Genomic DNA, 551,677 nt, shown 5'->3' with positions numbered 1-551,677 from the left:
GTGTGAGGACAGATAATGCTGTACCTTCGCGTTCTGTAACGAAAAGTGTAAAAGGCTTACTGTAGTTCGGTGTAGCTAGAACTGGAGCTTGACATAGGGCTTTCTTTAACTCGTTGAAACTAAGTGTATGTTCAGATGTCCAAGGGAGAACAGTCGATACGGCTGCCTCCTGTGTCGTTAACTGTATCAGTGGCTTGGCTAGGAATGCATACTGGGGAATCCATTGTCTACAATAAGAAGTAAGGCCGATAAAGGCACGTACCTCCTTCTGGGTTCTGGGCTGGGGAAGACTCGCTATTAACTGGATACGGTCGGGTGTCAACTGCCTACCCCTCTTGGACAGCAAGTGTCCTAAGTATACCACTTGCTGGACACAGAATTGAAGCTTCGAAGGTGACACCTTGTGCCCCATCTCGGCTAGAAAATACAGAACTGTAAGTGATGCACGCTCGCAGTCACGTTCAGAACGGGCTGTGATCAGTAGATCATCGACATACTGGAGCAGGGCAGTGTCAGTTGGCATGTGAATGTTGTCTAGTTGTCTCTTGAGTGCTTGACTGTAGATACTAGGGCTTTCTGTGAAACCTTGAGGAGCGCGTGTAAACATATAGCTCCTTCCATTTAAACAAAATCCGAAAAGGAACTGGCTGTCTGGATGAATTGGAACACTAAAAAATGCATTCTTGAGGTCAATGACAGTGAAAAACATGGCTTCGGAATCAATGGCGGTTAACAGGGAAGAAATGTCTGGGACAACTGGGTACTGAGGAATAATACATTTGTTAAGCTCTCGTAAATCAATCACTAATCGATATACTGGGGGTGCATTTGGATCAGTACGTTTCATGACTGGAATGATCGGAGAATTACACACATTGGAGTCAGTTTCTACAACTACTCCTTGAGCCATGAGCTCGTCAATAATTTTGGATAAGGCTGCTACAGCCTCAGGTGGCAATCTGTACTGCCTGATTCGTGGTAACACTACACCTGGTTTGAGAGTCACACGATGGGGTGTGATTTGCATGTAACCTACATCAGTTGGACCTTGCGCCCATAAATGCTGCGGAACATTAGACAATCTTGAATCAAAATCTCGTAATACATAGTGACCCTTAAAGTCACGTAGGAACAGACGTATTCCCTCTGGGGAACAGCAAATAACTGCACCTAATTCTTTCAGTGTCTTAATACCTAATAGATTTTCTGGACATGACTTAGTAAGTAACAGATCAGTAGTACGGGACAATGGACCTACTTCTAGAGTAACTGGCTTAGATATTTCATTAACTATGGGTTTTCCTGAAAATCCAAGGGAAACATTTCTTGAGCCTGAGAGCGGAGCCCCTGGAACTTCGGCATGACTAATTGTGGTCCTACTTGCCCCTGTATCGATCAGAAACTTTCTGTCTTTCCCTAATACTTGACTATGAACATAGGGACCTTCTTGGTCTACAGGTATCTCGATGAGAGGCAAGCCTACCTCCCTCTCTAGGCTGTTTCATGAATATGACTGGTACTCTGGATACTCGGACTGTGCATACTGGTACATCTGCGATGTAACGTGCTGTGTTGCAGCAATAGGCTGCGGTACTGTAACTGTCTGTAGTGCATTCTGTAGCTGGGGAGTCTGTGAAACTTGTTCTTGTCTCGGCGGACGTGGTCTTTCTTTAGTCTTACCAGTAGCTATGTTGTGTTTCAGAACTGCACACTCGTTTATAAAATGGCCTGGCTGTTTACAATAATTGCAGTTCCCTTTAACGGGAGCCGCAGGATGACTGGCTTGATTCGGACCTCTCTTCTGACTGTCTTGAGGAATAGATTGTGCAACTAGCACTTTCATTTTCGTGTCTTTCATACGTTTTCTTTCGTGTTCTTGCTCTTCTCTAATTCTATTCTGGTGGTACTGGAGCATCTGGAGCATCTGGGACGGAGTATTTGCTTGCCAGGTGCTTTCGACTTTCAAAACTCGGTTTTTAATTTGTGGACTTGAATTCTCGACTAATTTGGTAACGAAAAGATGAGGGTATGACTCACTACTTGTCTTGAGACCACTGTTAATACTAAAACATTTCTCAAATCTAGAATAAAAATCACTAATATCCTCATCTTGTTTCTGTTTACAGGCTGAGATTGCATCCCAGTCTTCTTTTCTAGTTGTCAATAATCTGGGTAAAACTTGAATCAATAATTCTGGTAATTCTTTACATTTATCTCCAAGACCGGTACCTGGTACTCGTGCCTTGTCTTCAGCTTCTAGAGCTGTCCAATCGATCTTTTTCTCTCCCACCTCCCATTCTTTTTCCTTTAACTTTTCATACACCCCTGCGGGTAACAGGACCTTTAACATTTTAATGATATCTGGGTAAGTGTATTCTCCCATACGGAGCATGTCTTTTAATTCTCTATGGAACCCCGCTGGATCTTTGTCATGACAGGGAATTAATTTCTTCATTTCAAGAAGTTCCATCTTTGATATCGGAGTGTATACAAACACTCGTTGCATTACGCCACCCGCCCCTTGGACTGGGTGGACTTCTCGTAACGGATTCTGTCTGTCTATGTAGAATGGTTTACTTTCTGGGGGTGAGACATGAACAAAATGCGGGTTCAGGAACGTTCTATACTTGTGGCGCTGTTCTAGAATGACACTAATTAAATCGGTACCTAGACCTCTCCATCTGTACTGGAGTAACTCGTTCAGGATATCATGTAACGGGCCTGGATCAGAATGTTGACCCTCATACAGGGTAATGAGGTGTTGGATCATATACATACCCACCAGTCGTTGCTCGGCTGGGGGCAATTTCAGAAACATTTGTGCCACTATTTCGTCTGGAAAAGTGGTAGAATCAGTAATCCATCGGACTGCTGATCGGGCTAGTTCTTGTTCGTGCATGGTACTTAATTCGCTATAACCGACTCGTGATTTCAGAATGTGATCGGTAGCTTGAAATACTTGTTCTAGAGAACCTTGTTCTGGTGCTGGATGATGAAACATAGACTTAGGTTCTGGACGTAAATGGCGATCTGGGAATCTGGATCTTCCTACATACGCTATTCTGGCGGGATTCTCGTCTTCCTCTTCAGGATCAGAGACACTTTCTTTCTCGCTTACTTGTGCTGTTTTACGCTGTTCGTGTAACCTTATTACTTCTTTACGAATTTTCTTGTACATACTTTCCATGGCACTAATGGTCTTGTGCTTACCCTCGGCTATATTATCACTCCACCTTGTTAAGATTCTCATTTCGGCGGGATCTTTAGACGGATAATCTTGTTCTCTTATTAGACAATTGATCAGGAACTTTAATACCATGAGCTGAATCTCGGCTTTCCTTTGAGACATAATCTCGCCAATACTTTCTGGATCATCCCCTGTACGGATGAAACGATATATTCTGTCTAGATCTTCTTTCATATTTGGTAAGGTGACTAGATACTCGGTCACCCTTCTTACGCGTACGGAATATAAAACCATATTATACTCGCCTGGGACTGTGTCATAGACACATTCGGCAAGGGCTTGTCTGATTTCTGTAACAGACTTATTACTTTTAGGAGTACGCTGTGATGCTTGAGCATGTAATTCGAGTGCTGATAAACGTTTGTGTGGCGGCGGGGTTTGAGGAGGACCTCCTCCTGCGGCCCCTAGACTAGAATCGTCGACTGACATTCTTCGTGCTTGCAGGGTCGGTAATTGTAACGTGGGCTGAACTTGTATGACAGGCTGACCCGGGGGTACCGTAAAAGGTACTCCGGTGTCTGGAGGAACGGGAAGTGCCTGATTTACAGGGACAGGCGGAGCGCGAACTGGATTTGCATATTCAGGAACTGTGTCGTCCAAATAGGACGAAATAAAAATATCAGCTGCGGTCGGTTTGTGACGCAGCTTGGTCGGAACTAATGGTGGCGGGAAATTACTGGGTGCCTCTGGGGTCGCTTTTGGCAAGCCTTCGGCAAGGAGAGGATACATACCCTTAATAAGGGCATGCCTCTGTCTGTCTGACTGTTCGACTTTGACTTGTTCACCTATCTCGATTAATTCTCTTTCTTGGGCTCGTTCTTGGGATTCTCTACTTAACTCTGACTTTCTGACTTCCTTTTCCGTTCTTCTATGCGCTTCCTTACGCCATAACTCGATGGCATCTTTCTGTGACTGTCTGGCTTTCTTTTTCCATAATGCTTCTTCTACTCGCATGATACATTCGGCATCCCATGTACCCGATACGGGCCATCTATACTTTTTTTCTAACTGTTTGGTATACTCTACCCATAAATCTAGATACAATATGGCGCTTATGCCATGTTTCTGATACATAAAGTGGCCTGGACTGTCCCTAGGCGGAACAGGAACTGCTGCTTCCAGCAGACCCTTTCTAGTTTTTAACTGACGTAACTTGGAAAAGAGCGGCATTCTAAACTTGAATCGGAACACAATACAATACACGAAAAACAATAACAATTGGGAAAACAATTCAGGCATACCACGACATTGGAAATACATTAAACAATATCATAACATAACAGTTCGAACAGAATACTACCTGAAAATACTGAAAACAGAAACAGAACAGAATTCTCGAGAACGGAACAGACTAGAGTTACTGGATGCACTGCTGTAACAGTACGGAACATACCGGTCCCATAAAGGAACGCATCAAGACCCGTATCCACCTAGGTGAACACTTCGTTTGTGGGCTTGGGTACCACCAACCCACGGACCAGGAGTCAATTTAGACTGACCCTGTCTAGACACTACCCCAGCAATGGTACTCACCGGGCAGCACGGAACGGAAGGCCTCGGACGGAACTGGACTATGACGACGAACTTCGGACTTCGGACTTTAGTTACGGGTGGGCCTCCGGATACCTCGGACCTTGGACTCTCGGCTTGGGCTCTGGTCGGGACTCGCCGCGTTCCTCCACCGTCTCGTTCGGATGCTGGACCGCCTCCTCCGTCTCCTCCGTGGGCCTGAGGGATACTTTGAAGCAGAAATATCTGCACTTGGCCAGTATGGTTCCGTCACGACTGCAGAGGGTCAGGGGGTCGGCGTGGCTTCACCGACGCGTGGGGAAAGGGCAAGTCCCTGTTCGGGCGCCATTATGTGGTAAATAAATAAATAATACCCTATTTTTGACTAGACTTATAGCATAACAGATAGCTCAATAAATAAGAGTCAAGATTCGAGGTAGTAGGAGTTTCTGCAGGTTTATTACAGCATAAGGACAGGATCAGGACAACCTGCATAGGAACGGAATGACAGGGCCCAGCAGGACAACTGGGGCCCAGCAGGGGAAAAGAGGCCCAGCAGCTGCTGGGGCTAGGTCTGGGATGAGCGCGCTAACATTCAATAACAAAACACAGGCATATATACATAGCGCAAACACATAGCATTACATTGCAGTAGGCGTAGCAGTGGGTGGAGCAGAAGGCGTGACGCGTAGCAGTCGCGAGAGATAACAGTAAAAAGAGGTGTAACTGGGTGTAACTGGGCGTATACATAGACATGTGGTGCAAAACGTAACAGAATATGTCATGAATGGGCGGAAACATTGGAGGGGGCTACCTAAGGAGCCGGGACCTCTAACCTAATGGTGCGCGAAAACTGGCAATGACGTGTTACTAGGAGAAGCTGGGGGCTACGAACTCTGTGCTAGGAGCAGAGACTAAAGTCTGGAGGGTCGGAGCGACATGTACCTAAACCCTATCTGGTATCTAATGTTTAGGGAACATGTTGATATAAACTAGAAGTCATGAGGGGAAAGGCTAACCTGATTCTAAGACTGGACCATGCATTATTCTACATGTAGTGCGTGAAGAATATTAAATGACCATTAAATACAGTATTTCTCTAACATGGAGACGAGAAGGCTAGACAATGACGGAAACTATTGATGCAGTTCAGTAGCTTAGGAATGCAGAGGAGGAGGACTGAACTGATAGCTGGAACTATAACATACTTTTGGCAGACTCAGAGGCAGAGCCGGGGTGCACCGGGCACTGCGAGGCAGGAAGTGAGTGAAGGGTCGAGGATACAGGTGGGGGCTGTATCGCTCCTCAGCGAGGCTTTCAGGAGACAGGAGCTGAATCTGTGGTCCGGGCCCTTTTGAGGCCTGGAAACGGGGACTTTATAATTGAATAACGTGCACACTGAGAAACGTGGCAACATTACTTACATAGGCCTGATATTCGTAGTATTCACGAGGACTGGAAACTAACATACTAGAGGTGGACACAACTGTAATTGCGTCTTTAATCAGAAATGGGGAATAACATATGCATATTGGTCATGCACACATAACATATGATGGGTGAGGCGTAGGGACACAGAACATGGCAAAATTTACTTTTCCACACTCTCTTTCATTCGCATTGTGACGCCCAACCAGAGAAAAGTAAGGAAGTTGGTAAAATTCTCAAACTTCACCAAGGGAAAAATGAAAGTGCATGATTTCCAATTTACTTAGGTGGAGTCCATCATTTACTGATCAAATTGATTCAAGAGTAAATACTGCCTTATACTAACATAATATCAATGTATTTATTTAATTTTGTGCTCAGCGCCCACCTGGCCATGATTGTATTGCAGATCACTGTACAGTAAACAATTATACAAAACACCAACTATATAATAACGTTTCTTATTATTACTCGTTTTGTAACAGGTGCACTTAAGAAATGTGGCCTTCATAGTGCTGTATATCAGTGACTGAAGCTTGAGTTACAATTTTACAGTCAAGCATCCATAAAGTACATAATGTGTGTTTGTACGGATAGGCCCCTCGCATTTACTCGTTCCTCAGGGGGGTTTCAGAACTCGGGACACACGCCGTGAGGGCAACGGCTTGCTCCTATCTGTCCCTGGGCAACGGCATCTTCCTTAGTCACATCAGGGCCACAAGAAGTCCCCCGCCCCCCACATTCCCCAAACGCGCAAAATAATACACAGACATCGTATTAGTTTGGGGAAAAATTTGCTGCAGGTTTATTACATACAACATATGTAATGAAGGTGGGTAAACATTACGGGCGATCCCGGGCCGGCTGCATTCTCGCCACCTGCCCGCCTGTTGAGCCAAACAGCACAGTGGCGAACCACCCAACTGCTGTACAATTAGAATATAAATACTGACACGCCCCTTGGCGTGACTAGGCAAACCCCCGGTTGCACAGGCCCACAACCGCCCGAAGGACTACTGGGGCGCCGACACGAATTCCTGCACCTCCCATGAGGTTACAGGTTAGGCTCTGGCACCCCTATGTGCCCGCTGAAGTACATCGTTTGCACCTCTCTTCTTCCGGATCGCCCAGTAACTCCGCTTAACTCCAACCTGCAACGATAAATGGACACATTAAAAACCTCCAAAAATCCCCTATACCGTCACTCTGGGTTAGAGGCAAGGGAGGGAAAAAGAGTGTCCCGAAGATCACAAGACGGCGTCCGGGGCGGCAAAGAGGCCCTCCAACGTGGTGCAAAAGCATAAGAACCCACGGAGGCCCCTCCCCGCCGCCCTGGACGAGAAACACGGCCAGCCGCCTCCTCCAACCAGTGAGGAGGAAAAGCTGAACATCCTGTTGGGGGCGGGACAGCCCTCCGTGACTAGTGGCCCGCCCTCTCTATGGCCACTGCGTGGCCTCGGGCAGGCGCATAGTCACATCAGGGCCACAAGAAGTCCCCCGCCCCCCACATTCCCCAAACGCGCAAAATAATACACAGACATCGTATTAGTTTGGGGAAAAATTTGCTGCAGGTTTATTACATACAACATATGTAATGAAGGTGGGTAAACATTACGGGCGATCCCGGGCCGGCTGCATTCTCGCCACCTGCCCGCCTGTTGAGCCAAACAGCACAGTGGCGAACCACCCAACTGCTGTACAATTAGAATATAAATACTGACACGCCCCTTGGCGTGACTAGGCAAACCCTCGGTTGCACAGGCCCACAACCGCCCGAAGGACTACTGGGGCGCCGACACGAATTCCTGCACCTCCCATGAGGTTACAGGTTAGGCTCTGGCACCCCTATGTGCCCGCTGAAGTACATCGTTTGCACCTCTCTTCTTCCGGATCGCCCAGTAACTCCGCCACAGCCTGTGCGGTGGTACCCGCTGCCGCACAGGCCTCCCCACCATTGCTACCTTTACTACCTGCCCCTAAGCTCATGAGTGCTTCTTGCAAGACGAGCAGGAGGAGGTCTAAGCCTGCAGGCGTGAGTAGAACACCATCCTCCTCCCAATAACCCTTCACATAGTCCTGACACATGTCATTGTTGGAACACGCCCTGACCCCTACGCTGGGTGACCCTTACAAGGCACCACCACTATGCTTTCGGGGAAAAAACCTGCAATCTTTGCTCAGCAGAGCATCTAATCAGTCACTGAACAAGACCAGGACGACGGTAGAGCGGTGGACCCTTACCATCTCGCAGATACCTGATGCTGGCATGAACCTTACATGCCTAATGAGACACACAGGCCCCCTGCCACTATTGTCCAGCAGGAGGAGGTCTCTGAAATCTTTGCTCTGCAGAGCATCTAGTCGGTCAAACTAGGCAAGACCAGGACGACGGTAGAGAGGTGGACCCTTACCACCTCGCGGATACCTGGTGCTGGCATGAACTTAACATACCAAAAGAGACACCCAGGCCCACTGCCACTGTTGTCCAGCAGGAGGAGGTCTAAGCCTACAGGCGTGAGGTGAACACCATCCTCCTCCCAAATAACCCTAACTTGGTCCTGACACCTCATTGTTTGAAAGACGCCTAGACCCTTACGCTGGGTGAACCATGTCATGGCACCACCACCATGCTTTCGGGGAAAAAACCTGCAATCTTTGCTCCGCAGAGCATCTGGTCAGACAAACTGAACAAGACCAGGACGACAGTAGAGCGGTGGATCCTTACCACCTCGCAGAGGCCTGATGCTGGCATGAACATTACATGCCTAACGAGACACCCAGGCCTCCTGCCACTAATCTGTGGATGCCCCTGGGTCTTTTTAATCCTTCACCACGGTGCAGCAGGCAAAACCCGCTGGGTTACCACTACAGGTGACACGCCATCCTCCGCCAAGCATTGGGAAAGAGTGCTTGCGAAGACACCTGTGCTGAACGCTCAAGTGCACAGGGACAAGAAAGGGATCAGTGCATCATATCCTATATTACTCGGGTAAAGTCGTACATATGCCAATACCGGATTGGCGTAACAGCAGACAACACATGCCCACTCGGGTTGAAGACTGAAGGCAACTAGGCTATAAGCAATAGGCATTACAGCACATGCCCTACAACTCAACCCCATCCTTCACCACAGGCGCCCCACGGCACACCCCCTAGGTTACCACTACTGGTGAAACCGTTCACCACATAACATGGTGAAAGTGTGTTTTCGAAGAACGCTTGTGCTGCTAAGCGCGAGGAAGCGCAGGGACAAGGAAGGGAACAGTACATATTATACTAAACATGGGTGATGCATACATCTGACAATACAGGATTGACAGGTCTTAGCGGCGGGCCACACCTGCCCTCACGGGATGAAGACTGGAGGCAGCATGTCAGATAGGAAAAAACTTAGGACCTCCAACAGTGGATTGCTGAGACTGAAACCAAGAGCCCCCTTTAAGGTCCCGCCCTGCATCATGACGCTTAGGCCATGCTACCATTAAGCTAGATTATCTGAAGGAGGACACGCCCGCTTAAACTAAAGCCCCTTAGCACTAATCAGCATATACCCCCGAGGACAAATCCCACTACAGCGATAGTGTAGACCCTCCTAGGTACGCAGGACAAACCCCTGAAACGAGACCGTGTGAAGCGGCGGCTTCCCCTGCTGCTATCGCTCCCTACTCCATGAATTGCTTGATGGCCTTACATTTGAAATACAGGATTGCAATGGTAAGACAGCTGGAATCACCTACCCCCCAGTGTAGCCTGGAGGCTGCTTAAGTCCACGCTACCTATAGGAAAGCTTGTCTGAAAGAAGACTTACAACCCCCGCCATAAGTGATTGCTCAGACTGCTCCGAGGTGCTCCCAGAATTGGAGTCATCAGTACCTCAGGCCAACTTTTCACATTGTGAGGGGCTCCCAAGGAATCCCCAAAGTTACTCACGTTTATTCACAAGGTTGTTCCAGCGCAAGCCAGGGGAGCCTGACCACACGAAACGTGTTCGTGACGCCGTGTGTCCAATTCCTAATGGGAGCCCACCGAGCCACGCCACCACCCTTCTGAGAGAAAGCGTGCAAAAGGGGTGATAAGATACCAGAAAGATCATGTAAACCCCCACATAAAGAGTTTCATACTAGCTGATAAGAGCGATCCCATAGCTTATAAACCCAAACTACTCGCCACATGAGATGCTGTGCATCTTCCTCCTGGCCCTATCTGGAGGAAGTAAAGCGTCCATGCTTGAAACTAATGGGTGCTGGAGAGCATATGAAGAGGGCGGTTAGAGGGGTAGATCAAGCCCTGACTGTGCATGCCGATATCTGCGCGCTGAATGAAGCAGGAGCCTGCCCAAGGAACTGCCCCATTAAGAGAAATGGGCATGAGGATTGGGTGGTCCCCCAAGGTGGTTCCTGAATATGGGACAGACTACCAGGCCACGGTCTGTCCGCCCACGCATAACTATATGCGTTCACAGTGATGGGACAAGGCCCGCAGAGCCGCACCCTAAGAAGGTCAAGTCCGAATGACAGCAACCAGAAGCATGTCAACTCCCTACATTCACAAAGGCGAGGGACAGGTGAAACTGTATAACTTATTCTGAAGGTGAGGCAAGATGACTGCCGCACTTTAACACACTAGACAGATAGCTATGGCGCCCACCAGCACTTCATATAGCCCCCACCCTGCACGGGTAGGGAGGTTCTCCCACGTTGTTCCGCATATGAAACATAAGCTCCTGAAAAGGAGGCTGTCCCCTCTTCCCCTAACGATAAGCGTCCACTGTACTGGGCAAGGCCCTCAATGCTGCACAAAACCAAGGGCATGTCTGATTGACAGCGACTAGAAGCAGGGCAACCACCTACATCCACAAATGAGAGGGACAGGATTGCTTTAATCAAAATTAAGTAAGATGACTGCTGCACTGTAACCTTGCTCCAGACTTAACATGCCCTCGCTATTTATTCTAAGGGGCCACTTAATATAGACTATAAATACCACTGGCCCAAGAACGGCCTCTCGACGAGTTCAGTTGGTACGGAAGTCTGCCACAATAACATGTTGACAACATACTACCCTCTCTCCGGGCTTGGACCGCTACTGAAACAGCGCCCACCACATCTCTCATAAGACCCCCCACTACATGCACCAAGTGGGAACAAATTTGAAATGCATAGGTTGCATAGGATGCATAGGTCCACTGTGAAACCAGACCCGGCCTCGGGTCCGTTCCTCTTGTGAAGCGCACTGACACCTCCGGGTGGCAGCGAAATAAAGCCTGCGGCGAGAGGCAGCAGGGGGGGGAAAGAAAATAAACCTCATCCCCATAAGTCCAAACCAACAGACAGCGCAAGACAGGGGCACCTTCACACACTGAGAGCATCCTCCGCGAAACTTACGACTTTCCCAGGTGCCAGCATAGCCTGAAACACGAGAGCCCAGTGGTCAGAGCAACTAGCAGCATTGCCGTAAACTAACTAACAAGGAATACCCAGGAACGTGAAGTCTGCACAATGAGGAAATCCTCCTGTGCCCTAAATGCCAAGAGAAATCTACAGCAGCTGAAAAAAGGAATGCCAAGTTTCGCCAATATGAGGCGTTAGGCGGTGCTGAACGTTCGCCTGCGTGGGACGTCTGCAAGCAACCCAGCTGCACTTCCCAAACGAGGGCACGGCCCCCTTGAGGCGCAGCCCCCAGGACCCTCCCGTAAGTGGAACATGAGAGGGCAGCATGTGCTAACGGGAAGTTGATGGACAAACGGCTTCCCATGAAATCACTGCAACCACCTGGGCGTAAGCGTCATCATGGCTAGTTAGCCAGATCCCCATCTGCATAGGGAGCCCGCCCTGACATGGTAACAGATATTGTGTCATCTCAATGCATAGGGGAAATTAGGCTCGCCGGCTTGTAACAGAATCAGAAAGCAGATTACATATCCAGCCTCTGGACTGTAATACCCGCCCGCGCCGCGTGGCAAACCGACACCCAGCCCATGCGCTCACCACTAAAATTGTTCTCGAAACAGCCTTAAAACCGGCGCGACCACAGAGATCCATGAACCCGTTACAAGTCCACATACCACTCCTAAAATGTGACGCCTACAATCCCATATGCAAGGAAACCTTCCTTCGCATGTGACGCCAAACTTGCCCGATGCGATTAGACCTTCCACCGCAAAGACCCGCAGCATGGCCCCCCGAACAAGGAAAGTGAAGCACAAGATGGCCGCACCCGTTCGTCCTTATCCCAGTGGTCAGTACCCGTCTGCCACCTAAGCCGCACCTGACCCAAGAAGGCCGCACCCGGGCGCCATTACCCACGTGTGCAGAAATACTATGCCGCAACTGGGGTAAAAACTGAAAAGCTACCAACAGTGTAGTGCAAATACCACGATCTCGGAGCCCCGGTAACCACAGCAATTTCAAAATCAATTTCAGCCTACTCGGACCTGGAGGAAGCTGAACGACCCTCCGCCTGTACGAAATTTCTCCCGGGGACATGCAAAAGTCGGCCGTAAACTACAAACTTGATACTCTCTCGGGCCGTCCTGGGGAGAGCAGGGCCCGGGCCTAGTGGTGTGTGGGAACATGAATCACCCTGACTGCTAAATACACCAAGACTAGCAGCTGCAGTTGGAAATAACACTAACAGCGCTCTCGGTGGTGGGGCTGAAAGCAGAGGAAATAATGCCTTCCTGTCCCAATGCCTATACATAGAACAAGATTCGCAGCACATGCTTTGCGTGCCACCGTTAGAGTACTACTGAGTAGCCTACCGATATTCACAGTGCGGGCAGGCAAGAGAAGCAGAGAGGCACTGCCTATGCATAAGTTAGACTAAAAGGACGGTGACATAGAACTGAACTACCATGCCACTAAGCTGCAAAAGCTGCACATTGGGTGGTGATAAGACCACTCGTAGAAGCAACTGTGAGCAGACACTTGCGGAGACACCCTTCTTATGGAGTTGCTTATGAGAGGCTCGAAACTACCTGGAAAATTCCCGTAAATAGTACCACTACGCTGATATCGAGGAAAGGGTGGATAGCAGGGTGCTGAAAACCCATGCTTGGCCGCTTGACCGACAAACGCCCACCTCAGCGAATGCCCCGGCTGAGGGCGTCACCTTGTATTTCCCTTCTGAAAATTCCCATAATGAAAAAGAGGCGCGCGTGCCACTTCGCCACACTCCGCACTACAAGCACATTCAAGAACCAGAAGAGTTCCCCCAGCGCTGTGAGACGGAACAAGGAAGCCAGCAAGAAGCCGTGTCCCTGAATGATCGGGGAAGTGGAATCTGTCGAGTAACCTAGGAAGCGCCTGCCCAGATCGCAAGCCAAGTCGACGAAAACACCTCGAGGCCCCACTAGAAAACCGACGGGGGGGGGGGGGTTTAGCAAACCAAGGAAGGAGAGGTCAACAGACCCTGCATGTATCACAAAAGGGGGGGGGGCTGCCGTAAAGGTGGCCAGAGTGCAACAAAAGGCAAGCAGCCGTAAAACCCAACCTGATGGTAAGAGGCCTGTGGTGAACTACGAGACCGACGTATCTCTTTTCGTTCCTGGTGCTTACCATAACGCGCGGTCCACAGGGCCGTTCGGTGCACACCATAGCAAGAGAATAGCGCCTGATGGCGGCATAGGTAAAACAAACGCTGACCCCTCTATTGTCAGACCTCGAGCGGCAATTCCGCCAGCTACAGCCTAAAACATATCCAACACAACTTCCAATAGTAGAAAAGCCGGCGTGCATGTTCCTTGCAAAAGAATAGAACGAAGCATAATGGCGGAAACTCGAGCACCGCATTCCCCATACACCGTACATTTTGGAGAAAATGCGCATAAAATGACCGCATAGGGCCCCTACCCACAAGCGCCGGTCATCATCAACTAGTGCTCCTAAAGTGCCAGAACACAGTCGCCATTAACTACCTGGGTCGTACAACAGAAGCAAGCTGCCCCTACCAATGGCCGCACTGGGCACCATTACACTAAAGCGCGAGACCATGGTGCCCCTAAAAATGGCCACCCCCGGACGCCATAACCCACTTGCGCCGTGCGTGAATTAGTAAACTGACCAAGACCCGCACCCTCCCCGGCTCGGTTACAGGGTCGAAAACTAAAAGACAAAATTAGCCCTGGGAAGCCCCGAGTTCGAGCTCTCCCCCGGGGCCAGGACTTGCCCGACTGTATAATGGTGGATAGCTGGCCCAGATGAATGGGAACAGATCACGAAGAAGAAAGGCGTCCTGTATCCCTGCCTGACCAAACACTAGTGATGCTTATAAACGGGGAGAGGGGGGGGGGAGACCAACATCCTACAACATCCCGCAACACGAGCACCCGGGTAAAGGTCAAATAGCTCACCCTCTACCTGATCTCGAACCAACAACCTCCCGCAACAGATCTGCGTCAGGCGCAGATGGGGAGCCTCAACCTTCCACTACGTCGCGGGGGAAGTCGGGCCCCTGCTCCGACCACCGCTTCCAACGCCCGCCACCAACACACACCAGAACTGACCCCCGGCACTGCCAGCAGTACTCCCGGGCCCTACATTCCATGCACAGCTCTTAACGCCCGTGCCGAGTCCCCGCCGGGAGGCCGTGGCCCACGAGGCAGCTCTCATCCATACACGCATGAAGCGCCACAACCCCGAAGGTGCCAAAGAAGCAAAACCCACTCAACCCTGACTCACCTAATAGACCCGACGGACAAATGGCACACCAACCCCCGGCGTAATAGGACAAGGCGTCCAGACCAAAACAGCGTCAGGGTGAGGGGATCGAAAAAAGAGTGTCCCGAAGATCACAAGACGGCGTCCGGGGCGGCAAAGAGGCCCTCCAACGTGGTGCAAAAGCATAAGAACCCACGGAGGCCCCTCCCCGCCGCCCTGGACGAGAAACACGGCCAGCCGCCTCCTCCAACCAGTGAGGAGGAAAAGCTGAACATCCTGTTGGGGGCGGGACAGCCCTCCGTGACTAGTGGCCCGCCCTCTCTATGGCCACTGCGTGGCCTCGGGCAGGCGCATTCCTGCTTCTGCGCCGTGAGGGCAACGGCCGCAGTCTCCTTCGCGCCGGACCATTCTGCAGCGGGAAACTACATCCGCCAGCTGCCCCGGGGTCCGGCACAGCACCAGTGACGACACCTACGCGCCCGGAGGCGCTACAAGTGCAAGGATCGCCGAGAGCGCTCGGGGGTTTCAGAACTCAGGACACACGCCCTGAGTGCAACGGCTTGCCCCTACTTGTCCCTGGGCAACGGCATCTTCCTTTCCTCCTTCTGCGCTGTGAGGGCAACGGCCGCAGTCTCCTTCATGCCGGACCGCAGCGGGAAACTACATCCCCAGCTTCCCCGGTGTCCGGCGCAGCACCAGTGACGACACCTACGCGCCCTGCTAGTGATAGAGACATACTGTCCCTTAGCCCGTAATAGTAAATGCTAGTGTCGTTCAAACAAGGTCTGCTAAGCACACTAAGCGCACCCCCCCAGATCCCTCCCAAAGTAGTAAACCTAATGGAATCCCGCCCTCCATTCGGGATAAACCAACCACAATAGATAAAATGTTGCGCAAAGCGCTAGGGGAGGTAGCAAATGAGATCGAGCGAACGGAGAGACGCTTTTCACTAACCCCCCAGATCGATTTAACAACCCAGCAACAGGACGGGGACACAGAAGCACCAGTATCCCCACTACATGCCTCACTAGACACCGGGATATTTTACATCCCCTGCGCCCAAGGGGGGACACCATTTGTACAGGAGACACTGATAAGGGGGGAAACGCCACAAACGGGCAAGACAAGGAAAAACAGTGGCAAAAAAACTAGGCGAAAGAGGGCTACACCAAATGAGGCCAAGTTTGACAACTCTCTCATAGAGGCAAGGTCTTTTGGAGGGGGAGAACAAGATACACATGTGCCCCCAAAGTGGGTAGCCCAAATTATATCTGATTTACAGAATCACCTAGAGCAACTTATTGCCAACCAAACTAAATTAATTCTTTGTAGGCTCGATAAGGTTGTTACCTTGGTGAAAACAAAGGGGCCGGTTGGTGGCCCCAATCCCCTCCCCCCATGTAACACCTCAGTGGGGGAGGCCATTAGCATAAGTTCAGACACGCTACCACCAACCCTCGCCCAAAAAGAACAAAGTACCACGGTCAAACGCCCTCAGCCCCCCTTAAGCACACAAACATCAGGCTCAACGCAGGCGCCCTCAGGTCTTCCCACTATCACTGGGGAAGTTTCCCGGGGAGCGCCAAAAGGCACCCATCAAATTATTTGTCCATAGACAATCTTCACCTCCACCTGTGACCCGGTGTCAACCTGAAAGACCCATCACCAGGGCACCTTCCAACATGCCAGTAACACTTAATTTACCCCCTGACGCAGCCCCTTATGTAATCATTCTTACAGGAGTACCGGAGCTGAGACCAGATCAGATAGAGCCCTTTGGTGAGCTCAAAAATAAAACCATGTTCTGGTTAAATAAGTGTAGGCCCTTAGTAGGCAATAAACAGGGGGAAATCCTAATTGTACGCAGGGTGAATTGGGTGGGAAGTAGGCACAAGGACCAGATCGGGGATTGCGTGGTGGTGAATTTTCTGAACCAGCAGGTTGTTGACCAGATATTAAGGAGGGGTCCAACTACAGATCGAGCAATATCAGATCTTTGCCCTTGAGTTTTTTCTACCCTAGGGGGATTTACAATGGGGGGTGGGTCTTGGACGGTCAAAGCTGTAGGGAGTGGAAACTGGTCGGGCATAGTCGTAGATTCCAACACGTTGCCCTGAGGAACCAAGGAGTGATAGATCTTCAGAACAGATTTGATCCCTTGAAGACCCTGGAAGTGCTGGACTGACTAAGGGAGAGGAGATGGCCTAACGGCTAGGGCGCTCGACCTTGGACCTGGGGAACTGGGTTCCAGTCTCGGTAACGACGCCAAAACCTTAATCTCCCTGTGCCTAAAAATGAATGCGTGTCCTCATGTAACGTAACTGGTGCTATGTAAAGCGCTCTGATACCCGATTCGGTTCGGGTCTAGTTCGCGCTATATAAAACTCTAAAAAAAAAAAAAACGGATAGGCACAATCCCTCAGTTGAGACAAGACAGGGATAAGAGCACCGACCAAGACAAGGCACTACTTACTCTCCCAGCCCGGTGTGAGGCATCGCAGAGAGCGGCTGAACTACGGCCATTAACAATAGATTGCCCACAAGCCAGGCCTGTACTAGAAACAGAAATAAAGGGCCCGGATAGCACAGCGATATGTACCCAACTATTAGAATCATACAGCCCAGCGGAACTGAACGAAACCCCAGTCAATGATAGGAATGAAAGCAATAATCTTACCACACCCCGTGTAAGGAGGCCTGATAGGCAGGATGGGTTAAAACTGATATCCTGGATTATAGCAGGACTCGCAGCAAAATTCTAGGAGCAGGAATGGAGGCAATACATTACCGGGTTTCATGTTATATGTCTCCAGGAGACCTGGGCGATTGACTGTAACCCTTTCTTTTTGGAGGGGTTTAGGTGTTTTTCAGTGCCTGCCCAAAAGTCAGCATCAGGGAGAGCCATGGGAGGGCTGATCATATATGTGGATCTCCATATACAAGGGGTGTGGTCCAACCTCAATTGGCCATCACATAATATGCAAGCTTTGAGCTTCCATTCAAAAGGTTTAAATATCTCCTTGATTAATTGGTATAACGTGGTGGGAGCCAACGGGAAGGGTAATATACTTAAGGAACTGGAAACACTCTTGAATGCCCTGCTGGCGGTAGGGAAGACAGCAGTAGCACGGTCCCTAGTCCTAGCAGGCGATTTTAACTGTCACCTGTGTCCGAACCTCAGACCTTTTAACAAGGAATGGTCCCGCTGTACAGTGGAGAAAGGGCCGCACTTTCTACATTCACCTGAAGGGACAGACCTAGACAGGGTGTTGAAAGGTCACAATCTGGTACACACCTTGGATCTTGTAGAACTGGGTAGTGGCGGGGAGATTAATCCCACTTTTAAGGGCAGAGGCTGCCGCTCCTATATTGAATATATTATGGTCTCTAGTATATTCAAAGCATGGGTCAAAGGGGCAGAAATAGAATGGAGCATATATAGTGACCACAATCCCCTTGTGTTAGACTAAAAGGCCCGACCATTAAAAATGCGAGCAAAGGTGTTGGTTGTGTAGAGAACGTAACAGACCAGGGGATGAGACTCAGATGGTCCAAAATAGATGGGGACACCTTTTATAAATCTCTAATAACAACAGGGGCAGACGCATTCAATGTTTTCCTTGACCCCTCTACAGAGGGGGCTGCTGTTGTAAAGGCATTCGAGGAGATGGCACACCTCATCGAAGGACTATTAAAGACCACTAAGAATGGGAGAATAAACACCACCCCCAGGTGGTTTGATAAAGACTGTTCACAGGCACATAAAGAGTTGAAAGCTAGCTTAAAATCTCTTCCTAGGGATAAGTTATACATCGCCCAATGCAGGCGGGCATATAACAAGGCATTAAAAAAACGGAAATTTAGCCTTCAAATGCAAGCCTGGGAGGACCTAAGGGAGGCTGCGGACAGAAGGGACCTGACAGAGTTCTGGAAAATTATAAACAAACCCTGTTTCCAGGACTCAAATGCCCCACAGATTTTTAGCACTATTTTGCCCAAACAATGGCATTCACATTTTAAAAACGTATATAATCATACTGGCGAACCCAATAATGACGAGGGGCAAGGGCTAAGATGGGTTGCAAGGATAGAGATCACCCTGGCAGAAGTAGAAGGGGCCATACTAGGCCTATCCAAAAATAAAGCCCCCGGCCCAGACGGCATACCTCCTGATCTCTTCCTCAGCAAGGTGGAAATGTGGGCCCCCATTCTAACGAGGGTCTTAAACGCGGCAGTGGAAGCCGGTCTGCCGCACTCATGGTCCTCCGCAATAATAGTCCCGATTTACAAAAATGGGAATAGGGACGACCCCCAATGCTATCGCCCGATATCTCTGATTGATGTCACGGCGAAGGTGTTGGGTCGTGTTGTCCTTAATCGCCTTACAGAATGGGCGGACACGCACCAGATAATTACTGATACACAATATGGGTTCAGGGAGGGAAGGTCAACTACGGACCAATGCCTGAATCTTTACTTGCTGGTTGCTAAGTACACTATAGCCAGTAAGGGGGCGGTTTACCTAGGGTTCATCGATCTCCTTGCAGAGACAAGCTATGGGCCCTGATAATAGAGCTAGGGGAGGACCTGGATTTAGTTAACATTCTTAAAGCCTTGCATTGGAACACCACTGCATCAGTTCGTTTTAACCCAGACGGAGGCAGGTCACCTCCATTTCCATGCAATAGCGGGGTGCGGCAGGGCTGCATTTTAGCTCCTTTTTTGTTTTCCCTTTATATTAATAATCTAGACAGCGAACTAAGTAAATTAGGAGTAGACTCTCCTCAAGTAGGTAGCCACCCGTTCCTCGTCCTGCTTTATGCGGACGATGCAGTGCTGTTAGCTCAGTCCCCCAGGGGGCTTCAGAGGCTGATTGACGGGTTTGTCAGCTTCATGAACACCCTTGACCTATCCGCAAATTTGGACAAGTCCTATGTCATTCTGGCGGGGGCCAGACCAGACAAGAAGTTTTCTTACAAGATAGGCACCCATAAAATAGGACAGGTTCAGTCCTTTTCCTATTTAGGCCTTTTATTCGATGGGTTGTTAAAATTCAGACTTCTGGTGGAAAAACACTGTTCAAAACTGGTGTCCTCTCCTGGGGCAATAATGAATTACGGTCGTAGGCTGGCAGGTGGTCTCCTGAACAAGTCATGAATTTGTACAGATCAATCTGTTGCGCTAAAGTAGCCTACGGGGCAGAGGTTTGGGGCTTTGTAAATACTCAACAGGTACAGGCAGAGGAAAACAAATTCTTTAGAAGGATACTTAAAACCCCACATAGTATCCCTGCCTATATCACATATGAAGATGAAGAACTAGGAGAAGCCTATATTGAAGATCAAATTAAGGTCAGGCCGCTTTTGGCCTGGGTGAAGTTCTGGACTAACCCGGAGGCCGACCTAAGCAGACAAATCATAACAGCCTGAAAAGAGACAAAGGGGGTTCCATCCCCTGGTTAAAATATGTAAAGGGCACACTCGAGGGCACTGGCTGTAATAATCTTTTTACTAACCCTGAAGCCATTACCACCCAAGATAAACTGAGAGTTAAGAAATTGATTGGGGAATGGACAACTGCAAGCAGGGCGGCCATCGAAGAATGTAAACCCACAGTTGCTGCTTATAGATTACTGAAAAATGAGAGTGGTATGGAACCCTATCTCTCACTGACCCACAATGCACAGAACAGATTTTTTATGACCCGTTTTAGGTTCACCCTTTTACATCATCTACTGGCGGACCCACCAGGTTTTACTTTATCGGTTTAGCAGAAGGGTACATGCGGCTGCGACAATAGGTCTCCGCAGGATACCCTTCATTTTGTTTTATTGTGCTCATTTTATACACTACCTAGGCGCAAATTCCTGGTCGGAATCTTGAAAAGAGCAAAGTTTAAACACGCCAAGGTAGCTTTATTGTGTCTGCAAAAGGCTAATGATGCTTATACTCTGTTCTGTATTACGAATTTTATTAAGATGGCGGTCAGGATAAGGAACTCGAGAGGGAGGAGCTGATGGTATTGCCCATTAATGGAATGACCCTGTGCAAATGAAATGTAATGAATTGAATTGTATTTTAAAGTTTTTAACCCTTTATGCACTTTTATGGTATTTTTTAAATGCCAAATAAAGAAATATTTGATTTGATTTGATTTACTCGCTCCTCAGGTCTTAAATATTTCTCACACGTATGTCACCCATTTAGGCTTGTAGCATCTTGCTACAAGTAAACACAAACACTGGTAGTATTTCAACTGGAGCTTTATTACATACATCCAGTGCCTTCCCTGTCCCTACTCTAACTGCCCTCATCCTGTCCCTACTCCGCCTCTTCCTGTCCCTGATCACCTAGCTCCTCCCACCCAGCTACTAGACTGCTAACACACAACATCTCCCCCTTTCTTAACAAAACTGCTAACATGTTCAATCATATCTCTTCAATGAGTCTCTTTGGTCGCTGAACATTGCGGCGCGGCCTTACATTCATTTCGTCAGTGTCCTCTTCAGTCTGCGGTGCATCCAATCGATTCAGGGCGTCTAGATCATGTTGATCAGGGGTTCCAGGATCTGATGACACAGTGGGGTCAAGCAATGATCTGGTTGAGTCCTGGGAGCACTTCTTGAAGTGAGACACATTTCTCGTTACTCGACGGTGGTCAGACTCCGCCGTCAGCATGGTGCCTTTCTGCCGAGTGACCAGTAGTGGTTCATCACGAAAACGACAGTCTGTTTTCTTCTGTTGATCTTGTTTCACCAGTACATGGTCTCCTTCGTGCACAGAAGGTGATCTGGCTCTTCGCTTTGCGTCGGCATACGACTTCATCTTGTCCTTGTTTCTCTTGTCCATCTCTGCCATCTCTAGATGGTTGCGGGTGGGTGATAGAGCTCGCAGCGCTCCATCCCAGGTCGGGATCCGGTTTCTCATGGGGCGACCTAACATCAGTGTGGCCGGACACTTGCCAGTGGTCAAGTGGGGAGTTGTCCTGTAGGCCCTGAGGACCTCGTTGAGAGCGATCTGTAGGTCCTTCCTTTCGGCACAGGCCTGCTGAAATGTCTTTTTGATTGTGGCCATAAATCGTTCAACTGTGCCGTTTGCTTGTGGCCAGAGGGGAGTGACTTTCCTATGATGGAAGTCCAGGTGTCGGGCATATGCTTCAAAGTCATGTCCATTGAAGGGAGGACCATTGTCTGTCTTCACTTCTCTAGGGACACCCCAGGTGGCAAATAGTTCGTCCAGTACCTTGAGAGTACTGGAGGCACCAGTGGAGGGTACGAACTGTGCGAATGGGAAGCGAGAGTACTCATCAACTATGACTATCACGTACTTGCCCGAAGATAATGGTCCGTAGAAGTCCACAGCAATTTCTTGCCATACTCCCGCTGGTAGGGGAGTCATTTGCAGTGGGGCCGGGGGATCGCCTTTGCTTGTCAATTGGCAGGGGTGACAGTCTTTCAAGGTGGATTCCACCATTTGATCTAGTAGGGGAAACCACACACGCTCCCTGAGCGCTCGCTTCGTAGATACGACTCCTCTGTGACCTTCATGGGCAAGATCAATGACACCTCGCTGCAGAGTTCTGGGAATCACGATTCGCTGTCCCCGCAGTATGATTCCGTCTGAGGTCACCGACAGTTCTTCATGTACATGCCGGAATGCTTGCAGCTCGTGTTTGGTGTCCAGCTCATTGTCTGTATCCTGAGGGTCATGCCTCCACCTGTTGGTTCGAATTTTGCTGAGAACCTTTTGCAGAATGACGTCCTGTGCGGTGGCATCTCGAATCACATCCATTGGAATGGCAGGAGGTAGCGCCTGGTCAGCTACGAAGTGGATGTATTCCTCAGCAATCGAAGGGTGAGAGGTGGTTGACGCAGGCGGATGTCGAGACATGTAGTCTGCTGGGTTTTCAGACTTCCCCGGCTTGTGTACAATCGTGAAGGTATACTCCTGAAGCCTCAGGCCCCACCTCTCGATTCTGGGGGGCATTTTAGCACGGGGGTTGCCGTAGATGGTGACTAGCGCTTGGTGATCCGTGATCAGGGTGAAGTGCTTGCCGTAGAGGAAGACATGAAAGTGTTCACATGCCCAGACCACCGCGAGGCTCTCCTTCTCAGGCTGTGAGTACGCTTTCTCGGGGTCGGACAGACTGCGGCTAGCATAAGCAACAATAGGCCTCTGGTCGGAGTCATGATCATATTGCGCTAAGATGGCCCCCAACCCTACGGGGCTGGCATCTACGGTGACTTCAGTCATGCGTCTGGGGTTGAAGTAGGAAAGGTTATCGGCCGACTCCACGGCCCTTTTGATCTCTGTGAATGCCTGCTCACACTGAGGAGTCCATTCGAAGGGCTGCCCTAGCTTGGTTAAAGTGCGGAGCGGGTGGCTGATGGTCGCATAGTCCCGGATATACCGGGCGCAATAGCTAGCCATCCCCAGGAAGGATCTCAGATCGCTGACGTCCTGAGGACACTTGGTGTTGTTCAGGGATGCCACTTTGTCCGGGTCTGGTTTCATTCCCGCTCCTGAGAAGATGTGACCGAAGAATTTTAGTGTGGATTGGTGAAATTCGCACTTGTCTCTGTTCAGGGTTAAGTTCGCGTCAAGCAGGGCATGACAGACGCGGTTAAGTGCGATATCGTGTTCACGGGTGTCTGAGCCATAGACTAAGATGTCATCGCTGTAATTGAGCGTGTTAGGGATGTTTTGGATGATTTGCCTGATAGCTTCTTGGAAAATTTCGGCAGCTGAAGACACACCAAAGCTTAGTCTTTTATATCGAAAGAGTCCCAAGTGTGGAGCAAAAGTTGTGATGGGGCGTGACTGGGCGTCCAGTTCCAGCTAGTGATAGCCCTTGTTTAGGTCCAATTTTGAGAATACTTTGGCGCCGTTCAACGCCGAGATCATGTCACATAGAAGTGGCCCTGGATGGCGTTCACGTTCTATCGCAGTGTTGGGGATGCGCATGTCGAAGCACAGTCTCACTTTGCTGGTGTTGCCCTTTTTCGGTACGACGACCACCGGCGAAACCCACGGGGTCGGACCGTCCGTGCGTTCAATGATGTCGGCAGACAGGAGGTCATTGATCTCTTCTTCGACAGCCCTTTGAAGGTGGAAAGGAACGCGCCGGGGGTGCTGAGCAACGGGCCTAATCTGCCTGTTGACATGTAGGTGTATCTGACGGTTCTTCAGCTTCCCTAACCCAATGAAAAGGCGAGGAAAACGATTGACGATGTTCTGGTCATCACAGACTTTGAAGAGGATCTCCACGAGACGAAGACGCTCCGCAGTCGGCAGGCTGAGCAAGCAGTCAGCCTCGGGTCCTTTGATAACGTGAATGACTGCATCGATAGTGACGTTGTCATGAGCAAGTGTAGTCGGGAACTTGCCAAGACATTGCAGGGGTTTCTTTGACATCCAGGTGTAGACGCGGACAGGTGCATGAGCAAGTGACGGTTTGGGGCGCATCCTCTCGTACTAGGTGACAGGGATGTAGTTCAGCGAAGCTCCGCTGTCCATCACGAATTTGGTGTCGTGATTCCCTACTTTGATGTGCAACCGAGGGTACTTTTTCAATTGATCTGGGTCTGCGATCATGTTGGCATAGTGCTTCGTGTATTCGGAGCCTCGAGATGAAGATCTGGAACTCCGGGACGAGGATCTGCGGTCCCATCGTGATCTGTGCGACTCCCTGCTGGAATGAGGTGAGCTGGAGGACTCTGCGTCGGTGTCATTGACAGCTCTAACATGGTGCTTTCTCGTGTCCGATCGGGACGACCTCCCGGTTCCACTTCGCCTTTCTTTGTTGTATTCGCCACACATTGCTTCGAAATGATTTGTACGACCACACTTTCTGCACCGCTGGCCCATGGCAGGGCAGACATCCACGTGAGGGTAGTCATATCCGCACCTGAAACACCTCCGTGCCCTTTCAGGTTTCTTTTCTCTCCGGCCGGTTTCCCGCCTCCTGTGATCCGAGCGTCTCGAGCGAGACGGCGGTCGCGATGTCCACTGCTTGTCTCGCGAGCGTCTTCGCCCGCCACCTCGGTCTTGAACTCGATGTGCCTGTTCATTGCTCACTTTGCGTCCCGATTCAATGGTGGCAGCATGCTCTTCAGCCTGATCGTAGACGCGGATCAGTTCCTAAATGTCGTCCAGTTCTTGCGGCTTTCTCAGTAGTCGTCTCCTGAGAGATTCTGAGTGACACCCCTCTATGATCTGCGATTTTATGGCGGCGGCCGTCGAAAAATCGTCGAAGTCGCAGTGCCTCGATAGTTGCCGCAGTCGAGTGATGAAGGTGCTCATTGCCTCGTCTTTTCCTTGACGCACCTGATGGAAGGCATGGCGCTCGTAGTCTACGTTCCTTTTATGGAGGAATCTTTTGTTTAGTGCGTCGCGCAATTTGTCATACGTTCCGGTGTCTGCGGCAGGTAGGTCTTTGATTAGTTTGCTGATTTCGCGCCCAGCTAGATTTCGGAGAGCTATCAGCTTGTCCTTGTCGACAGTCACTTTGGATCCTTCGAGATAGTCCTCGAAGTCTTCGAGCCATTCCTGCCACTTGGGGCCCATGCTTCCACCCGTTGTTATGGTGACTGGTTCTGGGGCCCTCAAATGCGATCCTCCCGCAAAGAGGGGCTTGACGTCATCTCGCCGCGGCGATTGCGACATTGTGAGACACACAAGATGGTGTTGGAGACTTGTCGATGCTTGATTATACCTTTCTTGTCAGTCCTTGTTATTTATTCACGGCAATGCTTGTTTGTCTCTTATTGCCAATGCTTGTTTTATTGAGTTCGCCAATGCTTGTTGCTGAACTTGTTCGCCTGACCTTAAAATGGCCGCCTCCACTTTGCACAGGGAGGCTGTCCCAAGAGTTGCCTGACTTCAAGATGGCCGACGTAGTTGTCAGCAGGCACTACTTTCTCTCTCTCTTCACTCGACCCTGTTTCTGCCCACAGGACTCACCGGCAGTCGCTTCAAGGGTCCACGCACTCCAGATTTGGCTCTCTGTGATCTTCGCCACCATCAGGTGAGGTTGGGGTGGGCTCCCGCCTTGCTTTGCAGGGTCCGCGGTTTTTTTGGCGACAGCGTGCCGATGCTCACGCATCGGGCGTGAGGTTTTCCGACGTCGGGCCGCACTCCCGGCTCAAATTTCACCGCGTCCGGCAGCACTTGCCAGGAGACCTTCGTGGGGGCAGTAGGCCTTCCTGGGGCGACGTCCACCACCCCAAGGCACTCCTCTTTCACTCTTGGGGCTTGGCAGAGTCGGGGTGGGCTCTCGCCTTCTGCATGCACAGGGCTCACCCGTTTTGCACGCTTCACGCGTGAGTCGCGCTTCGGCGCGAACAGTGTCTCCTCCTCGAGCGATGCAGCGCTCGGTATTTCGGCTCCCTCTCGAGTCCCTCTCAACTGCGGGGAGGGATAGGGTCACCTGCTGCTGGTTTCTCCCTCAGGCAGCAACTCTGCACGGCCGCGTTTTCTCTCCTTCGGCCCAGCACGGGACAGGGCACTCTCGTGGGGTCTCGTGGGCTGCTTTCATGCAGATCCCACCCTCGTCGCCAGTTGTAGCATCTTGCTACAAGTAAACACAAACACTGGTAGTATTTCAACTGGAGCTTTATTACATACATCCAGTGCCTTCCCTGTCCCTACTCTAACTGCCCTCATCCTGTCCCTACTCCGCCTCTTCCTGTCCCTGACCACCTAGCTCCTCCAACCCAGCTACTAGACTGCTAACACACAACAAGGCTCAGCTCTTACCTCTCCTGTGTAGACTCCCAAGTGGCACCGGCAAACACGACCCGTTCTTGGTTGGGGTTCTGACTGCAGCAAATCGCCCAGCAGTAACAAGAGTGTGTGGTGGTGGGGTTCGTCACAGCGCAGCAGGGGCGGCTCTAGGCTCATGGTGGCCCTGGGCTGGGAGCGTAGGTCGGGGGGCCCCGGAAGAGGGGGTCTGAGCGGCGCGGAGCGCGGAGGCCAGCGAAGAGGGGGGGTCAGGGTGTTTGGAAGTGGAACAGAGCCGGAGGCCACCAAATCCCTTCCAGGAGCCGCCACGCAAATATGTATCCATCCTCAGAGTATTACTATATTAAGGATATATATTGGTGTGGTGGCCCTGGGGTTTGGTGGCCCTGTGCAGGTGCACAGCTTGCACATGCCTAAGGCCGCCCCTGAGCGCAGGGGCTGGCCAAACATGATGCCCAGCCTAGACAGAGGTCAAATGTCACGCTATGTTTTTGGGAACATTGCTCTTTTATCTTTCAACGTGGAGACTGGTGTCTACTTTTCTTTCACTTACTGAGAAAAGCCTGGTGGTTCTGTTAAGTGACCTAGTGACAGTCTTGCTGAGAAAGGAAAGGCTGTAGGGTGTTGTTTCCTTCTGACATCCACATTTTAATTCCTATAATATGTTAAAGTAGACAGGATAGCACCAATACCGCACTTCTTTCAAAATCCTAAGTGTGACGGAAACAGATGACACATCATCGATGAAACTCTATTTCCACACATTATCGTTTGTGCACTACGTAGTTGTATCTTTAAAACTGTATGTATGTGCAAAATGAGCGGGCATTTCAATGGATGATTAGGAGTCTGTAAACAAGTGTGGTCCCACACCATGCTTTAGTAGTGTATACGTGACAGTGTGCTCCTAAATACACCTCCGACTACAGAACCGGGTTCGAGTCTCGGTGGGGAAGCTTAACATCCTGTGATTCTGGGCAAATCATTTAATCTCCCCGTACCTAAAATAATCTGTCTATATGAAACGCAACTGGTGCTCCTGTAAATCGCGCTGATAGCTTCGGTCAAGTTCAAGCTATATAAAACTCAGAGAGAAAAAACCCCACTCTTTTAGGACTCTCCTTCTGAATGGGCCTGGCACATTTGCGACACCTGTTAATTTTGAAACATTTTCAGAATCCGTATGAGTTCAGTGAGTGCAGCACCACCACTCTGAACATTATTCTAGCACCACATAGAATATATATATATAAATACTGAGTCTTCAACACTTTTATGACATCTGGAAAGATCTTTAACAGACATGGCTTATCTTCACTGTGTACACGTAAAGTTTCCAATTTTAACACCTCAGAAACATGTCCTCTCGCATTTATTTTAATGAATGAGCAAGGAAAATGTTTCGACTCTGAAACTGTGTTCGCTGAAGCTGTTGGAGCTGCCATTCAAATCTCTCTCTCTCTCTCTTTTTACTTATTCACACTTTCCTCTCTTCCTACTCTACTCCCAACCTACCACTACTCTATAAGCAGCAAAAGGGGGCCAGCCAAAGTACTCACTATGTATCGCTTACCTTGCACCGCAAAGGACGGTCACCCATACGAAGTTATCCCTGTGCACTGTATGTATGAATGTATATAAATACCATAAATAAAAAATAAAAAAAAGAGATGCATTCACAATAACCTACTTTGAACGTATGCAGACATTCCATATTACTGAAGGGCCGTCATTGGTAGCGCTTTCGCGCGCTACAAGATTGACGGCCCTGGGACCCACAAAGACAGTACGCCAGGCGCCGCACCACCATTATACTAGGTGGTGCGTGCAGCATTTGCAAGCAGGTGCCACAGCCCCGTTTGTGCCTCCACCTGACCCCGGCCAGTGAAGCTTAAAACATTCCCTCGTGCTGTGGTAAACACACACTGCAGACGTGCACGGCTGATACGCGCACACGACAAAGGGGGTGCCAGCCTGCCAGGCAGGCAAAGCTCGTGAATTCTGCACAGAGGTGCGCTTGCACTTCATACACGTGTGCAGTGATGCCACGGGCCAGCAGTGCAGCGCAGCCACCACCGCCCCCAAAATAGTGGCGCCTGGGGCGGACCGCCCCCCCCTTCAACCCCCCAGCTACGTTAAGCGCTACACTGGACAGAACAATATCGAGGCACTTTTGGACTGAACTGAATTCGGTGTTGGTCTAAGACTAGGCAGAGTTTAACAATGGGGGATTTAGACCTAGTCTTTATGATTCCTGGTCAGAGAAGCGAGGCAGAGGTAGATACAGTGATTGCCCAGGAGATCAAAATTGGAAGAAATACAAGGGGGGGCCAATAGGCACCCACGCAAGCATGGCGGGGCCCGGCCCCTCCCATACCCCGCCCCCTTTCGGGGCCGCTTGCCCCGCGCCCTCGCCCCGGAAGTACTGATGTGCTTCCGGGGCGAGGGGGCGGGGTCGCGGCGACGAAAGGGGTTAAAAGCCTGGGGAGCGCGGGAAGCGGCCTCTTTGTGCCCGCGCTCCCAGGCTCACTCCTCGCCCCACCGTGGGGCCGTGTAATTTTCTGTTGTATTTTTGTTTTAGGTTCCCTGCAAAGAAGAACGCGACGGTGTGCGTGGGAGCAGCGAGAGCACGAGGCGCCTCTTGTTTTTCTTTTAGGTTCTCTGCAGCAAAGAAGAACGCGACGGTGTGCTTGGGAGCAGCGAGAGCACGAGGCGTCGTGGTGTTGGTGCGGATCCCAGAGACCGGGCGATTTGTTGCAGATCCCAGAGGCCGGGCAATTTCAGCGAGAAAGCGCGACGCGTGGTCAGAGCCTACGAAGGGATCCTGTGAGCTTGGCGAGGTCGGGGAAGGCAGAGTCGGGCGTCTACCGGAGCACGGCGCGTGAAGTCTAGAGGTATTTTGCGGGGCGGGAGGGGCTCCGCAGCCACGAGAAGCGGGCTAACGGCAGCGAGCAGGACGGTAATTGTTGGCGCATTGCCCGCTTAAAGTGATTCGACCGCATGCGTAATTGATCGAAGTTGTTGGCGCGCCGCCCATTGTACAGTGAAACTGTGATTATAGTACCAGCTGTGAGCGGGGGGACGGCCTAAAAAGCGAGGCGGTCATATTTATTGTTCAGCCTTTGGTAGCGCGGGAGGCCGAGCATCTGGGCAATTGGTATCGTTAAGCAGGGACATCTGGGGCAGAGATCGGAAGGGAGACAGGAAGAGTCTTCTCATCGGGTCCAATTGTTTGGTAATCGTAAATAAGGCAACGGGTGCCTATTCAGGTGCACTGCAATAATACAATGCTTATATAAGTGTGGGGTGTTTAGGAATTTACAGCAATTATTTACGATTGTATATTTATTGAAAGTGGGTATCAACAATACTCATAATTTTGTCTGTGGTTGCATTTGGGGTCACTCACTGTGATTATAGGTGGTCCTTTTGAAAGAAATTAAGCGCCGTGCAGAATTTTGCTGTGGGTTGTTATCAAGGGTTAAAAAACGCATAATTTGGGCTGTGGGGGCATTCGGGGTCAGTCACTGGGATTATATGTGTGGTAGACTCGCGATTTGTATGTTTAAACAAGGACTACTGCACGATTCATAGCGATTCCGTTTTGGGGAGATACAGCTGTGTATTACATAAGCCTGCAAGTATATGTTTAAACTTTACCACGTGCTGCACACAATATTGTTACCGGTATAAGTTCTTACCGAGTCATTGTCACTAGTTGGAAAGGTAACGCTCTTTGTTTTTCAGGGCGGCGAGACTAGATTGTGGTCTTCATACACCAGCACAGGCGCCTTTGATCGGGTCAGGTATTGCAGGTCGTGCACCGCCAACTGGGTCAGGTACGGAGCACGGTGTGCTCATAAATATGTCTCAAAGAAGGGGGCGTGGCAATCCAAATGTGGGTTTAATGTTTCAAAAAATGATGCGCAGAATGTCTGCAATGGATAAGAGACTGGGGAAGTTTGATAAATTGGATAGGACTGTAGCGGAATTGGGGGCCAAGGTAGATGCCCAGGCTGGTCCATCGGGAAGACCCAAGCGGACGATAGTACCGCCCAAGCCAAGGGGCGTCTTTGTGACACCACCCAGGCGGGCGAGAAATAAGAGGGTGGGGGGGCAGCCACAGAGTATTACTCCCATTCTACCGCCTGCTGCACCAATTCCTCCACCCCAGGTACCCCCTGCTGCCCCGCTCCCGCCACCCCAGGTCCCGGTGCCCGTTCCAGCCCCGGTGCCCCAGTTGCCAGTGGCAGTACCAACTGTGCCAGTAATGCCGGCGGCGGCACCGGTGCCACCCGTCGCGCCACCACAGGCGCCGGTGCCCCTAGGTGCGGCCCCTACTCCCATTCCCGCGTCGGGGCCAGTGCCAATAGATCTGGCAGCTCAGGTGGCGGCTATTCTCCCATGGTTAGGGGGGGGTGCGTTGCCGGTCAATACGGCCCTTACAACGGAGCAACAAACATTGGTGACTCAGATATTGTTGGCTAGTGGTAGGGGCGCCACGCCGCCTGCGCCAGTTTCTCCCCAAACAGGTGCAGCGAATGATGGAGGCGGTGCCAAGACCGCGGAAACAACGTTACCCGACAACAATGGTAAGGAGATGGCACAGCCCCTGCTGGGCGAGGGAACCTTGCCCTCTAGGGGAGAGTGCTTAGCACAGCATGTGTCACAAAGTGTGAAGGAAATGATATGGGCTGACAAGTATGTCAATATTTTTTCATTGCTGGTTGATAGCAGGGAATGGGAATATGCTAAATCACAGAAGGATATGTTGTTGCCCAGTGAATGGAGAGCGAAGTTGTACAAATTCAGGGTGGAGGAAAATATCATCAACTGGGTGAGGGCTTTTGCAGTGTACGGCGCGGTAATGGGCGAACGCTTTAAGGGAATGCAACCTGCCATGAACTGCTATCAGAGTAGAATAACAATGTACCATGAGAATCATGCAGGGGATGTATGGAAGGAATATGATATCGCTTTCAGAAAATCCAAGGAATTTGATAAAACTTTGTCGTGGGACAAGGTGGATTCTATCTCATGGCACAACCAATTCGAGAAGGGTCAAGGTGCAAGCACTAGCGCTGCTGCAATTAAAAGTTATCCCCCCAGGCCGCAGCAGCCGTTCCAACAGCCCTTTCGATCAGCACCAGGGGGGGAGACGGCCCAAAAACAGAGAACAAATGGAGGGGCGAAGGGGGTATGTTGGGATTTCAACAGGCGGACATGTCACAGGGCACCAGGTACCTGTAAGTTCAGGCACGCGTGCAACATATGTGGGCACCCTTCACACCCAGAGACAACATGCCGCAATAAGAACAGTGGTTCAGGAAACAGGGGTAGGAAGAAACCTGAATAGTAAGATCCACCCCATAATAGCACATTCACCCATTCAGTTGTCAGCTTTGATCCCCTGGCTGAACAGGTACCCCAATCACACTTCTGCCAGGCTACTACAAGAGGGTTTCACACATGGTTTTAGAATTCCTGCTGGGGGGTATGTCGGGAGACCACAGTGTAGAATCAGCTATCAGTCCTTGCCAATCCAACCCTGGTGTCAACAAAAATAGGTAAAGAAGTGCGTTTGGGTAGGGTAGCGGGACCATTCCACGTCATTCCCACGCAGAATTTTGTGTGCTCTCCTCTGGGGGTGGTGCCTAAGAAAGAACAAGGGGAATTTAGGCTCATCCACAACTTGTCCGCACCGAGGGGGACATCATTGAATGATGCTATTGATGATACAATTTGCTCTGTGAAGTATGCGTCCTTCGATCAGGCAGCGGACATGCTGAGGAGTTTGGGCGCGGGAACACTGATGGCTAAGTCAGACATTGAGTCAGCCTTTAGACTACTCCCGGTTCACCCAGAGGACCAGCACCTGCTGGGTTTCTCCTTCAAGGGGAAGTACTACATGGATAAGTGTATGCCCATGGGTTGCTCAATTTCATGTGCTTATTTTGAACAGTTTAGCTCCTTTTTGGAATGGGCATTAAGACAGCGTACGGGTCACCAGTGGGTTATGCACTACCTGGATGACTTTCTTTTTCTGGGCCCGGCGGGTTCACGGGAGTGTGCGTCAGCATTGCAGGAATTTTGCGTGCTCATGCGCTCTTTCGGGGTCCCGTTGGCACAGGGGAAGACAGTTGGACCAGTAACATGCCTAGAATTTTAGGCATTGAACTGGATTCGGTTGAGGGTTGTTTTAGATTACCAGTAGAAAAGTTCCAAAAATTCAAACAGACTCTAGGTCTGTGCTTACAAGCGAAGAAGGTGAATTTAGGACTGTTGCAGCAGACAGTGGGCCAGTTGAATTTTGCGTTGAGAGTAATTCCTATGGCTCGCCCATTTTCACGCTCAATTGCACAGGCCATGAGGGGTCTTCGTGAAAAACATCACCGGACACGGCTGTCTGCTGAGGTGCGCCAGGACATGCGGATATGGATTGCATTCCTGGCGGATTTCAATGGCAGAGTGCTGTGGGGTGCACCCACGGTGTCCTCGGAGGACATGGGTTTATGGACCGATGCGGCAGGCAGTGTTGGTTTTGGTGCCATCCTTGGCAAGAAATGGGTGGCGCAGAAGTGGCCCGCCTGGTGGGAGGAGAGCGGGCTGACGGTGAACATTGGTTTCCTCGAGCTCTTCCCAATCTGGGTGGCACTGAAAGTCTGGCCCGAGGAGTTGGCCAACAGATCGGTAATATTCTGGCCAGACAATATGTCAGTGGTTGAATGCATCAACCAACAAGCTGCAAGGTGTCCACTCATTTTACGATTGATCAAAGAGATTGTGCTGTGTTGCATGACAAGGAATGTACTTTTCAGAGCAAAACATGTCCCAGGGGTGTTAAACAATGCAGCTGATGCCCTTTCTCGCTTTAAGATGCAGGTGTTCAGGGATCACTTGCCGGAGGCAGAGACAACGCCAGCTCAATTCCCGGCGATTCTTTGGCAAATTGGTGCCCCCAACTACATGACCTCGTGGCAGCCAGCCTAGCACCCAAGACCAGGACGGCATACGAAGGGGCGTTCAGGTCTTACTGTCACTTTCTGGGACAGGGCTGGGAGAGTAGTTGGACTATGGAGGCTAGCTTCAATGGGTATTTAGGCAGCTTACACAGGGAAGGGCGCACGGTGGCGACAGCCAACAGGCACAAGGCCGCTATCTCCTTTTTCGCACGGGCAAAAGGGGGCAGGGACCCTACGCACAGCTTCCAGGCCCAGAGGGCATTAAAAGGATGGCGGCGCATACAGCCCCCCTCCATAGATTCTAGGAAACCCATAGGTTTTGAACGTCTATCAGCTGTTCTCCTCGCGCTACCGGACACATGTAGCTCTACATCTGAGGTGGGCCTCTTTAAAGCTGCTTTCTCTTTAGCCTTCTATGGGGCATTCAGGGTAGGTGAACTCGTGGCGGCCAACAAAGGTGATAGGATAGGCGGCCTTCAGCTGCGGGATATCAGCATAAGGGGCGACACTATGTGGATCAGCATCAGGAAATCTAAAACTGATCAGGATGCTAGGGGCCAAAGTCTGGCGTTACATAGGGCAAGGAACAATCCCTGCTGCCCGGTGACGCATGTGGAGGAACTGATAAGACAGCGGGCACAGGAGTGTGTGGGGTCATTGCTAATGTATGGGGATGGGACTCCTCTGACCAGATTTCAGTTCCAGAGGGTACTAGCCATGAGCATGGCAAAAGCTGGTTATAACCACAAAGAGTTTGGGACACACTCCTTCCGGATAGGGGCAGCCACGGAAGCAACAGCCAGGGGTTTGACCACAACTAGTGTGCAAAGAATTGGGAGATGGTCCTCAAGCGCTTATAAACGCTACGTGCGGTTGCACATGTTGTGAGAGCTGCCGCCATGTTGAGTATTGCTAATACCTGCTGTTTTTCTGGTTATTTACAGTTTCACGGGCCTGTGACGCAGGACGGAAACTACCCATGGAGCATCAAGGCAACTTAACTACAGCATGGAGGAACCAGGAGGACAGACAGAAGACAGTGGTCATTTGGGTAGTGGGGCATTCATATGTCAAGCGTGCTAACCAAATTTTTCTTGCAGGATCGGGCAAACAGAGGGTGGAAAGTAGGGGGTGCACGGTCTCCTTCCATGGCAGGGGGGGGCTCCGCCTCAATCAGTTCAGGGACTATATGTCGGATTTGCTAGCACGACATACTACACCTCCCTCGGCGGTAATCATTCATTTAGGGGGGAATGATCTGGCAGGTCTGGGTAGAAGGGTCCTCCTGGAAGAAATGATATCAGCAGCGGGTTGGCTAGCGAAGCGGTTACCAGGTAGTGTTGTGGTATGGTCACAACTGATACCAAGAATGCAATGGAGGGGGGGAAACTCAGTCAGCGCGTTGAATAGCTCGTTAAAGAGGGTCAACAACAAGCTGGACAGGTTATTTAGGACTCCGGTCTTACAGACCATCCCTCATGGGTGCATTTGGGGGGAACACTTCTACCTGCGGGACGGGGTTCACTTAACAGAGGAGGGGAATGCCCTTTTTATAAGAAACATCCTGGCATGGGTGGAAGGTTTTGCAGGGAGAGTATGACCTTTCTAGAAGGGGGGTGTTCTGGGGGGGGGGGCCAGATAGTCGGTTAACTACCTGGCCTGTGGCGGTAAGGTCATTAATCGGTGAGCAGCATTTTAAGGTCCTTACGTGGGGGCGGACCCATTCACGAAAGGGGCCGCCCGCGGGAGGGGCCATTGGTCTCTCTCAGAACTTCAGGGGCAGGATATGATCTCCAGTAATTTAAAGGGTGCGGGGGAGGGAGTCTACGCTTTCCTCAGGCTGGTAGCCACCCCTCACAACACTATGACGTCACTAAGGTGCGCGAGTGTCTGGGCCCTCCTGTTATGGTTAAATGGAGTTCAGGGAGCGCACGTGGGTGTAACGGGCCCTGGGTTGCGCATGCGCATCTTCAACGTGAGAGCGCAGCTGTAAAAGGATCTGACACCGGTTGGCGACCTTGCCGTAGGACTTTATTAAAAATATTAGAATGCAGTTTAATTTTCAGGATGATTAGATTACGTTAGGAAACACGCTGTACTAGCTATTTGTTAAGGTTAGCCCATCATACCATGTCGAAACGGATGTCAATCTAATCTTCTGAAAAGTGTGCATTTTAATAATTGTCAGAAATGTTTATTTGATTAAAATTTTTGATTTGTTTTTATATTTTAATAAATACGGCCAGGGGGGGGGCCCCGTACCCCCCCTTGACTTCCAAAGACCCCCATGTGTTGACTGGTTGAATTGGGTAATTCAGTCGGTGTTCAAGGGGGGAGGTGGCCGACAGTCCAAGACCATGATACAAGGGGGGGCCAATAGGCCCCCACGCAAGCATGGCGGGGCCCGGCCCCTCCCATACCCCGCCCCCTTTCGGGGCCGCTTGCCCCGCGCCCTCGCCCCGGAAGTACTGATGTGCTTCCGGGGCGAGGGGGCGGGGTCGCGGCGACGAAAGGGGTTAAAAGCCTGGGGAGCGCGGGAAGCGGCCTCTTTGTGCCCGCGCTCCCAGGCTCACTCCTCGCCCCACCGTGGGGCCGTGTAATTTTCCCCACCCTCCATCCCTTATTAGCAGACCTTGGGGCTTGGCAAATGGTAAGTATCAGGTTTGTCAATGTGCCGGAATATAGGTGTAAAGGGGGGCTTGATCCAGTAGGCCTTGAATTTCCGGTTTACTGGAAGGTAGAACAGATTTAAACTTTTTGTGCAGTGTCGTGATATTTAACTAATTATTTCCTTAGGCCCCTTTTTCCCGCTTACAGGAGTATCTGTATATGTAGATGTTTGGTGCTTTGCTGTGTATTAACAATTTTATCCTTAGGCCTTTTTTCCTTTTAGAATAGCAATGTCGTATTTATTATGTGTGTCTGGCGGTAAGGTCATTAATCGGTGAGCAGCATTTTAAGGTCCTTACGGGGGGGCGGACCCATTCACGAAAGGGGCCGCCCGCGGGAGGGGCCATTGGTCTCTCTCAGAACTTCAGGGGCAGGATATGATCTCCAGTAATTTAAAGGGTGCGGGGGAGGGAGTCTACGCTTTCCTCAGGCTGGTAGCCACCCCTCACAACACTATGACGTCACTAAGGTGCGCGAGTGTCTGGGCCCTCCTGTTATGGTTAAATGGAGTTCAGGGAGCGCACGTGGGTGTAACGGGCCCTGGGTTGCGCATGCGCATCTTCAACGTGAGAGCGCAGCTGTAAAAGGATCTGACACCGGTTGGCGACCTTGCCGTAGGACTTTATTAAAAATATTAGAATGCAGTTTAATTTTCAGGATGATTAGATTACGTTAGGAAACACGCTGTACTAGCTATTTGTTAAGGTTAGCCCATCATACCATGTCGAAACGGATGTCAATCTAATCTTCTGAAAAGTGTGCATTTTAATAATTGTCAGAAATGTTTATTTGATTAAAATTTTTGATTTGTTTTTATATTTTAATAAATACGGCCAGGGGGGGGGCCCGTACCCCCCCTTGACTTCCAAAGACCCCCATGTGTTGACTGGTTGAATTGGGTAATTCAGTCGGTGTTCAAGGGGGGAGGTGGCCGGCAGTCCAAGACCATGATGAGTAGGCCATTTGGGATTCGAATCCCGCTCTCTTGGGTCCAGTGTGAGTATCTTAAACGAGAGTCCGTGTCTCCCAATGAAGAACTTTAGATAAGTACTTATGTATGTGTCAATATAAGGGTTGATATGGTACAGATTGGTGACATGACATTGTACTTTACAAGAAACGTGAGGAACCCGCCCCTTACACATATCGCGATAAATGAATGACCTACATATGAGCAGGACAGCTTTAGCCGGACTCGCTCCGCGGTTTGTTCCTTTGTCTATTTGTGAGATTCCAATGCGCTCAGACACCTCATGTAAGTATACCTCAGGGCACATAACTCGCGCTCCCATCTGTCGCACTGCGGTGTGGGACAACATCAGGCCTGCCAAGTATCACGCATCAGGCATGACGCTAACACATTTCAGTGTGGTGTTCCCGCATCACCGCACTGAAATACACCGCACTGAAATGCATTGTCACGCATTTTTGTCACTGTCCACACTCTGCTGACAGCGCTGAAATTGGCTGCCCACGACTCCAAGTGCTAGCGCGCGCCGCCACCTATGTGTGCCCCGGGCTGCAGCAGACTTCACTTGCCAGCAGCAGCAGCTCCATAGTTAAAGATCTGCTCTCAGACAATGTTACAATATCTGTCCGGGTGCCTGCAAGATTCCCGCCCGCGCTGTGCCGGCTGCGCGGCTAGTGTCAGTCACTGACTGCCGCCCAATTAATACCGAGACCCCGGCATGGCGGTGAACATCCCTCTCTTTAAACCAATGACTCTTGAGTTATCCATATTCATCACGATACCAGTAATTCCTTATTCCATCACTCTTCATGTGATGATTATGGTGAGGTATGTGCCCTGAGGTATACACGTATAAGCTGTGATCTGGGGCGGTTTACAGCATCGGATCGCATGCTCCAACAGAGGTCAGAATACACCAATTATGAATTCAAACAAGGGAAGGAGTGCATTCTTACCATAGATTTTTCTTGCTCATACACCTCATGGCAGCTTCAAAGCACTCCGACTCAAGTGACTTAACGAATCCCGAAAACGTGACCGGATGGTTGCGCACAAATATCTAGCAATGGCTTGTTAACCCTTGGTGCTACCCGAAACGCTAAACTCAGCGCTGTAAATGGGAAAATAGAAGTGCAGGTACTTACTACTCAATAGTACCTGGGTGCTACTGAGACGAGCCGGTACTCACCCATCATTAGTGTCGCATTTGTGCTGAGAAGTGCAAGCACTCTCCCATTATTAGTATGGCATTTGTGCAGAGAAGTGCAGACACTCTCCCATTATTAGTATGGCATTTGTTCTCAGAAGTGCAGGCACTCTCCCATTATTAGTATGGCATTTGTGCTGAGAAGTGCAAGCACTCTCCCATTATTAGTATGGCATTTGTTCTGAGAAGTGCAGACACTCTCCCAATATTAGTATGGCATTTGTGCTGAGAAGTGCAGACACTCTCCCATTATTAGTATGGCATTTGTGCTGACAAGTGCAGACACTCTCCCATTATTAGTATGGCATTTTTTCTCAGAAGTGCAGGCACTCTCTCTTTATTAGTATTGCATTTGTGCTGAGAAGTGCAAGCACTCTCCCATTATTAGTATGGCATTTGTTCTGAGAAGTGCAGACACTCTCCCATTATTAGTATGGCATTTGTGCTGAGAAGTGCAGACACTCTCCCATTATTAGTATGGCATTTGTGGCGAGAAGTGCAGGCACTCTCCCATTATCAGTATGGCATTTGTGCCGAGAAGTGCAGGCACTCTTCCATTATCAGTATGGCATTTGTGCCGAGAAGTGCAGGCACGCTTCCATTATCAGTATGGCATTTGTACTGAGAAGTGCAGGTACTCTTTCATTATTAGTATGGCATTTGACCTGAGAAGTGCAAGTTCTCTCACTTTTACATTAAATAATGTGCTGGTACTCAGCGCCGTGAGTACCTGCTTTTTTAAAGCCCAGGCTAAACTGAAGCTTCTTTAGGATACCCCGAAGCTCACGCACTTTAGTTTAAATTTTCCTAGAGCTCCGACATTGATTCGGAAATGACCGAAATGAAAGTCTCATCCAGGGTATGTTTCTTTCTGAGCCACCTGCCCAATGACCCCGATCCTCCCGTGTTTGCACGGTTGTTAATTGTGGGTATATATTTGTAGACCTATTTATTGTGCGGATGTCTCTGTGCATGTGTGGCATACATACGTGGTAATTATATGTGGGCGCTCGTGTGTACAGCACGGATGTTAGTTGTGTTGTGAGTAGTTATGTGTGAAGACTTATGTATTGTTTGAATGTGTATGGGCAAGTATATGTAGAGCACAGGCGTTATTTGTTACCCACATTTGAATACATGTATTTAAACCTGTGTGTTGTGTAAGTAAACGTATACGTGCTATGTATGTATTCCACAAATGTGGTTTGCGAGCAAATATATGCCCAGAATTATGTATTTTGTGAATGTTTGTATGCTTGTAGTGTACATGTGCTTTTTTGTGAGCACATATACGTTTAGACTCATGTTCTGTGAATGTGCATGTCTGTAGACTGCAAGGCTTTATTTGTGACTAGCAGCTCGTCCCGACGTTGTCCGGGATCGAAAAGTAAATTGTGTAATCTTGTTGGCGAAAGGTCCCTCTAGTTAATGTTACTCGTGTTTCCTTGTTTGTCCTTGCCCCCTCCCCCCTGAGAATGTTGTTGCTTCTGCCAAGACGATATTTTATGTTGCACTTGGTGATGTTGGCGAGTGAAATATTTGTTTAAGCCCTGAAGTCAAGTTTTCTCTTTAGCGCCGCAATAAGTGGGAGTGTTACAGTGGTAAAACAGATAGCGGCGAGTGAATCCGTAGCTTTGTTCTTAGGGTTAGAACGCAAGTACTGTGGCGAACGCTGACTCGCTTAAGGGCCATGCGAAAGCCTGTTTTCTTTATGTATGATATCTCCGTGCGATAAATATTGCAGCTTCAGAACGGCAGAACGCATACTCGCCTAAGCCCTGAAACGCCGTCTAAGCCGCACCTCTTTTGCTTGAGGTCTTCCCCCTGTGACAAACAGGAGCGTTTCCAATGGTGAAATGGTTAAAAAATATTCCTCGCAAGGCTTGCATGTGTTATGCAAGTTATGTGGCGTGATTGGTCGGTTGTGAATGCAAGCCGCGCCCCGTCCCATATCGCCATTGTCTAACCCAGGGTGGTGTGGAGTGCAAAAAAACGATGGATTTGGGCCCAGATCTTTTGACTGGGGGAGTGTGTGACATTGATCCACATTCAGTCCATCACTTGTTGTTTTTGCAATTGCCGTCCCTGATGTCAGCGTACAACGGTAATGCCCAGGTCAATGAATCTGCCTACCCGAAGATGTGTGTGTGAGTGGATATTTCGTGTTTGCAATATGCTGCACTGTGATTATTGGGCGTTTGAAATACGCTGCATTATGAGCACGAATGTTTGAAATACTCTGCACTGTGAGCGCGAATGGTGTGTTTGGTTTTGCACCGTGACATCTCCTCGCATCTCAATGTTCTCCTCGCCATCTAACGCCCACAACTTGCCTCTCTGAATGTTAACGCCCACATCTAACGCCCACATCTCATGGCCACATCTCCTCACTGTTTGGTTTTGCACCGTGAACTACAATGTTAACGCCCACATGTAACGCCCACAACTTGCCTCTCTGAATGTTAATGCCCACATCTAACGCCCAGAAGGGACTACTTTACCACTGATGTCGCCCCCCCTTTTTAGTGTATATGGTGTCCATTTATATAGCCTATGTCCATCTTCTGGACCTCCCCTTTCCAACGCTGTATTGGGTGTTGTGATTGGTGGTGTACTTTTCGAGTTTACCTGGCTCAAAGGACACAGTTCTCTCTTTATAATAGTAGTATAGACTACATATATGTGAAAACCCGGGCATTGTGTGAATGTCCAAGCAGATGTGTGTGTACTGCAGGCCTTATCGGCCATAGTTTAATTAAAAGAAGTAGGGACTAAAGCAAATCCATACACAAACTACACTTTAGATTCAGAGTTATAACAACCAAGATTTTGACAGTTGGCTCAACCCCAGTGCAAAGCAGTCATTTTTGCCATTTTGCGTGATAGGTCATCCACTAAGGTAGATTGAAGGTTAATGGAGCCGCATTCCTATTGGGAATAGATGGTGGAACTTGTGTGAAACTCTTTTAGGACCTCTACCTCCCCCGATTATGTACTCTTTATCTTCCTCGATTAATTTAAGCTTAAAAAAAATATTTCTGCCCTTAAAAAGAAAAAAAAACTTGCAACAAACTATTTGTTACTGCAGTCAAATAATGTTTCAGGGACCGCTTGAATCTTGAGGTGTATTCTTATGAACTATATGCTCCCTCTGTTAAAAGTGATGATATAAGAAAATGAGTTATTGACAAGCATAGTTGAGGTTTTGATCTATGAATTATGGACTTTAGTTTTATTTTATTGATTTGGTTTGTAAAATGCTTTTGACATTTTACCACTTAGTTGCTCTAGGTCTTCCAGACTTAAGTGGGCTTCTCATGTGAAATCTGCTGCTGATGTTAGCTTGTAAACTAGAGATTCTTTTAGGTATTAGGCCTCAAAAAATCCTAAAACTGTTAAAAGGCCTGCAGGTCTAGTGCCTTAAATAATCTACTAGACCTAATTGTAATGCTCTTGACCAATAAACTGGTTTCAAATGATGTGTTCTTGGGCAAATACTTTAATTCACTGAGCCACCATTTTCTTCATTATCATATGAGTGTACCTCCACATATGTGTGGGGGTTGAGGGATGAAGTCGTTTAAATTGCTGTTAGAAAATGCAGGCTAGGGTAGAGTACGAAGAATTTTTAAAATGGTGACAGAAAGGAAATAATAAGGATCTTTTTTGAGTGATGTTTCCAGTAGGCCCGTAGGAATTGGAACATAGCCAACTATTGACATATTCAAGGCATTTCATAGAGACTATTTCTGCTATGGATCTTTACAAATTTGTGGTGGGCATAGCTCCTGTAGATTTGTGCCCCTCTCACAGCAGCTTTACAAAGGGCAAGTAGTCTGCAATTGCAGAAGAAATAGGATGGTAGCATTGGTGTCAGTTACTGCACAGTGCTGCAGAGGCAGCATCAATATGTTTTCATAGCTTTTTTTACACACTGAAGTGCGCTTTCCTTCTTAGAGGTACAAATGGTTGTTATAAATATTTCAGGACGCAAGTGCGAAAATGTGCTGCATCGTTAAATACTTAAAAGGTCCCAAAGGTGAGACCGATTACATTGCAAAAACTTCTTCCAGTGATTCACAAAGGGCTGCCTGCCAGACGTAAATAACAAAAGATGAGATTCCAGAGCCCTGTACAGTATCACGTGATGGGGTTATAAACAGATTGTCCTAACTCAGTGGGTTAAACATTAGCAGGTCTAGTCAAAGACCTTGCCTGCTCCAGCCAAGCAAGACTCAAGCCTATGGTCCGTGGTTTCAAAGGTCACCAAGAGATCAAAGATTTATTTATTAATCTCAGGAACTTTAAGTAGATAAACTAAGGAAGAATTGAGAGCTCGTGAAGTACCAAGAAAAGAGTTGCCAAATGAAATATGGGAAGCTGTTATTCAATGCTTTAACGCAAAAATATAACGTTTGAACATTGCACGCTTATGAAAAGACTACAAAGCTAAGCGGAGATGCAAACATAATGCAGCAATTTAAGCAGCAGACGAGCTGCTGATTAAGAGCCTACTACATAGGGTGGGTAACTACGAAAGCATGCCACAAATACAGGGCATTCGAAGTAACAGGTTGCCAGACTTGGCCTGTGAGTATGTTCATGGAGAAACGGGAAGAGGAGAAAGCAGGTGGCAGAGACATCTGCAATAAGGGGTTTAAAGCTCATCCTCAAAATAAAGGCCATATTTTTTACTGATCTGATGGGAGGGTAAATTGTCCAGTGAGCGGGATAGCGCATAGTAGGGGCCATTCTGTTTTATCATGTCAGCCACTTCGAGCACTGTGAAAATTGACTATTTGAGATCCCGTTCGACTTCATTATGAGCTGAGTGTCATCTAGACAGACTAGACAGCACAGGTTTAATGAATGAATAAGTCTGGCAAGATGCGGTGTACATAACTAGACTTGCCAATGCCACACTGAGTAACCTACGACCAATGCAACGTTCAGGGCCGGACTGGGATCCACAACCAGCCCTGGCAAAGAGCACGGCCGCCCCCCCCCCTCCCTACTCGGGGGAGGGGGATTGGAGGTGGCGCCAAGCTTTTTGCCAGGGCTGGTTTTCTGCCGATTTTGGTACAGGACTGATTATGCAGTTATGCTGCAAAAACGGCCCTGTAAAAAAAACGGCCACCACCCGTGCGGCCCACCGGGGGATTGCCCGGTGCTCGCTATGGCCAGTCCGGTCCTGGCAATAACCCATCTTGAAAATGACATGTCCATCCTCCAATGAAAGCAATGGATCAAGGGACCTACACACATCGCAGGGCACACACTGGATCTTCTGTTTTCCAATATAGAAGATACCACAAGAGATTAAACCAGTCACATGGACGGATCTTTCATTAATTAGCTTCGCATTCTCTACACATGAGATATCACCAAGAGTCACCAAACTCATGCACTGAACCCACAGAGGCTGGAAAGTGGTCACACCTGACTCATTTCATCACCACTTCACTCCCAACAGCCTAGCAACTCTGGGAACACTATCCTCTAACAGAGGTGCATTGCACCTTGAAATAGAGATTACCAAAACTCTAGATCAATTTGCGCTGAAACGTAAATCTAAACCCAGAAAGAAGGCATCCGAAAAGTGGTATACAGCAGAACTTAGGACGCTGAAAAAAAAGTGTAAAATACTGGAACACAATTGGCGGCTGTCCAGATCAGACGCTGATAAATCAGCGTATAAAACACAACTCAGGGGCTACACCCATACAATTAAAAAGACTAAAAAGGCATATTTTACACAACGAATAAATGAGAACACAAATTCGACAAAAGAGCTTTATAAAATTGTGTGCGAGCTATGCAAACCAACCTGCATGTCTCAAACCCTGCTCCCCTCAGCAGAAAGCTGTGAAAAAATCTGCAATTTCTTCACGGATAAAATAGATACAATCTATTCGTCATTTAACAATATTTCTCCAGTAAATACCATCAACTGGGAAAATATAGGCCCTCATCCAGACAGCCCAGCGCATTTAGACGGCTTCACCCCTTTTACAGAAAACGAGATTGCCAAATCAATGGGGGAAGTTAAATCAGGATCCCTTCTCGACCCATGCCAACACTTCATTTTCTCACAAATTACACCTATCCTGTGCCCTATATGAGTGGAAGAGGTGTGGCGCCGCGGCCAGGGCGACTGACGCTGGAATCTGGGGACCACGGTTCGATCCCCGGCTCCGGCGGCAGGTCAGCCCAGCACCATGTGACTCTGGGCAATAGCTCGCTTAATCTTCCCGACGGCCCCCCAGCGCCTAGAGACCCTTACGGGTGATTGTGCGCTTTACAAATGTGGACTTTACTTTACTTTTACTATATCACACAGCTGTTCAACCAATCACTGGCGACAGCAGTCTTTCCAGAGGTTTGGAAACAAGCCTTAGTAACTCCCTTACTGAAAAAGATAGGATCTGATGTAAACAACCCAGCCAACTACAGACCAATTTCCCAGGTTCCCTATCTTTCCAAGGTACTGGAGAAACCTGTCAATAAACAGCTAAACAGCTAACTAATTATCTAGAATCAAATGAGTTGTGGGACCCCATACAAACAGGTTTCAGGGCCACCAACAGTACGGAGGCAACTCTTCTGGCTGTCCTAGACAATATAAGATCATTGCTGGACCAGGGAAAGGCCATAGCCCTGATCCTGTTAGACCTGTTGGCGGCTTTCGACATGGTCTCCCACCAACTTTTGTTGGCAAATCTGCATGAAAAAAGGGATACATGCTAAGGCCTAGAGCTCATTCCTATGTAATAGAACTCAAACTGTACAGCTAGGTACCTTTTCTTCCACTCCATATAATCTCAACTGTGGAGTTCCGCAGGGAGCATCCCTGAGCCCTACACTATTCAATGCCTATGTTTCATCTTTGGCAAAAATTGGCATGAAATGGGGCTGCAGAATTTGCTCTTGTGTGGACGACACCCAACTGACAATGGCCAACGGAAACAAGTGTGATGACACCAGAGCCAAACTCAACAACTGTCTTACTGAGATGTCAAACTGGATGTCAGCACACTGTCTACAACTCAATGCAGAGAAATCTGAAATCCTGCTTCTCGGCGGAGCCAATCACATTTGGGACACATCCTGGTGGTCCCACTATTTGTGCGTGGTGCCAGCTCCAAAGTAGTGCGTCAAAAACGTGGGCATCATCATTGACAAAACCTTATCGATGAAAGATCACGTGCGGATCCTGTGTGGTAGAACCTACGCTACCTTGAAGCTCCTAAAAAGGCTATTCACTTGGATCCCACAGGAAAGCAGGAGGACCATTACACAGGCACTGCTTGTCAGTAGGCTGGATTATGGAAATGCACTTTTTGGCGGCATGCCAGATTACCTTTTTAAACGTCTGCAGGTCTTACAGAATGCATGCATCAGCTAGACTAGTGTGCAATGAGGGCAGATACAGTTATGCAACGAAATGCCTGAAGTAACTTGACTGGCTGCCCATGCGCCAAAGAGCGCATTTTAAACTCCTAGGACATGCCCACAGGGCACTTTATCACACAGGCCCCAAGATTCTCCAGAACAGAATCAAATTTTATGTCCCACCCAGATGCCTAAGGGCATGCTCCTTAGCATTAGCTGAGACCAAAAGAATCAGTAAGAGCAGGACAGGTGGACGCACTTTTTCGCACCTTGCAGCACTTTATTGGAATGAGCTTCCGCTGGAGTTACGACTAACTGAAGAACACTTGGCGTTCAGGAAGAAACTCAAAACATATCTATTTCCCTAGCACTGCTGGTTTTGCCCTCAAATTAAAATAACCTGACTCATCATTCTCCCGCTACAGCCAGCGCCGTGATATCCCAGTGGGATATGAATATCGCGCTTTATAAATAAATAAATAAAAGAAATAAAAAAATTAAAAAAAGAAGAACACAAGCTGCTTGTGTAGTTTATATTTTCCTCCTATGAACGCAGGCTACAAGTATCAGCAACCAAACTGCGAAACAGGGCAAGATAAGCAAGCAGCAAGATAGCCGCAAGGAGGGAGTGAATGGGACGAGCTCCGGATCAAGGGATCACTTTCTGTGTAAATCCCCGACCGGAGCAACCCCACTGCAACCCTCCCTTCTCACTGAAGCCGGCTGCCCCCGGGATCCTGAAAAATTGTGGAAGGGGCAGCTTGACCGTCTTGAAGGACCGACCAGAAGGACCCCTACCCACTCGAGACTGCTACACGCCTGGTCCCTGCGCCGGAGCTCATTACCGCGGCACCCCCTCCAGGTGGAACGCCCTCGCAAACAGTGAATGCCCCCCCCCCTCACTTACCGGGTCTGAGGTAGCGGAGAGCCATCCAATGGTGGCTCTGCCGGAACTGTGATCCAGGGTCAGCGGGAGCGATATTGAACGAAGCACGGATGTGCCCGTTGGCAAGGGCATCAAAGGGACGCCTCCTCCTCTCCCAATCCCCGCAGAATGGCATCATCGAGAGGCGGAAGGCCCCGCTCCGGGTAGCAGACCTCACACCGGTCCCGACGCTCCTCACCGGCAGGGCTGCCTGCTCCCAAGATGGCCGACCGCCCACAAGCACATCATCTACAAAGCTCCAGGTGAGCCCAAATTGGAAATTAAGGGCCCCCGCACCTCCAGACCGCCGCCACAGCCAGTGAACCCTAGCATCATTCCCAGGGGCCCCTCCACGCAAGTGCCTGCTCACTTTCTCTCTCTAGGGTTGCCTGACCTTAACATGGCCGCCACCCGGGACATCCTTCAAGCAAAGTAATCGGACTTGTTCTCCCCGTTTTAAGCCTACTCCTGACTCGTCCTAAATACTCGAACAGGGCACTGCCCGTTTTGGACTCGTAGTCCTCTTGCTCTGCCAATTTCCAATGTCTAGTCTTGAGGCCTGGTGAGCTAAGATCACTCTGAACAGCTAATTGGGGCAGGGAAACCGGTACTACTAATGCCTTAACCTTAAGGTTTCACTTTTCGCACAGTTAATGGAACTCAGAGGCCCTAATCAACAGCGCCTTAACCAAAATAGCAGCAGACTACTCACTTCTTGTAGACGCCGACCTCCCCAAAGACTAGCTCACCTCTCACCCCTTGAGCAGCAACTCCGATCGCTTCAGACAACACCAGTTTTTATACAATCACCTGGCTTCTCTCTCCAAGGGCCACCTGTCTCCTACATAAACTCATCACCATGCCAGGTTTCAGCTAAGCTCAACACGCCCCGCGGCATGCTGACCACCTCTCTTTCCAGAACTGACTTCTTCTGACCCCTATTGTCCATCCTAGAACCTCGGCGCTAACCCCCTTTAACACTGATAACCCTCCCCCACCCCCACGTGAACTCCAACCACACCCAACGTGACCCTCCCCGATACGCAATTCCCCCAGCACATACCCCGTCACACACCTACCTCCCCACCGGAAGGACACCCCTTTCCTCTGCATCGATCCTATCAACCCTGCACCCCTCCGTCCTCCCCCCCTTCCTACCCCAGAGGTCTTGCCTCCCCACTGCCCAGCTAGGATGCCACCGGCCGCATAACTGGTCACTCATTTCTGCCCCTCTCCTAACCACCTATACCCTCAAGGGCAGAACACCTTCGCTTTAACATTCCCACGCAACCTCTCCTTCAAATCTAAAAAACGCTTCAAACAGAATATAATTAGGCAACACCCCGAAACGCTAGTTGTTGACTCCTACCACTGCACAACTAGAGGTCTGAAGAAAATGGACTTCATTTTCCACACCATCAGACCTGACGTATGGGCCACCATCTTCAACTCTTCCCTCCCCGTCTCCAAAACCACCTTCACTGATCACAACCGCAAACTAACTATCGCCCCCCTGAACCATCAATCTCTGACCGGAGACATCTCCATCACCATTTATGAGAATGGCACCGTTCTAATCCAGGCGAAAGACGAGAACCTCGAGTTCTTCGACTCTCTCTTCCCCACACTTAAGATGGCTAACACCCTCTACCCTCACAAAACAACCCCCTCCACACCGATTGGCTCCTCACTAACTCCCAATCTACGAAACATGTCCTTGCCACCCCAGCGTCCCCTCACTACTCTACCCAGTCACTCCACCAATCAGATGCCACCATCAGCTCCAGCCCCCCATTTCTCAACTCCTGTCCTCCACCCCTCACACCCAACCTCCCACCATTCAGCCCCCATCACACCCCCTTAGGACCCCCAACTCCCCTCCCCCCGGCTCCCGAAACACCCCTTACTCTCAGTCCTCCACCCTCAAAGATCCACCCCAGCGTCCCCACCCTTGCTTGCTCTTACAATCTGCCATTCCCAGGTCCTCACCAGCCCCAGCTCCCCCTTTCTCCCTACCCTCGTCCTCCCCCCATCGCTCCCAAACGTCCAGCATTCAGCCGCCCCCTCATCCCCAAAGGACCCCCACCCACCCATTCCCTAGCCCCCAAAACACCACTAACTCTCAGCCTCCACCCCCTAGAGATCCTAGACCAGTCCCTAGCTCCCGAAACACCTCCAACTCTCTACCTCCGCCCCCAGGGATTCCAGACACCGTAACAACTCAGTTTCTCATTCCCCCACCCCGCCTATCCCCACTCCACTAGTTCAGACTGCCCCCGCTAATGAAGAATACACTCACCCCTTCTGGTCAACAACCCCCGTCACGCTCTAGCCCTCCCACAACTGATATATAGACCCGACAACTCCGATTCTCAACTCCCCTACCCACCTACCCACTCCCCTTTAGTTCCCACCACCCCCTTCATTAAAGACAACTTCCACCCCCGAAGGGATCGCAACTCGCCGCCCTTAACAGCCTACTCACAACCGAACCCCAAACCTGATCTAGCCTCCTCCCCTCCTATTAACCCCCAAGTAGAAACTCGCCCCAAAGCCCCTCACATCCAGGGCTCAGTTCCGCCTACCCTCCCCTCCTCTCCCCCCCACCCGAGCCGTCGCGCCGCCTCGACCTTATTGAAGCACAAATCATGACCCTGATCCTTGGCCTGAAGGAAACCCTATCTGCCCTTGGGAATCTCCAGCTACCCTCCCCTCCCTCCGCTCCACCCCACATCCCTCCGCCTCTCCCTAGGAATGACTATCCCCCCCCCCAACCGGGCTCATCCTCATCCCCACCCATATTCCCTGCCTCCTCACACTAAAGACCTGACGAAGTCGTGAACAGTCAACCCCAGAAGAAATTTAACCTCCCTCTCCCCCCAGGAAGTGAGGGCACTCGTACTCATACGAACTCCACCCGAACCAGCCAGCCCAGGTCCCTGTCCTGAACTCGACTCTCACCTCCTCGATCCAAGTCATCACCGGAGTGGGTAGGAACCTGCCCCCCTGTAGAGAATCTAGACCCCCATTGTTTCTTTCAGCCATTCCCAGAGCCAAGCCTGACAATTCGAATCCAAAAGAAGACCCCCTTGAACTGTATGCTTATTAACAGCCGGTCCGCAGTCAAACATGCAACAGAAATAGCTGAATCCATCCTCTCTCATGACCTTGATGTAGCCTTCATCACGGAAACATGGCTAAACACCCTATCCCACCCCATTCTGGACATGCTGGTGCCACCCGGTTTCTCAATTATCCGCAAAGACAGGCCCATACACAAAGGTGGCGGCATAGCTATTATCCACAAAAGTGACCTCCACATCTCTGAAGCCCCCTCAGAAGCTCCAACACACTACTACTCATCCCTCTGAAATCACAGAAACGCAATACCTCAAATAAATCCTTTGCGGGGAATGCTCCCAGGATCTGGAACGCCATCCCCCCATATCAGAATGACCGCCTCCTTCCCGCAATTCAAATCGCTACTCAAAGCCCTCTTCCTTGAATGCTCCACTGCTTAACGAGAACCCCACGCCTGTTGGTGAAGTCCAATATTTCTCTGGATCCAGAGCCGATTGATTCGCGCTTGAACTCCGTCCCATATTGCGCTCAAGTTGTTGTTTTACAGACTATTTCCTACCTGTTGTTCCTGATTCTTGTTTTTCTATGTTTATTTTTCCTGTTGCATATCTCTATTTGCTGTGAAGCGCTCTGATACCCTCGGGTCCAGCTAGCGCTATACAAAACTTCAATAAATAAATAAATAAATAAATAAATAAGTTGTTGTAAAAACAACTGAGGTGGTAAATCGCAAATCTCTAGTCCCACACTGACCTGCTAAAAAAGGAGGGATGCTATCTCACTCACTCAGCACTCCCTCATACCCCAGGAACTAAGCTCCCCACTAGCCTAGCGCCTAGGAGGCATCACGTGGTTCTAGGTAGAGCTATAGATACTCATCACACAGGCCTAGCTGCAGATAGTGGTGTGACGCAAACCCCCTTACCCCAGCAAAATGAGCTGAGGGGCCACTGAAACTCTCATACCTCACACACATTCTCAGTATGGAGGCTGAACTGGGGGCCCTTAAAGGTGGAACGACACCACCGCAAGGGCATGCGCTTAGCCCCTGGCTGCAGAGAGACATAAAGATGTCATGCCAACGCTATGCAAATCATTAAAATAAATGAAAACATATACAAAAGCTTTCTTTAAATTCATTAATATGCATGAACTTTTGCATACATTGAATATATTGATGTGACGCACATTCCTTTTTAACTGAACACCTCTTTGCCAAGCAGTCCTTTCATTATGCTCTGAAGGTAGGGCCATGCTGACCTGTTACAAAGCCAGCATAACAAAACAGGGCAAGCCACAACAATGACGCGGTTTGTCTCAACCGGATGCCTGTGCCGGTCTCATCGCCTCCAGCATGGCTTGGGCTGGCATAAACGCTATACTGGATTGCATTTGCATTGCATGCAATTTAAAAGCCTGGCGTCCAGTCGTAATTAAATAGACTCACCTGTGGGCCTCTCTTTCCCAGTCCTGTCTCTGGCCTCTGAGATGCCTGCCTCAGAGTCATGCACACTTTTTAATGCGCGAGCCCAAATGCGCATGTCATGATTAGCGTCACCAGGCAGCAGAGACCCCATCCTAAGGTAAAACTAACTGTATAACCCCGGCGCGCTGATGTGGAGGCAGAGACATCTGTGCGCTGTCCGCGTCTACGACTATACGAACGTCATCATGGTCAGGTCAGGTGGTTTTTAATCAGTGGTCGAAGTGGGGGAAAAAGTAGGGGAACTGTGGGCGGAAACTCAGAGGGCAGGGATAACCCAAGGATTGGATCAGTGGGCAGAGTCAGAGGTGTGGCCAGAATGTTTTGTATTTGTTAGGCATTTCACCGACCAGTTACAGCTTCTTGTGTTATTTAATTCAACCAATGGATACACTTGATTATTTAAGGTTTAATAGGAGTTATTGGCATTTAAATACATTCACAAAATGGGATATATTTCCAATCACACAATGTCCCAAATACGCTTAAAAGTGGAATCACAAGCCATTTGTCTCCAAGCCATGCAGTTTCTCTCATTAGCACTTCTCCTCCCTTCTTCCACAAGAGCAGTTCAAACATGAATGGCAAAATATCCTAGTTTGCAATTGTTTTCTATATAATTATGGCTCTGCCATATTTGCCACTTAATACATCATCCACTGCATAATCTTACAGTTTTAACTAATTATTTTTGTAGCTCAAACGGATAAAACGTTACTAAAAAATGTGGCTTGAGTTTCGACGGCCCTTAGCAAAGCTTGACTGATCACCTTTCTAACTGCAGCATTTGTATGTTATACTGATACTAATGAGGCAGAATCTTTGCAGAAACTTAACATGTGTAAAATGTCTAAATAATAAAGTATAAGAAAATATATTGCATTACGCTGCAGCCTTTTTTTTGTTGCATAATTTAGTCAACACTGCTGCAACATTTTGTCCCCCATTGCTACATAATTCCTGTGGCTCCAGAGCAGGTATTGCGTGTTAAAAGTGCTTGTGCATGAAGCAGAGAGACTGTGAAGTTTGCAAACTTAGTTTGGTGTGTGTGCAAATCCTGCATTGCCGATTCTTGTTGAGTTGCAGCTAGTACTGCTGAAACAAGGCCAATGGAGGGACCAATGGGTGAGGCGGACTGGCCTTGATGGCAGGGCCAGCTTTAGTGCCGGTGGCGCCCTGTGCAACAATGTTTGTTGGTGCCCCCACAGATCACCTACGCCTCATACTCCCTCACTTCCACCCGTTAACAGTCCCCCTCAAGTCTCCATAACCACACTCTCCCAGATGCATTTAATTTGATTTACAACGCCACGCATACTAGTGTACGGTGTCAGAGCACTTTACATCACACACCCTCACAGACATAATCATTTATATGTGTGTAAATCACTGTATATTTACAAGAAATGGCTTGTGATTCCACTTTTAAGCGTATTTGGGACATTGTGTGATTGGAAATATATCCCATTTTGTGAATGTATTTAAATGCCAATAACTCCTATTAAACCTTAAATAATCAAGTGTATCCATTGGTTGAATTAAATAACACAAGAAGCTGTAACTGGTCGGTGACGAAAGTAGCCCTTCACTGCAGTCTGTAAAGTGAGGCTAATGTGTTTGGATGTGAATATAACCAATCTGGCCACTTTGCAACTACTCTGTCTTGCTTTATTTAGTTATGTATTTATTTTTCATATTTAAAACCTTTTATTTCTATCCATCGCGAAGCTGCACTTTGGAATAGAAAAATGTCCCGCAAGTGTTTTTCTTTTTCGGATCCATTTCACAGGGAAGCAACTAAATGAAAGAAGGAAAGAGAGGTTGTGAATCGTTTGTTCAAGTCACAGTTTTCAGTAAGTGAGGAGCAAGACAGAAAGAGAGGGAATAATACGAAAAGGTGGGGGGGAGGGGGCAGCTGCCAGCATGGAATACAGAACCGGCCCCCTGTCCCAAAACCGGACCCCACCCCATCCAGCCTACCGGGGGATTGCCCGGTGCCCGGATTTACCAGTCAGCCCCTGCAAATGTATCAGAGGTTTGACCCCCATACTGTTTACTGTGATCAACAAGATGCAACAGAATACATTTAAACTGAATCTTGCAAATTCTGAAATTCCTCAAGTGCAAAAAAAAACAATCTTGTGGGGTATCTTATAGCTTTCATCTATGGGGGCTTGTCCCAACCTGGTCTCTACAGTTTGATTGATTGATTGATTGATTTTAGCTTTTGTATAGCGCATACTGTCACCCTACGGGCATCCTGGCGCTTCAGGCTAAAGAACTATCTGTCACCAGAGTAGAACAGGTCGTCGCAGAGGAGGGGAACGCCGTCTAAATCCTGGGATAAAGCCAAGTTTTTAAGTTCCTACGGAATTCTAACAGAGAGCTGTCTAATCTGAGGCTCTGAGGGAGCTCGTTCCAAAGGCGAGCGCCAACCCTGCTAAAAGCCCTTCCTCCAAGCCTGTCCCGTTTAAACCGAGGGATCAACAACAAGCCGGTGCTGGAAGAGCGAAGCTGCCTTGTGGGAAGATACCATCTGAACCTTTCCTGTAGGGGAACAGGGCCAAGCTCATGCACAGCTCGAAAAACCATACATAGAGCTTTGAAATGGACCCTTTCCCTATCAGGCAGCCAATTAAGCTCTCTTAAAGCTGCGGTAGAAGAGGAACTCCGTGACCTACCAAGGGCCAGTTTGGCTGCTGCAGACTGGACTCTTTGCAATCCCTGAAAGATGTACCATGGGGTTCCCAGATAAAGGGCATTGCAATAATCCAGCCTGCTTGAGACCCGGGCACGATCTTAGACTCAGGACTAAACGTGGAGTTCACTCAGAGTTACATTAGTAAATGTCTTTGAATGTTCCAGAATTGATGATTAAAATTCTGGATATCTTGGCTTCTTAGGAGGCACCCCCCACGCTTAGGGGCGGGGTGCCATTAGTGGCATTCTCGTGCGTGAGGCAAGCTGGACAGCCGCGGCCGGCAGTGGGAGGAAATGTAGGGCGGTGACGTGGGGAGGGGGAGGGGCAGGGTGGGGGGTAGTAGTGTATGGATTACGGAGTTTTACAGGTAAGTAAACATTTAAATAAATAAAACAAATTTCGTTGCGTGCACTGCATTGTATTTTGGGATGCAGTGTACTCAACGAAATTCGTTTTATTTATTTAAATGTTTACTTACCTGTAAAACTCCGTAATCCATACATTACTACCCCCACCCTGCCCCTCCCCTCCCCACGTCACCGTCCTGCATTTCCTCCCACTGCCAGCCATGGCTGAAGCTGGATTGTGTTACAGATTGTGAAGGGGATAGTGGGAGGGGTCGTTAGGTAATGTGAGGATGCAGGGATACACCTAGCGTGTCATTAAGGAGCGCAGGCTACCCCTCCACGGAAAAAGGAATAAAAACTCTGGACACAAGGGGGAAGCCCTCTTTGTCCTCTCGCCTCAGGTGCACAACGGGTGCAGCCAGAAATGAGTTGCCCACCCACCCATCCCTAATTTTAAAGGTAGAATTGGCGGGGTCCCGGGCAAGAACAATGGCAGGGACTCCTTATGGCGGGAACTGTCTGATCCTGGAAGAGGGAGGGCAGTCAATGGGGCTCCGGGCTGGCAGGAGAGGGGGCCGGCCTGCTCGTGGTCCTGGACTCTCAAGCCCTACCTGAGATGCCGGTGCTTGGTAAGAAGCAACTTTGTGAGAACTGGTGCGCTGGAAATGCGTAAAGCGGTGCCCTGGTGGCCGTGTCTAGAGGTAGACGTTGGTTGGTTACTTAACATTGGAACCAATGGAGACGGGTTGTGGCCTGCTGGTACAACCCGCAAGTGTGGCGTTGTGGCCTGCTGGTACAACTCGCATCAAGTGTGGCCCTGGAGATCCTGATTTGTAAATACAATGGTAACCTGTGACTGAATGAATACTGCGCAACCTTATGTTTACCAATGTGTGTTGGTTTGTTAATAAAGTTGGTCTAATGATGACAGTTCATCAGCAAATAAAGATGGTGTTATATCAGAAATAATAAAGACTACGCAGTGAAGACCAATCACTTGTATGGTGCTTTTGTGGTGGGAAATGGATGTAAAATGGTAATGCTGAATAGCACGCAATATGTCTACTATGAAGCATTCTTTGCCAACAAAAAATAAAAAAACTCTACCCGGATGAGTCTTCAATCAGAAAAAGTTTGACTCCCACTCAGATCACCTTTGACAACTACTTTAGCTACCAATGGAAAATATATCCTCTTTAAATATAACTGCATCATATGCAAAATCTACCAGGAAACAGGCCGAAGGCTCATAAGAAAGAACTTTAATACATATTTGCCTTCTGATAATCTCAGATCTCAATATAAGGTAATCTTTGTATTTCCTCATGCCAAATATATAAAATGAAGAGGGAGGGTCTTTCAAATCCAAGACGCCAAACTGCCAAATGTAAATTCACACCCTAAACGAGTATCGCAGCACAAACAACCAGGGCCAAAGAATTGCTTTCTGTAAGCGACGTACGATGAGAAAATACCCATATTAACATATTGTGTATTGCAGGGTGTGGACATGTAGAATTGTAAGATTTATGTTCATTTATTGATAAAGCTTTAGTTAACCAAATGCAATAATATTTTACGCATTTACCAAGGATGTGTGTGCTCACTAGCAGTATCAGACCTTATTCTGGATCTCCCTTTTGTTCTGCGATGCAGGGCTGCCCGCACTGAGCTGTAAATTATGCTTGGCTTTGTAAATCCCATGTGTGCTTACTGGATTTAATTTTCCCTATCTTGTGCTAGTATTGGGTTTAGAAACTGTCCATTCATGTACCATACATAGAACAGTTCATAAAATAGTCAATATAATTGAATGAATAAAAAACTGTAACAAATTATTTCTAAAAAGATCATTTCAAATTTTTTTTATACATTTTTTTATTAATAAAATAAAATAAAAGCCTCAGGTGACAAACATTAGTTTCATTATGGACAATTACACAGTACCATATTACAGAATAAGATATTCAATTACTTTCTGGGATCATGGGGAATCCAGCACCACTAACGCTTCTTTGGCAGCTGGAGGAGTACATATATGCCCCCTAAAGCTATTCCAAGCTACCCATACTTTCCCCCATTTCTGGGGGCACCCCCTTGCAACGTACACTGACCTCTCCCTAAACATACACCAATCTAGATCCTCCATCCACTTCCCAATCTGGGGCACTTGACTGGAACCCCACAGCTGAGAAATGTTACGCTTGGCAATCATGCACGCCAGGGTCACCCATTGTTTCCCATACGAGATCAGGTCTGTGGGTTCCCAGACATTCAGCACACATCGTCGGGTCTCCAGCACCAACTCGACACTCATTACCTCATGGATCATCTCATGGATTTTAACCCAGTAGTCTTGTATTTCCACACAGTGCCACAAAATGTGAATGAATGTCCCCGTCTCCCCAAATTCCCTCCGACACTCTCCACTCTCTGCCAAACCCATCCGCACCAGCTGAGGTCCCGTGGAGTAAGACCGGTGAAGAATCTTCAATTGCACCAACCTAAGCCTCATAGGAATGGCCACCACTTTTGGGGAGGACACTGCTTCTCTCCAGTCCTCTTCATCTAATATTAGGCCATCGGCACCCCACTGCTCCCTAAGTGTCACCAATGGATCCCCCATGTGATTGATCAGTTTCTTGTATATTAGTGAGATTGTTTTTTCTGGGACATGGCCATCCAAGACCCGGTCTTCCAACGGTGAGGCCTCCGGAAGCGTAGCGTCTCTGGGAACATTTGCAAGAAGGGCGTGGCTGACCTGGAGGTATCGGTAACGCTCACTCTCTTGCAACTGGTATTTTCTTTGCAGGGCATCGAAGGCAAGGATTCTATCCCTCCCCCAAATGTCCTTGATCTGGGAGATCCCAATGAGATCCCACAGGTCGAAACCCTTCGTTTTCCACAGGCTGCCCAATCTCTCTGAGCTCCACAACGGAGTCGCCAGAGTGAGTCTCCCCTCCCATTTGAGGGATTGAGTAGCTGTGTGCCACACATGGACCGCATGAGCCGCTGGCCCGACAAGGGAAAACCGACCTCTCCTAGCATACAGAGCCCTAGTGAAATCCCCCCTGACATCTGGCCCCGGTCCATTGCATATCCGGGATCTTTAGGGGACCCGTAAACGGCATGGTTTATCGCCGCCAGTTGGGTAGCCCTATAGTATTTCTTGAGGTCCAGCAGGCCAATCCCTCCGTCATACCAGGGAAGAGTAAGCTTGGAGAAAGCTATGCGGGGCCTACCGTCCCAGAGAAGCTGTCTTTGGAGGGACTCTATTTCTGTAAAATATGATGGGGGCACATGGTCCATTGTATTTTGGAGCGCATACAAGAAGCGGGGAAGGGCTATCATTTTAAACAACACCGCTCGACCCAATAGGGAGAGCAGCAGCGACTTCCATCTCGCCTCATCTCTCCGAAATCTGGCAAGAGGAGGGCCCAGGTTATTATCATACCTCAACTTTGGGTCCATAGTCACAAATATTCCCAGGTACCTAAATCCCACCCTCTCAGCCTTTACCGGGCAGGAGCCCGGAATGGTTGCTGGGTCTCCGCTGACGACAAAAAGCACCGACTTCACCCAGTTAATGGCGAAGCCAGAGTGCCTCCTGAATATGCCTAGGACATCCATGAAACAAATCAGTGATTCTCTGGGAGTGGTGAGATAAAGCAGAATATCATCTCCGTACAACAAAATCTTGTCTTCCCACTCCGACGACCAGCGCAGACCTCTAATCGAACAATCCCAACGAACCCAGGCCGCCAGTGGCTTGAGTGCCACCGCAAATAAAAGTGGGGACAGAGGACACCCCTGTCGTGTACCTCTTCCCAAAGGGAAGTCCGCAGGTTTGTGGTTGTTCACCACCACCCTGGCTATAGGGATCGTATACAAGAGACGGACCCAGCCAATAAATTTGTGGCTGAACCCAACTTCTTCAAGACTGCAAATAAATAGGGCCACTCGACTCTATCAAAGGCCATGGCAGCATCTAAGGACAATAGGATCGCAGGCTCATGAATGCGCGCCGCGCCTCCCAGGATTCCATTCACCCTAAGTAGGTTAAGGGCCGTGTTTCGGCGCGACGTAAAGCCAAACTGGTCTGGATGGATCAGAGTGGTGATGACCTTGACCAGCCTAGTAGCCAGCAGTTTTGCTAGCACCTTGGGTTCTGCATTTAGGAGCGAGATTGGCCGGTACGAAGAGCACATCGTCTTAGGCTTGCCATCTTTGTGAATAACAATGATGTTCGCAACTCGTAGATCATATGGGAGCTGGCCTTTTTCTTTACTCTCGACAAACATGGCTCGAAGAAACGGTGCTAATTTATTCGCGCTGAGTTTATACAATTCTATGGTTAGTCCGTTCGGGCCCGAGGCCTTTCCGGATTGAACACCCCGAATAGCCTGAGCCACTTCGTCGTTTGTGAAGGGGGAGTCCAAGTACTCCCTATCTTCATCTGACAGAATAGACATTTGAATGTCCTGTATCATTTCCGCGTTATCTGTCTCCGAATAGGTGCCTGCAGATGTATACACCGAATTGTAATTAGCCGAGAACTCGTCCACAATCAGTTGTGGATCCGTCACACTACCGACTCCTTCTATCTGCAACTCTGGCACTAATCTCGATGCCCACTCCCCTTTCTCCAGCCACGCAATCAGCTTCCCCGCTTTGTATCCATGCTCGTATACCCTACTCTGGGTATCTGCATGCTGCACTCTAGCCCTCCCTCTGGCCAAGCTCTTGTACTCATCTCGTAGGAGACTCAAGCAGTGCGAACCCTCGGTATTGGCAGCCCTCGACATCTCCCCCTCCATATTCGTTAATTCCATCTCCACTCTCTCTACCTCTGCTCGGCTCTTCTTCCTCCTCCCTGAAAATAACGATAGAATTTCCCCTCTGATAATTGTCTTGTACGCCTTCCACAGAAACTGTGCAGACTCCACTGTTCCTAAATTTTCTTGGAAGTATCTTTCTGTGACCTGTATCGCCTCTTTCCTTGTGTCAGGGTCTCGTAAGTGGCAGGCATTTATGGGGGCAATCCTACCCACATCTCTTTGTCCTACCCCCATCCTAATCCAGACTGGGGAGTGATCGGAGATCCCTCTGCCCACATGCCGCACCTCCCAGATCCATGCAGCCTGTGATGTCGGGACCAAGACATAGTCTATTCTTGTGTGGTGCGCGGCAGAGGCGTGCGTATAATGTGTTCCGCCAGGATTTCTCAGTCGCCACCCATCGGTAAGCCCAGTAGTTGCTACAAAATCCGACAACCACCTCTGGGATGGTGTCAGAATTCGAGCTGGGTGTCTATCCACCTCACCGTCCATTACCGCATTGAAGTCTCCACCCACAATCAGGAGCCCCACAGGCAAGGTTAGGAAATTTGCGCAAAGATCTCGGAAGGTGTCTGCCTGCAGACCGGGAAGAACATACACGGACAAGAAAGTTACAGTGCTCCCCTCCCACAACCCCGAATATAATTTCTAATTTAAATGCTATCACATTTTCAGGGCTCCTGAAATGAACATAGATATGTTCTTGCTTTGGTATTGCAGCAATTTTATGTCACACATTAGGTGGTACTTGAGGAGTTTCATTTGTTAGGGCTTGATGTTCGTTTAGTTCTGCAAGGGTTCTACTTGACACTGCAAGAGGTTCATTTATTTGTTGCCTGTAACGAAATGCCCCTTTTTGTGTGGTCACCCCCAAAGTTGTGGACTGATGCTGCAACGTTTTCAACTCAGGGTGAACTGACGCCTGCTAACCAGACCTCAGTGTCAGTGCTCAATTGGCAGAAGCTTACTTAATTCTAAATCCCTAGTATATTGTACCTGGGGAACCCAGGGCTTGTAATTTAGAGAGTCCCCTGGGGACTGGGGCACCTATTGTGCCACCCCGAGTGGGAGACTGGGAAAAGGTAAAATATGACGCCTAGTCTGCCACTACAGACTAAAAGGATAGTTCCAAACGTTATTATTGGTGTTTTTTACCATTCTAATCAATAAATAAGCCCAAATTTCCTTTTTAATGTGTGTACGTCACATCTACTGCAGGCCATGTGAGCCCTAAGGCAGGGTGGACCATACATGTTAGTCAAAAGGCTTTATTCTGTAACAAAGGCCATAAAAGTACATAAAACAATATATAAACCCCATGTATTAAAACAGAAAAAATATAGTCAAGTTAAAATAGAAAAAAGATTACACAAAGATATTATACATTTCAACACGACTATATACGTAAAATCAGACATAAAAACAAACTAATTAATAGTTGTGTAGGATATGTATACAAACTTCAGAAAGATTTAAAAAGTCTGTTATGGCCATAACAGCAAAACATATGCATGATGCGCCCAGTATTTACTTTAAATCATGAACACATTTTCTAGATCTAACACAAAAGATGTTAAAAGCAAACCTCAAACAAACAGAGCAATCATGTGTACTGGAACTAAAAACTCACACCACGTGACATATGGAGTAATTACTCTGGGTACAGACTTTAATCAATGCAGTTAGACTAAATATGCGTAAAACAAATTAACAGAGAATCACAAATATAAAGGCCAGTGCGTGGTGTCAACTAGAGAGTAATCATAACTCAGGCTGAGAGAAAAAATAACAGCTGATCATAACTTAACGTAAAGCATTTCACTCCATAGCTTTAACTCTAGTACTCCAGCTCCAGTGTAAATAGTTGGCAACAGCACATATAATTGATTCTGTGGTCTCAACACACAGCAGCCTGCGTGCCACTGAGCATTGCCTGACACCAAGCTGCATACAAACCGGATAGATCCACCTCTTCCTCAGACATGCCCAGCCCATGAAAAAGAAAAAAATTGTGTTGTAAGGTTTCTTCTGTTTGCACACCCACTGAGCAAATAGTATTTACATCTGCCTTAGATTTCCATTTTGAACAGAAAGAAAGAAGTGGAAGAGTGTTACACCGAGACTTAACTTACAGAAGTCTGGCAGCTGGGGTTGAGACGTAATCAAGGAGATATTCAAACTTACTAAGGGGTTTTAAAGTCTAAGAATTTTGTAGCGAGAAATCCTTGGTTCTTGTTGCTCACCTCATGCCCCACCTGTGGGCACAAAAGGTGTCCTTGGGTAGGTGTAACACGCTCCACTTGCCTAGCCAATGATCCTCAAGGCCTACATGTGTTTAACATGTCTGGCAGTAAAAAAACACAATTGTCATTTTTACAGGGAAAGACTGGTAGCCCCATTGGCGAGCACAGAGTTACATGCTGACCACTCAGCTTTGCTAACTTATGAATGGGACTACCAAAGCTGGTACTTTAAGGTATCAAACAACTCGTTACATTAAGTCCAACTTGATGCTCAAGTCGGAATTACTGTAACTTGTTGCACATGCAACTTTTAGAATCTTGCCACTCAGTTTGCTAGTTTCCCAGAGGCCATTTGCTGAGGCTGGCCACGGGATAGCCTCCTGCCCACCTGAGCTGACATGTCAAAGGTTCCTAACAATTGTGTAACAATAGCCCCTGCAGCCCTGAGCTCCAGGGGGGCCTCTCTGGCACACTGCATGGGCAGGACTAAGAGCTCCTGATTGAGTCTATAGCATGACAGGCCCATCCATGCACTTTGCAGCGGGCCCCTCCATGCTCTTGGCACGGGCCCCTCAAGTTTTGTTATGCCACTGGCAGGCACCAATAGAGACCTGTCACTGGAGGAGATGTTACCTCTTCCTGGAAGGAAACCACACTTGGTGTTGGTCCAAAATGCGAGCTTCACAGGGGAAGCTGCCTTTTTTCAGGAAAATGGTGAACACATTAGAGAGGGGCTGCTCTTGTGTTCAGGTAGACTGCTTGGCATTGGGGACACAGTGGGAGAAACACTGGCCACATTTTTTTTTATATGGATGTTTAGTCCAGAAACAGCTAATGTCTGGGGCAGGCCACTGAACTTCAAACACCAAAAGAGGTGTCCCGGCAACTTTGAAGTGGGCAGAGTAGAGCACTCTGGGATAGCTAGATGCCACACTACAGGAAGGTTTCATCAGGTAAGAGTTACTTTGATCTCCCTTGAAGTCACTTTCTTTGCATAATAGGAACACACCTGGCGCCCTCAACTCAGATCTTGCTTGACTGGAGTAGAGGGTCAAAGAAGGATTGCTGTGCTGACCCTGGGGCCGGCGAAGAAGATGCTGCACCAAAGTTTGACTGCACCTGCTGCTCCTTTGCCTAACGAAGTAAAGGACCATGCCTGCTGTGTCTGCACAGGGAGAAGTCGTTCCCTGAGTCTAGCTAGAAACGGAGACTCCAAGAGTCAGTTGGCTCAATTCCTGTTGACAGCACAGGGTCACAAAAGCTGAAGAAGTCTGCTAGGAAGAGTTGGTAGCCCAGATCACTTGATCGTCGCTCCTCACAGACGTGCAGCCCAGGAGACGAGTTGCACCCAAGTCTGCTGGACCGAGCAGAGTCATCGGAGTGCAGTCTGGTCACCCAGGAGAGTTTTTCCCAAAAAAGGAAACAGCTGACACCATTGTGCCCAATGAACAGTAGTCTAGTGGTAACTGGACTTTTGCTGGACGAAAGAGGACTTAGAGGAGCATTGACCCCTGCAGCCAAAGTCTTCCAACCGGGACCGTGAACCAAGGAGTAGCCTCAGGATGACTCCTGCCAAAGCACGACTGAAAATTACGAGGACGTAAGAGGAGGGTTATGCGCTGTGATTCTTTACATCAGGTATGCGGAGGAGGTTGGGAAAGGTGTTTAAACCGGATGCAGGGAAAGAATGAAGTAGAATGGGTGGTTTGCTGAGATGGGTATAGGAGACGTTTAGATTTCGAAGGGCTTGTTTTCAGGGGGTGAGAGTGATGGTGTGTGGGTTAAAAGCACATGGTTTAAACATTAGGGAGAAGGGGAGAGTTCCATAAGGGAGGTAGGGGGTTATATGCGAAAGCACCGCATGTTTTACTTTCGTTGGGGGGTGAAGGATGTGTGAGTAGTTGGCATGTGTCGTTATTGGGTTGACACAGGGACTGATGATTTGAGGAAATATTATTTTTTGTTATAGTGGGGTTTACATGTCATGTGATTGTAATATATACATCTTTATAATTTATAGATACTCCTGAGGAAGGTTTTTACAAACCGAAAAGCATTGAGTTAAGGAAATGTACCAAATCTGGTAGAGGTTTGGAAATTCGTTATATATTCATGTATAGGCCTGGATGGGCAATACAAGGAATTAAAAGAACCAAGATTCCCACAAATTATATATCTTTTAACATGATAGTTTCAACAAAATGGATGAAATTGGGCAAAACTACGGAAATAAACATGAAGAACACTGGTTTACTAAGGTGGATGCGTATTAATTTGGCAATACCTATGTGCATACAGCTGTACAACCCGCTGTGACCTGCTACGAAAGCGGGCCACTAACTTCAAGTACATCCTGCCAAAGCACAGCATCCTGTATCCCGTGCGTCAGGACTACTCCGTAGAAGTCAATGGCAAGGGACTACTGGTGACTGTTTTTTCAGACCTTGCTGGTCACCTGGCCTGGCTCCCTGTCGGAGTTGGATGCCCTAAGTCACTCTAAGTAACTGAGTTCCCCTCTGACAACGTTTTTCTTGAACGACTTTCTAATTGTCAAATATGATTAATTTGCCAATCCTCGTTCGTGGTTAAGTGAAAAATATGAATTTATTGTTCCTTGAAAATTCTATATCTCTTGAACTCTTCTGTGGATCTTTTCTGTTTTGGTGTTTATAAATTCATTAAAACATAAGCCTATTGTATAGCTATTTTTATAAATTGATGTCAAATTTCTTGAGTGGCGAGTTTCTTTCTTCTTCAATTGGTTTGGTTTAAATGCTTGTTTCTCTGTTGAGGCCTGACTACTGAAAGGCACAGCTACTCAGGGTTGAGTAAGGTTTGACAAACGAAACCTGACTGGGGTTGGTAGTGTATTAAACGGGGAGGTCTCACAACCACTCCATATAACACATCCCATTTCCCCACAGTGCTGCAGAATGGTCTTCTGTTTCGCAGGAGCTTTATTTGGCACTTCTGGATTTGTTGTTGATTTTGTATGAGATTCATTTTATACTCTAGGAGCATCCCTTGGTACTGAAGAATCTTTTTTGAAATGCTGCAGAAGCTTTTTTTGTGCTGCAGGAGCTTCATTTGGCGCTGCAGGAAATGTATTTGCTGCTTCAGGTGATTTAGACAATGCAGGAAATGATGTATGTGCAATAAAGGAGTCACGTGGTACTACACAAGCTTTTGTGATGTGAATGATCCCTAACGGAGTGTCGGTTTCACTGAGATATGAGAATTGGGACATGATGGTGAGACATGGCAAGAAGGCAATCATAATTTGAAACTCTTGCCTCATGATGCTACATCCCTATGTATAAATGAATATAATTAAAAAAGCAAGAAAATGCCAAAAATTAGGAATGGGTGCAAAGTGGGCCTGTAATAAATGCTAACATTACACCCCTTTTCATTTATTTGAAATCAGAAAAACGAACACACTTAAACTATAAACAATTCATATAAATGCATAAAATATGATACAAGATTAAAACGTTGCAAAATTTACATACATCAATATTATACAATAAATCCAAGTATTACAGTACAAGAAAGGATCTGAAAAAATGTCAAATGATAGCAGACCTTCACAGTAGACGGATTTAATAATAGATAAAGTGCTTCCTCGTGCGTTGATAATGAATATTTAAAAATTGCATAATGAATGATCATTATTTGGTAAATCAGGAGCTATATGTGGTGTCAGGATGGATTTCACGAAGTACTGAATGTGTGTCATGTGATAACTTAAAGCTTCCTATGGAACTACTGGCTTTGGAGACTATATACATTGTCTTTATTTTGTACATTAGGCATTTGATTTGGTAACACTGAAAATGCAGCCCTGGAGGCACTGCTGTTAGGTATAGCCCTGCCCTGTTCATGAAATGGTAGGGAGCTGATGCATTCTGGGATTTGAAATCACCTCTCAACTGCCATCCCATGCACATTCATGCAGTCTATGGGCTGTACGTACTCCAGTGAGATTTGTGTGGTGTTGGTGGGAACGTAGTTCTCTAAAGGTAAAACTGCCTTCAGTTCACTGACATCTGAAAAGGCTTGAGGGGAGATCTTCTGGATTGAGCCAATTTCAGAGACAGTGGCCTCATGAAATTTCTTTATGCAACTTGTCTCAATTGATCTGCTGGTGACATGGTGAAATATATATCTCAGGTGTCAGATGATGATCCTGGAGGTGGCTTTGTAGATGTATGCATTATGTCAGTTCCCATTATATACGCAAAATTACACCGGGGATGTCTAAAGTCAAATGACTTCTGTTGATACTGGTGTTTGCTTGACAAATATTTCACACTGGTTTAAGCCAATAATAGTAACGCTGCCTTTGGAGAAATGGTTTTATCCATATTTAATTACTGACATTGTAGGTGTTCTTGGGAAATGCCTTCCTTCCTTTTTTTTAAATGATGACCCTATTGGTAGCTTTGTATATTTATCTTCCTATTGGTTTGAAAACATTACACTGTTGGTGTTTTGTTCTACTGCCAGTTCGCAAGAATGCTACTGGGGTGGCTTCCTTCTGAGTGTAATGATTACTTTTGTGGTGATTTTATGTAATATCTTTCTTTAAGGCAATGAGACTAGTGGGTGAAGCACCTTAATTTGGTTTGAGAAAATAAAAGTGAAGGCAGATTTGGCAACAGATCTTCCTTCGGTTTCGGACAAAAACACTGATGCAGGTATGGGTGACTTGTTGTCCTCTATTGTGAGATGACTACTCAGGTGGTGACAGGGGGAAATGTCATTCTCCACTTTCAGGCAACAACACTGGAGGCGGTGGATCTTCTGGTTGGCAACATTGATACTGGTGGTGGCTTAGTGAGATATCTTCGTCTGGTGTGTAGTGATTACACTGGTAGTTCTATGAAATGTCTTCCTGAGAGGTTGAAGTCATAGTTGTGGAAGGAAGCATTTGGGGTCTACAATCCCAATGTCGTTGTGAATTCGGAACAGTCCCAAAGTGGAAATTGTCCCTGAAAGTGGGGATGTTGTATCTGCAGATAAGAAAATGCTGCTGTCATTCAGTAGATCCTGTCCCCGACATGTTTCTTTCGAACCTTACCCTGAACTTCCATATCATACCACCTCATATGCTTCTGATGAACTTCCCCTCAGGTGGAGTCTGAGGGTCCTGTTCTGGTTTGACGTGGTCACTCATGAGGGCCTCTCTCGGGGCCAGTTTGGCTGCTCCCAAGACTTTGGCTTCTTTTCTCTGGAGCAAATATCCTGAGATTCCCATGAAAAGAGCAGCTGAGCACACAATGACTGCAGTGACATAGAAGACATAGTGATAATGACCTGTGAAGTCCACTAGGAGTCCTGTGCAGAAATGGGAAAGGAAATCAAGGTCAATAACATTAAGAACTGTACCCATGACAAACGGAATCATCACAAAATATATGATAAAAACATCTCATATCTTACATATTTTTGTTCTGAAACACATTTTCCCTATACACGTTATACTTTTAAAACACGAGCCATGCCTTGACACTCCCCACCGCCATATTGTGTCTTCATGTAGCCAATAACGGGTCTGACATACTCCATCAAAGATGGCTCACACATGTTTCTCATTCATAAATCTCATAACGCTCATATAAAATGGAGAATGGCTTAAACAACCGCTGCAGCACTGATCGATGGACCTTCTTGGAACACCAATAGTGAAATTTTGAAGCCATGGAAGGAATTATTCATGTAAGCATTTGTGAAACTGACATTTTCTTTGAAATGACGCTAATGGAGTGTAGAAAATAAGAATACATAAAAATAGAGCACTTGCTTTCACTACACATTTTAAAAGGGGAGCTGTGTGGGTAGTATAGATCTGGGTGTTGGATTATATGGTAGTATATGTACATACTGTATGCAGCAGCAGCTCCTCCGCAATGGCGGAGGGGCGTTGCCCCACTGGCCCAGAGCCAGCGGTTTAAAAATAAAACAATATTTTACTATTGTTTTATTTTTCAGCTGCAGGTTCTAAGCCAGTGTGTGCAAGGAGGGGTAGGGCAGGATGATAGGAGGGGGAGGAGGAGTGGTAAATGTGCACTTTTAAATGAGCATGTCAGTTTGGCCGGCCAAACTGACATGCGCTCTTAGTCTTTCTCCAACCCGGATGTATTGCCCAGCCAGGTTGGAGAAACAGCAGAGACTCCCTGTGTCTAAGCAAGTGTTAGTCCAGCCCACTCAGGCCAATCTCCACACTGCTCTGCTCCGATGCTGTCCCAGTGACTGCTGGGACCAGGAACAGAAGAGCATGAGGCAGCCAGGAGCACCAGGTAAGTATTGTTTTTTTCTTTATTATTACTTCCCACCACAATGTCACCTCATGTGCTTTCCGACAGCCTCCCGTCGCCCCACACCTCCTCCAACCTTTTGGGTTCTACAAAATACATGCATTAGTAACATGGTGCAAGATTGGCAAAGCGTATCACTAATTACAGAAATTGATTGGATCACTGATCATAAATAAACTCTAGTATACTCATATAATTTATCAGACAATACGAGGACTCAACATTGCAAATATACCATTGCTGTCCAATGATTTTGCTAATAGCTGATCTAAGTTATATAGATGGTGTGGTAATTCGGGTGTGCAGATGTCAATGAGAGTCATATTGGGGCCCTTCTCCTCATTGTGAATCATAATTATAACGTGACATAATGCAGGCCCATGCAGTCTTTTCGGTGCCGAGAGGTGTGGGGGGTGTAGTCCTTCAGGGGGCCCTCAATTAGATCATGGACAATGAAAATCTATGACATATAGTACACTTGAGGGCTTCTCATCACATTTTGCATGGGGGTCCACCATTTTGTGATACACTACTGTTGGATGGTGGTCACGTTTGACCACATGCTGGTTGTCCAGTAATCCAATATTACTGTAGATGTATCATCCTCCTCAGGCTGGGTACCCGCCAATGACTACGCCTCACATAAAGCTTAATATAACACATCTTTATTCTTCTGCGTGTAACCAAAAACTCAACATTCTAAACCTGTATTCACTGAGATGTCCTCTAACACTGAAGTCACAGTACTACGGAGTCTATCAGGAGGCAAAATGTTCTGTCATTGCTAATTCAAACAAAACTACATCTCCCCCTCTGTTAAATACATTTTTTTGTTAAATCTATTTACAAATATAAACATAATCACAGTTCTTCGATGAGCCTTTATGGCACTCTGATTACTCGTCTCGCTCGAGTCTTCGGAAACTGGAAACAGGCATTAGAAGTGTCCATGATTTGCTCTGGAGATGCAAGAGTAACAGTAGTCAGTAAATCTTCAAATTTCCTTTCAGAACTAGTCTCTATGTTGACATCAATATATGACAAGTGTTGAGCTACATTTCGGGAATGTGAGGAGAACTGCATAATGAACTTCCAGGATGTTGGGCAGCAACAATGTGTCCTTTGATGGTCATGACGTAGAATGGCTCAGCATCGAATGGAGCATCAGAATTTCGTTTTCTCAACTGATGAACAAGCACTTGATTTCTTCTAGTGAAAACAATGTCTTGTGTGTTGTTGTTTGTCTGCATAAGCCTTCATTTTCCTTTTATGAACCAAGTCTTTGATAAGGGTCCCTTCCTCAGTATTTGATCTTCTGTTGGTCTATTGAGGTAACTTGGTTGTCATTGCTCTCCTGAACATCAAGGTTGAAGAACTTTCACCTGCGGTCGAGTGAGGTGTTGAACAGCAAGCTTGCAAGGTAGAATTCAAAACTGTTCTACGATCGGTATTTTTCTAATATAGCACGCTGAATAGTTTTCTTTAATGTATTCGAGAAACGTCCGACAAGGCCAGCTTTTCTGATGCTTAAGCTTTTCTGAGGATTAAGAGAGTTTCTGAACTTTTGACTGTTGAAAGGCGGCCCATTGTCAGACTTTAAAATTGCAGGAAAACCTCATGTCACAAATATGCTGTTGAGTCTCTCAATGTCTCTTTCATGCATGGAAAGTAGGTTGTGTGACGATGCCAGTTTCTGTACGTTGTTGTCTGCCATTGCTATCAGTTATAAGAACCAGGCTTGCCTTGCCCATTGGGGAGCGATGAGTATCAGCGTCATCTAGGATTGTCTGCACATGATGATCCCTAGTGGCATCAGTAGGGTGACGGGGGCGGGAACATGCAAATTTCCCTAACCAGTCTATCGACTATACATTCCCCATAGAGTGGTGGTGTGGGTGTCTGAGTATGAAGGACTGGCATTTTGCATTCTCTGGTATTGAGAACAGGTATATTTCTGATGTCCCCCACCTTTAGAACACTTGTTTGGTCCCTGCTCTTTTGAGATCGATATTTGTCTGCTCAGTTTGTCCGCTTCCACATTGTTTCCCCCTAGTAAGTATATTGTTATGGTTATCTCTCTCTCTCTGTATGGCCCACCTCCATATCTCTTGCACTAGTTTTCAGAGGACAAGGGATCTTGAACCCCCTTGCTTAAGGCAGAACAAGGTTGTTGTGTTGTCAGTCTAGATTTGCATTGAAGTTCCCCATAACTATTTCAGAAAGGCTTTTAGGGCTAGGATCATTGTCCTTAGTTTCCGAAAGATTATGTGTTACACCACTTTCCAGACTCCTCCAATGATGAGCTTCTCCATAAGAGCAGCATGAAGAGTCTTCCCACTTTTATTTTTTGCACACGAAGAGGGAGAAACACCCGTTCTACATCCAGGAGTTACCAAACCTGGGATCGCGGTACTGGGCCCCAGTGCAATACACAGGACTAAGTAAAATAGAAAAATAAGATTACTACCTAAGGAAATCAATGTGTTATCAGATTCTGTCTACTTATTTGCTCTTTGTCGTTGGATTACAACTTGCAATGCACTACGTCTACTAAGACTATCACTATCAAACAATGGCCAATTAGGCACATTTAAAGACGCACATTTACCTTGGGAGAGTCTACCCCACTTAAGATTACGAAACGCGAAAACTTGCCAGTGTGAGGCTGGGTCCAAACTGGCATGGCATGGTGAGCAAAAAAAACGATGGATTTAGGCCTAGATCTCTGTACTGGGGTGAATGTATGACATTGTTCTGCATTCTGTTCATCAATTGTTCTTTTTGCATTTGCCAGTGTGAGGCGGCAGATACAAGCCCTTTTTTACTTTTTTTATATGCCCTGATGAATTTCCCAGTATGGAAATGAAACACGTTGGCTAGAGTGTCTATGTTTGATGATTTTTTACACAATGTAAAATAAATAAACTATTTTTCATCAACATTTGACTACTAGACTTTGTGAGCTGCGCACCCCCTTGGACATAAAAATGATTCCTTGATCTGGAGCACAGTGACGTCATGCAACGGCTAGCGTTGGGGTTGTTTACGCGGCAAACTCACTAATTTGAACTGGTGTGAGGTGCAGAACGAGTGGTCCACCGTTGCTCCACTGGACATTTCTTCCCACTTTTATGTTCACTTTGTTCCATCATGTAATTCCTCCCGTACACTTTACATAACAACCATTAGATCTTCTGAACTCTGGTCACCTGTGACAACTGGCTCTGGATCCTTTGCTGAATAGGTCTCATGTGTAGCTATGCATCTGGTATTAGTGGTATGGAGGAAGCCATCATTCCCAGCAGTATTCCCACAGTCCTCACTATTGGACACTGACCCTTCTGGTAGCAGCAAGCTTCTTATGCGGTCACCAATATCATCTTCTCACAGGGAAGTGCTCTCGATTGTGCTGTACTGATTCTCGATCCTAAGATAACATTTTTTTCGTTCTGTATGGGTGATGATTTTCTGTGTATATGGAGAATCCCACCCTGTGGAGTGACATCACTCTTTTTATACTGTCTCTGCACTTGCAGAAAGTCGTCTAGGTAAGGGCATATGTGTATTCCCTTTCTTCTTAGATGTGCCACTAAGCACTTTGGGCCTCATTTATGAGGCCGTGCGTCACTTTTACGTCGCCTGTGCGTCACTTTTTGTGACGCATCGGCGGCGTAAATCATGCCTCCTGTTGCGCACTATTTACAAAGTGACGCATCTAAGCAGATGCGTCACTTTGTAAACCCCTGCGTCAGGTATAATGTATGCAGAGGGGGCGTTCCCCCGAAAAAAGCCTCGTAATAGTGACGCAGTGAAATCTATGAGATTTCACTGCGTCACTTTTAGGACGCTGTTGCGTCAAAATCTTATGCCTGCCTCACAGCAGGCGTAAGACTGACGCAAGCCCTTTCACATGGGGCTTTCCCCATGTGAAAGGACGCATTGCTGGAGTTGCGTCACTTTTGTGGCACACTCCAGCAATGCGTCACTTTTGCGCTTACAGATATGTCAGAAATACTGACGTATCTGTAAGTCCTTGCGCAATGATGCGTCATATTGTAAATATGACGTATCATTGGGGTCGCAAGGAGGGCGCAGTGAAAAGTGACGCATCGCTGTTTTCTCGCAGCGATGCGTCACTTTTTATAAATGAGGCCCTTTGTGAATACCCTGAGTGCTGATTTTATTCTGAATGGTAGAACCTGGAATTGGTAGTGTGCCTCGTCTATTATGAAGTGTAGAAATATCTTTTGTGTGTAGTTCATTGGGATGTGTAGAAAAGAGTTTTTAAGGTTTATGGTTGCTACATAATCCTCCTGCTGGAGTTTTGGGATAACCTCTTGTAGCGTTGTCATTTTGAACTTTTGTGTCTATCTGAACAAGTTTAGTTAGCAGAAGTCTAGTATGGGCCGTAATTACTTATCCAGTTTTAGTAACCAATAGTTTCCCTGGTTGATATCCTTCACGGGTACTTTCTCTATTGACTGTTTTCACACTTCCTTATGTAGAAATGTTTGTTCTTCTTTCACATTTGTCGTTTTCTTTGGGCCCTGCCTTGGTGAGTGTTTTACCAATTCTATGCAATAATGATTTTGAGTATCCACTAGTCTATTGCGACCTCTCCCCACTCCTGAAAGAAGGCTCCTAATTATCCCCCACAGATGTTGTGTGTGATTGGGGGTCCTGGCTTTGCAAGTCACTTGCTTGTTGTTGCCACACTTCTTGGCGGCTGTTCTCTGCCTCTCACTTGTCCAAAAATAGGCTGCCTCTGTGTGATGCTTGGTAGTGCCGTTATTGCATCTGTGTCTGTGTGTGACTTGTGTGCTGGAAGCTATTGTGTCTTGTGGTGGCTTAGAAGCCGGCCTTCCCATCGGTCTTCTTGTGAGGGTTAACCCCTTCTCTGTTGTCCTCTAAATGGTAGGGCTGCTGGGTCGTTATCCTTCTTTAATTGTTGCAGTATGTAATCCACTGCACTTCGAAACAGGTGTTCCCCGCTGAAAGGGGTGTTGCATGCCTTTTCAAGGTTGTCCCTGCTACCAATTGTCTGCTCGCTGTGTCAGCGGCGTCCTGTGCTGATTTTAAGCACGTATTTGCAATGTTCTTCTACAAGCGAGCTTCTTGTTTTGCTCTGCCAGATCTTTCATTAGTTCTGCCATCTCCTCCCAGTGTTGATGGGAATGTTTGTTAAGCAGAGCATTAGAATTTATGATGCAACATACTGGTCTGCTGCTCTTTTGACTATTTGGTTGTACACAGGAATGTCACCCATAGGCGAAGGCTTAGACTGATGTGTCTACTCCGTCCTTAGGGCAATGGGCCTCAAGATCCTGCCATTGTTCTTTGATGCTTTCTGAGCCTTTCACGTCCTAGAACAGACCCTGTGACTCTGGATCCTCTTCCTCGCAGAAAATCTCTTGCTCATCTTCCTCCTGTGGTGATGGAGTCACTGTGGGTTTTAACTTGCCCCTCTGCCTATCTTCTCCTGGATGTTCTCAGTTGAAGGTCTTGCTGGGATGCAGAATTCATAAGGAGGTGTTGAAATTCTTCTTCTTTTGAAAGATCACAGCCTTTTTGACCTCTAGCCGACTCTTCTTTCACTCAATTTCGAGCACGCATTCTTCTGCATCGAGTGTAGTCGCCAGTCTTTTCTTTGGTGTTGAGGTCTCAGCTGCTGCCTTCTTGGGTTTCTCTCAACTTCAAACCTAGGCTCGACAGCCTGCGGTGTCCTTGATGTGGGACCTGAGGGGCTCTTTCACCTCGACTTGACTTTAGTCAGCAAGATTTTCGGCACAGAGGCAGTCTTTTGGGCTCTTAGAATCTGATGTTCTCGGCTCGCTCACCTCTTGTTTCTTGAGCGTTATCTGGCTACGCTTTTCTTTGTGTTTTTTGTGTTCTAGCTCAACATTGATAATCTTTTCGGTGTCTGAGACCGGTTCCTCCGCTCCTTCGGAAATGTGGTCCTCCTCCTCGCTTAATAGTTTGAGGTCCCTCAGCGACGGAGTTTCCTTCAGTCCTTGCATGCCATATAGTGCCTGCCTTTGTTTCTTCCTTGCCCTTAACGTTTTGGGCTTGAACTCTGTACAAGCCTCACAGACCTCTGTGTTATGGTCTCTTGGTAGGCAGACATTACACACCTGGTGACTATCCCTCTGGGAAAACTTGTGGCAGCACTCCAGGCAGAAGAGAAAATGTGTATTCTCCATCTCACTTGGAGTAGGTGGCCCTCTCTGGGCTTCTCTTATGGGCTGCCCACGTGCTTTACTTACTTCGGTGTCTTTTGGTGGAAATCAGTGATTTCTTTCAACAAGACTCCCTTCTGTTGCATTGATGTTTCCCTCTGGACTTTAGATTTCTTCTCGACAATCCTTTGTTTTCTTTCTTTTGGCGTTTGGAGAGCTTTCAGTGATGCTTCCAGACCCAGCGGTGGAAAAAGGAATCTGAAGATGGTGACCAGGCATAGAGGCTTCTGGGGTAGGTGTCTGATGTTGGAGAAAGGCTGGACTAGGCATCAATTGGTCAAGACAGTTGACGCCCAACAACAACAGCAAAAAAAAAAAATAGAAACCAGACACTACTACAACAAGAGAGTTCTAGACCCAGCTACTAGATGGCAGAATAATGCACATGTGAATACAGAACAAATTCATGCTCCAAAACTAACCTATACCCTGGAAGTTATCATCTAAGTGGAAGAACCAGGAAAGACCATCTGCACTGGCATGGTCAGTCTCAGGTCACACTGCAAAACTAACCTATACCCTGGTAGTTATCATCTAAGTGGAAGAACTTGGAAAGGCCAGCTGCATTGTCATGGTCTGTCCCAGGTCTGTGTCCCACTGTAAACGCCTTACCCTGGATGGAAATTAACAGCCTCAACCGTTTGGGATTCTCTTCTTATTCACATCAGACACTTGCGAGACCTGTTGTCAGTTTGATCTCTATATTAAGACTCAAAGGTTAAGGTGTTGAAGACACCTACTGATAAAGGTAGCTGGTTGATCATGGCCCATATCGTTCACTTGTGACAACACTGCCCTGCCCCAATCCCATGTTAACAAGCATTGGTTTGGACAGTAAACTCCTTACTCAAATCAGCTGCGTTTAGGACAGGTGCTGAGCACAATGTTTCCTTGATGCTATCAAAGGTCTTTTGAAACTGCTTAGTCCAGATAACATTTTTGGGTTGCTTCTTAAATGTGAGTTCTGTTAGTAGAGCCACTGTGGTATCATAACCTTTATTAAAACGTTTATAATGTCCAGTCAAGCAAATAAAGGCTCTGACTGGGATCTGGGTCTTGGAAGCCTCCCAGAACAGAATGGTCTGGATTTTGAGTAGGTGAGGTTGTACATGGCCTCCACCTACTTGGTGGCCCACAACTGGCTCTTGCCCTATCTGGCACTTACTTGCCTTGATAGTCAGGCTTGCCTGCTCCAGGGCTTGAAGCAATTCTTTTGGGTGGACCAGGCGATCCTCCCAAGTGAACCTGAATACATCAATATAATCGAGACACGCTGCACTGAAACGTTTCATGCCTAAAAGTACTCCGTTCACCAACCTCTGGAAGGGGATAACTTCTTTTTTCAACCCAAAGGGTATCACTTTGGAATGAAAGGGTCATTCAGGTGTAGAAAAAGCAGACCTCTTCTTGGCTCCTGGTGTGAGGGCTATCTGAGTACCTTTGACCTGACTTCAGGTTATTTGCAGATATTTTGCAGCTCCCAACTGATCAGTAAGCTCACCAGCTCTTGGTATGAGGTGGGAATCAGTCTCGATGACTGCATTTAGACCTCTGACGTCCACTCAGAACCTCATCTCAGGTTTCCCGCCTTCTGAGTTTGGTTTTGGCACCAGTACTTACGGGTCGGCCTCAGGACTATTAGAGGGGTTCATCACCCCTAACTCTAGCATCTTGGCAACCTCAGCCGTGTTACTACCTATAAAAGTCTCTAATTGTACTCTTCACAAGCAAGCTGGGACCTGTGTCCACATCATGTGTATACCAAGTTGTCAGACCAGGGGCAATGAGAACAGCCCAGCAAACTGCTCCATTAACTGATGGCTGATGTCACTTTGTTGCCTTTCTGTGAGGGTGGAGGAGAGAACTACCCCTTCCACTGGACCATCCTTGGCAGTTGATGTAAGTAGGTCAGGGAGAAGCTTACTCTCATTTTCCTCCCCTCCATCTGACATCATGAGCATTGTGATGTCTGCCCTGTCATGATGCAGTTTGAGCCTGTTGACATGGATGACCCCTGATGGGCATCATTAAGGCTTATGACATCAGCATAATCAACTACGCTGATGATACACAGCTTATGATCTCCCTCAATGGTGCTCAGGCGGATTCACTAGAGAGTTTCCACGCCTGCATGCATGAAATGGCGGCATGGCTGAAGGGAAACTCACTCCAGTTCAACAGCGGAAAAACAGAGATCATGCATTGCAAGGTGGGAAGAATTGCCAGAAGCCTGCCTGCAGACTTCTGGCCTTTAGCCTCGGATGGACCACTGACACCAGTGAAGACGGTGCGGAATCTGGGGGTCAGCTTTAATGAAAATTTAAATCTGGAGACCAACATCAATAAACTGGTGGGCAGTTGCTTCACTTTAATGCGAGGTCTCCGTAAGCTGCTTCCTTTTCTACCGGTACAGGCAAGAACAACTGTAGTCAGGAGTACCATCCTCAGCCGCCTGGACTACTGCAATGCCTTGTTACTGGAATCACCTGGATATCTGATTTCCAGACTGCAGAGTATCCAGGCGGCAGCAGCTAAGTTGGTACTCTCACGAGCCCGCCGATCTTCTACAACTCAAGCATTGGCTGACCTCACCTGGCTCCCAGTGCCTCAGAGGATCCTCTTCAAGTCCCTATGCACCGTCTTCAAAGCAGTACATGGTCAGGGCCCTAAACCATTCCAAGACAAGTTCCAGTGGTACGAGCCCACATGGGCCCTCCGCTCCTCCTCCACTAACCTTGTCAGAGTACCTAGGATTGGAAAAGCGACCCAGGGTGGCAGAGCTTTTAGCGTAGCAGCGGCCCGCCTTTGGAATAGCCTTCCAAATGAAATCAGGAAAATCAGCAAATTACTGCTGTTCCATAAAAAAATCAAGACCTGGCTCTTTCCAAGGGTACCCCCCCTCCCCAGGGGTAGTAGTAATAGACCCTCATTGAGACACCCTCCTCTTGCTTTCAAGACCTTTCTTCAGCGCCAGGATGCCCGCAGGCTTACAGCGCGCTCTACAAATGATATAAATAAATAAATAAATAAATGACCCTGTGTGGGTTCCTTAAGTTTTCTAAGTCTACCAGATAGAGGACTTCCCTTTTCTTTTCCAAGCTAGAATAAGGCCTATTCCACTTATTCTGAAGTGGTCTGGGGGCCACAGGCTCTAAAACCCACACCAACTGTCCTGAGTAGTATTCCGCCATTACAGACTTCCGGTCGTAGCTGTGCTTGACAAGCTCCTGGCTAGTCTCGAAATCTATATCTGCCTTCTTCATGTATTCAGCCATTCTAGAGTGAAGGTCTGATACACAATCCACAATATCTTGCTTGGGCTCTCTGAGGGTTCTTTCCCAACCCTCTCTTACCAAACCTAAGGGACTCTTCACAGAGTTTCCAAAGAGTAGCTCATAGGGGCTGAAACTTACTCCTTCTAGTGGGAACTCCCTGTAGGCAAACGGGCACGGTAGGAGATAATCTCTTCTCCTTCTGAGTTTTTTAGGCAACAAGATAAACCTGTTCCCAAAGGCTGTCTGTGGGTCTAGGTGACCAACAATGTCAATCCTCATCCTCACAAGTTGAGTCCCCAAAGTGGTATCAGTGGAGCTTTTGCTTGCCTCCTGTCTTGCCACTGGCTTGGCAGATGACACCTAAGCAACAAAACTCCCTCACCTTTTCAGCCATCTGAGGCCAGTAGAAATGATTGACCAAACTTTCCCAGGTCTTAGTCTTCCCCAGGTGTCCAGATGTTGTGTGTCAGGTTATGGATGAACTCTGAATTGTCGGGCCACCAGTCTCCTGGTATCCCCTGTTTTGGGTCCCTTGCATCACAATACTGGAGCCCCTCCTCCCAGTATCCCCTGTAGGTACCACTGGCATCACCTTGTTCATGTTTGAAAGCTAACTGTTGCAGGTCCTGAAGAGTGGGATAAGTCCTTTGTCCCTGGCTCAAGTCCTCTCTTGAGGGACCTCCTACTCTCGGTCAAGCAGCCTTCAATTCTGGCACCAGGCCTTCTTCATTAGGGCTGGAATACTTCTGGGTCTGTGGACATTTGGAAGGGGGCTTACCACCCTTCCTGACCCTTCTCTTGGTGCTAAGGACTTAGTCCATTATTACTTATGTTCTCTTGTGGGGATACACTGCCATTCAGAAAGACCCAGCATTGCTGCATGGGTCCTCCTCTCCATCTCTACTCCGGCAGAAGTTTCAAGGTCATTGTCCAACAGACATTCCACTGGGATGGTAGGGGACACAGCTACCTTCTTTCGGCCAAGAACCCCCTCACCACTCAAAGTCCACCACAGCCATGGGATGAAACTTTGTAATATTGTCAGCTTTGACAGTTCCATGCACTTCCTGCACCTCCTCTGGAAGGATCTGGTCTCGGTAAACCAGCTTAGCCATGGCCATGGTTACACTGGCACCTGTAGCCCTCTGAGCCTTCTCCTCCACCCAATTGATTTTTGGCCACTTTCTGCACTTTTCTATCCATACTGGGAGGCCAGTGAGCCAACAGTTCAATGTTCTCTGCACCTAGGGAAATTAAGGTGGCCTCTGTGTACCCCTCACAATCTCCAGGAACAACACCTGCCCCCATTCCTACACTAGGCATGCCTTTGGGTTGGTAACCATTGGGTGGCTTTTTGGCACCCACTGTAGTCATCCAGGGCACAAGAGAGGAGATTTAGTCAAAGCACACCCCAGCCTTGAGAGTGTCAACATTCAGAAACATCTTTATCCTGGTACCCTTTCCCCTTGGAAAGGGATGTGGCTATGGGTTCCCCTTGCCCCCTTTGGCATCTTTTGGGGAGTGTCTTACTTTTTACCCTTACCCTCCTCTTTCTGGTCACCACCCTGGGATTTTTTAGGGTCCAGTGTGCAAACTCACTCATCAGCCATCTTGCTTAACACCCATTAGACAGCTCGGAATCCACCAGGTGCTGGTGCCACTTCTTTGAGTAACAGTCAGTAAGTATGTGTTCCTTGACTATCAAACTGTAGAGCCCTTCATTACGTGCCCACTCTGTTGCCCTTTACCCAGTCATCCAACGCCTTTACTGAGGTGCCAATGTATGTGTTGCCCCCCATGTGTATGTGCGTTCCTTAGCTTCTGTCTATACTCCTAAGGATTGAAGCCAAACATATCTATAAGTGCTGTTTTCATGTATGTGTAGGATTCTGCTACCTCATCTTCAAATATCAGCAACCTAACTCTCCCAGAGTAGTGCCCCCTAGTGTTGTGTACCCACCTTTCTCATCCTAAGAGCTAGGAACAACCTGACCTCTTGGGCACTCTGGCTAGATACCTCAGTTACTTTGTTGTTGCTCCATTCTCTCTGGGCCTCATGCCCAACTTGGCCCTTCTTTCTTCAAGGGCCAGCTTCTTTTCTTTCAGGGCCAGGGCTCTTTCTTACAGCTCCAGAGCTGCCACCTCCTCTAGCAGTGATCACCTGCTGCTAAAAGAGCTTCTCATACTGCTAGCTCTGGAGGCCTTTCTTGACCTGGTGTTTGCAGAGAGGACATAATCCCCCCTTCTACTTCAATGGCAGTCCTTTCATCCTCCTACTCTTCTTCCCCACTGCTTTGGGGTCTTAACTTCTCCAACACTGGTGAAGCTCTATACGCTTCTCCCAAACATTGAGGGTCCTTATCAAAATCTTCCTTGCTCAAGCACTCAAGCTGATTATTCTGTCCCTGCATAGTGCCCTCAGCTCATCTTGAGGGTGGACAGCTTGGCGAGGTAAACCTTCATGTTTTCCCTGCCTAAATTACGTTATCTGCTAGAGGCAATTTGCGCACTTCGCGCATTTTAATGAAATTTTACTGTTTATGCTGCTAATATTACTTTTTGTTGTGCAGGTTCCTCTGGGGTTGCGTGCTGGGCGTTTTCTGCGCTGCACTTACTGCCCTTCTTCACCACTCGGCCCTGCAGGAGATTAAAGTCCTGCCGGGGCTCACAGTTGGCCGCCATCTTGGGTGAGGAGGCTCACTAGGCGAGCGGTGTAGCGCTCGGAGCCTCACACCACCTGCCCTATAAAAGCCATAATATCTCGGTCCTCCAACTGTTAGGACGCTCGAAATTGACCAGAGCGTGTCTATGGGAATTACGTTATCTGCTAGAGGCAATTCGCGCACTTCGCGCATTTTAATGAAATTTTACTGTTTATGCTGCTAATATTACTTTTTGTTGTGCAGGTACCTCTGGGGTTGCGCGCTGGGCATTTTCTGCGCTGCACTTACTCCCCTTCTTCACCACTCGGCCCTGCAGGAGATTAAAGTCCTGCCGGGGCTCACAGTTGGCCGCCATCTTGGGTGAGGAGGCTCACTAGGCGAACGGTGTAGCGCTCGGAGCCTCACACCACCTGCCCTATAAAATGGCGCCCCCTTACAGGGAGCGCAGCGGGCACGCCGTCAGCGCGCTGAAGTCGCGCCAAAGTCCAGCCCGTCTGCGCCCGTCTGCGCCCGTCCGCGGCCAGACGGGCCCAGGGCCCCGGGGCGCTGCTCTTCCTATTACTTACTCTTCCATCACACTTCGGGGCCTGCAGCACCCCCCTTGCGCCCTCCAGTCTACAATCTGGGACTGCCTTGTTACTCTGGGTATCTCGGCGGATATACCTTCTCCCAGACTTATCTACAAACCCTTGGTGGCCTCTACTCCGCCTGAAACCTCTATTCGTATACTTTATCTTAATACACGCTCACTTCCCCAACACCACGCCGATATTTTTCTCCTGTTGACAGCTGAAAATCCTGATGTTTTACTGCTCACGGAGACTTGGCTTTCAGATTTCTCCCTTCCTGATATCTTGGCCGCTCTGCCCCCTAACTACTATATGCTGAATGCCAACCGGCCTGCAGCCCGCCGTGGCGGGGGGGTAGCGGCAATTATACGGAAGGATTTGACATTCATCGCGTCTTCTTCCCTATGTCTTTCTGAGGCTGACAATTTAGTCATCAGCTTGGCTACGGAAGCAGGCGCTCTGACTCTTATTGTCCTATATCGTCCTCCTTTCTCCATGCCCCTGTTCCCTGCTGCCCTCAGTGAACAGCTCGCCGCCCTGATGACCTCCTCTGCTCATCTTGCCATGTTTGGCGATTTTAATTATTGGTTTAACCATGTTGACGCAGGTCCCAACGCTACTGATTTGTTCGAGGCACTTTCTAGTCTAAACTTGATCCAGCATGTCGACACTCCCACCCACACTGGTGGCCACATCCTTGACCACATCTGGACGCAGGGGGTATCGCTCAATGGGCTGAATATCTACCCTTGCGTCTGGTCCGACCACTTCTTGATCGACTCGTCCATCTCTGTAGAGGGTCTGGTCAAGCCACCAGTGCGGGAGGGTGGGATGGCTCGGAAGTGGAACGTACTTGATTCCTCTGCTTTTCTCTCCTTTCTTGCAGAGACTCAGCCCCCTCCTAGCAATAATTCAGGCGTTAATGCCCTGGACGCCAATATTGCCTATTGGCTTACCACCGCTAGTGACAAGTTTGCTCCCCTATCTTGCTTCCCCCGCTCACGCCACAGTAGATCTCATAAATGGTTCAACCCAACGCTAAAGTCACAACACCTTGAGCTGCGCCAATTGGAGCGTAGATGGAGGCGTAATTATCTCAGCTCTGACAGGGAAGTGTATGTGCTCGCACGGAGGGCATACAAAAAAGCCATTATTACAACCAAGGCTGCCTATTTTTCAGACAGAATATCTACAGCTTCCAACCAATCCAAAGAGATATTCAAGGTCCTTAGTGAACTAACATCAGACACCAGGACACTTTCGACCCTGCCCCCCTCTGCTGAGTCTTGTAGCGCCTTAAACACCTTCTTCATTGATAAGATCCTGGCAATTAAAAACTCCATTCCTCACTCCTTTCCTTCAGTAGTAGCTGTAGCCCCGTCCATCCACACCTCTACTTTGGCCTGTTTTCCTATTCTTGACCCTGCTTCCTTAGCTAAGCTAGCCATTCAGGTGAAATCGGGTTCCCCCAAGGACTGCTGCCCCCCCTCTGTGTTTCGCGACATCTGTCACACTCTCCCGCATTGCATTTTACCTTTACTTAACACTTCCCTCATCTCCGGCACAGTTCCTAAATCCTTTAAGGAGGCTGTACTGGTGCCTCTGCTAAAAAAAACTGGCGCAGACCCAGCTGTCCTCGCTAACTATCGGCCCATCTCTCTCCTGCCTTACCTGTCTAAAATCTTGGAGGCACACGTGACCACCTGCCTCTCGCAATTCATCGAGGAGTCTAACTTCTTAGAACCGAACCAAGCCGGCTTTAGACCAGCCCATTCCACCGAGGCTGTGCTTCTTGCCGTGCTGGACAACCTGAGATGTAATGCTGACAGTGGCCACCCCCAGGCACTGGTCCTACTGGATTTGTCGGCGGCATTCGACACGGTGGACCATAACATCTTACTCCACAGTGTCGAGTCTGCCGGAGTCCGTGGGCCTGCTTTGTCCTGGGTTAAATCTTTCCTGGAGGGCAGATCTCAAGCAGTCAGCCTGGGCCCCTTTAGCGCCACCAGTGCACCCTCTCCTTGCGGGGTTCCTCAGGGTTCTTCCCTCTCCCCTCTCCTTTTTAATTTATACCTTCAGCCTCTTATCCACTCCCTTGGTAGTTGGGATGTCACCGTATATAATTATGCGGATGATTTACAAATTATTTTTCCCCTTTCTTCTCCTGACGCCATCACCAATTTTAAGGCGGTCATGTTACACATCCAGCAGTGGATGAACCAAAATCAGCTAAAGCTCAACCCTGGGAAAACTGAGCTCCTCCTTCCTGGGAGAAGCGCTTCCCATTGGGGCCCGCAATTTTGGCCATCTGAGCTTGGTTCATCCCCTTCCCCTGCCAGCTGTGTAAAGAGTCTCGGTGTCATAATTGACTCTGAGCCCACTCTCAAGGCTCAGGTGAGCGCCGTAACATCTTCCTGTATGTTCCAACTGCACAGGATTCGGAAAGCCGCTCACCTACTGACCCCTGCAGCCCTATTACAAGTTTTAATAGCATTGGTGCTGTCCCGTCTGGATTTTTCTAATTCTTTGTACCTCGGTCTTTCTAAATCCCTGCTGTCGAGGCTACAGATTATTCAAAACCAGGCTGCCAGACTGGCGTTTAAAATCCCCAGATGGCAGTCGGCCAAACCTTTACTATATCAATTACACTGGCTTCCAGTCAATGAACGAATTGCCTTTAAGGTTGGCTGTCTGGTTTTCAAAGCTCTGACTGGTCCCTCTCCCGCTTTCTTGAAGTCTCTGGTTACTCCCTACTGCCCTTCCCGAACTCTGAGGTCTACTCATCTCCAGCTCTTAGTCACTCCCCGGTTCAAACTCACTAAATTGGGTGGCCGCAGTTTTTCCCATCTGGCCCCCAAATTATGGAATTCCCTCCCGCTCTCACTTAAATCCTCACATTCTCTTATATCATTTAGGAAGCCCCTAAAAACTCTGTTGTTTTCACACCCCCATTAAATTCCCTCTGCTCAGTTTCAGTGTTCCTACCAGCGCCAGGAAACTCATGGTGACAGTGCGCTTTTACAAATATTCATTAACATAACATAACATAAAGTGAGTTTCCAAACTTTTTGAACTAGTTGAAAACTTTGTCACAACTTTTAAAACGTTTTTTTAAAGGTCAGCTACTATTGAAATCAGTGAACAGTTAAGTCTGCAGAACTTGTACGTCATTTGAAAAACACGAGAACTCCATTTAAGATGTCACCTCGGGTGGATTCAAACTTTATCAACTGTATGGAATCGTCAGACAAGTTCAGGATACCACCACAAGGCTCAAATGGGAGGAAATGGGGTATATTATACGGTGTGATTGTGAGACATCACTGTGTAATACCATCTTAGGAGCAGTAAGGCTTCATTTGTCATACCTTAGCTTAACCCTGGGTACCTGTGACTTCGAACCACAGCTACCCAGGTTGAACGTGTTGTTCAACAAAAGGAACAAGTGTAAAGCATTTAAGAAAGTAACATGACTTTCAAGAAAGTGACACCAATTAATAAAATAGGTTATATTTTTAAGTTACAGCACTGATAAATGTGGTTACCGTGGGGTCTTCCTGCGAACCCGCCACAGGGGCGACATCACTCAAAGTTGTCCTTTGTCCCAATCCAGTTGTCAATGGACTAAAGGCCACCTTCTGGGCGCCAGCAGACGTGGGTGCACCTTTTGAGCATCCGGTCTCGGTCTCCCAAGTTGTGCTGCAACAAGGAGCAATGATCAGGCGATCTCGGTGACCACCTCACCCAGGCAGGCTCTCTCAGCTTTTGTCGACCTGTGCTGTGAACAGAAGTCTGCCAACTGACTCTTGGAGACTGTGCTTCTGTATGGACTCAGGGTACAACTTCTGCATGGCACAGTCCTCTCTTCGCTAGCCCAAGTGCAGCAGGTGCAGTCCAGCTTCAGTACCTCTTCTTCTTTGCCGGTCCCATCAGCAGGGTAGTCCATTGGTCCTCTACTCCAGCCCAAGCGAGGTCTAAGTTCTGTGTTCCAGGGGTGCACCTAGTGCCTTTAGGGGAGGTGAAGCTCACTAGCCAATGGGTTACTTGAACACCTCCCATTTGATTACATTTTCCTGTGGAGTGTGGCATCTAGCTAATCCAGAGTACTGTATTCTGCCCACTCCCAAGAAGGCTAAACTCTTCACGAAGTGTATGGAGCTCATCAGCATGCCCTAGAGGTGTGGCTACTTGGGGCTATGTAACAATGGACAAAACAGTTCAGGCAATGTTTACCCCTCTCTCTCCTCAAACCCCAATCTGTCTCCCCAGATAAAAGAGCAGCCCCTCTCAAGTGTGTTAACCATATGCCCTTTAAAGATGGCCTCTCCTGTGTATCTCATCATTTGGGCTAACACCCTGTGTGGTTTCCTTGCAGGAGGAGGTAACACCTACTCCAGCTGCAGAGCTCTTGTTACCTGTCCTGGGAACAATTCATAGGTCTTCCCAGGCAGAAGGCTGCCATTTGAACAGCATTGGCAAATGGTCACTGGAAAACTTGAGCAGGAGAGTGGCAACTGTTACAAGTTGTATGTGGCACAAAGCTACATTAATTTTGACTTTAGCATTAAATGCAGCTTAATATAACGAGACGTTTGAAACCTTGAAGTACTTTGGTAGTCCCATTTAGAAGTTAGCACAACTGAGTTGTCAGCGTGTAACTTTGTACTAGCCAATGGGGTGCCACTCTCTCTTGCAGTAAAAACGGAAACTACAGGTTTTACTCTCAGGACATGTAAAACACATGTATTTTTAAATATGCTGCACCCTGCATTAAAGAGATGTGAATCTCGAAAAGGGTTCAAGCTGCAGAACTTACCTTTATTAGCCAGCTGTATATATAGGGTGTATACACACGTAACCAGTCTTTTCAGGTGTGCTGCTATCACAGCCAGACATTTTTATAGATACTGTGGGTGCTCACTTAATTCCTAGTACTTGCTTTTGGTATGGATAGTGTATCTGGTTCACAACAAAATTAAGGAATTTTTTGTACTTTCTAATTATTGCGCATTTACATTGGCTTTCTTGAGGTCTATAGTTGCCATATAGTCCTCCTTCTGCAGTATGAATTCCTGAAGTGTTGCTATCTTGAATTTCTGGGTCTTTATGAATTTCTTTAAAACCTACAAATGTGTTGCCTAGTTTGGTTACCAGGGAATATGCAGTGTGGATTTCGTTGTTGATCTCTTTCCTTTGTACCTTTTATATTGCTTGTTTTAGAAGGAGTTCTTCCATCCCCTGTTGCAGGCATGATAGTAGCTCTTGTATGTGTTCTGTTTTTAGCCTCACACTTTGAGGTTTTTTGGAGTTTGACAAATGGATACTGAACATTATGGATAAGGATAATGGATAAAGTTCATAACCTGGGCGTTATGTTTAACAACAAACTCACAATGGAGTCTCAGGTTACCAAAACGGTGGGAAGTTGTTTCGCTATTATTAGGTTTTTGCGGAAAATGTTCCCCCTGTCGCCCCGTACGCGCGAGCGCTAGTGGTACAAAGTTCCATTTTAAGCAGATTAGACTATTGTAACGCGCTGCTATTAGAATCCCCGAAATATCTTCTGGATAGACTTCAGAGGATTCAGTCAACAGCTGCTAAGCTAGCCTTAGGATGGCCTAGAGGTTCCTCCTGCTCATCGGCCTTGGCGGAGCTGCATTGGCTCCTGTTGAGACAGAGAATCCAGTTTAATTTTCTATGTCTAGTGTTCAAAGCTTTGCAAGGGTCTGGACCTGTCTCTATACGGAGAAAGTTTGAATGGTATGTTCCAGGAAGAAACCTTTATTCCTCGTCGGCTAGACTGGTGAGAATTACGAGAGTTAGGAAAGTAAAATCAGATGGCAGAACATTTGGCGTAGCAGCCGCCAGACTCTGGAGACAAGTCAGAGATCTTCTTTTAGAAAAAGACTAAAAACCTGGCTGTTCCCTAAAGTCTAAATCAGCTGTAAGCCTTCGGGCTCACTTTTAAACTGTTCTCTGGGAATGCCAGCGCCAGGATGCCTGCTAGGTGACAGCGAGCTCTATAAATGAAATAAATAAATAAATAACATTATCCAACACAGTTACTGTATCAGAGGTGACTGACCTACTATTCTGTTCCTCACTGGTGTTATGTGGCAGGGCTCACTTTCTTTGAAGTCATTTGCTTGATGAGCCTGCCCCTTTTGTGGCTGGGAACTTCCTCTGGGCTTGCCTAAAGCGTCTGGCAAGGTGCACATTTAATTTGGCTATTCTCCATTGTCTGGCAGCCACTCTCTACCTAACACCTCACCATCTCCACCATTATATTCTAGTTTTCCACTAGAGGGCCTGTTCCACTAGAGCTCTCTTTCTAGTCATAGCAGTAACTATTGATTCTGCCACCTCATTGCCCTCTATTCATAATGGATCCTTCGAGGAGTGCTTATATTTTTTCTCCACACTTCGAGTTACTGCTTTACTTAATGCTGGTTCTCTAAACGCCTCCCTACCTTGAGCAAGAATGCTCTGGAGCATTGAAAGGTATTGACTCTTTCTTTGCGAAGGTTCGAGAAGAAAACAAGCCTGCCAATGATCTTCCTTCAACTGCGCCTCATATTTGTCCGCATCTCTTTGAATCAAATCATTGTAAATTGTGATGTCATCGGGGGTAAAGACAGTGGGATTCAACACCCTCCTATAGTGAATCAGTGTTGAGGTCGTCATTCTCTCTCAGTATACTTGAGGTCTTAAAAAACCCTTGGTCATACATATCTCTCACCTCAGAGAAAACTTCCTGTTCCTCCTCCTGGGGCTCAGGTGTATTCAGTGGCTGTAGCTCGACCTGTCTCCTCGTTTCCCTTTTCTCCAACTGGTTTTGCTGAAATTCAAAATCCATTCTGGGATTTATTGAAAACCGCTCTTTTTCTGGAGGACTGCTGCCATTTCGGATTTGAAGAATGTTTTTCTTTCACCCTCAAACGCTCTTTTTTCAGTGTTGAGGATAGGAACTATCGTTCTCTTTGGGGTAGGCGACTCTTGCATGAACTACTTCTCCCTCGCTTTCTCGATCATCTCTGAGCATCAAACCTACATCTGCAGGCGATCTTCCTATGATGTCCTATTTCAGAAGCCATAGGGTTCTTTTTGTTATAACATCTCTTCGCTCATCCACTGTTTTGGCGTTAAGGGTGCCTTTGGGGTCCCTGAATCTGAATGCTTCAACTCAAGCCCACTATGTTTTTGCAGAGTTACTTCAACACACCTCTTTTGGTCTCCCTCATACGCCACAGTCTTCAGCAGCTCTTTTCTTCACAGTTTAAAATCTTGCTCGACGTCAGACCCCGCTCCTTGCGCTACCGGTTTCCTCAAAGTTTCCATCATCTTCGTTTGACAGGCCAAGGTCCCTGTGTGACCATTAATCTGTTTTCTGTATCTGCATCATGGCCCAATGCACCCACCTCTGATTTTCCTTGGTTCTGAGTGTCTTTGTCTGGAACTCTGTGCACACATTGCAGCCTTCAGCACTGTGATCTATCGGCAAACAGAGGCTGCAAACTTATGATAGCACTTTGGGCAGAATCTAAAGTGGATGTTCATTTTTAGTGGTGGCTGGTGACATTTGAAAGTGGGAGGGCATAAAAGTTGTTTATGACTTTTATGTAGCAAGCGATGCGAGCAAGCTTAATGGACAAACGTGGGGTCCAGAGTGGGTTCTCCTCCTGGGAAAAAATTTAAAAAAGATTGACAAATGGTGCATTTTAAAGCAAATGAATTTAGTGATAAAGCACAGCTTATAAACTAGTGGGAACGTATAGTCTTGAAATATTAAACACATTAAAACCGGCCTCATATCTTATTGCATAATGTGTTCAACAGTTACACTAATGTGAAAATAGAACAGAGCGGCAACTTTAAGCCCTTTAACGTGTGTGCTTGCCCACTGTCCTGCACTGCATGCAGTATCTACTTTGGAAGAAAATGTTCTAACCAGGCTTCAGGAAGCACCCACAGCTGCTGGCTGCAATCAGTCATACAAAAATATGTGCAGACAGGTCTTTAACTGGGATGAAAATAGTGGGGGCTCTCTAAAAGGGAACATGTAAAATAGATTTCTGATTCCCATAGTGTGCCACCCAACCAGTATTTTGGTTTCTCTATGAGATGTAATTGAATCCAGATATATAACACAATATATATAACACAACAACTGAGATACACCTGAAACCTGTCAGGATGATTGGCTTTGTCATTTGTTTTTAGCTGTTTGAGATAAATGAGTAACAACAATGATCTGAAAGAAACAGTTAGTTATGAATTCCTCACCTTAGATTAGTTATGGATTCCTCACCTTAGAATTACCCCCAGGTGTCAGACTGGATCTGGAGAATTTTTCTTCAGCAGTACCCCTGTGCGTCTGTAGGTGGCGTCGGTCGACTCTGCATTCGTTGTTGGGGTCGTGGTCGCCAAAATGACGTGGCAGTATCTACTTAGATGCCGCTGAACTTGACGTCAATTCTTTCTTTTTCCATGCCGGCCAGTCCAGATCCGGAGCAAGGGGTACCTTGAGTCACTTTTCACTCTCTTTTTGCGACTTATTGTTGACTTCTTTTTGAGCCGTTTGACTCCTGGTGCATGTAGGGATGTCCCGTCCTCAAACCAGTTTCATGGCTTGCAACTCCTGTCGCAAATTGATGTCGGTTACGGACCTGCTCCATGTGTGCCTTTGGTGTTTGGAGCGCGACCACGATCCGAAGTCGTGCTCCGACTGCCGGGCCATGAACCCGAAGTCTTTGCGGGAGCGGTCCCGAAAGCTTCTCTAGGCCCGGCAGTCCGCTCCTCGCCATTCGAGGTCCCAGTCGAGAGGGAGCTCGCTGGACCGATTGCGGAGCCATCACCACCACTCCTTGTCTTTGGTTAAGTCGAAGCACAACAAGAAGGCGAAGAAGCACCGTCGGTCATCGTGTTCTCCCCGTCCGTCGTCCGACGCAATGTGGGAAGAGGAAGATAGTCGTGGAGCCAGTTAGGTCGACTCCAGCCTTCCCTCCCTTCCCAGGAGCCGGAGCAACCCTGCCCAACTTTGTAGTTTTTACGAAGCCCTCCATTCCATCTTTGGGCAGCCTGACTCTGCCGGTGCGCCTTCGGGCCCTGCGGACTCGGCTGAGGGCTCCAGGCCTTCGATGCCGGCAGCTTCGGCACTGGCACTGCAGGGCTGCCAAGGATCGAGGCCTAGAACCGGATCGGCGCAGGTCGACCTGTGACACCTACTCTGGCGCCAAATCCAGTGGCGATACTTCTGCCCCCTCTGGCGCCGGTTATGTACCCAGCCAACTTCGACCCCCTGCCTCCCCCTTGATGTGGTCACGGAGCTGGACCGGCGTCGACCAACATTGGGACCGACACCGACCGGTACGTTTGTACCACTGTTCTCCCCTGATGATCCCTATTGCCCTGAGTGGCTACCTGAGAAGGGTGAGGAGGACTGGGAAGCGTCTATGGACCCTTTGGCAGAACAGTTAGAGGAACCGGACTGGAGAGAGGAGTTGGGTGAGGCCAGTGGTCTTGACACGTCCCCATAATGTGGCAAACACATTATTTCACAGTGGTGTTGTGTATGGCGACTGAGGCCTTAAACCTTGATCTTCCTACGGGTGCGGTCAGGACTAAACTCCTGTCCGAGGTGCTTCAGCCCGCAGTGGCCTCTTTGGAGCTCCTGCAGCCGTTCAATGAGGCCCTTACAGACATCCTTTCGGGCACTTGATCCAAGCCCAACACAGGGGCTCCTGTGGACAGGATGATTGCCCGACGCCACTGCCCGGCCCCGGGCGACCCCTGAGAGCTTGGTGGTCTAAGTCTTGACTTCCAAGGGTGCATTCCCGTCCGCACCACCTGATAGGGAATTCAAGAAGCTGGACCATCTTGGGAAGAAAATGTTTTCTTCCTCTAGCTTAGGACTGCGGTCGGTGAACAACACATGCCTCTTGGGCCGTTACTCGCACCCTGTGTGGGACACGGTTGCGCAGGTGCTGCCGCAGTGACTGGAGGCGGCCTGGGCCGTGCTCTCCCGTGCAGTCGCCGAAGGGAGAGACACTGCAAAGTGCGCCATCCTATTTGGGCTGGACACCATCGACTCGCTAGGCAGGAAGATTCCAACTTCAGTAGCCCTTAGATGCTATACCTGGCTGGGGTCCACTGGGTTTTCGGGTGATGTCCAAGCTACACTTTTGGACACGCCCTTTGATGGCCGTCACTTGTTCAGCAACAAAGCAGACAACGCGCTTGAGGGCTATGGCCAGATTCTTGGGCCTCGCTTCCACTTTGCCCCGCGCAGTCTACTTTCCACCCCTTTCGTGACTACGGAAGGGGTGCCACGCCACGTTCCATCCAGACCCACAGGCCTGCGCAAGCTGTCCAGCCTCTGCGCAGCAAGGGATGTGGGACCCACCGTCATGGGTCTGGGGGCCAGCAGGCAGACCTGTCCACCAGCACCCCCTCTGCAGAAGCCTCTAAGCCCTCCTAGTCCGACCTTTCAGGGCCACCAATCGCCAGTGGCCTTCAGGATTCGTCATCACCTCCCCCCATGGCTCAACATCACATCGGACATGTGGGTTTTTACAGATAGTTCGAAGGGGCTACGCCCTCTTCTTGGAGACTACCGCTCCACCCATGCCACCTCAATTCCATTGCATGTCGAAGGATCACATGGCCCTTCTCCAACAGGAAGTTAAGGCTCTCTTGACCAAGGGAGCCATCGAGTTCCTGCCCCAGAAGTAGGTTGTGGTTGTTATTCCCACTACTTTCTGGTGCCCAAGAAGGACATGGGCCTGCGTCCTATCTTGGATCTCAGGAACATCAACCACTTCCTCCTGAAGGAGAAGTTCAAAATGGTGACACTGGCTCAGGTCCTGTCTGCCCTAGACGCTGGAAACTGGATGGTAGTGTTGGACTTGCAGGATGCTTATTTTCACATCCTCGTCCTGCCGGCCAATCGGTGTTACCTACAGTTCACGGTAGGCCACAAGCACTTTCAGTTTCCCGTGCTCACCTTTGGCCGTACCAGCGCCCTTTAGGTGTTCACGAAGGTGATGGCGGATGTCGCAGCTCATCTGCGCAGATCAGGTGTTCCAGGCTTCCCCTATCTCGATGACTGGCTGTTGAAGGTGGGCTCGCCACAAGCTGTCGTCTCCCCCTTCCAGACTACGGCCGACCTCCTGCATTCACTGGGGTTCACCATCATCATGCCAAAGTCACACCTGATTCCCTCTCAGATGCTCCTTTTTATCGGAGCGGTTCTGGACACAGCTCAGTTTTGGGCTTATCCTCCCGAGCAGCCTGTCTGGAATATTCGGGCTATGATTCGGATCTTCCAGCCTCTATCTTCGGTTTCGGTCAGAATGACCCTGAGGCTACTAGACCTCATGGCCTCCTGCATACTGCTGGTGGACTATGCTAGGTGGCATATGCGGGCTCTGCAGTGGGACCTGAAGTTCCAGTGGGCACAGCATCAGGGGAATCTTTCTGATTGCGTCCAGATCTCGGAGGGCACTGCACATCAATTGAAGTGGTGGCTAACGAACCAGAGTTGGTTCAATGGCAGGTCCCTCTCCCTTCCCCAGCCAGAGTTAACAGTGGTGACAGATGCATCACTTCTGGGATGGGGCAGCCACATGCGAGAGGCAGAGGTCAGAGGCATCTGGTCTCTGGAGAAGTCCGGGCTCCACATCAACCTTCTGGAGCTTCGGGCAATCCGTCTTGCACAGAAGGCATTTTTTACTTGTGTCAAAGGGAGAGTAGTGCAGGTGTTAATGGACAACACCACCGCCATGTGGTACTTCAACAAACAGGGCGGGGTGAGGTAATGGACCCTATGTCAGGTGGCACTTAGTCTCTGAAAGTGGCTGGAACTTCAGGGATTGTCCCTGGTGGTTCAACACTTGGCAGATTCTGTGAACGCTAGGGTGGATGAACACAGCGATTGGTGCATGATGGATCACGAATGGCCTCTTCACTCGGAGGTGGTGCAAGGTCTCTTTTAGCAGTGGGGAGAGCCTTGGTTAGATCTATTCGCCACCGAGAGAACGCGTTCTGCGCATTGAAATTTCCAAGGCGGCACTCGCTCAGCTATGCTATTCATCGTGAGTGGAGTTGCGGTCATCTATATGCCTTTCCACCTATAGCACTTCTACCCAGAGTGCTAAAGAAGATCAAGTGTGACCGGACCCAAGTCATTCTTGTGGCCCCGGACTGGGCTTGAAGAGTATGGTTGCCCGAGCTCTCCAATCAGACTGCACCTTGGGCAGGATCTTCTGTCACAGCAGCAGGGGACGGTCCTCCACCCGAACCTGTCCAGTCTTTACCTCTTTGCGTGGACATTGAGCGGCGACAGTTGACAGTTTTCAACCTTCCTCCCGAAGTCTGTAACGTTATCTTGGCAGCCAGGCTCCCTCCATCAACATGGTATACACGTGTAGATGGAACAAATGTGTGGCATGGTGCGCTGCAAAGGCTGTGGATGCCCTTTCTGCACCCCTTTCAGAGGTTCTCCTCTTCATTCTTTCTTTGGCCCAGCGGGGCTCTGCTCCGGGCATGTTAAAAGGCTATCTTTCAGCCATTTCAGCCTTTCTTCTGCTTCCTGATCGCCCTTCTCTTTTCAAGTCCCCTATTGTAACTCGCTTCCTTAAGGGCATTACTCACTTGTTTCCCCCAATTCCTTTCAAAATGCCCCACTGGGACTTGTACCTGGTTCTGACCTGCCTTATGTGTGCTCCTTTCGAGCCGCTGCATATCTGTCCTCTCACTCTCTTGACTCTTACAACTGCCTTTGTGGTTGCCATCACCTCTGCTCGCAGGGTGAATGAGCTTCAGACTCTTTCTTCCAAACCTCCTTTCCTGGCTGTTCATACTGACAAAGTTATCCTTCACACTAGGCCTTATTTCCTTCCCAAAGTGGTTATCTCTTTCCATATAGGACAGGCCATCACTTTGCCCACCTTCTTCCCGCCCGCATCCTTCTAAAGAGGAGGAGAGGCTGCACCGTCTGGATCCAAAACGTGCACCTTCATTCTATCTGGATCACACAAAATAATTCCAGGTGGATGATCAGCTCTTTGTTGGCTATGTGGGCGCCAAGAAAGGCCGAGCCGTACAAAAATGAACCATCTCTCGATGGGTCGTTCTTTGCATCAAAATCTGCTATTCCTTAGCTATAAAGGAACCTCCAGTGGGGTTGCGTGCCCATTCCACCAGGGCTACGGTGGCTACTACTGCTTTGGGAGGTGGAGTCCCCCTTCAGGACATCTGCCAGGCAGCTACGTGGGCTTCATTGCACACATTTACCAAACACTACTGCCTGGACAGCCAAGTCCAGAGAGATGGCTTCTTTGGCCGTTCAGTCCTCCAGAGATTTCTGGTCTAAACTTGGTTTGCAGACCCACCTCCAGGGTTGGTATTGCTGGGTATCTATTCTAAGGTGAGAAATCCATAACTAATTATCTCTTTCAGATGAACAAGTTACTTAATTTCGGTAACGCTATATCTGTAAGAGACATAGATTAGTTATGGATTCCTCACCGCCCCACCCATCCTCCCTGTTCTGCAAACTGGGTAAGGGACTTCTCTTCAGGGCCCTAGTTTTGTGCACCAGTGGTCAGTGTCTTGTGGCTCTGCGCTTATGGCGTGGAATGTCGTGTACAGAACTGACATCAGCGCACAGGGGCGGCATATAAGTAGATGCCGCGACGTCATTCATGCGGCCACGACGCCAACGACGAACGCGGAGTCGACCGATGCCACCTATCGACGTGCAGGGGTACTGCTGGACAATAATTCTCTGGTTCCAGTCTCACGCCTGGGGGAAATTCTAAGGTGAGGAATCCATACCTAATCTAAGGTGAGGAATCCATAACTAATCTATGTCTCCTCCTAACATTAGAAACGTTTCACTTCTGAAATTGTGAGTCTGTGAATTAAATAGTATTGAGGGCTGTGGAAGGAGCTTTGGCCTTCAATTATGTGCCCTTCATGTCAGATATATATGCCCTTTTTCGCTGCACATCTCGTCCATCTGCACATCTTCAGCCCCCTCTTTCCTCTTCCGCACCCTTCTTTTACTCTTTCCCAAATGCACTTTTTCCATCTCCCTGGCATCACCACTTCCAAACATATACTGCACCCACTCACATTTAAGAACCTTTCTTCTTTTCCTTTTCCCTTGAAAATATTTTGACATCAGTGTACCCTCTCCACATACATTTTTATAGAATTTCAGTTGCAACTGGAATACATGACCATTGTTCTGTGTGTTCTGCAGCGGTGCCAACCCACTGACAGGCACTTGGTTGTGCCTTCAGCCTAAGTGACAGAGCTCTCAATCAAAGCCACTCATAAACACCTGGAACGGCTCAAAGAATAAACTAAGAGTAATAAGATGCTCAAAATAATACAGAAAATCAACATGATGAAATAGTGAACACTCTTGGGGAATGCAAGAATAAGTAAAACATGAAATAAGAGAGGAACTAAATCACTGGTATGCCTTGCCTTAACGTTTTTAAAGTTAATTGTTTGTACACGTTTTTTGCATTAATGTTAAGGGCATGAAGATAGGGACAGGTTTATCACCATACAGCGGATAACTGTCTTTACTGTGAGCACATATTTCTCACTTTGCGCTTGACTAATATTTAGATATTCCCTATACTGCCGCCACACTGATTTCATGAAGAAGAATTGGTGTGCACATTCACAGAAAGGTATATCATGTTTTACATGTGTAATTTGTGCTTTTAAATAAGCCTTACAAGCAGATGATGTTGGTAAAAGGAGGAAAACTCTGCAGCCATCTTCTGCTAGTTCACTATATAACTTTTATTAACATCTGGGGTAGAATGTGAGGCTATGTCAGTCATTTACATTTCAAGCACAAGGAGATGATGGACGGAGCGCTGAAACTTTTCAGACACTCACCCCCAATCACACAGCTGGGTTGAATCCATCATCGTTCTTTAAAACACTTTGCCACCTCAGTTCAGACCCAGCTATATGCAAATCAGTGTTGGCCCTGTGCCTCATGGGAACAGTCCAGCCCGAACTGCCAAGCCAGGTCTTCCCTGAATCTGACCTAAAGGATTAATATGCCCTAGTTAACGTTCAATTGCTCCACTTCCTTTAACTGAGTCAAGCCCTGACGTCCCATCTCGCCCCAAAGCAACAGATGTCCTCGACTTCACAGGCTGCATTTGCACAATGCCACTCCCCGCCGCTGACTTTTTCCACATGGCATGGGATTGCCTGGCGCAGAGATCCTTCTGGAGAGGGGAGAACTGTAGCTTTGGGAAGTACTGGGTCATTCAATTGAATTAGGTCTCCGGGCACCATTACTGGGACTTGTGGAGAAACTGGGGGATCTGAAAGACTCTTTGTGGAGGTGGCTTGTCTAGTAGCTAAGAGAGATCTTGCATAGCTGAAGAAGCAACCCACACCCCCCTCGATGCAGCTGTGGCAAGTAGGAGTTGGTTGGTGCGCACAGCAATAAAAACACGATCTATGAGGCACATGGATGCTCTCATAAGCATGATAAAGTGGGGAGTAAGTGGTGGTCCTACTATGATTTGTCATCATGAACAGATTGACTTTTGGAAGGGTCGTTTTTAGGTCGAGCCTAAGCAGCGCATGCACAACTCTGCAAAACATGCGGTCTCTACACAGTTGGCTGTAAGTTCACCCATCACTTCTGAGTGGCTGCTCAGATCGTCCTTCTAAAATGCCTGCTTACTAGTGGCTAAATCCTCCCTCATTATACCGCCCTTCTGCCTCCGGTTTACTCCCACGGACCGGCCCTATTGCAAGTGGCCTTACACTTAGCCGCTCATCAGGTAGTTTATTGGCACTATTTTCATAGTTTCCTGTTCGTGGAAGCCTGGTTTGCTTTGCCTTCACCTGCAGCGGCAATCCCCTCCTACAACACTGCTTGCTGCCCCCACCACCCCTCCAAGGTCGCTGTTGGTAAGAGTGCCAAAACGCGGCGCTTAATTCGTGGGTATATCTTGCAGGGGTTATCCTGCTAGATATGTCATTAAATATCTGTGTGGTGGGCGGGGTGTTATTGTTTACTTCCTTTTTTTTTTTACTTCTCATGTGGAGTAATAGTTCAAGCAGAAGTTCTCCGGAATATATAAACACAAAGCAAAACTATACTGTTAGAATTGGGGGTCTCTGGTTGGCGCAAGTATTCACTTGTGACAAGCAGGGACCCTCTCCTCTAAGTCAGGGCGAAGGATGACCCCTTAGAATTACCCTTGCTCACCCTCTAGGTGCGTGGCGTGAGCAGCCAAGGCTATTCTTCAGGCATTATTCAGTTAAGCATTTGTAATAACACACACAGTAAAATGTACCAATCCCCCCACAAATGGACACCAGGCTGTGAATATATAAAAATACGTTCCTTTATGTAAAAATATATATGCAGGTAAGACTTATCACAAGACCAATAATAACGTTTTTAAATTAGGCCACAAGATTGTAAATAGGCAAGCGTTTCTCAGTTACAGTTCCAATGCATCTTCTGTCTTGTTCAACTCACTTGTAAACAGTTCTCTCAGTTCCAGTTATGCAATATTTGGAGCCTCTTGCCCCGTTCATGGAAGGTATGGCGCTCCCAAGCGCCTCTGTGGGCTTGGCAGCGCTCCTCTGTGCTCCACACGGAAGAAAACCCCGGGCCCTACCAATGCTCACGCATCTCGCGGTGTGGGTTGAATGGAGGCCAGAGAGGGGCCTCGGGAAACCCTGGGCCTTTTTCGGAGGTGGGGGCTGAGCTGCGGAGCAGCAAGCAGGCAATGAGAGGAGCCTCAAGGAACCCCGGGCCTTTTCCAGAGGTGGGGGCTCCTGGCTGCAGTGAGGAGCAGGGAGGCGATGAGAGGAGCCTCTTGGGCCAAGGCACAGGGAAGGCTGATGGGGAAATAAAACGTTGCGGGCCCCGAGCCCGGTTTGAATTCCTTCCTTGGGGGGACGAGTTGTACACGGGCAGTACGACTCGTCTCTGGCAGTGTCTTCGGGTCTCCGTCTGCAGCAGGTGGGTGCACACAGGCGGGCGCGGCCCACGACCCCGGTACAGATGGTACTGGGGTCTCCCAACAGGGGGGCGGCGCGGCCTGCAAACTCCTCGGGTTGGCGAGCGGGGACAGCAGGGCACGGTCCTTCGTGCTGGCTGCAGTCTCGGCTTAGGTCACCGGCCTGGAGGAAATTCCGGCGGGAGGGGCGAGAGCACTTCAGCGCGCTCCAGTGGCAGGCAGTGGCAGAGGAGCAGGCAGCCTGACCCGGGGGCAGAGAGAGACTCCAAGGAGCAAGGCTCTCACGGGTGAAGGCCAGGCGAGCTCCCGAGTGCCACAGCCCTAGGAGGGGGCTTTGAGGGGCGCAGTCTTACTCCGGCGGGAGGCACACACGGCTGGCAGATGGCAACGAGCGAAGACACAATGAACCCACTGGTCCTGGGGTTCAGTTCAGGGGGCAAGCTCAGTCAAGCCCTTGGAGAAAGTTTCTAGCACAAGTCAGCAAATTCTTTTCAAAGTCTTTTCCTCTCCTTCCTCAGCAAGGCAGACAGCAGGCCAGTCCTTCCAGCTTCTTCTTTTCCTTCTAGTTGGGCAGAGGTTTGTTGTGGGAAACAGGATTCTGATTTACAAGGAGCAGGGCTCCTACTTTTATACAGCATTTCTTTTGTCTTTTCAGGCCAGGGGGGCCTTTGCATAACTTCATTCAGTCTCTGAGCACTTGTTGGGTGTACTTCTGGCTTCTGCTTTCAGTGTGAGGGGCAGGCACATCAGACGCTCCACAGGAGGTGGAGCCAGCATTGTGTGGACAGGGGCAGCCAGGAGTACCTTGATGACAGTGCTTCGCCGTTCCTGGGCCAGGTGCCGGCTGAGTCATCAGTCGCTCCCCAGGGGGTGGAGCCAGCATTGTGGTGGCAGAGCACAGCCCTATTAAGAGTCCAGGGGCACTCCTACCTCCCACTAAGGTGTAATCCTTGCATTCACCACCTGTCATCCCCCAGCCCTGTCACTCACACATCCCAGACAGTCAGATACACATACTAGCAGAGGCGGGCTGAAATGGTTAGGCAAGCAAATGCTAACTTTCTAAAAGTAGCATTTGCATTTGCAAACACAGGAAATTAAAATAAACTTTACTAAAAGAAGTTTTTTATTATTCTGAGTCCAGGCATACTAAACTTTATTTTCTACCATGTTCCATGAGCCTGCTGGGATTATAGAGTGTAATAATTCCAGCAGCCCATCTGGCCTAAAGAGAACAGGTAGCCTTACAATAGTGAAAAACGAATTTGGCTGTAATTCACTATTAGGACATGTCACACTCATCAGAGCATGTCCTACCTTACACTTACAATGCACCCTGCCCTTGGGCCTACCATAGGGGTGACTAATATGAAGTTAAGGGAAGGTTTAGAAGCTGGCAAGTGGGTGCACTTGCCCAGCCAGCATGACAGTACCAGACTGCACGCAGGTTCTGCAGTGGCAGACCCTAGACACATTTTTAAAAGGCTGCTTCTGTGGGTGGCGCAACCAGCGCTGCAGCCCCATTAGCAGTATTGGCATTTACAAGCCCTGGCACTCCTGGTGCCCTCTACTGGGGACTGACAGTAAATCCAATGAACCAATCATGGAAATCAATCACAGTTACACTTTATATAGGGAGAGCATATGCACTTTAGCACTGGTCAGCAGTGGTAAAGTGCCCAGAGTCATTAAACCAACAAAAACAGGTCAGAGAGAATATTGGAGGAAGGCAAAAAGCTCAGGGATGACCCTGCCAAGAGGGCCAGGTCCAACATATACGAACTCTAATGTAAAAAATACCGCTTAGATAAACTTTGGTAGAAAAAGATTTCCTTATGACCCTATTCAACTTTCACAAATTCAGCGCTGACATTATGCAAACAAGTTTTCCTTATTTTTTTTACATTATCAATCACGAATAGTAACCAAAACATATGCACATAAAACCACAATAAATCTCATGATACTAATGGCAACTAATACGTCAACCAACATGATAAAAAGCAATTTAAAAAGTAATGTTTAAAAAAAACACTAGGTACAGTCAGGTAAAATACTAATATAAAAATGGCCACTGCATTTACAGTTTTCCATTAATATTTTTTTCCTGCACCTCTACAGAGCCAATAGTGAAAAATAAAATAATAATAACAATATTATCATTTCATTTTTCTTGTGGGGCGATGCTCCTCTGCCTTAGTGGAGGAGTAGCTTCTGGTGCAGTAGTATAAACATTCATGCATTTCATGAGGTATGGCATTAGATGTTGAGTGTTGTGTTCCTTTGCTTACTACTGCCATGAACATTCAACTTCTAGTCCTATTCCAGTGGACAACACCTGACATCTGCACTGCTTCCAAAATCTTCTGAAGAGAGGCCAAGGACTCTCAGGAGGAGACAAGTCTCCATAGACCTACACCTTCTCCATGATGGGAACCCAGAGACCACCTATTTCGCAGTGCCATCCAGACTAGCTGACAGTGCACCATCTTTGCAGAGTATAACACTACCTCCCAAACAGTTTTTGTCATTGTCACCGGAAACAGTTCCATTTACTTCTACTTCCCTTGCCTTTTGAGCCTCCTGCCTTATGGGCCACCTATCAGCTTTAAGCATTTCTAATTTCTTTATTGTAGGTTGTCTGATCTGTATGCTGCAACATCTATGGCCCTATGGCATATCATTGCTGCTCCCTCTACAATGGGCTGTTTCTCTCACCTCTTGCAGAGTCCCAGGGACTTAGCCCTGATGGTGGCACTCCAAGTCGTCTCTATAGCTGTATGGACATTTTACAACATGCAGAAGTCTACTGTGTTTTGCGAATCCTTAGTTGGAGTGGACCCATTTTATGTGTGTCACTGGAGTGAATGCCCACTTGAGTGACATTCCACTTCGTGCACTAGCTGACATCTTAGCGCTAACACCCTAAGTGAGTGGTATCCATGTTTGTGGCTTGAATGGTACAAGCACTGTGCACATAAGTGAGCCTCTGGTATCCGTTTAGGATGTCCCTGGCCTGGCCTTCTGCAAAAGATGGAGGTTAGGTTGTTTTTCCAGATAGTCAAAGTCTATTGCTGACAATCTTGAAGCTGGATTTAAGAGACCTAGATATGGAAGTGGGGAAAGAAGAGACAAGGCTCCTTTGGAATTCCAATCAGGCATTTTGCTGAGGGTCTGCTGCATTGTCGTCATGCAGTTCTGCCATTTGGTAAGTGGTGTGGTTGAAGCTGCAATATCTGCTTTTCAAGGTGAAAGAATCAATTTAGACAAGTTCCGTTTTTTGTCTTTCCCTTGATCATTGTCCCTTGGTGCTGATGGCAGCCACCTTGCATCTCTTTGTGCCTCTGTTGTGGGGGTTCCAAGCTGGGACTACCCTGCTATGAAGAGCCTCATTCTAAACAAAAGCTGTGTCTGGAGAGCAGACTGTAAAGGACACTTTAACAGAGAATAGATCCAAATCGCTTTTTTAAAAGGCAGACAGAGGAATAACATCTCCAGTCTGCTTTTACTGTAAAATGTGGAACCCACTGACCCACTAGTTGTTTCAGTACCAGGTTTTCTATGACCAAGGAAGTGAATGCTCTGCAGAATACTCAGAGGACTGCTGCGCAGCCAGAACTGGTGTCTGCCTGACAGCCAGCTTCACAGGCACAAGCGGTTCATTGATCTTACTTGAGGTATCCAGAAGCTAACCTGCCGGCTGAAAGAAGAAGTGAGATTTCAGTGCTATTTGGGTTTACCAGATGAAGGTGAACAGAGGACTAAACAGAGGCGGCCGGCACAGGTAAACAGAGGGGCGGTTGGGCTTGGGGAGGCTAAAGCTGGGGGGAATGGATATAATTAAATAAATAAATAATACCTATTTCGTCGTCTGTCGGCTTACCCCTTGTCGCATCCTGCCCTGCTCCGCCCCGTCGCACTTACCTGAGCCGGCCACTGCTGGGACTAAAGTATACCAAAACAAAGTGATGGAAGTAATGCTTGAATTAATCTCAGCCACTGGTAATTACTCTGAGCTGCGTCCCAATCAATAGTTATTTTGTACCCCATGTCACCTCAGGTTGCACCAACTATATGCAAATCACTCTTGACCCTGCTCCAATCAGAACAGTCCAGCCCGAATTGCCAAGCCAGGTGCTCCCTGAACTGGAACACAAGCAACCCAGGACTTGTTTTGCCCTAGTTATGGGCTCATCAGCGGGGTACAGCTTGATTCCAGTGACACAGTGTGCATGGGACACACGTCTGGGCATACCCGTCCCACATAGGTAGACACACTAAAGTATACAAAAAATGAAGGATGGAATGCTTGAATTAGTCTCAGTCGCTGGTAATTATTCTGGGCCTCATCCTAATCCATCATTACTTCGTACACTATGTCACCTCAGTTTGAGTTTTGGTTCAGAGAGGAGCTGGACTGGCAGTTCGGGCTGGACTGTTCCGTGGGGAACAGGGTCTAGACTCATTTGCATATGTCTTGGTCCAAACTGGTGCATGATGGGTGAAAAATGAGCGATTTCCAGCGACTGAGATTAATTCAAGCATTCCCCTACCACCTTGTTGTTTTTGCATTTGGTGAACTGAGGACAGCAACTGTATGTTCAGGTGTTTGCTTGGCAGGTATCAGACTTTGAGTGGTGGTTACTATCGGGCAGTGGTGGCCCGTGCAGGTAAGCACGGTGGGGCGGGGCAGGGGTGGGGGGTACAAGTGACAAACAATGGAATATTGAAAATAAAAAAACACCTTGTGTGTGCTGCATTGCGACTTGCACAAGGTAAGTGGTTTTATTTTTTAAATTATTTTATTTTCACTATTCCGTCGTTAGTCACTAGCACCCCTCCACCCCCGCCCCACTGTGCTTACATGAACAGGCTGCCACTGCTGTCAGAAACTGGGGTATCAATACTGTACACTGAGCATACTAGAGTGAGGTAATCTGCACCTGAATTTATGCTAATAAAACATTCTAACTCAAAGGTGAGAATCGCCAAAATTAGATGAAGTGTGGAACCTGGGTTCGGATGAGGAGTGAATAGCAGATCGAGGCTCAGTAGCCCAATCACACAGTTCACAAAATTGTGCCTATTCAGTATTATTTGTGTCTTTTGTGTGTAATAAAGAACTTTTCTTTTATGAGGTAAAGTACTGGGATGGAATACCAGTTATTGAGCTGCTGGTTGATTGTCGAGTTGTGTGTGCAAGCATCCCCGTACAATATCACTTAAAACCCTATGACTGCTCACAATTGCTACCACAGAGAGTCAAATGCTGAAGGAGTTGTATTTGGACCAGTCTGGAGTGCCACGGTAGGATGGACCCCTTAACATCAGAGGCAAATGACCCAACTTCCACATTTTAGGCTTGGAAGCCCCCGCTTACACTGAGGCCCCTGAATGGGGTAAGACATATATTATCTTCCATGGGGATGCACAGTCTCCTCCATAATTCAATGATAGGATTGAAAATCACACATAACCCTGGAGATACTATGCCATCTGTTCTTTTCCCAATCTTGGGGATGCCATCTCTAGCCAGTCCCAATCGTTACCTAAAACTGGTTTGCCTCTGAACACCCAGACACCACCAAACCTTTGCAGCCCTTTCATTCTGAGGTCAACAGCCTCTGTTTCTACACAACCTACTCACCACATGCAAATCTTCATATATAGATCTGACTGTTACAGATAGAGGAAGGGGAAACAGGCAACTAATGGCTGCCCTGTTTTTTTCTATGCAAAATGCTCAGTCCCTCTCCCCCACAGGGAAATATTTCCCACAAGAGTATTAGTCTAAGGATAAAAGAGTCACCTTACCACTTCATCTGAAACATTTAACCCCTTCGACGCTCATGACGAGCTGGGCTCGTCATGGCGTAGCCTCCTCGCACGCTCATGACGAGCCCAGCTCGTCACGTAACATGCGATTTTAAAAAACCCAGCGTACGGGCGGAATTCCGCCCGCACGCATGCGGTTAAGGAGAAGTAGAAATACAGTGAGACATTCCAATTCTGAGTGCAAAATTTTAAGGGCAATCAGAATGGCGTTTTGAGAAATCTTAAGATTTCCTTACGGGCCTGTGCATCTAATGCCTGTTAGGTTGGGACAGTTATCAGTCACATGCCTAATATATAACAATGCTACAGTCTGAAAGTCATTCAGAGGAAGGAGGCCCATTGGGTAGCTTCTAATTTCTAATCAACCTGTCCCCCTCTTGATTTTCAGTAATATATCCCAGGAAATTACAGCATACACACACTTTTCAACTGATCTTACCTGCCAATGGTGGTCCAATAAGAATAGTGATGCTTTCTAGGATTGTGAAAAGCCCAAAAGCACTTGCGAAGCGCTCCATGCCCACAATGTCCATGAGAACCTGGAAGACCAATGAGCCGACAAAACTCATGGAGATGCTGTACGCCACACAGAAGAGGACCAAAGCAGCATAGCTGTCCCACAGCCCAGCTATGAGATTGCTGGCTCCATTGACCATCACAGCCAGGCAGAAGAGATAGTAGAGCCGGTCCTTAAAGAAGGCCATCTGTGAGATGACCCCAGCCACCGGGCGCACAAAGATGTTGATGAAGCCAATGATGCCAAGTAGCATGGCTGCCTTGCTCTCCTCAATCCCACTAGCAGTTGCATATGGGACCAGGTAGACGTTCAGCACAAAGCCAAATACCATACAGATATTACCAAAGGTATAGATCTGATAATGTTTGTTGTGACGCAAGAGATCAAAGGCCATGTATTTCTGTAGTAACCGACTGCAAGATGACATGCTTGTCCAAAAGCAGGAGGTAGAAGCAAGTGGCGGGCTGAGATTTCCATTCTGTCTGGACTCCGGAGTGGGATGTACGTTGGCCTTTGGTGAAGAGGGCAGGGAGTGGATGGGTCTCATCACAGCCCCACAGACGCAGCAGTTGAGCAACACTCCCCCAAAGATGAGAAAGGTCCCACGCCAGTCCACAAAATCCAGCAAGTACTGGGACATCAGTGGCCACAATGCCATTCCGAGGGAGACACCTGTAGAGGCCAAGGAATTGGCAAGTGTTCGAAAGCGTATAAAGTAATAGCCCAGCACTGTGATGGCCGCTTGAAATGAGAGGCAAAGCCCCAGCCCTTATGAGAGAAAGAAACATTGAACACAAAAGATTAGCACTGGCTTTCATGTGTAAAAGACAGTGGTTGTAATAAACAGAAAGGCATGCAGGTGGAATTCAAGAGGAAGAATATGATGATGGAGACACTGAGTTAATGTATGGTGTGAGAACAGGAGCAGATATTATGGTCCCTTGTGTAATGCATGGTAGAAATTAGTATTGGGGTAGTTTGAGGCACTAAAGCTGTGCATATTTGTTTAATGTGAGGCCTGAGATCTTGAATATGTACTGTAGTTAAGAGGGCATCAGAGAGCAAAATAGAGGAGAACCTCACTGCAAAGTACAGCAGTAGTTGTTTTGGACAGTAGAATTGGGAGCCTTCAGAGTTAGCAGTGAGGCACAAATCTACATATGAGCAGGTGTGAGCTTGTAACCCACCTAATGTCCCACTATGGTCCAGCTATGTGATAGGCTAAGCCAAAGATGCCCATCTGGAAAAGCAGAGGTGTTCGGCAATTACTGGCCCATACGTAGGTGGGAATACCATTTGTGGATATGTGCTGCCATCTGCTCTCAGCTCACTAATGGGTTTGATAACCATTAGTGATTACTCACATCACCTATATACTACCCAGCAAGCACCTGAAGACCCAGGTCCAACAACCTCTATTCATCTCCCCAGCAATTGTGCCAGGTGAAGATGAGCAGCTTCAAGTCCTTAGGTCTTTTCTTCTGTGGATGCTCCACTCTCTCCCGAAATCAAGCCTAACTGGTAAGTTGCTATCATGCATATGTGGTCAGCCTGATAGACTGCAGACATTGCCCCCAATCTTACTAGAACCCATCAACTCAACAAATCTGGCAGAATACTACTTTTCTGAAGGGAATAATTGTCAGATTCCACTCAGATATCCAAACACATGGCTTGTCTGGTGCATAGTTCGAAATGTAGAGGTAGTAATGCAACGTTACAACCCCAGCAACATTTGATACCACAGTAAAGTAGGTAATTATCAGTATTTAAAAGTTATCTCTGGTAGAAATCATACTCCTGTTAACACAGGTAAGGCCCTTTATCCAGTCAAGTTAAGTGTGGAAGTTGTCTATATTTTTAGGTGCCGAGATTATAACCCCAATAGCAGAGCCCCCACAAATTTAGGTATGCATTTTAATAGTAAATGTTTAAGGGACGCAGGGGAGTGGTTGGAAAATGTATGAGTAATGGGGTGGGGTTAAGGGAGGAGTAAGGAGGGGTTTACAGGAGGGTCAGGAGGGATTTAGGAAGGGACAGCAGTACATTTCTACAGGTACTATACTAAAAAAAAGGGCCCAGTTCAGAGCTGGAGTAAGTCTAGCACTACACATTGCCAGCTACTGGTATTGCAGCTCCTCCCATATAAAATATTGGAATTAGGGACTTAAAATATCAACCTATGGGAAATAATATTAAATTAAGTTACATTATTTTAAATAGTTCATATAAACACAATTTAATGCTAAAAATAATTAATGTTTATGTTTAAGAATTTGTAGAGCGCGTGGCTACCAGAGGGCTTCCCAGCGCTAAAGAGTACTGTTTACAAGCTCTTATCGATAGGGTGTCTACAAGGGAAACAGCAAAGTTTTGAGATGTTTCCTGAAAACGGTTTCGTTGGGTAGAATTCTTACTTTATACGTGAGGGCATTCCACATCTTTAGTACCAGGTGGGCAAATGATCTGCCCCCCCCCCCAACCTGGCTCTTTTCGCTCTCTTAGTCCCAATAAGCTGTTGCTGGGATGATCTTAGCTGCCTGGTCGGGACATACCTGGACATCATTTGTTTCAGTTGTATTGGACCTTTTTTGTTAACAGCCCTATATATGCCAGGCATAGGGACTTAAACTTTATTCTTGTTTCAATAGGGAGCCAGTGTAGCTGTTTCAGTTCTTCTTTAGTCGAAATGTGTTTGGGGATTTTTAGGAGTTTTGCTGCCACATTTTGTACTACCTGTAGTCTCTTCGTCACATATTTAGGCGTGCCCACGTAAAGTGAGATTCCATAGTCCAAGCACGAGATTATAAGTGTCTGGATGGCCGTTTTTTTCAGATATTCCAGGATCACCTCAATAATCTTCCTTAGTATTTTAAGCAGAGAGAAACATATTCCTGACAGTTTCCTGGACTGGCAATCCATTGTGATTGAGTTCTCTATCCAGACCCCCAAGCTTTGTATAACTGATTTGGGTATAGGTGGGTTTCCCATACAAGGCTGCCACTGTGTCAGGGGTGCCTGGATATTGGATTTTCCCAATAGCATAATCTCAGTTTTTTCACCATTTAATTTTAGATGGCTATTTGCCATCCAATTTACCACTCTCTCCAGACAGTGACTCGACTGCTGATTTGCATTATCTGTTAGGGAGACTATCAGCTGAGTATCATCAGCAAATGACACCACTGAGACACCATCTTCCCGTGCTATATTAGCCAGCTGTCGTACATAAATATTAAATAGGGTAGGACTAAGGGAAGATCCCTGTGGGACGCCACATGTCATTGGGAGGTGGTCTGAGAAACCGTCCCCTTCCATCACTTGGAAGGACCAGTCTTCCAAAAAAAGAAGCCAACAAGTCCATGGCAAGGCCATGGACTCCTATTTCTCTTAGTCTCCCTATTAAAGTGGTATGATCTACTGTGTCAAATGCTGCACTGTGGTCTAACAAAAGTATGGTGGCAGAACCACCCTTAACCAATAGTGCCTTTAACTCCTCTATGACCACCAAAAGTGCTAATTCTGTACTATGGGAGGCACGAAAACCCATCTGAGTGGGATGCAGTGTTTCATTAGTTTCCAGTTGGTCAAGGTACTATTTACTAACCCTGGGCGTAGTAGGCGTAGTGGGGCTACGCGAAGCTATGCGAAGTGGACCAGAAACTACGTCCACCTACGCACTTCGCGTAGCCCCACTACGCGCCACCCGCCTCCCTCCCGCCCTCGCTAAATACCACCCGCCTCCCTCCCGCCCTCCCTAAATACTGAAATAATTATTTTAAAAACAATAAAACACCACTTACCTTGTCGGCTGCGTCTCCGGGGCTCCCTCTGGTAACCGCGCCGCCATCATGCATAGTAATGCGCATGCGCTGCCGCCCGCGCATGCGCATTTCTCACGAGAAATGCGCATACGCGGGCGGCCGCGCATGCGCATTACTATGCATGATGGCGGCGCGGTTACCAGAGGGAGCCCCGGAGATGCAGCCGACAAGGTAAGTGGTGTTTTATTGTTTTTAAAATAATTATTTCAGTATTTAGGGAGGGCGGGAGGGAGGCGGGTGGCGGGCAACTTCGCTACGCCCACGGAGTGGGCGTAGTGTTGCCTGCTACGCCTACTTCGCAAATGGCGAAGTAGGCAACACTACGCTCACTCCGTGGGCGTAGCGAAGTGCTATGCCCAGGCTTACTATTTACATGCTTTCCCAAACGTTTGCTGATAAATGTCAAAAGTGAGAGATGGCGTAGATTGCTAAAGACAGTAGGGTTCATATTGGCTTTTTTTGTAAAGGCCTAATGATTGCATGCTTCTAAGCTTTTGGGACCAAAGCTGTTTCTAATGATAGGTTGAGCATTTCCATTATGGAGGGTAAAATGTTCTCCAGTGCTTTAAATAAAATCTGGGGCGGGGCTGGATAAATAGGTGATCCAGATTTAGTACCTTTTATTAGATTATGAACGTCTTCTTCCTCAAGTCTGGGGAAAAGAGCTAATTTTGGGATGGATAAAGGTCTTTCCACCTCTGTACCTATCTGCGAGTTCAAGTGCCTATCCTTTAGGAATAGGTAATATATTTCTATTACTTTTTTATGAAAATAGGTAGCTATGTCATTACACCTTTCGACTGAATTAATAAAAATAGTACATCATTTTTCATTTAATCATAGCATTTGAACCATCTTTTTTTAACATTTAAAAATATATTTAACAATAAACTGTATTATAATTAAACTACTTTTGCTAATTTCATACATCACTTTGAATAGTTATCAATGCATATTTTTTTTACATTTATTGAATGTCTTGTTTAATTTAAACTTCAGAAAAAGCATTTTATTTTGAATTATATTTACATTACAGATTTAAATCAAAATTATGCTAGTGGTGTAGCATATTTTCTTTAGTTCTTATTTAAAATAAATATATAAAATTAATTTATATTAATGTCTCATAAAATATATTGTTTTCAAGTTTAGTAAACTTTAAATTGTTCCCTATACTTAACAGGGCTAAAAAAATCATTAAAATATTACTAGACCTGCAGGTCTAGTAACTTGAATAACCTACTCGACCTAACTGTAATGTAAACCTGCCTCAAATTCCGTGATCCTAGGCAAATATTTTATTTTAAGGAGCTGGCTTTTTCTTCATTATCGCATATGAGAGCACCTTTAAACATGCGGTTTCGGAAGATCTGCTGTACACATTTTTTTAATTTGATTTATTGGAAGAAACATTAGCTCCATGTATAATACGAATTTGATCTCAGAACACCAAGACACATATTCCCAGTCCTGGCCTTAGAAACAGGATCTCTGCAACAGCTCCTAGCATACCTATTATGTATTCCAAACTTAGCTATGGAACACACTGCCCCCGGAGACCAGACGGAATGCCTCTTCTACCTCTTTTAAGAAAGAAGTAAAATCTCTAATCTTAAGGAAATTCACATGAAACAATGTATCTATTTCCCACAAGGGCTGTTTTTGTATAACAAGATTTAATTATGACGCTCAGTGCTCTTTTGTTTGTTACTTCTACCTATGTAAAGCGCTCTGATACCCACAAAGGTTATGTTCGCGCTATATAAAACTTTCAAAATAAAATATATAAACATACAGGGTATACATGACCTCAGGATTTGCCTTTTAGTTCACTTATAGCATTGTCATCAGGACGGGAGCAGGAATATTTCTCAGTTCATGTTTAAAAACTCACTTTTAATAAATATATTACTAAAAAGTGATGTGGTAGTGCACTGCCATTTACACACAGCACATTTCCCATTGAAATGCCCACACCCTTTCCCACTAACATGCAGTTTTACTGATAAAGCTGTCGAGCGCATAAACAACCTTTGGAAATTGGGTTTTAGCAAAAATATATACCATTTGCACATCACCAAGTAAGGTGTTCTGATTTACTCTCATCCTGTAAAAATGTTATTTCATCACACAGAATTACAAAAATGTGCTTTCAAAACTACTGAAATATATTTTAAATAGTTGTGCAATTAACTATTTAAATGTTGTCTTAGAAAAAAGCCTTACCCTTTACAGTCTTTCATTTTACATGCTTCGCACAGCACCATTGTCAGAGAGCTCGCTTTACAAAATTCTATAAATTCACAGTCAGAGAAAGAAAAGCAAATGTAAGAAGACAAACTGACTTTTGACCTCTATCTCTGAACTCTAAGTAAATGTGATAAGATAAAAACAAGATTTAAAGAAAAGAAAAGTAGGAGAGGTGATGATTAATGGTATCTGGTTGCATGTCTATATATCTTCTATACTAATATAATAAAGAGAGAGCCCAAACCTTTGAGGCGGGTGATCTCAGGAACCACAGCACCAATCACAACACCCAATACAGCGTTGGAAAGGGCAGTTGCAGCAGAAGGACATATGCAGACGCCCACCATATACAATTAAAAGGTAAAAGAACCGTGCCAGCAAAGTAGTCCCTTCTGGGCGTGTCTGCGTTGTGCTGTGGGCGTGTGCTGGGGGCATGACAAACGATGGGGGCGTGTGGTACATTCCACCCTTCATGTCATGTCTCATTTCGTGTGCTGTGGGCATGTGCTGGGGGCGTGGGCGTGTGCGGGGCGCGGCATTACGGGGAAAAAAAAGCGAGCGTTGTGCCCAATATTTCATTGTTTTTTCTTCCCAGGTTCTGTACATTCCAGCTCCGGGTGTCCACCCACCTCCCTTGAAATAACACTGCACCCCATAATCATAACCCACCCTTACTCCTTAAAATACCCCAACACCCTTAAACACTAACCCATCTTAACCCTATAAATGCACCCAGTACCCCAAAACCCAAACCTATCCCTAAACCCTAAAAATACCCCTGTACCCCAAAACCCAAACCTAGCCCTGAACCCTATAAATACCCCTGTACCTCAAAATCCAAACCTACCCCTGAACCCTAAAAATACCCCTGTACCCCAAAACTCAAACCTAGCCCTGAACCCTAAAAATAACCCCGTACCCCAAAACCCAAACCTACCCCATATCCCTAAAATACCCCTGTACCCCAAAACCCAAACCTAGCCCTGAACCCTCAAAATACCCCTGTACCCCTGTACCCCAAAACCCAAACCTACCCCTGAACCCTAAAAATACCCCTGTACCCCAAAACCCAAACCTAGCCCTGAACCATAAAAATAACCCTGTACCCCAAAACCCAAACCTACCCCTGAACCCTAAAATACCCCTGTACCCCAAAACTCAAACCTAGCCCTGAACCCTAATAATACCCCTGTACCCCAAAACCCAAACCTAGCCCTGAACCCTTAAAATACCCCTGTACCCCAAAACCCAAACCTACCCCTGAACACTAAAAATACCCCTATACCCCAAAACCCAAACCTAGCCCTGAATCCTAAAAATACCCCTGTACCCCAAAACCCATACCTATCCCTAAACCCTAAAACTACCCCTGTACCCCATAACCCAAAACTATATCTGAACCCTTAAAATACCCAAACACCCCAAAACATATACCTCAGTACCCCAAAACATATACCCCTATACCCATACTTACCTTATCCAAACATTAAAAAAAACATGCTTTTACCATTCATGCATTTACAACGAATTTCGTTGTAAATGTATGCTTGGTAAAGCATATAAAATGTAATGTCATGTGTTATAATGGCATTGCGGAGTCATGGTACTTTCGTAATGAAAGTATGCGGAGTGATGGTATGCGGAAAGAAAGTTGCGGAATAATGGGTGTTTACCATCCCCCGGTAAGTACATTGGTGGCACGGCGGCCCAAATCTCCAGCAACATACTCATATTTTTTCACCACCGATTTGAAAAATGCAAAGGTCTCTCTCATTAATGGCCAGCACCGACATACACTTTTAGACACACCTCCCTCCACAAGTTCTAGAATTGCGAACTTTGGAGCTGGGGACCTACGTTCGAATCTCAGCATCAGCTCAACATCCTGTAATTCCAGGCAAATCGCTTTGTCTCCCCGTGCCTACCACAAATGAATGTGTTCTTCTGTAATGTAAATTGTGCTCACTCCATGTTGTCGAGTTCGCGCTATATAATATTGCAAGGAAAAATAAAGTAGGGAAACTCGCGTTCACACACTACTGAACGTGCACTCTTAAGTGCATCAGCAGTGCACTGTGAATCGGAGCGAGTTCACAGGCCTGTCACAGATAAGAAATGCTATCAAAACGAAATCGTACGAAACAATATACTACTGGCCGGCAGCAATTCATACCCGGACAACGTCGGGACTGGCTGCTAGTTTATTATAAACAGTCCACTATGCCATTACCAGAAAGTGGTGTCACTGTCATATTCATTATAACCCGCTACACAAAAAAAACCGGGATAATTTCTTCAGAATACTAGTTTAATCGGAAAGATGCTCATTACTTCATGTTTGTGAAATCAAAGCCTCTGATTGACATCCTGCATGGCTGGGAATCAACATCTTGTTAATGAAAGAAGATGCCATGGAAACGGAGTCACTACATACCTTCAACCCCACCTCTCACAACAGTGCAACAAATAGCAACGAACGACCGATGTAGTCAAAATGTGGTTGCCATCTTGGAACATATTACTTTACAAGAATGCAATGGATTACATCAGTGCTTAATTTGCGCCGGTTCTTTCCGGTGCTTAGCACCGGCACTTAAGCATCAGGGCCGGGTCTACACACACAATGACGGGTCATTGATTTTGATAGCTCCTCCGCACAGAGTGTTACTGTTACGGTGGTTGCTTTTGTCATGGAACTTGAAAGTAACACGACTACACACCAGGAAGGGTCCGTTGGAACTTGAAGGCAGCCCTATTTGTCATGACTTTGGAAAAGTCAAGGTGCTTGAGTTTACAATGTGGACACCTCACCCGGATCGTCTGGCACTGCTGGGGACGGGGCTAGAGCAGTGTTCTGGTGTTCAGTGCGGCGGCGCCGGCTTGGGAAATTTAAACACTGCACATGCTGGTAATGACGCTCACATCTGCCCACTCTTGCCTCGGCCGCAGGATGATAGTAGGGTCTAAACATCCTGCTCTCAGGTTTAACTCAACACGTCACGTCTGGGGTGGAGCATAGGGGGTCGTCTCCCGGAGCCTGCAGTTCTTTATAGATTCAGGATGCAGATCAGGAGAAAAAAGGGCAACACTTCTGCAATGAAAATGGTTTATTTCAGAATTTGCAGCGGCAGGATTACCCAGTCTAATTTAAAAGTTAGGTTATAAACATGATCTATTTTTTTAATAGTCCAATCGCTGGAATGAGAGGAATCGAACATATATAGACAAATGCAAAAACTAACCCATCTTAACCCTATAAATGCACCCAGTACCCCAAAACCCAAACCTATCCCTAAACCCTAAAAATACCCCTGTACCCCAAAACCCAAACCTAGCCCTGAACCCTATAAATACCCCTGTACCTCAAAATCCAAACCTACCCCTGAACCCTAAAAATACCCCTGTACCCCAAAACTCAAACCTAGCCCTGAACCCTAAAAATAACCCCGTACCCCAAAACCCAAACCTACCCCATATCCCTAAAATACCCCTGTACCCCAAAACCCAAACCTAGCCCTGAACCCTCAAAATACCCCTGTACCCCTGTACCCCAAAACCCAAACCTACCCCTGAACCCTAAAAATACCCCTGTACCCCAAAACCCAAACCTAGCCCTGAACCATAAAAATAACCCTGTACCCCAAAACCCAAACCTACCCCTGAACCCTAAAATACCCCTGTACCCCAAAACTCAAACCTAGCCCTGAACCCTAATAATACCCCTGTACCCCAAAACCCAAACCTAGCCCTGAACCCTTAAAATACCCCTGTACCCCAAAACCCAAACCTACCCCTGAACACTAAAAATACCCCTATACCCCAAAACCCAAACCTAGCCCTGAATCCTAAAAATACCCCTGTACCCCAAAACCCATACCTATCCCTAAACCCTAAAACTACCCCTGTACCCCATAACCCAAAACTATATCTGAACCCTTAAAATACCCAAACACCCCAAAACATATACCTCAGTACCCCAAAACATATACCCCTATACCCATACTTACCTTATCCAAACATTAAAAAAAACATGCTTTTACCATTCATGCATTTACAACGAATTTCGTTGTAAATGTATGCGTGGTAAAGCATATAAAATGTAATGTCATGTGTTATAATGGCATTGCGGAGTCATGGTACTTTCGTAATGAAAGTATGCGGAGTGATGGTATGCGGAAAGAAAGTTGCGGAATAATGGGTGTTTACCATCCCCCGGTAAGTACATTGGTGGCACGGCGGCCCAAATCTCCAGCAACATACTCATATTTTTTCACCACCGATTTGAAAAATGCAAAGGTCTCTCTCATTAATGGCCAGCACCGACATACACTTTTAGACACACCTCCCTCCACAAGTTCTAGAATTGCGAACTTTGGAGCTGGGGACCTACGTTCGAATCTCAGCATCAGCTCAACATCCTGTAATTCCAGGCAAATCGCTTTGTCTCCCCGTGCCTACCACAAATGAATGTGTTCTTCTGTAATGTAAATTGTGCTCACTCCATGTTGTCGAGTTCGCGCTATATAATATTGCAAGGAAAAATAAAGTAGGGAAACTCGCGTTCACACACTACTGAACGTGCACTCTTAAGTGCATCAGCAGTGCACTGTGAATCGGAGCGAGTTCACAGGCCTGTCACAGATAAGAAATGCTATCAAAACGAAATCGTACGAAACAATATACTACTGGCCGGCAGCAATTCATACCCGGACAACGTCGGGACTGGCTGCTAGTTTATTATAAACAGTCCACTATGCCATTACCAGAAAGTGGTGTCACTGTCATATTCATTATAACCCGCTACACAAAAAAACCGGGATAATTTCTTCAGAATACTAGTTTAATCGGAAAGATGCTCATTACTTCATGTTTGTGAAATCAAAGCCTCTGATTGACATCCTGCATGGCTGGGAATCAACATCTTGTTAATGAAAGAAGATGCCATGGAAACGGAGTCACTACATACCTTCAACCCCACCTCTCACAACAGTGCAACAAATAGCAACGAACGACCGATGTAGTCAAAATGTGGTTGCCATCTTGGAACATATTACTTTACAAGAATGCAATGGATTACATCAGTGCTTAATTTGCGCCGGTTCTTTCCGGTGCTTAGCACCGGCACTTAAGCATCAGGGCCGGGTCTACACACACAATGACGGGTCATTGATTTTGATAGCTCCTCCGCACAGAGTGTTACTGTTACGGTGGTTGCTTTTGTCATGGAACTTGAAAGTAACACGACTACACACCAGGAAGGGTCCGTTGGAACTTGAAGGCAGCCCTATTTGTCATGACTTTGGAAAAGTCAAGGTGCTTGAGTTTACAATGTGGACACCTCACCCGGATCGTCTGGCACTGCTGGGGACGGGGCTAGAGCAGTGTTCTGGTGTTCAGTGCGGCTGCGCCGGCTTGGGAAATTTAAACACTGCACATGCTGGTAATGACGCTCACATCTGCCCACTCTTGCCTCGGCCGCAGGATGATAGTAGGGTCTAAACATCCTGCTCTCAGGTTTAACTCAACACGTCACGTCTGGGGTGGAGCATAGGGGGTCGTCTCCCGGAGCCTGCAGTTCTTTATAGATTCAGGATGCAGATCAGGAGAAAAAAGGGCAACACTTCTGCAATGAAAATGGTTTATTTCAGAATTTGCAGCGGCAGGATTACCCAGTCTAATTTAAAAGTTAGGTTATAAACATGATCTATTTTTTTAATAGTCCAATCGCTGGAATGAGAGGAATCGAACATAAATAGACAAATGCAAAAAGATGGGAAGAGCAAGTAAACTCAGATAAAGTCAGAACATGGCAAGAGGCACAGAAAACACAACTCTGGGGGTTCTGTCTCATCTAGGCGCTTTAAATTGCAAGGAACAAACAATGAAGTCCTTGGTAAGCGGGGTTGGTTAGCGGTGTCCACCGTAGGCCCAAAAAGTCCAGATCTACACCAGTTATCAGGATATCAAGAGAAGATTCCGAGAGGCGAAAATTGAGATTTTTCATGAATGATGAATAAATCTCTAGCTTCTCAAAGACGCAATCGCTGCAATCGCGGCAATCTGCAGTCAGCATTTGGACGGGCGAAAATTGAGATTTTTCATGAATGGTGAATAAATCTCTAGCTTCTCAAAGACCCAATCGCTGCATTCGCGGCAATTTGCAGTCAACATTTGGACTGTCTCACTGTCTCTGATGATTATGTTTATGTGTTGGCGAGGAGGCCGCAGCCCTTAGCAGTGTTCCCGGCCCGGTGGGCGGGTCGGGACACTGAATTGGGCTGGGTTTAGTTCTGCAGGGGTTAGGCGGCAGGAGGAAATGTGCGCAGCTTTGATTGCGCATTGCCATGCCCCAGCATACATATCTGCACACACGGCATCTGACCCTGCACCACCAAGTCATCGTGGTTCAACTGGCCATGGGCGGCCGTTCAACTCGCCTCAGTTACTACTCACTCTGAGTGTTAGCCAGTGCGACCCCCCACTTCTCACAACGACGTTGGTGTTAAGGGACTGTCAGCAGAGCAGTAGTTGGTAGCCAGTACCGCCCGGCGGCCAACAGCACCCATGGAAAATCATGGCTCACCTTGCAAGCCTGGCCCCTCCGCCCCCAATCAGTTAACAAAGTAGCCTAAGGCAGTTCACTGACTGCCTTGGCTGTCAGTGTGTGTCCCGGGCCTACCGCGAACGAACTGCCACCAAGAACAGTTACTTTACTGACTGCCCAGTAAGAGTTAAGCGAGTGAGTTAAACACCCAAAAAGTAGAAATTTTAACTAGTAGTGTAGGAGCCGCCATGTGCCCGCCATATTCCATGATCATCTATAAATTCAATAATGATGCCATTGCTAAGAGGAGAATGCTGAGATTCATGAGATGCTGAATGAATCTCAATCAAGTTCATCTCAAATCTCAATTTCATATGGCGGCCGCGGCTCTTAGTTTTAGTGTTGTGGGCCCGGTGGTGCGGGTCGGGAGGGACACTGTGGTGTTATTTGAGCTGGATTTTGGTTCTGCCGTCGTTGGGGTTGTGCGTTTTAGGCTGCAGGCAGTGTGTGTGCAGTTTCATTTATTGCCACGCCCGCGGCCCCAGCATACCCTCACGGGTCAAGTCATGCCACACCCCTGCACACTGACTTGAGTCATCATCTTACTGGGTCCGTTCAACAACTTCAACGCCAGCCAACAAACGCAACCCAACAACGACGTTGGCACGGAGGACTCAGGACTGACAGCTGCGCAGCACTACTAGTAGTAGTACTGTTGTAGTAGCCAGTACGGTAACAACAGTGGCACTAGGTGAGGCAGACAGTGGCAGGCCTAATGCTGCCCTAAGAAGCAGCCTAAGGCAGTGCACTGTCTGCACTGCAGTCAGTGTGTCCCGGGCCCAGCCCACCACGAACGAACCACTAAGTTTACTTTAAGTTAACAATAATTAACAGCAGCAGTTAAGCAGTAGACAGTGGTACTGAAGATAAGAAGTTAACTTACTTAAGTAACTTAACTAGTAGCGTGGTAGCTGCCATGCGCCCATGCCATGATCATCATCATGATGGCAATAAATGTGCCGCCCATGCCAAACCAACGCAACACTGCTTTTTTGGGGGGAAGGATGGTGGCGTGATGGTTGTCAGCTGGTCACCTCCACCCCACGCCACCATGTGGTGGTACTGTCTGTGACTGTGTAGCATGCTTTATGAATGATGACGCATGAGATTAGTGCACTGCCTGGCCGGCAGTCACCTAGTACTAGACTAGCCGCCACCGGTGGTACACAGGCACACAGGTTTTTTAAGTGTGCAAGCCTCAGTGTGGAAATGGAACCCCAGCTTATAATTAGGGCTCCCTGTTTTATGCTATTTATTTTTTGCCCATTTCCGTCTGTATTTATCAATATTTATTTTTGGGCCATTTTAGCTGTATTTATCCATATTTATTTTGTGTTTTGCGTATAAATGAAGTTGTAAAACTGTACATTTCCATATCTACTTAACTGATAGACTCACTCATACTTTGATGTCCGTCATGTTTTAGCTATTTGAGCTGACAAATATTACATAACAATTCATCCACTGGTAAATACTAGCATTATACCATAAATGTATGTTGATATATGCTTTTATTTAAATAAAGTTCATCCTTAGAGTCACTTAAAAGAAGCAGAGCTATCATCAGCAGTCTCGGCACATACCGTGCATTATAAGTAAGGCTCCCTGTTTTCCGTTATTACGGATTTTTACAGATAAATGCAGACAGAAAACAATGTGTTTTCTGTCTGCATTTATTTTTAAAAGTGGATAAATACATAAAATTGTGCTTCTTTTACGTGACTCTCCGTGCTGTCTTTCATTAATTATAGGCCAGCAGCTGAGTATATGGGCAGCATGGGAAATTAAAAATAGGATGAACTTTCTTTAAATAACCGCATATATCAACATACATTTATGGTATAATGCTAGTATTTACCAGTGGATGAATTGGTATGTAATATTTGTCAGCTCAAATAGCTAAAACATGACGGACATCAAAGTATGAGTGAGTCTATCAGTTAAGTAGATATGGAAATGTACAGTTTTACAACTTCATTTATAGGCAAAACACAAAATAAATATGGATAAATACAGATATAAAGGCCCAAAAATAAATATGGATAAATACAGACGGAAATGGGCAAAAAATAAATAGCATACAACCATGAGCCCTAATTATAAGCTGGGGTTCCATTTCCACACTGAGGCTTGCACACTTAAAAAACCTGTGTGCCTGTGTACCGCCGGTGACGGCTAGTCTAGTACTAGGTGGCTGCCGGCCAGGCAGTGCACTGATCTCATGAGTTATCATTCATAAAGCATGCTACACAGTCACAGACAGTGCCACCATACGGTGGAACACAGTGACCCGCGAGAGGAACTACCGGCACCACTACCGATCACAGGCGGCATTTACACCTGGGGTTATCCACTTCTGATTTACTGCACTACCTTCTCTGCGGGACCCGCAGCTTTGAGAAGAAGATACTCGCACCCACTTTTTCAAGCAAACTTATTCTTTGTATATCGCCGCGACAAAACCCCTGAATAGAAGGAAGCATTTGATTATATTTGGATGTTCTCAACAAAGTGTATCCGCTTTCTTTCGCATACTTTTACCTGGAAACCACCTACAGAGTCACGGGCCCTGCCGGGTCGGAATTATCACCGGCGGAGCGACTTCCTATCTATATCTTGCTCCACTACAGCCCTGAGGAGTCGCGGAAACACTATTCCTAATGCGACGAAACATGTGTCGGCTGGCTGGTTTTGAGAAAATTAAGAGATTCAACTGTTGATACACTGTACAAGAAACCCCTAATTGTTTCTGTTAGCTTTGCTCTTTGACATACTGGTGTCAACATTGACACAACCTTATTATTTTGCTTTGTGGTGTGCATAGGGTATTTGTATGTTAGTGAACTTAAAGTAAACTTAGTGGTTCGTTCGTGGTGGGCTGGGACTGGGACACACTGACTGCAGTGCAGACAGTGCACTGCCTTAGGCTGCTGCTTAGGGCAGCATTAGGCCTGCCACTGCCTGCCTCACCTAGTGCTGCTGTTGTTACCGTACTGGCTACTACAACAGTACTACTACTAGTAGTGCTGCGCAGCTGGCAGTCCTGAGTCTTCCACGCCAACTTTGACGTTGGGTCCCTTTGGTTGGCTGGCGTTGAAGTTGTTGAACTGGCCCAGTAAGATAATGACTCAAGTCGGTGTGGAGGGGTGTGGCATGCCTCGGCCCGTGAGGGTATACTGGGGCCGCGGGGCGTGGCAATAATTGAAACTGTGCACACACTGCCTGCAGCCTACTACTCACACCCCCAACGACTGCAGAACCAAAATTCAGCCCAAATAAAACCACAGTGTCCCTCTCGACCCGCCCACCGGGCCGGCAACACTAAAACTAAGAGCCCCCGCCGCCATATGAAATTGAGATTTGAGATTAACTTGATTGAGATTCATTCAGCATCTCATGAATCTCGGCATTCTCCTCTTGGCAATGGCATCATTATTGAATTTATTGATGATCGTGGAAGATGGCAGGCGCATGGCGGTTCCTACGATACTAGTTAAAATGTCTACTGTCTGGGTGTTTAACTCACTCACTTAACTCTTACTCGGCAGCCAGTAAAGTAACTGTTCTTGGCGGCGGTTCGTTCGCGGTAGGCCCGGGACACACTGACAGCCAAGGCAGTCAGTGCACTGCCTTAGGCTTCTTTGTTAACTGATTGGGGGCGGAGTGGCCAGGCCTGCAAGGTGAGCCATGATCTTACCTGGGTGCTGTTGGCCGCCGGGCGGTACTGGCTACCAACTACTGCTATGCTGATAGTCCCTTAACACCAACATCGTTGTGGGAAGGGGGAGTCACACTGGCTAGCACTCAGAATGAATAGTAACTGAGGCGAGTTGAACGGCCGCCTGTGGCCCGTTGAACCACGATGACTCGGTGGTGCGGGGTCAGATGCTGTGTGTGCAGATATGTATGCTGGGGCGTGGCAATGCGCAATCAAAGCTGCGCATGTTTCCTCCTGCCGCCCAACCCCTACAGAACTAAAACCCAGCCCAGTTCAGTGTCCCCACCCGCACACCGGGCCGGGAACACTGCTAAGGGCCGTGGCCTCCTCGCCAACACATAGGGAGGGAGAGGCAGAGGAGGATCCTGGAACAATCGCCCCAATCGAGGTCACAACCAATCGAATTGGGACAGTGGGAGACAGCAAGGCAACACCACCAAACAAGTTCGTTTCCAACCGGAAGACCACGGGGAGAGGAGCACCAGGAGGAAGACCTACAGATGGTAACGAATGCACCTGACAGGACCAACCCCCTCTCCAGCCCCATAATAATCTGTCCAAACATACACTCACCACAGATGAGACAAGTATACTCTGCAAAGGCCTCTCTTTTGTACCAACCTCTCATCCCAACAGATTCAATATACAAACTGAACTGACCAGGTTTTTTAGAAAACTGAGGTTGAAGTATTTCTTCAGGAACAAACCTTCCACAGCCATGACGGCTTTCACAAACTTACGACCTCCATCTACCTTCATGCCCATGATGTCATCAGTATCCCATAAAATACTGACATATGAAAGTGTAGTCATGAGAGACGTCCTCAAAACTATTGACAAAAAACATTATGTGAGACACAACATCAGTATGGGTGAGAGAAGTGCGCTGGAATCCTTGAAAAACAACAAGTCAGTAGTGATCAAGCCAGCTGATAAGGGTGGATCAATAGTTATTTTGGATGTGGAGGATTATAAGACAGGGATCCAATCCCAACTAACGGATGGTGTCAGCTATAGACCAACAATGCGAGACCCCACCAAGGAAACACGAACAGACATCATAGCCATCACCACCAAAGCCTTAGAGATGGGATTTCTGACCAAAAAGGAATTTCAGTACCTCAACGTGGAACAACCCAGAACACCAACCATATATGTTCTACCCAAAGTACACAAGAACCCAGATAAGCCACCGGGACGACCCATCATATCCGGATGCAGATCACTGCTAGAACCACTCTGCAAATACATTGATATATTCTTGAAGCCTATAGCGGAGGCCACCCCTACGTATCTAAGGGACACCATGCAAGTCATCAATTTCATCGATCCGAAACCATTCAATAAACACAATCAGATCCTGGTAACCATGGGCATTGTTTCCCTATACACCAGCATCCCCCAGAGACCAGCTTTAGAGTGTATGAGGAGAATACTAAACAGACGGGAGCAACCTGTGTCGGTACCAACCGATTTCCTTGTGGAACTTCTGGAAATTGCAATGACTAAGAACTTTTTCATTTTTCAGAACAATTTCTTCATACAGAGTAAAGGAGTAGCTATGGGCGCTGCCTTCGCCCCAGACCTGGCCATTCTCTACATGTCAGAATTTGAACAGGATTGCATTCTATCGCAACATAATCCATACAGGGAGATGATTACAACATGGCATCGATACATTGACGATGTCCTCATGTTATGGACAGGAGAAGAGGACACTCTTCATGCATTTCTGACCTGGTTGAACAACCAATCAGAAGACATCAAGTTCACGATACGCATGAACAAAGAGTCGATTGACTTCCTAGACATCAGCATTAAGGAGAAGGATGGATACCCGTACACCACTCTCTTCAGGAAACCATCAGAAAGAAACTCCCTTTTACGCTACACAAGTCACCACACAAGAGGATTGAGGGACAACTTGCCCTTCGGACAATTTCTCCGCCTCCGAAGAAACTGCTCCCTCAAAGAAGATTTCTTTAAGGAATCGGATGACCTTATCAATCGTCTGATAGACAGAGGCTACCCCAAGCGCCTAGTCAAGAGATCCCGAAAAAGAGCATGGTTCCAGGATAGATCAACCTTACTCGAACCCAAGATACGAATAACATCACAGGAACGCATGATATGCGTTACCACATTCTGTACCCAAAGCAATGCGATACGAAGAATTGTAAACAAACATTGGGGGTTGGTAGCAGACACTCTTGAGGTCCCTGAACCTCCTATGCATGCCTTTAAAAAGGCTAGAAATGTTAGAGACTATGTGGTACGATCAATGCTTGATACCCCAAAGGCACCTACGATTCAGAGTCTATGGAAACTACCGGAAATTGTGGGCCACTATAAATGTACCACATGCAAAGCATGCTCCATGTGTTGGGAAACCAAACAAGTACGTTATAACAACCTGGCAATAGATCTCAAGTCCTTCACAAATTGCAACTCGAGTGGTGTCACCTATGCGATTCTGTGCCCATGTGGCCTCATGTATGTTGGACAAACACAGCAAAAAGTCAAAAATCGTATATTCCAACACTGCAACAGGATCCGTTGCTCCACAGTGGGGGCACCCCTGGTCGACCATTTCAAAGACAAAAACCATGCACCTGAGTCCCTCAGATGGTTAGTACTTGAAAAAATTTCTCTCGGACCACGGGGGGGAAATTTGAACTCCATCCTCGATATTAGGGAGTGCAAATGGATGCAGAAATTCCAGACCATAAGTGGGGGGTTGAATGAACTCGATGCCAATTTTTCCCAAATGGCCGGACTTAATCCGGAATAGACAAAGTACATCCTGAATGTTTTTCAATGAAATGTTCCCAGTGCATGCTATCCATGGACAGACCACCCATTGTCACATGGTCATGGACACACTTGACCAGTTACACTCGATCTACACATTGTAAATAACATGTTTTTTTGTCCATCATACTATGGCCAGGGACATACGTGACATTTGACTTATGTTTTGTAAATAATATGTTTGTTGTTTATGGTTTCCACCGTACCGGCTGAATAACTCTGTGTTTGTAAATTACACATCTATACATCTCTGATTTCGACTTGGGCTTGCTCTCCGAGCATCCAAAGATGGTGAGTTTCTCCCCCGTGCCGATCCGACATGCGAATTGGGAGGCCTGACACCCTTTGTTTCCGAAAGGAATCCCTTCCTAAACCTTTACACACGCTCCCTAAGTCTTTTGAGCCCACACGTCATTCCTCCACAGGTTTGCCCATCCTGATTGGGCCGCATGAGACGAGCCCTTTTGCCTATTAGCATCCTGCGGCTGCACCGCGAGCTCACTACGATGCAGCACGCCAGCAGAGCGGTAACCCGCCGATGAGGTCCCGACCTTAAGGTAATAGAATCAGAGCACAATTCAGGTCTCGTTCACAGAGCTGCTCGATCACTAAGTGGTCTCTCTGACCCGATCAGACAAATTACGTTTTATTTAACCACCCACGCCCGAACTCGCATCTGACAGCGCACTTCTTTTTAACTTTCAGTAAGAAGCGCTTCACTACATGAGGCGGGAGGAATGATCCCACGGCGCATATCGGCCTAGTGATCGCAAGTACATCGCAAAAGTAAGTCCCCTCATCTTTTAGTCTCTCCACCCCTGGCAGTTACTTAGAACTAGCGCCCTGATAGTATTTCCTAATTTATTTCAGAAACCTTTGGAGCTTTGTCAAGGCCCACTCCCAGACGGTATGGATGGCGACCGCCCCTTGATGTAGGTAAACCCCATTCTCTCTCCCATTAACAAGCAATGCACAATCACCCATAGTTACTGAACTCAGCTTTACGTTATTTCATAGGCTCTCCTCACCTCCTGATGAAGACCCCAACATGAGGCTTGAATCAACCCTTTAGCGTATTCGGGGGTCGAAACGTAGAACTACGCCTATTTTCGACACACCATAGGATCCAAATACGAGATTGACTCTTTTCTATGTGTGATGCATTTTGGGAACCTTTGCTCATTAATTTGACTGTAAAGGCTTTTTCGATTTCAACATGATGTTATGAATATGTCACAGCACCTTTACCCTGTCCTTCACATCTTTCACATACCCCTTCCCTTCTTCACTGAGAGCACTTGATTAAGATGTCGAATGTAATGATTTCACAATTACATGGAAGTAATTTTGTTTCACATGATGAACTATTTGCTGCAAATTTGATCAAACAATGACGTTGCGTGAATAAATGGCAATGAAAGTGAATTGAATAATTTATAATTTTGCGAAAAAACTTTCCCTTCAATCAATTCAGAGTTGATGGTGATTGTGTGTTGAAACAAATATCCTAGTACTGTATGATATTATTAATTTGCAACTCGGACCGATTCTATTCTGTACTGAACACATAAACATAATCATCAGAGACAGTCCAAACGCTGACTGCAGATTGCCGCGATTGCAGTAATTGCGTCTTTGAAGAAGCTAGAGATGTATTCATCATTCATGAAAAATCTCCATTTTCGCCTCTTGGAATCTTCTCTTGATATCCTGATATCTGGAGTAGATCTGAACTTTTTGGGCCTACGGTGGACACCGCTAACCAACCCTGCTTGCCACAGACTTCCTTGTTTGTTCCTTGCAATTTAAAGCACCTAGATGAGACAGAACCCCCAGAGTTGTGTTTTCTGTGCCTTATGCCATGTTCAATCAATCAATCAATCAATCAGGACATTTATAGAGCGCACTACTCACCCGTAGGGTCTCAAGGCGCTAGGAGGGGGGGGGTGCCGTTACTGCTCGAACAGCCAGGTCTTGAGCTTCTTCCTGAAGGCGAGGTGGTCCTGGGTCATGCGCAGGTCGGTCGGGAGGGAGTTCCAGGTCTTGGCGGCCAGGTAGGAGAAGGACCTTCCTCCTGTTGTTGCTCTTCGGATGCGAGGGACGGCGGCGAGGGCGTGGCTGGTTGATCTGAGGTGGCGTTTGGGAGCGTAGAAGTTGATTCGGTTGTTGAGGTAGCTCGGGCCTTGGTCGTGTAGGGCTTTGTGTGCGTGGGTGAGGAGACAGAAGGTGATCCTTTTGTTGACGGGGAGCCAGTGCAGGTCTCTCAGATGTCCAGAGATGTGGCTGTTTCGTGGGATGTCGAGGATGAGTCTGGCTGAGGCGTTCTGGATCCGCTGGAGTCTCTTCTGGAGCTTGGCGGTTGTTCCGGCGTAGAGGGCGTTGCCGTAGTCCAGTCGGCTGGTGACTAGGGCCTGGGTGACCGTCTTCCTGGTCTCGGTGGGGATCCACCAGAAGATCTTCCGTAGCATGCGCAGGATGTTGAAGCATGACGAGGAGACGGCGTTGACTTGTCTGGTCATGGAGAGGGAGGAGTCCAGGATGAAGCCCAGGTTGCGTGCGTGGTCCGTCGGTTTGGGTGCGGTGCCCAGGGCGGGGGGCCACCAGGAGTCGTCCCAGGCGGAGGGCGAGGAGCCCAGGATGAGGACCTCCGTCTTGTCTGAGTTCAGTTTCAGGCGGCTGGTCGTCATCCACTCGGCTACCTCTCTCATCCCTTCGTGCAGGTTGGCTCTGGCGGCGGCGGGGTCGTTGGTCAAGGAGAGGATCAGCTGGGTGTCGTCGGCGTAGGAGATTATGTTGAGGTTGTGTTGGCGTGCGATGGCCGCGAGGGGGCTCATGTAGACGTTGAAGAGGGTGGGACTCAACGAGGATCCTTGAGGGACGCCGCAGATGACTTCGGTGGCCTCTGACTTGTACGGTGGTAGGCGGACTCTCTGTGTTCTTCCGTCGAGGAAGGAGGTGATCCATTCCAGTGCCTTCTCCTGGATTCCGATGTTGCTGAGGCGCTGCACTAGGGTGCAGTGGCAGACAGTGTCGAATGCCGCGGAGAGGTCCAGGAGGATGAGGGCCGCTGTTTCTCCGTTGTCCATCAGGGTTCGGATGTCATCGGTGGCGGCGATGAGGGCGGTCTCGGTGCTGTGGTTGGCTCGGAAGCCAGACTGTGAGGGGTCGAGGGATCCATTCGTCTCGAGGAAGGCGGCCAGCTGTTTGTTGACGGTCTTTTCGATGACTTTGGCCGGGAACGGGAGGAGCGAGATAGGACGGTAGTTCTTGAGCTCGGTGGGGTCCGCTGTAGGTTTCTTGAGTAGAGCGCTGAGTTCAGCGTGCTTCCAGCTCTCAGGGAAGGTGGCGGTGTCGAAGGAGGTGTTGATAATGTCCCGCAGGTGGGGTGCGATGACTACGTCGGCCTTGTGTTCTGACTATCTCTGAGTTTACTTGCTCTTCCCATCTTTTTGCATTTGTCTATTTATGTCCGATTCCTCTCATTCCAGCGATTGTACTATTAAAAAAAATAGATCATGTTTATAACCTAACTTTGAAATTAGACTGGGTAATCAGGCCGCTGCAAATCCTGAAATAAACCATTTTTCTGGCAGAAGAGTTGCCCTTTTTTCTCCCGATCTGCATCCTGAATCTGTAAAGAACTGCAGGCTCCGTGAGACGACCCCCTACGTCCCCACCCCAGACGTGATGTGTTGAGTTAAACCTGAGAGCAGGATGTTTAGACCCTACCATCATCCTGCGGCCGAGGCAAGAGTGGGCAGATGTGAGCGCCATTACCAGCATGTGCAGTGTTTAAATTTCCCAAGCCGGCGCCGCCGCACTGAACACCAGAACACTGCTCTAGCCCTGCCCTCAGCAGTGCCAGACGATCCGGGTGAGCTGTCCACATTGTTAACTCAAGCACACTGACTTTTCCAAAGTCATGACACATAGGGCTGCCTTCAAGTTCCAACGGACCCTTCCTGGTGTGTAGTCGTGTTACTTTCAAGTTCCATGACAAAAGCAACCACCGTAACAGTAACACTCTGTGTAGAGGAGTTGTCAAAATCAATGACGCATCATTGCGTGTGTAAGTCTGATAATTAAGTGCTGGTGCTAAGCACCGGAAAGCACCGGTGCAAATTAAGCACCAATTACAACTCTAAGAGATCTGAGGGTCATAGGTTCAGCAGCCTAGGACAGGTCCATGCTGAAAGGAGGACTGCAGGACTCCCATGTTATCTATAGCTCTTCTACGGCAGTAGCAGACGCTATAGACAGCGCATGGTGATGACACCCATGTGGATTGTTGTTGATTCTACGTAGGGGCAGGCTGATATTACTGTATGCATTAGCATGCCATCATCATTCACAACGCATCGCTGCTATTGATGGTGCAGCAAGAGATTATCCACTCGGTGCTTTGTGCCCCATGGTAGTGCTGATGAGAACCTGTGTCTCTAAGATGCAATGGAACCAAATTTCTCTTTGGGACTTTTTAGATGCCCTGCTTAATGTGGGTGCAATGCATATCCCTCCACATTATTAACGTGCTCCCCTGTTGAAGAAGGCACATGATCTCTCTTCATACTATTGAGATGCTCTGCTAAACAAAGCCCTTATATCATACGTCTGTTCACATTATTACAATGCACTGTGTTAATCTGTATATATACTTGTCAATACTGTGTGCATAGCTATAGGTAGGTGAGGTACGTCTGGAAATAAGCTATGTCGAAGTTGTATCTTTGAACTCATAGACTCTGTTAAAAATAGCATACCCTACCCCAGTATTGTCCTTTCACCAAATCAGTACATAGAGCACTGAAATTGACCCTTTTCAATGCTTCAGTGAATTTAGCTAATTTATTCCAAACTTGTGCGTCAAATGCACAAAATGTTCACAGGGCAGGGAAACCTCCTATCAAAACCTTACAATGAGGAAGGCTCCCTTTCTGAAATTCAGATCAGGTATTACATCTGACTTTTAGCAGTGGCAGTTGAAGATGTGGGTGGAGCCAATAGAGTAAGTGGGTGGAGCCTGTGGAAGAAGTGGGTGGAGCCAGAGAAAAGTAGGTGTGGCCACCAACAAATATTTGAGCACCTACACTTCATATTTTACAAACTAAGCACTGGATTTCATGGTAAATATATACCTATTCCTTAATCACCAATATATCACTGTATAAGAACTTGTGAGATTCAAAAGTGTCTTGTATCGTGAACAAGGCTGTGCAGTTCAGTCAAAAGGTACGGCAATCTTTATCAAAAGCATATCCTTTGTGGAATAATACAGGGCGAGAAGAATTTGCACTGACTGAAGCAAAGAATCAGCCGATTGAACAAGAGATGAAAAATAGATTCAAGGAGAGAGGTTACACTGAAGAGATTGTAATGAACACATCTACTAGGGAGAGGAGCTGTAAGAGAGAAAACTATATTTTCGGTATTAAAGAGAGGAAAAGGGGAAGCAACAGACATAGGTTTATCACCACATTTAATACACAAAATAGAAAGGCGATGGGTGCACTAGCTAAACACTGACATTTGGAGTGATCCGGTAATTGGCTAGGAGCAGTGCTTAATTTGTAAAAAACATAAGTGCCAGGACCCTTGTCAGGAGGCCACTGCTGCTTACACCACCAATTGCCCTTACCAGCTCTGCCAGTTACAGCCCCAACACAACTACCAACCATCATACATCTTTAAGTGTGATATCTTAGACTATTCCAGGCCCCCAAAGCTATAAGAATGGCTTGGGCGACAAGTATTAGTAACTTTTAATGTATATTGAACAAATAAACAACTGTTATTGTGCTAATCTCTAAATAAGACAAACAGCGCCAACATTTGGCAGCTTGTCATAAGTGCTGGTGTTGAAAATTAAGTTTCGGTGTCAAGCACCGGAAACCACCGGCTCAAATTAAGCACTAGCAAGGAGGTGGTAAAATGCCTTTAATCCATTTTAGACGTGCCTAGTCTATGAGACCAGGTGGTGAGAAGTAACAGTAACCATAGGCGGTAATGTCACGGGTTAACACCCCCTGGGCGCTTCACCAAATGTAACAAATGCAAGGCATTTCTAAATGGAGTGAACAAACTAGTCTATGGGGTAGTACCTCTTATTGGGTTCATTCAACCCTGTGGATTGGGGAATCATTGGTCTGGTCATCAGAGTCACAGAGGATCTGAGTGGACAGATCATGGAGTCTTCACACACCCAATTGGGTGTCATGCTTCATCAAAGGGCGCTCCTGGTCAAGCTGGCGCAGCAATGCCTGATGGGCCTAGGGGCTCTTTGTAAGAGTTCTTTTTGATCCTTAGATGCTGTATGATGCATGCATGTGAGAGGTCAGAGAAATATAAAGAGTGGTGAAAGTTCCTCCCCACCCACGCCAGCCATTAACTACAGGCTGTCAGAGGAAGTTAGGTGAAGCAAAACTCTCCTGCATCTGATCACGTAAGTGCTAAACAACGCGATTTTGTATGCCTATATCTTTTTTAATATTATACAAATATTAACTGTGTAGTAAATATTATACAACTATTAACCATGTAGTACCCCTATAGCTTGTTACTACCTCTCCTGCAATGTCTTACTTCAATGTCTGGTCTACACCAGTTATCTCCCGTAGTTTATTCGCGGACCTCTGCCAGACCTAAGGGGCATTTCTACTCTGAATCTCTGGAAAGGTCTGGAGAGGCATTCACAATGAAATGTTTTTTTAATACTACAAGCTTAACAACGGTATATATAGCTGTGACCCTAAGTTTCATCCCTGTTATGATGTACTCCTTCACTAGCACATGGTACTTTGAGGCAAAAGATGTATATTTGTTGGTGTTTTAATATCATTGTTTCAACAATAGTGAAATACAGACATTCAGTCTGTACCATCTAAAACTTGCCCTGTCGGGACATGAATATCGAGACAATGGAGCTGAAATACTATTAATGAGTGTAAACAATATTATGACCATGGCATATGGAAAATCCCAGGCTCATTCTTGCTTGACACTCACAAACATTCCTCTTTTTCCTTTTCTTAGGTGGAATCTACCCCACTGCATCAACACAGGTGCACTATTGGATACTTGAGCAGGCACCTATTGGATACTTGAGCAGGCACCTAGGACCACCGTTAGGGCCTACACATTTTTACAAATAGGGTAGGATTTAACCCTAAGTCCTGATGAAATGCCAATTGACCCTCCAGGCAAACAGGGCATGAAACAGGTTGACCGCATCACATTTCCACTTATTAGCTATTAAGACTCATGGTGATCCTAAGATAGCACCTTGTTTTTCCTGTGTCAAGGGACCATCAGCATAATAATTAATTCAATAATCCTTCAGGTTTTCTTAGACTCTTTTAAACACATTTTTCAGCACCCTATATATTTCTCAGACTTCTCACATGCATGCATCATACGGCATTTAAGGATCAAATAGATCTCCGACAAAGAGCCCCTAGGCCCGTCAGGTATTGATTGCAGCGCCGGCTTGCAGAGGTGTGCCCTTTGATGAAGCATGACATCCTATTAGGTATGTGAGGGCTCCGTGATCCGACCACTTAGATTCTCTGTGACTATGATGACCAGACCAATGATTCGCTAATATACAGGGTTGAACGAACCCAATAGGAGGAACTACCACATTGGCTACCCCATTGACTAGTTTATTTAAATACGCCATGAGGAGGGTTGGTGTAGGATCTTATTAAACATATCTCCTCATACCTCTATTGATTTTAGATAAATGGTGTGAACATCACCTCCACTGATACACCCACTAAGAAAAAGATTAGTGTTAGGGGAAGATTGAAATTCAAGAGTGTCTTTACTGTATACATGTTAATATGTGCTTTCCTGAAGACTTACATGGTTAGTACTGAGGGAGCGCCATATTATTTTGAAATTTGTAGGGGTGCACCATAATCCCGAGTAGTCAGCACCCACATATTTAGAGGGTCTACTAATGTAGTTTAGACTTATAACGTTAGGCTGAGAATCAGCACAATATATATGGATGTGTTTATTAACCAGAGACTAATGTAGAGTTTAATTGAAATGCAGTGTTGCCTAATACAAAAATGAAATCATCTGTGAAATGTTGTATCACTAATGAAATGCTTTTGAAATGTATGTTTATCAATGAGTGTATTAACATAGGCTTTAGAACAAAAGCTAGTATTCACATTGAAAGTAGAATTAACGTGTTGAAATGTAATGTCATGTCGTGTAAGAAATACATTTGAAGTGCAAGGGCCTGAGCTATGCTGAAGCCAGTAGAGGCCTAATGGTATTTTCTTTTGTTAGCTTTGGTCGAGAAGGAAAGATTTTCTCTCTTCGGGGAAGAAGCTGTCCTCAGCAAAATATTGAATTGTAACTTCGAATGTTTGCAGGGTTGTTCCCATGTATTTCAGCTTGCAGGTGTAAGGCCACAGGCTTGTTAGTTAGAAGGGTCCATTGTTTAGGAGCTAGGATAGTAGGCGCAAATGGAGAAAAGCTGTCAAAGAATTTGGGAGTGCAACATTTAGCGAGGAAGGTACCTGGGACCCAAGGACACACCAACGGACGCTGGATGGAAAGGTGCCATACTGGAAAAATCCGAAGATCTTCACCTGCCAGAGGGGTGTACCTCTGGGCGTGTCAACTGTTTTTGGGATTTTGTATTAGGGACAGCTCCCGAGGGTGGAGAGCAGATCTTAGACAGGGAACGGACAGAGCAGGATGTAGAAAGCTGTAGAGAGAGAGTCTTGGGGCACTTAGGGCAGAGTGGGGTGTAAGAAGGAGCATCTTAGAACGAGCTCGACTGTTAGACTATTTGCCTGAAGAAGGTGAATGTACTTCTTTGGAAGTCTTCACCGCTGACACATTTACTCTTGTCTGATGGGAATGTTATGTAGGGATGTCACCTTAGAATAGTGTAGGGACAGACTAATCACTTTTCTTTTCTTTTTTGTAAATGCAGTCTAAACTTCAAGCTGGGACTGTTCTTGGTTGCCTAATGTTACTCAAATTGACTTTGCTTTTTATTCTGAGTTGTCTGAAAATCTTGCGTAGAATTATGTTTGTATTAGTGCCAGTTTATTTTCTGAACCTCTTGCTGAGATGTTTGTATGTCCAACTATTTTTGGCTTTGTAATAAATCCTTGAAACTTCAGTTCGTAGTCAGTGGTCCTTTGAGTTTAACTTGGATTTGATGGTGAAGTTGTTCAAAGCTGTTGTAAATCTTCCCTTTATTCTTCTAGAATAGGGAAAAAGGTCCAGTCGACCTGGTTTGGGCTTCTATAGATGAGTAAGAAAATCTAGATGAATATCCCAGCTTTCCCAGTACCACACAGAAGAATTCTACAACACTTCAAAGCTGTCAGAAACAATGACCTGACCTACCCTATAGCAGGACATTCGAGAAAAATGCATAAGGGAGAATATCTCTATTGAAGAATAGTGCAAATCCGTAAAAACGTGCAAAGGGAGGAAAAGGGAACAAGAGCTTAGAAGACTGGAAGCTAGATTTATATTGCATTTGGATTGTAAAGAGCCCTTTGGTCTGAATGCGAATGAAGAACTGCATACTTTTCTTGGATAATTGTTGTGTGCAACTATCTAGCACAGCAGTAGCTGCCACTGTTTAAGTACCATAATGAATTTAATGGATACTTTATAGATGAGAAAATGTTTAAATCTTTTCCTTTTTTCAATTCATTTTCATGGTTTATCTTTTAGCATTGCGCGACAAAGATGTACCAGAATAATAGTGGTTATTTAGCCCACTTGGGTTATATACATATACAAGATAGATCATAGAGTGTACGCTGATTGTTGTATACTGTGTCTCTAGTGATCAAATTATTTGAGAAGCAGCGCATTGGTAGTGTTTGCTTTCATGGCACAGGCCGGTGATTTCAGTTCATATTGGCTGGTGTTCACATACAGAAAGTGGGCATGATAGAAACTGCATCATAGGTACAGGGCATTTAGATCATAGACTTTAGTCATCTTATGTTCAAGACCAGTTTATCTATAGTGTAAAAGCCTAAACAGGTGATAATTGATTGAATACAATAGTCGTGATCTATGTATGGCGCAGAAGACGAATTTTCAAATATGGTGATTAATCAATTTAACTATACCCTTGTGTATATTTGACGATGATTGTATTCAATATATTAATCTTGATCTCAAGTTCTTATATGGTGATATCAGGGCGATTAAGGAATAAGCAGATATTTACCATGAAATCCAATGCATTCTTGTAAAATAATACGTCACAAGATGATGACCACAATGTGATTACGTGGTCCTTCTTTACCGTTTGTTGCACTGTTGTGAGAGGTGGGGGTTAGGGTATTAGGTGACTGAGGTTCAATGGTGGTGTGTATTGTGAACATGGATGTGGAGTACAACAGAAATGTGTTGATTCTCCAGCCATGCACACACAATAAACGAATGTGGAATGAAAAATTTGAATGTTGGCCTCGTCCCTTGATGTAAGTAGACATTACTATCAAGACATTACTATTAACTTAATTTTGAATGAAATAGATAATGTAAATATAATAAATGAAAATTATTTAGCTAACATTTACATTAAATAAAAATCACACTTGAAGTAAAAAAATGAATTAATAATTTTTAAAAGTGATGTGCAGGATTTATTAATGCTAATATACATATATAGTAATAAAATTTATTGTTACATCAATGCTTCAAAGGAAAAGAATTCTAAAATATTATACAACTTAATAAAAAATGTGCTATTTGTTTTAAATTAACACAATCATTTATTTATATGTTTAACTATTTTTACCATTTTAAATAATTGAATTTAACATTATTTCATATAGGGTTTTATTTTAATTTCCTACCTCAAATATTTTCTATTGGATGGTGTTGCAGTACTAGTGGTTGGCCTTATGTAGTGCTGTACTTACTGTTTTTTTAGTAGTATCCTATACTCATAAGTTTGGCTCCACATCTTTTATAGGGGACGGAGAGATTTAAGTCTACACTTTAGAGTAACATTGTGTTCTGATTTTGTGAACAGCCAAAAGTATGAAAGCTACTTTAAAGTGTAAGAGTAAATTACAAACATAGATTTACTATCAAGTGTAACTTATTTTTGGGAGTAGCTTGTAGTTCCTGTATTGCTCTTCTTTATATTTTCCCATAAAAAATCTTTATGTTGTTTTCTATTTACATTGATAGATCCTTCTACAAGTATTTCACCTTAAGAGGCTGAAAGCCTAGGGCCTTTTTCAAGGTGGGGCACTGAGCCATGGTCCCGGGACAGACAGTAGCTACCACAGGCCAGCAGGTGCATTGGCCCTGAATATACCATTTTACCCTTATAATTGCTGTATTGTACTACCCCTATAGCATTCAAAGGGGGGAATGTTATTTGCTTGCTTGCACCAGAGCCCATAGCATCTTTGATACAGAACAGTAAATGGCCTGTGAATGTAACGATGTGCAGTTTTTCCTGTTCCCAAACCTCACCTATTCTCCATTGCTAAGATAATATGACCACTTCTGCTGTTCTCAAGCTCTCACATGTACAATAACACATACCTGTCAGGAAAGAGGCCCACATACGCACAGAGGAGTAGAAATGGATGTAGAGTGTCTCTACAGTGACCTAGCTAGCGATGCATAGTACTGGAAGCGTGGTTGCTCGGTGATTTGCTTACAGAGGGGTTTATGCGGGTGTGTACTGAATCTGCTGTGGGTAGGGCATATCTGCAGTAACTTACCTGCAATGAAACCTGCAGTCACATAGAGCTGAATGAGGGTCTGGGCAAAGGAGCTGGACACCATTCCCACTCCGGCCAGGATGCCTCCTATGATGACCGTCACCCGACAGCCATAGCGCTCCACTAGTATACTGCAGACAGGACCTGTGACATAATGAAGAGGCTGTGACAACCCACCACAAAGGTGCATGAACATATACCTGTAACATAGGATAATGAAACTTCACACAACAGAGAGACCACCTAGGACATCATTATTTCCAAATCTTGGTAAGAGGTACGTTTTGAGTGCCTGGGAGTGTGAAAAAAACACTTTCTAAGCAATGCTCATTATGATCATCAGCGGTGCATCTGTTTGATGCCTTTAAGTGCACTTCCAGACGCTGCCCTGTTACAGGATAGAAACATTCATACATCAGGCATTAAGCGACTAGGGACCAAAAGCAGAAGTGATGAAAATAGGCACACCCAGTGCCATACTGCACCAAGCAACCCTCAGGCTACCCGACAAATATACCCATGAAAAATGTGTAAAAATGAGGGCCAAATGGTGCATCCTGCAGCACAATTTTTTTTATTATATTGACTAAATGGCCATAGGGTTTATAGGAAGTTCTGAACTAGATCTTTTGAACTCTGGCAGTACTTTAGACCCTAACAAAGTAGCACTATTTTTCAATAATAGCTAATCATGCATGCACTTATGAGTAAAGCATAAACTTGTTCAAAATACTGGGTTACTTTAAAGAAAATATAGCTGTGCCATAGAAGAAGCCTATGTTATATGCTATATGCAATGAAAAGAATGGAAAATAAAAATCCGATGGCAGGTTTGCTGGTTTGTAGCCTGGCAAATAACTACTAGACAAGATGTATGTAGGGAAGGCTTTGAGATCACCAAAGAGCGATTTTTTGCGATTCTCTATTTGGTATTTGGTAATCGCAAACACCCATGAACAAATGTGTGTTTCACACATATTGCGAGTCCTAATGGGTCGTAAATGGACCTACCTTATTAATATTCATGAAGAAGGTCTTGGTTTGTTACTTACTTGGAATCGTAAAAATCATAGGGATGGTGGCCTCCTTGTATCCACAGACCACCAAGTCTGTGATTGCTTTTCAATAAAACAATGTTTTTTTTTGTTTAATCCAGACAGTATTTCTTAAAAGGAAAACGAGATGCGTTTTAAAAAGAAAATGAAAAGTTTTCTTTTCATTTTTTAACAGTAAGTAGTGGTCTGTGGGACCACTGCCTGCTCTTAAAAAATGCTTTTACAAACGTTCAAAAAGGGGAAGAGGTTTCAAAGGGATCCCCTCCCATTTACGAATGGGTTACCACCTACTTGAAGTAGGTGGCAAAATGTGAATATTTGCTTTTGCAGGGAGGGGCCACGACTTTGCACTCCTTCCACTCCCATTATTGTTTTACATTCCAGTGCTGATTACTGGGGTAAGAGCTGAGCCGAAGGGTGAGGGACTACACCCCCCAGGCTCCCCTGCATCGTCCACTTTGCTTCCTGCCTCACGCTGCTGGTTCCTGCGCCTGGAGCGCATAAATTAAAAGCTCTTATCCCGCTGCGCGGGACGCAAGCAGGCACGCCTGGCAAAACCCCGGGCCAAGGACGGGCCCGTCCACGCCCATCGGAACCCGGAGGAGGCTGGGCTGGGCCTACTCCCTTAGATCTACAACATAATTATGGTATTGTTATTTTTCTCCTAGTTTACCTCTCTCTATATTTATTTACTCTAAGTTACATACAGGCTGAAAAAAAGGGCCAAAAGGATAAAAATGGGGGGAGGGTTAGAGCTACATTGGACTCCTTAGTAAGAGCAGCTAGCGTCCTCTCGCACTAGATAGGGCTGACCGAAAGGTGCTTATCCATGGACCTGACACCATCCATCCTGGGGTTGCCTGTAGGATCTCTTAATGAACCCCCTCTGAAGGAGCTTCCACCGCCCCCTACAACTACATCAGTTTTGGCACAAATCCATACCAGATCCTCCCCCCCAAATCTCAATAAGGAAATGACACCAACGAGGGGGAATGATCTTTCACCCCTGAGTGTCTCTTCAAAGGACCCTTTGCCAAATCCACCAGCTAAACGCACTAGAGCAGGAGGTGCTATTACCAAAGTTAAAACCGAACACCCCAAAACCACTCGTGCACCTAAAGCTAAAGGTCCTCAGCCACGGGTGTCTCCAACTAACCTCAGGACATGGGTATCTTTGAAGCCTCCTAGCATTGTAGCGAGCCAATTGGACCCAGATGACTTTCTCTGGTCAGAAGTGACTATATGGTTAAACAACACAATGCTCCCTATTTTAGCCAAATTGACCCAAATTGAACGGCGCCTGGCTGAGTTAGAGACCCCAAACTGTTCACTGCTTGCCCAGGCGTTCTTGACAAACAACCACCCCCCGGAAGCATCTCTAACTAGAGGCCCAGCACAGTCAAAAGAAGCAGGGGGGGAGGGGTGACTGTTCTTCCAACAATCCTGTGCACGACGTCCACGCTTCCGGATGATACCTTTAGTGTTGCAGCACAGCTCCCAAATGCAAACACAAACTCTAATTTGCCAGTGGGCGTCCAGAACTGCCAAGGGATGAGCGAAGGGAACATAGCCAGCCAATAGGGAAGAAAGTGGGTGCAACAACCCAGCAGGAGCATCTGGGAACACTTTGGGTGAACTCGGCAATTATAAGCAACAAACCCTTCACCTTCCACCTGCTGCTGCCCACTGGGTCTGATTTTGGCTAACGTCGCCCCCCTCCGAGAAGATCAGAGCGAATCCACAGGACAATTAATGGATAAATGTTTCAATTGGTTATTAAAACATGTGATTGTTACAGAGAGGGAGAAGCATCAGCTGACCAATGAAATCATCATGGCCAGGAGAACTGAATGGGTGGGCAGTTTAAGGAAATCTTTTTCTGGTGATTGTGTAGTTGTGAATTTTAATATTGCTTACACGGGGCATATGCTCTTAAACAATCTTCATAGTTTCCCCCAAAGAAGTCCCAGTTAACACTTCTACCGCTGGTATACTTTTACAATGGCCATGGTGTACTACTGAGAAGAGACTAAAGGCCTAGAATAGCGCTACCACTTCCTAGTGTGAGAGAAAATGTATGTCCTATTATTAATGGTGGGATCAGATTGCACAATAGATTTGACGTCCTTTCGAATCTGGAAGCCTGCAACTGACTGACTTCAATCTCCCCATCACAATCTGTAAAGGTAGCTACTATGGATCTGGAGAGGTCACTTCACGGACGAGACTATTTAGCATACCACCTCTTGAGAACGTTTCCATAGCCGTAACTCTGACAGATGAAACTTGTTTGTCACAACTAGAAAAGGCAGCTACTATTGCCCCAGTAGAGGTCAGTGTACCATTAAGTCCATGTACTACACATGCCCACCAGAATGTCCCTGTAGATGTAACTCCTTCGCCCATTATTCAGGAGCATAGTTCTTTATCCCGCATGATTGATCTAGAGGGAGTTGAGGGAGCCAGTACTTCTATGATATCCTGGAATGTGGCAAACATAGCCTCCAAAATAGGGAATTCAAGCTGGCTAAATGAGTGGCAAACTATGGAGAAAATAGCCTTCCAGGAGACTTGGTCTAAAGACCCAATTTTCTTTACGGGGTTTCGTACCTTTCACTCCCCGGCAATTTCAACATCTACCGGACAGGCGAAGGGGTGCCTCCTAAAATTAGTTTCAAATACTTTACCTTTTAAAGTAAAGCAAGTTGGCCCCATACATAGTAATTTCCAGATTTTCCAGTTTGATAGTACAAAACAAGACACTTGGTTAATTATCAGCTATTATAATAATGATTTTGGGAGGAATATGAAAGATATGCCCACCTCCTTAGAGACAGAGATTGAGAAACGTATCACTGCTAAAAGAACGGCTAGTATTAATCTCTTATGGATGGGGGATTTTAACATTCATCTTTGTAAATTTAATGGGACATGCGTATGTGGAGTAATAGATACCTATGGTAATCCCCTCCCGCACTTCATACATAGTGAGTATGGCGAAACCCTAAATAAACTTCTTTATAAATGGAACTTGGGCATATTAAATCATGCAAAAGAAGGCCGGCAGGGGAATACTTTTAGAAGGGGCCTCCAAGAGTCTACCATTGATTTTATTCTAGCCTCAACACATCTACAGGGTAAAGTGGCCCACACAGGAACTCGTCTTTTTTGTTATAGCGATCATGCCATCCTATGCATCCATTTAAGTATTTTATCCAAAGTTAAAGATCACAAGAAGATAGTAGAGGGCATGGCCCCATATAGGAAAAAGGGTTATCAGCTGAAATGGTCACAAGTAAATAAGTTAAACTTAGCCCCTGAAATAATAACCCAAGTTCGGGATCTATATAAAACTTTATAAAATAAATTCTTTTTAAAAATAAGGTAGAAATATTATCATGTATGGGCGAGAATTCATCCCCTACCTTCTTGGTTGGTCAGTTCTGTGCCCTCTTGGCGAAAATAAAGGTTGCACTTACACGTTTTAAGTCTATAAATGCCCCTTTAAATACGGGGTGGTTTGACGCAGCCTGTTCTGCAACAAAAAAAGCCCTTGTAAACGCACTAAATGTTTACCCATTAAGATCTCCATGTTACGTAAAGAGTATACATTAGCCAGGCGGGATAGAGAGAAGGATGTTAGGGTGCAGGCTTGGGAGGAGCTTCAGCAGGCAGCTATCTCAGGCAGCAGTGGTGATTTCTGACGAATAGTGAATGCCCCTCACTTTAAAAATCTTAGTGATCCAACATTGGATGTACATATAGACGAAGAGGCATGGGTCAGTCATTTTGGGAAAATATTTGGCTTAGTAAGCACCTTTGATCCCTCGAACTCAAACCCAGAACTAGTAACTCAGATTGGGCTAACTTTTTCAATAGGGGAATTTAGAAAGGCATTGGAGGCCTGTGTCCCCGGTAAAGTGCCGGGGCCTGATGGTGTTCCAATTTACCTTTTCCAGGACAATTACGACATGTGGGTCCCACTGCTAACAAACATCTTTAACAAAATCCAGTTAGTGGGTCCCCCTTTGTCCTGGAACCAGAGTATAATACTCCCTATCTATAAAAAGGAGGAGAGGGGATCCCCAGCAAACACCCCATTTACCTTCTTGATACTTCCGTCAAACTAATGGGATGGGTCCTTCTAGCAAGACTAGAAGATTGGACTGAAACACATAATATCTTTATGAAAGCCCAATATGGATTTCTTAGGGGAATGGGGACAGTCGACCAGCGTTTAAACCTATCCTTAACTATAGGGAAATATACCAAGGCAAAAGGTGGGACGATCTATATGGCCTTTATGGATTTTACCGCAGCCTTTGATTGTGTTTCACATCAGAGGCTGTGGTTTATGATGAAGGACATGGGTATAGATCCGTCGATATTTGGTTTTATCCATCGGTTGTATGCCAACGCCACTGCCTGCGTCTGGTATGGTAGGAAGGGGGAGTGTATACGTCCTTTTAAAATCGAAAAAGGAGTAAAGCAGGGATGTGTTCTTGGCCCATTTCTTTTCTCCTTCTATACAAATGGGGTAGAGTCAGCTCTGACTGCTTTGCCTGCTGACGTGCCCAAATTTAATCGCACCCCCCGTAGTATCCTTGTGTACGCTGACGATGCGGTACTGATGGCTAGAACAGGGATAGCCCTTCAACATCTAATTTCGGCCTATTCCACCTTTATGACCTCCTTTGACCTAAAAGTAAACAAACCTAAATCCTTCATAATTGTTGCAGGCGCACCTAAAGGAGAGAAACATCCCCACTTCCAGCTGGCAGGGAAGGAAATCGAGGTGGTAGACTCCTTTTCATATCTAGGAGTCCTTTTCGATAAGAACCACACATGGTCGAATTTGGTGACTGCTAGAGTCCAAGGCATAGAAAGGAGTAATAATGCTATTAAAAGATTTGCTAAAAAGCTAGGAGGTAGTCCCCTGGACACAATCAAAAATATTGACACTGCAAAAACAAAGGCTGCAGTAACATATGGGGCTGGAGTGTGGGGGATGGTTGAACCCAAACCATTACAGCAAGTAGAAGACAGCTTTTTTAAAAATCGAGTGTCCTTACCTTAATCAGCTCCAAACTATATAGTGAATCTTGAACTGGGGCTCTCTTACCTGACTGACAGTATAAGATTGGCACCAGTTCTGCTGTGGTTGTCAATATGGCAGAGGACCAAAGTAGATCTGACCCAAAGTATCATCAGGGACTGCTGCAAATTGGATCATTACAAGAGGATCAATTGAATGCTTTGGGGCTGGGAGAACTATTCCGAACCCCTCTCTCCTGTAGAAGGGTTATAACGGAATTATTCACTAAGAGAGCAAATCATACTCTAAGGCAGAGGTCTTCAAACTTTTGGGTGCCGAGACCCCCTGTCAACATTTTCAGTTGTAAGGACCCCCTCCTGACAAACATTTCTAAACCTGTAGGCAGGGCTTCTGGAATTACGAGGCAGGTGAGGACCAAATTACACGAAAGGCTTGACTAAATTGTGTAAGAGTAAAATGTAAATAATGTTATGTGATGCCACATTATTTTGGGATAGAATTGCTTCATTATTTTGACATTTTTTGCACACAATAGCACAGAGGAAAGATTTCACCCCATCAGTACCAGTTTATAACCAAAATACAGCAATGAACATCAGAAAAATGTCTTGCCAACCTTTGTGATGAGCCTTCCACTCCGCAGGAATACGTGCTTCCACATTAGAAGCTCACCTGGCCCTGGCCGGGAGCAGCAGGGGTCCCTAAAACCCTGGCGGTCTTGTGCAGAGTTAAGCAATTTACCCATGCCGCTTTCCTCTCACCCCCTCCCTTCCATCCCTCTCTCCTCTCCAACCCCGTATCCCTCTCTCATATTGCCGGCATTTTATTTCACCCCTTTTTACAACTTCTGAATCCTCCCCATTCAACTTCTCACTTCACCCTTAATCACCTCTTGCCATTCTGTCTTTTCACTGCCCTCATCTCTAACAGTTTCTCGCATTTATCTCATGGCCCCTCTGGCCCCGTCACCTCCCGTGCCCATCTGTACTTCTCATTCACCTCAAGTCTCTCCATTCAAATTGTTGTCTATTTGTATCTTACACCTCTCCAGTCCCCCTATTCATCTTTCACATCTCTACTTTGTTCTTTCACACCTTCTTGAACTAATGTCCCTATCCCCTGTTACCTCAGCACCAGTGCTTAATTAGAGCAGGTGGTTGCCGGTGCTCCGCACAGGCACCAAATTGTGCACACAGGCACTATGACCGTCTGCCACATGGTGGCTGTGTCTGTGTAATTTAGAGATGAGCAGAACAGCTGTTTATTAATTCAATATACATTAAAAACATTCTTATAGCTTTGAGGGCTTGAAATAGTCACACTTGTACAGTGTTATGGTTGGTAGTTGCATAGGTATTGTCATTGGCCGCACAGGCAAGGCAATGGGTGGGTGGTTAAAGTTGCAGTGGCACCAACAATGCACCTCATCTCTCTGTAGCACCTTTCTGACAAACATTTTTTTTATAGTGCTACGCATAGTTTACTCACACTCAGTTCTGTGATATGCATAGTACATATTCTTTGTAGCAGGCACATTAACCCTCTGCACTCTGTGGATGAGAAGAGTGCCCATGTGAGTGCACGGTGAGCGATTCAACAGTATGAGAGTAGGGAAAGAGGAGTGACTGCAGGGTGAGTGAGGTGGCCATATGAATTTGGGTGTGGATATAAGTGCAGAGTGGGATGAATGAATGCATGGTTAATGATGGGCTTGTTTGAGCGAGTTGCAAATTGAGCAGTGAGCGGGCAGGTGAATGAGGTGTCACATGAGTGCAGGATGAGTGCAGATGAGTAGTGTGACTGCAGACTGAGGTACAGGGTGAACAACGCAAGTGCATTGTGATTGCAGAGTGATCACTGTGAGTGCAGGGTGAGAGGGTGAATGATGTGAGTGCATGGTGATCAGTGTGAGTGCATTGTGATCGCTGTGAGTGCAGAGTGAGCATGAAAGGGAAGTGCGAGAATGAGAAGTGAGTTCTCTGAATGCAGGGTGCATTTCCAGACACTTGAAGTAACTCAACATATTGACGGTGGCGAAGGGTTTAAGATATAAGTTAAACTATTGCTATTATGACATTAATCAGGGATCGAGGGTGGAGGAAATAAATAATATGCTGATCTTGCAACATACTTCTAGTCCTATGGTTAGGGTTGCCTGCTCATTATTTTGATGTCCCAGACGGTACAAAAATAAGCAGTCACCTAAAGCTGTATATTTCAGCACTCATCTGTGAATACTTGGAACAGCAAATCTAAATAGAAAGCACTTTTAATTGTGTTCTAGGGCTGCCTCGATGATCCATGACTGATAATTAAAGGAAACAAAGACAGATAAGTCACATTACGAATGTATTTATTTATGCGTTTTTATATAGCGCGGACTTTACCCGAAGGTGTCGGAGCGCTTCACAATAGGAACAGTAATGTTACATGAGGTGAAAATTACAAGTGAACAAATTACAAAAGCAAACGTTAAGTTACCTGAGGCAAAAGTGACAATAGTGAGCAACCAAAATACAAGAGGTAGCAAACGGTACATTACAGGAGGAAAAAGTGATATGTGTGCAGGTTACAAAAGCGTACAAAGTACAAGTAGAGGTACTGCAATAAATGGCAGACAATCAAACACAAGAACAAACGTTACGTAGGCAATGGTGTTGTGCAAGTATATAAAGCAAACGAAATGTGAGAGGTAGCAAGCAGTGTGTTACAAGAGAAATCACTGGTATTTTTTTTTCTTCTGCCAACCCTACTTTTTATTTCTTTTCCTGAAATGCATTCTCACACTATTGCACTAAATGTAAAATACAAATGTAAGGAAAAGGCTGAGTTGGGGCGCAGGGGGAACTGGAACTATAAAAAAAAAACTAAGCCTCAGTAATCAGTTTTCAAAAGGTATGTAAATATGCAAATGGTCGTTAACGACCTGTGAAAAACTCAGGGGTGCCGGGCTGTGCTGGAGATAAGACTGCAGACACAGCCTAGCGGAGCTCACAGCAGCACGAGCTGAGACACACTACGGGGGAGGAGGGGGGCTGAATCCCTGTAGTCAGATGGGCCCCGGCAGAAGTGTGATCGGGAATGCGCGACCCCCTTTCCATCCCTCCACGGCCCACATGGGGGTCGCGCCCCACACTTTGAAGACCCCTGCTCTAAGGGAAAGCAAGCGATTACAAAACTCCTCTATTGCATATGACTTGGTTCCGGGGGAAGGTTTCCACTATCTCTCTCGTATTAACAACGCGCAGCATAGATTTATTCTACTGCACTTACGTATGAACATGATCCTGTTACTTTTAGGGTACCCAGAAAAGAGATATAAACTGGAAGAATTGGCGGACTGCCCCTGCAATGACCTTGCTGTGCAGTCAGACCTCCACATCTTATTATTTTGCAAAAACTACTCTGATGAAAGGAAATTATATATCCTCCCAATCCTGAGGCATCATACATTTACAGTGTTGGGAGGCTATTTATTTCTTAAAGGCCCTTTTAGACCCATTTGTATGTTTCTCGGAAGCCTCATTTTTATGGCCTGCCTTAAAATGAGGAAAATGGCGGCAAGGCACCCCATCAGTATTTAATTAATATAAATTGGTCCCATAAATTTATTATAGTTTTAAACCTTGACCTTAAGAGACTTTAGTATTGTTTTACCCTATTTTAACTGAGTTTACATGGTTTTATTTGAATTGTTTACTATGATCATGGCACATTTGTTTAAACGTTTTCTAAATCTTGTATATACGACTATATATTTGCGATGAAATTTGTATGATGTTTTATGCTTTTATGGCACCAACGCGTACCCACTGTAGGGGGCCCACTTGTCCGCAATGTACCAATTCAGTCAATGGGAGCCCATGTATGCGTCGTACGATCAGCTCCCATTGACTTCTATGGGAGTCCGACCGAACCGAGTCCGACAGCATACGGCCGCATCGTCCTCGCTCAGTCGGACTGCAGGAGTCCGGCTCGGTCGGAAAACACCCCGGATCCGGCTCGGTCGGAGTGCTTTCCAACCGAGATCGGAATCGGCCCCTAAGTGTGGGGCCTAAGCCAAAGAGGAACCCCTCCCCGGCTACCCACTTAGAGAAGAAGGGAAGCTTGAACAAACGAGTTGGCTGGGCATGTAAAATCATGCTGGGTAGAACTAGCTTTGGGTAAGGCAAAGCCAATAAATCTCGCCTATGGGAGAGCTTATGGACTTGTCAATTTATTTAGCCATGTAGTACAGCATGCGCTGTCTCAGGCGAGGTCTAAAAAGCGATGATAGTGGGAGGCTGCTTGTCCAGGAATGTAAAAGGGGTAAATACCTTTCAAATGATTTCAATTTCCTGTCGGAGAAGATCTGAAGGACATTATAGTATGTCCCTTTCTGACTGACAGAATTCACACTAAAATATTCCAACGATATAAGATGCCATCTTTGTGATCAGGGAAAAGAAACCTTAATTCATATCTCATGCACTTGCTGCAGCAAAGCAAAGTCCTTCTCCGCGCAGACTTCGTTCGCTTAGGAGTTCGCACCTGCATAGCCAGTCTGAACCCTGCAGACTCCCTTTTAAAAGTTAAAACTGCTACGTTTTCTGCAGATGGATAGCTGTGGACAAACTGGACGGTGCCAATCCTGACCGTGCGGCTAACAATCTGCTCCAATACCGTTGGGTCGAGTTTGCGCTATATAAATCTGCAAAAAAACAAAAAACGTTGCACCCTTTCTTTCTCTTCAAAGTTCCAAACACCTGTGCAACTGATTCTGCTGGTTTTATTGTATATATTGTGTTTTATCTGTATGTATTTTTACTGCTTCTTTTATGGCCTATGTGGCCGAAATAAAGAATTTTTGGATTGGATTGGATTGATTCTGCTGGTCTATGCTTGCAAAATGTTTTGATACGATTGCTACTGTTTAAAGTTTTATTGCACATGGAGGCACCATGTGCCCTAACGGGCTTGGCACTGTCTATTCTTCTATTGTAATCGTATACTTATTTCTTTAGTGATCAAATATCCTGCAAAACCTATGCTTTCATTTTTAATAATGGCTTAGAGTAATCCTGTTTGTGCCTGAAACGAGCCTGGTATTGTAAATGCTGCTATTTGCTACCTTGCACACTGCATTTTAGTAATCAATTATGATCCTGTTTTAATATTGGTTCAGCCTAATCTTCATGCAGAGCTTATCCTGCTTGTTCATATGGGACATTTTAACTTCGCATGCTGAATGCTTTTGAATTGTATGTCTGTTTGTTGAGGTTATTATTAACCTTATAATAAATTAATTAATTCATAATTCAATTTAATAAAACAAATATACTTAGGCCCCTATGGCTTCCTTGCGGAAGCAGGAAGTGGAGAGATTCCAAATAAGAGTATTTAAAAAAACAAGCCGGATTCTATGGCAGGACCAGAGGCTCAGATTATGCTTCTCAATCTTTACTGCACTATAAAACAACAGCCAATGAACAAACAGTAAACATATCACAACACTACAAATCCAATGAGGCTTTGAACCACGCCTCCTTTGAGCACCAATCAGGTTATTCCATAGTCTACAAAATAATGAGGCACCATCTTCCTGCCTCTTTCTTTGCTGCTCCACTGTCAAGATAAGTACCTCGTTATTTTGTATACACTATTTCTGATTGATAAACTTCTATATCGATAGTTGCTAAATGTATGGTTATACGCATTGATATGTATATTTCTTGGATTTATGCTTGATTACAAGTTGCCATGTATTTATATCTCTGTTATGATGCTTGTCGCCTTGCAGGTTTTATATGGTTAGCAACACTTTCCCTTACTGTGCGCGCTTCCGTTCTCGCGGTCGCGTTTCTCCTTTCCCTCGGCGCGTGTTGAAACTAGATAAGGCTCTATTCACAGCCTTACTTCCCATTCCCCAACATTTCGACAAACTGACAGGTAATGACCCATCCCCAGTTCCCTCCGATCCCTACTCTACTCCTCTACCACCAATAGAGCCCCTTCCTGGCCTCACGTAAAAATCTACACTAAAGTCACAAGGAAGGCAAAGGACCATGATTATATTACCTGTCCGGCGCCCCTTCCAAGCCTTTCTATTCCCCCTCTTTCACCTACCAGAAACGCAAATACTGACACCTCCTCTTCCCAGGAGTCACAACCAAGTAAACGCTCTAAGAAGTGCAAACGTCCCTCTTCCCCCTCCAATCACTCCCCATTCACTTTCAACCCCACTTCTAATGTCCATCCTAGATCCTCGGATTGGTCCCCAGCCCCGGCGGTCACGGACTATATGCATACTCCTCTAAGAAAAGGTTTCGACAAGCAGGTTAGATCTCTCCTCCGTTCAGAATGTGCCCAATCAGATCTTCCTAACAAGACCGCCCTTTCGCCCTTACATTGATGTGTCCATGTAAACCTTCCTCAAAAAATTTCGCCAAGATCCAAAAAAGGGGATTGACAGGGCTCTTCGAGCGGGTCAAGACAAACTTCTTGATGTGTCTGGCCCGCTGGCCAAGATCTTGGAGCTAGCCCTAGAGGCACAAGAGACGGGTGCTGTAATTCACCCAGAAGTCCTAGCAGGATCGACTCAGAGAGCGATTTGCCTCCTCGGCAACTCAAACTGCGCTTTGTTACGGAAACCTGGCTCACTGCGGCTAGTGCTCCGGATGTTGAGTTAGCCGTCCCTCGAGGCTACAAAATATATAGGAGGGACAGAGCTCTGGGTAGAGGGGGGGTGTGTGGCAATTATTCTGAGAGATTCATGGACACTTCAGGTGGATCCTCCGGAAAACTTAGGAGGTGGTGAAGTGATGAACTTCTCTTTGGTCCTCTCCCCTCACTTTACTCTCGGGGGCACCCTAATCTACAGGCCTCCGGGGCCGGCCGGACTGTTTCTCACGGCATTGCTGGATTTTATTGTCCCCCGAGCCCTGAGATTCCCCCATTTTTTATTGCTGGGTGACTTTAACATTCATGCCGAAGAAGCGGATCTACCGGAAAGTAAAATTTTGCATGACTTTCTGGACCTGGCGCATCTTTCCCAGTGGGTCTCCCTACCCACGCACTCGGGGGGGCACACCCTGGATGTGATTTGTTCCAATTTTTCTCTCCAGGTAGATGCCCCTCAAGTTTTGACGTGGTCAGATCATCAGCTGATCAGATTTGCGTGGTCAGCTTTGGGAGCTGCCACTGGGAGGGCTAAAACCGTCTGTGCTACAAACATCAACATCGAGACTCTGGCGGCCATCCTGAATGAGTGTCTGCCCGTGCTGGGCAGTGATCTTGCCAGAGCGGTGCTGTCCTTTAATGAATGGATGGTGGTGGGGGTTTCGGGTTCCTCTAAAGGGAGGTGCGGTGGCAGATTGCGCTCCACTCCTTCCAAACCTTGGTTCTCTCCTGAGCTGCGTATTTACAAGCAGGCCTGTAAAAAACTCGAGCGGGCTTGGCGTCAATCCTATTGCCCTTTGGCCAAGGTTATTCTGCGTAGAGAACAGAGAAGTTACTACGCCAGTATTAAAACGGCCAAAGGTGTATACTACGCCAATCGAATTGCTAAAGCCAACAATAGCAGTCGCGAGATTTTTGCGATCGTGAATAGCTTCCTTCCCCCTTGTGCTGAGCAGCGGATAGTACCAGCTTCAAAGGATTGGTGTGAGAGCTTGTCCATGTTCTTTGAGGAAAAAATAGCTGCGATTCAGTCAAGTTTTGTTGCCATCAGCCTTTCGGATGCCATGCCTGACTTTTCTCCCCCTTTGAGGGGTCCATCGGCCAAGATGACGGAGTTTGTTCCTCCTACATCTATTGATACCCTGGCTGTGGTCAAATCTCTGAAATCTGGATCACCATCGGACCCATGTCCGACAAGGGTTCTGGCAGGCGTTGCTGATGTGGTTGTGCAGGAAGTGACACATTTGGTCGGCCTTTCTTTTAAATCAGCCACAGTGCCCGCTGAGTGGAAACAGGCTAAGCTTCTGCCTTTCCTCAAAAAGGCAGGAGCGGACCCTGCAGTGTTGGCCAATTATCGGCCTATTTCGTTGCTTCCTGCTTTGGCCAAAATTGGCGAGAAATTGGCTTTTCAGCAGCTCAATGAGTTTGTGGAAAGTTCAGGGGCCCTTCACGCGGCCCAATCTGGGTTCCGTGCTGCCCACAGCACGGAGTCGGCCTTGGTGGAAATTGCGGAAGCAGTCAGGGAGTGTCTGGACGGTGGCGGCAGAGCGGCTCTAATTTTATTGGACCTCTCTGCCGCGTTCGACACGGTACCTCACCAACGCCTCCTTGCTCGGCTCGCTGACATTGGTGTCAATGACCTCGCTTTAGATTAGCTGCGCTCCTTTTTGACGTCGAGATCTCAGCAGGTATGGCTCCCCCCTTTTTCATCGTCGGCTAGATCTCTCACGACAGGGGTCCCTCAGGGCTCGACTTTGAGCCCTTTGCTCTTTAATGTTTATCTGACCCCCCTGATAGACTTAGCCGAACATTTGGGAGCCAAAATTATAGCGTACACTGATGATACGCAGCTGTTGTTCACCTGGCCAGGCGCGGTTTTGGAGACAGAGCAGATCCAGAATTGTCTGTCCTCAGTTTTCAATTGGTTAGCTTCATCGCAATTGAAATGCAATGAGGACAAGACCGAAATTCTGCTCTATGGCCAGTTCCCCCCTAATTTCAGGGACTTACTTTGGCCAGCTGGCTTACCCATGCCCTGTACTGCGAACAGCCTTGCTAAGAATCTGGGGGTTTGGTTCGGGGACGACCTCCGATTTAAGGGGCACATCAAGAAGCTAACCGGAGGGTGCTTTGGGACCCTGAAGTCGCTCAGAAAGTTCTTTCCCTATCTGCCTGCCTCGGCACGTGAGTCAGTAGCGAGAGCTTTAATCCTCTCGCGCCTGGACTATGCCAATGCCCTGCTAATTGGCTCTCCGGCCTATTTGGTAAGGCGGCTCCAGGTAATCCAAAACGCGACCGCTAGATTGTTGGGGAATATCTCCAGGCGGATCAGCATTAGGAATTACCTGAAGAGCCTGCATTGGTTGCCAGTTCCTCATAGGATCACTTTTAAAATTCTGACTCTGGCTCATAAAGCCATCAATGGGCTGGGTCCCGCCTATTTGAAGAAACGATTCATTCGCTACTCTCCCAACCGTGACTTGCGCTCGGCTGCTCAACATCTGCTGCGGGTTCCCCGCTTCCGGCGTGTCCGGCTGGTAGGGCACTCAGTGGCGGTGAAAGCCGCGTCAGCTTGGAATGAGCTCCCTCTCTCTCTGCGTGCTATTGTTGACTTTGCGGCTTTTAAAAAAGCGTTAAAAACTCATTTGTTTGGATTGGCTGTTTAGTCCCTTTGATCGGTTTAGTGTCTGCTGTTAAAGTTCCTTCTTTTTCTTTCCGCGCCAGGATACTCCGGCAGTAATTGAGCGCGTTACAAAACAGCATAATAATAATAATAATAATATCATCTGAAAGATGCAAATCAGTTCTCCTAAGAATTGACCCTCAGTTAGCCAAGCTGGCTTCCGCTGAACCTGGCCCTCTGGCAGAGAGACAATTGTTCAGAGACTGCTTCATGAAGGACATAGCAAAACGTGTTAATACTTTTACCTCATTAGACAAATCTAAGGCATCCCCTAAGAAAGTCTTCCATCCCCTCTCTGATGGGGCCGGTCGTGGCAGAGGACACTCGACCGGCTGCTTCAACCAACAAGGTCCTCACTGTGGCTATAACGCCAGAAGCAAGGGGTATGCTCAAGACCCAGCTCAAGCAGGATTCTACCCAACCAGATCTCGAGGCCTCAGAGGCCGCTTCAACAGGGGCGTCAATAGAGGCTTCCGCAACAATGACGGCCAATCCTCCTGTATTTATTCATCCCTTTCTCCCTGGTATTCCCTTGGGGGGCAGACTGATGCACTTCACACACAATTGGCCAAAGAGCAGCGCGGGGACACACTAGTAAAGTGTAACCAAGTGCTTTATAAATGTCATTATCATCATCATCATCATGATCATCACATCAGATTTGTGGGTCCCCAATACCGTGCAGGGGTATCAGATAGAATTGATTGCTCATCTGACCCAGCCGTAACCTTCCCCTCCTCTTCAATTTTCCCAACAAGAGCAGCTTCTTATAGACTTGGAGCTGCAATCGTTTTTGACAAAACAGGCCATTGCTGTAGGCGATTTCCGATCCGGAGGTTTCTGCAGCAACGTCTTTTTGGTTCAAAAGAAGGGCGGCGGGCAAAGATTAGTTCTAAATCTAAGATCCTTCAAACCCTTTGTAATCTATCGTCATTTCAAGATGGAAGGCATCCATCTATTAAGAGATCTTATATTGGAGAAGGACTGGATGGTCCGTTCGGATCTGAAAGACGCTTACTTGACAGTTCCAATCTACCCCCCCACCAACGTTTCCCTCCAGTTTCGATGGAAGGACCAGTGGTTTTGTTTTCTGTCCCTACTCTTCGGCCTTTCCTCCGCCCCATGGGTTTTCACAAAACTCCTGAAACCGGTGTTAACTCGCTTATGAGAGATGGGAGTTTGCATGATTGTCTACCTGGACAACATGCTTCTTCTGGCACATAATGAGGAAAAGTTGGTTGTGAAGCGCACTCCATTTATTCCAAAATTAATAGTTTAACTGCTTATGCCCAATATTTTTTCAAGGCGTGCTGGAAGGGGTAGAGGAAGCTACTCTCTAATTAAAACAATGAATTAAGCGCATTAGCATACCATTTGAACAGTTGTTAAAAGCCGAATATTTATTATTTCAGCCGCAAGTCAGCCGGGTGAAAGAGGGACCTGTACAAGTCGAAAGATAGCCCAGACAGACAGTTTAACTATGAAGTGAACTGATATTCCAAGAAGACTCCTTAACTAAAGGTATGACTCTATATTTAAGCGTTCAGGAAGCTAGTTCACGACCAGTCTAGTCATATACCTAGTTCTTGTGTTAATTTTAGTTGCTAGGCAGTTTTGGTTACGTTATATTTTTAAAGAGCTTCACTCCGAGGCTCCGCGGTAAAGTAGACAGGCATTCGAGTGAACTGCATACGTTTAGCTTATCTACACAGACCCGTGTATTTGAGATATTGATCTAGGAGATTTTTCAAGTGAGTCTAGTTAGACTCTTAAATATACGGTAATTTCCTGTAAACTACCCAGCAGCTTAGCTGCATTCAAGGAAAAGATCATTTCACGGTTGGCTAGTTCGGAGATTCAAGTTGTTGCTCGTAGCATATGAGATTCAGCAGTAATACAAGTGCAAGTATACTTCCCATTGTCTACATTTAAGACGTTGTCTGCATTGTACCTCATTACCTTAGATTATCGGTCCTCTCGGATCTGATTCATCTGAAGCGGTCGATATTGAATCTCCTCCAGTCAATTACACCAACCCACACGTATTACAGTAAGCTTTTATTTCATCTTTTTTTGTATTCCTCTTCTTTTTTCTGACCTTCACTGAATTTTCACGAACTAACCACACTTTTAAACAAACTTTTGAGCAAGTCACATGGTATTGATGCGCAGATGTTGATATGTTGTTCATCGTCTAAGCTGGATGTCGGATCATTTTTGTTTTTGTATGTTTTATCTTTTCTACAGAGCCCCTGACGAAGGGATCTTTCCCGAAATGCATTGGGTCTGGAAAAATAATTTTTTCTTTGAAAAACTTTATTGATCTTTCTTGTTTATGTATTAGACAGGAAACCACATGTTTAGTTTAGGGTATTGAAAAGTGACAACTGTTTATAGTTGTATTATTTGTGTATAATGAGTTTTTTGTAATGGGAAAGACTTGAACTCATAAATTGTAAGATAATCAAATAAAAAAGAAACCAACATAAGTAATTTGATGATTTAATTGGGTAGAAGGAGTTCTGCCAATCAGCTGTGCGGATAGGGTCTGGTGATTGTGGTTACCAGTATGGTTCTTCTGGCACAGAGTCATGCATTGCTTACAACACACCTACAATGGACAATATCCCTTTTAAAGGAGCTAGAGTTTGTGATCAGTCTCAAGAAATCGGTAACAATGCAGTCTCAACAGATAGAATTCCTGGGGTTCCAGATTAATTCAGTGTCTGCTCAACTACTGCTCCAACAACCCAAAATACAATCCATCAAGACCAAGTCCATCTTGTTGAAACAGATGGTGTCTTTGAGGTCCCTAGTGAGGATTGTGGGCCTTCTGGCAACTTCTATCCAAGCAATCTTTCCGGGCCCGCTTCATTACAGGGCGCTAAAGCGTCTACAGATTGACTATCTCCAGCAGAAGGAGCTCAGATGGTGGTTAACACATGGAAGCTTGGAATTTCAAGGCCATTTTCGGCCTTTCTCCCAACATAGTCATAGAATGAGATGCCATCCGCTGGGGCTGGGGCGCCAGATGCGGAGAGTTCGCTACCGGCGGTCGCTGGTCAGCAGAAGACTTGAACATACATATCAACTGTCTTGAGTTATTGGTGGGTTTGTTCGCCATCAAGTCGATATCTCAGTTGGAAGAGCAATTGTTGCATCCTCCTTCGGATGAACAATGTGTCAGCGGTTCGTTACATCAATCGCCTCGGAGAGATGAGGTCTCGCCTCTTGGCCAGCATAACTCAGGAGTTCTGGCACTTCTGCCTTGCGCAGAAGATTACAGTCATAGCAGAGTACATTCCAGGCAAAGACTACTCAGTTGCAGATTGGAACTCCAGGTTCCTGCAAGATTACAGCGACCAGAGGCTACACCCTTCAGTATTTCAAGAGATCATGGAAATTCGAGGCCCGTGCCTCGTGGATCATTTTGCATCCTGCCTGAATGCCCAGCTTCCCCAATTCTTCAGCTGAAGGCTGGATCCGATGGCAATAGGAACGGATGCCTTTCTCCATCCCTGGTGAACTCAGATGAATTATGCTTTCCCTCCCTTTTCAATGATCCCCAGGGTAGCAGCCTATATCCGCCGCCAAGCAGCATCATTGATCTTAGTCACTCCTCTGTGGAAGACGCAGTTGTGGTTTTCGACGCCTTTAAAATTATCAGCGAATCTACCTTTTCAACTTCCTGTGTTCTCTCAGCTTCTCCTGGACCCAGTCGGGGTCCCACACCCATTGATTCTTCAAGACGAGCTGGTCTTCATGGTGTGGACGATCTCGGGAGATGTGAACAGATTGAGGGCCTTTCATCTGCAGCTGCCGACTTTATACAGCAGGCTTGGGCTCCATCCACCCATAAACGATATTCTGCTGCATGGAAACATTGGTCGGGTTGGTGCCTTCAACGGGAGGTGGATCCCGTGGGATCCGATTTAAAGGATATCTTGAATTTTATTTCAGAATGTGAAGAATCTGGACTTTGCTACAGGTCGGTAAACAACTTTAGATCAGCCTTGTCGGCCAGACATAATCATATTGATGGAAAACCAGTTGGTGTGCACCCAGTTCATGCAAATTGTTAAAAGGCATTAGGGTTTCTCGATCCGCGAAGCTCAGGTATTACATTTTATAGGATGTTTCTTTGGTGTTGTCATTGTTAGAATCTTGGCCGTAGAACAAAGATTTAACATTAAAACAAATTTCTGCAAAACTTACCATGCTTTTGTGTCTTATTTCCTGTCAGAGTTTCTGACGTACGTGCTCTGGATTTAGCAAGTAGGTTATTCTCTCCTCAGGGGGTATCATTTATTATATCCAGGAGAACTAAGACTATGTCAAGGTCAATTGAATACCCTGCGTTTCCGCATAATGACAAGTTATGTGTAGTGAAATGTTTGAAAATATACGAGGAGGGTACGTTAGCTCACAGAACGGATCCTCTGGGTCCTGTGCTCTTAGCCATTCAGAAACCTTTTAGGGCTGTGTCTGCAGCTACGTTAGCTTGCTGGGTTCGATGGGTCATGGCTGAAGCGAGCATTGACATTTCTGTGTAATAAGGCTCATTTGACCAGAGGTGCTATGGCCACCAAAGCCTTTGTGATAGGTTCTAGATTAGAAGATATTCTAATGCAGCTGATTGATCATCTGATTGTACATGTGGCTTCTGTTGTTGTTGGTCAGCATTGAACCAGCATAATCTGAGCCTCCGGTCCTGCCATAGAATAGAACATTTTCCAGCTTACGCAACAAGAATTTTAGATTCTATTAAGGACACGGAGGCGAGGATTATCCCACCCGGTGGGACAGGCTAGAAGAATTCTTTAACTATCAAGTCGATTTGTGATATTGTTGAAATTCATGTTAATCTACCCGCCCTTAAATAATCAGACTCGTAAGGATTTTGGTAGTCAAACTTCTTTTTAATTTCAGGAACAGATTCCAAGTAAAACTAAAGTTGGAGTTTGGTCGGATGGTCTGCCGCTCTCTATTGGCTAAAGTTGTCTCTTGGGACTTTCAATTTACAGTTCGTCTCCGTTGAGAGCTGGAATGTATCCTGTTTGATGCACTTTATGGAGGACTGCTCCTGTAAAGAGAGAGGCAGGAAGATGGTGCCTCGTTATTTTGTAGACTTTGGATTAACGTGATTGGTGTTCAAAGTAGGCGTGGTTCAAAGCCTCATGGGATTTGTAGTGTTGTGATATGTTTACTGTTTTTTAGTTGGCTGCTGTTTTATGGTGCAATAAAGATAGATTGAGAAGCATAATCCTCGCCTCCGTGTCCTTAATAGAATCTAAAATTCTTGCCGCGTAAGCTGGAAAATGTTCTATTATGAAGCATTTGTATCTGAAGAGTGGTGCCTCTCATGGAGTCCGAAGTCACACTCTGAAGCCTGACATTGTGCGATGGGCCTAGAATGGGCTTTTATTTTAATAACTTGGAACTAACTGACTTTTATCCAAGCATGGTCCCATGAAACACTAAAGTTATTGCCTTTGAAAAAAATGTAAAATCAGTTTAGGTGTAAGAACACTGTGAGAAAGGCTGACAGGTTATGACATACCTATGATTCATTCTGAGGAACACTTATGTGTGGTCAGGGTCGGATTGGTAAGGCTGGCACTGGCCGAGGGGCCGGTATCAGAGTTGCAGCTTTGGGCCACTTTTCTGGGCAGCTTGGGGGCTGATTTGGGTTGTGTCTGTGCTGCTCGGATGCCGCCAGCAGCCCAGTGGGTAGCTGTGCAGCCTTTCTGGATGCAGATGGGCCTCTGTTATCTTCGTTTTACCAATGGGGCGGAGGTGTCATTCCCTTTCTCTCGCTGGGCCAGATTTTAACACCACCCCTTTAATATATGCAGATTGAGCGGGGGTGAGGGCCTGAGCAGAAGTGGTCTCACTTGTATTCATGTGTGGTTCACCAGTGTGAACTAATCCATGTATTTTTTTAAAATCTAAGTGAAGTTAAGAAAACATCCCTCTGTCAGAGACCTCGCCCCCATCTTTTCATAAAACTTTGCCAAATCAGTGCTTTGCGAAAAGGCATTCTGCAAATGTGGGCCACTCTTTTTTGCATGCCTGGGCCTATTTTCGATCCCAATCCAAACCTCTATGTGGTCGCAATGGCGCTAGTTGCTGTGATGTGTTAAACAGTCTAATGCTAGAGTAAATAGGTGTTTCCAAAGGACAGAATCAGCAACAGAAAACAATTCTCTTGGGCTCTGCTTACATTATGTTGCACCCACGTACTTTAATGTTACACTGACATTTGCGTTGGCCATCGGCCGACAAATATAAAACCGCAAACTGCTCCCCCCAGTGGCGAACAGTTGCACTGCTCAGTCGGAGCGAGAGTTGTTTCACGTTGGTTGGCCAGCACAAATATTTATTGACGAGACTGTTGGTGCAAATAATTGTACTAAACCAGTCATCACTAATGCAGCACAAACTTGCCCGTTGTGAAATGTTAGTTTCAGCTACTTTAACCTACGCACTTGCCAAATGAGCGTGTGAGCCCTTGGATGACCCCAGCACTCAATGGAACCACCACCTCTCCGTCTAGCACCTTGATACCCTCAAGGGTGAGTAGTTGCACTTTAGCAACCATGATTGATTGATTGAGCAGCAGGGGGACTGCTCGGAAGTCAGCCCGGAGCAGCGAATACGGGACGGACCCAAAGAGTTTGCACACTGCCTGGTTCAAAAAGCTATTAGTAGAAGATTAAAGAAGAGGGACACTGAAGCCAACGAATGGTAAGCGATGGGCGTCTTCAACACTTTCTTAAAGAAAAGGGTCTTGCAAGCATGAGCGCATGCTGCTCACGCAGGCTCGCCTTTAAAAAACACATACCCCCCATTTCCTTGTGATTTACATTTCTGGAAGAGCCGGTACACAAACAAAATAAGCATTTGCAATGCAATAGGTCTCGCATTTGCGAGACTTTAAGCTATTGGCATTGTAAATGAAAATGCCTTTTATTTATCTGTTTTGATAATTAACACACAGATAAAAGGCATTGTCATTTACAATGCCAATAGCTCAAACTTTTGTAAATACAAGACCTATTTCCTTGCAAAGAAGCTGCTGCCTTTGTACCGGGCTGCTAGGAACGCGAAAGCATGCATGAAACACTGAATGTTGCAGGGAAGCATCCCGTTCCTGCAGTAGGAGAAACTCCTTAAAGAAAATAGTGCTTACAGACTAAAAAAGACATATGTGTAACAACAGAAGTAAAAGGGCAAGTCCTCATGAGAGGTTAGAAATGAAGACAAGATGGTACTACGGAGGGACTAACAAGCCTATTAACGAATCAGAAGCCAGCGTTTACAAAGGACAATGACACAAGCCAATTAAAAATATGGGCGGAGAGTGGGTGGGGCTTCAAGTACATACTCTAATACAGCATGCCTCGCAGAGCAACGCATGTGCTGGCCACCCTGTAGTGTAGTTCCTATATTCCCAATAGCCTCTGCGCATTAGAATAATATATCCTATAGATTTGACGTAAGACTGAGGTCAACTAGGTCTCTATCGAATATACTAAACTTAATTGTGTGTGTGCCAGCTAACTCTGTGGTCACTATAAACTTCCTTGAATACACAAGAAGGGATTAGTTTCTGACAACCGCATAAACATGACAACTTTGTGTCCCAAGAATAAGAATATATCTCTCAGAGTCGCGGAAACTATAGATAAGTATTTCACTCAGACAATCGTGCATACTTCATTTCTACAGAGTTGCACAGAAATAGTGAGACGGGCGTTTTCAATAAAAAGGGTTTATTGACCAGTCTTCTTTCGCATGCAAGAGAGGTGAACTGCTACAATCATTATGCAGACTGCAAAGTATAATGCGTATAGCGTAAACAGTAATATGAAATAATACTGTAAGAGCATTTTATGGTTTCTAAGCCATATAAAAATACATACATAAATAACATTGATTAAAATACTCAACTGGTGCTTCTAAAATACGCCTACCCCAATGTACCTAACCTAAGTCTAGTACGAGGGAAGAAGTAAGTTTTGTGTAGCATAGGTTTAGTTTTTGCCAAGAATCTACCAAAGGTTTCTCTAGGTTCTAATCAGCTCCATACCTTGTTTAGAATGAAGGAGGTCTTGTATCTCTTTCTCGGGACTCGATTTCCCAACACCCCGCAAGGGGAGCCGGAAACACTGGAGATGGATTCTCGGCAGGAGAAGGGCAGCTTCCTGATCTGTGCGTTAGCTGGAGAGTCGGCTTCCTTCTGCACTTGCTGTAGCGAGTTGCGTTGGGCAAGTGGGTTTTCGAACTGCTCCGAACCACCGTATCTTGCTAGAGAAAGTGAAGGTATATTTATACCTTGAAGGTGTTTAGGAATGCCATAGTTTGACCTAAAGTCGGGCATATGAACGTCAGGAAAGAACCCCTAGGGAATAGTTGTTCTTTGTTAAATAACTGAGTTCTTGGACAAATCAATATTCAGGCAAGGGGAAGTCCCTGACTGCTTAAGCTGGTTTTCCAAGAAGTCTTTGTGATGTTTGGTACGGGTGGAAGTAGCCATGCCTGTATTTGGGTAGCATGAGCTATGCCGAAATAAGGGCTTGATTTCTATGCCTATATAAGGGCAATGTGAATTGTATCTATATAAAGGCATGAATCGGGAAAATTCACTTGGAGCTTAAAATGCCACACTACAAACCTCGACTTAAAAACTGCATAAAATGGTCAGTATTCGGTTTTTTTCTGCATGTGGTTAATGTTTTAGGTTTAGATTCCAAACGTAAAAGATCCCGGATTTCACTTTTCATATTTTCTTACTGGCATAAAAATACAAGACAGCCTGGTAAAAGAGGTTAAGTGGCAACCCTAATTTTGTGTTTGTTTTAATCATAAGTGATTACCTATTGAGGCACTTTTGCTAGTGGAAGACAAATGGTATTGCTTGTACTGCACTGGCATTAATATATGATCAAATGCTATGCAGATTTGAAGCACACAGTGGTCTTTCAAAGTTACCATGGGCCCTATTGCAGGCAATGAAAATTGGCCCACCCCTCCTCCGCCCAAAAAAACCTCAACCAGTTTTGATAGTACAAATCAGCTATGTTTAGGGTCCAGCAGGCCCCACTGCTACTGCTGCACTTAAAAGCTATGCCCTTGGTAGCATAACCAGGGATCTGAGATACACTTCATCTTCCAGTTTATCACACAGTTGTCAAAAGTTTTAAATTAGTTCGCCATATCTACTCATAGGGATATGCAATTCATCATGAAAGCAGTCATTAGATAAATGCACATGCACTCTATTAGCTGTCAAGCAATCAGTCTTACATCTGTGTGCTAACATACTGTCAATCGTGGTACAAGTGAAATATTACATGCAGTCATCGCAAAACCAGCAGAATCCCGGGCCATAGTGGTAGTACTAAGCCACCAGGATGAACAATATGGAGTCAACCCAGGAGTGCCCGAATTTGAACCCCAGTGGCAGATCCTTGTGGTGTTACCTGGTGCCCAGACACTAACCCAGGACCAACACATTCCTAGCCCCCGGGGCAATGTTCAGCCACAATGAGGCACCAGGAGGATCGGGTGAGTGTGAGAGACATGATGGCAGATGATCTGTGGCTCAACCTGAGTTAGACCCTGGAATCTGCTGAAGTGACATCTAGTGGTGCCCATAATGATGTGATAAATTAAGTGAAGAGACAGCGAGGGAGTAAGAGGTGAAGGGGCATAAATCAAAGCAAAAGGGCAGCTGAGCCTAATGCTTAATGCCCCGTTTGTAAAAGATATTCACTCTTGGGTCATCAAGAGCTGGCAGATTTCAGACTTTCCTTGCTAGGTTCGACCCAATGACCGAGGAGTCACTTACTGCATAAACCTGTTACAGGCAGTCATGATAAATCCAATACAGCCTCCAGGAACAACAGAAGAGCACCACATTGTGTGCACTGGTTACAGGAGGCCATATAAATACCCTTCAGGTACACTTGGAAGTGACAGAGGAGTAACACATGGCATGCATTGATTACAGGCAGTCCGATAAATTCTCATTGGTACATGCAGGATCGACAGAGGAACTATTGGTCTATAAACAGATGTAACACTAGTGTGTGTATTGTTAGAAAAGTGAATGTATTTTACCACACCTTTGCTGGGTGGGCAGATGATTGTTTCTTGTAGGTACATAAGGTGGTGGATCTATAGGGGTCTTGCTGGGAGTGGTCGGACTGGCCATTGTTTAGCATGGATAGGGCCCAATAAACATCCAGGCCTTAAGTGACCTAAACAGGGGAGCCACTTTGGGGAGTCACCTGCTACCCCTGACGCTATTAACTGCAGGAGCTTGTTCCACAATCTGCGACTCTTGCCTGGTATGGAATAGTTGGTCAGCAGTAGATTATTGTATCATTTTGTACAGACTCTATGGCCACTAAGTATAAAATGATAATTTTTCATGGTTTTTCCAGTGCCATAGAACTGCTTTAGTATAGAATTCGAATACTTTAAAGAGTCACAAAACTTGTCACCACTAAACTTACCATGTAGATGCATAACCCAAAATGAAATGCCATTCTGATCAAAACTCGTCAGTCACTCTAAATAAGATAAATGTTGGGAATGTGGACAGGACTCTCGGTCTTTAAGGGTTGAGGAGTGCAAGGACAAGCTATGGCGTGAATGAAGATAGGTTAAGGGTCCCTTGGGGTTTTGAAGGGGGTTACGGAGGGCTTCCCAAGGGTCTACGAAGGCCTAGGAAGAGCGTTCCTCTCCAGGTCACTGGGAAAATTGCTTATGGGACAATGAGGGCATGTGGAAATGTCTGAAGGCACGCCAAGGGTTTCCTGTATCAGTCCTGGGGTTGTTTTTATACCTGCTGGTGGTATACAAAGGTAGGTGGAGGGATGGCTGGAGTATCAAAAGGTCCACATGATGGCGTCCAAAGGACATGCTAATGTTTAAGGAAGTTAGCTGGGAGTACCTGAAGAGAGCCCTTAAAGTCCCTTAACTTGTCCATAGACAACGTAATTCTAACTAGAGATGTTTGCATGCAGATTAAGTATCTCAGGGGCATATAGTGGAATCTAATGACCAGCTGGGGTTTCTGAAGGTGGACTGAGGAGTGGCTGAGGAAGCTAATGAATTTAACTATGTTTCTGGAGGGGGTCTGTTCTCTAAGAAGTGTCTTTGAGGGCGGTGAATGGTGCTGTAGGTTGGCTACAGTGTTTGAACTAGAGGTGTTTGGAGGCAAAGCAAATGTTTGTAGAGCTTAACTGAGGCTCTGTCAGGACCTGCTGGTGGCCTCCGGGGCAGTCTGGAGGTGTTGAATGACCAGCTGGGTTGTGCGAAAGACCTGTGGGACACTGAGAGTGATATTACTTTCTCAGGACGATCTGTGAGGTAACCAACAGCCACTTGGGGGCTCTAAACGTCTTTGAGAACAGACGGGGTTGTCTAAAGACAGATTGCTGGTGCCTGAAGACTGGCTAAAAGGCCTCTTAGGGCCAATTTGATGTGCCTGAAAGAGTGCTGTGAATAGTCTGCTGGAGAGGTCTGAAGGTCTGTTGACCGTCTTAGAAACATTCTGAGGGCCTGCTGGAGCTGCCTACGGCCAACTGAGTATTTCTAAAGGTCAGCTGAGGGAGGACGAGGAACGGCTAGGAAAAATAATTCACAAAGGCATTCACTCTGACCTCCAGAGTGGATTTGAGGCTGTGCAGATTTCCACAGCTTAATATGCTGTCTTGTAATTTTTAAGTCACCTATTTATATTTACAGTTGCTTCTTTGCTAAAGAATTGTTAGCTCAAGGTGTAGTTTCTGTGCCACTTTAATTCTATAACTTGAAGTACCTTCATCCTGTGCCTTCTTTAAGGTGTACAAAAGGGGGTGGTGATGGACGGAGCATCTGAACCAATAAAACACTCACACCCAGTCAAAAGATCTGGGTTTGATCCATCACCGTTCTTTAGCCCACTCTGCCACCCCAGTTCAGACATGGCTATATGCAAATCAGTCTGACCCTGTGCCTCATGGGAACAGTCCAGCCCGAACTGCCAAGCCATGCCTTCCCTGGACCGGAAACAAGCTTCCGAGGACCGGTTTCTGGCATTACAGCCATCTTCAGCCCGGCTTGCTTGAATCCAGTGCAAAGTGAGCAAGGGACTCACGTCTGAGCATACCCTGCCACACTTATGGCGGCCAAAGCGGTACAAAAGGGGGTGGTGATGGACGGAGCATCTGAACCAATCAAACACTCACACCCAGTCAAAAGATCTGGGTTTGATCCATCACCGTTCTTTAGCCCACTCTGCCACCCCAGTTCAGACATGGCTATATGCAAATCAGTCTGACCCTGTGCCTCATGGGAACAGTCCAGCCCGAACTGCCAAGCCATGCCTTCCCTGGACCGGAAACAAGCTTCCGAGGACCGGTTTCTGGCATTACAGCCGTCTTCAGCCCGGCTTGCTTGAATCCAGTGGCAAAGTGAGCAAGGGACTCACGTCTGAGCATACCCTGCCACACTTATGGCGGCAAAAGCGGTACAAAAGGGGGTGGTGATGGACGGAGCATCTGAACCAATCAAACACTCACACCCAGTCAAAAGATCTGGGTTTGATCCATCACCGTTCTTTAGCCCACTCTGCCACCCCAGTTCAGACATGGCTATATGCAAATCAGTCTGACCCTGTGCCTCATGGGAACAGTCCAGCCCGAATTGCCAAGCCATGCCTTTCCTGGACCGGAAACAAGCTTCAGAGGACCGGTTTCTGGCATTACAGCCGTCTTTAGCCCGACTTGCTTGAATCCAGTGGCAAAGTGAGCAAGGGACTCACGTCTGAGCATACCCTGCCACACTTATGGCGGCAAAAGCGGTACAATAGGGGGTGGTGATGGACGGAGCATCTGAATGAATCACGAAATTACATTTATGAAATGGCTCTCAGTTACAGAAGAAAAAGTCGAGACCATCCCATAGCAGAATATACAAGCTGTTTTGGTTTGTGGGTTTAGGTCAATATTGTTTCTAGGAAGTATTCAAAGAATTCTTGTTCTCTAAGAATAGTTCTACTTTAAGCAGATTGCTTTGTGCCAAAGTTCATTGTGTTTTTGAAAAAAAGTCAAATAAAAAAATAGAGTTCCAAAGTTAGAAGCTTTGTTTTGAAAAAAGTGAAGGTTGAATTTCAGAGTCGAAAGAACGTTGTGTGCTAACTTCAAAAGTTATTCTCGGTGTCAGGAGAAAACATTAAATTGTCTAGGCTGGCAAAGAAATCGTCTACCAGAGTAGATGAAAGTTGAACCACTTCATTAAGTAGATCAATCGTACACAGATGAGAAGCATCGCTGTCAGCGTCGGTCGCATTAGCAATGTTCGCAGTAGATGGTACCTGTGTGCCTGCTGGTCCGTGTATCTTACCCTCATCTGGAATTGCCGTTGAGATCTCAATGAATGCCGTCTTCAGGATTGGTAGCCGTTGGGGGCAACACAATACATGAGCCGTTACCGGACCCAGTAAAGCATCAACATCCGTTGGCATACCTGATGGAAGTATTAGACAGATATCCAACACGTATTCTTCTCCACAAAGCAGGCATCGTAGAACAGGTAAGATGCAATCTTGCCAGATTGGTCTGAATAACAGGAACCACGTGGTATTCAGATCTCTCAAACAAGCCAAGCCAAGAATCTGTGTTATGCATTCACAATACTGCATTGCCAGAAAAGCGTTCTCCATAGTAATTTGGGTATCGCTGGTGACCGGACTTGCCATAACGAAGCAGAAGAAATAAAAATAGTATCCCTGCTACGAGTCCCAAGATGAGAGGCAGGCCGCCGAACACAGAGTGCATGAAGTTAGGAAAAATGCCCAGGACTGCTTCAAAGGGTCTTAAATACATGTACAATACCACTGGTATCAGACATATTTAAGATACGACTTAACATTTCTGCAAAATGTACGGGGCAGTTTGTTGATAATAATGCATGTATCTCCGCTGAGGACCTCGCAAGTTGTAGATCATACGTCTCTCTGGACGAGGTCAGTGGCACAGTTTTTTGTAAAAGAATGGCTTTCATTCTGCTTAAAGTATCAATTCGTAGAGAAGAGATGTTCAGTGAAGGCCATAGTGGTGACTCCCCGTCTGTCTTAGCTTTTGAAAACAATACTTGCATATAACAAGTAACCCTGGCTGACACTCTAACGAGATAGGCTATCCATGGCATCATTCCACAACAGCTGTGATCATTCAGCATTATGTAGCTTCCAGTGGAAAGCTGCCTAAAAATTGGATCTATCACTGCTGCCGGGGAACCCTGCAGGTGGCATGATAAGTTGTTTGAAGAACCATCACAGGCTCCGTGTAAATTAATGCCTTGACAAAGAAGTGTACCGCTCAATGTTGTTTTACAGTTTTTACCACTAAGAAACACCTCCTTTTCCCCACTCCAACATTTGTGTGTGTATGGTAAATCCCAGGTTGACTTTATATACTCTTTACCCAACCTTTTATACAGGCCTGCTAGTATGTGTTTTAAGCAATACTGAAACTGGAAAATCGTCACTGGTATTGTGATGGTGCCATGTATTATCCATTCAATGGATGATTTCTGAGAAACGGTTAATGGTAATCTCTCCAGTTTTTCTATGCTCAGCACCGTATAGTCTGCTCCCCTCTGTGCCAAAGAGATTTGTTTATCTGTAAGGTTAAATCCAGTAAACAATGACGTGGTGTTGATTAGACGCCAAGGCACATAGCCAGAACGAAGGTTTTGTAACGTCCAGCCTAGCAGCATTATAAAACGCAGTTGAGACTGGCCATGTTGTAACATTAGCAAGTCTTGGTCCATTATGTCTATTGCAGAGGATATGATGCTGTACAAAGAATACATTCTGGACAACAGAGTTGTTAACCCGTTGTCAACTACAGAGAGAGCTGTCTTTAAATTAATTTCCCGTATTCGTTCTGTAGTTTCCATTTGTGTGACTTTCCATGCTTCATTATAAGCAGCGTATATACCGGCGTATATTAAACGTTTATGACGTGGTTTGCGAGGTCCAAGTAAGAATTCTCTCAAATCAATATCATTTTTTTTTTTTCAAAACCGTATTTATTAAAAGTTCAAGCAGATCAAGTGTACAGCACCCCAAGAGCAGGGGAACACGACAATATGCAAAGTACAGTAGAAAATACGTATGGCTCAAACTTTCGATTAACCCCTACCCGCCCCCGTATCTCCCCCACAATCCCAACAGTACCAACTACCCACCCCTTATCCCACCCTAACCCGATGCACGTGATCACAATTAGCTGCAGAAGACAAGAGAAAACACACTAAGTGTCTTGGAGCTATCCGGGCCCCGAGGCTTCAATCATCAGACAGACCATCATCCGTTACAATGGGAGGATCTAATGTCAGGTCTCTGTAGTCCGCCCACCGCTTCCAGATCTTGTAATGTTTCCTAGGGCAGCCCCTGGCCTCAAACACCGGCTTTTCCAGCCCCATGAGGAAGTCTAAGCCCGCCTTCCAGGCGCCAAGTGGGGGGGCACGGTCACTCTTCCAGGCCCTCGCCAGGTCTCTCTTGGCCACAACAAGGCCCAACAGCAGGAGATGGCGCTTATAGGCGTTACCACCCACTTGATCTAGGACATGAAGAAGACCCAACCTAGGTGTACGAGGTAGCTCCCACCCCAGCACCTCCGACAGGCAGTCCCACACCCCACCCCAGAACCGGACCAGGCCCACACATGACCACACAGTATGCACTAATGTGCCCCTCTCGGCCCCACAGCGCAGGCAATCTGGGGAAGCAATAAGGCCCGCCCTCCACAGTCTCTCCCTGGTGTAATAGGCCCGATGTAGGTATTTAAATTGTATGAATCTCAACCGTACTGCAATAGCCGCACCCCGGGGGGATTCCAGCGCCTCTCTCCAGTCATCCTCATCCAGCGGTCCAACATCCATCTCCCAAGCGGCCTTCAGCGACACCAGGGAAGAGGAGCAGTGAGTGACCAACGATTGGTAGATTTTCGAGACTTTTTTATCCCCAAGGTCTCCCATGAACAGCTTAGCCTCAACGGGGCTGAAGTCTGGAAGCTGGTCCAGCTCCACTAGGCTCGGCGCCAGCGCATGACGAAGCTGTAGGTACTTAAAAAACTGGGTCTTGGGCATCGCAAACTCACCGCTGAGCACTTCAAAGGACTTAAGGGAAGTCCCGGTAAGTACGTGACCAAGCGACGAGATCCCTATGGAGTCCCAGCCACCAAACCCTTGCAAAGAAGCCAGCGCCGGGAGTCGCCCGTTGTGCCACAGCGGAGTTTCGGCCGTCAGCCGTCCCCACCAACCCATTCGACGTAGTGCCTGCCTCCAAATCAGGAAGACCACTTGTGTCGCATGTGGCAGCGACTTCCGCCGCCCCGCTGAATACAAGAGGGTATGGAGCGTGGCACCTCCCATCAGAAAATGTTCCAGGGCATACGCCGGGTCGTCGCGGCCCCCGTACCACCACTCATTCAAGACCAGCAAATGAGAGGCTTGATAGTAGGACAATATGTCTGACGTCGCGAGGCCTCCACAGTACGTGGACAAAAAGCAGGTCCGCAGTGCCACCCTAGAAGCACCCCCAGCCCACAAAAACCGGCCTAATAGGGAGTTCACACGCCGGAACCACTGCGGGTCTACTCTGTATGGATGGTTCTGTAGTTGGTAAAGTAGTCTAGGGAGGGCCACCATCTTAAAAATGGCAGATCTGCCATAGATGTTCAGAGGCATGCGTGACCATGTCTTAACGTCGGATTGAACCCTGTCCCACACCGGTTGTATGTTACGCTCCCAGGCAACAGCGGCAGACTCCGACAGGAAGACTCCGAGATACTTCAGGCCACCAACCGCCACCTGCAGATCCACTGCCCAAGGAGACACCTCGCGCCGGCCCCCCAACAACCAGAGGGTCGATTTGCGTGGGTTAAGGTATAGTCCCGAGACTTCCCCAAACACACGCATTATCTCCAAAATACGCGGTCCTGAACGATCCAGGTCTGTCAAAAAGAAAAGAACATCATCCGCATACAGTGCGATTCTGTCCGTGAGGCTCGCACTCCACACAAAGCCACGAAGCTGTGCATCAATGCGCACCCAGGCCGCCAGCGGCTCCATGGCTAGCGCAAAGAGATACGGGGACAGGGGGCACCCTTGCCGGGTCCCCCTAGCAATCGGGAATTTCTCCGAAATGGCGCCCGAGACACGCACCGAGGCTGTGATGTCGGTGTATAGCAGTCGGACGTACGAGACAAAAACTGGGCCTAAGTTGAGGCGCGGCAACAGAGCAAAGAGGTATGTCCAACTGACAGAATCAAACGCTCTGTCGATGTCCGCCAGTAAGAGCGCCGCCCGCTCCCCAGTCGCCCCCATCGCACTAACCGCCACCTGCGCCCGTCTGATGTTGTGCCTTGTCGCCCTGCCCGGCATAAATCCCGCCTGATCCGGGTGGACCAGATCCGTCACATACGGGAGAAGGCGATTTGCCAACGCCTTAGCCAATAATTTGGCCTCAAAATTAATAAGAGAAATCGGGCGATACGACTCGTGCCTGTCAGGGGGCCTACCCGGTTTCAGGAACACCACTATTTCAGCCTGACGCCAGTCGACCGGCAAGCAACCACCCTCTCGCGCCGCCTCCAAAGCCTTCCGATAGTGCGGTCCCAGCTGCAAATGAAATTTCTTGTAAAATTCGCTAGGGAAGCCACTCGGTCCCGGCGCCTTGCCTGTGTTAAGCTGTCCCAGCGCATCGCCCAGTTCCTCCGCCGACAGGGGAAGGTCAAGGGCTGTCCTGGCCTCATCCGATAACGCCCGGGGGGGTAGGTCAGCTATGAATTTGTCAATCGCCTCCGGTGGGAGACAATCACGCGAAGCGTATTGTACCCTATAATAGTCGGCAAAACTCGCCGCAAGCGCAGCAGGGTCCGTCATAGCAATCCCCTCCCTGTCCGTAAGGCCCGGCAGAGAGATCGGCTGTAGAGTTCGCTGACACAGGCGGTGGAGCATGGTGCACGATTTGTCACCCCACTGATACACCCTACTGCGCGTGGCCAGCCAGGCCTGACGAGCCTCGTCCAGCAGGATCGAAGCATAGGAACGCTGCGCCTGGAGAAGTAGCCTAAGCGCCACATCCCCTGCATTGTCACCACACTGCCCCTCCAAAGTTCTCACCGCGGCCGCAGCCGCCACAGTGGCCTCCCGACGCCCCCGACGGGCGGCAGCACACCAGGCGATGTCTACGCCCCGTAGCGTGGGTTTCATGGCCTCCCAGACCGTCACACTGTCCATGCCTTCGGTCAAATTCTCCCGCCAATATCGGGCTATCGCACCGCGCAAGTGGGTCGTATATTCCGCCCGTTGGAGATGCCACGAAGACATCCGCCAACGGAACGGCTGACGGGGTTTACATAGTGCAATCCGCACTGCGACCGGGGAATGATCTGACAATCCACGGGGCTGGATCACGGCCTGCTGCACCCTATCGAGGAAGGCCCCGGATACAAACACACAGTCTAACCGGGAAAAGGAGCCATGCACCGCCGACACAAACGTGTACTCACGCGCCCTGGCATGCAGATGTCGCCATGCATCCACCCAACCGAGCCCATCACTCATAGCTCTCAGACGAGTAGGGGCAGGCGCCCCCGCGGCCACTTGCAGTCTCTGCCTGTCTAGATTCACATCCATCACATCATTCCAGTCACCCCCTATGACAGCTAGGCAGTCCGGAATATCGGCCCACAATTCAAACAGGCGCTCCGCTAGAGACCACTGCAGGGGAGGGGGAGCATACACACTGCCGAACACCACAGGTTCCACCCCAATCATGCCCTTGACAAACACAAACCGACCCTGGGGATCAAGCCAATGGCGCTCGTGAACATAAGATAAGCGTCGATGGATGAGGACAGCCGCCCCTCTCGACCCCCTGGTAAAACCTGCATGGAACACCTGGGTATAACCAAAACGTTGTAGACTCAGCACCTTCGTTCCTAACATATGTGTTTCTTGCAGCAACATGACATCTGCCGAGTCCCTCTTACCCCAGCGCAGCACTGCCCCCCTTTTAATTTTGTCCAGCATGCCCCTGACATTCCAGCTAAGAATCCTCATGGAGCCACCAACAGGCGCCGCCCCTGGAGAATCACCCATAGTCGCGGTGGGAGAGCATCTGGAAATCCCCGGACCCAGCCCAAGCACCCAGTAGTACAAAAACCACAGCAGCAAAAATCACGTGCATCCCTATCCAACCACCCTGCACCCCCCCCCACCCGAACACCCACACAACATCCTCAACTACCAAACCCCCGCCTATCCCCCCTCCCCCACCCCTATACCTCATGAAACAGTGAAGTACCTGTCGCGGCATAAAGAGCCCCGGGCCCAAAACAGAGCGCCCAAGGTCCCCCAGGCCAATGGATCCCCCCACACTCCCCAACTAACAGTACCTCCCCTTCGGGCCCCCCTCGAACATGGGAGGAATGGGCCGCCCATGGGTCAGCACCCCGAACCCCATTACTCACATGTGGCCCACCGCTTAAGCGCAGCGGGACAGAGCTACTATAAACATCACGCCCATCCCCTGTGGGACCAGCCACGACCCAGACCACCCCACACCACACACCAGCCCATCAATCAATAGTGTCACCCCTATGGCCACCAGCCCAGGCTAGAAACGAAGGACATGCAGGAGATAGGAGAGGGCCCTACGCCCCTCAGGTCCCAGTCCCAGACTGAGCAGTATCTGACTGTGCACCATCCAGTAGGTCACCCCCGGATCGGGAGCGTCGTCGCGATCTGGACTTCCGGCGTCTCTTGCTCCCGTTGGAAGAGTCGCCCCTCTCCGGCGACGACCCACGCGATGCTCCGGAGTTCAGGCCCGGCTGGGCATTCGGACGGATCCTGACAGTCTCATCTGTCCATTGAAAAACCGCCTCCGGGGTGTCAAAGAAGTGGGTCTTGGAATGAAACACAACACGCAGACGTGCAGGGTACAACAGCGAATACTGAATTTTCAGTCCACGTAACTTGGCTTTCGCATCCTGGAAGGATCGGCGCTGCTGCTGCACCAGCCTGGTATAGTCCGGAAAGATCATTATCCTGTGACCCTCAAACGACAAGTCCTCCTTCGCCCTTGCTTCCCTAAGGATCACATCCCGGTCATGAAAATTGAGGATCTTAGCGATGACCGGACGCGGTCGCTCCCCCGCCGGTGGTTTCTGCGCCAAGGCTCTATGGGCACGCTCCACCACAAAGCAGCGCGATAAAGCGTCCGGGGGAAGCCAGCTCTCCAACCAGTGCGCCAAGAATGAATCCATGGACCCCTTCTCACAATCCTCCGGAAAGCCCACAAAGCGCAGATTATTCCTTCGCGCCCTCCCCTCCGCATCCTCGACACGGAGCGCCAGCCCTTTTTGGATCCTGGCCATGTCCTCCACCTTCTTTTTCAGGGCCACCACATCGTCCTCCACTCCAGTAATCCGAGTCTCGGTTTCGGTGATGCGGGCCACAGCATTGCGGAGATCTTGACGCAGCAGCATGACATCGGCGCCAACGGCCCCAATCTTGGCATCAAGCATGTCTCTGGACTGCGTAATGGCGGCCATCAGGGCCGCATTATCAGGGCCCGCGTTCTGGCCACCACCGGAGGCCCCGGATCCTCCACTGGGCCCCGTGAATTTATCAATTGTCCCTTGCTTGGTGGACCCAGTGCCGCCCCCTCCTCTCGTCATGGTTAGCGGCAAGGAAAATGGCCACACTGCCCCAGTGGGGGGCCCCTCGTCGACAGCAACGCAACAGGTACGGCCACTCAGGGGGGCCAGGGAAACTCCGTCGGGGTTCAAATGCCGTCTCCAGTGAGCACCCCCAGCACGCCAACACCGCAGCCCAGCTCCAGGCAGCAAGCCCCAGCGGGAATGCCTGGCAGGATAGTCACGGCACTAGGGAAGGGCTTCCAGGATCGCAGACTGGACCCTACCCCGGACCTATGAGCCGGGACGCGCAAAATCAATATCATTTTTAAGTAAAGTTAAGTGTTGTTTTATTTCTGGGAGTGTGGATTTTTGTAGCCACTCATGGCACAGTTTTCCTACACTGTAAGTTGGTATTATCCCTGGATGTTGTCTCTGGACATATCTTGGATCTGGCCAAGTTACTGTAAACCCTTGTGTCTTGTTCAGGAATCTATTTTGACAGTTATTTGTGTCTGTGGGCCAGATTAACCATTGTTTCCATTCAGGATTAGTTCTGTTTTGTTGTCTACCTCCTCATCTTTAGTTCTATTACTATCAGGTGTGGGCTTAGGTATGGACGGTTTGTTTAAATCTTTTTTCTTAGCCAGGCCAAGACAAGATGTCTGTTGAACAGTTTCATTTAAGAACATTATTTGTTCTGGGATGATGCAGGCTCTGAACAATGCTTCTAAACCTTGTACCAGCCAGTCTTTTGTGCCCCAGACGGTTTTTGTCTCAATGTTGTTTTTCCAAAAGTCAAAGCCTAATATGGACAATTGAGCATAAAAGGCAGCAGAATAAAATTGCTTAGTATTAGTTAACATAGTTTTCACGCCTGTCTTGTTAACATTTTTAAAGAAAAAGGTTTCTGGATTTGTGACAGTAATATGTAGTATGGACATTTTCCATAGAATGTTTTAGAGCTACCTTTTGGTGGCATTGGACAATGTTCCCATTGATTATAAGTTAAAACATTTCTAGGATTTGAGAATTTGTGCAGATATTGATGACCAAAATTATTAAAACAATACATTTCTTCATAATTTGATGAACCTTCTAAGTATTCATGTTTTTCAAATTTTGCTAACATTTCTAAGTCTGCCATCATGTTATTTACAGTTTCAAAGTCCCAATCATCAAAAAATGTACTCGGGAAACAAAATCACTCAAGGAAACCTTAAATTGGTGTAGATCTTCAGCAGTTCCACCGGGCCATAAATGTCATAATCAGTTCTATCCCATGCTATACCACCAGGTAGAGGAACGGCTGTGATGTTCACTGATGACAGGTCTCTTTGTTCACGATGAGATGATTTGTTTGGCTTCAGGAGCAAGTTGATGTTCTTACTTGCTGTGTCCATTTTACTATATTTTCCATCTATCAACTTTCCCAAACTTAGAACAAGAATGAGCCATAGTAGGAGAAAAAGTATACCTAACACAATCCAAAATTCAACCCTTGGTGACCTCAGCTATGTAGTTGCAATCTGGTGACCAAGTTCTTTTACTTGTTCCTTGAAATTTTTGTTTGTTGGCGTTGTTTCAGGCTCCCTGGGATCCTCAGAAAAGGTATCGAAGTTGATGAAATGCCAGATGCAGTTCTATCAATTGTTGGTATTGCTTCCGGAATATTTGAAATCGCTGGAGCTGCTTGTTCCCTTGACAAGTTAGTATAGTCAGATGCTACATCATTGTAGATGGGAGTTTCTTGACGAACTGTTATTTGGGTTTCAAGAGGCACAAGTTCCATAGCTTTGTTGCATAGTTTTTCTTTTCTAACTGTAGATTCTTCAAATGTGATGAGTCTTTCAGTTTGAACCGCTTGGATGGTAGCAAGATTTGGTCTTCTGCTACATCTTTGGAGTCCACTGGGCCTACTACTTATTATCGGTCACATGGTGTGGTTTTACCAGGTCGATTGATACAAACCGGTTCTCCTTTCTACCAGCAAGTGGCGGCAGTAACACTGTTCTTGATCCGTGGATTGCTAGTACAGGTACTGGTTTTCTGTAAGAAGGCCCAAATTCCTTCTTATCCGCTATTTTTTCTCTCACCAGATCCCCAATCTTTGGAATCCAGACAGGTCTTGCTGGGACAGGTGGTTTTTCTTCAGTGGTCGTTGGCTTTTGTATGGTGTTGCTTAGACTTCTTCTTGTTTCGTTTAAGTCCTGTAAAACAGCCAAACGATCTTTGATATCAAAGAGTTTTTGTTCTACCACTGAAGTATGACAATCGAGGTCTTCGACCATCATTCTAGTACCAAAAAGGATTTTATATGGAGTGATTCCACCCAGAGAATTTCTTGTCAGGTTATTAGGACTACGTTGGACACTTATTAGATGTTTAACCCACCCGTCACCCGAACCTAATACCCTAGCTGTTATAGATTGCTTTATGTCACGGTTTTTTCTTTCCACAACCGAATTTCCCTCAGGATGGAATGGACTTGAGTACCGCAATGCAACGCCCAAGCTGGCAGTTGCCTCCTTGTAAGCCTGAGAACTAAAAGCAGGACCCTGGTCAGAATGTAGCGTGCCGATTGCGTATGTGCCGATAAAGACTCACAAATCTTTTATAACTGTTTGGGCGTCAGCCAAGCGCTGAGGCCACATCCAAATGAATCTTGTCCTAGTACTTGTGGGACCGCTTTTGTCCATGGGGACGTCTAAGCGTGGATAGTCTAATGCTATCTAACAATGGTGTCAGTACTGGGCTGGCTACTCTGTAGTCAGGAATCTGGTGGCGCTCCAAGCTGTGATCTCTGTAGCAGATATCGCAAGTAATACCAAATTCGTAAATGTGGGTGCTCATCCCTGGGCACCAGTACATTTCTTGTAATTCTAATAGAGATTTTGAGATCCCTTGGTGTATCAGACCCTCTCCCATATGTGCTTCTTGAATCAAAGCACCTCTCCGATTCCTGTTTGGGATTACCCACTCCAGGGATTCGAGCAAAAGGAACGGAGTTTGCATCAATTATGTATGTATATTCGAGTGGATAATTTAGAGGTAAAGCAGCTCCGCTGCCTTTGCTTGTGGCATTGACAGCTAGCATGGTTTCACCGTCTGTTTTTGTTTTTGAACGAGTGATTGCAGCAACGGAAGCCGTTTGCACAGCTGCCTTCACGGCTTCATCAGCCAATGAATTCCCTTTGTGAACGCCATCACGCCGATGACTCAGTGTATGAATCACGTGAGTCTTTTGTCGTTCTTTCTGTAAAAGAACTACTTGTTCCCTGATTGTGCCACCTTTTGCGTCTTTGAAACCATTTTGAACCCAATTCTGTAAATATTCATTGTAAGATTGGACACAGTAATACGAATCGCACACTATGAGTGTGGGGAATTCGCAAACGGTATTTTCAAGCGCCATCTTGAAAGCCTGTAGTTCAGCTCGCCGAGCTGTATAGTCTCTTAGGGATTGAGTTTTTGTCACCATAGGTCTGAATATACCATCGCACCAGCGACCTTTACCGATCGCGCACGCAGCACTATAATCTTGTTTACCCCCAATTGCGGGTTGTGCTGATCCGTCTGTATATATTATACAGCCGTAATGTTCTAGAGGCAGAATTTCAGTGGGCAGAGGACATTCTTCTTCGTATTGGCGAAATTCTTGGGTCTTCAAGTAGGGGTCAAAAATGTATTCAACGTCTGTCGCAGCAAGAGAATTAACCCATTGTATCCATCTTGGATGTAGAGCTTTTGCATTTGGAATGCTTGCCTTTGTCCCTGCCTCTAAGGCAGGTACAGGAGTGATGACTTTCAGGCGTTTTCCCTGTGCAAGGGCTCTCTTTTGCTACTGCAGTCTGAACCGCTGTCAGAATTTTTTATGTTGAAGTGAATTTCATTTCAGCTTGTGTGTACAAGTGTGATTTGTAAGCTATTGGTACCTTTTCACCTTCATTAAAGGTAAGGTATATGAATCCGCATCTCCCTGGGATGATTTGGATTACAAGGTTGCGTTCGATTATGTGTGTTTGTAAATGTGTTGTTGCTAACATGTCTGTTTGCACTGAACGCAAAATTTCTGTGTGTTTTTGAGTACCCAATTAGTAGGTTTGAAATCAGGTTTGATTAATTTGTAGAGAGGTTTAACCCTTTCTGTGTAATTTAGAATGTAAGTTCTTCCGAAATTCAGGAATCCTAGTACTGACTAAGTTTTTCAGTGTTTTTGGAGGTTGCAGCAGCACACATTTTTCCAAAAAGTTTGCTGCCAGGCTTTTGCCTTCACTTGAAAGTTCGTATCCTAAGAATTGGACGTTGAGGTGGGCAATTCTTGATTTTTTAAAGTTGAATTTGTACCCTTCAGAGGCGAATCCAAGTATTATGCTGTTCACCCTGGTCAAGTGCCTGTCCAAATCATTGTCTGTAAGATAGATGTCATCGACATAAGATAAGGCCTCATCATCATACGTTTGTAGTAACCCTGTTACTCTGGCTGAAAATAACCCTGGATTGTTCTTGAATCCCTGGGGGAGACGACAAAAGTGTCCCCATTATTGAGAAAGCGGTCAAGTACCTGCTTTCAGGTGCAATGTTTTGACAGAAGAAACCGTTTGAAATATCTAATGTCGTTTTGTATTTTTTGCGCACGATGTTATTCATCAGTGCTGCACTGTGTGCATTTTGTAGTCCAAAACGCGCCGATATGTATTGTCTGGATGGAGACAGGAAACAAAGAATTGTTCATGGACGAGGTGCATATTTTAATCACCCCTTGGTATTCAAGTTGATCTAGGATTTCCCTGACCTGTTTTTTAGATTCTTGTTTTACCGGATACTGCTTCTGAGCAGTTGGTTGATTTTTTAACTGAATCTTGTGGTGAGGAGAATCCTCATCCCATCCCACATGATTTTTATATAATGCTGGAGCTTGGGCCACAGCCCATTTCTGGCATAAGTGTATTTTTTTATGAATAGGAATATTATTTGAGAAGGCTGGCATAATGATCTCTTCGCCATGTGGGCACTCCCTGACAAATTCAGGTGGCCAGTCTTTCTCAGCCAGAAGAATGTCATAACCCATAGATAGTTTTTCCCAAAAGAGTGCTTTTATTTTCCTAGTTATGTCCCCCTCTATTCGGAGTGTTACTTCATATAACTTATGTGGTACACTAACCCTGGTATCTGCAGTTTCAACCTGAATCCATTCATTCAGGTCCACTGTCTCCAGATGATCCTTCAGGATCTTGTGAGCTATGGTAACCTCTGCTGCGCTGTCCAACATTGTCTGGGCCCACTCCCTGTTCTTGAGTTGTGTCCTCAAGATCCTCGGCATGTCTGATTTTTAGACTTGCTACCTTTTTTTTGGTGAATTGAGTTTTCTTATTTTTCGGAACGTGTTGATCGTCTTTGGACTTCACGCGTTCTTCGTTGTGTTCTGATCGTCCTCTTCTTTCTGATTCCTGCGAGGAAGTCTGAAAGGTGCGAGAGGAATGTGTATCAGTATCTTGATATCTATCAGGTTTTCTCAAATTATCCCAGTCTCTGAGGTTATACCTCTTTTCGGAGTGCTCCTTTTGATGAGACCTACCTCTGGATTGAGAACGCTTCTCTTTAGGAAGTGTCTGTCTATTATTTTCCAACTTCTTTTTACGAGTAGTGAGTGTGTTTTAAAAAACTTTTTCAGGATTTTCTGTTAGTTCGGGTTTTACCGGTTTTTCTCCCAAACTATCTCTTCCTAGTTCTTCATAGGATTTTTCTATTATTCTGGCCAGTTCATATGGTTGCTCAGTTACATCAAGTTCTTTTAGTTTTTGGCGGATTGCCACTGATGCTGCATCACCTTTAATATTAGCTAATATTATAGCTAAGACCTGTTTGAAATCCTTCAGTAACTTCATACCGAGATTTAAAGCAGACTCTGCGCCGTATTCATTTTGAATCTGTTTCAGGACGTCTGGTATTACTGCCATGGACGGAACACCATGTGTTTTGGTGTAGATTGCAGCAAAGACTGTACCCCAAGTGTCACACTCTTCCAGGTGTGGTGCAATCCCCATTGGTACACAGATTGTAATAATCCTGTGTTTCTCATGAGGTGTACTATCAGTAAATACTGCCTCAATCTAAGTAATTTTTTTTAGCTAACCAGAATGGAATTTGTTCCCTTTTTGTGGATAATTTACCAATGACTGATTGTATGGTCTGTGGTGGTATTTTGTTTGTATCCCCTGATGAGGGGTGTGCTGTGGAATTGATATATTGAACCAATTGACTATGGATTTTTATTAATTGTTTTAGCTGAGCTAATAGTTCTGGACCTGTCATTTGTTCAATGGCAGGATGTGGTGTATAGCTGGCTAGTACCGGCCATGTCGCTCCTGGCCTACCTAGTGGACCGAGCCTGGTAATGTGATTTTGATGTTGTAGGGCACCTTTAAACCAGAGCTGATGCTCTTGGTAAGTTAGTGGAATTTCAATGTCCTCGAAAGGAACGTATTCCGCTGGATGTTCCTCTATCTTACAGAAGTGGAACACATGTGTTGTTGGATTTGCTTGTGGAAAGATAATCCATGAATAGAATACCTCTGTCTGCCGATATTCAAGTGCCTCTATGACAAATATAATTCTACCACCTCTTGGTGGAAGGCCATTTTCTATAAGCTTTATACCTTTTGTTTTCTGAACATTTTCCAGGCTGTTTATAGCATCTGGGTTGTCATGTCGGAAACCCGTAACGTCAAGACTGGTTGGTTTGCATTTACTGCACTTCCACTTTCCCCACTTTCCCTGGGATTATCCTCGTTGGTATCCAACATTTTGTTTGAAAGTCTTGCAGAACAAGTTTCAAGGAAATAAAGATAAGGTGCACAATATTTTGGAACACTGTATCCTTCAACGTTGAACAAAACCAAAAACTAATACATAGGATTTTCGTCCTACTCAGTTATGGCAGATATTTTATCCTTTAACCCACTCCAGATGTCTATTGGAGTATTTTGTACGGGAAAAAGGGGTCTCTGTGAAAAGCACGACTGAGTTACTCTAGTACCTAGCATTAAATTAGTGCCTTACCAAACGTTGGGCGCCATATAGTGTAGTTACTATATTTTGAATAGGCTCTGCGCATTGGAATAATATATCCTCAGTCTCAGACTCAGTCCAGTCCTAGCGGCAGAGATCCTCTCACACTACTTTATCTCAATACTCGTTCCCTTCCCAAACATCAATTAGATATATTCCAACTTTTAGAAGGAGGCCTTATCGACATCTTGCTCCTTACGGAAACTTGGCTAAATGCTGATTCTTACCCAGATATCTTGGCCGCCATTCCTGCGGGTTACTATATCCTCCACTCTAATAGAAACTCTGGCAGACCTGGTGGCGGAGTCGCCGCCATTATTCGCTCTCATTTACAATTCACTACCCTCTCCACTTCACCCATAGCCAATACGGACATTCTTACATTGAAATTTACTTCTTCCAACTCTTCATTTATTTGTATACTAGTTTACCGCCCCCCTGTTAACATGCCCCTTTTCCCATCCCTATTTAGCAGTATGATCTCGCAAATAGCCATCAACTCCGCTAGGGTTTTAGTGGTAGGCGACTTTAATTATTGGCCATCAGACCCCCAAGAATCCTCCCTCTCCCGTGAGTTCACTGACTCACTGCTTGGCTTAAACTTTTCTAAACATATTTCTGTGGCCACACACAATAAAGGCCATACATTAGACCAGATCTGGTCTACCAACTCTGACATTTCCCCTCCCTTGGTTTATCCCTGCCCTTGGTCCGATCATTTTTTAATTTCCTTTTCCTTACACCTATTTTTGTCTACCTACCTTCCGGCCCCCCATAACTTTCAGGCCCGAAACTGGAAACATGCCGACATTCCTCATTTTCATTCAATTCTTGCTTCAACATCTCTCCCTGACTATTCCGATTTGAATTCCCAAGCAACTTCTCTCGATCAGTGGCTGTCCTCTGCCTGTGACGTCGTTGCCCCCATCAAAACTGTTAAGTCTAAACGCCCCCACGACGCTCAGCGCTGGTTTACTTCCACTCTGAAGGCGGACAAACTTCGCCTTAGACAGGCTGAGCGCCGCTGGCGGCGGAATTATGACCCTTTACTTAAAATCAGTTACACTGATCTATTAAAAACTTATAAAAAATCGATCATTTCGGCCAAACTTTCCTATTTTTCTCAGAAGGTCTTGACCTCGGCATCCAAGACCAAAGAAATTTTTTCTATCGTAGCTGAGCTCTCCCTTCCTGACTGGGTCACCCCCCAGCCCCTACCTTCACAAGCCCTGTGCAATTCTCTCAACTCTTTTTTTTCTGACAAGATTTCCGTGATCAAAAGCAATATTCCCTCTACTACTCTGTCTCATGATTCTGTTCTCCCTTCTTCGAACCCCCACTCTTTTTCTAAATTTCCCCCTATCTCCTTGGATATTTTTCTTTCACTACTTCAGACTGTGAGCTCTGGCTCGCCTAATGATCGTTGTCCCACGTCTATTTTAAGAGCTGCCTTCGTGGCCTGCCCCGGCCCCCCTCTTGATCTCTTAAACCAATCTCTCTTGTCAGGCTCTGTCCCTAATGCTTTCAAAAGCGCTGTGGTGGTCCCCATTTTAAAAAAACCGGGTCTTGACCCTACCACGTTGGCTAACTATCGCCCCATCTCCCTCCTCCCTTATCTGGGAAAGGTCTTGGAGACTTATGTCACCTGCTGCCTCAGTGCCTTTATCGAGGAAACTCACTTCCTCGATGACCGACAGGCTGGTTTCAGACCTGCTCATTCCACTGAGGCAGTTGTGGTGGCAGTTATGGACACGCTGAAACAGGGAGCTGACAAGAACCTGGCCCAGGCCCTTGTACTTTTAGACCTTTCAGCCGCATTTGACACGGTCGACCATGGCATCTTGGTCGACCGTGTCAGAAATGCTGGCATTTCTGGCCTGGCCCTGTCATGGGTGGTATCCTTTCTCCATTCCCGCTTTCAATCCGTTCGCCTTTCCTCCTTCTCTGCTCCCCTATCTTCTCTTTCTTGTGGTGTTCCCCAGGGTTCTGCTTTGTCCCCGCTTTTGTTTAATCTTTATATGCAGCCCCTTCTTGTCTCTCTTCGTCAGTTTTCACTTACTGCTTTCAACTACGCAGATGATCTGCAGCTTATTTTTCCTCTCAATTCTTCTCTTTCCTCTTGTTCCAATTTTCAAAATGCCATGCTCTTTATCTATGAGTGGATGAACCTCAGCCAACTCAAGCTCAATCCAAGCAAAACTGAGCTGGTGGTGACCGGCGGCTCTCTTACTCCCTGGTCTCCCAACTTCTGGCCTACAGCTCTGGGTTCCCCTCCTTGTCCAGTGAATACTGTGAAGAGCCTGGGGGTCACCATTTCTAGTGACCTCTCAATGCGGCCACACATTAACACCGTCACCTCGGCTTGTTTCTTTCATCTCCGCCGAATCGGGAAGATTCGCAGGTTTCTATCCCAAGAGGCCCTTATTCTTGTCATCCTCGCCCTCATCACCTCACGTCTAGACTATGCCAACTGTCTATACGTGGGGGTTCCTGCCTGTCACCTTTCCCAACTCCAACTGGTCCAGAACCAGGCAGCCAGATTAATCTTTCAGCAACCTAAACATCAGCATGTCACCCCTCTGCTGAAAACTTTACACTGGCTCCCAGTCGCGCAACGGTGTGTTTTCAAAATGGCTTGCACCATCTTCAAATCCTTGTTTACCTGTGCCCCTGCCTTTATCTCTTCCTGCTTGCACGCCTATGTCCCTTCCCGTCACCTCAGATCCTCGGCTCATAATCTTCTGATCACTCACAGGTTCAATCGCAAGAAACATGGGGGTGCTTGTTTCTCCTTTCTTGCTCCTGCTACCTGGAACTCCCTTCCTCTTGTCATTCGTTTGTCCACCGACTATCGTTGTTTTCGCAATTCCTTGAAAACCTACTTGTTCCGTCTGGCGCACGGTTAGCTGCCCTGACCCTGAATGTTCTCCTTCCACCTGGTCTCGAGCGCCAAGAAACCAATTGGTGTATGTGCGCGGTACTAAATCTTTTTTAATAATCCTATAGATGTGACGTAGGACTTATGTCTACTAGGTCTCTATCAAAATATATTAGACTTAATTGTGAGTGCTAGCTAGCTCAGAGGTCACTAGAAACTTTCTCGAGTTCACAAGAAGGGATTTAGTTTCTGACAACCGCATAAACATGACAACTTTGTTTCCCCAATATAAAACTGATTTTCAGAGTCGTAGAAACAATAGATATATATTTTACTCAGTCATTCGTGCATGCTTTGTTTCACCAGAGGTGCAGAGAAATAGAGAGACGGGCGTTTTCAATAAAAGGTATTTATTGAACAGTCTTCTTTCTCAAGCAGAAGAAATGAGCTGCTACAATCGTAATACTGGTTGCAAAGTATAATGCGTACAGTAAAAAGAGTAGGATAAAATAATACTGTAAGAGCATTGTATGGTTCCTAGACCATAGATAAATACACACATAAACAACAGAGGCTAAAAAGTACTCAACTGGTGCGTCTAAAATACGCCTACCCCGATGTAACTAACCTAAGCCTAGTACGAGGGAAAGAGTAAGTGAGGTGTAGCATAAATTTAGTATTCTTTGCCAAGAATCTATCCAAGATTTCTCTAAGGGTCTAATCAGCTCCCTACCTTGGTTTAGAATGAAGAAGGTCAGGCTCAGGACTCGATTTCCCAACAACCCGCAACGGTAGCTTGGAAACACTGGAGCTGGATTTCTCGGCAAGAGAAAAGACAGCGTCTCTCTCAGTGCGTCTGCTGGAGGGTCGGCTTCCTTCGGCACTTGCTGTAGCAGGATGCTTCGGGCAAGTAGATAGTCGAACTGCTCCAAACCACCGTGTGTTGGCTAAGGCAAGTTTGGGCATATTTATACCTTGACCGTGCCGAGATTGACGTAAAGGTGGACATAATAACGTCATCAAAGAGTCTCAGTTCTTTGAAAACTCCATGAGTTCTTGGATAAATCAATATTCAAGCAAGGGGAAGTCTCTAGCTGCTGAAGCCGAATTTTCCAAGAAATCGTTGTGGATTTTTGGAACTAGTGGAAGTAGCCATGCCGTGTTTGGACTGCATGAGCTATGTCTAAATATGGTTGTGATTTATATGCCTATATAAGGATATGGTGATTTATACCTATATAAGGGCATGAATCGGGAAAATTACAGTAGGATCCTAAAATCCTATACAACAAGGCAAGAGGTATGGTTTGAGCAAGCATCAAGGGTGTTGCCCTTCTTGTTAGTGGGAACCAGCTGACCCAAACTCAGGCCACATATTTCAAATAAATACACATTGTGGAAAGTTAGTACTGATGAATGCTTTTCCTTGTGCACATTTAAGTTGCATTGTGTACGTGATTGCCGGTGCCACTTTTTACAGGATACTGGGACCAGCCCTGCCAAGTACCATGCATCAGGCGTTAGACTAACCCATTTCAGTGTGGTGGTCCACATCACCGAAATGCAGTCGTGCATAATAGCGCCTCCTGAGCTGTCAAGGTGGAGCACTAGTAATGCACCATGAGCACCGAAACTAAAGTTCAGCTGAAGTGGCACTGCAGTACGCTATGCACGCTGCTCCCCGGGGGGCTAGCCCAGAGTCCGCAGCTCTAGCTGCTACTCTGGTTACAATGTAACAATAAAAGGATTCACGCCCAATGCCACCATAGCATATTTCGGTACATTACGGACTGTGCAGCTCCTACCGAGAGACATGAGCCTGGGGTGAAGTTTTGTGACACGCATTTTAGTTAGGAGGTGGATGTCACGTGATTAAAGCAGGCTGCAGTAGTAGCAATGGCAGCGCTGCTCTTACTGTGGTAATTAAATTATCTAAAATATATTCAGCGATCCGTTGGGAGTCGACCCAACCTACCGGGGGCAGGCTGGCAGCATATTGAAACCTGTAAAGAAAAAGGAGGACCCCACACAGGCTTATACGGGACTGGGGGGAAACAGAGTTATAAAAAGCTCAGAGTCCCAACTAAGTGGAAAATCGCAGATATATCAACTCGAAATGAAAAATCATAAGTGGTAACTATACCGAACCATAGCATGCCCCCAAAGGGCGGGAGAGGTAAAGGTTCAAATTGGGTATCTAAATTTATGTACGAAGATTATGTGCCATCATAATAATATTAACATAACAACAACCACATTAAAGAAAACACATTAAAAAAATCAGTGACGGGACCTCTACTGTAGTCCAATAATTAATGCACATATAATTCATCAATTGGAAAGACAGACGAATTCACAAAAAGTGTTTGGTAAAAAATTTGGATATACAATTTATTCATGCACTCGTTACATAATTCATAATACAAATTACAATATTAAAACATTAATGAAAAAATTAAAACATTTTGTCAAGAATAAAAAAGAATCAAAGAGTCGACGCGGCGTTTCGGTTTTCTTTTTGAACACCTTCTTCAGGACTGATTCTTGTTCCAGATGGAGAAAATTATCTCTACTGGATGGTGCTTGTTCAATTTCGTTTTTATGGGTTTTTCTATGATTTCCCCATTGCGAAAATGCTTTGCTGAATGTGCAATTTCTTGTTGTTTCTTTTTGTTTTGATGTATGTGTGTCATTTGCTGCCAGGCGGAGCCACCGGTTTATTATCCAACCAACATCAATGGGAAGATTCCATACGTTTGAGCAACAGAATTTAGCCTCGAAACCACTTTCAATTCGGTTTGATTTGCTTGAATAGGCCCCTTGGTTTTGTAGGTTCCTTTCCTTATAATATCGGCCTCCCTGCTCCTCTCTCCTGGCAGACGACCCTCCTGCTATTCTCCGGTTCTGTTCGTGACTCCATATACCGGAGAATAACAGGAGGGTCGTCTGCCAGGAGAGAGGAGCAGGGAGGCCGATATTATAAGGAAAGGAACCTACAAAACCAAGGGGCCTATTCAAGCAAATCAAACCGAATTGAAAGTGGTTTTGAGGCTAAATTCTGTTGCTCAAACGTATGGAATCTTCCCATTGATGTTGGTTGGATAATAAACCGGTGGCTCCGCCTGGCAGCAAATGACACACATACATCAAAACAAAAAGAAACAACAAGAAATTGCACATTCAGCAAAGCATTTTCGCAATGGGGAAATCATAGAAAAACCCATAAAAACGAAATTGAACAAGCACCATCCAGTAGAGATAATTTTCTCCATCTGGAACAAGAATCAGTCCTGAAGAAGGTGTTCAAAAAGAAAACCGAAACGCCGCGTCCACTCTTTGATTCTTTTTTATTCTTGACAAAATGTTTTAATTTTTTCATTAATGTTTTAATATTGTAATTTGTATTATGAATTATGTAACGAGTGCATGAATAAATTGTATATCCAAATTTTTTACCAAACACTTTTTGTGAATTCGTCTGTCTTTCCAATTGATGAATTATATGTGCATTAATTATTGGACTACAGTAGGGGTCCCGTCACTGATTTTTTTAATGTGTTTTCTTTAATGTGGTTGTTGTTATGTTAATATTATTATGATGGCACATAATCTTCGTACATAAATTTAGATACCCAATTTGAACCTTTACCTCTCCCGCCCTTTGGGGGCATGCTATGGTTCGGTATAGTTACCACTTATGATTTTTCATTTCGAGTGGATATATCTGCGATTTTCCACTTAGTTGGGACTCTGAGCTTTTTATAGCATATTGAAACCCCCAGCGATGGCCGCTGGAGTGGTTCAGCAGCCAGAGCACAGCAGTCCACAAGCCTAACCCCTCCCCCTTCAGGATCACGTCCGGTCCTGCGTTTGCGAGGAGGCGTAGTTATTGTGGCTACGACGAGGCAGTCCGTAGAAATTGCCATTTTCCTCAAATCAATTAAGGAGGGTTTGGGAGGCAGCTGAGCATCGCGAGGTCTGCCCCCCGGGCAGATTGGGAGGGGGTGGGTCCAGACGGGCGCGGCCATTTTGTAGCCTTAGGCTACTTTGGGTCTAGCCCAAATGTAGCCCAAATTTGTAATAATAGCCCAAGCTACTTAGGGGGTTTGCGGGCTTGCCCAGCCACCATTTTATGTTCTGGTAACCTGGTGGCTGGGAGCGCGGTAGTGCAGGTTTTTGTCCCCGCCCACCCACCCTGGGCTTAGGAGTTTTTTGTGGGAGGCTGTCAGGGCAGGTTTTTTAGGCAGGGGCCTTGTTGGAACAGGTGCATAGGGGTTAAATTGTTGTGGAGTTGTCCCTTGGAACAGGTGCTGGCAGGGTTGTTTGAAAGTTGGCCAAGTTTGGCTGGCGTTTTGTAGTTTCTGGTTAAGTTTGGGGAGTTTGTGAACAGGAGCAGGGAAAGGTTAAGCAGGCTGGAAGTTTACATTAGAGGTTCGTTAGTTACAGTTGCAGGATGGCAGGTAGGATTTTAGGTCATGGGATGTTAACAGTTATAAATGCTATATTGTAAGATTGTGTAATATTATTGTTATTGAAAGTTATTTATTGTATGTTGCAGGGTGGGGGTTTTGATGTGGGGATCGTAGGGGTGGGGGGAAGATAAGGGGTCAGGTAATTTAATGTATAGAGAGGTTTTAGTTTGGTAAGGCAAAGTGCCAGTGTTAATAACATTGTGATATGCACCTGTTTCAATAAAGCGGCCTTTTACACACACAAATGGCTGTCGTGTGGCTTGGCCCCCTTCCCTCCCAAGTAAGTGAGTGCCGGGAGTGAACTCTCACTCTGCCTTAGTCATTTGTTTTAAATTAATAGCTCTAGCGCGCGATGATCAGTGGTGCCGGTCCAACTTTTAGCGCGGTCAGGGGCGTCACTGGAGTCAGCAGGGCCTGTTTGTAGTAGCTCTGTGTCAGCCTGATGGTATGAGCTCATCAGGTGGTGCAGGGCTTGGTAGGTAGCGGCACACAGATAAGGGCAGACATCGCACAGCTCTTCAGAATATGAACGTGTGCTTTGAAACCCTTCACGTTGTTTTGATATTTTATCAAATTTTTTGTCCATGCTTCCACAGCGACATATCTTACCCCTGAACTTCATGATGCCAACAAGTTTGTGTTTCCTACTTTGTAGTTCGATTTGAAAAAAAAGCACTTATTAATAAATAATTTAAAGAATCGGTATATTAATCTTTCTTGCCGAGTGCTAGACCCTCATTATTCTTATTAAGAATATAGAATTTGCTTTTTCCTCTGCTAAACTGACTCAGGCGAGAATGTGGTCTTACGCCTCAACTTCCGAATTTGGAGCTGAGAAACCAAGGTTTGGGCATCTGGGTTGACTTCACATTCTGTGATTCTGGGCAAATCATAATCTCCCCGTGCTTACCAAAAACAAATGAATGTGTCCTTATGTAACGTAACTGGTGTTCCTGTAAAGTGCTCCAATCCATGTGGGTCGAGATAGTGCTATATAAAATCTTCGACAAAAAAATGCCCATCCCGCAGCAAGCAACATAGTTAGAGATGCTGCTGGCAATAGGCTGCCGCCATGTGGGGCCAGAACAGATTTACTGTCAGCGCTGAGCACAGTCCTGCAAGAGGTCTCGTGTAGTCAATCAATCAATCATGGGTTTGTTAAGTGTGACTACTCACCCGTAAGGGTCTCAAGACGCTGGGGGGGTGCAGGTTCCCGTCCATCAAGGGGGGGTCTGTCGAAGAGCCAGGTTTTGAGGTTTCTCATGAAGATGGGGAGTAATGTTGTCTGCCTGAGGTAGAGCGGTGTAGTAAAGTATGAGGCTTTTTATAATTTCAAGCAACCAGTTTATTAAGCGACCAATGTGCTCAAACGCCTTCCCTCAACTGGCAACTCACACATTCGTCTGATATTGTGGAACATGAGAACTGAGGTGAGTATCCGATGCCTTAGAGTGGAATACACCACATATCATCCATTCCCTTTGAACAAACCTAGAAGTATAGATAAAATGTGAGCAAAAACGATGAGTAACTGAAAATAAAAATTCCAATAGTCGAGAATCATTTTTATTAGGATTGAGCAGTACTAGTTGCCAAGTCTTTAAACACAGCGTCCTGGCTGGTGTAATGTGTGCGCCTCACTCTGAGGCTTGCCAATGCCCGTGCAGTCTGCGACCGCTATCGAGTCAGCTCACTGCTGTCTCTTTTAATTGATGATATTTAGGCAGCTCAGGAGATCTTTACTGGGGCCCTCAAATACTACTACAGACTCGGGCCGGGTCCCACGTGGGACATAGGGAGCGGCCGGGCTTGGAGTCCAGACTGGTGCTGCGGCTTGATAATTAATTGCCAGGAGGAGCCAGAGGGCTTAGTTGGCAAAAGGCTGGCTAATACAGGATCAGCTAATTGTTTTTCTGCCGGCCCGTTGGGCACTAAGGGCCATATGTAGGTGGCCAAATACCGATCGGTAACGGCCGATTTCGGCCGTTACCGACCGGTATTTGGAGTTTGAGATGTAGGGGCCTTAAAAAATACAGATTCGGTAAATTACCGAATCGGTAAATTTACCAAATCTGTAATCTGAGATGTAGGTGGCACTGTAAACAGTTAAGTTTGTAAACAGTAATAGGGGGAGGAGCCTAGCCTGAGAGCGTAATGGCCGCCTTTTAGCTCGGCTCCGTCGGCTCTCCGGCCAATCTCGAATATCCTGCAATATATCCTGTACTGCGACGATACTTCACTACAGATTTTGGAATTTAACGATCCACTCTTACTCACCGTCTGGTCCGGAAGCTCCTGCGTGCTGTGGGTCCGCAGCTGTGCCCTCGGAAAGATTGAGGCCTCCGGGCGCTCGAGACCGGGACCTCGCCTGTGGGACCCGACCGGCGGTGCTGAGATTGCCGGCCCCGGCCGCGAGAGTGAGCCACTGGTGGGAGCCGTTGTGTATATGCCCCGGTGATCCGGTTCTGTTCGTGACTCCATATACCGGAGAATAACAGGAGGGTCGTCTGCCAGGAGAGAGGAGCAGGGAGGCCGATATTATAAGGAAAGGAACCTACAAAACCAAGGGGCCTATTCAAGCAAATCAAACCGAATTGAAAGTGGTTTTGAGGCTAAATTCTGTTGCTCAAACGTATGGAATCTTCCCATTGATGTTGGTTGGATAATAAACCGGTGGCTCCGCCTGGCAGCAAATGACACACATACATCAAAACAAAAAGAAACAACAAGAAATTGCACATTCAGCAAAGCATTTTCGCAATGGGGAAATCATAGAAAAACCCATAAAAACGAAATTGAACAAGCACCATCCAGTAGAGATAATTTTCTCCATCTGGAACAAGAATCAGTCCTGAAGAAGGTGTTCAAAAAGAAAACCGAAACGCCGCGTCGACTCTTTGATTCTTTTTTATTCTTGACAAAATGTTTTAATTTTTTCATTAATGTTTTAATATTGTAATTTGTATTATGAATTATGTAACGAGTGCATGAATAAATTGTATATCCAAATTTTTTACCAAACACTTTTTGTGAATTCGTCTGTCTTTCCAATTGATGAATTATATGTGCATTAATTATTGGACTACAGTAGGGGTCCCGTCACTGATTTTTTTAATGTGTTTTCTTTAATGTGGTTGTTGTTATGTTAATATTATTATGATGGCACATAATCTTCGTACATAAATTTAGATACCCAATTTGAACCTTTACCTCTCCCGCCCTTTGGGGGCATGCTATGGTTCGGTATAGTTACCACTTATGATTTTTCATTTCGAGTGGATATATCTGCGATTTTCCACTTAGTTGGGACTCTGAGCTTTTTATAGCATATTGAAACCCCCAGCGATGGCCGCTGGAGTGGTTCAGCAGCCAGAGCACAGCAGTCCACAAGCCTAACCCCTCCCCCTTCAGGATCACGTCCGGTCCTGCGTTTGCGAGGAGTCGTAGTTATTGTGGCTACGACGAGGCAGTCCGTAGAAATTGCCATTTTCCTCAAATCAATTAAGGAGGGTTTGGGGGGCAGCTGAGCATCGCGAGGTCTGCCCCCCGGGCAGATTGGGAGGGGGTGGGTCCAGACGGGCGCGGCCATTTTGTAGCCTTGGGCTACTTTGGGTCTAGCCCAAATGTAGCCCAAATTTGTAATCATAGCCCAAGCTACTTAGGGGGTTTGCGGGCTTGCCCAGCCACCATTTTATGTTCTGGTAACCTGGTGGCTGGGAGCGCGGTAGTGCAGGTTTTTGTCCCCGCCCACCCACCCTGGGCTTAGGAGTTTTTTGTGGGATGCTGTCAGGGCAGGTTTTTTAGGTAGGGGCCTTGTTGGAACAGGTGCATAGGGGTTAAATTGTTGTGGAGTTGTCCCTTGGAACAGGTGCTGGCAGGGTTGTTTGAAAGTTGGCCAAGTTTGGCTGGCGTTTTGTAGTTTCTGGTTAAGTTTGGGGAGTTTGTGAACAGGAGCAGGGAAAGGTTAAGCAGGCTGGAAGTTTACATTAGAGGTTCGTTAGTTACAGTTGCAGGAAGGCAGGTAGGATTTTAGGTCATGGGAGGTTAACAGTTATAAATGCTATATTGTAAGATTGTGTAATATTATTGTTATTGAAAGTTATTTATTGTATGTTGCAGGGTGGGGGTTTATGATGTGGGGATCGTAGGGGTGGGGGGAAGATAAGGGTCAGGTAATTTAATGTATAGAGAGGTTTTAGTTTGGTAAGGCAAAGTGCCAGTGTTAATAACATTGTGATATGCACCTGTTTCAATAAAGCGGCCTTTTACACACACAAATGGCTGTCGTGTGGCTTGGCCCCCTTCCCTCCCAAGTAAGTGAGTGCCGGGAGTGAACTCTCACTCTGCCTTAGTCATTTGTTTTAAATTAATAGCTCTAGCGCGCGATGATCAGTGGTGCAGGTCCAACTTTTAGCGCGGTCAGGGGCGTCACTGGAGTCAGCAGGGCCTGTTTGTAGTAGCTCTGTGTCAGCCTGATGGTATGAGCTCATCAGGTGGTGCAGGGCTTGGTAGGTAGCGGCACACAGATAAGGGCAGACATCGCACAGCTCTTCAGAATATGAACGTGTGCTTTGAAACCCTTTACGTTGTTTTGATATTTTATCAAATTTTTTGTCCATGCTTCCACAGCGACATATCTTACCCCTGAACTTCATGATGCCAACAAGTTTGTGTTTCCTACTTTGTAGTTCGATTTGAAAAAAAAGCATTTATTAATAAATAATTTAAAGAATCGGTATATTAATCTTTCTTGCCGAGTGCTAGACCCTCATTATTCTTATTAAGAATATAGAATTTGCTTTTTCCTCTGCTAAACTGACTCAGGCGAGAATGTGGTCTTACGCCTCAACTTCCGAATTTGGAGCTGAGAAACCAAGGTTTGGGCATCTGGGTTGACTTCACATTCTGTGATTCTGGGCAAATCATAATCTCCCCGTGCTTACCAAAAACAAATGAATGTGTCCTTATGTAACGTAACTGGTGTTCCTGTAAAGTGCTCCAATCCATGTGGGTCGAGATAGTGCTATATAAAATCTTCGACAAAAAAATGCCCATCCCGCAGCAAGCAACATAGTTAGAGATGCTGCTGGCAATAGGCTGCCGCCATGTGGGGCCAGAACAGATTTACTGTCAGCGCTGAGCACAGTCCTGCAAGAGGTCTCGTGTAGTCAATCAATCAATCATGGGTTTGTTAAGTGTGACTACTCACCCGTAAGGGTCTCAAGACGCTGGGGGGGTGCAGGTTCCCGTCCATCAAGGGGGGGTCTGTCGAAGAGCCAGGTTTTGAGGTTTCTCATGAAGATGGGGAGTAATGTTGTCTGCCTGAGGTAGAGCGGTGTAGTAAAGTATGAGGCTTTTTATAATTTCAAGCAACCAGTTTATTAAGCGACCAATGTGCTCAAACGCCTTCCCTCAACTGGCAACTCACACATTCGTCTGATATTGTGGAACATGAGAACTGAGGTGAGTATCCGATGCCTTAGAGTGGAATACACCACATATCATCCATTCCCTTTGAACAAACCTAGAAGTATAGATAAAATGTGAGCAAAAACGATGAGTAACTGAAAATAAAAATTCCAATAGTCGAGAATCATTTTTATTAGGATTGAGCAGTACTAGTTGCCAAGTCTTTAAACACAGCGTCCTGGCTGGTGTAATGTGTGCGCCTCACTCTGAGGCTTGCCAATGCCCGTGCAGTCTGCGACCGCTATCGAGTCAGCTCACTGCTGTCTCTTTTAATTGATGATATTTAGGCAGCTCAGGAGATCTTTACTGGGGCCCTCAAATACTACTACAGACTCGGGCCGGGTCCCACGTGGGACATAGGGAGCGGCCGGGCTTGGAGTCCAGACTGGTGCTGCGGCTTGATAATTAATTGCCAGGAGGAGCCAGAGGGCTTAGTTGGCAAAAGGCTGGCTAATACAGGATCAGCTAATTGTTTTTCTGCCGGCCCGTTGGGCACTAAGGGCCATATGTAGGTGGCCAAATACCGATCGGTAACGGCCGATTTCGGCCGTTACCGACCGGTATTTGGAGTTTGAGATGTAGGGGCCTTAAAAAATACAGATTCGGTAAATTACCGAATCGGTAAATTTACCAAATCTGTAATCTGAGATGTAGGTGGCACTGTAAACAGTTAAGTTTGTAAACAGTAATAGGGGGAGGAGCCTAGCCTGAGAGCGTAATGGCCGCCTTTTAGCTCGGCTCCGTCGGCTCTCCGGCCAATCTCGAATATCCTGCAATATATCCTGTACTGCGACGATACTTCACTACAGATTTTGGAATTTAACGATCCACTCTTACTCACCGTCTGGTCCGGAAGCTCCTGCGTGCTGTGGGTCCGCAGCTGTGCCCTCGGAAAGATTGAGGCCTCCGGGCGCTCGAGACCGGGACCTCGCCTGTGGGACCCGACCGGCGGTGCTGAAATTGCCGGCCCCGGCCGCGAGAGTGAGCCACTGGTGGGAGCCGTTGTGTATATGCCCCGGTGATCCTGAACCGGCCCGATTTGTGGACCGTGCGGCTGGAGGGGGACGAGATGTGTTGGGGGCTAACTGTGTGAAGGGGTCCCTTCGCCTTTGTTCTGTCCGGCAGCCCTGGACCCCGTGCCTGGCTCTGCTTTTGGGGCCCGCCGCTGTTCGGAGGGGGCACCCCCCCCGCGAGCGCCTACCCGCTCTGTGCCGGTGAGGCCGTTGTTGGGAACCTCCGGAGATCTGTAAAGTCCTACATTCGGGAACTGTTTGGGGGCCCGCGGTGGAGTGCGGGGCGGCGAAACTCACAAAATGGCTACCGACAACGTGGGGGGTGCTCCGCTCTGCACCGAAGAACTTTGCTGGCCTGATTGCGCGGGGGCCTGGGCGTGTGCTCGGGCGCCCACGCTCGGAGATGTCCTAGACGCCTTGATGTCCTTATACGCTGTCTTGGCCCCCGGTGCTTCTACCGACCCTATGCGGCCCGCCGCCATTTTGGGTCGCCGTTCTTTCATGCACCCCTATCGTCCTGATCCCTCCATTGCTTCGCTCCCTTCGGCTGCGCCAGAAGTTGCTGCCGCTGTTCTTCGGCCGCTTGATGGGCCGGTGGCTTTTGAACTCCGCTTTTTCACCGCCCGGACTTCGAGGACTTGCACTCGACGCGGAGATCTGCTCCATCCCGGACAACTGGGAACTGTGGTGGACCGCTGTTTGCTCCCGCTTCAATGGAATCGAACTTTTGCACTGGAGGGGTACCTTTGCATTGTCGAACTGCGAAACTGGGCTCCGGCTTGCCTTTGCTTGCCCTGTCGTTGCTGCTACAATTGACTGGCTTCATTGACTTTTTGTATTACATTGGTATGGTAGCTCTCCCTAATCTACATCACTGCCGTAACCCTGGTCAACATTGCGATTATTCTGTGCTGGGTGGTCCGCTCCATGTTATCCTTTATTGGGTTGGTTTCGTGGTTAGGAAGGGCTGGGGGTAAGTTGCGCAACACTGATAGACTGCCGGTTTATTTGTCCTTTGCACTGATGCTTGTACTTTCGACATTGTGAAACGTTCAAATTTCCCCCCCCCCCCCCCCCCCCCCCCCCCCTGCGGGTTATTGCTGTATGTGAAGGTGTAGTACTGATTTAATAGTTATTCAATTGATGGTCCGGGGAGGGACGTGGCCGAGTGTGTTTGTTCGTACCCTTTGGCTCCTCCCTCACATCTTATTTTTATTTCATAATCCCTTTCCTTCTACTTTTTGTCTCCTCATTCTACTTTCTTTCTTCACTATATTTCGGGTTTCGGATTAGGGCGACAGGCACGCTGTTTGGAGGGTAGGCCGTAGCCTTCTGCAGGGGTGCGGGGTGGGACGGGTGGGCGGGGTCTTTCAGATGTTTTCCTTTTTTGGTTCTATGGCCCTTTTCTATCCCTTTATAGAGGTGCCGCTTCTGTCCTCGCTTTTCTGGCATAGTGGGTTGGGGTCTGTTGCTCTGCCACTTTTATCAGCTTCGGTGTTTCCGTCGCGACTGCCGTACCCTATTTCTCGCCAGCTCTCCACTTTCTTCTGTATTATTGGCCGCGGGACGCTTGGCCCGGGGTGGCGCCCATCTTGCACGATTGTGTTTCTCCGTTTATATTTCTTTTTCTTTGTTTCTCCTTTTTTTTTCCTTACCCTTTTCTTGCCCTTATTGGTTTCCTCCCCTCAGTCTCCCCCCTGTTTTTTTTTTTTTTCCCCTTTCCCTCCCCTCCCTCCCCCCCCTTTTTTTCCCCAGGCTAGTATGGCGAGTAGGTTTAGATCGTGCAGTTTATCCGCTCCCCTTGCATTTGTTAGCGTGATATTGGGTGGGGGGCATGAGATGTTGGTAGTACTTGTATGCTTCTCTAATATATTTTGCACTTGTTTTGTACTACGATCGACTCGTGTCTTCACATCCTCCTCCCCCCCCCCTCTTTTCATTTTGGCGTGGGTATATCTCTGTTTATTGTTTTTCCCGTATTTTATGAGTCTGCCATGAGCCTTGTCCCCTTATTATAAAATGAACCTCACTGTTCCTGATATTGGGCCGTTGATGTCGCTTGTCCTTCCTTAGTATTGTTTTGAATATGTTTGCCTGCCTGCCAGCTGGCCTTGTATCGCTTATTTTGATTTTTGTCATTTTTGATCTATGGCCGGCCGGACTGGTTGTGGGCCCACGCATGTATATCCTATTGATGCAAATAAAGGTTTTTAAAAAAAAAAAAAAAAAAAAAAAGTTTGTAAACAGTGCCACAGGGCCTTAAGGATTCGTTATTTACCACCAACTATTAGTTGGTGGTAAATAACGATTACCTGTGTATATGCAAATCTGTGCATGTACACCTGTGCCATGTGGCACACATACATGCCCTAAGGGATGTATGTGTGTATATGTGTACACAAGCACTGATCAGGGGTGCAACAGGGTGTCAAAGTGCCACCCTGCCACCCTTGACTATTCGGTAATTTTACCGAATCGGTATTTACCGATTCGGTAACTGCCATTGATTCCTATGGGCCTCAAGGCCCATAGGAATCAATGGCAATTACCGAATCGGTAAATACCGATTCGGTAATTACCGAATCTTAACGATTCGGTAATTTTTACAGAATATTTACCTACATAGCATTTACCGATTTGTAAATACTGAATCGGTATAATTCGCTATTTACGAATCGGTAAATACCATTTACCTACATGAGGCCCTAAGTTAGTGCCCTTCCATTTCTGGTGCTTTGCAGTAGTTTTAAGATCCTCCTAGAGTTTCTTGTTGCTGAAATGGGTGTCATTGCTGATATTTATGTTTCCTTCGTCTTCATTGCTTGATCTTGCTGGCAAGAAAGTGTCACTCATAATCGTCAAAATATCACTCATAATTACACTGAAATTATGAAAGTGTCACACATAGCAATCTGAAACCTTGGCAGACAGCCCCATCCACAGTAAACGATAATGTCTTACTAGACATGACACTTTTAAAAACAAGGTTAAGATGAAAAGCAGATTATGAACTATCTACCCAAAAATGTTGATTAGAAGTATTAATTATCTAACAAAACAACAATGCCAATACTGATATAGATAATTCAAATACACAAATCTCTATCAAAATCAAGAAAACAAATTCAAGAATGGGGATTGCTACTCAATAGCATTTTATTCAAATTTTACAAAGAATTTATTTCAACATTTAATACATAGTACAAACATTTTTTTTATATGACAAACAACTGGGACATTTAGGCATTAACCAAACACTCGATCTTTCATACAAGATTTCAAGCATATCACAAGCAACCATATCACATTCATACACTCGGAGGGGAGAATAAAGTCACAATTAAGGAAAACCCAAGGCGGGGGGAGGAAGAGAAGGGTAAAAAGCAAAAAGCAACCAAGGTCTGCGAGTGGTTTCAAAGAATAATAGAACAAACTATTTTTTAATAGTACATTCGCCTATTCAGGTGGGGTCTCACTTCTAGGGAGGGCTTGGGCATGGACTGATCAGGATGTTGCTCTACATGTGTCTTGATACTCACCTTTTCACATCAAAAGATGTGCGTTCTTATTCCAGATGTCCCGTTGATGTAATGAAAGAGTTCGTTCAAGCACAGGATGCATGGAAGCCTAGAGGTGGAAAGAACCTCGTTAGAGTATCTAGCCCAAGGCAGGCTGGCTTAGTCAGATCAAAGAAACGGACCCCACCTGAATAGGCGAATACAAACATTCCAGTCAAGCCCTTATTTCAAATTCCTTTATTCCACAGGAGAAGACCAGCCACAAGAGGCCCTTTCCCTAGTACATATTTAGGACCCCCTCCACTGGGTAAGCCATTTGCAGGACTGGCAGTAGTATCGTAAAGCAGTGCTCTTGATGTTGTCCAATGTTTAATCCGATGGTTGTTTTTTTAAAAATCGTACAATACTCCATACTTATTTTTTCTTTTTCATTTGTCATAGATATGTATAGAGGCCCTGAAGAGAATCCCCAATGACTATAGTGGGATTCGAAACGCGTAGGCCCTGCCCTAACCGGTCTGCTTGAGCATCTGGGCATCCAAATAGCTGAACCCGGAGCTCGATTATGTACATTACCTTGCAGTACTAATTTGAAATTAGTCTCAACTAATATGCTAGAGATACAGGAATGTACTATTAAAAAATAGTTTGTTCTATTGTTCTTTGAAACCACTCGCAGACCTTGGTTGCTTTTTGCTTTTTACCCTTCTCTTCCTCCCCCCGCCTTGGGTTTTCCTTAATTGTTTCTTAATTGTGACTTTATCCTCCCCTCCGAGTGTATGAATGTGATATGGTTGCTTGTGATATGCTTGAAATCTTGTATGAAAGATCGAGTGTTTGGTTAATGCCTAAATGTCCCAGTTGTTTGTCATATAAAACATTTTTTTGTACTATGTATTAAATGTTGAAATAAATTCTTTGTAAAATTTGAATAAAATGTTATTGAGTAGCAATCCCCATTCTTGAATTTGTTTTCTTGATTTGGATAGAGATTTGTGTATTTGAATTATCTATATCAGTATTGGCATTGTTGTTTTGTTAGATAATTATCCGGCTCAGCCTTACTGATTAGAGCCAGCCCCCAGTTGTTTATTGCGATTAGAAGTATTAAAGCATGCTATGCTGTAGTTGTACAATGTTTAAAGATGTGAATGCTGTTGTTTGGAATGTATGGTTATGTAGCTAGCTTCTTGGCAAGGCTGCAGTTATCACAGGAAAGCGTACACTAGTCTGTATTCTACCAAATGCCAGCCTAGGACCAAGCACATATCAAGTGAAGCATGTGTGCCTTGTGAGTCACATAGTGACCGTGATGTCACATTATGCGCTGCCTGCAGGGTTTGTTTGTAGTGTTCTCCTGTTAGAGTAGTGCGTGGGTCACTGCTGGCCCAGCACTGCATTGGTCAGAGGCATAGCCAGTGTGTCATGGGCTCTTGTGCAAGGATGGAAATGGGCCACTGGCTGTCTTAAACCTGAAGTTCAGCAAAATCATCAGGGTGCAGGTGGCCCTTGAACCCTCTGTGTTATGATATGTAAAGGGGTCCCTGACCAGACATACAATACTAGGAAATTTTAATTATTTAAACAAAACACAAATGATGGTGACCAGTGTTTTTATTATCACTGTACCAGAGAAAACATTATTTTAGCGATTGCTAATGCAGTTTACAAAATTCCAGTGCGCCCACAAGGGGAGGGAGGGGGGGTGCAGGGGGAGGGGTGTGTTTCAATTAGTTAACATCACTAATCAAAAAAATCATTATGCACCAATACACAAGCTGAAAAACAAATATCATTGATCCATACGTTGGAGATCAAGAAAACACACATGTTAAGCAGCAGAACATGTCACATAGAACAGAAACTCCTGTAATGATTATTATTATCAATCTTGGGTTAGGGAGTTCTTGTAGGTAGATGGTGGTCTACGTTTCGACCCAAAGGTGTAGGATACTTGATCCTTACTCGCGGGTCTTCATCAGGACGTGGGGGGAGGTGAAGGAAGGGTGGGGCTGTACCCTAAGTAGGAAAAACGAAATACGCTGAATTATTGCAAACGGTCTCAGAAGAGTACCGACATAGTTAGATAACAAAAGGCCAAGGGGCCAACTAGGACAAAACATTTAAAATCATTATTAAAACCTGTGTTCCCAAAAAATAGATACTGTAGAAGGAGGTTAAATTATACTGAGGACATGAAACTGGGTGGCCCGGGCAGTCGCCCTATGGGGTATTGTTGTTACGGTAAACAATGATACACATTACGACTACAAACATTCCATTAGAAGGCGGTTCCGTTGCACCGGCCACAGATAAGGCACACAATGGCCCGTTTTTGGGCTGAATTGGAGTGTCATTAGAAACGTAACCATAGTCGGGGGGGAGCGGAAAAAAATTAATCACCTGGTCTGGATGCCAGGACAGGATATATGGATATGTAACCTCTTTTGCCGGGACACCGGGCGTTCATCTACAAAAAATCGAATAAGGACGAAACATCAAAGGATTGCGGATTGAGATCAGACAGAACGCATCACTCTTGTGCGAAAACTCAAACTCACCCGAGGGGATTAAAATATCAAGCCCTCCGAAGGAGCAGTCACAGCACATCACCTTCGCATCATAGTTTCGTAACGCGTCCAACACGTGGATCGCGCACCGAGGACCGCCGTCTAGAAAAGCGGATTACAGAAAGTTAGGAGTACTAAGGACAAATGGTCTCAGAAGTATAGCGGCGGTCACACCAAACGGACTTACCCGTGGTCGGTCAGAGAATGAATGAGCCAGCGTCAGCGCGTGTCAAAACCAGGAAGTGTTACCTTGGTAACCGAGCCCGTTTATGTAAACTTCTAGAAGAAAGACTCAAAGGCGTTGCTAGGTTACCCAGAAAAAACACACCCTAAAGGAAGGCAACCCGACCCAGGGGGTTATATTCTTGCCGAAGGGGGGGCAATGTGGTTGATGCAGAAATGGATTGCATTGGGCTTCTTAATGTGACCAAAAAATAAATAAAGGGCATTTAACAATTGTTTCATCAAGAACCTACATGCTTCAATTGACATTTAAGTTAAACAAATTACAAAATATGAATAACGTTGAGGGCATGGACCTGCCACACATGGCGGTCAAACGCCCATCACTCCCAAATGCAGAGTCATCAAGGCATTTCAAAACATTTCGAAAATTTTGAAATTTTTTTTAACTGTAGGTCTGCAATAATGAGTCCCTGACTCACATCAGTGATTACATGGAATGCATTTAGAGAACTCAATTGTTTGTCATATAGAGGTCCAGGAGGCAAACATAACGTAGTGCCGTTAACCGCCCTCGAGACACATAAACGTCCTGCAAAGGCGTGGACCAACCACACATGGTAGTCAAACGCCTAAGGGTCATTACTGTATCCTCAAAGAATGCATGATTCACTAGTGAATTCACTAGTGAATCATGCATTCTTTGAGGATACAGTAATGACCCTTAGGCGTTTGACTACCATGTGTGAATTCACTAGTGAATCATGCATTCTTTGAGGATACAGTAATGACCCTTAGGCGTTTGACTACCATGTGTGGTTGGTCCACGCCTTTGCAGGACGTTTATGTGTCTCGAGGGCGGTTAACGGCACTACGTTATGTTTGCCTCCTGGACCTCTATATGACAAACAATTGAGTTCTCTAAATGCATTCCATGTAATCACTGATGTGAGTCAGGGACTCATTATTGCAGACCTACAGTTAAAAAAAATTTCAAAATTTTCGAAATGTTTTGAAATGCCTTGATGACTCTGCATTTGGGAGTGATGGGCGTTTGACCGCCATGTGTGGCAGGTCCATGCCCTCAACGTTATTCATATTTTGTAATTTGTTTAACTTAAATGTCAATTGAAGCATGTAGGTTCTTGATGAAACAATTGTTAAATGCCCTTTATTTATTTTTTGGTCACATTAAGAAGCCCAATGCAATCCATTTCTGCATCAACCACATTGCCCCCCCTTCGGCAAGAATATAACCCCCTGGGTCGGGTTGCCTTCCTTTAGGGTGTGTTTTTTCTGGGTAACCTAGCAACGCCTTTGAGTCTTTCTTCTAGAAGTTTACATAAACGGGCTCGGTTACCAAGGTAACACTTCCTGGTTTTGACACGCGCTGACGCTGGCTCATTCATTCTCTGACCGACCACGGGTAAGTCCGTTTGGTGTGACCGCCGCTATACTTCTGAGACCATTTGTCCTTAGTACTCCTAACTTTCTGTAATCCGCTTTTCTAGACGGCGGTCCTCGGTGCGCGATCCACGTGTTGGACGCGTTACGAAACTATGATGCGAAGGTGATGTGCTGTGACTGCTCCTTCGGAGGGCTTGATATTTTAATCCCCTCGGGTGAGTTTGAGTTTTCGCACAAGAGTGATGCGTTCTGTCTGATCTCAATCCGCAATCCTTTGATGTTTCGTCCTTATTCGATTTTTTGTAGATGAACGCCCGGTGTCCCGGCAAAAGAGGTTACATATCCATATATCCTGTCCTGGCATCCAGACCAGGTGATTAATTTTTTTCCGCTCCCCCCCGACTATGGTTACGTTTCTAATGACACTCCAATTCAGCCCAAAAACGGGCCATTGTGTGCCTTATCTGTGGCCGGTGCAACGGAACCGCCTTCTAATGGAATGTTTGTAGTCGTAATGTGTATCATTGTTTACCGTAACAACAATACCCCATAGGGCGACTGCCCGGGCCACCCAGTTTCATGTCCTCAGTATAATTTAACCTCCTTCTACAGTATCTATTTTTTGGGAACACAGGTTTTAATAATGATTTTAAATGTTTTGTCCTAGTTGGCCCCTTGGCCTTTTGTTATCTAACTATGTCGGTACTCTTCTGAGACCGTTTGCAATAATTCAGCGTATTTCGTTTTTCCTACTTAGGGTACAGCCCCACCCTTCCTTCACCTCCCCCCACGTCCTGATGAAGACCCGCGAGTAAGGATCAAGTATCCTACACCTTTGGGTCGAAACGTAGACCACCATCTACCTACAAGAACTCCCTAACCCAAGATTGATAATAATAATCATTACAGGAGTTTCTGTTCTATGTGACATGTTCTGCTGCTTAACATGTGTGTTTTCTTGATCTCCAACGTATGGATCAATGATATTTGTTTTTCAGCTTGTGTATTGGTGCATAATGATTTTTTTGATTAGTGATGTTAACTAATTGAAACACACCCCTCCCCCTGCACCCCCCCTCCCTCCCCTTGTGGGCGCACTGGAATTTTGTAAACTGCATTAGCAATCGCTAAAATAATGTTTTCTCTGGTACAGTGATAATAAAAACACTGGTCACCATCATTTGTGTTTTGTTTAAATAATTAAAATTTCCTAGTATTGTATGTCTGGTCAGGGACCCCTTTACATATCATAACGTGTTACCCAGGTCCCTCTGATCACATGGGTCGAACCCCTCTATTCATAATATACCTTGAACCCTCTGGGCACAGGTGCCACTACCCCTGCTGTGCCAATGACACCAGGCATTGGAGTTAACTGGAATACTTTCAACAGGTTTCATTTTGATATCTTTCTTTTGGGAGACCTTATACAAGGTTCTTTAGCAACCCTGATTCAGGGTGGTATTTGTGCCTTGGGTTTCAACCTCTACCTTGATTACATTAACTGTCGAATACAGTCAATAAACACCAATATTGCCCACGAGGTTTTCTCTACCTGTTGTGGATTTATCCTCCAAACTGGGACCCTCTTTAGGAGACACTTGACAGATGTCACTTGTATATTAAGTGCAAGATGACATTGTGGCTGTTGGGAGGAGTCACTGTCGGGCAATCACAAAGTAACTGGGGAGACCTTCACTGCGTCCAGTCCTTGACAATTGGATGTACAGGGAACTTGGGTGGCAAAGTACCATTGCATAGAACAGCGATTACACGTATAAAATATTAAAAATAGAGTTATGTGATTGAACACAGTTAAATGAATGCAAGCAGTATTCAATGTATACCCTTCTGGATCTCCCCATGGCCCCAATTCACAATACCTCATGTTAAACATGTCCCAAAAATGCCAGAATGCAGTTCTAAACTCTGCGTGCATCTCTGGGTCGGACTTTTGCAGACACTCACAAAAATCAGATTCCATTTGGGGTTTGAGTTTGGAATGAGCACAGAAGCCGTGGTAATTTAAGTATGAGAAATACAAATAGCATACACCTAGATATACAAATGTACTTCTGTAGCTTAGTGAGTACACATTAAAAGGTAAGACTATGTTGCTAAAAGTGAAGGGGTCAGAAAATTCAGTTAGATACCAAAAATTGATAGTGCCCAAAAAATGTAATATGATGTATGAAATTACCAAAATCCAATCCCCTCCACCCCCACCCAACGCAAATTCCTCCAGGGAACACCGGGACACATTTGCTCAGTAAAAAGTTTGTGTTTGGGAGGAAAGTCGGGGTTTAATGTGTTGTACAATTGCATTTGCAAGTTAATTTGTATTCGGACCGCAAAAACTCAGAATGGAGTGGTAAAGTTTCCCACGTTTAAAGGCACAAAATGCAGTAATGGATTTATCCCAGAATGATTTTACCATAAGAAAATTCCGAACAGAAACTATAGGTCAAAAGCACGGTGGATGCAAATCTAATCAAACAGTTATGCTGTGAACAGCTTAGATTTATTGATTCTTGATTGCCTAATAATGGTGCTCTGAGCACAACAGGTCAATATGCTGAACCCATGTTATATCGCCAGAATAAAGTTTTATGTAACAAATACTCTTTTTTCAATGTCTGCTATGCCTACATCTTTTTGCAAAACGTACACTTACTTGTTTGGGCATTTTTCCATGTAGAAATAGCATATTTAATTGCCCGTCCTGCCCTTCATCTAGGTGCACAGCACAGGAACAGTAAGCCAGTTTAAGGAATAAAATACTTCTAGCTGCAGTAATGGGTCTATTAAAAGTCAACCTGGAGTTTTTGCAGTATTCTGATTAAGTACAGTTGAGGGAAGGTTATGCCATAAATATTGCAATAGTACTATCATTAGATAAATTCACAGTATCAAGGATTCTTTAAGGGTCATTTAGAGCTTGGCTTAGCAAAAACACTATTGTGAATTGTCAGTGCTCCAACCCTGCCAAGTCACACTTTCCCGACCCCATTTTAGGTGGTGGTGTGGGTTTCAATTTGGCGGTGTCTCAGCTGGCTCTGGCAGTGGAAACCCTTGACCTGGAAGCCTCCGTGCCGGGGCTGCTCAGCCGTATTTAGGGCAATCGACTGTCATTGGATTCCACTGCCAGGAACCACAGGCGATGGGAGGCAGACAGGGCCAGACTGGGAACTGAGAGCAGCCCTGGCAAATTTTGGCAGACCAGCCCACGCCCGGCGCGTAGCGAACCAGCCCCCGTCCAGCGCGTAGCGAGCGAGCGCAGCGAGCGAGCCTGACGGCCACTATGGGGGTTTGGGGGGGTTCTCCCTCCAAGAAAATTTTGAAAAACGACAGACCAAAATGGTGAATTTTACAGCACATTTTTCATTACATATTCAAATTGTATCAACTTTCAAAGCAGAGGAAACAGTAGATGATGACCTTAAAGAACATCAGGTTACCCACCCAGTCATATGTATTCATAGGCATTCTTTCAGAGAGCACCAAAAATAGACACAGGTAGTGAATCAGAGAGAACAAAGTAAAAGTGCAGCAGATCCAAAGGAAGAGACAGCTTTTTTGACATTACGTTTGTCAGCCTCACTTTCCTTTGCTCCTCAAAGTACAAACAAATGCGTGATCACACGATTACCTCCAAGATTTAAACACAACTGAATTTTTAGTCATATGAAATACCACAAAAGACCTGAACATTTGCTCAAAGTTGCGTGAAAAACTTTAAAATCCACAATTGTCTCAACCTTATACAAACATATTTTGACTTGAACTTATGTAGGTTGTCTATTTACTTATATATTATTGCGGGACCTTCGTACCTTTTGCCCCAAAGATTTGTACTGAATTTTGACATTCTGTCCTGAATGTTTTTTCTGAATTTTGACCCTTTGTCCTGAATTTTTACACTCACTTTCCTGAATTTGCACCCATGCCAGTTGGTCACCCTAATCATGCTGGTTACGAGGATCATCATGAAGAAGGCTGGCTTGGCGCAGTGAGTGCAGGGGATGGGACAGCAGGGTGTGAATACTGATGGCGATGGTTTTGCACAGATGTATTAAGGGGTTGTATTGGGCGAGTGGGCGATATCTGAGGGTTACTGTTTTGTGTTTCCGGCCCCCAAACCCTCCAGCCTACCGGCGGATTTCCCGGTGCCCGGACTCACCAGTTCGGGCCTGCCACAAAGTCCTGCACACTGGGAAACCAACGTACCTGGCGTCCAAATTAGTTAAGACTGCCTATACCAGAACTCTAGGGAGCACCAACACACTCATCCTGCTAAAGAAAAGCAAACAAAAAGCCCTCTCACATTCCTTCCCGGGCAATGCCCCCAAAATCTAGAATTCAATCCCAACTCACATCAAAACAAACCCTTCCTTTGTGAGCTTCAAAAGACACCTAAAGGATCTTCTCCTCAACTAACATCATAACCCCCAACCCCTAACACCTAGCCCTGATCCTGTCACTTCTCCTCTTACAGTGGACTCTTTGTATGCTACTGTTGTCCTGTCACCCTTCGAAATCTGTACCCATATATATGTATATTTATATATTTATACATACGTGTGAATAACTTGATACCACTCTGAGTCTTTACCATATAGCATATGCTATCTGACTCGACCCTGTCCATACTTTTGCTCCATAAAGAGCTCTGATACCATCGGGTCCTACCAGCGCTATAAAAAACTCAATAAATAAATATAATAAAATGGTGAGAAGGACAGGGCTGAGTTATGGAGACCCGTATGGTTGCCGACCTTCCATATTGGTGGGGTGGGTTGGGGGGGGCATGGAAACGCAAGCATGAACACTTGAGGTTTGGCCACACTTAGGCAAAGCATGTCCTGATGTATGCAAACCAGGAAATGTGTTAGACAATCAGCAACTTAATGCTGAGACTCACATTCGACCTGTAAAATTCTTACACACAGCCAGGCCCGCCTGATCATTACCAGACAGGAAACGCAGGGGGCTGTCAATCACCACCAATCAATGTTCAGTCAAGAAGCTTACAAACACAACATAAATACCAGTCCCAGTAAAAGAATCAATTACTTTATGTTAAAAAACAGGTTTCATATCAATTAAATAGACCTTTACCAGACCTCTCTCACTTAATTACATTCTAACCAATCACATTAATAAATAATTATTTCATTACAAGAAGAAAACTTACAACCCACAGCATCTCACATGGGCATTGTATCAATAAATCCGATCATAATCTATTCCCTTTACATTCTAAATCACTGTCGGAATCACACAACAGAAAAAGAGATTTAATTTGCTGCTCCCAAGCACAGAAAGCGTGGGGCCTCTCTTCTTGCAGTGATGTTGAAGCGATTTATTATCGCGCAAAAACAGGAGATGGTGTTCCTATTAATAGGTACATGCAGATGACACGGTCAGATGGCGTGCAGCGCAGCGTTCAGAGGAGCCACCAAGATAAAGTTACAATCCCACCCCCCACTCTCCCCCTTATTTTCTTCAGTGTGCCATTCGTGGCCTTGAGCTCGTAGGTTCTACGGCACAAAGGCAGTGGCACCGAGGGAGGTTTCCCTTCACGGACGCTGACGAAAGTTAGGGAGCTGCATTGGAATTTTCCGGAAAAGCAATATGTTTGGACCATTATCAAAACAATAAAATAAAGTGCATAACTGGCATGAGTTATTTTCCGTTTCTCCTTGTAAGCACGCCAGATACCCATAAAGAAATTGACGTCACTTTTACTGCTCTCCACAACTTCCTGTTGTTGTGTAAGGTTCGCCATAAAAATCGTCTTAATTCCTAACACAATGTGCCACTGTGAGATTAGTGATGAAGCAATTTAACTTTTCCATCTCGAACAATCTAGAACCTTCTTTTCGGTGACTGCCAAGTCGCAGAGGTGAGCAGCAAATCTGCAACACTTCTCTTCACTTTGTGTACAGGGCTTGCCTCTATAGTGATGGGTTTTTAAACGTGTTCTTCTAACTTGTATTTTGGCATTCATATGCAAGGAATATTTTATTACTGTCATGTTAAATAATTATGTAATGTTATTGTCACTTTGAAGAGTCCTGTTATGCCAACAAAGGCCTCTGGGCACTAAAAGAAGGGTTATGGATGGAAGTCCTCTAGTGAATATTTATGACCTTCTGAATGATTATACGGAACAAGGTATTCGATCTCTCCTAATGCTACTGATAGAGAGGCCTGGTCTAGAGACATTTGTCAAAAGCAAAAAAGAGCAGCCAAATCTTTGGAATAAGAAGGATAAGGGCACATCATTGAGGACAAGGTTCTAGCTGACAGTCCTGCCAAGCATCACGCATCCGGTGTGACACTCACGCATTTCAGTGCAGTGCTCCGCATCATCGCACTGAAATGCATTGTCACGCATTTCGCGACTCGCCAGCTCGCGCCACCCGCGGCGCATGTGCACGGCTCCTGCTGCGAGAGATGTGCTGCCAGTGCCAGCAGCTGCTCTAGCAGTTCGTGAATAGTTAATTGTGGCTGAGTCCGTGAGAGCGCGGCAGCGCTCGGCGGCTACATTTACAATGTAAGAAGTGGCTCCAGGATGGCGCTGCAATTATTCCTGCCGCGCCACGCGGCTTAAGTACTTTGATACATTTGTTGTCAATTAAGGGGGGCGGGGCGCCCTATCAGCACGATGCTGTAACTTGCTCTGCAGCCAGGCACTCACCAGCGCCCTGAGGTGCTAATTATCCGAATGTGAAACCGTACTTGCCGTTACCTCTGGAAGAAGAGGAACGGAAGTAGTGAGCACAAGCGGCCATGGCAGGGGACTCAAATCGAGTCAGGAGTCCTCCCCACACCGTGGCATGCTGCACTGTGGTCTCTTCGTGCACAGCACACCTGAGCGCCACAAATATAATACCGCGTTGGCCAGCTGAGCCCAGAGACGGACAGACTCAGTGAGTCAGTGACCATGATGACGGTCCCTGGCTGGCGGCCGGCGAGTGACATTTTGGCACCGGTGGCGGCGCGGCGACTACAGTGCTACAGGAGGACATTACAGACACAGTGTCGACTCGCTGGCCGCCGCCCAAGAAAAGGCATGGGGATCGCACGGGGGCGACGGCGGCGCTAACTAAAGTTTAACTGCGGCTGGCCCTGGGGATGAGGAGTGTGTCAGCAGCCAGTATCTGTGGGTCGAACTCTTAACGACAAGACTAAGGCAGTCCAGTGCTGCAGCTGAGTTGTGCCGCGGCGGGGATCCCTGTGCGGCCTCCGGGCAGACAGGGAAAAAAGTATCTTCTAGTTCAAGTAAGTGTTTACAAGTACATCCGAGTCAATCGAAAAATAAATAATTTCACACAATACAGCATCTCATCTGCAGGGCTGCTCACTCTCATCATCCTTCCCAGTGCGCCTCCTGGTTAAATCTGCAGTCACTCAGTCAGTCTGATCATTGTGAGTGATTATTACAGTCAATGCAGGCAGGGCCGCAGCCAGGGCTTCTCTGTCTGAGTCTCAGGTCTTCTGACAAGTGAGCTTCGCCTACGAGGAACAGGATAAGAATCCAGCCAGCCTTCATTCGTTTATCTCACCAAAGGCCCAGGCCGCTGATGCTCGTGGCATGGTAGTCCTTCAAGTGATCAGTGGTGGGAGGGGCACCACTGGGGGCACGCGGCTGAGGGAAGCAGCGCGAGGCCTGTGACTGCAGACTGTTGCTGCTCCATGTACTACCCTTAAAGGAGCGGCTCTGATGTCCTCTGAGCTGCGGTTAGGTTTTGCAAGCTGAACTTAAATGACAAAAAACAAATAATAAAAGTCCAGCTGTACCTCGAGCTCAAATGATGTCACTGCTCTGCTCTGTGCAGTGCTCTGCTCATCTGACCCTGGGGCCGGCTGCCTGAGACTCGTGGCGGCCGTGGTTCATTCACTCGGGTCCGATTCTCAATATATTTAATTTAAAGCGGAGTGTGCGTCAGCCTGAGCCTGGAGCTCGATTGTCTCCTCGGGCTGGACTGAGATGGTTCCTTAGTGGGCTGGGCAGCGGACATCAGCTACAATGGGTCTAGATCACTGATTAACAGCTGAGATCCGCGCTAGCACCGCTCACCCACAGCCACCACTCGACAAGAACTCTCTGCTCGGAGGAACGTCTCTCAGTGTGTGGTCTGAAACATTGCCTCCCCCAATCCCCTGAAGAGTTAATCAGATGTGGCTATCTCACACACACCAACATAGGGGGACAGTCTACACAATTCAGCAGTGGTGCAAAAAGTAGCAGTGAGGGTAGTACGGAAGCACCTCTATAAATCTTTGAGTGAAAAAAGTGCTGTGAATTCTATTAACATGAAGTATTATTTCTTTCTCTGAGTGCATGTTAAAAATATATAATTTTATCTAGTGAAACTTTGGCTCAGGCTGGGGTACATGTGAAAGGAGAAAGCCACTGGTTACTTTTACTGCGTGGTACAATGACTTTTCGGAGCATAGCTAAAGTTCTGCTTAAAATTATGCCTACGCTAAGTTAGCACCTCTCCATTTTGCTGCTTTGCAGATCTTTAAAGTCCTTCTTTGAGTTTCCCTTTGCTCAAATGTGTGTAGCTTCTGATATTTATATGTTTCCCTCATCTTCATTGCTTGAATTTGCTTGCAAGAAAGTGTCACTCATAGTTGTTGAAATGTCACTCATAATGACACTGAAATTATGAAAATGTCACTCAAAGCAATCCGAAACCTTGGCAGCTATGAGCTGATCTATTTTGCAACTTGTGGAACATTACTATGGCAGGCCTTATTTGCACCTCATACTGTTAACATGTTGAGCGGTGCTGGTTGTAGGGGTGGAAAGGCTCCCCGTGGAGGGCAAGCCTTCTGACCGACGAGACTATGTACCTGATAATAAGTTATAACCTCAGTCATGTGCCGAGACAGGCCTGAGCTGAGCCAAGAGTTTATAACTTTATCAGGTACATAGTAGTCAGTCACGTCCACTCGGCCAGGGCCTGGTCACGTAGCACTGCTTGCTTCTTTACTTTCAGTCTCGGGGGGCAGAAATTAAAACTGACTCACCTCACTCAGGCCTGCTGCCTGCTGACTGCTGTTGGTGGGGTCGGTCACGGTGGCACTGTGGCAGACACAGGGGGGTCGTGCCAGGCGGCGCCGGCGCTAGCCACTGCCAGTAGCCACTAGTCTACAATAAAATTAATTTATGGGCCTGGCCGCTGACCGGGACTCCGTGCGCACCTCTGCAGACTGCCCAATGCGCATGCGGGCAGCGGGAAGGAGAATTACACCAGCCGCACCCTAGAGGCGCGCCGCACGCAGACGCGGCAGAGGAGGGGGCAGGCATAATTCTTTCTGCGCGCTGCGCAGAGGCACCGCCCCCCTTCCTCCTCCTCCATTTGTTGCATCGGGAATTCAGACATGATTGATGTGCCCCTGCCCTGAACAAAGTGAGTGACGCTGTAGCTGGGGCCGGGGGCAACATCGGCCCCCAGACACAAAACCGGCCCCCTTTTCAGAAACCGGCCCCCAAAACCCTCCAGCCGACCGGGGGATTACCCGGTGCCCTGACTCACCAGTCCGGGCCTGGAGGCAGACATGGCCTCCATGCGCAGGTGGGAAGAAAATATATTCTGCACATCAGTGCCATTAATTGTTTTTTAGCTACAAACTGTTACTCGGTGGGGGTGGTTTATGAAAAACAAAAATAGCACACCGGGTGCAACAAAAATGAAGTCTGCAGCAGCTTGCAGCAGCTGTGGCTTCAGTGACAGCTTAGGAGATCTCTAGCAGTCAGACTGGGATCTCTAAATATGGGGGTAGTTCTCGCCCATGGACTATGGAACTTGGCCTTTGCTGAGCTGACCCTTCTGGCAGACTTTAAATGAAATGACCCCTTGTGTTCCATCACAGGCTTTCAGTCAACAGCTGATGCAGTCTGCGATTCATATTCTTGGATTGCATCAGTTTGAAGTGTTTGTATATCAGTTATTAATATTGTACAAGTGAGAATTTGAGTTACTGGTTGAGGGGATGAAACGAAACTCTTTTGAAGTAGGAACCACAATCTTTGTCAGGGTGAGACACAAGCAACCCCTAAATTAACCTGTACTCAACACTCTAGTTGCTTGGCACAGAGCAGGCAGGCTTAACTTGGAAACAATGAATTAAAGGATCTATTCAGCACTTCAAACAGTAATAAAGTGAAAACTCAACACAAGAAGAATCACACACCAAGTTAGGAAAATTAAGTTAATGTTAATAAATAAAACAAGACCAAAATGACAAAGGTCTAATCAGTAGAACCGGAGATATGCACGTTTAAAGATTTCAGTAAATATAGCACTGAAAAGCACAAAGCGCCAACTGTGGCTATCTGGTTGCTCCAGACTGGGTTAAAGTTTCAAGTTCAGATCAGCCACAATGGCGAGTGGGATAGGTACAGGGCCCCAGGTAGGCCCACGGAACAAAAGTACCTTAAATCCTGGTTGCAAAGTGTTGCAAGGTCCTGCGTTGATGATGCGTTGATTCTGAAGAGCTGCGAGGCTGTGAGAACCTGCATCCGTGTTGAGGCTACTGTCGACGAGAGATTTGCGTTGCACAGCGCCAGTTCCATGCTGAGTCCTTGCCCAGGGGGAACTATTTCAGTTGAGGCTATGGGCCGGTTCCACTCCGTATTGCGCCGTGCAGCAGAGATGATGCGTTGGTTCTGCTGGGTCCACAGATGGGCTGGGGAGAGCACCTTCAGACCCACGTCTAAGGTTCCGGAGCTGAGGTGGCACCAATTGGCAGGGTAGGTCTCATAGAGGGCAGTGTCCAGGTGCAGGGTTCAAAGTTGTTGGAGCTTTCTGTTCCTCAGGCTGTAGTTAGGAGACCGGCAAACTAATCCTTGGAGTCACTTCGGGGTCCTGGGTTCAACAGGTGAAGGTCCAGTGCTTCTCACCTAGGCTAAAGGGCCGTAGGCAGCAGGTCATCAGAGCAGCAGCGGTTCCTCTGCTAAGGATGAGGAGCATCGCCCCACAGGAAAATTAAAATGATAATAACAGCATGTTATAATCATTTTATTTTTCAATACTTGCTCTAGGTGCTGAGCTGGGCTGCTCACACAGCAGGGGGGATGGGGGAGAGGGGTGAGCACTTGAAGTGCGCATGACTTTTTGGCCAGCTGTCTTGGGTCACCCAAACAGTCATGCACACTTAGCATGTTCTCCATCCAGCTGTATTGCACAGCCCGGGTGGAGAACTTGCACAGGCTCCCAGTCCCTGTCTGAACATCAAACCTGGGTGCTCAAACTAATCATGACATTGCTGACATGCTAGTGACAGCAGCGTTCTGATTGGCTAAGAGAGTCTGGAAACATGTGGGCTTCTTGTTTCCTGGTTTCCTGCGTTGGACAGAGGAGAGGAGACGCTTGCAGGTAAGTGGATTTTACCTTTTTTTTAACCCCCTCTTCCCCTCCTCACCTCACCACTACTGCCCAGTAGCAGCTGCTACTGGGCAGCAGTCCTTCAGAGCAACATTCCTTCCTGGCAAAGTATCCACAGGTCCAGGAGTGTACTGAAGAGTGGTGTCTGAGGTTCAATATTTATGCCTGCACCTTCTTTTGAAGTGGTAGAAACTTCTAGAGATTTCTCTTTGAAGTCCACAGGCTTCCAGCCAGCTTCCAGCCTTCCCTGCCCAGGCTCCAGATTAACTACAGGGGTATGCAGCCCTTTGTAAGGAGGCAGGACACAGCCTATTCAAATTTAAGGAAGGCTGTGCCCAGCTCCGGCTTCCCATCTGGCCTGTGATGGCCCGTATGGGCACACCTAAGCTCTCTATTGTGTGTGGCAGTCTAGGTGGAATAGACAAAGCCTGTCGGCTACACCCATTCATGTGACCCAGAGATAGGAGGCAGGCACGAAATAGCAATGGCAGGAAAATACCAACTTTCTAAAAGTATTATGTTAATTGGGCAACCCAATAAACTCTTTAAGGCTTGGGTAAAAAAAATGTTTGTCAGCTAATGGTGCCGACCAGGGATTTTGTTTGAAAATAATAAAGCTATATTTCTCAAGATCATTTGTGAGTGCCCAGATTAGTGGTCTCCAATATATGAATTATATAAATCAATTATCATTGGCAATAGTAAGGCACTACCTTTGTATTGATTTAAGTAGGATTGACTATAACCTTTCATTAATGATGACAGTAAACAAAAGTCTATTTTTAATATTATTAACTTATTTGATACCGCACAATGTTTGTAACGAAGAAATTCATTAGGGCCCAATCTTCTTTTCAACAGGATACATTTGACCGTTATGATTAAATAATGTTTTTCGTACTGTAGCTCTTTTTTGGCATGAAAAGATAATGAGTTTATTCTATTAATTACATCATAGAATTCCCCCCTCTTTTTTCTCGGTTAAATGTCTCGGTTTGTAATTATACTGAAGATGGTTGGGTCAACTGCAAATTTTCATCTATGATGTCGGTGACCCTGATTGTCAGCCCACTCAATACCGAGTGTACTTATCAAAGAACTCTATAGGGAACATAACCTCTTTCCTAACAAGATATCTTTTGATCTCAATGATTAAGTATTGTTTCTGTGTTGTAATAATGTATTCACCTCCAATTGGGCACACACAGATAATGAGTCTATACTTTTGTTTAGTTTTTTCAATGAATCTATTATCTACTTGGACTAATTTCTTTAAGGTCCCTGGTTGATCCAATTTTGAGTAACTTTCTTCTAATATTTTATTACACAATAGGTGGGTGATGGTTCTTCCACCTTTTTTTATATTATTCTTTTTCAATTAACTAGATTGTATACCTAAGAGTTCTTTATTTTTTCACGATAACCAAGCATTCTAATCTTTTCATTACTTGTTCCGGGTGTATATCTTACTTTTTTTGATGTCTTTGTTTGACAAATACAATCGTTGTGATTATTCATTTTATATAGGGGTCTTCAGTCCACATATGAATTATTTCTGTCCTGAAGATGGTCTACTATATGTATCACAAGACTGAAATGTCAACTGGTTTCACCCAGTTTCCATGAAACAAGTGTTATATAGGAATTTATTATTGAATGTTAAATGAAAATTTCTATTTGTAAATAGGCTTTTGAAATGGGTTGCCCACCAAAGTGACTAATAGACAATTTTATCTGGAAGATTATCAATCCCTGTCACTTTTGTCTATGTGAATGTTGTTTTGTACCCTTTCATTAAATTACTGAATTATATACATTTCTACAAAAAAATTATACATCCGTTGCTGACTGTCCACCTTCCAGAACAGTACATGGACGTAATTAAACCCATGGAGAAATTGGACTCTAATCAGATATACCTGGACTGAATTGGCCAGCTCTCAGTTAGCGATTCTTGCCTTTCTGCCCTTTTCCTCCTCCAGGTTTCCCAGATCGAAAATCTAATGGTGTTGCAGGGATTCTGCTCAGACACAGAACTGTGCACAGAGACCCAGGACCTCAGTGAATTATGTTGGACCAAAAAACTCACCTCAGTACCTAGAAACCCTAACCGACTAGCATCAGTGTCACATTAGCTCTTCGTCCTATAGCAAAGGAACCAATGATTAGACAACCCAGAACATGCGACTTAGATTATACTCAGGAATGGTGGGAAGCAAGAACACTCTTTCGTTTGTTATTCTCATACCAATCCACAACAGGAATAAAAAAAGACACGGGAAAGGTTCAAATATTTATTTTAAAGATGTGCTCTAAGATGCAGTGTCTATGCTAACATAAGCAGACATATGATTAGAAATAATATGATCAGCATTGTTACAATTCCATAAAACACAAAAGGAGAAATCATATTACAATGATGGTGAAAACAGGTCTTATAGTGCCTAGTGTAAAACCCTCCCTAGCTAGGAACTATGTTTTATAAAAAATAGAAGGTCTCTTAGGCTTGTGTGGGGACCCCATACCTCCAAGATCAGCAAGAGTGAATCACATCAGGATCTGCAAAAGCTCTCTGTCTCTCTGGAAAACGGAATTCTTCCAAGTGTCTGAAATCATGCCTACAGTGCAATATTAAAGGCGCCAGAATCTCCGTTGGCTGCAGCTGCATGTATGTTATGTCTAAAACGTTTGCCATACAGCCCGATCAACAGCTACCTTCTTATGATAACCTTGGAGGCTTTAGCACTCACCGTGCAGACTAGGGTCCTGATGTAAGTCTAGGGATGCCAAAAACAAGCCATTTTCATGTGAAGCATTTCATGCAGCCTAACTTACAATAACAGCTATGTGCAGTGTCGTGTGCAAAAAGCAGCAAAAGGTAAAATGGCGTTTAAGCTTCAAATAAGTCTATACTAACATAGCAACATTCGCAAACAAGGCTCAGCCCTCGCCACAGTGGTACCGCAACTCAGTAAGAGGTCTGGGACTTAAACTACCAAGGATTGAAGACATGGAAGATCCCACTCCTCTCCAGTCCAACAATCACTATCCTGGCCCCCTGTGGGACAACCTCAGAGAGGGTTGGTATTTATGTACTTTACCAAGATCTAAACACCAACATATTCTGTCCACTTTCATTTTTGCAATCACGTGGAAAACAGGGTTTAACAGCAACTTAAGAACTAAAGTCCTACATCACCTTCCTGCAACTGAAGCATACGATTGCAGGAATAGTCAATCTTTTGGCGAAGAGCAAAACACTAACATTTTTTGCCAGAAATGGTCAACGCCGCAATATCTTTCAATATAAGACAAGGCATAGGAGTAGCAACAACTACATTATACAAAGAGGATGACAAAGAATGACATCCCTCGTCAGAAAATTCACGACTAGACATGAACATTACCTATGGACTTACAAAAGCGGTTTAGCCAGACACCAATACAATTTAAAAAAAATGAAAATGAAAAAAAAAAAAGTCTACTACATATATTTTCTAATTACAAAATGATAGTTATCCATGCACATCTCATAAATGGAAGCACCAATCTATAACCAACGCTTAATTTGTGCCAAGGTTGCTGGTGGTTGGCACCACCACTTTTTTAGTGGATCAGGACTTATTTTCCATTTTTAGGCTTTGACCTAGAGCAAGAGAAGAAAAAGATATGAAAGCAGAGGCTAAGGGCGAAAGTAGGTAAGAAAAGGATCCTTCACACAAGATAAAAGTGACAGGAAATCTAGATTGGTGGACGAAAGAGGCAGGAGGTGGACTCAAGACGAGGCTCCCTTGGTATTCATCAACTAAGCCTTCAGGAGTGGCCCCTAACAAAAACCTTTTTGTCTCTGTGTTCAAACCATGGGAGACATCTTAATGTGAGAAGACCTAAAAGATAAAAGCATTGACAAAGTCAATATGTCTGGGTTTAATGTGTTAGTACATGGAAACACAGGCATGCATAAAGGATGTTTGCATGTTTCGAACCATTAATACCAGAACAATTGTTTTTGCCATTGCTCATTTGTTTTTGTAAGAGACATGGACTGAGAGCAACCGCTAAGCTGGATATAGGTTCTGTGTGGAATGTGCCCTACGACTAAATTTGCACCTCACGGATGCCCAGCAAGTCTGATAGCGGTCTTGGGTGGCTTGTGTTCCCATTCAGGAGATATGTGGCCTGGCAGTTCAGGTTACAATGTTGCTACGGGAGCAGGACCACGGTCCATTTGCACAATGGAACAGTGAGAAACAAATGAATGAATGAATCCAGCCCACAAATTACCTATGGCTGAGATTTATAGAAGCACTCCACCCATCACCTTTTGCTTTTTCACTGTAAAATCCAAAACAACTCTTCTGTTATCCAAAGTTCTTTTTTTATTTTGTTAAGCCATATGGTGGATGCTTTATTTATTTATTTATAAAGTTTTATATAGCGCAAACTTGATCCCGAGGGATATCAGAGCGCTTTACAATTTGAGGGAAAGGAAGGTAACAGTTCAGTATATGAATCAAATGGGAATATAAAACAGACAGTGAATCGAGGGGGTAGACCGTCTAGGAGTGCTAACTCTCTCCTCCTGAAACCTCAGATCTTTCGCAAAAAGAGATCATGCCAACAAGCTTTCTCCGGCTCTGCAACGAAAATCTGGAACTCTCTTCCACCGGAAATTCGTAGAATCTCCTCCAAGGATGCTTTCAAATTGGAAGTAAAAAGATTCCTCATGAATAAGTTCTTACCTTAATAGGATGCACAATTCTCTGCTCTAATGCATTGAACATACTCCTGTAAGCCCAGAGCTGGATGCTAATCTTGTATTTTTTGTTTTTGTTTTTTGTCTTTTCTCTTCTTCCTCTCTTGTTGAATCATTTTCTCCCCTCCTATGTCACTATGTATCAGTTACTAGCCCATTCTTTGCTGACCCCCAGGATGTGTAACTGCTTGATGAACTCGGGCCTCCATCTAGAGAAGATTGATAGGTCTCAGATAAGCAATCACTTTTGGATTAGAATTGAAACTGCAAATTTTAACTTGGCCTTTTAGCAGCTGCCACCTCGAGGGTGAACAGAAGACGATATTTCAACATGTAGCTATGGCTAGTTCCGGTTGCATTGCAGGAACACCAGAACCCAAAGCATCTTATAGGGGTAAAGACTGTCTGCGGGAGATTCAGCTTCACTTGTGTGGAAGAAAGTGGGGCTGGGGTAAGCCATCCCATAGGAGTAATCATTTTTCTAACAAGATAAGATACTCCCACTCTTATACCTCCCCATACTTCATAGTATATGATCATAGTTCTCCCATGTATTTGTGGTGTGTGAGGGTTATTTTAAGAAAACTTTTGTTTTTTACCTAATTTAAAAAGTGGAAAGATAGTCGAATCAAACGGATGGACTCTCTCTGGTTACTACAGATGGAATACATAACCTGGAGAGTGTAAGTAAAAATGGTCAAACCTACCTAGACATACAGATTAGAGGAGCAAATAAAAAACACAATCAGGCAAGAACCGCGCCAAACAAACTAAACAAATAATCAAATGAGTAGAAGATATAATCAGCTATGTTAACAAAGTTCTTGTAATAGCAGTCTTCTCTACAACATCCACATAGCCTCCCAAGGAAGAGGACCACTAAACCTACAAGTTAAGTACTACAAACAAAATAGAACACTGCTCTTCAAGCTTGAACCACAGATCATCTCATCACTATACTATAAGAAATCCAGAGGAGGCACCTCCTCTCTGTACAAGCGACCAAACTCTGGAACTCACTACTAGCCAGGATTCTTAGCAATCAGGATCATTTACACTTCAGAATCGAGGTAGTTTTCTTGGAAACATATCATTCCATAACCCTGGTATAGAACCTGGAAGAATAATCAATTATTTAACTACAAACTACAGCCCACAGATATGAAACAGCCCAGGCAGCACACAACTTCCTATGTCTAGGTATGTTATCAAATATGCTGGGCCTGGGTTTTACATTGTTATGTCAATTATTATACAACTGTCCTGATACTCCCTAATACAAATATCATAATGTATCATAATGTTCAATGATCAGGTAGCTGACTGTAATTCAAACAAGCTGCAAAATAATCGTTATACTGATTGAACTTCTCACACTAACATAAGGCTAATCTGCTATGGGTCATGTCCATCGACGAGTACTGTACCAGTCTAAAGCACACAAAAAACAAACTGAGCAGGCATGGTGCAACTGAAGGGATCGACAATATTCCATAGGCCAATCCAGGACTATAATTTAGTCCATCACTGGGGGTCCACAGTACATATATAGTATGACTGCTTCTTTACACAGTCATAACACAGCTCCTGCAATGCAGGGGGTCCCAAACCTTCAGAGGGCCCCTAAATCTTCAAGGCCCTTATTAAACCCAAGGTCAATGAATGTGACGCATGAGAGACTCAGAGGGCCCTATCTACTATGAATGGGGCCCCCATCATGTTGTTATTCCACCGTCTTGACGTCTCACAATGACAATCCTATTGTGGGATGATAGTAACAAAGTCTATTCCGGCAGACCTTCCCAACATCTCACCCACCAACTTACGCCTGCTCAGGACCACACACTTTAAACTAAAAATCTCGGAATGGACAATAGTGTGTGATAACCAGCTCTGTGGACTATGATAAATAATAAGAAATACAATCAAGGACACCGCAAAACAGTTCAATGCTGCCGGCTTACTGAAAACCATAAACTACACGCTTGTCTTCAACAGTTTTTCACCTATCACACTGCTAAGCCCTGCATGCCATTACACAATAACTGCACAGATGCAAACACTGGGGTCAAAACAGCCAGCACCCCTCCAACCAGACGTCTTGCATGGTGTACCATTCTACCCATGTATGCAAGCAATTCAGGGACCCAAATAGGGGTCGTTTGCGCTATTTAAATGTTACAGTACAGCACATTAAGTGCCGCCAAGGAAAGCCCCCCGGACTTGCTGGCAATGGCAGCCCTCTTCCTGGACTTTCGGACTTGGACCTTTGTGCTCCCCACCATTTTCATTTTATATTTATGACTCGCTGCTTCTACTACCTTTCTCCTCTGCCATTTTAGCGATCTTTGACCTCCCCCCTGCCCTAGCGACCTTTCTATTGTCTCTCCTTTTGCCTCTGACACACTCCTCACTGTTTTACTCGTTACTATCTGCTTCCCTTTCTCGTTTTTCTCACTTTCCTGCCCTTCTCTGTCCCTCCTTTGGTGTGTGACTGCATCCTCCCTCCGACTGCATCTCCCCTCCGACCACACTTAATGGAACTCTGCTTTTCTGTATATAGAGATAACTCTAATCACTAGTATTTGCAGTAGACCTTTATACTCTCTACCACTCCTATGTGACTCTTAGAGTATATCCATTCATATCCCTTCCCTATGTATATAGAGATAACTCTAATCACTAGTATATGCAGTAGACCTTTGTACTCTCTGCCATTCCTATGTGACTCTTAGAGTATATCCATCCATAGCCCTTCCCTATGTATATAGAGATAACTCTAATCACCAGTCTCTTCTTTGTGTGACTTTACATCTTGTACATTTGCAATTTTTTCTGTTTGTATCTTTTATGTAACGCATGTAGGGGCACATGCATCATTCATAGATTTTGCGATTCTTAATTTGCGAAAATTACCGATTCGCAAATTAAGAATTGCAAAATGCTATGCATCATTTTTTTGGCTATTGATTTGGGATTCGGTAAAAATCGCAATTTTTACCGAATCCCAAATCAATAGCGAATTCCTAAGTGCATTTTCGCAAATCCCATTGATTCCTATGGGCCAAAAGGCCCATAGGAGTCAATGGGAAGGCATTTACAAATTCGCAATTTGTTGATGCATTCCAAGGGTGTGGGGGGTCCAAAGGACCCCCCCTGCACCCCTGAAATGCATTTGAAAGTGCATGTTTCACACACACCTGTCCTAAGGACATGTGTGTCTGTAACATGACAGTTTAAAAAATGCATTTTTTTGCTTTTTGACAGATTTTCGCAAATTAACACGAGGGTCAACCTCGTGTTAATTTGCACTTCCTATTTCATAATTCGCATTTTTTTTTAAATGATGCATTGCATTTAAGAAATCGCACAAATGCGATTCCTTAAATGCATTCGCATTTTTAAGAAATGCAAAAAATGCAAATTCTGAAAAAGTGTTTGATGCATCCCAAAAACGTATTTAGGAAGTGCAAACGGCCGAATTTACCGATTCGCACTGTTTGCACTTCCTAAATAGGTTGATGCATGTGCCCCGTAATCCTTAGTCCTTATGTTTTGCAACTTGTTCTTATGTAAAGCGCTCTGACACCTTCGGGTAAAGTTTGCGCTATATAAAATCGCATAAAATAAAATAAAATAAATAAAAAGGAAGGCAAAACTCCAGATTATGAACTCACTGATGTACTATCAGTGCTTCGTTTGTACCGTTGGTTGCAGGTGGTAGGAAGACACTTTTTTTCGAGACTGTACTGATTTTGCATCAGAGTGAACCACAGTAAGACGGATACAAGCAGAAATGGGGATGTCGAGCAAGATCTGAAAACAGTGGCAAGGGGGAAAAAGCATAGATGAAAAATACATCTTTAAGAGTGAGCTAGAGAGGCAGGAAGAGTTGTGTGCTTGAAGAAATAGGCATGAGGTGGAATCAAAACTGTGCCATCTTGGTATTTAGGAACATTGGCTCTCATCAGTACCACAGCTCGCTCTTAAAAGAAAATAAAAAAAAATGGTTCCTGTGATTTAATAGTTAAGTTCTCGGCTGCATTTATTTAACACAGTTACTAGAAGAGTACTCCTTTATGACAGTGATGTGCGTGCCCCATCGCACCATCACCCTAGTTTACATCAAGCGAGACACTGGCCCAACACAAAACACAAACCTACTTTTGTGCATTTGCAGGAAAGTTGGATAGCGCGGGCTGTGGTTTGTATTTGTAAATGACTGGTCATATTCCACGGATCACTTCCTAGTTGTATCCAGAGCTGGACTGGACATGTTTTCATTGGTCATCAGTGGGGGCCAGTAATGAAATGAAATGAAATGAAATGAAATGAAATTTGATTTTTAAAGCGCGTGGCTGCCCTAGAGCGTCCCAGCGCTACCTAACTGATAACAGAAAACTCTGAGAATTTGGAATTTTAAGGGGTTTTGGGAAAAAGAAAAGTTTTAAGTGATTTTCTAAATTTAGGATAGGAAGATTCGTTCTGGATGTCCCTAGGGAGAGCGTTCCAGTTTTTTGCCGCATCTATAGAGAAGCGGCGGCCTCCTGTACGAGCCTTCCTTACTCTTGAGACTATAGCAAGATTGTCCCCGTCTGATCGGAGGGCCCGAGCCGGTCTATAGGGACGAATCAGGTTTCTCATGGCCGGAGGGCCTTTGCCTTGCAGTGTTTTATAGGTGATACAAGATGATTTAAAAATGATTCGTTCGTGCACCGGAAGCCAGTGGAGGGCTCTCAGCAATGGTTTGGCCGAGGCTCTTCTTGGGGCCCCCATAAGCAACCTAGCTGCTGCGTTCTGCACCCGCTGCAGGATATTAATCGTGGCTTTTGGAGCTGCCAGGAAAAGAGCATTGCTATAATCCAGTCTTGATAGAATTAGACCCTGGATTAATAGCTTCCTGGACTGGAAGGGCAGAAGGGGGAGGACTTTCCATACTTCCCGAAGCAGGCCAAAGCATTCCCCTGCGACTTTCTGGGCGTGTGTCCTAAAGGTTAGTTGGGGTTCGAACCAAACCCCTAGGCTTTTAATTTTTTCTTTAGGCTGGGGCAACTCAACCATGCAAGGCGGCCAATACTCTGTGGGCAGAGATGTAAATTGATGGCCCAGGACCATGATCTCAGTTTTCGCTCCGTTCAATTTGAGCTTAGATCCGGTCATCCAGGAGTAAATTGCAGTAAGGCAACCCGAGAGACTGTCTGAACATCCCACTTGCTCTGTCAGCGAGACGACTAGTTGTGTGTCATCTGCGTAAGTGATGGACTTAATCCCAAAAGGGGCTACTACCTCCTCCAGCGGGGCCATGTAAACATTAAACAAGGTGGGGCTCAGGGACGATCCCTGGGGGACCCCACACTGGAGGGGAGTAGACTTCGACATGACACCATTTTCCCAAATCCTAAAGGAACGTTTGTTCAAGAAGGATTCCAACCATCTAAGGGCTGACCCGGCAATGCCCAGTCTGGCAAGACGGTGTACCAATATAACGTGGTCCACCGTATCAAATGCAGCGCTCAGATCCAGGAGGATCAGTGCTGCTGATCCCCCCGAATCTAAGATGCACCTTGCCTCCTCGGCCACCACTAAGAGGGCTGTGTCAGTGCCCTGTCCTGGGCAAAACCCGTTTGGGAGTCGCTCAGTAGGCCATTACTTTCCAGGAATCCTGAGAGCTGTTGGTTTACTAGCTTTTCAGCGATTTTGCCCAGTCCAGGTAACAACGAGATCGGGCGAAAGTTAGCTAGATCGGTGGTATCAAGTCCCGGTTTCTTTAGGAGAGTTTTAATTCTGGCCTGCTTCCAGCTGGGGGATACTACCCCGTTGGTAAATGAGGAGTTTAACAGCTCTGTAGCAAGGGGGGCAATGGTACTTGCGATTTGTTTGAGGATGTGCATAGGCGCCGGGTCAGAAGGAGAACCACTATTCACAGTGGATAGTGTTTTACAAAAGTCCTCCTTAGTGATGCATCTAAGCACGTCCAACCGGGGACCAGTTGTCGAGGGCGGGGAGGTATTAACGCCTGAGATCGTGACAGTCTGTGGTAGACTATCAAGAATTTTTTGTATTTTATCATCAAAAAACTCCGCTAGCTGGTCACACCTTGCTTCGGTATCCTCTTGTGCGTTTGCCGGGGCCGGGACTTTAAGAAGTTGCTTGACAATCTTAAACGTTTCCTTAGAGGAGTTAACCGATAGTTTAATTTTTTCCTCAAAAAAGGATGCTTTAGTTTTCTGCCGTGCAATTTTATAACCTCTCAAGGCAGACTGGTAGGAGGCTTTGCTGTTGGCTGCCCAGTCTCTCCTCCAGATGCGTTCAGACTTTTTGCAGGCTTTTCTGAGGTCCCTAAGTTCAGTGGTGTACCATGGGGATTTAAAAGTACTGCTTTTCTTTGTCACCATTTTGAGAGGCAGAACCGTGTTCAAGGCGCCATTGAGCCAGTTCTGAAAGTTTGAGTCTGCTAAGAGGACATCTGGTTCTGCTACGGGGGCCGTTTGTTCTAGAGTACGTGTCAGATCTTCCACCAATAACTTTGGCCAGGCTCTCTGAAGTATACGAGGGCAAGGGGCACTTCTCTCTTCTGAGCGGAATTCCCAAGAAAAGGGAACTAAAAAATGGTCAGCAGGGGGACCGGTGGGTTGCACGCACGCACACACACAGGCACTCACACTTATTGATTCACAAGCACACACACCCACTACTCACAAGCACAAACATTCATACAGACACCCAACATTTAAATACAAAAAAAAGTCACATGTCCACTGCAGTGACATTTGGTGACGGAAGAGAAACCTCAGTGGTTTCTGGAGGCTTTGAGGAAGGGACTGCCGGAAGATCCCACTGCCTGGCTGAGCTTGTCATGGGTCAGCCAGTAAGGGGAAGACCTTTCCTTACTTGTCACAGAGTGGGATGGGAGGGGGCTGAAAACTGAAGCACCCAGGTCAGAGTCTATGCCCCCTCGTCATGAGGGGGAGGCCATCACAGCACTTTGCCACGCTGAGGTCACACTCACAGGTCTGTAAAATGTACATCTCTGCAAACTGGGCCTCAGAAAACCAGGCGTCTGTGCATTTAGCGCATGTACAACGACTGGCTGCCTGATCTGTACATAAAGAGTGTCTGTCAGGCTGAGCCTGACAGACACACTTCGTACTTTGCAAAAGGTGGCGTGCAGGGCCCCTCTGCCCTCGACGATGGGCTGTGCCTTTCTATATTTCACTCAGTGGCAGTGCGTCCAATTGGGGCGTTGCCCCACTAATGCCATGGCCCCATTTACAAATAACAAATAATATTCGGGGGAGGAGCTTCGCGCGCAACCAAGATGGCCGCGTGAGCTTAGGGCTCCCGAGACCCTCACAACCTCCCGCATCTATCCTGTCCTATATCCTGTTCTTCATCGATGTTCTCGTGAAGACGAACCACGCGTGAGGCGAAAGCTGCATTCTGATTTTTAATCGGACCCCGGGAGCCGGAGTTACGGTGCCTTGAAGATTGGGGCCTATGCCTCCATGATGCCTGGCTGTAGAGTGGCCAAGCTACCCGAGCTGTAGTTGAACAACAGCGGCCTAAGGGGATTGATGCAACCGGTCCGATTGGTTTCACTTTCGGTTTTGATTTCAAAGTGCCTTGTGACTGGGAACAAGCCTACCCCTGTGCCCACAGACGGCTACCTGGACCCCCACAAAGGTGATTCTTTTGACTTGTGCCCTCTGGCCGGGGCTGTTTTCGCCCGAGGAGACCGGAGGTCGCCATTTTCCTGTCTAGCTTCATCGAATCACGCTGGCCCATCTCCCCCAATGGCGGGGAGATCGGAAGGTGACAGGCTGAAACCTAAGAACACTCGGCGGGGTGGCTCTACTCAATCCAACAGTATGGATCGCTATACCCAGCCTAAGGGTTCTCCCGGTGGAGCTGGCACGAAGGAGCCACCTTCTTCAGCGATCGAGCCGACATTGCAAGATGTCATGGCTGCGATTTATGGCATCAAATCCTAATTGGGACCCCACATTGAGGCTCTCGCACATAAACTTGACACAGTGGCGATTGAAGTCAATCTGATCCGTGCGGATCTGGGCAAAACTAATGACAAAGTTAAATCTTTGGACATTAAGACATCCAGTCTGATCTGCAAACAGATGTCCGTCGCTTGAAGACCAATAGCGACCTCATTATGCGTCGTCTCGAGGATTATGAAGGGAGGGCTCGCCAGAACAATGTCCGTATCATAGGGGTCCCGGAAAAAGCGGAAGATCCGGCAGCGGACCTCTTTGTTGAGGACTTAATTGTTCGCCATCTTGCACCTAAGGGACTGAGTAAGTTCTTTACGATCGAACGTGCTCACAGAGTTCCGGGTGGTCAACCGAAGTTGGGAGCCCCGCAGTGGCCTATGATAGCCAGGATCCTCAATTTTCGAGACAGGGACGCTATCCTGCAGGCCTCACGGACGAGTGGCCCTACAAAGTTTGAAGACACCACTGTCAGCTTCTACCCGGACTTCACCCAATCGGTGCAGAGGCAAAGACTTGGCTTCATGGGTGTGAAGAGAAGATTGCGAGACATGGGCCTCAAATATGGCATGCTTTTTCCGGTCAAGTTACGAATTGAACATGTAGAGCGGACTTATTTCTTCGATCGTCCGGAGGTAGTTGCTGACTGGCTAGACACACTATCGAATCAGCCTCCTTCAGAGAAACAGTCTGGTGGAGCGGAGGGAGGACCGTCAGAACAGGAATAGGTGCCGACAGATGGTATCCTGGGGTCTCTTGCTGGCTTGAATAGTGGTTCGATAATCCTGTCAATTGACTTGATATATATTTCGGGGGTTGCGGGGTCAGTAGCGGGTCTTTTTCCTCCTCTGTGTTTCTTCTTGTAGCTTAGTTAGATGGGGGGGGGGGCGACAGGCACACTGCAAGTTTGGGTGGTTTTCTAATATTACGCAGGGGTGCAGGGTGGGGGGTGTTGTAACGGGATGTTGCGGGGGGCTTGGGGGGTTTTGTTGGGGAATGTGTATGTTTCTTTGCAAGGCAATGTATCTATGTCTAATTTGAACGAGGTGCTGTCTTTTTCCCGGATTTGGATCCTCTTTCTTTTTCGGGATGGGGGGTAGAGGGCTGAAATTGATGAGTTGGAATGTAAATGGTCTGGGGGATCGTATAAAACGTAGTGTTGTGCTGCAACTGTTGAAGCGTCTTTCCCCGGATGTTGTCCTCCTTCAGGAGACGCACTTGATTGGAAACACTTGTCGTGCTACGAACAGGAGGGGGTACCGATTGGCTGCTCATGCCGGGTTCTCCTCTGGCTCCAGAGGGGTTGGTATCCTAATCAAGACTTCTCTCCCACTTGAAATTGACTCTACTGTCCTTGATGATAGAGGGCGCTATGTTGCTCTTACGGGTAGGTGGGAGGGCCGGACTATTTCCCTGGTTACTGTGTATGTTCCCCCTGGCTTGCAATCGACTACTTTTGCTGATTTGGGGCGGGTTCTCCTAGCTCTCCCCGAGGGTTCTCTGCTCATGGGTGGTGACTTTAATGCGGTGGTTTCCGGTATGATGGATCGACACCCACCCAGGGACCTGAGAAGTGCACAAAATTGGCTATCTGAGTTCCTTGACGCCCTGGGTCTGGTTGATTGTTGGAGAATGTTGCACCCGGTACAGCAGCAGTATACTTTCCATTCTGGTGCGCATGGTAGCCTCTCCAGAATTTACTATGTATTGGTACCGGTGGTACAGGCCCTCTCCGTCACCGAGGTTAAACATCTGGCCCGAGGTATTTCCGACCACTCTCCTTTGTGGTTGCGGATGGAGCCGGGCTCTGAGATGGAGGGCCGGGTGGCCCCGATCAATCCCATGTCCCTCCGAAACCCCAAAACTCGGACGGCATTGGTGAAATCCCTTGACCAGTATTTCTCCGAAAACGAGGGCTCGGTTTCCTCTGCCGTATCTCTTTGGGAGGCTTTCAAGGCCGTCCTTAGGGGTCAGGCCCTGTCATTGATAGCAAGTGTTAAGAAGCAGAAGGATGAGGAGGTGGTCAAGATTGAAGCGGAGATAGCGGATTTGGAGCTAGATCTGGAAAGGGGGGTAACCCGAGCTGCGACGCATGTATTACGATTGAAACAGCTTGAATATAGGACTTTGGTCACCGATGCGGCTAAGGCCATGAGCAGAGAGCAGCAGGGACGCCTTTATGATGTGGGAGATAAATCTGGTAAATTAATTGCGTGGCTGGATAAGAGGGAAAGAGCTGGTCGGGTAGTTCCTGTGATTGAGATGGCTGATGGAGACCGGGTTTCTGACCCTAAAGAGATCGTTCAGCAGTTCGCGAATCACTTCCGGACGGTGTACTCCTCTGTCTCGGACAGACCGGAGGAGGTCTCACGTTTCTTGTTACGAGATATATCCTTGCCGCAACTCTCTAATAATGATAGGGAACAAATGGACGCCGCAATACCAGCGGATGAGGTGGCTTTAGTGATTCGCTCCTTGCGTTCCGGGAAAGCGATGGGTCCTAACGGCCTACCTATTGAACTCTACAAGCTGAAACCTGATAAAATTGCCCCCTATCTACGAGACATGTTTTTGGAGTCCCGGGAATGTGGCTCTCTCCCCTGTGATCAGCGGTTGGCGACTATTGTGGTGATTTACAAGGAGGGGAAGCCCAGAGACAGGTGTGCTTCGTATCGTCCTATTGAACGCCGAACCTAAGATTCTGGCAAAGGTCCTGGCTAATAGATTGATGTTATGTTATGTTATATTAATAACTTTTGTACCGCGCACAGCTGCCCCAGCGAAGGGGCGTCCTGGCGCCCAGAAAGGTAAACACAACATTGCACATTGCTGCTAAATCAGAGGGTTTTGTTAAAAAGTACTGTTTTAATAGCACGTCTGAACTGGAGTAGATCTTCTAGTGCTCGAATTTCCGCAGGGAGGGAATTCCAAAGCTTTGCAGCCACCACTCGGAAGGAGCGACCGCCAGTCCTACTCAACAGAAAACGTGGGACCACAGACAGATTCTGACCCATGGATCTCAAGGGTCGGGAGGGAACATATGGGGTCAGGAGATTCACCAATATGGGTGGGGCTATACCTTTTAAAATTTTAAAAGCCAGGCAGAGCACCTTAAACTCAATCCTCCTGGCTACTGAAAGCCAGTGGAGCGCCTGCAGTGTTCTTGAGACCGAACATCTCCTAGGCAGGCCAACCACCGCTCTTGCAGCGGCGTTCTGTACTCGCTGCAACCGTTTAAGTTCCGCCTGGTTGGTACCTGCTAGCAGAGCACTGGCATAATCTATCCTGGATATTACTGAGGCCTGAACCACAAGCTGTCTGGTGGGGGCATCAAAAAATTTCAGTACCGGCCTGATGCCTCTAATGACACCAAAACAGGTGGCAGCTACCCTCTCAGTGTGGTAAGTAAAACTCAGGGAAGGATCCAGCCAGACTCTGAGATTTTTCATCTCCATAACAGGAGTAGGGGTCATACCTAACTCAGAAGGCCACCAGTGGTCATTCCACCATCCAGGTTGCTTACCAAACACCATGACCTCTGTTTTCATAGTGTTCAATCGGAGACAGTTCTGATTCATCCAATTGGCCACCGCCCGAAGCCCCTCGCAGAACTTGAGGGCCTCCACAGCTGAGTCCCCACTTAACGTGACCGCCAGCTGTGTGTCATCCGCATAGGAGACCATTGTCAGGCCCCAGCGTTTGACAACATCAGCCAGCGGTCTAACGTAGATATTAAACAAAGTGGGGCTCAACGATGATCCCTGTGGGACCCCCAGTGTGAGCGGGTAGGAGGTGGATTTCCCAGGGGGGATAGCAACCTGGAAGGATCTATCTGAGAGTAATGAGTGGAACCAACGAAGAGCGGATCCCCTGACGCCCACTTCCTCTAACCGCCGTAACAGGATCTCGTGGGACACCGTATCGAACGCGGCACTCAAGTCTAATAACAAGAGTGCCACTGTTCGTCCGCTATCCAGCACGGAGCGCAGATGTTCGGTCATAAACAACAGAGCAGTCTCCGTGCTGTGCCCTGCACGGAATCCGTTTTGAGTGGGATCCAAGATATTAGATTTGGCGAGATGGTTAGCCAGGATCCCATTCACGTGGGCCTCGGTGATTTTGGCGGCCCACGGCAGCAGAGAGATGGGGCGATAGTTCTCAGGTTTGACCGGGTCCAGGGAAGGCTTTTTCAAAATGGGTGATCACTATCATTAGTGAGCTGATACACCCGGATCAATCCGGTTTCATCCCGCATAGGAACACCGCCCTTAATCTCCGGCGCCTACATGGTGTGCTCGCGAGAGCATCGACGTTGCGTGAGCCGGCCATCTTGGCGTCATTGGATGCCACGATGGCCTTTGATACTGTGGAATGGACATACTTATGGGCTGCGTTAGCTAAGTTTGGGTTCGGGCCAGGTTTCATTGGTTGGGTTAGGTTGCTCTATGGAGGACCACCTCGTGCAAATTGTTGTTAATGGCCCTGTCTCTGCTCCGTTTGGTCTCGAGAGGGGAACTCGTCAGGGTTGTCCTTTGTCGCCGCTCTTGTTTGACCTGGCCCTCGAGCCCCTCGCCGCGTGGATCCGGTGGGAGCCCTCGATGAGGGGTATTCGGTGGTCCTCTGACTTTGAAGATCGTATTTCGCTTTATGCGGATGATATTTTACTATATCTGACTTCTCCACGGAAATCCTTGATAGTATTGTGCGACGTCTTGACCTCATTTGGTATAAACTCGGGCCTCATTATTAATTGGACGAAATCCTATTTATACGTCCTTTCAGGCGACGTCCCTCTTCTCCCGCGAAACTGTCCCATCCGGATTGCGCAAACGGGGTTTAAATACCTCGGTATTTATATTTCATTGGACCCCGCAGTTCGGTACGAACGTAATCTCCTTCCACCCTTGTCTAGATTGAAGCAAGATGTTGCGGGTTGGTGTAGGCTTCCACTCTCACCGCTTGGTCGTGCTGCCCTTTTCAAAATGATGTCTCTGCCTCGTTTTCTCTATGCTCTTCAGAATACTTTCGATGTTGTTACCTCTAGTTATTTCCGGGTGATTGAGGATCTTCAAAGGAAATTGACATGGGATGGTAGACCTCATATTTCTCTTGCTAAGCTGACACTCCCGTGGTACGATGGGGGTATTGCTCTCCCGGATATAAAGCGATACTATTGGGCATCCCAATTGGGAGCGATTAATCATGGCATGTATGGTCCCGATTTGAACCCCGCCTTCGCTATGGATAGATGGCTTCTGCCTGGTGGCAACTATTATAGGGCACTATACACTAAATCGTTGATCGAGACTTTGTCGGGACCAACAAGGATAGCAGTACGCCTCTGGCGGGACGCGACTAGCGCGACAGGATGGACAGATCGTTTGACTCGGGCGACCCCGCTATTTGGTTCTGATAAACTTGGCAAACTGTGGAATACCAAGGGGTTCGATAAATGGGACCTCATTGGTATTAGTAAGGTGGGAGACCTCTGGGTAAGGGGTCAGGTGAAATCATTTGAGTCGTTGCAGGAGGAGTTTAACTTAAGTAACTCGGAATACTTCCGTTATGTCCAGGTTCGCCATGGTTTGAGGTCGGTTTTCCCGGTTGGGGAGGTAATTCCGGAGTTGTCTCCGCTTGAAGATCGATTGTTGGATGGCTATGTGCCTGATAGCACCATCTCCCTAGTCTATAAAAATTTATTAATGATAGATCAGACCTCCTATTGCATCTCCGAGACTTGTGGACACGTGGCGGTCTCGAACTGGACGACGAGGACTGGCAATCTGTGATCTCCTCTCCAAAGGAGGTCGCGATCCCAGCTCGACTCCAGTTGTTCCAATTGAAGATTCTGCGTAGGATCTATGTCACGGGCCCTCGTCTGGTCCACATGGGTTTTTCTGAGGATGGTCTGTGTAAGCGAGGATGTGGACATGTGGGGACATTCCTCCATATCATCTGGGAATGTCGTGAGATCGCGACCTTCAGGAGCGGGGTACATGAAGTAATGAATGAGGTGACGGGGATTGCCCTCTTGCCAGGGGCTAGACGCTGTTTGTTGAATGCCTGGGAGCCTTCGGACCACAATGTAGCGCAGACTCAGTGGGTGACCCTGGGGGCCATGATTGCTCAATTGTGGGGGTCCCCGAGGCCACCTACTGTCGCGGCATGGAAGGAAAACATGGACTGGTGCATGTTTAGGGAAAAGACCGTGTACTTGGCCCGGGGTCGTCCCCGAAAATGGTGTAGAAAATGGGGACCCGGAATGGCTATCGTGGAGATATATGTACGCCACCTGTTGTAGATGTCCCTGATGTCCCGCTTTCCCCCTAGCCCCGCATTCCACTTGTTGTTTTATATACGCTTTAACTTTGCTTTACCCTCCCCCCTCCCTCCTTTCCTACATTGATTGCTGATTTCCTTGTATTGCTTTTCCTTCCCTGAATTGGACTAAGTACTGTAAGTAATGTATTTGTCTGCCTTGCTGTTTATATAAAAATCTTTTAATAAAAAGAAACATAAAAAAAAAATAATAATAATATTCTTCGTTCTACTTCTGATGGGAATTCCAGCAATCAGGACTCCTGGAATTAGCATCAGAAGTAGAACGAGGGACGCGGCTGAACGGGGTGGGGGCGGGGATGCAGCAGCACTCATTGTTTGAGTGACAGCTCAATAGTGCGCATGTTCGTTTTTAGGCTGATCATTTTTATGACCAGCTCGAACATGCGCACTAGCCTTCCCCTTAGGAGAGCGAGGGTTGCTTTATGCCACAGCCCCCGGTCTCCTAATGGGCAGGGAGTGAACCTGCTCGAGCCAATTCTGCCGCTGCTGGAGCAGCGTCTGGATTGGCTGAGAGGGGTTGCCACCAACCACTCACTCAGGCAGAAAAGAAGACTTTGAAGAAGGGCCAACGCGGCCCAAGGCCTGGCGCAGACACTGCTTCTCACAGGATCCTTCTGCCGCTGTTCCTCTCCTCGGACCACCTTCCGTCCCCTGGCTCTTTGGGTATCACTGGGCCTCCCAGCAGTCTCTTCCGAAGCGGGCCGGGCTCGCCTGTCTCTTGTTTCCGGAGTATCTCCTGTCGCACGACCCAGGAAACCACACAGGACACAATGGTGATCAGCAGGTATGCCTTTATTGCTATATGTACAGCGTGCATGGATCGTGACCTCTTGCCCCGAGGTCCAGCAGCAGAATGTCCCTTGTCTCCTCTCCGGATGTGGGGGGGGAGAAGAGAGAGAGAGAGAGAGAGAGAGAGAGAGAGAGAGAGAGAGAGAGAGAGAGAGAGAGAGAGATCTGATAGAAAATGTCCACGGCCTCCATCTCTTTACATCTCCTTAATTAGTCTTTGTGTCTTCCTGCATTCTCTTCTTGGTCGCTGTTCTCTGATGTTCTCTCGGACTTCTTCTCTTTGGGTGTCTTCTTTCAGCTCTTTCTTTGGTACTTCCTCTTCTTTTCTTTTTAGTTCTCTAAAATGCGAGCTGTTTCTAGTGATGTGGTACTGACCAGCTGACGCCGTTATCCTTGGCCCCTTGACTTCCGTCACCGTCAGTGGTTCTCTGGAGAATGCGCTGTCAGATTTCTTCACTTGCCTTTGTTTTACCAACACAGTGTCTCCTTCTTTTAATTTGGTGCTCGTTGGGTGTCTTCTCTGGTCAGCATAGGCCTTCATTTTCGCTTTCTCTGCTTGATCTCTTGCCGCTATGTCCTTTTGTTCCGCTCGCTCCACCTCTTTCAATTGTGCCTGTCTTGTTCTGCTTGAGCGCCCTAACACCAGTTCAGCAGGACATTTTCCCGTGGAACTGTGAGGGGTGTTCCGATAATCCCTCAACACCTGACATAGTGCTTGTCCAGTTGAGATCTGTGTCAGTTTCGATCTCTGTATCGCCTTCTTGATGGTTCCCATGAACCGTTCTGCCATTCCGTTGGCTTGTGGCCACAGGGGTTTTATTCTTCTATGGTGAGTCCCGAGATATGCCATAAACCTTTTGAATTCCTCACCAGAGAATGGCGGGCCATTGTCTGTTTTCAATGTCTGTGGCAAGCCCTATGCTGCAAAGATGTCATCTAGGACGGGCAGTGTTACGTTTGCCGATGTTGACGCCACTGGTCTCACTATGGGGAATCTGGAGAACTCATCGATTATCACCAGCAGGTAGCTTCCTGTTTCCAGAGGGCCATAGAAGTCGGCCACCAGCTCCGTCCACACCGGCTTTGGGAGTTGGGACATTTGCAGTGGTTCCGGCTTTGATGAGGGCCCTGTTATTTGGCAGATGTGACAGTGCATCACAACTTCTTCAACCATGTTATCTAATCCTGGAAACCATACCTTTTCTCGCAACATTTTTTTTGTTGCTACAATTCCGCGATGTGACTCGTGTGCGAGTTCTACCGTCCTTTTTCTCAGCGTCCGGGGCGTTACTATTCGGGTGCCTCTCATCACTATCCCATTGCCACTTTCGGACAGCTCCTCGCTTATCTTTTTGAATGCCCGCAGTTCTTCTCTTTTTTCCCCATTTTCCACGCTGCTGTTGCTGTTTATGTGTCTCCATCTTTGTTGTTTCGTTATTTTCATTGTTGCCTGCATGGTGGGGTCTTGCTTTGTTTCTTGTTCCAGTTCTTCCATTGTTATGGTTGTTGGTGTGCTTAGCTTCAGTGCAAAATTCAAGTATTCCTCTGCCATCGTTGTCGCTTGTGATGCTTGCGGCAGGGGGTGTCTTGATACATAATCAGCTGGTTTGTGCTCCTTTCCTGGCTTGTGGATTATTTTAAAGTTATAGTCCATGAGTCTGATCCCCCACCTCTCTATCCTCTGTGGTATTTTTGCATTTGGATTGCCATATATTGTTATGAGTGCTTGCATTGACAGAGAATAACTTCTGGCTGATGATTGCCTCTCGCTGGGTGAGGACTCACTTTGGCCGAGTTCTGTCTGTGGCTAAGACCTTCCTCTGGCTGGGATTCACTCTGGCCGAGCACGGTCAATAGCCGATGACTGCTTCTGACGGATGACTGACCCTTGTTCCAGGCTGTCTCTGGCTACGAGCTGTCTCTGGAAGAGCGGACTGCCCCGTCCGGATACCGCCCACCCTCGGATAACGCCCGCCTTCGGATTAACTTCGGGCGCTCTGGTTTGCTCTATGGATTTTGGAATATTCCACCCATCTCCACCAGCACCGAGACAAGACTCCATGATGCTGGGAAAAGGTAAGACATATCCTTGGGTACGGGGCATGCTTTGCTGCCCTGTTTCAGACTTGCCATCCTCTGTTAGGCCTATGCCAGGAGGTACCCCCTCCTTTTGCTCCCAGAATTTGCCACCCCATGCACGAGCCCTGGCGTGTCGCCAGCAGTTTGTGCCTTGGGTGGGCCGACTCCTCTTTGTGCCCAGGTTGTCTGTTCTCTTAGTGCTGACACGCTGTGACATTTCACTCTGTGGGCTCAGGTCAATGTATGCCCTCTCCTGTTTGGCGCTTCAAGGATGACCACCCCCTCCCTGTCGCGCCAGGATGTGTCGTTCATGTTTGTGCCAAGCTTGAAGTACCAGGTTTGTGCACCTCCTGTTAGTTTCCAGGGAGAGAGGTCCCATCATATCTGTGCCCTGGGTATATCACACTCGTGCCTGGAGTGTGCCCTCTTTACTGTGTGCCCAAGGAGTCGCTGCTTCTCGTTGTGGTGCCAGAAAGTCCTGGACGTACCCTCACCTCTTTGTGCTCAGGACGTGCCCCTCCACTTCATGCCCAGAGAGTATCTTTCATGCTGTGGTCAGTCCCTATCCTCACAGAGCTCAGGAGTCACATCTCTTGTTTGTACGAGAGATGTGCTCTCTCCTCCTTATGCCCAGAATGTGTATTTGTTTCTTTGAGCTTAAGATGTGTATTTTCCCCCTCGTGCAATGGAAAACTTACTTTTCATTCCCAGAATGTGCCCTCGGTTCTCTGTTCTCAGGATGTACCCCTTATTTTTGTTTCATAATGTGCCTTCTTCTATTTGAGAGCGGTAAGTACCATTTTCTCCTTGTGCCCAGCTTATGTCTTCTCCCCTTTTTGCCATGGGTGTGCCTTGTCTCTTTGTCCCCATGACGTGCTTTGTCTCTTTATGCTACAACATGCCCTCTCTTGTTTGCTGACAGGAGATATTCTTCAATATTAAAAACCACAATTAGCCCTTTCCAATCTCCTCTCAACTTGTGCCTACACACGTGGTGCCCTTAATGGGCCCACTCCACTTTGTGCCCCGGTTACCACTGCTGCTATTTCTTCCCAGGATGTGCCTTCCTCTTTTTGTTCCCAGGTTGTGCCCTCTCTTGCTTGTGCATAAGATGCGTCCTTTATTCTCTGAGACAAATATCTGGTGTTCATCTTGTTTTTTACTGACTTGACTTGAGCATTGTGCCTGTATTTGCGATTCACAAAGCCATCTTGATTAGACATCACACTTTTTTCCACTGCATCCCACCACCAGCATTGTTATGCTTTCTCCAGTGATTTATTAAGTGGTGTATTTTTCTGAACTCTGTATTCAGCTCATCCGAGGAACGGCAGCTAAACCTGACAATGTGCAAACGACGATAACGTTATATTAACACAATGTACTGACTCAAAACACTTTAGGAAAGTTTATTTTTGCGATGCATTAGTGTGTTATTTTTGTGCGCGCAAAATGCATATTTATATTTTATATGTAAAGTAAGAATTCCTATTTTTTATAATGGTGAGACTTATATCAGTAGCTTTGTATATGAAACAGTTCTGAATTCATTTGTGATTGGTTTTCAAGATAACGGAATGTGATATGTTGGTCTTGATTTCAACAGTTACTTGACCTTCGTCATTGTCACAATAGGAGAACATTAAATAAGTGCAATTATATTTTGTAACTGGAAACTGCTAATATCGTGCAATAAAAGATTTTCATTCTCTCCATGTGGGTAACCTAACAAAGGGTATTTCATTGCAATTAACGCTCCAGGTGGTCAACATCATTTTGCAGTTCTAGTGATTCTTAGTTGTTAATTCAATGTTCATCTTTCTGTTAAATAGGTCTTCTCCACTAACACTCGCGATATATAAAATAAAAAAAACAAAAAACTGTTCAAATGATGCATTGAAAAAAGGAGGTGTGTCGAATGTCGATGAATAAAGCGTAGTTGTAATGGATGATGGGGTCTGTATTGATCACTCTGAGTTACTATGAGGTGGATAATAAAGGGCAATGCAATGATTTTTTTCAGGCCAGTGTGCTGGGAAACGAAAGTGGCTCCATTATGGTCTTTGGGTGCACACAAAATGAATAGGTTCTCCACTGATACCACCCGAGTCAATATTGTAAATGACGAGGGTCTTGGCAAAAGTGTCTGAAACCGGTGACCTGAAGACTGAAGGTGGGGAGCTGGTTTCTGGCGTGTTAAACATGTAATAGTCCCCTGTGTTAGGTTTCCAGTCCCTGGGCAAGGCAGGTATGCGCGTTAAACATGTGGGTGTTGCTGAGCTCATGTCCTGGGCTGGGAAGCTTATGCTCAAGGCTACTTTTCAGCACCTTGATCCTTTTTCATGTTTTTCATGTTTCCATATTGCCTCTTGGAGTCTTGGTACAGCTCTGTGGCTAATAAAAAAATGCTTCATTTGATATTGCTCACCAATGCATTATATCTCGAAGTCTGTTATGAAGCTCTGTGGGCATACTGAATAAGCAGCTATCTATGTTATATGACATCTCTTTTTAATGTAATAACTGCACTTTCATAATTTCTTTATTAACCTTCTTGCTTTCTCAAATTTGCTTTAAAATGCAAAATTTGACCACTCTTTTTTCAAAAAATGTGTGGGGGAAACCCCCCCGAACTCCCCTTAGTTTGTTCAGGGCCGCTCGCTCGCTACGGTGCAGTATGACCATCATTTTACGCCTCACCACTTTCAAATGTCACCAGCCGCCACTGATTTCACTTGGGTGCTGGAGCCACTTGTAGGTCCAGTACTTAATTCCAGCCTGTGGATGCAGATGTGGCCCAAATGTTGTGTTTTTTTGGGACCAGCACTGTAATATGTGGCATGCATTGGAGATATTCTCACGTTGGTGACAGCGCGAGGATGTCTCACCCTTCATGGAATTGTTCAAACAATGTTCCACAATCGGATGCTGAACGATGCATGCCAGGATTCTGCCAATGTTAATCAGTTGGCAGAGATCCTGGTGCGCAGCGGGAGTGCCCGGATGGGAGTGCTTCTCTCATCTAAATAAATCTTTGTTTACCTTCCGTCCTGCTTCCTGGATTCCTTCATACCTCATTGGGCGACGATTGGAAGAAACCCCGCATCCAGCACCCACCAGCCAATCCTCCATATCTCTTTATAATCGGCACCTTGCTACTAATCTCACCTACGCGCCTCTCTCTGAAAGGACTTCACCGCCCCACCGTTCAACAAGTTCCCGGACTCGCCGCATCAGATTTTTGCCACTCACCCTCGCCTGGGAGACTCCGACCTGCGCCCCTGACGTCATCGCTAATTTCACGCGCAGGCAGCCATATTGGCTTGGGCTGTACACCACGTCTTCTCACTAAGACGTCATCACGTAGGCGGCCATATTGCTTTGGGCTGCCTACTCTGTTGGCTCATCATCACGCTGCCAGCCAATGTCAATCGGTCTCCCGATCTACAATATAGGTAGGATCCAGCCTGTGTACTTTCACACTGAAAGGCACACCTCTCTATTTTCATCTATAAATGCAATTTTTCTGCAAATTTGAGCCTTCAAATTTGGTGATAGGCTCACCTGATTGAGAAACTTCATTTACATCCTTTCTTCATATTTATACCAGTGGAGCCTTCAAGTTCGGTGATAGGCTCACCTTAAATTTAAATATTGTTAGTTTACAGCCTAACAAATGTATTGACATTCTCACCTTCTTTTAAAAGCCTACTAGGTTTATTGCACAAAAAGTTTCTCTGGTGATACTTATTGCATTGTTAAATATGTTAATACCATTTTTGCACATCATTACAAGAATATAAAGTTACAAATGTTTTCTTAATTTAATTCACTTTTTACATTTTTAGATTTGGTACAATATTTATATTTTCATTCTATTCCTTGGCTTAAATTCTCTCCGGCTCGCAAACTTGTGATTCTTTATGGTTGCCTACGACTTGCTGCACAACATGTTTTCGAAATTTACCTCATTTTCCCACTGGGGATATAGATCACTGGGATGCATACAAAGAGGCCTTATCTCGTTTGGCGGAACACAATGACCAAGAATAAAACATTATGCTTGAAAAACATAATTGCTCCAGGAGATGGCAACGTGAAGATGAAACGGTGGATGAATACATTGCTGTCTTACGAGTTTTAGCATCCACTTGTGAGTTTGAAGCGAATCCTGATATTTACATCCGCAATCAATTTGTTTTCTCGTGTTTTTCAAGAAAATTTAAAGAACGTCTTCTCAGCTGCCGGAAACCTACACTACAAGAAACAATTGACATTGCCAAGAGTATTGACAGATCTATTATTAATTCAAAAGCTCTACAACATGATCAATTTGTCAACTCTTTCAAGACACTTGCACATGATTCTGGAAATTCCGTTAATGCTTTGAACGCAAAAAAAAACCCTTTAAACAACCTATTAGAAAGGGGAACACAATTTGCTACAGACGTGGTTCCAAGTCACATCTTGGCAACTATCCTAGTGTCCCGCTGTTGGAAAAAGATGCGTTTTGTGTAAAAGGATAGGCCGTTTTCAAGGTATTTGTAGATCTGCAGGAAACCTACTAGAGTCAATAGTGTTGACTTTTCTGAAACCCTTCATGATTGTACAGAGCACTTTCATGACATGATCTTAACAGTTGAATGTCATTCTATGTTTAATGCTCATTATGTTAAAGGTCCTTTGGGCGTTGCATTATTTGGGAAAGTATAAATCCCAATTATGGTGGATTCTGGATCTCCTATAACCATATTATCAGGTGTCATGTTTCTTGAAAAATGGCAAGGTTCCATTGCTTTGGCCCAAACAGACATCAATCCCAAAGCATTCGATGAATTCGATATAGAAATGTTGGGTTACTTTAATTCAAGATTGGAATGTCTAGGAAGGTCAATTTATACAAAAGTCTATGTTGTAGTCAAATGACGCAACATAGTTGGTTGGCAAGACCTTGCTAAAATGGGCTTGTATCTTGTTCCGGGCTCGGATAATCCAATTGCTCTTGGTGATGTTCCTCAAGGTTATTCCGCAACTTGGTCTTTAGAAGATAGACAGAACACAATGGATGGTCTTAATCTCACTGATCATAACCAAGATGTCAAAAAGGTCTTGGATCAGTTTCCCAAACTGTTTTCCAACAAATTAGGCACTGTCAAAGGTTTTCAACACCAAATTAGACTTAAGCCACACGCCCAACGTTTTGTACATAAGGTTCGTCCCTTACCCCTCAGTGCCAGGGATGAGCTTAAGTCAGTCCTCAAATCATTTTGTTATGAAGGAGTCATTGCACCATGTGACTCATCAGAATGGGTTTCCCCCATTGTTATTGTACAGAAAAAATCTGGTGAGATCAGGTTATGTGCGGACTTACGCACTTTAAATAAAAACATCTTAATTGACTGTCACCCACTCCCCAAAATCCTTGAACTTCTGGCCAGCCTAGGGGTGGGGGGCAAATTTGTTTTCAATTATTGACCTTCGCTCAGTTTACCACCAGATTCCTTTGAAAGCCGATTCCCAAGACCTCACCAATTTCGTCACACCTTTTCGGGAATACAAGTATCTCAGACTCCCTTTTGGCCTGGCCTCCGAGGCCAGTGTTTAAAAAAAAATGATGGATAATCTTTTTAAAAACACGCCGACGGTCCAGGCCTATCAGGATGACATCCTGGTTTTTGCTGATAACAAGGAAACACATTTGAAAATTTTGATTAGTGTTTTCAGCAAATTAGACGAAGCAGGCATGACCATTAGGTCTGACAAATGTCAATTTGGTACACAACAATTGTATTACTTGGGTCACACTTTGTCATCAGAAGGAGTTAAACCCAAGTTATCCCTCATTAAGGCTATCAGTCATGCTGTCCCTCCCAAAGACAAGGATTCTCTTCGATCGTTGTTGGGACTGGCAGAATACTACGCTCGCTTTGTCAAAGGTTATGCTCAAACTGTTGAGCCTTTGCTTGCCTTGCTACGTAAGGGCTCAAAGTTTGTCTGGTTTGACGAAGTCTCGACTTCATTCAACCAAGTAAAGAAATTCATTGTTGAAGCACCTGCCCTTCATGCTTTTCAAGATGGTTTTAAGTGTTTAATTATGGTGGATGCCAGTCTTACAGGTCTGGGTGCAATTCTCGGTCAGTGGGTTTCTGGAAGGATGCTTAAACCTGGTCAGTGAACAGTTCAAATTCACACCCCCAAATGTAATTTTTAAACTTGTAAATCGCCCAAACACAAGCGAGTGCCTTGCGTTCAATAGTGCTGTAATGGGTCTCAAGGCTGCACACTCTCCGGTAAATACCTTCCCATGCCTTCAAGCCAAAGTTGCCTAGCTAGTAGTTTCAAGCCACGAGAAGGTATTTACCGGAGAGTGTGCAGCCTTGACGATTGTTTGACTACAGGCGTCCTCCCCTTCCGTGACAGCTCATGAGGCCATAAGTTCCGATACATAGTGTTATAAAAGATACCAAATGGGTATTTTTTTTGCATGCTTAATTTGAGCATGAACTGTGGCTGAATATCATTTAGGCACACTAATTACACATATTAAATGTGTGAGTGAAGTAGGGATCACTCATGGTCCTGAATAAGAAAGCCAAGGGGATGACTTTTGAAACATGTTGACCATGTAGGAGGCAACTCTTTATAGTATACCCCCCTACGTCTCCCCATTTTTTAATGTTTCCAGCTAGGAAAGCGATTAAAGTTTATTTTTTTTACTAGCAAGGCAACTTTTAATTTGCACCACTATCTTCCCTGCCCTACCACTCCTATCTCCGCACAACACATTTTTTTCACTGAACTAAGTGCTCCCGCATTTTCATAGGTTGCAGCACGCAATGCCCCTTAGAGGGACGGGAACACCCGCATGATGAAGCATAACACTGAGGGATTCTTAGTGTGTGAGGGGTATTTTTAAAAACACATACTGTTTTCCATAACAAATTCTTGGGTTTAACCCAATTTCTCACCACGTCATTATAACTCTCAAAACAAGAAAGGATATATTGTATAGTGGTAGAATCTTCTTGTTGAATTAAGGTTTCTAGAGGAGGACGATTCTACTCTCGCCAATCCTCTTCACTCCCCTCATTGTTTTTTGCTCATTCAATGTTACAAGCTGCAGGATTGTGAGCAAAACTTGGGCACCAGCGCCTCTTCTTTTAGGAAGCAGCTGGTCGAAGGCCCTGGGCTGTTGTAGGTGTCTCTGCCACTTTTTCAATCTACCTGTAGTTTACTGCAAAAGGCTAAGCGAGGGCATTAGGACAGAGAGAGAAAAGAGAGGGAAGAAAAAAGATAAAGACAGATTGGATGGATGGATATAGGACTGGTTTGAACATTTTGCAAGGGCTGCTGTTTTTTCCCAGCCAAGCCTTGCTAGTATCTTTTTGGAATTCGACCTTGGCGTTTAATTGGAATGAGGTGGGCTGTTGAAAGGATAACGCAGCGGTTGCATTTTAATGAGGGGAAGATTAACAGAATCTGCAGCATAGCTAACTGTTTAAGTTTGGCAGCCATAGAAATGCAAATTATTAAACAAAATGATTAATCAGAAGAGAGAGTTTTTTTATTTAGGGATTAAGGCAAAGACGTTTGCACCACTATTTAAGTACCGTGTCTAAGTCAAAAGAACGAAGGTGCTAGAACCAGGAATGTAATCCCTATACAGACCCAACAAGGAAGATGAGGGGACCCCACTTCCTTGATTCAAAACTTTGAAAAGATGGACAGCACCCTTCGTGAATAAATACACAGTTTGTGATAGAAAATGTCCCAATATTCGTTAAATTACGTGTAGCATAGTCATAGTTGTTTTCCCAATGAGTATATACACAAGAGACTTCAAAATGCTATCAGCGAATATCTTAAAGAAAATGAAAAACTGAAAAAAAGAAAGAAAATTGACATTTTGAAGTCTCTTGTGTATATACTCATTGGGAAAACAACTATGACTATGCTACACGTAATTTAACGAATATTGGGACATTTTCTATCACAAACTGTGTATTTATTCACGAAGGGTGCTGTCCATCTTTTCAAAAAAATGATTAATCAGCAAGGCGCCCAGAATACTGTATAAATATTTTTTTTTTCCAAGTTCGAAACTTATTTACTTTATTTACTTCAAATTCATCATTATTTTGCAGTTGAATAGATAGGAGCTGGCTCGTTAGCTGAATGACCTTTTCACCAAAATGGACCGCAGTTTCATGCTAATTGCAGACTGTATGCTGCACGTTTATTAATGATAATAAGGAATCAAACACAGGGCGAATCATTACACATTTGGCGAAATAAGCTTCACTGCTTCTGCATGAGTCATGTTCTGTACTTGATGTGGCTGATGAAACATGGCCTAGACACCAAGACACCTTTTCTAACAAGATAAACGTCATGCATAACTAGAGTAAGCTGCTCGTGTACAGGTTGGATGGCAGGCTGCTGAGATACAAACCGCTCGCCCACAGAATCCTGCCCTTTTCACTTGTAAGCATACCTTTTTTTCGTGAAAAGGCGACTCTTTCACCATTACAGGAGCACTTTCCATACATAATGAAAGTGTTTGAATAAACGTTTTGTTATTGTTATGGTTATCTGAATTTATATAGTGCGCAAAGAGGCGTCCCGGAGCTGCCAGCATCAAAAAATCAGGGCTAAGAACCAGGACAGGATTCAATAAAAAGATTTAAAAAAAAAAAAAGAACCAGGACAGAAAGGCGCATGGAACAGGTAAACAGACAGAAAATGACTAGGCAGAGGGAAAGAGAAAATTTTTGATTGCTTTCCTAAAGTCCAGCAGACGTTCCATCCTGCGGATCTGGAGAGGCAAAGAGTTCCATAGCTTGGCTGCCAAGCAGTGAAAGGAAAGACCCCCGCCCGAAGGCGCTTCACACGGGGAACTCTAACCAGATGCTGCACCGTTGTTTTTTAAACAACCGTCAGCTGAGTACAAGTTATGGAATTATAAGGTGCAGCAAATTACATTAGCATCGTGCAAGGATTAATACATTTGAAGATTTACGACACCCTAAATGCAGAAACAGCAATAGAGCAGCATGACACATATTGGGCGTGTGGTGACAACAGAGGAAGCAGGGCACATTGCTTAGTGTATGATGGTATATGTTGTCTTACAGTGCTGTGTGTCCCACCCCAGGGATCCCAAGAGTGGCGAGGACATCTCTGGAGCACCTGCCAGAACAAGGGCTTAGTCAACAGCAGAGAGAGGATGTTCCTGCAAGTATGACTGCAGCGGGCCCCACATATCTCGGGGTCGTGAAGAGCAAGGTAATAATTCGGCATATGTGCTAAGTTGGTCTTGCCAAGGAATCATATCACCCAACCATTCCTTAAATTTGGGTGCACGGCCTCGGCCCCACCTGCAGGCCACACGCCGTTTCGCCAGAACCAAGGCCGAAAGAAAAAACACGTATGTGGTAGGGATAGGCGCAGTATAGCCCAGAAGAGCAGTGAGTGGAGATCTAGGAAGGGGTACAGTAGTCATGGAATCAAGAGCATCAAAAACCAGCTGCCAGTAGTCATACACCCCAGGGCACGCCCAAGCAAGGTGAAGAAAATCTGCCTGTCCCGCCTGGCACCTAGCACATCTGTCATAGTTATGTAGCCAGTACCCGTATAACCGCACAGGGGTGTAATAATAGCGTTGAAGATAACGGCAATGGATAATGCGTAACCTGCTGTTCAAGGAGACCCCGTCCGTCTGTTTACAGCAAAATGTCCATTGCTCATCTGTGAGCTCTTGACCCAGCTCCAATCCCCACTTAACGCGGGAAGTACAAGGTAAATATTCATGATCGACATAAAGGGAATGGTAAAGGACGGACACCAGATGACTAGCTTTATCCGCCTGGAGCACACGATGCAGAGGCGGCAGGATGGGGGGCTCAAAGGGGAACATAGCGTGGCATGCTCGCAACCCATATCTCAGACGGGAATACAGAATTGTGTCCATGGTAGAGGGAGTAGGGTCATGACATAACTGCTGGAAAGTTTGAAATTTACCTTTATCAAAGAGGTCACCCCAGGTGTGAATGTTCCACGTCTGAACAATGTTTCTAAAAATACCTTCTTGCAGCAACGCCACATCGGGGTGGCAAGTCAGAGGAAGGGGAGGGGAATAAAGGTAGGGTGCGGACGTATGCACTAGGATGCGAGCACAGGCTGCGTTTGTGCAATCAATTGAGGTTGGCTCTTTCTCACGAGGTACCGCTCTAGATAATATGACACCATCCAATGGGATAGGGTCCGATAAACAATGCTCAGTGGCCACATGAGGGGTATAACGGGGGGGGGATGGAACCAATAGTGAGCAAAGTGTGCCTGAGCACTGATGTAATACAACTCAAAGTTTGGGATGTCCAAGCCTCCCTGCTCGTACGGCCGTGCAAGCGTGTCCCATTGGATACGGGGTTGTTTGCCCCCCCCACACCAGTCTAGTCAATTCCGACCGAAGGGAACAGAAGAAGTTACTCCCGTGGTTATAAGGGATATTAAGGAATAGGTAAAGGAATTTTGGTAATATGAGCATTTTAATAAGGGAATTGCGACCCGCCATAGTAAGGGGTAACGCTATCCAGCGGGTAATACAACTAGCAATCTGTTCCATGGCGCATCCATAATTGAGGCGCATGAGTTCTTCGCGATTCGTCGTGACCTTAATCCCAAGATATTTGACCTGGCACCACACTATTGGATAGTCCATCTCAAAGGGGACAGCAGCACTCGTCAAGGGGAATATTTGCGATTTGGACCAATTTATGTGAATGCCTGAGAGGCCACCAAATCTTACAAATTCATGCATAATCGGATTCACATTTTGACGGGGGTCTTTATATAGAAAGTGATGTCATCCGCATATAGGGATATGAGGATAGGGCGTTACAGGCAACGAAGACCAACATGATGATAGTGCTGACTAATCCTCACGCCAGAGGCTCCATCATGAGGGCAAATAGGAGAGGGGAGAGGGGACAACCCTGGCGGGTGCCGCGGAATAGTAAAAAGGACGGCGAAGCTTGCCAGTTTATCAGTACTCTCGCTGTGGGTGATGTGTATAGCAAGCGAATCCAGGAGAGGAAGCCGATGGGTAAACCCATACATTGAAGTACAGCAAATAAATTATCCCTTTCAACGGAATCAAAAGCCTTGGAGGCGTCCAAGAAGACTGCCGCCAGTGCCAGCTTGGGATCAACTGTCTGCAGGATGGAGAAAAGGGTGCGGAGATTATGTGACGTCGGCCTGCCTGGTATGAAACCAGACTGGTCGGGAAGGACCAATTTGTCTAGCAGAAGACACAGTCGGTTCGCTAAGAGCTTAGCAAGGATCTTGGTATCAGTATTCAGCAAAGACAACTGTCTGTAGGACTTGCATCGGTCAGGAGGTTTACCTGATTTTAACAAGGAGGTGATTAGGGCTTCCCTCATTGAAGGCGGAAGGATTTGGGTCTCTTGGGCTTCAAGGAAGACTTCTTTCAACACATAGTAGCTATTCTATGTATAGTTCATAAAAATCCACTGGTAGGCCGTCAGAACCAGGGGCCTTGCCTGACCGCATCTGCATAATAGCTTCCCTGAACTCATCGTCTTCGAAAGGCACGGCCAGAAACTCACGTTGTGTGTCCCCCAACCATCCCAGAGCAATGTCACCGAATAAGGGTGTGAAGTTTGGTGGGGAAGTGCGGTGCGTTTTATATAAATTCTTATGAGGTGAAAGTGTGCAATATGTCTTGACTATCCCTATGTCGTGCGCCGTCCTTGTCCACCACCTCCAGCACAAAGCTGGAGAAGCGAGACTGTTTAATCTCTGTAGCTAGAGCCCGACCTGGTCTCTCCCCCTCCCCGTAATGACGAGCTGTGAAGTATTTGCCCCAGAATTTCACTTCCCTGTCAGCAGTGATAACATAGTCAGTAATTTTTTCTCGAAGCAGTGCTCTGCTATTGCCAGATGACGTCCTCCACATGTCAGTCTCTAACTGCCGTATCTCGATCTCAAGGGGTTGCAAATTATGTCGAATGTCACGGAGGTCACCACTGCTTTTGGATATGCCTATGCCCCGGACGGTAACTTTAAAAGCCTCCCAAAGAGTGGATAGAAGGTCTACAGAGCCCTTGTTCCTGTCAAAAAAATCTTTAATTTCTTCCCCAAGTTTGGCCTGGAAGACTATATCTAAAAGGGCCTCCGGGAGAAGACGCCCGAAGAGGAGGGTGGCTACTATACTTGGGGGGGGGCCATCTCAAGGCACACGAGGGCATGGTCAGATAATGTGCGGGCAAGACGAATTACAGATTGGATCCAAGGTGCCGCCCCCCGGGAGCAAAGCCAGTAGTCTAGCGAGACCACGTAGCGTGACCAGAGGTGTAATACGTGCCCTCCCTCCTGTCGGCATGTGTATGCCTCCAGGCATCTACTAGCCCGTGCTCCTCCAGGATCCCCAACAGCATATCACGCACCCTGGTGTAATGGTGAGGCAGAGGGTTGGAGCGGTCCACCTCTGGGTGCAATGCAATATTAAAATCCCCTCCCCCATATCACATGTATGGTTCCCATATGTAATATACGGCCCCAGTGAGTGGAGAAATCTTGTGGGTCGTCATGGTTAGGGCCGTAGCTACACGCTATGGCAACTGACTGTGTGCAAAGAGTACCCCACACTATGCAACTGCGGCCAGAGTCATCACAGTGAGTGCCTCCCAAGATAAAAGGTGTATTTTTTTTTAATCAGAATGACGGCACCCCTAGAATAGGTGGAATAGGAGGAGAAAGCTCAGACCAAAGCCCATCTGGCGCCAAAACTTGTGGGTGAACGGGGGTCTATATGGGTCCCCTGGAGCAATGTGCACCTGATGCCGGTCTAGATATGCCAGAATCTGTCTCCATTTACAGGGGTCACAGAGACGCCTGACATTCCACGTAAGCAATTTTATGCCTAGGGCCTTAGGGTGTGTCCCCATGAGAAAGCGAAAAGTAAGGGAATGTCACGTAAGTGATTATAAAGCAATGCGGCGTGTACCTATGTGTTGAACAGCAAAATAAGATACCTGTACAATATGCATGACGGTGCAGTGAACAAGAAAAAACAACCCCCCCACCTACCACCCACCCAAAACCCCCCCCCCAATCCACCCACATGCAAGGAGCATCTATGCAGGAACAATGAAGAACAATCATCAGCATTGAAAAACAAGCCCACCCACAACAGCACCCCAAACGTGCTGGTATACCATTTCCCACCCAATGAAAAACAGTAATTCAGAAAAACTGTAGTGTCCCAGAAAAACAGGCGTAAAGCTGTGAAATAGCAGTAGAAAAAAAGTAAAAATATTAACATGCTGTGGGGAGCTCCCATAAGGGGGGGCGCCTGGTGGGCACGAACCCCCTCCCGTGTCCAGCAACGCTATGTCGTGCACCCAAGAGGAAAGGGGAGCAGCATGTCCTCTCGCCAGAGTGAAGACCAGCGGCGAGGGGGGGGAGGGGTGCCTGGTGAAGTAGTAAGAGTACCTGTCCAATGTTCAAATGTTTGACTGGGTCATCAGCACCAATGAAAGTCACAGCAATCAGCTCCACCCACAGCACTTATCTGAACAGGAGCAGTCGCCAATTCAGGAGCACAACAAACAACACTTGCATGGTGGCCACATGTAGGTGATCATGGATCCGTCGTGCGCCTTAAAGGAGAAAAAGCACAAAAACCTGGGACGGCAGGTGACCAAGAAGCATCAAACATGGTGGGAGTTCAATTGCCGGACGGCGAGGGGGGTCTAGAGTCCTGATTGCATTGAGGGGAGCGTCGAACCAGCTTCTTCAAGAATACGTCGACTTGTTGTGGGTTTGAACAGATGATGTGCTTCCCGTCATGAAGGATCCGGAGCTTTGCAGGGTAGAGGAGAGCATATTCTATATTAGCTTTCCGGAGCTTCTGCTTAGCGGGCAGAAATTTACGGCGCGCCTCCTGAACTGCGAGGGTGAAATCTGGATAGACTGAAAAGGCATTGCCCTCGAATTGCAGAGGTTTTGTTTCGCGAGCTTTCTGTAGTGCCACATCATGGTCCCTGAAGTTCAACAGTCGGGCTATGATAGGTCGAGGGGGGGGGGCGTCTGGGGGCGGACGCGGTCCCAGGGATCGGTGGGCACGGTCCACGACCAGAGGAGGTGAGAAGGCGTCCGTGCCAAAGCAGCCTTTCAGGAGACGTTCAACATAGTCTTCCAGACGGCCTGTGTTGGTCGATTCAGGTATGCCAACCAGGCGGATGTTATTGCGTCGGCCGCATGCCTCAATGTCCTTGTTCTTGGCCGCGATAACCTGCAGCAACTTGTCCATGGACGTGACGCGGTCCTGAAGTTGAGAGGTGGTGTCTTCCGTCTCGGAGATGCGACGCTCTGCCTCTTTTAGTCGTCCGTCATGTTTGTCAACTTTATGAACAAGAAAATCAAGGCGGTTGTTCATTGAATCCATTTTGCCAGATAAGTCCGTTAGGCTGTTCTGCACTGCAAGGAGAAGTGACTTAACTTCATCCCTGAAGGATTGCGTGGTGGGCGGACCAGATGACATGTCGGATGACTCGGAGTCAACAGAGGTGGAGCGCGTGCTAGCTTTCTTGGAGTCAAACGTCAACCGAGGTTGGCAAGCGTCGGTTTTCCCCATAACCCCGAGGCTCCAAAAGGGACACCGTAGACCGCAGAATCCTAAGGTCAGACAAGGTGACCGTCACCTCCTGTATACTGAGTGAGACCCTGGAGATGAGGCGTCTGGCTAGCTGGACAGCCCGTCTGTTCAATATGTAAAGCAACAAGGACCCCCTGATACGGATCAATTTCCTGGGTCAGGGCAAATCATATATGTGAATAGAATACCCAGGCAAATTTCTAATACCTACTAGCACATGAGAATTGGCATTTGCCGCACAAAATAAATAATGATCAACTACTGTTTTTACACATGGGATACAATTTAATTCTTCATACACAACATACTATTTGATAAAATCGATACATGATTATACACAGATGATAAAAAATCTCAGCATTATAGCATATGCATAATTTCATACATATAACAATTATTAAATATAAAAACTATTAGATGGTTTCCTGTCTACGCGTTTCGACACTCAGGTGTGTCTTCCTCAGGACTGTACCATCGTAGTGCTGTAAAAAAAGTTTATAAAAGATATTTGTACAATTTTGTATTTCAGTGCAAAAACAGTATGTATTTTAACTATAGTAACGTGCTAGATATTGGTTATTAACATATAATGATGATACCGCTTACAAACATATACCAGTTTCTGACTTCTTCATAACTACCGCAAAACTATTTCTTTTTATACACGCATATTAGACATATCTATCACGTCTACATAAGTATATATATATATTAATAACATTCTTATAACCTACTTTATACAATTTGATAGTTTATTTCGATGTACTATCTACCTCATTGTAGAAAGTTTTGTATACATTTGGATAACCTAACCATAAAGGAAAGAGAAGAAATCTATAGAAAGGATAAAGAAAAGAAAAGAAGAGATTTTCTATATGGTCGTATGGAGATATTACACTTGCAGAAACGTTTTTTTTTATTAAACTATTTAAGGTAACTTTCATTTGCCAGTTTGCTGTGGTCTCATTTGATTACATTTGTCTTATTACCCTGGCAACGATTTCGTCAAATAGGATATGATGTTCTAGTGATATAATGATATTCATTGTCCTATTTTTAACATCATATCAAGATATAGGGAATATTGGCTTGCCTATCATAGACCTGATAGGAACCAATTGTCACAATCACTATGGATGATGTACACCAATTTAGCTTACCTATTCAGGGGTCAACAAGGTAAACACCAGGATGCCATGAAAATTGTATTAGTATCAGTAGAATTTAATCTGAAACATGAGAACATCTTAAGGTCAATATTTAATATTATTGACTATAGTCTGACTCAGTTTTTATCCTAATGACTAGTACATATAAAACTTGCTTACCCAATTTTTAGCAAAACGCCCAGAACAAGTGTGTATTCAGTGATTATATATTGATATGATGGTCATATTGGGTTGCTGACATCAGTTAGCCACATGAATTAAGGCACGTTGATATACTAATGGAAGCAGGAAGTTTATTTCTCTGCAAATAAATAATGGTCCATTAATAATGAAACCCCCTTGCATTGCAGTGAAGCAGTTTATTATTACCAACAATATATTGCTTACCCTATTTAAAGATATGCTCTATTTGTATTGGCGTCAGGTAGCGTTTGTCTGATCGTATTTGTTGAGTTACGTTTTTCTTCGTCTAATCAAAGGAGAAGGACAATACCTAGCATTACATAAATGACAAAGATTGTACATAGTCTACTTAATATATAGCACATTTTACTCCGCTTACCCTGTTTGGGCGTTTGTTTTCCCATGCTTAAAGTCAAAAGCGGCATGTAGTGTAGATCCAAATATATTTCATAGAGCAAACAGTTTATTCTCCAATCTAAAAAGGGAGTGCAACTAGCGTTATATGATTGACTACTTTTTACATAAACTCTTAGTAACATACTTGAAAGTGATAACTTTCTTACCACATTTAAAAATTATCCTTTGTTGTAGTTACTCTATGGTGCCGTCTAACTTTGGTCCAAAAAGACGTCACAAATTTGGCGGTTTTTAATCTAATGGGAGAGGGAGCGCAACTCGCATTATTTTACGGGCGACATATTCAAAATATACTAAACGCATCCTGCGTACTCAAGTGACTGTGTTTTTTTACCTGTTTATCGGGCAGATTAGCGCGAACCGGCTGCGATAGGTTCCCGGCGTCTTTTATCTAATGAGAGAAGGAGCGCAACTCGCATTATGTTACAGGCAGCAGATTTAAAATATGATAAGCGCATAAGGCGAAGTGGCTATAGTTTTACCTGTATTTAAGTAGATTTAAACGGACCGGCTACGGTAAGATCCCGGCGGTATCTCGTGTTCCAGCAAAGGGTTTGTCTCCTGACTTCTCATTGGTTTATATAATGAGACAGTTAATTGGTTGGCCTTACATCACGTGCATCTTAAAGGGGCATCCTCCATGTTTCTAGTATCGAGGATATCGAGACTTACAGAAAATGTTTCGTAAAAATTAAAATAAAATAAATTCACAGAAACTATGTTATTTTTATTTATTTAAAAAACGTTTACTTTCTTGGGTACATTAATTAATATGAAGAAGCATAGTTCTTTTTGGAAGATAGTAATTATAGAGCATACCTCCATGCTTCTAGTACCGGGGATACCGAGACTTACAGGGAATACATCATGGCATTAAATTCGCAGAAATTATGCTTTTATTATACATTTTAAAGACATTCACTTTTTTGAGTATATTAATTGGTATGGACAACCACAATTCTTTTTCGCAAATAGTAATAACAGGGCCATATACTCTATTTTTTATAGTATCGCATTTATCCATGGTAGGTCATTGTTTAAACCATGGGTAAATGTGTTCAACAAAAAAATCCAGTAAACCTCTCTTTTTTTCCTTATCTTATCTCCACCATTATTGTTAGGTATGTGGATCTTTTCTAAAATACGCCATCGAATCTGTGATGGAGAATGGTGAAACTCAGAGAAATGGGATGCCAAAGGTGCTGTCAGTTTACATGTTTTAATCGCGGACCTATGTTCCGTTAAACGGAGTTTCATTGTTCTTGATGTTTCTCCAACATAACCCAAATTGCAGGGGCATAATATAAGGTAGATAATATTGCTCGTGTTACATGTCCATAGCTCCTTGGCCTGTATTTGCACTTGGTTAAACATGAATATCTCACCCGATATTATGCCATCACATGATTGACATGTTCCACATCTGGAGGTACCTTTAATGGCATTTTCTCCATTGAAAGATTTCTGTACATAAGGGGTGATGCTGTTAGTTCCACTAAACCGTGATCTAACCACTAGATCTTTAAGGTTTTTATTGCGTCGGTGCGCAAACATAGGTTTTGATAATTTAGGTTGCGTCGGTTCTACATTCAATAGGTGCCAGTTCGAATTAATAATCTGTCTAACCGTGGCATTTAGGGGAGAGTGTTTTGTAATGCAAACCAGTTTATGTTCTTTTTGTTGTTTGTTCGAGTTGAGTAGAGCATCTCGATCAAAATATCGGGCTCGTTTATATGCTTCACGCACCAGTCGATGTGGATATCCACGTGCAAGAAATTTCTGTTTCATTTGTTCAGACTGAATGTCATAGTCTTTAATATTTGTGCAATTTCTTCGCACTCTAAGGAACTGCGAAAAGGGTATCCCATCTTTTTGGTTTCTCGGGTGGTAGCTATTAAAATGGAGTAACGTATTTCTTGCTGTTGACTTAGTGTATAGTTCAACCTCCAAGTTATTAGATTCATTTTTTATGTGTATATCAAGAAATTCCACTTTATTCGCATCAATGTGTGCAGTAAAGCGAAGGTTGCTATCTGCTAAGTTTATCCATTCTAAAAATTCTAGCAGAGTCTGTTCCCCATTGGTCCAAATGAAAAAGATATCATCAATGAACCGGTGCCAATGGGAAACAGACTCATAGAATGGTGCCATCTCGTTGTGTATATGATGAGCTTCAAATCTTGCCATGTAGATATTAGCTATTGATGTGGCCATCGCTGCCCCCATACTGACGCCTTTGGTTTGTTGGTACATATATTCCCCGAATTGGAACACATTTTCTTGAAGCACCACTGACAAACATTGTAAAATGAAAGGTTTATTACATGGAATTTGATGTAAGTCAATAAACCAACTGGTAGCCTCTGTAGCTTCTTTTTGGGGAATGTTGCTATAGAGGGATTCAACATCCAAAGTAACTAATAGATCTTTATTTTCACCAAATGGCAGATGTTCAACCTTTGATATGATTGCCCCAGTATCTTTAATATAGGAAGGGGTAAATTGGATATATGGTCTGAGGATGTTGTCCAGATACTTTGATAAAGCTTCAGTGGGAGTTCCAATGGTCGAAACAATGGGGCGGTATGGCGGATTTTGTTCATTTTTATGCATTTTTGGAGTACCATAAATGCAGGCTATCTTTTTCTGAGATTTGTTGAGAAATTCATGCTCCTTTTTGGTAATTATGTTATTATTCAGAGCTTGAGTGGTTATTTTTTGAATTAATTTAATTACTTTCTCTGTAGGGTTTTTTGTGACTTTTTTTATATAATATAGGATCATTCAGCATAGTAAGCATATTAGCTTCATACACGGTGGAATCAATAAGAACAATGCCACCACCCTTATCACTGCTCTTTATTACAATTGATTTATTGTTCTTAAGATTGTGTAGAGCTGTATGTTCCTCTTTCGAGATATTGTATATAGGCTTGGGTACATACTGAAGAGCTGATGTTAATTTATTTATAACTACTTTTTCAAATATGGCCATCTCAGGGCCAAGCTGATCCAATGTTGGAGTGAAAGTGGAGGCTAAGGATACAATATTATTCATTCCTATCTCTGGTTCTATATCTTCTTTGTTCATAAAGAACTTCTGTAGCCTGACCTTTCTAAAGAAGGAGTGTATATCTTGGTGGAGTTCAAATAAATTGATGTTTGAATGAGGTACGAACGATAAGCCTTTAGTTAAAATGGAGACATCAGACTCTGTAAGGGCATGGTTGGAGAGATTAAAAATAGGTATTAAATCCACTGCCTTTGATCCTGTTTGTTGCGAGTCTCCAAGTATTGTTGGGGCTCTATGGGATATTGGTGGGATTGATAGTGTCCTCTCGACTGTGGCTGAAAACGAACTCGTTGTCGCCCTCGTTTCGCTCCGCGGTATCCTAAAAAAGGTTGGCGCTGGTTTCTACGTCCACTATTTGGGTTATATGGGCCCTCTTCCTGATCAGTTAGAGTCACCATCTGATTCTGGATCTGAGGAATCTGAAAAGGTGTTTATTTTAGTTTGATTGTAATTAGTTCCTCCTTGTTGGTATTCTGTTTTATAGAAACTGTCCCATAAGTATGGATAGGTTCGTTCTATTGTGTAGATTCTTTTGTCCTTTGAGAACTTCTCATGTTTTCTCTTTGTGAGATATTCGGAAAAGGACAAAATATCCCTTTTCAGAGCTTCTAGTTGTTTTTCTGCCTCCTCTAGGGTGGTAGATTTTCTTATTTTATCCTCTAATTCCTCTATCTCTTTTTTCACTTCTATAGCCAGTTCTTTAGATGATGCAATAATAAGGATCATAAGATCTCGCGAGCACCTGCTCGCTATCATACTCCATTTATGGAGAAATGTTTTTACATCTACAAACAAACCTGGGATGTTTCTAATTCTTAGGCCTAGTGGGATAATACCTGCTTTTAAGTAGTTAAGCATGAACTCTCCATGCGCTTCTATTCTTGTTAGTTTTTTCTTTAAATTAGAAAATTTCCCTATGTCACTATTGTTTTGGAAAATAGGGGCCAAACTATGATTTTGGGGTACAGTGATGCCTACTAGTGTGGCAAAGTCCTCGTCTGAGAAACCAAAGGTTTCCATTTGAGCCATGATCTATTTTAGATGTGAAATTTAGAGGTAGCGTGAAGATAAAGAAAGGTATTAAATTTAGTAGAATAATAAGAAGTACTATCTCTCAAACATAAATTTCCATACAGTTCAAAACTTTTACATACAAGCTGTATATGAACTATAGACAACAGTTAAGTCCCACACGGATTAACCGTGGGTAGCAATATGTAAAGCAACAAGGACCCCCTGATACGGATCAATTTCCTGGGTCAGGGCAAATAATATATGTGAATAGAATACCCAGGCAAATTTCTAATACCTACTAGCACATGAGAATTGGCATTTGCCGCACAAAATAAATAATGATCAACTACTGTTTTTACACATGGGATACAATTTAATTCTTCATACACAACATACTATTTGATAAAATCGATACATGATTATACACAGATGATAAAAAATCTCAGCATTATAGCATATGCATAATTTCATACACATAACAATTATTAAATATAAAAACTATTGGATGGTTTCCTGTCTACGCGTTTCGACACTCAGGTGTGTCTTCCTCAGGACTGTACCATCGTAGTGCTGTAAAAAAAGTTTATAAAAGATATTTGTACAATTTTGTATTTCAGTGCAAAAACAGTTTGTATTTTAACTATAGTTACTTGTGCTAGATATTGGTTATTAAAATATAATGATGATACCGCTTACAAACATATACCAGTTTCTGACTTCTTCATAACTACCGCAAAACTATTTCTTTTTAAACACTATTAGACATATCTATCACGTCTACATAAGTATATATATATATTAATAACATTCTTATAACCTACTTTATACAATTTGATAGTTTATTTCGATGTACTATCTACCTCATTGTAGAAAGCTTTGTATACATTTAGATAACCTAACCATAAAGGAAAGAGAAGAAATCTATAGAAAGGATAAAGAAAAGAAAAGAAGAGATTTTCTATATGGTCGTATGGAGATATTACACTTGCAGAAACGTTTTTTTTATTAAACTATTTAAGGTAACTTTCATTTGCCAGTTTGCTGTGGTCTCATTTGATTACATTTGTCTTATTACCCTGGCAACGATTTCGTCAGATAGGATATGATGTTCTAGTGATATAATGATATTCATTGTCCTATTTTTAACATCATATCAAGATATAGGGAATATTGGCTTGCCTATCATAGACCTGATAGGAACCAATTGTCACAATCACTATGGATGATGTACACCAATTTAGCTTACCTATTCAGGGGTCAACAAGGTAAACACCAGGATGCCATGAAAATTGTATTAGTATCAGTAGAATTTAATCTGAAACATGAGAACATCTTAAGGTCAATATTTAATATTATTGACTATAGTCTGACTCAGTTTTTATCCTAATGACTAGTACATATAAAACTTGCTTACCCAATTTTTAGCAAAATGCCCAGAACAAGTGTGTATTCAGTGATTATATATTGATTTGATGGTCATATTGGGTTGCTGACATCAGTTAGCCACATGAATTAAGGCACGTTGATATACTAATGGAAGCAGGAAGTTTATTTCTCTGCAAATAAATAATGGTCCATTAATAATGAAACCCCCTTGCATTGCAGTGAAGCAGTTTATTATTACCAACAATATATTGCTTACCCTATTTAAAGATATGCTCTATTTGTATTGGCGTCAGGTAGCGTTTGTCTGATCGTATTTGTTGAGTTACGTTTTTCACGTATAATCACTGAATACACACTTGTTCTGGGCGTTTTGCTAAAAATTGGGTAAGCAAGTTTTATATGTACTAGTCATTAGGATAAAAACTGAGTCAGACTATAGTCAATAATATTAAATATTGACCTTAAGATGTTCTCATGTTTCAGATTAAATTCTACTGATACTAATACAATTTTCATGGCATCCTGGTGTTTACCTTGTTGACCCCTGAATAGGTAAGCTAAATTGGTGTACATCATCCATAGTGATTGTGACAATTGGTTCCTATCAGGTCTATGATAGGCAAGCCAATATTCCCTATATCTTGATATGATGTTAAAAATAGGACAATGAATATCATTATATCACTAGAACATCATATCCTATTTGACGAAATCGTTGCCAGGGTAATAAGACAAATGTAATCAAATGAGACCACAGCAAACTGGCAAATGAAAGTTACCTTAAATAGTTTATTAAAAAAAACGTTTCTGCAAGTGTAATATCTCCATAGGACCATATAGAAAATCTCTTCTTTTCTTTTCTTTATCCTTTCTATAGATTTCTTCTCTTTCCTTTATGGTTAGGTTATCTAAATGTATACAAAACTTTCTACAATGAGGTAGATAGTACATCGAAATAAACTATCAAATTGTATAAAGTAGGTTATAAGAATGTTATTAATATATATATATATACTTATGTAGACGTGATAGATATGTCTAATATGCGTGTATAAAAAGAAATAGTTTTGCGGTAGTTATGAAGAAGTCAGAAACTGGTATATGTTTGTAAGCGGTATCATCATTATATGTTAATAACCAATATCTAGCACATGTTACTATAGTTAAAATACAAACTGTTTTTGCACTGAAATACAAAATTGTACAAATATCTTTTATAAACTTTTTTTACAGCACTACGATGGTACAGTCCTGAGGAAGACACACCTGAGTGTCGAAACGCGTAGACAGGAAACCATCCAATAGTTTTTATATTTAATAATTGTTATATGTATGAAATTATGCATATGCTATAATGCTGAGATTTTTTATCATCTGTGTATAATCATGTATCGATTTTATCAAATAGTATGTTGTGTATGAAGAATTAAATTGTATCCCATGTGTAAAAACAGTAGTTGATCATTATTTATTTTGTGCGGCAAATGCCAATTCTCATGTGCTAGTAGGTATTAGAAATTTGCCTGGGTATTCTATTCACATATATTATCAGCCCGTCTGTTCATGCACAACCTGGGAAGAGGTAGCAAGGCCCCACTCCTCTGCGATGTCAACAGTCAGCAGGGTAACATGGGTAACGTGCAGCAGACGGAAAGACTCCTAATATAGGCAGTGTGATGGTGGAAGACAGGCCCTATGTGCAATGCGGACGGAGATGAAGGCTAAGGGGGTCCAAGGTTGAGGTGCCAGACGAAACAGTAGCGGGGCCAACTCCACAAACAGACGGAGGGTTCACAATAGTAGCCAGTAGGCTGGCAGCAGCATAATGTCCACAGGTGATCAGAGGCGCAGGGGGGCCAGCCACACTGTGAGGGCACCCCTCCAGAAGCAGCCCACCCCGCACCAGCAGCAGAAGAACGAGGTGGGAGGCTTAGTATCCAGGACCAGGCGCAATATCCATGGGGCAGGCAGAGCAGCGCTGAAGGCACAAACAGAGTCCCAGCAAGGGGGGGTACGATCGATCACGGCCCCCTCCTGCCTCACAGCAGCAACCGGCAATGGGGACAGCTGCAGGAGGATACAGACTCGCGTCAAAGCAATTAGAAGGCAAATGCGGCGCCGAGGGAGTTGAAAGTGCTCCGCACAGCGCTAGCAGGTCAGTAATAAAAGTCCCCCCCAGGTGCGATGAGGTCCGATGTAGTGCGGGATAAACTCCGCCGCATAATACAAAAACAGGCAAACCCCTCCGGTCGCGGAGACCTCGCACCACAGAGGGGGGGGGGGGGTGGAGCAGAGCCGCCACACGCACCGCGGTGAATAAGCCTGTGGGGAGGGTCAGAAGACGCTGTATGTTGCGCAGATCACCCCCAGGCAGTGGTGCCGATGAGATGAAGGTGCAGGCTGGCGCGGAGTTGACCCGCCGAGGCGGATAACCAGCCTGCACAGGGGCCGCAGCGACCTACCACCACGTGGGAGGCCGGGGGGTCGTGCAGTTCCTGTGGCCCAGCAACAGCTCCAGCAGCGATGAGCACTCACAGGCCAAGGCAGTATTCAGGACCGTAACTCCACGGGCAGCAGCACAGAGGGTGTGAATTTTCGCACAGAAGCACCGGGAGGTCTTAGGCACTAGAAACTGGCATCTTCAAGAAGAGAGGACAGGCATATACTCGGATGTATGGCGGATTTCTTCTCCGGGCGTCCGGAGCCTCACAGGTGTGCGGCCATCATGGATATGGATATGGATGTGCGCCACCTAGCGCCCCCCGGAATACTGTATAAATGTGTAAATAGGAGGAACTCAGCCAAAGGTTGTTGTAACTGTGTTTTCTTTATGGTACTATGTAATTTGTAATGGAACTTGGGAGTATCAAAATCTCGGATAGAAATAGGATATCAACATGTTAAGTTTAACATTTTCATTTGGTTTCAGACATGATAGTTTTCTAAAGGATAATAATCATTGCCGGGAAACATAAGTATCAGAAAAGATGTAAGAAAACAAATTATAAAAAAATCCACGTTTTTAGCGCCTTCAAGAAATTCAGCAAAGAGGCTGTGGAACAGAGTTAGAGTGGTAAGCTGTGCCAGACTTGCACGCTTTGGCCTCAAAAGGCTCTGACGACTAATTTTTTATCCTTGACCTGGGAAATCTTACAAAGCACCCAGAAGCTGGATCTCAGACTTCAAGATGGAGCATATTTATGGCATTTTCCCATGGATTGTAAAATATCTTGTTCATCATGCACGCTGTTTAAAATAAAAATATTTTCTGCATTGGGAGGCAATGATGCTGGTATACATAGTTGGCCTTGTGACTAATTTGAATATTTTACTTTTGGTAAAAGGCAAGGGCTGCCCTCAGGCATCCAAGCTACAATTGCATTTTAATGTTGAAACGTGTTTAGAGTATTCTTCTAAGGGATGCTAGATGTACGCAATATAAATGATTACTACTACTCAAAAGATCCACCGCGGATCTCAGATCAATGCCCGTCACGCAGATCTATGTCAACATCAGTTTGTATGACAGACAGCAAAATATTGGATGCTTCCCTGGAAAAGTATCATTAGATTTTGACACTTCAAAGTCATAGAAGCCCACCAAAATGAAACACATCCTCTGACGAAGAAGGCGTACCCACAGCGCAGGCTGAGAAACATACCTGAAAAAAGAAGAAGACCTCAAATCTATTATTGAAAGGAGATAAACGGGGTGTGCGGCCAAACATCATGGTCAAGACTGAGGTCTCATGAGTCTTGGAAGCCCTCAACACCGTTCTCCAATCCTGCTGAGCATAGACCGATCTCACAACTCAACGACTGCAGAGAGATGCCCCATGCCGGTGGTGATGCTAGCGAAGTCTCAGTAGGCACATTCATAATTGCAAACTACGTCGCTGAGTCCGGACTCCGGAACATAGCCTATGACCCAGATGAAAGCCGGAGGCCTGCTGGGGAGGTGACTATGCTGCTTGACAATAATGCCTGGTGTGGAGTATTGAGCTGGTCTGGACAGAGTCCTACTAGGGATTCTATAGGATCTTTATAGTTATAGAGACTAGCCACCACTGGACGAGGTAGGGTTCCTGCCTTCAGCTGCGCCGTGCGTACCCTGTAGGTACTCAATAGAGACTTTGGCCAAACCTCTTGGAGCCACATTTGGACAAATGCCTTAGACCAGGACAACTGGTCTTGGCATTACACTTTTCCTCCAGTTCCGGAGGACTGGCGGAAGTTCATGGGAGACCAGAAAATAGTGTCCTTGCTAGACAGCCCTGAGATTTTGAAAAATGTTGGTAAGAAGTGGCAAGCAGTAAATGTACAGCGGCAAGCATCAGTGGGCTCCCCTCTTCCTTCCCTTGTAGGCAAGTGATACTCAATGTACAGCCAGGGCCGTATGCTACCCCCTGCTCAATAGCAGGCTGCGGTTTACTCAACTCAGCAGGAAGATGTTAAATAAACATGCAAGCCTTTATTTAAAGGTGAATTCAAAATAAAGAAAGAAAGTGACAAGGTTATCCTGCACCGCCTAACTTTAGGAACACCTTTAGGTCTCTTCAAAATTAAAAAAGTATTGGTACTTCAGTTTATATCAGCGCATTGAGAAGTATTTTTTTGAGTGATAATGTTTCTAAATTTGTTTGAAAACTAATTCAACTCCTCCACCCAGGCATCAATACTAATAGTAAACCAAAAGACAAGTCAGTGTTTATGTGCACTCTTTGGGTGGGCTGAGTTTCTATTATACATGAAGAACATTATAGTTTATTAAATCATAATGAAATCATAAATTTCGAGGTCTTTATAGCTGATAATGAGGAAAAAGGAGGGAAAGTGAAATTAAACAATTGCCAAGGGTCGCGCAATTTCACATTGTGTAATTCAGCCACAAGATTTACATGCTTCACTTTCACTACACCCACCTTACCACCAATGCACCCACCCCTTTAACGCCCTCTCCCCCTCCAAACTCTATCACTCTTCTGGCCTCAATGTGGCCCTCTGTCACATCACAGACCAAACGTTTTGCCCCCTGGGAAAATGTTACAGAGAGTACCAAAGTTGTAGATAGTGGAGAGGGCCAAATTTAGTACTACATACTTCTATCACTCCAGAGTTCTTACGGAATACCATGTTGGTTCCACATATGTTGTGGATATGTTGAGGGTGGGAACAGTGGGAGGTATGTGTTGGTCAATTGCAGGTTACACTGGGCACAGTCAAACATTGTGAGTGTTTATGCACCCAATACCTCGCAAACTGGGTTTTGGGACTCTTTCCAGGAATATGCCTTACTGGCAATGGACATACTGACCTGCAACCCAGTCTTACATCCAAGACGTGCACTTCTGACTGTTTAGGGCCCTACACGATAGTGTGACACATGGGGCCCAATTCACAGAGCTAACTTAAGACAAAATCCTAAACTTACTACCATTTTGGTATTCACAGAAGGGACTTACTCATTTTGGTATTCACAGAAGGCACTTACCCATTTCGGTATTCACAGAAGTTAGGAGTCCTAACTTTAGGACTCCTAAATGCCTTCTGTGAATACTGAAAGTCTTAAAGTTAGGATTTTTCTCCGTTTAGGAGTCCTAAAGTTAGGAGTCCTAACATTACTACTCCTGTCATATAGATATGCTTTGCCTTCATACTGTGTTAAGTTAGCATGAGCTTATTAGAAGTTTAAACGTCATTTTACCTTCCTGCTGCTTCTGCACACGGCACATATTGTTATTAGAGCTTTGAGCCTAGTAGAATATTTTGCTTCACACAAGAATAATATGTTTTGCTATTGTATCAGCTTTGCTTGGTAAGCAGTGAGTGCCGAGGCCTTCAAGGTTATTTTAACACAGTGGTTGTTGTGAGGTTTGATCTGCGCACATTCTAGACATAACACATATGCAGCTGCGGCCAACTCTGGCTTTAGGCGCGTTTAATAATGAACTGCGCAGAGCATGCACACACACTTGATGAATATTTGCATGCAGAGAGCTGGTGGAAGATGATGTGATCCCTTTCCACTAAGATTAGAGGTATGGGGCCGCCCTTCTAAAACCCAAAGAGACCTTCTTTAGATATAATATAATATACTAGCAAGGGCGGGTAATACTTAGGTGCCATTTAGCCTTCTTCCCTTTAGCATTTTAACATGCTTTCTCCCTTTGTATTTTATGGACTAGTAACTATGCTGATAACCTTGTTGCTTATATGTTTGCTTGTATTAGCTAAGATACATCGCCTGAGAACACGACATTAGAAATAAACATTTCAAACTTGCATGTGTCTTTATTTACTTTTCGTTCTGGATTGATATGTTGGTATAACGAAAGAGTGTTCATGTGTTCCACGTTACATGAGGTGTTCTGAGTCCATGTTCTGGGTTGTCTAAATCATTGGGGGTATGGAAGAACCAATGAGACACTGATTGCTAGTCTGGTAGGAGATTTTGGATAAAGAGGTGAGTTTTGGTACACCCTAATTCACTGAGGTTCTAGGTCTCTATGCACAGTTCTGTGTATGAGCAGAATCCCTGCGACATGGCGCCCAATCATTGGTGGTCTTATTACATGACCCTTTCGTAATGCTTCTATCAATCCTTACCCCCTTCACTATTGTTTCCGGAAGACAGTTGTGCTGGACAAACCTACCTATAGTTACATAGGTCTTTTCAAGCTTGAATCTTTTCAAACGGTTTTCTTTTGAATTATTACCCAGTTGTGCTACGTAGTTTTTGTTGTACCTCTTTCTTCCTGTGTCTCTATGGATGACGTTGACATACCGCAGCATAGTCGGATTGTGGTTCGCAATCATTTGCAGGCGTATGACGTCGGGTTGGAGAACATGGCAGTTATTTTGGTTGTGAGTGCGGAAGTGGCTTACCCATACGAAATGTCCTATTCGTGGGTGACCTTCCCGGCTGTGACCGCAAATACTAATGTGTTTGACACTTATACTGCTACTGCCGTGCCTTAGGAATATGTTCCATATAGGACACAGGAGGTTCCGATTAATGCTTGGCAGCATCGAGTTTGGTTTAATGGCGCCCTACACCACTCTTTGTTAACTCAGAGGTTAGGTCCTTTGTCCATTCCAGGCGTTACCTGGCCTATTTTGGCTGGATTTACACCGCATCCTAGACATGGAGCGGTTCCCGTTGCATATTTAAGGCTGTTACATACTGTCGCTATTAGTGTAATTCGGTCATTAGTGCAATACATTACCCGCAATCTCCCGGGCGGGGCCCCGGGTGCTGCGGCGCATCCGACTGGATCGAGCAGTATGAAGCTCAGTCCTGTTATGGTTAATGCAGTGAAGGGCAAGCGCCCCCAGGATAAGGATGATATGCCTTTCTGGCTTGCCGAGAAATTTGACCAACTGGAAGCAGTATTTCCTAACACGACTCCTGTTGAAAAACACAGGATTCTAACGATTAGTTTGCCTAAAGACTTGATACCAGAGGCAGGTGACTGTGAGTCCTGGGGTAAGATTTTTGCGGCGGTGTACACGAGGTGCTTCGGCACTCTGTCAATGACCGTCCTTCCCTCGGTCATTAAACGTGTTCAAGATGAGCACGGATCTGAGGCAGCGGTAGAATTGGGTATGCGGCTCTGCGGCAGTTTTGACGTAGTTTCCGATCTCGTCCTTGCGAATGTCAAGGGAGATGCGATAAGCTTTCAGGTGTCTAATGCTTTGCAGGCGGTTACCGATGCTGATAAACCCCGCCAGTTACCGAGAATTATTATGGCGGCTTATAAAACCGTGGACCGTAACAGTTTGGGTTTCAAGCCTTTTTCTAAAAAAGAGAAAAAGCAGCCCCAAGGGCAGAAGTCGGAAACAGATGATCTGCCCAAGGCTAGGAAGCAAAATTGGCCGAAAAGACAAAAACAGGGTAAACAACAGCAACAGAAACAGGGGTCTCGTCCTGCTTCACCGGTGCCTGCACCTACAGAACGTGTTTATGACTTGTACGATCGCGCGACGATAAAATCACCTGATCGTTTTCAGGTTTCTGAACAACGCTCTTCTCGTTCTTTTCAGGACTCATCGGCCTCATCGACCGGTGGTGGAGGAGGCGGCAGAGGTCGGGGTGGCCAGCAGGGATGCGACCAGCCCCGCCCCGCCCGAAAGACGGGAAAGACAATCAGGACGATTCAACACCGAAAAGACCCCAGTTTCAGAAAAAGAAAGTTGCCGCTTTAACAGTGAGATATGCCACAGATAGTGAGAATGCAGCTTCGGAATCTGACATGGGCTCTGACCTTGCTGGACAGCGCGGCGGAGATTACCATAGTACGAGAGGCCCTGCGTCCACTACTGAAGGTGACAGCGAATGACCAGTATGTTGTTGTGGAGACAGCTGATACCAGAGTAGCTCCCCCTGATAGACTTTATAACATAGTCCTTTTAATTGAAGGTGACATACAACGTACCATAAAAGGGGTATTTTGGGAAAATTTTACGACTACCTATGATATTTTGTTAGCAGAGGCTGACTGGCCCCCACCTTTTGTTCTCGCAGCTCTGAGAGGGGAGGAGGTAATCCTCCCTAGTTTCGCGCACACTGTCTCGAAGGAGCATGCGCTGAATTTTGCAGAAGAGTGGGCTAAAACCCTTGCGCCGGCTCTCTACCATACACACGGTGGTTGGGATAAATTTTTCCCATACCACGAGATTCCCTTGCGGTCTATGCCACAGCCTCAACCTCAATATCCCATCCGGCGCGAAGCTAAGGCTTCCGTTGCGGAAATCCTTGAACAATTAGAATATCAAGTTGTAATTGAAACTTGTGTGTCACCGATGAATAACCCTCTTTTTACTGTGACCAAGCCAGACGGCTCGTTCCGTTTGGTATTGGATTACCGGCATCTTAACTCGCATTGTCGTACCTGTGCAGTACAGAATGCCCACTGCTCTGCTTTAGTGGATGGTCTTGTGCGTAAGCAGTTTAAAACCACAATTTAGATGGTCTAAGTTCCCAATGGACCAGTTTTACAAGTGGCGGCAAACAACGCCAATACAAACGTTTGCCAATGGGCTATAAGAATAATCCAGGCATGTTTGCTGCCCGCATTATCTCTCTCTTAGAGAGAGTGGACACGGAGGCGTGTTCGTATGTGGATGACATCTATCTCACAGACGACATGCTTTGGGTGCTTCTGTGTCACGTAAGCCGCATAATTTGTAACTTTGCGGACTTTGGTTACAAATTTTACTTTGCAAAGTCTCACATTGCAGAGTAAACAGTGTTGTTCCTGGGCTATGAGCTCAACAATGAAGGTCGAGGGTTGGCTCCTCACTTCTTGGAGAAAAGCGCACAACTGCGCACTCCTACAACTCTGAAAAAATTACAGTCTTTGCTGGGATTTTTGAATTTCGGGCGTACATATATTCCTGAATATGCCCAGCGTATCAAGCCTTTGTATGCTTTGATACAACCTACTTTTACCAAATCGTGCTGGCTGCCAGAACACTCAGCTATTTTGCAATCTTTGCAGGCTGATCTTTTAGAATCTAAATTCTTACTGACTTGTGATAACCACACCAACCTGGTGATAAGAATCATCCCTGGGGCGGTGGGTTTCACTTACTTTACTTTTAACGAAGGAGACACAGTACCTATTGCTTACAAGTCACACTTGTACACTTCGGCAGAAATGCGGTTTTCCTCGGTGGAAAAAGTTTTGACAGCAGTGCAAATGTCGATTCTTAAGGAACGTGCACTGTCGCAGGGATAACGCATGTTGGTTGTTACCCCGTATCCTGCATTAGAGGCAGTGACGAAATCCAGTGTACCAAATTCTAAAGCTTTGCACCCACGGCGGATACAATTGGCAGCATCATTGACGTCTCCGGATGTCACATTTATTTTTGATGCCTCCCTACAGTCGCAGGAATTTTTGCAGTATGAGTTTGTTCATCCTGCGCCTTTGGCTATGCAGCCTTTGGAGGATTTCCATTGTATCATTTACAGTGATGGTTCAGCGCAAGTTGCGCATGGGTCTAAGCACGCTTACGTTTCAGCTTGCGCCATTGTGGTAGGTGCCATGGTGAATGATGAATTCAAGTCCAGGGTCGTGCACACGCAGACTTTAGGGGACTGCACCGCACAATTGGCAGAGCTTCGTTCTCTGATGCTTGCATTGGAGTACGCCGATCCTAGTGTGACGACGCTTATAGTGAGTGATTCTTACTACTGTGCCTAGTCTTACAATGAAAACCTGTTCTTTTGGATTCAGAATGATTTTCGTGATTCCAAGGGTAGCACAATAAAACATAAAATGATCTGGGTCCGAGTGGCTGAGCTTAAAGAGCAGTTGCCACTCGTGTCTGTGATTCATACTCTAGGTCATCAGCACGTGGGAGTTTACGCGGTTGGCAATTCATTGGCCGATGAGGCCGCAAAATCAGCAGTATCGACATATTTGGTTGCAGCCGTTACACGTTCCAAAAGTAAGATTGATGATGATATCTTGGCAGCTGTTGCTGCGACTGAGAAGGTAAGTAAATATCCTAAGGGGTTCCCTTCAAAGTATTCATACCACTTAAGTCCTGATAAAGTTCCTTATGTGAAAATACCTGAAGTTGGTGAACGGTTGATTCCCAACGTGGACCGCAGGCCAGCGCTGATTACTGCAGTTCATGAAGGTGTTGCGTCTGCGCATTCGGGCGTTTTGGCTACTGTATCTCAGTTACAACGTTTCTGGTGCGGGGACTGTACAAACAGACGCGTGATTATGTCCTTCAATGTGACATTTGCCAGCAAATTAAGCCTTCAACTGCTGCACGTCCGCCCCAGACACAGTTGTACATTTCTAATAAACCACTTGGTTGTGTTTACGTAGATCACTGCGGTCCTTTTTATTCTGATACTGCGTATAAGTACATCTTAGTAGCAGTTGATTCATGCACACGCTTTGTGTGGGTGTGGCCACACCGCAGCGCTGATTCACGAACTGTCATAAGAGACTTGCGTGTCTTTGTAGGGATTTTTGCCTGTGGTACCTTCCATTCGGATCAGGGTCCGGCTTTCGCCTCTGCCATGACTTCGTTTGGGGTCCAAGTCAAGTTTTCGTCTCCATATAGACCTGAGGGTAATAGTGTTGTGGAACGGATGAACCGAGATTTAAAGCAGTCTTTGACAGCTAGAGTTATAGGCACTGGCAGGATCTGGCTGGCCCACCTCTATAGCATGCAGCGTGCTGTAAATAATCTCCCTAGAAGGTCTTTGGGTGGGCGGACCCCATGTGAAATGCTCTTTGGTATCAAGATGTTTGTACCGGACCTTGACGGTCTAGACTAGGCGGCTGTTGCTGCTGCCTTTGACGTAGATGAACAATGCAATGTTTTACAGAATCTACAAGAGACGCGAGACAGTCTTGCAAAGGAACATTTGCCCTCCACCTCGGATGATGCGTTGCAGATCCCGGTAGTTGGCTGGCTACCCCAAGTTGGAGAACTGGTTCGAGAGAATATCGAAAACAAGAAAGAATGTGGTCCCTCTTATCGAGCTCCAGTTCCAGTGCTTGGTGTGAAGGGCACAAGAACAGTCATATTACCACCACTTCCAGGTTGTAAGGAAAACAGGTATATCTCCATTGACAATGTCAAGATAAACAGAGTGGGCGATTCTTCATAGTATGACACTGGCAGTCTCATGTCCTTCGATTGTGAGAAATTCTGTTTTGGCCCCGGCTTCTAATCCAGTGCCTGATGTTGCCCTCGAGATGCCTGCAATTCCTAGTCCTTTATTGAGTACACTGCCTGGTGCTCAACTTGATGAAACTGACTACACTTACCCAACTGACTTATCGATGCCTGATTTGCAAACTCGCTTGGCTACAGAATCCAGATTTTCATTTGACACTGATTCACAAACATCGAAGAAACCTTCGAAGGTCTCTGTTTTGGCTAAATTGTTTAAAAAACATTTTTTGATTCCCCCTTGGACCTACATTTGGTTGGTGCTTTTTTCAATTTACCTTTTCATGTCAGTTGGCTTTGTGGTGTATTTTTTTCACCTTGTCAATGGACACTATGTCGAGGAGAGAACATGCATTCGACATATCAATGGAACATTGGCTCCCCATTCCTCATCACACAGATTGAAGAGAGACTTGGCTTTTGTTAACATCACTGCTTGGCCTTTTTTAGATGGGATTGTATAGGATGCTGTTCGTTTTCAAATTCATGGGCCCACTGAGGTTATAAATGTCCCTAATGTGCTTAGAGTTTCTATGGGGGATGTAGTTAAACAAAATATACGTTCTGATGATTGGGATGTTCAGGCCGTAGAAGCTTTGTTTTCTGATTTGAAATATTATGCTGCCTTTGATGCTGAAGATTTGTATTTAGAATCTGCTAATTACAGTGATTTATATTGTTTCCAATATTTTGGCAATCACTACCTGCATAAAACTAATACCAGGAGTAACACTGTAAATTATACTCAATGGGAGCATTGTTCAGCTCCTATACAAGGCAGTTCTGCTTCCTTTTTGAAAGGTTTTTCTTATTTTACTGATTTTAATCAGTCGAATCCCAATGCATTTTATTTTAAAATGACCGAAAAGTCCACATCCAAAGTTAGAATTACCGATACTAAAATATTGTACTCGAAGTCCTTTCTCGACCAGTTGGCTGTAGGCGGCTACGAGTTGTGGAAGGATACCATTGACCTTAAATCAGTTTGGGGTTCTAAAAGCGGGCAAGTGCAAGGCACTGAGGCTTTGCACAGAGCATGCCTCATCCCGAACCATATGTTGTTCTTGAATTCTACAATTTCACAGACAACATGCTTTGGATTGGCTGATACTAAAAAATTAAATGCTCCTTCTTTTCCTGAATTAGAAGAATATTCCGGCTGGAATAGTATTTCTAAATTTTCGATCAGAGAGTTACAAACTCTGTTGCTAAATTCTTCCTTTAACATATCCAGTTTGGATCCTAAGGGTTGGTTGCTCTGGCACAGGAGTGCTTATTCTTGCCAGCATCGTTTTCTGGGTTTGGCTCAAGGCTTTACACAGGTCAGGGTGGAGCCCCGTTTTGAAAGTGACCATTCTGTTACTACCTATTCAGGAGGCAAATTATGTCAGAATTGGCTCAAACATTCCACTTTGGCGTCAGTTAAGCTGCATTTATCTAAACTGACTGACAATGTTGATCTGAATGATTTTATAAAGGGCCCGGCTAACGGTAGATCTAAAAGATGGATATAGGGGGGGCGTGGCTAGGATGGCGTCGGTGTAAGACGCTTTTCCGAGCCTCTCCAGCGCCGATCTGATATTGCTGCTGATTGCTCGCTGTCCCCGGTGCAGGTTGGCTCCAGACCGTTGTCGGAGGTCGGCGACACGGTGCGGAGTGGTCCGGTGCCGTTTGCGGAGCCCTGAGCCGCTCGTGGCGGCTGCTGGAGCGGAGAGACGGTGCGGCCTCTACATCCCCGGCCTCGCGTACCCAGAGGGCCGACCGGAGATTCGGAGTGGCTGCGGCGACGGAGAGGGGCTCGCCCATTGCCCGACTGGGGATCTCCCCATACACCAGCTCCCTGGGGCGAGCCGTATGATCAGCGGTGGGCAGGGCAGCGTGCCAGAAGACGCTGGTGGTGTGTGGCTGTCCCGACCGGAGGTGAGGAGAGGGCCGGAGCTGGAGGGAGCGCGGAAACCACGTGGGTCAGGCCCGGAGGAGGCTCCGGGAGCATTCCGGTTGCTGCTTGCCCTTGTGACTCGCTGTGGGGCCCGGACACTGCAGGAGAAGCTGCGCACTGGCCTGGACGGGGATGTGAGTGGCGCCCAGCAGCCCGAGCCGGGGGAGTGAACTTGGAGCCAGCTCGGCTACCTACGGAGTGGGAGAGCCCTGGGAGTTGCGGCCTGCGGGGGCCCAGGAGGAGTGTGGGCCCGGGGAGGCTGAACTCCGGCTGAAGTGCGTGATCGCCTGGGGGGTCTGGTGGAACCCGCGCCCCTCCCTGAAACTTGGCTCGTGCTGGCCCAGTTCACTGGCTGCGGACTGGAGAAGGGCTAGTGAGGAAGCTGGGAGTTTGCCTCTGAAGGTTTGGCTTGGACAGGGGGAGTGTCGGCGCCATTTTCTCTGGATCTACTGATCGCTTAGTGTGCCCATCGCCGGCGTCTGGATAGGGGGTATCTGAGTTGTCCGCTGCACCCTCCCCTCCGGAACTTGGCATCGGGGGCTGGGGGCTTCCTGGTCCCTTGACTTTTGTACGGTCCTGTCCCTTGGGTTCTCGGAGATCGAGGTCTCTCTGGGAGCTGTCGGCCTGGTGGTCAGAGTTGGGCCGCCTTGTGGGGGCCGTCCTCTACATCTGCGGGCCCGGGCTCCCATCCCCCCTGTCTTTGAGAGTGTCTGGTGGACGCCGCCCGGTGGAGACCTGCCCGGCGTCATGTCTAACCAGGCCCGCAAGGGGCGGGTAGTGAAAGACGGAGCTTCTAAGTCCTCGCAGCAGCCGGCCTCCCCCGGTCCTAGTGGCTCGCCGAGGCTGTCCGATGATGAGGCCCCGGCTACCAAGGCATTTATGACCGAACTTTTTGCCTCCATCAAGGAGGATATCTCCGAGCTGCGGGCGCAGTTGGCATCCGACCTTCGGGAGGTACGAAGGGATGTTGATGGGATTGGCGAACGAGTGGCGACTTTGGAGGACCATGATTTGAGCACAGCCAATGATGTGCACTTACTCCAACAGGATGTCCTCCGTCTCACTGAGCAAAACTTGGATCTGCAGGCGCACACGGAGGACTTAGAAAACCGATCCCGTCGGAATAACATACGCATTAAGGCGGTGCCATGGGACGGCGAGGCAGGAGACCTGCGAGGCTATGTACAGGAACTGTTTCTGCAGATCTTGGACGAAGACGATGTAAAGGAAGTCAGAATGGATAGAGCCCATCGCGTTGGTTTGCCCAGGAGAGGGGGGGGCCACCCCCGGATATCCTTGTCTGTGTCCATGATTTTCAAGTGAAAGAGCGCATCCTCCGTAAAGCCAGGGCCATTGCATCGCTGCAGTTTAGGGGTCATCGTCCTCAGCTGTTCCAGGACTTGGCAGCCTCCACACTCCAAAAAAGGAGAGATTTCCGCCCAGTAACGTCCTTTTTGCGGGAGCGTGACATCGCGTACTCCTGGGGCCATCCCTTCAGGATCATCTTCAGATGGCAAAATCGGCTGGTGCAGATACGCTCCCTTCGGGAAGCGAAGGATCTCCTGGGTTTGGATGGCGCGGCGCCATCACAGAGGTCAAGTGCGTCCCCGTCTCGGCGGCGCCGTCGATCTTCTTCATGGCACAGAGTGGGGTCCTCTCCGGATCGGGTACGCCCGGACCGCACTGCCAGCCTGCAGGAAAGGGTGAACGCGGTAGCTTCAGTGGCTTCGACGACGCTGCCGGTGTCGCAGGCCAGTTCCGGAGCAGCGTGACGTAGATTTCGTGGATGACGGATCGGCGCTGGAGGGGGCATCGGCCCCCCTGGTCTGGGTGAATGGAAGTACTTTTGGAGAAGACTCCCCGGATCGTGACCTTGGGAGGATCCAGATTGGTCTCCCTGTTCTGTCCCAGGAGTGGACGGATCTCCGTGACTTTTGGACTACTTGGAGCGATGCAACTCACGATGAGTATCGTTTCTATTGTTATTGTTCTTGGTATTATCTTACAATGTTCTTTCCCTTTGTGTGGGGTAGGGGTGGGGCGGGGAGGGATGGTGGTGATGTTTTTCTGCTGGGTGTGTGAAGTGATGTCGCCTCTCGAGGAGTTTTTCCTTAGCTTCTGTTGTTGGTGCCGCCTCTTGGGCCCGGCGGCTGTTTTTGGTCCAGATTTGGACTCTGTACTTGCTGTAGGCTATTCTGGCATGGTCCCCTTAGTGTTGGAGGGGGGGATGAGTGCTGGGTTGTGGAGGGGGGTGTCGAGTTGTCCATTGTTGATGCCGCCTCTGTCCCGCTGCCTCCTTTATGCTGTGTTTGGTCGCCGGACACGGGTTGGCTTAGGTGCATCAGTTGTCTTCCAATGGGATGTCCAGGGTGGTCCCTCGGCTGGTCCTCTAATTGGGGAAGGGTCTGGGTACGGTGGGGGTCCAGGTACGCTGGCTGTAGAGGGCTTGGGGATATATTTTTTTTTGGTATGCCTGTTAGTATAGGGACTTGGAACGTTAAGGGGCTCAACTCGCCTCAGAAGCGGCAGAAAGTATGGAAGTATGTGATGGATCATCAGTTGGATGTTGTGGGGCTTCAGGAGACGCATTTGGCGCGCAGAGACGAGCTGCGGCTCAAGCATAAGGCATATCCCCTTATATACCGGTCTTCTGCTTCTACGAAACATAGAGGGGTGGCCCTCCTTTTTCGCGCTGCACTACACTTCCAACCCATTGAGGTGCACACTGACAGGGATGGCCGATGGTTGATGGTGAAAGGGCTTGTTCAGGGGCGGCTTTGTTCTTTTGTTGTGGTGTACCTTCCTAATGCAGGTCAGAATAAGTTCTTACAAGATTTATTGCAGAAGGTGGGAGATTTTGCTGACGGTCATTTGTTCCTCCTGGGGGACTTTAACTTGGTGTGGGACAAGTCGGTGGATAGCTCAGGGCTCCACAGGGCTGGGGCAGGGTTTTTTTCAGCAGCTACACAGCAGCGGGTGGGCGAGTTGGGGATGGTTGATGGCTGGCGCTTTTACCACCCTACTGCCAGGGATTACACTTATTTCTCTCACGTACATCACTCCTATTCCCGCCTGGATCACATTTTTATCAGTCAGGCCCTTAAGGGAGATGTCCTGGACTCCACCATCCTTCCGCTTTCGGTGTCAGACCACAGTTTGCTGGTGCTTAGCCTCCGTTGGTCGTCGACTAGCGGTGGACAGAGAAAGTGGTACTTCCCGGCTTCAGTGATCAGGGATGATGCCTCCAACAAAGCCTTGCGGGCGGCCATTAGGGAGTTCTTTGAGCTTAACCCTGTATCAGATACGTCGGTCGCTAACACTTGGGATGCCTTTAAGGCTTCTGTTAGGGGCACGTGCTTGGGCCTCAATGCCCGTCTTAATAAGGAGCGGCGTAAGGACCGGGAGGCTCTGGAGGCGGAGGTGTCCCGCCTCGAACAGGCCCATAAGCTCAATCCCTCGAGGATTACCCTCCGACCCTTGACCGCGATGCGAGGGAAGCTGCGGGCTCATTACAATAACAGGGCTGAACTAACGATGCTGAGGCTGGGCCGACATTCTTACTCCGGTGGGAATAAGGTGGGTCGGCACTTGACACGTCAGCTGCGCGATAAGAGGGAGCGCGAATATATTGGAGGGATCCGGGATGAGGCGGGTGTATTGCAACACAAGGATGAGGTGAAGGCGGCTATTTTTGGACGCTTTTATGCGGACTTGTATGCGGGAGACAGGCTCGCCGCGGAGGCTCAGAGGGAGTACCTGGGGCGTTTGCCCCTCCCGCGGATTTCCGCCGAGTGGAATGGTTTGCTAGAAGCACCAATTACCAGGGAGGAAGTACTCGAAGCCATTCAACGCTTGAAGTTACACAAAGCGCCTGGGCCGGATGGCTATACAGCGATCTTCTATAAATCTTACGCCTCAGAACTGTGTGACTTCCTAACTTCTCTTTTTAACGTCATGGCCGTGTCCGGCTCCTCGGCCGGCTCCCTGGCGGAGGCGGTGGTTACGGTCCTGCCTAAACCCGGGAAGGATCTCGCCCATTGTGCATCATTCCGCCCCATTGCTCTACTAAATGTAGACGCCAAATTATATTCCGCGATCTTGGCGCATAGATTGCAGGATCTGTTACCTGCGATCATACACCCGGATCAATCCGGTTCCATCAAGGGGCGCCAGACCCACGATAATACTCGCAGGGTGGTGCACTTACTTGAAAAAGCCGACAGGTTCCGTATCCCAGCGGTGCTGGTGGGATTGGACGCCGAAAAGGCTTTTGACAGGGTGGATTGGGGCTTCCTATTTAACACCTTGACCGCCTTCGGGTTCTCGGATAAATTCATTACTATGGTGCGGGCCAATTTTAGCTGCCCGAGGTCTAGGGTGACAGTGAACGGGCATGTGTCGGAGTTTTTTCCACACTCCAGAGGCACCAGGCAGGGGTGTCCCCTTTCCCCGCTCCTGTTCGCATTAAGTATTGAGCCCTTGGCGATTGCGGTGCGAGAGCATGAGGGGATTCGGGGGATCCCGTTCACGGGAGAGCAACATAAAATCACGCTCTTCGCGGATGACATTTTATTATCGGTAACGGAGCCGGAACGTTCACTGCCATGCCTTCGGGAAGCTCTGCTGGCCTATGAGGCGGTGGCAGGATTCAGGGTTAATTATGGCAAATCCCATATCTTGAATCTTACTCTCTCTCGGGAGGAGGTAGAACGAGTGCGGCCCTTGACTCCTCTGGCTTGGGCAGATGGATCTCTAGTCTACTTGGGGGTTCACCTGACCCCGACGGTAGGCGGGCTTTTTTCGGCCAATTTCCCGCCTTTGTTTGCAAAGACCCGAGACGAGTTGGAGAAATGGAAGCCCAAATTTATATCTTGGTTGGGCAGGGTCCATGCTGTTAAGATGGTTCTCCTCCCTAAATATTTATACTTATTTCAGGCCCTACCCATCCCTCTTCCTAACGATTTTTTTCGGCGTCTCAGAACTCAGATACTGCGCTTTGTATGGCAGGGGGGCCGGGCCCGCCTTTCCTTTACGGTGTTGCGGCAGCTGAGATCCGAGGGAGGTGTGGGTCTTCCTGATCTACAGCTTTACTATAAAGCGGCGCAATTGAGAGTGCTGGTGGAGTGGTCGCAGCAGACGTCGGAGAAACATTGGCTGCATATGGACCGGAGCGTGGCTGGCAGGTCAGTCTGGGACCTGGCGTGGAAGCCTAAGAAGGACCGTCCGCTGAACGCCTATATCAGTACTCCTACCGGTACCACCCTGAAGGTCTGGGATTCCTTAGCTGCTGATGAGCGATGGACTACGTTCCCATCGCCGTTTACGCCTATCCACTTCAATCCAGCTTTTCCGCCGGCGCTTCGGGAGGGGGTCTTTGATGCATGGAGGGAGGGAGGCTGCCGGGCACTGACTCATCTGTTTCATGGGCGGGTACCCCTAACCTTTGCTAACTGTATGAGGGACTACGGGTTAGCCCATACTGAACGGTTTCGTCATTTACAACTGTATCACTGGGCCACCTCACCCGTGATGATGGAGGCTGCGACGAGACCCCCATCGCCTTTCGAGGCTTTCATACTGCGGTCGAATGTCATGAGGGGAGCCATCTCCTTCTTATACCAGCTGTTGCTTAAATCGGCTGTGGCGCCTAGGCACCGCTACATGGGCCAGTGGGAGGTCATGCTGGGGAGAGACATCTCCGATGCGGAGTGGTCGGCCTTGTGGAGGGACATAGCGACATTTAATCATTCGCTCCACTTGCGGGAGGCCCACCTCAAGACGCTGACGCAGTGGTATATGTGCCCGACTCGACTTCACCGTATTTATCCGGCCACGTCTGACCTATGCTGGAGGGGGTGCGGGCTGCTTGGGGACTTCCGCCACATCTGGTGGGACTGCCCAGTGATTAGGCCCTTTTGGGAGGAGATTCTCTCGCATATCAGGGACATCCTTCACTACCCAGTGGAGGACGATATTGCCTTCGTTCTGTTGGGTTTGCGTGACCCCGGTCTTGAACATCAAACTCGGGCCGATAAGAAGATTTTATGGCTCTGTCTGGGCGCCGCCAAGCTTACACTGGCTGCTGCCTGGAAGCGGAGTGAGGCACCGGCAATATCTCTGTGGCATGCTCGACTTTGGAAGCTTTTAAGCATGGAGAGGTTGGCGGACATCTTCCTGGGTAAATTCAAGGATTTTCAGTTCCAATGGGGCCCGTTAGTTGACTTCCTGTCCAAAGGTCTGCCCGCAGCTGTATGTCCTGCATCCTTGAGGTCACTGCATCTCTTTCAGGTTTAGTATGGAGGCCGAATGTGCGAGTATGTGTGATGGGGTCACCACCATGAGGGGGTGGGGGGGGTGGGGGGGAACTGTTTACTTTCTTCTTGTTCTGGTCACTCTGGTGTTTGTTGCTCATTGCTGGGGCCATGGCTATTCGGCTGTGCGGTACAGAACTTTGGTCTGGGGTCCCTTCCCCTTGGCATCCGCCCCGGCCGCTGCTGACGCTGGCTTCACCGAACTGTTGGTGCTATGGCCTTCATCACGGAACACGGACTTACTTCCGTGGGAACAATGCTCCTGAATCAGTGTCCTTGTAAGGCGGAATATGTAGCACCTAGATGATCTTTTCATGTATGTTCTTGTTTGTACTTAAAACTGCAAAATAAAAAATTCCTGTCAGGAAAAGATGGATATATGCTATTTACAACGAAGTCTGGAAAACTTCCCAGATTGAGGCGGCTACCCGCATTAGAGCAATAGATCAGGCTAATTTAGAGAAAGTGCTGGCAGTTGTAGATAACAGCATTAATATGCTTTCTTCACGCATTTACACATTAGACAATATTTTATCGTCTGTTGTTGATATTGAGCAGGATGAAGTGTCTGTTTGTACCATGGTCAAAATCAATTGCGTTCCATTATGCAGTTTGCTTGGACTTTGCAAACCTTGAAAGCTGGCAAAGTGCCATGGCAGTGCATGAACACCTCATCATTGTTTGCCCCGTTTAATTTGACTGACAAGCAGCGTTTACTGTCAATGAAAGATGCCTCTTTTTCTATGTTACACATTGAAAGGTTGGAACCATTACCGTTTTCAGTGGCACAGGCCAATTCAGCAACGTGGCTTATCCACGGGTTATTAACACTGCCATTCCCTCTGTTCAAGTTCGATGGGTGTGTAAAGTACTTTGCGATTGGTAGATATGAACCTCTGGGAAGTGCTTATCTCCATGAGGCTTGGTCGCTTCCATTTACCTATAGATGCCTTAGGGAGGGTAAAGAAGTTTATTTGAATGGTGAAGATTGCACTGAAACACCGGATCACTCATTAATGTGCAGACATATCCAATTGCATGGCTCTTGTAACCAGAATGAGCAGAATTTGGCCTGTATTTTGAAAGGTACGCCTGTGCCGGCAATTGTGCCCACATTCACATTACTGGCAAATGGGAGTTATTTACTTTTGAACAACGAGGATTGCTGTGGGCTATTAAAAGGCATTGCTTATGTGGTTACCGTCAGTGAGCGTGTGGTTTGCTGTAAGAATGTAATGTATCCACCCCCGCATGGGAAGCTTGATGTTTCCATCTGGCCCTCGATTCCCACCCTGAAAGCAGAGTTCAACAAGATGAGTCGCATAAGAGCTTTATTGTTCCAGAAAGAAGTTGCCCTGACATCTGCTCGTGAGACATTCGTCCTTCATGTGGCCAATACCCGCACAGAGGTGCATGCTTTATTAAATACTGACTTGCCCTTGCTTTATTCACACAATCTTTAATTCATCCTCCACACGGGGTTGGCGCACTTTTTTAAAGTTGTAAGCAGTGGCCTTGTGACTTTGTTTCAAACTATATTCGGGGTCTTCCCTGCTTTCTTTCATTCGATCTTTTCCAGCCTATTTTGTGGATTTCCCATTCTACTGACTCTGGCTGCAGGCATTCTTTTGCTGTTTTGTTTATTTCAAAATGGATGCACGTCCTGTGTTTCGAGACGAGCTGTCACGTCTGGCGCTGTTTCGCAACAGAATGCTTGAGTACTATGGAGCGCTGCCTCTTGCAACCTTAAGTGCAGCTTATGGATTATCGTTTCGGTTTTCCTACTTTACATGTGTCCAGCCTGTTTTTCATTGCCTGAGTTGCGATTTCGACTGGGCCCTGGATTTGTGTCTCTGCAATACTGTGTCTCCCGATGTGGATTATAATCAATTTATGAGCCCCTTAGTTGTTCATGAATTGCTTTGTTCTGACGGAGGGATTATGGCCTTTGCAGCGATGCATGGAATACTGGGCCGTTGGAATGTGTTCGCAGCGGCGCAAGATTTCTTGGCACACAGCTTCATAGGGAACCCACCGAGTTGTCCTCTGATGGTGCTAGAGGCTCCGGTAATTGAAGAGCATGCATGTTGTTTCCCATTGTTAGACTTGCTGGCTGAACTGTTTTCGGATGAGAACAGTGACTTCCTAATGGAAGCTGTTGCTGCATATTTTGCATATTCAATGTTAGGATGAGGAGTGTCATTGTCATTTATTGGACATCGAACATTTTTTTTTATTATTATTATTTTTTTCTGGCATATGAAAACTTTCTAAGCCCCAGGCCTATTGATTTTGCTACGGCCTATGACTAAATTTACTTGACTATAAAAATTTTAGAAGACAACATTTTTTTTCCTTTTTAATTTTTTTCACTTGCGCAAATTTGAGCTGACTGTCGTTCTTGACCTCTGCATTCCAAAAATTTGACCCTTATCTTATCTTATCTTATCCGTGCTCGGATCAAGGGAGGTTGTCATATAGATATGCTTTGCCTTCACACTGTGTTAAGTTAGCATGAGCTTATTAGAAGTTTAAACGCCATTTTACCTTTCTGCTGCTTCTGCACACGGCACATATTGTTATTAGAGCTTTGAGCCTAGTAGAATATTTTGCTTCACACGATAATAATATGTTTTGCTATTGTATCAGCTTTGCTTGGTAAGCTATGTCTGAACAGTGAGTGCCGAGGCCTTCAAGGTTATTTCAACACAGTGGTTGTTGTGAGGTCTGATCTGCGCACGTTCTAGACATAACACATATGCAGCTGCGGCCAACTCTGGCTTTAGGCGCGTTTAATAATGCACTGCGCAGAGCATGCACACACACTTGATGAATATTTGCATGCAGAGAGCTGGTGGAAGATTATGTGATCCCTTTCCACTAAGATCAGAGGTATGGGGCCGCCCTTCTAAAACCCAAAGAGACCTTCTTTAGATATAATATACTAGCAAGGGAGGGTAAGACTTAGGTGCCATTTAGCCTTCTTCCCTTTAGCATTTTAATATGCTTTCTCCCTTTGTATTTTATGGACTAGTAACTATGCTGATAATCTTGTTGCTTATAATATGTTTGCTTGTATTAGCTAAGATACTGCGTCTGAGAACACGGCATTAGAAATAAACATTTCAAACTTGCACGTGTCTTCATTTACTCCTCGTTCTGGATTGATATGTTTATATGGTATAACGAAAGAGTGTTCATGTGTTCCATTTTACCTGAGGTGTTTTAAGTCCATGTTCTTTCGGTATTCACAGATTTTTCCCCCAGTGGGTCGAACTGGAAGGAAGCGCCCCATTACATAGACCAGTTGACTGGAAATAGGCTTAACTGCAAACCCAAATCTGTATCCTCGCTCAAAGATTGAACTGATCTCAAGGCTCATAGATATCACCCCAATCCTGGTTAAAAGGCAATTGGTGATGCCCTGGAAATGACCAGACTCAATGATTAAGAAGGTTGAACAGAAATGGTGGACCACACAGGTTCAACCCCCTCCCCCCTGGTTGTCTATCCCCAAACAATCGGTCGTTAATAACTGGAACCAATTATCGACTTTTTCCACATGGTTGAATGCATTGAAACAAAATGTAATAAAAGAAGCTGGACAGGGCTTTAAGTGGGCTGGGTTTTTTGAAGGGGGCCTCGAAACGGGTCTCTATCGGCTCTCACAGGGTGTCCCCATATGAGGGCAGCCAACTTAGTGCCACATTGGGCACAAACCTGATGGGTCTAGTGTTTGGACCCCCCAGGGTCCAGCACTACCTGTCATCATTTCCGGCGTGCCAGTGGGCCAGGTATATCTACCTCCCATGCCCATCCGGTGATCATTTCTGCGCCTAGGTATCACGCCGTTGAGGTACCACGCCGGTGGTACCAGATTGGTCGTTCTTTTGGTTTCTCCTGGTCACACCATCTGGGTGCCAGCATGAGAGGAACTTTGAGGCCACAGCAGGATGAGCGGAGGATCGCCAGGGTCCATCTGTGGTTAGATGAGCTAGCTCAAGTAGCGTTCTTGGTGTTCCCACCTTTTAGGAAATGATTTGTCAGGCTGCGCGGAGTCTACATAGGGGACCCTCCTAACAGGGCGGCTGCCTTAGTGCCACAGGAAGGCACACAAGTCAGCATAAAAGTGCCCCTGGTCTAGGGACCAGGGGGTCAGTTGGCCGCGTCACTTCCGGCCATGGTGGGCGGAGGACAAGAGTACAAATACCTTCCACCGCCTACGGTGCAGCCTCTTGTCTGCTGCCCGTCTCTCTGTTTGGTTCTCCTGGTCACGCTGTCCCCCCCGGCTGCAACAGTGTGTAGGTCGGCTCTGGGGTTGTATTGCGTCGTTGTCGCAGGTCGAGTCGGTGTTTTGTGCGGTGAGTCAGGGCAGTTCTTTCAGCTTGTAGTTGCAGTGTTGTGGGTGGTGAAGTGGGCGCCCCTCGGGGTTCTCCCCTACCCCAGTCCTTGCCTCGTGGTGTGCGGGGGGTCAGTTTATGGGCAGTGTTCGACTTGCTACCCCAGCTGCGGTAGTGTGTATGACGAGGTCGTGGAGACTGGCAGAGAGCAGAGTCGGGTGCCGTGGTCAGATGGGCATCAATAGTTTTTCGGGCCGATTGCTTAATGTGGCATGTCCTGCAGGAATGAAACAGGGCAGCTCCTTCAGCATTAGGGCGCTAGCTGCAACTTGGTAATCGTGCGACTGAGGTTTTAACATACCTGTAGACGTGGGCAATTCTGGCACGTGCATCTGTTTTTGGCGCCGGGGGTGTGCCGGTTCATCTCCGGTTTCGGGGCCGACTCCCTATGTTGCCATGAGTCATGCCCCTATACTCCTGGGTGTGCTCCGACCGCGAGACACCCGCGACCGGAGTATTGGGCTAGTCAACACCTGTGTGCCCTGCCTGTCTCGCGTTGCAGCCCTGGGTCAGGACTAGTATAACCTCTCTACTGTCGGCAGCCTCAGAGCCAAGGTACCTACGGTTATTGTTGCAACCGCTCTCTGGGCTTGCAGTTGTTTTGGTGCGGTCTGGCTTTGGTCGGTTGCTCAAACACATTCTGGCGGTGTGAGGAGGGGTTCATTCAGGGGACCAGGTGAGTTATCCGGTGGCCCTTGGCCTCATCAGGCATACTTTGAGATCCTAAATGGTTTCCCTGCGGTGTGCAGCTTTGTGGCCCTGGTTTCAAGTCCATCGGGTGTCGGGAGGCTGGCGGGTGTCAGGGAGCGGCTGCGTGTCGGGGGGAGGAACGTAGGGCATCAGGGTCCGGGGCCGCAAGGCCCTGGCCCTGCGCCCAATGAGGTCCACATGGTAATTACCCTTGGAGGCCTCCACCAGGCGGGATATAGCAGCTGGCGTTGCTAGGTCATAGCCCTGTGTGGGAGGCAGGCACGCAAGTCCATGTCTGTTCCAGGAAGTTGTGTCGAGGTCACGGCATGGGGAGGGTGTGCGTTCCTGAGCAGAGGTGTCTCGCGGGTTTGCGGTTGCTGGTTTCCATGTGTGGTTGCGGTCTGCTCCCCCCAACCGCAGCAAAATCATGAGGGTGCCCGCAGTTTGTGCAGCTCTGCGGCTTCACTGTGATTTCGGTCCCCATGCCACAGCGGGCTTGACCTGGAAGCCTGCGGTGCTCTCGCTACAGTGGGCTTCAGTTGTTATTGTGCTAAGATCGATGTGCTGGTTAGAAGCGTAGCTAACTCGAACGCACGATCCTTGGGGATCCTGGACCGCACCGGGTCCCGACCTGGGTTGCAGATGTGGGTTGATGTGTTGTGTCTCTCACACGCGACTACCTCCTAGTATCGGTGGTTTTCGAGGAAACTGGATGCCCCCACGAGCTGTTGGTTGTCTCAGTTGGCGGGACTAGCTCAAGTGATCAGTTAAGTCCCACTGATCGACGAGTGAGGGGCCTCACTTCACTTTCCGGGTCAGTCTTTCTGTTCTGTTTTTGAGCGCATTAATAACTTTTGGTATTTCTTGCCCCGCGCAAATGATTTCACTTGTCTTCCTTTCCCTGGGGAAATGTTTGGGGAGCCATGTTGATTTATGATGAGTCTGTACTCACTACGGTTTTTGGTAAGCATTTGAAAAACATGATGGCTTCGTCCCTAGAGCATTTTCAATGTGCTTCGCCTATACAATTCTTCCTTGTAGAGCAGGCAGGAATATTCAGACAATGTGGTGGGCCCTCGGTCTCCTAGACACATAAACTAAACGGTGCCTGCTAGCCTGGGCTAGTGGCCGATTCCTAACCTCTGCTGCTGCTAACTAGGCATGACAAGCTTTGGGAAACACAATGGGTCTAGTTTTTAATAGGTTTCGCTATTGACCTATGGTAGTTTTCGTTAGCCAGATTCAGAATAGCTGCTATTGCAAGGCAATATAGGCGGTTGTGTGTATGTCCAAGTTGGGAAGGGTTTTCTTGTGACACAGGCAAGCTTGCATGGTGGTGCACCGGTGCCATTTTGCCTCGGTAATTCTCTGGAATTGAACGAGGAATTAAGCTGCATTTAGCAGTTTACATTTAATATTGATTTATATAAAATAGAAAATCGGGGTGCTTTCTCGGGGCCCTGGCAGTGACATTAGGGCTCGCTGTCCCTGCTCTGAGTGCCCGGGGCATGCATGGCTGGGTGCGATGCAGCGGGGGACAAACGAAGTGGCATACTTTCGGGACATGAGCGGCTAGTGCGAGGCATCAGTGGTTTTGCAGTATCAAAGGGGTATCGCGCAGGTCGGCACAGTGTTTACGGGGGCATGCTCAATGTCCTCTGGTGACTCATGGGTTATATCGGGAGCATCGGTGGTGCACAGCGGGGGCAGTTTGAGCCCTTATACCCGGGGGGGGTGCCATTTGTGCCACTTTGTCCTCCGCTGGACACGCTGTTGTGTCCTTGGTTTGGCGTCTGTCTTGTCCCGAGAGCAGGGGCATACCGCTCACCCCCCGTTCAGTCTGGCGGTGTCAGGAGCGGCAGGGGTTGTGAATGGGAGGTACAATTGAGCGGCAGGGCGGGTGGCCCAATGCACTGGCAGTTGCATTACAGCAGACCGCTCAATCACCTGATTGATTCTTGATTCGGTCTGAAGGGCCTGGTGTCTGGCATCCAGTGATACTGGCTTGACAAACTTACAGTAGAGCGTTTTGTTTAGCAGATATGTTTTGAGCTCAGACCGACACTGGGCATCTCGGCGTTCTGCTGACGGAGCTATATTGGTCAAGCCGGGGCCTTTCGCAGCGCCCTTCAGGAGTCTTCTGATGGCATAGCTGTGTACCCCCTCCTACTCAGAGGGATTTGGCAGCGGGTTTTGTTGTCCCAGTCAGCCTGGGTGAGGCAAAGGCACGTGGCCAAAAGGAGCGTTCCCGCATCCTACCATTACGGCCACTATTGCTCGGAGCGCACCTGGCAAGATGGCTGGAGACGCCTGTGGGAATTTTGAGAGAGTGGGTTCCCCTGATGCCGGTATGTGTGCCGGTGAGCATGCAGTCAATGTGCTTGCTTCGCTGCGATGCAGCTGTGGGTGCCGGAGAAGAGAGCGGGAATATAATACATGTTCTGATCGGGAATATAATACGAGTTTTAAAAAGGCACGACATAAAACTAGGCCTGCAATATGCATACATCTGCCCTGTTACCTCATTATACCCGCTGCCCATTTCTCTTGCTTTCATCACCTCTCCTAGGTGCTGCACCACCAGATGAGCTGTACCCTTACTTAGGGTTGGGGTCCACTTTGTAAGTTAGCGCTGGATTTGGTGCGGGGATAAGTTAGAAATCTGTTGTCATGAAGCAAATAATGAGGCTGGCAGTTGAGCTTGTTCCTTGTGGCAATGGTAGAGTGCAATGATCTTCTGTGTCCTTATTTATCTTGCATGGGATATGCCTGCAATCTCTGAGAGTTTGTACACAGCATAACGGAAGTGATAGGTGACAGGGGCACGCATCCTTTTGGTTGGTTTTTGGTAAGGCATCAGGAATTTTGACTTGCAGGAAGGTATTTAGCAAGCCCCGCATGCAAGGAAACATTTCTTGCTCACAGGACCAATAAGCATGGGGCATATGGGATTTACTCTGGGGCAACCATTTAATAAGGCCATCTCATCAGATAGTGTGCCGCCCCCCCCAGCCTTTCACACTCCTGAGGCTGATAAAATGAGTCCTTCGACTTTGGTAGCAATAATTACCTGTTAAGCAAGGCCAGGATAGCTTTCGGAGTGAAGGGTGGGTTGGCACAGCCTGTGGCAACCTCAGTTGACAAGCTTCTTAACTATTCGGTAAGGACAGGGAACATGGTGAGCCAATGGTTTTTGGCTATTGCACAACAGTACTATGGGACTACATTTACTTTCGACTGGCCTGAGTGCACTCAACTGTAATGAAGTTTTGCTGTGGTTCGGCCAGCTAAGCTCATTACGAGTTTCAGAGGATAAGTGGGTTACCTCTCTAGGGATAGGCATATGTTAAACTGTTGTGCTTGGTGAGGTTCTTTAAACCGAAGCAGGTGTGGTATCTTTCCAGGGTTATCTTTTCTTTTCATGAAGATCGGCAGATTAGTATAGGTGACACACAATTGGTTTTGCACACGGCAGGGGGGGGGCTACCATTTTCGCCCCATCTAGTTAGTCACTGGGTATGCACTTGTCACATTTGAACCTTGTTTAAATCCACAAGGTGAGAAAGTAAAGTCTGGACTTCCGAAAGTGCGGCGTTGGCCCACCACTGCGATCTTCAGCAGCAAGTTCACCTTAAATCTGACTTGGTGGTTTTCTGGTGCAAACGGTACTGTCAGTTATTTGTCACCACCGGCGCCTCTGACAGTTTGACACTAGGTGGCACTTTCGGGCTTTGAGAGCGGTCCACTACAACAGACACTGAGTAAGTCAAGTCATTGTTGACTATTGCCTTCTGCCCAAACCATCCTGTTAGCCTTGGGGGCCTGGATTGCCTCATTTGTCACTCTTGGAGTTCGAGTTATATAGAGGCTTGTCAGCTCTGTAATTTCGATTGCCAAGTTTGCTGTGCTTCAAGGACAGAGGTTGAATGTCTCCTGACAAGTTCGGCTTGAAATTTTGGTTTACATTGGGTTTGGTGATTACATTATCCTTTCACTTGTGGTCAGAGAAAGTAGATAAGCTGTTTGGATATAGCAGTGCATGGTCTGGGACACTTAGCAGTAAGCCGGCAAACATGAAGCACAAAGAGCGTCATCCAGAAGAGGAATGCAGAGGTGTCAGTTCTGTTTGGACAAATGCTCTGGTAGTAAGGGAGCTCCGTAGGGTAAGGCGTGCACGGCAAGGATCTTGGGGTAACCGGCAAAGGTTTGCTTTCTGGGTTTGTAAAGTTGATGAGCTGGGCCAAGTTGTGCTGCTAAACACCGTGCATAATCTTTAGGTCACAGTTTTGAATACTAGCACATGCAGTGCGTAATCTATATGTCACAGTTTTGAATACTAGCACATGTCTTATGCACAGTTACTATTAGGTTCTGATTCCTCTACTCCTACACAACATCACATATATTGTACATTCAGGACACATGTTATACATTCTACCGACCTCGATGAGAGGTAACCATGTATCTGCAGCGATGTCAATCATTTACGGGTCAAGAGGGGCAAGTAGGAGTTGCTACAGGACACCTGCAGCAGGGAGTGCTGCCAGGCAGCAATGAGTTGGTGAATAAGTAGGTCTGGAAGGTCCCCTGGGGGGGGCCTGCCACCTGGCCACTGCAGGTTGTTTATGGAGATCTCTAAGCGCTTAGGAGGGGTCATGGCAAAGTAAACCTGGGCTGAGTCACATGCGGGTGTGGTGGTACCTTCATCATTTCACAGGATCACACCCTGTTCTCTCTAACGATCATCCCAATTGACTTTAAATATACAGCCTCTCTTGTTGCCATACTGTGAGTAGGTTAGCAATGATCTTTAATAAAGTGCTGCAATGGCCCACTAATACTATAGTGCTGCATCGGGGCTATATTGGACCATCATTAACACCAGCAACTGTCACATTGGTAGCAGTAGAGATTTCATTTATTTCGCCCGGTATTGCGGCTGGCAATGTAATCGTATTTGCGGCCAGAAAAGGAATAGGCAAAGATATATCTGTGATTGCGCAGCGTGCACTCAGTAGTAAAGCAAGCTAAGTTTCAGCAGAATCCTTGTATACCGTCAGTGAAAACGGAAGGTTGTTCCACACACGAATAGGCACTTTCTGTCAGCTGGGGTGGGAGTTACCATTCCCAAGAGGGTGCGGTTTGCCTTGATAGTGCTGAATTGGAGGGGATGGAGCACTATAAGGACAACTACCAGACATCATTCTGATGTCAATTAAGAGGGTGCAGGTACATTACTCATAAGTTTACTCCATGTCCCCTGATCAAAGGGATTGCATGTTACCAGTTGCTTCAGTTATGCAAATTTTCCTTGGGAGTTGTCAGTTAACATTGGGACTGCATTTTGATGGTCAGCTGGTTGGCAGGCCTTTTAGATGTGGGTTTGTAGCTCAGGCATGTCAAAGTAAGGGTTAAGAGGCAAGAAGTCAGCCCTGGGATTCAAGATCACAGGCCTGTTGAGCGGCTGAACTGATAGGACTTGTGTTCAACCTCTTGGTCGCAGGTTCAGATCCTGGTAGGTCCACTCAGCATTTCATCCTTCGAGAGTCGATAGGGGAGCTAGTGGCTAGATACAAGCAGGACACCTCGGGGGTGGCTTTGAATATCAATGACGTTACTATTTGCAGGTCATGTCTCAGGATAGTGGTGAGACAGTCTAAAACTGATCAGGCAGGGTAAGGGAGAGTGGTCCTGTTACAGGGGTTGGGCAGCGCACGGTATTGTCCTCTGCTCCTGGTCAAGGCTTATCTGGCCCTCCGCCCTGGGGTTGCTGGGTACCTCCTCGTGCATGAGGACGGGTCCCCGGTTACAAAGTTTCAAGTAGATCACATTATGCAGGTGTGCTTACTGTTGTCAGGCCAGGCAGGATTGGGCAATAGATTCAGTAGCCACTCCTTCAGGATCGGAGCGGCAACCACAGCCTTCCTATCAGGGATGCCGGCCGAGCGAATAAAGCAGGTGGGGCGCTGGAAGTCTCAATGCTACAAGCGATATATAAGGCCTTGAGCAGAGGGGAGTAGCGAGAGGACTCAGATGGCCCAATGTTCTGACTTGTATCTATGTGTACAGGGGTGTACTGTGTTTGCCCAGGTGGCAAAGTAATGATGCAGTGATGTGTTTTTTTTGTGCAATGTAGACTAGGAGTGTGTATACGATTACAATGAAATGTGGTTTGCAAACACAACATTTCTTTATTTATCAGGAACCAAGGTATGGGTAATTGGCCATTCGAGCGTCCCGAGAGTGGCACGGTGGGCCAAGGACAGAAAGTGGCTTCATGGCTTCTCCACCACCGAGATAATGTGGCTAGGTTACACGGTATGCGCTGAAATGAGTTGATGAGGAAGCTGCAGCAGAGACTTGGGGGAGGGATCGCTCCACCTCATATTCTGGTCATACACTTAGGAGGGAACAACCTGACTGCACTGGGGAGGAGAGTACTGCTTCAAGACATGAGGGACATCATGTGTCAGTTGAGCAATCCGCTGGGGGCTTGTGAACCGTGGTGGTCCGAAATTACACCTCGCCCAGTGTGGCAAGGAGAACGATCTGGGGACACCATCGAGATCTCATGCAGGAGAGTGAACAGCGCTATGCGTAAATTCACAGAGCAAAGGAGATTTGGATTTATCAGACATGGTTTACTGCACGCCAAGTCAACTGGATGCTGGGAGGTGGTCATCCAACGAGGGTGCTATGGGCCACAAGATTGGGGAACCCCCTGGGTTAAGCACAAATGGACTACAAAGTATTAAAGAACACTTGCAGTATTAAGCCGGTCGCAGGTGGCCGCTTGGAGCCCACAGTACGGAGCAAAGCGACGGGGCTGACCCTCCTGCGGAGAGAGCCGACGTGGGAGGCAGCGAGCGTTGCAGAGGCACCGGAAGATTGGTCCCTGCGCTGGAGCGCCGAGCCCCGGTCTGCGCGGCTCGCGACGGAGGTGCATCTGGCCTCTCTCCCCTCTCGCCGGATTGCCCACCGGGAGTTGTGAAGGTGAGGGGCAGCGGAGGGGCTGTTCAGTGGCGATTGGGCTGCGGTGCTGGTAGGAGAGCTGGGCGGTGGGTCGGCTGGATCACACGGAGCCTTGCATACGGAGAGAAGGCGCCTAATAGCCCCGCCCCCCCAGGAAATGCCCAGGAAATGCTCTGAATAAAGGAAAAGAACGCTGATAGCACTAACATCGGCTATCATTCATTAATGGAGTTCTTATTTCTACTTAACCCTCAACTGGAAGAGAGGAATACACACACCGGCAACATGAAAAAAAGGTCATTTTGAAGCCAGCAGGTCAATCTTCTCGGACAAAAACGACCCCAGGACTATGGCAAGGTATCGTGCCTCCTTCTCAGTTTTTCATTTTCATTTTTGCACCGCTTTTAAGTTGATTTACAGAGACTTTATTTTGGTGATCCTCTGCCCAAAATGGCTGGGATCATAAATTGTAGTATTTACTCGACTCCAATTCACTAACCTCCTCAGAAAACAGATCTTTCACCCAAAATGGCTGGGGTCGTAAACTTGCAACAACAAATTGCCAGACCCTCACAAAGCTAATCTAACAGCATTGCTTTTCCTTGGTCCTCCAAAATAGACATAGGACTCACCTCTACCCTCCCAGTAAGATAGAAGCAGGACTTCCTCGAAACTTATCTGCCTCCCTGATCTAAGGTCATAATAACAAACATAGGACTACTATACCCTTGGCTGCCTCTCTACCCAGGCGGCCATCTTAGACTAGTCAATCCTCATCACTCCACCATACCTAACGAAGCGGCCATCTTAGGCTAGTCAAATCCTCTACCCCTCCATACACACTTCTTAACTTTTTCTACCATAGCTCCTTTCCCACACCGACCCTCACTGCCTCTTCCTCGTCATCCAACATGGAACGCACAGGCAAGCACGCATATAAAATTAACTACCCCCCAGAGCTCTCCAAAAAAAACGCAAAACGTTTTAAACACAACTTCTTAAAGTCCCACCCGGAAACCCCCTTTTTAGACACCTACTTCTCCCTCACCAATGGAGCTAAGAGCACAGATATCATTCTTTACACTACACGCAGAGCACAATGGAGAAAAGCATTCCTCTCCCTACTCACCATCACGACCTCCAGGAAAACTGCCCATGGCATAACACTTTCCACCACACCATCCATATTCTACCCAGCTAGAGCATCCATCACTATCTACAATAACGGTACCATCTTAATTCAATCCACAGACAGAAACCTCGACCTATTTGACAACTTGTTCCCCACCTTCAAAGAATACATTTCCAACGCGCAGCTGCCACACCATTCGACCTCCAATACCAACATCCTCGACCCCACAGCACCTCCTACCACTAACGCGCACCTCCTCCCTCCCCCCAGTACTGTACACTGTCACCCCCCGGCTACATACATTTCACACTCCTCAATTCCAGACGCGGATCTCCCCTTTGCCACCAACACCCCCACCCCCTCTACCCCACTCCCACAGAACGAGAACACCACACTCCCTACTAGCTTCTCAGAACAACCCACCTCACCTGACCGCACCCCTCACAACATGACTCTCTCCCAACCCATCTCCCCCCCATTCTTTGCACTCCCGCCACTCCTAGCCCTCACTACTCCTTCAACCTCTCCCCCCCACTCTTTGCACTCCCGCCACTCCTGGCACTCACTCCTCCCTCAACCTCTCCCCCCCCACTCTCACTCCCCTCTACTACACTATCACCCTCTCAACGCACAGCCTCAACACATCCCGCAATTGCCACACCCCCCTACCATTGATTCCCTGTCCATTAACACCAGTGCCATCACTAATCCTGTCACTCCCCCTCCCCCCAACGTCCCTACCTATCCGAACACAAACACACTCGCTATCTCCCCCAACTCCAACTCCAATGACTTCCCTAACACCCTCACCCCTCTCCCCCCCTACTCCAATAACCTAGACACTTGCTCCCCTTCAGTGCCCTCCCCCAACTCCGTACCCATCCCCACGCTGAACATGATCATGACCACCCTCCTCCAAGTGAGATAAGAACTCCACACCCTCAAAGAGTTACTCCTCACACACCCCAGACACCCCCCTCCCACGACCACTTCGCAACCTAACAACATATACCCCGCACATCCTACTCAACCCCTACATTGGACCTCTATCCCCTCTCGCAATACCTCCAACCGCCCCCAACGCACTAACAAGACTCTCTCTGACCTCGACATACACACCCTACTCCGCACATATGTCCCGGCCCGCCAAAACCTCTTAGCCACCACACACTTGTCCATTCCTACGATTATCTCCAACCCTCTCAGACACCACACGCATAACAACAGAGGCTCCGTCCCCAACAACCTCAAAAAAGTCCCTTGCACTCTTGATCCCTCCTCCTCCCTCTGCACCCCCAGACTCAAATGCACACTTCTCAATTGTAGATCGGCCCAAAGACACTCTTCGGAGGTCGCTGACCTCATCATTTCTTTGAACCTTGACTTAGCCATTCTAACTGAAACATGGCTAACTGAATCTTCTACTCCTATCATGGATATCCTAGTCCCCCCCAACTACTGCATCACTAGACTTGACAGGTCCAACAAGACAGGCGGTGGAATTGCATGCATCTACAAGAGCAACCTCGCAATTAATAAAGTCATCACACCTGCTCTTACCTCCTGTGAATACCTCTGCCTTGATGTCATCAATGAAAACAAACCTGTATGTTCACTACACATCATCTACCACCCACCTGGGGACAACCTCACCTTCTCCCAACAACTCATGGACACAATCTCAATCAACTCAAGACGGCAAAACACACAAATTTACCTTGGCGATTACAATCTTCACTGGAACGATTGTAGTGACGCAGTGGTTAATAGCCTCAAAAATTTCCTTAACGCTTCTGACCTCACCCAAATTTGCAACAGCCCGACCCATGACAAAGGCTCTATCCTCGACCTTATCATCTCCAAAGAAGGCAATACTCAACTTGATTCAATCCAACCCTGTGACTGGTCAGACCACCATATTGTCACATTCTTCATCAAGTAAAAAGTTAAACGTATCCCGGTCCAATCCTCCAAGCCCAAAGTTTGGAAAAGAAACCTAAAGAATCTCAATCCAAACTCTTTACCCCCGAACAGCTGCAATCTCCTACTCCCCCCTACCGACGTCCAGTACTTAACTGACCACTATCTCAACACTATGACCTCAATAATCAATGAGGCTGCACCAATGCAACTGAAAAGAGTCTCCACCAAGATATCCAACCCTTGGTACGACGGGAGTCTCAATGAAGACAGACGGGCTATGCGAATGGCAGAGCGCACCTGGAGATCTGTTCCCTCAGCACTACACCTAAAAATTCTGAGGAAAAAAAGAAATGCATACTTCAGGAAAATAAAACGCTCAAAATCAGAGTTCTTCAGACTCCAGCTAGACCAAGCAAAAAAACGTCCAAGAAAACTGTTCGAGCTAATCCGATCTCAATCCAAGGAACAACCCCAAGCAGTCGACACTATGGGCAATACACCTTCCTGTGAAGACTTCGCTACTTTCTTTAACCAAAAAACTGACAACATAAGGAGCGATCTCCTCATTGACGCAAGCTTTTACTCCAAACCCCACCGCATAACACCCAATGAGCCAAAAAACAATGCGACATGGTCATCCTTTGTCACTTACTCTGAAGAAGAAATTGACAGGCTACTCAGCACCCTGAAACCATCCAATCACCTCACTGACCCTCTTCCTGCTAACGCTGTAAAAGACTTCACCCCTTTGCTCCTACCACTCTGGACTAAAATTATCAATAGTTCACTTCAGCAAGGAACCATCCCTGACTCCCTCAAAGTTGGACAAGTTACACCTCTACTAAAGAAACCAACAGCCGACCCCATTGATCTAAAGAACTACCGTCCGATTACCAACATTCCCACTCTCGCCAAACTGTTGGAAAAATGCGTTCAACTACAACTGACAAAGCACATAGAACAGTTTGATCTCCTCAACCCTCATCAATCTGGCTTCCGAGCAGGGCATAGCACCGAAACAGCTATGACTCACATAGTTGACGACGCCCTCCAAATTTTAGATCAAAATGATACCTGCCTCCTCATCCTTCTTGATCTCTCTTCAGCATTCGACACTGTGAAACATGAGAACCTACTCGAACTCTTAAACACAAGAATGGGTCTCTCTGGAACTGTTCTTCAGTGGTTCATCTCCTTTCTACACAACCGATCTCAAAAATTCAAGAGCAACAACTTGATGTCCGCTCCAATACCTGTATCGTTAGGTGTCCCCCAAGGATCCTGCCTATCCCCTACCTTGTTCAACCTAGTTATGGAACCTCTCACCACCTTGCTACAAGCATCCAATGTACATTTTCACATGTACGCTGATGACACCCAGCTATATCTCAAACTACAATCCCCCAAAGACATTATGCGTCTGAACTCAACGATCAGAAACACCCAATCCTGGCTGGCCGATAACCACCTCAAACTCAATGCTATGAAAACTGAGTTCCTTCTGATCTCACCGCCCGCGAAAATATCTACCACTCAAACCTGGCTTAAGCACCTAACTGCACTCAATGTCCAACCGACCGTCGTGGATTCAGCAAAATCCTTAGGCATAACACTTGACGCTAATCTCAACATGCAGCAACATATCAGCAAGGCAACTAAGGGAGCGAACTTCCAAATAAATACCTTGAGGAAACTCAAACCCTTCCTCCCAGCCAAGGACTGCCAAACTGCAGTACAAGCACTAGTCATCCCTCGCATAGACTACGGCAGCATCGCCCTCTGCGGTCTCACCCTAACTACAACTGCACCCCTAAGAGCATCGCTAAACGCGGCAGCGAGACTCATCACTGGATCTAAAAAACACTCACATATCTCCCCTGACTTTAAATCCCTGAACTGGCTGCCTTTTGAAGCCAAATTACATCTGAAAATTGCCTGCATGACGCACAAGGCTATACACTTGAAATCACCCGGCTACCTCACTCAGAAGTTGACAATTTCCGGCGGGTCCAGAACCACCAGAAGTACAAACAATCTTCTGCTGAAGCCTCGAAGATTCCGGAAGGAAAAAACTTACAAACGCTCCTTCTCAGGAATGGCGCCTAGGATTTGGAACTCACTCCCTCCTGAAACGAGGCTCATCTCATCCACTCTTCTTTTTAAGAAAGAAGTTAAAGCTATCCTCATGGCTAAATACACTTGAACTACTAATCTTGATCTCTTAAGACTTTGCGTCGAGTTATATTATTTGCTTGATCCCTTTGCACATGTATTTTACTTGTATTTTTGACCGAACCGATTATTCATGCTCCCCCTTATTTGTACTACTGCATTGACCTACCTTACCTTACCTTACCTTACTCCCGTCGAGTTATATTATTTGTTTTTATTGACCTAACCGAGTGTTCATGCTCCCTCTTATTTGTACTACTGCATTGACCTACCTTACCTTACCTTACCTTCCTACGATGCTCCCTCATGTACCCACCCTTCCACCCTTTTATGCCTTTGTAAAGCGCTCTGTTATCTGCAAAGATCTTGTTCGCGCTATATAAAACTTCCAAAATAAATAAATAAAATAAAATAAATTTAAAAAGGGCAGGTATGTAGACATATCGTTCCCCTCTGGTTCACACGGTCCTGTCTGCTCTCTGGTATACTAGCAGAAGTTTCTGAGGACAAGGCGTCACCTAGGGGTGACTGGCTGAATGCGATGGACATACTCCGACAAATGCTATACACAGGTGAGAGGAAGTAAGGCAGGCTTGATAACTCTTACTCCCACCCGCACTGGCACTCTTTGTCATTAGTGGCTTGTCAAATGTATTGCTCTTCAGCCAGGCAATGTTAACATTGAACCAACACCAAACTAATTGTTTTAGGCCATCCTGGGCGCATATACATGAAGGGCTGGGCGAGGCGGGTACCACGGATACTGGGTCCCCCTCCGAGTTGCAGACTCAGCAGGACATGCTAACAGGTGGGGCGATGGGAATCCCAAGGCATTTAAGGGGACAGCCGGCCGTAAGCCACCCTGGGAGAAGTGATGTAATTGTGCAGGCACTGGAACAGCTTCTGTAGAAGCAGCGGCCTGGGCAGGGGGTGTGTGTCTCCCCTCTCACCACTGGGGTCTGACAGCTGGGAGGCAATGATTTGATTTTCCAGGGTAGGAGGGTCCTGCGGCCAGAATTGAATTCCCCCTGGTGTAAGTTATGCATCCATCCCTGAACAGAGGGGTTTGGGGTTTTATCAGTCTAAAGTCCACAGGGAGTTTAGAAAGGATAGAGGCGACTGGCCAGAAGGGGCACGCTGGCCTCCGGTCCTGTATGGGCTTGGACTTGTTTTGGCTGGAGCTGGGAGAGGCCCTGTAATCAGCAGGATGTAGGTAAAGATGCATACCTTGGTGGGGGGCCCTGGTTGTGACAGTGGCCACCCCCAGAGCTGTGGAGGAGTTATAGGGCAATCCAGAGTCTGCAAGGTACAGAAGGGTACTACATGCAGCAGCACAACAAGGGTGCTAAGCCAAGTATACCCAGGGATGTCTTAGCGTTGTCACCTGGAAGAGCAATTGCACCCCATTAGTCCTACGGGCGGTTGTGGGCCTGAGCAACCGGGGGCTGCTTGGAACGCTCTGCCCCCCTTTTATTTATGTATGTTGCTGTATGAGAACTGAGAAGTGTTGCTGATATTGGCACTATGTCAGGCTGCCCGGGGTCCACGTAGGGGACCCACCTAACAGGGCGGCCGGCTTAGTGCCACAGGAAGGCACTCAAGTCAGCGTAATAGGGCCCCCAGTCTCGGGACCATGGGGTCAGTCGCCGCGCCACTTCTGGCCTTGGTGGGGGGAGGACAAGGGTACAAATACCTTCCCACGGTGCAGCCTCTTGTCTGGTGCCCGTCTCGCTGTTTCCCGCCCTACTGCTTACCCTGCGGACTGCCAGAGGGTGGTAAAGGGAGGGGAAAAATCTAACTGATTGCTTTCGGTTGCAGGAAGAGTTACAGGGTGGTCCAGAGTCTGTAAGGTACAGAAGGGTGCTATATGCAGCAGCACAACAAGGGTGCTAAGCCAAGGATACCCAGGGATGTCTTAGCGTTGTTCCCTGGAAGAGCGACGGCGCCCCGTTAGTCCTACGGCCGGTTGTGGGCCTGAGCAACTGGACGCTGCCTGGAACGCTCCATCCCCCTTTTGGGGGGCGTGAGTAAATGCGTGGACTGGCAGTCCACTGCTGGGAGGGGTGGCCCCTCCCGAAATTGATAACCACCGATTGGCGACGGTCATGGTGTCATTTTGCTCATCAGCCGGGCAGGCGGCAGAGGGGCAGGCCTGTCCTTGGATCGCCTGCAAGATAACCCACCATGTTGGCATATTTGTTATGCAAATAAACCTGCAGAAATTTTCTCCACTAACAAATTGTCTTGTGGTTTATTTATGTATGCTGCTGTATGAGAACCACTGGCGTAACGAACCTTGAGGTGGCCTCCCTGCAAGGCAGCTGGGGGGGGGGGAGGCCCTCTGGGCTCAATCAGGAGCCCTGCAGCCAGAGTGCTGTGCTGCTGGGGCCCCCTGGAGCTTGAGGCCCCCCGCACCACAGGGGCTGCGGGGGCCTGTGTTACGCCCCTGATGAGAACTGAGAAGTGTTGCCGATATTGGCACTATGTACTCGTATGGTTGAGCGTCGCTTAATCCCACACTTACACTCAACTCTCACCTCTGCTCCTCTATTGCTGTGCTGCAGGCTTACCTCTCAAGTCCAGCCAGTTACGGGTGAAATTGTGGCGTACTCACCCCGTCACCCAGTTTGAGCTGGCTGGACATAGGCGTAGCAGACATAGGCGTAGCAGGGTCCCGTCTGCTGAATGTCTTTTGGTGGCCAGCGGGTATAGTTCTTGGCATGGCCAGGGACAGCATGGTGTTCCCGCATCTGGGGGCCTGGAACCACAGTCGCACCTGGGGTATGGTAGTATATGAGTACTTCTGCTCTAGAGCCGGCATACTCGCTCGCTTTAAAATCCGTGGGAGCGCTGCCCGCCCCCCATGCCGGCCACTGAGGCTGTATTTGCAGCGGTGTGGCCCCCCCCGGAGCAGCTGGGAGACAGATAGAGCCTTTCCAGCTGGCCCGGTTGCGGATGGCATTCTTTTGGTTGGAGCTGCACTGTCACCTCCACAGGCAGCTTGGCTTCGGGACCCTCAGAGCCTGCACTTCGATCGTCAATCTAAGTGCAATTAGCTAGCCTTTTGCACCTCGGTATCAGATACCCTCATGTAGCTTCCTAGAAGGCTGGTTGGGCTGGGGCAGTACAGGCCGGCACTGCTAGAGACGCAGCAGTCACCTTTTAGGGCCACTCGCCTGTTGGGGAGACTGATTTTCCGGTCGGGCCAGTCTGTCTGAGCAGTTCTGGCAGCTTCTTCATGCTAGAGTGCTCTTAGGGAGTGGCTGCTGCGGGTTCCCACCCCTCGTTCGTCCTAGGAGTGGAGCAGTGTAGGGTCAGGGTGCCCCTGAATTGCTTCGGACCGATCTGTACCTCTAGCCCAGAGGCTCTGCTGCTGGACACCGATGGACAGGTTCGAGCACACCTGCCTACGGCTAATTTTATTAAGGTCACTGGTTTGTTGGCAAGAGCGGAGCCTCACCTTTCCCCCCTTAAACTAGAGATCAAGCCCCAGCAGGGGTGCAGCTTGAGTTGGGGGTGGGGGTGGGGGTGGGGGTGGGGGTGCGGGGGTGTATGCGCTTTTGATCGAGAAAGCACTTTTGTAGCTGAAGAGCTCTAAATATTCTATCTGCGGTTAGAGCAGGTTGAGCCACTGTAAATTCTAGCTAAATGCCTGGCTGTAGCTCAGCTTGAGGTCTTTTGGCACGCTCAATCCAAAGCGAGCCGAGCTTGAATGTGCATTCTGCCTGCCTGTGCGCTAACCTGTGCCGCCAATAAATAAACAAAGAAATATCTTTTGAGGTGAAACAGGGGACAAGAATAGTTTCCCATTTAGTGGCTGAATGAAACCATAGGAAATCAAATTCCGTGGAATTTCCGGGCTTTAACAAATTGTGTCATTTTTACGCTCATCTTTAACAGCAGTCAGTGTTAATAATTGCCTCTCGTATCAGTTACAGTCTGTATCATAATTTAATATGGTGTTTGTTGCACAGTTATGTGACGAATGTAAGATTGCGGAAATATTTGTAAATGTCTGCGGGAACGTAAGGTGAAACCTGCACAAATGAATTCAGTCAATTCATAGACCATTTATACGGAGCATTTGCAGCTGCAAACCCAAAAAGTCTAGAACTAGCAATCAACCTTTTGTCTTTGACTTTGCTTGTTTTGTCTTAACTTATGCTAAATGTATTGTTGGGTGAACTGCGGGATCATCAGAAATATTATTATTGTGATTTGTTTTAAAAGCTTTGCTTACAAGCAAAACTTAATTTTGGTATGAAGAGGCGCACATTGTTATGGTATCCTGTGGCACTCAAGGGAGCTGCTTTGTCTAGGATGAGTTAGGGTGTAAGAACGCTGTCTCTAACAGTGAAATTAGTCCATGGCTGAAGTGTAGTGAACAAGCACAAGTACTTAATTTGTAATAGAAAAATGCTGGCAGCTGTTGATGTGCATTAAAAAAGGTATGGTAGCTGTGATCCTGAGTCCAATGGGGGTAGGTCAGTGAGAACGAGGGTAGGATCAAAGGTGTGGCTAAAAAGAACAAAATTCTGTAACTTTTTTGTTGCTGGGCAGTGGCAGCTTTGTATCCACCACATAAATAACTTTGTCGCAGAACAGATTGAGGGAGTACTAACTTGCACCCGGAGGTGGCACGGCCATCTTTCTTGGTAGGGAATTAGCATGTTGAATCTGTCGCTTGGCACATTTGAGAGACGGGAGCTCACAGCAAAAATCTGCCTTTCAAATGGGATTGCATTTTGATGTGTATATATATATATATATATATATATATATATATATATATATATATATATATATATATATATTCACTGAATGTCATGTCATGAATGATATAATATGTGACATCATCAGCAGTGGATTGAGGGCGCGCGAGTTACAGTTAGTACAACTAACTATAACGGAGGAAGTTCAATGGTTTTGTACGAGTGAAATGTCCAGCTAACACCCCTGAAACCTATGGTTTTTTTTGTGAATTTCAAAGGTTTTTAAATGCTAATTCCTAACTATAACATGTCTGAAACCTATGGTTTTTTCAGTGAATTTCAAAGGTTTTTTAAATGCTAATTCCTAACTATAACATATGTGAAACCTGTGGTTTTTTCAGTGAATTTCGAAGGTTTTTTAAATGCTAATTCCTAACTATAACATATGTGAAACCTATGGTTTTTTTCTGTGAATTTCAAAGGTTTTTTAAATGACAATTTTTAAATGTATTGTTATATTTATTTCTTCAATACTGATTTACTACATTTTTTAAATCTATTTATTTTTAAATATCTTATTTTTTAGATTACATTACACATTTTTAATATATATTTTTTAAAAATATATAATTTTTTATACGTATTTTAAGAAATATTTTTATAATATTTTCTTTTTTCTTTTTTCTCAATGTTTTTGAGGAGTAGCGCACCCAAAGCGCACCTTCCTCGATTACTGCGCGGAACGTAGCCGCCATTTTAGAATTGCTCTGTAGGATCTGCGTAGGGTGTGCGATGGGTGCGTATTTTCATGCGCGATCGCTATGCGACCCATACGCGAGCTGTGGGAACACTGGACAGAGAGGGAAGGAAATCGGGACTGAAACAGAAAAACATATCACCTGCAACCACCAAACTGTCACCAAATCAAAAGCACGAAACACAAATCTAATTTGTTAAGCTGCCATTTCTGCAGACGGGAGATCGATTTTCTCTTTAAATGTCTCTAATTGAGTGAATATAGAGGCGCTGAATTAGCTGCGCTCAGGTGAGAGAAAGGGGGATTTCCACAAAATAATCCTCACGCATCCCCCAGCCCCGTCCAGCCTCCTCCAAAATAATGAAGGAAACTGGATAGAAAGGTCCAAGATTGAGTGGCAGTCATATTTCTGGAACTAACTGGTTTTAAAAAGAAAAGGTTAATACTGTTCACAATATACTCGGTAATAATTAATGCGCTTGTTTTTAATGTGTTTAAGTAGACACCGGGATTGACTTTTAGGTTACCTACCGCATTACTAATGAAGGATATCATTTGACGTATTGACAAAGCTATGCCGTCTGTTGGAACTTATCCAATCTAAATGTCTGTTTTAATATTATAATTTTGTTTGTCCAAATTTAGGGATGTTGTTAATGTTTCTTATAATGGTAAAAGCCTTTTTTGATGATATTCCTCTATTGTGATTTTAATATTTCAAAATGGCGATCGATTTAGTTGCATTCAGTTATATTAAACTTTGTACTCTGGAATGACACGTCCAATAGGTAGCCGTATTGACCCTACAATGGTGATATGCAAACACTGGGTTGATTAACCCCGTGTGAGAGGTCGTATTAAGTTTGCACTGAAAGTACGTATTAGGCTGAGATATTCCGTAGGACATACACGCCATTGAATAATGATTCCTATGAACAAATTTGTTTTTAAGTTTAGGCTAAGTTTAACGCCGTACTTAGATCTTATTTGATAACAAATAATACTAGTTACTATGATGGTGTCAAACAATCTTGCCTATAATAATAATTTTTAATAAAGGCATAGTGCCGAATTTAGTTCGTAATTAAGAGTAAAGCAATTAAGACTCATGTTTACCACCCAAAATATGTTTATTTGTACCCCATCTCATATATACCAATGCGGGATAAGGGTGTAAATGACTAGTTCCATATGAATCCAAATATGAGAAACCGTTTTAGATTATATGTGAAGGTTTGCTTTCTCCTTCTCTTTCTTCTCCTTAGTTTTTGACAAAAACTACACAATTGTATTGCAATATATTTATTTTCTTGACATACGTATACCCAAGGGGATTTTAGCTACTATAGCTAAGGCACCCTTGGTATGTAGGAGAACGATATACAAAAATTATACTGTGGCCTTTATGTGGAATACTGTGTGATAATGGCTGTGACACAATGCTGACACATTATCATACAATGTATATAGGAATATATGCTGCTAATTGCTATTTGGTAAAAAATTGAATAAAACAAGAAATGTATAAAGAATTTATGTATATATTTTATTGTTATAGGTAAATGTACATCATTCATTAATGTGTATTCCAAGACCTAATTGAGGATACTGAATGTGGAAAAGTGAACATGCACTCAAGAGTGATATTTTAGGTATGTCATTACTGCAATAGATCGATATGTTTTTCTCTAAGTGGGCCCCCACTTATTCAAGTTAAAATAAGATGTATAGATAAGTATATTCCCATTCTATTGATGTAAAATAGTAAAGGAATGAGTCCTGGAATAGTTAACTCCCATCAAGGCATGCAAAAGGAGAGCATTCACAGGATCTTGTTTCAAGGTGCAATTTTTATTGTGCTAGGACCCCCCCCCCCACACCCCTCTCCCCGCGCACTGATATAACAAAACAAGAGCAGTTACGCTGACATGACATTACTCGGAAATCATAGTAATATGTGAGGCGCGGGGTGACATATTAGAGACAACAAGCTGTTGAGATATAAAATGCACATTTCAATCAATAGCCACCATTCAATTTTGGATGCATTTTTATAATCACTGGAATAATTTATGTGGGTATTTAATCAACTGGGATACGACTGGTTTTAAAATTCAAGTAATGGAAATGTTAAATATATCTCTGCATACGAAATGTTAAAATGTATTAATGCATATTTATTCATATGTATATATCTATGCACAGGTTCAGTAATATTGAAAGGTCTAACCTTGCAGCTCACAGTTATAAATGCAAAAAAATCCATAAAATGTAAAATGTCAACCCAAAAATCCACGAAATTTCTTCTATATGGGACCACATACAACAGTTCTGTATAATGCGATGTATTTCTAAAATTAAGTGTTTCTTCTATTACAGTTGCCATGTGACACAGGGGGGGTGGATACCCAGCATTAAAAAATGTTATGGCGGATTGTGTTCTCTATGTGTGAACAGGGGCACTGGGTGCTCGAAACGCGTCATGGAGTGAGAAGGAATAAAACACCTTACCTGCCATCACTATCTGGGTCCGTTTCTCTCTGTTCGACGGTGTGGAGGTTCAGAAAGTGCAGTATGTATATATATATATTTATATATATATATATATATATATATATATATATATATATATATATATATATATATATATATATATATATATATATATATGTGTGTATATATATATATTCACTGAAAAAACCATAGGTTATAGACCATATATAGTTAGGAATTTGCATTTGCAAAACCTTGAAAATTCACTTAAAAAACCATAGGTTAGAGACCATATATAGTTAGCTGGACATTTTATTGACATAAAACCAATGAAATTCCATATATAGTTAGTTGCACTAACTATATATCGCGCACTGCTGATGATGTCACATATTACATAATTCATGACATGGTCAGTGACATCACTGATGACATCACTGATGACATCTCAAATGACATCACTGATGACATCACTGATGACATCTCAAATGACATCACTGATGACATCATCTAGTGTCTGTGTGTTTTTGTAAAGTTTAAATATGTTTTACATATTGAAGAATGAGTGGATGTATGGAAGACTGAGTGTGTGTGTGGCTGGCTGGGAGGTGTGTGACTGTGCATATCAATGTGTACTTGTATCAGTGATTGTATAAGAGAGTAAGTATGTGTTAGTATATGTGTGAAAAGTATGGTGTTCTGTGTTTAACTGTATAGATGAGGAAATCGAAGTGTGATTGATTCTTCACAGGACTGACTAGGTGTATGAGTGCATATGATAGTGTTGTAATAATGAGTGACTGTATGTATGAGTGATTGTATGGGTGAATGAGTGAATGTGTGTGTAGACGTAGGAATCAGTGAGTGCGTATGTAGTAACTGGTATTGGTGTGTCATGATGTCATCAGTGATGTCATTTGAGATGTCATCAGTGATGTCATTTGAGATGTCATCAGTGATGTCATCAGTGATGTCACTGAAGTATGGTGTTCTGTGTTTAACTGTATAGATGAGGAAATGGAAGTGTGATTGATTCTTTACAGGACTGACTAGGTGTGTGAGTAACTCCATGGATGAGTGGCAGTGTGTGAGTGTCTGCATAGGTGTATGAGTGCATATGATAGTGTTGTAATAATGAGTGACTGTATGTATGAGTGATTGTATGGGTGAATGAGTGAATGTGTGTGTAGACGTAGGAATCAGTGAGTGCGTATGTAGTAACTGGTATTGGTGTGTCATAATGTCATCAGTGATGTCATTTGAGATGTCATCAGTGATGTCATCAGTGATGTCATTTGAGATGTCATCAGTGATGTCATCAGTGATGTCACTGACCATGTCATGAATGATGTAATATGTGACATCATCAGCAGTGGATTGCGGGTGCGCGATATATAGTTAGTGCAACTAACTATATATGGAATTTCATTGGTTTTATGTCAATAAAATGTCCAGCTAACTATATATGGTCTCTAACCTATGGTTTGTTAAGTGAATTTTCAAGGTTTTGTAAATGCAAATTCCTAACTATATATGGTCTATAACCTATGGTTTTTTCAGTGAATTTCATTGGTTTTTTAAAAGCTAATATCTATAGCTGTAAAATATATTCTTTATTACGTGACGTATCACGTAGCCACGTGAGACGCCTCATGACGCGTCGCATAACCGTGACGTATCGGCTCTGCAGCGCAAACAAAACCCGTAACGTAAGCGTGCCGGAGCACGCTTACAGATATATATTTTTTTTTTAACCTTAATTAGACAAAATCCACACGTGCACATATCTTGAGGCCTTGCAAAGGCACATCAAACAAACAGTCCCTACAATTTTGCCAAGTTTGCTGGAAATCTATTCCCTTAATTTTTTTTTTACTGTTTCTCTTGGTTTTCCCCTTGTTACGCTTACCGGGACGCTACCCGGTACGCGAACCGGACGCTCCAAAAACACAAGATGGCGGACTCCCGTTACTCTGCCGGTTAGCTGCCCGGTTCACGTACCGGGAAGCGCCTCTACCGCAAAAAATCGCGGGGGACTTTAATATCCCCGTCATCAATCCTAGGGGGTCAGGAGGGGTTTACCTTGCCCCCTTTCCTTCATTTCCCCCTTCTTTTTTCACCACATTTTGTCTCTCGAACCTACCGAGAGACAAGATGGCGGCCGCTCCGGACTGTTTACAATGTTGACAGCTACGCTGCCGGTTAGCTGCCCGGTTAGCTGCCCGGTGAGCTGCCCGGTGAGCTGCCCGGTTCGCGTACCGGGACGCGCCTCTACGGCGTTTTTATTTTTTGCCCCGCGGGGCACTTTAATATCCCCCTCATCAATCCTAGGGGGTCAGGAGTGGTCTACCTTGCCCCCTTTCCTTCATTTCCCCCTTCGTTTTTCACCACATCTTGTCTCTCGATCGTACCGAGAGACAATATGGCGGCCGCTCCGGACTGTTTAGAATGTTGACAGACACCGGAGAGCCAATCAGCTTCGCTTCGCAAAGTTCCGTTACGCGTCAGGTACGCGAACCGGGGCGCTAACCGGAGCGCTGTCACAGATATATATATTTTTTTAAACGTTAATTTCTCAAAATCCACTGGAGCACATATATTGAGACATAGCAAAGGCACGTCGGGCAAACCATATCTACAATTTTGCCAAGTTTCATGTAAATCTATTACGCCGTTCGAGCTAAAAGTGAGTCCAACCGCCCTATGGAAAAATGAATGGGAAAAATGCGTTTTGGGACCCCCTTTTTTCTCGGCCCCCCCTTGACGAAACCCCCCCCAAATTTTCAGGGGCTGCTCAGAAACAAAATGTGCCATTTTCCTGAACATTTCAGCCAATTCCGTCCACAAACGCCAAAGTTATTAGACATAGAATTTTCAGAAATCCCATAGAGAAAAAATCCTAACTATATATACCCACTGGCTATCGCCAGTAGGTAATATACATATATAAACATATATAATCTGCATATCTATATAAATATAAATGCATGCATACATATACATATATGCATACATATGCATGTTATTTACATGAAAGTTTTAAAAACACTAATAAAAGCAAAGCTAAAAAGCCACCTCATTACAAACAGAATGGCTTTAACTTAAACGAGGGCGAGATCTATTGCATTTTCAATGCTTGTTTACTTTGGTTCTATCAAGAAGGCATTCAGATGTGTCACACATTTGCCATAAATTCTGAATGTTAGCACTCTAGTTGCTCATTAGATCACTGTAGTAAAGCTAGTGCTCACCAGGGAAGTCTGCTGCTAATCATGGTTTGCAGCCATTTTCCCGCATTTTTTATCCCGCAGACTTTCAGTCCGCATACCATTATCCCGCAAGGTCATTGACCTCGCATACCATTATCCCGCATTTTTTCAAAACGCATGTGCATTTATCGCGCATGCCTTTACAAAGAATTACGTTTTAAAGGAATGTATGGTAAATGCATTTGCGTTGTGAAAACCACGATGACGAGAGAGGTAAGTGGGTTTGTGTTAATTTTTTCGTGGGTTAGTGATTGTGTAGTGTAGTGTAGTGTTGTGTTAGTGTAGGGTCATGCTGGGGGTAGTGTTTTAGGGTTTAGGGTTGTGTTGTAGTGTTTGCGTAGTGTAGGGTCATGCTGGGGGTAGTGTTTTAGGGGTTAGGGTAGTGTTGTAGTGTTTGCGTAGTGTAGGGTCATGCTGGGGGTAGTGTTTTAGGGTTTAGGGTTGTGTTGTAGTGTTTGCGTAGTGTAGGGTCATGCTGGGGCTAGTGTTTTAGGGTATAGGGTAGTGTTGTAGTGTTTGCGTAGTGTAGGGTCATGCTGGGCGTAGTGTTTTAGGGTTTAGGATAGTGTTGTAGTGTTTGCGTAGTGTAGGGTCATGCTGGGGGTAGTGTTTTAGGGTTTTGGGTAGTGTTGTAGTGTTTGCGTAGTGTAGGGTCATGCTGGGGTGTAGTATTTTAGGGTTTAGGGTAGTGTTGTAGTGTTTGCGTAGTGTAGGGTCATGCTGGGGGTAGTGTTTTAGGGTTTTGGGTAGTGTTGTAGTGTTTGCGTAGTGTAGGGTCATGCTGGGGGTAGTGTTTTAGGGTTTTGGGTAGTGTTGTAGTGTTTGCGTAGTGTAGGGTCATGCTGGGGTGTAGTGGTTTAGGGTTTTGGGTAGTGTTGTAGTGTTTGCGTAGTGTACGGTCATGCTGGGGTGTAGTGTTTTAGGGTTTTGGGTAGTGTTGTAGTGTTTGCGTAGTGTAGGGTCATGCTGGGGGTAGTGTTTTAGGGTTTAGGGTAGTGTTGTAGTGTTTGCGTAGTGTAGGGTCATGCTGGGGGTAGTGTTTTAGGGTTTAGGGTAGTGTTGTAGTGTTTGCGTAGTGTAGGGTCATGCTGGGGGTAGTGTTTTAGGGTTAAGGGTAGTGTTGTAGTGTTTGCGTAGTGTAGGGTCATGCTGGGGGTAGTGTTTTAGGGTTTAGGGTAGTGTTGTAGTGTTTGCGTAGTGTAGGGTCATGCTGGGGTGTAGTGTTTTAGGGTTTTGGGTAGTGTTGTAGTGTTTGCGTAGTGTAGGGTCATGCTGGGGGTAGTGTTTTAGGGTTTAGGGTAGTGTTGTAGTGTTTGCGTAGTGTAGGGTCATGCTGGGGTGTAGTGTTTTAGGGTTTTGGGTAGTGTTGTAGTGTTTGCGTAGTGTAGGGTCATGCTGGGGGTAGTGTTTTAGGGTTTAGGGTAGTGTTGTAGTGTTTGCGTAGTGTAGGGTCATGCTGGGGGTAGTGTTTTAGGGTTTAGGGTTGTGTTGTAGTGTTTGCGTAGTGTAGGGTCATGCTGGGGGTAGTGTTTTAGGGTTTAGGGTTGTGTTGTAGTGTTTGTGTAGTGTAGGGTCATGCTGGGGGTAGTGTTTTAGGGTTTAGGGTAGTGTTGTAGTGTTTGCGTAGTGTAGGGTCATGCTGGGGTGTAGTGTTTTAGGGTTTTGGGTAGTGTTGTAGTGTTTGCGTAGTGTAGGGTCATGCTGGGGGTAGTGTTTTAGGGTTTAGGGTAGTGTTGTAGTGTTTGTGTAGTGTAGGGTCATGCTGGGGGTAGTGTTTTAGGGTTTAGGGTAGTGTTGTACTGTTTGTGTAGTGTAGGGTCATGCTGGGGGTAGTGTTTTAGGGTTTAGGGTAGTTTAGTTGTTTAGTGTATGCTAAAGGCATATTCGTTCTAAAGGTTTTCGTTATTTTAATTTGCGGCCTAATAGTACATGCGGGATTTTTTTTGCGGACTGATGGTATGCGGGATTTCGTCATATATTCGCTAATCATACTTTCTATGGCAAAATGAACCCCCTCATTTTGTTCCTTTTTAAATTAAATGTTTTAAGAGTTACCACTTTATTCCAATCAAGATGGCTTCAGGTGTGCCATACCTTTGTAATAAGTAGGACTGTTAGCACTCTAGTTGTTCTTTAGAACACTCTGGGAGATTCTGTCATTGGGCTATAGTTGGGCTACATCTGGCTGATATTTGGGCTACATTTGTTTTTTTTTGTCTCTGGTGGCCATCTTTGGGCTACATTGGGCTACATTGGGCTACATTGGGCTACATTTGGGCTCCAACATATATATAGCCCAATGTAGCCCAATATATATTTTTCAAAGTTAATTTTCGTAAAAACCACTGGAGCCTATATCTTGAGACATAGCAAAGGCACATCGGGCTACCAGTCCCTACAATTTTGCCAAGTTTGGTGTAAATCCATTCAGCCGTTCAGGCTAAAAGTGAGGCCAACCGCCCTATGGAAAATTGCATGGGAAAAACACGTTTTGGGACCCCCTTTTTTCTCGGCCCCCCCTTGACGAAACCCCCCCAAATTTTCAGGGGCTGCTCAGAAACAAAATGTTCCATTTTCCTGAAAATTTCAGCCAATTCTGTCCTCAAACGCCAAAGTTATTCGACATAGAATTTTCAAAAATCCCATAGGAAAAAAATCCTAACTATATATACCTACTGGCTATCGCCAGTAGGTAATATATATATATTTTTTTTGCTGGAGGTGCAGTCCTAATGGCCAAAACTTATTCTAGAGGGCAAATAGTTTAATTGGATGCACAAGCCATTCAAGCTAACAGCTCTGTAAAGTTTTGTAATGTGCCATTGCCAATGATAAAATCCCTGTTTGTATTTGGCTTGCTTAACGGGTGACAGTAAATAGAGAGGGGAGAAGATGCGGCTTACGGGTCACAGCTGCTAACTGGGAACCAGCCTTGGCATCGGCCAAACATCCTGTGATGCTGGGTATATCACAGAGTCTCCCAAAAAAAGAAGTTAATAACTGTGTCCTTGCTAACCTAATGGAGAGAACAGCACCACGAGTCCTGATCTCAAAGGAGGTAGAGGTGGCTCACGGGCCGAACTGTTGTGTTGGAATGTGAGACCAGGTTTGAGCGTTTGCGCAAGGTCGCAACCCATTTATCCTGGGTACACCAAGGAGAATTCCTTTGCCTAAAATAATCTTGCCTTGTGTATGAGGTCCCTGGACTGAGTCTGTACTATATCTTGTAGACCTCTATTTCCCTCCCACAGGGCTTGGGTCCTGTAGGTGCAAGCTTTGGTTTGTCGCAATTGATTGCGGCACAAGTTTTATGTTGTGGCGTTTAAGCGCTGCAAATTGAGCTCATTAACTTCAGTGGAAGAGGGGGAGTTGCAAGCTGCAAGCAGCAGTTATGAATGTGGCTAGGGTAAAGATGGAGTGTCGGTTATTTTTCTCCTGTGTCGTAAGGATGGGCTCCATGCATTTAACAAAATGGGATGGTATACATTGTAATTCGACTTGGTAACTTGTTTGGAACATGCCCTCCTCGTTGATTAGGGGGCTGGAGGTATGGTATACTCTTAAACAACTGACTCCTTTGCCTAAGTATCTTCCTACATTTCTGGCACAGTGGAACACCTCTCATTGTCCTGTCATGCTGTACACATAGGCAACTGCTTTTGGTTTGTTCACCACTTAGCCCAAAGATAAATACAGCCAATCTCTCCACATTTTAAGACTCTAGTCCCTTGCATGCTTTGTAAGTAGCACTTAAGGGGAAGTCGCCAGCATTCAGTTTAAACCAGTCTTTCTCTTAAATGATCTTGTTTCAGTTTGAAGTTTGCATCTATAGGGGTAAAATACAGCTTCTTGCAACTTTCCAATTTCAACTGGTGACAATTTACTGCCCTATACTCAGCGTTTAAAAAAACAAAATCACATTAAGTGGTGCCCACCTTGGAAAGGCTATTAAAAATAATCCCCCCTAACAAAGATTCAAAACAGTTCAGAGGTGAAAGGGCGGCCATCCGAATTTTAGTGAACGGGGGTACCCCAATGTTAAAAACAGAGCACAGTCACGGTGGCCAGGGGCCACAGTGCGATGGGGAAATCTTTGCTCACAGTTTGGGTTATGAGTTGAGAGCAGGATATATGGAAGGATTGGTTCCAGACCTTTATTTTAAGCTCAAGTAACATAATTATTGAGTGATATTATAGAGCGCCAAATTGAATGACTCCTTGCCTCGTACGTACCAAAGGACGGCAGAGTTTTAGGGTAAAAGTGGATGAACCTAGTGGTCGATGTACAATTGGTGAAAGCCGAGAGGGTTATATGAGGTGGGGGAAGCTGGGGCTTCGAAACCCAGATGGAGCTTGGGTAGATTTACGGTCTGCTGACCCACAGCACCCCTCCAGTTCTCTCCCAGCACCGGTATTAAATTTACCCCCATTCCATTATTAAGATAGTTACATTTCAGATAGTCATTTCCCTGTTGGGACAACTAATTCACATCGCCAAGTCTTTCTAGACAGTGTAGTGGGGGGCGCTATGGTCCTCCATTGGCTGCTCTTTCCCGGTTTCCAGAATGGCACCTAGGTGAGGGCATTAATGTCCTCTCTCTCGAAGGAATCAAGCAGGAACCCTCTGGGTTGTTATGATGGTTTAACAATGTAGCTCTAGAATGCAAACAGAGGAGAAAGCCTGATTATCTTGCGGAAGCAGGAGCTAAACTACTCGTCATTATCAAGCTTTTATCTAAGACGCCAGGCCACTGGCTGTTTCATATGACCAAACTTATATCGACTCTTGAAGAGCTTCTAAATTCCTCTTGTTCTGCACATCGTGTGCCAGCGCATTAAGCACCACAAAGCGTCAACCACTGACGTCAGCTGGCAGGCAGTTTTAATAAACCCCTTCACTCCCTCATATCGACTTCTGAGCAGTAAACAACCGTGTTATACTTGGCTCATTGTGTACGAGTTTATCAAGTGCTATCAAGCCTGTTGCGTCCAGTACATCATTTCTGGACTCAAATATATTTAGACACCCTAAAGGAACATACATCCATATACCTGACATCGGAATCGAATATGTTTTCTATCAGCTCCAGCAGTCCATTCTGATGATTTGTAGGAACTAAACCTCATCCTTCACACTTATTTAGACAGTGTTTGTGGCTTTTCCTGATGAAGGCGCAGTGTGCGACGAAAAGCGCGTTGAAGACGATCCATCTTTTAGCCACTGTTCAATCATCTCCGTTTTTATAATCATGTTACCAATGTAATTAATTTTCTACTGTATTCAATTGTGGAATCTTTGTAGTATGTCAAATTGTATTTAGGTTGTCTGTTTCAGAATTGTAATGATTGTTTTATAGTATTGATAAGTTATATATGTCTAGAATTGTCTTTTTTTGAATGAGATTAATAAAAAAATGGGAGAAAAAGTAATGTCTGTAGTTGACACTGAGTTAGTTGCATCATGCCCGTTCTTGATATGAGTCTTTGACTGATCTTGACCACATGACTGTCTAGGGATTTACCTTCAAATATAACAGAGGAGAAAGCTTCAGTCGGTGTATACCCTGACCACGTGTAGTACAGGATACCCTTATGTCAAAGGAAGGTACAAATAAGAAGTTCAGACAATAACGCAGGATTACTCAAGGTAGTCTAGCAGGGCACAGGGACTTCCATTACCTAAGGCCATCCCATCAGACGTTGTGCAGTCATGGATGAGATTTGTGCCAGCAGCAACATGTATGGTTGGGGGCTCGTTTGACTTGATTTGCATGCAGGTGCGTCAAGTGAACAGGACCATGTACCCAGGTCACGCACATTAGGCAGTGGTATAGTTTCAAGGGGAAGAGATCTCAGTTAGGTACCAAATCGCTTACAGCGTAGCACATTAAGGTGGGCAGTTAAAAATGTCAAGTTGTAACTGGGAGATTCCCTCATTAAATGTCAGCAACTGCTCCCATTGTTAGCAGTTAAGCATCCTGGGAAGTGTGGGGGCAAACAGCACATATCAAACTGAACAGGCAAAATTCCGGTAAGAAAGGAGGGATACATAACAAGTACAGGAGGTCACCCTAGCGTAATGTCAAATTTTCAAAGCATCGGATAGTTGAGCCTTTTCACATCATATTAGGTCAGTCATCAAAGTGAGCAGGCTATGGGGTATGCCTTACCAGGACATGGATGACTTATGCCAGGGTGGAGCACCAGCATGGTGACACTGCACAGAAATTGCAGACAAATGGTTAGGGGCCTGAAAGCAATATGGTTATGGAATAAGCAGAATACTGGGGGTGGAGGGCTCTTCCCCCCTCACCATTGTGCATGGCTAGTGCGGTGGTCCAGCAATGCGATAGGCATTTACATGTGTCAACATAGGGGCTGATGGGGACAGTGGCAGGAAACTGCAATATAGTGGGTTTCAAAAGGTCTTCTTTTTCTCCAAAATAGAATTGCTCCATACAAAGTGGGAGGAGGGGTAACGGGATCCTCAGTTAAGCAAGCCTGGCGGGCGGCATAAGCTGTCACTCCAAAATGGTTGTGGTGACTGCAATAGTGTGCACTGAAAAAAATCCCACCAGGGTAGCTAGGCAGGTTATGTTATGTTATAACATACTTGTAGAGCGCATGGCTACTCAAATGAGTGTTCAGGCGCTAATCGGAGCCCTAGACTAGCCTGCTGATACTGAATGGCAAGGGACTAGCATTTCTGTTGGAATAACCAAGTTTTAACTTGTTTTCAGAAAGTCAACAGATCAGGCGCTTGTCTGAGAGACTGTGGCAGACTATCCCAGTCCCATGGGACCTGTACTTGAAAAGAGCGACCCCCTCTACGCTTGTGGGAGAATTTGGGAACAGCTAGGAGATATTGGTAAGAGGATCTTAAAGTTCTACCTGGTGCATAGCATAGAACTCTCTTCCTGATATAGTGGGCCCCCATGCCGTGTAGAGCCTTAAAACCCAAAACTAAGGTCTTAAAGAGGATGATTCTGTTACGGATTGGTAGCCAGTGCAAAGCAATCAAGTGAGGGGAAATCCGGGTTCTGGGTCCAAGCACGAGAACTGCCCTGGCCGCCACATTTTGGACGACCTGAAGTTTGTTTATCAAAAACTCCGGAAGGCCCAAATATAGTACGTTTACATAATCCAGCCTGGAGGCAATAAGGGCTTGAACCACAATCTTTCTATGAGAGAAAGATAGCAGAGGGAGGAATTTTCTGAGCATTTTCAGAACGCCGAAACAGGACAGACTGAATTTGGGTTTGTCATGGATAAGGAATCATCCAGTTTCACCCCCAAGTTCTTGACTCCCCTGACCGAAGACTGAGGAGGAGACATGTCAGCTGGCCACCATTGTTCCCATACATCCTGAGAGGGAGATCCGAAAAAGATAATTTCATATTTCTCCGGGTTGCATTTTAGTTCATTAAGTCTGAGCCAGGTAAAAAGTTTCCGCAGACAATTTGTTATCATCCCACCGTCGAAGTCTTCATCCTTCTCAAATGTGAACAACTGCTGAGTATCATCAGCGTAGGAAATGATTGTTGCATTGCAGGCTTCGACCAGGGGGCGAGAAAGGCCATGTACAGATTAAACAAAGTACCGCTTTGCCTCCTTTATCAAGTTTTTCTTTTATAGCCTCAGAGATTTCAAGTAAAGCAGTCTCTGTACTGAAGTTGGAGTGAAACCCCGACTGGCTAGGATGGAAGAAATTGTTAGATTCTGCGTGGTCACTATATTTACATATTTCTCCAAGGTCTTTGCGAAAAAAAGGAAGAGGTGAAATTGGTCTGTAGTTGGCCACTACTAGGGGATCGGCTGAGGGCTTGTTCAGCAATGGGAGTATTTTAGCACACTTACAAATCAGGGGAACCTGTCCATTACTTAATGATGAATTAAGTACTATGTTAGCATTCGTATTAAAAATCTCAGCCACAGAAGCCAATATTTTCGCAGGACATGAGTCTACAGGAGACCCTGACTTAAGGCCCTTAATAATCTTCAGAGATGTAGCTGGAAGAAGGAAGGGGAACTGTGTGAGGGAAGGGCCATTTTTCGGACCTTTGGGAGCTGGCAGAACCATATTTCTATCTTCTTCTGGAAGAGGCTCTGCAAAATAAGTTTGGATGTTGATAATTTTCTCGTGAAAAAAGGTCGCTAGCTGATTAGTCCATTCTGATGAAGGGGTAAAGTGCACTTGGAGCAGAAAATTATTTGACAATTTAAAAAATGTCCTTACATTGGTTTCCGGAGGACTCAATTTTAGATGACGAAAAAATCTTCTTTTCCTCACAGATTTTGCTGTGATATGCTTTTAAGGCTGTTTTATAGATTTCTTTATTTTCAGAGCTAAAATCTTTCCTCCATGCTCTTGCATGGCGCTTGCATGCACTTTTGCATTGCCTCAGAGTTTGATTGAACCAAGAGGAAGAATGGCTTGCAGCTTTGCAAGACCGTGAGATTTGGGGAGCAAGTGCCCAGGTACTTTGCTTCAACCAACTCTCTAGGTCGTTGGCATTACTCTCAATGTTGCCACTGAGTGAAAGAGGGTGTAGAGCTAGCTCATCACTCTGCTACAGGGGTAATTTTGTGAAAGGGTCTAGATATGTAGGACTGTTTTTTTACCTGGCTTGGGGTTCTCTTTCCAGTTTGCATATCCTGAAACCGATCAAATGATGGTCTGTCCATACTAACGGGACAGGACCGTCCGTTTAAATTTCAATACTCGAAAAGATTTGATCAAGGGTATGACCCTGGTTGTGAGTAGGGCGGGACACATAGGGGAAAAAATTCATGCTTTAAAGTGATTCATACTTGAAAGCTGCCATCTAACTAGACTGTTGCTGTCCCAAAAGTTGGGGAAACATGGGGTTAAGACACAAATAGACTGCTATTCATTAAGGACAATTGTCATTAACAGTATTGAAGAAAAGGCAGATGCTATAGGCATTACATTGGCCATACAATGGCAGCAGGGTGCAGTGCTAGGAACCCTCAAATAGAGTGGGTTTTTTAAAAGGGGCTGCATAAGTTTGTCATTCCAAATAAGTGTGTGCTGCAACTCCATTAAGGTGGTGCAAGAAGGGGTCAGTGCACAAATGCTGATAGTGACCAGAACACAATGTGCACGCAAGTTTGGAAGGAACAGGTAAATTTCCACTGCTGGTGCTGCGAGCAGTAATCAGTACAAACCCCCTTTTGGGGAAAATTCAAGTACGGGGTATACTAGGGCTTAGTCAACCCTAACCATAAGGCACATATTGCATGCGGTGCTCAATGGATTAAATCAGACATTCCAGGGTTACGAAGAGCAGTAGTTTTGGTTCCCGGTTTGGGTAAGAAGTCTGGTCGGCAGGGTACTCCTATACAGGAGTAGGCCAGCTGGCAGGGATAAGGATATGGTGTTGGCCACAATCAATACTTGTTAACAAATGCACTGCTGGCCTGGGAGGTGAACTCCAATATGTTTTCCAGCATAGTCTGTAATCAGTCACTGGGCAGTTAAGGGTAATGCATGACCTGGCAACACCTGACGTGGAGCGGCTACCTGAGCATTCAAGGTTGGCCTGTCGCCAGAACGCATCAAGCAGGTGGGGCATTGGGAGGCTCAGTGTTACAAGCGATAGATCTGCCAGTGAATTCAGAAAGGGGCAGGGTGCGCACTTGAGCTTCAGGTCGCTGCCGGTTGTGTTCTATGTATTTGCAGGGTGGTTTTAGAGCACATCATGTTCAGTTATGCTTAGTAATTGTTTGCCTATTACCTCGCTAGGGTGGATCAATGGGCGAAAAGCAAGAGTGCAAGCATAGATTTTTTCCCTCACTGAGATAGTCTTATTGGGGTTCCCAGGCATGCATTGGCACAGCTTGCTGAAGAAGCAGTGGCACAGACTAGCAGGAGGCAGACCTCCTCCCAACACTTTTGTCATCTACCTGGGAGGCAATGAGCTGACTGTCAAGGGTAGAAATGCCCTACTGCAGGCTATGAAAGCCACAATGAGTGTAATAAGTAATCAGATGGGCCCAGGTGAGTTATGGTGGTCGGAGATCACTCCACTAATGGTCTGGCACTAGGCGAGGTCAGGAGAAACGGATGAAATTTCTAGCAGGAGGGTAAACAGTGCCACACGGTAGTTCACGGAACAGAGGGGCTTTGGCTTTATCAGACATGGCCTCTTGCATGCCAATACAGCATGATGTTTTGATGTGGATGGGGTCCATTTGTCTAGAGTGGGCATGGGCCTGTTTCTGTTGGACCTGGGTGATGTCCTAGAACACCCACACCCAACACTATGGCGTAGTTACAAGGCCATCCAGAGGCTAAATGGTACATAGGGGTACCCTCTTCAGATGGTGCAAATGCCAAACAACCCCAGAAAGTCCTTACGGCAGGACCCTGGAGGAACAATGGCGCCCCGTTAGTCCTTCGGGCGGTTGTAAATCTGAGCAACCAGGGGCTTGTCTGGATACGCTCCGCCCCCTCAAGGTGCGTGAGTGACTGGATGAACTGGTGGTCCACAGGATATAAGGGGTAATCCCCTAAAATGTTGAGCACCAATTGGTTAAGCCATGGTGCAATTTGGCTCTTCAGGTGGGCAGAGCAGCATTGGGGCTGCCTGCTCTTAGATCGCCCGTAAGTTGACACACCATGTTGGCATATGCAAAATAAAACTGCAGCAATATTTTCTCCAACAACTAATGTGGCTTGTGTGTTCTTTATTATTTTATTGCTGTTTTTGACTGTGGGGTTAGTTGCAGATATTGGCACTATATTTTGTGCCTTGGCACAGGGGGTCTGTTTTTTACGAACTGCAGTGACAGCAGGCACATCGATGTGCGCTGCTCACACTGCTCACTTCTCACTAGTGGAAAAGTTACGGCATGACGTCATGCTAGGTGAGCGTTTTAGGGGAAGGGAAATCCTTTAAAAAGTAAATTTCTCTCTGCATTTCCCTTCTCTTTTTGAAACTCCGTAGCAGCAACATTGTTGTGATGTCACCAGGGCTTTAGGTGGAAGCTTTTTCAATATTGCATATAACAAGCCATAGCTGCTGATTATTTGTCCTATGCAACTAACAGCCATTGACAAAGCCAATAGTCCTGACAAGTTGTAGGTATTATGTTACTTGTTGTATTATATGTCTGGATGCAATGGCAGAAACAGCAAAACACAAGTTGGGCGGCACACTATGCTAAGCACTGATTTTTAGCTTACCTGTTTTAAGCCACGCCTGTAATTACATTGGCCACGCCCCTTTGAGAGACCCCCCCCAGTTTTTTCATCCCACTTAAAGTCCTGAAGCTGGATAAAGGTACACAACCCACTGGGAGAACCTGACGCAGGAACAAAGCAAACTGAAAGGCTGCAGATTGCTGCGCATGAATGACACATTTGTAGGAAAGTGAAGATCTCAGGGTCAGTGGACAAAGACTGGGGGTCGAGGTCCCTCTTACCTGAGCACCATCCACAGAAGACAGAACAAGGCAATCTGTAAACATTATGATACCGACCTCATAAAAAAAGATACAAATCCTCATAAATGTCCTTAAAATAGAGGTCGCTCACTTCACAAAGGATACAGAACAAGATCTGCATTCCATGGCCTGGAAGAACTGCCATCCAACTACTTACCACTTCTTGACACCATAGCCGCCATCCAACTACTTACCACTTCTTGACACCATAGCCGCCATCCAACTACTTACCACTTCTTGACACCATAGCCACCTAATAAATCATGTGTAAACGTATTGCACTACCTATAAATCTGAAAGGCGCTCGCAGGATGGTGTCAGGCAAAAAACAATTTCACTTGAATATAATAGAACGTAATAGAGATGAATAGAATTGAATTGCAAGTGAAGAGAAAAAGTAAGGGTGCAGAGAAAGGGGGAGGCAGAGAAAGAGGAGAGTTGGGAAGGGAAAAATACATCATTACAAAAGGAAGAAAGAGTACAGATGGAGAACAGAAAATGAATGAGTTTAAGGAAAGGCGAAGGAGAAAGGAGAAAAGAGAGAGGAGTAAAAGAGAGTGGAGGAGAGAATAAAGGAGAGAAGAGAGGCGAGAACAAAGGAGAGGAGTGAGTAGAGAATAAAGGAGAGACAGAAGATAATATAGGAGAGAACTGGCGAGAATAAAGGTGAGAGGAACCAATAAAAGAGAGGAGACAATAAAGGAGAGCATATAAGAGAAGAGAGGGGACAGTAGAGAATTAAGTATAGTAAAGGAGAATGGAGAACAACCAAGGAAAGGAGGGAATAAAGGAGAGAATAAAGGAGCGCAAACAGAATAAAGGACAGGAGAGAGGAGTAGGTGAGAATAAGGGGAGGAGAGAGGAGAAGGGAGAATAAAGGAGAGGAGAAATTAAAGGAAAGAGGGTGAAAGAGAGGAGAGGATAGAATAAAGGCGAAAGTATAGGAGAGAAGAGATGGGAGGACAGAGTTAGAGAGTGGGGGAATAGAAGAGCAGTGCACCTGTAAAAACAAGCATTTGTAATGCATTAGGTCTCGCATTTGCGAGAGTTTAAACTATTGGAATTGTAAATTCCAATAGTTTATAGGCTTATCAGGCTTCTTTCTTTCTGCCTGTGCCTACTCCCGCTGAATCATAACCAAACCTGATAAAGACTTTGACCCCGCTGTCGAGACCCTCCCGCCTGTCTCCCGCTGCCCTGCTGCACACCTACGATCAAAGCGGGGCCGCCGAGTGGAGCGTGGCGAGGGGCTGCCTACAACTCCCGGCAGCCCTTGCGGTCTCCAGCGTCCAGCAAGTTCAAGTTCAAGTTCAAGGATTTATATAGCGCACTACTCACCCAGAGGGTCTCAAGGCGCTTGGGGAGGGGGTTCATAATTTATCGAATAGCCAGGTTTTGAGTTTTTTTCTGAAGGAGATGTGATTCTGTGTGAGGCGGAGGTAAGTGGGGAGTGAGTTCCAGGTTTTGGCCGCCAAGTAGGAGAAGGATCTACCTACCATGGTGGATCTTTGGATACGCGGAACTGCGGCGAGGCCTTGATTGGAGGATCTTAGTTGGCGGGTGGGTGTGTAGAAGGATAGTCGAGTGTTGAGGCATTCGGGTCCTAGTGCGTAGAGGGCCTTGTGCGCGTGGGTGAGGAGACGGAATGTTATTCTCTTGTTGACGGGAAGCCAGTGGAGGTCTTTCAGGTGTCTGGTAATGTGATCTTGGCGAGGGATGTCCAAAATGAGTCTCGCCAATGCGTTTTGGATGCGTTGGAGTTTTTTCTGTAATTTGGCTGTGATTCCGGCGTAGAGGGAGTTTCCGTAGTCTAGTCGGCTCGTGACCAGTGCGTGGGTGACGGTCTTTCTTGTCTCGGTGGGGATCCAATGGAAGATTTTTTTGAGCATACGAAGTACGTTGAAGCAGAAGGATGAGACGGCGTTGACTTGTCTGGTCATCGAGAGGGAGGAGTCTAGGATGAAGCCTAGGTTACGCGCGTGGTCTGTGGGTATGGGTGCTGAACCCAGATTCGAAGGCCACCATGAGCCGTCCCAGGCAGAGGGGGATGATCCTAGGATGAGTACTTCCGTTTTGTCGGAGTTAAGTTTTAGGCGGCTGTTTTTCATCCATACGGCTACTTCTTTCATGCCTTCGTGACGGTTGGTTTTGGCCGTGTTGGGGTCTTTGGTGAGGGAAAGGATCAGCTGGGTGTCGTCAGCGTAGGAGATGATGTTAAGGTTGTGTTGACGCGCGATGGAAGCGAGTGGACTCATGTAAACGTTGAAGAGGGTGGGACTGAGTGATGATCCTTGTGGTACACCGCAGATGACTTCGGTGGCCTCTGATTTGAATGGGGGAAGTCGGACTCTCTGAGTTCTCCCGGCAAGGAACGAGATGATCCAGTCCAAGGCTTTTCCTTTTATGCCAATGTTGCTGAGGCGTTGTAAGAGGGTGCTGTGGCAGACAGTGTCGAAGGCGGCTGAGAGGTCGAGTAGAATGAGGGCCACTGTTTCTCCGTTGTCCAGTAGTGTTCGGATGTCGTCTGTTGCTGCGACGAGGGCGGTTTCGGTGCTGTGTTTGGCTCGAAAGCCGGACTGTGAGGGATCGAGGGAGTTGTTGGATTCGAGGAAGGCGGCGAGTTGGCTATTGACGGCTTTCTCGATGACTTTGGCCAGGAATGGGAGGAGGGATATGGGGCGGTAGTTTTTAAGTTCAGAGGGGTCTGCTGTGGGTTTCTTCAGGAGGGCGCTGACTTCGGCATGTTTCCAGCTTTCTGGGAAGGTAGCAGAGTTGAAGGAGCAGTTGATGACATCACGGAGATGGGGTGCGATGATGGAGTCTGCTTTGTTGAAGATGTGGTGGGGACATGGGTCGGTTGGCGAGCCAGAGTGGATGGAATTCATTAGGCGGATGGTGTCTTCAGTGGTGATTGGGTTCCAGGCGCTGAGGTTGTTAGAGGGCGGTTTAGGTTCTGAGGGGGGTGGAGAGGATTGTTCGTTGGAACTGTTTTCGAAGCTGTTGTGTATGTCAGCAGTTTTGCTGTAGAAGAAGGAGGATAACGAATCGCAGAGGTCTTGGAAGGGAGTGATGTCGTTTGAGGCTGCGGTGGGGTTGGTGAGTTCTTTGACGATGTTGAATAGTTCCTTGCTGTTATGGGCGTTGTTGTCGAGTCGAATCTTGAATGCTGATTTCTTGGTGGATCGAATCAGCTGGTGGTGTTTGCGGGTGGCTGCCTTGAAGGTGGTCATGTTGTCGGTGGTTGGGTTTTTTCTCCATATTTTCTCGAGAGTACGGCATAGCTTCTTGGATTTCTTAAGGTCATCGTTGAACCAGGGGGCCTTTTTGCTGTCTTGTTTGGTGTGGTGGTTTTTCAAGGGTGCTAATTCGTCAGCGCTGTGAGTGATCCATTGTTTGAATTTGATGGCAGCTTGGTTTGGGTCTGATGAGAGGGCGGGTGGGTTTTGGTTGAGCGATGTGAGGAGTTGGTCGGTGGTGATTTTGTTCCATTTTCTTCGGGGAATAGGTTATGGGGGGTTGTGGGTCGAGGTGGTTTTGTAGCTGAAGTGAACACAACTGTGGTCCGTCCAATGAAGAGCTGTGGTGCGATCGAAGGAGATGTGTTTGCTGGAGGTGAAGATTGGGTCAAGCGTATGTCCGGCTACATGGGTGGGGGTGTCAACAAGTTGTTTGAGGCCGAGATTGGCCAGGTTGTCAAGGAGGGTGGTGGTGTTGCTGTCGTTTTTCTTTTCCAGGTGGAAGTTGGTGTCTCCTAGTAGAATGTAGTTCTCGGAGGCGAGGGCATGTGGACTGATGAAGTCAGTGATGTCTTCGCTGAATTGTTTACGGGTTCCTGGAGGCCTGTAGATGAGGGTGCCTCTGAGTGTGGTCCTGGGGTCGGTGTGGATCTGGAAATGGAGGTGTTCGGCGGTTGTGAGGTTATCGTCGGAGCTGGTCGTGATTTTGATGGTGTTCTTATGGACGATGGCGATGCCTCCTCCTGTTTGGTTGGTGCGGTCTTTTCGGATGATCTTGTAATTGTCCGGGATGGCTATGGCGATGTCGGGTGTTGATGCTGCGTTCATCCATGTTTCAGTAAGGAAGGCGACGTCCGGTGATGTAGTGTCGAGTAGATCCCAGAGTTCGGTGGCGTGTCTGTGGACCGATCGGGTGTTCAGCAGGATGCACTTCAGGTGGTTAGAGTCGGGGCTGTGTTTGGGGTTAGTGGATGTGGTTAGTGGATGGGGTTAGTTCAGTGGTGGTGCCAGCGGCACCACTACTGAAGCGTCACTACACAGCGCCAGGAGGCGCATAAAAGTGTCATCTGTCCTGGTAAGCGGGGCTTCTTTCTTTCTGCCTGTGCCTACTCCCGCTGAATCATAACCAAACCTGATAAAGACTTTGACCCCGCTGTCGAGACCCTCCAGCCTGTCTCCCGCTGCCCTGCTGCACACCTACGATCAAAGCGGGGCCGCCGAGTGGAGCGTGGCGAGGGGCTGCCTACAACTCCCGGCAGCCCTTGCGGTCTCCAGCGTCCAGCGGCACCACCACTGAAGCATCACTACACAGCGCCAGGAGGCGCATAAAAGTGTAATCTGTCCCGTCACGCGGGACGCGAGCGGGACGCCGGACCGGTTGGGTCCGGGCCGGGTCACCCCCCCCCCTTGGTTTTTTGCCATCAGCCTATTCCGGGCCATTGCTATTGTCGTTGCTGTTGCTGTTTGCTCCTCTGTAAAGAGCAATATGTCCGGCAGAACCAGAAGTAAAACCAGAAGTAAAACGAAATCTAATTTAAGCCTGGTCCAGATCACGGGGCCTATAGACCAATTTATCTCTCGAACTAATGAGGTCATTGACCAGAGTATTTCCCTCCTGGAGCGTAGAGTATCCTTGGACCTTGTTAATGCAAAACGCTCCTCGCTGGGTCTTCTGGCTACTGCGCCCTCTCCTATACACCAGGCTCCTACCACTTCTATTTTGACACCTTCTGTCACAGCTGCAGCAATCCATACAGTCCCATGTTTAGTGGATTTGTCTGCAACTCAATCTGAGACTGATTCTCTTTCGTCAACAGACCTGGAAAACACCCCTGACCTAGAGCGATGTCAAACATTGGAATCACTGGAAACAACCTTAGATAAGCAGCTCCGTGGAGCTAGGGAAGGAGCCATTTCTAAAAGGGGAAATAGTACACTACACGGTAATAAAGCGGTCCCCAATACCCCTTTGGAGTTCGGGGGGGGGGGTCAGTTCGTACAGCCCACTCGACTCAGTATAAATACTTAAATTTCCAATAATACCGTTGCACCTACCATTATTGTAGAGAATCTTGATAATTCAAATAAAATATCCCAGGTGGGGGGCCCGTGTAGAGTCTGTAACCATACTTCACAAATTCTATCTATCATTAAAGAGCTCTTTATTCAACACCTAAAACCTTTAGAAACTAGTTTGAGGCATCTTGAAACTCAGATAGCAACCTTATCACGTACTCCCCCTATTGCGTCTAGCTTACAACTACCCAAACAAGGGAAGGGGAATCCTATTCATTCAATAAAAGCTCCCCAACCGGTCCAATCTGGTGCGGGAATTAAACAGCCTGCAGTGGCCACTTCATCATTTATGAAATCTAAGCATATTGCCACACCAGTTCAACAGCAGTTAAATTCAACAACAGGTGTCCCAACGACTGCATTACCTACTGCCCCGTCCCAGAATGCTCCAGGATCGGCTAAAAACGCAAACGCAAATACAAACCAAGCCACTAACAAAAAACCGTCACCCTCATCCCCTAAAACAGAAGCAAAATCCTCGGTGTTACCCAAAAAAGGAGCACGATCAAGGCGTCCGGTGCATCTTCCACCCGAGGCATCCCCCTACACGGTTATTCTTACAGGAGTACCTGAATTAAATGAGGGTACTGACAAATCTGTTTGGTCACTCAAAAATAAGGCCCTGCAGTGGCTAAGCTTAAATAGACCATTGGAGCCTTGTCACTCTGGTAGGATCTCCACAGTTCGTAGAGTAACCTGGATAGGGGACGAGCGCAAATCAATCCAGGGCGACTGCATCATAGTAAATTGTGAAGATCCAACTACAGTCGACTTTATTTGCTCTTATCCAACACTGGGGAAAAAAGGCGGTATCGACGCCCAACATCTTTCCTTTTTTTACCCCCCACTGAATACACATCAATATTTTTCTACCTCAAACTGGCAACATCCACGGGAAGGACATTGGAACCAGGTTAGTTATAGTTATAGTAATAGAAATAGAAATAGAGACTGGCAGTCTCAGTTCTGGCATCCTGGCAGGCCAAACTTATCTATGGAGGGTTGGCAGAGCTTTCCGACTAGAAATAGATATGACTGTTTGGAAATGGTGGACTGACCGTTAGCAACCATAACGAGCATGACCCAGGCCCCAAACATTCGGGACGCCTCTTCAAGCCCTGGTCTGCAATTATTTCAGCCTAAACCCCAAACCCAATTAGAATTAATTTTGTCGCCTAGTAATAGTATTAAGACAGGTCCCACCACAGAATCCCCCCATGCCATCTTAAATGTAGCGATGATTAGTCCCTTAGAAATCTCCATGGGATGAAACGTTACAAACCCACATCAGATAAGAGATCCGGTTATTATTAAAGAAGCCACCGTGATCTCACCAATGAGTCCACCTTTGCGATTTCCTGACTGTCAGATACCATCTCAGTTAAATGACCATCCTCACACTGTAGCCCTGAGCTTTTCAATTTTATTTTGGAACGTCGCAGGTCTGCGTGCTAAGCTGGCATTGCAACCGTGGCTTGATTCAATGAGGGAACACCAGATAGTTTGCCTCCAGGAAACATGGTCAATTACTCCGATACATTTAACGGGCTATAAAACTTTTCATATCCCAGCAATCCAGGGAGCTATGGGAAGACCAAAGGGTGATCTGGTGGTCTATGTTGCTAATACTTTGCCCACTATATCCATACGTAAGCTAAAGGAACTCTCGAGTTATCAAATCTTACAAGTAAATTTTAACACAGGCAGCACCTATATCTTGATTAATTATTATAATAATTCAGATACAATGGACTGCATAAAAACGTTAACCGAAATTACCACTTTTTTAGAATCTTTGCAAAATGAACTCCAGGCATCTTCAGCATATATAATCTGGGGTGGTGATTTTAACCTCCCATTATGCACTAATTATAAAAATGGAAATTGTGGCCTACAGGACGAACATGGCAGTCCGCTGTTCCACTTCGCCCATTCCATTTGTGGCAACAAAGTAAATGAGTCCCTTTTCTCTTTAGAACTTGATTTTGCAAACAATCTAGTAGAACCACAAATAGATTTTTCATCAACGTTCCATGGTAGAGGGTACTCAACCACCATTGATTACATTTTGACCTCTCAGATTCTAAAGGGACAAGTGACCAATTTCTCGACTGGGACTGACGCTACCAGTGACCATTTCCCTATTAGTGTAAGAGTTAACCCAAAAAAGGCTAAATTACACTCTATCACTTCCAGCCATCTAAGACAAAATTCCCTAACAATGAATAAACTGAATGGCTATACAGTCAAATGGGCCAAGGTGGACCCAGTCGTAATAACGGAGAGAGTTCTTGCAAAAACTAAACCTTGGGTACTTGACTGTTTATCAACCGACTCCTCCCCCCAAACTATCCTGGGAAGCTTCCAGAATATCTTGAAGGTATTGGAAAGGAGTTCTCTGGCAAGTGTATGAAAAATAAGTCTACCACCGAGAGGTGGTTTAATGCAGACTGTCGTAAGGCCCTCTCGAACCTAAAGGAAGCCCTCCATAGACCTATTCGGGATACCTTGGAAATTTCAAATCTAAGGAAACATTATAACACAGCCAGATTGGAACGCAGAAGAGAAATTAAGAAAAATCTTTGGGCACAACTGCATGACAGCTGCCAAAGTAAAGATAGTGCCCTCTTCTGGCAAGTTATTAGATCTCCCTTTTTGGCTGATACATCAAAGGGACAGCACCTAGATGTTGCAGTTACGGCAGCTGAATGGGTTTCTCATTTTTCCGGTATTTTTGGGAATCCCCATACGGTCCCATTAGGAGAAGATCCCAGCGGATGCCATAGGTCGGGGAAGAACAGCTACCCGATTAACATTCATTTTAATCATGCGGAAGATGCAAAAGCACTCAAGGCGTCGAAACCAGGAAAAGCTCCCGGGCCAGACGGTGTTCCACTGGACTTTTTTCTCCACAACTTTGAACTTTGGTCACCACTACTTACCCAGGTCCTGACAGCAGCAACATCAGTAGGGCTGTTGGAGTCTTGGTCAACGTCAATCTTGCTCCCCATCTTTAAAAAGGGTGACCGCAACGACCCGGTCTGCTACAGGCCTATTTCCCTTCTGGACTCCATGGGTAAAGTTGCGGGTCGGGTGCTCTTGGACCGATTACAATCTTGGGCCCAAGATAATAACATCATGACCGATCTGCAATCCGGTTTCCAGAAGGGTCTTGGGACTGTGGAGCAGGCCTTGAATCTTGCCCTTTTGATCCGAAAGTATGTGGGTGCAAAAGGAGGTAACATCTTTCTCGTGTACGTTGATCCCAGTGCAGCATTTGACTGCGTCCAGCATTCTAAACTTTGGTCTATTCTCGGTGACCTAGGGGTGGACCCTGCCCTTACAGTCTTTCTCCGCGAACTCTATTCTGACGCCACGGCGCGTGTCCGATTTGGAGTTAACGGAGAGTTATCACCCTCTTTTTCCATAGGAAAGGGGGTAAGACAGGGATGCGTACTGGCTCCCTTCCTGTTCAATCTTTACACCAATGGACTAGAGCAGGCTCTGCTGGAAGGGAGCCAGGACCTACCCCAGATAAGCCACCGCCCTATACCAACACTGCTATACGCAGATGACTCGGTCATCATAGCTCGAACACTGAATCACCTCCAGAAACAACTTAACAAATACTGCTCCTTTATGAGCTCTCTTGGTCTTAAAATTAATATAAAAAAAACTTTACCATGCACATTGGTCCTAAGGTCAAGAATCCCAAGCCAATCTTGGTGGATAAAACAAGACTGGAAAAAACTTCTGCCTATCCGTACCTGGGCATTCTGGTTGATGATTCCTTAAGTTGGCGACAGGCCACGGCCAGCAGAAAACTTCTCTTCCAGCGAGCAACATCAGCCCTGGTTTCATTCTCAAGGAAGTTAGGCAAACGCGCACCCCCCGAACTTCTGAAAATCTACTACGCAAAGTGTCATAGTGTGGCCACCTATGGAGCGGGAGTTTGGGGATATGGTCCAATAGACTCTATTCAAATAATAGAGAATAGGTTTGTCAAATATCTGCTGGCTCTTCCACAAAGTGCTCCGAACTATGCTTCACACAATGAGCTTGGCATGGATTACATCACTGACGCCATACGTTCCCAACCAATTCTTTTATGGCAACGCATATGGACTAAACCAGAGTGCCATCTAACTCGCTCCCTGATCACGGACTGCTTGGCTCTAACCAACTGGCGCAGGATTCCCTGGTTAGTCTATGTGCGGAACTTTTTAATGATCTTGGCCGTTCCTCTTACTTTGAAGATCCACCTAGTGTAGAGGACATCTCAAGAAAAGAGCTAAAGAAGATATGCATGGACCATTTGAGAGAACTGCGCAATCAAATGGAGATCGTAAAATCTTTGAACTCTCAAATTTGTGCAGCGCAAACTGTTAAAGGTATCCAACCATATCTGAAGTATTATTTGTCCAACCACGAGAAATATCTTTTGACAAGATTTCGTTTCAACACCTTTTTCCGTCTAGTTTCCTTCCCAAAAAATCAAAATTGGTCGAGTATTCTTATGAACTGTTCATGTGATGGAGTATCCACCCAATCAACAATTCATATTTTTTTCTTTTGTAAATACTATAAAACACCACGCAAATCTTGGATTCTCCCACTTCTCCGTTCTTTTGGGCACAGGTCATGTTATCCTGCATTTCTTTCCCTACAGCTTTTGGACTCGGTACATGTTGCAAAGTGCATAGCCATCTTTTTAAAAGCTAGTATTAAGATACGCCAAGCCTATGATTGAAAAGACATTTCCACCTTTAAGCTTGTGCAATCTTTTTTATAGTTCTAAACTATATCGTAATGTTTTGTTTGTTTATTTTTAAATTTATTGTTTTTAAATTGTGTACTTTTTATGGTTGCAAACAAGTGGTAACCGAATAAAAGATTATGACTGACTGACTGATAATCAACACATAAATAAAAGGCATTGTCATTTACAATACCAATAGCTCAAATTCATGTAAATACGAGACCTATTTCATTTCACAAAAGCTGACGCCATTGTCTCGCGTTACATGAAAAGTGAAAGTACGCATGGCGCGCTGAATGTTGCAGAAAAGCATATCATGCTAGCAGTAGGAGAAACTCAATAAAGAAAATAGTGATTTCAGACTAAATAAGACACATGTGAAACAACAAAAGTAAAAGGGCCAGTATAAAGGCAAGGCGGTACCAAGGAGGGACTAACAAGCCTAATAACGAATCAGAAGCCAGCATTTACAAAAGGACAATGACACAAGCCAATGAAAAATATGGGCGTAGAGTGGGCGGAGCTTCAAGTCCATACTCGAATACAGCATGCCTTGCAGAGCACTGCATACGCTGCCCATGCTCGACCCAAAAAGAAAGTCTCTCCAGTCTGCTGTCTTACCCCCTGCGTGCAGCACTGCTGTCACAATGGATGGGAACCATGATGTGTCGCTGTCGCTGGCCTGGAAGGAGGCCTGGATGTCCTTGTAGAAAACACCAATGCATGATGGGAAGCCAAGGGTCATTCCCTGGGACAGCACGACTGCCAGCAGCACCACCCAGGCCCATCCATGGTCCGTGACCTCCTGGGCCCGACTAGGGGCCATGTAGCCAAGATCCACCAAGAGCAGATTCTGTAGGGGGAAGAGAGCAAAGTGTGAAGGGAGACAACAACGTGAGAGGAAGAAAGAACTATGTGAAAGAAGCAATGGCAAAGCCACCTTTGAGACCCATTTGCTTTTCTTGAGACCCATTGGCTTTTTTAGCCAATGTGTATCCTGATGCTAAAGCAACACAAAGGGCAGAAGTGGGGATGAAAAGCAACTAGAAACAAGGAAGTACGGCGTGGGTAGGGGACACAAAACGGAGAACAGGAAAGTGAAGCCCCACAAAGGACGAGGTGAAAAGGAGGAGCATTGGGTGAGAGAGCAATATGGAACATGCGGGGTAAAAGCACAAGGGCAAGAAAGTAACGGGGAGGGCACAAGAGTGAGCACAACAAAGGGGATGGGGAGAAGCACATAGGCAACATACCGAAACACATGTTGCAGGGGAGAGAAGTACATGAGGGAGAGAGGAGTTCATGCGGGAGACAGCTGAAAAAGAAATGCACTTCCATTGAGTGGATAACCTAAACAAAAGCTTGAAAAGCAAGCAGTGGAAGCATGGATTGTAGCAAATCAAAAGGATCGTAAAGAAGCTGTGCTCCATGGGTGGGACAAACAAGACTGGAAAGCTAAGATGTTAATAAAAAGCAGACAAATGAGTGATAGGGAAGCCAACTATTGGCAAGCAGTGGCAGAGTCCAAACCCTTTTTAAAAATGTTTTTTTAATTGAGATCCAATAAATTGCAATGCAGATACACCAGTACAATCAAGCACCAACAATAATTATGCCTGTAAAACACATATACCTAGGGTGTGTAAAATAACACTACTCCAATGGTCAGGATGTATAAGTAACTTGACACAGCAAAAGACACCAACACAGGCCAACACATTCAAAGGCTGAGAACAATGTGAAAAATATGTGAAGAATAGAGTGAGTGCCCCACGATAGCAACACCCGAGGGGGTTCCCGGCTAACAATCACCGGTATACCCGCTTCTCATCATTGGTCACTCACTCTATATAAAGAAAACAGAAGTGCACATAAACACAATACAGAGTGCACACATGAGAATAGTGACAAAGACAAACCAGTGTATACGAATAACCACTACTGAACAAAAACGTGTAAACATAGACCCCCACGCAGACAGATATAAAACCGGGCAGAGATTTGCTGGCTACTTATCCTTTATTCTGATGCTGCAAAAACCTCCCGTTTAAAAATGGTTAATTAAATACCATACAAATTCTTCCTCAAGCCGACATGTTTCATTGCTCTTATTTTAAGCAATTTCTTCAGGGCATATGAGGGTTTTCCTATTCTCAAGCTTCACATATACAATGTATCGTCAGACCTGTGTGAACATAAAAACGAGCATTTTAATGATTCTGCTGCACCCCTTCAACCGAAGAGAGTGCTAGAGGAAAGTCACAATAGTGCCATACGCCACACACAACAGCGCAAAGGCTTTACCTTATGGTGAACCAATCAGTGTGTACCGGTCACCAACTGTTGGAACCCGTGTCAGTAGCTCACGCGTCCGCCAAAGGCTCCTCAATGATGCGAGCCACCTAAGTCACTATCCAAATGATGGGACCATTTATCTTTGGGAATAGTAGCCTGAGAGGGAAGTGGCGCAAATAAAAAATTGTCTATCTTCGAAGCAGTATGACCTGCACGAGACCACATAGACAAAAGTGAAATAGTAGTCGAACCTTTGGGAAGGGCAATTCTAGAAAGAGCAACCTTTAATTTTAAAAAGGTATAAAAATCCACATTATTGAGATTATATGTGTGGGCTAAAGAAGAAAAGGGAAGAGGGTCATGATTGGAATCATAAAGATGTTTTACCAACGTCAGACCTCTATTAGCCCAGGAAGCCATCGTAACAGGATCAATATCAGTAACAATTTTAGGATTATACCATAATGAAGACCATCTTGATTTATGAATGGGCTTGGAGACTTTTTTATCAATGCATTTTAAAGCATTAATTGTGTCATAAATAATACGGCTTGAATGGGGTAGCACCAATTTAGAAGCAGTTAAAAAGGAAGGGGTAGAAAAAGGTATACACAACTCACGTTCAATATATAGCCGTGGGGGGATATGGAGGGAATCTGATAAAAACCAAAGAGCACCCTGAGATGATAAAAAGGCAATTTGATACAGGTTTCAATCTGGAAGATTACATCCACCCAAAACAGCTGGTTTTCTAAGATGTTTATATGCAATTCTAGCACGCTTATCACTCCATAAAATGTTGACGTAAGTAAATCAATCTCACGGAAAAAGGATGAGGAGAGTTTCACAGGCAGCATGGAGGATAAGAAATGTATAATGGGGGTTATCATCATCTTAAGCGTTTCAAGTCGTCCCCACCAGGAGATGTATTTCAACCAAATTCCTAAGTATTTAATTCGAGTCGACTGCCATTTAAAGACGGCCTCACCCATGTGAGAAGGGAAACACAATGCATTAAGAGGGAACATTTCCGTCTCATCTCTGTTCAGAGTATATCCTGAAACTTGTGAAAACTCTTTAATGGTATTAGAGATAGCAGGAATGGCTGTAGCGATGTCCTCAGAAAAGATGAGATCATCTGCATACGCAGCCATTTTAATTGTATGCGAACATAATTGAAAGCCTTTGATTTTTTCATTCAGATTGAGTAACCGAAGGAGTGGGTCTAGAGACAAAAGAAAAAGAAGGGGTGATAGCGGGCACCCCTGTCTAGTACCCTGGCATAGATTTAAAAAGGAGGACGTAGCCCGATTAACTCTGATGTTAGCGTTAGGTTGCGCATATAAGGACATTACCATGCTGCTAAAGGAATCACCTAAATTATGAGATTGGAGAACTGCTTGTAAAAAGGGCCAAGACACTTTATCAAAAGCCTTTACGGCATCAAGAGCAATCGCAGCCGATGGGAAAACAGATAACTTTGCTTTCTCTAATATATGACAAAAGGTTTGGATATTATCTCTAGCAACTCTTTACAAAGCCAGTCTGAGAACCATGGATAAGACTAGGGATATGTCCCTCTAAACGCTTAGCCAGGATTTTAGCACAATTCTTAGCTTCCATATTGAGAAGCGAGATTGGACGGACATTTTCAGGGTCAGAATGATCTTTCCCTTCTTTTGGAATCACGACAATAGTAGCCTCAGTGGTTGACCCCGAAACTTTGCCCAACATTACAAAGTTATCAAAAACTCTCTTGAGATATTTTATTATAGAGGATGAGAAAGTCTTGTAAAAAGCAATAGGATAACCATCAGGCCCTGGAGCCTTCCCCGACCAAGTCATACAAATGGCTGGAATTATCTCTTCAGACTCAATAGGTTGCCCCAGAGCAGTCATCTCTGACTGCAAAATAGTATGTGTAGGGACCGAGAACAAGAATTGCTTACACACGGATAAATCACATTGATCCTTGGGGGTATAGAGTTTTTCATAAAAATCTCGAAAGACTTGCAACATTTCTTGAGAATGGAATTTATTGGCACCATTGCTGTCATTAATATAGGAAATCTGAGTGGATTTAACATTCGTATTTTGATAATTTAAAGTGGCAGTCAACATCTTACCTGCTCTATTTTGAAGCAACAGGCGTTTAGATTTTTGAGCCTGTACGCCAATATGCTCTCTCTTAGTGACAATGGAGTTATAAGAGTATTTCAAGTTTTTAATATCCGGCAAGACAGACTTATCATTCGAGCTTCTATATAATCTCTCTTTACATTTGATCTAATCCCCCAAAGAATGTAGCAATCCTCTGATATCGCCATTACGTTTTGACATTTTTTTGATAATATGGTTCCTAATTGTGCATTTAAAAGCATCCCATAGAACTGCCAAGCATGGTGGCAGCTTGAAACGGGAGCTCCCCACGGCATAGCGGCCCTCAGTGAAATCCGACCACTTATCCGATGCATCGCCTGCCCGAAGTAGCAGCATCAGCTCAGGAACGTATGTGGCGCTACCCGGTCCAATCCCGGTGAAAATTGGAGTTCGGAAAAGAGCGTCCCGGCGGAAGTGCACCCTCTCCGGCCTCGACGGAGTGACCCCTCACGGACCATCAGCGAGGGTCATTCCGGCCCTGCACACGGAGGCCGCGACCCCCCGAGGAACCGGGGCACCCTGACCTATCGGAGCCGGCGGCCTGAAAACGAGGACTGCGGAGTGCGGTGATCCACGTACTAGGAGATGCTCCCCCCCTGAAACCCAGCAGGGCGCCATCTTGAGAGCGCGAATCGGCGCACACATCCCGAGGTGAGGCTGATCGCGCTGGGGGCCCTGACATCCTCGCATAGCGGTGATAACAACCGAGATCCTGCACGTAATTAGTAGGGGAAAGAGACTGGGCCCCTGGAGCCTGACGCAAGTAACCACAGTGGAATCTACCGGGGGGAGGTCAGCGCCTGGGAACATATTACCAACGCTGGACACGTCAATGACACCCTAGAGCTGCTGCTGTGGGGCATCCACCTCATGTGAGGAGGGGGGCTAACCACCAATCGGCGGGGGACGCCTTCCCTGGTGGTCAACGGGGAAAAAACGGCCACAATTGAACTTTGCATGACCATTGAAGTATAGACGCTCAATAAAGACACATTATCCTGAACACGAAGGGAGGGCGCAGCCGAGCGGCCGGCCGCTTTGGAGCAACCTGGCGGGGTGTTGAAAACACCGGAACTGCGATACGGTGATCGGAGTGGCTACACCGGGACGATAACACGGAACACTGTACCAGACACAGTGACTGCAGTTCAGCCACTATCTGGGGACCCTGTGTAGAGCGGTCTGGGATTTTGGAACCAGAGCGGACTGACTTGAATAAACGCCCCCCCCCCCTGAACTACAGAGTACCCACGCAGCTAGTGGAATTGGAGTGCCAGGGGTTCCACTGTGCACGGACCACACAATCCATAAACGCTAAGCCATGGCAGGCAAAGGAACTCGAAGTGCCTCGACGCAGGCTAAACTGGACAAATTTGCTTACTCGCAACACGGGCACTCCCACGCGGGAGGACGACATTCCGCAGGCGCCGCGTCGGACGCAGAGGGGACAAAAAAGGTGACTTTGGAAGACATTATGAAAACCCTCTCTGAGGTACAAACTACAGTGGGCTCCATCTCTTCGGAAGTTACCCTGTTGCGGGCTGACTTCAAGAAAATGTCGGAAAGGGTGTCCCAAGTTGAGGTGGTTACGAAAGCGCTCGTAGAGGACACTTCGGACCTACAGGTGGCGATGGAACGCATGGAAAAAGTCACTAAGCAACTACAAGAGAAGCTTGACGACCAGGAGGGGCGCTCCCGGAGAAATACGGACGCATCCTTGGCCTGCCGGAAACAGAGGGGAAGGGTGCAATGGACTTGTACGTCGAGGACCTCATCCAAACTAAACTGCGGCCGAAAGGCCTGTCGAACTTTTTTTCAGTCGAAAGGGCGCACCGAGTACCTGGCGGGACACCTAAGCCGGGAGCCACGCCGCGACCTGTACTGGCCAGACTCTTTAATTTTAGGGACAGAGACGCAATCCTGCAGGCAGCAAGAGCCTCGCCACCTGTGAAAATTCCAAACTTGACTCTGGCCTTCTTTCCGGACTATACGGCGGAGGTGGCCAGACGCCGGAAGTCCTTCACTGAGATTAAAAAAGCGCTGCGGGATAAAGGCCTGCAGTACTCGATGCTGTTCCCCGCCAAATTGCGAATCGTGGCCGATGGAAAAACGTGGTTCTTTGATAACCCGAGGTGGCACAGGACTGGCTTGACGGATGGAGACAGGTGGGGCAACCCCAACGCCCACGCAGAGACCGACAGAGCCAACGCAGCGGCGGACCGGCGGAGCAACCGTCCGACACCCCTTCACGCAGGGACGACGTTGCAGGACTGGAATCGGATTTGGAGAGGGACCCACTTGATTCGGGGCAGCCGGTCAGGATCTGAGTAGTGCACTACCGGAAAGACAGCTTAATTGAAACATGTAAGAACCTGGAGCTGGTGAGGCTGAGTAGGGTGGGCATTGGCCGGTGCCTGTAGGGGACTCACCAACCCCACGAGCAAGTAAGATAGTTGGGGACGGGATTACGCACTCTGCCAAGTTGGGGATGCGGGCGGGAAACAGTCTGTGGTGCAGGGGAGCAGGGAGGGGGAGGGGAAGGGAACCTGAAATATTAATGTTTTTGTTTTCATTGTTCACGTTTTTGTCCTTGGTCATCACTCACTTCACACGTAATATTACCACCCTAGATGGCGGCGTCCTCCTAGGCGACAATACGGAAGACACCGACACGTTGCTCACGACACTATCACAACGACCACATGGACAACCCACTTCAGGCTGCACCCACTAAAAATGCCACGATAGCAGTAAAGGTGCCCCTTTTGCGCTTGTTAACTTGGAATGTAAGAGGCCTGGGAGACAAAATAAAAAGGGGCCTGGTGCTGCAGGCTATTAAACGTCAGAACCCGGATGTGGTTCTGCTCCAAGAAACACACCTTACAGGGAAGACGTGCAAGGCGCTTGATAGACGCGGATACAAAATGGCGACACATGCAGAATTCACTTCTGGATCCAGGGGGACAGGGATACTACTAAAACAGTCATCACCCTTTATTATTGCACAACATGTGTCAGACGATCAGGGACGTTTTGCGGCGATACATGGCCAGTGGGAGGGCAAGCCGCTTAATGTGGTATCAGTGTATATCCCCCCGGCACTGCACTCAGTAGCGTTACCTGCACTAGGTAAATTCCTCCTGGATCTCCCTGCGGGAGACACGATCATTGGGGGTGACCTAAACGCAATAATAGACTCGGCGTTGGACGCCTTTCCCACCCGGGTCCGCTCAAGAGGGTCTACACCACTCCCTGAATTTTTAGACGCATTGGGCATTGTAGATATATGGCGGCACCTACACCCCACAGCGGCCCAATACACTTTTTACTCAGCCGTACACAACAGCCTATCGCGCATAGATTACTTTATGTTCCTGGGGGAGGGAATGGGGTTGGTTGACAAGATCGACATCCTACCCAGGGGCATATCTGACCACTCACCAATCATACTCACCCTAACTACTAGAGGACAGAAGCGCGCTAGGATCTACCCAATTTACCCTAATTATCTAAAAGTCCCGAAAATACGAAAGAAACTAAAACTGGCAACGACACACTATTTTGCCGAAAACGATGGGACGGTGGCCTCACCGTCGACTCTGTGGGAGGCCTACAAGACCGTCCTACTGGGGACTGCAATAGCAGCCATCACGGGGCACAAACGAGATTCCCAGAAAGAACTCACGGAACTAGAATTGGCACTCCATGATGCAAACACGGCGCATATGGCAGACCCCTCCCCGACTACGACACACACGCTGCAGTTACGGCAACAACAATACCAGGCCCACCTCAGAGCGACGGTACAGGAACACATCACGAATACTAAACATAGAATTTATGATGTGGGCGACAAGGCAGGGAAACTGCTGGCATGGCTGGATAGAAGAGAAGGTGGTGCAAGAGGTATTCAGAGACTAAGTACCGCTAATGGCCAAATACTAACACACCCGGAAGACATTGTACACACTTTAGCACATCATTTTCAAACCATATACACCCCAGAACATGTTGTAACAGCACACATGGCAGCGGCCTCACTAGTATATATTGTCATCCCCAGCATAACACCAGAGACTGCACACGACTTAGAGAAGGACCCTTCGGAAGACGAAATCCAACTGGCAATACAATCACTGCAATCAGGAAAAGCATTGGGGCCTAATGGACTGCCTGTGGAATGGTATAAATCAATGGCCTCGGAACTCAGTGGACCACTACTGGACATGTATCTAGAGAGTAGGGAGCGGGCCGAACTGCCACTAGATCAACGCACAGCCACGATAGTGGCTATACCTAAGCCGGGTAAACCCCCAGCCGAATGCACCTCATATCGCCCGATATCATTGCTAAATGTAGAAGCCAAGGTGCTGGCTAAACTTCTGGCCAACCGTCTGATGCCACACCTAAGCACCCTGATCCACTCCGATCAATCAGGCTTCATGCCCCATAGAAGTACGGCACTGAACCTCCGGCGGGTTCATGGGGTACTGGCTCGGTCGCACTTCCTCACAGAAAAGGTGGTGATCCTCTCCCTTGATGCCAAAATGGCTTTTGATCTGGTGGAATGGGAATACCTCTTTGAGGTGCTTGCGCGTATGGGCTTTGGGTCGAACTATATAGCATGGATACGGCTACTCTACACCAACCCAGTGGCGCAGGTAGTGACTAATGGCCACATCTCACCGGTGTTCCCGTTGGGCAGAGGGACCAGACAGGGGTGCCCCTTGTCGCCCTTACTCTTCGCGCTGGTGCTCGAACCTTTAGCAATCCTACTATGAAGCACACCCCTATTTAAGGGCATCAGGTGGGAGGAGGGGTGGGAGGACAAGGTCTCCCTATATGCTGATGATATGCTCATCTACATGGTCGACCCCGACAACGGTATCCCGGCCCTGCTAGAACTTTGTAATACCCATGGGACATCCTCGGGCTATACCCTGAACTGGTCGAAATCGGTAATATACACATTAAAGGGACCGGCGCGGAGGCTACAGGAACACTGCCCCTTGGCGGCGCCGACGGCCTCCTTCAAGTATTTGGGCATTATCATTACACACTCGGAAGCAGATTTCTTCGCTAACAACCTAAAATCCCCTATAGAACGCCTACGCGCAGACGTTAAGCATTGGGCGACCTTGCCCCTCACCCTCCTGGGGAGGGCAGCCTTATTTAAGATGATGGCACTCCCCAGATTTCTGTACATATTGGAAAACACCCCACATCCTGTCCCTCCGCGATACTTAAAACAAATTGCAGCATTAGTCTCCAACCTACTCTGGAACAATGGTCCAGCGCGAATAGCCTATGACAAACTGGTGAAAAGTTGGTATGAGGGGGGGATTGCACTTCCCAATATTCAGTTATATTACTGGGCGGCTCAGCTCAAAATAGTTAACCAATGGATCCACACCCCGAAAGATGACCCAGCATACAGGGCAGACTGGGCACAATTAGGAACAGAATGTATGCTCTCGGTGCTGTACAATAAATCGCAACTCAAAAACCTACATGGCCCGACACGACACACAGCTACCCTCTGGCATATAGCGCAGGCACGAATGGGCTGGAAAGGTAGATTCACCAGAATGACACCATTATGGGATACGAAGTCACTGGGCAACCTTAGAACATGCAAAGGGTTTGCGCAGTGGGACCTGATAGGAATCTCTACAGTGGGGGACCTCTGGGAGGGAGACACAGTGATACCATTCCCGCGGCTCCAACAGCAGTATGGCCTCAGACCCACTGAAACATTTCGATATGTACAAATTAGGCACGCACTGCTCCAGGCAATCCCACCGGGCACTGATCTGCCGGACTCCTCGCCACTTGAAGACAGACTATTGACAGATTTCATGCAGCAGAGCGCCACTTCCCTCACTTACAAGAAACTGATTAACAACTTAAAAGACCCCACGTTGAAACTTAAGGAGCGATGGGAGGGGGACGTCGGTATGATGGATGAGTCAGAGTGGAATGAGGCCTTGGCCTCCCCGAGAGAGGTAGGCATCTCGGCAAAATTTAGACTGGTGCAGCTAAAAATATTACACCGCATCTATTACACCAGGACACTACTCCACAAAATACATAGAGCTCCCAGTCCCTTTTGCTCGAGGGGTTGCGGGGAAGAGGGAACATTGCTCCATACACTATGGGACTGCCCACATGTACAGGAATTCTGGAGACAAATAATGCGCACCATCTCCCAGACACTGAGGGTTTCCACTATACCAGAACCACGTAAATGCCTCCTGAACATCTGGGCTCCAAATGACCTAGACAGATATGGGATAATTTGGGCCACGCTGGCCATGACAGTAGCTAAACGTGATATTGCACAAAAATGGGGGGCCCCTGACTTGCCCACGGCAACCAGATGGGCTGAAAACATGGATGTCCTGATGGTCACGGAAAGAACTGTGTATGTCCTTCGAGCGGCCCCCCGCAAATGGAACAAGGTGTGGACAGCATGGAACATTTATAGGGGTGAGATATGTGAACCCTTGCCAGAGGGAGATGATCTGGACTCCGAAGAGGAGGAGGAGTGAGGGCCGGGCCGGGGGAGGTGTATTTGCTGGGGCTGACAGCAGCAACGTGTTGGACTAACTTAACTAGGTAACGACACTGGGACTAGGAGACCTGCTGATGGGTGGAGAAATGTGCAACATAAATCAAGTGATGACCCATGTTTGGGGGGGTGGGGGTGGGACTTTCTCTTGGAGTTATACGAAAGTTTCCCATGTTGGGTACTACAGTACGGGAAGAAAAGGTTAAATTCTAGTAACATGTATAAGGGTATACGGAAGAGCATACACTGAATTCCAAGAGGGAAAACGAGATTGAACTACAGCACACATGCTACCGATTGCGAATCCGGAACAGTATTATGCAAATGTATATGTACTAGCATGACAGTAATGTGATGATTGGATACTATGCCTTTATATCAATAAAAGTTTAAAAAAAATAAAATAAAAAAAAAGCATCCCATAGAACAATTGGGGAATTCACTGAAGACTAGTTATCCTTGAAAAAATTATCAATCTCCACCAATAGTTCTTGGACTTCATCTTTGTCATCCAAAATCTCTGTATTAAGATGCCATGTACGAGAAACTTGTTTATCCACCAGAGAGAGGAGAGTAAATGAGACAGTGCGTCAGAAACTACTATTGGGTGAATGATAGGATTACTCGTGTGTTTTAGAAGAGCAGCATCAACAAGAAGATAATCTATTTGCGAAAAACTAGAATGTGGAGAAGAAATAAAACATGAAATCGCTACCCGTAGGGTTATGTAACCTCCAAACGTCAGTATGCTGATGAGAGGAGCACATATTGAGCTTTTGTTTATGTGACCTAGGAGGGTGGAATTTAAAATAGGCTCCAAAGGCAAAATAAAATCACCTCCAAAAATTGTTCTAGCATTTTGTGGTATCTCAGAGAGTTTTTTATTTATTGAACGCCAAAAGAGTTGATCATCTATGTCGGAAGCATAAATATTTATAACATATAAATCATCTGAGCCATTGTACAAGCAAGAGAGCAGCCATCTGCCATCTGTATCATGTTCAGCAATAACGATAGACAGGCCAGAGTTCTTGGAAATCATGGTTACAACAACATTCTTTTTACCAGCGGCTTCAGAACAAACAACATCCAGAACCCACTCCTTTTGCAAGAGCAAAGCTTCTTTAAAGGCAAACTTAGTCTCCTGAAGAAAAACAATATCACTAGATAAGCTTTTGCAGTAATCTAGGATCTTGGACCTCTTAACAGGATGATTCAATCCACGAACATTAAGGGAGATTACATCTAGGCCAGACATAAAAAGACCTGACACCAACCAGATAAGAACATCTGATATTAGAGAAAGGGAAGACAATGCAACAGGATACCAGATACATAAATAAATAAACAGCAGGAAAAGCATAAAAGATGAGCTGCAGCAGGAGTCCCCATGGAAAAAAAGATAAAAATAGAAGTCGAAAGAGTGAGAGAAAAAATAGCAAAGAGAAAAGATGCTCCAAAGAACAGAAGAGCATATAAAAAGAAAACCCCCACCAGTGGATGTCTGTAATAGACAAATTGCATGGGGATTAAAAACGTGGAGGCACAACCAGAGACCAGAGGGGCCAGCATTACCAGTGCAGACCGTGCAGGGAGAAATAAATAAGTCATTAAGCGACAGAACTAAAATGCACATGAATCCTACAATAACAACATTCTAATAGGCTCAGAGAATAGATATTCTAGAGACTACTAAATCTAATAGTAGAAATAGCATAATCAGGTAACCTGGATACCAACAATAGATATATAAATAACAAGCTAAGGCAAAAATTCGAATAAGACATCATAAATAACAATAATAAATATTAAATATAACAGGTTAAGGTAATAATTGATTAAGGTATCATAAGAAACCACAATAGATAATATAAATACCAGGCTAAGATAATATTCGATTAAAGCATCATAAATAAGAATAATAAATATTAGAAAGAACAGATTAAGACAATATTAGTTTAAGGCATCAGGAAGAACAATAAGAGATAATATAGAAACAGCCTAAGGTAATATTAGGGTAAGGCATCATAAATAGCCATAGTAAATATTATATACAATCGCCTAAGGCAATATTAAATTAAGGTATCATAAATAACAATCTTAGATATTATGAATAACAGCCTAAGGAAGTACTTGGTTAGAGCGTCAAAAACATAGGAGTAATACTTAATATGAATAATAGACTAAGGCATATTAAATGATCATAAGTGATGCAAAGGATATTAAGGTGAAGCATTAAAAATAGCAATAAAATACATTATAATTCATAACCCACTAAAATGACCAGCACTATATAAATTGAAAGCAACTGTGAGAAAATACTAAGGTATATTAAAAAAATAATTACTTATAAGCAATGAGCAATAAATAAATGATAAACAATAGAGTAGAACAAATCTGATGGGTATCTAACAATTTATCATTTAAAAAAACAAAGATAAATATATATACCAACAAGAAATAAACAACATTATCTACCTAAAATACCAACCATATCATAAATACATGAAGCATAAAGGAATTGATGAACATACTCATATTATAAGAAGTACACCAACAAATACAAAGAAATATAAGAGGAAGAAGAAGAGAGGAAGATACAAATCAATCCTAACTACACGAAAAAAGAATAAACACCAGCAACATAGCAGGAATAGAATGAAAGAAAAAGTTCATTCAAAACGAAAAAAGAATAAACAAGCAAAAGGGATAATGGGTTAAGCAACCTGGATAACTGGATAGGGAAACATCAAGTCAAAAAGATGAAAGACTCTGTAGCTAAGAGGAAGAGAAACTTACTTTAACATATCATATACATCAAACATATTTTCAATAGGATAGAATTTATCAGGAACCGAAGATCATAATAAAAAACCATGGAGCGAACAACCCTTACGCAGCGCCACTATCACACAACAGAAGAACCCATAGATGCAATATTAGCTAAATGCTAATCAAATCTGAAAAGCATAATGATCAAGAGGGACCAGGAAGAATTTCGAAGAAAGTGGAAAGCTCTGCAGGTTCATAAAATATCTGCGGACGACCTCTATTAGTTATTTTGAAACGCAAAGGACCTGCAAAGGAGAATGGAATATTCATATCCATGAGACGTCTACGTAGATTCAGGAACCCTTCTGGCGAATGACAGTGTCTCTGGCAAAGTCTTGCAATATTGAAATCCTGTGGCCTTCCCATTGGATTGTTTTAATCTTCCACATTTGGCCCAATACCAACTCAGTATAATGATGTCATAATGGTTTAAAAATCAAGGGTCTGGGAGAATACATTGTTTTAGGTTTAAAGCTCGGGACTCTGTGCGCCCTCTCTATCTCGAAATCTTTGTGGAATGAGATATTCAAAGTTTTCGGGATCCAAGAGAGCAAAAAATCCATCACCGAAGTGGCAGACTTCTCACAATCCTCTGGCAAACCAAAAATACACAAATTACTTCTATTACAATCTTCCTGTTCAGTAAGATCTCTCCTCAATGAGGCCATAGAGCGTTCCAAATTCTGAATCTGGTTAGATTGTGTGTCTGCGAAGTCTTCAACATTACTTATTCGTGCCTCCGCATTTGAAACACCGATCGCAAGGTTTTTCAGTTCACAGCGAATTGCTGCCACTTCCACCTGAAGTAAATCAGTATTAGTTTTGGTGCTTTGAGCTATATCCTGAACAGTGGTCAGTTTAAATAATATGACCTCCAGCATTGAGGCGGAATCAGGGTTTCCTTTAATTGGAGATTCAGGGGTAGGAGAGGTTTGTTTAGGTCTTTTCAAGTGGCCTTTGCAATCTCTGTCTATTGAAGACACACCCATGCCTTCCGCCATTGAGAAAACTCACTGACCACAAACAAATGATAATTGGTATGTAACGGTATCCAGCAAGAAGTTACACCAACCAACAAGAGGCAGCACAATAAAACAGCACTAAAGAAAGGTGGCACCAAAACTAGAAAAGCCAGCAAACTTGGAAGTAAGCGCAAAAAGATTAGAGTGGCGTTGTACCAGGAGTGGGTAAGCACGAATCCAAGGTATCACAGGACATGCATACTGTGGAGTAATAAATGACTGTCGCAGGAAAAATGAGAAGTGGACATATGGGGTTTGATCAAATAAAAAACTTCCTGTCAGCAGTCACCATTTTGTAAGAACCTGCATATTAGAAGTTCCAGAGCTAGGGAGCGTCACACTTGAAACTAAGTACCTGCAACAGTACGGGAAAAACGCCCAGAACATGTCCCGACGTGTCTGTAGTAGCGGTTGCTATCTTAGGTGACTGAAAAGCGAGAGCGGCTAACATAGAGTAAAACTTGTAGAAGTGCCATTTAATAAAATATTCAGCCTCACCGTGACCTCATATAATGGCCTGCCACCAAGATAACATCAAGTTGAAAGAGTTTTGTCCGCATGTGGTGGGATGTAAAACACAAAGAAACAGGAGTCCCTTAGTTTCACACGATTAAATGCTCGCACTGGACGCCATTTTGATGCTGCAGTGAGGAGAATCTCACCAGACTTCGTTGTGCTCAAGGAAGCCTTTCATATACACAGCCAGCTGCCCAGTTGCTCCTGCGCTGTTCCGCCACCCAAAACTGTTAACAGGAGATAACAAAATCACCAAAACATGACGAAAATACAAGCGCCTGCACCGGAGTAGCGGCGTAGCTCAGAAGAAAGCCGCCATCTTGGCTGCACGCTAAGCTACGACCCACGACTTTGCCAATGTTTCCAAGCTGTGCAGTAGAGAAGTGTGGCTGCTGTGCAGCATGGTGAGAAGTTGTAATTAAAAAGTGTAAGAAGCACTGAGTGATGCTGTGGTGTCGCTGAGTGATGCTGTGCTGCCCTGATTTATGCTGTGGTGGTGTTGAGTGATGCTGTGCTGGCCCTGAGTGATGCTGTGGTGATCCTGAGTGATGCTGTGGTGGTGCTGGCTGAAGCTGTAGCGATGTTAATTGATGCTATGGTGCTGCAGAGTGATGCTGTGGTAGCATATAGTGATGCTGTGGTCGTACTGAGTGATGTTGTGGTGTTCCTGAGTGATGCTGTGGTGGTTCTCAGTGATGCTGTGGTGAAGGTGAGTGATGCTGTGGTGGCCCTGAGTGATGCTGTGCTGGTGCTGAGTGATGATGTGGTGGTGCTGACCGATGCTGTGGTGGTGTTGACTGATGCTGTGGTGACCTTAAGTGATGCTGGGGTGGCCCTGAGTGATGCAGAAGGGGTGTTGAGTGACGCTGTGGTCGTGCTGACTGATGCTGTGGTGGCATTGAGTGATTCTGTGCTAGCCATGAGTGATGCTGTGGTGGCCCTGAGTGATGCTGTGGTGGTGCTGACTGATGCTGTGTTGATGCTGATTGATGCTGTTGTGCTTTAGAGTGATTCTGTGGTGGTACTGAGTGATGCTGTAGTGGTAAGGAGTGATGTTGTGATCTTCCTGAGTGATGCTGTGGTGGTGGTGTGTGATGCTGTGGTGGCCCTGAGTGATGCTGTGGTGGTGCTGAGTAATGATGTGGTGGTGCAGACTGATGCTGTGGTGGTGCTGAGAGATGCTGTGCTGGCCCTGAGTGATGCTGTGGTGATGCTGAGTGATACTGTGGTGGTGCTGACTGATACTGTGGTGGCACTCAGTGATATTGTTGTGTCCCTGAGTGATGTTGTGGTGGTGCTGAGTGAAGCTGTGGTATTATTGAGTGATGCAGTGTTGGCCCTGAGTGATAATGTGGTGTCGCTGAGGGATGCTGTGGTGGTGCGGAGTGATGCTGTGGTAGTGGTGGTGGCGTAGAGCGATGCTGTGGTGGCACTGAGTGATGCTGTTGTGGCCCTGAGCGATATTGTTATGGGCTTGAGGGATGCTGTGTTGGTGCTGAATGTTGCTGTAGTTGCGCAGAGCGATGTTGTTGTGGCGCTGGTTGATGCTGTGGTGCCCCTGAGTGATGCTGTGGTGGTGCTGAGTGATGCTATGGTGGTGCTGAGTAATGCTGTGGTGGTGCCGAGTGATGCTGTGGTGGCGCTGTGTGATGTGGTGGTGCTGAGTGATGCTGTGCTGGCGCTGAGTGATACTGTGGTAGCATATAGTGATGCTGTGGTGGTACTGAGTGATGCTGTGGTGTTCCTGAGTGATGCTGTGGTGGTGCTGAGTGATGCTGTCGTGTTCCTGAGTGATGATTAAATTGTTTCTGAGTGGTGAGTGGTATAGGTGAGCAGATTGGAGGGCTGTGTAGGGAGTTTCCTGGGTTTCTGTTGTTGGGGAGCGGGGGCGTACTTGGACCAGGAGGTTAATTGCGGCTGGCGAGTGGCACACTACTTTAATACAATATGGAGTTTTGTGCAACGTGTGAGTTTGAACTGACTTAGAGTTCATGCGCAAACAGCCTACAGCTCTGAGTTTTGACGCAGTGTTTTCACTCTTCTTCAGGAAAGTACCCCCACCCGCAAATAAATGATTTAAGATCAAAAATTTTGCTTAATGTATGACTGCAAGGAAGACAGCCACATGCTTTAAGACCGCAATTTTATAGCTAACGGTAGAGTAATTCATCACGGGAATGAGGGGCTCTGACGAGACGAATAGGCCTCATCAGCTGTAAGTAACTGGAGGACACAAGCATATGGCACCTCAAAGTCAGAAAGAATGTTGTTTATGTACAAAAGGCCACCATGTGTTATGAGCACACCAATAACAACTCATGCAAAAAATCATATTTGTTTCTTGGTGTCTGGTTCCCGCGCACATTAGATAATGACATACCAGACGATGACAGAAATATTTTTCTGGCCTCAAGTTATAAAATATTTTGCATCTCAGACGGGCGAAAGTACGAATGGCATATTTATCAGCATAAAAAGGTAAAAGTGCTAGATAAAGTTGACGGTGGACAGATGTCAAAAGTTGTGCTCAGCTTTGCGATTGCTAGAGGTATTTCCACTGCTGCTATTTTTCATGTAAATCGCAGGACAGACCACTATTCAAATTATGTAGCAATCACCCCTCCTAGGCGGGGCAATTAGATCTATCAAGCAGAGTGCAGCAGAATTATTTGCTGCTGACATGTAAAGATACTCTAGCGCCACGATTTCTGAGGATGCTTGTCTGGGCACTTGCCGGGAGTCGTATGCTTTCAAAAAAGGAACTCAACTGCTCAGATAAACACACGTGGAAAGATGGGGGAAACGGGGTCCCCAACACAGAGAAATGCTAGGCGGGAGGGGATTCGAAAAGCAGCACCCTGGAGAAGGGCAGAGATTGTGGCATAACGGCCAGAGCAGCCGCCTTTGGATCTGAGGAACTGCTTTTGAGTCTCGGTGTCAACTCAACATGCTGTGACTCTGGGCAAATCACATTATCATGCCTAAAAATCCAAAAATGAATGGCTTGTGTAATGTAATTGAATAGTGTAACTGGTGCTCATGGAAAGCGTGCTAATACCTTCGTGCCGAGTACCCACTATAAACAACTGCAAAAAAATAAAGTGTTGGTGTGAGTGGAAATAAGCAACAAAGTGAAAACATGCACTGATAAAGGTTGGATGATAAGCTTAAATCAAAAGAAGCAAAACACCGAAAGAAAATACCTGAGCGTGGATGTACTGAATGTGTTATAAGCAGTTTAATACAGGCATGCATTGATGCTGTAGCGTAGTATACATGCGGCTCAAGTGAAGATAAAAAGTGTTTCAGTGCCTACCAAAATAGTCGTGTCCCGTTTCCTCGCTACCTTGCTGGATGTGAACTTGGCGTGTGACGAAGCTTAATGAAGCATTAGGTGGGGGCGGTTACCAGAGAACTCCCACGTCTTAAAGGAACTGAGTAAAAGTGTCAAAGTGATTCTACGGGCATGAATAAAGTTCATTGCAAAACAAGTGGGAGGGGTGGTGGGAGTGCAGGCGCGCACACACAAGAGATAACTCTTGCAGTTGGGCGGGCTTGAGCCTTGAAGTCCGTGAGCGATGCGCTTGAGCAATTAGCTTAATGAGGAAGAGATAGGAAAGGCAGATGGCGGCTGTGAGCGTGCCCGCGCACGTAACCACAGGCTTTAGGCCACAAGCAAAAGCTTGTGGTCGGATTTCTAAAGCCCACCCACTAAATGTTTAGCCAGACCAGTGAATGCGCTTGCTTAGTCGAGACCTAAAAAGGCAAATAAAATAGGGGATAAGTGACAACCCTGCGGGGTTCTACAGAAACATTGTATTTTCCCCACCTCTGTAGCATTTACAATAATATTGGCTTCAGCATTATTATACATCTTATATATCAACCCTATGATCTGGGCTGGAATCCTGAATCTCGATAAAATACAAAACAAGTTTCCCCGACCACGAGTTCAAATACTTTCTCTGAATCTACCAGAAGCACTATAGCAGGTGTTTTGTTGACGGAGAAATAATCTAGTACTTCATCCAAACAATGTTTTTGTGCCTAATTGACATCCAACAATGAAACCATTCTGATCTGAATGAATCTACTTTGATGCGATTAGGTTGAATCTTATGGCTAATAATTTTGTGATTATCTATATATATATAAAAACGAATGTATGTCTGTCTGTCTTTTTGTCTTTTATGCATTACTACCCCATTCATCCGATCGCCATGAAACTTTGGGAAGTTGTTGAGTACACTCCCGCGAAGGTTTCTGGCATATGCATTACTTACACCATTCATCTGATTGCCATGAAACTTTGGGAAGTTGTTGAGTACACTCCCACGAAGGTTTCTGGCATATGCATTACTACACCATTCATCCGATCGCTATGAAACTTTGGGAAGTTGTTGAGTACACTCCCGCGAAGGTTTCTGGCATACATTTTTTTTAAATATCGTCCCCCCAGGGCCCTCATAATCTTTCGAATACTGAATTTTTCCATTTATGTATCCACAAGCACCCGAATAAATAAATAGAATTAAAACGACACTTTGAAATGTTTTCCATATTAAAATGAATATGTTTTAATAAAAATGACACAATGTAAATTGAATGTTATCATAACAAGTTTCCTTGAATTTCCTTTCTTCTGAGATCGCAGCAACGCGCGACGGGTAAGCCATGAAACTTTGGGAAGTTGTTGAGTACACTCCCACGAAGGTTTCTGGCATATGCATTACTACACCATTCATCCGATCGCCATGAAACTTTGGGAAGTTGATGAGTACACTTCCGCAAAGATTTCTGGCATATGCATTACTACACCATTCATCCGATCGCCATTGAAATTTGGGAAGTTGTTGAGTACACTCCCGCGAAGGTTTCTGGCATAATCTTTTTTAAAATATCGGCCCCCAGGGCCCTCATAATCTTTCGAATACTGAATTTTTCCATTTATGTATCCACAAGCACTCGAATAAATAAATAGAATTAAAACGACACTTTGAAATGTTTTCCATATTAAAATGAATAAGTTTCAATAAAAATGACACAATGTAAATTGAATGTTATCATAACAAGTTTCCTTGAATTGCCTTTCTTCTAAGATCGCAGCAACGTGCGACGGGTAAGCTAGTTTTATAGTAAACATTTAATAATGTAGATGGGCGATACGAGTTCGGGTCTTTGACATATTTTCTCTTTTTTAGAAAGCTCACAACATTCCCCCTATTAAATGAGGCTGGTATAGGCCCACCCTCTAACATTATGTTGGCAACAAGTAGAAAGTAATCAACTAAACCATCTAAAAAAGATTAAAAGTATTCCAAACCCTTGTATGTTATGCTATTGGTAAGCAGCGTATGCGCTGCCTGGTAGGCAGAGCAGGGCGTGTGGAAAAAGGACACTGCAGGGGTAGAAATGGGAGGGAAACTGAATAGCTAATAGCTGTGGAGAAAATAAAACCCACGCAATTTAATAATTAGTCCATAGTTTTTCTTCCAGGCTGGACACCAGAACTGCTGAATGCCCGGGTAGCTGAAAACAAAGGCTTCTTAATCCTGTTTGCACATCATCTCTTTTCCTTCCACCCTATACTTCCGGTCTCCAACTCTTCCAGAATCTTTCTCTCACCGGATTTCTTCCTTTGTCACCATATGTTCATATTTTACTTACTCCTTATTTCTTGTTTTTCTGTCTTTCTCTCCCTTGCTAGGTGTCAAAGTCTAATAAAAATGTGTGTCCATGCCCCCATATGTAACCACCGCACACATTTAGCACTGAGAGACAGTATGAGAATAAGCAAGGAGATACCGAGGGTATGCGAATACAAGCTGGTGGGAAGTAAAGATAAGTAGAAAAGGGAACTGGAGGTAAAAAGGGTGGGTTAAGGATGAGAGAAGGTAGGAAAGAGAGAGAAAGAGAAGGCAGTGTGGAGGGAAGAAGGCACAGCGGGGGGGGATGGCAATATGAGTGGAAGAAAGGCCAGCAGGTGTGGGAGAAAGAGGAATGTTTGACGGACCTTCGCATATGAAGAGATTGTGAAAGGGAAAGAGAACTAGGTGAGGGGAAGAATTGAGGTATAGGAAAACACATGGCTGGGTCTGGTGGCTCAATGGACTAATGCGTCCACTGCAGGGGCCTGTGTTTGACCTCATGGTCACAGGTTCAAATCCTGGTGGGTCCACTCAGCCTTTCATCCAACTGAGGTCGATAAAATGAGTACCTTTGAGTTGGGTAACAATAAAAACATCTGTTATTCAGTGCCAAGATACCTACGGGTGAACGTGCGCTTTACAAATACACGTGTTATGTTATGTTATGTTAGGGCAAGATAAAGAAAGGACAAGTGGAAGATACCAGCATGAGAAAATAGAGGTAGAATGAACAGAAGAAAGGATAGGGTGAAAGTTGAAGACAACAGTGAGGGAAGACAAGAGAAGAGAGAATAAGGTGAAGGAAAATAGAGGACAGGGTGTAAGGAAGAGAGGATAGAATGAAGGGAAGAGAGGATTAGGCAAGCTATAGCGGGACAGGATGAGGGGAGAAGTTTAGAGTTAATGGTGACTGCCACTTTGTTAAGGCAGTATAGGATGATAGAGAAGACAGGAGGAGAACAAAGGAAAGGTTGAGGAAGAAGGGGAATCTTAGGAGGAAAAAGGAGAATATAGGAGAGGACAGTGCAATCCGAAGGGCCTACGATAGTGAAAGTTGAGAATAAAGGCAAGAAGGTGGATGTGTGAACCTCGAGTTGAAAGAGTAGTACGTTCTGGAAACTAAAAACTATCCCTTATACTAAACCCACAATATATATTGTAGTTTATGCAGTTCCATTACAATAATGCCCTCTTTGCATCTTTAGATTCTGTACCATGGGATTTTATTCTAGACAATGCAAGGCCATTTATAGCACTGCTTGTGAATACCTTTACTGCGAAACAACATTTTGCCTGAAAAACTTGATCAAAGCCATTGTTAAATGGTAACAAATTGTATTCTGTTAACTCAGCCTCTGCTCTTCACCTTTTTGCCTGCCAGCCCCATTTTGTGTGTCTACAGGGACTTTCTAAGTTAGAAATTGTGTGTTCACTGAAAGCTGGTCATACTGATAACATTCGCTTGTTAGAGTAAGCTGCCCTGCCGAAAGGCCTACGTGCACAGATGTTTAAACTGGTAGCCCACCAACGCCTGTAACCTCCATTGCCTATCTCCAAAGACAATGTGGGTAGGGGTTTATCAGGATTCAACAGTTCGGCATGTAAGCATTGTGTAAAGGGGTTGTGTAAGCGTTATGTAAAAATGCTAAAGAGGGTTATGTAAAGTGTGATGTAACCATGACAAAGGGGTTTTTGTTGAAATCCTATGGTACCCAAAATGTATAAAAGGCAGGTCTCAGACTGCTCTAGTTTGTTCCCTCTCAGGCACTTGTAAGTGTCTGTATGAAGGAGTCATCTCATGAGATATAATACATTTGTGTTTATTCCCACTCCAGTGTCAATTCCCATTTATTGAATCCGTAGACAAGAAGGGTGTCCCTGCACCGGTCAGACTGATAAGAATATCATTTCTACAATTGGCGCCCAAACGTGGGACCCCATTGGGGGACACCGTTGGACCAGAAGGAGGTTGTTTCGACAGGACAGAAACACTGAAGGGGCGACCTGCAGACTAAAACCTGCTCTCGTGGCCAAGGTGGTTTTCGGCGTATTGACCTGACCTTTGTGGCAGCTGTGTTTCTCAACTGCAGCTCTTCGGTTGGCATTTTGGAGGTGATCTATTGATCTGAGGATCGGCAGGTGGGAGTCGGAGTACTGCAATCAGGTAGGATCGAATTGGTTGTCCTTTTGGGGTTTTGTTTGAAAAAGTCATTTGCAAATGCCTTTGACAGGTAATGTGAGAATTTGTTCTCATCGTTTGGTTTTGGTATAAGAGTCTCTTAACGCTATTGTTAAGAAGTATTTCGTAAACATGCCTGTTCAAAGCACACTTCGTGCATTATGTTGTTGCTGCAGCAGGAAATATGTTTTAGAGGAAAGACAGCCTGCGCCTTTAGAAGGCACTCCGAATTATGAAATGTACATTAAATAGGTATTTCTTCCATACTGTTTAGGGTATTATGGAACAAATATACGAAGGCCGATGCTAGTTTACAGTGGCCACTTCATGGTACCTTTGATTCAAATAAATTGCAATTTATAGAGGAACAACTTTTTAAAAAGAAAAGTAGGCAGAGTATGTTTGATGCTTGAGGATTATGGAAAAAAAATATTAAACAGAAACAAATTAAAGAAGAAAAAGATAGGAAGAAAGCTGAAGAGCAGACTATCGTGCAGAAGATGAAAGAGCTCCAATTAAAACTGCAAAAAGAAAGTGTAGAGAGTGATGAGAGACAATTTAAACTTCAATTGCAGAAAGCATATGTGACTAGGGAAGAAGCAGGACTTGAGGGTTTAGAAGAGGAGGATTCAGAATTAGAAGAAATGCTTTGTAGACCAGCCGGCCTCCTTATTCGAAAAATCCCGTTTGAAATAATACAGTCCAGACGGCGCCTCCCCAGTTACCTCCAGCAGTTCAAATGTATCCTCCATTACCTACTGCCACTGCTGCTACCCCTGTTTTTGATAGAAAGACTGTAGTTCGTACACCCCAACTCCTAAACGACTTCATAGATCTATCCTTACCGAAGAGGACAAAGAGGGTATTATTGGTTAGGGCTTGTGAATGGCCTCGGGATGATGATATACGATTGGACAAGGTTGTTATGACTGACACAATATCCACAAATGACTCAGCAGTATGTGTTAGGGGAAATGGCTAATGCATTAATAGAGGCTTGGAGGACTAATATGAATGAGGAAGCTCCTCGAGAATTAATTAGGATATGTACAAGGACAAATGAAGGAGCGCTGACCGCTGCTCCACTAAAGGTAGCGGTAGAAGATATATTTACTCAGAAAAGAAAACTTAAGAGGCTCATGTCGGCCTCGACTAAAGCTTTTCCTATGCGAGAAGTGACCCCCGTGTTTCAAGCAGCTGTAGGTGACAGCCAGGGTGTTAACGCGGCTGGGTTCCAGTTCCAATAGATTTATTCCCCTTGGAAGCGATCAGATGTATTGGCCCTAAAACTTCTTTGCCTGACCCTAGGAAAAACCTGAGTGCATTTTATGATGAATTGAATGCTGCTGTTATGACTTTAGTTGATATTGATATGGGTTTCGGATTGAAATTGCCCCCTGACCTTTGGCGTATGGTCCTCAAACAGGACCATGCGGCCTTTGGTGGTACTTGGGCCCAATTACAAGCGGCAGATATTGATAGGAAAGCGGGGCAGAAACCATCACAGCTTATATTGGATTTACCGGGTCCCATCATTACTTATTTGAAAGAAATAGTGACCCCAAAGAAAATATCATGGGCGAAATTGGTAGCCTGCAAACAAAAGAAAGATGAGTCGGCCCCTGACTTTTTTACAAGGTTTGAAACAACATCTCATGATTATAGTGGTCAAGACATGACTTCTGCTACAGGTCAGCATTTATTTGTGGATACATTTGTAGCTAACTTGTTACCTGAAATTTCACAGAAATTAAAAATAGCTGAAAGTACGTGGGCTTCCTCTGTCCCGCCAAAGAATTTGGATATGGCCCAGTATTATGAGAATCAAGTAAATCAAGAGGAGAAAAAAGAGGGTAAAACTAAAATGTTATTGAACCAGATTTATGGGCCACAGAGAGGTAGAGGTTTTGAGGTATTGAGAGCTGACCTCCCAAGGAGGAATATTCCAGACTTTCGAGCATTTGGTCCATTGGGACAGAATCAATGTGCATACTGTAAACAGGACGGACATTGGTGACCTGAATGCCCATTGCTTCACAAACAAGGTAGAGGTACTGGACGGGGAGTGCAAAGGGGTCTTCAACAGCGCCCTGGTCCTACTAATAGACAGAATTATTTTGACAATCCTGTCCCGACGAAAGCCTATATGCAGACAATTTCAGTGCATCCGGGTGTGCACTTTAACTAGGACAGCGTAGGATGAGGGGAGGGATCGGTTTCTATACCGGTAGATCAGACAGGCCCATTTGTTACTTCTGAAATATTGGGGACCTCTCAGAAGTTTCTGGTGGATACTGAGGCTACACGAAGTGCGCTTTCTGAAAAACTGATCCCTGAGAGTCCGTCGTCTGGCCATAATAACCTGTCCTTAGGATTTGCAGGAAAGCCTATTCTTAGTCCCGTGTCAAAACCTCTGGATCTTACCATTGGACCGTTTACTGTCCAGTCACCGTTCCTTCTTGCACCAAGTTGTCCGGATAATCTGCTAGGTCTCGACTTACTCACATATTTCCGTGCACGCATGTGTTGTTCACCTGATGGTGTATATGTAACATTTGGTAAGCTGGCGTATTGCATGTATTGTCTACTGTCCCACCTTCTGTGTGGGCGGAGAGAAGGGCCAGACTGGTAAGTCCGGGCACCGAGTGATCCCCCGGTAGGCTGGATGGGGTGAGGGCCAGTTTTGTGCCAGGTCGGCGGTTTGGTATTGGACCCTGGCCCTGGTGACGGTCCGTGACCGTGACCGACCCGAGTCAGTTCAGTAGCAGCTAAATCTGCTGCATAATGAGTGCTATGTGTATAATGTTGGCGGTATTCCATGAATAATTTATTAAATAAATGCTCCTGCTGCTGCTCAGGCAGATCCATGGCGCGGGCAGCGGGCAGATGTTTCCTCCGCCCGGCCTTTGCGGCCGGCAAGCCGAGGTTTAGTTCACCCCTTAGGGTGAGGTCTAGATTTTGAGATCATGCGCGTTGGGGCCAGGCTCGCTCAAAGTGCGCGTGCGAGGTCAAGGAGGCAGGCATCGATCTCGTGATCTGATTCTCAGAGGCAGAGACGAGTCAATGACAGAGAAAAAGAGCGAGGCACAAAATTTAATTATTTCTAGCCCCCCAGCCCCCTGTCTGCAGGTGAGTCTAGTCAGGACCATCCGGTCCAGTTGTTTAAGTTGCAATGCATGCTGTGTCAGGCCTGCATGCTGTTGTAAATCCTGATTCATCATGGGGCAGGGCACAGTCTGGGCTTGGGACGGGTGCGTGGGCCGGATTCGAATTCGAAATTAAAAGCAAAAGGCCGTGATTGGGACGGGCAGGGCTGCTTATTAACATTAACAACATGCAGTATCATATGGCTGGCAGCCATACGATACCGCATGTTGTTAATGGCTGGCTAGGGATATCAAGGCAATGCACTGCCAGCAGACCAAACAACTCCACCTCCACAAGCACCCTCTCTGCTCACCGAGAAGCACGAGTGAAGCCTGAGTGCAAAGCTCCAAAGCCCGTTGCAGTGGCCTTTCCAATTTTTTGGGGGACACTCACTGACACTACTGTCAGTCACAGTAGTGTGTCAGTGTCCCCAAATAAATTATAAAGGCCGCCGCAACGGGCCACCAGTGCCGTGCGGCCCCATTTGAAAAGTGCAACAAGTTCGACTTGCTTTCGTGGACGGTTGGGGACGGGAAGAGAAGGATTAGGACTCGGACAATGTCCTCGTCTTTTCTGTGCTGGCAGCTGCCCCCCTCTATTCCTATTATTCCCTCTCTTTCTGTCTTGCTTCTCACTTACTGAAAACAGTGACTTGAAGAAACGGTTCACAACCTATCTTTTCTACTTTCAATTGGTTGCTTCCCTGTGAAATGGATCCAAAAAAGAAAAACACACTTGCGAGAAATGCCCTTTTTCTGACATTTTGCTATTCCAAAGTGCAGCGGGTTGGAGAGAAATAGAAGGTTTTAAATATGAAAAATAAATACATAACTAGGGGCCAGATGTAGGTAGAATTGATTTACCGATTCTTAATTACCGAATTTTACCGATTCGGTAATTAAGAATCGGTAAATCAGAGGGGTGGAGATGTAGGTATTCCAGATGTGCTAGAATACCGAATCGGAACAATTCGGTATTTACCGATTCGGTAAATACCGAATTGGTAATGCCCATTCATTCCTATGGGCTTTGAAGCCCATAGGAATGAATGGGCATTACCGATTCGGTATTTACCGAATCGGTAAATACCGACTTTCACAAGGGTGTAGGGGGTGTCACTTTGACACCCTCGGGCCCCCCCAAAACAGGCTCGGGTGCCATGTGGCAGGCATACATGCCCTAAGGGCAGGTCGCCTGTCATATGGCATAGGTGTTGTGTGCATGCACACATGTGCATGCACACCGGAATCGGTATTTTACCATCAAATTGGATTTGATGGTAAAATACCGATTCGGTAAGGCTTGTGGGACTCAGAAGAGTCCCACCTACATCTCAGATTTACCGAATCGGTAAAAATACCAATTCGGTATTTTACAAAATCGGTAAATTTACAGATTCTGTAAAATAATGCCCCTACATACCATTTCTGAAATACCGATCGGTAACGGCTGAAAATACCGATTTTCGGCCGTTACCGACCGACCTACATCTGGCCCATAATAAAGCAAGACAGAGTGGTTGCAAACTGGCCAGATTGGTTTTATTCACATCCAAATACATCAGCCTCACTTTACAGAGTTTGCCAGTGAAGCGCTACTTTTGTTTTCTCGTCTTTCTTTGAACAGCATTGTTGTCCCCAGATGGGGAAGTGTACCATTCCTGGAGGTACTGCAATACCTGGTTAATGGGTGGATTGGAAAACAAAATGTGTACCATGGCTCTGTGTTTATGGATGTGGTCTTTTCAAACCATACTGCTTACGTTTTGTAAGGATATAAGCAATAGACATTGAAACGGTTCCCTTCAGGGCCCTGTAGTCATGTCCTTAACTTTTCAGGTAAAACCACTCGCTGATTTCTGAATAGTGAGTGAGAGATCGTTAAGATAACCATGTTGTTTCTGCTTACATTTCACATGATTTTCTTAATCTTGCATTCCCTATGAGTGTTTGCTTTTACTTTTGTTTTTTTTAGGCAGCATATTACTCTTATCAAGTGCATAATTTGAATTGAGCCACATCCAAGTGATTATAGCGGGCTCAATTAGGTTGTAGCTGAAGGCAGTGCGAGTTTCTCTCAGTGGGGAAGTATGGTGTTCAGTGGGGGAGAGGATGTGGCACTATGGCCAGAGCTGTCGAATTTGGAACTGGGGAACCGGGTTCAGCCTTCATGACCAGTCCACCAGAGTCTGGTGGACTGGTCATGAAGGCTGAACCCGGTTCCCCAGTCACATTTTAAGCCTTTTTGTGTAATGTGAGCATTGGAACTCAGTTGATTGTACTTATCCAAATAAAAAAAAACAGAAGGGAAACTAACAGCGTGACAGCCAGGCATCTCATCCGGTGATCTCTCCCTCATTTTACTGGTGTGCACATTCCTGAATTAAAGCTTATACCTGCTAACTGCCACTTGCAATCTTCAATATACACATCTCGCTTATTATGAAAAGGCACACGCCGCTGAGATCTGTCACATTTCGGTGGTCTTCCCTTACTCCCACAAACTGCAAACTCTTTACCTTTCTACGTTTTACAGATTTTGAGCACCTGACCGAAAACCCTCTTTCCTTCAACAGTACCTGCATGAATGAGGATTTTAGGCACACTTGTCGGCCACTGAAAGGTGTTCCCTTATAGTTCTTCTTTTCATTTATTGTGAAGATGCTATTTACAAATAAAGTTCCAGAAAACGTCCATCATTATTTATTAACAACAAAAAACACAAGGGTAAGAGAGGGTCTAGAGGGGAGAGAAGTTTACCGACCAAAGTGCACCCTATCCCCAAATCTAACTAGTAAGAAACACAAAAGGGGTGCTACTGGTCAAAGTGGACTAGAGAGTGTCTGCTTTCTCCTAAATAGTGTGTGTATAGACTGAAAAGTAGTGAGAGAAGAAGAAAAGAATACCCATCAGCCCACCCATTGGCAGAGCTTCATCATCTGGGATTTTTTGAATCTAGGCTGGTATCCACTAGATTGCTCACTGTTGTTATTGTGAGTAGGTTCTAGTAACGGATCCACCAGTGATTAGAAAAAGGCCAAAAGGAGTAGTGGTGTAAAGAGCTGAGGGCAGAAGGTTGCAGTGCTCAAGAAATATGTGCTAGTGAAAAAAGGTGTGTTAAAATTGACTAACTTGGTGCCAAAGGGTAACTTTTATTCTGGTGGTCACCATGATGACAAGGTTAAAAAACAGAGTGTGGATAGAGTTTCAGCAAATACTTCTATCCAGGTGGTAAGTTAACTGGTCGAAATGTTTCAGCCGGAAATGGCTTTCTTCAGGACCTATGGTAACAACACTACTGCAACTATAACCAAAAATGTGTAGTGAGAGTTACATACCATGCATAAATAGCCTATCATCTGACAGGTTAGTGAGTGGTAGCTTCGAAGGTCATGGATGTAGAATCACCTCTCCTAGAAAGAACAAAACAGTGTATACAGACACACAGTATAACAGTTGAAAGTCGCAATTTACAATCAGACATATAACATCCAACAAGACATTGCTCATTCATTATTTTACTTAAGTAATCACTCACCCAAAATTTGCTTGGGAGTGGCCTCACCTCGCCTGGCGCTCGCTCAGGTAATGAGGCCCCGCTCTGAAGAAATGAAAAAGAAATACCTTAGGAATCACTTCTCTGGTATTGGTTCCATTTCATAAGATCCCCTGGTGTGAAGCAATGGGCATGGAAAGGACAACGGTACTCAGCTAACCTGGCAAGCTGATGATGGGAAATATTAAGAATGGAAATAAAATAAATTAAGAATACAGTAATATGTATATGATTGCCAAATGGCCATATGGCCACTGCACCTATCCGTTTATATTGGGGTTAATAATCAAAAGTGTACTGTGCACTCTTTTTAGCATCGTAATCCACCAACTGTTATGTATTAGTTGGTAGAATCAAAAGCAATACATGGTTGAAAAACCGAGTGTATATTTGGAAAACAGGTATTTAGTTGAAAAAAGTCCCGAAGTCCAAGTTGTTTAAACACCGAGATCACTCGTTGGACCCTTTTACAAGTGTCTAAATCGTTAGAAGAATGCGATGGAGTGCAGTAAGGAAGAATCCAGTAGAGTAAAAATCCAGTAGAGTAAAAAAGCCATAGCCATATTGCTCAAAGTGAGTCAACTTCCGAAAAGACCCTGGCCTGAAGGATCTACACGCCGCTGTGCTCACCTGTCCGTCGGTACCTATTTTTGAGACAGTTATCTTATCTGTCCGAACGATTTATCACGATAAGAAAGGGAAGCAGATTGAGGCTGACACCGCTGTCCACCTTCTTCTTTATATATAAGGCGTAGTCATGCCTCTAGGTGGCCGGTTTGCAATCTAATATTACAATTGTCAATATCTTCACAGACAAGTCAACCCACTAGGCGTGTAACGATACGTCTCTACCACACCCTACTCGGTGCCCCCCTTTTTTGGTTCGCTGTCTGATAATACTGACGTATTATACCCACATTACATACTCGATACCGATTGGGCATCACCTGACACGCCTCTATGTTTCTCCATTCGGCGTTCCTTCTGGTCCGCCTTTTTAAAACACTCGGCGTACTATATCCTTAAGAAACACCAGGGAGATTAATATTCTCAACAACACTTTCAATTAACTCATCTATATGTTTTTTGGAAGTCACCACAACTACACGATCCCAGTGCCAGGACAGTATATTGACACCACCTTCTGAACCCTTTCGAGTCACGGTGTATGATACAGAGCGAGGCCGTTTTTGTGTTCTCGGCCACCTCTCATGTTGTTACCTATGGGCATCAGCTGGGCCTGGATTGGTTACTTACCGACCCAATCATGGAAACCATAGGACGTGTTTCTTAGATAACTAGGCCGTTCCCCACAACTCAAAGTTTGGGCATAAGCTTGGCCCCTATTGGCTGACTTACTATCCAACCAGCTAAGCGATTTTCAGTTCAGGGTCAATAATAAGCCAACATGGGTTCATCTAGACGCGCTTGTCGTCTAACATGTTTACACCATTGCGGGCGTCAAAAGCTTCCTCCCTGGTCCGCCCGCCTACCATGCATGGTTACTCATTATGACCTTTGACACACTGAGAGGAAACGGCAGTGTCAGACCGGCTGCTCTCTTTACGGTCCGCATACAACGTATTTAAGCTGCTGTCCCTGTCCGTCATGTTACCTTCCCCTCAGCTCAGAGGGGTTTGGAGGTACCGACGGACAGGTGAGCACAGCGGCGTGTAGATCCTTCAGGCCAGGGTCTTTTTGGATGTTGACTTACTTTGAGCAATATGGCTATGGCTTTTTTACTCTACTGGATTTTTACTCTACTGGATTCTGCCTTACTGCACTCCATCGGATTCTTCTAACGATTTAGACACTTGTAAAAGGGTCCAACGAGGGATCTCGGTGTTTAAACAACTTGGACTTCGGGACGTTTTCAACTAAATACCTGTTTTCCAAATATACACTCGGTTTTCAACCATGTATTCCTTTTGATTCTACCAACTAATACATAACAGTTGGTGGATTACGATTGAAAAAAGAGTGCACAGTACACTATTGATTATTACCCCCAATATAAACGGATAGGTGCAGTGGCCATATGGCCATTTGGCAATCATATACATATTACTGTATTCTTAATTTATTTTATTTCCATTCTTAATATTTTCCATCATCAGCTTGCCAGGTTAGCTGAGTACCGTTGTCCTTTCCATGCCCATTGCTTCACACCAGGGGATCTTATGAAATGGAACCAATACCAGAGAAGTGATTTCTAAGGTATTTCTTTTTCATTTCTTCAGAGCGGGGCCTCATTACCTGAGCGAGCGCCAGGCGAGGTGAGGCCACTCCCAAGCAAATTTTGGGTGAGTGATTACTTAAGTAAAATAATGAATGAGCAATGTCTTGTTGGATGTTATATGTCTGATTGCAAATTGTGACTTCCAACTGTTATACTGTGTGTCTGTATACACTGTTTTGTTCTTTCTAGGAGAGGTGATTCTACATCCATGACCTTCGAAACTACCACTCACTAACCTGTCAGATGGTAGGCTATTTATGCATGGTATGTAACTCTCACTACACATTTTTGGTTATAGTTGCAGTAGTGTTGTTACCATAGGTCCTGAAGAAAACCATTTCCGGCTGAAACATGTCGACCAGCTAACTTACCACCTGGATAGAAGTATTTGCTGAAACTCTATCCACACTCTGTTTTTTAACCTTGTCATCATGGTGACCACCAGAATAAAAGTTACCCTTTGGCACCATGTTAGTCAATTTTAACACACCTTTTTTCACTAGCACATATTTCTTGAGCACTGCAACCTTCTGCCTTCAGCTCTTTACACCACTACTCCTTTTGGCCTTTTTCCAATCACTGGTGGATCCGTTACTAGAACCTACTCACAATAACAACAGTGAGCAATCTAGTGGATACCAGCCTAGATTAAAAAAATCCCAGATGATGAAGCTCTGCCAATGGGTGGGCTGATGGGTATTCTTTTCTTCTTCTCTCACTACTTTTCAGTCTATACACCCACTATTTAGGAGAAAGCAGACACTCTCTAGTCCACTTTGACCAGTAGCACCTCTTTTGTGTTTCTTACATCATTATTTATTAACAGCTCCTCAGAAAGGGTGCTTTAAGTTTTCTTGAAACTGGTCTCCATTACCACCATATGCTGAAACGCATCTTACTGTGACTGTGACCATGGCCAGTTACCTTGGCCACAATATGCGTGTGTGTGAAGGAGCCATTGTTTCTGGTCATCTCCTGGCTGGAGATCCTTCCCCTCCTGAGATACCCTGTCCAATACCCATTGCAACTGCTGTCAAGTGACTCTTGTTTCCTCCACCTACTGCCTCTTGTAAACTCTTGGGGACACATCTGATTTTTTAGTTAAAGGGTAGAAAACGATGTATATGCTGATAGCAGGTGACCATTTAGACGTAGAGGAAGTGTCTACCCTTCTAAGGGTAAATGATCATTTTAAAGACCATGGCAATGTGACAATCATCATAATTAATTTTTTTTGATTTGGTGCACACAGGCATTCTATCCGCCCTAACAAGAAGTGGAGATAGCTACTACGCTTTTATTTGGCTTTGTAGGGATGGGAGGTGGAACAGATCTGTTGGATTGTAAACTTAGATGTTTTAATTGAATGCATTAACACAATGTGTGCATAGGCCGTGCGATTATAATATATGATGGTGCACTGTTTGTATTTTGAACCTGTGAGGGCTTTAGCTTAGATATACTGTGATAAAGTTGTCGGGCCAAACTCTTACAATGTCCTTCACAGACATCTTTGTCCTCTCATCAAAGCTCATCCACCTACCCATTCATTCAGCCATCCATCCATCTATCCATTCATTCAGCCATCTTTCATCCATATAGTCATCCATTTAAGTGGGATTCCTCTCCGTAGTCTCCTCCAGGTTCTTCTTATGAGATTCAAAATGCTGAGCACATGCGATGCACATACCTGTCATAAAGAGTCCTACAAGTTGTCACGCAAGTGAATTGTCACATAAGTGCCCTTGAGGACAACCTATGCTTCATGTTCATGGTTGGGCTAAATGGTTGGTTTTAGGGTCTGTAACTATTTGCTGCTGATACAATGGTAGTGGGATATGCCAATTATTTACTCCTCAAAGTAAGTGGACAGATGGGTCTGCTGATTTGCTTCACATAACACTCAGAATATTTTAAAAGAACTTTAAAGAATATGCATCTGTAAACTCTCTCCTTTGTTAAACATTAATGGGGAGATGCTCTTCAAGGATGGGGAGCTGTAGCACTAGTCTTCCACAGGCCTCCCTTGTGAAGTGTTTTGTAGATACATATTGTTCATACTGACTGCTGAGACATGGTTAAATAAGTCCTTGTCGGCCTCAGATTCCTCCAAATTAAAATCAGATTTTATCTGCATTATTACATCAAAAAAGGCCATTTTTGTTGGCTCATAGGGCTCAGTGCACTTTACCACCATTAAAGTGCTTGCGCTCTTTCCTTTAAACATAGTAAAATTGGCTTACACCGAATTGGCAAATTTAATTTACTTGTAAGTCCCTAGAAATGTGGTTCTACATCTACCCAGGGACTGTACATTAAATGCTGCTAGTGGGCCTGCAACACTTATTGTGCCACCCACGTAAGTAGCATATTTAAACATGTGTCAAGACCAGGACCTGTCATTGCAGTCTGCCTATGCAGTTGTAAAACTGCCTTTTTGACCTGGCAAAAGGAACCTTTTGCCAGGCCTAAAAATATTCCCTTTTACCACATATGTCACTAGGATGTCACCGCTAGTGCAAGCCCTTTCCATAAGGCAGGGTGCAGTATGCAGAGTGCAATGTATTTAAATGGTTTGGCATATACTTTTTAAGTTTTATATGTCCCAGAATAGACAAGCCTGAATTGCTACCCTTGTTCTTTGTCTGCTTCTTGACTTTTTCACAATCCCATGATGACTTCAGTGATGTACAGGCAACATTGATGGAAGCACCCACACTCTGAAAAGTGTTGCAGTGCTACTGGCCTGTGTGCCTTTGTGTGAATTGTTCATGCTTTCTGGCTAGGGTGCAATATGAGACATTTCCATGCCTTCTGGCAGTGGCAGCCTTGGGTGCTTATGTGTGACATTTCCGAGCTTTCTGGCCTGGGTGCTTATGTGTGATATTTCCATGCTGTCGGGCCTGGGTGCTTATGTGTGCTATTTCCATAGTTTCTGGCCTCAGTAACCTGGAGGCTCATTTGTCACATTTCCATGCTTAGTGGCCTGGGTGCTTATGTGTGACGTTTCCATTCTTTCTGGCCTGGTGTGACCAGGCCTGGTCAGTACCTAGGTACTTATGTGTGACATTTCCACAGTTTCTGGCCTCAGTGGCCTGTGTGCTCATGTGTGACATCATATGTGCCTAATGTGGGGCAACGCGAGTGACAATTTTGTGAAAGGACAAAAAAGAATATCAGAATGTAGTTTTTATGCTGTGAAGTTATGACGTTGAAACAGTCTTAAAAAAAACAAAAAGCCTCAAACGCGTAGCACTTTTTGTTGCAAAGACAAGAGTGGCCCAAAGGGCAGCAGTGTATGCAATTTCACTGTTTTACACCTTCCCAGGGATGAATCTGTAGGTTGGGATTTCCCTCTGTACTGTGCTATTTCCTAGGGAGTGGTCTCTTCTTCAGTTGTAATCTTATACTGTTTCACACCATGCCTCAGTCTGACTCTGTTCAATGAAGCAGTTTCTCCTTCTGTTGCGATTTTAGCTTCTACAGAGTTTCTCGGAGTCTGTCCTGGCAAACACTCTCTTCAACAGTTATGATCACTCAACATTATGCAGTCTATTCGTGAAACATTATCCCACACTAAAGTATGCTATTTCTTAAACTGCACTGGAGAGAAGCCTCTTACTCTGTCTTGGACACCACCACTCCCATGTAATCTCACACGACCATGTGCAGTCTCTCAACAAATTCTGAGAAGCACTCAGAAAAGTAATTTCAGGCTATGTTGATACTTTTGTGGACCTCAGCCTCACACATGTGCAGATAGACTGATAGAAAGAAGCAAACAGAAGGCACTTATTAATGATGACACAAAAAAAGTAATCATAGTGTTAATGATAATACTTCCCAATGAAAACATGCATGACTGAAAGGGAGCCAATTATTGAAAATTCTTGAGTTGGAATTATTTACATGTTTGAAATTCATAACATGTGTCTGCAAGAGAATGAGTGGTCCTATCTTTACCACGTTATAACTGCCTAAATCCGTGGGATTCCCTGTTTAGGAAATGAAATTGTGCAAAGCATGCTCTACGCACACGTGACACAACAGTTTATGTATACCATATAACCGAGCCCCATGCATTAGGTGTGGGATGTCTTGTTTTAAATTTGCTATCAGATTGCATCCGCTTTGAAAACCCTCTTGTCTATCATTTTAGATTTTCACTATGGATATCAAAGGTGCTGGGAAGAGAAAATCACACAAGAAAGGACGAGCTGAGAAAGAACGTGAAAAAAAGAAGAAAATGCAAGAGAAGGAGGCAAGCCACTACCAAAAAGTGACTGATCTTTTTACTCCCAAAAAGATTTGATTTCTTTCGAAGGTTGCAGCACGTCCACCAGCCTCAGTACTGAAGGTGCTGAACAAACTGCTGAAGGCCAAAGAATTGAAATAAGCAGTGAAGGCACTGTAACTCAGGCCGCTTCCAATCATATAGAAGATTACATTGGATTAGAAAGTGATGTAGATTCCGAACAGAAGTGTCAAGAGGACCCTGTCGTTGAGAAACAGCATGTGTTGATGTGGCTTTAACTCATGCAGCTTTTGTAAAGAGGAAAGTGCACAAGAAAGGAGGAGCTGAGAAAGAACGTGAAAAGAAGGAAAAATTGCAAGAGAAAGAAGCAAGCTGCTACAAAAAAGTGACTGATATTTTTACTCCCAAAAAAGATATGATTTCTTTCAAAGGCGGCAGCATGTCCACCAGCTTCAGTACTGAAGGTGCTGAACAAACTGCTGAAGGCCAAAGAGCTGAAATAAGCAGTGAAGGCACTGTAACTCAGGCCGCTTCCAAGCATATAGAAGATTACATTGAATTCGAAAGTGATGTAGATTCTGAAGAGAAGTGTGAAGAGGACTCTGTAGTTGAGAAATCAACATGTGCTGCCGTGACATTAACTAATGCAGCTTTAGGAAAGAGGAAAGTGCACAAGAAAGGCGGAGCTGAGAAAGAACGTGAAAAGAAGAAAAAATGCAAGAGAAAGAAGCAAGCCACTACAAAAAAGTGACTGATATTTTTACTTCCAAAAAAGATGTGATTTCTTTCAAAGGCTACAGCACATCCACCAGCCTCTGTGCAGAACAAACTGCTGAAGGCCAAAGGATTGAAATGAGTAGTGATTCCACAGTAAAGGAGGCAGCTCCCAAGTGTTTAGAAAGTGACATTGAAATAGAAAGTGGGGAAGATTCCTAAGAGAAGTGTCAAGAAGAAGACCCCATAGTTAAGAAATCAGCATGTGCTGATGTGACTTTGATTGATCCAGCGGAGGACCAATGTTTTTTGAGACCAACATCTGTAAATTTGAATGCCTTTTTTAAGTTTTATCCCGGTCAACCTGATGGTCTATGTTGGAATGCTAAAAGATTATATCGGCAAAAAAATGGGGAACCAAGGCAGTGGTTGACTTATTCACAAAAATCCGAAACCTTTTTTCTGTGTGGTATGTTTAGCTTTTAGCAAACAGACAGATATAAGTGCTTTCATTGATGGCTGTTCTGATGAAAGGCATATGTATCAAGGACTCAGTGAGCACGAAGAAGGCATCCTTCATCACAGTACTTCGGAATCCTTCATGATGCGATCAAGAAACATAGATATATGTAGTCATCTTTTTAAAAAGCACACAACTGCAAAACAAGAGGAAGTTAAGTGAAAACGTGCCATTTTAGAAAGAGCAGTGGAAACAATAAAACTGATTGGCAAAAGAGGCCTGTGCTATCGTGCAACTACAGAAGCTAGTTACACCTTAGAAGATGAAACATTGGATCATGGACATTTTCTGGAACTTCTTCAGTATCTTAAAAAATTCGATCCATTATTGAAAAGCCATCTTGAGGATGTCATTAAAAAGAGTAAAAAACATCATGAGGTTGCAAAGAGTGGTAAAGGGCGTGAAAATGTGGTTACCTTGATTTCAAAAACAACTGTAAACTCTCTCATAGATATTATTTCCTTATTAGTAAAAGAAGGTATTGCTGAAGAAATTAGGGAAGCGAAAATGTTCTCAATACAGCTGGCTACAACACAGGACATACATGTTGTAGACCAGTGCTCTATTATAGTCAGATATGTGACGATGTTGTCCACGAACGTCTTTGTTTGTTGTTAATTGCACAATGACAACTGAAAGGCATTGAGCTAGTTTGCACTGCACTTGAATCCATGAACATTAGCATTGCAAATTGTGTTGGTAACTCAACGGATGGAGCCTCCAATATGCAAGGACAGTATAATGGGTTCACAGCATGGCTGATGTAAAAAAGTACCTGATCAGATTCATGCGTGTTGCTACGTGCATGTACTTAACCTTGTTATAACTGATGTCACTAAAACCTCTGTATCTGCAGTATCACTGTTTGGGCTGTTAAATTCTTGTGCCGTATTTCTCAGAGAATCATACCTTCGAATGAACGTGTGGCGAGACAAAAGTATTGAAGCACGGTTTCGGTCCATCTCTATAATTGGAGAAACAAGATGGTGGGCCAAAGATGTAGCACTCAAAAAAATCTTTGGTCTATACAGTGACCCAAATAAATCTGTGTACATTGAGGTTCTTCAAACTATGGAAGAGATATCCACATCAGATAACTTCAATGATGAGATCAGATACAAAGCCATTTCGTTTGTATAGTCATTGGTTACATTTGACACCATTTTGATTGCACAGATGTATCTGTATATTTTTCAAAATACCACTCCTTTATCTCTGTACTTGCAAACACAGGGTCTTGATGTACTGCAGGCATATCGTATGGTGACTAAAACCATTCACTCCCTACAGCAACAGGGTCGGGATTTCAGCAGCATAATGGATGCTACAAATGCATTCATCAATTGGGCAAAAGAAAAATTGGTTCAGTGTGATAGCGAAATTTTGATTCAAGTTGAATTCCCAGAGGTTCGAGTATGCAGGAAGAAAATGATGCCCGGCGAAACTGAGACTGAAGAACCCATCAGGTTAGCTACTGATAAATACAGGATAAAAGTTCATAATGCTGCAATGGACAAAGTAGTTACGAGCCTGCAAAGTCGATTCACAACTCATGACCAGTTGTTTGCAGATTTGGCATGCCTGGACCCCAGAAACTTTAGAGACATCGTCCAGAACGTTCCCCAAAATACTCTTCAACGACTAAGTGGCTTGTTAAATAGATTTTATCCGGAAGCATCTGTTGAAAAACTGCAGCCTGAGTTGCTTAATTTTGCATCTAAATGGAGCAGACTAAAACTCAGTATTGAGGAAGAGTACAGTATCATCCAAGAAGTTGAAGATGAGCAAGACTTAGACACCCATTATCTCAACTTTGAGGATGGGATAGTACAGTACGCTAATGTTGGGCAAAAAAAGTATAAGTGTAAGACTTGCAAGGACTGTATTGCATGCTGCTATAGTTTATTATTGCGCTATAACCTGTAGAGTAAAGCCTACTCTTCTCTCTTTAACACAGTTAAATTGGCATTGACTCTTTCCTCCTCTCAGGTGGCTTGTGAAAGATCTTTTTCTAAGCTCAAGTACATCTTGAATAGGCTGCGTAAATCTCTCTCTCAGTCACATTTGGAAGCCTTTATGCTTATGTCTGTGGAAAAAGATGCTTTATTGCGAATAAGCAATGAGAAAATCATGAATCTTTTTGCCTCCAAATGCAAATTGATGCAAGGGATGTTAACATTTTAAAATGTGAGCTCAAGTTACCACATTTCTAAGCTGAGCACTTCAAAAAAAATATTTTCTTTGACGGTTGCACTCTGGACATGAAAAGCATTTGACTTTTGCAAGTTACCGTCAACATTTTGAGGCCATTTATAAATATCAAACAACGCAGTGCAACAACCAGAGTTGACCACCTTGCGTTGGCTCTCTTTGAGTCTGCTTTGCACCACACACACACCTTTGTACCATAGTTAACGGCTGTGAGCATTATGTCTAGCATAGGTTTTGCACTGAAACAAGTAATATACATCCACTATAAAATCCTATGCTCAGGCGTAGCTAGAACTTGTGGCACCCGGGGCTATCCCTCAGATTGCCGCCCCTGGAGGGGGGGGGGGGGGGCGTTGGGGGGTTGCTGGGAAAAAAGGACGGCGAGCACTTGAAAGAGGTCCGAGAGACACCTACCACTCAGCGCCACCACATGTTAATGCAATTTTATAACTTTTGAACCATTTGAGCTAAAAACAACCTCTTTAAAAATCTGCCGATTATTCAGAAGATAATGGATTATGTGGCAAATGCGGCAAATCCATAGCTATGCTTAAACCTACTATGCATAAATCCCTTTATAAATAGCAAACAATGGTAAACTTGTATGACAGTGTAAGTTTACCTTTGTGAAACAGGCCCATAATGCGAACACGTGCCAATTTTAATAAAAATTGTTGCAATTGTTTACCAATCACCGGTTCTTGGTGAAATTTTTCTTGGTATTATCGTAAATTTCTGGTGCTTTGAAAGTCTCACAATGAGGTTGTGGATATCTGCATGTGAACTTCCTAGGTTTAGAAATTCTAATTCGCTAGAAGTATGTGGAAATCCCGCCACCACACAATTCTGTACTGCACCTCTCCTGAAACACAAACTTTCTTTTAAGTGATTTGTTAGTAGAAAGAGGAACATGAGGCACTGTAAAGGTTTACTTCATTCCAAACAACTTTTTAACATTGCCCATAATGTTGTCAGCTCTAAAATTTGATGCGTGAATTTCACACTTTGTTTAAGAAATATTGATTTATAAGTCGCGTAATTGAAGCCAGTTTCCTTTTATTATGTTATATGCCTTAATGACAAAAAAGGCAATTTGGCAAATCCAAGTAAATAACAATAAATGATTGAGTGTGCACTAGGTTATTCGTATACTGTACAGATCACAAAACATTTAAAGGGGTATTCTGCGTGCTTTACATTCACAGCAGAGTTGTAAGATATATTGGTCTGAAAGCACAACGTTCTGTGGTTGGGGGGAACAAAATCTTGAAAGCACCGGATTGAAATGGATTTCTTTCCCTCAAAAGAGATTCAGAAACATCTTTCATCTTTTTAACAAATCCCACAAAAGCTTGTCTTTGCCACTTACAAAGCCAAAGGGCAACAGCATATTAGAGACAATTATGCCTTGTAGATGAAATATTTTGCTAGGAATTAATGTCATACTCTTATGCTGTTCACATCCATCAGGAATGCGAAAGTCAGTGTCTACTTTATTTGGGGACACTGTGTTCGAATCGTTCCAAATAAATTATAAAGGCCGCCGCAACGCGCCTCCAGTGCCGCCGGCCACGGCCGCCACAAAAATGGTGCCGCCTGGGGCGTACTGCCCCCCCGCACCTCCTAGCTACGCCACTGCCTATGCTTAGGAAAACTTAAACATTTTTAATGTACTGAATTTATGCTGTACTGTAGAGCATACATGCAGTCTTGGAAAACCTCAAGAAGCTGTCAGCTTTTGTCTTAAATCTAGGTCTACCTTTGTTAGTAGCTAGGGCTTTACATCAAATCCCATGGATGGTTGTTTGGGTACTTGCTCCTACATCTCTTCTGTGAAACACTCTTTTGACACAAATTAATGCAAAGTGCAATAGAATATAACATTTGTTTGAGAATAAGTACATTATTATGCTTTTACAGTATTCTATATTAAGTATTTGCTACTATAGTGTAGCGATTCTGGGTCACAAGTACAGGGCAGGGCTTCGTAGGAGTGGCAGCACTACATCTCCCAGAACGCCCTGGGCTCTAGCAGTCCGGAACCGGCAATTAGGAATCGGTATATAAGCACCTCCCAGGAAGTGCGAGGTGCTTGTCAATCTTACCCGATTCCTTGCCTGAACCTGTTCTTTCCCGCTTTTTCACGGACACTGCAGCTGATTCCGCGGACGCTTTCTTTCCCGCTTGTTGAGGACACTGCAGCTGATTCCGCGGACGTTTTCTTTCCCGCTTGTTGAGGACGCTGCAGCTGATTCCGCGGACGCTTTCTTTTTCATCAGGGGTATGGTCCAGCTTGCAGCGTTCCCACCCATGTAGGACATCATGAAAGCGGTTTTCGCAGCATCATCCTGAAACACAGCGGGCTTACAAAGAAAGTGAAGCCTACACTGGTTCAGAAATGTCTCGAACTTCTTAGGATCCCCATAAAATCGTTCTGGAGGGGCTAGAGGAATACCTGTATTTTGTATTACATGGACGGTAGGGGTATGGTCCGTGGAGGTCGGGGGAATGGCAGTGGAAGTAAAGAACCCTCCTCCTGATGCGATCGGGGATGAGGGAGGGGGTGCTGAGTGCCCTGGTGGAGGAAGCGTAGCCTCCCTAATGTACAACCCTGCTCCAGGGCTTTTGCGCACTATTGCTGCGACTTCTCTGCGCATAGTATTCATGTCTCTTTTCAGCTCTTGATTTTCTACCCTAGAGGCATGCACCTCTTGCTGTAGAGCGTTAAAGCTTTCCAGCAACGAGGCTAGTACCGCACCGGTGTCCATGGTCCAGGCTGGGCGAGTGGAGAAGCGTGGCTCAGTGGTTAGAGGTGGCAGACCCGGAAGCTGAGATCGGCCGTGGATCAGGGTTCGATTCCCCGCCTCGGCGGTTCTCGGGCTCAAAATTCCACGGACTCGACAATTCTCGCTCCGGTGCCTACTCGACTCACGGGGTCACACTCTGCGACTCTGGGCAATAGCTTGCTTAATCTCCACTACGGCCCCTCGCGGCGGGATGCCTGGCTTTCACCTTGTGGATACCCTGCCGGGGTATCTCACAGGGGAATACCAGGACGGGTTCCCTAAGCAAGCGCCTTGGGACCCCTGGGTGATTCGTGCGCTATATAAATCGAAATACATTTACATTGACATTTACATCTTGGGCTTGTCAATCTGTCACGAGGAACAGACGATTAGTAGCCCAAACAAGTAATGCACATGCCACTAACCTGTCTTCTTCTAGCCAGCGGGGACCACAGCTTGAAGAGAGGCCTCCCAGTTCCCACAAGTGCCAACACTCCCAATGTGGTAAAAACACACTGAGGACAGATCGCACTCCGGGGAAAAGGGAAGGGGACAAAATAAGAAAAGACACTGTCGATGGGGCACCAGTCTAGGTCTGGTCTAGAGTAGGGATACTTCTTGGCTCAGCGTAGCTAGAAAAACAAAAGGAAACTGATTACCCAGGACTGTAGATGGCGCTAAACTGTTACATACAAGATGAACTATGCGATTACTCACTAGATGCCCCACAGCGTTATAGTCAGGAAACTCTCGGCGAGAATAATATCCGAAGTGTTGAAAACCTTTAACGATCCTATGGCTGTTACTGCACAGTACCCAAAGGAAGGAAGGTCTATTGGCGTTTGCAAGGCGTTTTTGATTACTAAGCGTAATGCCCACAGAGCAGGCAATGTTTCTAGCAAAGCGGGAATCGTTTTCCAGGTAATGTACGCCTGCACGCACTACATGAGCAAAAGTAAGGGAAATAAAAAAAAGTAGCAGTTTGGAAAGCACGGCCGTGCTATCGGCAAGATCCTACCTCCAAAAAGCGGGAAGGAAAGCGTCCGCGGGATCAGCAGCCGTGTCCTCAACAAGCGGGAAGGAAAGCGTCCGCGGGATCAGCAGCGGCATCCTCAACAAGCGGGAAAGAAAGCGTCCGCAGAATCAGCTGCGGCGTCCTCAACAAGCGGGAAAGAAAGCGTCCGCGGAATCAGCTGCGGCGTCCTCAACAAGCGGGAAAGAAAGCGTCCGCGGAATCAGCTGCGGTGTCCGTGAACAAGCGGGAAAGAACAGGTTCAGGCAAGGAATCGGGTAAGATTGACAAGCACCTTGCAGTTCCTGGGAGGTGCTTAAATACCGATTCCTAATTGCCGGTTCCGGACTGCTAGAGCCCAGGGCGTTCTGGGAGATGTAGTGCTGCCACTCCTACGAAGCCCTGCCCTGTACTTGTGACCCAGAATCGCTACATATAGGCAGGTCATATTAACTGTTTACAATGTCAAAATGCCCACAATCATAATGCTGTGCACTGTTGCACTTTACATAAGATGCTTTATTTTAGCACTGTTTACAACACTCAGGATATAAAAATCATTTAATGTTTGCACATTGTCTTGTACACTTTTTACTCTGAACCTTTGCACAATTGTTTGAAGTTAAGTGTGTTTTTAAATGTCGTTATGCTATTTAAATGAAGAATAAATTGGCTATATTTAAATTCATGTTACGTGCTCAACATTTCATTTTTTAGTGTTCTCTGTAGGAATGTCTGTGATTTATGGCTGGGTATCCTGGTGCTCCAAAGGTAATCATTTACTATGGTTTAAAAGTTAATACAATCTAATATGTAATGAAAAATGTATTGACAAATGCTTAGTTTTGGCCTTTCTGTCTCCAAAATGTTCTTGGGGGGACAAGTTCAAACCCCAAACTCCCCCTAGTAGTGGTTGCTCACCTCGCTTGATCGCTACTCATGATGTGGGGGCTGTTCGCACTTTATCTTTGTTCTCTATGATTCACTACTTGTGCCTATTTTTGGTGCTCTCTGAAAGAATGTCTCTGGGTACACATATGACTGGGTGGATAACCTGGTGCTCTTTAAGGTCACCATCTACTATTTACTGTGCTTTGAAAGTTGATACAATTGAATACGTAATGAAAAATGTGCTGTAAAATTCACCATTTTGGTCTGTTGTTTTCCAAAATTTTCTTGGGGGGGAGAATCCCCCCAAATCCCCCTATTAGCAGTCAGGCCCGCTCGCTGCGCTCACTCGCTACGTGCCATACGGGGGCTGGGCTGGAAAAATTTGACAGGACTGCTTTCAGTTTCCAGTCCGGCCCTGGCGGAGGGTGATACTGATGTAGGTTTATTGTCTGTTGAACCAGTGCATATTCAGGTTAAACCGAATGCTGTCTTGCCCCGCATACCTCAGTATAATAAGCTCAGAAAGGCAAAATCGCTTTAGTTCAGATTATAGAGGATCTTATTGTAAAAGGGGTAGTGGAAGAGGCTGATAGCAATGTTTGTAACAGCCCTATTTTACCTGTTTTGAAGCGTTCTATTTCTAAAGAGAAAGATAAAGTTTACCGATTTGTAAATGATTTGCGTGAAGTCAATAAAATAGTTGTCCCACAGTGTCCCGTAGTTCCAGGTATTACTGCTTTGTTGACAATGATTCCAGCCACGGCTTCTGTCTTTTCAGTAAAATATCTCAAAAATGCGTTCTTTTCCATTCCCATTGCACCCGCTAGTAGGTATTTGTTTGGTTTCTCAACTAAAGGGCGATGATTCCATTTCTGTCGTGCTCCTCAGGGGTATACAGAAAGTCATAGCATTTATAGCCAGGCCCTTAAATGTCAACTTGATACCTTGCAGTTATCCCTAGGGACTTCATTGTTACAAAATGTTGATGATATGGTGATAGCAGCTGACACCACTGAACTTTGTATTGAGGCTACCTTTCTCTTATTGACTCACCTTGCAAAATTGGGCCACACAGTATCGAGAAATAAGTTGCAGTTCTGTCGACCAGAGGTTACCTATTTAGGTCACCTCTTGTCGAAGGAGTGAAGAACGCTGACCAAAGCAGAATTCAGGCTATCATGCACACACCTATTCCACAGACGCAAAAGGATGTAAGCGCATTAATTGGCAGGGCGTCCTGTTGTCATCATTGGATCCCGAATTTTTCACTTATTATTAAATCGCTCCTTGCCCTTACAACAAAAGATACCCCATTTCCTTTGCCCTGGTCCTTTGAGTGTCAAGAAGCATATCAGCAACTCTGAGCGGCGTTATCGAACACCCGTTTACAAGAAACCATTTTCTCTTTATGTACACGAACGAAAAGGTTGCACGTTGTCTGTCCTAACACAGCCACACGGGGACAAACAATGCCCATGTGCATACTTTTCTGCAGTTCTGGACCCTGTGGCCAGGGCACTCCCTGGTTGTCTGAAAGCTGTGGCAGCAGCTACCATTTTGATCAGACAATCAGCAGGACTTGTAATGGACCACAAACTGATGGTTTTTGTACCCCATTCAGTTGATGTATTATTGAATCAAACTAAGACACAACATTTGACGAGTGCTCGTCTTACCGAGTACAAACTCAATTTGTTAGCACTACACATAACTCTTAAACGATGTCTGACTCTAAATCCAGCCACCTTGTTGCCCTTGTCTTCTGAACAGTCCAGTGATACACACGATTATATTTTCACCACTGAAGAACAAACTAAAGGTTGAGTAGACCTTACCGATACTTCTTTGTCTGATGCCCAGGGCGAATTATATATAGATGGGTCCTGCTTTAAGTTGCCTGATCGGTACAAAAGGGGGTGGTGATGGACGGAGCATCTAAACCAATCAAACACTCACACCCAGTCAAAAGATCTGGGTTTGATCCATCACCGTTCTTTAGCCCACTCTGCCACCCCAGTTCAGACATGGCTATATGCAAATCAGTCTGACCCTGTGCCTCATGGGGACAGTCCAGCCCGAACTGCCAAGCCATGCCTTCCCTGGACCGGAAACAAGCTTCCGAGGACCGGTTTCTGGCATTCCAGCCGTCTTCAGCCCGGCTTGCTTGAATCCAGTGGCAAAGTGAGCAAGGGACTCACGTCTGAGCATACCCTGCCACACTTAAGGCGGCCAAAGCGGTACAAAAGGGGGTGGTGATGGACGGAGCATCTGAACCAAACACTCACACCCAGTCAAAAGATCTGGGTTTCATCCATCACCGTTCTTTAGCCCACTCTGCCACCCCAGTTCAGACATGGCTATATGCAAATCAGTCTGACCCTGTGCGTCATGGGAACAGTCCAGCCCGAACTGCCAAGCCATGCCTTCCCTGGACCGGAAACAAGCTTCCGAGGACCGGTTTCTGGCATTCCAGCCGTCTTCAGCCCGGCTTGCTTGAATCCAGTGGCAAAGTGAGCAAGGGACTCACATCTGAGCATACCCTGTCACACTTATGGTGGCCAAAGCGGTACAAAAGGGGGTGGTGATGGACGGAGCATCTGAACCAATCAAACACTCACACCCAGTCAAAAGATCTGGGTTTGATCCATCACCGTTCTTTAGCCTACTCTGCCACCCCAGTTCAGACATGGCTATATGCAAATCAGTCTGACGCTGTGCCTCATGGGAACAGTCCAGCCCGAACTGCCAAGCCATGCCTTCCCTGGACCAGAAACAAGCTTCCGAGGACCGGTTTCTGGCATTCCAACCGTCTTCAGCCCGGCTTGCTTGAATCCAGTGGCAAAGTGAGCAAGGGACTCACGTCTGAGCATACCCTGCCACACTTATGGCGGCTAAAGCGGTACAAAAGGGGGTGGTGATGGACGGAGCATCTGAACCAATCAAACACTCACACCCAGTCAAAAGATCTGGGTTTGATCCATCACCGTTCTTTAGCCCACTCTGCCACCCCAGTTCAGACATGGCTATATGCAAATCAGTCTGACCCTGTGCCTGTTGCCTGATGGCACTACGACTGCAGCTTACGCTATCACTATGCTGCACACAATTGTGGAGACGGCTCGAATCCCCTATAAGTCTGCACAGGCTGCCAAACTTATTGCACTCTTGAGAGCTTGTGAGCTTAGTCAAGTACTGTCTGTAAATATCTATACAGATAGCTAGTACGCCTTTGGAGTTGCACATAACTTCGGACACTTGTGGCAGGAAAGGGGGTTACTGACGTCACACGGAACAAGGATCCGACATGGAGAATTAATTCAGAATGTATTAACTGCATCAACGTTACCGAAGCAGGTGGCTATTGTTAAGTGTAGTGCACACAAGAAAGTGGAAGATGATGTGGGAAGAGGCAATGCTTTTGCAGACAGTACTGCAAAAGAAACAGCACATAGCCAACAAGAGAAAATGTATGTAATATACTCCTCTGCAGAAAAAATCTATGATGTCAATAACAAAATCAGGGAGATTCAACAGATGGCAACAAACAAGGTAAAAGAACAATGTGAAAGGACAGGAATATTGGATAGTGAAAATTGTTGGAGAAGAGGGCCAAATGGGGACAGGTGGAAATTGCCCAGTTCCTATGTACTACTGTTTGTCACTATGGCACATGGCTTAGCACATGTTAGTGCAAAGAAGTATAACCACACAGTTAGCACAAGTATGGGAGCATCCAGACATAAGAAAAACAGCTGAACATCTTGTTAAAAATTATACAATTTGTTTGCAACACAATCCGGGGAAGGGAGTGGCTACCCCAAAAGGAGGGTTCTCTCCTCCTGGTGTGCCATTCGAAAGTCCTGCACATGGATTTTATAGAACTGGAAAGGTGCAATAACCTTAGGTATGTCTTGGTTATAGTATGTGCCCTTAATAAGTGGGTGGAGGCATATCCAACAAAAGATAAAACTGCACTAACTACAGCTAAGATCCTTGTGAAGGAGTATTTCCCCCAGTTCGGAATCTGTAAAATGTTATGGAGTGATAATGGACTTCATTTTATTGCACATTTTATAAAATTTATATCTGAAAGTCTGGGCATACTTTGAAATTTCTTGCTGCTAATCACCCACATTTTGCTGGTTTGGTGGAACGCTATAATGAGACTTTGAAACTTGAACTAGCTAATGTGCAGGCCTCGACAGGGCTTAAATGGCCTGATGCTTTGCCATTAGCCCTTATGTCCACGCGAGCAGTCCTGGGCATTCGTTACGACCTGGTGACTGGGTCCTTGCAAAGAATTTCCAGCACTCAAAGAACTTGGAAGTTTGTTGAAAGGGTCGGATTAAGTCATCTTGGCGACACAAACAGCAGTCCGAGTTACGAACAAAAGGAATTGGGTCCACGGCTCACACTGCAGGAAAGTTCTAGCTGATTTGACTCAAATTACAGAATCTGAAGAATGCAGGAATTGCACACAATATTCTCAGCAACAAAGAAAAGACAGATCATTATTTTACCCCACCTGACTTTTCCCCAACAGGATTTTATAGGGGACCCAAATTGCACCCTTTGAAAGAGGCAGTATATCTAACGATCCTTGAAGCTATAGGGGACAAATTAGTTGACAATTTTTCTTGAGTACCTATTATATTGATTTCCTTTTTATTGCTACCATTGAACTACAAGCCTTCAACAATTTGTTTTCTTTTTTAGTTGGACTTTGTTGAGGTGAACAAGTGTTGTTTGATTTAAGTATTTATTTTTTCTTTGAAAATCCCCCATTGACTGATACATGTATTGGACATAAACTATAAGACTCTTTTGAACATTGTTGGTTTTTGCTCGCTAAATATGGAGAAAGAACACCAGGATATTCAACACCTCACGTCAAGAAAGAAAAAAATGAAAACGGATGTCTACTTATTTAGCAGCAAGTTTAATTAGTGTTATAGGAATTTGTGTTATAGCTTGGTTTTTACATGTAAAATATCCTGTGCACATGTTTGTATCTCCAACACCCACACTGTCTGAACATTACCATTTTACACTGGCACCGTTAGATGTAAGGCTCTCTTACAAGAATAATTCATATATTTGAATGTTACATTACACCCACAGCATTACTAATATTTCTAATTGTTGGGTTTGTGGATTGTTACCAGCACCCCAGGGTGTAGGGGGAAGTCCTCTTATTCTGCTCCCATTCTCTCACAATGGTTCTTGTTGCACTTGGTTTGCACTTTTGTGGGCTTCACAAATTAGGGGTGTTTCTAAAGCTGATGTGAGGGGATCTTAATAAAAAATGTAATGACGTATGTTATACAAACGATGATGGTGATCCGCAAGCAAAGGGAACAGAATGGGAAATGGAAGAATATGCTAGAGGTACCTCTGGTACGAGATATGTCTTTACAAGAACACAGACTAAATTAGAGAAAGGATTCCCTGTTATAACAGTAACAGACACACGAGCTCCCTTATATGTAAAATGTTTTGGTCCCATTTTTGTAGGTAATAGTAATTGTGACACTGTATTGACTATAACAGGTCCGATCCTTAGTAGTGTTCTAGCATCCCATAATATATGTTTTATTTGTGGGAATAAGGGTTATTTCTATCTACCTCGCCTTTTTTAGGGTCACGCCCAGGACCCAGACGAGGCAGGAACAGGAGGGACAACAACGTGACCTGGCAGATGGGGGAACAAGAGGACCCGCGAGTGGCAACAAAGAGCATGACAGGCGCCATCCAGAACCAACCTTCAACCAGCAGGAGGGGGACCTAGTAGTCGACATCACCCCTTTTACACTGACCGACACACAGAAAACTGTTCTCAATAAGGGTTTAGGTTTCGTATCAACTAAAAGGCTGGACACTTTCAAAATCCACACCGAGATGCAAGATTTCGTGTGCAAACTGAAATTACAAGCCTTCTTTAATGATAAAGAGGACACTTCCACTCCCACTGACACAGGGTTGAAACCAAAGTCGATTGGTTGTCTAAAAAAAGGGGCAGACTTCCTAGTCCAGAAGTCACCTAGGACTCTCTACTTTTACACCATTCCTAAAATACATAAGGATCTAAACAAACCCCCAGGGAGACCAATCGTCTTGGGGATCGGTTCCATTCTAGAACCTCTGTCCAGATTCGCGGAAGCTTTTTTACGTCCCCTGGTACAGGCAACAAACAAATACCTGAAGGATACCAAAGCTGTACTTCAGCTTCAACAAAACCTACCTTTTGACCCCACTACACAACTAATACAAAGCCTGGATGTAGAGAGCCTGTACACCAGCTTACTGCATGATGAAACTCTCAACATCATTGAGGAGGTTCTTTTCTCGACAACTTGGAAATACCAGACACCGAGGAGTGTGGTGATGGAGTGTATCTCTCTAGCCCTAACAAACAACTTTTTTCAATATGAAAAAACGCTGCAGAGTCACGGGACCAGCATGGGAAGCACCTTTGCCCCTAGTCTGGCCGGGCTCTACGTCCACCATCTGGAGACGCATAAAATCCTCCATCAAAGTAACCCCTTCAGACACAACATAATAACATGGAGACGTTACATAAATGATGTCTTTGTCATCTGGGAGGGAGATCTCCAGTCAGTGGCACAATTCATGGACTGGCTTAACAGACAGAACAACTTCCTGAAATTCACAAGCACTGTGTCAAGTGAAATGATGGTCTTTTTGGATTTAAACGTCTACCCAGAGGCAGGCTACCTTAAAACGACAACACATTTCAAACCTACCTCTAGAAACTGTCTTCTGAGGTATGGCAGTTTTCATCCGCGACATTTGCGTGATAACCTTCCATATGGCCAGTTTCTCCGTTTGCGTCGGAATTGTTCTAGCGTGAAGGATTACAAGACACAATCAGTGGACCTCAAAAACAAACTTCTGAACCGACAATACCCTACACCTGTGATTGATAAAGCCATGAAAAGGGCTCGCAACAACCACAGGGAAGCCCTCCTGGAAGAGAGAGAACAAAAGGAACCAAATATAAGGCCTATCTGTGTGACAACCTTTAATACACACTCCAATGAGGTCTCTAAAATCGTCAATAAACACTGGCGAACCCTTGTATGTGGTAACCTAAAATTTGAGAAACCTCTTTTCGCCCGCAAACGAATCCGGAACCTTAAAGACATCCTGGTTTATACACGGCCGCGTATAAACGAACCAGAACAACCTACACTCCAATGGGTACAAGGCCACCACCCCTGTGGCAACTGCAGTAGCTGCCATCTGACTAAAAAGAGTAACCTTGAGGAATGGCAGCACCTGGGAACAAAGAAAGCTCACTAACTGTAACAGCAGACACGTCATTTACATGATCATGTGCCCATGTGGGCTCGAATACATAGGGATGACGAGTAGGTCTGGCAAAACCAGAATTAATGAACACAAAAGCAATGTGAGGTGCAAAAAGAGTACAACTAAAATGTACTCTGTGAATGACCTCCAAAGGACGATTATTGAGCAACTGAGTTCAGAGAAAGGCCTTTTTGAAAAATAACAATGTTGGGTTTTTCGTTTGGGTACCCATATCAACGGGCTTAACGATGACATCCCTTGGGGGCAACTGTCTTAGTAAACACTTTCCGAATACAATCCTTCCATAGGGCTTTGTTTGGGCATCTGTTCCTTGGCGTGTCCAAAGTACTTACCGGCTCCTAAGTGTACAGACGGCGATAAAACATTATCAACTTTGCATGCACAAACTAAGTACTAAAGTGTGTACACACACCATGAGGGAATAAGCATTCCATGCTGTGCGTATTTTTCATTATCCAAGATTTGATGCAGAAACTATAACACTGGGTTTCCATTTTTTCTTCATTTTCCGAACTTTCAGGGGGTGTGGCGCCACTTATTATTTTAAAGTTAAATGTGCCCATACTATTCCGGTATGCCGCTCCTTTATTAGCCCGGACCAAGAGAATGATCGATATTAAAGCAGTGGATCAGGCTGATACCTCATTGCAAGAATATGTTGACGTAAACCTGGGTATGTTTTTGTTTGTTGGACCACCTCTCAACAGTAGGAACATACAAAGACTCACTAGAGTAGTTGAAGCAGTAGTTAATCAGACTACAACAGCTTTTGGTAACATCACTGAGGAACTTCAGGCGGCAAGACTTGTAGTTTTGTAGAACCGTATGGTTCTAGATGTCATTCTTGCAGATCGTGGAGGTGCAAGCCGAATTATCGGTGCCAGTTGTTGTGTTTGTATACCAGACAACCCGCCTACCGTTTATCAGACCATTTCTAAATTACTTAAGATAGCGGCTGAGATACACCAAGATACTGGAACATGGACCTGGTCTAGTTTGGTCCCGGAACAATGTTGTGTCATGGGGATGGATATTATTTCTTACAGCAGCTTGTATAGTAGGCGTTATTTTAGGATGTTGTCTTTGTATTCAATGTATGCCTATCATATGCCCCCTCTGTACTTCTTTATGTATGTCCTGTGTCCCTAAGAAAGAGAAAAAGTGTGATGCTAATAAGCAGCATATGCTTCAGCAACAAATAGATGAATTTATGAAAATAGATACGGAAAGTTTGAACGATGTAGAGAGAGCAACTTTGACTGTTGCAGTATAATGTTGATTTGGGTTTCTACTCTCTATGTATTCAGTATTTGAAAGTTGTTATATATATGTTTGGAATTTACTCTTGATTGGGCAACAGGCATTTAGCAGAGGCTATAAGGAGGGACTGTTAAACAGTGAAAAATTGTATTCTGTTAACTTAGCATCAGCTCTTCATCATTTTGCCTGCCAGCTCCATTTTGTGTTTCAACGGGGACTTTAGAAATTGTGGGTTCACTGAAAGCTTGTCATACTGATAACATTTGCGTGTTCGAGTAAGCTGCCCTGCCGAAAGGCCTACTTGCACAGATGTTTACACTGTTAGCCCACCAACGCCTGTAACATCCCTTGCTTATCTACAAAAATGACTTGGGTAGGGATTTATCAGGATTCAACATTTAAGCATGTAAGCATTGTGTAAAGGGGTTGTGTAAGCGTTATGTAAAAATGCTAAAGAGGGTTATGTAAAGTGTGATGTATCCATGACAAAGGGGTTTTTGTTGAAATCCTATGGTACCCAAAATGTATTAAAGGCAGGTCTCAGACTGCTCTAGTTTGGTCCCTCTCAGGCACTTATAAGTGTCTGTATGACGGAGCCATCTCATGAGATATAATACATTTGTGTTTATTCCCACTCCAGTGCCAATCCTCATTTATTGAACCCGTAGACAAAAAGGGTGTCCCTGCATCGGTGAGACTGATAAAGAATCTCATTTATACACCATTGTTTGATTTGCTTTGTGCCATGGAAGTTCCTTTGTTAAAAGGTAGATATTTCTGGGCATCAGTATCTCACCAATATGACAAATGAGTCTAAAGGTCTTAAAAATTCAAATATTTTATAACCATCTGCACAGGTCTGGAGAATATAAATATGTTGAAGAGCATTTCCCAGAGTACTAGCAAACGGGTTTTGGCATAAGTTTGTTCGATACTTTTTCTACCACCAGATAAATGAGGGCAGAACAAAACAATAAGTTTGCTAACCTTGATATAATTTTTGCCTAGGGTACAACACGGCTCTTCCTTGATTAATTTTGATGAGGAGGACCTCAGTTCTCAAAATTAACAAAAAGCAGCGATACATTCCATCTACATAAATGTAATAGATAACCTTGCATACAACCCTTCTACACACCATCCGAGACTACACTATGCTGAACCATTTGTATGGCTGCAAAATCACTAATCCATTACTAAATTGTTGTGCATCAGCCAAGCTGCACTAGCTATAGAACGCTTTTTGGAAAAGCCAAATTCTGCAGAAAATATCTAGTGTTCCATTTCTGAGTTGGCAATGATTTGCATTCTTACCAGATCACCAATGCTGCTGTTGGACATAAGTTAAACAATACCATGATTTTAAGAATAACTCCCTGTGCCCTATTTCTGATCCCTTCTACTCCCATTTCACCATGTCAACACTGTATGGAGATAGACTGATAGAACACTAGATGCCTCTTTCACATATTCCCTCTATGTAGGAGGGCAGTAGTTGATTTTATCTAATATGCTTTCAATAGTGATAATGGGTGTGTTTTCACTGTTCATCTTAAAGCCTGTCCAACTCCATGCAATGCCAGGTGGCCCAAATTTTCACTTTAAAATATTTCAGAAACTAATTTCCTCTTGATAATTGTGGGTATTTCATCAATGGATCAAGATCTGTTTTAGACAACTGGGCCATGTTCATGATCATTAAATCAAATGCATATTGCAACACTTGTACCTGCTCTCCCATAATCATTGCAGGATGTGTTATTGTCTTATTAATAAACTTAGGAAAACCAGCCATGGACAAGGAAAACAAAAAGGCTGGTTTCTGTTCTCAACTTTGTAAGTCCCAAGTCTGTTCCCATAAGGACTTCACCCAAGTGTCACAGCGGAGCAAAACCACTGTCTTTAATAGCTGTTCTCTTTTTTCAGTTTCCTCCAGGGTGTTTCATGAACCAGCCTTATCAAAAGTATGTGAATAATTAACATGTGTCACATATCTCACAATATCCTTCCTTTTGACTTATTTCTGGAGTATTATATTTAATAATATATTACCTATAACTGAGCAACCTTCACAGACGCCAGTCTGCTCAACCAAAATTATATTATTATATTCTGCTAAAATTATCAAATGACAGACTTTCGAGAATAATGTATCCATGGAGGATGTATGACGGTACAACGCGTACCGAACGACTTGCGTTGGAGGGGGGCTGATAGTGAATAGTTTAATTTACTATTCCAACACCAGTCCCCGTGGATAGTAGGGAAGGTGTTGCATAGTAAATTAAACTATCCCCTATCCTAGAGAGCCCTCCAGCGAAGTTGTTGTACCAACTTTCGTTGTTAAAACTGCGTCGTAGCGGTACCGCGTTGTAGCGGTTCCGTTGTAAAGGACGTTTCCCATCCATGGAGGTTAATAAGCCTTTAATTCTGTGGTACTATCATCTCTCCTTTTTGAAGTAACAGAAGAACACTACATTTCCAAGATGGTTCCTTCCACCGATAATCACACCAGAGATAATGTGGGCTATTAGCACAGTAACTGTTCCAGTTCGATTAACGCAGAAGGAAACTTCTGTTGGCCATGAGTATTTGAGCTCCTTATACCTTTTATTAGATTCACCACACTAACCACCATCGGCAACAGCACAGAGTTTACCTCATAAACATTAATGTCCTCTTCTTCAAAGCCATCCTGACCAGGATTAAAGATGGCGTACAGTTTTTCCTGCAAAGACTTCCGATACAGTTTCCTTAACCAGGATTGCTTTCATCCATGTCATTGAATTAGACAATTTAAACACTGTTTGTCGGGATATACCTTTCATTTGATTTTATAGCTTCATCCCCAATAAACTATAATTAGGCTTCTTTTCCTCTTACACTATAGATTTGTCTCCACTTTCATAAGCAATTTTCCTTTGGGATTTTATTTGCAACACAATATAATTACACAGCCACCAATATAATGTCCACCAGGTTTAGTCCATGGAAAGGAGGACGACAAAATGTTTTTTGATTCAAATGAACAAAACTGAAATCATGATCACCAGAGGTGTAGATGTCATCAAAAAAACTATTTACAATTGCTTCAGGAGCTATGAAGGCCCCAACACCAGCTCAGAAGGTAAAATCCTGGTGGTTGGTTCTCTACTAATCACAAATAGTAGATGTCAGAAAGTCATGTGTTTCCTGCTATGATGCAGAGATAAGTTCTCGCTTTCCTGCAAGTAACGCATTGAATTTAACTCAAAGCCCTATGTCTTTTCAGGGATATCTACTGTGATGCAATCTGTGCTGGAACACTGTTGATAGAAGGCAACCCAAAAACTCAGCTTATTCCAAAAATCATGCAGCCAGACTGCGCCCTTACATGAAGAATTCAGATCATTATAGCCCAACCCTACAAGTGCTCCATTTGCTATCAGTGAACCAAAGAAAGACATTCAGAGTACAAGTCTGTCTCTCTAGAGAATTAGCTGGAAATTTTCAAAATATCTGCCACCATATTCTTGGCATGCCCTTCAACCCGGAAGCTTATACGCATCATACAAAAGACTCATTTAAAAGAACTTGGGAGGAAAATCTTTAAACAATGGGGGCCCAGAATATAGAACAATCTTGAATCCAGGCTTTAAAAACAATCTATGTAAACTAATGGAGTTTGCAGTTCCTTTGGAGACAAGTGAAACAAGCATTGGCATAGCCAATAGGTCTCGCCTTTGGGGCCTTATAAGTGTTTAGATACAGCTATTTGTTTTGTTAACGTTTTTAATATGTGTTGTAGAGCATTGTGAATGTTGTGTAGCATCTTGAAAATGTATTAGTTACAATAAAAAAAGTGTTATAACCATTTTTGTCACCTTTTATATAACCTAGAAAACATTACATGCAACTGAAGTACCCTAATAAAAACCAGAATTAACACCAAAAATGTGTTCTAGTCACCAGTGTCTTTGTAACATAGCCAAAAAATCATGTACTGTAAGGAAATATAACAGACAGTTCCGTTCCTGGCTTTTATGATGAGGAGATGAGGCTATATCATCACAAAGCTGATAAAGCATATGTATACATTTCCATGTCTAAATGTGTATGTTGCTTCTAAGTAGTAAATAAAATAGTATTGTGGAAAAACTGTGTGGTAAATACCTAAAGTAAATGTGGTGCATTTAGCATTTCTGTCTCTAACTTCTCGAATTAAGCCATGTTCACACCTTACTGCTGTATATTAAAACATACAAAAAAATTTACAGAAATAACCTGAAGTGATTTCTGCACCCGGCAGCCACAGGCCTGTGAATTGGTGGCCTTCTCCTTCAACAGCACAAAGGGAGCCTGCGGCCTGGCCTTTTCCTGCTAATTACTGCGCGAGGCTGGGCCGGAGCCCCCTCGCTTCATAGGCCCTGCGAGGGGGAGCACATCGTGCCTGCCCGTTTGCAGCTGTGCGTGCGCTGGCTTTAGCGTTGCTTAACATTATGCCGCTTCAGACTTAACAGAAGAGATTTTTTTGTATTATTATTATTAAGGCACAGCAGCCTTGCAGCAAACTGGTTGAAGCAGCTGCATTGTATGAATGTGCAAATAATATTGTGTCTGTTTAGAAGAGGTTGGGTGTAGGGAGTAGGGGAGGGGGCAGCCAACTAATGTTAATGTCGATTGTTGACTTGCCTTATGCTAGATAAGGAATGCAGCTGGCACCCTGCGTGTTGCTGCTCATTCCAGACAGTTAGATGCCGTGGGAGTGAACATTTAGAGAAAAGGTGGGACATGTGCCCGCCTTTGGCCAATTGTGTGCTGTCATTTTTGAAAGCCACATGCAAAGGCCAATAGAATGTGTGGAAGTTAAAAAACCTCACTGAAAAGTTTCAAGAAAGTCAAGAGTGATTCCAAGAGCCTCCTCATAGAGCAGCTCATGCGCGCTGCGTTAGGCTCGACCTAAAAAGGAGGGCGACGAGAAAGGCCTGGACAGTTAAAGTGAGCAGTGATGGCAGTGAGGTGTAGAAGGAAGGTAGTGACTGAGGGCAGAGAAATAGAGGATGATAGGAGAATCTCAATGGGGGAAGGGAAAAGAACAATTGTGAAGAGATATTATTTCATGTTTCATACAATCTATCTTCTAAAAACATTTTTAACAATGTATAATATGTAAACATCAGAATGAGCTAACTTGAGGACAGCATTTGATTGACTAGCTGAATGTGACATTCTTCAATTTTGGGAGTCAAGAATTGGGAAGATGAGTGTCACAGTACCCTTTCTCTATTCATGTCACTCTATCAGTAGTTATCAAGATCAGAATCCCTGTCACAGCCTCACTCCCTCTCACATTCCTGCAATACTCCCAGTTCTTATCTTGATTCCAATCTCTGTCACATACTCAAACCCTGTGACCATCCAAGAAAGACAAGAGAGGCAGACACTGTGGAATGGTAAGGCTTTACGATACAAAATGATTCAATGTAGAATAAATTGGTTACAATGATTTTTTCCTTGAGCAGTACTTCCATCTTCCTAGTCAGTGGCGGCTCCCCCATTACGGTGTAGGGGGGTTGCCCCACTGCTTTCTCACAGTGCGAGAAGGAAGAAACATAGCGCTGGATGTATCAAAGGGTTTTGCCCATTCTGTGTCTATGGAGAAATGTGTTGGTACATATGGCCCATAATGTTTCTGCTTCTCGCACTGCGAGAAAGCAGAAGTGACTGGATGTGGGTGGGCGGTCCTGGGTCGAGGGCAGGGGGAAGTGGCTTGCCCACTGTTGTGTGTATTGACTGTTTGGTCGGCCCTGGGGCAGACCAAATAGTCAATACCCAAAACAGTGGGCAAGCCACTCCCCCCTGCCCGCGAGCAGGAGCGCCCACTCTCCCATTTTCTCTATGTAGAAAAAATGGGCCCGCTGGGACGCTCTCCACTGTGCCTCACCGTTGTGATTGGCGGAGGGGAAAGAGGGAGGGAGGCTTGCCTCTCTGTGATGATGACGAGAGTTGCAGACGGGATTGAAAAACGCAGGACGGCGGGAGTTGGGACACATCCAAAAGCTGAGGACGGTAAGTTTTATTCGATCTTTTCAGGGTGATCAAAGTTAATTATTTAGGTCAGATCCTTACGATGACTTGGACGGTGCTTTCTTTACCTGGTTTTGTCTTCCAGTATCAGTGCAACAATCCCCGGCACTTTCCAAAGTAAGTGAACGGTGTAAAATGTACCACCGTTGCGACATGCGGCCCCTAGAATGAAGTATACAATTCCTCAACCTGCGTGCTCCTTCTGGGGCGCGTAGTACACACGGAAGCTCCCCTTGTGAGCAGGGCTTATTATTTCTCATGTGATGTGGAACGTGTATTTGAGACCAGACCCGCAGTTGACTAAATTTTGGCTTAAAGGAACCAAAAGGAGTGGCCTACCTGAATTGGGTGTTTCATGCAAGCGAGGTACATTCCTAATCCTGCCTGGCCTTATTGTAACATTTGTAGGGTGACCAACCGTCCGTAAATTTCACGGACAGTCCGTAATTTCAGCCGTCTGTCCGTTGTCCGTGAAGAATTCTTTAACGGACGCCATTTGTCCGTCATTTTAACAGGGCACCGGTTGCCTCACCCTACAGCCGGCACAGCTTCCACCCACCTCCCTTCTTCACTCCGATGCTGCACCAAAGCTCCTCGGATACTCAGCAGCATTGGAGAGGCACAGCGGGATGGCAACCCTCACACCTCCAGCCCTTGATGACCTGTTAAGAGGTGCTCGAAGGCGACTGAGAGGGAGGGGCTGCAGCTTCAGGTGCAGGGGCATCTATTCAGATGCAAACAGCCCTGAATGTGTCATGTCTCTGCTATTTAGAGGGGGCTTCACACATTCCATTTCTACCCAGGGCTCCAAACATCCTAGACTCGGCCAGATTACACCCCTGATTACACCGAGGCAGCACATGGTTCTGAGCGTAATTACTGTCACTAAATTGTAAGCAAACCTCGGTTCTTCAAACATGCAGTCTATAATGTAAGAAAATAAAGAAATGGCACAATCGCACCCACACTGATTAACAAAGTATGGAGGACAATCAGTTCAATCAGTTCTCTTAGAGTATCTCCTGTAAGTACTGTACATCACAGTGGGGGATGGCATTTTGGACAGAGAGCCTGTCTTCTCGTTGTCTTGTGCAGGAGGGGGCGAGGAGCCCAAGATGATACTAGAATACTGCATGCCCACCCCTGTGCCCACCCTGGTGGATCCTGTTCCCTCTCCTGTGATGGCTCCTGCCCTCCCCTCAGTGATGGCTCCAGTCCACCCCCCCCCCGCCTGTGATGGCTCCTGTCCCCCCATGTTGTGGCTCCAGTCCACCCCCGCCTGTGATGGCTCTTGTCCCCCCCCCCTGTGGTGGATCCTGTCTCCGCCCTGGGTGGCTTCTGTCCCAGTCCTGGAACGTACCCTGCAGCAAGGGTGAAGTTCTTGATGGGCCTCTTCTCAAAAGGGATCAGCTCAAAATTAATATGGAAAGGTGGGCGAGTAAGTAAGTGAAGGGATGGGTGAATGGCTGGATGAATTAGTGAAAGGATGAATGGATGAATAAAGATTGAATAAATGGATAATGAGAGAGGATGGATGGATTGATGAGTGAGGGGAAGGATGGAGAAAAAATGTAAATAGCTGGATGTATGGGTGGAAGGGTAGCTGGATGATGGATGAGGGGAAAGATGGATGAGGGGAAGGATGATGGATGAGGAGAAGGATGGATGGATGGATGGAGGGGAAGGATGGATGGATGAGGGGAAGGATGGATGGATGGATGGAGGGAATGGATGGATGGATGAGGAGAAGGATGGATGGATGGAGGGGAAGGATGGATGGATGAGGAGAAGGATGGATGGATGGATGGATGAGGGGAAGGATAAATGGATGGGATGGATGGATGGATGGATGGATGAGGGGAAGGATAAATGGATGGGATGGATGGATGGGTGAGGGGAAGGATGGATGATGGATGAAAGGAAGGATGGATGAGGGGAAGGATGGATGGATGAGGGGAAGGATGGATGGATGAGGGGAAGGATGGATGGATGAGGGGATGGATGGATGAGGGGAAGGATGGATGGATGAGGGAAAGGATGGATGGATGAGGGGATGGATGGATGAGGGGAAGGAAGGATGGATGGGTGAGGGGATGGATGGATGGGTGAGGAGATGGATGAGGGGATGGACGCATGCATGAGGGGATTGATAGAGGGGAAGGATGGATGGATGGGTGGGGGAAAGGATGGATGGATGATGAGGGGAAGGAAGGATGATGAGGGGAAGGATGGATGGATGGATGATATGGGGATGGATGGATGGATGGACGGATGATGAGGGGGTGGGTGAAAGGATGGATGATGAGAGGAAGGTAGATGGATGGATGATGAGGGGAAAGGTGGATGGATGGATGATGAGGGGGTGGGTGAAAGGATGGATGGATGGATGATGAGGGAATGGATGGATGATGAGGGGGTGGGTGAAAGGATGGATGGATGATGAGGGGAAGGATGGATGGATGAGGAGGGGAAGGATGGATGGATGATGAGTGGGTGGGTAGAAGGATGGATGATGAGGGAAAAGGATGGATGGATGATGAGGGAAAGGATGGATGGATGATGAGTGGAAGGATGGATGGATGATGAGGAGAAGGACGGATGGATGGATGGATAATGGGTGGGTGAAAGGATGGATGGATGGCGAGTCGGTGGGTGAAAGGATGGATGGATGATGAGTGGGTGGGTGAAAGGATGGATGGATGGATGAGTGGGTGGGTGGATAGTGGGTGGGTGAAAGGATGGATCAGTGGATTGGATGGTGGGTGAGGGAAAGGATGGATGAGTGGGTGGGTGGATGGTGGGTGGGTGGATGGTTGGGTGGATAATGGGTGGGTAGGTTGATGAGTGAAATGATGGATGGATTGCTGAATTGATAAGTGCAAGGGTGAATGAATGGACGCATGAGTGAAAGGGTGGATGTAAGGATGGATGAGTGAGTGAAAGGGAGGGTAGATGGACAAAAGGCTGAATAGATGTGTGAAGGAGTGAAATGATAGATGGATGAGTGACAAGGTCAATGGATGGATTCATGAGTGGATGAGTAGATGGAAAGATGGGTGGATGGATGGATGGAAGGAAGGATGGCTAAGTGAAAGGGTCGATGGAGAGAGCAAGGGAGGATGGATGGATGACTAAAAGAGTGGATAGGTGGAAGGATTAGTAAGTGAAAGGATGGCTGGATTGGTGAAAGGGTAAATGGCTGAATGGATGAGTGAATGGATGGATGTGATGAAGAGTGGATGGATAAGTGTACAGATGGATAGGGTGAAAGGGTGGATGGATGGATGGATGGATAATGGAGGATGAGTGAAAGCATGGATGAGAGGATGGATGAAGGGATGGATGAGTGAAATGATAGATGGAAGGATACATGATGGATAGGTTTGCAAATGGTTGAATATGTTTGGAAATGGCTGGGCTTATTTATATACTATTGCGCGACCTCTGATGTGTCTGTAAAACGTACCTATTGTCCTGAAGTTTTGTCCTGAATTTTGGCCTCCTGTCCTGAATTTGTGTCCTGAATTTTGACCCTTTGTCCTGAATTTTTACACTCACCGTCCTGAATTTGCACCAAAGCCAGTTGGTCACCCTAAACATTTGATACCAGCATCACCACGACGATGGAAAGGCGTGTTAGCTATCCATTTGCTTTATGACGTGCTGCATTTACCTTTCAGAGCCCTACAGCTGATAATAAGAGTACATTTTAATTAAAGTGAAAAGGGAAGTTGGAATACAATCAAATGCGATTGGTACCCGTGTTTAGTGTTCTTCAGTCATTTGACCACTGATCAGTACCGACCACGGCCCAAGGTTCTTTTTAGATGGGACAGAGAACTTTCAATGTAAATAAAGCCAGAGGACAGCCTTCAGGGCAGACTTCACGTGCTCGTGTTTGCGGAAGTTTATCTAGCATCACACTGTGCTCACTGATTAGATGAGCATATTTTTGCGGTGTTATAATTTTTAGTGCCCTGTGACAGGACAGTATCATGTAGCGAAAATTACATGCGGCAAAGACCATTAGAAGCACCAAGATTCTACAAGCAGACTCCATCATGCAACCGCCTTTACAAGGCTGTCACCTAAAGATTATTTTCTTTTGCGTGTGCCAGATTTGTGAAAATCTGCTACTTCTGACCACATCCAGTGGAGGTGTTTTTGTGGATTTATAACTGAGAAACCGGACCACAAAGGCGCATTTTAATTTGCCACCTTCCAACATTTACTCTTTGTTTTTACTCTTCATTGCATTACCTAAATGTTGAGAATCACGTAGCATGCATTGTAGGATTATTGTGTGAAAACGCATGACAAAAAAGGCTCAAAGCCTATCCTTTCACTTTCACTGTAATGGACTATTGATCGGTATTCTTTATGTTCTTTATATTTTTGTTGGGGTTTAGTGGAGTAGATTAACTTTCATTAGGCAAATTCGTTTTTCTTTCGACAAACGTAGGGATCTGTTTCCGTCATTTCCTTGATGTCTGTGTGTCATCCAATCAAGTATTTCCATAAGAGCAGACTGACTTCCTATTTCAATGCATCCACATTTTGTCATCAGGTAGCTAGCGCTATGTGTGTTAAATCAAATAAATTCCAAACTTCGAATTAAGCAAGATGTTCTACTGTGCATGTCAGTCATAAACGTTACAAATTCCCTAAATGTACGAATCATGAGGTGAACAGTCTGATGTATAAACAGGCATTTCCGTTGTGTGATATTCTGCAATACACACAAGGGCTATTTAAGCGGAATGGAATGAACTCAAACACAAAAGGAGAACATCTTCATAACAAAGCATGCTGATGACGAGGGATTTCGAGAGGGAGGCCAGGATAGTTCACAGGGTGCGTGGGACATGGAGTACAATACATCTGTGTTTGTATTTCGAGTTCTGTTTTCCATTTCACTCTAATCAGACTCTGGCACCAATTTCTGTGACGTTTTGCTTCTATCGAAGGCCAGTTTTGACCTCTGTAAACTATAAATTCGGCCCAACCACATGGAATTATAGCACAGGTGAGATTATATCTTTTGGAAGATACCTTGAGTAACTTAGAAGAAAACACTTTGAGTGAATAAATATGTGAGAGATGTCTGTGTTCAGGGTGCATGGTGTAAACGACCTAACTTCCTTTCCAAAATTGTACATATGTGTATCTCAGTTCTATGTGTTTGGTAAGAATATGCTATAGCTGTTTTAGATGTGTATGTGTGAGAGAAGCTTGCACTACCACATCTGCTTGTGCTGTTCCTTTCTGTTGGTGATGTTTTGTCTGCTGCTGTAGTACTCCCTGTTAGTGAATCTAGTTAAAACCCTTTGACTGATGTGGGGTTTTTGCAAATACCTTGCCTGCTATAATTGTAATCCTCTTAAAACTGTCTAAACCAAATGAAACTACAAGCCCCAACATGCACAGTGTTGTTCGTGCAAAAGCCAGGTCTAGTGCCATGTTATGATGTGATGCTCTGACAGGTCTCTTGGGTGATTTTTTATAGCCATGCTATGTCTTGTTTCACAACACTCTACTCATCCCTCAAAGCTGTCTTTAACATGGAATTCCAATCACCATACTGTGCTGAATCCCTTGCTGCTGCATTTAGCATATCCATCAAACGCTATACTGTGCTATATCCCTCACAGCTGTCACAAGCAAGGTCCTCATCACTATTCTGTGCTTTATCAAATGAAACTACTTTTTTGCATGGTCTTCCTCCCCATACTGTGCATTTTCTATTACAGCTGCCATTAGCATGGTTTACCTTTACCTTACTGTTCGTTATCCCTCTCCACTGCTTTAGCATAGTCTTCCATCACCAGGAGCTTTGAGGGGCAGAGAAGAAGCTACCTAAGGCTTTAGCTCCATGTGCCTCTAGTGATGATCGACCTTGCTCACTACGCTCCCTCGCCGTAGGGCACACATCCCGAACCTTTACGCCCTACCACTTTCAAATGTCACCAGCCGCGGGGGCGTGGCTAGCAGCCAACGATGGCGGCAGCATAAAGGAGTAGCTCCGCGGTCGAGGCGGCCTCTCCAGTAATCCTGCACACCATCCGTGAAATATTTTACCCCAGGAGGAGACATCCTGAGCCCGGAACCGGGGGGTGCCGAAGGGTGCGAGTGCGGTGCCTGCCTGACGACCGAAAGCCGACCTACACCCAGGCGACGGAGAGGCCTCTGCAGCGCGGTGCATCCGGGGACTGCCTTCGCTCTCTGACCTGCCGGGAAGTGCGACTGCCCGGGGAGACCCGCACCGGAAGTGCCCGCTGCCTGTCACCTCGGCGGCCGGGCGCCGGCTCGCGGGGTGAGTGCGGGCTGATCCGGGCTCGGAAACGGCCGGCAACACTGCGACGGAGCCTGGTGGGTGCAGCCTCACTCCTCCGTCTGCTGAGACCACCAGTGGGCGGCCGCCCTGATTGACTCGCGGCTGCTTGCCGCCATTTTGTGGGGAGCCGGCGCTGCTCTGCCGAGCCCGGCCGAGATCCGGACCTTACCCGCCACACCACAGGCGGCGGTAAACCCGCTCTCCGCCTCACCGCCATACCCACTTTCTGGACGGCAGGGAGCGTGTGCCCTATTCGCCGGAGGCCTGATTGGGCGGTCCTACCATCACCGGCACAACGTTTGGGGCGCTGTGTGCTCCTTTCCCACTGATTTGCCTGGGGCTGGAACTACCCCATAGGACAGCGGGGGGCTACTCTGATGGCGCCCGGCACTGCGGGACACGAAGCCCCACGAGGTACAGACGCGTCCTTCACCTGCGCCCAGTCGCTCATCTCTGCGACACCTGCTGAGCGGTGCCGGCGCCTGGGGGTGCCCCGGGAAACCGGCTCTCGCCCCCTTGTCTGCGGGCGCGAACTACAGCGACAGCACCTGCCGGAGACGCGGGACCTAGATCCCGTCCATCGTTCTCCTCTCCGCACTCCCGGCTGGGCATCGTGAGGCGGTGCGGCGGTCCCCCCCATCAGAAGCGTCCCAGACCAGCTGCTACAACCCCAGCCTGCCACGGACTTAGCCTACATCATACGCCGCAGAAGGGGCAGGCGCGGTCCCCCGTCGCTGGCTTGCCCGGGGGCCGCGGATACTGGCGACATGGCGGGGAGAGGCCTGAAAAGTGGCCCTACGCAAACTCGGATAGACCGCTACGCCAGTGACAGGCTTGCAGTGTCCCCGATTGCAGGGAAAGAGACGGCTGGTAAATCTGTGGAGGTGCAGGGGGCGAAAAAAGCGACCCTGGACGACGTGATGCAGGCCCTGGCGCATTTACAAACAACAGTGGGCACGATCTCCACAGACATTACGCTGATCAGGGCTGATTTCCACAAGATGACGGAAAAGGTCAACGCCATGGAAGTGGTAACGAAGTCCTTGGTGGAAGACGTCTCCGAACTCCAACTGGCGGTCGAAAAGCTAACTACGGACAATAAGGTGCTGCGTGAGAAGCTTGACGACCAAGAAGGGCGCTCCAGACGGAACAACATCCGCATACTCGGCGTGCCGGAGACAGAGGGGACGAGAGCCATGGATTTGTACGTGGAGGGCCTAATCACCAATGAACTGCGACCCAAGGGACTATCCACCTTCTTTTCGGTTGAAAGAGCGCACCGTGTGCCGGGGGGCCAACCGAAACCTGGAGCACCTCCGAGACCCATCGTTGCCCGGCTGTTCAATTTCAGGGACAGGGACGTCACTCTACAGGCAGCCCGAACATCCCCTCCGATAAAAATCCAGAACTCTACGGTGGCGTTCTTCCCTGACTACACGGCGGAGGTGGCCCGCAGGCGACGGACGTTCTTCGAGGTCAAGAAAGAACTCAGGGCGAGAGAGGTCCCTTACTCCATGCTCTTCCCCGCGAGACTGCGAGTGGTAGCTGAAAACAAGACCTGGTTCTTCGACAACCCGGAATCCGCAAGGGACTGGCTGGACGGCTGGAGAACGAACGCTCGCCCTCGACGGCCTCATCGGCAACAGAAAGATCGCACGACCGACAGCCTCCCGGCTTCCCAGGCCTCGAGAGGTAACAGAGAGAGTGAGGGATCACCACACAGCGAGGCCGCGGATGCAGACCACAACGATGAACAATGATTACCGGCTTAGCAATGTTTTTGGACTTACTGTGCTGAGCACCTGAGGCGCGCTCATGGACACTAGGCGAGGGGCCTCCGGGGAGAAGATTGAGGGGCCGCTGGCCTCGGAGACTCCTTCACCCCAACGCGCAAGTACACTGGTTGGGTTTGGGGTAAAGCACTCTGCTAAGTTGGGGAGGCGGGCAGGTTCACGTCCGTATAGCAGGGAAGCAGGGAGGGGGGTAGTTGGGAGAGGGGGGGTGTTTATGTATGTAACCGGTTTGGTTCTACAGGTTCTTGGTTTGGCTCGGCACTATATGCCACTCTACGACAAGCACAATACACGACACGCCTTGACCCGTTGGGTTACTCACACTGATGCCCTTGTTGTTGCCCCATGGATACGACGGGACATGCACCCGGAAGTAATAGTGGGACGCAAACACACCTCACTGCCATGGCCGGACTAGATGATTCCGTTCTGATGGCCCCACTACACATTATGTCGTGGAACGTCAGAGGCTTGGGCGATAAAATCAAACGAGGCCTGGTTCTTCAGGGAATTAGGAGGGTGGGTCCTGCCCTGGTCTTGTTGCAGGAAACACACATGATGGGCGCTAACACACGGGCCATGGATAGACGAGGCTACCACATGGTTACACATGCGGAATTCACTCCGGGGTCACGTGGGACGGGCATACTAATGCACAAATCCTCGCGATACATCATCACATCCACCAAAACAGATGATCAGGGCCGCTTCGCAGCGGTGTCCGGCCAATGGGAGGGCAGAGCTCTGTCCGTGGTATCGGTATACATCCCTCCAGCGCTACACACTGTGGCACTGCCCGACCTTGGCAGGTTCCTCTTAGAACTCCCGGAAGGGGATTTGATTATTGGGGGGGATTTCAATGCGGCACTTCACGACACACGTGATAGACTCCCCGGGCGCTCGCACTCACCTGGCACCAATAAACTTAGCGGGTTTCTGGACGCACAGGGCCTAGTGGATGTCTGGCGCACTCTACACCCGGATCAACTACAATATACGTACTACTCTGCAACACATAACAGTCTGTCCAGAATCGATTATTTCCTCACATTGGGGACCGGTTGCCTCACCATCGAAGACACACAAATAAAGCCACGGGGTGTCTCCGATCACTCGCCTATTACCCTGACACTGTCCAGCCATGCAGCCGCCCACAGGAGGCTATACCCGATATATCCTGGCTACCTCAAGGTCCCGGCCATTCGTAAAGATCTGCAGAACACTACCAAACACTACTTTGTAGAAAATCAAGCTTCAGCGAGCTCGCCCTCAATACTCTGGGAGGCCTACAAGGCGGTTTTTAGGGGGCAGGCGATAGCAGCGATCTCACACTACAAGAAACGACAGGGAGAGGTGACGTCTGAGTTGGAACTGCAGCTCGACGAAGCCAACACAGCACATATGGCAGACCCCTCCTGTGCTAACCTCCATTCCCTACAGCTGCGTCAAAGACTTCTCACAGACCATGTGCGACGCCTGACCAAGGCGGACATTGCAGCCACTAAACACAGGGTGTATGATATCGGGGACAAAGCCAGTAAACTCCTAGCCTGGCTGGGTACAAAACAGGGAGGCAACAGGAACATACTACAACTTAAGGATACACTCGGGAGGGTACACACTCGACCAGGGGACATAGTGGATGTCCTAGCCGATCACTTCAGTGCGGTGTACACACCGACGGTGACTGTCACGGAGGATGAGGCCCGAGTTGCCCTGAGCCGCGTGGCACTACCCAAATTGCCCTCTTTCACCTGTCCTGTTCGCGTTAGTCTTAGAGCCTCTCGCGATCACTATACGGACTACGCCACTGCTGAAGGGCATTACGTGGGATTCGAGCTGGGAAGACAGGGTGTTGTTGTATGCTATCGACATGTTGATCTATCTTACTGACCTGGATGACGGCATCCCTAACCTTCTAGCCATCTGCACTTCCCATGGCCGAGTGTCAGGCTACACCATCAACTGGTCCAAATCTGTCATCTATACTCTCAGGGGTCCTCTCCCGATCCTACCAGACGCATGCACACTAGAAGTAGCTGTCACGTCCTTTAAATATCTGGGAATACACATTACCCGGGATGCGGCGGAATTCTCTGTTCGTAATCTACAGCCTCCTCTCCTCCGATTGCGAAATGATGTGCAACACTGGCAGTCGCTCCCGCTGACGCTATTGGGCAGAGCAGCTCTGTTCAAAATGATGGCGCTCCCCCGCTTTCTATACGTCCTCGAAAACGCTCCGACACTCATCCCCCCCAGCTATTTTCAAAAGGTGACAGCACTGATGTCGAGTCTACTGTGGGGGACTCGGCCGGCGAGAATTGCACACGTAAAACTTAATAGGAGCTGGTATGATGGTGGAATTGCACTACCTAACGTGCTGTTGTACTACTGGGCGGCACAACTAAAAGTTCTCAATAGGTGGCTACACGCACCACAGGACGACCCAGCCTTTAAGGCGGATCGGGCCCAACTGGGTACCAACAGCATGTTGGCGCCTTTATACCACAAGGGCATTGCGACGAAACTGTTGGGGCCCACCAAACACACGGTGCAACTATGGTACAAGGCACAATCGAAACTCCGCTGGGCGGGGATAATTACAAAACTGACACCATTGTGGGACACTAAAGCACTGGGCCATCTGAGACGCACTAAGGGTTTCGACCAGTGGGATGCCATTGGAATTTCGACTGTGGGAGACAAATGGTCCAGGGAGGGGGTGGTCCCGTTCACTTCCCTCCAGCAACAATATGAATTAGGAGACACGGAACGATACAGATACATACAAATCAGACATGCCCTCCTAGCAGCGATTCCGCCGGGCACCACGCCTCCGGAGTCCTCCCCGCTGGAAGACCGCCTGCTCACGGACTGTGTGCTGGAGGGTGCGACCTCCCTGACCTACCGGAAATTGCTTAATCACATGCCTGAGCCACTGGGTAAACTTAAGGACAGGTGGATGGAAGACCTTGGGGATTTCGATGAATCCGAATGGAATGCAGCTCTGTCATCCCCACGAGAAGCCGGTATCTCGGCTAGGTTCCGCCTCATACAACTGAAGGTCCTCCATAGAATCTACTACACTCGAGTGACATTGCACAAATTGCAGAGGGCTGATGACCCGCTCTGTCTGCGAGGGTGTGGGGAGGAGGGCACGCTCCTGCATACTCTCTGGAGCTGCACATACATATTGAGCTATTGGCAGCGGGTGCTCCGTACCATCGCACAAACACTGAATTCCACCATACCTCAAGATCCCAGGGTGTGTCTGTTGAATGTCTGGGGTCCTACTGATCTAACACACTATGGCAAACTGTGGGTTACGATAGGCTGCATGGTGGCAAAACGCGACATTGCACAAAAATGGGGTGCGACTGAGCTCCCCACGCTGACGCAGTGGCTCAGGAACATGGACACGCTCATGATAACGGAGAGGGCGGTATATAAGATGAGAGATAATCCTCGTAAGTGGAATGGAGTGTGGTTACCATGGAACTCATACAGAGGGGACATTTGTGATCCGTTGCCAGAGAATGAAAGTGAGAGCTCTGATGAGGACACTGATACGGACTAATTGAGGGGGGCGATTCCAGCTATAAGCGGGGGCCCCGCACAGGATGCATTGTGGTGCAGGCAATTGTAGGAGGGTGGATACACTACAGGGTGGTGGGGTGGGTTGCACACGGAATTGGCGTTTGCCACCAGCCTCTTACCTCGGTATTCCATGATTGTGGATGTGCTGATAGATGTTGAGCCGTATGTTTAGTTCGTAGTTTTGTTATTTCAAAAAATACAAAATGCAAGCGGAAGTTATGTATGATACCAAACGGGTTCGGAAATGTTCTTAATGCCTCGTATATTGTACGTAACAAATGGTCAGTTTGGTTTTACGTTTATGGATGCTTTTCTCACTGTAATGATTAATATATCTGGCCTTTCCATTTGGAAACACTTGAATGTAATGTGACCAAACGAGGTTAATAAAGTCTTGCTTTAATGAAAAAAAAAAAAAAAAAAAATGTCACCAGCCGCCACTGTTCCTAGTGTTTGTATTATGTTAATGTTTCTTTATGTATACATTTTGTTCTCAATCTCCAACTTATTTGGTCGTAAAGCAAGCAATGCAACACATTTGTCCAAATATTTTACGAATTATAAAACCAAATTTGCACAAATCAAGTTTTAAATGAACTTTGGCTCTGGGTGTTTTCACTTGTTTTAGGTTTAGCCTGCTAAATGTTGCTTGCTACTTTTGGGAACACAATATGATGGTACTTTTGTGTACTATATAAGACTGCAGGCTTTGCAACACTCTAACCAAAGAGGTATGCAAGTGCCATGCTTCAGCAATTGAGTTGAGCTTTAGCATTGTGTGAATGTAAAATATGTTTCTTTCACTTAGTGGCGCTGTTAATAATGGCGGTCATGTGTCATACTGTACGTTCACCTATTTAACTGCACAGACTAATTGCATCAATCACCAACTTTATTATGGAATGCATAACTTTGGCTCTAAAATATATATTCTTTCAATATGGAGACCATCTATACTACCAGACATAGGGCACTTCAATGCGAAGCACATTTGCGCCAAGTCTGGTATGTCTTACATGGCACATTTTGAGACAACAATCCCTATTCTGCCCATAATCTTCTATTGCATTGATATATCAATGATATATTGATCTTCTGGCAAGGAGACAGGGTTGAATGTGACAACTTTTGTGATTGGATTGACCCACTTAACCCCTTCTTAAAATGTACAAAACGCATTTCTGATATGGTCCTCCACTTTCTTGATTTTTGCAGCACCCTCACGGAAGGCAAACTGAAGACAACTACCCACAAAAAGCCAATAGACTGCAAACGCCTGATCATCATCCTAAATCCCTGAGGGATAACCCTCCCTATGGCTAGTTTCGGTGGCTATGTCGCAATTGCATAACGACCATTGGCTTTATCCTACATGCATAACTAACCTCCAATTTGGAAGCATATCATCATCCACCCCACAGTTTCAAGTTGGAACGTAAAAATGCAAGGAACAATAATAGGGGAGCTGTATCGGAACCACGCATCCGAACATAGGAGGATACCGTCATCTGTGTAACCACATTCACACCCATTATGAACAGAATACAAAAAATCATATGAAAACATTGGTCAATACTACAGACAGGCTTTCTTGTTTTTCCTACTCCACGATTTGCCTTTAAACGCACAAACAATATTAAGGCTATAATTGTGCATACTAGGCCATGGAAGGCTACCAGGCCAGAACAACGCCCCTATGGGGTCTGTCCCCTATAAGAGGGCACCATCCATGCAGGTCTTGTGGCATATGCGAACATACTGAAAGAAATAACTCTTGATCAGACCAACACATGAGTACAAAAGACACATACTTAGTGCAGTTAAAGAAATTGCATATCCATGATCACATGTCCATGTAACAAACGATACATTGGAATGAGCACTAGACCAGTGAAAGTGCAGATAATGGAACATCGCAGGGGTATCTGCTGTAAAAAAAAATCACCACTCAGATGAGTATTACTATCTCAGTTAGAACCACACCACTGAAGATGTGAGTTGGACCATCTTAGAAGCACACCCACATTTGAACAAAAACACCCAGTTCCAGAGAGAACAAAACTGGATATTCCGTCTGGCCATCCAAAAAACAGGCTTGACCAATGAAATCCCCTGGAGTTAGATGGAGAATTTACCAACTGCTGACACTGTATATACACCCTCATATATATTGGTTACACTACCACATCCTGTGTCAGTGTGGATTTTGCTACTTTTTCGGAACACATTAAACAGCATTTACCCACTAGGTACATTTCATGTCATTTGCAGATGTGTAGGTCCTGATGACCATGGATATAGATGCCAAGGAGCTGCTTGACCTCTAGTTTGAGACCTTCACAGAGATTATTCACCTTAGACAGACACCACCTACTTTTAAAGGGTTAAGAGCGCCATCAGATATTTACTGACATATTTTACCTCTTCTTTCCACTTATGAGTTATCAGTATGGTTCCCCTTTACAAACCCTAGGTTGGCAACCCATTTGGACCATCTTCAATTCCAATATCGTGGCCACCACTGGCCAGACATCCGACTGGTGTCCAGTTTGTTCTAGGCCGACAGGTCAGCTGCTTTTCCTGCCTTTCAATCCTTGACTATTACAAATTACCGAGGTAACCCAAGAAGGCCATAGGACCTGGTATACATATGGTACATAAAAACAATGTGTTCCTATTGGCATGTAATCAAAGATAGATGCAATAATTAGTTAGCAATGTAGGCGAGCGAAAAAAATAGAATCAATAAATAAATCACTCTTAATACTGAGTCAATCAGTCACATTAAATTTTATGTATCAAAACATCAATTATAATATATTAACAAAAACTCCTAGAGTTTATTTCATAGTGGTTGCTCCAAAAAGAGTGAAAAGAAAAAGGTGTTTGTTGAACTGCTCTTGTATGCAGTGCTCAAAGAAAAGAAAACGAAAATTAATAATGATTCACAGAGTAATCATAGTACAACGGTTCTGGTAATGAGGAAATCTAGTTAGCCAGGGCCAAGGAGCCTTTTTCATTAATTCACACAATCTTTCTTTGCCTCTTGTTCATAAGTGTGTGGTGACTCAATGGGGGCTCAACCCACAGGGGTATCAATTCAGGCTAGGATGATTAATATTGTCGATGTTTCGACCCAACTGTTGCATGAGGTTAGTTGGGTTCTAGCATGTGGGTCTTCATCAGGACGGTAAAAAGTGAGATGATTTATGGGGCAACCTCACATCGGTGCAGCCGAACCATGTGTAAGGGGAAGTGTAACTTCACTGTACAACCTTTCCTCTTGATCACTAATCAGTGTAGTATAGTCTCCAAGGCCTGATTCTTAACATGTAGGTGAAGCCTGAGGTGTTTGATTAGATAAGCAAATGTCCTCTATTAACAAGCTAGGGTTTCAATCCTTGACAGATTCCCTCAGAGTTCCAGCTTCCCCCTTGTGATGCTCAGCCCGCCCCCAATACCATTGCTGCACTACAGCTACGAGGTATTCAGTTTGAAGTTTTGCCGACATGTAATCCTTGTTGTCAGGCAATTAGGCATTTACGCCTCATATGCAATGGGTATCACTTTCAGATAAATTTTGGATGGTGCGGACACCTCCAGCACACTTCGAGGCATCTCGCGTTTACTTTCCCAAGATGGCCCTGGGTGTTTGACAGGCATAGGATTCACTGCACAGTCCAGTGTCTCTCTGAGGTTAATAGCCCTCACCGGCAGCGACTTGAAGCCCACCCTCCAGCCTAAAACACCACCCATTCTGCTCACCCTTTCCCCCCGAGGTGGCAGAGAGGGGTAGATTGTCATCAACATTGCGGGTTGGACGCTGTGAGTATTTGATTAAATTACCACACTTTGGATAGCATTGGTTTGTGTGAGGTCTCATTTGACTTCTCTATTTTTACTTTTTAGCCCGCAAACTTTGCATGGTCTCTGCCATCATCCCATTGGGCCAAAACCTTAGAAAATTTGGGGAAATTTTATTGACCCTCTTAACTACGCAAAATACCATTGTTTCATTACTTCTGATCTCTGATTTGTGTGATGTGGGTTGACCAGTGTGTCACTTGCCTGTTTGTCTAGTCGTTTAAGTTCCTTGCGACTTTGCACCCTCACTGCTAAGGGTTGATTCGCCGGGGCATGCATCTGGTACTAAAGTGCCTAAATACATTTACATTATGACTACGGGTATTACTACTCAATACCTATACTTTTACTTTACTCAATACAGATCAGTTATTAATAATCTCCAGGTATACAATATACATTAAGGATTTTCTTGATGTGATTGGGTATCTTTGTAAAAACACTTACACTACCCCAATTCCCAGTAGTTTAGGTCTTCAGTCCTGAAGAAATGCCCAGATCGATAGCGACTTGAATTGACAAGAAACAGGTTGACCTTTTTATACACAACCCTATGGATTGGACCATTATCTCCACATTCATCCAACCACTGCTTTTAATCATAACAAAAGGTCCCACATATTAAATTCATTAGGGTACCTATTAGTTACTTATAAACTCACACCACACCAATCTACACTGAGAGCATCTCCACCTTTGCTTCACCAATGGCATCTAGATCTAAAAGACCCTCGTCAAAGAGTCCCTTGAAGGGTCCGTAGTGCATTGCAACGACGGCCCAGTGAGGACCTGCCCGATGATAAAGCTCCACACTCCATTGAATGTGTGAGGGCTCTTGCTCTAGAGCAATCAGATCCCTTGATCTGGTTTCTCAGTTTACAACCAACCTTTTCCCTTTTTTTCACTTCTCTCTAAAGGAACTGCATACTCCATTGGTTTGCATAGACTTTAAGGGAGCATGTATGTTGAACCTAGATGCGCTCCTAGTCTTGTGTTTTGAAGACAATCCAGCCTTACGGCCTATAAAAGCAAATTGATTGTTCAAGCCGATTCAGGAAGGCCTCCTCTCAAGGGGACTGGGTCCCAAGAGCAATAATCGATGGGCCGTGATGAATTACCCATCTTCCAACTTTACCTCAGGAAGTTGGGGTGAGAGCCTTAAATTATCTAGTTTAATACAGATATTTGATCAGTCCATGTTTTTTCTCAATCTGCAACACTTGACTTTTTTTGCGTGCCAGGAATTGGCAGAAAGATGAGCAGGAGCTTTATAAAACACCCAAAGTAAATGAGTAAATTACTACACCATTACTGAGAATGGGCTTTTTCCTCCCTTACTTCAGGTCACCTGGACACCTATTCCAAGCCTCAATTCATTAATTGGATGGAGATAAACTCCCATGTGGGCCTCCAGATGAGTTGTTTCTTGACAACACTGATTGACAGGATGCCAGAGAGGAGGGAGTCAGGCAGGGCACTCCATCAGTCTATGACCGCCATCCACGCCTGGCTAAAGGTCATCCAGGGTTGGATGGAAAGCAAATAACTTCCCTTGGACATGAATTAAGTGGACATCCTAGAAACGGGGTACTTTCCCACCAATAGCTGGCCATACTCCATAGCCAGCCCTGTTTTTCGAAGCACTGGATTATGTTTTAACCAGAAAATTTCAGTTTCTGAAGCTCTGGTCATGCTTGCATAGTTCAGCTTTCACTTTTTAGGTTGGACCTAGGCAGCGCGCATGCGCAGTCTATTGACATGCTGCATCTACTTCGGTGCAAAGGAAAAAGAACAAATGATGGACGGAACGCTGAACAATGCAAACATTCACCCCCAGTCACAAGGATCTGGGTTTAATCAATTGTTTTTATTTATTATTTTTTCCCTCAACACACCACTCCAGTTTAGACCCAGCCATATGCAAATCAGTCTTGACCCTGTTCCTCATGGGAACAGTCCAGCCCAAACTATTCCGGAGACTATTGTTCTTCCAGGTGGTGAGGTCCTACCCTTATGAATTTTAGGAATATGTTATGTTATGTTATGTTATGTTATACAAATTTCTATAGCTCTCAGCTGCCCCAGCAAAGGGGCGTCCCGGCGCTTCTAGCAACAGAAAAACAACAGACAATGAAGAAGCTCAGCAAGACAGCATCCAGTAAACTCAGTTTAGGGGAAAAAGATGGGTCTTAATTGCCTTCCTAAAGGCCATCAGATCTTCCAGTTCTCGTATATGTGGAGGTAGAGAATTCCACAATTTTGCTGCCGCAAAGCGGAAGGACCGTCCTCCCGCTCAACAGCGATTGACCCGAGGCACGGTCACCAGATGTTGTTCCGCTGAGCGCAGTGCACGAGTAGGCGCATAAGGGGTCAGGAGATTACAGAGTAACTTAGGTGTTGTAAGTTTTAGTGTAGAAAAGGGGGGTCCTGGGGTCTGCGGTGTTCAGGAAGTCCAGTTCCTTTTTGGCGATCCACCCCCTTTCCAACACTACACTGGTAAACGTAAGTATCTTCTTTTGTAGGCTAGTGGTAGGGTCCCTTTGAAGTTTTTTATACTGATAGTATGACTGACTATGGGGGATCTCCTGTCCTCCACAGTCATTATGAAATGTTATAAACATGAAATATATGTATATATTTATGTGCACAGATGCGCGCATTTCACTAAAAGCGCACTATATGGATAAGCGTGTGCAGCGTGTATTGGGCACTTGGACTCATTATAAGTCACTATTTCTCTCTTCTTTCAGGTTGGACATACAAGAACTTAGCACCAAAATCCAGGATAAGTATATCCAAGGGGTGTGCACGGTTGGGCAGCTTTTTGCTCCATACTAGTGAATTCACTATTTATCCAGAGAGGGAATATCTCAGTTTTTTGCCCTGAAGAAAGCCTTGGACCCACAGTGGCCATAACAAAAAGGCTGAAACATGTTGGCAACACAAATAGGGTCATAGGAACATTAAAGCCTTGAGAAACCCTTTTTCTGTTTTTAATATCCCCTGTCACTGCAATATTAAAGGGATATCTGGAGCTTCGGAGGATTTTTACATCTTTAACCCCCTGGCCTATTCTTCTATGTGCTCCCTGGAATATGGTCAAGCTCACCCTGACCTTTAGGATTCAGGGTGAACCTGAAGTCTTTGATGGCCCTGAGAGAGTCCTTTTGTTTGTCAAAGACAGAAGCAGCAGGCCGGCACAACACAGCAACAAGCAGAGTGGCAGTTCCCCTCTTACAGCTTCTCTAGCTCTTCTTCTTGATAGGATCTATTCTTGGTCCAGAACCATTATAAAAATGTGGGGACACAGGTCCAATACTTATACCCCTTTCCGCCTATGAAGCAGGCATACTGCAAAGGATAGTCTTTGTAGTGTACAAGATCTTGCCTTGCCCTGACCTACTCCAGACATACCAGACAGGGGTGGAGACAGCTTTGTGTGAGGACAGACAGCACTATTCAGGTGTCAGCGACAACTCCTTCCACCACTCTAGCTCGGGAAGACACATCCTTCTGGTGACGGGCCATCAGGCTCAGCTCCCTTTGTGTGACTGTCTAGAGTGAATGCACAAACAGCTCAACTGTCAGTCTAAACCAGATGTGGATTCCACAGACAGGATGGTAAAGCAAGAACATGCCCACTTTCTAAAAATAAATGTATATAGCCTGACACCTGAATGGCTGCCAGGACTCTAAGGTGCACAACTTAATGAGTGAACTCTTAATTCATTCCGACATTTTTGTTTATATTTCAACCATTGCTTTTTATATACATTCCATTGGCATATTCATCATGATCAAACATAAATTATCAATCCACACTTTACTAGGGTCATGTCAGTAAATCAAATATGCCAATCATGGATAACCAATCATAATTTAGGGAGCACTTTCACTTTAGCACTGACCAGCAGTGGTAAAGTGCCCAGGATTCTAAAACCAGAAAAAAACGAACTGCAACACACAGTCAAAAACATGAGGTCAGAAGCAAAAAGACAAGGGAAATCATGCCAAAGATGCTTTCTCTAACATGTGTCCCCCCAGCTGAAGGTGGGGAGAACTACTCAACCTCATGGGAGTTCTCATCAGTAAGGCGGAAGAAGCTTGACATGCCATCAGCATTGGTGTGTTCTGTGCCAGGGCAGTATTCCACCGTCAAGTCCATTCCCTGTAGGGAGATGAACCGTCTCAACTGTTTTGGGTTCTCACCCCTCATCTGCATTAACCATTTGCGGAGCCTGTGGTCTGTCTGAACCTGGAAGTGAGGAGTGTCTGAGCTTCTTCAACTGCCAGACCACAGCAAAAGCTTCTCTTTCAATTGCACTCCACCTCTGTTCCCTGGGAAGTAGCCTCCTACAGATGAAACCTACCAGTTGATATAGGCACTCTTTGTTCAGCTGCAAAATTACGGCTCCCAACATGCTCTGTGGCATCAGTCTGCACCAGAAACTCCTCAGAGGGAGTCAGGAGCCTTGAGCATGGGTGCCATGCACACGGCCTCCTTCAGAGCATCAAAAGCGGTCTGGCATGCCTCAGTCCAGATCACCTGATGTGGCTGCTTCCTTGAAGCCAGCTCAGTAAAGGAGTCAACAATAGTGCTGATGGAGTGAGATTTGGAAATATATTTATTTCAGCTCGCAAAGTTAAACTTCCATAATAAATAATAATATTAATAATGTGTGCAGTGAAGAATATTAATCAACCTAGAATAAACTTGCAGATCAATACACGTGGGAAACTAATATGTGTGCTCATATATGTGCATTATGTGCAAAGTGCTTGCATGTGAGAAATAATAAACTAATCCTGTCTATTGTGTTGTCAGAATTAAATGCGGCCATTTTTAAATAATGGCATGTGCTTATTTCTGTGTGCTCATGTTTTGTCTTTTTGTCTTAAACGTTGCACAAATCTGTTTGTTGCTTCATTTGCTTCTGCTAGGTAACATAGAATTAATGGGTTAATATTTAGCAAAGGTGGGTGGGTAACAGAATGATTTCTAATTCTTGCATTAATTATTCTTTTGTGTTTGTTTATATACTAGTTACTGAAAAGAGGCTTGAGACCTAGTACGTCCTTATTATGCAGTTGGCAAAGTCCTGCTCAGAGAAAGCATGAGCCTAGTGTGGAAAGTTTCTGCCGTGTTTTTAAAAGGAGAAAATGCAAACTTAATCGAACAAAGAACTTTTCATACTCTTGGTCGACGTGGCCAAGGTCAGGAACCGGCAGAGAGATTGTCAAGCTAAGGAAGTCACGGACTAACATTTTCAGTTGTTGCAAATTGAAGGAAGCTACGTGACACGAGAATAAGGGACAATTGACTCTATGAGAGAGTCGGAACTGGGCTTCAAAAATGTGATGACATAATATGGTCTGTCGTTTGACAACCAATCAGAGGTCTGGATGGCAAAGAAAAGTATTCTTTTTAGTTAGATTAGTTAGTTAGAAAAGGTATATTAACTGACCTCTTTAGAGAGAAAGCGTCTCTCTCACTTTTCAAATTCAGAAGGGCGTGTCGTGCTGTCGGACTTCTTTGGAGCACGTAAGGATCAATAGGGCTAAATAACTCTATAATTTTCCTTTTAGGTGAAATGAGATTTAGTCAGGGAAATAGGGTTTAGGTGATGGAAAAACTGTTTATTCTTCTTTAAACATGCTAATTGATTCTGCTTAACAACTGTCTGACTTTTGCAATTCCTCAAACCATGCTGCTTGATTTATAAAGATTTTAATAAAATGCACTTTTCCTTGAATAAATAGTTAATAAATAAGATTTTTGAAAATACAAGCTGGCCTTGGTATTTTGAAAACTTAGTTACCATCAGCAGATCCATTCGCCTTAGTGGCTTAATTAAATGTAGAGTTTACAAAAACCATGATAAAGTCATTATTCCGCAAATGTATATAAAATGTATATAAGTTTGTGAATAGGTTTAATTAATTAAGTCACATGATTCAGTTGCTCAAAATATGTCTTGTTGGTTTATGGGCCTTGTAAGTGGTTTATGATTAATGGTGAGTATTGTGGAGTTGGGTAGCGTTGTTATGACATATTTTCTTATGGGCGCTGGATCAATTTTCTGGTAGCAGAGTTACGGTTGCTATGGTAACTGACATGCTACATGGTAATTACATAGGATCGTTGTTTAACATATGTTGAGTTTGTTCGCATGTTACTTGTTGTCGAAAGGTTTTTTCCAGCAGTGTGAAAATTCCTCAACACACCACTCCAGTTTAGACCCAGCCATATGCAAATCAGTCTTGACCCTGTTCCTCATGGGAACAGTCCAGCCCAAACTATTCCGGAGACTATTGTTCTTCCAGGTGGTGAGGTCCTACCCTTATGAATCTTAGGAATATGTTATGTTATGTTATGTTATACAAATTTCTATAGCTCTCAGCTGCCCCAGCAAAGGGGCGTCCCGGCGCTTCTAGCAACAGAAAAACAACAGACAATGAAGAAGCTCAGCAAGACAGCATCCAGTAAACTCAGTTTAGGGGAAAAAGATGGGTCTTAATTGCCTTCCTAAAGGCCATCAGATCTTCCAGTTCTCGTATATGTGGAGGTAGAGAATTCCACAATTTTGCTGCCGCAAAGCGGAAGGACCGTCCTCCCGCTCAACAGCGATTGACCCGAGGCACGGTCACCAGATGTTGTTCCGCTGAGCGCAGTGCACGAGTAGGCGCATAAGGGGTCAGGAGATTACAGAGTAACTTAGGTGTTGTAAGTTTTAGTGTAGAAAAGGGGGGTCCTGGGGTCTGCAGTGTTCAGGAAGTTCAGTTCCTTTTTGGCGATCCACCCCCTTTCCAACACTACACTGGTAAACTTAAGTATCTTCTTTTGTAGGCTAGTGGTAGGGTCCCTTTGAAGTTTTTTATACTGATAGTATGACTGACTATGGGGGATCTCCTGTCCTCCACAGTCATTATGAAATGTTATAAACATGAAATATATGTATATATTTATGTGCACAGATGCGCGCATTTCACTAAAAGCGCACTATATGGATAAGCGTGTGCAGCGTGTATTGGGCACTTGGACTCATTATAAGTCACTATTTCTCTCTTCTTTCAGGTTGGACATACAAGAACTTAGCACCAAAATCCAGGATAAGTATATCCAAGGGGTGTGCACGGTTGGGCAGCTTTTTGCTCCATACTAGTGAATTCACTATTTATCCAGAGAGGGAATATCTCAGTTTTTTGCCCTGAAGAAAGCCTTGGACCCACAGTGGCCATAACAAAAAGGCTGAAACATGTTGGCAACACAAATAGGGTCATAGGAACATTAAAGCCTTGAGAAACCCTTTTTCTGTTTTTAATATCCCCTGTCACTGCAATATTAAAGGGATACCTGGAGCTTCGGAGGATTTTTACATCTTTAACCCCCTGGCCTATTCTTCTATGTGCTCCCTGGAATATGGTCAAGCTCACCCTGACCTTTAGGATTCAGGGTGAACCTGAAGTCTTTGATGGCCCTGAGAGAGTCCTTTTGTTTGTCAAAGACAGAAGCAGCAGGCCGGCACAACACAGCAACAAGCAGAGTGGCAGTTCCCCTCTTACAGCTTCTCTAGCTCTTCTTCTTGATAGGATCTATTCTTGGTCCAGAACCATTATAAAAATGTGGGGACACAGGTCCAATACTTATACCCCTTTCCGCCTATGAAGCAGGCATACTGCAAAGGATAGTCTTTGTAGTGTACAAGATCTTGCCTTGCCCTGACCTACTCCAGACATACCAGACAGGGGTGGAGACAGCTTTGTGTGAGGACAGACAGCACTATTCAGGTGTCAGCGACAACTCCTTCCACCACTCTAGCTCGGGAAGACACATCCTTCTGGTGACGGGCCATCAGGCTCAGCTCCCTTTGTGTGACTGTCTAGAGTGAATGCACAAACAGCTCAACTGTCAGTCTAAACCAGATGTGGATTCCACAGACAGGATGGTAAAGCAAGAACATGCCCACTTTCTAAAAATAAATGTATATAGCCTGACACCTGAATGGCTGCCAGGACTCTAAGGTGCACAACTTAATGAGTGAACTCTTAATTCATTCCGACATTTTTGTTTATATTTCAACCATTGCTTTTTATATACATTCCATTGGCATATTCATCATGATCAAACATAAATTATCAATCCACACTTTACTAGGGTCATGTCAGTAAATCAAATATGCCAATCATGGATAACCAATCATAATTTAGGGAGCACTTTCACTTTAGCACTGACCAGCAGTGGTAAAGTGCCCAGGATTCTAAAACCAGAAAAAACGAACTGCAACACACAGTCAAAAACATGAGGTCAGAAGCAAAAAGACAAGGGAAATCATGCCAAAGATGCTTTCTCTAACATGTGTCCCCCCAGCTGAAGGTGGGGAGAACTACTCAACCTCATGGGAGTTCTCATCAGTAAGGCGGAAGAAGCTTGACATGCCATCAGCATTGGTGTGTTCTGTGCCAGGGCAGTATTCCACCGTCAAGTCCATTCCCTGTAGGGAGATGAACCGTCTCAACTGTTTTGGGTTCTCACCCCTCATCTGCATTAACCATTTGCGGAGCCTGTGGTCTGTCTGAACCTGGAAGTGAGGAGTGTCTGAGCTTCTTCAACTGCCAGACCACAGCAAAAGCTTCTCTTTCAATTGCACTCCACCTCTGTTCCCTGGGAAGTAGCCTCCTACAGATGAAACCTACCAGTTGATATAGGCACTCTTTGTTCAGCTGCAAAATTACGGCTCCCAACATGCTCTGTGGCATCAGTCTGCACCAGAAACTCCTCAGAGGGAGTCAGGAGCCTTGAGCATGGGTGCCATGCACACGGCCTCCTTCAGAGCATCAAAAGCGGTCTGGCATGCCTCAGTCCAGATCACCTGATGTGGCTGCTTCCTTGAAGCCAGCTCAGTAAAGGAGTCAACAATAGTGCTGATGGAGTGAGTTTTGGAAATATATTTATTTCAGCTCGCAAAGTTAAACTTCCATAATAAATAATAATATTAATAATGTGTGCAGTGAAGAATATTAATCAACCTAGAATAAACTTGCAGATCAATACACGTGGGAAACTAATATGTGTGCTCATATATGTGCATTATGTGCAAAGTGCTTGCATGTGAGAAATAATAAACTAATCCTGTCTATTGTGTTGTCAGAATTAAATGCGGCCGTTTTTAAATAATGGCATGTGCTTATTTCTGTGTGCTCATGTTTTGTCTTTTTGTCTTAAACGTTGCACAAATCTGTTTGTTGCTTCATTTGCTTCTGCTAGGTAACATATAATTAATGGGTTAATATTTAGCAAAGGTGGGTGGGTAACAGAATGATTTCTAATTCTTGCATTAATTATTCTTTTGTGTTTGTTTATATACTAGTTACTGAAAAGAGGCTTGAGACCTAGTACGTCCTTATTATGCAGTTGGCAAAGTCCTGCTCAGAGAAAGCATGAGCCTAGTGTGGAAAGTTTCTGCCGTGTTTTTAAAAGGAGAAAATGCAAACTTAATCGAACAAAGAACTTTTCATACTCTTGGTCGACGTGGCCAAGGTCAGGAACCGGCAGAGAGATTGTCAAGCTAAGGAAGTCACGGACTAACATTTTCAGTTGTTGCAAATTGAAGGAAGCTACGTGACACGAGAATAAGGGACAATTGACTCTAAGAGAGAGTCGGAACTGGGCTTCAAAAATGTGATGACATAATATGGTCTGTCGTTTGACAACCAATCAGAGGTCTGGATGGCAAAGAAAAGTATTCTTTTTAGTTAGATTAGTTAGTTAGAAAAGGTATATTAACTGACCTCTTTAGAGAGAAAGCGTCTCTCTCACTTTTCAAATTCAGAAGGGCGTGTCGTGCTGTCGGACTTCTTTGGAGCACGTAAGGATCAATAGGGCTAAATAACTCTATAATTTTCCTTTTAGGTGAAATGAGATTTAGTCAGGGAAATAGGGTTTAGGTGATGGAAAAACTGTTTATTCTTCTTTAAACATGCTAATTGATTCTGCTTAACAACTGTCTGACTTTTGCAATTCCTCAAACCATGCTGCTTGATTTATAAAGATTTTAATAAAATGCACTTTTCCTTGAATAAATAGTTAATAAATAAGATTTTTGAAAATACAAGCTGGCCTTGTTATTTTGAAAACTTAGTTACCATCAGCAGATCCATTCGCCTTAGTGGCTTAATTAAATGTAGAGTTTACAAAAACCATGATAAAGTCATTATTCCGCAAATGTATATAAAATGTATATAAGTTTGTGAATAGGTTTAATTAATTAAGTCACATGATTCAGTTGCTCAAAATATGTCTTGTTGGTTTATGGGCCTTGTAAGTGGTTTATGATTAATGGTGAGTATTGTGGAGTTGGGTAGCGTTGTTATGACATATTTTCTTATGGGCGCTGGATCAATTTTCTGGTAGCAGAGTTACGGTTGCTATGGTAACTGACATGCTACATGGTAATTACATAGGATCGTTGTTTAACATATGTTGAGTTTGTTCGCATGTTACTTGTTGTCGAAAGGTTTTTTCCAGCAGTGTGAAAATTCCTAGCTTGCCGCGGCATTTGAGTAGTGTAACAAGAAGTGAAGTTACACAGTGCATTTGGTCTGTTTCAAATTAGTGGTATTATTATCACTAGTGTTGTGGGCGTACAACAAAAGTTTAGGGATTTTAAGTGTGCTAGGTAAATTGTATAGTGAGGATTGTCTATAAAATTGTAGCATTTGAGTATAGGGACTTGGAGCCTGTTTTAAAACTCACTGTGAAAAGAGTAATAGAATTTATCCAAACTTGAGTGAAGGGTAAGTTAGCGTCGCCTATTCTTACTGGCGAATGTGGATTTCTATGGTTGGTTAAAGTCCTGCCAAGATTTCATGTATGTGTGATTAGGGAAACTTTCCGTTTGAAAGTGCGTAAATGATTTTGTAATTTCGTTCAAGTTAAACTTTGAATTGCTACTTTATGTGCATTCAGAGGGGAACGAGTTTGTTATTACCTGTTTGAAGGGTAGAGTAGTCATACTTTATCAACGAATGATTATTCTGTGAGAGTAGCGTCGTCTATTCCACGCAAAAGAATACTTGTATGATTGTAAAAGCTGTCACTTTATTTTAGCAAAACAGACAAAAGGTTTGTTCTTTGTATTGTTATTAATTGGAATTCATTGAAAAGGTGTTCTCAAAATGGCGCTGTGAAAATTTTTTGTGAAGGAGGGGTGAGCGCTAGAAGTGAGACGCGAGAAGCTGCAGCGGCTGTATACGTCACAGAGTCTGCGCTGTGATTGGCTAACATACATCACAGCTAGTGTACTGATTGGCTCACGTGACCCTGACGAGCTGATAGCTGATTGGCTCTATTGAAAAGCAGCAATTCTATAGGTTGAGCAAGGTGGTGACATAGCTTAACCCGATTGGCTTGTTGGTGTGTTTCGCGCACGGATTGGCTGGTTTAGCGGAACAACCAAGAAATATTTACGATCATTTTAAATTGAACAAATTTGATTAAATATGAGTTATTATTACAAGAAAGAAGAGAAAAAGTTTACTTGGCTTCAGAAATTAAATTTTTTTATTTCACCTGATAAGAAAATTGAAACGCGAGGTGGAAAATTACTTCATAAGTACAAAACACCCGCAGCCTATATGGAAGGTGAATATGGTTATCATACTTGTCTTTGGTTTGATGTTTGGATGCATTATACTAAGGATGATGGTGTTTTGGCCTGGCCGGAGGATGGCTCATTTAATATGAGGATTTTGAAAAATTTAAGAGAAAAAATGACTGCTCTTGTGCCGAAGCCTAGGCCAACACAATTTGAAGCTTTAGTTGAATGGGAGGATGAGATGTTTCAACTTCAACGGGAAGCAAATGGTCTGATGAGACCTCCTAAATCATCAAATTTTAAAAGAGAAACACATGAGGATAGAATGCGTCGGTGGAGACAGGCTGATATGTGTGATGGTCTCTATACAGTGAGAGAACTGATTACTGAAATACCAGGTCAAAAGAATATCCAAAAGAAAAATAATACTGTTATAGATAGTGAATCAGAAGACCCAGTTTTAGAAGAAATGTATTTAACTAATAAAAAACAGACTCCCTTAAAACCAGCTTGTTCATGGTCTACCCCGATGGTTTCTACAGGAACCACACCAAGTGCACCTCCATTAAATGAGGAATCACCCAGATTATACCCGAATAATTCTGAATCTTTTGAAACTCCTGAAAGGTTAGAAACAAGAACTAATTCTAGAGTATTTGATGAAAGTAAACATTTTCCTGAAACCCCAATGAGAAGAGAAGCTCCTAAAAATTTAATGGGTGCTGGCAGAGATGAGGAAGCTCAAATTACTTCAGAATATTTACGATCAAAAGAAGAATTAATTCGACAGTTAACTAAAAGCATGGAAGCAGTAACAGATCCAGTAACTATTGGTCCTGCTCAGCCTGTTTTTGATCAAGGAGAAATTAAACAACCAGGTTTAACAATTCCATTAAATGCAGAAATTCAGAAAGTAGCTGAAAAAATTTACTCAGAATTAACCAAAATTCATCTAGAGAAAACAATGATGCCTGATTTAACTTTTAATCCAGGTTCATTATGCAGAACACCAATGGGTGCAGAATCAGATATTGAATCTCCAGAAAAGAGTGTTGAAAAATCAGACTCTTCCTCAAAACTTGATGTAGCGAGACTAAAAGCAGATTTAGAGGAATTAATAATTGGCACAATTGGTCCTGACAGTTTGAAGCATTATCAAAATGATGAATTGTTATTCATTTGCAAAAGTGTACAGTGGAAAACGAAAAACAAATATGATCAATTAGAAGAATATGGCTGCAGAATTACAAATTGATTTGAGCAAACAGAAAAATTTTACAAAACATTACAGATTGGATTTAACTGAAAAAGACATTGATAATTTCAATGCAATGGGAAGAATAATGCATATAAAGGATTTGATTGTATATATAAAAAATTGGGTGATTTAAGTAAATGGAGAGTGAAGTGGACTAAAAGAAGGGAGGAAGAAAAAAGAGAGAGAATGGCTAATCAGTACCCAATGAGAGAAATAGCAGGAGGTGGTTATGTTCATGTTCCCTGGTCACGACAAGACATTTTGTTGTTCACAAATGATTTTCCTCGGCTGAGAGAAAAGCCCGTAGAATGGTATCGACAGGTGGACAGGTTTATTAAAGTGTCAAAAGTTCTGTGGATTGATCTCGATGGATTCTTTGACATTGTTGTTCCATCAGATCTTTGGACAGAATGTAAAATTGCTGTAAGTTGGCCAAAGGTGGAACCAGCTCGAGATGCAGTAACAGGTGCTCCATCTTCAGAAGTCATGGGATTGTATGACGAAGTGATTTACTGGTTGAAAAATAAGATTCCCCCAAAAGAAGTTGATTGGGTTAAAATTGACAGAACAAATCAGGAGCCAAAAAAATCAGTTCATTCATTTTATGAAAGATTACTATTGGTCTTTAAACAGTACAGTGGCTATGAAAAATTAAGTGAAAAGGACATGAGCCACTTTATTTACAGATTTGTTTATGGACTCAGACCTGAGATTGGTGAAATGATTAGAAATGGTATTGTTGGATGGCAATCACTCTCAGTTGGATGATATACTGAGAAAGGCAAAATACTGCAGTGATGAGATAGATGCCAGACAAAAGAAATTAAAGGAGAAGGCAATGTGGGCACAGGTGAAGGTAGCTGAACAGCAAATTGGAAATTTGGAGAATAAAAATGTAAATTTTAATCAGAATCAGAGTCAAGGTAAATTTAAAGGAAATTTTAATAAGCCAAAATTTAATGTTAACATTGAAGAGCTAAAACAAAAATTGCCTTGTTTTAATTGCGGCGAAATTGGAAGCGTGAGTGTAAAAATCCGCCCAGAAATTTAAAAAATGCATCATTAAATCCACAGATGCAGAATGATGTAAATCTGCAGCAACAGCTACAGCGACAACTAAATGAGTTGAATCTGCAGCAACAGCTACAGCGACAATTAGCAAATCAGCAGAGTCAAATTCCACAGCCTCCCCTTCCTAACTGTGGAGGTGGTCAAAGATATAATTTGGAAACAGAATTCAGCAGAGGTGATCAGGTAACCAGACCAAAAAGAGTGAATGTGCCAAATGTTTCTGGACAGTTTTTGTTAACAGAAAATGGAGGAAGTGATTCAGAGGATTACTTATGACGGTGCATGAGAGAGGAGGAAGAGTGTGTACTTGGAGCCACTCTTGAGGTTGACCAGTCTGGTCCATTTGTAAATGGTAAAGTGAATGATGTAGAGATCACTTTTCTTGTGGACACTGGTGCTACCCGTTCTACTGTTAGATCAGTGGAAATTGAAAACCTGCCTCTCTCTGGTGACACCTTCCAAGTAGTTGGCGTAGCTAATCAGCAAATTAAAACAGATTTGACAGAGCCTGTGAAGGTAGAAATTGGCAAATTCAAAGACAAACACAGATTTGTAGTTTGCAACAGCAGTCCTGTAAACTTGCTAGGAAGAGACATCCTATGCAAGATGAACTGCAAAATATATTGCTCACCGGAGGGTATTGAGCTTCAGACTTTGGAGGAAGATGGGCTTTATAAATTAACAATGCTGATGGTTGAAGCAGAGGAAAGCAAATTGTTCCCTGTGTTTGACAAAGAAAAGGTGCCTGAAGAACTGAAAAAGACAGTCAAAGCTGAAATTTGGGATTTGACTGGAAATGAGATGGGCTTGATGAAACATGTCGATCCAGTAAAAGTCACAGTGAAACAGGGAATAGAATTTCCAAATATTCCTCAGTACAAAATGAAAGCAGAAACAATTGAAGGTGTCATTCCTGTAATTGAAAAATTCATTAAACAAGGTGTCCTGAAAGAAATTGAAAGCAGTCCTTGTAATTCACCGATCAGGGGGATCAAAAAACCAAATGGAACGTACAGAATAGTTCAAGATCTGAGAAGGGTTAATCAGATAGTTGTTCCATGTTGCCCAGTTGTTCCAAATCCAGCAGTGATTCTTTACCAAATTCCGCATGATGCAGAATGGTATACTGTCATTGACCTTTGCAATGCGTTCTTTACTGTTCCATTGCATCCAGATAGCCAGCAAATCTTTGCATTCAGGTTCCAAGGTCGCACATTAGCATGGTGTCGTATTCTTCAAGGGTATACAGAGAGTCCATCTATCTTTAATCAGTTATTAAAGAAATCTTTGGAGGATCTGGATTTGCCAGGAAAATGGACTTTGGTCCAATATATTGATGATTTGCTCGTTGCAGCAAAAACCCGAGATAACTGTGTCACAGATACAATTATTCTTTTGAATCATTTGGCAGATGAGGGACATAAAGTGTCACCTGCAAAATTACAGTTTTGCAAACAAGAGGTAAAATACCTTGGCCACAGAATTGCAAAGGGAACAAGACAAGTGACAATTGAAAGAATCAAAATGATTCAGGGAATGCAACTTCCTAAAACACAGAGACAGGTCAGAATGTTTTTATGAATGGTTGGTTATTGTCGTCAATGGATTAGTGGATTTTCGGTAATTGCGAAACCACTGCAGAGACTGACAAAATCAGATATAAAAGACCCAATTGTACTCACAGAAATTGAAATGGAAGCTTTTGAAAAACTAAAAAGAAGCTTATGTGAAGCACCTGCTTTGGGCATGCCAAATTATGAAAAGAATTTTGGCTGTATTGCAGTGAAAGAGAAGGATAGATTCTCAAATAAGAAATTTCAGAAAAAGAGCTTGGAGAACAGAGTGTAATGTGACTGAGCCAAAGAAGAAATTACCAAGAAAAGGTGATAACTGGCCAGAAGAAAATGAAGGCCTGAAATTCAAATTGGCACACAGATCAAAGGAACAGATTAATGAAATATCAAGTCAAAAAGATCCTGAAAAGAAAAGTGAGGCAGGAAAGAAAATAGAAGTTATTAATAGAAGGACAAAAAGAAATTTGAAGCCATATCAAAAATATAAGTCACCTGAATGGACTTACATTATCATTCCACCTGTGGTGGAGATAAATAGTAGCAGTCAGGAAGAAATAGATGACAATAGTGACAACGATTGAATTATTTTCAGTTTAAATTTAGGGTTTTCGTTTTGGCATAAGGCTGAAGAAATTGTGTTAGGTGACACAAGGTCGAAGAAATTGTGTAAGCTGGAAAACAATTGTGACGCAAGGTCGAAGAAAAGCTGTTAGAAGGTTGAGGGTCTGAAAAAAAAGAAAAAAAAAGAATTTAAAAAGGGGGGTGTTAGAAATTTTAGAAAATTTAGACATTTTTAAATTTTTGTTTTGTTTTCTTGCAAACTTAGTGAAAATGCCTTACGTTTTTGTGAATAACAGTTCAAGATGCTCCAACTTTAAGAGATGCTGTAAGATGTCTTTGATTTGTGTGGTCCTAATAATCTTGCTTTGGTTAATTGTAGCTGTCATTTTTCCTTTTGGGATTAATAAGGAGATGTATACGGTCAACATGATGAGCAAAGCTTCTGTTAAACAAGACAAACATAGTACAACAGGCAAAACTAACAAAGTTATTGATCATAATCCTGAGATTCATCAGGATAGATCTGTTGGAGATTTTTCTAGCAATACATTTTCAAGACTCCTGGCTGAATATGTAAAGGTCATGGAGGTAAAAGCCTGTTAAATTTTTGTGAAATTGCCTGCTTCTGTTTCGGAGGGAGTTACCTATAATATGCTTCCTCTTACTTATGGCATCACCTGCAGTGTGATAGCTAGTTTATTTTATCAAACTGGTTGTTTAGAGTATTATTATTCTAATTACGACGAAATTTTTGCAAATCTGAAAATTGAGAAAAGTTTAAACAAGCACAAGCAAGCCAAACAGATGAGGGAATTCTTTATTGTAACAAATGAACTTACCTATGAGTATGCTTTTAGAAATAATTTGAGATGTAAATTGAGATCTGAAGAAAAGTCTTTCCTGAATTTAGTTGAGGAGAGAAGAGCTGTTTATAAAAGGAATGAAATGCTTAAACTGACCAAATCAAAATTCTGGCAGAAAGAAGATGAAAAACTAAATGGCAAATCTTTTGAAAATGCTGCTATACATATAGATAAACCAATTAGTGGTAAATTTTGTATTAGGAGAGACAATACTTTATTTGACACCTATTTTGTGGGTGCGAGTCATTGTGAAGACACTTATCAAATCATGGGGGGTTGGGGATCCAAAGGTGGCAAAGATCCTATTTTTCCTGGGATATATTTTGTTTGTGGAGATAAGGCTTACTACAACCTCCCCGACCACTGGTATGGGACGTGTTTTGTAGGATTGGTTTTTCCTAAAATATTTCATGTTGACAGAAATGCAGAAGGTTCTTTTGAAATCAGCAAACATTTGAACAGATACAAAAGAGAAAGTTTCTCAGAAATTTTGGGAGACATCTTTGAAGCAGTGATACCTTTAGTGGGTATAACCCTGAATGCAGGTAGAATCAGAAAATTGTCCACAATTGTTGACAGATTGTCAACTGACACAGCTGGTGGTTTCCAATTAGTAGATACTGAGCTTATTGCAATCCGGACTATGGTAATGCAGAATCGTCTTGCGCTTGACATTCTGCTAGCAAAAGAGGGAGGAGTCTGTGGCATTTTACATGTCCAACACTGCTGTACTTATATCCCAGATGAGAGACAGGGTATTGAGATGTATATCAAAAATATTACTGAGTTACAATCAGAAATTGTTCCCTTGGAAGAGGATGATTTTTCAGAACGTTTGTCCAAAAGATTTCAAGCAATTAAAACCTGGTTTCAAGAGATTGGTGGTTCAATTCTTGGCAAAATACTGACACCTTTATTAGATATAGTTTTTGTGATACTATTGTTGAAGATCAGTTGCATGTTACACAAGAGAAAGAAATACCTGAGGGAAAAGAAGAGAATATATAAAAACATAAAGGAACAAGAGAAAGAAATAGAACTGGAAGAGTTTCGTAAAACTCAATATGAGAATTGCAGACAAACTGATGAGACAAGTCTTTAGAAATACTAACACAGTGTAGATCAAATATGTTCATCTATGAGATAAAATTTTGCTAAATTTTTGGGTGTGGTTTGGTGATTTTGAAATCACCAGATGAGGGAGTTGATGGAGCGAGATTTGGAAATATATTTATTTCAGCTCGCAAAGTTAAACTTCCATAATAAATAATAATATTAATAATGTGTGCAGTGAAGAATACTAATCAACCTAGAATAAACTTGCAGATCAATACACGTGGGAAACTAATATGTGTGCTCATATATGTGCATTATGTGCAAAGTGCTTGCATGTGAGAAATAATAAACTAATCCTGTCTATTGTGTTGTCAGAATTAAATGCGGCCGTTTTTAAATAATGGCATGTGCTTATTTCTGTGTGCTCATGTTTTGTCTTTTTGTCTTAAACGTTGCACAAATCTGTTTGTTGCTTCATTTGCTTCTGCTAGGTAACATAGATTAATGGGTTAATATTTAGCAAAGGTGGGTGGGTAACAGAATGATTTCTAATTCTTGCATTAATTATTCTTTTGTGTTTGTTTATATACTAGTTACTGAAAAGAGGCTTGAGGCCTAGTAGGTCCTTATTTTGCAGTTGGCAAAGTCCTGCTCAGAGAAAGCATGAGCCTAGTGTGGAAAGTTTCTGCCGTGTTTTTAAAAGGAGAAAATGCAAACTTAATTGAACAAAGAACTTTTCATACTCTTGGTCGACGTGGCCAAGGTCAGGAACCGGCAGAGAGATTGTCAAGCTAAGGAAGTCACGGACTAACATTTTCAGTTGTTGCAAATTGAAGGAAGCTACGTGACACGAGAATAAGGGACAATTGACTCTAAGAGAGAGTCGGAACTGGGCTTCAAAAATGTGATGACATAATATGGTCTGTCGTTTGACAACCAATCAGAGTTCTGGATGGCAAAGAAAAGTATTCTTTTTACTTAGATTAGTTAGTTAGAAAAGGTATATTAACTGACCTCTTTAGATAGAAAGCGTCTACGTCACTTTTCGAATTCAGAAGGGCGTGTCGTGCTGTCGGACTTCTTTGGAGCACGTAAGGATCAATAGGGCTAAATAACTCTATAATTTTCCTTTTAGTTGAAATGAGATTTAGTCAGGGAAATAGGGTTTAGGTGATGGAAAAACTGTTTATTCTTCTTTAAACATGCTAATTGATTCTGCTTTAAAACTGTCTGACTTTTGCAATTCCTCAAACCATGCTGCTTGATTAATAAAGATTTTAATAAAATGCACTTTTCCTTGAATAAATAGTTAATAAATAAGATTTTTGAAAATACAAGCTGGCTTGTTATTTTGAAAACTTAGTTACCATCAGCAGATCCATTCGCCTTAGTGGCTTAATTAAATGTAGAGTTTACAAAAACCATGATAAAGTCATTATTCCGCAAATGTATATAAAATGTATATAAGTTTGTGAATAGGTTTAATTAATTAAGTCACATGATTCAGTTGCTCAAAATATGTCTTGTTGGTTTATGGGCCTTGTAAGTGGTTTATGATTAATGTTGAGTATTGTGGAGTTGGGTAGCGTTGTTATGACATATTTTCTTATGGGCGCTGGATCAGTGCCATCCCCCTTGACAAACCTGCGGTAGTACCCGGTGAGACCAAAGTTGTCTCTCACCTCTGTCTGGGTCTTGGGGGATGCTCAAGCCAGAAGGGTGTCAATCTTGGGTTGTAGTGGCACCACCTGGCTGCTTCCCACCTTCGTGTCTCAAATACACCACGGACCCCTACCCTATCTGGCATGTACTGGCCTTGAGAGTGAGGCCTACTTTTTGCAGTGGCGGCTCGCCATGGGAGTGCTGCTGGGTGGTGAGGCGGGCGGGTTGGGGGCAGGGTGGGGGTGTAGTAGAGTCCAACATACGACGGACAGGAGTAAGGCAAGTAATCAAATAAATAATATAATTTATATTACGCGCATTGCATCGCCAACTCGGCGCACGTAAGGTAAATTGTTTTATTTATTTAATTACTTACCTGACTCATATCCGTCATATGTCAGACTCTACTGCCCTCACACCCTGCCCCTCCCCCACCCCACCCCACCGCCCCGCAGCACTCCCACGGCGAGCTGCCACTGACTTTTTGCCGTGCCTTGAACACTTCCCAGAGGTGGTGCAAATGATCTTCCAAACTGGAACAGAATACTGCAATGTCATCCAGGTAGGCGGCACTGAACTCCTCCAATCCAGCCAAGACCTGGTTGACCAACCTCTGAAAGGTGACAGCGGCGTTCAACCTAAAGGGCATAACCCGGAACTGGTGGTGTCGACCCGGTGTTGAGAATGCTCCTGTACCCCTTCAGTCAAGGCAATCTGCCAGCATCCAGACGTTAGATCAATCCCCCCTTCCGCTCCGAAGCCACCGAGATCATCTGCGGCGTACCCCAGGGCTCATCCCTCAGCCCAACCCTGTTTAACATCTACATGGCACCGCTCGCCCACGTCGCCCGTCGGCACGACCTCAACATCCTCTCCTATGCCGATGACACCCAGCTGATACTCTCCCTCACCAAGGACCCCACACCGCCAAAACCAACCTTCACGAAGGAATGAAGGCCGTTGCTGAATGGATGAGGAACAGCCGACTGAAGCTGAACTTGGACAAGACGGAGGTCCTCATCCTCAGATCCAACCCTTCGGCCTGGGACAACTCCTGGTGGCCGACCGCACTGGGAACCGCTCCAACACCCACCGACCACGCACGCAACCTAGGGGTCATCCTCGACTCCACCCTTTCCATGACTAAACAGGTCATCGCCGTCTTCTCCTCCTGCTTCAACACCCTCCGCATTCTCCGTAGGATCTACAAGTGTATCCCCACTGAAACGAGAAGAACAGTCACCCAGGCCCTTGTCATCAGCAGGTTGGACTATGGAAACGCCCTCTATGCAGGGGCCTCGGCCAAACTCCTGAGACGGCTCCAACGCATCCAGAACGCCTCTGCACGCCTGATCCTCGCCATCCCTCGCCACAGCCACATCACACCCCACCTGAGAGACCTGCACTGGCTCTCGGTCAACAAGAGGATAACCTTCAAGCTCCTCACCCACTCACACAAGGCACTCCACAACACCGGACCAACGTACCTCAACAGACGACTCAGCTTCTACACCCCCACTCGCCAGCTCCGCTCCGCCGACCTCGCCCTCGCTACAGTCCCCCGCTTCCGAAGAGCAACCTCAGGCGGCAGATCGTTCTCCCACCTCGCCGCCAAGACCTGGAACACCCTCCCCATCCACCTACGGCAGACCCAAGACCTGCTGACCTTCAGAAAATTCCTCAAGACCTGGCTTTTTGAGCAGTAGCAGCATCCCCCACCCCAGCGCCTTGAGACCCTAACGGGTGAGTAGTGTGCTTTACAAATGATATGATTGATTGAATTGTACTTTGAAACTTGGTAGCCCCCAGACGATCAATGAGCTCATCAGCTCTATGGAAGGGGTGGACCTCAGTCTTTTTAACAGCATTGAGCCCCCGGTAGTTCACACAAAATCTCAGTTCTGGAGTGGCACAGGGCGCAGCAAATGTGGGAAGAAAGGCCACTGGGCTGGGCCAATGACTGTTAGAGGGCTCAATCACTCCTAGAGTGAACATCTTGGACACCCCCTCCTTGATGCTAGCCTGCACTCTGTCTGCCAACATGTATATCTTGTACTTCACATGCGGATTGTCCCCAGTGTCAATATCATGAGGGCACCAGTGAGTGACTCCAGGGGTGAGTGAGAATAGGGTGGCAAACATCCTCAGCATCTGGCGACAGTCACCCTGCTGCTCCAGGGTCAGCCTGGGAGAGAAGACAATGCCTTCCACTGACCCATCCTGCTCCTTGGTAGACAGGAGGTTCGGGAAATGTTCACTCTCCTCTTCCATCACATCATAAGTAGACAAGAGCATGGTTAATTCAGACTTCTGAAAATGGAGGTCAAGGCGGTTCACGTGCAGAAACCTCAAGGGGTTCCCAAGAGTACGCAAGTCCACCAAGTAGGTGACCTCAATCTTGCGCTCCTTCATCTCTAAGGGGCCAGACCACTTGTCTTGCAGAGCCAAGGGCTCTACTGGCTCCATCACCCACACTTTCTGACCAGGCTGAAGCTCAACCAGAGTTGCATTTTGTTCATACCATTGTTCCATGTCCTCCTGGCTTGCTTCTAGGTTTGCCTGAGCGAGTTTCCTGAAGTGGGCTGTCTGGTTTCAGGGGACCAGCATGCAGGTAAATACATCCAGTGGGATAGGGGGGTGCCTGGGAGTTTCCTCCCAATCCTCCTTGACCAAACTGAGAGGTCATCTCACAGGGTACTCGTACAACAGCTCAAAGGTGCTAAACCCAAGCCTTTTCTGCGGTACCTCCCTGTAGGGAAAGAAGAGACATGGCAAGGGGAGAGGTTGTAGTCTTATGGCCAGAGCTTCCGACTTTGGAGCTGGGGATCCAGGTTCGAGCCTCGGCGTCGGCTCAGCTCCCTGTGATTCTGGGCAAATAACTTAATCTCCCCGTGCCTACCAAAAAATTAATATGTCCTTGTGTACCGTAACTGGTGCTCGTGTAAAGCGCTCCGTTACCTTTAGGTCGAGTTTGCGCTATATAAATCTGGAAAAATAGAGGACATCTCACTTATGCCTCATGGGTTCTGAAAGACCCCCAAATCATGTCTTTCATGGTACGGTTGAATCTCACAACCAACCCAGTACTTTGTGGGTGGTAAGGAGTAGTGAATTTGTAGTTCATCCCACACTCATTCAACATGGCCTATATATGTACAGCGACATGAAGTTGGCACCCCCGTCAGATACCATCTTGTTAGGGAAACCCACATGGCTAAAGAGGCGCATCAGTGCTCGGGCCATGATGGAGGCTGTCACTGTCCTGAGAAGGATAGCCACCAGATGCCGAGTGGCATGGTCCACCAAGCCCTGGATAAACCTGTTGCCTTTGGCTGTCTTGGGTTCAGAGGCCCCACAATGTCAATGCGCAGCTGCTCAAAAGGGGTGCTCAAGACAGAGAAAGGTTCGAGGGGAGCCTTACACTTCACAGCACTCTTTCCGCTTGCCTTTCAACTTTCACAAGACCTGCAAAATGCATCAGACTGCCTTTGCATTTAGGGCCAGCAAAAGAGGGTGACAAGCCTGTCAAAGGTCTTACCCTGCTCCACATGTCTTGCCAAAGGCACATCATGAGCCAACTCCAGTAGGAAGGTTCTGAAGCGCATGGGTACCACCAGCACATGGGGTGCCACCGGCTCAGCAACCTTAGGCTATTAAGGAGACCATTCTCCCAGTAAATCAATTGTGACCTGGCCTCTTTGCCAGCTGCCTTTAGCCCTGCCTATTATCTAAGACCCACAAGAGTCCTGTTGAGACCCCTTTCTTGCTGCCAATGGGTCAGCTCAGGCAGCAAGTCTCAAAGTTCAGCCACTTCTTCCTCTGTAGGTACTGGGGCATCTCCCTCAGGTTCAGCCTCGTTCCAGACTGTGGGAATTTCAGGAGCAGTTTTCCCACACCCTTCCTCTTCCCAGCAGACACATGGGCACTGTTTCAGGCTCTTGGTCCTCCTGATTACCCTGAGCTGCCATGGACTGTATGGTCAGGCACGGCCACTCAGGCAACCCTAACATCTTCAAGTGCGACCTGACCTCCACCTCTCTCCAGGCGTATGTTCCAGGTCACAACCCCAGCAGACAATCCACAGGCATGGATGGACTCACAGATAATCACAAGGAACCGAAGAATCACCCCCGGCACACTAAAAGGGAACCTAAACCACTTTACAGAAGCACTCACTGTTGTCTACTGCCACAACTTGGTGAGCTACATCAGGGACTACTTCCTCTTCAGACTCCAGGTGACACCTGACAGTAGTCACACTTGTTCCTGTGTCTATCAGAGCCTCTACCCTCTGTCCATTGATGACCACATACTGCCCGTACGTCTTAATGTTAGCAGGCATTAGGTTTATCAGGACCATCTGACTGTCTCCTAGTGAGACAAGAGCCATCTCAGCTGGGTCCCCACATCCTCCAGGGATCAACTCCTCCCCAAGAGCTACCCAAACCAGCACCCGTGACTGCCCACCGGTGGGGTGCTGTGCCCACTTTGGGCCACCGCATGTGACCCTCCTGATCACAAGCATACCATTTCCTGGAACACCTCTCTGCAGGTTTACAAGAAATCCATGGTTTCTTATCACCTGGGGGGTAGGAATCTTTACCTTGGAAATTATTTTGGGGCCCTTTAGAGAACTCCCCATTTTACCCTTGTCCTCCCATACTGTTGGGGACCCGGCTCACCCTTGATGGAGTATCCCCCATAACCTTCTTTTGGACCCTGGTGGAGTCAGTGGTCTGCCTCCATAGCAAGCGTCCTGGGGTCAGTAAGCTTACGGTCCATCAGTTCCTGATGCAGCTCTGCGAAACACAGACCAAACAAGTAATCCCATGCAATCAAATTGTAAAGCCATTGAAAATCTGTAACCCCGCTGCCCTTCACCCAACCATCTAGTGCTCTGCAAAAACATCAGCACACTACAACCTTTTCTGGTACTTCAGCTTCTTAGTCTCCCTGAGCATGACCCTGTGCGATATCTTCAATTCAGTAAGAACCCGCCTTCTTGTTTCTGCATAACATAAGCGTCACCATAGGACCCCCTTACCTTTAACTCGCACCCCCATCTGCATATAGCTGCCTCATATCCACCATAGTGATAGTAAGCATGAAACTGGTCACTCCTAACTTGTGTAAATAATTCTGCGAACATTGATGAAACTCGCATTCCCTCTTAGCGGGACCCCCTTACTAATTGCCTCCTTTTCACTCTCTATTTCCTCCATTACTTCCTTTACCCCTATACCCTCCCTCCTCTCTCCTTGCCACCTTATCCAGGCAACTTCTCAGGCATTCCAGATTTGTTAGTCCTGATGATGATCCAATTACCGTTGTTGGAGATCGAAACGTCGTCACCACATCTTAACTCTAACCACCATTTGTCAATTTTGTGGAGTGCAAGATGTTTTTATTGTGACTACTGTTAATCCTTTACACACTCAAAAGTCACTTTAAGTTACATGCCTGACATAAGGAAATCTTTTGATTTCCAAAAACCCGTCACGTCCTGCTCACTTTATGTTATATTATTGTTTTAATGTGATATTCTTTGGTAATAAATCCTTATTTTCCATTTGAACAAGCATAAGACCCACTCCTCATTATAGTTTTGTGACTATGAAATTGTACTCTATTTAGAAATAAGACAAGGGTTGGTGCAACACAGGTCAAGGATTAAAACTGAAGTAATCACTGCCCCGAAGGTTAACCATTTTATGGAAATGAATCACAGTGAACATGATTTTAGATGGACAGTACTAAGTGTCATCAAGCCCAATCCAAGAAGAGGAGACACTGAAACAACACTCTTAAGAAAAGAGGCTTATTTAACTCTTAGATTTAACAGCACAGTGTATGGTCTTAATGAAATGTCAGAAATAGGAAGAACCCAACTTTAAACTTCACTTTAATGACATCACAAGCCGATTTCAAGACAGTGGTGAGTTATTTGAATCCTTCATATCAACATCGATAAAAATTACTTTGAAAGAGTGTAACTGAATCTAGAAGCTAAAAAATTGGACTTTATATGATAAATTCAGCTAGGGAAATCAAAAAGGGGGAGTGAAGAGGTGGTGCCGATGGGGACCGAGGTGGGCTCGTCCTCCTCTTATCTGGGATTTTTATTAATCAAAAGGGTCCACCTCACGTTGGGTGGGTGTATGTCCAGATGTTAATGGAATACACCTTGTTTGTTAAAATACCCCTCACACACCAAAAGGGCCCTTGGTGTCATGCTTAATCATCGGGGTCTTCCCGTCCCGCTGCGGGGCGGGGCAGTGCTGCGACAAGCGACTACGCTGGAGCACCTTTAGATGGAGGTGCTATGTGTTGGGAGTGAGTGTCAGTGGGGTCAGGAGTGATATGAAGAGTGAAATTAAAAAATACCTGGCCTTGTGGTAAAAAAACTTTTTATTAGACACTGGCTGGTATTATTAAAAGAAAAGTGAAGTGGAGAGATCGAGCTAATTAATGGGCTCTCTCTCCAGTGTGGGTCAACATGTTTCGAGGCGTGAAGCCTCTTCATCAGGACCTAGGGGATGATCCCCCTGTCACTCACTAGTGTTACTCCACAAGGTAGTAAAAGTGTATATACAAAAAAGTGAAAAAAAGGTTAAATGTCTATCTATGTGTGTAGCTATACATTTTATAATTACACAATTCCTACTACTGTCAAACTGATGATGTAGTATGCTTATCAAAGGAGGGAACAATGCCTCATGAGCCAATGCAAGACAGAAGGGTAATCTGGGGTCCCAATCAGCCCCCTACACACTGGTGCCTCCTCCTTCGTCTGCGGCTTCCGTGGATGTCTACATCATCAGTTTGACAGTTAATTAATTAGCTCGATCTCTCCACTTCACTTTTCTTTTAATAATACCAGCCAGTGTCTAATAAAAAGTTTTTTTACCACAAGGCCAGGTATTTTTTAATTTCACTCTTCATATCACACCTGACCCCACTGACACTCACTCCCAACACATAGCACCTCCATCTAAAGGTGCTCCAGCGTAGTCGCTTGTCGCAGCACTGCCCCGCCCCGCAGCGGGACGGGAAGACCCCGATGATGAAGCATGACACCAAGGGCCCTTTTGGTGTGTGAGGGGTATTTTAACAAACAAGGTGTATTCCATTAACATCTGGACATACACCCACCCAACGTGAGGTGGACCGATATGATAAATTCAGCTTCAGAATTTCTAGCCTAGAATCACATATTGCAACTGGTTTATTCATATTATCATCAATTTAAAACACACATTTGATTAAGGTAGTTTAGACAAACTACGAAGCCCATATATCTTAGGTCCCTCTTAAGATTGTCTCCCTTAACACCAAGGGGTTAAACCATCCCATTAAAAGGAAAATGATTCTAGATTATTGCTGTGAATTGAACAGTGATATCCTCAAAATATATATATAATTTTTAAAAAAGCCGCTGAACTCTTAACTAAATATCTTGGAGAAAGAAATACAAGTTTTAGAACAGGAGGGAACCAAAGACCTCAAGTCTAACAATACCTACAAAATCAAACAACTTAAATACGAATACGAAACACTTGCCCAAAGAGCCCACATATGGTCAACCAAACTTAAAACTAGAAACTTAGTAGAGCTAAAGAAAGCTGAGAGATTGCTTGCGTTTACCCTTAAGAATACTAAAAAATCCACCAGCATTTTCACTATTAAAGATTATTGGGGTTGTCTACAAACTTACCCCACAAAAATTGTGGACTTTTCGTGACTTCTATTTGCAACTGTATAATCCTCCGTAATTAGGTAATTATGACTATGCTGCTGCATGTAAACCCTTTTCAGAACCTATCCAATTGCTCACAGTCCCACAGGAGGCCCTCGCTCAGCTTAACAATCCTATTACATGGAAAGAAATTTGCTTAGGTATAACATTATTAAAACCAAAACAAGCTCCTGGCCCAGATGGCTTTCCGGCTTCCTTTTACCACACCTACCAACAACTATTACAGACTGATATTATAACCCTCTTTCATGAACTCATTTCAATGGGCATACTCAGAGGTTCTTTCTCAGAGGCACATATAGTGAAATTCAAAACATTTTAGACCAATCGCACTATTAAATACTGACGATAAAATGTATACTAAAATTTGGGCACTCTGACTTGAGAAAGTCCTTCCGTTACTTATACACCCTTCCCAGGCAAACTTTGTGAAAGGCCGCCTTGCAGCTGCTAACATTAGGGCCTTCTCTCACGTTTTGAAAAAAGGAAAACTTCTTCCATCATCAACCACAGCAATGGCTCTAGACGCAGTAAAGCCATTTGATAAAGTTTCTTGGCCCTTTCTACAATTCACTTTAGAGAAGTTTAATCTAGTGACTAGATAACCCAATAGCCCACATTAAACTGAATGGAAATGTTTCAGAAGCTTTTGACTTAGCTCAGGGAATGAGGCAAAATTGTCCTTTATCCCATCTATTATTTCTTCTCTCAATTGAACTTCTACTACATTCCTTTTGCATTCATGATAAAATCAAAGGTATTCCTTTCAAGAGCGTCTCTCAAAAACTGGCTGCATATGCAGAAGACATCCTAATCCTTTCCATCGAGGCAAAGCGTGCCAATCCTGAAATCTTAAATGTGATCACAGAGTACACTACAGTTGCAGGATACTCCTTATAGGGAGAAACTGAAGTCTTTCCCCTCAACAATGTATATCTTGCATTTATAGCGTCATCTGCAAATCTTAAATGGCAACCAAGCAAACTTAAATACCTAGGCATCGAGTTAGCAATGTCTATTTTGGAAACTAAGAACCATATAGAAACCTCCCTCCTTGCAAACATTAAAAAGCTTACAGAGGAATGGTCTCCGAAATCATTACATGGTGGGGAGGACTGAAACAGTTAAGATACTAGATGCACCTCAAGTCAATTTTTATCTTAATATCTTACCTCTCCAACTCTTTTTCACATCTTTCGATGCTCAATACAACATTCATTTGGAAAGGGAAAAAGGCAAGTATTTCCTTATATAAACTGAAATCAAGCAAACATGATGGTATTAACCTCCCAACTTCTTCTCTTACCAAACTGCCTTTCTAATTAGACCAATTGTTTGGTGTCTACACCCTTTCGACTCCCCCTCATCTTACTTGGGTGGACATAGAGTTGGACCTAACCATTTCTCTCTCACCTATAAGTATCCTAACAACAAAACACATTAAGGTTCCCCATTTTTATCAAATCATTAAAGATTCAGTAACAGCTATCAAAAGATTAGATAAATGCGTTCCTCATGGGATCAAAGACTCTGAATTTGCCTCTCTGTGGTTCAGTCCATCAGTAAAACTTGTTCCTAACCCCTGTTTCTGGGGATGTTGGGCCTCTATAGGCTTTATTATATTCAAGGACATTGTACCCCCCGAAAGAAGCAATAACATTTCCTGCTTTATCAACAAAATTTGCTCTCCAACCAATTGATTTTTATAATTTCCTGTTCCCCAAAGTTGCTCTTAGGAGTTTTAGGAAACGACATAAAGCAGACTGTCTCAACTTCCTACATACCTTATACTCTAAGGGCCACATGTATCAACACATTTCCCCATAGACACAGAATGGGCAAAACCCTTTGATACATCTGGCCCTAAAAGCCTTAAAGTTTCCATAATCTATAAAATACTTAAGACAAACCACTCCTATTTTTACGTACAAGATCCCAAAAACATGGGATTCATTAAGCATAATATAGCATTGTATGATGGTATCACGCATGCATTTTGCACACATGCCTTTTCAACGTCAACATTAGAACAAATGTGTTGTTGTGTTGTTACGACACGTTCCTTTTGCACCCAATTTGCCTTGGTGGGCACTGGACAGGCCCGGACTGGCCGTTGTGGGCACCGGGCAATCCCCCGGTCGGCCGCAAGGGTGGGGGCCGGTTTTGGGCCCTGGGGGCCGTTTTTGTTGCAGAGCCGTTTTTGCAGCATAGCTGCAAAATCGGCCCTGTAACAAAATCGGCTGAAAAGCGGCCCTGGCAAAGCGCTCGCCCCCCTCCCGCCTGGGGGATGGGGGGGCCGGCCGAGCACTTTGCCAGGGCCGGTTTTGGTTCCCAGTCCGGCCCTGGCACTGGACTATGGATTAGTATAATTTACTATTCCAACTCCAGTCTGCCCAACATTAGGGAAAGTATTGGACTTTAAATCCAACACAACCAACTCCACCAATGTACGCCCCCTAAAACAAGTCGTTGTAATGTCTTGCACCATTAATTAATAAGTGGTAATGACACAGTTGTTCTATTACCAGTGCTGTAAAGGCACAGCATGATTCTGGCTTTGCACTAAATTATGTTTCCCTAATATAGATCCCATACTACCATCGCAATTGCCAATATATAGAAGTAGATGCTACTGCATAAAGTTTTGCCTCTCATTTTACAATGCAAATTATGGACAACATACAGGGCTTTCTGGACCCTGGGTCGGCTGCATAATCGTGGGCTCCTTCCTTCAGCTGCTTGTTGGCATTGCCAACACCCCATAGGTGATCTAGAACACCTGCTATTCTACTGCAAACACATCTAGCGACACTCACAAACATCTTCAACAGGCACATTTCACTATCACATACCATAATCTCACTGGGTATAATCCAACATCACTCAAATACACCTCACTGACATATTGGGACTGTTTCCTCATTGACATTTTGCTCGCAATGGATATTAAAAGGATTTGTGCTAACTGGAAAAATGATAACATATTATACCACACGTGGTGGGCATGGGTATGTTTTTACAGGAGTGCTGATCCCAACATAAGGTATTGCAAGAGATTTATTGTACAGGTTTTATACAATGTAGATTGACAATACTCAGTTCCCTAGGCTCGTCTTCCTACTTCTATATGTGTCCCCTTCTCTTATACATATACCATATCACCTGAGATACTTGGGATACATGTATTATCAAAAGCATGCATTCACTATGCTGTTACAAATCAGATTCCTACGCACGCAGAGCACTCAGATCCCAGCGGGTCCCTCTGATTCCCAAGAAGTCCCTCGGTTTCCCACTGTGTCTTCTTCGTACCTTGAAGGTGCCTGGAGTCCGACAGCTAATGCTGTATAGTGTCTGCTACGGTCTCTCTCTCCTCGCCGGTAACTGCTGAATTGTGTCCTTAAATTGTCCCCGTGCTCTCCGAGGACACGCCCACTCTTCCAGGACACCCCGCCCCCTGGGGTTTGGCAGCTCTGCTCACCTGCGCTGCTCGAACCTCTTCCCGTCTCGTGAAAACAGAAGCGCGAGCACGGGGACCCGGGGAAACGCGATCACTTGACACACATTAGCTGTGTGATGCTGGCGTCACTGGCGCGTGTCGTATTACTGTGTGGAGGCCGACAGGCTGTCTACAGGGAAATCAGGCAAGTACCAGCGGGCGGTGGGGTTAAGGGGAGTCAGTCATGTGCCTCTGAATAAAGCGGACGGCTGAGCTCGAGGCAGTTACAAGGGGGCCGGGGCCGGGTCAGTGAGTGCTGTCACCAGCAGTTAACTGCGTGGTAATCACCTGCTTTAACGAAACACTTAACAGGTAGCGCAACATGTTTTATTTGTTTGTAACGCATGAGTAGCAGACGCTTAAACGCATCGGCAATTTGTAATCACTGGCCACAGAATCACTGTCAGTGCGCTGCTGGCAGGGAGCGGTTCTACTAGGATATTTAATGTACACACAGGATCTGACCTACAAGTTATGTGCGGATCTGTGCAGTAGGTGTATTAGCCAACGGAATAATCTCTTTAAGACCGAAATTTGTGACCAGCATACAAAACCCTCCAAATAGGTGCATTAAACCACTGAGGTTCATCACGGGATCAGAATCTGAAGGGTAAAAACGTATCTCAGTGACAGGTGCATCTTGTCACTGTGTTTACTGACAGCGTAGTCAATGCTTTGTTATAATGGACTTCTGTTATATTTTGCTGTGTTATGGTACTCTTGGGAAGTGTTAAGTCGTGACATTACCTCCTCGTCCTGTCTTCCCGTCCCATTCCTTAACAGTGAGCAGCTAGTCTGCTCTACAGAAACAAAAAGCCGAACTTTTGCACTTCCCCCAACATGGCATCACCATCATGTGACAATAAAGGGGGAAGTGCGGCAGAGAAACTTCCTGTTCTTTTTTTTCTGCCTTTGCAGGTTGACTTCGTGCGTAGCTGAGCTGTGGGTAAGTGTTCCTTTTTTTTCTTTTATGTATTGCGGCGGCCTGCTTTAGCGGCCGCCTTCGTTTTTTCTGCTTTATGCCCTCCTGTGCTGCTGCTGTGCCGGTTTTGTTCGCGGTTTGCTCTAGTGGCCGCTTCTGCCTGGTACGCTCACCTGTTGGGACGCGGCCTGCTTTGTCAGCCGTTTTCCTGTTTGCCGGTCCCGCAACGCCCTTTAGCGGGCGGGAGTTGCGGCGGTGTTCTTTGCAGCACCTGGGGTCCTTTGTTGTCCCGCTTCTGCGGGATGGATCCTTGGGGCAAAATTCTGGCGGCCGGCTGTTTTTTTAAAGCGCCGGCTCTTTTTCCTGATCCCGCGGGAGATCGGGTCGTCGGGACTTCGTTTGCTTTAAAATGGGGTCCTTTTTTTCATGCACTCGTCCTCTGTGAGTGCCTGTTTTGGTGTTTCTTGGACGTTGCTGTTTTTAGTCATGGACTCAAGTCCCTTCTCCTCCTCTTGATGCCTTACGCCTGTTGATTAATGAGGTGGTGGCTGCTGCCTTCCAGGCCAGGGACACTGCTGGGCCTCCGTCCAAGGTGCCTCGTGGGTATGTAAATCCGCAGGTCACTCCTGATGATGAGATGGGTCCTGAAGAGGATGAGGGTGTCCGGGGGCGCTTTTTTTCAGGGTGCTGAGCTCTCTGGCTTGTTTGCCCATGTGCGGGACAATTTGGGTTTCACTCCTCCGGTATCGGATGTTCTGGAAGATGACTTCTTTACGCAGTATCACCAGCCGGCTCCTGACTGCTTCCCATTGCATGGTGCTGTGCGCAAGGTGCTGGATCATGAGTGGAAGGAAGTGGATAAATCCGCCTTCCCTCGCTTCTTGTCTAGGCGTTACCCTCTGGAAGGTTTTGATGCTGAGTTTCCTCATGCTGTAAAGTCGAAAATTTGATGGCTGGTCTTTTCTCTCAAGGTTTGGTTCTGTCGGATGACGCCCTTCCTGCAGACGCTGTGGATAAGCGTGTTGAAGGGGCGGTGAAGCGTTCCTATGCTGCTTCCCATTTTCTGTCTGTGCAACTGCCTATTCAAATTACATGGTCCAGTCCCTCCTCAAAGATTTTCAGGCCCTGTCCCTTCTGTTGCAGGATGGTGAGGATGCCACCCCTCTTTTGTCTCTGATGGAGTTGCAGGTTCGATACTTGTCAGATCTTTCCTTTGACAATTTGACTCCTGCTGCGACTGCTTCTGGTGCTTGGATTGCTGCACAACGACATATCTGGATGCGTTCCTGGAAGGCTGAGTCTTCCCAGAAGTTGGTCCTCCTTAAGTTGCCCTTTGGGGGTTCCAAAGTGTTCGGCCCTCAGTTTGAGGAGATGGTCAAGCAATCGGCAGAGAATTGCAAGCTTGTGGCTCCTGTCCGCCCTCCTTCTCGGAGGCGTGATTTGGCTACCGTCGTGCTTTTGGGCCTTCTGCTCAGGGTGCTTCGCAGCCCTTTCGTGGCAGAGGTCATGGCCGGGGGGCCCCTGTAGGTGCCAAAGCCCGGGCCCCTGCCAGTGTTGCTGCCACCGCTTCTTCCTCTTCCCAATGACTATCTGCCTTTGCCGGTTGGTGGTTACCTTCAGTCTTTCCTGCCCCAGTGGTTGTCGGTTCCAGATGCCTGGGCGGTTCAGACCGTATTGGAGGGTTGTCGGATAGAATTTTCCTCTCCTCCACCTCCGGTCTTCCTTATGACTCCCCTGCCCAGTTTTCCTCTGCGAAGGGAGGCGTTGTTGGCGGGTGTGCGACTTCTGTTGGAGAAGAAGGCTATTGTGGACGTTCCTCCTCTGAAGAGGGGCGAGGGTTGTTATTCGATCCTCTTTTTGGTCTCCAAGAAAGATACTTCGGATCTGTGTCCTGTTTTGGATCTGAAACGGGTCAATCGCTTCGTTCTCCATCGTCCATTCAAGATGGTGACTGCATTCCATCCTGCATCTGGTGCTTCCAGGGGGCTTCCTGGTGTCCCTGGATATGATGGCTACATATCTACATGTCCCGGTCCATCCGGAGGATCAGAAATATCTCCGGTTTGCTGTGGGTTCCCGTCACTACCAGTTCCGGGTACCCCCCTTCGGCCTTTCATCGGCGCCCAGGGTTTTCACAAAACTCTTTGCCCCTCGGTTGGGTATTCTTCATTCCAGAGGGCTGCAGGTTTTTCCCTATCTCGATGACTGGTTGATTGTGTCTCCTTCTTTTTCTCAGGCTCTGTCGGATGTGGACCAGGTGTGTCATCTCCTGGGTTCCTTTGGGTTCCTCATCAACCACCGGAAGTCCTCCCTGATGCCCTCCCAGTCCCTGTAGTTCCTGGGGGCTCTCTTCCGCATGGATCTAGGCATGGTGTTCCTCTCCCAGGAGCACCAGTTGACTTTGTTTCGTCACCTTTCTTGGCTTCTGTCCCAGTCCTGGGTGTCCGCCCGTCTCTGGTTGAGGAGTCAAGGGGAGATGGCGTCCACTTTGCATATCCTTCCTTGGGTTAGGCTGCATTTGTATCCCCTCTTGCATCTTGTCCTGTCGCACTAGGATCCTGCCTCCCTGGACTAAGAGGCCCTGATACCGGTCTCTCCGGGGATCAGGTGCATCTCCAATGGTTGTTGTCCCCTCATTCTCTTTCCCGGGGGTTCAATCTTCTTCCGCTTTGAGCTGTGGTTGTGGTGTCCACAGATGCCAGTGCCGTGGGTTGCTGTGATGGGTGCCTCCAAGGCTCAGGGTCGGTGGTCCCATTTCAAGTCTCTCCAGTCCTCGAACTGGAAGGAGTTGAGGGCGGTTTGGTTGGCTCTTCGATGGTTCGCTCCTCTCCTTCGAGGTTATGCGGACGAGGTGCAGACCGACAACCATGTTGTTCGGGCTTATGTCAATTGACGAGGGGGCATGTGTTGGTCTCTGTTGGTCCTCTCCAGGAATTTCAGGCTTTGGGCCAAGCAGAATCTCTTGTCTCTGATGGCGGTCTATCTTCCAGGGAAGCAGAATGGGCCTGCGGACTCTTTGAGCAGGGTGTTCCCCTCCTCAGGGACTCTGTGTCTGTCCCCGGATCTGTTCGATCTGATTGTCCTCAGGTTCCGCCGTCCTTGGCTGGATATTTTTGCCTAGGAGGATTCTGCCCTTCTTCCTCGGTTTTGAAGCCTCGTTCCCTTCCGGTTGGCGTGGGCGACCGATGCTTTCTCGGTTCCATGGTCACTGAGGCTCCTGTTTGCCTTCCCTCCGTTTGCTTTGATTCTGCTGGTCCTCCGGAAGGTTTGGTTGGACCGGGCGGAGGTTCTCCTGGTTGTACCGGAGTGGTCTTGTCACTCTTGGTTCCCCCTGCTGCTAACCTTGTCTGTGTGCCCCATTGGAGGTTCCCCTGTGTCCCTCCCCTCTGCGGGCTCCTCTTCTCGGGATTGCCTCCCTGCGCCGCCTCCGGCTGGGGGTTTGGCACTTGAGAGGTTGAGTGTGTTGGGTCCGGGTTGCTCAGTTGAGGTTGCCCGGTGCCTCCAGTTGTCGGGACGCCCTTCCACCTTGAAGTCCTATGACCGTCATTGGAAGAATTTCTCCTCCTGGTGTCCTGGGAAGGGTCTCTCTTCTTCCTCCTGTGAGGCTGTGAGGGTGTCGGGCTTCTTGCAGGATGGTTTTGTCTTGGGGCTCGCTATTTCTTCCCTGCGTGTGCAGTGGGCTGCCATTCTTGCCTTTTGGGGTTCCTCCCTGTCCTCTGTCTCTCCGTTGGTGGCTCGCCTTTTGCAGAGTTTTTTGCTTCAGCGTCCTGTTTCTCACTCTCCTGTGCCTGCCTGGGATCTTCCCTTGGTTCTCCAGGCCTTAACGGGTCCCTCTTTCAAGCCTTTGTTCTCTGTGGACCTTAAGTTCCTTTCTGCTAAGGTTCTTTTCCTGGTGGCCATTACTTCTGGGCGGCGGATTGGTGAGATGGGGGCTTTGATGGCTTTACCCCCGTTTTTGCGATGATAAAGTCATTCTCTGTCCCAGTCAGTTTTTTCTGCCTAAGGTGTTGTCATCTTTACACTGTCAGGAGGATATTGTTCTCTCTGTTTTTTTTACGGATCCTGCCTCTCCTGAGGAGGTGGTCCTCCATTCTTTGGATGTGCTGAGGGCTCTCTGCATCTACTTGGAGCGGACCTCTAGTTTCCGTAATGTTGATTCCTTGTGTGTCACCTATGGCCTCTCTGGGCGGGGTCTTTGTCCTTCCTTGTCCACCTTGACTCGTTGGGTCAAGGGTGCTGTGATTTCCGCCTATGATTCTGCCCACTGTCCTCTCCCCTCTTCTGTTCAGGGTAGGTCGACCAGGGGCATCGCCTCCTCCTGGGCCATGTTCAAAGGGGCCTCCTTGAGAGACATTTGTAATGCTGCCACATGGGCTGCTCCCCATACGTTTGTTTCACATTATCAACTTCAGTTGGGGATGGCGTCCTCTACTGCTTTTGGCACTCATGTCCTGTCTGCGGTACATGGTTTATGATTTGTACTGTTTTCTGTTGATTAAATGGACCTGTGTTCTCGCTCTTTCAGGTCTGTTTTTTCTTACAATCACCGTGTGCTTGCGTATGGGCTCACTGTTAAGGAATGGGACGAGGAGACAGGACGAGGAGGTAATGCCCGGTTACTCACCGGTAATATCCATTACTCCGAGTCCTGGTCTCCCCGTCCCATTCCTGAGCCCTTCCTTCCCTCCCTGTATTTGGTTTTGGGGTGTTTGTTTAGTTTCTGGGTTTTTCTTTGGTATTCTCAGGAAGTTTCTCTGCCGCACTTCCCCCTTTATTGTCATATGATGGTGACGCCATGTTGGGGGAAGTGCAAAAGCTCGGCTAGGTAATAGGTTTCTGTAGAGCAGACTAGCTGCTCACTGTTAAGGAATGGGACGGGGAGACCAAGACTCGGAGTAATAAATATTACCGGTGAGTAACCGGGCATTTCTTGTTACAGTGTGTACGGCGTGCGACCGACCTTGTGTTATACTAATGGTATGTTTGGTGCATTGCTCCTAGTTGGATGGCTTCGTAGTGGTCTATGGAATTTGAGAATAGCACGTTATGCTATTGTGCGTTATGTTGAAGCACGCTGCTAGAACTTCGTATACTCTGTCCTGAAATGTAGAAGACAAGTTTAGCGAGTGCGGCTTCTAAAAGGGATCACATGTCTGGGGTAGGAGTCGGATAAGTGCCAGGGATGCTTAACTAAGCCTTTTTATCTTTCTGCAAAGATACCCTTTATTGGATACCAGTAAAACTGCTGCTACTCCACAATGAACAATATGTTGTGTTGTGTGTGTGTGTGGGGGGGTATAGCCGTGCTTCTGATCACTTCAAGGTGCCTCCACCTTTTAAAGGCCCACAAAATTACGAGATAACTGAGACAGGTAGTGGTTCCCACAGAGAACGATAGTCCTCCCCCCCACATTACGAATGGCTCGGTTTGGTACCCGGCCAATTGGGTATTCTTTCCCCAATCAGAGGCTTGGGCTGGTACCCATGCTTCTGTTCCTCAAGTGGTTCTGGTGGTAACTGCGTCCTATTGATGCTCTGTTTTATACCCTCCCCTTCCCAATACATGCTGTGTTGAGTACCCTGCCATCTACAGATAACTTTTTCGTGCCCCACATTCCAGGTGTGCTCTGTTTTGCACCCTCACCCCTTCCTAATACATGCTGTAATTTGTTCTCTGCCCTGCTGAGATACTCTGCATAGTAACCTCACTCTCTTGCCTAGATGGACTTAGTTGAGTAAGCTGTCCTCCAGGAGGTGTGACTTGTACCCTTCTTACCCATACATTTTATTTATTGAACCCTGCGCTCAAGGATCTCGGTTTGACCAGGAGCCTCACTTCGCCTGTGGCGAGGTCCATACTATCTATGATATATTAATAAATAAAATACTTTCACCAGCCCCTACAGTGTGAGCAAAGGGTAAACCTGAAACTGAAGAAAAGTTTTACATGTAACCGTTTTTTATGGATTTTCTTGCATACACAAATCAAACCATACAAAAAATGTTACACTTGATTAAGCAATGTGGAATAAATTAGATGCACCTTTTACTACAATAAGCATGTTCATATATACTTGCATTTTGTGGTTCTATAAATCATTTTACTCTGAAGTAGAAATAACAGAATTGATGAATTTGTGTCCCCACTGTTTCTGCTTCTATAAAAAAGACACTGTCATTAACTGTTGATGGATAAAATTTTGAGTAGACGCTCCTGTGACTGTGTATAGGTTTCCCTTCTTAAGAAAACAGTCTATTTTATAGTATTCGGATCCCTTTTTCGTCAATGGGTGTTCAAATGTCACAATAGCTTGGTAATAAGGAAACACAATGTTGTGTGTGTTTCCTGCAGGGCCCATTGTGGTTTTCCCTATGTTAGCCTAACTGTGCATGTTGTAGAACACACTTTTTTTGGACGCAATATCCTAAACTTCCTTTGTGTCTCTTGCTTATTTTATTGTGGACAAGTACGAGTGGGAGAGAGAAAGGGTGTTTCCTGTTACTGCGATCCCTTAGAGCATTACGGGTGTTGTGTTCTGGGGTGCCAATTCACTTGTTTCTCTGTTAAGGTTAGGAGAGTGAGTGAGGCACTATAACTAGTCGAACTTGGGCTCATAGACAGTGAGGTGGTATGATGTCCCAGTCCCGTAGAAGGCAACATTTCTAGGCAGTCAAATGGTTGAACTACTTTAACAACTCATCATCACAGAAACAACATGATAAGGAGAACTCAGTGTGGATACAATCAAGCTATATTAAAACATGTTGACATTTTATTTGATTCATTTAAAAAAAACTTTAATTCGTAAGAGGTTTTAAACAATACATAAATATGATACAACATAATTTCGGTGAAGTACAAATCACAAAAATGTCACAAAACCAAAGGTGGTCTAAGATAGACAAAACATGAATTCATATACATAAGCATAATGAAAAACAAGAAACAAACAACGAAAGGAGACAAAGGATGTGAGGTGGCTAAAAGATGGATCTTCTCAACGTGCGTTTCGGCCCTAAAAGCGCCTTCATGAGGAGGGCCACAACTCTTTATGTATGTAAATAAAGCATCAACTTCAAATCACAATCTGTAGGTGTACCAATCACACAAAGCTTAAAATGGTTATAATGCGTTTTGTAGTTCACTCAGATTGATTGAGCATCGGGAGTGAACGATAATCATAGATGACTCTGCGTTTTTTTTTGTATACGAGATTAGTGCAAACGACTAATGACTGGTCACAATAAAATAGGCTCTCAAGGTTTTCGGCAAAGCTCTGTCTAGCTCGCCCTAGGGTGCATATATAGTAGCTGATAATCATAGAAGGTTCTGCCTAGATATTAATATCCGGGATCGGTGCAGGCGACTAATAAGATAGCCCAATAGGGCAGGCTCGCAAAATTATTGGTACAGCTCTGGTATAGGACTAGTCATAATAGTTGTCGGAAAAGTGGCGGCCTGAAACAATGCTGCCATCCATGTGTACGTATTCGGACAAACCAAGGCAGGTGGTGGGAGGATCAGCGGAAATGTCTGCGACGTTGTAAAGGATAACGTTGGTGTCACACACCACTTGCATAGATGTATTTAGAGTGTATCTGACGCCATAATGTCCCAGTCCCAACATGCCAATGGTCTATGATCCCAAGCACAATTTTGTTCCTGAGCAGAATCACTGCAAAAATAACTATAACTGACTGTATAATGTCTTTAGCCACATAATATGCCACATATTCTGCATTTACTTGCTGCTTAATTTGGCCTATTCATGCTGCATTAGCTAATGAACACTGCTACATAAAGTGGTTCTCTAAAGCCACTTAATTCATGGGGGAATGTGTATTAAATTCTTTAAGTGTCAACTGCAGGACTGGCCTGTCAAAACCCAACAAGTCATCTCATTACAGGAGCTGAAACTAGATGAGAAATAAGTACCATTTGATACCGGCAAACACGTTTCTGGGGCTAGGTTAGGTTAGAAGGACTAGGGGCGAGAGCCAAATCAATCATGTCTAATAGTGTGCAAGTTCTCCAGCTGCCCACTGGAAACACAAATAACTGGAGTAGCCAATGAGTGGTCAGCGCTCAAAAGGCACTGGTAATCGCTGATAGTGTTTTTAAAAAAATATGTATATTTCAAATTGAAGCACTCCTTACGGATCAGGAGAGGTGTTAATCTTAAGAATTTTGATTCTCCTCAACTTGTTCTGGTTGACTAATATAAAGAGCAAGGTATAAAGCACATTAAGCTTTACAATGAAAACAAGACAAAATTACTGAAGACCAGTGGCGGCTCACAGAGGGAGTGCTGGGGAGCGGTGGCGGGTTGAGGGGCCAGGAGGGTTGTGGAGTTGGACATACGACGGACAGGAGTAAAGTAAGTAAATAAATAAATAAATAAAACTATTTACCTTGCGCTTGCTGCATCTCCAACTCGGCGATGCAGCGAGCTCAAGTTAAATAGTTTTATTTATTTATTTATCTACTTTACTCCTGGCCGTGGTATGTCCGATCCGATTCCACTACCGCCCACCCTGACCCTCCCCCGCAGCACTCCTTCTGCGAGCCGCGACTGCAGAAGACAAAATTGAATGGTTAGAAGTCAATCAATTAAATTACGGATTAGAATGATACTCCGAATAAAAAGAAAGGAATGCATAAGCAGAACTAACTACAGTTCAGCTCTAAGAAATAATTTAAAGTATAGATAGATATCAGACAGTCTCGTAACTATCAGGGGAGAGTGAGTCCACAACCTCCTAAGAAGGGGGTTCTTCTATCAAACATTTTACAATACAAATTACACATTTCGTGCAATTGTGCGAGACACACGGTTTGAACCAGTCAAGTTAAAGCAAGAATTATACAGTTTCTGAAACTACATTATTCTGCACTATCCCACAGATTCACATAACGCAGTTCTTATTACTGGTGTATTTCAGACACCTAAATTGTTAATATAAAGGTTGCTACTTAATATAAAGTGACACATGCTCATGAGAATCACAGCGGGATTCCAGTAGGTGAGGCTTTGGGAAAATACACTTTCAGTGGAATACGGTGCCACTAGAGTCTAAAGAAAGAAATCACTCTGTACCTGGGAAAGTGACATTATGCTATCAAGTTGCTTGTACATGAATAGTCTGCATGGTCGGAGAAACTAAAGAGAAATGATCAGTGTGTATTGAAAGATGGCTGCAAGTGAAGTAAGACATTTTGAAATAGAGGCATACACTGACAAACGTTAGAATGAATGTAATCAGCTTCACAAGTTAGTTATTATCGTGTTAATACGGTTATATATTAAAAAACAACTTTATGGGTAAGAAGGTGATCACCCAAGACTAGTAATGATTTACTACAGCACCTTCGAATGGACATTGTATTTTGAGATTAAATTTATGTACGGTGTCTAATTACTGACAGTTCTTACTGCGCACAGGGCTCAAAGTCCCCATCCTTTCCCCAGACATTCATATTTTTAAAATAGATTTCCAACTTTAGTAGGCTTTGTTTGTATAATACGATTTGCCCATGAAATTGCACAGCAACAGTGAAATATGTTTTATCTATTCAAGATGAGCTCCATCTAGTCGTCACATTGTCCGAAGACGTTTTGGTAGTTCAGCTATTCACATGGATTTTCCTTTGTTGTCTCACAGCTTTTATCAAAATTTTTGTTTGCGGGTAGTTTCAGCCTCCCAAGTACATCTACAGACTATGGAGTGGATGTTGCAGAGCTGAGGCTCGATTGAGTGAAAAAATGGTTTGACACAGTAAGTATGCAATAAAAAAGGTAGTCTCACCTTATTACAGGATGTCCCTCCTTACTTTACACTTAACTTTAAACGGTACCTGGACTTTTACACGAAGAGCCAGTGTGTTCTGCTGCATTTGGCGATAACACCAGCATATTGTTAATATATAAAAACAATTTATAGGTATGCTTTTGTTTCTGGTGAGACTGATCAATAAGTGAACTGTGCTTAGTAGGTGAAATGTTCGCTGATCTCATCTGCGGTGACCTGACAAATACAACAACTGTAAACCCTTTCATGGTCAATACATTTCATACATTTAATTTGGGAAAATAAACATCTGTTTAATAGCACACAGAGACTGCATACATAGCAGCATGAAGCATTACACAAACAAATTATTACTCTACAAACGAGAATCCAGGTAGCCAAATAAAATTATAAACGTGGGAAATTGGGAAAAGTCGAGATTTGTCTCATGCACATTCAGGCTAAACATGGAGAATCTCTCTATCCCCCTGCCTGATGAGCTTTCTTCATCTTAGTTGAAAAATGAAAAGTTCATCTGCGTTGGCGTAGTCCATTCTGGATTGGTATCTTCCCAACGAATCTAAACATTCTGAACTATGCTTCCAAGACCAAGCCGCTCTATTGGTGACCCCATTTTCTGACATAAGAATCCCACAAATGAGAAGTTGTATCATCAGGGCTGCTACAAGGTGACTACCACAAAAACCAAGGTTGTGTGGCCAACTGTTTCACTTAGTGCAGAAAAAAACATTTTCCAGCACCAGGTCACTTTTCTCAAGTGCTGTCACATAGTAAGATTTTTAGGTCTCGGCCTAGTGTTACACTGCGCAGCAGTGTTCGCGCAGCCGAGATTTAATGTTTACAGTATTGGGGGCTTAAACCTGCCCCTCTTCTTCATTGGCTGGCCTCGTAAATGCTGGCCAGCCATTGGAGGAGAGGGGCGTCACTCCATTTAAGCCCAGTCTTTTTGGGACAGAGGGGTGTGTTTTTGCTCTTCTTTCTCTCCCTGACATCATCGGGAGAGAGCACGCCCCTCATCACGCTGCCTGCACGCGCCAGTCGGCCCTCTGATTTGGGGGGGCAGACCTACTCACCTGGGCCGCACTCACACTATAAGGGGGAGATTTAGGGGTGCTTTACACATTCAGGTCATGGTCACCCCACCACAATCAAGAGGCAACAGAAAGAATGGGACGAAAGAGGCAGGTGGCTAGAACCCCTCGCCACCTCAACACACCACCCCCTGAGATTAATTCTTAGGGTGAAGGGGGCAGCTCCCCTTCTCGGGCTATTAAGAGGCCGCTGGGATGTGCTCTGAAGGAGGGGGCATCCTTCCTGAGCACACGTAGAATGACTGGGCTTCAGGGGACAGCGTGGCTGTGTCTCCGGGGCGCTGGCAGCCGAGGTTCCAGATGTGGCATGCTGCCGGTGCGCGTGGCCGGTGTACATTAGATCTGTGGCAGATAGCACGGGTGGGAGATTATGGACCCGACTCAGTAGACAGGCAGCTCTCGATTAATGCCAATACCCCCTAAAAGAAGCCTGGGCTGCAACGGCGCTATGCGCGACCGCAGTGTACCCGTGGCCGCTACCATGGTGCAGAGCGAGACCCCCTCGCCATTATTACCTCAGACGCTCGAGGTAAAAGTCACTATCACACATGGGGCAGATTTACAAGCCACGTTTGCGTCACTTTTCACATGTTAAAAATTATGCAAAAGTGGCGCAAGGGGCTTGTAAATCTGCCCCTTTATAATAGTCTAATATATGGCTCCCTCCTACTTCCTTTATAATATGTAGCATTACAAAACACATAAACACTCGCACCCAAAAACTAAAAAAATAATAATTACTTGCTATTTCTTTCCAAACTCGCTGTGCTTGCTCCCCTGCCCCCTCGCTGTACTTGCTCCCCCGCCCCTCGCTGTGCTTGCTCCCCTGCCCCTTCACTGTACTTGCTCCCCTGCCCTCTCACTGTGCTTGCTCTCCTGCCCCCTTGCTGTGCTTGCTCTCCTGCCCCCTCGCTGTGCTTACTCTCCTGCCCCCTGGCTGTGCTTGCTCTCCTGCCCCCTGGTTGTGCTTGCTCTCCTGCTCCCTGGTTGTGCTTGCTCTCCTGCCCCATGGCTCTGCTTGCTCTCCTGCCTCCTGGCTGTGCTTGCTCTCCTGCCCCCTGGCTGTGCTTGCTCTCCTGCCCCCTGGCTGTGCTTGCTCTCCTACCCCCTCGCTGTGCTTGCTCCCCTGCCCCCTCGCTGCGCTTGCTCCCCTGCCCCCTCACTGTGCTTGCTCTCCTGCCCCCTCGCTGTGCTTGTTCTCCTGCCCCCTGGCTGTGCTTGCTCTCCTGCCCCCACGCTGTGCTTGCTCCCATGCCCCCTGGCTGTGCTTGCTCTCCTGCCTCCTCGCTGTGCTTGCTCCCCTGCCCCCACGCTGTGCTTGCTCCCATGCCCCCTCGCTGTGCTTGCTCTCCTGCCCCTTGGCTGTGCTTGCTCTCCTGTCCCCTTGCTGTGCTTGCTCTCCTGCCCCCTTGCTGTGCTTGCTTACCTGCCCCGTCTTTGTGAACGTTTTTTCTAGCCTCTGTTCCCTCGTTGTGAGCATTTTTTCTGGCCTCTATTCCCTGTGTGTGGCTGTGTGTGTGTGTGTGTGTGTGTGTGTGTAGCTCTGTGTGTGTGTGTGGCTCTGTGTGTGTGTGTTTGTGTGTGTGTGTGGCTCTGTGTGTGTGTGTGTTGCTCTGTGTGTGTGTGTTTGGGGCTCTGTGTGTGTGTGGCTCTGTGTGTGTGGGGCTCTGTGTGTGTGGCTCTGTGTGTGTGTGGCTCTGTGTGTATGTGTGGCTCTGTGTGTGTGTGTGGCTCTGTCTGTGTGTGCGTGGGTGGCTCTGTGGGTGTGTGTGTGTGGGTGGCTCTGTGTGGGTGGCTCTGTGTGGGTGCCTCTGTGTGTGTGGGTGGCTCTATGTGAATGACTCTGTGTGGGTGGCTCTGTATGTGTGTGTGTGGGTGGCTTTGTGTGGGTGGCTCTGTGTGGGTGCAAATGCAATAGGTCTCGCATTTGCGAGCGATTAAGCTATTGGCATTGTAAATTACAATGCCATTTATTTATGTTTTAAAAACAAAAACATAAATAAAAATAATGTCATGAGCAATGCCAATAGCTCTAACTTTAACAATGCCGGGATCATTGCATTGTAAATGCTTGTTACTCTTGGGATCACAGACCCAAACAGAGGTTAAAAGTGAAGGGAAATGCTGGCGCTCTTTGCCCTAAGGGATGACTTGTCCACGATCCTACAGGCCATCCATGCCTTGCACTCCTCGGTGGAGGGCAAGATTGCAGAGGTGCGAGTCAACATGAACCTCATCCAGCAGAACCTCCGAAACGCCACGACCCGGATCACAGAGACTGAAACCCGACTTTCCGCCGTGGAGGATGATGTCCAGCAACTCAAAGCGCAAGTAGCCCATCTCCAGTCGCACACCCAGGAACTACACCGCTGCGCGGAAGATGCAGAAAATAGGTCCCGGCGTAACAACCTTCGCCTGGTTGGTTACCCGGAGGGAGTGGAACAGGGCCGTACGGTGGACTTCCTGGAGAGGTGGTTGCAGTCGTGGCTCTCGGAGGGATCTCTCTCCCCATGGTTTGCGATTGAGCGGGCCCACCGTTCTCTCGCCCCCGACCGATCATCATGCGGGTCCTCAACGTTAAGGACCAGGACGCGATCCTGGCCGACGCCTGCAAGCAGCAACGACTCCATTATGACAACCACGCGATCATGATTTTCCCAGATTACACCCGTGAGGTCCAGGGACAGCGCCGCTCATTCAGTGACATCAAACAAAAACTGACAGCACTCAACGTCCAATATAGGCTCCTCTTTCCGGCACGCCTGCGGGTGGTGTTCACTAACAAGACTCTGCTCTTTGACACTCCTACTGAGGCCTGGGCTTGGGCAACGGAGGAGTGCCCTCTGTGACTTAATGACCGGAACCCACTGCCTGGGGAGACGAATGGCGGGCCCGTCTGCCCCGCGCCCTCAGCCCCCCGGCCTCAGCGCAACCGCTCCCGCAGGCGCCGTGGTCAACGACGGGCCCGGTCGGACTCTCCGTTGGGCCCTTCTCAAAAGCCTATATTGCTCTCCGACGAATCCTCGGCGGGAGGCGCTCTGGCTCATCCGGCCACCTGGACCTTCGTCCTGGCACTCAGTGCTGGATCTTCCAGATACAGATCTTTCCCGTAGCCCAATGCTCCTAAAGGACCCCGCTTGAACTTGTCTCTGCCTGCCGGGCTTGGCTCCGCAGCCGGAGACTGCAACCGGACTTATGGTGTTATTGTTTTTTTTTTTCCTTCCCACAGGACTTGTGTATGTACATCCTTAGTCCAATGCTCTTGAAAGGCCCAGCTTGAACTCACCTCTGCCCGCCGGGCCTGGCTCCGCGGCTGGAGGGTACACCTGGGTTGACCATATTCCTTTCCCACCTGCTGGACTCGTTTAATCACATCCTAAAAAGAGGAGGGGTCCTAATGCTTTCCCTAATCCCAAGTGTTCTAGTTTTATACTCACACTCTGGTTTGTAGTTAGGGCGACAGATGCTTCCGTTCATGAAGTGTAGGGTGGGGTGGGAGGGGTGGAGGGGGGGAACCGTTGTCCTGACTTTTTACTTCAATTCTGTTTTATAGTTCTACCACACCAGCATTCCTGAAGAACCATGGCGTACACCCGATGGGTCAGGCAAACCAGAACTCCCCTTTTAGACTTGTGGTCCCACTGTTAACTCTGGCACTATGTCAGACACACCATTAATAAACGCCCCCCTGCGCATTATGTCCTGGAACGTTAATGGTCTTCAAGATCACTTTAAACGCATGGCTGTTCTCAAATATGCGCAGCGCTTAGGGGCAGACATCTTACTTCTACAAGAAACCCACCTGCTGGGTCATCACTGCCCCTTCCTAACGCGATACGACTACGATAGAGTGTGGCATTCGGAGTTTACAAGGGGTTCCTGGGAGGTGGCAATCCTGGTGAGGCGTTCCCTTTGTCTGGTGACTGTTCAAATGTCCCTTGATACCTTTTGTGGCCCTCAGTGGCTCATTAAACGGCATCCCACTTAACCTGGTGTCCCTTTATTCTCCTCCCTCGATTTTGTCGGCCGTCCTAGCTATGTCCGTTGAACTACTGGCGTCTCTTCCTCTTGGTCCCACATTCCTTGGGGGTCACTTTAACACGGTCTCATCACTTGACCTTGACACGACGGGCCCTCCATCCCCTGGTAGAATTGCGCAAGCCAAGCAACTGAGGTCTTGGTCCGCATCACTGGGTCTATGCGACGCCTAGCGACTGTGGCACCCTCACTTCAAACAATTCACACACACCTCGGCTGCACACCATACACAGGCACATATTGACGGCATTTTTGTTCCCTGGACGGACTGTCTTCTGATTCAGGACGTCTCGCTTCTTCCGAGAGGTATCCCTGACCATTCACCGGTGATGGTCCGTACCGGTCCCCCCCACACTTCTGTCCGGCAAACATGGAGGTTAAATGCCTGGTTTCTTCAGGGCGGGGATTCACGGAAGGTGGTGAAGCGGGAGCTAAACCAATACTTTCTCTCAAACGAGGGCTCTGTGTCCTCTCCAGGCACCCTATGGGAAGCGGGCAATGCCACGATTAGGGGGGTCGCCAAGGGTCAACTCAAGCTCCAACGGCAAGCCCAGCTGGAACAGATTACCTCGCGGGAGGCTCAGGCCTTGCGCCTCGAACGTGCCACAGCCCGATCCCCGGATACCTCCGATACTAGACTTTTGACCCGACTCCGGATGGAGATCAAACAGCTGTCGCTGGATGCGGCCAAATTCCTTTGGTGCTCCTCTGTGGCCAGAGTATATGGATGGGGTGACAAGAATTGCTCGCTCTTTCATCGCCTGGCTACGTACCCAAGGGCGAACCGCATAATCCCTGAGATAGCGGCACCAGACGGATCACTATGCCATGCCCCATTGGAAATGGCGCAGGTCTTTGCCGCCTATTACCGCAGGCTATATGAGGCCCGAGCCCCAACCCTGTCCCTTACAGACTCGATGGATGTGGAAGGTAGTCGCCTTCCATGTGTGAATGCTGCCACCCGGTCCGATTTGGACCGTCCCATTTCCCGTGAGGAAATCAGTGATGCAATCGCTCTTGTTTCTTCTGGCAAGACACCGGGTCCAGATGGCCTTCCTCAAGAGTACTATGCCCACTACCGGGAGGTTTTGATCCCCCACCTAGATGTGTTGTTTTGCCAGGCTGTGGAGAAAGTCTCCTTCCCTCAGGAAACGGACATGGCCACCATTGTGGTCCTCCTGAAATCCCAGCCCCATCACTGTAATGTGCTGATTACCGCCCCATCTCCCTCATCAACACTGAGGTCAAACTGTTCGCCACCATCCTCGCCCAGTGACTCAAACCCCATCTGTCTGTGTTGGTCCACCCCGACCAATGTGGGTTTATGCCCTCTCGTGGCACCCAACACTGTCTCCACAGACTGCACTCCGGCTTGGCCCACCGCCACCTCCTCACCCCATACCTGGCGCTTCTCTTAGTAGACTTTGAGAAGGTCTTCAATTCGGTGGACTGGGGCTTCCTTCACGATGTTCTCGACATGATGGGCCTTGGTCCCCGCTTCCGGGCCATGGTCTAGGTTCTATACGCCCTCCCCAGGGCTCGCGTTCTAGTCAACTGGGTCCTGCCAGAGCCCTTCCCGGTCTGCAGAGGGACGAGGCAGGGTTGTATCCTTTCCCCCCTGCTTTTCACCTTAGTGATGGAGCCTTTAGCGTCCTTAATGAGGTCTTGCGATTTAATGCGGTGATGGGAGTGGCCCAGTGCTGCATCGGATAAAATTGCCCTCTACGCGGACGACGTGCTCATTTACCTGGCAGATCCTGCCCGGTCGGGCCCCCATTGCATTCGCATCTTGCGGTCCTTCAAGCAGACCTCTGGCCTCCGTTTGAATCCCAACAAATCAGCCCTGGTTCCCCTCCACCTTTCCCGGGAATGCTTTGACTGGCAGTCCAAACTACCCTTACGTCTTCAATCATTCAAATATCTGGGGATCTAGGTGTCCAATGAGCAGCACAACAATATTTAGGAAAAATTGAACGGTGTGTGTGTGTGTCCCGATTTAGTTCGAAATAAAGCCAAAAAGGTATAAGAAAAGCTCCAAGATCCAAACCATGTTTACGCAAGAACCTAAAGATGTAATATAACTTCAGTACCAAAATATTAAAAACTGGATTGGCTGGTCAAAACGTATCAATAAAAATGGACCCAATGAAAATAAAAGGTGGTTCGGTATGTGGCCTTTAAACTAGGGAAAGGGTAACTGGGTATGAACCAATTAAGAGAATCACCATGAATTGATATCACACCTGCGGTTTCCAGCTATGCATGCAGGTTAGGCTCGCAGGCAACACGGGATCTCCTAACAATTCATCAGGCCAAATACATATCCCAACTCCAGTATAGTAGTGAGGTTTGGGGTTAAGTAAAACTGGATAAGATTCAAGCCACAGAGAATAAATTTTTTACATAAGATGCTAAAGGTCCCACATTTTACCCCAGCATTTTCTGTGCATGTGGTGTTAGGCCTTGGACAAGTGATGGACTTGGCGTCTCTAAGTCCTCTATTGTGCTGGATCAGGGAAGAGTTAAGGTTAAATCAGCTGATTCACACATAGCATTCAGTGGATACCCTACATGAAGGCGGTTTTTGCCTCCTTAGGTAGGTTCCCTTCTTCCGCAAATCAAATTGGTGATCTCATAATGAAAAGTTAATCTATTTGCAATATTTAGGCGCGCACGAGCTGTGCTTTTCTGTATTAAAGGTTATTAAAAATGCATTTTATATTGGGAATAGATATGAAATTTAATATATTGTCCCTGATATTGGCTTACATTTTTTCATGCAGCCCTTTTTAATATGTGTAAAGCATTTTTAAGTATTTGTTTTTTTTATTAATGCTATGCTTTTATGGCCTTTGGCCCAATAAAGTTTCTTTGACCTGACTTGCTTCCCTCTTGGTGCCTGGTTCTCTGACATGAGTGTCATCAACTCAAGTCCAAATGGAGCCCCTCACACGGGGCAAGTCCACATTCTCTCCCAGAAAAGTGCCCTTTGCTAAGTGTGCAAGTTACGGCAATGTTGGGTATTCAGATAAAGGTTCTGAATCATAGTGTAGAACAAGATCACAGTAGGGCTTGAGGAGTAAAACACCCTATCCTAATTATGCTGGCCACAGTGGGAAATGCTCCAACCCGTGGTGTGGGACAGGGTTGTAAAGGCGTGAGGCTTTTAAGCTGCGGTGCATCACAAAAGGAGTATTGCATTACAGCAGTGGGCTGGAATGGTTCTTCAAAAATGAAGGATGGTTCTTACAGTTACATTATCTATACATTTCACTTTACTTTCCAAGCGTAACCACTTATCTTTACATTTCTCATTAGGATCAGTTACCGTACTGACCTTCTGGTGTGGCACCATAGCCTTGCTCCCAGCACACGTCAACATTTGCACAATTTCTTGTGCCATCTCATTGCACATGCTTACCACTCACCACGAGCATGTCGTTCGACTGTTCTTTCAAACCCAGTTAGGACATAGACATTTTTAGGTAGAGACTAGTAGAAAGTCTACACAAGGCCTATTGGGGCTTACCAAGAACATGGAAGGAATTGGAGCCTGCCCATTGCTTACCACTGATTGCCTTTCCTTGTCACTGATTTTTCTTCTTCTAATTTGTGTCCAAGTTTGTTAATCTTGTGGTGAAGCATCTTCAGCATCCTGTGGGCCTTAAATCAGTAGTACTCCATGGAAGTCAATGACAAGGAGCCACTGATGCTAGAACTGAACCGAAAACTGCTTTTCTTGGCAAGGTAACTAACTTTCTTTGATGCTTGCTGGTCCCTTTGACTGGCTACCTGCCAGAGCTGGTTAACGAAGGTAAGCACATTCATCCACACTGTAACTTTTTGCTGAAAAAGTGTCAAATTAATCACATTTGCCAGTGCTAAGTGAAACGTCTTGATATTGTGTTCCTTGTAAATTCTATATCTCGGGAACTTTCCAGTGGATCTTTTTAATTTTGTGGTCTATACATTTATAAAAATATAACCCATTTTTATAAATTGGTGTTGGATTTTAGAGTCGCGTTTCTTTCTTCTTCAATAGTTTTGATGCTATTTAAATGTTTTACACATGTTCCTTTGTTGAAGCTTGACAGCTCAAAGCCAGAGATACCCAGGACTGAGCTATAGATTAACAAATGAAGCATGACTGCTCCTAGAAGTGCAGGTATCTATTGCACAGTGAGGTCTCATAACCACACCCTATAATACACACCATTGCTCACAATGACTGACTCTGACGGCAGCCTTGAAATTCTGAGTGTGTCTTGAGGCGTTTGTGGCTGTATATATTGGATAAAGGTGGATGTGGCACAGTGATGCCTAATAGTGATATATATTCTAGCAATATTATGGGCTTCCATGATATTTGACAATGAGGCACTGTGCAATTTATTGATGAGGGAGCACAACCTTAATAACGAAGTCAGCAGCTGCACCGGTTCCTGGTGGACTCTGATCTGACCTCTCCCCAAGAAATGGGAAAGAAGGCCGACAAATGCAGCCACAGCAGGGCCAAGCAGAAAAACAATGGTGGTGGTGGTGACCAGAAGAAGCAAGATTCTTCTAAAGCCCAAGACAAGGATGGGGAAAAAGGTAAAGACAAAAAGGAGCCTTCACAAGGTCCCCAAAAATCTCCCTCTGGGGGTGCGTCCCAAACATCTTCTTCTTTTGGCAAGAAACTTTGGTGTTACCTGTGTGAGGAGAAAGGCTATAGAGCAAGGGATGCCAATTGCTCTATAGCTAACACCAAAGGAACTACTACTACTGCCCCTAAGGCAACAAGTGTCCCTAACACCAGTACAAGTAGTAGTAGTGATCCCAAGGGATTAGTAGGGTTACTATTGGGTTCTGAAGTAGGTTCTGGCCTAGTCAGAACACCCACTTAGGCTGTCTTTGTCTGTGACAGAGGCATGGAACTTGCCACTTTCCTTGTAAGTCCGACTAACTTGGGCAAATACTGGCAACAGCCTCTGATCAATGGTCAGAAAGCGGTTGCATACAGGGACACAGGGGCCAGAGTCACTATGGTGACATAGAAACTTGTGTCTGAAAAGGGGGTGGTGATGAACAGAGTGCCTGAATTAAGCAGACCACTCTTACCCAGTCCAAAGATCAGGGCTTGATCCATCACCGTTTTTTAGCTCACTGCACCATCCCAGCTCAGAACTTGGCTATATGCAAATTAGTCTGTTCCTGTCCCAGTGCATGATGGGAACAGGGCAAACCAAACTACCAAGCCAATTCTTGTACTGGGAAGGAAACAAGCTTCCGGGGACCGGTTTCTGCCATTTCAGGCGTCGTCGGCCCGGCTTGCTTGAATCCTGATGGTGCAATGAGCAAGGGACTCACATCTGAGTATACCCTTCCACGCTTATGGTGGACAAAATGATTCAGAAAAGGGGGTGGTGATGAACAGAGTGCCTGAATTAAGCAGACCACTCTTACCCAGTCCAAAGATCAGGGCTTGATCCATCACTGTTTTTTAGCTCACTGCACCATCCCAGCTCAGAACTTGGCTATATGCAAATTAGTCTGTTCCTGTCCCAGTGCATGATGGGAACAGGGCAAACCAAACTACCAAGCCAATTCTTGTACTGGGAAGGAAACAAGCTTCCGGGGACCGGTTTCTGCCATTTCAGGCGTCGTCGGCCCGGCTTGCTTGAATCATGATGGTGCAATGAGCAAGGGACTCACATCTGAGTATACCCTTCCACGCTTATGGTGGACAAAATGATTCAGAAAAGGGGGTGGTGATGAACAGAGTGCCTGAATTAAGCAGACCACTCTTACCCAGTCCAAAGATCAGGGCTTGATCCATCACCGTTTTTTAGCTCACTGCACCATCCCAGCTCAGAACTTGGCTATATGCAAATTAGTCTGTTCCTGTCCCAGTGCATGATGGGAACAGGGCAAACCAAACTACCAAGCCAATTCTTGTACTGGGAAGGAAACAAGCTTCCGGGGACCGGTTTCTGCCATTTCAGGCGTCGTCGGCCCGGCTTGCTTGAATCCTGATGGTGCAATGAGCAAGGGACTCACATCTGAGTATACCCTTCCACGCTTATGGTGGACAAAATGATTCAGAAAAGGGGGTGGTGATGAACAGAGTGCCTGAATTAAGCAGACCACTCTTACCCAGTCCAAAGATCAGGGCTTGATCCATCACCGTTTTTTAGCTCACTGAACCATCCCAGCTCAGAACTTGGCTATATGCAAATTAGTCTGTTCCTGTCCCAGTGCATGATGGGAACAGGGCAAACCAAACTACCAAGCCAATTCTCGTACTGGGAAGGAAACAAGCTTCCGGGGACCGGTTTCTGCCATTTCAGGCGTCGTTGGCCCGGCTTGCTTGAATCCTGATGGTGCAATGAGCAAGGGACTCACATCTGAGTATACCCTTCCACGCTTATGGTGGACAAAATGATTCAGAAAAGGGGGTGGTGATGAACAGAGTGCCTGAATTAAGCAGACCACTCTTACCCAGTCCAAAGATCAGGGCTTGATCCATCAACGTTTTTTAGCTCACTGCACCATCCCAGCTCAGAACTTGGCTATATGCAAATTAGTCTGTTCCTGTCCCAGTGCATGATGGGAACAGGGCAAACCAAACTACCAAGCCAATTCTTGTACTGGGAAGGAAACAAGCTTCCGGGGACCGGTTTCTGCCATTTCAGGCGTCGTCGGCCCGGCTTGCTTGAATCCTGATGGTGCAATGAGCAAGGGACTCACATCTGAGAATACCCTTCCACGCTTACGGTGGACAAAATGATTCAGAAAAGGGGGTGGTGATGAACAGAGTGCCTGAATTAAGCAGACCACTCTTACCCAGTCCAAAGATCAGGGCTTGATCCATCACCGTTTTTTAGCTCACTGCATCATCCCAGCTCAGAACTTGGCTATATGCAAATTAGTCTGTTCCTGTCCCAGTGCATGACGGGAACAGGGCAAACCAAACTACCAAGCCAATTCTTGTACTGGGAAGGAAACAAGCTTCCGGGGACCGGTTTCTGCCATTTCAGGCGTCGTCGGCCCGGCTTGCTTGAATCCTGATGGTGCAATGAGCAAGGGACTCACATCTGAGTATACCCTTCCACGCTTATGGTGGACAATATGATTTAGAAAAGGGGGTGGTGATGAACAGAGTGCCTGAATTAAGCAGACCACTCTTACCCAGTCCAAAGATCAGGGCTTGATCCATCACCGTTTTTTAGCTCACTGCACCATCCCAGCTCAGAACTTGGCTATATGCAAATTAGTCTGTTCCTGTCCCAGTGCATGATGGGAACAGGGCAAACCAAACTACCAAGCCAATTCTTGTACTGGGAAGGAAACAAGCTTCCGGGGACCGGTTTCTGCCATTTCAGGCGTCGTCGGCCCGGCTTGCTTGAATCCTGATGGTGCAATGAGCAAGGGACTCACATCTGAGTATACCCTTCCACGCTTATGGTGGACAAAATGATTCAGAAAAGGGGGTGGTGATGAACAGAGTGCCTGAATTAAGCAGACCACTCTTACCCAGTCCAAAGATCAGGGCTTGATCCATCACTGTTTTTTAGCTCACTGCACCATCCCAGCTCAGAACTTGGCTATATGCAAATTAGTCTGTTCCTGTCCCAGTGCATGATGGGAACAGGGCAAACCAAACTACCAAGCCAATTCTTGTACTGGGAAGGAAACAAGCTTCCGGGGACCGGTTTCTGCCATTTCAGGCGTCGTCGGCCCGGCTTGCTTGAATCCTGATGGTGCAATGAGCAAGGGACTCACATCTGAGTATACCCTTCCACGCTTATGGTGGACAAAATGATTCAGAAAAGGGGGTGGTGATGAACAGAGTGCCTGAATTAAGCAGACCACTCTTACCCAGTCCAAAGATCAGGGCTTGATCCATCACCGTTTTTTAGCTCACTGCACCATCCCAGCTCAGAACTTGGCTATATGCAAATTAGTCTGTTCCTGTCCCAGTGCATGATGGGAACAGGGCAAACCAAACTACCAAGCCAATTCTCGTACTGGGAAGGAAACAAGCTTCCGGGGACCGGTTTCTGCCATTTCAGGCGTCGTTGGCCCGGCTTGCTTGAATCCTGATGGTGCAATGAGCAAGGGACTCACATCTGAGTATACCCTTCCACGCTTATGGTGGACAAAATGATTCAGAAAAGGGGGTGGTGATGAACAGAGTGCCTGAATTAAGCAGACCACTCTTACCCAGTCCAAAGATCAGGGCTTGATCCATCAACGTTTTTTAGCTCACTGCACCATCCCAGCTCAGAACTTGGCTATATGCAAATTAGTCTGTTCCTGTCCCAGTGCATGATGGGAACAGGGCAAACCAAACTACCAAGCCAATTCTTGTACTGGGAAGGAAACAAGCTTCCGGGGACCGGTTTCTGCCATTTCAGGCGTCGTCGGCCCGGCTTGCTTGAATCCTGATGGTGCAATGAGCAAGGGACTCACATCTGAGAATACCCTTCCACGCTTATGGTGGACAAAATGATTCAGAAAAGGGGGTGGTGATGAACAGAGTGCCTGAATTAAGCAGACCACTCTTACCCAGTCCAAAGATCAGGGCTTGATCCATCACCGTTTTTTAGCTCACTGCATCATCCCAGCTCAGAACTTGGCTATATGCAAATTAGTCTGTTCCTGTCCCAGTGCATGATGGGAACAGGGCAAACCAAACTACCAAGCCAATTCTTGTACTGGGAAGGAAACAAGCTTCCGGGGACCGGTTTCTGCCATTTCAGGCGTCGTCGGCCCGGCTTGCTTGAATCCTGATGGTGCAATGAGCAAGGGACTCACATCTGAGTATACCCTTCCACGCTTATGGTGGACAAAATGATTCAGAAAAGGGGGTGGTGATGAACAGAGTGCCTGAATTAAGCAGACCACTCTTACCCAGTCCAAAGATCAGGGCTTGATCCATCACCGTTTTTTAGCTCACTGCACCATCCCAGCTCAGAACTTGGCTATATGCAAATTAGTCTGTTCCTGTCCCAGTGCATGATGGGAACAGGGCAAACCAAACTACCAAGCCAATTCTCGTACTGGGAAGGAAACAAGCTTCCGGGGACCGGTTTCTGCCATTTCAGGCGTCGTTGGCCCGGCTTGCTTGAATCCTGATGGTGCAATGAGCAAGGGACTCACATCTGAGTATACCCTTCCACGCTTATGGTGGACAAAATGATTCAGAAAAGGGGGTGGTGATGAACAGAGTGCCTGAATTAAGCAGACCACTCTTACCCAGTCCAAAGATCAGGGCTTGATCCATCAACGTTTTTTAGCTCACTGCACCATCCCAGCTCAGAACTTGGCTATATGCAAATTAGTCTGTTCCTGTCCCAGTGCATGATGGGAACAGGGCAAACCAAACTACCAAGCCAATTCTTGTACTGGGAAGGAAACAAGCTTCCGGGGACCGGTTTCTGCCATTTCAGGCGTCGTCGGCCCAGCTTGCTTGAATCCTGATGGTGCAATGAGCAAGGGACTCACATCTGAGAATACCCTTCCACGCTTATGGTGGACAAAATGATTCAGAAAAGGGGGTGGTGATGAACAGAGTGCCTGAATTAAGCAGACCACTCTTACCCAGTCCAAAGATCAGGGCTTGATCCATCACCGTTTTTTAGCTCACTGCATCATCCCAGCTCAGAACTTGGCTATATGCAAATTAGTCTGTTCCTGTCCCAGTGCATGACGGGAACAGGGCAAACCAAACTACCAAGCCAATTCTTGTACTGGGAAGGAAACAAGCTTCCGGGGACCAGTTTCTGCCATTTCAGGCGTCGTCGGCCCGGCTTGCTTGAATCCTGATGGTGCAATGAGCAAGGGACTCACATCTGAGTATACCCTTCCACGCTTATGGTGGACAAAATGATTTAGAAAAGGGGGTGGTGATGAACAGAGTGCCTGAATTAAGCAGACCACTCTTACCCAGTCCAAAGATCAGGGCTTGATCCATCACCGTTTTTTATCTCACTGCACCATCCCAGCTCAGAACTTGGCTATATGCAAATTAGTCTGTTCCTGTCCCAGTGCATGATGGGAACAGGGCAAACCAAACTACCAAGCCAATTCTTGTACTGGGAAGGAAACAAGCTTCCGGGGACCGGTTTCTGCCATTTCAGGCGTCGTCGGCCCGGCTTGCTTGAATCCTGATGGTGCAATGAGCAAGGGACTCACATCTGAGTATACCCTTCCACGCTTATGGTGGACAAAATGATTCAGAAAAGGGGGTGGTGATGAACAGAGTGCCTGAATTAAGCAGACCACTCTTACCCAGTCCAAAGATCAGGGCTTGATCCATCACCGTTTTTTAGCTCACTGCACCATCCCAGCTCAGAACTTGGCTATATGCAAATTAGTCTGTTCCTGTCCCAGTGCATGATGGGAACAGGGAAAACCAAACTACCAAGCCAATTCTTGTACTGGGAAGGAAACAAGCTTCCGGGGACCGGTTTCTGCCATTTCAGGCGTCGTCGGCCCGGCTTGCTTGAATCCTGATGGTGCAATGAGCAAGGGACTCCCATCTGAGTATACCCTTCCACGCTTATGGTGGACAAAATGATTCAGAAAAGGGGGTGGTGATGAACAGAGTGCCTGAATTAAGCAGACCACTCTTACCCAGTCCAAAGATCAGGGTTTGATCCATCACCGTTTTTTAGCTCACTGCACCATCCCAGCTCGAACTTGGCTATATGCAAATTAGTCTGTTCCTGTCCCAGTGCATGATGGGAACAGGGCAAACCAAACTACCAAGCCAATTCTTGTACTGGGAAGGAAACAAGCTTCCGGGGACCGGTTTCTGCCATTTCAGGCGTCGTTGGCCCGGCTTGCTTGAATCCTGATGGTGCAATGAGCAAGGGACTCACATCTGAGTATACCCTTCCACGCTAATGGTGGACAAAATGATTCAGAAAAGGGGGTGGTGATGAACAGAGTGCCTGAATTAAGCAGACCACTCTTACCCAGTCCAAAGATCAGGGCTTGATCCATCACCGTTTTTTAGCTCACTGCACCATCCCAGCTCAGAACTTGGCTATATGCAAATTAGTCTGTTCCTGTCCCAGTGCATGATGGGAACAGGGCAAACCAAACTACCAAGCCAATTCTTGTACTGGGAAGGAAACAAGCTTCCGGGGACCTGTTTCTGCCATTTCAGGCGTCGTCGGCCCGGCTTGCTTGAATCCTGATGGTGCAATGAGCAAGGGACTCACATCTGAGTATACCCTTCCACGCTTATGGTGGACAAAATGATTCAGAAAAGGGGGTGGTGATGAACAGAGTGCCTGAATTAAGCAGACCACTCTTACCCAGTCCAAAGATCAGGGCTTGATCCATCACCGTTTTTTAGCTCACTGCACCATCCCAGCTCAGAACTTGGCTATATGCAAATTAGTCTGTTCCTGTCCCAGTGCATGATGGGAACAGGGCAAACCAAACTACCAAGCCAATTCTTGTACTGGGAAGGAAACAAGCTTCCGGGCACCGGTCTCTGCCATTTCAGGCGTCGTCGGCCCGGCTTGCTTGAATCCTGATGGTGCAATGAGCAAGGGACTCACATCTGAGTATACCCTTCCACGCTTATGGTGGACAAAATGATTCAGAAAAGGGGGTGGAGATGAACAGAGTGCCTGAATTAAGCAGACCACTCTTACCCAGTCTAAAGATCAGGGCTTGATCCATCACCGTTTTTTAGCTCACTGCACCATCCCAGCTCAGAACTTGGCTAGATGCAAATTAGTCTGTTCCTGTCCCAGTGCATGATGGGAACAGGGCAAACCAAACTACCAAGCCAATTCTTGTACTGGGAAGGAAACAAGCTTCCGGGGACCTGTTTCTGCCATTTCAGGCGTCGTCGGCCCGGCTTGCTTGAATCCTGATGGTGCAATGAGCAAGGGACTCACATCTGAGTATACCCGGACAGACTAATTTGCATTTAGCCAGTTTCTGAGCTGGGATGGGGCAGTGAGCTAAATAACGGTGATGGATCAAGCCCTGATCTTTGGACTGGGTAAGAGTGGTCTGCTTAATTCAGACACTCTGTTCATCACCACCCCCTTTTCTGAATCGTTTATGGCCACTATAGGTGTGGCAGGGTATACTCAGACATGAGTCCCTTGCTCACTGCTCCATCAGGATTCAAGCAAGCCGGGCCGACGAGGTTGAAATGCCAGAAACCGTTCCCGGTAGCTTGTCTCCTTTCTGGTGAAGAATTGGCTTGGTAGTTTGGTCTGCCCTGTTCCCATGATGCACTGGGACAGGGACAGACCAATTTGCATATAGCCAGGTTCTGAGCTGGGATGGGGCAGTGAGCTAAATAACGGTGATGGATCAAGCCCTGATCTTTGGACTGGGTAAGAGTGGTCTGCTTAATTCAGACACTCTGTTCATCACCACCCCCTTTTCTGAATCGTTTATGGCCACTATAGGTGTGGCAGGGTATACTCAGACATGAGTCCCTTGCTCACTGCTCCATCAGGATTCAAGCAAGCCGGGCCGACGAGGCTGAAATGCCAGAAACCGGTCCCCGGTAGCTTGTCTCCTTTCTGGTGAAGAATTGGCTTGGTAGTTTGGTCTGCCCTGTTCCCATGATGCACTGGGCCAGGGACAGACTAATTTGCATATAGCCAGGTTCTGAGCTGGGATGGGGCAGTGAGCTAAATAACGGTGATGGATCAAGCCCTGATCTTTGGACTGGGTAAGAGTGGTCTGCTTAATTCAGACACTCTGTTCATCACCACCCCCTTTTCTGAATCGTTTATGGCCACTATAGGTGTGGCAGGGTATACTCAGACATGAGTCCCTTGCTCACTGCTCCATCAGGATTCAAGCAAGCCGGGCCGACGAGGCTGAAATGCCAGAAACCGGTCCCCGGTAGCTTGTCTCCTTTCTGGTGAAGAATTGGCTTGGTAGTTTGGTCTGCCCTGTTCCCATGATGCACTGGGCCAGGGACAGACTAATTTGCATATAGCCAGGTTCTGAGCTGGGATGGGGCAGTGAGCTAAATAACGGTGATGGATCAAGCCCTGATCTTTGGACTGGGTAAGAGTGGTCTGCTTAATTCAGACACTCTGTTCATCACCACCCCCTTTTCTGAATCGTTTATGGCCACTATAGGTGTGGCAGGGTATACTCAGACATGAGTCCCTTGCTCACTGCTCCATCAGGATTCAAGCAAGCCGGGCCGACGAGGTTGAAATGCCAGAAACCGGTCCCCGGTAGCTTGTCTCCTTTCTGGTGAAGAATTGGCTTGGTAGTTTGGTCTGCCCTGTTCCCATGATGCACTGGGCCAGGGACAGACTAATTTGCATATAGCCAGGTTCTGAGCTGGGATGGGGCAGTGAGCTAAATAACGGTGATGGATCAAGCCCTGATCTTTGGACTGGGTAAGAGTGGTCTGCTTAATTCAGACACTCTGTTCATCACCACCCCCTTTTCTGAATCGTTTATGGCCACTATAGGTGTGGCAGGGTATACTCAGACATGAGTCCCTTGCTCACTGCTCCATCAGGATTCAAGCAAGCCGGGCCGACGAGGCTGAAATGCCAGAAACCGGTCCCCGGTAGCTTGTCTCCTTTCTGGTGAAGAATTGGCTTGGTAGTTTGGTCTGCCCTGTTCCCATGATGCACTGGGCCAGGGACAGACTAATTTGCATATAGCCAGGTTCTGAGCTGGGTTGGGGCAGTGAGCTAAATAACGGTGATGGATCAAGCCCTGATCTTTGGACTGGGTAAGAGTGGTCTGCTTAATTCAGACACTCTGTTCATCACCACCCCCTTTTCTGAATCGTTTATGGCCACTATAGGTGTGGCAGGGTATACTCAGACATGAGTCCCTTGCTCACTGCTCCATCAGGATTCAAGCAAGCCGGGCCGACGAGGCTGAAATGCCAGAAACCGGTCCCCGGTAGCTTGTCTCCTTTCTGGTGAAGAATTGGCTTGGTAGTTTGGTCTGCCCTGTTCCCATGATGCACTGGGCCAGGGACAGACTAATTTGCATATAGCCAGGTTCTGAGCTGGGATGGGGCAGTGAGCTAAATAACGGTGATGGATCAAGCCCTGATCTTTGGACTGGGTAAGAGTGGTCTGCTTAATTCAGACACTCTGTTCATCACCACCCCCTTTTCTGAATAGAAACTTGTGTCTCCTGATAAGATCATACACGGTGAACTATTCCTTGGCAGTTGTGAATCTCAGCTGGGGTAGGCTATCTAGCCCTAAAAGAGTTGTGCTTTCCCCAGACCTACCCGTTGACTTTCTGTTGGGCAACAATTTAGAAATGTCAGCCTGGTCTGAAGTGAAGTTCAGCTCACAAGCAGAGACGCTGGGAAGCTCTGCCTGTGCATCTTCTGTTACTAGGATCAGGCCAAACAGTCAGACACTAAGGAAGCTCTCGATCCTGGAAGAATGGACCAGCTAGCTCCTACGAGAAGCAGCAGGAAGGGTAAGAAATTATCCTCCTTTCAGACTGCCGTGAGGATCAGTCTCCTGAGGGAGATGACTTAAGCCCCTGTGAAGGAATTGTCCCAGAGGAACCTACGCCTGACAATGCAGAGTTCTTGAAGGAAGGAGGCAGGGGGCCCTTCAGACTTGAGTCTGCAGCAGAAAGCCTGCCCCTCTCTTGAACAGCTCAGACCGTAAGCTGCTGCTGAGGAAGCAGGGAATGTCAGTGGGTCCCATGGGATCTATTGGGAGGATGGGCTCTGGTTCTTTAAGAGTAGAGACCCCAAGCCTGGTGCCACCAGGTGGTTGGTTATACCTCACATTCAGGGGTTTTCTTCTGTCCCTAGCACATGACATACCCCTTGCAGGACATCTTGGGCAAAACAAGGCTTGAAACAGGCTTGTCCCTTACTTTCACTGGCCCCACATATCTGAAGATACCAAGGAGTTTTGTCACTCCTGTTTCACTTGCCAAACCAGTGGTAAGTCAGGTGGCACTACAAAGGCTCCCTTAATTCCACATCTAGTAGTTGGGCTCCCTTTGAGAGGGTAGGGATAGACATTGTTGGTTCCTTAACCCCTCCAACAGTACCTGGAAATGGTTACATACTAGTGGTGGTGAACCATGCCATTAGGTATCCAGATGTTAATCCCCTTAGGACCACTACAGCTGCTGTGGTGGCAAGGAGCCTTCTTGGAGTATTTTCCATAGTGGGTTTTCCAAAGGAGGTCTTGTCAGACAGAGGTACAAACTTCATCTCTAGCTTACATTACTGCCATGTGGAAAGAGTTTGGTGTAAACTACAAGTTTAATCCACCTACCGTCCACAGTGCAATGGGCTTGTTGTAAGGTTCAATAAGACCCTAAAGGATATTGTAGTGATGAAGGTGCACGCAGGAAGGATGAAATACAGGATCACTTTATTGAATATAGTTACAAGTACAGCAAGTATTTAAGTTCTCAAGAGCAGCCCCAACAAGAGCAGCCTCCCTGCTGCTCAGTCCATGTCTGTCACCTCACGTCTCTGTGTCCCAACATTCAGAGGCTCATCAAGGCACCAACATTCTATTGAGTACAGAGCACAGGCACTGGCTGAGCATGAGGGGTAAAATACTTAACATTACAAATGCAGCATACTACATATCCCTTTTCCTTCCAACAGAAGAACAAATGCAAAATATGAAAAAAATATAACAAGAGTGAACACAGGGCAGGTAGCGAGGAAGGAACAATGAAGTGACAGAGAGAACATCAAGAAAAAGAGCAAGCAAAGTAGAGTGAGGAGATAGAAGGGAGAAGACAAGGAGGAGAAGGTAAAGTGTAAGTAAGCAAATAGAAAAAACCTATCCTCAACAAAAATGAAATAGAAAGATGGAGACAGTGAGACGCGAGAGAGGAAATAAGAAATAGAAACAGACATACATAACAAAAGCAACTCCTCCACACACCCACTGGCCAGGCAGGCAAGCAAGGACAGACAAGGCATGACGGGAACAGAACAGAAGACATATCCAAGCACAAGGAGAAGAAAAGGAAAGAACTCCACCAGAACAATGGAGGACGAGAAGAACACAGCAGACAAAGAAAGGCAGAAGACACAGGAACAACAACAAAGAATGCGTAAGGTCCAGATTCCAAAGATGAAAAGAAAGAGAACATCAAAGGGAAAACTGAACTGGAGAAAACAGAGAGAAAGCGAAGAGACACAAAACAGTATCACTATACTCCTCCCAATTTCCAAATGGATAAAACAATATGGATTGAGTGTAACTATACGAATATAAAACAGCATATGTTGACGCAGCATTCAAGTTTCACAAACCTCCAACAACACCTTTAGGCACTAAGGAGCAGCGAGACTCCCACTCACCGAAACCTTGGTTACAGGTTGTAGCCAGATAGAAAGACTGTATTGTAGAAAGAATACATTTGCGCTGCGTCTCCCGCTGTTGATGATTGAGGGAAGAGGGTATACTTTCTATTAGAATTGGGGGTCTCTGGTTGGTGCAAGTATTCACTTGTGACAAGCAGAGACCCTCTCCTCTAAGTCAGGGCGAAGGATGACCCCTTAGAATTACCCTTGCTCACCCTCTAGGTGCGTGGCATGAGCAGCCAAGGCTATTCTCCAGGCGTTTCTTAGTTAAGCATTTGTAATTACACACACAGTAATATTTACCAATCCTCCCACAAATGGACACCAGGCTGTAGATATGTAAAAAAATACGTCTTCTTTATGTAAAAATATATATATGCAAGCAAGTATTTATCACAAGACCATCAATAACGTTTTTCTAAGCCACAAGGTTGTACATAGGCCAGTGTTCTCTTTGTATTGCAAGCTGTTTCTTTAAAAAATGCTTTTGTTTGGTTTCCAGGTACTTTAGGCCAGTCTTAGGCCTGCTGGACACTTTGTGGCGCTTCCGTACGCCTAGAACGGGAAAACCGCGGCACCCTACTAAAGCTCACGCATCTAGCGTGAGTACAGGTACGCGACGTACAGTTTTGTAATGAAGAAACGAAGCGTACACTTTCCAGGCACCTGTACGATGCGTACCGGTCACTTTAAAGGGGGGGAGCTTACAGTTAGCTTCCAGAACCAAGCATACAGTTTATTTCATCAGAGGGGCACGCAGCGTATTTCTTCAATGCGCACCGTTCAGGACTTGTAGGCAAAGGTACAGTTCTCTTTAAGACTACGAAGCGCACAGGTGATTTTAGAATGACGCGTATAACTCAATCACGGGGAAATCAAACGTTGCGGGCCCCGAGCACGTTATGCTGCAACATACCTTAGAATTGTAGTTCTTTTGGTGATCCCAGCGAAGGCAGATGCGAGGCGCACAGCGGCTCCCGGGCAGAGCGAGGCTGGCGCCCGAGGTGTCCGGACTTTGGGCGGGTCTGCTCTCGGGATCTTTGGGGTCCGGTGGGGGCTTCAGGCGGGAGCGTGGGGGGCACACCAGCGAGCTTCTGATGGCGAGGTGACACGGCGATTTCCCTCAGTGGGGGGAGAGCGCCTCGGCGGAGGGGGGCTCTCCCTCGACAGGGATGGGGAAACACAGTTGGTCATGGCCTCGAGGATGGGCTGGGGGGCACCAGGGTCACGGCTCCGGCAGGGGCAGAAATCCTCACAATTACCGGCAGATGAGCAGAGAGCAGGTTGAGCCAGATGATCCTGTGGCTCAGGTCAGGGGGCAAGCTCAGTCAAGCCCTTGGAGAAAGTTTCTAGCACAAGTTTACAAAGTCTTTTCAGCAAGTCTTTTCCTCTCCTTCCTCAGCAAGGCAATCAGCAGGCCAGTCCTTCCAGCGTCTTCTTCTCCTTCTAGTTGGGCAGAGGTTCTTTGTGGGAAACAGGATTCTAATTTACAAGGAGAGGGCTCCTACTTTTATACAGCATTTTCTTTGTTCTTGCAGGCCAGGGGGGCCTCTGCATAACTTCTTTCAGTCTCTGAGCACTTTGTTGGGTGTACTCTGGTCTCTTCTTTCAGTGTGAGGAGCAAGCACATCAGACGCTCCACAGGAGGTGGAGCCAGCATTGTGTGGATAGGGGTAGCCAGGAGTACCTTGTTGACAGTGCTTCTCCTTTCCTGGGCCTGGTGCCGGGCTGAGTCATCAGTCGCTCTCCAGGAGGTGGAGCCAGCATTGTGGTGGCAGAGCACAGCCCTATTCAGAGTCCAGGGGCACTCCCACCTCCCACTAAGGTGTAATCCTTGCATTCACCACCTGTCATCCCCCAGCCCTGTCACTCACATATCCCAGACAGTCAGATACACATCCTAGGAGAGGCGGGCTGAAATGGTTAGGCAAGCAAATGCTGGCTTTCTAAAAGTAGCGTTTGCAAACACAGGATATTAAAATAAACTTTACCAAAAGAAGTATTTTATTATTCTGAGTTCAGGCATACTAAACTTGACTTTCTACCATGTTCCCTGAGCCTGCTGGGATTATAGAGTGTAATAATTCCAGCAGCCCATCTTGGCCCTTAGAGAACAGGTAGCCTTACAATAGTGAAAAACGAATTTGGCTGTAATTCACTATTAGGACATGCCACACACATCAGGGCATGTCCTACCTTACACTTACAATGCACCCTGCCCTTGGGCCTACCATAGGGGTGACTAATATGAAATAAAGGGAAGGTTTAGAGGCTGGCAAGTGTGTGCACTTGCCCAGCCAGCATGACAGTACCAGACTGCACGCAGGTTCTGCAATGGCAGACCCTAGACACATTTTAAAAGGCTGCTTCTGTGGGGGGCGCAACCAGCGCTGCAGGCCCACTAGCAGCATTGGCATTCACAAGCCCTGGCACTCCTGGTGCATTCTACTGGGGACTGACAGTAAATGCAATGAACCAATCATGGACATCAATCACATTTATACTTTACATTGGAAGAGATTATGCACTTTAGCACTGGTCAGCAGTGGTAAAGTTCCCAGAGTCATTAAACCAACAAAAACAGGTCAGAGAGAATATTGGAGGAAGGCAAAAAGTTTAGGGATGACCCTGCCAAGAGGGCCAGGTCCAATACTTTCCATAATATTGAAAAGTGGGTACCGCTCGAAGCTGCAGGCTGTTGCTGGGGGATCTTGCTACAGAGGGAACCGGACTAGAACGCCCAGGAGCCCTTTTTCTGCTCTCACCTGTGCCTCATTGCTCTGCTACTTAGCGGGCGTGCGCCTGGCGAAGCCCGGGCCAAGGGCGAGCCTGTTTGAGCCTGTTCGAGCACGGATGAGGACGGGACGGGGCTCCCCCCTTTACTTCTACTATCAAATTAACATATAAAGGTTAGTACCTGTACATTAGTTGGCCCTTGTTGATTTGACTCTTTTCGCAAAATCTATTGCAACTGAACAGAGGAGTAACTGTTTCCCAATCCCTTTTTGCAATGACTACCTCCAAGGTGGGGAAGGGCAGGAAGTCCATTCCTGGTGGGTTGATTGTGGGTACTCTGGACCAATTTCTTACTAGGGCCTCTTCCATGCTGGCACACAAAATAGAAATGACTGAAAGGAGGTTATCCCTCGATCCCGTCTTTGACAAACGGTAGTCTATGGGCAGACTGGCCCAGGCGCCGTCGCCAAACCAACAACAAATTATAGAGACTGCCTCTCCAGGCGACACTGGCGAGGGCAGCCAGCTACTACAAGTCGAAGGAGGCCCGCCTGTTTCCTCAGCTAGTACGGATGTCGCACCAGTTGTTCAATGTGTTTCTGTCCAAATTCATGAGCCCCCCATACCATCAATTCCGAGACTGCAAACTTGATCTACTTGCAGTTCTAAAGTGGGGGCGAAACATCCTGCTCTAGACCCAACTCCCAAAAGGAAGCGTGGAGGAGCCCCTTTGAAAAACAGGAAAGCGAAAATCCAGAAATATAGTAATGTGGGAGAAAGCCAATTGATAAGAACTCCTAACAGCCCTGTTTCATGTCAGCCTACTGTACAAGTGACTACGCCTTTAGTAAGCTCTGGTGATGTGTGCCCCACTGAGTTTGGAGAAGACTTTTGGTCCAAAATGGAAATTATTTTTACCAAGAGATGTCTTCCTCTTTATGATAGACTCAATACTATAGAAAGTAGACTTTCGCGTCTTGAACTATTGTTTGCTCCTGCCCAGGTAGAGGAGGAGGGAACAAGGGTCAATGGTGATAATGGTAATTTAGAGAGGCTGTCTAGGCTAACGAATGTAGTTTGCCACCATTCTGCCCCGTCTGATGTGAACAATGTAGCTGATTTATCCCCCCCCAACTGTACCGTCCAAATCCACATATTCCAACCTAGCGACAGTGTTGTAAATAAAAACCCAGTAATTAGTAGAAGTAAGGAGAATGGGGGGGGGGGGCAGAGGGACTGAGAACCAACATCCTCCACCGAATGACCTGTGGTGTTTCAAAAAAAGTACTACCATGCATAGATCTCCCTTCTGAGTCTATACCGTATGTGGTGGTGCTTGTAGGGGTCCCAGTTCTGAGCCAGGGAAAAAGAGAAGACTACAGTGAGCTTTAAAATAAATGTATCCACTGGCTGAACTACAATAGGACACTTCCCATACACGTATCTAGTGAAATTCTTTTTGCACGACGAGTGGATTGGGTGGGGCCAAGGGGAAAAAACATTACGAGGGACTGTGTTGTAATTAATTTTAGGAATAGATGGGCGGTCAAACATATTTGTAACTGGGTCCCGGTACGTGCAGTAATGCAAATTCAATCCCTTCCCCTAACTTACTTCTACTCTGCTACCCCTACTAATTTTAGTTCTAATAGAGGAGGTCAGTTTTGGGAGGACCGGGACACTCTGGGCCCTAATGTCCAGGCTGGGCACGTTAATTGGAAGGGAGCAAATATCCACACCCCTAGACTGGCTATGTTTCCCCAGAGCAATAGATTCAGTGTCTTGGACCAAATAGATTGACGACAGAAGAGCTGCCTGACCCTATTTCCACACACTGATGATCAAGGTCCATCTGTAGCTAGGGAAGGTGTTGTATCCTGAGATTAACATGGCTATGTAAATCACCCTAGGTCTTCCTAGCTGCTCAGCCAGAGCAAGAGATGCTGACGGAATGTTGGTGTGCCTGTGATGAATGGAATGTCTGGGTGCCTGTGTGTATGTGTGTGTGACAGTTGGAGATGAGCTGAGCAGCAAGGCAGGCTGCTCCTGGTGGGGCTGGCATAGGAGTTACTAGAGCTGGATTACAGTTGTACATGGATGATCCCTGTTTGATGTTGCTAGACATGGATTATTAAAGAAGACTTCAAGAAACTACAACCTGGCTACAAGCGTCTTCATATACAAAGCACAACAGAAGGCTCTGAGGTAAATCTATGTTCTACTACTTTACCTAGTCCCCAGGGGGGCGAGTAAGCCTGGGAGGCTATTGGGGGTAGTGATAGGGGGGACAGTGGGAGTAAGTCGGCTGGTGTACTGTTTGGAGCCTCGTCTTCAGTAATTCAGGAAGGTGTAAATTGTGTTGCATCCCGATGGCAGCGGGAAGGAACCACGAGAGTGTTGTAGGGGAGAAGGGGCCAAACCCTAGCAGGGGGGGAGAAGCTTATTGATAGCCCACTCGCTGGGGACGATAGCTGCACTATGGTACAAAAGGAAATCCTGTGGGGGAGATCAATGAATATATTAAAATTCTCTCCTGGAATTTGGCCGGGATTAAAAATAAACTACTATGCCCAGATTGGGGATCGTTTGTAGACAAGTGTGATGTTTGCCTAGTGCAGGAGACGTGGGCCCTGTAAGACAACCAGAGGAGAGGTTTTGCCACTTTTAGTATATTGGCTACAACGAAGGGTAGGGGCAGACCATCGGGGGGATTAAGCATCTGGGTGGGCACCCACCTGGGTGCTAATGCAGTGCAGATACCAACTAACTCTCTCGATGTGCAATGTGTCCTTTTAACGCTCCCAGATAACACACAAATTGCCCTACTTAACATCTATTCAAGGCCTATCCAGAGTGGGCAAGAGTCTGGAGTAATTGATCAACTGAGGCAGTTAATTTCGACTCTTGACCCAGCAGCTATTCTAATAGTAGGGGGCGACTTTAATTGCCAGTTTGAGCCCTTCACTGACGCAAGCTTAGATGGCCTAGATGACGAGGACCAGCACTGGCATATCCCGGAACCTCAGATTCCATTAGTTAGAGCATGGACGCCGCTGGTCCTCCAAATACATTTGTTTACTTTTTCGTCTTCTCTGAGGGCATGTAATGGGAGGACAACATCGTACAGACCTGGCCTACCGACCTTCAATAGAGAAGGGCAAAATTCTATTATGGATTATATTTTGGTTGAATCCAGAACATGGGATAGGGTTCTGGATTTTCAGGTCTATCCAAGGAAAGATAGTTAGTGACCACAATCCCCTTGTTATGACACTTAAACCAGGGAGTTGGGGCCTGTCTAATCCTGCACCAGAGCCCAACTCATTAGAACATCCTCTTTCGCTAACTAACAACAGGCGTAGCGTTAAATGGCCACACATACAAGGTTCCCCAGACAAACTCGCAAATATTTACCAACAGGCCCTGCCACACCTAAGAGTAATGGGAGAGGTTGGGGCAATGGTTATGCAGTCAGGATTAGAGGATAAGCCTCTGAAAATACACAAACAGTTGACTTCCAAACTGTTTCATGTGTTCTATCCGGAAGGAAGGAAAAAGGTAAAACCTGTCTCAGCTCATCCCTGGTACAATGTTAACTGCCGAAAAGCTAAAAAAGATTTGCTAACTGCTGTAAAAGCTAAGGACAAGATAAGGACTAAGCAATGTCGGCTCAAGTATAATCGGGTCATCCAAAGGCAAAAGAGAGAGTGGGAAGCCGATAAATGGGATGATCTTAGAATTGCACTTAAGTGCAAAGACCCGAAATCTTTTTGGGCAATTGTTAGCTATAGGGGTAGGGTGGGCAGTTTGGCAACTGAGCCGAATATAGCTGCAGCAGCTTGGGAAGCTCACTTTGGAGCGCTGTATGCTCACTCGGGCAATGACGATTCTTCAACCCCATTCTCAGGCCTCCTCCATGAGCATCAATTGGAGGGGGTCTGGGAGATTACCCCCCACGAGGTTGAAGCCACCATCGTTAAATTACTGCCCAATAAGGCGCCCGGCTTAGATAAGCCTCCAGGGGACTTATTTTGGTCTGAACCGAAAATATGGGTTCTTACGTTCTCTTTAATGCCATACTAAAGGGCATGGACCCGCCGGATACCTGGCGTGGTGCCGAGATAGTCCCTATTTACAAAAAAGGCTGTCCTCTTAAACCGTCCAATTACAGGCCTATCAGCCTGATAGATGTCACCCAAAAACTGATGGGACGGATTATTTTAGACAGAGTCCAGGGCTGGATCGAGGAAACCAAGATCTTGAGCCCTTTTCAGGATGAGCACATCGACTGTGGACTAGATATTCAGACTTCAGGTCTTGTATTGGAAAACGGTGAGTGTGGAGGGTGGCAGCCTCTACCTCATCTTCGTTGACCTGAGGTCTCCTGGACATGCTAATTAGGCTCCATTCTAATACTTATGCACAAGTTAGGTGCGGGAAGCACGGAGAACTGTCAGCCCGCTTCCCGGTGAATCAGGGGGTGCGCCAGCGTCCTGGCCCCTACCTTATTCTGTCTATATATTAAAGGGCTTATAGACCACCTACTTGGAGTAAAGGACACCGATGCCCCGAGGCTAGTCTCAGGTCGGGTGCCCGCATTGATGTTCACGTACGACACTTTGTTGTTGTCCAAGACATCAACAGGCATCCAACTAACCCTGGATGGTTTTGCTGGTTTCTGTGCATCAAGGGGCCTGGAGATAAATTTAGATAAAACTAAGTTTATGATTTTCAATCCTCCTAGGCAGACACGCCCAAATCCACTTATGGGCGGAACTCTACTGGAGCGAGTAAAGACCTTTGAGTACTTGGGCGTTACTCTTGAAGAACATCTTGAATGGGATACCCAGTTAGCAAAGGCTGCTCTTAAGTTAACTAAATTGGTGAGGGGGATCCAGAAAATGCACAGAGTCTCTGAGTTCAAGCCTGCTGCCCCTGTCATTGAAATTTACAAACTACAGGCTAGAGCGGCCTCTTTGTACGGGCCAGAACTCTGGGGACACCAAAGGCCTATTAACCCCATGAAGGTAGAACACACATTCATGAGGAATTTATTGGGTCTTCCAGTGAGTACTCCGTTAATACCTTTCCGTATGGACCTAGGGCTACTCACTACCGAGGAGGAAGTGGCACTACGGCCACTAAAGTACTGGAAAAGATTGTGGTCGTGCCTGAACTTGTTTGCTATAAAAACGAATTTTGGGAGATCTGGGCTGTATTGAGAACAAAGAAAACCCCGTGGCTAACACACATCAGGGCAACTAGCATTAGGATTGGACTACCTGAGCTCTGGGAAACACCTGATGTAGCTTGCCCAGCGCTAACCAGGGCAGATTTGGTTCGCCACTTTAGGCACCACAACTTATTGTCTCTCCATGTGAGTTCCACAGTGGGAAGATTGACTCTTGAGTTTCTTCAAGTAAAAGAAGATTATAAAAAGGAAGAATTTTTAGAATTGATTTATCCATCACTGGCGAGGAAACTTTACATGCAATTCAGGATGGGTAGTCTTCCTCTCAAGGTGGTTAAGAGCAAATGGGACAGTAATAAGAACACTGAGTGTCCAGCCTGTAAACACAATCTTGAAAATTAAATTCATGTCCTTTTTTTCTGCCCAGCTTATCAAGCTGTACGGAAACGTTGGGTGATATCAATTTGCAGAAACTCAGGCTTTAGTCAGTGTGCTCAAGCTTTTAGAGTCTTAAAGTATGACACGCACCCCCCACCCATTATCTTTGCTGTGTCGCGTTTTTTAAACGGTATGTGGCACAGACGCAGAACATTTCTTAATGATTCAACTGGATAGTAGGAATTATTTGCATATAATGTAATGAACTCTTTCGATAACTAATCCAATGTTTAATCTGTTTTTATGACTGATGGATTAAGCCAGAGTTCCAACCTTGTAAATAATGTGTATATATATGATTGAGCTTCAATCTGTATTGTTTTATGGTATTATTATTTTTTTTTTTTTTTTTAATTTATCCTGTGTCATATATGTATTTTATTTTGCACTTTTATGGTCCGTTGTGACCGAAATAAAGGTATCGAATGAATGAAAAGCATATTGTCAGTGGGCTTGATGACAGAATAAACCCCTTTTTTTAAGTTCAATGTCTCAAGTAAGTAAACCAGAAGAAAACAGCATGCCTCCGCTAGGGCTGTCAGATGGTGATGACACCGGTGTCATTCTTTGTTGTACTGTTTAGAAATCGCATGTTTCTGGTTCGCTGTTATTACCTTCTTGTGGATACCTCCTCTTCTGAAAATTGTGGTTGTTGCCACTGTAGTTTCTGTACGTTGCGCCATCTCCAGGTCCTCTTTTGTTCGCCAGGTTCCTGAGATCCACTTGTAACACGTAGGTTCTTCGCCAGCTCGTCGCCAAATAAATGTAGTGATGAAGGTCCACACAGGATGGATGAAATACAGGATAACTTAATTAAATATAGTTACACAAGTAAAGCAAGTATTTAAGTTCTCAAGAGCAGCCCCACCAGGAGCAACCTGCCTGCTGCTCAGCCCATGTCTAACTGTCACCTCACCTCTTTGTGTCCCAACATTCCCCCTTTGAACTTCTGTTTGGCCATCCAGTTAGGGGTCCATTGTGTTTGGTTAAGGAGGGATGGGAGCAACCTCTCAAACCTCCTAAACAGTACATTGTGGGCTATGTCCTTGGCCTGCGTTCACGCATGGCTGAGTACATGAAGAAGGCCTGCCAGGAGCTTCAGAAAGCTTGGACTGACCAAAATGCTGTACTGATTGTTTACCAGTCAGGGCAGAATGTGTGGATGTTGGAACCTGTGGCCCAAGCAGCTCTCCTGGACAAGTGGAGTGGCGCCCACACTATCCTTGAGAACAACGGTGAGGTCACCTACTTAATTGACCTAGGCACTCCAAGAAGTCCTCACAGACTTCTTCATGTGAACCGCCTAAAGCCTTTTATTGACAAGGCTGACATGCGCTTGCTCATGGCAACTGATGAGGGACAGGAGGAAGGGAGTGACCCTCTCCCTAATTTCTTCTCTGGACCCTGTTGATGGGTCAGTTCTTGGAGTAGCATTGGCAGGCAGCCTCACAGACCAGCAGCAAGCTGATTGTAAGTAAGTCCTCAATCAGTTTCCCAACTTGTTTTCTCTGACTCCCAGTGAAAACACCTGGTGTAACCATAAAGCGCGACACAGGTGACAGTCTGCCTGTGAAGAATACAATTTACAGACAGCCTGACCATGTCAGAGACCGCATCAGAACTGAGGTCCAAAAGATGCTGGAGTTGGGGGTGGGGGAGGGTCATTGAACCTTCGGATAGTCCATGGGCTAGTCATGTAGTCCTGGTACCAAAGCTTCATACCCAAGACGGTAAGAGATAGAGTTTTGTGTATACTATGGAGGCATCAATGCAGTCACTAGGACTGATGCCCATCCAATTCCCAGGGCAGATGATCTAATTGATACTCTCAATCTGTAGTATCCCTGTGCACTCAAAGTTTCCACTTGTTTTAAGTGATATTTTTGAAATTAGGGGTTGCGCGTGACATCTGTCGCACGTCGTCACTCGTGCCTTAAGAACTGAGAAACTGTAGTGAGCAGCAAGTACTCACAAGATGCGCGCAAATTATTACATGGAACGGTATGTTCCTACACGTTTTTATCAAGTTCAAATCCACACAATTCTAAAGCATCATTGTATGTTTTCAAAATCTTCATTTATTCATTTGTTCAAGTTTATAGTTGTACTGATGTCATCTCAGTAAACAATTCATATTCAATCCTCTCAAAACACCCAATGCATTTCGGGTCATGAAAACAGAACGACCCTTCCTCAGGGGTCTGTAAGGAAAACATACAGGACCACGTTAGTTACCAGTCTGGTTAAATCAAGCGTTATATGTGCACAGCAAGTTCAAAACATACTGCATTTCAAAATTCAACTAAATAACTCTGCAACATCAATATACGTCAAATGCTTTTGAGCTGCTCATTACACGACAAGAAAACCATGGTAAACATAGACAAAATAAATGAAAACATGATAGATTATGTATAAATTCCATTCCTACACCATATAGCGGTTACCCATGGTTATAGCAGATGCATTCTACAAATATTATGCAGCGGACACTGTAACTACTTACTAGAGAATCGAACGGCTAGAAACGCTCTCACAGCTTCAACAAGCGAGGGGACGCGCTGCACGGTTTCTTAAGCAGAAAGCCGGTAAGCATTAGTGACGCGCGGTCACATGATCAAGGTCAAGATACACTGATCACTCGCAGCCGCGCCAAGGCGGGGAGTCACCACTCACGTGACATGTACATGCATTGGCTTCAATATGGCGTACCTAGTTTCACGTCTATAATGCTAACACCATCAGTATTGGAATGCATTAAATCAATCATAACAAACGAAAGACTTTAAACAACATGGCTCGATATGCACATCAATCAGTTAGTGTTACATATTATATCAACAAGCACATGACAATATCCATCATTATGTGTGTACGGATATCACTTTTATATTGTGATTTAAACACTCAATCAAAAAAATACATGAAAAATACATGAAAGATAACACAGCGGAGGAAAGACCTGTTACCAATGTCTGTCAGGATCATCAACTTGTTTATAGAAAGCACGTATACTCAATCCTATCATTCATCCCAGATGGCTGGAGAGAATTCAATTTCTTTATCCAAAAGAATTCAGCTTGTAATCGCTGTTTTTGAGGGTCGATGTCTCGGCGCTGTTTTATCACCTGCAGAATCGTGCATCTCAACTGTGAAATTTGGTGACGGGCCTCGATCCAATGATTAGCAACAGTGGATTTTTTGTTGGAGAGTCTGATGTTACTCTTGTGCTCTGTAATGCGTACTTTCAATTTTCGTTCAGACTGTCCTACATATACTTTCCCACATGGACACTTGATGGCGTAGATAATATTTTTGCTGTCACATGTTGCAGAATGTTGTAACTCAATTTTATATCCTTTTGAGGGATGGGTAAATTGATTGCCTACAATTACATTACTACAATGCACACAGTTCAAGCACCTGGTCATGCCTTTATATATTTTCTTTTCTTTTGTGGAACTACTTAAAATCTCTTTCAGATTACGCGATCTTTGATGAGCGAACATTATTTTATCACTGTAAAGTTCTTTTAGATCAGGTTCCTCAGAGATCAAAGACCAATGTTTGTTCAAAATCTGTTTGATGCGTGTGACTTCTGTCGAATATTTGAGTACACATACTGTTCTTTTTTCTTGACTCAAGATAGGTGGTTCAAGCAACGTCTCTCTAGATTTGGTTGTCGTTCTTTCAAGTGACTCTTTCAAAATAGCCTCAGGATAGCCTCTCTTTCGGTATTTTTGAGTTTGAATCTCAAGAGATGTGGATAGCTCTTGTTCATCAGAGGTGATGCGCTTCAGTCTTAAGAATTGTGAAGTAGGCAGGTGCTTTTTTAGCACCTCAGGGTGAAAACTCTGAAACAGTAAACAGGAATTGCGATCTGTGGGTTTAGTGTGTACCTTCGTGCTCAACTGTTGATTATGAAGTGTAATCCTCACATCCAGGAAAGAAATCGATGACTCCCCAATGATATGCGTAAAGGTGGAACATACCGTTCCATGTAATAATTTGCGCGCATCTTGTGAGTACTTGCTGCTCACTACAGTTTCTCAGTTCTTAAGGCACGAGTGACGACGTGCGACAGATGTCACGCGCAACCCCTAATTTCAAAAATATCACTTAAAACAAGTGGAAACTTTGAGTGCACAGGGATACTACAGATTGATATTATTGGATCACAGTCAACCCCATCCCCGTTTGCACCGCCTTTACCATGCAATTAGATGACATCGCTCAGTTAACCAGCAATAAAGCTGAAACATTAGCATTCACGCCGGAAGCGGCAAAAGACATCTACGGGCTCATTCAGGAGACCAGATTATTTACCAGCCAAAAAACAACCACCGCGCAATTACTCAAACAATTGGAATATATCAGCAAGAAGGAAATAAATCAAAGGCTACATGCAACCACTTTAATACATTACCATAAAAATCAGCGGATTCCGCGAGGATTAAGGATAGCCCTCAAACCTATGTTATGCAGGAACAGCAAACAATTCGTGGAAAAATGGTATCTGATTTTAAATAAGTGTTCACTAGATCTTATTTTACTCATTGTGGAAGAATTATCTAAGACACTTGCGGAACTTGAGAATGAAATTAAAACTTTGAAAACTGAGATAGATAAAATCCCCGACCTCGGAAAGACACTTGAGGATATCAATACAAAATTGGATCGTTACGCCAAAGAAGTTAATGAAAGAAAAATTCGCAAATATCGTCGTGACACTATCGACTATAAATTAGAAGAAGTGTACACTTGGGCTGAAATTTACAATCAGAAGAAATGGCAGCCATCCACTCGTCCACAAAAAACTACTGCAACATCATCTCAAGAGAGTGTAGTCTCAGACTCCGAGATCTCACAATCAAGAAGGCCCATTCAACCGATAGAAAAATCTTCTACAAATGGCACATCAAAACAGGTGTCTTTTTTAGAGATCAGTCCAGCAGCAAATGCTTCTCCACACCCACGAGAAGGGGTAAAAGAAACCGAAGAAGAAGTGGCAAAACGCACAAGGAGTCAGAGTGCGAAAACAACCTAGTCATTAATATTTCGTCTACCACTTTAACTACAGCTCAAGAACAACTATTAAATAAAGGTACCACATTTGTTCCCACGTACAGATCATCATTGGGAGAAACTGAGATAGCTTTGTTTAAATTCTTTCGACTACTTCGACTCAAGTTTTTCTTTAAAGACATGCCTGTAAGTGTGAGTGAAATGAGTTGGGATCAAGACTTTAAGCCTAAAAGTACATTCTGCGCCCCTATTTCACACAAAACTATAGATGCATTTGAGAGATCAGTGCTCACTGAGGTACGGAAAATTCCATTCTCGAAACCATCTAAAACGAATTTATCTCCTAAAGAGTGGAATACATTGAAAAATCTGAGTTCTAATTCTAATCTCACTTTTCAAAAAGCAGATAAGGGCGGTGCCTTGATCGTTATGGACACCACCTTTTACAACAACAGCGTTAACAATCATATTGCAGATGAGAACACTTATTTACCTTTAGACCATGACCCAACTTTAGAATATCAAGCCATTCTACTCAACATCGTGAATCATGCTAAAGAAATGAATTGGATAAGTGAGAAAACTAAAAAATTCTTTGAAGTACCATTTCCAAGAAGACCGCAACTGTACATGTTGCCTAAGATTCATAAGGATCCAGTCAATCCCCCATTTAGACCGATTGTCTCGGCCTGTGGCTCCATCTCAGAACCGATAGGAAAATTTGCAGACAGATTCTTACAGCCCATAGTCCAGAATTGTTCTACCTACATCAAGGACACTACAGCCTTTTTAAAAATGTTGAACAACATTCGGTTTGAGGAAGGATTCACATACTTTCTATGTACCATCGACGTAGTATCTCTGTATACGTCAATACCTCATAACGAAGGTATTGAAGCATTGGAATGGAGCTTACTACACAGTGAGCTCGAACAATCACAACAAATGTTCATCTTAGAATTAATGCAGTTCGCATTGTTCTACAGTTATTTTGAATGGAGTGGAAAATTTTATAACCAGTGCAATGGAACATCCATGGGTTTTGGGGGGGCTCCCTCATACGCCAATATTTATATGCATAAATTTGAAGTTGATCATGTATTGAATAATCCAGATTGGACAAATGGTTTGATTCTATTTAATTGTTATATCGATGATATTTTCGTAATTTGGAGAGGGAACAGAGAGGATCTGGTAAAAAACATTGAAATTTTGAATACCCATAATGCCAGAATCAAGTTTACGCATATCATTGAGGAGTCATCGATTTCTTTCCTGGATGTGAGGATTACACTTCATAATCAACAGTTGAGCACGAAGGTACACACTAAACCCACAGATCGCAATTCCTGTTTACTGTTTCAGAGTTTTCACCCTGAGGTGCTAAAAAAGCACCTGCCTACTTCACAATTCTTAAGACTGAAGCGCATCACCTCTGATGAACAAGAGCTATCCACATCTCTTGAGATTCAAACTCAAAAATACCGAAAGAGAGGCTATCCTGAGGCTATTTTGAAAGAGTCACTTGAAAGAACGACAACCAAATCTAGAGAGACGTTGCTTGAACCACCTATCTTGAGTCAAGAAAAAAGAACAGTATGTGTACTCAAATATTCGACAGAAGTCACACGCATCAAACAGATTTTGAACAAACATTGGTCTTTGATCTCTGAGGAACCTGATCTAAAAGAACTTTACAGTGATAAAATAATGTTCGCTCATCAAAGATCGCGTAATCTGAAAGAGATTTTAAGTAGTTCCACAAAAGAAAAGAAAATATATAAAGGCATGACCAGGTGCTTGAACTGTGTGCATTGTAGTAATGTAATTGTAGGCAATCAATTTACCCATCCCTCAAAAGGATATAAAATTGAGTTACAACATTCTGCAACATGTGACAGCAAAAATATTATCTACGCCATCAAGTGTCCATGTGGGAAAGTATATGTAGGACAGTCTGAACGAAAATTGAAAGTACGCATTACAGAGCACAAGAGTAACATCAGACTCTCCAACAAAAAATCCACTGTTGCTAATCATTGGATCGAGGCCCGTCACCAAATTTCACAGTTGAGATGCACGATTCTGCAGGTGATAAAACAGCGCCGAGACATCGACCCTCAAAAACAGCGATTACAAGCTGAATTCTTTTGGATAAAGAAATTGAATTCTCTCCAGCCATCTGGGATGAATGATAGGATTGAGTATACGTGCTTTCTATAAACAAGTTGATGATCCTGACAGACATTGGTAACAGGTCTTTCCTCCGCTGTGTTATCTTTCATGTATTTTTCATGTATTTTTTTGATTGAGTGTTTAAATCACAATATAAAAGTGATATCCGTACACACATAATGATGGATATTGTCATGTGCTTGTTGATATAATATGTAACACTAACTGATTGATGTGCATATCGAGCCATTTTGTTTAAAGTCTTTCGTTTGTTATGATTGATTTAATGCATTCCAATACTGATGGTGTTAGCATTATAGACGTGAAACTAGGTACGCCATATTGAAGCCAATGCATGTACATGTCACGTGAGTGGTGACTCCCCGCCTTGGCGCGGCTGCGAGTGATCAGTGTATCTTGACCTTGATCATGTGACCGCGCGTCACTAATGCTTACCGGCTTTCTGCTTAAGAAACCGTGCAGCGCGTCCCCTCGCTTGTTGAAGCTGTGAGAGCGTTTCTAGCCGTTCGATTCTCTAGTAAGTAGTTACAGTGTCCGCTGCATAATATTTGTAGAATGCATCTGCTATAACCATGGGTAACCGCTATATGGTGTAGGAATGGAATTTATACATAATCTATCATGTTTTCATTTATTTTGTCTATGTTTACCATGGTTTTCTTGTCGTGTAATGAGCAGCTCAAAAGCATTTGACGTATATTGATGTTGCAGAGTTATTTAGTTGAATTTTGAAATGCAGTATGTTTTGAACTTGCTGTGCACATATAACGCTTGATTTAACCAGACTGGTAACTAACGTGGTCCTGTATGTTTTCCTTACAGACCCCTGAGGAAGGGTCGTTCTGTTTTCATGACCCGAAATGCATTGGGTGTTTTGAGAGGATTGAATATGAATTGTTTACTGAGATGACATCAGTACGACTATAAACTTGAACAAATGAATAAATGAAGATTTTGAAAACATACAATGATGCTTTAGAATTGTGTGGATTTGAACTTGATAAAAACGTGTAGGAACATACCGTTCCATGTAATAATTTGCGCGCATCTTGTGAGTACTTGCTGCTCACTACAGTTTCTCTAATTGATACTCTGGCATCTGGCAAGTATCTCAGTACATTTGACCTGACTGCTGGTTACTGGAAAATCAGACTCGTTGAGGATGCCAAATTATAAACTGTGCCCCCCGGAGAGCAAAATCCAGACCATAATGGACTGGTTTGCTCCCACGACCCAGACTCTGGTAAGAACTTTCTTGGGCCTGACTGGGTACTACATAAGATTTGTTATGGGCTAAGGATCCACAGGAACTCCCCTTAATGATCTTTACCTCCAAAAGGATGCCCAAGAAAGTTCAGTGGACAGTTGGACTGCTTCAGGTCATCAATCAATCAATCAATCAATCAAGCATTTATATAGCGCACTACTCACCCGGAGGGTCTCAAGGCGCTAGGGGAGGGGGGGTCCGCTACTGCTCGAACAGCCAGGTCTTGAGCTGCTTCCTGAAGGCAAGGTGGTCCTGGGTCAGGCGGAGGTGGGTCGGGAGGGAGTTCCAAGTCTTGGCGGCCAGGTAGGAGAAGGACCTTCCTGCTGTGGTGGCTCTTCGGATGCGGGGGACGGCGGCGAGGGTGTGGCCGGTCGATCGAAGCTGGCGTGTGGGAGCGTAGAAATTGAGGCGGCTGTTGAGGTATCCTGGGCCTTGGTTGTGTAGGGCTTTGTGTGCGTGGAACTTTCTTGGGCCTGACTGGGTACTACATAAGAACTTTCTTGGGCCTGACTGGGTACTACATAAGATTTGTTATGGGCTAAGGATCCACAGGAACTCCCCTTAATGATCTTTACCTCCAAAAGGATGCCCAAGAAAGTTCAGTGGACAGTTGGACTGCTTCAGGTCATCAATCAATCAATCAATCAATCAAGCATTTATATAGCGCACTACTCACCCGGAGGGTCTCAAGGCGCTAGGGGAGGGGGGGTCCGCTACTGCTCGAACAGCCAGGTCTTGAGCTGCTTCCTGAAGGCAAGGTGGTCCTGGGTCAGGCGGAGGTGGGTCGGGAGGGAGTTCCAAGTCTTGGCGGCCAGGTAGGAGAAGGACCTTCCTGCTGTGGTGGCTCTTCGGATGCGGGGGACGGCGGCGAGGGTGTGGCCGGTCGATCGAAGCTGGCGTGTGGGAGCGTAGAAATTGAGGCGGCTGTTGAGGTATCCTGGGCCTTGGTTGTGTAGGGCTTTGTGTGCGTGGGTGAGGAGACGGAAGGTGATTCTCTTGTTGACCGGGAGCCAGTGCAGATCTCTCAGGTGTCCGGAGATGTGGCTGTGGCGGGGGATGTCCAGGATGAGTCGTGCTGAGGCGTTCTGAATCCGCTGAAGTCTCTTCTGGAGTTTGGCGGTGGTTCCGGCGTAGAGGGAGTTGCCGTAGTCCAGACGTCTGGTGACTAGGGCCTGGGTGACCGTTTTCCTGGTCTCGGTGGGGATCCACCTGAAGATCTTACGTAGCATGCGCAGGATGTTGAAGCACGACGAGGAGACGGCGTTGACTTGTCTGGTCATGGAGAGGGAGGAGTCCAGGATGAAGCCCAGGTTGCGTGCGTGGTCTGTTGGTTTGGGTGCGCTGCCCAGGGCGGGGGGCCACCAGGAGTCCTCCCAGGCGGAGGGTGAAGATCCCAGGATGAGGACTTCCGTCTTGTCCGTGTTCAGTTTCAGAAATGCCTTCTGACAGCTATGTGCTCTGCTCCCATCCTGCAAAGTCCTGATTACTCAAAGACAGTTATTGTCCAGACAGATGCTTGTAAGATAGGGGTAGGTGCAGTATTATCACAACTTAACAGAGATGACCAAGGCCAACCAGTAGCTGATATAAGCAGAAGGTTGCTCACCCCAAGGGAGAAGCGTTGGTCAGTTATTGAGAGGGAGTCTTTTGCTGTGGTGTGGGCCTGAAGAAGTTGAGGGAATACCCGTTTGGCACTCACTTCATTGTTCAAACAAACCATAAGCCCCTCTTATGGCTTAAACAAATAAAGGATGAACATCTCAACTTTTTAGGTGGTCCATTTCCCAACAGGGCATGGACTTTTCTGTGGAACATAGACCATGAAACGCAGATGGACTCTCCAGATAGTTCCACCTAAAAAATTAAGACTCAACTGGGCAAGGTTAGTCTCACCTCCTTTCGTTTGGGGGGAGGGGGAGAGGATTGTGTAGGATCTGCTTTCATGGATACCCCCACTTTTTTGCTGGTGTCAGTATCATTTTTTTTTACTAGTCTGACTGGGATCCTGCTTATCAGCCCCTGTGCCTACTACCTAAATTAACCATGGTAAGTACTTCTGTACATCCACAATTGGCTACTGGTGTACCCTTGTAAGTTCCTAGTATATGATACTAAGGTCCCCGGGACATAGGTACTCCAGGGGTCTCCCATGGGCTGCAGGATGTATTGTGCCAACAATGAGAGACCACTCAAACTGTGACTACAGGCCTACCATTGCAGCCTGTGTAAGTTGGTGCTAGCACCACTTACTGAAGATGTACTTTTCCATATATCTTAGGTCACTGCACTTAAAACCTATAAGTCACCCCTATGGCAGGCTCTTTAGTCCTGAGGGCAGGGTGCTTGGTTCCAAGTGTTAGGGTCCCCTTGTATGAGCAGGACACCCCTACAAACCCCCGAGTCAATTCTCCATGTTTTTTAAGTGCGGCCAGTCGTTTTAATACATATTGTGGCCATCCATCATTACGTGATGGCTAACTATGTAAGTTAGTGGCTGTGCCAAACTCGGGCATGTTTGGAATCACACATGTTGGAATCATACCAACACTGTTACCAGTGTAGAAGGTATGATTCGATGCTCTAGCGGGAAGCCCCCAGTACTCCTGGTAACAGACAATCAGGGTATGCCAGCAAGCTAGTGCTGCTGCTGACCCCAGACACAATTCTGCCCTCTGCTGCTGAGCTCAAGCAGGGGAAGGTAGAACAATAGTTTTAATGTCACAGGGAGGTGTGACCACCGCCCAGACAAGTCTTAGTGTATTGGTCTGGGGTGTGGGCGCTTGCCAGCACTACCAGACTGCTTTGAGGGGCACATTTGGTGCCCTCCGTGCATACTTCGTTTGAGCCAGTTCAGGGAGCCCTTAGCTCCTGCTCTGGCATGAAATTGGACAAAGCACATGGGAGTATATTTACCTCTGTCCAGCCCCTTCTCTGGGATGGATCTCTGAATCGTCCTAACCCCCTTGCTAGGGTATTCTAGAGCTTACCTGTGGGTGGGTCCTCAGATTCGTAGTAGACAAGACTCAAGCATGAAACCACATCACTCTTCAACCATATAAACATTTGGACTTCACCTGGAACCGAGACTGCATCTTGGAAGACTCCTGCTGCTCCTGGTCTCACTGTTCTGCAAGTCTTCTTCATCTGTGTTTCTTCCAGTTTTTCAACAGAACTGTGGGCATTATGGACACCCGAAGGGATCTCCCTTGGAGTGAAGGAGTCAGTCCCCTGCATGTGCAGGCTCTGCAACTAATCTGACCGCTCTTCTGCTCCTGATGTCCCACAGACTTCGAATGGCCCAGCAACACAGGTGGTGGTTCTGCAACTACCTAGAGCCTGACCTGTCCTCTCTGCAATTTTCAAGCCAACATGTCTTGTCGGAACCGCTGAGACCAAACCTCAGGGCACAGCATTCACTTGCTGTGCCAAGGCTTTTGGCTCTGCACTCCAGAGATCTTCGGGCTATAAGAAGTTCCAGCCTCCAGCATCTATTACTGCCAAGTACAGCATTCTCGCTACATCCTCTGCACCGCAGGCCTTAATCTTAGGTGAGCTGCTTGAGGTCCTCTCGTGACTCCTGTGCCTCTGGCCTGTGGATCCTATTGAGAGTCTTTTGCCCCATTGGTCTCCCTTGTCTGTTCTAATGGCCCTGCTTGTGGTGAGTACCTTGGACCTTTCTGGCTCCAACGTTGCTCCTTCTTCACTTTCCATGCCTGTTGCAGCTGCCAAGGCTTGCTGGTGCTCGACCTTCGACGAGGGACAGATCATGCTTGGCTGATAGCTTTCCTCAGCATCGCCTGGTCCTCGCAGCTGCAAGGTCACTGTCAACACTTCTGAATCGTTCAACATCGGTGGGCATTTCTCTTCTGTGTCTCCTGGTCACCTCCGAGTGGCATAGCCTCTGTCCCCTCTGCTTACAGGTTCTTCTCTTTAAGAATGCACCCTTGGATTCTACAGGACTCTTTAAGTCTCCTCCAGCGACATCTTTCCTAAAATCCTCCATTGTGGTCTACGGCGGTTTCCAACGTCACTTCGCATCCATGCACCCAGCTTCTTTAGTTTTAATATTTGGGTTCCTGGGCTGTCCACGGCTGTGGTGACTCTCCAACCTGCTGTCTTCCACTGGGTTTCATCAAGGTCCACTGGGAAGAGTCCTTCTTCAAAGCTGCAAAGGCGGCTTCCCCATTGACTTCTATTAGACACCCGGCTGTGTTTCCACTCTGCACACTACCTCAGTGTGGTTCCTAGTTACTTACCTTCAGTGATTCCTTGTGTGCCCCAGCCCCTCTGAGTCTTGTCGTTCAAGATACGACTTCGGTCGCAGTTCGCAGTCTAATTTTTTAGGATATGGTTTGGTCTTCCCCTTGGGACAACTGTTTGCAAGTGAAGTATTATTGTGCATTTGTGTTTATACCTCCGGGTAGCAGATATACCAATGTGTTAGTGAGTGTTGTGTAATAAATATATATATTTTTATATATACACTGTGTGGTTCTTTTTTGTTTAACATACACTACATGATTAGACCTGGTAAATCCAGCTACCGGTGCGCGAGAGGGAGGTGCCGAGAGACCTGTGGGTGGTGCGTCAATGCTGGAATCGTGCCACTAGGAGAAATAAGGTGGGACCCTCGTATGCACCTGAGATTCCACTATGGCTCTGTGAGGTGTTGCTGCATGGGGGAGACTGGCGGAGATTGCGGGACTGGGAAGCCCTGGGGATCTCCAATATTGGGGACCTTTATGAAGATGGTACGCTTCTACCCTTTCAAGACCTCATGGAAAGGTATAAAATACCCAGACAAGACTTTCTCTTACATGCGGCATTGACGACAGCCATTCGTAAACACTGGAGGAAAGGGATGGGGTAACCACCGACCTTTCTCCCCTGTCAATATGTGGTCTCTTCAGCGGGAAAGGTCAAGGCAGTTTCCTGTCTGTATAGGCCAATTACGCAGGGGTTCAGAACTTCCTTGGAGGGGCTGCGCTTTAAATGGGAGGCGGACTTGGGGACACCTATAGAGAAAAAGCAGTGGGAAATGTTGATGGAACTGGCGTTGAAATGCTCTAGAAATGCGAGATTTCAACTAATACAATTTAGGGGTTCCACCAAGCGTATTTCACACCTCACAAAATTAACGAGCAAACTAGAAAATGCCACATTTGTTCACATGCTCTGGGAATGTCCACTGTTACACAGGTTTTGGGGGGAGGTCATGACCAGACTACATGAGGTAACAGACAGGGAGATTCAGCAGACCCCGGGGTTTTGCCTGCTACACTGGTTCCCCCACACCACCTGCAATAAGGTCACCAGTAAATGTATGGACTTAGAGTTAGCCCTAGCCAAAAGAGATATTACTAGTCATTGGAAGGCAGTCACTGCACCTAGTGCCTCACGTTGGCTGAGGGAATTTATAAAGTGGGCTGACTGTAAGGGGATTTTCAGACTACAAATGGCTCAGAGAACCAATAATGACAAATTGTTGGAAGCGGCTAGGGCATGGGTAGCGATGGTGGACTTGCCCGACTGATGACGGTGACTGATCCTCTAAAAAGGAGGACCCGCGCCTGTGGCTTGGAACATTGCCTTTGGTGAACTGGGGGTGTGGATGCTACGTAGTGAGACTGGCAGGAAGAGCATCCCCCTAAGTGGACGCTTTCTTTCTGACACGATGATTCCGATTGAAATGCAGGAGTGAATGAGGTGTTACATTTTGAGGTACAGGGTAGAGCAACATGTCTGATGCGGAGGGGGGGTTAGGGCTTGAGGGGGGAGGGATGAAGGGGGAGTTGTTTTTCAGTTAACTCATGGAATGCTGGGGTGCACTGAACCATGGTCAAGATTGGAGCGGCAAAGCTTGGATGACCTAACTGGACTGGGAGGTCGCATCATCCTAGCATTCATGGGCAGACAGCCAGAAACTGTGGATGGCGATGAGGGCCTTGAGGAGGTGAAATGATTGCGATTATGACATAACATATATCCAAGGTGTTCAATAATGTAATCCTATGTGCATTGTATAATCTGATTGTAGATGTACTTATAACTGAAGGTAATAAATAAAATCTGTTTACAAAAAAAATGAAAATAAAAATAAAACGATTAGACCTGGTAAAACACTCCTTCACGATAAGCCTGAAGGCTGCTCACCAGGGCTGCCACTGTGAGACAAATTAAAGGTTATCATAGACCACTAAAATCACCATTAGGGTTGCCTGGATTAGCGTAAGGTGCTTCACTTAAATAAGTGTGCACTATATACTAAGCCAGTCTCCTACAATAATGATCAAGTAAATATACCATGTGGAAAGCCAACAATACATCAATCAAAGTGAATATAGAGAACACGACTGCTCAAATGGAACGAGCCACTAATACGATAAATTACACTATCACCCAAGTGTGACTCATGCAAATTGCCTCTCCATCACCAAGTGTGAAGTTCAATAAAGAAAAATTTGCAAACCCAAGCCTACCCTAGAGTATTAAAATAACCACAGTCTACATACCTTAATAACAGAAAATAACTGTTATTGTAACTAAAGAAACCACATAAAACAAGATCATGAATAAGGATCTCGCTGATTCGTATCAAATAATATTATGTAGAGTTATCAAAGAAATAATACTCCCCCAGTATAATGTTTATCCCCTCTATGCAGAATTCAATTTCACATATATCCTTCAATGTCTGAAAATCGCAGGCACTTATCACCAGCAGACTGGACTATGGAAACGCACTCTACGTCGGCATCAACAAGTCCCTACTCTGCAAACTCCAGACAATATAGAACACCACCGCCAGACTCGTCCTCGGCATCCCCCGACTTGAACACATTAGCCAACACCTACGAAGTCTCCACTGGCTCCCCATGGAGAAAAGAATCACTTTCAAAATCCTCACTCACGCCTACAAATGCCAACACAACAACGGACCCAAATACCTCAACGACAGAATCAACTTACACGTACCCAAAAGAAATCTCCGATCTTCCAACCTCACACTGGCCAAATCCCTGCGCTTCCACAGAACTATAGCAGGCGGAAGATCCTTCTTTCACATTGCAGCTGAGACCTTGAACGAGCTACCAGCAGACATCAGACTAGCCCCCTCCCTGAATCTCTTCAGGAAGGTCCTGAAGACCTGGCTCTTTGGCTAAACAGATCTGCGGACCCCCCTCAGCGCCGTGAGACCCTCAAGAGTGAGTAGTGCGCGTACAACTCCCTGATTGATTGATTGATTGAAGTTATAACAACTCATGTTGACAATATAAAGCAAAACTCAATATTAGCATTCCTGGAGTTTGCATTATTCTAATTTCATGTTCTTCCATAAAGAAATGTGCCTTGTTTACCCAATGACTGAGATTTATTAAGTTGGGGAACAGCATAAGTTGTGATTTTTGTATATTGACACGCGCCACATATCGAATTGTTAATGCACATGCCAGGTTAATACGTTTTCGTTGACTTCTGTTTGTGGATTGCAATTTAGTGCTTGCAGTGTCCTGAATACTTAGTAGTCCAAGGCAGTTTGGTAAGTTTAAAAATAAACTTGAAAGGTGATTTGGTAGTATATAGTGTTACAACTTTACTATCAACATCATTTGTTTTGGTATGGTGGAGTTTAGTTGGCAGGGTGGGGAAGAGTGTGTAGTACCCATCTGCTTGTTGTGTAGATATGTTCTGCTGTGCATGGCCAATTGTGGATGTGGGGGAAGAGAAGTACCCTGTCACAAGAGTGCAGTACACTTGTGTCTGTGTTGGTGTGAACTGGGTAAAGAGGTAGTATATTAACATTACCTCATGGTAGGCGCGGTTAGAGAAAAGTAAAATCTTGTCATGAGAAGTAGTGTGGTGAAGTACCCTGTGGTGTTCTAAATTGACGAATAGTAGTACCCAGTTGTGAAAAGTTGGATGGGCAGTATCCGGTGGTGTGCTATGTGGGAGCGAAAAAAGTACGACGTTATGAGAGGTTGCAAGGGAAAGTGCTCTGGAGTGAAAATGTGGCGAAGTGTAGTACCCTTTGGTATGTTATGGGTGATAGCCACAAGGTTTGCTTGAGTCATCATTCTGCATAAGCATGATGACTTGACAGGTGTGTGTGGTACATGAGGCACAGTAAGTATATTTGACTTTTTCTTGAGCTGTTTCCAGAGGGTGCGGTAATGGGTACAGATGAAGTTCTTTCTTCGGCTTAGTACTTGGTCATAATGGTTTGGCTAGCTAGTGTGACTGGGTGTAGGTTGTGATAGTGAGCAGGGCAGAGTGTTGTCCTTGTAAAGATGTATGTGTTGCTTGTTGAATATGGAGAAGATGTGAGAGTTTGTGCTATGTAGTTTAATAATTTGAGGTGGCTCCTTGGGGGCACTGTGTACGAGTTTAGTTATGATGACAGGTTTTGTGTTGGACTCTGGTCAAGAGAATTGAATTGAGGTGGTGCATGGTTAAACAAGGTTACATTTCCTTTTTTTGTTTTGTGCCTTGAATGTGTACACTTAGGAATGACAGGCTTACTTAATGAAGGAAGCCAGTGGATTCCATGCCATTGCTGCTGTGTGATTTGACATCCAGGACTACGTCATTACATACATAAATGTTGTATGGTGCCATTGTTGATATGCAGATATATGGTGGTAAAAATTGTAAATTGATACTTGTATAGCGCACTACTCACCCGTAAGGGTCTCAAGGCGCTTGTACGAATACCGCTGTGGAACCCATCCTGGCTTTCCCTGTGAGGTGTCCACTCCTGGGCACCCCCAAGGTGGAGGCCAGGCATCCTTAGCGTTGTGGGGGCCGTTGTGGAGATTAAGCAAGCTATTGCCCAGAGTTGCAGAGTGGGACTCCATGATTGGAATAGGCACCGAGGCGAGAATTATCAGGTCCGTGGAATTTTGAGCCCCAGGCGGGGAATTGAACCCTGGTCCCGGGCTAGACCTCTGCATCAGGGTCTGCCGCTCTAACCATTGAGCCACACTTCTCGCAAGACGAACACGTCTTGGACTGTTGTGTAATGTTAGTCACAACCTAGTTTTTGTATCATTTCTTTGTTTGACATGAAATGTGAGGAGCTTTGTGTTTTGACCTGTTCCCAACTTTCTTTGACTGCTATTTGTTGGCTTTGTTTGTCTGTGTGGGTACCAAAGAGATTAACAGATTCCTATTCAAGTAGAAACCTGCTCTAGGTCAAACATCGTGTCCGCCTAAGGTGCCACTAACATTTGCTATGTTAAAAGTGAAACTACCAGTCCCAGAATGCAACAGTCTGGTGGCTAAAAACTCACAACCTACCAAAAGGGTCACATGCAATAGGGCCACTAAGGAGCACTGCTAATGAGCCATGTCAATTGTGTCCCAACAGGACTGCTCAAGAGTGTAGCCTAGTACCACAAGAAATACTTAAGTAACAGAACGTGTATGATGAAATGTGGTGCTAAACTGCACCTTATCCATGGATCAAAAAGTACTATATATGGAGACTTTGGAGGTAATTTCTTTCCATTACAAGAGCAGTGTCAATCTTGTGCATTTCTGGCTAAACTTTGGGGTAACCTTCGTATCAGCCATGTTGCATGCAATGTATGCAAACCTGAAACAAAATGAGGCACAGCAAAATACATACTCACGACATTGTACAGCAGTGCACAGTGCGATCAGCAAAATCAAGCCTGACTGTATAAGAGGCAGCAAGGTGAACATTTCACTACTCCCACAATTAGGTTTTTCCATCCAATTATATGCTGCAAGACCTAATAATGACACAAAGGGGGTCGCAAGGCAACTTGTCAGCACTTATTTAAATAAACAACGCTTATAAGCAAACAGATATTGACTTTTTGGAAACAACCAACAAGATCAATAATATCTGAGATGGGAATCGGGAGCTGAGAAAGAAATTAAAATATATTCAGTCATATAACTAGGATTCAGGAATGAACAAAGCACGTCAGGTCAGTGTAGAGAGAACAGTAAACACCTAGGCACAACACTTTCCGTAAGCAGGCAATGTGATTGCAGCACCATTAATAAGAAAATGATTTACACGCCTGTTTAAAAAATCGGTCAGAGCAAATGTAAACAATGCTGCAAGTGAAAAGCACTGGTAACCAATGAAAACATGAGTACTGACATCATTACCTAAAATGGCCACTATGTATGGAGATTAGTAATTGGCAGGTGCTCTCGGGTAGGACTCAACACAGGAAGAGACATGACGTATGTATGCCATGGACAAATGGATATAAAGAATTGATGAGTGACAATGGGGCCATTGAACTTCAAGCCTATGGGCAGGCTGAAGGCCACAAAGTACATCCAAAAGGTCTCTTTTCAATAGAGCGCATGCGTGCCATCTACAGCCAAGAGCTTAAAAGGGTCAGTTTTCTCCCTAAAAATATTATGTGTCCATACTATGTTTTAACTCCTTTCCTGTTGCAGTCACCAGGCCTACCCACACAAGTGAAGTACTATTTCTATCAGGAGATATGTGGGAACACAATAGTAGAACATTTGTCATTACCAATTTTATTTCTCTGCATCTGTGCCTGCCAAATGAAAGTCATTATGTAAGAAAGACATTTCGAAAAATGCCCCCAAATCACATGCTAGCAAGGGTTCCCACAAATTCAGAGAGCTACTAATAACTGCTCCTAAACTTCAGATCGGGTGTCCATTTCAGAAATGCATAGTTTTCCTTGATACCCATTTTCACAGTACAGCTCAGTAGGCTCTGGGCACTATAGGTTCTTGTGCAACCTACAAACCCTAAATATCCCTTCAAAGGGCTGGAGGATGCAATGGTATATTGTCTTTGTAAATTTGCCATCGTGACAAAAAGTTACAGACGAAAACGTGGTCACAAATGTTCACTATTTTGTTTCATTCAACAATTATTTGTCACAAAAACCACTAAATGTACCTTTAGCATCCCCGGGATATTGAAAGAAAGGAAAGCAAATTTGGCGTTGATAGCTTATTTGAAGAAAAAAAATGATGGAGTCCTAAGCGTCAACTACCCCAAATAGTCAAATAAGGGCTCAGCACTGGAGTGGAAAAAGCCTCAGCAGTGAAGGGGTTAAATAAACACTTGATTCACAGCTTTACTAGGAAGTCAAGGGACCTGCAAACAAGTAAGTGAGGGCCAAATGCTGACTCAAAAGGACAATAAGGGGGCAAAAATAATTCTCGATGCCACTGTTTTAATTGCTTTCAGTCCAGCGAAGCAGGAGAGCATAAAACACGTGTCCAGACAAATTGGCTGCAGCCAAGCAGGAGGGGCTGGAATAAAGAGTGCACAGCTCTCTTCCTGTGTTGAGCCCTACGCGACTTCCAGGAACCACCCCTATTCGCTTTAAAAAAAGAAAAAAGCGTGGCAAACCAGATAGTGCGAGCAGCCTTACCCTGTGAACAAAAACCAACATTAAGAGGGATGTTGAGATTACCTCCTGTAGTAGGACATCACAGATGTGGGAATTGTACATGCTGCGGCCAAACTGTGGAAGGCGCAGTGTTCTCCTTTAACGGAATACATTGGAAACATGAGAGTTTTACTAATTGTCAGACAAGGAACGTGGTGTATGGAATTTGGGGTTCTTGCCCCAAATTGTACATAGGTAAAACTACCCAGGAGGCACATCTGCGGATCACGCAACACAAATCAAGAATAAGAAGACAAGTTGCGAATGCCCCATTGGTGCAACATTGGATTTCAAAGGAACACAAAGAGGATTACTTCCATTGGACTATAATCTCAAAAATTGAGAAGGACCCACGAGGGGGAGACTTTGAATCAAAACTTGGACAGCGTGAAGCACTCCTAATAATGAAATTCAACACAGCAATAGATGGCCTAAATGAGATCTCTGAGATCTTCAGAGGGACACCGTAGAAGGCTCTGTAGTGGCGTGTAGATAAGGGACATAGACACCCCTGGATTTATACTACAAAATCGACCTGTCAGTCCAGAGGCTATTTCACTGTTGGGACTGTGTCCAGTGTGTGGCGCTCCGAGCTTAAGATTATGATTGAATCCGTGGTGATGGGCCAATGACATGTATTTTTAGTCTTAAATCGTTTATATATTCAGGGTTGTTTTAGGACTCATCTATTTAAGGCTAGACATTGTATTAGACTGTTCGTATGTCGTCTAAAGGCATTGCCTCCGTGATTTATAAAGTTAGTTGACAACATACAGGTGTAGGCCCCTTTAAGAAACTTGCGATCACGTGATCGGAAATACAATGTAGAAAGGAAAGAAGGAGTGTACGCTGTCCAGACTTCTGCCACTTTGTACATGGAGGCGTCACTGGGGAACTAAGTAAGTACTAAGCGGGAGTCCTGTCATATTTGGACCGTTAGCCCTTTTTATAACTCCGTATCGCTCTAATTACCCACCCCCCCCCCTTCCGCCCGCAGGAGCCTGCAGGAAACAAGCAGCGTCAACACAGGAACAGCCCGTCTACGGAATACAATAAACATTCAGGTCAGTCGCTTTTGTTCATGGCGCTTGGCCCAGCTTATGTGCATTATGAGGATAATATGTACTAATAGGCTCTCCCGTTGCCCATGTTTTTAGGGTTCTGAGCATCCTTACCGCGAGTAAGGTCAGTGCTTTTAAGTAAATATAACTTTTGCTGTTCTCTGTGAATCAAAAGCACGCAGCAAGTGTTCATTGTGACTCTTTGTCTTTTCATGTCTAGGGCTTTCTCGACTTGCTCAGCGATAGACAGGTTAGTGGTGTCAAATTTCAGCTCCTTACTAGTGTAATGTAAACACGGATATTTTGGTGTAAAGTCTATATGTCTTCTGTCTCTTTGTGCCTAGAGTCCGTTGGTGTTACTGTTTGCTAACAAAAACACACAACAAGCCCTCCTCCCCTCACACAACGGATGCCAATTATATTGAAGAAAAGGTAGGAGTGTTGGAAGCCGGCTGGTGGCTAATAGTTGTCTTTTGGATATTTGCAAATTGACAAAATGAGTGTCTTAATGAGGTGCATTTGTTTTTTTGTTTTGTAGAATTAATTGGTCCTGAGGAGAGCCCCGCAATTGGGGGCTCGAAACGCGTCGACCTATTTGACCTGGCCTTATGTCAATGTAAAATAAGAATAGATGGAATGTGTTAGATTACCAGAGAATTGGTTTCCAATAGACCTTTTTTTGTTATTTAGGTTACTGTTTTAATAAAATTGGGGTACATTAATTGAAGAATCTAACTTCTTTGACGAAAGGCCATACCTCAAAAGTGTGTTTGTTTTATGTGGTGCTGAGTGTGGTTGGAAAGAGTGTAGTATGTATGGATTGGCCAAATTTGGAGTGAATGAACTGTAGATTTGTAAAGTAGAGTGTGTATTTTTGTATTTAATTGTATATAATATGTGATGCACAAAAAAGTCTTGTTATTGACAAAATATAGAAAATAAAAAACAAATTGATTAGTGAAATTTGTATGCAAATAAATCAGTGACGTTATAAATAAACAGGCCTTTATGTTTTGTTTCATAGAGGTCGTTCAAACAGAGAAAGTCAAATTCAGTATTGGCATTTGTGTTGTTCTTTTGTTTAATTTTGACTTAGCCTTACTGAGTTAGGAGTCTTGACCCTGTGTTGTTCTCCTGGTTCTAGTGCGGGCGCTGGCTCGCGAGGTCCATAGAGGTAGAATCATACCTCTCACATTTAGGGTAACATTTACACTAAGTGTTGTTTTGTGTCAGTGTGCATATTGTCTAAGTCTGTCAGTGTTAATTGAGTTGTTTTCGTAGTATGTCCGAAAAAGACACGTTCGCATATAGCGAAGAGCATATTCAGAGACTGATTAGTGCGCCTCCGGTTTTCGCGTCAGCTACCATGAGTCAAACAGCAAAAACCCAAAATGAATCGGATAGACTAATTAGGTTACGAAAGAAACAGATCAGGACAGATCTGCATGGACACTTTCTGCTCCAACACTTGCGGGCGGGCACGATCCCTTCTGGCTTGCAAATTAGAAACACCCCAATGGTTTTTGTTGATGATCCTGAATATAAAAAAGGATTCAGTGGGATTGAGACCAAGTGCAGTAGGGATCTTATGGTCCTTACTGTTGAAACAGCGCATAGGATCTCTCTCAAACAACTAGAAGAAATCTCGGTCCTAGAAATAGAAATCCAAAACAACCAACTGATCTCGGATGCCAAAGGGCTTCTCGAGAAGATAGAGAAAGAAATATTGGAATTTAAAGACTACACGGTTACCCAGAAAGAGAACAGATATGAACTGGATAAAAAGAACTTCATATTGGAAACTGTCTATCCGTATTTACAACTGGACTTTTATACACGACCAAATCAAAAACGGTTTTTCCAGGATAACCAAGGACGATCAAGAAATAAATTCCTGACTTTCTCGGATACCTCCTCCTCGTCAGGGGGGGAATCGGATGCTAATGATACAAGGAACAATCCAAGCCATAGGGGAAACCTACAAAATCAGCAACAAAATCCTCAGCCTTTTTTAGCCAGAGGCCAGCAACGAGGGAGGGGCAGGCCACGTTCGAACTATCAGCCATGGGAAATGCGAACAAGACGGCAATATTACAGGAGTTAAATCCATCATCACTGTTTAACCTTTCTAACCATGTGTTGTCTGACGCTGAGTCTGCGGTCCTTGAAAAAGGACTCTCGTTTGTCCCGGTCAGACCAACGGATTTTATAAAAATGAAATTGGAAGCAACTGAATTTTGTCGGAAGATACGGCTTAAAATCTACTTTAAAGATACACCTGAAACACACGGTGTTGAAGTCACTGGCTTTCGAAAAAAATCAATGTTCTGTCCTCCTGCGAGGAAGGTCCGCAAAGAGGTCATTACATTTGAAAGAACTATACTATCAGGAATAACTGCCTTAGAGAGAAAGAAACAATATGTCAACTACAATCTATGGAGAAGCGAGAAGGATGCCATCGGCTCGCTAAGAGATGATAAAACGCTTATTATTAAACAAGCGGATAAAGGTGGAGCGGTAGTCCTTTGGGACATCAATAAATACAGAAATGAAGTGAGACGCCAACTTGAGGATCCAACCTGTTACAGAAAGATCAATAATAATCCTACAAAGGAACTACAGAATGAGCTTTTTGCCATCCTACAGGAAGGATATGACTTAGGAATCTTAGGACTGAAGGAACATGCGCTCCTACAGAATAAGAACCCGAGAATACCAGTGTTCTACGTCCTCCCGAAAATGCACAAGGATGCTATTAACCCCCCGGGACGTCCAATAGTTTCGGGATGTGAGTCATTGGCAGAACCAGTAGCAAAATATATTGATTTTTTCCTCAAAGCGTTCATTGAGATGATACCGGCACACCTTAAAGATACTACAGCATTTCTGAATAAAATAATATCCATTGAATTTGATGAGAAGAGCCAACTAATGGTGACCATGGACGTAGTGTCATTATACACTCAAATTCCACAGGAACAGGCATTGGAAACATTAAAAAAAATTCTTGAACAGAGGGAAAGACCTACCAGAGTGCCCACTAGTTTTATAGTCAGACTTGCGAAGTTTGCCTTGCAAAAAAATTACTTTCAATTTGACACAGACTTCTATTATCAAACAAAGGGGTTGACCATGGCTGCCCCTTTGCACCAGAGCTGGCCATTCTATTCATGGGCCTATATGAAAACAAATTCATATATAACGACAATCCATTTTCCGAAAGTATTTCAAATTATATGAGATACATCGATGACGTTTTTTTCATCTGGTCCGGGACGGAGGAAAGACTGAATGACTTTATGATTTGGCTAAATTCAAAGTCAGAGGACATCAAATTAAGTCATATTAAATCAAATAGGAGTATTACCTTCTTGGATGTGGAAGTTTATGCGACAGAGGGCAAACTGGGGACTACTTTGTTTCGGAAGCCAACTGACAGGAACAGAGCACTCCATTATACGAGCCACCACCCCAGAAGCCTCAAGCAAAACTTGCCACTCGGCCAATTTCTTCGAATTAGAAGAAACTGCTCCAATAAAGACGAATATTTTAAACATGCTAGTGCTTTGTTGGAGCGTTTGCTTGAGAGGATATCCCAAAAAGCTTTTAAAACATTCACTAAGAAGAGCATGGTGGGTCCCACGGGAATCTTTACTGCAAAAAAGAGAGCGATCCGACCCAAACAGGATTGTCTGTGTCACTACGTTCGGACCTAGCGCACAACATCTGCGTAAGTTGATGATGCAAAATTGGCACCTAGTAAAGGATTTACACAGCGACTTCCAGGAACCACCCCTATTCGCTTTAAAAAAAGAAAAAAGCGTGGCAAACCAGATAGTGCGAACAGCCTTACCCTCTGAACCAAAACCAACATTAAGAGGGATGTTGGGATTACTTCCTGTAGTAGGACATCACAGATGTGGAAATTGTACATGCTGCGGCCAAACTGTGGATGGCGCAGTGTTCTCCTTTAATGGAATACATTGGAAACATGAGAGTTTTACTAATTGTCAGACAAGGAACGTGGTGTATGGAAATTGGTGCTCTTGCCCCAAATTGTACATAGGTAAAACTACCCAGGAGGCACGTCAGCGGATCACGCAACACAAATCAAGAATAAGAAGACAAGTTGCGAATGCTCCATTGGTGCAACATTGGATTTCAAAGGAACACAAAGAGGATGACTTCCATTGGACTATAATCTCAAAAATTGAGAAGGACCCACGAGGGGGAGACATTGAATCAAAACTTGGACAGCGTGAAGCACTCCTAATAATGAAATTCAACACAGCAATAGATGGCCTAAATGAGATCTCTGAGATCTTCAGAGGGACACCGTAGAAGGCTCTGTAGTGGCGTGTAGATAAGGGACATAGACACCCCTGGATTTATACTACAAAATCGACCTGTCAGTCCAGAGGCTATTTCACTGTTGGGACTGTGTCCAGTGTGTGGCACTCCGAGCTTAAGATTATGATTGAATCCGTGGTGATGGGCCAATGACATGTATTTTTAGTCTTAAATCGTTTATATATTCAGGGTTGTTTTAGGACTCATCTATTTAAGGCTAGACATTGTATTAGACTGTTCGTATGTCGCCTAAAGGCATTGCCTCCGTGATTTATAAAGTTAGTTGACAACATACAGGTGTAGGCCCCTTTAAGAAACTTGCGATCACGTGATCGGAAATACAATGTAGAAAGGAAAGAAGGAGTGTACGCTGTCCAGACTTCTGCCACTTTGTACATGGAGGCGTCACTGGGGAACTAAGTAAGTACTAAGCGGGAGTCCTGTCATATTTGGACCGTTAGCCCTTTTTATAACTCCGTATCGCTCTAATTACCCACCCCCCCCTTCCGCCCGCAGGAGCCTGCAGGAAACAAGCAGTGTCAACACTGGAACAGCCCGTCCACAGAATCCAATAAACATTCAGGTCTGTCGCTTTTGTTCACGGCGCTTGGCCCAGCTTATGTGCATTATGAGGATAATATGTACTAATAGGCTCTCCCGTTGCCCATGTTTTTAGGGTTCTGAGCATCCTCACCGCGAGTAAGGTCAGTGCTTTTAAGTAAATATAACTTTCGCTGTTCTCTGTGAATCAAAAGCACGCAGCAAGTGTTCATTGTGACTCTTTGCCTTTTCATGTCTACTTTCTCGACTTGCTCAGCGATAGACAGGTTAGTGGTGTCAAATTTCGGCTCCTTACTAGTGTAATGTAAACACGGATATTTTGGTGTATAGTCTATATGTCTTCTGTCTCTTTGTGCCTAGAGTCCATTGGTGTTACTGTTTGCTAACAAAAACACACAACAAGCCCTCCTCCCCTCACACAAGGGATGCCAATTATATTGCAGAAAAGGTAGGAGTGTTGGAAGCCGGCTGGTGGCTAATAGTTGTCTTTTGGATATTTGCAAATTGACAAAATGAGTGTCTTAATGAGGTGCATTTGTTTTGCAGAATTAATTGGTCCTGAGGAGAGCCCCGCAATTGGGGGCTCGAAACGCGTCGACCTATTTGACCTGGCCTTATGTCAATGTAAAATAAGAATAGATGGAATGTGTTAGATAACCAGAGAATTGGTTTCCAATAGACCTTTTTTTGTTATTTAGGTTACTGTTTTAATAAAATTGGGGTACATTAATTGAAGAATCTAACTTCTTTGACGAAAGGCCATACCTCAAAAGTGTGTTTGTTTTATGTGGTACTGAGTGTGGTTGGAAAGAGTGTAGTATGTATGGATTGGCCAAATTTGGAGTGAATGAACTGTAGATTTGTAAAGTAGAGTGTGTATTTTTGTATTTAATTGTATATAATATGTGATGCACAAAAAAAGTCTTGTTATTGACAAAATATAGAAAATAAAAAACAAATTGATTAGTGAAATTTGTATGCAAATAAATCAGTGACGTTATAAATAAACAGGCCTTTATATTTTGTTTCATAGAGCTCGTTCAAACAGAGAAAGTCAAATTCAGTATTGGCATTTGTGTTGTACTTTTGTTTGAGCCCTACGTGAGAGCACCGGCCAATTACTAATCTCCACACATGGTGGCAATTTTAGGTAATGATGTCAGTACTTGTGTTTTCATTGGTTACCAGTGCTTTTCACTTGCAGCATTGTTTACATTTGCTCTGAGTGATTTTCTAAACAGGCTTGTAAATCGTTTTCTTATTAATGGTGCTGCAGTCACATTGCCTGCGAACACAGGTCTGACAATAGGGAAACCTAAAAACGTTGAAACTGTTGCTTTATGTTCTATGATCCACTATTTTAAATCGTGTTCTGTTAATTACTGCACTCGTTCTCTTGATGTTTTAGGGCACTCTCTTTGACCCTAGCACAATTGGGGGAAGCTCTTAGCCTGCATATTGTCCGCATTGGTTTTAATACTCATGTTGTTTTTTTGCATCAATCTAATTTCTGCTAGAGACTGCGTTTCCGGTCTGCCGCGGCGTTACTATGGCCGATTGAGCAGAGAAACGCAGCCCCTCCCACAGAGGACACTCCCACTTCCTGTTCCTGCAGTGCGAGTGGCGGGAGACCCGAGGGGATTTTAATCAGCTGCTGCACCGGGCGCGCAGCGGACGCGTGCAGCGGGCGAGCCTAAGGCAAGCCCGTCTGTGCCCGGTCAGCGCCCAGGATCAGAAACGTTGCCGGTTTTTCGACCAGAGCTCTCATATACCAGGGAAAAGCTCTTGACACTTAATTCATCAACCAAAATCTGTCAAGCTCTCCCGCAGGTGGAGTATAGTAATGGCCCCTTAGTATGCCGCACATGTAAACCTACCTTTAATCATAAGCACCAAAGGGTGGCCGGACGCCCTGCTCCCCCTGAGATCACGAGTAATGTCAAACAGATGTGCTATGGACTTATAAATGCGAGATCTCTAGCAAAAAATGCACTACATATCCAGGATATGCTGGTAAATCAGAACCTCTTCATAACAGAAACTTGGCTAACAGAATGCTCAAATCCCGATGTAGTACAAGCCCTTACTCCCGGCTACACCATCTCTAGACTGGATAGAACTGGGCAAAGAGGAGGAGGCATAGCTATAATTTATAAAGATCACCTGAAATGCTCTACCTTCAACATAAACGAACTTAAGAAGGCGGAAACTTTTGGTTTTAATTTTAAGCTAGACAGCTGCACTACGTTCGCAGGAGCTCCACTCTATAGGCCCCCAGGATCTGCCCTAGACTTTCTAGATACCCTAGGGGAAAGTATAAGACCCCTAGCGGTCAGGTTAACCCAACTTCACTATTTTAGGCGATTTTAATCTCCATCTGGAAACAGCTTACCCTTCTAATACAAAAAGCTTTATAGAAATTAAAAATACCCTGGGGCTAAAGCAACAGGTAGAGGGGTCTACACACTGTGCAGGTCATACCCTTGATGGGATATGTACCAACACTGTCAGCCTTACCATCGATCCCACAGTCCCTTTAACATGGTCAGACCACAAGTTAATTCCATTTAAATTCGACCAGAAAAATGATCTACAAGAAAGATACCCCAGTCAACACGGTTGTGCTCAAACTCGAAGATGGAATAGCATGCTCTCAAATCCCGACCTACAACATGTAGCAGAAGCCAGGAAACCTACTTTTACAGGAAACTCCCTAATAGGCAATGATCAGCTCTTGGATGTTGTCCCTGGAAAAAACTCTGGCACCCTTAGCCCCTTCAAGAAAAAAAGCAGTAAGAAAGAGCCAGCCCCGTGGTTCACCCCCATCTAAAAGACCTACAAAATCAATGAAAAAACAGGAAAAACTATGGAGGAAAGACTACAAACCAGACGTTATGGAGTCTTTTAAATCAGCACTTAGAGCATACCATCAGCAAATTAGAGTAGACAAAAGGGCATACTACTCCAATCTAATTAACAAGGCTGACAACCAAAAAACTATTTTTAATATTGTTAAATCTTTTATCAGTCCTAACTGTTTTGAACAAGAAATCCCTCCTTCACAAGATCTATGTGATAAAATTGCGGATTTCTTTGAGAAAGAAATCATAGACCTTAGGAAAGACTTTACGGATGTTTTTTCTCCTAATGACAATCAACTCAGAGAAATCAATAGCGAACTCACCTGATTTAAAGAGGTTAATTTGGAATAATCTAGACAAGCCATTCTGTCCTATAAGTCGGGTTCCCCGTTCGACCCCTGTCCCCCCAAAGTTCTACTCGCACTGGTAGACATCATACATCCAATTGTCAACCAGATAATAATTCAACTTTCAAGTTGGCAAAAATTCCTGAAAACTGGAAAATTGCAGATGTAAAGCCTCTTCAAAAAAAGAAAATCCCTGACCCTACCACTCTTTCCAATCTTAGACCAATTTCACTACTGCCATGCCTGAGTAAAATAACGGAGAAATTAGTAAATACACAAATAAACGATTTTTTGCAAAATGCCAATATATTACACCCCAAGCAATCGGGTTTCAGACCGGGTCATTCAACAGAGACAGTGCTGCTCCATACATCTGAAACCCTGAAATTGGCCCTTGATCAAGGCAAGGGTTTAGTGCTGGTTCTGTTGGATCTCTCGGCTGCATTTGATACTGTTGCTCATGATATTTTGAGAGATAGGGCTGCACACAGCAGAATCACAAACAACGCATTAGCGTGGATCACATCTTTTTTGGAAAACAGGCACCAGGTAATAGCACTGGGTAGTTATAAATCTGAGGAAAAACGGGTGCCTTCAGGAGTACCTCAGGGTTCATCCCTGAGTCCAACTCTTTTTAAAATCTATATGGCACCACTCCTCACCCTACTGTCCACATTTGATGTTGAATCCATAGCCTATGCAGATAATTCACAGATGAATATTACACTTGGCAAAAACTCTTCAGTAGCAGAACAGAAATGTAATCGCTGCCTAACAGCAGCAATGGATTGGATTAAACTGAATCAACTTAAATGCAATAGTGCAAAAACAGAAATAATGCTGTTTGGAAAATCCAATTCATTTTCCCCAATTCAGGGGTGGCCTTCTAACTCAGCCCCTCCCCCCAATACAGTGGATATGCTACAGCAGAACTCCAAAAATAATTTCTGATCAGTACTCACCATTTCCCTGAAACCTTCAAATACACAATCATTCGTTAGTGGGGCCCATAACACTACACTTTCACTCTATTCACGTTTTCACTTGGCTTCAAGAAATTTGGTGAAACGCAATAGAGAAATGCTGTAACATTTGGTGGAGTGCCTAAAATCTATTTTAATCAGTTATTATTTACACCTACAATTTTATACACTTTACCATGGTTTTATTCAAACATTTCAATTTATTCAGATGCACCACTAGTGGCAATGGATCTGCTAGAAAGAAAATTAGGCATTGGAAAATCACAAGACCAGCTTTAATATTTCATTTTCCCAATTTTATTAACAGCAAAACTTTAATATATCTGTCATCTAAGCATTAATAAGTTCTTTATTAAGTAAATTCTTAATCTTTATTTCAAAAATGATCATTTTATTTAGAGCTCAGAAAAAGTCATTTATTTAGAAATCAGTTAAAAGTTTAGCAAAGAACAGATAGTTCCAAATTCATTCTCTCCTAACATCCCTAACTAACGCCCTCATCGTATCCTTATATCCTGAAAAGCAAACAAGAGGAAAAAGTTAAGAGTCTCTTACATCCAGGAATCGATCTTCAGTCCAGCAGCACTTCGAGAGGAAATCGAAAGAGCGACCCCCTCTAAGTAAAACCAGGGGGTTTTATACACTAATTTACTAACTTAATCTATCTAAAAAGTATCTAACATCACCAATTCGGGTTCTGATTGGACAATTTGGGGTGGGTGAGCATCTTCTCACCATTACAACATCGAACTCACGGTGAATCAGCAGAATCATAATAGTCTTTTGTTTTAAACAGTCTCTGGCCTGGTCACTTCCTTCACTCGCAACGTCGAGCAATGTTCTCACGTTCAGAACACTTGACCGTCCATATTTTGGCAATCATCCTAACTTCAGGGCAATGCAGCCTTGAATTTCCCATCCAAGTACAGGCAGCTCACTCTTGCTGGCAGGCTTTAGGCACGCATGCGCAGTCCAGCAGTTGCTCTCAGTTAGCCAGAGTAACCAGATTTTATACGCCTCTGAGGCCACTTTTGGAACTATCATAGAAACAAACACAAATTCATGTTAATTTTGGTAATGAAACCCCTTCTGTTTACCTCCCACCGTACTAATGTTTCCCTATTAGTTATTATCTAGCAGGTAAGCCACATAAATGCATTTCATACTTAGATATCCCACGACTTTTAGCACAATAACGTGTACCATAAGCACATTCACATTGCGTTTACTTATCTTTAAGCTGTGCATTAGTTCACAACACAATAACAACACAAATGAGTTAATTATTTTGCTCATGCATGCAAAATTAGTATTCCCCAAATGTTCGTGTACTGTGCATCTGGTACTATGGTACTATGGTTGGTTATTTTACCACAACACACCGTTAGTAAATATTAACGTTATGGAACATTGATTTCACAAGGGGTACACAAAATTTTGTTTTGTCACCTTGCTCCATCAATTCCCTCATCTGGTAATTTTATCACCAAACATCTCTCAAAATTTTGGAAAATTTTGCAGAACATGTTTCGAATTCTTCAGTTTAATATCATCTATACTCTAGTATCTTTCTCCTTTGAATCTTTGAAAATCTTCTCTCTTATTTCTTCCATTTCTATCTCATTCTTTTCTCTTTCCCTTGCTTTTCGTTCTAGATTTGTTCTCTTTATCACTTTTCTAAAACCACTTCCCCCTTTATATATACAACATAATCTTATCAGGAAAATCACTATCACTAAAATTGTTATCGGTATTAGTATTTTACCTATAATTGAACTACCTATTTCTTGGAACCAATGCTTAATTGCTGAGAAACTTTTGCCAAGCTTTTCAAGGACACCTTCAACCTCCAGTGGTTCCATTTCTTTATGCAAATCTGTAATATTTATAATATACTTTTCAATATTCTGACTTTCATCTGGGATATAAGTACAACAATGTTGCACTTTTAAAATCCCACATACTCCTCCCTCTTTTGCTAAAATTATATCAAGGGCAAGTCGATTTTGCATAACCATAGCTCTCATAGCAATCATTTCAGTATTAACCATCAGGAACCCTCCTGCTGTGTCTGTTGATAATCGATCAAATATTGTGGACAATTTTCTGATTCTATTTGCATTAAACGAAATTCCCACTGCTGGTATCAGTGCTCCAAATACATCACCTATTATTTCTAACACACTCTCTCTTCTTTTTCGACTTAGAACTTTACCTATCTCATGCTTTCCATTAGTACCTCTATCGACATGAAAAATTTTAGGAAAGACCAAACCCACATAACATGTCCCATACCAATCGTCTGGTAACCTATAATAAGCTCTATTCCCACAAATAAAATAAATTCCAGGAAAAACAGGATCATCTCCTCCTTTAAATCCCCAACCCCCTATAATTCTATAGGGGTCTTTGCATTGACTTGCACCCACAAAATAATTATCATACATTGAATTGTCTCTCCTAATACACAATTTCCCTAACATTGGAGCATCTATATTAATGGCTACATTCACATTTTTATCCTCAATATTCTCATCATCAAATGTAAAATATTTAGATTTTGCATGTTTCATTTCGTTTGTAAGCAATCCTTTTTTCCTCAACCATGTTTAAAAATGCATTCTCTTCAATTCTCATTTTGCATGTCAAACTATTGTTAAAAGCATACACATGTGTCAATTCATCTAATTCTAAGAAATATTCTCCCATTTCTTTTGCAGGTTTTCTTTTATTCAACGTACTATCAATTTTTAATTTTGCAAATATTTCATCTACATTGGATTAATGATATTCCAATTTCCCGGTCTGATAAAACAAACTTGCAATTACACTACCAGTTACTCCATATGTAAGAGGAAGGTGGTGATAGGTCACCCCTTCTGACACTGATGCTGGCAATTTTACACAAACATAACAATCATCAACATTCATAGTTTTAATGTACTCAAGGAATAACTTTGAAAAAGTGTTTTTCGTAAAGTCACTAATTGACTTATCTTGATGCAACTCTGGTTTGTACACATGGGTCTCATGAACTTTTTCTTTCTCACTTGGCTTATTTGAACTCACATTTGGTTTTAATTTTGTTAAATTGTCTTGGAAAGGAATTAAAATAGCTAAAATTACCCACAATACTATCAACAATCCCATACATATTGAACAACATCTACACCATTTTCTAAAAATAGAACATTTCATTTTATGGTTATTCATTGCCATTTTCCTCTAACACAGTTTTCTTCGACCTTATGTCACTTACAAGTTGCACACTACTCAGTTCACTAACAAGTTTTCTTCGACATTGTGTCAATCCTATTCTAAAATATACTATAGTTAGGTTTTTCTAACAAATTTTTCTTCAACCTTATGTCAACTCCGACCTCTTCTATATTTACAATATCTGTCACACAGGACTTCAAACTTTTTACTTTAATATCATATACTTTGAGCACTTATCTCTTTTCTCTAAAGTTGACTTCTTTACTCACTGTTCCCAATCGTCTTTGGGTTGTACAGGTTTTCTTGACTGCTATTAACCTCAACAATTGGTGGTAGGACAATGTACGTTCACTCAGGTGATATATACCTCTGATTCGGACGTCTTACTCTTTTTGGCCTTTAAATAGTCTCTATTTTCTTTCCCAATGTTTCTTTCTGGCTAGTGATCTCATTCACTTGCTCTTCTGGTTCTTTTGTTTTATTCACTATTTTAAATCTCAATCCACCGGTTTCCTTAGGCCAGTTATCTCCATTGCAGACTTTCTTAGTCTTTGGCTCTACTGTGTTATGCTCCACTCTCCAAGCTCTTTGTCTTGGGCTTTTTCTTAATGGAGTTTCGTCTGCACTGTCATCAGTTTCGCTTTCAGTATCTTCAACTGTATCATTGATTATTATTTTTACAATGTCTTTGTCTTCATCAGACTCAGCCTTCTCTTCTGCTACTCTGTTAGGAACACCTTCATAACTGGTACTTGGAATCTCATCTTTATCGTGAGTTACTTCCTCTTCCCCAGTCTCAGGATTTCCGTTCCTGCTTTCAGAGTTTTCAGCTTGCTTTTTAGTTTTCTCCTTTCCAACAGCTTTCTCTTCACTTTCTTTTGCGTCTTTACTGGTGTCTGTCTTTACTGATTCTCGATCTTCAGATTGATCTTCTGAATCTGGTATTTCCACAATCTCCCTTTCACCTTCACCTTCAGACGCAGAACTGGCTTCTGATACTTCCAGATGTTGACGTTCCTGTCGATCTTCAGTATCTGGAGTTTTTTCTGATTCAGCTTCAGAATCAGAGTCAGTTGTACTTTCACCGTCGTATGGGTATTCAGGTTCAGGCACACAAATGGTGTGACTAGCATGAACCCACCTTTTCAGTCCAGCACATTTAACTGCAGTAGTACTGACCAAGATAACTTGACGTGGCCTCTGCCACCGAGGTACCAAACAATTTCTCCTGCGATGCACTTTCACTCGAACCCAGTCTCCAGGGACTAAATCATGAGCTGGATTTTTCTTTTTGGAATTTGTCTCAGTTCCCACCTGGTGGAGCACAGAAGTTACCACATCAGACAGATTTTTGCAGTAATCCAGTATGATGTCATCATTAATTGTCAACAACTTATCAACTGGTACGTAGGCCTGTCTTATCACCCTGCCCATCAAAATCTCATGTGGACTTAATCCAGTTTTCCTGTCAGGTATGCTTCTTAGTGTCATTAAAACAAGTGGCAAGGCATTGGGCCACTTAAGTCCTGTTGCCAGACACATCTTTGCAATTCTGTATTTAATTGTTCCATTCACCTGTTCAACTACTCCTGAAGCCTCAGGTCTGTAAGCACAATGCAGCTTCTGGCGAATGTCCAGAGCTTCACAGATCATCTGCATAAGCTCATATTGGCAATGAGGGCCTCGGTCTGACTCAATCGCCACCAGGAACCCGAAACGTGGTATTATCTCACGCAAGAACAGTTTAGCAACAGTCAACCCATCGTTTCTTCACGTGGGGAAAGCTTCCACCCATCGAGAGAACAAACAGATTATCACAAGAATATATCTGAGTCTGTTGCATGGAGGCAGTTCAACAAAATCCATCTGAACCCTTGTAAATGGACCACCCTCCCGTCCTATGGTTCCCGAACTTACAATGGTTCTCCTGTTAGGATTAAATTGCTGACATACCAAACACCTCTGGCACAAGCTCTCAGCAATCATCCTGAATTTGGGATTATACCAAGTCTGTCTAAAGAGACGAATCATAGCATCTCTACTAATGTGGGCCTGACCATGGTACATTCGGGCCATGTCTGAGATTATGCTATCGGGCATTACTGGTCTTTCATCTTTGTAAACCCAAATTTCATCTTCCTCTCTTTGTCTGCATCCTGATTTTAGCCAAATATCCCTTTCCTCTGCTTCTGCCTCTTCCTGCATCTGTTTCACTTCCTGCCAAGTCTCAACTACAGTGGTTAGCATTAAAGGACTCGAAACATGTTCTTTTAACTTTTCTCGATTGATTGAAATTTGACTTTTAGTACAATGCTTTGCAATTGCATCTGCATATTTGTTTCCACGAGTAATGTAATCCTCACTCTTTTTGTGAGCTGAACACTTTACCACTGCTATCTTCTCAGGTAGCTGTATCACATCTATTAGTGTCTTCACAAATTCAGCATTTCGAATAGGTGTTCCTGCAGAGGTCAAATAACCTCTTTGGGACCAGAGCTGCCCATAATCATGAACAACTCCGTTACCATATTGACTGTCAGTCACTATAGTTACTTTCACCTCTCTACCCAGTTCACATGCTTGTATCAAAGTAATCAACTCCGCTACTTGAGCAGAATAAATTCCTTTCAAACAAGATGCTTCCAGCACTTCTGCCACTGTACAGACGGCATATGCAGCACTTAGAACACCACTCTCTGTTCTCAAGCATGATCCATCCACAAACATTACACAATCTGATTCAGGTAAAGGTTCATCTCTAATGTCTGGTCGGGGTTTTATACAATACTCCAGAACATCCAAACACTTGTGATCAAGCTCACCTTTCACTTCTGCCTCTATGGTATCAGGTAACAATGTTGAAGGATTAACATTCCCACATCTGGTGATAGTTACATTCTCAGCTCCCAAAATTATTTTCTCATAACGGGTCATTTTGCTATTGGTCATGTACTGTGTCTTTGCTCTAGTGAGGAGAATCTCCACAGAATGAGGTACATATACCCTCACAGGAAATCCTATCACTATTCCTTCACTTTGCTCCAGACTTACACTGGTTGCTGCTACTGCTTTCAGACAACCTGGCAAAGCTTTTGCAACAGGGTCCAAAACAGCTGAGAAATACGCAATTTGTTTTCTCAATTTTCCATGTCTCTGAACCAATACTGACAAAGCACATCCTTCTCGCTCACTGCAGTACAGTTCAAATTCTTTCTCATAATCAGGCATTCCTAAAGCTGGTGCTTCACACAATTTAGTTTTCAACTGTTCAAATGCTTCGATCTCTGTTTTGGTCAGAACAATTGGATCTCCGATGTCTGCTTTTGTCAATCTCTGTAAAGGTTTTGCAATCAATGAAAATCCACTAATCCACCGTCTACAATACCCTATCATTCTCAAAAACATTCTCACCTGTCTTTGAGTTTTAGGTGGTTGCATTCCTTGTATCATTTTGATTCTTTCAATTGTGACCTGTCTGATTCCCTTAGCAATCTTGTGACCTAAGTATTGTACCTCATTTTGACAAAACTGCAATTTTGATGGAGACACTTTATGTCACTCCTCAGCCAAATGATTTAACAACGCTACAGTATCAGTTACACATGTATCCTTTGTTTTTGATGCAACCAAAAGATCATCAATGTACTGTACTAACACAGACTCTCCAGGCATGCTCAGATTTTCTAACGATTTCTTTAGTAGCTGATTAAAAATCGATAGACTCTTAATGTACCCTTGCGGAATTCTACACCATGCTAGGATACGATTCTGGAAACGGAACACAAACATTGGTTGGCTTTCTGAATGCAATGGAACAGTAAAGAACGCATTGCACAGATCAATCACAGTGTACCATTCTGCATCATGAGGAATTTGGTACAAAATCACTGCTGGATTCGGAGCAATCGGACAACATGGGACAACAATTTTATCAACCTTTCTCAGGTCTTGCACAATTCTAAAAGTTCCATTTGGCTTTTTCAATCCCATAATTGGTGAATTGCAAGGACTGCTTTCTATTTCTCTCAGAATTCCCTGCTCAATCATTTTATCAATCACTGGAGTTATTCCTTCAATTACTTCTGTAGTTATTTTATACTAAGGTATATTTGGGTAACTTGCACCTTCTTTTACTGTAACTTTCACAGGATCAACCCCTTTCATCAAACCTATATCTTTTCCAGTGAAATCCCACACTTTTTCTTTCACTGTCTCTTTCAATTCAACAGGAATCTTTTCTTTGTCAAAAACAGGAAATAGTTTATCCCGCTCTGCCTCAATCAAGAGCATTGTCATTTTATACAAACTATCTTCATCTGGAGTTTGCAATTCTATGCCATCCGGTGAACAGTATATGGCACATTTAATCTTGCACAATATATCCCTGCCTAGCAAATTAACGGGACTGCAATCGCACACCACAAATCGATGCATGTCTTTGAAGGTTCCAATTTCTATTTCAACTGGTTTTGTTAAAGGAGTTTTGATCTGTCTATTAGCTACACCTACAACTTGAATGGTCTCTCCCGAGAGAGGAAGATTTTGAACTTCCACTGATCTAACAGTGGAACGGGTAGCACCAGTGTCCACTAGGAAAGTTATTTCCACATCATTCACTTTTCCGCTCACAAATGGACCTGACTGATCTACCTCTAGAGTGGCTCCAAGTACACACTCTTCTTCCTCTCTCAGGCACCTTCAGAAACTTTCATCCGGCTCACTGCCATCCTCCTCTTGCAACCAATACTGAGGAGACGCATTCACTCTTTGCGGTTTTTTTACCTGTTCACCTCCGCTGAATCCTGTCTCTGCACTGTATCTCTGCTGGTTTACACTGTATGGCAGTGGCTGTTGTGGCACCTGACTTTGTTGATTTGCTATCTGCTGTTGTTGCGGTTGCTGCTGATTTACCTCAAACTGCACCTGCGAATTCAATGATGTATTTTCTTCATTTAGTCTAGGTGGACATTTACACTCTCGTTTCCAATGCCCTAACTTGCCGCAATTGAAACATGGTAATTTCTTTTTCAATTCATCAATATTCCCTACCAATTTGGGTTTACCTTTAAAGCTACCTTGATTCCCTGTAATCTTATTCTCCATTTGCGCTACTTGTTGTTCCGCTACCTTCACTTGTGCCCACATGGCTTTCTCCTTCAGCTTATTCTGTTTCACATTAATTTCCTCACTCCAATATTTTGCTTGTCTCAGTACTTTATCTACTGAGCTTGACTGCCATCCTATCATGCTGTGTCTAATCATGTCTGAAATGTCTGGTCTCAAACCATATACAAATCTAAATATGAAATGACTCATGTCTTTTTCATTCAGTTCCTCATAACCACTATACTGTTTGAAAACTAACAACAATCTTTCATAAAAAGAATGTACAGTTTCTTTCGGCTCTTGTGTGGTCCTGTCTATTTTCCCCAATCAGTTTCTTTTGGTGGTATTTTATTTTTCAGCCACACTATCACTTGTTCGGACTTTCACATTACATCTGGTGATGGAGCTCCTGTTACTTTATTTCTGGGAAACTCTTCTCTTGTCCAATCTACAGATATTTTACATTCTGTCCATAAGTCTGCTGGCACCACTATGTCAAATAGTCCATCTCAATCAATCCATAAAACTTTTGACACTTTTACAAATCTGTCTACCTGTCTGTACCATTCAACTGGTTTCTCTCTCAACCTAGGAAAATCATTTGTGAATGACAGTATGTCTTGTCTGCTCCAAGGAACATGTACATATCCTCCTCCAGGTATTTCTCTCATAGGGAATTCAGTTGCCACTGTCTCTTTTTCTCGGATTGGAAAAGCTAATGTGGATTTATCACTAGTTTCTTCTTTCTTCTTTGCCCACTTAACCCTCCATTTACTTACATCACCCCATTTTCGCAACAGCACAATCAAGTCTTTTATCTGGGCTAATCTTCCAGCAGTATTCATGTTCTCAATGTCTCTTTCTGCAAAATCTACTCGATATGTCTTCTGCAATGATTTTATTTTTGAAAACTCTATTCCACACTCACTTGCTACCTCTTCTAGCTGATCATACATTGTTTTTGCTTTCCATGTTATGCTTTTACATAAAAACAGGAGCTCATCATCCTGATACGTTTTTAGTCTGTCTGTCCCAATCGTTCCAATGATTAATTCTTCCATATCTACTTTTAATTTAGCCACATCCAACACTTTTGATTCCTGCTCTTTTAATTTTAAGGTTTTAATCCAATCACTCAATTCTTTATCTGATGGTCCTACAGGTGTTTGCGTTAAATCTATTTTGTCTACACTTCTCTCTGGGGTTGCAGAATCAGATTCTGCTCCTGTCGGGTATCTGCATAATGAACTTTGATTAAAAGTCAATTCTGGTGGATTTACATTTACATTCCGCCTTATTTCTGACAAGTCAGGATAAATATTCTCTTTTACTTTCTGCAGACTCTGTTGTAATGGAATTGTTAAGCTTGGCTCTTTTATTCTTTGATTTTCAAAAACAGGTATCACAGGTCCTATTGTTACTGGAACAGTTACAGCTTCCATATTTTTAGTAAGGGTTTGAATCAGTTCATGTGCAGAACGTTCATAATCAGAAATATCTGGCTGCACATCATTTCGTCTTTCAGCACTTAGCGCAATTTTGTGTGAGTGATTACTCTGTACATTAGTACCTGAAATTCTAGCTTCTCCTATCGGTGTACTTGGGACATATCTTGTCTCTACTCTCTCAGGGAAATCTCGGGAATTTGATGGTTGTCTTGGCGTTTCACTAACTCTCTCATCTGCTATTGGAGCATTCGGAGTAGTCCATAAAGAACTTGGTCGATATGGTGGCGGTCTCCTATTTAATATTTCTTCTAATACAGCATCCTCTGATTCGCTTTCACCATAACTTTGATTCCCTGATTCAACATTCTTTTTCTTTTTTGTGCATTTCGTCCCTCATATTATTCTATCAATCTGACTGGATACATGCCATCACACATATTACCATTCCTCCATCTCCGCATTCTAGTCTCATGGGTTTCTCCCCATAAATCTCGACCTTTACCTCTTAGTCTGATATGCCTGCTCAACTTCTCACTTTCCAGATCATGCATCTCATCTTCCCACTCAACCAGTGCTTCAAATTGAGTTGGTCTAGGTCTCGGTTCAAGTTTCATCATTTTATCTCTCAAATTTCTCAATATTGCCAAATCAAAAGATTCTCCTTCTGGAAAAGCTAACACACCATCATCCTTGGAATACCGCACCCAATTCTCCAACCAAACACACGTATGGTAACCATATTTCGATATCATATAAGAAGCAGGTGTTTTGGTGAAGGAAGTATTTTTCCCTCTCTCGTAACTACCTCTTTGTCTTTTACAAACATGTTCTTCAGCTTTTTAAACCATGAAGGTTTCTTCTTGTCTTCATCATAATAGTAGTACGACAATTTCAGTAAACTCTCCTACTTTCAAAAGATCGCGTACTATTCTATTGCTGTTTCCGTAACACCAACCTATCACAGCGCGGTTTGCACTAAAGTACCAATTAGAACACGATACGTCACTATAGTGCTTAACCAATAGCTTTTGCTGCTTTTTGTGATGAACCAATCAGCTCCTACTCTGTCTTGGTCACGAGGACCAATCCCAGCGCGACACTTTTGACGTCACCAGTGCTCCGGCTCCTGCAGCGCCGACTGACCCCTCCTTTAAAGGTTTTTTTCAAGAAGCCGTATTTACAAGGTATTTTACAAAATCCGTTAGTAACTTACACAAAACAATACCATTTGCCTGTTTCACTAATAAAGTGATAGAATCTCTCAATCACCCAACTATTCTGTAACCGGAGTAGACGACGCTTATCTCTTCAGAATTTTCTAGACACGTCGATAAAGTAGCATTACCCTACCATACCCCTCTATCGGGCAATAACGAACTCGTTTCTCCAGGAAAGCACATACAGAGATCTTTTTCACCTCCTTAGAGACAATCCCAGAGTTTCACCAGAACGTGTATTGCAATTTCATTTACACACATTCATACAGAAATCCCTATTCATATACACATGAACTCTGTATCACTAGTAGGCAACGCTCACCTCTAGCCCACCACAGAATTCCTCTATCATTAGTAAAGTAGACGCCGCTCCTTTACCCTTCTTTCAAGCTCAGGTTACTACTCTCCCTGCAGTAAGTTTTAATCAGAATACGCAATGATCCCTGTGCTTGAAGGCTAAGATTTCATAGACTGTCCTCACTATACATTTATCCTTTCACACCTAATGTCCCTAAACAGTGATATCCGACAATACCACCTTAGTATACGACGATACTCCTTTTCTGAAACAGACCAATGCACTGTGCGACTTTACTTGCCACACTTCCTCTGCCTGCAGACAGAGGCACTAGCTTCATGCAACACTTGGAAGCCTTTTCTGAACTACATATAACGTAATACGAACTCAACAGATATTAGTCATAATTATATACATCAAATTGTATATAGCACTTTATACATAACCCTAGCTGATTTCCTTAGCAACCACTACTCTGCTACCAAGATATAACTGCTACAGCGGAACTCCAAAAATCATTTCTAATCAGTACTCACCATTTCCCTGAAACCTTCAAATAGACAATCATTCACCAGTGGGGCCCATAACGCTACACTTTCACTCTATTCACTTTTCCACTTGGCTTCAAGGAATTTGGTGAAACGCAATGGAGAAATGCTGTAACATTTGATGGAGTGTCTAAAACCTATTTGAATCAGTTATTATTTACACCTACAATTTTATACACTTTACCATGGTTTTATTCAAACATTTCAATTTATTCAGACGCACCACCATAGTGGCAATGGATCTGCTAGAAAGAAAATTAGGCGTAGGAAAATCACAAGACCAGCTTTAATATTCAATTTTCCCAATTTTATTAAAAGCAAAACTTTAATATGTCTGTCATCTAAGCATTAATAAGTTCTTTATTAAGTAAAATCTTAATCTTTATTTAAAAAATGATCATTTTATTTAGAGCTCAGAAAAATACATTTATTTAGAAATCAGGTAAAAGTTTAGCAAAGAACAGATAGTTCCAAATTCATTCTCTCCAAACATCTCTAACTAACGCCCTCATCTTATCCTTATATCCTGAAAAGCAAACAAGAGGAAAAAGTTAAGAGTCTCTTACATCCAGGAATCGATCTTCAGTCCAGCAGCACTTCGAGAGGAAATCGAAAGAGCAACACCCTCTAAGTAAAACCAGGGGTTTTTATACACTAATTTCCTAACTTAATCTATCTAAAAAGTATCTAAGATCACCAATTCGGGTTCTGATTGGACATATTGGGGTGGGTGAGCATCTTCTCACCATTACAACATCGAACTCACGGTGAATCAGCAGAATCATAATAGTCTTTTGTTTTAAACAGTCTCTGGCCTGGTCACTTCCTTCACTCGCAACGTCGAGCAATGTTCTCACGTTCAGAACACTTGACCGTCCATATTTTGGCAATCATCCTAACTTCAGGGCAATGCAGCCTTGAACTTCCCATCCGAGTACAGGCAGCTCACTCTTGCTGGCAGGCTTTAGGCACGCATGCGCAGTCCAGCATTTGCTCTCAGTTAGCCAGAGTAACTGGATTTTATAGGCCTCAGAGGCCACTTTTGGAACTATCATAGAAACAAACACAAATTCATGTTAATTTTGGTAATGAAACCCCTTTTGTTTACCTCCCACCGTACTAATGTTCCCCTATTAGTTATTACTTAAAAACTGAAAAGTAACTGTGTCTCCTGAGGCGGAAGCCGGGAGTTGTCTATCGTTTTTAAATATTTTGAGTGTCACCATTACTCTGTGTGTTTTAAACCTTTAAGACTTCTCCTACCTGCTTTCATTCTTTTGCCAGCACCCGCGCAGCGCATCTTAACGCTGCAGCGGGAACAAAGCCACCTAATTCATTTCTCGCCATTACCGGCATGAAATACGGCCACGCCCCCTTTGCAGAGGCCACACCCACTACAAGCCAGGTATTTAAGCGCCGCTGAACACGAGCGTCGCTTAAGTAACTGTGTCTCCTGAGGCGGAAGCCGGGAGTTGTCTATCGTTTTTAAATATTTTGAGTGTCACCATTACTCTGTGTGTTTTAAACCTTTAAGACTTCTCCTACCTGCTTTCACTCTTTTGCCAGCACCCGCGCAGCGGATCTTAACGCTGCAGCGGGAACAAAGCCACCTAATTCATTTCTCGCCATTACCGGCGCGAAATACGGCCACGCCCCCTTTGCGGAGGCCACGCCCTTATTAGGCGTCGTCCTCTCCCTATAAATATGTGCCATTTCCGAACGCGAAGGCAAGCCCGTCTGTGCCCGTCCGTGCCACGGCCGGGACTAGGGCTAGCTATGCTGACCAACCTGTGTCCTCCACAGTACAAACACTTACTCTTACTAGAGAAGATATTCTCTCCCTAAACTACCAGCCGGAACACTGCCACAAATCCCTTAATGTCGAGAAATGGTTAGGGCCCATCTGCTGCGGTAAGTGTAGAACCCATCTTACCCCAGAACAACGCCCATCTAAGGGACGTGAAATCCTCCTTCGAGGAGGACTGATCAACGTTAGATCTATGTGTAAAAATGGGGCACACATTCATGATTTAATTACGGAGACCGATCTCGACATGCTCTTCGTGACAGAAACATGGCTTAAAGACTGGTGTAACCCGATAATAGCCCTCACAGTTCCTCAAGGCTATCTTATTCAGAGGGTCGACAGACAGGAACAGAGAGGGGGTGGCCTTGCCATCATTTATCGAGACTCTATAAAATGCACCACGTTTGAACTTTCAGACATAAAGGGAGCAGAAAGCATGGGCTTCTGCATCCAGATAAATGAGGAGACCACCTTTGCAGGAGCCTTAATTTATCGGCCACCAGGAGGAACAAATGACTTCCAACAAAGCCTTGAGGAAGCACTCAGCAATCTTACTCTTAAATTCGCCAATTTTACTGTACTGGGCGACCTAAATTTCCATCTTGATAAAACTGAAGACCCAAACGCAATATGGCTGAGAGATTTAACCAATATCCTGGGACTCAAAATATTGACTAAAGAACCCACCCATAAAGCGGGGCATCTGTTAGACTGTATCTGTACCAACACTAAAATCATGACAGTTGAATCCCCCCGCATCCAGACCTGGACTGACCACTGGTTGGTCCCCTTTAAACTGACTATAGAAAGAAAAGGGCCCAAATCAGACCATAGGAAAATTGAAGTCCAGACAAAGAAAGATTGGAAAAAAATTAGGGACACCCCCAATCTTCCCCTCATTGCTGAGGAAACTAAACCCCACCTGACAGGAAATACCGAAACAGACTATAACAATTTCTGTAAATGGATCACAGAATTATGTGGGCCAGCAGATTCAAGTAAAGTGAGCAAGAAACGGAATAAAAGGTCCGCTCCCTGGTTCTCCCTCTCCTTAAAGGAAAAACAAAAAGAGGTCAGAACCCTGGAAAGGAAATGGCGTCGTTCTTATGAAAAAGAAGAACTCACCACCTATAAAACTGCTAGGAAACAGTACCATGTAATGATTAAAACCGCTAAGAAAGACTACTTTTTAGAAGTCATTAATTCCTCTAACAACAATCAAAAAGAAATCTTCAAAATGGTCGATGACTTTATGAACCCTAAGATTCTTAGACAAGAGATCCCCCCCTCGCTTGCGTTATGCAATTCAATAGCCAATTACTTTGAACAGAAAATATCCGATCTTACGAAAGATTTTCTGGATCCGCCTGCCTTCCCCCGCGCAGAAGCCATAAGACTAAATAACGATAACACTCAGTTACATGAATTCACTCATGTTAGTCTGATAGCAACTCGTCAGGCCATTTTATCCAGTAAATCTGGCTCCCCATTCGATCCCTGCCCTCCCCTGCTTTTACATGCTCTTGTTGACACCTTAAACCCGAGCATAAATGCTATCATTAATTCTTCCCTGTCCACTGCCGCCATTCCAGCTGAATGGAAACTAGCCACTGTCAAACCTCTGCAAAAAAAAACCCTAGCCGACCCTACTACGCTCTCAAACCTCCGCCCTATCTCGCTGCTCCCAATTCTTTTTAAACTTACGGAAGCAGCAGTTAACAAACAATTGACTAGGCATCTGGAGGAAAACTAAATTTTACACCCTAACCAGGCGGGTTTCAGAGCCAAACACTCCACGGAGTCAGCACTCTTACACACGGTGGAGACTCTGAAAGCTGCTATGGATGAAGGTAAAAAGGCTGTTCTGGTTCTGCTCGATCTATCGGCGGCCTTTGATACGATCTCACACTCCGTATTAATTGGCCGCCTAGCAGAATCAGGAATAGCAGGAGTAGCTCTTCAGTGGCTGAAAAATTTTCTCAGTCAAAGGAAACAAGTCACGATACTGGGGAAATATTGCTCAGAGGAGAAAACAGTAAAAACAGGGGTACCACAGGGCTCCAGTCTGAGCCCAGTACTGTTTAATCTTTATATGACCCCCTTGATAGAGCTAATTTCATCTTTCCACATAAACACTATATATTACGCTGACGATACTCAGCTTATCCTCGTCCTGGATAGCAACACAACTAATGCAGAGGAAAACCTGAGAGAATGTCTTACCCCCACATTTGACTGGATGAGAAAACATCATCTCAAATGCAACTCGGGCAAGACTGAAATCCTCCCATTTGGAAAACAAAATCTTTTTTCCCCAAGACTGTGGTGGCCTCAGGATGCAGAAATCCCCCCAACCACCATTACCACGGCCCGCAACCTCGGGATCAGGTTCGATGAGGCTTTATCATTCAGACAACAAGCAGGCACTGTGGCAGGGTCCTGCTTTAACATAATCAAAGGCCTCAGAAAGTTCTTTGACTTTCTCCCCCTGACAGCTAGAAAGACGGTAGCGGTGGCCCTCATTACCTCCCGGCTGGACTACTGCAACAGTCTATATGCAGGATCCAGTAAAGCAGTACTGTATAGACTGCAGATGGTCCAGAACGCCACCGCCCGCCTTGTGCTGAGATGGCCCAGGAAGTCGTCGGCTTCAGCAGCTCTCAAGATCTTACACTGGTTGCCTATCCACAAGAGAGTGTTGTTTAAAATCCTAATAATTACCTTCAGGGCCTACCACCAGCTAGGGCCTTCTTACCTGTCCAAAAGGTTTGGAAGATATGTGCCTTCTCGCTCACTTAGATCCTCCAACCTGAATTTGCTGGCGATCCCCAACTATAGGCTAGTCACGAAAGGAGGAAAATCTTTGGGAGTGCTAGGAGCCAGAGCCTGGAATAAACTCCCACTTCAACTGCGTCAGATCCCATCAGAGAACCTCTTTCGGAAGGCGTTAAAAACTTGGATCTTCAAACTCACAGACACAACCTGTCTATCCCTAGTCTAATTCTTAGCCCCAGAGACACCAGACACTATTCTTTTAATGACCTCACTAGCTCCTGGTAACGCTTCTTGGACACGAGTGACTAGCGCCATGATGCTCCGTGGAGTGTAAGTTGCGCTTTATAAAAATAAAATTACATTACATTACTTAGCAGGTAAGCCACATAAATGCATTTCATACTTACATATCCGACGACTTTTAGCACAATAACGTGTACCATAAGCACATTCACATTGCGTTTACTTATCTTTAAGCTGTGCATTAGTTCACAACACAATAACAAATTAATTAATTATTTTGCTCATGCATGCAAAATTAGTATTCCCCAAATGTTTGTGTACTGTGCATCTTGTACTATGGTTGGTTATTTTACCACAACACACCGTTAGTAAATATTAACTTTATGGAACATTGATTTCACAAGGGGTACACAAAATTTTGTTTTGCCACCTTGCTCCATCAGATACGGTGAGAAACTTAGGGATCAAGTTTGATTCCACGCTATATTTCTTCAAGCAAGCCCTTGCGCTGCTTCCAAATGATAAAAACCCTGAGAAAGTTTTTTGATCTTCTTTCACTACCTGCCAGGAAAACTGTCACAGCAGCTTTGATTCTGTCTTGTTTAGACTTTTGTAACAGCCTTACGCAGGAACAAAAAAGACAGTTCTGAAAGGACTGCAGACTGTCCAGAATGATGCTGCAGCAAGGTTGGTCCTGAGATTACCAAAAGGGTCCCCTTCAGCAGCAGCACTAAGAACCCTTCATTGGCTTCCTATTCATAAGAGGTTCCTCTTCAAAATCCTGACGATTACTTATAGGGCCACAAGAGCCACAGGACCAGGATACCTTAGATCAAGAATCACACCATACACTACAAATCGAGTCCTGCGGTCATCCGCAGAGACTTTTTAGCACCCCCCTCCTTTAAACTGAAAACAAGAGGGGGGAAGACAATGGCGGTGTTGGGCACAAAAGCATGGAATTTTCTGCCCACCCAGTTTAGACAAACCCACGTTGAACCCACTTTTAAGTAGCTTCTAAAGACCTGGATTTTTACCTTACCTGATGACACTGTTTCATCTCTCATTTAATTCCTTGCTTTCAGTATTTTAACTTGGTTTCTTGCCTATCACAGAGTATCAGTTACGGTCATGCTAGCTCCTTGGAGTGAACTTTGTGCTTTGCAAATACCCACATTCATTCATTCATTCATATTTAAGACCCGAGTAAAACACATCAAATTCTCAGAGTCTGCAGTATTTGTGACGTACAAAACAAAGTAGTGCGAACAGAATGTCCAACAAGATGAACAATTGAGCAAATTATTTGTTTTTGCAATATATTGTCCAATTAAGACAATTGCACGATAATCTATTTTTTTAATTCAGATAAAAACGAATAGGATTCCTATAATCCACTGGGCACTTAAGCATACGTGCCAATTTGGTACACCCTTAAAGGCACAAAAACCCTTAAAAGTCTTTAGAAGAAAACTATAACAAAGCTCAGTCTGTAAAAGTCTGATACAACTCATAAACAAAGTCATGGTAATGCAGTATCATTGTAGTAATGTACTGCAGTGAAAAAAGTGCAACAATGTGGCAGCAGCTTGAGAGAGCTGGAACACACCTACACTTTCATGGAGTGCTTAAGCAACAAGAAACAAGCATTCGCAAATCAAATAGGTCTCTCCTTTGGGACATACTGGCTTTCCCAATGCTTTTTGGCAATGCTGAACAGCATTGGTAAAAGGAAATGCTGTGTAATAGGAAAAAGGAACAGTTGGCGCATTGAGAGCAACGGAGGAGTAGAGCAGCAAATTGATGAGAGGACTAGGGAAAGATGACGGGTGGGGAGGCAAAGGAGGAGAGGTCTAGGAGTACATGAGGAGGGCAACACTGGAGGTGAGGAGAAAATCACACAAGTGAAACAGCAACACAGAGCGCAGTAGGAGAAGCAGACAAGATAGAGAGAGCAACAAGGAGCATGTGGGGGAGACTGTTAAAACACATGCATTCAGGGAGTGAAAAAAAAGGTCGTTTCCCTAAATGTGAGCAGTGGAAGGACACAAGTAAAGAAGAGAGAGAAACAAAATGGACAAGGCAAGCCATCAAGTAAGAAGCAAGCAAATGAGTGAAAGTAAAGTCTACTAATCGTTAGAAGAGGGTGGACTTTAAGCCCCAGTAAGTTCTCGGTGAGCTGACAATAGCTTGCACTCTCTGGTAGGCTGGACCGACAAATGTTAAAAGGACCTTGTGATGGTTGCCCGAGTCCTCTTTCTCTCACTATTATGCCATTGTCAGTGCCAACGTTGTACTATGATGGCCAGGGACAAGCGTGTCACGTGACAAAAATATTTGGATTTCTTTTTAAGTGCACTTCCGTGACATGCCGAATCCCTTTTCCTTTGAACATCAGATCTCACTGAATTTAAACCTATTAAAAGTGCTAATTTTCCAACATGAATTTCATAACATTCCTGCTCTTCTGTCCTGACGCCAATGCCACTAGCGAAAGAAGAGGAATGGTAATTTGCATGTGTACCCTACAGGGACTGGATTCTTTGTATACATGGAGCAACATTATAGGCAATTTTACAATTCACCTTTCCATGGGCTCTAAAGCATAACATACTTACCCCTCTCCTATGACAATTTTTTGCTGGGAAACAGAAGCAGAGACTTCACTAAAATATGTTAATCTCATTATAATATTTTAATCTCGCAAAAGAAAAGGGCCTGGGTTTACTGATAGGTACACACCGCAAAACCCCTTGCTGCTGATCAGGTCATTCGTGAAGGGCAGAGCAGAACTGATCAACAACGAAGCAATAGATCCCTGTTCTCAAGCTAGATTATGCACTTGTAGAGTGCAACTGCGCAAAATGGGTTGAAATGATTCATATCCAGGAATTGAGCAATGGAGTGTGGGTATTGCAGCTTGGATGGTCTTACAGATCTCAAAGTAATGTGACGACAAGCGCATACCACAAACACAAGAAATTTTCAGAGCACTTTGCTGTACCACCACAACTTTCAATAGTATGTTAAGAAGACTGCAAAAAGATGAATTTCAGAGAATAAATTATGCAGTTGCTCCCAGTGATACTTGTTTACGAGAACCTGTTTTAATTCTCCTGCATAGGAGTCTTGTACATAAGGGTAACACACCACATAATTTCCAACTCCATTCAAACTGCTCCGCAAAACAGACTTATTGTGTTTCCTCAAATACTTAGCTTCAATACAACTCGTATGCCCAGAAAGTGTTCTCTTTTGCTGAAGGTTTAATTGGGGAAAGTAATAAATAGAACCACCACTTTTGAAATTGTATCCAGCCATTTAAAAAGTACTGGCATGAGCAAGGCAGGTGAGGTAGTGGAAGTTTGCATTTTTAGGTCGCAGCCTACCAGACAGCCCAGCTATCAAGTTTGCCTAGAACAACTAGAAAGTTGACCTATGAATGCGTTCTGCCTGTTATATACCATTGGCTTTGTGGTTTGAAGTTCATATTTTCTGGCTTTCTATTTGATGGGTTTATTTGCTTTAGGCTGTCCAGCCCAAACCAGGTTTAAAGTATTCTTCCACCAACTCTCTTTCTGTAAACAGGCCTTTAAATCTTGTTCTTATCTAGTCACATTAGCTGTGTATTCAAAGACAAAGGTCAAATGTCAGGCTGGGTCTTCCAGGGAGCTTCTTTTGACTTCAAATTGAGAGTATCTAGGTGGCTATCATGCTGGCTAGTGGGATCTGCTTGAGGAAGGCTGTACTTTTTTTTCTAGTGGATTTGTGGTAGATGCACACCAAAAGCATTAACTACAGTTTAACAGCTTAAATTGATGTTCTGCGTGCGACCAGGGTATCGCTGACTGATCCACCAAGAGGATAGTAGCAACATAGAAATGAATCATTCACATTCTTCAAGCCCTTTTGAAGGAATTCGAATCTGATCTCAAATATTAGTGTTGAATAAACATTACTTAACTTCAACCATTGTCTGGCTGCTGAATAACATTGGATGAACCCCCTTTCGGGAGTTTGGCTGTGCAATCGGGGAACGTTACCCGGTGGGACAACGCTTTCTACATCTTTTTTTTTTCTAGCACACACTAAATACTTTTAAATGTCTATAAATTAACTGTGCTGACAATCAAATCAATACACTGGGTGATGAAATCTCTACACATTATACGGCACTCTATAATTTTATTTGTAAAACTGTATGCAAGGGCAAATGTAACTGTCATTTCAATTGAAGATGTGTTGTCTGCAATGGCAGTAGGCTACCATATCATGCATACTCCACGTTACCCAACTCCATGCTACTTTGTACCACTCTATGCCACTGCACTCTACTCTGCACCACTCCAAACTACACCACTACAATCCACACAGCGTCACTAAACTCTTCTCTGCACCACTCCACTCTCCACACCAATGCACTCTACCCCACACTACTCGACTATGACCACTACACTCTTCGCCACTACTCTGTACACCACTCTATGCCACCCTAGTCTGCAACACTACACTCTATCTCACGGCACTCAAAACCAATGCTCTATACGCCAATCTACTCTGCCTCAAATCACTCTATTCTACTCTGCTTCACTGCACTCTACACCACTGCTCTGTACACCACTCTACTCTGCCCCACAGGTCAGTACTTTGAGCCACTACAGTCCGCTCTACTATACACCACTAAACTCTGACACTATACTCTGCAACACTGCACTTTCTGCCACTCTACTTTATGCCACTGAACTCTATCCCAATCCACACCAATCTACTCTTCAGCACTACTCTCTACGACACAACTATATACCACTGCACTCTACACCACATCACTCTACTCTGAAACAATCTACTCTGCCACTGCAGTCTTTGCCACTATTGCACTTAGTGCCACTACACACCACTGCATTTTACACCTATCTACTCTGAGCCACTGCACTCTGCGCCACTGCACTCTACACCACGCATCTGCACTGTATGCCAGTGCACACTAATCTACTGTGCACCACTGCACTCTATGGCCTTCTGTCTACACCGCTACTCTGAATCACTCTACTCCATGCCGGTGCACTGCACTCTACACCGCACCACTGCACTCTACACCACGCCCCTGCACTCTGCAACACTGTGCTCTACCCTACACCACTCCACTCTACTCTGAAACAATCTACTCTAATTACTTTATGCATTTTAATTACTCTATGCCACTGCAGATAGTGCTGTGCCACTTAACGCCACTAGTCTGTGCCACTGCAATCTACCCAGCACTACTTCACTCTCCTGAAACAGCCTATTCCATGCCACTCAACTCTAAACCACTGCACTCTACACCACTGTACCTATGCCAATAACTTTGTACCACTGCAGTTTATATCACTATACTCTACAACATTCTACACCACTGCATGCTTCATCACTACACCATTGATCTCTACGTCACTGTACTCTAAGCCACTCTGCACCACTGTACTCAAAGCCAATGCTCTCTGCACAACTGCAATATACACCACTCTACTCTGCATGACTGCACTCTACATCACTGCATTCTACACCACTTTTCATCACTCCACTCTTATACCACTACATTCTACCTTGCACCACTCCACATCACTCTACTATGCACCACTGCAGTCTAAGCCACACCACTCTACCTTGAAAAAATCTATGCTATGACACTGCAGCCTACACCATCTATTCCACTCTGCGGCAATCCACTCTATGCCACTTAACACTACGCACCTAATTTTACACCGCAGCACTCTACACCAATGCTCCCTACATCACTTTACTCAAAACCAATACACCACGCCACTGCACTCTATATCAATCTACTCTGCACCACTGTACCCCACTAAATGCTCTGACACTGCACTCTACACCATTGCACTGTCACTTTACTCTGCACCACTTTACACCACTGCACTCTAAACCAACTCACTCTATACCACTGCACACTACTCTGCAGCACTGCACTTTATGCCACGGCAATCTACTCTGCACCAATGCACTCCATGCTGCTCTAATCTACTGTGCACCACTGCACTCTACACCACTCCAGTCTAGGCCACTCCACTCTGCAACAATGCACTCTAGGTAACTATTCTATACCACTCCACGCCACTTCACTCTGCCCTGTAACAATCTACTCTACACAACTGCACTCTTTGCCACTGCAATTAATGCCAACTACTTTGCCCCACTGCACTTTACGCCACTATACAATAGTCTACTCTATGCCACTGCACTCTACATCACTGCTCTCTGTACCATCCTACTCTTCGACCCTGCATTAGGAAACTCTACTCTGCATGACTGCACTCTACTCTGCACCACTCAGCTCTATTGCAATTTACATCACTACACTCTACCCTGTAACACTCCAATGTATGCCACTTCACTCTACTCTGCACCATTGCACTCTACACCACTACAATCTACTCGACTCTACTCTATGCCACTGTACTCTACGCCACATCACTGGATTCTAAAGCAATGCACTCTACACCACTTTACTCAAAACAAGTGCATTCTATGCCACTGCACGCTATTCCAATTTACTCTGCACCACTGTACTTTACTCCACTTCACCCTACAACACTCCACTCTATATAGGTGCTCTACTCCATTAAAGTCTGCTCCATTTAATGCCACCCACTCTACTCCACACCATTCTATGACACTACTCCACTCTGACACCCTACACAACTCTATGCCACTCCACACCACACTACTGACACTGTGCTCTACTCTACCCCCTTCCACCACTCTAGTCTCTCAACAATGTACGCTACTCCATGACACTCCAGTCAACCCTCCTGTTCCACTCCAACACACTCTACGCCACTCCATAACACTCCACTTTACGTCACTGCACACCTCTTTCCTTTATACTACTACATTTTAGCCAAACTCAACAGCAGCCACTCTGGTATACAGCATTGCTAAAACATATTGGCTAAGGCAATAGCTCTTGCATTGACCTTGATTAGGTCTTGCCTGAACCAGCGCATGCGCTGCTCTGGCGAGACATTTAGTGAGTGGGCTTTAAAAAGCCGACCACAGCTTTTTGGGTGGCATAGAGCGTGCAGGTACGGGCACAGTGACGAGCAGAGGCGCCATCTGGCTTTCCCCTCTCGTCATGGTGCGCGCACATCGCACACCGCTCGCTAAACGTGACGCTGCAGCTGCTTTCACTTTCGCGCGCTAGCAGGGACAGCAACAGCACGCGATCTTGATCAGTTTCACTTTCACGGCTGCACGGCCACGCCACTTTCACGGCCGCGCGGCCAATGCTTTTTTTACATTTATTTTCGAAAACAAAACACCTCAGCTGTGTAACAAACTGAAAATTGGTTCTACCCAAATGACCAGTGAGTTCACTGCTTTCTAAGTTCTGCTTCCCTCCATTCCCAATGAACAGAACTGAAATCACAGTTCGTAAACAAACCTCGTCCTCTTTTTTCAGTATGAAGAGCAGAATAGGTGCCATTAGCCCACAGACAAAGCTGACGTTAAGCAACCTTTGAAAAGCACTTTTTGCGATTGGAGGATAAAGTCCATATACTCAGCTGCCTCTTTCGCCATAAACAGTACAACACGCACTTCCATCCGGCAGGAAAGTGTGCGCAGACACACACACGAGCGCGCGCACATACACCTCAAAACTCCGTCATACCTCACAGTGACACGCATCTAGACACCTACAACTTGCTTTACACTATATACTTAAAAATTCAAAAGCACACAGCTCTTTTCTTCTCCGGGTTACGGTGATGGTTATACCAGAGGAAGAAAAATGCCTAACGAATGGACTGCTTACCCCAAAGCAATGCGTCATTCCAATCTAGTACTTTGGAAAATAGATTTTCATTCTAGTCCATGCTAAGGGAACTGTCAGCTGCTATCTCCTACTGCCTCTCCGTGCCCTCTTTCTGCTTCCTGTTCCGGGTCACGAGGGGGAGGAAAGAGCAAGGAGGACTGGAAAATTGCACTTCCGGCACTGGCCGAAACAAAAGACTGAAAGAATTACGAACTACGAAAACACGAGGCGCGGCTGCAGAGATCACCACTAGCAGCGCTTCGTTATGATTCCATAATGAAAACACCAGTGCATGTTTGGCAATTGGAAGAGGGCTGCATTATTTTGCGATGGCTCATTTTAGGCATGCAATTTCAGTTTTAAATTAGACATTCTAGTTCCCTTCAGTTTCTGGTTTCAAATAATGAAGATTTGAGAACAGCGGAGCTCGGCTACTTTTTAGGTCTCGCCTGCGTGGGCTGCGCACAAGCGCAGTCTCGCTGGCGAGATTTTATGATTTAGAGGGCATTCATGTATCAGGCATTAAGCCCCGTCCCTCTTTCCCATTGGCCGGCCTCACCGCCTATGCTAAACGGTGGCCAGCCATTGGGAAAGAGCTTTTTCTGATGTAGACTTTTCTGTTTTTCTGCCGTCCAACTTGGACGGCCTCGCCTGTTTTCCTTCTGAAGTAAAAGGTTTCTTATCTTTATGGGGCCAAACACAAGTTCCTTTTTATTCTCAACGGAGAATATAATCCAAGAGTCCTGTGAGCAACATCTTCTCATCACAAGGAGGTGATCCATCTCCAGTCGGAATATCACTTCAGTTCTTGTTAGAGTCATTTCCTGAAAATAGAAACTAGAGAACCCACAAACTTGATTCTCTTAGGGTGGGCATTTAATGCGGTTAGGAACATAACAATAATACAACTTAACAGTTGGTATAAACTGTCCCAGCAGGTGGGATAATCCTCGCCTCCATGTCCTTAATAGATTCTAAAATTCTTGTTGCGATAGCTGGAAATTCTTTTAATCTATGTCAGGACCGGAGCCTTCTGATTATGCTGGTTCAAAACTCATCAATAACAACAGAAGAAACATAAGAAATAGGCTTGTAATAAAACACTTTAAACATAGAATCAGTAGACCAGTCAGCTGCTTTCAGCATATCCTTTAAACGAGATCCCAACATGTAAGCCTTAGAGGCCAAAGCTCTTCTAGCGGAATGAGCACCATATACCGAGATATCAATGCCAGCTTCTGAAATCACTCATCTGACCCACCTAGCCAAGGTTGCAGCTGAAACCGGTCTGAAAGGTTTCTGAATTGCTAATAGTAACTGACCTAGCGGATCAGACCTATGTGCAAGAGTGCATTCCTCATATTTCAGACATTGCAAAATACATAATTTATTATTATGATGGAAAGCAGGATACTCTACCAAATGTGACATTGTTTTCGTCCGTCTCGTGATGATGAAAGAGACACCCTGTGGAGAAAACATTCTGCCTGCCAGATCCAGAGCTCGCACATCCGACACTCTGCGACAGGAGATTAAACATAACAGCATGGTGAGTCCTTCTACAGCGAGATGCACTAATCTTCCGAGGTCACGCTAGAACAGCAATCAACGTAACTTCAGGTTGCTTCACTTTATAAAGGCCCTTATTCAAAGATGGTGGCCATAAAAAAGACGTTGCAAAGTGCCGGCCATCTTGGAGTGGTAATGGTATTAATAGAGTCATACCCTCAAAGGTTATTTATATCCAACTTGAGAGTCCTGTTGTCAGTTATTTGAGAAGGAAACCAGGTGTATATCCAAATTGACACAATCAATGTGTTTGCCCCATCAGTCAGACTCATTTTTTTTAACATATTATGAACAAGGCCCTTTGATTAACAATACGAGGCCGATTTACGACTAGTATCTAAGGCACCGAAACAGTTGTAACTCTATTTAATGCCCTAAAACTGTGCCTGAAAAATTCGGGTAATCTTCTTCGTTGATAACGATTAGACTCTGTAACAGAATCCAGGCATTGGGCATAGACTTACAAGTACTACTGTCGCTCAACAGTGCACTCACAGTCTGACTAAAGTGTCAGAAGTAACATCACGAAGACGATTTTCAATTGATATATGAGGCATAGAGTGTTATCGTGTATCAAGAGGGAGAGAGAGGACCAGATAGCTAGTCCATATCCCCGGGTTTATATGAAGTTAATCAAAAGAAGACTAGCTTAAGTAAAAAAAGGGGGTTAACAAAGATTATTAATTTTAATTCAAGGACTCAAGTATGTTTCGTCAGGGGGTAGTGGCACCTGGTAGGTGTGCTCATAAAGCCCTCACCCACCAACCTAGTTGGTGGCATGCTTCATCATCGGGCCCACCCAGTGACACCTAGCGTGTCCCGGGTGTGCTTCGACGCCTGATTACAGCGGAGCAGGTATGTCGCTGAGTGTGCGGTGAAGAGTGTTATGGGATGTGAGTTAAAACGGCTTGGCGGGGGTCCCAGTAACCGCAGGTAAATTAGACTTTAATACCTGGGCCACCGTCAGCGGTTAAAAATAAGGCTGTTGGATGTTAGAGGCGAGTTACGACCTCCCACATCCTGAGACGGGTCAACATGTTTCAGCCAGTGCCTTATGAATATGCTGGCTTTCTTCAGGACGGATTAAAATATGTGTGAGTGATTAGAACTAGTGGGTGTGTAATTCAGACTATGTGTATACACGCCCTAAAGTGTTTTTCTATGTGTGAGAGGGGGATTCCCTTCTCAAAACACCTGTACATGTAACATGTAAAGACAATGACAAAACATACAAGGGGAAAAGAGAGTCACTCGAATATATTGCTTTATATACATCTGACTGCCGACTTTATAGCGATGTGGGTGCAGGCTATAAGCGGCTACAGTGTAATGGTCTTGGTGGTACCATTATGGTGAGGTTCGCACTGAAAGTTCGGGGGTGGAGTGGCTAAAACACGGTATTCACAACAATAGTGCATGAGTGGTAAAGAAAGGAAATAAACGCAAGAATTCTTTCTTACGCTAGTTCAGGTAGTATGCTACTTCATGGCTGTGAAGTGGCAAGGGTTGGCCCTGTGGGGAAGAAAGAGGGGTTTGGCCACTTAGATTGAGGAGACCTGTAGGAGAGAAAAAAGCGCTTACCAGAGGTGAAGGTGGTGGTTCATCATACTCACAGAATTGCTGGGCAGAGCCTGCTTTGGACCTGTAGTGCCTCCTTCGCAGAACCGGTAAGTAATGGCCATTGCTGCTGGGGTTTTGTACTGTTGTCGATTGAATAATTGTTCGCACCTGTATTGTAGGGGAAAGGGTAGAGAGACTCGATCTGCCGAGTCATTGCAATTGAGAGGGCGTACAGGTGCGTCAGGAAGAGTGGCGAGCGTTCGCGCATGCGTGGTACTAGACGCTCGCAGAGCGTTCGCGTATGCGTGGTACCAGACGCACGCAAAGCGCATGTGCGGACGGTAGTGTTATGTCCGCACATGCGCGTTAGGGGAGAGCGCGCATGTGGTATAGTCGCGCATGTCCTGGCGAATGATTAATGCCCTCATCATGCTAGGGGCTTGCAAGTGTAATGGGTTGGAATAAATGCTGGCGCATTGGGGGTATAATCATAGGACCCTCGTGGCAAATGCCACAACGATACCTTGGCCACATTCATGGGTGGAGTTCCAAAGCCTCAGTGTTTAGAACTGTGGGGCTCTATCCTCAAGGGGATAATTACAGGGGGTTCCTAGTAGGGTTGGTTCAGCAGGTGGATCAGGATAGACTGGAGGTATAGTCCTTGGGTCACGAGTATGACAGGGAGTTCCAGGGGATGGCATCGTTAAGACCCTCAGTAGCTGTAAAAAGACGATATATCCATCGCTGTTCTTTACCCAGAAGTCTCTTGTCATTATCAATTGAGCTTTCGGGGATTTGCTCAATGATTGTCCAGTTTAAGTCATTGGGTGTATGACAGTGGTTGATGAAGTGGTTAGTTAGTCTGCTTACATTTTTCTTGCATCTTATGGTGCTTCGATGCTCAGTTATTCTGGTTTTAATTTTGCGTGTTGTCATCCCCACATAGCGGAGGCCACACGTGCAAGTGAGAAGGTATATCACATTTCGTGAGTTACAGTTGGTGTGGTTGCGTTGGGTCCAGATTTTGTTGGGCTCAAGGTTCAAGGTTTTGGTGTGTGTAGTGAGGTGACACACACTACAGTCATTGCAGGGGTAGTGTCCAGTGATCTTTGGCAGTCCCCATGCATTCAGAACGGTGTTCATTGGTTGTTTTGGTTGTGGTCTGGGTCGGGTGCTCACCAGTTGATCTTTTAGATTGTTGCATCTCTTGTACGCAAATCTTGGTGTGTCCAATTTTCTCTGTCCAGAGTTGATTATCCTCCAGTTTTTTCTAATGATTTTTGCTACTTCGTTGGACGCTGTGTTGTAGGTAGTAACACAGGTGATGGGTTGTTCCTGATCCTCTTTTGTGATGGTCTCAAGAAGAGCGTCGCGATTCTGATTTCTCGCTCTTTTCTGGGTTTTACGGATGATGGCTTTGGGGTAGCCATGGTGTTCTAGTTTGGTGGCCAGGTCCGCTGATTGTGATTTGTAATCACTCACGTTGGTGCAGTTTCTCCGTATGCGTAGAAACTGGCCGAATGGTAGGTTCTCTTTAAGGGGGCGGGGGTGAAAGCTCGTGAAGTGGAGCAATGCATTCCTCGCGGTTGGTTTGTAGTATGTTGTTGTGATCAGAGTCCCGTCTTTGGCTGTGATGTCCAAATCTAGAAAGGGAAGTTGGTGGTTACTAGCTGTGCTGGTGAAGTTCAAGTATTGGTCCCTGGTGTTAAGCCAGGTCATGAATCTATCAAGGTCGGTGTGAGATCCCTGCCAGATTACCAAAATGTCATCGATATACCTGTGCCATTTCAGGATGTGATGATTGAACGGGTTAGTTTCCACAGCGATGTTGGTGCGTTCAAAGTGGTGTACATACATTCCTGCCACGCTTGGGGCAAAAACGCTGCCCATGGATGTACCATTCGTTTGCAAGTAGAAGCTGCCTTCATATTCAAAATAATTTTGTTTGAGAGCCAAGGTTGCACATGCTAGTATGAAATCCCTCGGAGCGTGGTAGGGCCAGGGCGATTCCATTAGGATGTCGTGGAGGACTTTCAAGGTGGCATCCTGGGGGAGACTGGTGTATAGGCTCTCCACATCTATCCCTACCAGAAGTTGTGTGTCAGGGTTGAAATCCATATTGGCTATGACCTGTAAGAGGTGTTTAGTATCTTTTATGTATGTCGGTGTTTTTTGCACCAAGGGGTTTAGAAAAAAGTCACAATATCGTGATAGTGGTTCCAACAAGGAGTTTATGCCTGACACGATGGGTCTGCCAGGAGGGGGAGTTTTACCCTTATGTACCTTGGGTACTGTGTAAAAGTACGGGGTCCTGGTGTGTTCAGGGCATAAATATTCAGCTTCCTGTTTGGAAATATGCTCCGCATCGGCTGCCCTCTTGACAAGTGCATGGATTGTTGTTCGTAGTCCTTCGGTTGGGTCCTGTTCCAGTCTGCGGTAGTTCCTGTTGTCGCTTAAAAGTCTGCGACACTCAGTGTCGTAGTCTATCTTGTCCTGCAGGACGATACCTCCCCCCTTATCAGCTGGTTTTATGACCAGTGTGGGGTTGTTTTGTATGCGTTGTATGGTTTGCCTGTCTTCCCAGGACAGATTGTTGAAGTGATTGGTTGGGGTGAGGTTCTCAATGTCATTGTATACTGCTTGTTCAAACGTTGTGATTTCGGGAGGGATGGTGGAGGGAGGAGGGACAAATGTGGATTTGGTTCTGAGGCCAGTGGTGTTAGGGTTCTCTTGGGGTTGCTCAGTTTCTGGAGTGGGTTTTTCAAAGAAACATTTCAATTTAAGTTTTCTGAAAAATTGTGCCAATTCAACGTGTAGTTTAAATTTGTCGAGTCTGGTGGTTGGCACAAAAGACAGTCCTTTTTCCAGGACTGACTGTTCTCTGTGGGACAATGGGGTACTGGATAGATTAAATACCAGTGATGGTCGGTCAGTGGGGCTCAGTGTTTGCTCGGTCCTGGCGTTGCTTCTTTCGCCTTCTGGCGTGTGTTCGAGCTCACTGGGTTCTCTTCCTCGGCCCAGTGGACCTGTGTGTGTTGTTGATTTGGTCTTCGTCGGCCTCGAGCTCTTCGGCCCTGTCCTAAAAAAGGAATATGTGGGCCCTGGTTGCCTGCGAATAGTGGCATTGGTCCCGGGGGATACATGGGAGGAAAACCATAGTAGGGATTCTGCATGTGACCAAAGTTTGGTGGAAAACCGTAGAAGTGGCCTTGTTGCTCTCCTTGCCAGTTGTTGGGCCATTGTTGTAGAAGAGGACACCACTGGCCCAACAACTGGCAAGGAAAGCAACAAGGCCACTTCTACGGTTTTCCACCAAACTTTGGTCACATGCAGAATCCCTACTATGGTTTTCCTCCCATGTATCCCCCGGGACCAATGCCACTATTCGCAGGCAACCAGGGCCCACATATTCCTTTTTTAGGACAGGGCCGAAGAGCTCGGGCCGACGAAGACCAAATCAACAACACACACAGGTCCACTGGGCCGAGGAAGAGAACCCAGTGAGCTCGAACACACGCCAGAAGGCGAAAGAAGCAACGCCAGGACCGAGCAAACACTGAGCCCCACTGACCGACCATCACTGGTATTTAATCTATCCAGTACCCCATTGTCCCACAGAAACAGTCAGTCCTGGAAAAAGGACTGTCTTTTGTGCCAACCACCAGACTCGACAAATTTAAACTACACGTTGAATTGGCACAATTTTTCAGAAAACTTAAATTGAAATCTTTCTTTGAAAAACCCACTCCAGAAACTGAGCAACCCCACGAGAACCCTAACACCACGGGCCTCAGAACCAAATCCACATTTGTCCCTCCTCCCTCCACCATCCCTCCCGAAATCACAACGTTTGAACAAGCAGTATACAATGACATTGAGAACCTCACCCCAACCAATCACTTCAACAATCTGTCCTGAGAAGACAGGCAAACCATACAACGCCTACAAAACAACCCCACACTGGTCATAAAACCAGCTGATAAGGGGGAGGTATCGTCCTGCAGGACAAGATAGACTACGACACTGAGTGTCGCAGACTATTAAGCGACAACAGGAACTACCGCAGACTGGAACAGGACCCAACCGAAGGACTACGAACAACAATCCATGCACTTGTCAAGAGGGCAGCCGATGCGGAGCATATTTCCAAACAGGAAGCTGAATATTTATGCCCTGAACACACCAGGACCCCGTACTTTTACACAGTGCCCAAGGTACATAAGGGTAAAACTCCCCCTCCTGGCAGACCCATCGTGTCAGGCATAAACTCCTTGTTGGAACCACTATCACGATATTGTGACTTTTTTCTAAACCCCTTGGTGCAAAAAACACCGACATACATAAAAGATACTAAACACCTCTTACAGGTCATAGCCAATATGGATTTCAACCCTGACACACAACTTCTGGTAGGGTTAGATGTGGAGAGCCTATACACCAGTCTCCCCCAGGATGCCACCTTGAAAGTCCTCCACGACATCCTAATGGAATCGCCCTGGCCCTACCACACTCCGAGGGATTTCATACTAGCATGTGCAACCTTGGCTCTCAAACAAAATTATTTTGAATATGAAGGCAGCTTCTACTTGCAAACGAATGGTACATCCATGGGCAGCGTTTTTGCCCCAAGCAAGGCAGGATTGTACGTACACCACTTTGAACGCACCAACATCGCTGTGGAAACTAACCCGTTCAATCATCACATCCTGAAATGGCACAGGTATATCGATGACATTTTGGTAATCTGGCAGGGATCTCACACCGACCTTGATAGATTCATGACCTGGCTTAACACCAGGGACCAATACTTGAACTTCACCAGCACAGCTAGTAACCACCAACTTCCCTTTCTAGATTTGGACATCACAGCCAAAGACGGGACTCTGATCACAACAACATACTACAAACCAACCGCGAGGAATGCATTGCTCCACTTCACGAGCTTTCACCCCCGCCCCCTTAAAGAGAACCTACCATTCGGCCAGTTTCTACGCATACGGAGAAACTGCACCAACGTGAGTGATTACAAATCACAATCAGCGGACCTGGCCACCAAACTAGAAAACCGTGGCTACCCCAAAGCCATCATCCGTAAAACCCAGAAAAGAGCGAGAAATCAGAATCGCGACGCTCTTCTTGAGACCATCACAAAGGAGGATCAGGAACAACCCATCACCTGTGTTACTACCTACAACACAGCGTCCAACGAAGTAGCAAAAATCATTAGAAAAAACTGGAGGATAATCAACTCTGGACAGAGAAAATGGGACACACCAAGATTTGCGTACAAGAGATGCAACAATCTAAAAGATCAACTGGTGAGCACCTGACCCAGACCACAACCAAAACAACCAATGAACACCGTTCTGAATGCATGGGGACTGCCAAAGATCACTGGACACTACCCCTGCAATGACTGTAGTGTGTGTCACCTCACTACACACACCAAAACCTTGAACCTTGAGCCCAACAAAATCTGGACCCAACGCAACCACACCAACTGTAACTCACGAAATGTGATATACCTTCTCACTTGCACGTGTGGCCTCCGCTATGTGGGGATGACAACACGCAAAATTAAAACCAGAATAACTGAGCATCGAAGCACCATAAGATGCAAGAAAAATGTAAGCAGACTAACTAACCACTTCATCAACCACTGTCATACACCCAATGACTTAAACTGGACAATCATTGAGCAAATCCCCGAAAGCTCAATTGATAATAACAAGAGACTTCTGGGTAAAGAACAGCGATGGATATATCGTCTTTCTACAACTACTGAGGGTCTTAACGATGCCATCCCCTGGAACTCCCTGTCATACTCGTGACCCAAGGACTATACCTCCAGTCTATCCTGATCCACCTGCTGAACCAACCCTACTAGGAACACCCTGTAATTATCCCCTTGAGGATAGAGCCCCACAGTTCTAAACACTGAGGCTTTGGAACTCCACCCATGAATGTGGCCAAGGTATCGTTGTGGCATTTGCCACGAGGGTCCTATGATTATACCCCCAATGCGCCAGCATTTATTCCAACCCATTACACTTGCAAGCCCCTAGCATGATGAGGGCATTAATCATTCGCCAGGACATGCGCGACTATACCACATGCGCGCTCTCCCCTAATGCGCATGTGCGGACATAACACTACCGCCTGCACATGCGCTTTGCGTGCGTCTGGTACCACGCATACGCGAACGCTCTGCGAGCGTCTAGTACCACGCATGCGCGAACGCTCGCCACTCTTCCTGACGCACCTGTACGCCCTCTCAATTGCAATGACTCGGCAGATCGAGTCTCTCTACCCTTTCCCCTACAATACAGGTGCGAACAATTATTCAATCGACAACAGTACAAAACCCCAGCAGCAATGGCCATTACTTACCGGTTCTGCGAAGGAGGCACTACAGGTCCAAAGCAGGCTCTGCCCAGCAATTCTGTGAGTATGATGAACCACCACCTTCACCTCTGGTAAGCGCTTTTTTCTCTCCTACAGGTCTCCTCAATCTAAGTGGCCAAACCCCTCTTTCTTCCCCACAGGGCCAACCCTTGCCACTTCACAGCCATGAAGTAGCATACTACCTGAACTAGGGTAAGAAAGAATTCTTGCGTTTATTTCCTTTCTTTACCACTCATGCACTATTGTTGTGAATACCGTGTTTTAGCCACTCCACCCCCGAACTTTCAGTGCGAACCTCACCATAATGGTACCACCAAGACCATTACACTGTAGCCGCTTATAGCCTGCACCCACATCGCTATAAAGTCGGCAGTCAGATGTATATAAAGCAATATATTCGAGTGACTCTCTTTTCCCCTTGTATGTTTTGTCCTTGTCTTTACATGTTACATGTACAGGTGTTTTGAGAAGGGAATCCCCCTCTCACACATAGAAAAACACTTTAGGGCGTGTATACACATAGTCTGAATTACACACCCACTAGTTCTAATCACTCACACATATTTTAATCCGTCCTGAAGAAAGCCAGCATATTCATAAGGCACTGGCTGAAACATGTTGACCCGTCTCAGGATGTGGGAGGTCGTAACTCGCCTCTAACATCCAACAGCCTTATTTTTAACCGCTGACGGTGGCCCAGGTATTAAAGTCTAATTTACCTGCGGGTACTGGGACCCCCGCCAAGCCGTTTTAACTCACATCCCATAACACTCTTCACCGCACACTCAGCGACATACCTGCTCCGCTGTAATCAGGCGTCGAAGCACACCCGGGACACGCTAGGTGTCACTGGGTGGGCCCGATGATGAAGCATGCCACCAACTAGGTTGGTGGGTGAGGGCTTTATGAGCACACCTACCAGGTGCCACTACCCCCTGACGAAACATACTTGAGTCCTTGAATTAAAATTAATAATCTTTGTTAACCCCCTTTTTTACTTAAGCTAGTCTTCTTTTGATTAACTGCATAGAGTGTTATACCTCAGCCAACAGTGATTCAAAGGTAATTGTGACAAGAATTTAATGACTTAACAGTTAGTCTAGAGAAATCGGCTAATCTTCTTCATTGATAAAAGTTAGACTCAGAAAACAGAAACACGAACATTGGGCACAAACCTAATGATAGCCCTGTCGCTCAACAGTGCGCTCACAGTCTGGCTAGAGTGTCAAGAATTACAATGATTATCCAATCCGTGAAAAGTATTACTAAAAAATACTAAATGTCACAATCTATATACTTACAATCTAATTAACATGACAGATGATAAATCGTCAAGAAAAAATGGACATTATAAGTGCTCACAATCTGATTCAAGAGATAAACTGATAACTGGAGATATACTGGCCATAATGTTATGATGCTGAATGCATAGCATCATCATCAGTGTTAACATCATGACTCGAGTGTTGGAATGATATCTTTATCTATTTCAAGAATTATTGACTCATCTGAACGGCTCAAGTTGTTTCATTTTACACAATGCACGCTAGTGTGTGCCATTCTGTGACAGAGTTCATGCCATTTTTAATACTGTCAGCTCGATCAATCCAGCGGTTCTCTTTCAATGTCAAAACCTTATCCAAATTTTTCTGTCTGATAGTTGGTTTAACCACCTCCACTACCCACCAGTTCATTTCTTTTTCAGTGTGTTTTGACTGGATATAGTGGTCAACTAGTGGGGCATTTTCAACTTTACAGCGAAACGTCGACTATTGAGTCCATTTCTTCATTTGTTATTAATTTTGCAAGTGACCTTCACTTTAAGAAAAACAGGAGTCATTTGTTATTAATTTTTTAGATTGGACTTTCTATTCAGATGTACTGTAGGAACAATTTGTTAATTCCTTTTTCATTTGAATGCATTTTGATTTATTTCAATGGTTGATATGTACCCTTTGAACTTATGAACTAAAACATATATAAAAGAAATATCTTTTGATCAATAGAATCAATAGAATCATGTCCTGCCGAAATTGTGGATCTGAAGTTATTAACCGACCTGTAGACAAGGCCCGATTCCGCACACTCAGACAGAAAGGTCAAAATCTCTGTTACATTTGATCCCACGGGATACACCTGCCAGAACTCCTTCACTACCCCATGACGGTTGATATATCTCACCACCGACACATTGTCCATCCGAAGGAGGATGCAGCAATTGCTCTTCAGGATAGATATTGACCTTATTGCAAAAAAGCCTGCTAGTAACTAGAGGCAGCTGATGTTCAACTTTAACTCATCTGCAGACCAACGTCCGTCTGTGGCAAAGTCTCCACATTGAGCGCCCCAGCCCCAGCGACTGGCGTCGGACTGTGCAATGACATCTGAGGATGCGCCAAAGATCGTCCGTTTGTTCCAGGCCGTCATGTGTTCCAGCCACCAAAGAAGCTCTTCTCGAGCGTCTGGAGACAAGGGAATGAGGTGGTCGTAATGAAACTTCTTCTGAATGTAATAAATCTTGAGGCGCTGAAGGGCACGATAATGCAGAGGGCCGGGGAAAATGGCCTGGATGGAGGAGGCCAGACTGCCCACTATTCTTGCCAGTACTCCCTTTTTTTTTTATTTTTTATTATTCCCCCGTAGGGACAAGTCATCAGCACAGAAAAAAATACAGTATATACATGTCTCATGATTCATAAAATATACATTGAAACAATATTTTTTGTTCTTTAAAATTAATTAATTAGCGTTTCATATCTCCAAGTGTTCTTGAATTGCACCCCAGATTGACATTCCCAATTGCCGTTTCAAAGCCCCCTTCAAAGCATAAAGACTCCATTCTAATTCAAAGAGATTATACAACTTCGAGCACCAAAATTCAAATGCAGGGGGTTCTTCTTGTAGCCAGTCAGAAGCGAGACAAAGGCGAGCAGCAGTCATGGCCACGAATAGCAAGTATCTAAATTTAAATAAAGCAGAACCCTGTTTCACATTTTCACCTATACCTAAGAGCATCAAAGTTGGAGAGATCTTTACTGTAGATTGTGTAATCATAGAAAGAAAATTTTCCATGTGATTCAAAAATTGGCGTAATTTACAACAACTAAAAAATATATGAATACTGTCTGCATTGTCAGATTTACATCGGAAACATTTCCCATTATATTGTGGGCCCCACTTCATCATGCTCTCTGGAGTATAATATAAGCGAAATATAGTTTTGAAAAATTGAGCCTTCAGATTAGCAGATAGGAAAGCTTCCTTAGACATACTTATTGCATCTTCTATTAGTATAGAAGGTTCCCCCATCTGAACCTGCCAATACAAATTAAACTTATGCAAGTCATCTGGTCTATATTCCATTAACATATTATACAAAACCCCAATTTTCTCACCTTTGCGAATCGCCTCTACTACAGGGCTGATCCCAACAGAAATGTGTCTTCTATTAATGAAATCTCTTAATTGAAGAGATTTAAAAAAAGACGATTTGGTCAATTAGTATTTTAAAGTCAATCTCTCGTAAGTAGCAAGTGACCCATTCAGTTCAAACAGATCCCCAATGTGCGCTATCCCACGATGTGTCCAATCTAAAGCAACCCTATCCTGAAAAACAAAGGGTAATATTTTCTCTGCGTTAAATGGAGTATAATATGACACTTTCTCAATATTAATCATTCTGGCCACCTTTTGCCATACTATAAAGCTGATTCCAATACCTTATAACGTGTTCTCTTATAGTAATTCCCCTCTAGCTCTTTAGATAGACTAGGTTTGGCGTGAGTTCCCAGCAATAAATATTATATGGCGGGTGCTTCTGCCATATCCTCCATCGTATCCCCTGTTAATAACAATCGCATTCTTTGTAAAAATCAAACATAGAAATATAACATTAAGGCCCAGATGTAGGTAATAGCAATTTACCGAATGGTAAATACCGAATTTTACCGATTCGATATTTACAATTCGGTAATTGCTATGTAGGTAAAAAATTCTGTAAAAATACCGAATCTGTAAGATTCGGTAATTACCGATTCGGTAATTACCGAATCGGTATTTGCCATTGATTCCTATGGGCCTTGAAGCCCATAGGATTCAATAGCAAATACCGATTCGGTAATTACCGAATCTGTAAAAATACCGATTTTACAAGGGGGACAGGGTGTCACTTTGACACCCTGTTGCACCCCCTGTTTCGGGCTTGTGTGCCATGTGACACACATACATGCCCTTAGGGCATGTCTGTGGGCCACATGGCACAGGTGTACATGCACAGATGTGCATGTACACTGGAATTCGTTATTTACCATGGAATAGTATTCCATGGTAAATAATGATTCGGTAAGGGCCTGTGGCACTGATTACAGTGCCACCTACATATTGATTTACAGAATCGGTAAATTTACCGATTCGGTATTTTACAGATTCTGTAAATTTACCGAATCGGTAAATATACCGATTCTGTAAATATGACCCCACCTACATGTCAATTCCCAAATACCGGTCGGTAACAGCCGAAATCGGCTGTTACCGACCGGTAATTGGCGAGCTACATCTGGCCCAAAGTCAGGAATAGCCCGACCACCTCGCTCAACCGGGAGAGTCATCAGTCTCATTGCCCTCCGAGGTTTTCCAGGAGACCATAGGAATCTTGCACAAGTGAACTGTAGCTGTTGTATATATTGAACTGGAATTTCTAATGGTATAGCTCTAAACATATAAAGAACTTTTGACAAAATGCTCATCTTAATAACATTCCCTCTTCCTATAATTGCTAATTGCAGCCGTCCCCACCTTTCTAATGACTGTTTAATGTGTTGAAATGTACTAGTCCAGTTGGCTTTCACAATATCTTCCATAGAAGTTTTAATTATTATGCCAAGATATGTTACTTCAGATACAACTCTTGGATCACAAAATCGCATGTTCTCAGTGCATAGTACTTGAGTCTTCCTAGAATTTAATTTATAGCCTGATATTGAGCCAAATTCCAAAGCCAACTGTTCAATTTCTATGAATGCTTCTCTTGGATTGACAGTCATAACTGCTACATCATCCGCGTATGCGAATACCGTGTATGCAATATTTTGCACTGTGAATGGCTTAATTAAAAGGTTATTAGATAATCTATTTAATAAAGGATTAATAAATAAGGCAAATAATAATGGGGAGCAAGGGCACCCCTGCCTTGTACCTCTCGTAATACTAATCAATGCGGATTTCCTCCCCATTGCAGCAATTCTTGCATTTGGAGCTTAATATAGTACCTGAATTGCTGTCATAAAATTATCACCAAAACCTGATTTTCTCATGACCTCCCATAAATAGTGCCATTCAACGCGGTTGAACGCTTTCTCAGCGTCAAGTAGTATTAGAGCTGATGCACGTTTTTCAGCCTGAGCAATATCCATCAAAGTAATAACTTTATTTGTATGTGTCACGGTACCTCGTTTAGGAATGAATCCGTGTTGATCTAAAGAGACCAGCGGAGTTATACTTTTGAAATTCGATTGGCTAATAATTTTGAGTATAACTTACTATCGCAGTTCAATAAAGAAATAGGACGATATGATCCTGGAAGTTCTGAAGACTTGCCCTTTTTACTAAACACAACGATCAAGGCATCGTTCCATGACTTTGGTGATTTACCCTTCTGTGCAGCTCTAAAAGTATCCAACATAATATATTTTAATTGTTCAAAAAATCATTTATAGACCTCCCCGGGGATATAATCTGGTCCGGCTGCTTTACCATTCGCCAGATTTTTTACCGCAAGTTCCAGTTCTTCGATACTAAATGGACTATCCAGCCATTCCCTATCGTTATCGTTCAACTGCATACACTCCCCTAGATCAAATCTTGCAGTTGTTCTGTCAATTTTTTGTTGTGTATACAATTCCGCATAGTACTGCTGGAGTATATCAAGGATTTTTTTTTTCACAACAAAATTTTTATTTTTATTGATTAGGCAAAGCATGGAAGCAGTCCTCCACAGTCAGGAGAAACCTGCCAAAACAAGCAAATATGCATGAGCATGTCACAAACCCAATCAGTAACAACCCCACCCACCCTCACCCACCTCCCACCGCCACCCAACAACCCTCTACCCACCCCTTATCCCTCCCTAGCCCAGTGCACGCAATCGCAGCCAGCCTCCAGAAACTGTACATATCAAGCAAAGGAACAGGTGTCTCCTCAGGCCTGGAGCCCATCCACCGAATCCACCTCATTGTCAGGTTCCACTGGAGGATCCAGAGTCAAACGCCTATATTCCGCACACCTCCTCCATATCTTGTAATGTTTTCGGGGGCATCCTCTGGCCTCGAACACCGGGCGCTCAAGCCCCATACAGTAATCCATCCCCGCTTTCCATACACTCAGTGGGGGGGGCTCGGTCACTCTTCCATGCTTGCGCCAGGTCCCGCTTGGCCACAACAAGGCCCAGCAGCAGCAGATGATGCTTGTAAAGGTTCCCTCCAAAGCCCTCCAGCACATGAAGAAGGGCCAATCTATGCGTCCGGGGAAGATCCCATCCCAGTACCTCCGATAGGCAGCCCCATACACCCCGCCAGAACTGGGCCAGACCAGCACAAGACCACACAGTATGCAACAGAGTACCCATCTCAGCTCCACATCACAGACACTCCGGGGACCCAATCAACCCTGCTTTCCACAGCCGCTCTCGCGTATAGTAGGCCCTATGTAGATATTTAAATTGTACCAGTCTGAGGCGCACCGCGATTGCGGTCCCTCGCGGGGACTCCAAAGCTTCTCTCCAATCGTCATCGTCCAGTGGTCCAATGTCCTTTTCCCAGGCGTCCTTCAACTTAAGAAGGGAAGAGGAACAATGAGTGACTAGGGTTTGATAGATCCGTGAGACCTTCTTGTCTCCAAGGTCTCCCATGAAGACCTTTGCCTCCAGCGGGCTAAACTTCGGCAGCGACTCCAAACCCACCAAGCTGGGCCCAAGCGCGTGGCGGAGCTGCAGGTATTTAAAAAATTGGGCTTTGGGCATATGGAACTCGTCCCTGAGCTCCTGGAATGATTTGAGGGCCACTCCGGATACGACATCACCCAGGGAAGAGATCCCTATAGAATCCCACCCGTCGAACCCCGACAGCGAGGCCAGCGCGGGGAGTCGCCCGTTATTCCACAAAGGAGTCTCCGCTGTTAATTGGCCCCACCAGCCCATACGACGCAGAGCCTGTCGCCATACCATAAACACCACCTGTGTGGCCCGGGGCAGCCGCCTCCGTAGTCCGGCCGATTACAATATCGTATGCAATGTATGAACACCCATCAGTGAGCGTTCTAAGGCGTATGCTGGGTCTCTCCTGTCCCCGTACCACCATTCATTCAGCACCAACAAATGCGAGGCTTGATAGTACGACAACAGGTCGGACGTGGCAAGTCCACCACAGTATGTGGACAGGAAACAGGTGCGCAGCGCCACTCTGGCGGCATATATCAAGGATTTTATCTGGATCTTGTTGTAAGTTACCATATTGATCCTGCATATTATAGACCTAGAAGTTGATTGCATCTTTAGCCGTAAGGCCAATGCTCTCCCGAGTGCCTCACCATATTCATGCACGTGTCGTTTATGTGCCAAATACTTTCTCGCATTGTCATTGCTCCACACCCCCGTTATCTTAGCTCGACATCTAGCAACCTTACCCTCAGCATCTGCTATATTCCGTTGGGAGCTGCTTTTTTGAATTTCCAAGAGTAAATTCTCCTCAGAAGTTCTTAATAACCTATATAAGTCTTGCATTTCCCCCCTTAGTTTCTTTAACCGAAAATTACCATAACTCATCACCTCCCCTCTGAAGCACGCTTTAAGTGTTTCCCAGACTATTTCAATACTAGTAGTATCTACATTAAAATTAATGAATTCCGTTATCCAGTTTGCCATAGTCGTCTTAAACTCTACATCTAGGCATAATTTCCTATCAAAAGAAAAAGATCTTATACCAAAATCAGTTGAAGAGTCCGGTATGCTTAACACAATAGGTGCATGATCAGATGTTACTTTAGGGAATAATTCAATATGCGCTTCTGCTAATATCGAAAAAGGGGGAAAAAAATAATCTAATCGAACCATTTTTTTATGTGGAAACGAATAATAAGTATAACCAGGCAATGCAGATTTCAAATTACCCCAGGTGTCTACCAGACCATGATCTGTTACTAGATTATATAGAGCCTTGAAAATCCGTGGTTTCCGACCAACATAATTATCAGTACCTCCCGCAAGCTCCGTGTTTTTTAAGTTAATATTCATGTCTCCACATATTATCAACGGAGTTGCCCAATTTGCTAATTCCATATTCAAATTTACTAACACATCCGGTTCATCAAAATTTGACCCATAAACTGAGCACAGAGTTATATGAGAGGATTTGATTTTTATCTCCGCAATAGCCCATCTTCCCCATTTATCAGTTAGGGTGCGGATTATTGTGCATAATCGTGGTTTTGCTAAAATCATAACGCCCGAGTCAAAGTAGTCTGTTGTGATGCACAAATTAACGAATAACCCAAATCGCCTACTGCAAATCATTGCTCCACGGTAGATGTGTCTCCTGGAGACATACAATATCTGGTTGAATATATCGAAGCTCCGATGCAACCCTGTTCCTTGTTTTCACATTATTAAGACCGGACACATTAAAGGAGCATATTTTAATACTTCAAGCCATAGAAATGCGTCTTAACAATCTGAACTGTGATGCAAATCTTTATTGTACTCATGGAGCATCTAAAACACATAATCTTTAAGTCAAACATCTTTTCCTTCCTGTGCAGTTTTTTGTCCCCATTAGGGTTTTTTCCCCTTTTTACCCCCACCGTGCTACCTTCCCCTTGCACATCCCACCACCCTGTGCAACCCACCTCCCACCCCACTTCCCCCCTTGCCCACCCTCTTACCGAGACTTTAGGACTTATGGTCCTTGGATGTGGAGCTTCCCAACCTCCAGCCTCCCCCCCACAGGGATACCATTATCCAAACAGTATACTCATCCCTGGAAAAAAAAAAAAAAGGACAGAGAAAACACCCCTACTGATTAGAATCCTGATTTACCCATAGGAGCACTATGTCCCCTCTTTCCCCTACATACCAATCAAATATTCCTTTGCAGCCACCACATTAGTAAAGTAGCGGGAATTTTCTTTATAAATCACTTTGAGTTTAGCAGGATTCATTATGTAAGCTTGCGCCCCTTTACTCTGGAACTGTATAACCATCTGTCGTAGTTGCCATCTAGTCTCCATTGTATACTTAGAAAAATCAGGCGTTGCAAAAATCTCAAAGCCTTCTCCCTTTCTTTTCTTGTTAGGACGTGTATGTAAATACACATCCTCCCTAGCCAAAAAGCTATTGAAAGCTACCAAGAAGGGCCTAGGTTTGATGTTAGATACCCCAGTTTGTAGATGTATATTAAATGGGAACCTATGTGCCCGCTCTATTTCTCTATCCCAGTCCCATTTGGTAATTTCAGGGAAAGCCTGTTGAAATAGTTGTACAATGAATTTCCGTGGATCTTGTCCCTCTTTTCCCTCTGGAATTTGCATAATTCTCAAATTGTTGCGCCGAGCGCGGTTTTCAAAGTCAGCCAATTTCCATTGTACATCATCTTTATTCGCACTCAGCAGCTCGGTAGTAGTGTTCTGTTGTACTAATTGATCCTCAATATTAGAGATCCGAGTTTCAACTTCCACAATTCTTTTTCCAAATTCAGTTTGAGATTTCGCCAACCTTCTTATTGAATTCTGCAGTCTACGACAAGAATTGTGTATCCTTAAGCTCTCTTGCTCAGTCTTGTCCATATGTGAAAGGATAGTTTGATAAATAGTATGTAAGGTAATGTCCTCCGTTGCCGATGTTGCTGTTCTACCACTGTGTGTTTCTGGTGGTGAGTTATTATCTGTCACTCTTTCGTACACTGATTGCCCCCTTTCCCATATGGTAGCGGGACTATCTTCAGCTAAATCAGCGGAATCCTCTAATTCATCCTCGCTATCGACTACCATACTCATTTGCCTAGAGTATTGTGCGGTTAAATCGTCACAGGATGAGATCGAACCTTCAGACAGAGAGTAAAAATCTCCTGATTCACCATCTGTTGCTGAAGGATATTCTGGCACAGCTTGTGGTGGTGGCATTAATTGTGTTGACTGAATGTGTGCCGCAGCTTGTGTTTTACTCATATCTCCAAAGCTAGCTGCAGTCATGTTTTCTGCGGCAGTATCTTTATTCACCGCTGCATCTATGTTACCATTCGCCTCTCTCTCCTCTAACACCGGCATATCTGCAGCCTCCATATTGCTCAGGACTGCAGTCTCCCTATTGATAGTTACTATATTGCAGCCGACATTATCAAGTCTGTTCACTCCCGCATTTGCGTTAATTTCAGCATTTGCCACAATTTCACAACTTTCAGCCGTTTCCAAATTATCACCATTAGCAGCCACAACTGCATTCGGGTTTTACTGAGGTTGTATATTAGCTAGAGCAACATAAAGGGAGAGGGTTGGACGGGGGATGCTGAGTGTATGCGCTTCTTAGCGCATTCGCGAGGTCTAGACTCTTGAGATGAATCCATGTCGGTGTCTTTATCGGTAGTGGTTTCTGGAATATGGATGGGAGAAGGAGTGGAGGAGGGGGGGGCCAGGGTGCTATCTTGAGCCTGCTGTTTGGATTTGTAGAGCTTCGAGTACATGTGCACATGTGGCCAGGGCAGACCACGGGGGTCTGGTGTGGGAAGTGACGCTGGGACAGAGGCAGGCCCCGAGGGGGAGGGATTGGGAGGAACCAGAAGTTCTAGCTTCTGTGAAATAGGTAACAAGGCAGAGGAGAGCGCCTTATCCAGTTTGGCATCCAACTTTTTGTCAATAATGTCCTCCATTGACTCATCATAATAATAATCGCCATCACCCTGGTCCTCACACGAAGCTACCTCCTCTTGGTAGAATTCCCATTCTGCCATCCTCAAGGCGAATACTGATAATATTCAATCAAAGATCCCCAGTGGGAAGCACAATTATAAGCCCACACAAGTATAGTAGGGCGTCGGTAGGGAGCAATGCCAGGGCAAAGGAGTCGATGAAAAAATAATACAGTCACAAATAGGAAGTATAACTCAGGACTAATGGAGGGAGTAAACCCCCACCTGCCTGTGCAGAGCAGAGGTGCCAAAAATTAATTTCCAGAAGCCCTGGAAGCTAAAGGGTTAATGTCCAGTCAGAGATAAGCCTAAGCGCTGCCTTAGCTTGAGAAAATGGCCGTTATGGCTCCAGACCCTGCTGCATAGCTCCCTTGTTCAGCCTAGGGCAGGGCCTCGGTCCGGCAATGAAAAGAGGGAGCTGCGCGCGCACGCAGGCACGTACGAGCTCCCGAGACGCACGCTGGCAGCCCGGTCAGGCGCCGGCGTGGGTCTCGCTCCCAGCGGAGGGGGGGTCTATCCCCTCCATACACAAGCAGCGAGCGTTGAAAGCCAGCTACGATGGCGGCAGCGCCAGCACAAAAACGGGGGAGAAACCTAAAGCGCAACACGCGCTCAACAATCGGGAAGTATGCAAAGCAGATATCGCGCTTGAAACAGAGTGTTTCACCGCTCGAAATCAGCAAAGCAATAATCGCGCTGCACCATGCATGTAAAACAAACACACCGCATACAATAGTAAAACTTCGCGTTTATAAAGAAAACATTCCAAATAACAGCATCAACAAGTAAATAGCAATAAAAGCAAGGTCAATGTAGACAAAGTAGAGAGACACTTATCTTGACTGTGGGAGCAGCAAAGAAGGAGGAAGCCAAGATGGTGTCTCTCTAATTTGTATACTTTGACATGGCTGTTATGAGGAGGCGTGGTTCAAAGCCTCATGGGATATGATGTTTTTTACTTGTGTAGTTTACTTTTAATTGGCTGCTGTGAGTTCAGTAAAGAAATTGAGACAGCATAATCAGAAGCCTCCGGTCCTGACATAGAATCCAAGTGGGCGACACCACGCTTTCTCAGGACCGGGTCAATCGTAGAAGAAAAGGGCCAAATAAAGCGAGCCCGGCATATAAAAGAGCAATGCAGCATGAGGGTGGGGCTGCAAAGATGCACACACGCCCACCCAGGGAAGTCTGTGTAACCACTGATTGGTAAACATGCTCACAGTGTTTACTGGTAGGCAGCCTGGTAAGGGCATTGAGACGGTGGGGGCTGGTTCAAAGGACAACCAGCTCTGGTATTGGTAGCGCTTTCACGCTCTACACAAGATCGACAGCCCAGCAGTAGGGCTGTGGGATGGCCAAGCAACCCCATCTCAAGAAAACACGTGCCCCCTGCGTGCGAGTGGCTACCTGATTATTTCGGGATTTAGTGATATTTGAACAGGCACGCTCGGTGCACTCTTGCTAGAGAGACCCGCCTTTGAGCTGTGAAAATAGTGTGTGGATAAATAATGCAATGAAGCAGACTACGCGAGGAAAATGCACAAGTCTTATTTGTTGACATTTCAGACATTGCTGCATTGTTTATGATTAGTGCTTTAAATGGGCCGGTACTCACAGGTACTGAGTAACGGCACTTCTTGTTTTTACTAAGCGGAGTACCGGCACTTTTCCAGTGCTAAGGAGAGTACCGGTACTCTGATCAGATACTGGGCAGGTGCCTGAGGGCCAGCTGTGGCCCGGTTATTTTGCAGCATGTTTTCCGTTTTGGCGCCGGCTGGAGGCCTGCCGCAGGGGTAAGAGGGCCTCTGCTACTGAAGCTCTCATTGTCCTCAACCGCCCCGTGCCGGGCCTCCATGCTGGGTCGAAATGTTGTTAGTGAATTAAACATCGACTGCCAGGGGCACAGTGATGTGTGCAGCCTGAATGGGTGGGAGGGAAGAGAGCTTGCATAGGTGACTGTTTCATTAAACGCTTGGCCTCCCACTGAGGCCTGACGCACTTGCCCCTTCAATTCCACCCCCACCCCTGTCCACCTGACTGGAGGGTATTTACTGAGGAGGTGGCTGGGCTGCACCGGATAAGACTATACCCCTATGGCCCCAACTGCATAAGTTAAACACTTTAATACCTAAAATGGAAGAATACACACCTCTAGCAATTACAAAATGGCATGAATTTTTATTTGCTTTTTTTTTTTACAAGTAAATAGCCATGTTTAGCTTGATATCATCACTGCACTTACTTAAATCTTCAGCCATGTGCTTGGTTTGCTCAACTGACATCAAAAGCAAGGCCACTAGGTCAGTTTTATCGAATTGTGGAGCACAGATTTTTCGCCTGTGTACGTTTGTAAATTTATCATTTAAAACATGCAGGAGTGATAGACAGCAATGCGAAACAGACTGTGTCTGATAAACTGAGGGAGAGAAATAGGAGCTGCGAAAAAGAAGTAGAGCTGCATGAAAGAGAGAAGGAATTGTTTGAGGGAGGTTATGGCCTCAGAGAGTCAGGAGGAAGAGGTGTCTGATAAGGATTAATGAGGTAAAGTTGGATTTAAGAGAGGGTGTCTGTAGGCAAAGTTTTGTGAGGTGCTGATGTGAGAAAGTCAGTGTAGTGTGTTTGTGTGTGAGACAGACAGCAAGTTGATAAGAGAAGATGAGGTTACAGTAGAAAGTTAGAATGGGGTGAAAAGCAGTAAAAAAAGATGGGGGAAATAATTTAAAGAAAGTTTTCAGAAAAGTCTGAAGGTGACGATAGTGAGGAAGGGAGGCAGTCATGCGTATGCTGTGAAGTGGAGGAAGGAAGATAGAGGGTGTCAAAAAATGGAGAAAGATGGGATGTGTGAGAAAAAAATAGATGTAAGGGTAAGCGGAGAATATGCGAGAGAGAAAGGGATGGGGAGGGTGAGAAAGGTGAGGGTGTGGCAGCCTTTTTAGGGAGTGTGGTGAATCAATGCTGTTGAAGAGGAGATGTGGGAAAAGAGAGGATGTTGTGTGATAAAGAGGAGAGGGGGGGACATTTTTTGGGCCAATGTGCAATTCCACCCCCACCCCCACCCACCTGCTGGGACATTGACATGGATGAGGTGGTGGAGATGGCCTATGCGGCCTGCCTGGAGCCCAGGTGAGGTGGGAGGAGGTCTACAAACCTGCCCATCAGAGGTCAGTATTGTTCTTCCCCTGATCTCTCCCCTACTGGACTCTGCACATGCTCACGACCCTGCAGTGCGCACTGTCTGCGACTGCAAGCTCTCTGGCCCTGTGGCCTTCTGCCGAGGGAAGAGAAGGAGAATGGGGTGAAAGAAGGTAAAGAGTGAGGGGCCAGGGATAGAAGGAGCAGAGGAGAGTTTAAAGGGGGGGAAAAAAGAGACAGAAGGGGTAAGTGCAGACAGAGATGGGGAAGAGATCGAGACGGCTATCGAAAGAGTAACAGGCACGGAGATGGCAGATTAGAAATAGAAAGAGTGATAGTAGAGAATCAGGACACCCAGGAGGTATTTGAAAAGAAATGCGTCTAATACTTGTTATTAATGATGCTATGACAGTCTCTCTCGTCCTGGTGCACATTGATTATTAGCCTGGAAGGGCTTATAGTACTGCTGATGGCTTGGCTGGATTCAGGGTTTAAAAGCTCCTTGCTATGTTCCCAGAAGTACTTCACACCACCCTTTATTAGAATATGTACCTGTTAATCTGCACATATGGAAAGTTTGAGACAACTGTCAAGGGCAATGCAAGGGAAAAATGAATACTCAATAGAAGTGTTTCTATCATAATGTCTCACCCTGCCTCTAACCCCGCCCACTAGCCATGCCCCTAACTCAATTTAATGAGTACCTGCACTTATTTTTTCCATTTAAAGCACTGTTTATGATAATGTCTTGTGGAATAATTCACGTGCTCAGCCACCAGTTCAACTAAAGGAAGTGTTTTTTTGTTTCTTAAAGAAAATAGCGGTATCTCAAGATATATGTATTCTGAAGACATTTAAAATATGCCTGGGGTCAGATAGGGAGACAGCAGTGAAACGACGGAGCAGGCTGGACATAGGAGGCGCTTGGGTGCAAAAGTGCTGTTGCGATGCAAGCCGGGCTGAAGACGTCTGAAATGCCAGACACCGGTCCTCGGAAGCTTGTTTCCGGTCCAGGGAAGGCATGGCTTGGCAGTTCGGGCTGGACTGTTGCCATGAGGCACAGGGTCAGACTGACTTGCATATGGCCATGTCTGAACTGGGGTGGCAGAGAGGGATAAAGAACGGGGATCGATTAAACCCAGATCTGTTGACTGGGTGTGAGTGTTTGATTGGGTCAGATGCTCCGTCCATCACCACCCCCTTTTGTACCACTTTGCGATGCCGTTGGCATTATATAAAGGCAGGGTGCTACTTCCCTTTGTCTACAAAGTTGTTTCTGCCTGCACTGGGGGCGGTGTAGAGAGCCACCCGGGCTCCTCTAGACAATGTTGCCATTTCACACGCATCCCCACACCCCCGGGGCGGGCTCGCTCCGGGGTATAAATAAATCAGGCAGAAGACCGCTAGGGGTCTTTCCGGCGCAACACTAACTCGATGTACCTGTGTCTCATTGCCATTCGTCAGATCTCCAGCCAGGCCCTGTCCTGGCCCACTACATTGGAGACGAGGCCGGTCTGGACTGACGCGTGCCCACTCGTCTCCTCACCCTGGAACGACGGCGCACTGTCGGCGCTTGGCTAGAGAAGCCGCGGAGCTCACCCGCTTTCGCTCCGGTGTCTGGCCACGCTACATTCCCGGCACGCGCTCTGGCTTGAGGCCCGCCCACGCGTCTCCTCCCTAGGAGCACTTTCGGCTGGCAGGACTCGCCGAGCGCGTCATTGTCGGTGAGTGATCGGCCTGCTGCCCCCGCCTGCGCGAACACCCTGCGGTCTGCTCGGCCCTGTGTGCACCTCCCGTGGCGCACGGCACTCCGCGTGCGAGCAACGCACTCCTGGACCCTGAGGGGGAGGGGCGGAGCAGAGCGGCAAGCAAGTGAAGCCCCGCGAAGTGAAAGGAAAAGACCCTCATCACGCTCCAGCAAGCGCAAGGGGAGGCACACCCTGGCAAAAGTGAAAAGGAACAAAAGACCCAGCCACCCTCAGACAGTAACAAGCATTGGCAAGCGCAAGTGGCTAGACAGGGATTCCAGGCAAGAGGGACATCCCTGGTCATCGTAGCAACACATCAGAGGCGAGTGACAGGGACACACAGTCGACAGCTACTTCACCCTCCCTGCCATCCAGTACTGTAGCCCACACACGCACCGCGACACGGTGCAGAAGAGCGGCCGGAGTTGCCCCGCCCCGTCTGCAACCCAGGGGTGGACCGTGTCAGTGCACCGCGATGCCTAGAAAGCGCGCCCACACCCACGTGGTAGGAAGGAAGCCGGTCATTACCAGTCTATCGCTCCGGTGAACCTCGGAAAGACGCCAGGAAGGGCTGAGACATGTCGAACCCCGCGACGGGGTCGGGCCAGTCAGGCGATGGCCAGAACCAGGGCGCAGCGATCGCTCCACAGCCGCCTAGCCCTGCAGGAGTAGCC

General features: G+C 45.6%; 2 protein-coding genes and 1 long non-coding RNA gene across 5 annotated transcripts; 1 reads left to right on the top strand and 2 right to left on the bottom strand.

The window, feature by feature from the left end:
• Positions 1 to 64,757: 64,757 nt before the first annotated feature.
• LOC144770188 (monocarboxylate transporter 6-like) lies at positions 64,758 to 430,494 on the bottom strand. 3 transcript variants are annotated; one of them, XM_078654495.1, is made up of 5 exons: positions 430,365 to 430,494; positions 325,459 to 325,690; positions 134,786 to 134,929; positions 103,763 to 104,608; positions 64,758 to 66,741 (listed from the first exon to the last, which is right to left on the bottom strand). In XM_078654495.1, exons 2-5 carry the CDS (start codon positions 325,661 to 325,663, stop codon positions 66,509 to 66,511), a joined length of 1,428 nt encoding a protein of 475 aa, XP_078510621.1. In that variant the 5' UTR covers positions 325,664 to 325,690; positions 430,365 to 430,494; the 3' UTR covers positions 64,758 to 66,508. The 3 variants fall into 3 exon arrangements, with proteins under 3 accessions (XP_078510621.1, XP_078510624.1, XP_078510622.1); XM_078654498.1 differs by having other exon boundaries at positions 134,786 to 135,006; positions 325,451 to 325,690; positions 430,365 to 430,441; XM_078654496.1 differs by lacking the exon at positions 134,786 to 134,929.
• Positions 430,495 to 492,113: 61,619 nt separating this feature from the next.
• On the top strand, positions 492,114 to 492,470 carry LOC144767340 (uncharacterized). Its single transcript, XR_013598154.1, has 3 exons — positions 492,114 to 492,188; positions 492,285 to 492,314; positions 492,409 to 492,470. It is a non-coding gene; the product is annotated as an uncharacterized LOC144767340 (long non-coding RNA).
• Positions 492,471 to 509,506: 17,036 nt separating this feature from the next.
• On the bottom strand, positions 509,507 to 512,030 carry LOC144767339 (uncharacterized). The gene is made up of 2 exons (XM_078650819.1): positions 509,777 to 512,030; positions 509,507 to 509,729 (listed from the first exon to the last, which is right to left on the bottom strand). Exon 1 carries the CDS (start codon positions 510,931 to 510,933, stop codon positions 510,001 to 510,003), a length of 933 nt encoding a protein of 310 aa, XP_078506945.1. The 5' UTR covers positions 510,934 to 512,030; the 3' UTR covers positions 509,507 to 509,729; positions 509,777 to 510,000.
• Positions 512,031 to 551,677: the final 39,647 nt, after the last annotated feature.

The sequence above is a fragment of the Lissotriton helveticus genome, chromosome 7 (genome assembly GCF_964261635.1).
Source record: "Lissotriton helveticus chromosome 7, aLisHel1.1, whole genome shotgun sequence".
Classification (NCBI taxonomy): Eukaryota; Metazoa; Chordata; class Amphibia; order Caudata; family Salamandridae; genus Lissotriton; species Lissotriton helveticus.
Note: the sequence above shows the minus strand (reverse complement) of the source record. Positions and strands in the feature narration are given on the sequence as shown.

Excerpts from the sequence above, each read along its gene's own strand:
- LOC144770188 (XM_078654495.1), bottom strand. The coding sequence starts at position 325,663 with ATGGCCCCTAGTCGGGCCCAGGAGGTCACGGACCATGGATGGGCCTGG. Across the intron at positions 134,930-325,458 it reads AGCAGTGCTGCACGCAGGGG|GTCCTGTCTGCAGTATACTA; the intron begins GTAAGACAGCAG and ends ATTATGTCACAG. Across the intron at positions 104,609-134,785 it reads GACTGCAGGTTTCATTGCAG|GGCTGGGGCTTTGCCTCTCA; the intron begins GTAAGTTACTGC and ends TTCTCTCATAAG.
- LOC144767339 (XM_078650819.1), bottom strand. The coding sequence starts at position 510,933 with ATGGAAGCTGTAACTGTTCCAGTAACAATAGGACCTGTGATACCTGTT.